This window comes from Notolepis coatsorum, assembly GCF_963971535.1.
Source record: "Notolepis coatsorum genome assembly, chromosome: 6".
NCBI classification, from domain to species: Eukaryota; Metazoa; Chordata; class Actinopteri; order Aulopiformes; family Paralepididae; genus Notolepis; species Notolepis coatsorum.
This window is the reverse complement of record NC_140170.1, coordinates 119470457-120012504: the sequence shown is the minus strand read 5'-3', so window position 1 is coordinate 120012504 and position 542048 is coordinate 119470457. Positions and strand designations below refer to the sequence as shown.

The 542048-nt window shown below is 43.4% G+C and overlaps 5 protein-coding genes across 5 annotated transcripts in view; 2 read left to right on the top strand and 3 right to left on the bottom strand.

The window, feature by feature from the left end:
• Window positions 1-28794, bottom strand: part of LOC311229906 (keratin, type II cytoskeletal 8) — a gene marked incomplete at both ends in the record, with an annotated part of 30238 nt that extends 1444 nt beyond the window's left edge. Inside the window, 9 exons of the mRNA XM_084315974.1 lie at window positions 3076-3122; window positions 7878-7954; window positions 8114-8257; window positions 11380-11505; window positions 14805-14969; window positions 15803-15898; window positions 25114-25174; window positions 25702-25910; window positions 28477-28794. Of these exons, the coding sequence (XP_084172100.1) occupies window positions 3076-3122; window positions 7878-7954; window positions 8114-8257; window positions 11380-11505; window positions 14805-14969; window positions 15803-15898; window positions 25114-25174; window positions 25702-25910; window positions 28477-28794 (1243 nt within the window). The remainder of the gene's footprint in view (window positions 1-3075; window positions 3123-7877; window positions 7955-8113; window positions 8258-11379; window positions 11506-14804; window positions 14970-15802; window positions 15899-25113; window positions 25175-25701; window positions 25911-28476) is intronic.
• A 2628-nt stretch (window positions 28795-31422) lies between these two features.
• On the bottom strand, window positions 31423-53348 carry LOC311229973 (deoxyribonuclease-1-like). The gene is made up of 11 exons (XM_084316081.1): window positions 53242-53348; window positions 51958-52074; window positions 51743-51828; window positions 50897-50991; window positions 50637-50723; window positions 46077-46189; window positions 43089-43201; window positions 35488-35645; window positions 33134-33230; window positions 32853-33012; window positions 31423-31884 (listed from the first exon to the last, which is right to left on the bottom strand). The coding sequence occupies exons 3-11, from the start codon at window positions 51821-51823 to the stop codon at window positions 31715-31717; spliced, it is 1074 nt and encodes a 357-aa protein (XP_084172207.1). The 5' UTR covers window positions 51824-51828; window positions 51958-52074; window positions 53242-53348; the 3' UTR covers window positions 31423-31714.
• A 2619-nt stretch (window positions 53349-55967) lies between these two features.
• sec13 (SEC13 homolog, nuclear pore and COPII coat complex component) lies at window positions 55968-99022 on the bottom strand. Its single transcript, XM_084316888.1, has 9 exons — window positions 98889-99022; window positions 98640-98684; window positions 97745-97860; window positions 97324-97475; window positions 97111-97244; window positions 75237-75370; window positions 73029-73149; window positions 57372-57518; window positions 55968-57102 (listed from the first exon to the last, which is right to left on the bottom strand). The coding sequence occupies exons 1-9, from the start codon at window positions 98889-98891 to the stop codon at window positions 56992-56994; spliced, it is 963 nt and encodes a 320-aa protein (XP_084173014.1). The 5' UTR covers window positions 98892-99022; the 3' UTR covers window positions 55968-56991.
• Window positions 99023-99622: 600 nt separating this feature from the next.
• On the top strand, window positions 99623-227954 carry cand2 (cullin-associated and neddylation-dissociated 2 (putative); the record flags this gene model as incomplete). Its single annotated transcript, XM_084316751.1, has 24 exons — window positions 99623-99690; window positions 147469-147612; window positions 148262-148416; window positions 181048-181171; window positions 181307-181364; window positions 181578-181776; window positions 182613-182718; window positions 188444-188586; window positions 206657-206949; window positions 209833-209974; window positions 210277-210395; window positions 210854-211009; window positions 212615-212836; window positions 218391-218597; window positions 219465-219652; window positions 219849-220017; window positions 220286-220426; window positions 221960-222099; window positions 223080-223255; window positions 223667-223762; window positions 225242-225411; window positions 225676-225840; window positions 225997-226104; window positions 226758-227954. The coding sequence occupies 24 exons, from the start codon at window positions 99623-99625 to the stop codon at window positions 226983-226985; spliced, it is 3717 nt and encodes a 1238-aa protein (XP_084172877.1). The 3' UTR covers window positions 226986-227954.
• Window positions 227955-233726: 5772 nt separating this feature from the next.
• Window positions 233727-289170, top strand: lsm3 (LSM3 homolog, U6 small nuclear RNA and mRNA degradation associated). Its single transcript, XM_084316222.1, has 4 exons — window positions 233727-233753; window positions 261007-261117; window positions 284614-284709; window positions 288309-289170. Exons 1-4 carry the CDS (start codon window positions 233733-233735, stop codon window positions 288387-288389), a joined length of 309 nt encoding a protein of 102 aa, XP_084172348.1. The 5' UTR covers window positions 233727-233732; the 3' UTR covers window positions 288390-289170.
• Window positions 289171-542048: the final 252878 nt, after the last annotated feature.

Sequence of the window (542048 nt, the reverse complement as noted above, 5' to 3'; positions counted from 1 at the left end):
CCGAATCTGGGTTTAACATGATTTGTGGAGCTCCCTCTGGTGTTGTGATCGTGGTATTCACTGACCTTTGGGAAGTATTTTGACATGTACATGGGTACCTTGGTCGTGTAGTGTAAGCCATCCTAGGTTGTCAAAGTGGGCAGGGGTGAGGTGGGTTCTAGGAGTAATGTCAAGCAGTAGTCTGACCAGTTTGTTTTGAGATGTTTGTAATTTTGTTTTTAGCGCCTTTGAGGTGCTTTGGTACCATGAGGTGCAAGCATAGTCGTAGTACCCTTGAATGAGTGCTCCTGCCAGAGTCTTCAGGGTATTCTTGTTTACCAGTGAGGAGATCCGGTACAAGAATCGAGTTTGTTGGTTGACTTTTTTTTTATTACATTGGATGCCATTTTGTCACAGGAAAGATTTGCCTCTAGGATTGAACCCAGGTAGGTAATATCTTCTTTCCTTGTGACAATATTGTCATCCACTGTAACTGAGAAGCCGTCGGTCTTGCTGAGTTTGTTATTTGAACCGAAGAGAATGGACTCTGTTTTGCCCATGTGTAATGATAGTTTGTTATCAGCGAGCCATATGCAGATTTTGCCTAGTTCCGAGCTGAGGGTTTTTTCAACCTGTAACTTGTTCTTGTCAGAGACCAGCAGGGCTGAGTCGTCCGCAAACAGGAACAAGTTGCAGTCACAAGCTGACGACATGTCATTTGCATAAATTAGGAACAGTAGCGGACCTAGTATGCTTCCTTGTGGAACACCACAGCTTACTGTGAGGGGGGGGGGGGTAGGGTACCGTTTACCTCCACCATCTGCTCTCTCCCCTCCAGGTAGGATTGCATCCAGCTCACTGATAGACTATCAAAACCAATTGCTTTTAGCTTGTCAATCAGAATGGTGTGATTGACAGTGTCGAAGGCCTTTTGTAGGTCCAGCATGACCATGCCGCAGTATTTGCCCGCGTCCACCTCTTGTTTGATGTGGTCGTTTAAATAGAGAAGGCATGTGTCAGTGGAGTGGGATGTTCTGAAGCCAGATTGGAATTCGTAGATTAGATTTCTTTCCGCGAGATATTTTTCGACCTGTTCGTATACAATTTTTTCCATGACTTTCGAGATGGAGGTAAGGATAGAAACAGGGCGGTAGTTGCCTGGGGCTAATTTACTGCCTTTTTTGTGCAGGGGTGTTACTCTCGCAATTTTGAAGTCCTTGGGGACGTGTCCCTGTTTTATGGAGAGGTTTATTATGTGTGTGATGACTGGGGTGAGTCTCTGAGGAATTTGGAGGGGATGTTGTCATGGCCAGTGGCCTTGTTAGGTTGGAGGGCGCTCAGTTTTTTGAGTACCTCATCTGTTGTTACCATTTCCAGTTTGAAGTCGTCTTTGTGGACCCCTAGGTTCTTGTAGTATGCTACTATGTGTTCTACCCCATAATGCCCTGAGTGGGAGGGTAGTTTGTTTACCAGTGTTGTGGCTATGTTTGTGAAGAAACTATTTAAGTAATTGGCTATATCCAGCTTGTCTGTGATGAGCGTGTTGTCCGTCTTTATGTTTATGTTTGAGAATCTGGTTTTAAGTTTTTTACTGCAGCCTAGTTGGTTATTGAGTAATTTCCAAAGTTCACATGGTTTGTTTTTGTTTTCCTCGGTTTTGTCAGATGATTTTTTTTTGCTGTTTTGATCATGGAGTTTACGTCATTTCTTAGTCTGTTTCTTTCCAGTTTGAGTTCAGTCACGTGGGCTTGGAGTTCACTGCTCGTGCTTATGGTAAGCTTTGACTGACTTTTACGAAACTCAGAGCATTTTCTGTCTCTGGTCTTCATAGCGGTCAGTATTTCAGTGTGCATCCACGGCTCAGCGCGATTTTTTACCCTGGTGGTTCTTAGGGGGGCCATGTTGTTTAGTATCGTTGAAAATTTGGTTTTGAAGCCAAGCCATGTTTCTTCAACCAGTGTACCATTGAGCTCATCTGACCAGTCCAGACTCTCCAGTTCAAGGTTAAAGGCCTCGCTAGAGTAGGTTTTGAGGTCTCTAGATGTGACTGTTTTGTGACAGCCAGCCTTTTGTTTTAGCTTTTTGCGGGTGCAGAATATCATATAATGATCACTTAACCCGCATGCTATAACCCCTTTATTGGCGATCTTGGACTTGTCAGAGGTCAGGATGAGGTCAATGGTAGTCTGAGTTGACTCACATACACGTGTGGGTTGTGTGATTAGCTGGCTGAGGCCGTGCAGATCACAAAACCTATTGTAGGATTTGAAGACGGGTGCATCTTTTTGTTGCATATCCGTGTTCCAATCCCCAATAAGAATAATTTCTGCATCCTCAGCTCCAGCTAAGCACGCATCCAACACATCATAAAAGCCATTTTGGTCTGGCGGTCTGTAAATTGTGCCGACTAGAACAGATTTAGCCCTTTCAAATAGAATTTCTACAAAAACAGTTTCAATAGCCTCATGATCTAGGTCTGTACGGTTAATCATAATAATTTCAATGAAAACTATTCATACAGTAGATGAATAATTTATCACATTTAAAAACATACGCTATGATGATATTTAAAAAAGAATAACTTGCGTCTGCTTCTGGGAGAGAGAGAGAAAGATTGTGAAACAACTTGTGTGAAGCGTTTTCGATCTCTATATCTCTCTCTCATAGTTTTCATTCATAGGGGCAAAATATTTTAGAACAAATTAGACTCGAATGTGAAACACTATTTCCCATTTGCACTTGAGTAATAACCGATTAAATTTGATATGCCATTTTTAAATATGAACATTATATGTGTTTAATCAGCTTACAAACTATTGACTCTTGACTCTTTTCACAAATTTAAACTGAACTATACACTATTATAGAAATAACATGTGAATTATATTTTAGGGTGTGACTTACAAGATCCAATAATAAGACACCAAATTATTATGTGCCATCTACAAAACAATGGTTGTTATGTTACAGGCAGCTAAGTTGGAAGACAGAGAACTACATAAACATTCTGTACAAGGCCTCTATTTGACTTCTAAAATGACATTTCCCATGAGTTTGGTGCTCACAACATGTCACAATCACTGAGTGCGTACTTACTGTAGTTGGAGACAGATTGGATGTTCAGAATATACTCCTGTCCAAGTCTGCAGGTGAAGAGACACTGTTTATTATATCCCATCCTTTTCATCATTTATATTATTTATTATAGCTACATCGCATCCTTTTCATCATTTACATTATTGTTTATTATAGCTACATCGCATTCTTTTCATCATTTATATATTATTGTTTATTATAGCTACATCGCATCCTCTTCATAATTTATATTATTGTTTAACACTTTCAAAGCCCAAGCTTAATCTTGATTTACCACTTGAATGCCCACCATCCACTTCAATGTTAGCGTTAATAACGCCTAATCTATGTTTTAAATTATGTGTCTAATCTCCCGTCGCTTATCAATGACTCGTTTTCCAGTCAACATTGTCGAAGCGGATTGTTTTTTTATCGGTTCATTTTCGTTTTATAGCATTTTGAAAAGCCCTCGTTTTCAAGGAAAATATAAATATTCCATGATAATCGCCCTTTTCTGGAATATTCTAGAATACACAAAAACGTTGTAATTTTTCTGCCTATTTATGAATAGTTTTCAAATAAACGCTAGATTATCGATATGTGTACGTATACGCGCTATATAGGCAATCTGAAAAATCGATTCTCTGATTTCCTCAAAGCGATCGCCCACACACACACACACACACACACACACACACACACACACACACACACACACACACACACATAGGGCGAACGCTGAGATCTCAGCGAATACAACTCTGATTATCCCAAGACTTGTAAAATAGATTCCTTACCTCAGATCAGATGTTCTCCAAAAAGATCATTCCAATTCCTGATCGCCATTCCAAAAATCTATCGCTTTTATTGATCCAACGCTACATACTGTACATATGTATTCCACGCTGTTCTGAGGCTCCACAATGAATCCGATCGGCTCGGGTTACATGCCTGAGAAGTAAAATGTGGATTCCGGATTTTTCTTTTCTCATCCATTTTCATTGAGTCCATTCCAAAAGGGTGCATTACCATCTGGGAGACGATAGGGGGCGGTTTTTTCACATCTGAGCTCCTACAGGGGCTGCATACCAACGGGAGACTCGGTTGATGAAATATGAATTCAGATCGCTAATAAAAAAAGAAAACGATAATTGTCGTCGTGGGCATTCAGGCATTGGGCTGATAAAACGTCTTATCACGTTTTGGGCATTGAAAGTGTTAATATAGCTACATTGCATCCTTTTCACAATTTATATTATTGTTTAATATAGCTACATTCTGTCCTTTTCATCATTTATATTATCGTTTATTACATCTACATCGCATCATTTTCCTCATTTATATTGTTTATCATAGCTACATCCTGTTTTTTATCATTTATATTATTATCTATTACAGCTACATCCTGTTATTTTCATCATTTATAAAATTGTTTATTACAACTACATCCATTATTTATATTATTGTTTACTATATTAGTGTTTGTTATAACTACATCCCATCCTTTTCATCATTTATATTATTGTTTATTATATTATTGTTTGTTATAGCTACATCCCATCCTTTTCATCATTTATATTATTGTTTATTATAGCTACATCCCGTCCTTTTCATAATTTATATTATTGTTTATTTTTTTCCCCCTCCGGTACACGAGGAGGCAGCCTGTCGCATATTTTCACAGCAGCAGCTCGAACTCTCAGTGGCGAGGAGTAACGCGTGGGAGGCTCACGCTGCCCCCGCTACTTCCTGCTTCCGCCGCACCGGCGTAACCAAACCGACTTGTAGGAGTCGCTGTCCACAACGTCCAATCCCCACCCACCGGCTTTCCCACCCTCTAACACTTGCCAATTGTGTTAGTATGAACGACCGGCCAGCCGGTAGCAACGCCGAGAGCTGGGCTCGAACCCAGCGTCTCCTGCGTTAGTGGCGAGCGCCTTGCCCACTGCGCCAATCAGCCGCCCTATATTATTGTTTATTGTATTATTGTTTGTTATAGCTATTCCGTCCTTTTCATCATTTATATTATTGTCTATTATAGCTACATCCAGTCCTTTTCATCATTTATATTATTGTTTATTATAGCTACATCTCATCCTTTTCATCATTGTAGAAGTTGGTTGGTTGTCCCTCCCCCGCCCCCCTTTCCCCCAGAAAGATTAAAAGGCAAACTCACAGAATGAGGTGTGTGTTGCCTGAGCCTTTCTCCTGGCCAGAGAAAATCAAGTTGTCTACTGAACTCTTGATATAAATTGATTAGCAATGTTTTAACAATAAATTTGTCAAATCAATCATGAAGATTTGACCATGCGCATGATTAACCTCTCCGGGTTCCACCACAATCATTTAAACTGTGGGATTGCCATTCTCAACCCTCCTGTTATGTTTGTAAATCGGTTCTCTTCCTGGGTAGATTTTGACAAGGTCTGTTTAAACCACCTCCCAGCTGTCATAAAGCACATTTTACATGTTAGAACTGTTGGACTCTTAACACATTCAACGCCAAGGACGAGTTAACTCGTTTTTGGCCGCCATGGTTTTTAGATCCTTTTTTCTTTTATTCGATTTTTTTAATTCATTACAGGTTCACGGACCTCGGTGTTACCATAGGAAATCATTCTGAGATTCCGAGAGTGCAGTACCGGCCGCATCCTGCTAGGTGGCAGTATCGCCCACCCTTTGAAACCTTATTTCACACCGTGTGTTACATCTAAACCCCTCCGGGTGCAGAATTTTGGTCCAGGCAAGCCTAGCGGTTCACCCGATCACATTGGAACGCATCCCTGCCCCTCTATGCATGTGTTGTGCCGGATTATGTCGGGGACCCAATGGACACCAATACTGGAAATTGCAATCAGACAATTGGAATATTATTTTTGGGATACCCCCGATCAAAGGTAAGGACTATCTGACGTCAATTCCACCTTGATCCTACAATGATTTCATATCGATCCAGCTGATCAGCGTGTGTGGTGTTCAAAACTATACCGTTGATGACGATCAGAGCATCAAAAAACTAATTGGAATTTGAATTGGAAATAGTAGCATGTCCAGGCGAGAAACGCCAACGACTTTAGTCAAATTCACATAGCGCCCTATAACTCAGCTTTTCAGGAATTAGCCCAGATCACTCCTAAACTATACAATATTCACCACGGGATAACGTGCGAACGTATGTGGAAAATTATCTCTTTTTTGCAAGTTGGACAGGAGATAGTTAATGTCAAATGACCATAGTATTGTCTCCATAGCTATAATATAGAATATATATATAGCTCTCCAAACATAGTGACGTACAGTGAAAATAGGCTATGGAAAGCTGGCGCATTAGCTACAGGGATAAGGGTAATGGCTGGCGCTGAAAGTGTTAACTACAGAACTCTGCACAGACTCTGGCACATTGTGTTGTTATTATTATTATTATTATTATTATTATTATTATTATTATTATTATTATTATTATTATTATTATTATATTATTATTATTATTATTATTATTATTATTATTATTATTATGGATAGAGTATACAAAGCAGACACCATTATTTTTGTATTGTTTTGAGTCATATCTTGTTCTTTACCTTCTATCTGATGTTTTTATTCTCTATATTTTATTGTCATTTCTATTACCCTGCCTGTGCCTCCCCTCCACTGTGCTGCTATGACCCCTGAATTTCCCCAACGGGATTAATAAAAGAACATCTTATCTTATCTTATCATAAATAAAATAGGATAGAACTGTTAAATTATATGTATGTTTTTTTTACTATTGACTATTTCAGTATCACAGTAGCCTATGTAAGCAAAAGCATACATACAGTACTGCTGTCATGTGAGAGAGGGGTAAATACTCACTCTAAGTGCTATATTAAAATAATTGTAAAATGGCGGCTAGGTGGCGCAGTGGGCAAGGCGCTCGCCACCAACGCAGGAGATACTGGGTTCAAGCCCAGCTCTCGGCGTTGCTACCAGCTTGGCTGGTCGTTCATACTAATACAATTGGCAGTATTAGGGGGTGGGAAGCTGGTGGGTGGGGATCGGACGTTGTTGACAGCGACTCCTACAGGTCGGTTGGTGCGCCTGCGCAGTAGAATCAGGAAGCGACGAGGGCGGCGTGTCCCTCCCACGCAGACCCTCGCCGCTGAGAGATCTCGCTGTGCAGGTGAAAAGATGCGACGGCTGCCTCCTCGAGTACCGGAGGGGACACGTGATGCAAGGCTTCGTCCACATTGCAGCCGGCTTGTGGGAGGCATGGCCTAACAACGTCCGAGACAGTGGAGGGTAGAATTGGACAATATGAAATTGGGGACGGGAGAAAAAATTTAAAAATGGGGAGAAAAAGTAGATACAAAAATAATAATAATAATTGTAAAATTATTACTTTTTTAAAGGTATTTAAATTGTAGTGAATATGAAATGTTTCAGTTATGTTTTGTTTACAGTCAAGAGCCTAATATAATATTCAGGGATGGAGATTGTGTACAAGCCTGTTAGTGCTATCTCACCCAAGCCTTCCAACACTACACACCAAGGTAGGAAATATCCTTTGGAGGATTATGATGATAGTGTCAAACAACCCTTTTCCATGGGAATATTTTGTACCTGTTGACCCAATTTCAGGGCCTTTACATTTTGTTTTTGTTTTAAGAGTTAATTTCCTACCCTGACACCCCGCACGCACGCACTCTCACACACACACACACACACACACACACACACACACACACACACACACACACACACACACACACACACACACACACACACACACACACACACACACACACACACACACACACACACACACACATTCACTCATTCACCTGTCTTCCTCTCCTTCCAGTAGTTTCCTGTAGGTGGCGATTTCAATGTCCAAGGCCAGTTTCAGATTCATCAGGTCCTGAGGGTGATTTTTCACATAGACAGACAGTGTTATATTGAGATAATCATCGTTGGTGTCCCCCCAATCAAGCATCTATCCTATGTTAATACTGCAACATATTCCTTCAAAAATAAATTGATAAGACACTACAGTGAAATTCAATTCCAGGTCACCCACCTGGTATTCTCGGAGCTGCCGGGCCATGTCTTGTTTGGCTCTCTGCAGAGCATCCTCCAGGTCTCTGGTTCTGGCCTTGGCTTCCTTCACAGCCAGCTCCCCACGCTCCTCAGATTCAGCCAGCTGGTTTTCCAGACCAGCACGCTGTAAGTCAAGTCAAGTCAGCTTTATTTATATAGCACGTTTACAATGACTAAAAGCCACCCAAAGTGTAAAGAAAATGGATGGATGGATGGATGGATGGATGGATGGATTGAGGGATGGATGGATGGATGGATTGAGGGATTGATGGATGAATGAATGAATGAATGAATGAAAACTTTATTAACAGATTGCAGAATGGGTACAGTACAGTACAGCTCAATACATACAATTGTTAAGGGGATGCAGACCAGAGAAAGACTTTCGTCTTGTTTACATCAGGGTCCCCCATTTTCAATTCATCGTAACATATATGACATTCACGACATACAGATAGACAGTACTGCTCCATCTATACATTTATGACATACCAGATTTGCAATTACAGTACTGTTTGTGATACAAAAAGAGTCCAGAAAGAAAAGAGTATATACATTAGGCGTGGAAACTGTACATTGGATTGGGTAGGTGGGGGTGGGGGGGGACTGTACATTGGAGGTGGTTGGGTGGGTGGGGGGGGGGGGGGGGGGGGGGGTTGGTTAGGAGTGGGGGGGGGGGGGGGGGGGTTTGGGTAGGAGTGGGGGGGGGGGGGGGGTTGGGTAGGAGGGGTGGGTGGGGGACACTGTACAACTGTACAAACAACACTGTACATTGGATTATTGACAAGACCATACTTGGTAATTTACTGTACATTGAAGGGGGTTGTGTTCGGACATTTACAGGGGCCAGTTTCGGGTTGCAGTCTCCCGTAGGTGTTTTTTGAGAGTGTTTTTGAAAGTGGGTAGTGATTCACATTCCTTTACAGCTTTGGGTAGGGCGTTCCACATTGATGTGGCATAATTGCGAAACGTGTTTAGTCCCTTGTTTGAGCCGAATCTGGGTTTAACATGATTTGTGGAGCTCCCTCTGGTGTTGTGATCGTGGTATTCACTGACCTTTGGGAAGTATTTTGTCATGTACATGGGTACCTTGGTCGTGTAGTGTATCTTGTAGACCAGGCCCATTGCAAGTTGCTGTACTCTGTCGTCTACTCTAAGCCATCCTAGGTTGTCAAAGTGGGCAGGGGTGAGGTGGGTTCTAGGAGTAAGGTCAAGCAGTAGTCTGACCAGTTTGTTTTGAGATGTTTGTAATTTTGTTTTTAGCGCCTTTGAGGTGCTTTGGTACCATGAGGTGCAAGCATAGTCGTAGTACCCTTGAATGAGTGCTCCTGCTAGAGTCTTCAGGGTATTCTTGTTTACCAGTGAGGAGATCCGGTACAAGAATCGAGTTTGTTGGTTGACTTTTTTTATTACATTGGATGCCATTTTGTCACAGGAAAGATTTGCCTCTAGGATGGAACCCAGGTAGATGGATGGATGGATAGATAGATGGATGGTGGGAAGGAGCAGAGTGGAATGAGAAAGTACATTATGCAGGTCTCTGGTTGTAACTGGCTTTTTTCATTAAGTGTGTTCATTAACACATTGACCGCCGGAGGTCGCTGTTGGCGTATGGCCGTTTGTGCCAGCGCTTTGTTCAATGGAGAGAATGCCGTGTTTGCGAGTGCTAAAACTATATTAAATATTATAGCTATGGATCTAATAACGCTAGATTATCGTTATTTAGACCACGGCTCAGCTCGGCCCAGAAAACAAACTACATCGTTTCAAATGGAGTGCAATAGCGGCCGCAAGGCATTAGAGCGCGGTATTGACCGTCTACCAGCTCAGACACATTCAGAACAGCATGCACAGGCTGCCCCGATGAATTATGAATGGCAATAGCGAATAAAACAAAAACGGATCCAATAACGAGTATATTCGTGGTTGGCGCTCCACGGTTGAACGGCAATAACGAGTATACTTGTTTTTTGACGCAGAACCAGTTAAGTTTTGTTGCTTTTCACAAACAACAACAATAACAAACAACAAAAAAGTGCGGCTGGGTAGCGCAGCGGACTAAGAGCTCGCCTACCACCGCAGAGACACTGGGATCGAATCCAGCTGTCAGCGGTACCTACGGCTTGGTCAGTCTTCCCTACTAACACAATTGGCAGTGTTAGCGGGTGGGAAGCCGGTGGGGTATGTATCCTGGTCGTTGTAAACAGCGACTCCTACTGGTCGGTCGGGGCGCCTGCTCAGCGGGGAAGGGATCTGGGGGAGGTAGTGTGATCCTCCCACGCGTTACACTCCCCCAGTGAGAGTCGCTGTCAGGTGAAAAGAAGCGGCTGGCTGACTCCACATGTATCGGAGGAGACATGTGATAGTCTTCAACCCTCCCTAGGCCGGCAAGTGGGGGAAAAATGCGCGCAATGACCAGGAAGGGAATTGGCATAGCGACTAAATTGGGATGGGAGAAAAATACGAAAAAAAGGGGAGGGGGGGAATAGATTTAAAAAACTACAAAAAAGACAACATCGGTCCACATAATCAGCATGAGTCAATATACAATAACAAAAAAAAGTTAAGAGATGACAAAGGGGCATCACAACCTATGTGTAACATCCTGCACATTCAACACATCACTCTGGCTTAAAACATTATAGAAATGAGTTGTGGATTTATTTTCGTTGGACGCAGGAGAAGTAACTGCTCTACTGCTGATGGCTTGGCATTGATATTGAAAGTAGTTTTTCTAGTTATGAAATCTCCAATCTGAAGGTATTAGGTAAAAAAAAGAAGAAGATATATCCTCTGGGACATCCCAGTGCCATGCCCACTGTCTATCATACCTGGCAGGAAACCAGCGTTACCTCGAATTGCAATCAATATGTAGTTTAGATTAGACCTGCCAGTAACTGTTTTTTTTTTTGACAGGCCAGCACTGCTCTCCTCACAGCCTCAGGCAGGAGGTGGAGAGATGGTTATATGGATAAGATAAGAACTTTGCACAGCAATAATACCACACAGTATAGCTTAGATAAGAGGAACCAAAATGAATAATAGAAACTGAGATGAAAATGTACGGAAAAAAAAGGTTTGTGTGTGTGTGTGTGTGTGTGTGTGTGTGTGTGTGTGTGTGTGTGTGTGTGTGTGTGTGTGTGTGTGTGTGTGTGTGTGTGTGTGTGTGTGTGTGTGTGTGTGTGTGCGTACATGTATGTGCATGTGTGTGTGTGTGTGTGTGTGTGTGTGTGTGTGTGTGTGTACCTGTGATTTGACAGCCTCAATCTCACTCTGCAGTCTGCTGATCATTCTGTTGACCTCTGCCAGCTCCCCCTTCACATTCCTCAGCTCGTCTCCATACTGACTGGCCTGCACCGACATCTGGTCAAACTACACAAATTCACATCATACACAAAACTACACATATGCATGCACGGATGTATACATACACACAATCACAAGTTAATACTCAGACAATAGGACAACACAGAGGCCCTCTACAGGAAGGGACAGAGAAGGCTGAGGCCATGGTTACACTGGGATAAAACAGCAACGTTCTATTTTCGAATGATTACGTTTGCATGTCCAAGTTAAAAAGAAACACGGTTTTGGCAGGAAAATGCGTTTTCCTAGTGGCAACGCTCAAAGGGTGTTTTCGTTTTGGAAACTCGCCGAAACTTGCAGACAATGGTGCCATGTAATTTGCGCGAGCCGGATACGGAGCCGTTCTGCCCAATGCCCATGCGCAGTAGAGACCCGCACGGTTATTTCCAGTGTTTACGGCAGAGCTGTCCCAAGTAGCTGCGGCTACCAACGTGTTGTCAAGTTATTGTTATAAGGAACCCAGTACTCCAAACTACAACAGTCTGCATTCCCTTAACAATTGTTTGTATTGAGCCGTATTGTATTGTACCCATTCTGCAATCTGTTAAATAACGTTTACATCCATTTATTCTGCTAGCCTTAACGTTACTACGCTGCTAGCCAAAATGCTATACTGTTATAATGGCATATCCCAATCACGTTAGCACGTAAGCTAACAAAATCGGTGATCTTTTTGTGAGACTAAACTCCGCTCTTGGTGGTCAATTGTGTTGATGTTAGTTTTGTTTCATCAACAAATCATCAACAAATGAGGCAGAACACACCGTGAATGTATCCGTTTTTGTTTATTGCACTTTATTTCTTGCTGAAAAATAAATGCTATACGCTAAATGGCTCATGCGAGGTATAAAGATGGTGGCTTTCTGAGATTTTGAGCAGGATGTGGAGTGACTCGTTCAACCTTTCTGATTGGTTGAAAATGGCCTTCATGTTTGAACTACATCGCCACCTACTGCTTTGGCATTGTACTACATGTATATAGTAGACGAGACAAAACAACGTCTAACTTAACTCTAACTTGCCTGCCAATACGCAGCGTTCTGAAAAGCGAAATTAAACTAAATGAAATGGCCCTAGTGTAACCGCAGCCTGAGACTCAGGTCCTTCAACGTTTGCAATAGACTGCTGCAGTCATTCTACACCAGTCTGTAGTGGCTAGAGTCCTCTTCTATGCTGTGGCATGCTGGGGGGGCTACATCAATGATGTAGTGGTTAACACTGTCGCCTCACAGCAATAAGGTCCAGGGTTCGATTCCCGCTTGGGGACCAGGTTTCCATGATGCCAGGTACTCAGGTGGGGGATCTCCCAGTCCTTTCTGTGTGGAGTTTGCATATTCTCCCCGTGCTCGCAAGGGTTTCCCCCCCGATAAGATAAACCCAATGGAAAAACATGCACAACAGATCGCTAACTCTGTGGCGTCCTTGACGAAGACGGACAGAAGCACTTGGATTGGTCCCCGGGGCGCGGCTCACGTTGACGCCCTATCTGCTCCCGGCTGCCCATGGCGGGAAGGACAACGGGATGGGAAAAGTGCAGAGAGACATTTCATCGGCGACTCAGTGCATGTGTGTGTGTGTTCCTGTGGGTCGCCCATCTCGTGCGTGTGTGTTAAAACTGCATGACAAATAAAGACTTCTAGTCTAACAATTATAACTCGAGGGACACCAACAAACTGAACAAGCTGGTAAGGAAGGCTAGCTCCGTGGTCGAAGTCGAGCTGGACTAGAGGTGGTGACAGAGAGGGGGATGAGAAGGAAGCTGGCTCCTATCCTGGAGAATCCCTCCCACCCCCTCTACGACGAGCTAGTCAAGATGAGAAGCACGTTCAGTCACAGACTCATACCCCCCGGGCCCCGACACTCAACTAACCGCCTCGGCCAGTCCTTCATACCAGTGGCCATCAGGCTCCACAACAGTGGGCAGGGACTGCTGCCAGACATTACAACTACTAGGAACCTAAAAAGGACAATAATACTACCTTATGCATACTACACCTTAGGTGAATACTGTATATTTCAGTTAGTTAGTTAATTATATTGATTTGTTATATTGTTTACACTGCTTGTTTTTACAACCTGTACCCCCACCCCCCCCCCCCACCCCCCATACTGCTATGATGCCTGAATTTCCCCAAGGGGATCAATAAAGGAATATCTTATCTTATCTTAACTATTGTCTTTCTTTGTTTTCTTCATTTAAGGAGAATGGCCACTTCACTCCCCTGAATGTTTTCAGATGCAGACAGCTCATAGCCTACAGCGTTTACTACCTAATGATTTACCTCAGCTAACAGCTCATAGCCTACAGCGTTTACTACCTAATGATTTCCCTCAGCTAACAGCTCATAGCCTACAGCGTTTACTAATGATTTACCTCAGCTAACACCTCATAGTCTACAGCATTTACTACCTAATGATTTACCTCAGCTAACACCTCATAGCCTACACAGCATTTACTACCTAATGATTTACCTCAGCTGTGAAAGCAACCTGGACATTGTTTTGACTGACAGTGAAGCCCCACCGTTTGCATAAAAAAAGTAACTACATGGCAATTTTGCTTGTGAGAAATTGCTGCACAAATTCTGAACATGTGCTGTAGCTTGCAGCCAGGAAGTGACCAGGTGAAGTTGTAACTGCTGTAGATACATCTGTGCTGTTGTTGGTTTTTTTTTTAATTAATTAAAAAAAAAAAAATTAAAATCTTTTTCAGTGAATAGACTGCTGGTGAAGCAGTGCTGTGTTTATAGGTAAAGTATAAAGTTTGATATGCGTGCCAATCTATATTAAAATATGCCAAACACTCCAGGGTTCCATTGCATCTGCTGGGTGTAAAGTTGCATGTCCGTCCTAAATTCAGCTTACTTTTGTCCAATGTTATGTCATTGCATTGCACCATTTAAAAATATGTGCAGCCAAGGCAATGACGAAGATGTTGAAGTACACCTCTCAATGTAATATCACTATGAATGTTTCTATGAAACTTTGTCCTTTTTCTTCATGTGATAGCTGGAAGGCTGAGAGGAAGACAGAGAAGGGGAGACACCGGAGAGAAGGCTCTGCTGGGATGAAGGGGAACGTATGGTTACGTATGGTTACATAGGGGTCTTACTGTACCATCTCTGACACTCAACGTGTTCCAGGAGGCCCTGCTCTCCTCCCCTCTCTATTGTATTGTACAAGGCCATAGCCCTACACTCGTACACATACTGATTAATATTAAAACACTTTTTCAGCTTTGGATTGCATAATTCATCAATTGTTCCTTCTTGATTATTAAACGAGTCATGGGTTCCTCTCGTCACCTTGATCTTGTACCAGGCCTCGGCCTCGTCTCTGCTGCGGGCTGCGATGTCCTCATATTGGGCTTTGACGTCAGCTACGATCTGCTCCATGTTCAGGCTGCGGCTGTTGTCCATCTGCACCACTACAGAGGTGTCTTTAATGCTGGACTGCAGCTCACGCAGCTCCTAGTGGAACACAATGGAATCATCAACGATCTAGAAAGGGGGTGGCAAGCATATCTTTTTCACAGGCCATCCTAGTGTCATTGGGCTATTTGACTGCAGTCGATGGGAGCAGGCTTGACCTGAAGGGTGCTTTGTTCCTCCACCCATGGCTGGATTATTGACCAGGCAGACCAGGCACATGCCCCTGGGCCCTGTACCACTAATTTAAATTGGAATATGTGCCCAAGCATACTTTAAATTGAAAGTGACAGTATATATGTCTCTTTCCTCTGAACTTGTTTTTCTTAAAAAAATTAAAAAAGATAAAATAAAAAGTTGGTCACAAAAAAAGAAGAATAGACAGTCAGAAAAGAAAACGTAAGTATATTTAAAAGTAGAAACTTTTTTACTTTTACTCAAGTGTGTTTTTAGCCAGATATTCTGACTTTTACTTGAGTAAGATGTTGAGACGGTACCCATACTTTCACTTAAGTATAATTTCTGGGGTGCCCCAGTGGCGAACCACATAACGCGCTGAGTCATGGCACGGCCAACCCGGGTTCGATTCCCGGACCTGTCGTTATTTGCCGAATGTCTTCCCCCCACTCTGTCTCCTGTTCCTCCTCTCTCTCTCTCTACTGGACTGCCCAGTAGTAAAAAGCGATAAACGCTAAAAAGAAAAGTATAATTTCTGGGTACTTTTTACACCCCTGACCACTTCATTTGAAATACAGTACCCTCCCAGAAAGATACTTCCTGCCCAAGTTGTATGCATGTTTCTCGTAACTGATATGAGAGCTCATGAAATGCACTTAATCATAGATTAAGTGTTTTCTAGGATTCAGGTGTCTGACCTCTTCGTAGATGTTGCGCAGGAAGTTGATCTCATCGGTCAGAGCTCCCACCTTGTCCTCCAGATCAGCTTTCACTAGGTAGGCCGAGTCCACATCCTGGATTTGATCAAATCAAAATGCATGGTTAGGGAACCTGTATAACGAGAACATGTGTGTGTGTGTGTGTGTGTGTACATGTCTGTGAGTGATCCTCCATTCAAAGATCTCATATCGGCAATAGACAGAGTCACTCCACCAGCCAGTAACACAAGGTCACATGGTCACCTTGTGCCATGCAGAGGACCGTTTTTCATAGAGCTGACACTTTATGGAACAAATTACCTGGTCTGTTAAAAAGTGCATCTAACAAAAGGTGCTTTAAAAAACAAGTAAATGGATGGATAGTTAAGAAATAGCCTGGCTCTTGTTTTTACGGTCTTTGTCTGTATTATATTGTAATAATAATAATAATAATAATAATAATAATAATAATAATAATAATAATAATAATAATAATAATAATAAATTGTATTTGTATTGCACTTTTCATTCACTAGGATCCCAAAGTGCTGTCCATTATTTTCTTTCTCTTTTTCTTCTGTTTGATTGAATACATTCTTTTTATTAATGAAATATGTGAACTATTCATTTGTGTGTGTGTGTGTGTGCGCGTGTGTGTGCATGTGTGTATTTCTTAACGCTATGCTACATTTCTCTAACCTTTAAAGGATCTCAATTTCAGATTTTGCAGGACATTAATATAACAACAAACAACTATTTGCTATGTAATGATATAGTGGAGTAATGTTGTCCTGAGCAGAGAATGAAGTCACACTCCTCCTGTGTGTGTTGTAATCTGAGCTTCTCTGTTCTCTTTGTTTTGTTAGCCGCATCAGCCACGCATGCTTGTTAGTGCACGTGAGTCCCTCCCTGTGAAACTGTTGGCCCTCCCTCTCATTCCCATTTCCCCCATGTGGAATACACCTGATAGGATGCGGAAAGTAAGACACACAATTGATTTATATTTGATCTGTAACACCTACTGTAGTTTAACAGTTTGATCTGAATTTTGTGAGCCAGACATGCAGGAATGCATGACAGCTCACTTGCAAGTAAACTCTCTTTTTCCACCAAAATGTATCACTAAAACTGACAACATTTTAGGCAATACATAGTTTCTTAGAGATACTTCCTTGAAATATGCCAGAAGAAATGACTTTGCTGAGAATGCAATGGGGGAAGGGGGGGGGGGGGGTTGAATCTGTGATATAGCACCTTTAAGCCACTGCTGCCCATATCAAATCCTATGTATATGTGTGATATATTATCTGTGGATTCAAATAAAGTATTTAACGTGTGTGTGTGTGTGTGTGTGTGTGTGTGTGTGTGTGTGTGTGTGTGTGTGTGTGTGTGTGTGTGTGTGTGTGTGTGTGTGTGTGTGTGTGTGCGTGCGTGCATGCGTGCGTGTGTAGGGTGACCAAATCCATATGATCCAAATGCAGGACAGCGTGTCGATTTTGCGGGACATTTGTTGAAATTGCAGGACAGTAATGAATATGTATACAATAATCATGTTTACATAATGATCAAAATATAAGCATTTAATGTATTAAAAACACAATAGTGTTGTGTTGTGGGATCGCAAGAAAGGATGAAACGGGAGATGGTAGTCGAGTTTTTCCTTTTACTTCCCAACATAAATTACATACATCCAACAGAGTGCAGAGACGTTTAACGTTACTACTCGAAAGTGACAGCAGCCAGCTGACAGCTGACAGGTGACATAATATAGGTTACCAAATAAAATACCCACCCCGTTCCCAGAATCCCCAGGCTTAAAGGAGCACTCCTCCGCTCCTCAAGTCCAGTGAATGTCTGCACCAATTGTGCGTGATAAGTGAGTCACCACACAGGCCCCCCCAGAATTCACAATAACCCCCCAAAAGATCATCTACAGTCAACAAGGCGGGGGGCGGATCAGGCGCCCAAAACGACTCCGTATCACCCGTGCAGGGGTAGAGGTGGGGATTGGGGCGTGTGGGGCGTGTGGGGGGGATTCAGGAGATATGAGGTGACGAGAGGGAAAAGCAGTTGGCAGGGGCCGGGCAGGGGGTCGTCCACGCCGCGGGGGCCGGGCCAGTTCAACTGGCCTGTCTAGGTCCATATGGGCAGGCTTGAGCCGGTCGACCAATACCCGCTCTGACCTTCCTCCAATGTCCACCATGAAGTTCTTAGGCCCCGCCTCCAGGACGCGAAAAGGGCCGTCGTAAGGGGGCTGCAGAGGAGTACGGTGGCTGTCATGGCGAATGAAAACATACCTGGCTGACTGCAGATCCCTAGTAATGTAGGACTGCGGGAGGCAGTGCTGGGAAGTTGGGACTGGGGTGAAAGCACCGGCGCCATCCCTGAGCACAGTCCGAGATGAGGTGACCGACCAGGGAGCCTCGGCATCCGGGAGGAACTCCCCAGGGACTCGCAGCGGCTGTCCGTACACCAGCTTAGCAGCCGAGGCCTGCAGGTCTTCTTTGGGGGCGGAGCGCAGGCCAAGCATGACCCAGGGAAGCCGGTCGACCCAGTTGCCGTCCGTAAGGCTGGCCCGCAGAGCAGCCTTCATAGATCGGTGAAACCGTTCACACAAGCCGTTGCCCTGTGGGTTGTAGGCTGTGGTGCGGTGGAGCTTCACTCCCAGGCCCTCGGCGACTGCTGCAGTCCAGAGCCCGGACGTAAACTGTGGGCCCCGGTCGGATGTGAGATCAGATGGTGTGCCAAAACGGGCTACCCAGGACCCAATGAACGCCCGGGCCACCTCTGCGGATGTGGTCGATGCCAGTGGGACCACCTCCGGCCACCTAGTGGTTCTGTCCACCATGGTGAGGAGGTGAGTGAACCCGTGGGAGGGTGGCAGGGGACCCACCAGGTTCACATTGACATGGTCAAAGCGCCTCTCCGGCACCAGAAACGGTGCCAAGGGGGCTTTGGTGTGACGTGTATCTTTGCACGCTGGCACGCCACACAGGAGCCGGCCCAGGCTGCGATGTCCTTCCTGAGGCCATGCCAGACGAATTTAGCACCGACCAGCTTAGTTGACGCCTTTGACAGGCCATGGATGGCTTCGAATACCTGCCGCCGCCAGCCAGCGGGAACCATCGGACGGGGCTGACCGGTGGAGACGTCGTAGAGGAGCGTGGTGTTGGCAATACCAAACTGCACATCCTCTAACCTTAGCCCAGTGTCGGCTGTTCGGTAGGCCTGCATGTCCTTGTCAGTGGCCTGGTCGGCAGCCATGGCAGCGTAGTCCAGTCCCAAGTGGACGGCCCCCACCACCGTCCGGGAGAGGCAGTCAGTGACGTAGTTGTCCTTACCTGCGACATGCCGTAAGTCCGTGGTAAACTCGGAGATGGCGGAGAGTTGGCGCTGCTGGCGCCCTGACCACGGCTCGGTGGCCTTGGCCATGGCGAAGGTGAGTGGCTTGTGGTCCACAAAGGCAGTAAACCGTCGGCCCTCCAGCAGGAATCTGAAGTGCCTGATGGCCAGGAAGAGGCCTAGGAGCTCCCGGTCAAAGGTGCTGTACTTTCTTTCATTGTCCCGCAGCTGGCGACTGAAGAAAGCAAGCGGTTGCCAGCCCCCCCCCCCACCCACTGTTCGTACACTGCCCCCACTGCGTAGTCTGAGGCATCAGTTGTGAGGGCGATAGGTGCGGTAGGAAATGGGTGTGCCAGTAATGCGGCATTGGCCAGTGCAGTTTTAGCGCCCAAAAAAGCGTCGTCGGTACACAGGGACCAGTCCACCTCGGCCTTGGGGTCCTTACCACGCAGGGCCTCATACAAGGGGCGCATGAGGTGAGCAGCACAGGGAATGAACCTGTTGTAGAAGTTCACCATGCCTAGGAACTCCTGCAGGGACTTCACGGTGCGGGGGCGTGGAAAGCTGGCAACGGCGTCCACCCTGGCAGGGAGCGGAACGGCTCCCTCTGCTGAGACCCTGTGCCTGAGGAAATCAATAGACGACCGGCCGAACTGGCACTTGGCGGGGTTAACAATGAGCCCATGTGCACTGAGCCGCTCAAACAACTGCCTGAGATGTGTCAGGTGCTCCTCTGCAGACGTGCTGGCTATGAGAATGTCGTCCAAGTATACGAACATGAATGCCATATCCCGCAGCACCGAGTCCATCAGTCGCTGGAAAGTCTGTGCCGCACCCTTGAGGCCAAAGGGCATCCGCAGAAACTCGAATAGGCCAAAAGGAGTGATGACCGCCGTCTTGGGAACATCCCGTGGGTGAACTGGTACCTGATGGTATCCCCGCACCAAGTCCACCTTGGAAAAGATGGTGGTCCCCGCCAGGGGGGCGGAGAAGTCCTGTATATGCGGGACGGGGTACCGGTCCGGGGTCGTGGCGTTGTTTAGGGGTCGGAAATCGCCACAGGGACGCCACCCACCATCAGCCTTAGTGACCATATGCAGGGGGGAGGCCCACGGACTGTCAGAACGGCGCACAATTCCAAGGCGTTCCATGGTTGCAAATTCCTCCCTGGCAATGGAGAGCTTAGCTGGGTCAAGGCGCCGAGCGCATGCATAGACCGGGGGACCGACAGTGGCTATATAGTGCTCCACGCCATGCTTAGCGACTGCTGAGGAAAATGTAGGCGTGGTGAGGATAGGGAACTCCGCTAGGAGGCGCTGATATACATCCCCGGCAGCAAGCATTTTGGACAGACCTAGTGTCCCTGGCCCTCCCAGCGTGCACGGGTAGGTAGCGAAGGAGACAGCATCGATTAGGCGACAGTTTGTAATGTCCACTAGCAGCCTGAACGCACACAGGAAGTCCGCGCCGAGGAGAGGAACTGACACAGCGGCCATGACAAACTCCCACCCGAAACGGCGCCTGCCAAAACACACCTCTACATACCGGGTTCCGTAGGTACGTATAGGCGTGCCATTAGCAGCGTCCATGGGGGGACCGTGGCCCCCAGCCATAGTGTCCACAGCTGTAGCAGGCAGGATGCTTCGTTGCGCGCCCGAGTCGACTAGTAGTCGCCGGCCAAATAAGGTGTCCTTAATAAATAGCAGCCTGCTGCCTCCGCCAACGCTCATGGCTGTTAATGAGCATTGGCCCTGGCGTTTCCCTGGTCACTGTAATTGCACGGTGGGCGACACTGTTTGGCCCTGGCGCCAAACCGGTTATGGAAATAACACCATCCACTGTTACCCTGGCGACGGGCAGTCACTGCTGCAGCGGCGTCCGCAGCGTCCACTAGGTGGGTAGGTGGGTGGTAGGCTGGAAGCAGCGCATGCACAAACTGCTGCCAGTTGGCGAGATAAATCCTGTCCGCTTCGGCAGCCAGCGCGCGGTAGTCCTTGGTGAAGGAGACGGGAGAGCTGGCCAGGGCGGTGCGCACAGGCGCTGGAAGCTGACGCATGAAAACATGTTTAAATAAAAAAGAGGGATCTGCCGAGCCCAAAACGGACAGCATCCTGTCCATCAGTTCGGACAGCTTGCCGTCGCCGAGGCCGCTGAGTGACAATAGACGATCCGCCTTTTCAATTTCCGACAGTTCAAATAATTGCAAAAGGAATGCCTTGATAGCGTCATATTTGCCGGCAGCTGGCAGAGCTTCCAGCACCCCCATAGCGCGGGCCGTCGTCTGGGCATCCAATGCTGCTACCACATGATAATATTTAGTAACATCCTGTGTTATTCCTCTCAACTCGAACTGAGCTTCAATGTGTTGAAACCAGGGTCGAGGGCTGTGATGCCAGAAGTCGGGTAACTTAATTGCAGCGGCGTAGATAATGTTCACTTCTCCGTCCGTCATGATGTAATAATCACTCACGTACTTCAGGTCACCAATGTGGGATCGCAAGAAAGGATGAAACGGGAGACGGTAGTCGAGTCTTTCCTTTTACTTCCCAACATAAATGACATACATCCAACAGAGTGCAGAGACGTTTAACATTACTACTCGAAAGTGACAGCAGCCAGCTGACAGGTGACATAATATAGGTTACCAAATACCCACCCTGTTCCCAGAATCCCCAGGCTTAAAGGAGCACTCCTCCGCTCCTCAAGTCCAGTGAATGTCTGCACCAATTGTGCGTGATAAGTGAGTCACCACAGTGTATTAATTGCTTATTATACTCATAATCACTGTATAGAAGAATACCACAATCCAACATGCTGTTAAATTACCTACCGACTCCTAGAGGTTATATGGCTATATAGAGTTAAGATACATGAACCCTGTGATCTCTCTTGTAATGTGATACTGAAGTGCATACATGTATTCAGGGCTTGACATTAACTGTTTGGCTCACTAGCCACTGTGGCTAGTGGTTTTCCAAAGTCACTAGCCACTCAGCATTTTCACCAGCCAAAAATCCCTGCACTCGCGCCCCCACCCAAAAAGTAATAAATATAGGTCATTGGACAATGTAACTGCAAGCATTTGTTTGGACATATGATTTTATTTGAACAGAAACATCTAAAATAACATCTAATCCAAAATGTCAGTAGTGTGGTGTGTGCTAAAATGATATCTAATCCAAAGTGTCAGTAGTGTCGTGTATGATAAAATAACATCTAATCCAATAACATCTGTCCCCACCCGAACATCCCACCCGCCCAGACAAGTACAAACTTAATTAATTTAATTGTAGAGCACTGTGATATAAAGTGTTACCAAGTGTTACCAAGTGTTACCAAGAAAAAAGAGGTTCTTATCACTGGAAACTATGAAATTGCTTGCCAACTGCATGATCCTCAGCCAATATGATTATGCATGTACGTACTGGTATAGTGGTGTTACAGTGGAAAGTAAACACAGGCTACAAACCAGCCAAAATAAGACCTTACGATTGGTCCTAAATCTGCCACCTCGAACCCATCTTGAGCCATGTCACTTCAATGAGGTGGGATGGCTCCCTGTGGAGCAGAGGGTCTCCTTTCTGAAACTGGGACATATGTATAAAATGTTAAATGGATCTGCCCCCAGATATTTATGCTCTCGCATTGTCCTGTGTGGCCAGGTCCACGGACGACAGTTACGGTCTGGACAGCTCTCAGTTTATGAGCCTAGAAAGGGTTCCTATTCACAGAATGGCTTTCTGTCTACAGCCTGCCGGCTGTGGAACTCTCTGTCCAGGGCCATCCAAAACTCCCCCACTATTGCTGTCTTCAAGAGGGGTGTGAAGCGACATCTGCAACAATAGGTTGCAGAGGGAGCTTGGCCACCACTCTTGAAGAACAGGAACATGACATGTTGTAATGAGGCTCTTTCAGAAAATTGTGTTGTCTATTTTATCTAGTATCTATCTTATCTTCTTAACCCTTTCTTTGTGATTTATTGTATTCTTCTTGGGACCATGATGTTGGAAACAAGTCGACAGACTTTCACATGTTATCCTTGTACCCCTTGTTTTTATACTATTGTATAAATTGTATGTACTAAATAAAAATCAAATCAAATCAAATCAATATCTGCTTTGATGTCTACTCCTCTATTCAGTGTGTGTGTGTGTGTGTGTGAGAGAGAGAGAGAGAGAGAGAGAGAGAGAGAGAGAGAGAGAGAGAGAGAGATCAATCGATCTGGGGCAGCTGTCCATGGTGCTGAATATTTGCGATGGGGCTGTGTTAGTCTGGAGCGTGAACGTTGCGGGAACAGCAGCTTCAACTTGTCCATCTGAGCTGATTTCATTGAGACCAGGGATCTGACCGCAACACTCTCCTCTAACAGACCAGTCTTCGCCCGCTTGGTAGCTAGAGTATGTATGTGGCCGTTTGATATTTCATGATCCTTTACCGTTTCTAATTTTAAATTGGTTGTGCCAATAACAGACAAGCTTTTGGACTTGTCAGTGCCAGACGCAGGGTATGGGGTAGACCTCGCATACAGTCACGTCATCCCCCAATAACCAATAACCGGGTAGGTAGCGAAGGAGACAGCATCGATTAGGCGACAGTTTGTAATGTCCACTAGCAGCCTGAACGCACACAGGAAGTCCGCGCCGAGGAGAGGAACTGACACAGCGGCCATGACAAACTCCCACCCGAAACGGCGCCTGCCAAAACACACCTCTACATACCGGGTTCCGTAGGTACGTATAGGCGTGCCATTAGCAGCGTTACAATAACCAATAACCAATAACAGCTTGCATATATAGACAGTACCTGGCGCGAGCTGTTTATTGCAGCGCAACTTGAGCGACCGGAAATAAACAGCTAGCGCCAGGTAACGTTACGTATGTAGTACTTGCGGTGCGTGCATTAGTGCATGTTTTGGGGATTAGTGAGAGGACAAAAACAATAATTATTAATAATAATAATAATAATAATAATAATAATAATAATAATAATAATAATAATAATAATAATAATAATAATAATAATAATAATAATAATAATAATAATAATAATAATAATAATAATATAAAAATTTAATAAAAAAATGCGGGACACTTATTGAAATGCGGGACACTATTCTTCTCTTGCGGCATGCGGGACAGAGGGCTGAAATGCGGGACTGTCCTGCACAAATCGGGACGTTTGGTCACCCTATGCGTGTGTGTGTGTGTGTGTGTGTGTGTGTGTGTGTGTGTGTGTGTGTGTGTGTGTGTGTGTGTGTGTGTGTGTGTGTGTGTGTGTGTGTGTGTGTGTGTGTGTGTGTGCGTGTGACTGTGTGGGTGGGTGCACTTGTGTGTGTGTGTGCATGAGTGTGCCTGTGTGTAATATTTGCATACATACACTACTGTATAAATGCCTCCAAAGGCCTCTGTCATATGGCATGTGCTGTATATACTGTAGGACAGTGATTCCCTGTGATTCCCATGATTTGACTCAGGCGGACAGATTTACGCCTCTCCTGACCACCCTGGATGAGTCAAGCTCACCTCTCCACCTGACCACCCTGGATGAGTCAGTAGCAGTGACTTTCATTGCCATTGCAATTGAAAACAAGTGACAGCAGCACTGAAGGGACAATAGACACCTGATCCCAGAGCTGTGATCTGGTTCTTCAACTGACGTGACCCCAGTGGAGGACAGAGGGATTATCAACCAAAGAAAGGGGGAGAGGAGAGAGAGCTCTACTTGTAGACATGATCTCAGCGCAGGGACAGAGGGCGATAAACCAGTGAATGGGAGGGAGAGAGAGAAAGAAAGTATGAGCAAACTCAGCACACCTACCAGGTGACAGGCCCCCTGGGGTTTAGAACGACCTAAAAAGTGTGCAAGTGTGTGTGTGTGTGTGTGTGCGTGCGTGCGTGCGTGCGTGTGTGTGTGTGTGTGTGTGTGTGTGTGTGTGTGTGTGTGTGTGTGTGTATATATTCAGGTGTTACCTTCTTGAGGATGACAAAGTCATTCTCCAGATTGTTCCTCTTGTTGATCTCATCTTCATATCTGGGACAAAGACAAGAGAGGGAAGGATGTCAACTCACTCTCTCAGGTGCTACTGAAAGCGTCAGAGACTGTGTCAAACTGAAAGCAACCCAGAGACTGTCATATTCTAGTGTGTAGTAGTGTGTTACTGTATAATACTAGCGGTGTGAGGTCAAAGAATGGCATCTGTAACACATTATTTGCACATTGCAGCACCCCGTACACCATGCTAGTCTGGAGTAGTTTGGAGTTTTTGTTTGGACTAACATAACTAACGTAATGTAGCTTAATTTACTTGTGTAATATGACATAATGTAGTTTCATTTACTTGTGTAATATTATGACATAATATAGCTTAATTTACTTGTGTAATATTATGACATAATGTAGCTTAATTTACTTGTGTAATATGACATAATGTCGCTTCATTTACTTGTGTAATATGACATAGTCTAGCTTCATTTATTTGTCCTGTGCAGTGCATATTGGTTATGTGTAATTGTAAACTATATGTCATATAACTATAATATTCATGTAGCTTAATTTACTTGTGTTTGAAGTCCTCTACCAGACCCTGCATATTCCTCAGCTCTCCATCCAGTTTGGTCTTGTCATTGTTGACCAGGTCCATCTGTCGTCTCAGGCCAGTCATGTAGACCTCAAACAGCGGCTCCACGTTGGAACGACCTACTGACTGACCCTGCAGCAGGTCCAGTTTGGTCTCCAGCATCTTGTTCTGCTGCTCCAGGAAACGCACCTATGGTGTTGGAGAGAGAGAGAGAGAGAGAGAGAGAGAGAGAGAGAGAGAGAGAGAGAGAGAGAGAAATGGGGAGGGATAGATGAAGGAGACGAGGGAAAGGGATAGATCAGGACAGAGAGACTACTATTTTATATCAGTAATACATGCTGTATCTATTGGATAGATTATATTCAATAAACCAAACAGAATGGACAAAGAGGCCAAGAACGTACAGTTCTTGTCCCATTGTTTAATTTTACTGTTTGGCTCAATATGTAAACAACCTCTGTGAAGAAAGCTGGACCCTTCCCTGTTGAAACCAAAGTTAGACATGTATTGCCTGATCTAGTAGTGGGACATGTCAACATTGATCTCTTTTGCAACAACTTTAAATTTTTCACAGAAATACACAAAAGCAAGAGGTGTACTTTTGCATAGATGTGCACCAATACCATTATATACCAACCACACGTTTTTAGTTTTATTTTTTTTGTTTTGTACAACAAAACCATGTACCAAAATGAGTATTTTGCTTGATATTAACCATTTTTGATAGCTAATCTTTACAGCTAATGTCTTAGACAGTTACATTTTAAGCGTTAATGTAATTAAATGCCAAACATCCAATTAAGGTTCTGATGGAATTGAGAGATACACATAATTTTATTATTGTTGAATATAATTGTACCATTAGTACTCAGTTCTTGGTACCTGTAACACTCATTGATACTGAGTACAAGTAGTTTAGCTTGGTATTGGGCCAATATCCAACACTGGTATCGATATCGGTACACCTCTACTTAAACATACTTGTTAACATGAAATGAGAACCTACATCAAAAAGGACAAGTTTAAAGTCACTGTCTCTCTGTGTTCATGCCAGTGACTGTGTATTCCAAGCCAATATCTGTAGAGCTTGAGGACAGCTAGGGTTTCTAGCCCACAGCCAGGTGTATTCTTCTATGGTCTATTATGTGTCCTGTCCAACCCACCGACACAAAGGCTGCACTCTGTTCCTTGGGGACCTAATTCCCTCCGGGAGGCGACCTACACCATGCCTGACCCGGTTATCAGGTTACTACTCAGCTCAGAGAAATGGAACAAGTAGCTTACCCTAAATACTGTGATTGTTCAACATTTAAAGGACAGTTCAAAAACTGGGGGACTAGACCCAAACATAGACAGTGAGTGCTAGATTTGTTTCAGAGTTTTAAGGGTGGTCAGCGGGGCAGACAGAGATGACATTTGATTAACTAAGAGATATATTGAAAAGTGATCCTGGTTGCTGAGCACCATTCGTTCAGCATTCCTACTCAGAAAGGCCATGTGAAATCCAGCCCTGGGTCTGCCGGGGTGGAGCTTAACATAAGCTGGGTGGATGAAATAGCTTCTACTGTTAAGGTGCCGATGAGCAAGGCACTTAAATAAGGTTTAAAAAGAAAAAGAGTGCTTATCAGTTTCAGAATTAGATTTTTGTTGACCCACACATAGATATTTAATGTATTTTGTAGGCTATTAGCCTATTGGTCTACAGTGTTTTATTATCCATGCATTACGCTGCAGGGACCGTGGCAACATATCTCTTAACATTTAAAACCATCTGCAGACTGATGTCGAATACCTTTTAAAACCCCAGTGTTGGGTCTCTGCCCCGTCTTTGAAAAACACTGACCTAGATGGAAAAACACACCTCATTGGCACTCCTGTCTTGGAGGCTGTGTGACTTTGGGCCATGGAGTGGATCTCTGACGATGCGAAGAGCTGCCAACAATGGCTCTATTGTGAGTGTGTTACCTACTCCGTGAGAAAGCGGAGATGTGCCGTATAAGTGGGGTATCAGTGACCGGCATATCACTCTGAGCCACTCTGTCTGGGGTACGTTTGTTTTCGCTCCGTTAGGAACAAACCAAACACAAATACTTCATGTGGTAAAATGGCATATTTCAATAGAGACAAATGCTTCACAAACAGTATTGCAGTATTATGAAGGGGTTTCCAATCAGATTATCTCAGTAAGATCTTGTTTGACAATAGAATGTAAAGACTATTTGATACTTAAGGTAAGATGACCAGGTTAAATACAGTACCTATGACAGCTCTTTGGTGTTGGCAAAGGAGAATGTCATGCCTTAGAGCCATTGTTAGTCAATGCTGGTTTAAATGTCAACAGTGTTCTGCAGATTAGGCCTACTCCAAAAATGTAACCCACACTGATTATATATAATATATATATATATATTAAAAAAAAATACTTACTAAACATTTATTTTACTGTAAATGCTGAAGGATGTCTGTAGCTAACTACCGATCATTGCCCATTTTACGGTGTCAATACTGTGTTTAATAAATACGTACGCAGCCTTTCAGAAATTACAGTGATTTAGAGTGGCTACCGGATGTAGGATGTCGATGATGTAAATACAATCATATACAATCAGTTGGACAGTTGTAGTTACTACACCAACAATGGATGTCAGTGACGCTATCCGATTGAACACCGTATTGGTGATCTGATTCATTGACACAAGAAGTCACCATTACTAACCGAACTCCCAAACACCATTACTAACCAAACCAATGATACCTTGTCAATGAAGCTGGCGAAACGGTTATTCAGGCTCTTGATCTGCTCCTTCTCGTGGGCACGGCTCATGGACAGGCTGGGGTCAATCTCCAGGTTGAGTGGCGCCAGGAGGCTCTTGTTGACCGACAGGGCCGCCAGCGGGGAGCTCAGCAGGCCGTGGTGCCCGTTAGTGGCCCCCGCGTACAGGGAGCTGCTGCTCAGCGAGACCCCACTGAATCCCCCCAGGCCCCCGTAGCCGCTCAGCCTCCTGCCCGCCGCACCCCCGCTGCTGCGCATGGAGCTGCTGGAGCTGATGCGCTTGGTGGTACGCAGACTCATGGTGGAGAGACGGGTCGATGAGAGAGAACGAGAGGCTGAGGAAGAGTCGTTACAGACGGGGAGGTGTGAAGATAGATGGTGCAGGACAGGAGGAGAGCTAACGGCTCAGTGGAGTGAGTGAGTGAGTGAGTGAGTGAGTGGACGGTCTGACCTCAGTGAGCAGTCTCAGGTGAATGGTCGGCCTTTTAAACCTCCGAGGGTGGAGCCAGAAAGGAGTGAGGAGAGGAGTCAGGTTTCGGGTGTTTGGAGGATGGGATATGGAAGAGGAGAGGAGGAGAGGAGAGGAGGAGATCAGAAGAAGAAAGGAGAGAAGAGGAAAGGAGAAGATAAGGAGAGGAGGAAGAGAAGTAGAGGGGAGGTGGAGTGACTGCCAGCTCGTTTGGATATTATCAGTTCCTGTACATAAAAGGCATGTTGAGGAATTGGTGGGACCCTCTGCAAGAGATGTTATTTTGCATGCATACACGTTTGCTGGTTCCCAGTTGTGTATATGTACCGTACAGCTACGCCTTGCTAGCCTCATATCACAGTCACCCAGGCGAATTAACACAGAATTTCATTAATTTTAGATCTCGTGGGCGACGCAGACGGTATGTCATGTAATTCAATTGACTTACTCAGAAGCATTTTATATAAATATGTCAAAGAAATGTTGTCCCAATCTAGTCATTATACCAATTCCCTCCTGGCCGTTGTGCTGCCCTGCTGGAGGGTGTAGATTACCACACGACTCCTCCGATACACGTGGAGTTGCCAGCCGCTTCTTTTCACCTGACAGCGAGGAGTTTCACTGGGAGAAACATAATGTGCGTGGAGGTTCACACTATCTCCCCCAGATCCCCTCCACCTCACTCCAGACCAACCGGTAGGAGTCACTATTGCAATGACCAGGACTCAAACCCCCACGGGGCTTCCCACCCGCGAACACTGACAATTGTGTTTGTAGGGAGGATTGACAAAGCCGGAGGTACTGCTATCAGGAATTTAACCCAGGTCTCTGCGGTGGTAGGAGAGTGCTTAGACCAGCCGCCCAATTGTAGTAGTAGTAGTAGTAGTTTATTCAGTCATCTCACACAATACAATATACACCATCATTTAACAATATTTGATTTTACAGTGACTGAAAAGGTACAGACTGAAGCATAATGCTTATATATGCCTGTCCTATATTCTTAACAAAATTAAGACTCCAAAACAGTATTCTAAAAGAAAATAGCAAAAAAACAGTATTATTCACCCTTGTGGTTTTCAAAAATAACTTTACAAACCATTTTCTTAAAAACCGAATTACTCATTCTTAAGTGTATATCAGCATTGTTCCACAAGTTAACCCCAATAATAGAAATACACCTCCTTTTAATCCCTTTCTTAGCTTTTTGAACAGTAAATTTACAAATATCTCTCAAATCATATTTTCTTTCATGTATTGAAAAAAACCTTTGCACCCTGTCTGGGAGTATCTTTGCTTTAGCTCTGTACATTATTTGCATTGTTTTATAATAAACCAAATCATAAAATTTCATAATATGAGACTTTATAAACAATGGATTTGTGTGTTCATAGTAACCAGCCTTGAAAAGGTTCCGAATGGCCCGCTACAAACAAGATAATAACACAGTGATGAAAATAACAGTAACGGTTGAAAAGGTAACACACACACACACAAACACAGGTCACACAGGTGAGTAGTAGAGAAACACATTGCGGGTAGAGGAAAAGTGGGGAGAGGAGTGTGAACATAAAACAAACCTATTGCCAGCAAGCAATAATGGAACGTTTCTCCGACCATCTCCCATATTGGTGCAATCTAACGAAACGGTTAGCCTTTGACCCACAATCTGAAAACTGTTGGAGAACTTTATGACAGAAACAGATAGGGCGTAGCGAATGTGATCGTGTAGGAGAGGGTGGAGACCGGTTTTATTTCCTTGTCTGACCTCCATCCTCAGGGTATAGCTGAGCTAATAGCTGGCTGTGGATCTGAGGCAGCAGAACCTGTTAAACATCCCATCATATCATCTTCTCTCCTGTTTCCCCAGGCTCACATCTCTCACTCAGCTGTACTCGCTTCACCTGAGAGCTCGTATCACCACACACACACACACACACACACACACACACACACACACACACACACACACACACACACACACACACACACACACACGCACAACACTTGGCATCTATAGAAGAGCAATAACATGAATCATAATGTATCTCTGATATACTGGAGAAAACGTGGACAAATTGGTACTTTGGTGCATGTTCTTTGCCATTGTCCCAAAATAGTCTTTATGGTCTGAAATAACACAATTAAAACTTAATATTACAAGTGTTTGTCCCTGTAAAAAAAAAACCATCATTTTTTAATTAATTTGATTACTTGTTAGCAGAAGCCAGGAAATGTAATAATAACATGTTGGAAGGCAGAACTCAAACCTTCAAAAACAATGCAGCTTGAATTATGTGGAGAGCTCTTAGACATGAAGAAAAAAATCACAGCAATTATACAACATAGACACAACAAAGAAGATTTGGACTGATTTTGAAGTATACTGTACACATATTTCCTGTTAATGCTGTATAATAATAATAATATTAATAATAAAAACATTTGAAAGTGTTTTCAGTTATTTTAGTCTTTTTGTTTTATTTAGTCTCTTTTGTCCTGACAAAATAAGCACATTCTGTTCATCTGCATTTCTTAAATTATCACTTGGGAGGCTAGTATGATTATTCTATATATGCTCAGTATCTTACATAAACCAATTATTTATATTATTATATTATTTATATCACTGATTTCCCCATTGAGGATAAAGTATTTCTGACATTGGTCAACAGTTCATGAAATATTTTCTATACACTGACAGTTTACAGGGGTTAGTTGATGATGTAAGCTCTATGACGTCTTTGTTGATTATTCTTTTATTTTCTTGGCTGCTCTCCGAGCTGTAGAGGGATAATGTGCTCTCTTCTTCTCTGGTGGTAGTGTTGCATTCCTTTTCTTCTGAGTTCCTATTTGGGTTTCCGGCTTCATCTTCTTCTTCTGTGGTTCCTCTGAAACACTTGTGTTCTTCTGCAAAACAGCTGTACGCAAATGAGATGTGTGTGAGAGATAAAAGACACCCAGGAAGGCTTAGGCAAGGCCAGATTAAGAATTCAGAGGCCTCTGGGCCAGACTCTTGTGGAGGCCCCCACACACACATACACGTGCACGCACGCACAGTGGCATTTTTATATGTAAAACATTGGTGGGGCAGCCACTAACCAAGGCTACATACCAGGCAAACTACAGTAATCAAAATGACAGTAATCGTTGTTCGCAAATTTCGCACCACATATCAGGCATAGGCTACAGGTAAGCCTGCATTGTTAGTCGTGAATGCAAATTAATCTGTCCACGCTGAATTAAACCCTCTATTTTCCTCAGACTTTCCTTTTTTTGGATTTATCCATGGTTAGCTTAATGGGGGGTCGGAAACTCAAGATTAGCCACTTGCAGACGGCAGGGAGAGGCACGGGGTGTGACGTAGTAGACATATTTTAGTTAATTTTTTATTTTAATTTTTTATTTTTTGGAGGCCCCTCGTTACTAGAGGCCCACGGGCCGCGGCCCAAACGGCCCGGTCGTTAATCCGGCCCTGGGCTTAGGCTAGTATTCCTAGTAAACAGGGTGTACAACAGAACAAGAAGAATAAGGTGACATAATGTCAATCAAATCAGAGAGACAGGGGGAGTGGCCAGGTTGCCTGATAATCACACTGAGTCACACGAGTCACTAGGTGGAACTAGCGATCCAGGCGATGCTGAATAACCTGAGAGGATCCACAACCAGAGAAAGAGCCAACGAGGAGAGCCAACACCAGGCTAAAGCACAGAGTCTACCCTGTACTTCTGACATCACCAGGTTGATTCCTGCCCACAGCCTGTTCATTCATCACTGTGCTCTCCCACCTTCACTGTGTCTCCGCTGTATACAATCAGATCCAATGGAAATGTCTTAGAAAAAATTATTATAATAATAAAAAAAATTATTCAACTGGAAAAAGATATACCTCTCTTATTTGTTGGTTTTGCAGCACACTTCTCTACCCCTGAAACAAGCTTCTTCTTAGTTGGTCCTTGGGGTACCTTTGTTGCCTGGGATGCACCCATCCTGGGTCCTTTCCTCTTTAACTCCACCTCCACTGGGTAGTGGTCGCTGATTCTGAGAGCCTGGCAGAGAAAAGGCAGTGTATTTCTAAAGATCCATTTGAAGGCAACTCTGCTTCATCACGTGTTAATACAGAGGAGGGACGGTACACAGTTCGAGGGAACGACTCGTTAGAGGTCCTACCATGTTATAGGACAGGCAGAACGCTTTCTGGAAGTTGAAAGGCTTGGCTGAGCCGCGCACAAAAGCTCCCAACATGGGTTCTCCGTACACCACAATCCTGGTGTCACAGAACACAAGCACATAGTCATTGGTGCAGGTGATCCCACTTCACACACAGTACAACCATGTGGTGGCGAGCGAGCAGATTCTAAGAGGGAGTTCAGTTTGGTTCCATCAGGCAATGTCAAATATAGAGAAGAGTGTCAACTCTTAATTATTTTGTGTTCAGCTCTATTCATATATATATTTTTTTACATTCAAAGCTTCTATTGAAGTTTGCAAATGAAGCTTTGAATGTCTGTCGTCATATTGTATGACGTAATAAAATAAATAAAAATATATATACAATTTTTTAAAAGAATACGCAAACAAAATCCTCAATTTGAATAAAGTGATGAATCTGATTAAATTAGTATTTTTTTATATATTCTTTTATTAAATCAACTTTCTTTATTAATGAATATAACTCGTTCGTTTCGTCAACATAAATAATCCAATAAGGGCATGGTTGGTACGAAAGTGATGGTGACGTCTTGATGGAGCGCCGAGCACCAAGCGGATGCAGATAGGCTACATAATTTATGATGCATGTATGGAAGCAAATGAGTGACAGAAGTATTTGAATTTGATCAGACACCGAATTTATAGCATTGAAAATAATTACTTTGAAAACATGTATCTGAATTTTTTCAGACACCGAATTTATAGCATTGAAAATAATTACTTTGAAAACATGTATCTGAATTTTTTCAGACACCGAATTTATAGCATTGAAAATAATTACTTTGAAAATCATGTATCTGAATTTTTTTGCTCCGAATTTACCTATGTGAAATAAAAATTCAGTGTTTAAAATTCAATGTAAAAAATTCGAATGCATAATACAATTCAATGTAAAAAATTCGATGCATAATTGCGGTGTATAAAATTCAATGTAAAAAATTCGATGCATAATTGCGGTGTATATAGAATTCGATGTAAAAAAACATCATCCAGGCTACCCAGACAGGATAAGCAATTGAGCCTGGATGCAATCGAACTGACTTCTGGCCTATCACTGCACGGCTTTGTCAGTCATGTGATCACACCAACCCGGGAGAAAGATGGCAGTATATATACATACGGTGGGGAGAGAATATATACATACGGTGGGGAGGAGACTGTACATTAGGAGGGGGAGAAATATACATATGGTGGGGAGAGAATATATACATATGATGGGGAGGAGACTGTTGTACATTAGGAGGGGGTGGGTGGGTGGGAGAGAGGAGGAGACTGTCTATTATATGTATATTTCTCTCCCACCCACCCACCCACCCACCCCCTCCTAATGTACAGTCTCCTCCCCACCGTATGTATATATTCTCTCCCCACCATATGTATATTTCTCTCCCACCCACCCACCCCCTCCTAATGTACAGTCTCCTCCCCACCGTATGTATATATATTCTCTCCCCACCATATGTATATTTCTCTCCCACTCACCCCCTCCTAATGTACAGTCTCCTCCCCACCGCATGTATATATTCTCTCCCCACCGTATGTATATATTCTCTCCCCACCGTATGTATATATACTGCCATCTTTCTCCCGGGTTGGTGTGATCACATGACTGACAAAGCCGTGCAGTGATAGGCCAGAAGTCAGTTCGATTGCATCCAGGCTCGATTGCTTATCCTGTCTGCATAGCCCGGATGATGTTTTTTTTACATTGAATTCTATACACCGCAATTATGCATACATTTTTTTACATTGAATTCTATACACCGCAATTATGCATCGAATTTTTTACATCGAATTTTATACACCGCAATTATGCATCGATTTTTTTACATTGAATTGTATTATGCATTCGAATTTTTTACATTGAATTTTAAACACTGAATTTTTATTTCACATAAATTCTGTGTCTAAAAAAATTCAGATACATGTTTTCAAAGTAATTATTTTCAATGCTATAAATTCGGTGTCTGAAAAAATTCAGATACATGTTTTCAAAGTAATTATTTTCAATGCTATAAATTCGGTGTCTGATAAAATTCAAATACTTCTGTCACTCATTTGCTTCTATATACATGTATTATTAAAATTTTTATGATGAGTCATATACTATAATAGTATAATACTATAATATTAGTGTAGCCTAATCTTTATCGGCAACTGTGAAGAAAACCCCCATTGGTTTAAACAGAATGAATAGACAAAAGAATATTATAATAATTATAATATAAGTCTCCAGTCGATCAGACATGACCTATACAGAACATGTCTGAGTGAGCGGCTCCCTGGTACTCGTGTGTATCTGTGTGTGCTACCTGTCATAAGTGTGGTCATTGCTGTTGTTCACTGTGGTGTCGACTTCGTCAGATATCAACCAATGGTAGTTGAGATCAGAGCGAATGCGGATCTCTTTCATGTCCCTTTTGCATACATAGCGACCGTCTGCGTTGAAGTCACCAAGGATCATAATATTCTGGAAGCAATTACAATGAAAACAACATCTCCCTGTGTTTAGGCCCTCCAAGATCATTATGTTCTCACACTACTATCATCATTTTTTTTTTTTGATCAATTTTTTTTTATTGTTATTCACACGAAACAAGACAACACATTAACCACAATCACAATACATAGAACTTCACAAGAAAATAACAAAAACAATAATAATAATAATACAGACTAACAATTATACAGACAAGAGAAAAGAAAACAGAGTTCAACCTTCTAAATTAATTCCAAGGGGTACTATCTAATAAATGGTCTTTCCCAGTGTTCAGCCCCGATTCCCGGCCGTGTGACCCTATATTAATAAAACGTACATCTCCAATCCACCACAAGGACAATTTTTTGGGAACACGACCTGAAAACAGAGCAATGAACCTTCATGAAAAAACTAAAACCTGTAGAGGTGTTCCATAGACTCACAGAGACCGTGTAAAAGTGGCCAAACAGTGAAGAAATAGTCAAATAGCTGCCCCCCCATAATATCCCCAGCTAAACTCAAGATGACAAGACAAAGGACAAGACAGACAAAAACATTTCCTCCTCCCCCTCCCAAGAGACCGCCGGACTCACCCGAACACGCACCCCAACCCCGCTCAGCCGCACACTGCGGTCTTTACCTTCTCAGCTGCTGCGAACCACAGGTCAATTCCAGCCTGCCCCACCCCAATCACCCGGGCTGTGGATATCTCAAGATAAATCACATCCAATAGAGTTAGGGACCAGTTAATCATTGTAAGCTTCTCAGGCTCCTTCCATCTCATTGCTATTAGCTTCTTCGCTGCTGTGACGCCCGCTAGGACAACCCTTTTCAGTTGTACGGACGCGGGTAGTGTCGTTATATCGTTCAGGAGTAGCGTAACAGCTGTGAATGGGATAGTTAAGCCACACAGATCTGAAAGTTTGTCCGTTATTGACCTCCAGAAGCGGGCCACTGGTGGGCAATCCCAATACATATGCATATAAGTGCCGGTGGCCTTTTGAGAGCACAAAGTGCACCGAGAGTCGGTTATCAGTCCCATAGCATATAGCTTCCTAGGTGTAAGATAGGTCCTATGAATATAATTAAAATTAATTTGCTGGTGATTGGGGTTGCGGGAAGATAATGCCACATTTGCCCAAACATCATCCCAGTCAAACTCGGGGTCCAACTCCGGGATATCCACACGCCAGATTGTATCCAATGATACATTTTTATACGTGGATTGAATTAAGAGCGTATAAAAGTCGGAGACAAACCCTCTGGATGTCGTCCTGTCCACTATGAGCCTGAGGAAGGGGTGTGGGTGCAAGGCTTGAGCCCACGGTATGCCATGCGCCCTCAGTGCTGACCTTAGTTGAAGGTAAAGAAAGAAGGACTCGCCGGGAAGATCATAAAATTCTCTTAAGTCCTGAAACGCACGGAGGCCGTTCTTATCATAAATATCCTCCAGAGTATGCACTCCCCTCCTTTGCCATTGAGGAATATTAACCGGCTTGTGTCCAACAAGTAATTGCTGGTTATTAAAAATTGGAGAGTCCAGGTGCCAAGGGCATTTAACCCCACACGACCTCTGTACATTACGCCACGTTTGGATCACGTGAGTTATGATCGGTCCATACCTCAGCCGGCATTTCGAAATAGAGACTGTGGAGTACACTACATCCTGCAATCTTAGCGGAGATACCGCCGCCGCTTCTAAGGAGCGCCACGATACAGCCTCTACAGGGTCCAGCCAGCACATCAGAGGTCTCAGTGAAAAGGACCAGAAATAAAGTTTAAAATCAGGGATTGCGAGGCCCCCATCTTGTTTTCTACGTTGAGTAGTAGCCCTTTTGATTCTCGGGCGTTTGTTATTCCAGACAAACTTAGATACCATCGATTGTACCTTGCGCCAGTGGTCTATTGGAGGGGGCAGGGAGAGCATTGAGCTAATAAAATTTATCCTAGGCAGGATGTTCATTTTGATTATGGAAGCCCGGGCTTGTAAGGAGTTAGGAAGGGACGACCACCTGTCTAGATCCTGGCGTATTTTATCATAAGTACCCGTGAAGTTGTACTTAGTAGTTTGGTTCAGCGTGGGGAATATCTCTATGCCCAAGTATTTAAAATGTTCTACTATGGGGATATCAGCTGGTAGTCGTACCGCCTTGGCCAGTTCATTAAGAGGCAGGCAGGCTGATTTGTTCCAGTTAATCTTAAAACCTGACAATTTACCAAAGTCGTCGATTATCCTCAATAATTTTGTGGCCGACCGGGAGGGGTCGTCCATGAAAATCAGCAGGTCATCCGCATAGAGAGCAATTTTGTGTGGAGTATTGTTGACCATTATGGGGACGATGTCCTCCGATTGCCTAATAAATTGGGCCAAAGGTTCGAGGGAAAGCGCGAACAGTCCCGGGCTCAGAGGGCAACCCTGTCTAGAAGATCTGGAGACTGGAAAGAGTGTGGAACAGTTTTTGCCTGTCAGTATCATCGCAGACGGCGAGGCATACAGGACTTTAATCATATGAATAAAACTCTTTCCAAGACCCATGACCTCAAGTACCTTCCACAGGTATGACCACTCAAGTCTGTCAAACGCCTTCATGGCATCCAAAGACAGAACTGTGGATGGAGTTGTATTGTCTTTACTGTTATCGATTACATGCAACAGCCTCCTAAGATTATCTGCAGCCAGACGCCCCGGGATAAAACCAGTTTGATCGCAGTGTACCAATACAGACATAAATCTCTGCAGGCGACGGGCCAGCACCTTGGCAAACACCTTTAAATCGGCCCCGAGAAGACTCAAGGGTCTATAGCTACCACAATCATTGGGATCTTTGTCCTTCTTGAGAAGTAAAGAAATCAACGCCATATTGACATCTCTTGAGAACTCCCCTTGTTCGATAGCGTAATTGATCATATCGAGCATCAATGGACCCAGTTGGTCCCAGAAAGCTAAATACACTTCGGGTGGAATACCATCCCAGCCTGGTGCCTTACCCCTCTGCATTTCAACAATAGTCTCCCTCAATTCTACGAGAGTAATCGGTCTCCCCAGTTCCTTGGCCTCTTCCTCAGAAATGTGGGGTATCTCAAGCCCGCCAATGAACGATTCAAATTTAGAGTCATCCAGATTACCCTCTGAGCTATATAACTGTGAGTAAAACTCTTTAAAAGTGTCATTGATCTTTTTCGAATCAGTAGTGACTGCACCCTGGCTCGTCCTAATCGAGGGGATATCCGAGAAATGATCATTTGAGCGTATTTTCATTGCCAATAGATGGCTAGGTCTGGAGCCGTGAAAATAGTAATTTTGTCTTGTCCTATGTATCAAGAACTCAGACTGTTGTTTAAGTATGGAGTTTATTTCTTTTTTGACTATCTTACGTTGTGTGTTTAGTCGTTCATTATAGTCAGTTTGCAAGGATGCGTATAGGTCCGCATATAATGATTCCAGTCCTTCTAGCTTTTTTGACCGGGATTTTCGCAAATTGGAGGCAAATAGTGTGACATGACCCCTGATGAATCCTTTCAATGCGTTCCACAGGACCCTAGGGTCTTCTACTGTGCCAACGTTGATCTGCAAAAATTCAGCTAGTTTACTCCTGAACTCAGAACAGAAGTCATCGTTCTTTAGCAGGGTCGAGTTAAAACGCCATCTGGGAGCTCTTGCGGAGAGCCTGCCAAAGGTTGCCGTAAGGAAAATCCCCTTGTGGTCTGAGAGAGCCAAGGGAACCAATGAGACATCGAAACTATCAAACATATTAGGGGACGCGAATGCATAGTCAATTCGAGAGAAGCTTTTGTGTCTGGCTGACAGGTGAGAGTAATCTTTGAGGGTGGGGTTGCATAAACGCCAAAGGTCTGTGAGCCCTGTGTCTTTAGCCCACATCCTAAGGGCCTTAGAGGCCCGTTTTTGGTCGCTCGTTTCAGAGGGCCCGGACCTATCCATCTCAGCATCCCAGCACGCATTAAAATCGCCACCCACCATGAGAGCGTATCCATTAAGTTCCAACATATTCTTCGTGATTGTATTATAGAACGCTGAATCAAATGTGTTAGGAGCATACAATGCTATTATAGCCATCTTCCTATGCAAGAATTCAACTTTTGCTATAGTAATCCTTCCCTCCGTGTCCGACCATACATCCAAGATTTTGATATCAAGGTTACGTCTTGTAACTATGACTACTCCTTTCGTCTTATCATCGGCTGAGGATGAGGAGATAACGTGATATTGCCGATTTGCCAGTCTTGACACGTCACCTACCAATAAATGCGTTTCACTAAGGAGAGCAAGGTCAATATTTCTCCTCTTCAATAGCCAAAGGACACTGGCACGCTTGTGTGGGGCGTTAAGCCCTCCTGCGTTCCAAATTAAAATATTCAATTTAGCCATGGTCGAGCTTGTATAAATGCGTAGAGAACATACCAGTGCAGCCAGGCTGAGTACAGAGGTGCCGATCCCGGCGGGCCCGGACGGTCAATCCCAGGAGTTCAGAGGAGGAACAATTACACACACATAAAACAGTACATAAAACACATAAAAATACCACCCCAGCTACAACCCCTCCCCCTTCTACTCTAAACCCTAACACACCCGTCCTAATATAAGGTCCCCTATACCCACTCTCCAATCCCCACCCTATGCCCCATCCCCTGAGGATGGTCATCCTCCTATCACTTCCCACTAGAGACATGGATTAATAAGACGCTCCCCACTCCAACCCCCCTCTAGATAAACCCCTGAGTGAACCCCCACTAGTCCAATAAACACAAATAATAATAAAATAAAATTCAATAAAGATATCGGTCGAAACCCACCTGAGCCCTGGCCCCAACATGAGACAACCATAATGGTAAAAATAGCCATTATTAAATAATAACTCCACATCAACCTGCAGCCCTCTATTTCCGAATCTGCGCTTCAACATCAAAAGGGTATAGGAAAATTCAAAACAAAATTAAATTAAAGCATCCCAGCCGATAGTCTAAGGCAGGTTCGGGTCACAGGTTAATTGTGCAAAATTGTGTGAACAGTGTCAATTAAACCATGGCAAAAAAAAAAAAAAGGGAAAAAAGGGTTACGGTCAAAATGCACCCCTTTAGCTGTCCCTCTGATCAGGCACAACGGCTGAAATGACATAACCTATGTAAGAATAGAATTAAACACATTCATTAATTAATCCGGGGATGGTAATAGGCAACACCTGACACCACCTGTTATCATACATTGTTTCGGAGCAGTTAGTCCAAGGTAGGATCGAATCACAGTTAAATTGCTCATTCAAATGCCATTAAAACAGCGACAATAATTATTATATAATTACTCAGCATCAGCCCTGTAACCATCTACCTTGGAGTCTGCATATTAATGTCGCAACGTTATAGCATAAGTGGCTCACGGAAAATTCAAAACAAAATTAAGGCGAATCAGCAGTTAGTCCAAGGTAGAATCGGATCACATTTAAATCGCGCATACAGATGACATAAAAACAGCGACAATAGGAAAGAAAAAAGAAAGGAAAAGAGGGGCATGGCTAAAGTGCAGGCCATATAACCATATAGCCTTGAAGTGCAAGCCATACCCGACCCAACCTGTTATCATATATTGTATATGCATATTCAATTGACCTTGGCATCTACTTGGATCCCAACGCTCAAAAAAAACCTGGATATAAAAATAAAAGCATACCAGAAGTTAGTTAGGGACTCGGTCACTCTTGAACTGTGCAAACCAATGTCCCTTTGAACAGCAACAGCAACCAAAATACGTAACCATTAACGGGTCTCGAATGTCTCAGCGCAGACTATAGGCGAAGCCCGCTGGCCAGCCCGAGGCTAGCGCGTAAGCTAGTGATGAATCCGGATAGCACGTTAGCTTATTATGTACATTGTTCAGCTAGCTCGTTAGCTTCCAAAGAGGCGATACACAAGTACGACCATGAGGTCAGCTTTAGCAAGTAACAGAAGTCATTGGGAAGCCCCGCTAGTTGGATGGGCAGAGGACAGTTAGCATGTCTGGGCATGACAGCAAGTGTTTGTGAATAGTCTACCTAATCAATGTATATAGGCCCAAACCGCCAAGTCACTCACCCTCCATTGATATCAAGCAACAGACTCGGGTGTCTCCGCGAGATATTCCTTCGCTTTAGCCAACGACCAAAACAAACGCTGACCACCGACCTTCTCCAACACAGATAATTTCGCGGGAGCGAATAACGTGGGCCTCAGGCCTAGTTTCCATAGCTTAGTCAGGACCACCTTGTACTCGGCTCTCTGTGCTTGAACCTCCGGTGTAAAGTCCTCGAAAATGGCCACTTTGTGATCGCCAAGCCTCAGATTACCCCTCCTGGTACGAGCCGACCGCATGATGATTTCTCTCTGCTGGAGTCTGTTCAGCTTGACTATGATGGGCCTCGGCTCTTTGTTCACGCCGGGAGAAAACCTGCCCGCTCTGTAGGCCGATTCACAGATAGGAGGCATAGGGAGGACATCCGTCCCTAGTATCTTCTGCAGCAGTTCGGGCACGGTCTCAGAGAGACGGCCTTCACCGCTGGTCTCCGGTACTCCAACAATCCTGACGTTGTGGCATCTATCCCGGGACTGCATCTCCTCCATTGCCGACTGTAGTTTGTTGACTTCAGCCTGCCTAGCCAGCAGGGCGGATTCAAGACCCGCCATCTTCTCACACTGTGATGATACCTCCGTTGTTAGCATGGCTAGTTCGTTAGCATTAGCCGAAGAGGCAGCGTGTATCGCCTCCATCTTGTCTGTCAGCGGTACTACCGCCAGCCGAATTTCTTCTGATATCTCACGACGGAGGATGATACAGAAATCCGCCAACACTTTCTTCTGTGCTTCAGCGATGCGTGTCTCAGAGTCTGCGTGTAGCTTGGTCATGACCAAGAGCACAGCTTCGCTTAACTCCCCGACAGCGGGAGACGGTGCGGCCATGCTCGGCGGTGCCGGTGTCGTGCCTAATTCTTTCATGGCTCTGGTTTCCACCCCCGCCATCGTAGAAAGTCGAAAAAAGTTGATGAATGTATACTAAACACGACGACCTAGCAAACAGATAAAAAACAAATAAAAATAAAATAAAGACTAATGGGGAGAAACGTATATTCAGCACGGTAGAAGGGAGCTCATGTGAAACACGTCTACTCCATGATCGCTCAGCTCCGCCCCCCCCACACTACTATCATCATTATCATCATAAACAACAACAACAACAATATAATCATTATCAACAAGTAAACAACAACAACAACAACAACAACAACAACAACAACAACAACAACAATACAATCATTATCAACAAGTACACAACAACAACCACCACCACAACCTGTCTAAACAGTCTAAGGTTAAAGTTCTCTAGAATCCAACACACAACAGCTCCACCATGTGGTCACTACTGATTTGATCAATGTTTTCCCAACTTACATCGGTCTTCCATTTAGTCCTGACAATGCTGATCACGTCGTGCAGCTCATCCAGCTCTTTATCTGAGTCCTCTGGCTTGGTGTGGACCGGAACCAACACCAGGTCCTTCAATGCTGGAGGAGGACATACGCACCATCAAGCACACAGAGACAGACAGACATACAGAGACAGACAGACAGAGAAGTTTAATATTTTAGTGCGGACCGAGATCATCACCAAGTCTTAGAAGAAGAAGAAGAAGAAGAAGAAGAAGAAGAAGAAGAAGAAGAAGAAGAAGAAGAAGAAGAAGAAGAAGAAGAAGAAGAAGAAGAAGAAGAAGAAGAAGAAGAAGAAGAAGAAGAAGAAGAGTAGAGAAGATTTGGGTCTAGATCAGGGGACGGCAACCTGCGGCTCCGGAGCCGCATGCAGGTCTTTTTTGTTCTCTTATTTTGGAGATCGATGTCATACTGTGTCACTGAAATGAAAAAAACATTTCATCAACTAAAATATTTAGTCAACAAAAATATTTCATCAACTAAAATATACAGTACGTCACACCCCGCGCCTCTCCCTGCCGTCTGCAAGTGGCTAATCTTGAGTTTCCGACCCCCCCAGTAAGCTAACCATGGATAAATCCAAAAAAAGGAAAGTCTGAGGGAAATAGAGGGTTTAATTCAGCGTGGACAGATTAATTTGCTTTCACGACTAACGATGCAGGCTTACCTGTATGCCTGATATGTGGTGCGAAATTTGCGAACAACGAAAAATTTACTTTTTATTTTATAGATTTTCCACAAATAAGGGAAGGACTCAAATAGAGCTGCATAGTTCAGGGTTTTATTTCAAAGTAGGTCTACAGACACCAGTGTTGTCTCCTCTTCTGAGTTTTATTTAAAAATAGGTCTACACAGCCAGTATTTTTTCTCCTCTTCATAAGAGTTTGAGGTTTTCCTTTGTTATAACAGGTAAAAACAGCAATAAAAAGTATAAATTTTCTTTTTGTTGCTTTATAATTCCATTAATGCAACAAACTGTGTGCTATAAGTATAAAGTATAATAAATCGCAAATTACTTTGGGTATGCAATTGTCAGGCGTTTTATGCTTATGTGGGGTATGCTTGGGGATATATAAAACGTTATACACTGTGTTATCTTCATTTTAAGGGTAAATAGGTTGTGCAGCTCCCTGAGCATTTTATTTTGTGGGAGGGGGGAAAAGTGGCTCTTTTGATAGTAAAGGTTGCTGACCCCTGGTCTAGATGAAAATGGGGAAAAAATATATTAAAAAAGGATTTCATTGAGTAAATGTAGTCTCAGCAAACCAAACCACTGATTTACTGTAATAATGCACAAGGGTTGTCAAACCTTGGCAATGTCTCTATGCACTATTAACAGATTGCATTGCCTGTTATGCTGCTGTTCTAAGGCTAGAGGGCACTGCAGGATAAATTATGTGTGAATCTTTGGTGTAACAAGCGTGGGACGCGTCTATTCGAATACCAACCGGTTCATGCTTCCGCGTTCTGCGAATCTGATTGGCCACTGCCTTTTCTGGTGCGATCTGATTGGCCACTGACGTTTCTGGTCATGTGACATGTGCGCCCAATCACGTGATGCGCCCATTTCCGCCTCGACCAGCAGCAAACTACCTACCGCCTAGTTTATCACTGGTTAAGCTTAGGCGACTCTTTAGAAGTTGGTTAAGGTTAGAGTTTGGAATCAGGGCTGGCGTTCTATCGCCCTGCTCTAAGACAAACTCTAACCTTAACCAACTTCGAAAGAGTGCCTAAGCTTAACCGGCGAAAGAACTTGCCGTCACACGATTGGTGCGACCAGAAACATCAGTGGCCAATCAGAGCGCAAAACGCGAATGCGGAAGCATGAACCAGTTGGTATTCGAATAGACGCGCACGGGACACCTACTAGCCTACATCCTGTGTCATCAGTTTGAAAGTAAGCAACAACAGGCAGCTACGTGGTGCAGTGGGCAAGGCGCTCACCACGAATACTGCAGACGCTGGGTTCGCCTGTTCGAGCCCAGCGCTCCACATTGCTTTCAGTTTAGCTGGTCGTCCGTACTAATACACATTGGCAGTATTAGGGGGTGGGAAACTGATGGGTGGGGATCGGGCGTTGTGGACAGCGACTCCTACAGGTCGGTTGGTGCGCCTGCGCAGTAGAATCAGGAAGCGATGGGGGCGGCGCCCCTCCAAAGCGCAGACCCCTGACGCTGAAAGATTGCGCCGCGCAGGTGAAAAGATGCGACTGCTGTTACCTCGAGTATCGGAGGGGACTCGTGCTATGTATGACTTAGTCCACATTGCAGCCGGCTTGTGGGAGGCAAGAAACAGTGTTCGAGACAGGGGAGGGTTGAATTGGATGCTACGAAATTGGGATGGGAGAAAAATAGAAAATGGGAGAAAAAGTGGATAAAAAATAAAAGAAAGTAGGCAACAACAGACACACTGACTAAACGTCCCTGAAAAACATGTCCCTACAATTGTCCCTTACAAGTAAGTGTCCACAATTTAAGACATATAGCCCACGGCAGCAGTGGACTGCCAGTGGTGAGGCAGAAGGAGTTATGTGTGAATCCTTGGTGTAAAGGCAGGGTGGCCTAGAGGAAAAAGAGACCGTCAATTAACCGAAAGGTCGCCTGTTTGATCCCGGCCCGACAGGAAGGTGTATTCCAGCTGTGAGCTGGTGACTGAAGGGTGGCTGGTATTACAGCTATGGTGCCCACCATCTCTGTGCCCTTGAGCAAAGCGATGAACCCTAAAACTGCTCCAGGGGTGCTGCACTGCGGGTGACCCTAGACTCTGACCTCTCTGATGAAATGCATATTTATGTGTGGGGGACTGTGTATGTATGTAACTAGGAGGAATATGCAAAAAGACACAATTGTCTTTTGTACATTGACAATAAAAAAAATCTTGTTCTTCTTCTAAAAACATGTAGGCTACCTGTGTTGAGGCAGGAGAACTTAAGTGTAAAATAAATAACATGTACCTGTGTTGAGGCAGGAGAAGCGAAGGATGTAGGGTTCTCTGGCGAAGGCATCTTCATCTCCAACTTGATTATCTTCATACTGGTAAGACCCAGTCAGCTGAACCTCATCCTCTCTGGCACGCACGCGCACGCACGCACGCACACACACACACACACACACACACACACACACACACACACACACACACACACACACACACACACACACACACACACACACACACACACACACACACACACACACACACACACACACACACACACACACACACACACACACACACACACACACACACACACACACACGCGCGCGCGCGCACACACACACACACACACACACAAAAACAAAATTACAAACATCTCAAAACAAACTGGTCAGACTACTGCTTGACCTTACTCCTAGAACCCACCTCACCCCTGCCCACTTTGACAACCTAGGATGGCTTAGAGTAGACGACAGAGTACAGCAACTTGCAATGGGCCTGGTCTACAAGATACACTACACGACCAAGGTACCCATGTACATGTCAAAATACTTCCCAAAGGTCAGTGAATACCACGATCACAACACCAGAGGGAGCTCCACAAATCATGTTAAACCCAGATTCGGCTCAAACAAGGGACTAAACACGTTTCGCAATTATGCCACATCAATGTGGAACGCCCTACCCAAAGCTGTAAAGGAATGTGAATCACTACCCACTTTCAAAACCACTCTCAAAGAACACCTACGGGAGACTGCAATTCGAAACTGGCCCCTGTAAATGTCCTAACCCAACCCCCTCCAATGTACAGTAAATGACTTAGTATGGTTGTCAATATTCCAATGTACAGCTTTGCTTGTTTGTACAGTGTTTCTCCCCCCCCCCCAACCCCCTCCAATGTACAGTAAATTACCTAGTATGGTTGTCAATATTCCAATGTACAGTTGTACAGTACAATCTGCAATCTGTTAATAAAGTTTTCAATCAATCAATCAAACACACACACACACACATGATTGATTGATTGATTGAAAAGTTTATTAACAGATTGCAGAATGGGTACAGTACAGTACAGCTCAATACATACAATTGTTAAGAGGATGCAGACCTGAGAAAGACTTTCGTCTTGTTTCCATCAGGGTCCCCCATTTTCAATTCATCATATGACACACATGACATACAGATAGACAGTACTGCTACATCTATACATTTATGACATACCATATTTTCAAATACAGTACTGTTTGTGATACTAAAAAAATCCAGAAGAAGAGTATATACATTTGACATAGAAACTGTGCATTGGGGGAGGTTGGGTAGGTGGGGTGGGGCTGTACATTGGAGGTGGGGGGGGGGGGGGGGGGGGGGGGGGGGGGGGGGGTTGGGTAGGGGGGGGGGGGGACACTGTACATTGGAGTACTGACATACATTTGACATGGAAACTGTACATTGGAGGAGGTTGGGTAGGTGGGGTGGGGTTGGGTGGGGCTGTACATTGGAATAGCCATGCTTGGTCTTTATTGTACAACTGGGTTAGGACATTTGTAGGGGCCAGTTTTGAATTGCAGTCTCCCGTAGGTGTTCTTTGAGAGTGTTTTTAAAGGTGGGTAGTGATTTACATTCCTTTACAGCTTTGGGTAGGGCGTTCCACATTGTTGTGGCATAATTGCGAAACGTGTTTAGTCCCTTGTTTGAGCCGAATCTGGGTTTTACATGATTTGTGGAGCTCCCTCTGGTGTTGTGATCGTGGTATTCACTGACCTTTGGGAAGTATTTTGACATGTACATGGGTACCTTGGTCGTGTAGTGTATCTTGTAGACCAGGCCCATTGCAAGTTGCTGTACTCTGTCGTCTACTCTAAGCCATCCTAGGTTGGCAAAGTGTGCAGGGGTGAGGTGGGTTCTAGGAGTCAGGTCAAGCAGTAGTCTGACTAGTTTGTTTTGAGATGTTTGTAATTTGGTTTTTAGTGCCTTTGAGGTGCTTTGGTACCATGAGGTGCAAGCATAGTCGTAGTACCCTTGAATGAGTGCTCCTGCCAGAGTCTTCAGGGTATTCTTGTTTACCAGGGAGGAGATCCGGTACAAGAATCGAGTTCGTTGATTGACTTTTTTTATTACATTGGATGCCATTTTGTCACAGGAAAGATTAGCCTCTAGGATGGAACCCAGGTAGGTAATTTCATCTTTCCTTGTGACAATATTGTCACCCACTGTAACTGAGAAGCCGTCTGTTTTGCTGAGTTTGTTATTTGAACCGAAGAGAATGGACTCTGTTTTGCCCATGTGTAATGATAGTTTGTTGTCGGCGAGCCATATGCAGATTTTGCCTAGTTCCGAGCTGAGGGTTTTTTCAACCTGTAACTTGTTCTTGTCAGAGACCAGCAGGGCTGAGTCGTCCGCAAACAGGAACAAGTTGCAGTCACAAGCTGACGACATGTCATTTGCATAAATTAGGAACAGTAGTGGTCCTAGTATGCTTCCTTGTGGAACACCACAGTTCACTGTGAGGGGGGGGGATAGGGTACCGTTTACCTCCACCATCTGTTCTCTCCCCTTCAGGTAGGATTGTATCCAGCTCACTGATAAACTATCAAAACCAATTGCTTTTAGCTTGTCAATCAGAATGGTGTGATTGACAGTGTCGAAGGCCTTTTGTAGGTCTAGCATGACCATGCCGCAGTATTTGCCCGCGTCCACCTCTTGCTTGATGTGGTCGTTCAAATAGAGAAGGCATGTGTCAGTGGAGTGGGATGTTCTGAAGCCAGATTGGAATTCGTAGATTAGATTTTTATCCGTAAGGTACTTTTCGACCTGTTCGTATACTATTTTTTCCATGACTTTCGAGATGGATGTAAGGATAGAAACAGGGCGGTAGTTGCCTGGGTCTAATTTGCTGCCCTTTTTGTGCAGGGGTGTTACTCTCGCTATTTTGAAGTCCTTGGGGACGTGTCCCTGTTTTATGGAGAGGTTTATTATGTGTGTGATGACTGGGGTGATGGCGGCTGCTGAGTCTCTGAGGAATTTGGAGGGGATGTTGTCATGGCCAGTGGCCTTGTTCGGTTGGAGGGCGCTCAGTTTATTGAGTACCTCATCTGTAGTTACCATTTCCAGTTTGAAATCGTCTTTGTGGACGCCTAGGTTCTTGTAGTATGCTACTATGTGTTCTACCCCATACTGCCCTGAGTGGGAGGGTAGTTTGTTTACCAGTGTTGTGGCTATGTTTGTGAAGAAAGTGTTTAAGTAATTGGCTACATCCAGTTTGTCTGTGATGAGCGTGTTGTCCGTCTTTATGTTTATGTTTGAGAACCTGGCTTTAAGTTTTTTACTGCAGCCTAGTTGATTATTGAGTAATTTCCAAAGTTCCCGTGGTTTATTTTTGTTTTCCTCAGTTTTGTCATTGATGACATTTTTTTTTGCAGTTTTTATCATGGAGTTTACGTCATTTCTTAGTCTGTTTCTTTCTAGTTTGAGTTCAGTCACGTGGGCTTGGAGTTCACTGCTCGTGCTTTTGGTAAGCTTTGACTGACTTTTATGAAATTCAGAGCATTTTTTGTCTCTGGCTTTCATAGCGGTCAGTATTTCAGTGTGCATCCACGGCTCAGCGCGATTTTTTACCCTGGTGGTTCTTAGGGGGGCCATGTTGTTTAGTATTGTTGAGAATTTGGTTTTGAAGCCAAGCCAGGTTTCTTCAACCAGTGTACCATTGAGTTCATCTGACCAGTCCAGGCTCTTCAGTTCAAGGTTAAAGGCCTCGCTAGAGTACGTTTTGAGGTCTCTAGATGTGACCATTTTGTGACAGCCAGCCTTTTGCTTTGGCTTTTTGCGGGAACAGAATATCATATAATGATCACTTAACCCGCATGCTATCACCCCTTTATTGGAGATCATGGACTTGTCAGAGGTCAGGATGAGGTCAATGGTAGTCTGGGTTGATTCACACACCCTTGTGGGTTGGGTGATTAGCTGGCTGAAACCGTGCAGATCAGAAAATCTACTGAAGGCCTTGAAGACGGGTGCTGCTTTACGTAGCATATCCGTGTTCCAGTCCCCAATAAGGATTTTTTCTACGCCCTCCACCCCAGTTATACATACAATCTGTTAATAAAGTTTTCAATCAATCAATCAATCAAACACACACACACACACACATACACACACACACACACACTTGGGTAGTAGAATGAATACATCACTGCAGGCACACACAGAGCCTTGCAGGTACCAACCTGCACATTGGGAGCAATTAGGGGTTAAGTGTCTTGTAGACGACTGCTCTACCCCCTGAGCCACTGTCGCCCCTACTGTACTGTACTCCAGAACCTGATAGACAGACTGGGATGTGTGTACATTCTGTTCTCTTCTTCATGTTCTGTAGCCAAGGCAGCCATGGGTGATCCATTCTAAACGTCACTCGCCACTTTCACTAGTAGTTTACCAGCCAAACACATTTTTAGAATTGAAAGGTTACCTAGCCAAAGTGGCTGGTAGAGTAGACAAACCTGTCAGTCAACGTCTACCAGGATCTGGCTAGTGGCTGGTGTTAATTTGCCATCTTGGCTGCAGCCTGTAACATTACCTGTAGAGGAAGACAAACTGCTCCTTGTAAGAGTTCCGGCCCAGGCGACAGCTTGTGGACACTGAGTAGGGATGGCGTCTGTTGGCCCTGCACAGTGCAACCACAGGGACATTTAGGGTGTACGATGTTCAGCTCTGTCCCATTCAATTATGCTGTCCCCCCCTCCTCCCCCTAGCACTGGAGTGCATTTTCAGCAATGGGCCAAGCCAAGATTTAAAAATGAATTGTAGGGGAAATACTGCTATATGCTTGACAGACACCTGGTGTTGTTGAGTTTCTGAAGGAACCTTTTCATGGCTCTTCCTTCCTTATCCACCACCTCTAGAATCAGCACCACACTGTAGCGAGACACAATCTGGAACAGAATGGAACACGATTTTAAAGAAGCACATTCAACACCATACGATATGAAACACTGTCTCAGACAGAACAGGAGTGATTTGTACTTTAGAACTGAGATAATCATTATTCCATTTGATATACTGTGAGTATGATCTGAAATTATAGGTTTGGGGAAAATCAGCCCAGTATAACAAGACATCAATACAATAATTTAACTGGTGTATGGTTACATAAAAGTAGCTCTAGGGGCAGAATCCTTAAATTCGACAACGCCCTTCCCAATCAGAACCCAATCGGGATGCCTCCAAAGCCACACCCCACTAGGTAGCTAGCAGGCAGCTATGTGTTAGCAGCATGCCCTTGTGTACACATGCAACTGTTATGTGCATAACAACAATCTAAATGTTTCCAAAAGTCGGCGGCAGCCTAGTGATCCTAGTGGTCATCTTTGCCCCACTGACAAAATATTATTAGTGCCAACATTAGCCAACTTTATGAAACCCAGCCCAGATTATCTGGAATAAACACAAGAAATCTACAGCATGGAGGTGAAGTGGAGAGAGGACAGGACATAGCAGGGTAATGAGAGGAAGAGATGACAGGAGAAAGGTAGAGGGGGAAGAAAAGAGAGGAGAGGAAATGAGAGGCATAGGGGAGAGGATAGGACAGGTGAATATGAGTGGAGAGCATATACAGACCCATGCTTAGAACATGTTTATATATTAAGGGTTGTTCAAGTGTTTACCTTAGTACTATAGTATTACCTTGATTAAGTAGCGGAGGACAGATTTGTTGGAGACTTTGTACCAGCCCAGTCTCCTGATGTTGAAGGCTGCTATCTTCATGTTGTCTGCCAGGTTCAGCCCAATAATTAATTAATTATGGCAGGTTGTTTATCTGTTTAAAGGTATAATCTGTAATGCCATCAAACAATGACCTCTAGGCAAAAGAGCCACAATTGGTATTGCGCTTTGTTTACCTTTTTTGGTTTGGTCTGACGTGCGGGTTGGAGTTTAGTATCTTATTATACTGTGAATTTCTCCAGATCTCTCTTGGTAGAGCCTGATGTGTGGCCAGCACTGTGGAAAGGCAAGAGCTGGATCAGGAGAAGCAGAACCTGGGTTTAATTATATTTTATTTATCTTAGTTGATTTTATTTCATTTTAAGGTATTTTATTCGGTTTTGAGGGGTATATTATGAATTGTATTAATTAGTCTTTTATTAAATTTGTCGCTTATTGTATTGATTATTTACTGTATTTCATCTCCCTATGTTTTCCTCCCCCCTGCGTGGTGGGCACACCCACACTTTACCCACAGGCACTGACAAGTGCATGTTGTATCATGCACTCATACACCTACACACATCCAGGAATACACTCACCAGTGTATAACACTCACAGACATCTGAAGGACCGCAATGGAAATAAGCTGTAAGCGTTCTTGTGTTTTTATCCTTTTGATAATGGTGGGCCTCTATATGTATATATGTTCATTGATTGATTGAAAACTGTATAGATTGCAGAATGGGTAGAATACAGTACAGCTCAATACTAACAACTGATAAGAGGATGCAGACCAGAAAAATACTTTAGTCTTGTTTACATAAGGGTCCTCCATTTTAAATTCATCAAGACATTTGACATATAAGACATATGTATTACTCATTATCATCACCCTCGAAAACAAGATGGTTAATCTCAAGGAGTTTATCCTTTCAATAAATACACTTCAAATTTAAAATCAATAAAGTTCTCTCTATCTATAACCCCTCCCCTATATCCACTGAAATACATAAAACCATTTCTACTGGCTATACAACTCTCTCCACACAGCTAAAAACGGAATCTCCTGATGTTGTAGGAGACTATTTTCAGTCAAGTCCAAACGGAAGGTAGAATATTTAAAGTTAAAGAGTGGATGGATGTTGCCCTAAGAAGCAGCTATTAAAATATCTGAATCTATTGTGCTCCAGTCCAGTCTAGAAAATAGACTGTGAAGGTTCAAGTATAAACAAAAGGGTAACTCAATGAAAGACACACTGTATAGGTTCAAACGTAAACTAAAGGGTAACTCAATGAAAGACAGTGTATTTTATAGCTGTAAAGACTTTTACATTTAAAACACCTGTATTTCGAGTTGATAGGTCAAGAAAACAATAAAAAACACATTTGACATTTTCAAATCAGTCTACAAGAACAACCTGTATGTACAGTTTTCCCTCTTATTCGTTTAATTTATAATAAATTGGTTTGTAACTTACCTGCCTAGTGACAAAGATAAAATTACAAAAATTGTTTGATAGTAGTCTTCACTCTACGAGCAGTTGAAAGCCACTGTGAAAGATAGACTTGTTGCAGCAAGCAGAACAGCATCCTAACCTCAAAGAGAACGGAAGCCTCAGAACTCGTCTGACGATCACCACCAGGCGCGGTGGCAGTCCTTTCTGACTCTTTCCTGTGGACACACAAAATATGGCCGTGCCCTGCCCTGTCATAAGTTCCTTGCATGGCACAGAAATATATATTGCAAGTAAAAAAAATGTGAGCCTCCGCCTGTCCACACCTACTCACATTTGTTTGTTTGTTTATTTACACATATAAAAACAATTACATATATAATACAATATAATCCACAAGGGATGTGTAGGAGAATTGCCTAAAAACCCTCTAGGGAAGGGCTATTCAACTGGGGCCCGCGGGCCAGATCCGGCCCGCGGGATGATTCTGACCGGCCCGCCAAAGATTACACGATAATACATTTTTTTTTTTACTTTTTTCTTTTCATGTCAACGTTAACACGCACAATTGAGCCAAACGTCACTCAATTAATGACAATTTCATTGATAAATTGAGGGAAAACTTTGCAAGTCGATTTGATGAATTTGACATGTCCAGAGAATTGATGCATTTTGTGAGCAACCCATTTGCCAATGTAGCTGCTATTTCCACAAAAGGACAAGAGTTCCTTGCATTACTTCACATTGGTGAAGGTCTCCTGCAACTTGAAATAATTGACATGCAAGCATCATCTGCTCTGAAGCAGGCACTTGAAAATGAATCCACCACAACATTTTGGATAAAGTGTATTCATGTCAAGACATTCCCCAAAATAAAAACGCTGGCAATATCTGTGCTAACAATGTTTGGCTCAACATACACCTGTGAATCCAGTTTCTCTCACATGAATGCCATTAAAACAAGCAATGTGCCTCCTTGACAAATGAGCATTTGCATCACTGTTTGCGGGTAGCCCTCACTTCCTATGAACCCTCTTTCTATGCCATTGCCCAGTCAAAGAAGTGCAATCGCTCTCATTGGATGTGTGTATGTAGGCTAGGCCTGTCTGCCCCCCACCCCCCTGATGTTTGAGAGTTAAGAGTGGACAATAAGTGCTAATAAGATGCTGTGATTTGCTGTTGTTGCACAGACATGAAGCACTTTTTCATAAGCTCAGCTGCACTATAAATGTGTTTTTTTGTTCAAGTGTTGATGTTAGAATGTTCAGATGCACATCATGCACTTGTTTGTTTTTTATTTAATTTTTATATTGAAATGTTGAAGAGGAGATGTTGCAGTTGTTGCAGTCATAAATGAAGCACTTTCTGCAGGAGATGTTGCAGATGTGGTACATAAATAAAGCACTTTTTTTGAAAAGTATAATACTTTTGCAATGTAGTTAAATAAAAGTTGTGAAAATGTGGTTGCGTGTTGTGTCAAGTGTACATATATTCATAGCACGGGGAGGCGCCGTGGCAGTCCGGCCCCTTGGGTTTCTGACAATGTGGCCCCCTGAACAATTTAGTTGAATAGCCCTGCTCTAGGGGCTTGCATGTGGCATTCACCAGAAAGCAAAATTACACTGATATTATATAAAGATAAAATATAAAATCCCCCCCCCCCCCCCCCCAAACAAACACACACAAGCAGATCTACATAAACACCGAAGCAGGCAACCGTGCCATACGATTTCTGGTATAGAGAAAACAACTAATGACAGGAAGAATATATAATAAAACGAAAATACAATAATAAAATACAAGCCAAAAAAATACAATTGACATTTTGTATTTCTATATCAAGCAGAGCAATCAAGCAGAGCAATATAAAAACAAAGTAATGTGACTCTTACAGAATATCATGTCTTCCGTGGCTGGACTGCTTCTCCCTGTACCATATTTGAGGAACTGGAGGCTGAGACAGTTACTCTGTATCTCAGAGATGTTTGCATATTGCTCTGCTCCATGGGAACAGCTCATGAGGCCCTGAGGGATATTCAATGTGTAATAATTATTTAATACATGGCTGCTCCTCACGGTTCAGGCAAACTACTAGTAATAACATGTAAACACTAGTGATCCTGTATGTCTACTTTGTTTCTTAAAGGAACAGTCAACATTTTAAGCAGCCTACCTGATTTGCCACAAACTGGAAGTCCTTTTATAAAAGGACGATAAAAGGCACTTACCCTAGTGTTTTGGGATGTCAATGGGTGCATTGGGAAGTTAGTGGAAGTCAATGGGTGCATGAAGTACATCTTTAGCTACTTTCCCTAGCATTGCTGACAAATGCTCACATTCTGCTTCGAGTACTGCTAAAACAAATAATATACCTGTGGAACTGCTTGTTGCATGGACTGAATACCTTCCAGTTTATCACATATCAGGCCACTAAAAATGTTAACTGTCCCTTTGAATAGTATTTAGTAAAAAGATTGGTACTCTGTAATACGACAGTGACTCGGGGGGGGGGGGGTAGAGCAGTCGTCTGGTAATCTGGAGGTTCCCAGTTTGATTCCCGCTCCTCCCGGGAAACATGTCGAAGTGTCCTTGAGCAAGACACTTAACCCCTAATTGCTCCCGATGAGCAGGTTGGCACCTTGCATGGTTGCCTCTGCCGTCGGTGTGTGAATGGGTAAAATGTGAGGAACAAATTGTTACTTTAGACAATTACTTTAGAACCATCAATGCTATTAAAGAATATTGGAGACTTTTCTTTTTTTAATCAACGCTTTTTTTAATTACATCACATGAAAAACATAATTAATTTGAAAGAAAAAAATTACTTGAAACATGACAAAAACCTGTCTATGTAGAGTTCATCATTAGCCGGTAAGTGACTGTGTCGAGCGGCACAAATTACTCAAGTCTGGAAAAGGCAACAGTCTTCCACTGACTAAGAAGCACCAGGCCAGGTGTACATCAGAGGCTGAGGTACACAGAGAGCAGAGGAGTGATAGGTGCTGGTAGGACACTCCACAGGTGGATGTGGAATGTTCTGGGACTCCAAACATAATGGGTCCTGTTCTAGGGGGGTTTGGGACGGGGAACGTTGGAGGGACTAGGGGGGCCTTGAGGACTGGGGTTGGGAGCCGACAGTTGATTGAAAGAGTTTGGCCCACTGCAGTTTTCAGTGGCCATGTTACCTCTCTTCTACTGCTTCACTGCCTTAACGGAGTCATTTTAGAATAAGTATCTCACCAAGGCAATGTTCAGAAGAAAACTGCCACATAATACGGCCAACATGGCTACCAGAGTACAAGCTGGCCAAACTATCTACACCCTGGTTTGGGGGGTCTTGGGGGACAGAAACCTTCTTTACTACGATCGTTTTGACAGCAGGAATCAAGGCTAGGGAAGGCGACTGGGACTGTTGGTGTTGGAACCTGGGAAATAAGTTAAGCTATATGTGCATTTATGTTAGAGTTGGAGCTGTGAAGAAATAATATCAGATCAATGTTCCTGATCAATGTTCCCGTCAGGCCAAGCCAGGTGTTTGATGTAAAAAAACACACATATCACCTTCATTTCTAATTCCGATATCAAAACACATTGATTTAGAGCACGGGTCAACTCGGTGAGCAAGACAGAAATTCAATATTCGTGACATTTTCATTTCTTCACAATTCCTACGTCCCATGTGATCTTGAACACACCATACCTCTGGATCGGAGTCATGGGTCAGCATTAAGGGTCAGAGGTCAGGTATATATGCATGTCACTGTTCATTCTGTGTCACTGCTCGTTGGTCTGCGTGTCTGCGATGGAGGACACGGCACCCTGGCCCTTGCTGACGTCACTGATACACGCCCACTGTCCATCCAACGACTCCTTCCACAGGGTCACCTGCAGAACACAACAACCACACATTAGCCTCTAGCCAGTCTGGGGAAACAACAACAAAAAACAGTTGTAGTGTTAACCTAGACTGTGCTGCCATAGAAAGCTTATAATACAGTGAGTTCAGTTGAAATACATGTTTAGTGACTTAAGGTCATGTCCCCACCACACTGTTCTCACCAGACAAAACAGGAACCGAAACCAGACAGTCACCATTATGCATGCGAGTGTAAGCCTTTGAAACTGTATGTGTGCGTGTGGTGTACACACTCCACCTTGTTATCCCCGCCCGACACAGCCAGTATATTTCCGGTGATGGACCAGCTGACGTGCCAGACAACATCGTTAAACTTATGGAGCAGCTTAGCCGTCCAGGTGTTTCCTGCAGGGTCGTCACACGTCCAGATGAACACACGGCCGTCCTGTGAGAGGAGATCAATATAACGTTTTATTATCACTTTGTTCAGTCTGTAAAAACAGCTCCTTCATATGCACTACTGCAAATCTTCAGAATACAGCATGAAAGCAAAAAAAAAGAAAAAGAAAAGTAACTGTAGTATATTTCATTCACGGTTTGTGAATCACGCCTTGTGATACTAAATCCAGATTGAACTCTGCCATTGGAAAGGAGAGATTTGTCCCAATCCATAGATGTGCGACTTGGCCATAATAAGGTAATTTATAGGCCTGATATTCTATATTCTATAATCATATTTCAAATTGCATGTGTCTGGATGGCAGAATTCAGTACTGTATGTACAAAACCTTCTGTTTAATCATCTTCCCTTTATTCAGTTGTGAAGGATTTGGGGTGCTTTTTCAATGTATGTGATGTATAGATTGGGGGGAGTGACCACAGCTAAAACGGTGCCGGGTCAGAGAGGTCGAAGTGCATGCGGACGGTGGAAGCAGGAGACGGTGGTTCAGTAGAGCAGGGTGATTGTTGTGAGGCACACTGCCAGCGAGAGAATGTTTGTTGACATTCCTTTTAAGAACATCTGAGATAAGAGGGTGTCTCCCAGAGCAGGAGGGAGAGAGGTTCATCTTAATGAAAGTTTAATGGTGTTAAAGGTTATTTAGCAGTTGTCATGACAGTTGACGTCGCATGACAACCAGAAGGCGGGGCCATCGTTGCGACGACGAACATCTATGAGTCGAACGGTGTTTCCGGGTGTAAGGCAGACTAGAATCTGACTCAGACTAGAATCTGACCAAGAGCGAGTAGGACTGAGATCACACAGACACTCTCTCCTCTCATTGAGAGAGAGGGGGGGGGGGGGGGGGGGGGGAATGCCACATCACCAGTAGCTTCGGCTACCACGAGGATGGTCTCGGCTAAAGAAAAGGCCTGACCACTATTGGACTGAATAACAACAGGACGATAGACGAACACACCGAAAGATCATTAGAATAGACTCTCCAAGGACGATACAATTTGATAACATCTGATAACATCTGATTATGAGGTTCTGTTTATAGCAATAAAACAACGCTTTTCCTCATAAGGTATCTCACGGTGTCGGAGTGTCGAATTCTTACGGCGGTGGAGAATTAGTATGGTTTATGGATTGCACTAACGGGGGAGATAAGGATCTTATATGCCAGTATCGGAGACGTCAGGACCATTAAAAGTACACAACGCAGAGGAATTGGATGGAGGGCCAAACAGACGAAGACGTGATACTGGCCAGTTTGATCAGGATCTTACAGTTGGTGCCGTGACCCGGATTTGCAAGAGATTAAAACAACGGGAACAGTTGGTTGTTGATGACAGCCGGATTTGCAAGAGATAAGAACAACGGATAAAGACTTTTTCAATAATGGGGCGACAGTGGACAACAGTCATCAATGTGTGGGAGAATCATGATCGAAGCAAGGCCGGCCAGCCCTGGGAGAGAGCGTCGAGTCGAGCGGTCATGAGGCGGACCAGCGCTGTAGGAGAAACAGCGCGCCGGAGAAAGATGCGAGTTCACTGTGCACACATGGTTGTTTTGATCTTTTAAGCCAAATAAAAACGAACGAAGATAGTGCATCCGTAAATAAGTAGCGACAGAGAAGCCAGCTGTAATAATATGAGCAGAGAGCCATGGTGAAAATCGAGGGTATCTACAGAGAATGAAAAGCAAACGAGGCAGGCTGCACAGTTTTGGTTTAAGGAGGGTAATGCGAGATGAGGAAAGGGGGGGGGGCGCTTGAATCAGATCGAAAAATTGTTGATGGCGGGACTGTTTTCATAACAGAAGGAAAGTCGAAAGGAGATTGTACCAGTGTGTATTATGTCCGATCAGGCAAGAGTATTAGTCTGAGAAAGCGTCCCCTGATAATGGATAGCAAAGAGAGGAAAAACAGCTGTGTTTTTAGGCCTTGGAAGGAAGGGCAGCGTTCGTTCGTTGAGAGAGTAGCCATTTGCACCGAGTCAAAAAGGCCGCAGAGCCACGAGGGGTTTAGAATCAGGAAGTGACACGTCAACTAAAACACCATCGAGGAGGAGTAGGTCGCCACCTAGTGGCGGAGGGGGGGTAGTGCTGGGGAGTTTTCATTACCCATAGGGGAATATTTAGCACAGAGAGTGGATTATTATTATAATAATAATATTAGATAGAGTTTAATTATACAAAGGATTAAATAAGAATTGCACAGAAAGATGGTGCAGTTATTTGAATGGGTTAATTATGGAATAAAGAGGGAAGTCCAGTGGGGCCTTCTCACACCTAATAGATAGGCAGGGTCTTCAGAAGACACGTCACCAGAAGAACTGGCGCGCGCTGGGGGTCAAACTGGGATGAAGAGTTGCGCGGAGTGGGTATCGGAAACTGCAAGTGTCACGCCGGAAGACAACAAACAGGGAACCGCCCTGTAAGATGGATAATAGGTGTGGAGAAGGTGGTAGACTAATAGCAAAACAAAAGAAGTTGAATGTACAGACGACTGCCGGTGTTGTGTTTCTGCTTTCAAGGGGGGAATGACACCGACAGCGATGGAGATGACCAGGAGACAGACTGGAGGAGGAGGAAGCAGCAGGGGCTAGGCACCGCAGCCTGGTACACAGATGATCCACAACGAGAGGGAGGAGACGGCGGCGGTGGAGGAGCAGATGTGGAGAGGACAGCCAGAGACACTGAGCAGTAGCAGACCAGGGGAGACATTTTTGCCTAGGGGACCGCGCCCTGGGAGGGGGACCAGCTCAGGAAAGGAGCCGTCACTGAAAGGGGCCCTTGCCCTAGAAGACGGGACCGGCCCAAGATGGGAGGTGTACTGTAAGAGGGAAGGGAGCGCTCTGATTTGGACGTGGGGTACCTAATAGGGGGGCCGAAGGGTTTAGGTGTGTCGTTTGAAAAGTTGCAATCTGTGTTTTTCTCTGTCTCTCTCTCTCTCTCCTCCATGACCGTTGTTTATCCTTTCTGGTTTGGGTGTGATGCGGGTAATGGAAAACAAAAGGAAAAACAGCAGACGGCGGGGCCCTCATTGTTATGAGTCTATTTTTGTGTATAATTAATTGAAAAACCAAGTAGTCTGTTGATTCTGAAGGTTGATTAAGAATCAAAGGGGGGAATGAAGGATTTGGGGTGCTTTTTCAATGTATGTGATGTATAGATTGGGGGGAGTGACCACAGCTAAAACGGTGCCGGGTCAGAGAGGTCGAAGTGCATGCGGACGGTGGAAGCAGGAGACGGTGGTTCAGTAGAGCAGGGTGATTGTTGTGAGGCACACTGCCAGCGAGAGAATGTTTGTTGACATTCCTTTTAAGAACATCTGAGATAAGAGGGTGTCTCCCAGAGCAGGAGGGAGAGAGGTTCATCTTAATGAAAGTTTAATGGTGTTAAAGGTTATTTAGCAGTTGTCATGACAGTTGACGTCGCATGACAACCAGAAGGCGGGGCCGTCGCTGCGACGACGAACATCTATGAGTCGAACGGTGTTTCCGGGTGTAAGGCAGACTAGAATCTGACTCAGACTAGAATCTGACCAAGAGCGAGTAGGACTGAGATCACACAGACACTCTCTCCTCTCATTGAGAGAGAGGGGGGGGGGGGGGGGAATGCCACATCACCAGTAGCTTCGGCTACCACGAGGATGGTCTCGGCTAAAGAAAAGGCCTGACCACTATTGGACTGAATAACAACAGGACGATAGACGAACACACCGAAAGATCATTAGAATAGACTCTCCAAGGACGATACAATTTGATAACATCCGATTATGAGGTTCTGTTTATAGCAATAAAACAACGCTTTTCCTCATAAGGTATCTCACGGTGTCGGAGTGTCGAATTCTTACGGCGGTGGAGAATTAGTATGGTTTATGGATTGCACTAACGGGGGAGATAAGGATCTTATCTGCCAGTATCGGAGACGTCAGGACCATTAAAAGTACACAACGCAGAGGAATTGGATGGAGGGCCAAACAGACGAAGACATGATACTGGCCAGTTTGATCAGGATCTTACAGTTGCTTACAGTTGCTTAGATTTTTCAGGTCTGGTAAATTTTTGCATGGCGTTATTCACAGTCAAACTGTCAAAGATTAAAAAAAAATATATATAATTCTCCTTTGGTTCATTACAATTTACTCAAGCCTAGTAAAAGACAATATTTCTGACACTGGGAATACATTCCCTGAGATCCATAGATGTCCATAGAATCAGATACCAAGAACATGCAAATGGGGCATTTAAAAAAAAAAAACTCAGTACATGTTTATTCTACGTTCTTATGGAATGAATGATATTATATAAAAAAAAAGATTAAAAGAAATAATAAACATTTAATGGATGCACATTGACGGGCAAAGAGCCGCGGGTTGGCGACCCCTGATCTACACACACTGCACACACATCCACATATACACACTCACTTTAAACAAACACTCACCTTACCACTCACTTTAACACACTTTATATTTATCTATTATTTGATTTGATTGTTTATTTGGTAGGGACAACACACGTCAATGAACATCAAGTACAGAATACAAAATGTAGACATGCAGGGTTGTAGCAAGAGCTAATTTACACCTGTAGTCCCTAAACAGGAGACATAAAAAACTCTTTCAATAAATAAATAGCCTGCTTAAGGTAAAAGCATTGTGACAATCAATGATAAAAACAACAATAAAACAAGTTACATTACTAAATTTGATTAAAAATGATCACAGTTCTGGTTTGCCTTGAGATGCAGTTTAAGATGGGTCTGACTCTTGAACATGGAGTATGTGGGGCACTCTCTAATCGCAACTGGTAGGTTATTCCAGTAGTTACCACCTTTAACGGTAGGTTATGTAGATAACCTAGTTATATTAGTATTGGCTGAGCGTTCCGCTCTGAGCCGTATGAGATATTCTATCTCCTATGATACCTAATGTATCTCCCCACGAACAAAAAAATACATGCACCACACCTGTATGGGGCTTTGCCCCCATGGTGGCACCGCCCATATAGCAGTGACGGTAGTCACCACACACCCTTCCTCGCCAAAAACCCGTCCCAGGAAAAGATTCCTCAAGAGGGAACTCAGGGCCGCGCAGAGCGGAACGCTCAGCCAATACTAATATAACTAGGTTATCTACATAACCTACCGTTCGTTATATGCCGTATTTGCTATCGCGTTCCGCTCTGAGCCGTATGAGATATGGGGAAGAGCGGACGCGAAGCCCGACAAATGTACCCCCTGAGGACCCGTAAGCCCACATCAAGGGGTGCGGGGAGCCCTGTCACCCCATCCTCCCTAATGAAGGGGGGGCGCAGTCAACTCCACCTGAATGCGAACAAGAGGGAAACTAGAACCCCTTGAACACACCGTACAGGCGGAACCACGTGTGACTCAACACACTGTGGCCCATACCCATACACTCCTGCTACCCGACCAAAGGACGGGAAGCAGGAAAGGCCACAGACCCCAGAACCGCCTGGGAGACAGAACCCCCGGTCATGTCCATGAGGAAAAACCTTACAAAGGAGCCCGGGGAGGACCATGAAGCTGCAGCACAGATGGCCTCCACCGAGGCCCCACCCAGGAGAGCGGCAGAGGCAGCCACCCCACGAGTGGAGTGCGCCCTGACGCCCCCAGGGGGATCCTGCCCAGCCAACGTGTAGCAGAGGGTAACACCCTCGCACAACCAATGGGACAGGCGCTGCTCCGACAGTGCCTTACCAGCACGAGCCCCACCGTAACAGACAAAAAGCTGGTCGGTAACCCTGAAATCCTGAGTACGGCTGAGGTAAATCCCCAAGCACGGACTGGACATGACAGGTGAAGGCCCGCATCTAACTCACTAGTTAGACGAAACGCCTGAACCACAATATCCCGGGAGCGGAAGGAACTCCGGATATTCTTAGGCACGAAAGCAGGATCAGGTCGCAGAGTGACACCGCAATCGGTCCGAAAAGACAGGCACTCTGGACGTACCGAGAGAGCACAGAGCTCACCTACGCGTTTAGCGGAAGTGACAGCCAGAAGGAACGCGGTCCTGAAGGACAGCTGTCCCAACGGCGCCTGCTCGAGCGGCTCAAACGGGGCCAAGGACAACCGACCGAGGACCAATTGAAGATCCCAAGTCGGAGCCAAGGAGCGTTGCACCGGCTTAACGCGTCGAGCGCCAAGCAGGAAACGCTTCACAAGAGGGTGGCTGAACAAGACATCCCCTCAAACCCCTCATGATAGGAGGATATAGCTGCTGCATATACCCTCACCGTCGAAGCCGACAGTCTATCAAGGAGAGACTGGAGGTAACTAAGGACAGCATCCAGGGGGCAGGAGACCCGGACCCCCGCCTTACACCACACTTGGAACATACGCCATCTGCCCGCGTAAGCGCGACAGTGGTAACACCATCAGGATCAAGAACCTGCGCCCCTCAACGTACCCGTCCCAACAACTGACCTAACAGATGTATGGGGAAGAATCCCTGGCGGCACGGCATCGGTCCCAGACCCGCCTGGCCATGTCCAGACCCTGCAAAGGAAGCGTAGGTAAGCCCTAGGATGGAAGATCGGGGATGCGCATACGCATCCTACAGGTCTATGGAGGAGAACCAGACCCCCACCTGACAGTGTTCAACAGGTAGGAGACGATCCAAAAAATGCTGAACCTTCCCATGGGACAGGTCCAGCCTGGGTCTTACACCCCTCCCTCCCGACTTCTCGGGCAGAGAACACTGGGAGGAGAACGCCACGACGATGGCTTGCTTCGTCCACAGAGATTGGATCTCGTTGACCAGAGCTGTCACAGCTGGAGACCCCGACAATAGGGCCTGTACCAAACCTGAAAACGGGTGGGGTTGTGTAAACACAAGTCCCCGCCTCAGCGTTCTCTCCATCCACCTCGACATATGATACTGCCGTAGTCATATGTGACGACACTCCCAACGCACCCGCCGTCACGTGGCGCAGGTCCGCTAGGAACCGTAGATAGTTGGCCCGGTCCCCCCGCTGTGCGTAGCCAAACCTGGAACCGTGCGAGGAGCGCGTCCCGTGTCGGAACACCTGACCCTGGCACCACCCACGAGGCAATCGCACCCAAGGGGGAACCCCGACAGAAAGGGCCGGTCTGATACGGGGGGCTTCCGATGAAAAAAGCCCCCCCACTGAACACCCCTCCAGAACATGCTGAAGGAGTTGTTCTGCAGCCGGACATGCAAGGTGTAAGGCCCCCATGGGTTCCTACACACCGTAGCCCTGCAGTGATATTACTACCACCCCAAATCACGTGAGCTGCGACCACTTGCCAATATTCCAGGAGTGGGAGGCACCAACATGATACCAGGCCTGGCGAAGGCGAGTCCGGGGAAGCCCGCACTGTGTGCCTCAAAAGGTTTCGAGCCCCCCTGCTGACAACACTTAAGTTGACAGACGTAACACCAGGCTCAACCAACACAGATCAAGGTGTGGGAGCCGCTTGACAGCACAACATTCTCACGGACAGACCCAGGCTCAGCCATAAACTGGGTGTCAGCCCCTGTCCCCATGAGAAGCAAAAAGGGGGGCCGCCAGCGCATCAACGAAGGCACGCGGCCCGCAGCCAAAGGAAACAATCAGAGCCCACTTCTTCCGCTGGTGTTGGGGAAGGGAGCGATCGGAGAGCGGGCTGCTCGCGACAGGACAGTGGCGGCTTGTTTGTTCAAGCCGAACCCATCCTACATGGCCGATCCCTCGGCCGCCAAGGCTGTCGGCCTTGTGGACACCTGTCGAATCGACGCCCAGGATACCTCTGGCGGGGGAAAAACATGGCCGCCTGTCGAGGGCCCCGTCATCGCCGCTGACGAGGCCGTGCTCTCTCTTCTTCTGGCTGCGCGGTGTGAGGCGGTGTAGGGCCTAGGACAATACCGCCCGCGCTCCAGCAGAAGACCAAAATCCCCTGCGGAGAGGGGAACCCTGAGCGGTTATAGCTTGCGGCTGGGTCAAAGCTAATAACATCAACAACCTCGCGCGATGTGTCGACGTCGGCTGGCCCTCAAGGCCCCTCCACCAGACACAATTTTTCGAATAGAAAAAAAACAGCAATTCGAACACAGTTCTAATGGTTGCCAATTCCATACCGTGGCGGTACAAGCCTTAACAGCCCACCAGCCACTCGCCAGGCCGACCCACCCATGGTGTCGGCCGGGCGGGGCATTGTTTCAATATATCAAAAAACAAAGGACTGATGTTAACATGGAGCACCAGTGGTGATTGCAAACAGCACCCTCCACTGTGGTGTGCACCATGAAAGGGTTAAATGAATAAAAGAGCTAAACCACAAAAAAACTGTAGAATGAGCAAACCCATACACACAAAGTTTAAGGGGAGACAGACCAACCAGCCCTAGTTTAGCCCATTTACCAAAAAAGGTAAACAAAGCCCCCCCCGCACTACTCCCCCAGTATACCGATTGACCGTCAGTATGAATGGTTTGAGAGGAGAGAAAACTGTAGCAAGACAGACCTTCTCACAGCAGAGTGACAAAACGAAACAATAGCCCCCTACACAGGGCTGCCCCAGGAGGTGGGGGGCCTCGCGTCTAAAAACGCACAGGGCCTCACATTTCTCCCAGGCGGCCCTGCCCTTATACTACTGCAGCCTAGCGCCAGGCGATGTGGGACCCAAGACAACAATTGCCTGTGCACAGACACGCAACATGTTTACCATGTCGGCTGGACCCATAGCCCCACTACCCGACGCCAACCCAGATGGGAACACCGTTCAACAAACCCCGCCGGAACACAAGGTAAAATACCTGGCTAGGAAACCTAGCCACGACCTACCCTGTTGTCAACCCATTTACCCGAAAAAGGTAAATAGAACTCAGCAAAAAAAACCACAACAGCTACCGACTGACCTTCATTGATGAACCGGGCAAGAGGAGGGAGAGTGACAACATCTCACGGCGGAGACATTAAAACAGCATAGCAATTAGCAGTAGTAATAGCATGCGGCATTAGCGATAGCATGTAGCATAGCTTTAGATGTTTTAGCAGCACGCCCAAGACAGCTTGGAAACCGTTCCCTGCAGAGAACGTTCACCAAACCATCCTGCCCCCGGCGCCAACACACAACATGGTTGTGTTAACAAAACAAACCAGCATTACTAACACTAATACCCATGCCTGAAGACACAGGGCCTACCTGAGTACAAGCTGGCCCGACAGCCAGCCTTGTACAGCTGAACCTCGATGAATGAATGAATGAATGAAAACTTTATTTAACAGATTGCAGAATGGGTACAATACAGTACGGCTCAATACATACAATTGTTAAGGGGATGCAGACCTGAGAAAGACGTTTGTCTTGTTTCCATCAGGGTCCCCCATTTTCAATTCATATAGACATATATGACATACATGACATACAGATAGTCAGTACTGCTACATCTATACATTTATGACATACCAGATTTGCAAATACAGGGGATGTGCTGTCATCAAACGAGGAACATCAACACAGGCCCGTCGTGTCGCCGAAAACATGCGTCGAAGATGCCAGGGGCCAGCAACCTCCGGTAAGCTTCCAACATTATGACTCTGATCTTTTCATCCTACTAGTTATCGTACGGTGCACGCATCCGAGTACGCTGGGACGAAAATAGAGGAAGGGTGTGTGGTGACTACCGTCACTGCTATATGGGCGGTGCCACCATGGGGGCGGAGCCCCATACAGGTGTGGTGCATGTATTTTTTTGTTCGTGGGGAGATACATTAGGTATCATAGGAGATAGAATATCTCATACGGCTCAGAGCGGAACGCGATAGCAAATACGGCATATAACAGAGAACACAGTTTTTGCAAAGGTAGTATACCGAAAAGGCACCTTACAGTCCCCTCTACTGATGGCCCTGGTGGTAATGCCAGTGTCTCCTTTTTGTTGGATGAACTCATTCAATGGGGGAGGGGCAAGTCCATGCAGAACCTTGTACATGAAGGAAGTATATTTAAAAACAATTAAAAGTAATTCTATTGGTGTAAGAGTAGTGACATATGAAAGAGACCAGTTAATAAAACAGTACTCGATGTGTGATAGAATCATTGAATGCATAAACATCCTTGCAGCATTAACTGGTAGGCAGGGCCTGATCTGCCTGAAGTTTTCTATGTTAAACTTGACTGTGTTTGTTACTTTCTTTACGTGACTTTTGAAGGTCAATGTAGAGTCCAATGTGACCCCAAGATACTTGAACTCCTTTACAATGTCCAGCTCCGCCTCTCCCAGAAACACATTAGAGTGAGTGACCTCTACTGGTGACTTTGTGAACATCATACACACTGTTTTCTTGGTGTCAAGTGAAAGACATGATTTTGTTAGCCAGTTTTGAACATGGGTCATTGCAGATGTCAGAGTTGCAGAGGCATCTTGTATTGATTTTGCAGATGTAAAGATTACACAGTCGTCAGCATACATTTGGACATTGGTGTTATGGCATGCATCGGGTAGGTCATTGATAAATAATGAGAACAGTATTGGCCCAAGACTTGAATCCTGTGAAAGGCCTGTATAACAGTCGAGGTAGGGAGATTTGACACCATCAACACAAACACATTGCTTTCTACTGGATAGATATGATTTCATCCACAATAGAGCTCTTTCAGAGAAATTTAAATGTCTAAGTTTGGACAATAGAACCTGGTGGTTGACAGTAGGGGTGGACGGTATGGTCTAAAATTTATATCACGGTATAATTTGAAGCATAGACGGTAACGGTATATATCACGGTATCATCGTTTTTGATAAAATTTTTATTTTTATTTTATATATATATATATATATATATATATATATATATATATATATATATATATATATATATATTTTTATAAAATATATATATTATATAATTAGACTTGTACTTGTATTATCTGCGAGACATCGCCACCACGCAACAAGCTCCACTGTCTGTGTGTACTCTAGTAGCCTCCAGCTACTCGAGTAGCCTCGAGCAGAGCTACGGCCAGGATTCTCCGGCGCTGCACCTGGACCCTATTGGCATAACGTTACTTAACTGTGCTCATCAAGCCCTCAGCTCGAATACGCATCGAATCAGTGTTATAAGACATTGATATCAGGAGCTATCTGTAGCTACTGCTAGCCGGATATATAACGTTAATACAACGCCTCAGTGAATTATTTAGTTCAATGGGACATTTCGTTTTGAACGGTGAACTTACTTGCGTTAACGTGAGCTAACGGCTAACGGAGCTATCATACACGTCTACTCTACTAGACTTGATGGAGCGTTTGTTGATGTCAGGAGCTATCGGTAGCTGGCCGACTAGATACCGTTCGGTTAGACAATGCCTCATCATGTATTAAACTAAAAGTGAATAGTTGACTGGGTCATTTTGTAACGGTAGCTAAGCTAACGTTAGCTCAGGGAGACGTCCCGTCCCACTAGACTACGTGTTTACATGCGTGCGGGAGGGGCTGGCACGCCCACTGCGCGAAGCCTCCTAAATAACTTTTTCCAGTTCGCACATATCTATTATCTATGACTAATTCTATCTATTTTTAGGGGCAAATGCGAGTGAAATAGTCGCGCAGTGGTTACATGACGTCATTGCTATTTTAGAGCTGCACTACCGGTTACACGGTATAGGCAAAATCCATACCGTAGAGCAAATTCATACCGTTTATACCGTATACCGTTTATACCGTCCACCCCTAGTTGACAGTATAAAATGCCCGCTTCAGATCAATGAAGACGGCACCAACACAGTAATGTGTGTCCAGTGAGTATTTCACTTTTTCTAAGAACATACAGTTAGCTGATTCTGTTGAATGATGGGCGCGGAACCCGAATTGCATGGGGTGCAATAGGGCAGTGGTTCCCAAAGTCGGGGTCGCGACCCAAAGGTGGGCCGCGAGCAGCCACGGGAGGGACGCGAGATGATTTATATATATAATTAAAAAAAAAAAAAAAAAATGTCAGGCCACTGAACTTAGAAGCAGGCCAGGACAGTGTTTCTAGTTGTATTCTAAAATTCTATTCAATTGTATTCTAAAATGTGACTATATGGTTTTATATTAAAGGGGAACTATCTTATAAATGACCTTTTCCAGTGTTTAGGGTTATTTTCTAGCTATGTGGACTTATAGTAATAGGATCTATGTCTCTAATTCTCGATTTGGCGCATTCTTCCAATTCTCCCCTCACAATAATGTCCCTCCCTCAAGTGAGTCATCTGAAAATTAGCCTATATGGGACGTCATATGGTGCGTAAGCGTATTTGCATAATAACACCCGCCCCCTCTAGATGCCCGCCGAGCGAGAGCGAGAGAACTGTAAACGCTCTGCGTGTCTCCCTCTCGAGGAAGTCCACCACCGTGCTGCGCTACAGCTCATGCTCCCGAACCGAGAGAGGGAGAACTGTAAACGCTCTGCGTGTCTCCCTCTCGAGGAAGTCCACCACCGTGCTGCGCTACAGCTCATGCTCCCGAACCGAGAGAGGGAGAACTGTAAACGCTCTGCGTGTCTCCCTCTCGAGGAAGTCCACCACCGTGCTGCGCTACAGCTCATGCTCCCGAACCGAGAGAGGGAGAACTGTAAACGCTCTGCGTGTCTCCCTCTCGAGGAAGTCCACCACCGTGCTGCGCTACAGCCCATGCTCCCGAACCGAGAGAACTGTAACACTCTGCGTGTCCTCCCGGCACACGCAGAGTCTTTTCTCTTTTTTTTCCCCTCTCTCTCTCTCTCTCTCTCTCTCTCTCTCTCTCTCTCTCTCTCACTCTCTCACTCTCTCACTCTCTCTCACTCTCTCACTCTCTCACTCTCTCACTCTCTCTCTCTCTCACTCTCTCTCTCTCTCTCTCTCTCTCTCTCTCGACTGACTGTCACTCAAAGTGCTTATGGGCGGAGCCAGGCCATAACAGCCTGATTTCTTGTGGCTGAAAAATGATGGGTTTGAGTACTTGATTAGAAATATAAACCAATGCATTTTTTTTTTTTTTAAACGTACAGATGTCTTCAATAGACTGACAGGAATTGTTTAAAGTTGCCCAAATAGTGCTAGGAATAGTAAAATAGTTCCCCTTTAACTTTAAATAAACAAAAAGAAAAATCTACTTATTTCAACGAACATTTCAAACTAAATAACAGATTATGCACATAAAACGCTGAAAACAACCGAAGCAACAATAGTATTTTAATGAGGCTATTATTATTATCATTATTATTTTGCAACAAGTTAGCCCTCTCATAAATAGCACATATAAATGAATAACTAACTTGAACTAACTTAATAGGATTGAAGTGATATTTGGCTTAAAAAATCGGTCACCTGGCAAAAAAAAAGAAAAGAAAAAAAGCCTGACGATGTGCATTGGGCCGCGGCTCTCTGACGCCTTATTTTCTGGGTCCCGGCCTGAAAAGTTTGGGAACCCCTGCAATAGGGTACAGCTTTTATTTAGATGTTCATTCAATAGCTTTACTACCCACTTCTCAGCTACTTTAAATATGACCGGGAGAATACTGATTGGCCGGTAGTTAGCAATGTCATTTTTTTGTCCAGATTTAAAGATTGGGGCAACCGTGGCCACCTTCAATGCATTGAAGGAACAGTTGATTCCCTGAAGGACAGATTGACCAGATGTGTGATTGGGGGGACCAAATATTCTATATGGGTTTTCAAGAAATTGGTATCAAGCCCATAGGCGTCCTTAGCTTTGGAACTGTTTAGTGTACCAATAATATTGGTCACCTCCAGCTCTGTTATTTCCTCTAAAATAAAAAATAGGTTGTGCATGATTAATAGTGCTATGGATGGCATCAGATGGGGTAAAACACTGTTATCTCCTGGACAGAATCCAAAAAGAAACAGTTGAATTGGGTGGCTAGAGTTAGTGGGGTTTTCACTAATTCATTATTAATTTTGAGTTCAAATTTTTTGTCGTTATGTTTGTTTTGTCTACGAATTAGTTTATTAATATGTTGCCAAATTATTTTACCATTCCCTTTAGCATCTTTGATCATGTCCATAAAATAATTTGCTTTGGCCATTCGCATAGTATATATTACTTGATTCCTCATTGAAGTGAATTTCTGTCTGTCTGTCTGCCTGTCAGCCAGGCCAGAATTCAGAAATGTTTTGAGCAGAAGGTCTCTTACTTTCATCCGTCTCCTACATTCATCATTCAACCAGGGCAACGTGTCCTTATTTCTTCTCTTTTTGACTCCTCATCTTGGTGAAGGAGGACACAACTTCATTAATTGTTGCCAGGAATGACTCGCAGCCACTCTCTATGTCCTTATTTAGGAGAATTTTACTCCAATCATGCTCTTTAAGAGCTGCCACAAGATGGTGCTGTTGATTCTTTGGAACCGTGTTCTGATATACAGTAGGTCTAGATTTGAATGAATTAGAGAATCGTTGTTTTGTTAGCTTTCTTGAAAAAAAAATTGCATTGTGATCTGATATACCGGTCAAAAAATTATAGGTCTTAGTTATTCTTTCTGGTCGATTGGTAAACAATAGGTCTATTCTAGTTTTTGAGGTAGGAGTTATCCTAGTAGGCTTTTCTATAAGTTTAAAGAGATTTGCACCACATTCATACCACATTTGCACCCTACCCCAAGTTTTGTACCTCTGCATTCTACCTCACTGTTACTCATTTTACTCTGTATTGTATATTGTCTTTACCTACTTTTTACTTATTATTTTTTGTTTTTACTTTAATTTTAATTTACTTAAGTTTTCTGAAAATATGGCTAGGGCTTAAAGGGGAACTATTTTACTATTTCTTTCACTATTTGGGCACTTTTACACAATTCCTGTCTGTTTATGGAACACCTCTGTAATATTTTTTTTTTTAATTCATTGTTTTGTATTTCTAATCAAGTCCTCAAAAACAGCATTTTTCTACCGTTGAGTCGATCCGGGATCTTGATCCGTTTATTAATATGGAATAAAACAATAACAACTTGCCACGAGTTAACTCGTGGCTCTGGTCCTCAACGGGTGGAATCGAAACACGAGTTAACTCGTGGCTGGTCCTTAAAGTGTTAAGATGTTAGATCCTAATATGAACAAATATGTGATTTAATGTTCTATGCCTTATCTTGACTTCGTCTATTTTATGCAAAAATCGTATGCCAAATTTTATGTCTGCACTTTATGCATTGCTCTTGATCTGTCAATTTTGTGCAAATGTTATGCCTTTACTGCTGTGAAGCAGTATGAAAGGTGCTATACAAATAAAGTTTATTATTATTATTATTATTATTATTATTATTATTATTATTATTATTATTATTATTATTATTATTATTATTATTATTATTATTATTATTATTATTATTATTGTCACCGTTTTTGTGAATGTCAACAATCCTACTGTTGAGACCAAACGCACTAGCAGGTATTTACGTCAGTTTTGCTAGTCATCACCCGTCAAATGGATGTGAGAACAGCAACATAATATTACTCTTTGTGGCATATCTGAATGAGGAAAGAAACTGTGTTTTGTTCTGACCTGGGAGCAGCTGGCGATGGTGCTGGTTGGCAGACCAATAGAGGGAGCCCAGCCCACGTCTCTCACCCAATCACTGTGAGCCTCCAGCTTCTGGTCCTCCTTCCATTGGCCGTCTTCCTCTCTGGGGGAGGGAACATACAGCAACAGTGAGAAGTGAAACAAGGGCCACCATTCTTTCTGCCTAAATGTAGGTAGGTCATGTCTGTCTTTTTCAGCAATATATATATTATTATTCTTTTTTTTGTGAGTGTTTTCTTTTCCAGGGAAAAGAAAAAAGGGGTCTCCAAATAATTCAAGAGAAATAGTTGGGACAGTGGTATAAGTTAGACAAAATGTATTATTGTGTTCTATAACTTTAGTATACTAAAATTGACCTCAAGTTTCAAGTTTCAAGTTTCTTTAATAGTTGTCATACAGAAGTACAGAATACTTTTGTACAAAATGCTTCTTACTGTTGCGCTCCAGAGACTGTGCATGACAAGATAAGTATGAAATAAAAACATAGTAAAATTAGAAGTAAAAAAAGAGGTCACAGTGTTCAGTTTAGACATATGTACAATGTTCGTAGACGTAGTTACCATACAATACACAATACTGTGCAGTGTACTAATATACAATACTATATAGTGCAAGGCATAAATGGACGAGGTGCAGTTTAGGTACAATTCACAGTAGGTGTACGAGTTGTAGTGCAAATCCTTTATCAATAAATATAAAGTGTAAGTGTGTTTGTGTGATCTAAAGTGTGGAGAGTGGGTGCTGCAGTGTGCTGTTTGTTTGAGTGAGTGTGTGCGTGTGGGTGTGTGTGCTGTGTGCATTTGATGGTTGTTGCATAGTGATTATTGTTCGTTTAGCGATTATTGTTCGTTTAGCAGCCTGATGGCCTGGGGATAGAAGCTCCTTCTGAGTCTTTCTGTGCTCGCCATAAGACTCCGGTATCGCTTGCCTGACGGCAGCAGTTCAAAGAGGCAGTTGTTCGGGTGGCTCGAGTCCTTAATAATTCTCTTAGCCTTCCCCTTGCACCGCTTGTTGTAAATGTTCTGGAGGGTGGGAAGCCCCCCTCTAATTGTGCGTTCGGCTGAACGTGTCACTCTTTGTAGTCTGCTACGGTCTTGTGCAGTGCTGTTCCCAAACCAGGAGGTGATGTTGCCGGTCAGGATGCTCTCTGTTGTACATGAGTAGAAGTTCCTAAGGATCTTCTGACTGACTTGGAACTTCCTTAGGCGCCTGAGGAAGTAGAGGCGTTGTCGTGCCTTCTTCACAACCTGGGATCAGTACACACGAAGGCATGGCAGGATAACGGCAAACACAATCACTCAATAAGCCAGTAGTTTGTACAAAATATAAACTGTGTCATAAAGAATATGTAATATATATAGGTTTATTTCCCCTTTGCTGCTTCTTTTGTAAACATCAGAAAATACGCCCTGGCCGCAAATAGTGGAATGAATAAACAGAAGAAGCGTAAACACAAAGGTCCATCTCTGTAGGGATTTACATGATGTTGTCAGAAACATATAATGACAATCTGAGCCTGTCAGAGGCAAAAAGGAGCTATTCTAGTGGATGTACTTTGACGTGCATGAATGCCCCATGTGATTACATTGCATCCCGTTTTGTGACTGCCGGTTAAAATGATAGCTGTCAATACTGGACCAATTACAAAGATGTTGTCCCCATTAGTAATTTAGACCCCAAATGATGGAAAAATAGGGTACAGGTTTAGAAATATTGGAATTCCCCTCCAAGTTATTTTTTTTTTATCCACTTTTTCTATTTTTCTCCCATCCCAATTTCGCCTCACCAATTCTCCCTTCAAATCTCCCTCCCCTGTCTCGAACGTTGCTAGACTATGCCTCCCACTGATCGGCTGCAGTGAGGACCAAGCCTTGCATCACGTGTCCCCTCCGGTACACGAGGAGGCAGCTGTCGCATCTTTTCACCTGAACAGCGCAATCTCTCAGTGGCGAGGAGTAACGCGTGGGAGGCTCACGCTGCCCCCGATACTTCCTGATTCTGCTGTACAGGCGCACCAACCGACCTGTAGGAGTCTCTGTCCACAACGTCCAAACCCCACCCACCGGCTTTCCCACCCCTAACACTGCCAATTGTGTTAGTATGAACGACCAGCCAAGCCGGTAGCAACGCCGAGAGCTGGGCTCGAACCCGAATTCCCCTCTAAGTTCTAACCAATTCAGGATAACGTACTTCCAGAGTTTAACCAGGTTGTCACAGCCTCCGGAGACAAAGCGCTTGACGTAGTTTGGTTTCTGTCCTGATGGCTGGTCTATCAGACTGCCTGGAACCACAGCTGGAGCCCAGCTCACTGCATTACAGCCAATCTAGGAGAGAACAATATTCATATCAGAATATAATTGAACACTTACAGCTGTAACCCAGCTCACTGGATTACAGCCAATGTACAACAGAAGCACATCATAGAACACAATAAAGTAGAATAACATGGTTTCTGCCCAGAATGATGTCAGACTGCTTGAAACTACAGCTGGGGTCCAGCTAGGCTTGGGTAATATTGAAATTCCCCTACTGATAATATTGCTTTAAGAAAAACAATGATAAATATTATCATCCAAAAATACATAATTTAAAACATGAAATACAAAATTCTGACTGGAAGTCTTATTGTTGTTGTCGCTAGCTTGACACAAACCTTTGCTACAAAGTTAACATTACAATCTAGGGCGGCTGGGTGGCGCAGCAGTCTAAGTGCTCATCACCAACGCAAGAGACACCGGTATCGAATCCGGCTGTCAGCGTTGCCTCCGGCTTGGCCGGCCGTCATACTGGCTCAATTGGCAGTGAGCGGGAGGGAAGCCGGAGGGGTGGTATTCTGGTCGTTGTAAACAGCGACTCCTACAGGTCGGTCAGGGCGCCTGCACAGCAAAGAAGGGATATGTTGAAGGTAGTGTGACCTCCCACGCGTTACACTTCACCAATGAGAGTCTGCGCTGGCAGGTGAAAAGAGGTTGCTGGCTGTCTCCTATGTGACGGAGGAAGCATCTGATAGACTTCAGGACTCCCTAGACCGACCAGTGGGGGGCACATGCGAGCAACGACCAGGAAGGGGAGGGGGGAATTGGCATAACGACGAAATTGGGATGGGAGAAAAATCTGAGAAAAACAGGAGAAAAAGTGGATAAAAAAAAATTATCTTGGGGAAGATTCAAGCATTTTGATTCCACATTCTAATCAAAATTGATGAAGTGGGCTGTGATGGACATATAGCGCTGTAAATTAACACTTGACCACATGTTTGATTCTTGAACATACATAAATATATTTACCATTTCCTTGAAACTGGCCTTTTAAAAAAAGAATTATCTACGGTACTTGTTCTCCCATTTTCAATTTTTTTCTCCCATCCCATTTTCGTATTGTCCAATTCTACCCTCCGCCGTCTCGAACGCTGTTAGGGCATGCCTCCCACAGGTCGGCTGCAATGTGGACCAAGCCTTGCATCACGTGTCCCCTCCGGTACATGAGGAGGCAGCTGTCGCATCTTTTCACCTGAACAGCGCGATCTCTCAGCGGCGAGGGTCTGCGTGGGAGGGACACGCCGCCCTTGTTGCTTCCTGATTGTGCTGCGCAGGCGCACCAACCGACCTGTAGGAGTCGCTGTCCACAACGTCCGATCCCCACCCACCAGCTTCCCACTCCCTAATACTGCCAATTGTATTAGTATGAACGACCAGCCAAGCTGGTAGCAATGCCGAGAGCTGGGCTCGAACCTAGCATCTCCTGCATTAGTGGCGAGCGCCTTGCCCACTGCGCCACTTAGCCGCCCTTGAAACTGGCTTTTTCAACTGTATGGATCGAAACCACTTCTTTCCCAATGTACCTAGTAACTGCCCTTGTACACTGCAGTCTTGCCACCGTTGACTGTCACGTTAGGTGTATTTGCATTATCCGAAGCTTCTATCCCCAGGCCATCAGGATGCTCAACGAACAATAACACTATGTAACAACCATCAAATGCACTCATAGCACACACATCCACATGCACACACTCACTTTAAACATACAACTCACTGCAGCACCCACTTTAAAACACCTAAGCACACTTTATATTTATTGGTAAAGAATTTGCACTACAACCCATACCTCATTACACCTTACTGTACTACATTCTGTTGTGGAAGGACAGCTCATTCACTGAGAAACTTACACTGCATCAGGGTAAGACATTTTAAGTCATTTAGTAATATCTTTAAACTGAGACTTGATTGCTGACTTGACCAGCTGACTTGATTAAGACATTTTAAGTAATTTAGTAATATCTTTAAACTGAGACTTGATTGCTGACTTGACCAGCTGACTTGATTAAGGGGCGTGTTTAAAGCGGCCATTTTGTTTCCTTAAGTGACCCATTAAAAGCTGCTTCCTGCTTAAAGACAGCACTTGTGTACTGAGTGTGATCTCAGAGCCCTGTCACTGCTTAAAAGCAGAACCTCAGCCTCTCCTGGAATCACTCTGTACTACATTCTGTTGTGGAAGGACAGCTCATTCACTGAGAAACTTACACTGCATCAGGGTAAGACATTTTAAGTCATTTAGTAATATCTTTAAACTGAGACTTGATTGCTGACTTGACCAGCTGACTTGATTAAGACATTTTAAGTAATTTAGTAATATCTTTAAACTGAGACTTGATTGCTGACTTGACCAGCTGACTTGATTAAGGGGCGTGTTTAAAGCGGCCATTTTGTTTCCTTAAGTGACCCATTAAAAGCTGCTTCCTGCTTAAAGACAGCACTTGTGTACTGAGTGTGATCTCAGAGCCCTGTCACTGCTTAAAAGCAGAACCTCAGCCTCTCCTGGAATCACTCTGTACTACATTCTGTTGTGGAAGGACAGCTCATTCACTGAGAAACTTACACTGCATCAGGGTAAGACATTTTAAGTCATTTAGTAATATCTTTAAACTGAGACTTGATTGCTGACTTGACCAGCTGACTTGATTAAGACATTTTAAGTAATTTAGTAATATCTTTAAACTGAGACTTGATTGCTGACTTGACCAGCTGACTTGATTAAGGGGCGTGTTTAAAGCGGCCATTTTGTTTCCTTAAGTGACCCATTAAAAGCTGCTTCCTGCTTAAAGACAGCACTTGTGTACTGAGTGTGATCTCAGAGCCCTGTCACTGCTTAAAAGCAGAACCTCAGCCTCTCCTGGAATCACTCTGTACTACATTCTGTTGTGGAAGGACAGCTCATTCACTGAGAAACTTACACTGCATCAGGGTAAGACATTTTAAGTCATTTAGTAATATCTTTAAACTGAGACTTGATTGCTGACTTGACCAGCTGACTTGATTAAGGGGCGTGTTTAAAGCGGCCACTTTGTTTCCTTAAGTGACCCATTAAGGGCCAGGTGTTAGAAAGCACTAATTAGTGATAGGGATTTAAAGGCCTGCTGGCTTAGCGTCAGCGAAGCGTCGAGAAACGAAGAGGGACAAAGAGGAGTTTTCCTGGAGTTTTCCACAGAGGAATCCAGGGATCCACCCAGTGCTAAGTACATCATAATCCTATCTTACACTCCACTCTGAAAAATCTCCCTTTCCCTCCCACTCTGCTATTTCTCTACTTCCTCCCTGCCACTCTTGACACCACAATGTGTCTCATATCCACAATCTGCTCCCCCAGAACAGACTCAACCCACCCACGGCAGTTTGCTAGCAACCCGGCTAATCTATCCTACCCTCCTACAGCCACTAATACACCTGTCACAGTACAGGGAGGCCTATGGAATTGTCAATCAGCAGTCAAGAAAGCTGACTTCATTACTGCCTACGCCCATAGTCAAAATCTGCAGCTCCTGGCTCTAACTGAGACCTGGATAACCCCCAATAACTCATCGACACCTGCAGCATTATCTACAAACTATAACTTCACTCACACACCTCGACCTTCCAGGCGGGGTGGAGGCACTGGCCTCATGACATCTCCTTCATGGACTACAAACGTAACACCCCTCCCAGCACTGTCACTCTCCTCTTTTGAATATCATGCAGTATCTGTCTCTAATCCTTTCAATCTCACCATTGTTACACTCTACCGCCCTCCAGGTCCACTCGATCACTTCACAGATGAGCTGGACATGCTTCTAAGCTCCTTACCGGAAGATGGTACCCCTCTCCTTCTATTGGGCGACTTCAACCTGCCTGACTCATCTCAGTCAGTCATAGTAGTCTCCCTCCTACAATCATTTGACCTGACTCCCACTGCCATGCCTCCCACCCACAAAGCAGGCAACTCCTTGGATCTCATATTTTCACGTAACTCCAGCATCATTAACACCACGGTAACTCCCCTACATGTATCTGACCATTCCTTCATATCCTTCTCACTAACTCTCATGCTTAACCGAAAGGTCTTCACCCCAACTCAAACCGTCTCACTCAGACGCAACCTGCCCTCCCTATCCCCCTCCACCCTCTCCTCTGACATACTATCCACTCTACCTTTGAGTGACACCTTCTCTGCTCTCTCCACAGAGATGGCAACCTCCACCCTCCTCTCAGCCCTTGCAACCTCCTTCGACAAGCTCTGTCCCCTCGTTGAGAAACCTGCCCGCCGTTCCCCACCCAGTCCATGGCTGACAGATCCAGTGAGAGAACAAAGACAGGTCCTGAGAGCAGCTGAAAGGAAGTATAGAAAGTCACGCCTCACTGCTGACATCGACACATATCACAACCTCTTGTTAACATTCTCCAAAACCATTACTAATGCCAAAGCTTCTTTCTTTCACCATAGGATCGAGGCCTCTGCCAAGAATCTTCGCAAACTGCATGCTACCATGTCCTCCCTCCTCACTCCCCCCCCACCCCCCCCTCCCTCATCTTTCTCTGCCGAAGACTTTGCGATCTTCTTTGAGGAAAAAGTGGAGAACATCCGCAGCTCCTTCTCCCAACCCCCACCCATTCCAAATGCTGAATCGAGAACCTCATCCTTCACTCTGTCATCTTTCTCTCCCATTACAGAAGCCGAGACCCTGACACTGGTAACGTCGAACCGTCCGACTACATGCCAGCTGGACCGGCTACCTTCCCCACTCCTCCAGTCCATAGCACCAGACATCCTCCCATTCCTAACTGCAACCATCAACTCCTCACTCAACTCGGGGGTGGTCCCCACCTCCCTAAAACAAGCCAGAGTCACGCCCCTCATAAAAAAACCATCCCTGAACCCTACCGTCATAGGCAACTACCGTCCTGTCTCTCTTCTCTCCTTCCTTTCTAAAACACTTGAACGTGCTGTATCCAACCAACTTACTGCTTATCTCTTACAGAATGACCTCCTAGACCCTAATCAGTCAGGCTTCAGGACTGGTCACTCCACAGAGACAGCCCTCATTGCGGTCACAGAGGCACTTCACTTAGCAAAAGCGAAAGGCCTCTCCTCTGTCCTGATTCTCCTAGATCTATCTGCAGCCTTCGACACAGTCAACCACCAGATCCTCCTCGCGGCCCTCGCAGGAATGGGAGTGGCTGGCTCTGCGCTGACATGGTTGTCATCATACCTCAATGACCGCTCCTACCAAGTGTCATGGAGAGGGACCCTGTCGGCCACCCGCCCCCTGCGGACGGGTGTCCCCCAGGGCTCGGTTTTAGGACCCCTTCTCTTCTCCCTCTACACTAAATCACTGGGTAACATTATCACGTCTCATGGCTTCTCCTACCACTGTTATGCCGACGATACTCAACTCTTCCTCTCCTTCCCTCCCTCAGATATCCACGTCTCTGAGCGGATCTCGGCCTGTCTGTCCGACATCTCCGCCTGGATGACGACCAACCACCTCAAACTGAACCTAAGCAAAACAGAATTGCTCCACCTGCCGGCCAAATCCTCCCCCCTGACCGACCTTTCCATCACAGTCGAGAATGCAGCTGTGACCGCGTCCCCGACCGCCAAGAACCTTGGTGTTGTCCTCGACGACCAGTTGAACTTCTCTGCTCACATCGCAGCGACAACCAGAACCTGCCGATTCCTCCTGAGCAACGTCAGAAGGATACGCCCCTTCCTGACAAAAGAAGCCACCCAACTCCTCGTCCAATCAACAGTCATCTCCCGCCTCGACTACTGCAACGCACTGCTCGCTGGCCTCCCGGCCACTGCCACTAAGCCTCTTCAACTCATTCAGAACGCAGCGGCCCGCCTGATCTCAAACCTACCGAAGTCGGCCCATGTCACCCCACTTCTTAGGGACCTGCACTGGCTCCCCATTGCTGCACGAATCCGCTTCAAGGCCCTTGACCTAGCATACCGTGCGGCAAAGGGAACTGCTCCCGCCTACCTCCGGTCAATGGTCTCTAACTACACACCCTCAAGACCCCTACGCTCTGCATCTTCTGGCCGCCTCAGACCTACTCCTATCCAAGCTCCGGGAGGGTCATCAAAGAGAAGTCGCCTATTCTCAGTCCTTGCCCCACAATGGTGGAATGAACTACCCACCCCAGTTAGGACAGCCGAAACACGTCCAATCTTTCGCCGTCGACTAAAGACTCACTTCTTCAACCATTATCTGAATAAAAAAAAAAAAAAAAAAAAAAATCTAACCCTAACTAACCATACTGTCATGCACTTGTCCTAATAAACTAACCTACACTGTAGCACTCAACACTTTGATGAACATTGCTACTCAGCTGATAGAGTTGTGCCCTTCCTGATGGCTTGTCGTACAGAACTTGTAAGTCGCTTTGGATAAAAGCGTCAGCTAAATGACTAAATGTAAATGTAAATGTAAATGTACTGTAAATTGTACCTAAATTGTACCTCATCCCACTTCTGCTTTGCACTGTATAGTATATTGTATGGTAACTCAGTTACTTCTACTCTACATTGAGCATTGTATATATGTATATTAGGGCTGACCTTCGATTTTTTTTGGCAATCGAAGCTTCGGGGCCGAGCTTCGATTTTAATTCGAAGCTTCGAATAATTTTTTTTTTTTTTTTATCTTATGTTGTGGGACTTGTACAGCACTTTGGTAAACTTTGTTGTTTTTAAATGTGCTCTATAAATAAAGTGGATTGGATTAATGAATTAAGTAGCCCCTTTCGTGACTGTGACACAGCCAACACGGCTGTGTGATTTAATTCAAGGTGGATCGCTGTTGTCGTTTGAACAACTTCAGATTTCATGGGAACTACCAATCCCCCAAATCAAGAATGTTTAAGATGAATGAAGTAAGGGGGCAGCGTGAGCCTCCCACGCGTTACTCCTCACCACTGAGAGATCGAGCTGCGCAGGTGAAAAGATGCGACTGCTGTTACCTCAAGTACCGGAGGGGACTTGTGCTATGTATGACTTAGTCCACATTGCAGCCGGCTTGTGGGAGGCAAGAAACAGCGTTCGTGACAGGGGAGGGTTGAATTGGATGATACGAAATTGGGATGGGAGAAAATATAGAAAATGGGAGAAAAAGTGGATAAAAAAAAAATATGAATGAAGTAAGATTTTGATTATTTGAAATATGGCCTGTGTACACGAAACTATGCACAGAATTATGTCAGTCTACAAGGTCCGGCAATGTAGACCTTGTAGACTCCACTACAGACCAATTATCAGTGAATGTTCATGCATTTTTAAGAAGGGCTACTTCCACAAAAAAACAAAGAACTCACCAAAACATCTCAGTAGCACCTTATCTAAATGTTCTATTTCATATGAGATTCATATTTATTTATGTATTGCATGCATTTCTACATTTTATTTCCTATTTTGTTTATTCATCCCAGTATCTTTCTTTCTTATGTGTGGAATTCTACAAGGCATTTACATTCACATTTACATTTAGTCATTTAGCTGACGCTTTTATCCAAAGCGACTTACAAGTTCTGTACGACAAGTCATCAGGAAGGGCACAACTCTATCAGCTGAGTAACAATATTCATCAAAGTGTTGCGTGTTACAGTGTAGGTTAGTTTATTAGGACAAGTGCATGACAGTAAGGTTAGTTATGGTTAGATTTTTTTAATTTAATTTCTTTTTAATTTTATTTCAGATAATGGTTGAAGAAGTGCGTCTTTAGTCGACGGCGAAAGATTGGACGGGATTCGGCTGTCCTAACTGGGGTGGGTAGTTCATTCCACCATTGTGGGGCAAGGACTGAGAATAGGCGTGTAGGTGGTGTATATGTGTTTGAGGATGATATCCTTCAAACAGGCAATAGTGATGATATAATTTGGGCAGTGCTGAGCTGGGTTACTTTCCTCCAGTGTATTTGTCCCCCGGCCCCACCCAATGGCCCCACGCACACACCAAAGTAAAAAAAAAAAAAAAAAAACAGTTGAAAAAATCTGTTGATTTTTTTTTAAACTTCGATTTTTTAAAAAATGTTTGAAGCTTGTGCCATCGAACGAAGCTTCGAAGCTTCGAAGTATTTAAGACAGCCCTAATGTATATACTGAACATTTTTGTCTACGTACTTGACTTCTATTTTATACTTGCTATACTTATTTTATACTTATCTATTTTTGCCTAGCACAGTATCTGGAGCGAAACAGAAAGAAGCATTTTGTATAAAAGTATTCTGTACTTCTGTATGACAACTAATAAAGAAACTTGAACTTGCAGGGGTGGCCAACCAGTCAGAGACTAAGAGCCACAAAAAGTACTGTGGTACCACAAAGAGCCACACCATACAGCGTTTCTCAACATTTTTTTTCAGTCACGGCACCCTTCATGCGTTTATAGGTCTCACCCTCTGGCCTCTGAAGTTGCTAATGTCTTTTTTATTTGGGCCTCACAGGGTTAAAAGTACCCTGTGAGACCCACGGTTGCAAAATTACAAAATCACTTTTAGCCATTTAAAAAAATAATGTTTATTTAAAAAAATTTAAAGGGGAACTATTTTACTATTTCTTTCACTATTTGGTCACTTTTACACAATTCCTGTGAGTCTATGGAACACCTATGTTTTTTTCAAAAAAAATGCATTGTTTTGTATTTCTAATCAAGTACTCAAAAACCACATTTTTCTACCTCAAGATCTTAAGCCGTTTTGAGGCTGGGCTCCAACCACTGTGTGGCCTGGTGCCAACTGCCACATCAACTGCCACATTATTATGCAGCTGAGAAATCTCTGACATGCACATTTTCAGATGACTCAGTTCAGTGAGGGTGAATATTGTGAGAGGAGAATTGGAAGAATGCGCCAATATGAGAATTAGAGACATAGATCCTATTAATATAAGTCCACATAGCTAAGAAACAATGGTAAACACTGAAAAAGGCCATTTATAAGATAGTTCCCCTTTAAGCACATGTATAGTCCTGTTGTTCAGCCTCACAATGCTATTTGATAGTAAATGTGTTTATATGTCCCACCCTCTGGCCGCTGAAGTTGCTAATGTCTTTTTAATTTGGGCCTCACAGGGTTAACCTCTTAACAGTGGCGGCTCTGCCACTAGGGGCGCAAGGGCGCCGACCCACCTGCTGTTAAATCACAGAAGAAAAAAATTAAACTTTTTAGTTTTTTGTTTTATAGCCCTATAAATAATATAAACATGTTTAAAATGAATAATATTTACTCATTTTAAGTATGTTTGTATTTCCAATGCACAATATAACGTTATTATCTCAAATAAAAAAACACTAGTTTTCCTGAGCAGGAAGTGACATCACGTTTTTTTTATTTTTTCGTATTTCTCGGCCCGGGCTAGACGCGATAGCGCTCTGAGTGCGCGTCACAGTTTGATCGCTGTATCCGTCACAGCCAATCAGTGCATAACGCGTTGTGCGTTGAAATATGACTATTATGTTGGAATCCGGGCGCGATTTGAAGCGGTCTAGCCAGTAGCGTCAAGAATTTCTGTAGCCGCATTTCGCGGAGACGCTCTCTGATTGGCCGACGCCAGTATTTTTTTCCGTAGCAGAATTTCAGAGACGATCTCTGATTGGCCGAATCCAATTTCTAATGTTCCAATTCTAGCTTCTAGCTTCCTAGGTTGGTTCCTAGGTTGGTCCTAGGTTGTTTGTCTTAGAGCGTGCCGTGACTGCAAGTTCTTTAGACTGTTAAGCTTAGGCACTCTTTCAAAATTGGTTAAGGTTAGAGTTTGTCTTAGAGCATGGCGATAGAACGCCAGGTAGTTTGCAGTCTGTTCGAGCGGAAATGGACAAAGGAATGAAGTACTTGTGACTGTTGTGTGGTGCTGCTAACAAGCTAACACTTGGCTAACAAGCTATATGGCGGATGCAGTCTGGACACAGTGGACAGTGGTCTGGAATACATCAACAGTGATACACTACTTTATCAAGGCAAGCCCTCCTGCCCTGGACATGTCAACTAAACAGTGAGTCTCTCTCTCTCTCTCTCTCTCTCTCTCTCTCTCTCTCTCTCTCGCGCGTTTGGATTGAAAATACGTGGATTATGGCTTGTTCAATATCGTCTATGTTTGAATGAATGAATGAATGAGAACTTTATTAACAGATTGCAGAATGGGTACAATACAGTACGGCTCAATACACACAATTGTTAAGGGGATGCAGACCAGAGAAAGACGTTTGTCTTGTTTACATCAGGGTCCCAGATTTTCTATTCATATCGATAGTTTAATAGCTAGCCTTGGCTCGTTTAACAATATGCAAAATATGTGTACAGCCCTGTACTCATACTGAAGTTATTCTTGGTATATAATAGGTCTGATTGTGTAACGAATCGATTCCACGTCGCGCTGTGTGTGAGAGAGAGAAGGAGAGAGGGAGAGATCTGCCTGTGTTTGGAGACGGGCGAGTTTTGTTTCTAACTTTTCTATTTATATATTGTGTTTCAAGTTGTGAATTAGAGTCTAGACTATACTTTATTTGACTGGTTGTGTGTTGTTGTAGTAACAGCTGAGCGACTCGTTCATAAGAGCCGATTCATTGCCGTGAGCGTGAGTCGAATCGCTCACGTCTTGCCATGAGTCTGTTGCGTGGTACTGTACATGTTTGCAAAATGTTTGGTATAGCGCCCCTAGTGGCGAAGCACCCACGGGCCGCCACTGCCTCTTAAAGTGGAAATGAAGCAGTGCGATAAATACATATTCATAGCATCACATTAGTATTTAGATAAGCCACAGAAGAAGTCACGTTATAAAAATAAGCCGTTTCTAAGAAAAAACGATTTGTTGTGTACATTTCTGAAGCATTTAGCATTATGGGCGCGGCCATTTTGTTGCTGACGTCATACCGTGGGTTGGGTGTATACACTCTGGTTAGCTGCCTATATTGAATGGGTCAGTCAGCAAATAAAATGTTGCCTACAAAACAACGGGACCGCGGTGGCTCTGTTTGTATTGCTCCTGGCTGTTCAAACTAATTTTACCATGTGAGAGAGAGGAAAGTTGGTTAATTTCCACAAACTACCAGTGAAAAAAACAGTGTTGTTCACATGTTGGCTCGGGCTGGCTGCACTCAGGCGGCGCGACCAGCCTGTTGGACAGGGAAGGAGGATCTGCAGAGAACACTTCATTGCCTCGGATTATGTTGTTGGGGTGGGATGTTTGTCCAGAAGACCACTAATCAGCTGAAGCCGGACGCGGTTCCCTCGGTCTTCGACAGACAGACCGGCGTTAGCTCTCGGGAGCGATCGCTAGCTAGTTGGCACCAGCCGGGGCCCGGCGTTAGCTCTCGCTAGCTAGTTAGCGTTAGCAACCGGAGCGTCGCGGAGCATTCAGCCTGCTGGCTACACAGCCTGCTGGCTACACAGCTTGTGTAGCCAGCAGGCTGAATGCTCCGCGACGCTGGTTGAAGTGGGTCTAGGTAGCCAGCAGGCTGAATGCTCCGCGACGCTCCGGTTGCTAACGCTAACTAGCTAGCGAGAGCTAACGCCGGGCCCCGGCTGGTGCCAACTAGCTAGCGATCGCTCCCGAGAGCTAACGCCGGTCTGTCTGTCGAAGACCGAGGGAACCGCGTCCGGCTTCAGCTGATTAGTGGTCTTCTGGACAAACATCCCACCCCAACAACATAATCAGAGGCAATGAAGTGTTCGCTGCAGATCCTCCTTCCCTGTCCAACAGGCTGGTCGCGCCGCCTGAGTGCAGCCAGCCCGAGCCAACATGTCAACAACACTGTTTTTTTCACTGGTAGTTTGTGGAAATTAACCAACTTTCCTCTCTCTCACATGGTAAAATTAGTTTGAACAGCCAGGAGCAATACAAACAGAACCACCGCGGTCCCGTTGTTTTGTAGGCAACATTTTATTTGCTGACTGACCCATTCAATATAGGCAGCTAACCAGAGTGTATACACCCAACCCCCGGCATGACGTCAGCCATGACGTCAGCAACAAAATGGCGGCGCCCATGTTGAAAACAGGGATATTATATTATATTTTTCAGACAAATAAGATAGATTTCACATTTGATTATAGAACCCTGTCTTACACAAGGTACACAACAAACAAACTAGGATCACATTGCTCACTGCTTCATCTCCACTTTAAGCCCGAGATATACAGTAAAAGTGTATATTTTCAGCATTACGTTTGTTTACCAATTATTTTAGCTGTTATTAGTGAAATATAAGATTATGGAAATCTCAGGGCATTGAGTCGGAAACCGGCGCATATTGACAGGAGGAAGTGGCACATCCAAAAGTGAGTGTTAGGCGAGTCAATATATGGTTTAACCCCAAAAAAATTGATACAAAAGGTTTTTCAATGGATTCTGGTAGTATTGGGCGTGCTAAATAACATACTAAAAGTCGACCAAAATCGACCCCTCCGAAAGCGGTCATTTCCAAGATGGCGTCCCAGATGGCGCCGGGGTGATTAAAATGGCTATATCTCAAATTAAGAAAATGGTGCAAAGGATTTCTCAACTGATTCTGGTACCTCTGGGCATGCTCACTAACATACTAAAAATCTAGGAAAATACACCTTACAGAAAGGCTTCATTTTCAAGATGGCGTCCAAAATTGCGGCTGGCCAAGCTTAAAATGGCTATATATATGTCAATATAAAAATTATATAAATGATTTTGTCATTTGATTCTGGTACCCCAAGTACCCCTAGACATACTTAGGAACATACTAAAGTTTTAGGGAAATACACCTTCCGAAGAGGCTTAATTTTCAAAATGGTATCCAAAATGACGACTGGGAGCTTAGAATGCCTGTATCTCAAATGGGAAAACATTTCTAAAGGATTTATAAACTGATTCTGGCACCTCTTGTATTTTTTTTTTTTTTTTTTTTTTTTTTTTTGATTCTGGCACCTCTATACATTAATAACGAGCAAAATATCTAGCTAAATATATCTGCTAGGAATGCATCATTTGCATCATCAAAATGGCTGCCTGTAGCTTATTTTGGCTAAAATTAAAATTGGTTATTATATTCAACCTAGAAAGCTGGCTTTGGTGTTGAACACAAAATAAATGACCCACTTATTGTGGTCTTTAGGCCTACTCCAGGGTTTCCGTTAGAAAAAATTGTTGCCGGTCTCCGTGACCTGCAAGATTTCAATCTACCGGACAAATGAGATTAATTCCGGCCATAGTTTATTGAGCTTTAAAACAATTGATAGGCAGGCTATATAAAGAATGTCATCCTCAAGGCATGTAGATTTATAATATTATTACTTAAAACTAGGCTACTTTTGCGTATACAGTCATTAATATATTCCAAATAAAATAAGTCCCTCGATACTCCGTGCTGCTGCTGACTTGAAATAAAATAGACCGCGTATGTGGGCAGTCGGTCCGACACTAAACAGCAGTCTGTTATAATCACATTTTTATGAGCTAACGAATTCCGTTATATTGGACATTTGTATTAATTATATCAAGCGAAGAACTGAGAAAGCAGAGAGACGGCAACATTATCGTGGTTTGCGTGACGACTCTCTCCACCTCGCAACGACTTATTTGCAAAGAGTATGGCGCTGCAGAGCAGCTGATTCAGCTGTTATTGGCTCTTTTCTGGGAACCGCACAGCAGCGCCCCCCACCCAACATTGGCTGAAAATGGCTGAATTGGAGTACTGCTGGAATACTGCATTGTGCTGCTGCTGCTCCGGCTCTGCAGCTTCACAAAAGTTCGCACACCCAGCACTAAGCTCTCGCTGACAACGTCGTTGTCATTATTAGAAGCAACGAGGAAACAAATGTAATGATCGTTTCGTTCATCGCATAGGCTATTTAATTTTAGCCTATTTTAATACAATTCAAATAATCAAATTGTGCTTAGACTCAGGGAATTATTTTCACCGGACATTAAGACCGGAGAGATTAAATATGTCGGACTTCAACAGATTTTGCCGGTCAAATACCGGTAATTACCGGCTAACGGAAACGCTGGCCTACTCATCATCATCTTCAGGATCCTCTGGGAGAAACTTGTTATGTGGATTGTCACATTCATGAAGTTGACATGGTCCACAGACAGTAGTACAAGGTAGTCCATATTTTCTGCATGAGCAGCGAAGTGTCTTGCAGGCAGTGGTACAGTTACAATGAATGACCTTCAAGAGACTGTCTGGAGCAGCATTCATTGTTGACATGAGTGGGACAAATCTATTGTCCTGCAGGTTCCAGCCCCAGTCTAGAGCATCTATACCATCATCTGTTCCCATCCAGACCATGACCTGGTAGTATGCTCTACGACAGTGGAATTTGGTAGCAGATTCAGTTGGTGGTAGTCTTGGTAGACGTTCAGGCGTTACCGTTGATGAAGCTGAGACAACCTTCTTGCTGAAAATGTTATATCTCATTTTTGCAAGCGAATCTGTGCACTTTCCACCAAAAAAGACAGCCATTGCTTGGCACCCAAGGTCATCGATCACATCTGTTGTCTGGTTTGGTACAGTGAATGCATTGGCACAAGCCTGAAGGACAGGATCCCCTTTTACAAGTTTTTGGAATGCTGTCTTTTTGCCAACTCCGAAGATCCGGGAAGTTGTGTCACAGCCAGTCACAGCATGGATGAACAGCAACTGAGAACACACATCCTGTCCGAGTACTTCTTTCAAATGGTTTATGGCGTACACTTTAAAACTGCCATCAGCTTTCGACTTGTCGGACCTGAAATAAAGGCCCTTGCTATCTCTCTGTGCATAGTAAATAAGTAAGACGAGGAGATCAGTATCTTCTCCAATCAGCGTCGTGGTGTGAAGAAGAGATGATCCCACTGCGGCCCTTACTATGTCTACATCAGCATCTCCAAGTGAATTGACCACAGTGCAATCCCGTTTTTTCAGTTCATCACTTATCATGTGGATCAGTTTCTGTTTATTCAGATCTCTTGACAGGAACTCCTCCTTCTTACCTGAGAACTCTGTCTCAGCAGTGAAGTTGACAATGGGATGAATATTGTTTCCTCTTCTTTGATGTGTGTTGTCTTTAATGGATGGCCCATCCTCATAGCCATCAAACACGATGGTTGTAGCTGAGCCATAATGTTGGATGGTGAAGTCTGCATATGACTGTGCAATTTTACCATAGCTTTGTCCGTGCTTCCATTGTATTCGGTGAAGGAGTGAACCACCATCAAGAACATAATGCTCCGTTTCTGGTACAGAATCTAGGATTGCATCACTTGCATGATCACAGATCGCGTGCGCTAGTTGTGGTTTATCAGCTTTGCGGAAGACGTTTCCAGCTTCAAAGAGGGCAGGAGGGAAAGGACTGAGTTCGTAATGCATAACCTCCTCCAATGACAGCTCTCCAGTTTGGGAGACAATAAGGAAACGTTGAAAAAGAAGTGCAGAATCAATGATTAGATCAGGAGCAACCTTGATAGACGATTTTTGTCCAAGGGTTATGGCTTTATCCTTTCTACTAAATGAAAATGTGAATGCCGGCTGTCCAATCATTTTGTGCATGATGTTGCATCCAACAGAGTCATAATCATGCACGTTCACTCCATCCTCAGCGACAACACCTGTAACAACATTCCTTAAAGAAGAGTCTGGAGAGAAAGGTGAACATATAGCATGTTTTGAAGTGATCTTCTCCAGGTCAGCAGCATCCCTTTTCATCCTTGCCTCTGTTGAATCCTTGTGCTGTTCTGATGTTGTGTATGTCTGGTTTGAGAACTCCTGCATTGCGGTGTTATACTCTGATGTTATGCCCTTTGACATTGTCCAAAGGGATCTCTGATTGTCGGTCATTCCACTTCCATGTGTCATCCCTCCTGTAGTCTTCAATGACCTCATCAATGTTGTTTCGATTACAAGATCTGAGCTGAGGCCTGCCCATGATTGGCTGCTGCGACGGATAACATGAAAACCCTTTTCAAATTGTCTGAAGACATCTGGGTGGTTGATGTGAAGCTGACTCATCTCTTGGACATAAAAGTGTGCCGATTTCAAGTAATTGTAATGCCCAGCCGCAGCGAATATCGGCATGCATTCAGAAACAGCGCGTAGGTGCAAAAGCCAGGAACCTGTGCGATCTGCTGTTATCAGTGACCTAGCAACTTCTAACATGTGTTGGTAATTTAGCCACAACTGACTAGTTTTGGATCTAGCACACAGTTCCATCTTCCTTTTTCCCAGCTCTTCATTTATTGTAATGAGGGTCTCTGATGTGAACACTGTTTCCAATGGCATTTCACCCTTAACTATTGAGGTATACATTGCTTCAGACTGTTCAACCATTGCTGCAAATTCATGACTATCATCTACCATTTCTGATATTATCATGCGGTTAAGACATTTGTCAACCAGAAGATGGCCACGGAATGCTCTCTGAACTGATTTGCCTGTCATATGGGCTACTGAGTTCTCCCCATAGACTACCCCTAGAATGTCCTTAAGTCCTGTACCGTCCATCAGTGTACCAATTGCTCCTAGCAAATTCATAAATGTGTGAAATCCTCCTAGGAGCAGGACAAAGGACTTGAGGTGACTTCACTGTGGTGAATCTAGGATTATCTCTGCTGCTTTCCAATATAGGGGTTGGTCAAATGTAACTACTGGGGCAAGGTGGTGTTTGGATGCCAGACCACAAATGAACTCCAGTGTTGACAGAATGCATGTTTTGTCTCCGGAGTACATGTCTATCATTGGTAAGTATCTCACTGAAGACTGCCCTGGATGTTCATCTCCCTTATGAATAATGTGCATCATCCCCTGCCAACCAGGTGCAGGCTGTTTGAAATTGAACGATAACTCCCAAAGCAGATCAACCATCTTGTTACATTCTGCGAGTCTTGGAAGTTCTTTAACACCTCTAACTATAACAACTATAATGGTCAAAAAGAAGGCTTCAACTATGCTAGCTTGAGAGCCGAGAGTGCAAACACCTCTGTCAAAGACTAGAATGAAACTGGGGCTTAAATAACACTGCCAGGTCAGACACGCCCAGGCATGCCCAAACACAGGACTAGGTCAGAAAAGAAAGAAAGAAACTGATTCAGAAAAAGAAGGCTTCAACTATGGTAGTTTGGGAGCTGGAGAGTGCAAACACCTCTAACTATAACAACTATAATGGTCAAAAAGAAGGCTTCAACTATGCTAGCTTGAGAGCTGGAGAGTGCAAACACCTTTTTTAGTAAGCTATTTGTATTTGTATAGTCATTTTAAGCTCCTGGGCGCCAGTTTGGACGCCATCTTGAAAATGATGCCTTTCCGGAAGGTGTATTTTCCTAGATTTTTAGTATGTTCACAAGCATGGTACCAGAATCAAGTGAAAAATCATAGTTATATATTTTTTTCTATTGAGATATATAGCCATTTTAAGCTTGGTCTGCCGCCATTTTGGACGCCATCTTGAAAATTAAGCCTTTCTGGAAGGTGTATTTTCCTAGATTTTTAGTATGTTAGTGAACATGCCCAGAGGTACCAGGATCAGTTGAGAAATCCTTTGCACCATATTCTCAATTTGAGATATAGCCATTTTAATATCTCCACCGCCATCTGGGACGCCATCTTGGAAATGGCGGCTTTCGGGGGGGTCGATTTTGGTCGACTTTTAGTATGTTATTTAGCACGCCCAATACTATCGGAATCCATCGAAAAAACCTTTTGTATCAATTTTTTTTGGGTTAAGTGCTTTTTTTTCATAGATTGACTCGCCTATGTAGTCTTTTGAAGGAAGAGACTCAGGGCTTTCAAATTTCGAAGAACTACCCTACCCAGCTCACACCAGCCCCTGTCAATCATCTGACTTCTGGATTTCCTTTTTTATTTCTCTTATTTTTTGGGATTATCTCCCACAAACCTGAACGTTGTTGCCATAAAACAGAACGCAGTTAGTTTTTCTACCTTTCTGTGAACGTCTTGCAAAAAACGGTGTTGCAATATGATGAAAAATTGGGGAGAAATTTACATTATTTACATTATAAAAAAGATGGCAGAATTCAGTACTGTATCTACAAAACCTTGTTTAATCATCTTCCCTTTATTCATTTGCTTAGATTTTTCAGGTCTGGTCAATTTTAGCATGGTGTCATTCACAGTCAAAGATAATTTTTTTTTTTAAATAGAATTGATATTCTCCTTTGGTTCATTACAATTTACTCAAGCCTAGTAACAGACACACTATATCTGACACTGATCCATATATGTCCCTAGATTCAGATACCAAGAACATGCAAATGGACCATTTACATTTTTTTTGTAAATGTTTATTCTACGTCCTTATGGAATGAGTGACATAAAAATAAAAAAAAAAAAAAAAAATGAAATAAAGTAATTTTTTTTTATGGATGGAAGAGCAAAGACGGGCAAAGAGCCGCATGCGGCTTGCGAGCCGCGGGTTGGCCACCCCTGTATTTTGCTAATGAGCTGACAGGGCTGGGCGATATGGCCTCTAAATGATATCACGATATTGTTTGGCTCTATCTATCACGATACACGATGTATATTGCGATATTTTGACATTTCCTCTAAAGCACTTAAAAATGCGTGATTTAACCCATGGATACAGTCATGCCAATATGATGATTATAATAGTCCCTGCAACATATGTCTGCATTAAACCATGAAGATGCTTTAAAAAATAATTTAATGAAAGGTTTCTAGTAGTCTACTGACACACTAATACAGAAAAGATTTAATTAACATCCAAGACAATTTATATAAAAACTTTCATATAAAAAAGACTTTTGCACAGTACTGCGTTTTTATCTCCACACACACACACACACACACACACACACACACACACACACACACACACACACACACACACACATTAAAGCAAAAAGAAATCTCCTGACTGAACTTTTTTTCAGGCCAAGTCATATTATTATTTTAACCTCCACTGTATATATTTTTTTAATAGCATTAGCGTTTTAAGAGAACTAGATTATTTTGAACATCTTTTCTATTGCCAGTTTGCTTTTACGTAATATCAATGCTGTTTTCAATTCATTAAATTAAACTTTTTGCAAGGGTTGACTCTGACTTTGTCATACAAATAAACAAATCTACATACTGTAACATTTCAGTGCACGTTTTTATCTACATTGTGACAACTGAACAAGCTTATGACTTGAACAAGGAACTAAACAAGGGAAACAGTGCTTTAACACATGAACTGCCACGCTTATATCCATCAATGTATGATCACTGCCACCAGTCTAAGCCTATGGAGATGTTCACCTTCTTTGCAGGGCTATAACTTTTTAAATTGTATTGCTAAATTGACATTACTATGGCCCATTCAACATCGATTAGCTATCGTTCAGGATGTAGGAACGTTATACTTTTTCATTCATATATTCATACGAAAATACCGTCTAGAACAGGGATGGCCAACCCGCGGCTCGCGAGCCGCATGTGGCTCTTTGCCCATCAATGTGTGGCTCTTCCATCCATAAAAAAAAATTAAAGAAAGTTTTATAAAAAAAAGTTTTATGTCACTCATTCCATAAGGACGTAGAATAAACATTTAAAGATTTTTTTTAAATGCCCATTTGCATGTTCTTGGTATCTGAATCTAGGCACATCTATGGATCTCAGGGAATGTATTCCCAGTGTCAGAAATAGAGTGTCTGTTACTAAGCTTGAGTAAATTGTAATGAACCAAAGGAGAATATCAATTCTATTTAAAAAAAAATAAAAAATATTATCTTTGACTGTGAATAACACCATGCTAAAATTGACCAGACCTGAAAAATCTAAGCAAATGAATAAAGGGAAGATGATTAAACAGAAGGTTTTGTAGATACAGTACTGAATTCTGCCATCTTTTTTATAATGTAAATTTCTCCACCATTTTTCATCAACACCATTTTTTGCTAGACGTTCACAGAACGGTCGAGAAACTAACTGCGTTCTGTTTTATGGCAATAACGTTCAGGTTTGTGGGAGATAATCCCAAAAATAAGAGAAATAAAAAAGTTAATCCAGAAGTCAGATGATTGACAGGGGCTGGTGTGAGCTGGGTAGGGTAGTTTTTCGAAATTTGAAAGCCCAGAGTCTCTTCCTTCAAAAGACTACACTCACTTTTGGCTGCTCCACTTCCTCCTGTCAATATGCACCGGTTTCCGACTCAATGCCCTGAGATTTCTATAATCTTATATTTCACTAATAACAGTTAAAATCATTACAAACGTAATGCTGAAAATATACAGTTTTACTGTATATCTCGGGCTTAAGAGGTTAACCCTGTGATGCCCAAATTAAAAAGACATTAGCAACTTCAGAGGCCAGGACATATAAACACATTTACTATCAAATAGCATTGTGAGGCTGAACAACAGGACCAATTGACTTCAGAGGCCAGAGGGTGAGACCTATAAACACATGAAGGGTACCGTGACTGAAAAAAAAGGTTGAGAAACGCTGGTATATGGTGTGGCTCTTTGTGGTACCCCAGTAATTTTTGTGGCTCTTAGTCTCTGACTGGTTGGCCACCCCTGGTATAGATAGATACAGCCCCCCCCTCTGTGATGCATTAGGTTTGAGATTGAGCGTCTTGGTAGCCGTAGTTGTGTGACGTCACACGAGGAAGTCAATAGTCAACACAGCGTTGGAACCTGGAGAAGCCTGATGCATGAAGCGATATAAACAAACAGCCAATAAATGTGAAGTTATCTTTGAACCTCTGTTGTCAAGCCTCATCAATATACCCCCCCCCCCCCCCCCCCCCCCACTAATGCAACTCATGTCCTGGAGTCACTTGGCTGTGAGCGTTTCCAGGGTTAGATGCTAACGGATAACGTTGGTTAGCAGCTAACTTAGTTACCACCTCTCTGTCTCTGGGTGCGTGCGTGTATGTGCATGACATGTATGTGACGTAAGTTGGGCGAGTGTGTGTCTGAGAGGGAGAGGAAAGCGCTGCACTAAAGTAAGTCTCATCTCCGCCGTGGCGGCTTAGAAACTGACGTGACGTGAGGGTTTGGGCAAAACATCACGATGTTCACGATATGTTTAAAATGTGTATGGTTAATTAACTGTACCCGATATTTATTTAATATCGACATATCGCCCACCCCTAGCTGACATCTTTCCAAAGTTTTTTCCACTAAGTTTGGCTACATGCAGTAATGTTATATACAGGGCCAGAACGTAGGCTCACATAATGTTACCTTTTTTGATACAACAGGCTACAACAATGCGGTGAAGCAAGAGAGAAAGGAAAAGAGAGACTGACTATAGCGCAAGATTCATAACAGGTGTTGCATAATTGAATAAAGTGCCGTTATCGGGGACATGTGAGAACCATTATCATGTCCACGACACATAAACGATAATATTGTCATATTGCCCAAGCCTAGGCACTACCATTAGATCTGTAGATTAGATCTATCTACAATAGAACAGAATCAAATATGGTAGAATATATGTAGCTCAGTTTCCGTCCTCATTGCTGTCAGTCTCTTCTTGTGAAAGTGCAGCGTATTAGATTAGATTCATATTTATTGTCATTATACAGCATAAGTAGAGTACAAACTAAAATAAGTTTGGCATCCAACCAGAGTGCAAATGTAACAGTAAAGTGAAATAGTAATATACAATATACAGGTGACTAAACTGGGTATAACATATATAAATTAGTACTACAGAGTATAGTGCTAATCAGATGTGCAATGGTGTAAAGACAGTATGGTAGTAGTCATACTGGCCAGCAGCGTAACTAGTAATAGTGTTACTGGTATGTGCATGTTGTATATGATGATGTGAGACTCACAGTGTGTGCGTTGCTGATCTTCTTGACGTCCCACTGCTGGTCCCCAGAGAAGGTGAGCAGGGAGATGGCTCCGTCTGAACTGCCACATGCCATGATCAGCCCAAAGTCATAGGGACCCCAACACACAGAGTTTACTGTGGATGCAGACATAAAGATAGATTAGATAGAGATGAGACAGAAAGAGACGAGTGAGAGAGAGAGTGAGAGACCAACCTGATGAATCGTGTCCAGTGTATTCGTACATCTTATCCCAGGCTCCATTCTCCTCCTTCCAGATGATGACTTTACGGTCGTATGAGCAGGAGGCGAGGATGTTGCCATACATAGGGTGGGCCCACGCCACCTGCCACACTGGACCCTCATGACTGGGGGTGAGAACACATACAGTATGGTTTAAAATGCCTTGTGGCTGTAGGAACTAGGGCAGGAAATTAAGACAGGCCAAAACATTTCCCCTAAACTTCGTAGAAAGATTCTGAAATAGGTATTATTGTGTAATACCGGTGTCGGTGAGAGAAAAAAATCTGCTTAGATTATTGTATAATAATTTAATCCTAACACTGTGAGAGCCTGAGTGTTTTGATGAAAATGCGTCACTCCTGGCCTACGGTTAGAATAGATCGAGAAGCATTACCCTCTGAGGTCTGCCACCAGTATCTGCCCTCCATTCTTCACATCAAAGATCTTAACGGAACGGTCAGAGGAACAGGTGGCCAGCCGTGTGCCATAGTAGTCCATCTGAGCATCGTGCTGAAACACACACAAAAACAGAAGAGTGGGTGTATAAAACAATTTGTCTTACAATCCCCTTCCATGAATGAAACCCACCTAGTAGCTTTGGTACCCTGGGTTTGCTAATAACTATAGATATACTAATAATTTGCTAATTTTATGTGGCCCCTGTTGTTGCTCTATGTTATGCTTATTTGATAAACAAATGCTGAATGGCTAGATAATCTTGGGTTACTAAAACTACTATTAGATAGGAAATACACAAGAGGCCAATAACAGAAAGGTTGCTGGTTCCAACCCCTGGCACTGACAAGACAGACATTTGCAGCTGTGAGCTGGTGACTGAAATTACCAATGGTGCCCACCTCTCTGCCCAATAAGTGCCATTGAGCAAGGCACTGAACCCCAATGATGAATTGAAAATGGGGGACCCTGATGTAAACAAGACGAAAGTCTTTCTCTGGTCTGCATCCCCTTAACAATTGTATGTATTGAGCTGTACTGTACTGTACCAATTCTGCAATCTGTTAATCAACTTTTCAATCAATCAATCAACATTGCTCCACTGAGGGCCGCTGCACTGCAGGAGACTATGAGCTTTGACCTCTCTTATGAAATGAATAGGCCTATGTGTAACGAGGAGGGATATGCGAAAACACACATTTGAACTGCGCTGTGTACACTGACAATAAAGTAATCCAATCGTAGCTAGTATTCAGGGAAATGTCACTGCCTTATCATTCAATGAGATCTATTAGATGTAGCCTAAGCTAATATCGAACGGATAAATAACTCACAATCATGTCCTCGTGGGAGGTGTCCACCGTGTTGATAACGGAAACCTGCAAATCATGACAGCAACATGTTACTACTACAAGCATAGTTGGATACAAAAAAGTATTTACTTTATAACAAGTGTTAACGTTAACGAGCCAGCTATTTTGCCCAGCTAACGCTAGCGTTACTTGTCAAGCGTCAGCAGATGAAAACTTAGAACAGAGCAGACGCTTCCGCACAGATTTACATGAAACAGTTCGGCAACTCACCATAATCGCGGTAAATTGCAAGCAATATCAGAAACTTGAACTGTTCGGTCCCCGATTAGAAAAAACAATTGACCAACACAACACAACTACGACGTGGCAAGAAGCTCCGATTCGGTACGTCAATACGACTCGTCAGTCCGGTGGAAACGATGAGCGTGAAGAAAGGTTCCACGTAGCGACGGTTCCTACGTTGGTATGGGTATCTGATTGATTGATTGAAAACGTTATTAACATATTGCAGAATGGGTACAATACAGTACGGCTCAATAGGGGATGCAGACCAGAGAAAGACTTTCGTCTATATAGACTATAGAGTGGCGTTTACAAGTGCTGTCGATAACGGTAGCTAACGTTAGCTAACTTGTGAGTCAATCAACTTTCTTGACTTGCAAAATTATTCATGGGACAATTCAAACGGGATCAAAATGTGTCTCTCGCCATGGACTACCGTACATGATATCAACATATCATGTATTAAAAGTGGGGGGCAGCGGAATAGGAGGGACTTCGCCTCTCTATCCACGGGGTGGCGACATACACATAAACGACTAAAACAATTTCCATCATATCTATTTTTACCTCATCCAGCAAGTGTCAAGTTCCCCACTAGTTTGCTAGTCTAGTCTATTTGCCACCCTCTCCTTTCTCGCCATGTTGTCCGGCTGATCTCTTGCGTCAATCTTATTTACTATTATAACGTTTTAATCGACCGTGACAGGTGTAGAACTATCAAGATGTCGAATGTCTCCTACCACATCTCCAATCTTTTGGAGAAAATGACATCAACAGACAAAGACTTTAGGTAAGACAGTCAACAACTTATTTGCATGACAGTGAGATGACACTTTTTTGGCTAATCATGACAATGACATTTGAAAATTGTGTGTGGCCTCTTGCACTTAGTTTACAGTGTAGGCCCCACAGTGACACATTACACTGATGACAGTAATAGCTAGAATCACAATACAAAACGGTGACATAATTGTGAAGATAATTGTATTGAATCATATTCTGCTGTGGTGTGTGTGTGTGTTTCTTTTTTAAATATTTATTTTAGGATTTTAAATTTTAAGACAAACATTCAGTACATCATGTTAGAGCCAGTATTTTGATTTTCATAAGAAAACGCACTACAAAGGACTACAAATCCCACAGCGCCTTGCGCTAAAGCCGCAATGAAGGCAACCTGTTGAGAGACGCGGTCGGGAAGCGTGTTGCTTTCTAACAGCGGAGGAGTGCAAGAATGTGACAATTTGACCATGTGACCGCGGCAACGCGGGAGAGCGGCAGTGCGGAAATAGGCTGTCTATTGCCATTCTCTAAGACAAACGCTAACATTAACCAGCTCCTTAACAGCGAGCGCCTAAACTTAACCGTTCTAACCTTAACCAACTCCGAAACAATGCCTAACCTTAACCTTAACCTTAACCATGCCTAACCTTAACCTTAACCATAGAAAGAATATTGCCATTCTCTAAGACAAACTCTAACCTTAACCAGCTCCTTAACAGCGCCTAAACTTAACCGTTCTAACCTTAACCAACTCCGAAACAATGCCTAACCTTAACCTTAACCATGCCTAACCTTAACCGGCGAAAGAATACACGTTAAAAAAATTTTTTTTGATGGGATTCGAACTTGTCAACAACGGACCGCAGGACCTCTGCGCTGCCAGGTGAGCTGAGCTTCGAATGAAAATCATGGCGGATTAGGGCGGTTACATAATTCCGCAAGCTCTGCCGCTCCGCTCCGCGGCAGAGCGGAGCTCTGCGGTTGCCGCGCCTGCCGCGGGGCGTGTCGCAGCCAATCAGGGAAAACGCGGAAGCAACGGCAGCACTGCTCCGCTGTTATTAAGCAATAGGCGGTCGGGAAACAGTTTTTAACCGTTTCATATCGTTTCATACTTTTTCCTACCTTTTCGTATTATACGTACATACAACTTGTACAAATACCCTTTAAGTTATAAAGTTATATAAGCATTACCAAGAAAGAAAGAATGCCTAAGTTGTTTGTTATTTACTTTGAGTTTTGCATATTTTCTTTTGAATATTGTAAAGGCCTATTTTCTTTGTTGCATGTGCAAATGTTTGGTACTTTATTTTGAGCAAACACATCGCAACATCATCGAAACCATCGGAGGCCAAGCAACCAGGGGAGGAAATTAGGCCACTTTACTCGCCAAATGCGAGTATTTTTTACGTTTGGCGAGTAATTCATGAAGAGCACTCGCCAGTCTGGCGAGTACTTGTAATTACAAAACAAACAAAAAAATCATTCTGCAATCTGCTGATTCGCTCACTGGCACAAGCCGAACTCTGACTCCCCCCTTGATTCCTCCCAATCAGACCATAACCAATGAACATCATCGTTGTACAGATGCGCTCTAAGCTCCTCCAATGAACACTCATTTTCTAGAAGATGCCGCCCATCTAGGGGAAGTGGACAGATCACTGCGAGCGGACCTACAGACTCCTGCCACCGGCAGCCGGCTTGACAACGTAGACAAACTTAGACAAAAACACATCAGTGGATGAAAATAATTGCATGTAGTGTCGTCGCTTTCGGATATCAGTGCGGTCTGACATGGGGGCGAACAATAGCATGCGACGCGTCTCATTCGAGTCGGATGAGAATGACAAGTCAACCAGGCACCAGCATTAGCCGGCTAGCTACCTAGCATGTAACAAGCTACCATAACGCGCGTTCAACATAGTGGACTATACTGAGCGGCTTTGCTTAAATGCAGCCGAGTGACATTTTATTATTACCGGGTTTCCCCCCATATCACCACTCGCCCATATGCCCTTCACAACGGTGATGTTGTCATACTTGGCATTCAGAACACACCTGCTGAACCCCTAGCGTTGTCGATTCGGTTCCAATGTATTGTCATCTTACAGCACAAGTACAGTACAACCAGAATACATTTGGCATACAACCAGAGTGCAAATGTAACAAGTCAAGTTGTTTTATTTAGCTATTACATTACAGTGAAATGCTTGGTTCTTTCACTGCCCAACTCAGTCCAACCTAGACCAGTCCAACCTAGTCCAGTCCAGCCCAGCATCTTTCACTGCCTAGTTCAGCCCAACCCAGTCCAGAATAGTTCCCTCTTTCATGTTAATAATGTGATATCCTAATATTTTGAAGAGTAGAGACAGTGTGATTAATACATGTTGTATGCTAATATTGTGAAGAGTAGAGACTGTTATTAATGTTTTATGCTAATAAATATTTTAAAGAGTAGAGACACGGTGTGATTTTTACTATGATTGAAAATCAATTTAGACAAAGACATACAAAGAAGTAATTATCACAATTAGCGATTTTTTTGGGCTGGTAAAAAATCAGTTTGTCTGGTAAAAAAAATCAGATACTCGCCAGTTGGCTGGTAAGCCAAAAAGTTAGTTTCCTCCCCTGCAAGCAACACTTCGAACTGTGAGTAATCTAAGGAAAGAAACAAGTTAGAACTGTCTGTTTAAAGCGTCTAGTGCAGGGGTACATTTTTTTTTCTTTCTTTTTTTGGCTCGGAAATATTATAGTGAAATATTTTGCACTGTTGTCGCATTTATCTTGTTGAAATCCTCCCACAGGTTCTTTTTACTACCACATATTTAATTGAGACCCTTTATTTGTTTATTATTTCAATTTAGCTGGAAATACATTGCTACATCATTCAGTAACATTTGCAGAGCCTTATAACAAACACATTATTACGGTCACCATTGTGACCAGTGGGATTAATCAACACATTTTATTATTTATTTTTCTATTTCATTGAACATTGCACATGTTAAAAGCCATTTTTTTTACTCAAAATGTGAGTATTACCAAGTCAACTTGTGTGCTTAAAACAATGACAATAAACATAGTTTTATTAGGTTGAAATAATGTGGTTGTGTACTATTTTTCTGTTAACTTATTATGGATTGAAAACTGAAAACCTTAATTCACAGTAACTGAACTCAATATTTTTAAGTTCTGGTAACTTATTATTATTATTTTTTTTACAGTGTAGTCTTGCGATCAATCAAAACTTATTTACACGATATACCTCACATTCACCCTCCATTCACATCCTGGTGTTCTCCTGGTGTTCTCCATTAGGCCTGTAGGTGGAGCTATGACAGCACACGTACAGTACACACACCGATGGTGTGTGATGTGTCAAAAAATGTATGGGCAAATGTGAGTGAAATGGTTGCACTGTATGCAGCTGTTTGTCTGCATTGCATCCCCCCCCCCACTCAGATTTAGGGTTGATACAACCATCATAATAATATTGTTAATAATAACAATAACAATAATAATGATGAGGAAACACCCCCCATGGGATGTGAAATAATGGACGGACCCGAGCGGAACCCTGAGAAACTCCACGGAGAATTCACTGCTGTCGAACCAAGAAGACACTATCGCGTATTGTGGGATAAATAAAAGGCGGACTTGTAAACGGTGATGTCAGATATCAACGGCTCCCTAAGACCATTGCTGCAATTCTGCCTGGACAGCTCAAAATACTAATAAAGACCGTTCGTTGACCACTGTTTGGCGTTGGTTGTGTGTCATTATAACCGTGCTGTAATATGAATGCCTTTATTAGTTGTGTTCGATTGGCTATATGATTTTTAGATGCATCTATTTTGTTGTCGGCTAATAAAGACCGCGCTGGAATATGACTGCCTTTTCCCGTGTTGTTTGATTAATACCCCAGGGATTAAAGTTCTCCTCAATTTTATTCCAAATCGCGATGGATCTCCCGTCAATTTTCTACCTGCTGCATATGATTTCTAGAGGCATACTACAATCTATTTTGATGTCAGTATTGGGTAGCCTATATAAACAATATAATACGAGAGCATATACAAGAACAATGAATCTCACTGCATGTATGATAGCCTGCCTTTCAATACATGAACTTGAATCCCATCATATACATAGTCTGTCCACTATAGTGTCATTGCAATGCGTTTTCTATTCTTTCTTATACAGTAAAAAGGGGGAAGAACACTATATTCATATGACTTGTATTCTGCTTACAGCTTCGAAGTTCCACTTGTTTAGTTTAACGTAAAGCCTTTTAAATATAATCAAAACGTTCCCGTGTTTCGGCGGTCTGTGCGCAGAATAATAACGAGTTGAGCTTTATGATTTATGATGAATTGAAAATGGGGGACCCTGATGTAAACAAGACGAAAGTTGGTCTGCATCCCCAATTAACAATTGTATGTACTGAGCTGTACTGTACTGTACCCATTCTGCAATCTGTTAATAAACTTTTCAATCAATCAAGCTACGCGGAGCGCAGTCAGTCAGTAGCCTACACCCCGTATATTCCGATAACGCTATATAAACCATGCTGCATTCATTCTGAGAGAAAGATCTATTATTCCAAATGCTATTTATAGGGTTTTGACCATAATTACACTACTGTTGCTATTTTACAATGAACTATAATGAACTACGGTTCGTACAGAACGTGCCAGTGTTATTATGCACAGAAGCTCATTTCCTTGTTGTAATAATATATTCTACCACTGGGCGCTAGGTACGCCAGGTCTGACCTGTGCGTAGATGTACGCACGAAGTCAAGTTCAAGTGGAAATTGATGAATCCCACTCTTTGCTTAGAAATGATCGTACGCACAGGGTAAGCACAGATCTGTGCGTAGAACACGTTGATGCATGAGGGCCCAGGTCTAGTGGCTTGATGGAAAGACTGATTGATTGATTGATTGACAATGGAAGGAAGCCACGACATTGTTAAAAACTCTCGAGACGGACAAATCCGTGTGGAATTAAATGGTTGCCACCATAAATAGAAGGAATTAAATACTATTGGAAATGATTAATGAATCAATGGAGCGGATGTGAATCGTGAGTTTACAAATCACGGACTTCAGAATGAATAAAAGGATCGGACCGCTTTGACTTTCTGCATTGTGACAAGTGGATTTCTATGAAAAAGGCTTAATTGTGCCGCATGATGTGGATGTTGCAATACAGTACAGTCAAATGCTGCCAGTGGAATACATTTGCTTATGAATAAAAGGATCGGACCGCATTGACGTTCTGCATTGTGACAAGTGGATTTCTATGAAAAAGGCTTAATTGTGCCGCATGATGTGGATGTCGCAATACAGTACAGTCAAATGCTGGAAGTGGAATAAATTAGCTTATGAATAAAGTGTGGAACGTTAGCCAGGAGCGCATCTTGAGGGGCGCGCTTAATACATTTGTTTGTCTGGCTGACGCGGATTCGGGCCGCACAACAACAGGAGCGCATCTTGAGGGGCGCGCTTAATACATTTGTTTGTCTGGCTGACGCGGATTCGGGCCGCACAACAACAAAGCGCAACATTAGAACAAGGACAGCTGTTTTTTACAAGTGGATGTTTAATGACAATAAAGCATAACAATGGCTGAAAAGGAAAATGTGGATACTGAAACTCATACGGACCTAACGGTAAACGTGAATGAGCCAGAAGTGCCTGTTGAAAATGCTGACGTCAGACCAAAAAGAAATATAAAACGTACAGAAAAGGCGCAGTTAATTAAAAAAAGGAAAACGAAATTGGGTCAAGTCTCAAGAAAGAAAAATGAGATTGATTCACTCATGATTGATTATGGGAATATCAGCCAGGTGCAAGGTTGTTATGGGGTTTTTCAATTACTCTCCAAAGAGTTTTCAAATGCACATGACTCAGTGCAAGTCATGCTGTCAGAGCAAGAACAAGAAAGTGATCATGTTGACTGGTATCTCCCAAGAATGGCATATTTCAATGAGTTTCAAGATGTGATGAAGAAATGGTTAGCTAGCGCTGCCTCTTTTGAGCATGTGCCTCCTTCTGACCATGGCTCATATGTTGCACGTATGCCAAGCCCACATAAAGCAATATCAGTGGGCATGACAAGCAAAAAAGGTAAAAGCCATAGTGGCAGCAATAGATCTTCAACAGCTTCAACACTAAGAAGAAAAATAGAGACAGAGAGAGCTGGGCTTATTTCACGTTCTGCTTCCTTATCCGAGAAACACTCGCTTGAAAAACAGGAAGCTGATCTGGAAGCAATGAAAGCCAATATCAGAGCTAAAAAGGAAAGGCTTGAGCTTCAAACTGATATTGATGCAGCAACAGCCCAAATTAAAACATTGGAAGCTTTTGAGGATGATGGCTTTGATCCTGACCTTAACCAGGGGGAGGAGCAGTATGACACTGGTCAGCCAGATGTAAATGATGATTTCCTGGATGAAGAGAACCAAGGAAAACCTGTGGAGAAGGAAAATAAAAGGAGTTTCATAGACTTCAATTCAATTAACTCAAGTCATGCAGCCCCTAGTGGCCATGTCCAAGTATTACAGCCAAGGCCCACAACAAGGACAGAAGCATCAGCACAGCAGCATCACTCCATCCAAGTCAGACAAAGCTCTCGGACAGAAAGCAATGACTTTATCCAAGTAATGCAGCGACAAAATGAAATAACTGAAATGCTAATGAAGGAGCAACGCTTAACATTACTCCCATCCAGAGAAATACCCATCTTTAACTCTTTCAGTGCCACGCCTGGTTTTCCATTTTACCGCTTGAATGCCACCATCCGCGCCAATGTTAACGTTAATATCGCCTAATCTATGTTTTAAATTATGGCTATGTGTCTAATCTGCCCATCGCATTATCAAAGACTATTTTCCAGACAGTGCTGTGTGAAGGCAGATTGTTTTTTTTATCGCGTCGTTGCCGTTTCAGAGCAGTTAGAAAAGCCCCCGTTTTGATATAAAAAACAGCTCATTCTGGAGCATTCTATGAAAATCGTCTTTTAGTGGAATATTCCACAACGTTGATATTCGTCGGCCTTTTTATGAATCGTTTTCAAATAAACGCTAGATGATCAATATTATACGTGCACGCACGCACATTACGGCCGCGCGCGGATAATCGCCTCGTTGATTTCCTCTCGGAGTTTTACATTGAAACCGAAAGAAGACATTTCACAAAACAGCTTATAACTTCATCAAACTTACTCTGATTATCCTACCACTGATAACATAGAGTCCTTACCTGACATCAGATGGTATCCAACTGGTATATTCCAATTCCTGATCACCATTCGAAAAAATCGATACGTGTATGGATCCAACGTGACACAGTGGATCTCCATGATCCGCGGGGATCTGAGGCTCCAGAATGAACTCTAGTAACCCCGGCTGGATCAGTGAACTGGAAAATGTGGAGTACCGGATTTTTTTCCCCATTCATTTTCATTGAGTCCATTCCAAAATCACTTATGTCATCTGGGAGACGACAGGGGGCGCTTTTTTCCACAGTGATCACCGGCGCAGCTCGGCAATACTCGGGTAGGCTCGGGTGATGCAATAATTTTTCAGATCGCAAAAAAAAAAAAAAAAAAAAAAATCCGAGAAATCTCGTGAGTGGCTAGCAACCACCTATAAAAAACACGAGAAATCTCGTGAGTGGCACTGAAAGAGTTAAAGGAGATCCATTACAGTAGCTTTCATTCATCAGAATGTTCGAACATACAATAGAAGATAAAACTGACAATTACAAAGACAGGCTGTTCTTTCTAGAGCAGTACACAGAAGGCCAAGCTAAAGACTTGGTAAAAGGTTGTCAATACATGGAGCAAAAAAAGGGCTTTTTGGAAGCCAAAAGACTGCTCCAAGAGAACTATGGACATCAACTCTTAATCGCAGCAGCTACTTTGGACAAAATGTTGAACTGGAATGCCATCAAGAGTGAAGATAGAAAAGCACTTCATTCTTATGCTATCTTTCTTCGTGGATGTTGTAACACAATGGAAGATGTTGAGTTTCTGGATGAAATGAATAGCACATCAAACATGAGAAATGTGATCATGAAACTCCCATTTCAACTTAGGGAAAAGTGGAGAACAAATGCATATGCATATTACGAACACAATAAGAGAAGAGCAAAGTTTCCAATATTGGTTGACTTCATTGAAAAGCATGCACGCATTGTATCAGACCCCATGTTTGGAGACATACAGGATGTCATGCCAAAAAGGGATACCAAAGTGTACAAACCACCCAGCAATAAGCCTGCTCATGGTTATAAGGGAAGTAGTTTTGCTACTGTGACAAGCCCACCAGTCAATGAAGAGCAAACACCTTTCCAAAAAAGCAAGTCGGACCATAAAGGCATTACTGTTCAGAAGCGCTGTGTATTTTGTGCAGGAGAACACACCTCTGAAACATGCAAGATAAACACAAAATCTCACAATGACAAGATTGACTGCTTAAAAGCACAAGGAATTTGCTTTGGCTGTCTAACAAAAGGACATCTAAGCAAAGACTGCCAGAAAAGAATGAAATGTGAAGTTTGTTCAATGAAACATCCAACAATACTGCACATCTACAAGAAAAGGATGGAACAAAAGGACAACTCTGATAAATACGCCCAAGCAGCTTCTGTAAGTAGTGCATTGGTCTCTTTAAATGGCAGAAACCACACTGGGGCCGGTGATCAACAAACCCTACCAATTATTCCAGTTCAAATAAAGCTATCAAACTCGAACCAGACTGTGCAAACTTATGCATTTTTGGATCAGGGAAGCACTGCAAGTTTTTGTACTGAAGCCCTTCAACAAGACTTGCATGCCAAAGCCAAGAGAACAAAAATCCTCTTAAAAACAATTGGTCAGGAGAAAATGATTGACACTTCCTTTGTCAAAGGTCTTGAAGTGAGTTGCATCGAAGGCAATGATTTTTATCAGCTGCCTAAAGTGTACACACAAGAGGAGATTCCTGCTGGAAAAGAGCATATTCCTACTCAAGAGGCCATACATAAATGGAAATATCTAAGAGAGATTAAGTTGCCTGAATTGGATTGTGAAATCGGGTTGCTTATAGCAGTGGTTCCCAAAGTCGGGGTCGCGACCCAAAGGTGGGCCGCGAGCAGCCACGGATGGGCCGCGAGATGATTAAAAAAATTAAATTAAAAGAAATACACTTTTTTTTTTTTTTTTTTTTAATTTTTTTTGTCAGGCCACTGAACTTAGAAGCAGGCCAGGACAGTGTTTCTAGTTGTATTCTAAAATTCTTTTCTATTGTATTCTAAAATGTGACTATGGTTTTATATTAACTTAATAAATAAACAAAAACGAAAAATCTACTTATTTCAACGAACATTTCAAACTAAATAACAGATTATGCACATAAAACGCTGAAAACAACCGAAGCAACAATAGTATTTTAATGAGGCTATTATTATTATCATTATTATTTTGCAACAAGTTAGCCCTCTCATAAATAGCACATATAAATGAATAACTAACTTGAACTAACTTAATAGGATTGAAGTGATATTTGGCTTAAAAAATCGATCGCCTGGCAAAAAAAAAAAAAAAAAAGCCAGACGATGTGCATTGGGCCGCGGCTCTCTGACGCCTTATTTTCTGGGCCCCGGCCTGAAAAGTTTGGGAACCCCTGGCTTATAGGAACAAATGCACCAAAGCTGATGGAGCCGTGGAAAATAATAAACAGTCAGAATGGAGGACCCTTTGCTGTTAAGACAGTCCTAGGTTGGGTTGTGAATGGACTGAATCAGGAAACCTCTGAATCTGAGAATACTTCATGTGCTGTTGTTAATCGGATATCGGTGACAGCCATAGGTGAGCTGCTGGAGCAGCAATACAATCATGACTTTCCAGAGCGAGGTTGTGATGAGAAGAAAGAAATGTCAGTTGAAGACAAACAATTTTTAAAGATCATGTCAGATTCAGCTCAAATCAAAGATGGACATTATCAGCTTGAACTTCCATTTAAACAGAAGAATAGCATGATGCCAAACAATCGCAAACTTGCAGAGCAGAGAGCAGAATCATTCAAAAGGAAATTCAAAAGGAACAACGTTTTCCAGGATGAATATAAAACTTTCTTGGAGGCTGTGATAGCAAAGGGTCACGCTCAGCTAGTGCCCCAAGAGCAGCTCAAACCTGAGAGTGGAAAGGTGTGGTACATACCACATCATGGGGTTCATCACCCAAAGAAGGGCAAGATTCGTGTAGTGTTTGATGGTTCTGCATCTTATCAAGGATGTTCATTAAATGACCAGCTTATTCAGGGTCCCAATCTTACCAACACGCTACTTGGTGTGCTCATTCGATTCAGACAAGAGCAGATAGCTTTCATGGCTGATATCGAGGGGATGTATCAGGTCAAGGTGGCTCCTGCCGATCAAGATTATCTTCGCTTTCTTTGGTGGCCAGGAGGAGATGTCAGTTTACCTCTCGCTGAGTACAGGATGACAGTACATCTGTTTGGTGCCACTTCATCAGCAAGTTGTGCAACCTATGCTCTCACTAAAACCGCTGAAGACAACAAAGATGATTTCTCTGCAGAAGCTGTTGACACTGTCAGAAGAAACTTCTATGTTGATGACTGCTTAAAATCTGTCGCTTCTGCGGATCAAGCTGTGGAGTTATGTGAAGAACTCAAAGATCTTTGTGCAATGGGAGGTTTTAATCTAACAAAGTGGACAAGCAACAGTAAAACTGTGCTGGCCTCCATCCTAAAGAGTGAAAAACCCAAAGAGGTAAAAACCCTGGATTTAGAGACCCAAGACAGTCTTCCAATAGAAAGAGCCCTAGGGATACAGTGGCATGTGGAGGAAGATGTGTTCAAGTTTCAAGTCTGCTTAAAATCTCAACCAGCCACAAGGAGAGGCATCCTTTCAACAGTCTGCTCTGTGTATGACCCACTTGGATTTCTTTCACCATTTATCTTCACTGCAAAGCACGTCCTACAAGAGTTATGCAAACTCAATTGTGGGTGGGATGAAGAAATCCCGGAAGCTCTCAAGAAACAGTGGCAAAGATGGCTCATGGGATTAAAGCAGATAGAAAGCTTCAAGATTGATCGATGTATCAAACCAAAGAATGATGGACAAATCAAATCTGCACAATTGCACCATTTCAGTGATGCAAGCGAGATTGGATACGGTGTTGTCACCTACCTTAAGATGACAAATGAAGACGAAGACGTTCACATATCCTTCATGTCAGGAAAGTCACGTGTCGTGCCTCTGAAGAAAGTTACTGTCCCAAGATTGGAACTCACAGCAGCAGTACTGGCAGTACGCATGGACAAGATGATCAGAACCGAGCTGCAAATCCCATTATGCAAATCTGTTTTCTGGACTGACAGTACATCTGTTCTGAGATACATCATGAATGAAACGCTAAGGTTTCAGACATTTGTAGCCAACAGAACCAGTCTGATAAGAGAAGCAACAGCAACATCACAGTGGAAATACATCAACACTAAACTGAATCCAGCAGATTATGCATCTCGGGGATTGACAGCAGAATCATTCTTGAAATGTGAGACTTGGATAAATGGTCCATTGTTTCTGAAAGAACCTGAGGACAAATGGCCTGAGTTTCCGGACGCACTTAAACTGGTCAATGACAGCTATCCTGATGATCCGGAGGTAAAGAAGGGAAAAGTCAATGTGAACCCAACCATTGCAACTGACCTAAATGGCACAAGCAAGCTAGTGCATCACTACTCAGATTGGAGGAAACTGAAAAGAGCAGTTGCATGGTTCCTTCAAGTAAAACACCTCTTGCTGCTTTTAAGTAAGAATAGGAAGGAACTACTTACTTCTACTCAAGCACAAGAACCAAATCGAATAAAGGTCTCACACTCTCTAAGGATAACTTGGATAAGGCTGAAACAGCAGTGTTGTGTTTCTGTCAAAAACAGTCTTTTCCAGAGGAAGTGGACACTTTGAAAAGGGGAAAACCCATCAAAGGAAGTAGTACACTGTATAAATTGGATCCAGTGTACGAGAATGAATTACTAAAGGTTGGAGGAAGGCTAAACAAATTGGCAATGCCTGAGGAAGCAAAGCACCCAACCATTCTTGGCAAACACCACCATGTCTCTAAAACAATACTTCGAGGTATTCATCAACAAGTTGGTCACAGTGGAAGGAATCATATGTTATCCAGGTTAAGACAAAAATACTGGATACCATGTGCCAATGCATTAGCCAGAAAAATAATATCTGAATGTACTGTGTGCAGACGCATGCATGGAAATGCAGGAGAACAAAAGATGTCAGATCTGCCAAAGGACAGAATTACACCAGACCTACCACCATTCACATATGTTGGAGTGGATTACTTTGGCCCAATGGAAGTGAAAAGAGGACGAAGCATTGTGAAAAGATATGGAGTTCTCTTTACCTGTCTAACAACCAGAGCGGTGCACTTGGAAGTAGCTCATTCGTTAGATACTGATTTGTGCATTAATGCCTGCAGACGTTTCATCAGCAGAAGAGGACAAGTATTGGAGATGAGGTCGGACAATGGAACTAATTTCGTTGCCACTGAAAGAGAACTGAAGGAATCTATAAAAGAGTGGAATCTGAGCAAAATAGAACAAGCTCTCCAGCAAAATGATGTCAAATGGACCTTCAACCCTCCTTACGGAGCACATCATGGCGGAGTATGGGAAAGACTAATCCGGCTTGTAAAGAAAATTCTGCTATCCATCACAAAACAACAAACACTTGACGACGAAAGCCTTTCAACAGTTCTGTGTGAAGTTGAAGGAATTCTCAACAGCCGACCTATAACTACAGTGTCAAATGATCCAAATGACTTGGAACCTCTCACACCAAACCATTTGCTACAGCTCAAGGTCAAACCTTTGTTGCCCCCAGGCGTATTTCATCAGCAAGATATATACTCAAGACGCCGCTGGCGACAAGTGCAGTATATAGTGAATTTGTTTTGGACCAGATGGATCAAAGAATATCTACCACTTTTGCAAGAAAGACAGCAATGGAATCGCGTCAAAAGGAACTTCATACCTGGAGACATTGTATTAATTATGGATTCAAATGCACCTCGTGGATCCTGGTTAATGGCAAGAGTTATGGAGACGCGTCCTGGATCTGGAGGACTGATTCGGAGGGTTCTTCTTAAAACAAAAACCAACACGCTGGAAAGACCAATAAGCAAAATATGCCTACTGGTGCCCGCCTTAGAATAAGGAAATAACTGAAGATGGACAATTAAGACATCCTGTCTATCTCAAATAGAATATGAAGACTTGACTTTGTCTGGCTCTTTTGAATTTTTGTTTATTGTTATTAAAGATGCCCATAACAATAGGGGCCGGTATGTTAGAGCCAGTATTTTGATTTTCATAAGAAAGCCACTTAATTGTAACGTCTGTAGTCAACGCACTACAAAGGACTACAAATCCCACAGCGCCTTGCGCTAAAGCCGCAATGAAGGCAACCTGTTGAGAGACGCGGTCGGGAAACAGTTTTTAACCGTTTCATATCGTTTCATACTTTTTCCTACCTTTTCATAACGTACCTTTTCGTATTATACGTACATACAACTTGTACAAATACCCTTTAAGTTATAAAGTTATATAAGCATTACCAAGAAAGAAAGAATACCTAAGTTGTTTGTTATTTACTTTGAGTTTTGCATATTTTCTTTTGAATATTGTAAAGGCCTATTTTCTTTGTTGCATGTGCAAATGTTTGGTACTTTATTTTGAGCAAACACATCGCAACATCATCGAAACCATCGGAGGCCAAGCAACACTTCGAACTGTGAGTAATGTAAGGAAAGAAACTAGTTAGAACGATAGGTTATGTAGATAACCTAGTTATATTAGTATAGGCTAAGCGTCCCGCTCTGAGCCTTACGAGATACTCATATCTCCTGTGATACCTAATGTATCTCCCACGAACAAAAACACATGCACCCCACCTGTATGGGGCCCCGCCCCTTATGGTGGCCACCGCCCATATAACCATGACCCTGGTCATGAAACACCCTTCCTCGCCAAAACCCGTCCCAGGAAAAGATCCCTCAAGAGGGAACTCAGGGCGCGCAGAGCGGGACGCTTAGCCTATACTAATATAACTAGGTTATCTACATAACCTATCGTTATATATCGTATAGCATCGCGTCCCGCTCTGAGCCTTACGAGATAATGGGGAAGAGCGGGCGCGAGACCCGACAGATGTACCCCCTGAGGACCCGTAAGCCCACATCAAGGGGTGCGGGGAGCCCTGTCACCCCATCCTTCCTAACGAAGGGGGGGCGCAGTCAACTCCACCTGAATGCGAACAAGAGGGAGCCAGAACCCCTTGAACACACCGTACAGGCGGAACCACGTGTGACTCAACACACTGCGGCCCATACCCATACACTCCTGCTACCCGACCAAAGGACGGGAAGCAGGAAAGGCCACAGACCCCAGAACCGCCTGGGAGACAGAACCCCGGGTCATGTCCATGAGGAAAAACCTTACAAAGGAGCCCGGGGAGGACCATGAAGCTGCAGCACAGATGGCCTCCACCGAGGCCCCACCCAGGAGAGTGGCAGAGGCAGCCACCCCACGAGTGGAGTGCGCCCTGACGCCCCCAGGGGGATCCTGCCCAGCCAGCGTGTAGCAGAGGGTAACACCCTCGCACAACCAATGGGACAGGCGCTGCTCCGACAGTGCCTTACCAGCACGAGCCCCACCGTAACAGACAAAAAGCTGGTCGGTAACCCTGAAATCCTGAGTACGGCTGAGGTAAATCCCCAAGCACGGACTGGACATGACAGGTGAAGGCCCGCATCTAACTCACCAGTGTGAGGAGGAGGACGAAACGCCTGAACCACAATATCCCGGGAGCGGAAGGAACTCCGGATATTCTTAGGCACGAAAGCAGGATTAGGTCGCAGAGTGACACCGCAATCGGTCCGAAAAAACAGGCACTCTGGACGTACCGAGAGAGCACAGAGCTCACCTACGCGTTTAGCGGAAGTGACAGCCAGAAGGAACGCGGTCCTGAAGGACAGCTGTCCCAACGGCGCCCGCTCGAGCGGCTCAAACGGGGCCAAGGACAACCGACCGTCCGCCAGGAACTGTAGATAGTTGGCCCGGTCCCCCCCGCTGTGCGAAGACAACCCTGGAATCGTGCGAGGAGCGCGTTCCGTGTCGGAACACCTGACCCTGACACCACCCACGAGGCAATCGCACCCAAGGGGGAACCCCGACAGAAAAGGGCCTGTCTGATACGGGGGGCTTCCGATCAAAAAAGCCCCCCCACTGAACACCCCTCCAGAACATGCTGAAGGAGTTGTTCTGCAGCCGGACATGCAAGGTGTAAGGCCCCCATGGGTTCCTACACACCGTAGCCCTGCAGTGATATCACTACCACCCCAAACCATGTGAGCTGCGACCACTTGCCAATATTCCAGGAGTGGGAGCACCAACATGATACCTGGCCTGGCGAAGGCGAGGCCGGGGAAGCCCGCACTGTGTGCCTCAAAAGGTTTCGAGCCCCCCTGCTGACAACACTTAAGTTGACAGACGTAACACCAGGCTCAACCAACACAGTTCAAGGTGTGGGAGCCGCTTGACAGCACAACATTCTCACGGACAGACCCAGGCTCAGCCATCAACTGGGTGTCAGCCCCTGTCTCCATGAGAAGCGAAGAATGGGGCCGCATACGCTTCAAGAAGGTTCGCGGCCCGCAGCCAAAGGAGAACACTCAGAGCCCCGCTCCTGGGGATACCAGAGAGAGGACTGAGCGGGGAGCGGGCTGCTCGCGGCAAAATGACGACGGAGTGGTTTACCAACACCGAAATCACCCAAAATGGCCGATCCCTCGGCCGCCAAGACTGTCGGCCTCGCGATACCCTGTCGATTCTCCAACCAGGGCACCACTGGCGGGGGAAACATGGCCGCCTGTCGAGGGCCCCGTCATCGCCGCTGACGAGGCCGTGCTCTCTCTTCTTCTGGCTGCGCGGTGTGAGGCGGTGTAGGGCCTAGGACAATACCGCCCGCGCTCCAGCAGAAGACCAAAATCCCCTGCGGAGAGGGGAACCCTGAGCGGTTATAGCTTGCGGCTGGGTCAAAGCTAATAACGTCAACAACCTCGCGCGATGTGTCGACGTCGGCTGGCCCCAAGGCCCCTCCACCAGACACCATTTTTTTTTAATAGAAAAAACACCAATTCGAACACAGTTCTAATCGTTGCCAATTCCATACCGTGGCGGTACAAGCCTTAACAGCCCACCAGCCACTCGCCAGGCCGACCCACCCAAGGTGTCGGCCGGGCGGGGCATTGTTTCAATATATCAAAAACAAAGGACTGACGTTAACATGGAGCACCAGTGGTGATTGCAAACAGCACCCTCCACTGTGGTGTGCACCATGAAAAGGTTAAATGAATAAAAGAGCTAAACCACAAAACTGTAGAATGAGCAAACCCATACACACAAAGTTAAGGGGAGACGGACCAGACCCGTCTTCATTCAAAATATTCACAACAGAACACCAGCCCTAGTTTAGCCCATTTACCAAAAAAGGTAAACAAAGCCCCCCCCCGCACTACTCCCCCAGTATACCGATTGACCGTCAGTATGAATGGTTCGAGAGGAGAGAAAGCTGTAGCAAGACAGACCTTCTCATAGCAGAGTGACAAAATGAAACAATAGCCCCCTACACAGGGCCGCCCCAGGAGATGGGGGGCCTCGCGTCTAAAAACGCACAGGGCCTCACATTTCTCCCAAGCGGCCCTGCCCTTATACTACTGCAGCCTAACGCCAGGCAATGTGGAACCCAAGACAACAATTGCCTGTGCACAGACACGCAACATGTTTACCATGTCGGCTGGACCCATAGCCCCACTACCCGACGCCAACCCAGATGGGAACACCGTTCAACAAACCCCGCCGGAACACAAGGTAATACCTGGCTAGAACCTAGCCACGACCTACCCCGTTGTCAACCCATTTACCCGAAAAAGGTAAATAGAACTCAAAACCCCACAACAGCTACCGACCGACCTTCATTGATGAACCGGGCAAGAGGCGGGAGAGTGACAACATCTCACGGCGGAGACATTAAAACAGCATAGCAATTAGCAGTAGTGATAGCATGCGGCAGTAGCGATAGCATGTTAGCATAGCTTTAGATGTTTTAGCAGCACGCCCAAGACAGCTTGGAAACCGTTCCCTGCAGAGAACGTTCACCAAACCATCTTGCCCCTGGCGCCAACACACAACAAGGTTGTGTTAACAACACAAACCAGCATTACTAACACTAATACCCATGCCTGAAGACACAGGGCCTACCTGAGTACAAGCTGGCCCGACAGCCAGCCTTGTACAGCTGAACCTCGATGTGCAGTCATCAAACGAGGAACATCACAGGCCCGTCGTGTCGCCGAAAACATGCGTCGAAGATGCCAGGGGCCAGCAACCTCCGGTAAGCTTCCAACATTATTAATCTTCCTTAATCTTTTCATTCCGCTAGCTCGTATGGTGCACGCATCCAACACGCTGGGACGAAAATAGAGGAAGGGTGTTTCATGACCAGGGTCATGGTTATATGGGCGGTGGCCACCATAAGGGGCGGGGCCCCATACAGGTGGGGTGCATGTGTTTTTGTTCGTGGGAGATACATTAGGTATCACAGGAGATATGAGTATCTCGTAAGGCTCAGAGCGGGACGCGATGCTATACGATATATAACTGTCTGTTTAAAGCGTCTAGTGGACTAGTTGATGGAAAGACTGATTGATTGATTGATTGACAATGGAAGGAAGCCACGACACATCACTCGAACAACGAATTATTTGTGAATTATATTCACAAATACAAAAATAAGAAAATAATACAAATTCATAGAACTTCAACATTGCTAGTAAAATAAAGTAGGCCTATATACAGTACAGTGATAGAGGGTACACAATTACATCATCAGTCCTCTACCCTTGAGGTACTCTAGTACAGGGCTCCAAATTCTGTCAAATATTTTAATTGTGTTCTTATTAGAGAAGCTTAACCTTTCTAAGTACAACACATTCATCAGCTCTCTTATCCACATAATAAGATATTATCATCGTTATATTATATAGTCTGACTTCCACATAAGTAAAATATGTTTTCTTGCTACAACAATACCAAATGAAATGGCCTGAGTTTTGTTTGGTTTGTTTGCCATAGGTAGCACACTCATGGCCCCTAAAACAGTAACTAATGGGTTCGGTTCCCAGTATTTTTCAAAGGCTTTAGAGAAACATTCAAATGCACTCTTAAAACTTTCAAACCAAAGCCATTTGTCAATGTCCTGTCTTCCTGTTACAGAGAGGCACACATCACTAGAGATGTCCCAATACCACATTTTTTCACATTTTACTTGCCGATACCAAATACCAATATGAGTACTTAATAATACAATTACAGTTCTAACAATGACTTTGAAAATATGTTTTATTTTCATCAGATGTTCCTCACTTTCTGACTGTAACAATATACATTATTATGTAAATATACAACACATTGCTGACATTGTAAGTTAAAATAGTATATAATAACATTTTAACATTGAATGTTGTGTTTTGCTGAACAAACATGGCAATAAGTAGTAGTATCAGAGTATTTTTACGAGTGAGTACAGTAGCTACATGATCACAGTATCAGACCCAATACTAATACTAGTATCGGTACAGGGACATCCCTACACATCACTGTTATAGAGAGAGGACACATCACTGTTACAGAGAGGACACATCACTGTTACAGAGAGGACACATCACTTATAGAGAGAGGACACATCACTGTTACAGAGAGGACACATCACTGTTATAGAGCGGACACATCACTGTTATAGAGAGGACACATCACTTATAGAGAGAGGACACATCACTGTTACAGAGAGGACACATCACTGTTACAGAGAGAGGACACATCACTGTTATAGAGAGGACACATCACTGTTATAGAGAGGACACATCACTGTTATAGAGAGGACACATCACTGTTATAGAGAGGACACATCACTGTTACAGAGAGGACACATCACTGTTATAGAGAGGACACATCACTGTTATAGAGAGGACACATCACTGTTATAAAGAGAGGACACATCACTGTTATAGAGAGAGGACACATCACTGTTACAGAGAGGACACATCACTGTTATATAGCGGACACATCACTGTTATAGAGAGGACACATCACTTATAGAGAGAGGACACATCACTGTTACAGAGAGGACACATCACTGTTACACATCACTGTTACAGAGAGAGGACACATCACTGTTATAGAGAGAGGACACATCACTGTTATAGAGAGAGGACACATCACTGTTATAAAGAGAGGACACATCACTGTTATAGAGAGAGGACACATCACTGTTATAAAGAGAGGACACATCACTGTTATAGAGAGAGGACACATCACTGTTATAGAGAGAGGACACATCACTGTTATAAAGAGAGAGGCCACATCACTGTTATAAAGAGAGGACACATCACTGTTATAGAGAGAGGACACATCACTGTTATAGAGAGAGGACACATCACTGTTATAAAGAGAGGACACATCACTGTTATAGAGAGAGGACACATCACTGTTATAAAGAGAGGACACATCACTGTTATAAAGAGAGGACACATCACTGTTATAGAGAGAGGACACATCACTGTTATAAAGAGAGGACACACCACTGTTATAGAGAGATGACACATCACTGTTATAGAGAGAGGACTCATCACTGTTATAGAGAGGACACATCATTGTTATAGAGAGAGGACACATCACTGTTATAGAAAGAGGACACATCACTGTTATAGAGAGAGGACACATCACTGTTATAGAGAGAGGACACATCACTGTTATAAAGAGAGAGGCCACATCACTGTTATAAAGAGAGGACACATCACTGTTATAGAGAGAGGACACATCACTGTTATAGAGAGAGGACACATCACTGTTATAGAGAGAGGACACATCACTGTTATAAAGAGAGGACACATCACTGTTATAGAGAGAGGACACATCACTGTTATAAAGAGAGGACACATCACTGTTATAAAGAGAGGACACATCACTGTTATAGAGAGAGGACACATCACTGTTATAAAGAGAGGACACACCACTGTTATAGAGAGATGACACATCACTGTTATAGAGAGAGGACTCATCACTGTTATAGAGAGGACACATCATTGTTATAGAGAGAGGACACATCACTGTTATAGAAAGAGGACACATCACTGTTATAGAGGGGACATCACTGTTATAGAGAGGACACATCACTGTTATAGAGAGAGGACACATCACTGTTACAGAGAGAGGACACATCACTGTTACAGAGAGAGGACACATCACTGTTATAGAGAGAGGACACATCACTGTTACAGAGAGGGGACACATCACTGTAATAGAGAGAGGACACATCACTGTTACAGAGAGAGGACACATCACTGTTATAGAGAGAGGACACATCACTGTTACAGAGAGAGGACACATCACTGTTACAGAGAGGACACATCACTGTTATAGAGAGGACACATCACTGTTACAGAGAGAGGACACATCACTGTTATAGAGAGAGGACACATCACTGTTATAGAGAGAGGACACATCACTGTTATAGAGAGAGGACACATCACTGTTATAGAGAGGACACATCACCGTTATAGAGAGAGGACACATTACTGTTATAGAGAGAGGACACATCACTGTTATAGAGAGAGGACACATCACTGTTATAGAGAGAGGACACATCACTGTTATAGAGAGGACACATCACTGTTATAGAGAGAGGACACATCACTGTTACAGAGAGGGGACACATCACTGTTATAGAGAGGACACATCACTGTTACAGAGAGAGGACACATCACTGGTATAGAGAGAGGACACATCACTGTTATAGAGAGAGGACACATCACTGTTATAGAGAGGACACATCACTGTTATAGAGAGAGGACACATCACTGTTACAGAGAGAGGACACATCACTGTTATAGAGAGAGGACACATCACTGTTATAGAGAGGACACATCACTGTTATAGAGAGAGGACACATCACTGTTACAGAGAGAGGACACATCACTGTTATAGAGAGAGGACACATCACTGTTATAGAGAGGACACATCACTGTTATAGAGAGAGGACACATCACTGTTATAGAGAGAGGACACATCACTGTTACAGAGAGAGGACACATCACTGTTATAGAGAGAGGACACATCACTGTTATAGAGAGAGGACACATCACTGTTATAGAGAGAGGACACATCACTGTTATAGAGAGAGGACACATCACCGTTATAGAGAGAGGACACATCACTGTTACAGAGAGGACACATCACTGTTCTACAGAGAGGACACATCACTGTTATAAAGAGAGGACACATCACTGTTATAGAGAGAGGACACATCACTGTTACAGAGCGGACACATCACTGTTATAGAGAGGACACATCACTTATAGAGAGAGGACACATCACTGTTACAGAGAGGACACATCACTGTTACAGAGAGAGGACACATCACTGTTATAGAGAGGACACATCACTGTTATAGAGAGGACACATCACTGTTATAAAGAGAGGACACATCACTGTTATAGAGAGAGGACACATCACTGTTATAAAGAGAGGACACACCACTGTTATAGAGAGATGACACATCACTGTTATATAGAGAGGACTCATCACTGTTATAGAGAGGACACATCATTGTTATAGAGAGAGGACACATCACTGTTATAGAGAGAGGACACATCACTGTTATAGAGAGAGGACACATCACTGTTATAGAGAGGACACATTACTGTTATAGAGAGAGGACACATCACTGTTACAGAGAGAGGACACATCACTGTTACAGAGAGGACACATCACTGTTATAGAGAGAGGACACATCACTGTTATAAAGAGAGGACACATCACTGTTATAGAGAGAGGACACATCACTGTTATACAGAGAGGACACATCACTGTTATAGAGAGAGGACACATCACTGTTACAAAGAGAGGACACATCACTGTTATAGAGAGGACACATCACTGTTATATAGAGAGGACACATCACTGTTACAGAGAGGACACATCACTGTTATAGAGCGGACACATCACTGTTATAGAGAGGACACATCACTTATAGAGAGAGGACACATCACTGTTACAGAGAGGACACATCACTGTTACAGAGAGAGGACACATCACTGTTATCGAGAGAGGACACATCACTGTTATAAAGAGAGGACACATCACTGTTATAGATTGGCCATCACTGTTATAGAGAGGACACATCACTGTTATAGAGAGAGGATACATCACTGTTATAAAGAGAGAGGACACATCACTGTTATAGAGAGAGGACACATCACTGTTATCGAGAGAGGACACATCACTGTTATAAAGAGAGGACACATCACTGTTATAGATTGGCCATCACTGTTATAGAGAGGACACATCACTGTTATAGAGAGAGGATACATCACTTTTACAGAGAGAGGACACATCACTGTTACAGAGAGAGGACACATCACTGTTACAGAGAGAGGACACATCACTGTTATAGAGAGAGGACACATCACTGTTACAGAGAGGACACATCACTTTTATAGAGAGAGGACACATCACTGTTATAAAGAGAGAGGACACATCACTGTTATAGAGAGATGACACATCACTGTTACAGAGAGGGGACACATCACTGTAATAGAGAGAGGACACATCACTGTTATAGAGAGAGGACACATCACTGTTATAGAGAGAGGACACATCACTGTTATAGAGAGAGGACACATCACTGTTATAAAGAGAGGACACATCACTGTTATATAGAGAGGACACATCACTGTTACAGAGAGGACACATCACTGTTATAGAGCGGACACATCACTGTTATAGAGAGGACACATCACTTATAGAGAGAGGACACATCACTGTTACAGAGAGGACACATCACTGTTACAGAGAGAGGACACATCACTGTTATAGAGAGAGGACACATCACTGTTATAAAGAGAGGACACACCACTGTTATAGAGAGATGACACATCACTGTTATATAGAGAGGACTCATCACTGTTATAGAGAGGACACATCATTGTTATAGAGAGAGGACACATCACTGTTATAGAGAGAGGACACATCACTGTTATAGAGGGGACATCACTGTTATAGAGAGGACACATTACTGTTATAGAGAGAGGACACATCACTGTTACAGAGAGAGGACACATCACTGTTACAGAGAGAGGACACATCACTGTTATAGAGAGAGGACACATCACTGTTACAGAGAGGACACATCACTGTTACAGAGAGAGGACACACCACTGTTATAGAGAGGACACATCACTGTTATAGAGAGGGGACACATCACTGTAATAGAGAGAGGACACATCACTGTTATAGAGAGAGGACACATCACTGTTATAGAGAGAGGACACATCACTGTTATAGAGAGAGGACACATCACTGTTATAGACAGAGGACACATCACTGTTATAGAGAGGACACATCACTGTTATAGATTGGCCATCACTGTTATAGAGAGGACACATCACTGTTATAGAGAGAGGATACATCACTTTTACAGAGAGAGGACACATCACTGTTACAGAGAGAGGACACATCACTGTTACAGAGAGAGGACACATCACTGTTATAGAGAGAGGACACATCACTGTTACAGAGAGGACACATCACTTTTATAGAGAGAGGACACATCACTGTTATAAAGAGAGAGGACACATCACTGTTATAGAGAGAGGACACATCACTGTTACAGAGAGGGGACACATCACTGTAATAGAGAGAGGACACATCACTGTTATAGAGAGCGGACACATCACTGTTATAGAGAGAGGACACATCACTGTTATAGAGAGAGGACACATCACTGTTATAGACAGAGGGCACATCACTGTTATAGAGAGGACACATCACTGTTATAGAGAGAGGACACATCACTGTTACAGAGAGAGGACACATCACTGTTATAAAGAGAGAGGACACATCACTGTTATAGAGAGAGGACACATCACTGTTACAGAGAGGGGACACATCACTGTAATAGAGAGAGGACACATCACTGTTATAGAGAGAGGACACATCACTGTTATAGAGAGAGGACACATCACTGTTATAGAGAGAGGTCACATCACTGTTATAGACAGAGGACACATCACTGTTATAGAGAGGACACATCACTGTTATAGAGAGAGGACACATCACTGTTACAGAGAGAGGACACATCACTGTTACAGAGAGAGGACACATCACTGTTACAGAGAGGACACATCACTGTTATAGAGAGAGGACACATCACTGTTACAGAGAGGACACATCACTGTTATAAAGAGAGGACACATCACTGTTATAGAGAGAGGACACATCACTGTTATACAGAGAGGACACATCACTGTTATAGAGAGAGGACACATCACTGTTACAGAGAGAGGACACATCACTGTTATAGAGAGGACACATCACTGTTATAGAGAGAGGACACATCACTGTTATAGAGAGAGGACACATCACTGTTATAGAGAGGAGACATAACTGTTATAGAGAGAGGACACATCACTGTTACAGAGAGGGGACACATCACTGTTATAGAGAGATGACACATCACTGTTATAGAGAGGACACATCACTGTTACAGAGAGAGGACACATCACTGGTATAGAGAGACGACACATCACTGTTACAGAGAGGACACATCACTGTTATAGAGAGAGGACACATCACTGTTATAGAGAGAGGACACATCACTGTTATAGAGAGGACACATCACTGTTATAGAGAGAGGACACATCACTGTTACAGAGAGAGGACACATCACTGTTATAGAGAGAGGACACATCACTGTTATAGAGAGGACACATCACTGTTATAGAGAGAGGACACATCACTGTTATAGAGAGAGGACACATCACTGTTACAGAGAGAGGACACCTCACTGTTATAGAGAGAGGACACATCACTGTTATAGAGAGAGGACACATCACTGTTATAGAGAGAGGACGCATCACTGTTATAGAGATATGACACATCACTGTTATAGAGAGAGGACACATCACTGTTACAGAGAGAGGACACATCACTGTTACAGAGAGGACACATCACTGTTACAGAGAGAGGACACACCACTGTTATAGAGAGAGGACACATCACTGTTATAGAGAGAGGACACATCACTGTTATAGAGAGAGGACACATCACTGTTATAAAGAGAGGACACATCACTGTTATAAAGAGAGGACACATCACTGTTATAGAGAGAGGACACATCACTGTTATAAAGAGAGGACACATCACTGTTATAGAGAGAGGACACATCACTGTTATAGAGAGAGGACACATCACTGTTATAGAGAGGACACATCACTGTTACAGAGAGAGGACACATCACTGGTATAGAGAGAGGACACATCACTGTTATAGAGAGAGGACACATCACTGTTATAGAGAGGACACATCACTGTTATAGAGAGAGGACACATCACTGTTACAGAGAGAGGACACATCACTGTTATAGAGAGAGGACACATCACTGTTATAGAGAGGACACATCACTGTTATAGAGAGAGGACACATCACTGTTACAGAGAGAGGACACATCACTGTTATAGAGAGAGGACACATCACTGTTATAGAGAGGACACATCACTGTTATAGAGAGAGGACACATCACTGTTATAGAGAGAGGACACATCACTGTTACAGAGAGAGGACACATCACTGTTATAGAGAGAGGACACATCACTGTTATAGAGAGAGGACACATCACTGTTATAGAGAGAGGACACATCACTGTTATAGAGAGAGGACACATCACCGTTATAGAGAGAGGACACATCACTGTTACAGAGAGGACACATCACTGTTCTACAGAGAGGACACATCACTGTTATAAAGAGAGGACACATCACTGTTATAGAGAGAGGACACATCACTGTTACAGAGCGGACACATCACTGTTATAGAGAGGACACATCACTTATAGAGAGAGGACACATCACTGTTACAGAGAGGACACATCACTGTTACAGAGAGAGGACACATCACTGTTATAGAGAGGACACATCACTGTTATAGAGAGGACACATCACTGTTATAAAGAGAGGACACATCACTGTTATAGAGAGAGGACACATCACTGTTATAAAGAGAGGACACACCACTGTTATAGAGAGATGACACATCACTGTTATATAGAGAGGACTCATCACTGTTATAGAGAGGACACATCATTGTTATAGAGAGAGGACACATCACTGTTATAGAGAGAGGACACATCACTGTTATAGAGAGAGGACACATCACTGTTATAGAGAGGACACATTACTGTTATAGAGAGAGGACACATCACTGTTACAGAGAGAGGACACATCACTGTTACAGAGAGGACACATCACTGTTATAGAGAGAGGACACATCACTGTTATAAAGAGAGGACACATCACTGTTATAGAGAGAGGACACATCACTGTTATACAGAGAGGACACATCACTGTTATAGAGAGAGGACACATCACTGTTACAAAGAGAGGACACATCACTGTTATAGAGAGGACACATCACTGTTATATAGAGAGGACACATCACTGTTACAGAGAGGACACATCACTGTTATAGAGCGGACACATCACTGTTATAGAGAGGACACATCACTTATAGAGAGAGGACACATCACTGTTACAGAGAGGACACATCACTGTTACAGAGAGAGGACACATCACTGTTATCGAGAGAGGACACATCACTGTTATAAAGAGAGGACACATCACTGTTATAGATTGGCCATCACTGTTATAGAGAGGACACATCACTGTTATAGAGAGAGGATACATCACTGTTATAAAGAGAGAGGACACATCACTGTTATAGAGAGAGGACACATCACTGTTATCGAGAGAGGACACATCACTGTTATAAAGAGAGGACACATCACTGTTATAGATTGGCCATCACTGTTATAGAGAGGACACATCACTGTTATAGAGAGAGGATACATCACTTTTACAGAGAGAGGACACATCACTGTTACAAAGAGAGGACACATCACTGTTACAGAGAGAGGACACATCACTGTTATAGAGAGAGGACACATCACTGTTACAGAGAGGACACATCACTTTTATAGAGAGAGGACACATCACTGTTATAAAGAGAGAGGACACATCACTGTTATAGAGAGATGACACATCACTGTTACAGAGAGGGGACACATCACTGTAATAGAGAGAGGACACATCACTGTTATAGAGAGAGGACACATCACTGTTATAGAGAGAGGACACATCACTGTTATAGAGAGAGGACACATCACTGTTATAAAGAGAGGACACATCACTGTTATATAGAGAGGACACATCACTGTTACAGAGAGGACACATCACTGTTATAGAGCGGACACATCACTGTTATAGAGAGGACACATCACTTATAGAGAGAGGACACATCACTGTTACAGAGAGGACACATCACTGTTACAGAGAGAGGACACATCACTGTTATAGAGAGAGGACACATCACTGTTATAAAGAGAGGACACACCACTGTTATAGAGAGATGACACATCACTGTTATATAGAGAGGACTCATCACTGTTATAGAGAGGACACATCATTGTTATAGAGAGAGGACACATCACTGTTATAGAGAGAGGACACATCACTGTTATAGAGGGGACATCACTGTTATAGAGAGGACACATTACTGTTATAGAGAGAGGACACATCACTGTTACAGAGAGAGGACACATCACTGTTACAGAGAGAGGACACATCACTGTTATAGAGAGAGGACACATCACTGTTACAGAGAGGACACATCACTGTTACAGAGAGAGGACACACCACTGTTATAGAGAGGACACATCACTGTTATAGAGAGGGGACACATCACTGTAATAGAGAGAGGACACATCACTGTTATAGAGAGAGGACACATCACTGTTATAGAGAGAGGACACATCACTGTTATAGAGAGAGGACACATCACTGTTATAGACAGAGGACACATCACTGTTATAGAGAGGACACATCACTGTTATAGATTGGCCATCACTGTTATAGAGAGGACACATCACTGTTATAGAGAGAGGATACATCACTTTTACAGAGAGAGGACACATCACTGTTACAGAGAGAGGACACATCACTGTTACAGAGAGAGGACACATCACTGTTATAGAGAGAGGACACATCACTGTTACAGAGAGGACACATCACTTTTATAGAGAGAGGACACATCACTGTTATAAAGAGAGAGGACACATCACTGTTATAGAGAGAGGACACATCACTGTTACAGAGAGGGGACACATCACTGTAATAGAGAGAGGACACATCACTGTTATAGAGAGCGGACACATCACTGTTATAGAGAGAGGACACATCACTGTTATAGAGAGAGGACACATCACTGTTATAGACAGAGGACACATCACTGTTATAGAGAGGACACATCACTGTTATAGAGAGAGGACACATCACTGTTACAGAGAGAGGACACATCACTGTTATAAAGAGAGAGGACACATCACTGTTATAGAGAGAGGACACATCACTGTTACAGAGAGGGGACACATTACTGTAATAGAGAGAGGACACATCACTGTTATAGAGAGAGGACACATCACTGTTATAGAGAGAGGACACATCACTGTTATAGAGAGAGGACACATCACTGTTATAGACAGAGGACACATCACTGTTATAGAGAGGACACATCACTGTTATAGAGAGAGGACACATCACTGTTACAGAGAGAGGACACATCACTGTTATAGAGAGAGGACACATCACTGTTACAGAGAGAGGACACATCACTGTTACAGAGAGGACACATCACTGTTATAGAGAGAGGACACATCACTGTTACAGAGAGGACACATCACTGTTATAAAGAGAGGACACATCACTGTTATAGAGAGAGGACACATCACTGTTATACAGAGAGGACACATCACTGTTATAGAGAGAGGACACATCACTGTTACAGAGAGAGGACACATCACTGTTATAGAGAGGACGCATCACTGTTATAGTAGGGCGGGCCATACTTTTTTTTTTTTGGAAAATCAATCGAGTGGGGTGTCTAAAATACGTGTTTTTTTGTGGGGAATTCAAATATGGGATTATTTTTCTAATCGGATAACTCCTACCTACATTGTTTTGGATTTAAAAATGGCCGATTTGACAATTTTTCACCCCTTGGCCATACATGGATGCCAACATGAATCTGAAGGAAATCATAACATGCATGGTGTCTAAATGATGTGTTTCTTAATGGGGAATTCAAATATGAGTTCATTTTTGGGATAGAATAACTCTAACCTACATAATTTTGGATTTCAAAATGGCCGATTTTACCATTTTTCACCCCTTGGCCATACATGGATGCCAACATGAATCTGAAGGAAATCCTAACATTCAAGGTGTCTAAATGATGTGTTTCTTAATGGGGAATTCAAATATGAGGTCATTTTTGGGATAGGATAACTCTAACCTGCATAATTTTGGATTTCAAAATGGCCGATTTTACCATTTTTCACCCCTTGGCCATACATGGATGCCAACATGAATCTGAACATTAACTGTTGCTGCAGCAAAGACAAAAAGATTCCTGTGAAAGATATTGCCTACATCAAGGGACAGAGGGAAAAGGTTGGAAGTAAAGGACCACACCAAATGGCTGGAGCTGATCTGCCTGAGCACAAGAGACAGGTGAAAACATTGGAAAGGCAGGGGATGGAAAAGAAGGCAGAGAAAAGGAGAAGGGGCAAAGAAGAAAGCTTTGCAGCAGCAGACAAGGTTGCCAGGAAGGATTTTGAGAGCTTCCTTACAGTCCCTGAAGTTGAGCTCATTCCTGAAACTGACCCTGCAGCTTCAGCAAAGCTACGGAAAAATTATGATGAGATTCCAAACATCGCCCTTGCTAGTGTAAGGTATGGCATAGGTCTAAGGCCAACTGCAGCTATAGCAACTGCAGCTCTGATTGATGCAGGACTCATCTTAGAAGATGACACAAGTAAAGTGATTGATAAGAACAAGGTTAAGAGAGCACAAGAAAAGTTGATGCAAGAGCTGGGGGAAGAGTTTGAGGAGAAGTGCAGGGAGGAGGGGGGGATCTCCTGTATCCTCTTTGATGGGCGGATTGACATGACCAATGTGATGATGGAAGCTGAGGGCAGTGACCAATCTTTTCCTGCAAAGATCAAGGAAGAACACTATAGTGTTGCTAGTGAGCCTGGCAGCAACTATCTGTTCCACTTTACACCAGAGAAAGCAACTAAAGAGGAGTCCCATGCAGAGAAGATTGCTAAGGTCCTGTTTGCCTGGCTGAAAGAGAGAGGTTCTGATAAGACCTTGTGGGCCATTGGAGGAGACTCAACCAATGTCAACACTGGAGTGAAGGCAGGTGTAATGCGGAAGCTGGAGCTGCACCTGGGGAGAAAGCTGGTCTGGTTGGTGTGCAACCTGCACACTGGTGAACTTCCACTGCGCCGTCTCATTGTTGAAGTTGATGGGGCTACTCTGTCAGACAACACATTGTCTGGGCCAATAGGACAGCTCCTTGATTCTGTTACAGACTTGGAGATCAATCCTAACTTCACCAGGATCTTTCTTGGCCCTCCGCTGATCAAGCTGCCTGAGAAGATCATTCAAGATCTCTCAACTGATCAACACTATGGCTATAAGCTGGTCTGTGCAATCAGGGATGGAGTGCTTTCTGCAAGGCTGGCTCTGCTGGAGATTGGACCGGTAAACCACAGCCGCTGGCTCACCACAGCAAACAGACTCCTCAGGCTCTGGGTGTCAAAGCATCAACTTAAAAGAAAGAACCTGAATAATCTACAATGCATTGTGGAATTCATCATTGGAGTGTATTATCCATGTTGGTTCAACATGAAGGTCAAGCACTCCTGGATCGAAGGGCCTAGGCACATCCTGTTTCAGCTGGACTGCCTCAAGTCTCAGAGGAAGGAGGTGCTGGATGTTGTGGTGCCAACTGTGAGAAGATCTGCTTGGTATGCCCACAGTGAAGCCATCCTCCAAACACTGCTGTGCTCTGAGGATCAAAAAGAGAGAATTGAGGGGGTGGAGAGAATCCTGGCCATCAGGGGAGAGGGGGATCCAGACACTCAGCTGGGAGACTCCTGTGTCAGGATCAGAAGAACACCTCACATCAATAGTGACGCTTCCAGCATTGGTGGCTTAATCAGCTGGTCAGAAGATGTGTCAGAGCCACCTCTCACCTGCTCCCTAAGCACCTCCGAGGTGAAGAACTGCATCAACACCCCCATGGAGGTTCTCGACTGGCCTTGCCACACACAAAGCATCGAGAGGGTTGTTAAAATGGTGACTGAGGCCTCTGCTAAGTACTTTTCATAAGAAAAAAGGGATGGAGGGATCAGGGCTCAGGAGACCAGCAGGAGGCTGATGTCCAAGAATGAATCCAAGCAGGACTTGTGCAACCTGATCAAATTTAAGAAGATAGATGATTGATGGAGCCCCATGGATTTTCTCAATAGGCTACATTGAGACGTTTGTTAAAATGGTTACAGAGGTTTCTGCTGAGTAGTTCTGGAAAGAGCTCACCTATTTATGGCTGACGTTGACTTTAAGTTTGTGTTTGTAGGTTGGTGGCTAAAGCAGTACAGTAGGAGATCTTGCCATCCAAGAATGAGTCCAATCAAGATATTGGAACCTGGCAAAGTTCAAGAAGTCAGGAAATCGAGATTTAGCACTTAGGTGTTTGTGTGCATTACAAATACAATTTATTATTGTTAGTATTATTATTATTGATCTTTGGAGTTGTATCCAGTTATATACAGTTCACTTGTTAATACATTTGATGGCTTTGTCATTATAAATGATTTCCCATATATTTTTTATCTTTGCAATTTTGTAATACAATACCAATGGGTTCAAATGGTAAAATCAGCCATTTTGAAATCCAAGATTATGTAGGTTATATTTATCCTATCCCAAAAATGACATCATATTTGAATTCCCCATTAAGAAACACATCATTTAGACATATTGCATGTTAGGAATTCCTTCAGATTCATGTTATCATCCATGTATGGCCAAGGGGTGAAAAATGGTAAAATCGGCCATTTTGAAATCCAAAATGATGTAGGTTAGAGTTATCCTATCCCAAAAATAAACTCATATTTGAATTCCCCATTAAGAAACACATCATTTAGACACCTTGCATGTTAGGATTTCCTTAAGATTCATGTTGGCATCCATGTATGGCCAAGGGGTGAAAAATGGTCAAATCGGCCATTTTGAAATCCAAAACAATGTAGGTAGGAGTTATCCGATTGTAAAAATAATCCCACATTTGAATTCCCCACAAAAAAACACGTATTTTAGACACCCCACTCGATTGATTTTCCAAAAAAAAAAAAGTATGGCCCGCCCGTTATAGAGAGAGGACACATCACTGTTATAGAGAGAGGACACATCACTGTTATAGAGAGGAGACATAACTGTTATAGAGAGAGGACACATCACTGTTACAGAGAGGGGACACATCACTGTTATAGAGAGATGACACATCACTGTTATAGAGAGGACACATCACTGTTACAGAGAGAGGACACATCACTGGTATAGAGAGACGACACATCACTGTTACAGAGAGGACACATCACTGTTATAGAGAGAGGACACATCACTGTTATAGAGAGAGGACACATCACTGTTATAGAGAGGACACATCACTGTTATAGAGAGAGGACACATCACTGTTACAGAGAGAGGACACATCACTGTTATAGAGAGAGGACACATCACTGTTATAGAGAGGACACATCACTGTTATAGAGAGAGGACACATCACTGTTATAGAGAGAGGACACATCACTGTTACAGAGAGAGGACACCTCACTGTTATAGAGAGAGGACACATCACTGTTATAGAGAGAGGACACATCACTGTTATAGAGAGAGGACGCATCACTGTTATAGAGATATGACACATCACTGTTATAGAGAGAGGACACATCACTGTTACAGAGAGAGGACACATCACTGTTACAGAGAGGACACATCACTGTTACAGAGAGAGGACACACCACTGTTATAGAGAGAGGACACATCACTGTTATAGAGAGAGGACACATCACTGTTATAGAGAGAGGGCACATCACTGTTATAAAGAGAGGACACATCACTGTTATAAAGAGAGGACACATCACTGTTATAGAGAGAGGACACATCACTGTTATAAAGAGAGGACACATCACTGTTATAGAGAGAGGACACATCACTGTTATAGAGAGAGGACACATCACTGTTATAGAGAGGACACATCACTGTTATAGAGAGAGGACAACTCACTGTTATAGAGAGAGGACACATCACTGTTATAGAGGGGACATCACTGTTATAGAGAGGACACATCACTGTTATAGAGAGAGGACACATCACTTTTACAGAGAGAGGACACATCACTGTTACAGAGAGAGGACACATCACTGTTACAGAGAGAGGACACATCACTGTTATAGAGAGAGGACACATCACTGTTATAGAGAGAGGACACATCACTGTTACAGAGAGGGGACACATCACTGTAATAGAGAGAGGACACATCACTGTTATAGAGAGCGGACACATCACTGTTATAGAGAGAGGACACATCACTGTTATAGAGAGAGGACACATCACTGTTATAGACAGAGGACACATCACTGTTATAGAGAGGACACATCACTGTTATAGAGAGAGGACACATCACTGTTACAGAGAGAGGACACATCACTGTTATAAAGAGAGAGGACACATCACTGTTATAGAGAGAGGACACATCACTGTTACAGAGAGGGGACACATCACTGTAATAGAGAGAGGACACATCACTGTTATAGAGAGAGGACACATCACTGTTATAGAGAGAGGACACATCACTGTTATAGAGAGAGGACACATCACTGTTATAGACAGAGGACACATCACTGTTATAGAGAGGACACATCACTGTTATAGAGAGAGGACACATCACTGTTACAGAGAGAGGACACATCACTGTTATAGAGAGAGGACACATCACTGTTACAGAGAGAGGACACATCACTGTTACAGAGAGGACACATCACTGTTATAGAGAGAGGACACATCACTGTTACAGAGAGGACACATCACTGTTATAAAGAGAGGACACATCACTGTTATAGAGAGAGGACACATCACTGTTATACAGAGAGGACACATCACTGTTATAGAGAGAGGACACATCACTGTTACAGAGAGAGGACACATCACTGTTATAGAGAGGACGCATCACTGTTATAGAGAGAGGACACATCACTGTTATAGAGAGAGGACACATCACTGTTATAGAGAGGAGACATAACTGTTATAGAGAGAGGACACATCACTGTTACAGAGAGGGGACACATCACTGTTATAGAGAGATGACACATCACTGTTATAGAGAGGACACATCACTGTTACAGAGAGAGGACACATCACTGGTATAGAGAGACGACACATCACTGTTACAGAGAGGACACATCACTGTTATAGAGAGAGGACACATCACTGTTATAGAGAGAGGACACATCACTGTTATAGAGAGGACACATCACTGTTATAGAGAGAGGACACATCACTGTTACAGAGAGAGGACACATCACTGTTATAGAGAGAGGACACATCACTGTTATAGAGAGGACACATCACTGTTATAGAGAGAGGACACATCACTGTTATAGAGAGAGGACACATCACTGTTACAGAGAGAGGACACCTCACTGTTATAGAGAGAGGACACATCACTGTTATAGAGAGAGGACACATCACTGTTATAGAGAGAGGACGCATCACTGTTATAGAGATATGACACATCACTGTTATAGAGAGAGGACACATCACTGTTACAGAGAGAGGACACATCACTGTTACAGAGAGGACACATCACTGTTACAGAGAGAGGACACACCACTGTTATAGAGAGAGGACACATCACTGTTATAGAGAGAGGACACATCACTGTTATAGAGAGAGGACACATCACTGTTATAAAGAGAGGACACATCACTGTTATAAAGAGAGGACACATCACTGTTATAGAGAGAGGACACATCACTGTTATAAAGAGAGGACACATCACTGTTATAGAGAGAGGACACATCACTGTTATAGAGAGAGGACACATCACTGTTATAGAGAGGACACATCACTGTTATAGAGAGAGGACAACTCACTGTTATAGAGAGAGGACACATCACTGTTATAGAGGGGACATCACTGTTATAGAGAGGACACATCACTGTTATAGAGAGAGGACACATCACTTTTACAGAGAGAGGACACATCACTGTTACAGAGAGAGGACACATCACTGTTACAGAGAGAGGACACATCACTGTTATAGAGAGAGGACACATCACTGTTACAGAGAGGACACATCACTTTTATAGAGAGAGGACACATCACTGTTATAAAGAGAGAGGACACATCACTGTTATAGAGAGAGGACACATCACTGTTACAGAGAGGGGACACATCACTGTAATAGAGAGAGGACACATCACTGTTATAGAGAGAGGACACATCACTGTTATAGAGAGAGGACACATCACTGTTATAGAGAGAGGACACATCACTGTTATAGAGAGAGGACACATCACTGTTATAGAGAGAGGACACATCACTGTTATAGAGAGAGGACACATCACTGTTATAGAGAGGACACATCACTGTTATAGAGAGAGGACACATCACTGTTACAGAGAGAGGACACATCACTGTTATAGAGAGAGGACACATCACTGTTACAGAGAGAGGACACATCACTGTTACAGAGAGAGGACACATCACTGTTACATAGAGGACACATCACTGTTATAGAGAGGACACATCACTGTTACAGAGAGAGGACACATCACTGTTATAGAGAGAGGACACATCACTGTTATAGAGAGAGGACACATCACTGTTATAGAGAGGACACATCACTGTTATAGAGAGAGGACACATCGCTGTTATAGAGAGGACACATCACTGTTATAGAGAGAGGACACATCACTGTTATAGAGAGAGGACACATCACTGTTATAGAGAGGACACATCACTGTTATAGAGAGAGGACACATCACTGTTATAGAGAGAGGACACATCACTGTTATAGAGAGAGGACGCATCACTGTTATAGAGATATGACACATCACTGTTATAGAGAGAGGACACATCACTGTTACAGAGAGAGGACACATCACTGTTACAGAGAGGACACATCACTGTTACAGAGAGAGGACGCATCACTGTTATAGAGATATGACACATCACTGTTATAGAGAGAGGACACATCACTGTTACAGAGAGAGGACACATCACTGTTACAGAGAGGACACATCACTGTTACAGAGAGAGGACACACCACTGTTATAGAGAGAGGACACATCACTGTTATAGAGAGAGGACACATCACTGTTATAGAGAGAGGACACATCACTGTTATAAAGAGAGGACACATCACTGTTATAAAGAGAGGACACATCACTGTTATAGAGAGAGGACACATCACTGTTATAAAGAGAGGACACATCACTGTTATAGAGAGAGGACACATCACTGTTATAGAGAGAGGACACATCACTGTTATAGAGAGGACACATCACTGTTATAGAGAGAGGACAACTCACTGTTATAGAGAGAGGACACATCACTGTTATAGAGGGGACATCACTGTTATAGAGAGGACACATCACTGTTATAGAGAGAGGACACATCACTTTTACAGAGAGAGGACACATCACTGTTACAGAGAGAGGACACATCACTGTTACAGAGAGAGGACACATCACTGTTATAGAGAGAGGACACATCACTGTTACAGAGAGGACACATCACTTTTATAGAGAGAGGACACATCACTGTTATAAAGAGAGAGGACACATCACTGTTATAGAGAGAGGACACATCACTGTTACAGAGAGGGGACACATCACTGTAATAGAGAGAGGACACATCACTGTTATAGAGAGAGGACACATCACTGTTATAGAGAGAGGACACATCACTGTTATAGAGAGAGGACACATCACTGTTATAGAGAGAGGACACATCACTGTTATAGAGAGAGGACACATCACTGTTATAGAGAGGACACATCACTGTTATAGAGAGAGGACACATCACTGTTACAGAGAGAGGACACATCACTGTTATAGAGAGAGGACACATCACTGTTACAGAGAGAGGACACATCACTGTTACAGAGAGAGGACACATCACTGTTACATAGAGGACACATCACTGTTATAGAGAGGACACATCACTGTTACAGAGAGAGGACACATCACTGTTATAGAGAGAGGACACATCACTGTTATAGAGAGAGGACACATCACTGTTATAGAGAGGACACATCACTGTTATAGAGAGAGGACACATCGCTGTTATAGAGAGGACACATCACTGTTATAGAGAGAGGACACATCACTGTTATAGAGAGAGGACACATCACTGTTATAGAGAGGACACATCACTGTTATAGAGAGAGGACACATCACTGTTATAGAGAGAGGACACATCACTGTTACAGAGAGAGGACACATCACTGTTATAGAGAGAGGACACATCACTGTTATAGAGAGAGGACACATCACTGTTATAGAGAGATGACACATCACTGTTATAGAGAGAGGACACATCACTGTTACAGAGAGGGGACACATCACTGTTATAGAGAGGACACATCACTGTTACAGAGAGAGGACACATCACTGGTATAGAGAGAGGACACATCACTGTTATAGAGAGAGGACACATCACTGTTATAGAGAGGACACATCACTGTTATAGAGAGAGGACATATCACTGTTACAGAGAGAGGACACATCACTGTTATAGAGAGAGGACACATCACTGTTATAGAGAGGACACATCACTGTTATAGAGAGAGGACACATCACTGTTACAGAGAGAGGACACATCACTGTTATAGAGAGAGGACACATCACTGTTATAGAGAGGACACATCACTGTTATAGAGAGAGGACACATCACTGTTATAGAGAGAGGACACATCACTGTTACAGAGAGAGGACACATCACTGTTATAGAGAGAGGACACATCACTGTTATAGAGAGAGGACACATCACTGTTATAGAGAGAGGACACATCACTGTTATAGAGAGAGGACACATCACCGTTATAGAGAGAGGACACATCACTGTTACAGAGAGGACACATCACTGTTATACAGAGAGGACACATCACTGTTATAAAGAGAGGACACATCACTGTTATAGAGAGAGGACACATCACTGTTACAGAGCGGACACATCACTGTTATAGAGAGGACACATCACTTATAGAGAGAGGACACATCACTGTTACAGAGAGGACACATCACTGTTACAGAGAGAGGACACATCACTGTTATAGAGAGGACACATCACTGTTATAGAGAGGACACATCACTGTTATAAAGAGAGGACACATCACTGTTATAGAGAGAGGACACATCACTGTTATAAAGAGAGGACACACCACTGTTATAGAGAGATGACACATCACTGTTATATAGAGAGGACTCATCACTGTTATAGAGAGGACACATCATTGTTATAGAGAGAGGACACATCACTGTTATAGAGAGAGGACACATCACTGTTATAGAGAGAGGACACATCACTGTTATAGAGAGGACACATTACTGTTATAGAGAGAGGACACATCACTGTTACAGAGAGAGGACACATCACTGTTACAGAGAGGACACATCACTGTTATAGAGAGAGGACACATCACTGTTATAAAGAGAGGACACATCACTGTTATAGAGAGAGGACACATCACTGTTATACAGAGAGGACACATCACTGTTATAGAGAGAGGACACATCACTGTTACAAAGAGAGGACACATCACTGTTATAGAGAGGACACATCACTGTTATATAGAGAGGACACATCACTGTTACAGAGAGGACACATCACTGTTATAGAGCGGACACATCACTGTTATAGAGAGGACACATCACTTATAGAGAGAGGACACATCACTGTTACAGAGAGGACACATCACTGTTACAGAGAGAGGACACATCACTGTTATCGAGAGAGGACACATCACTGTTATAAAGAGAGGACACATCACTGTTATAGATTGGCCATCACTGTTATAGAGAGGACACATCACTGTTATAGAGAGAGGATACATCACTGTTATAAAGAGAGAGGACACATCACTGTTATAGAGAGAGGACACATCACTGTTATCGAGAGAGGACACATCACTGTTATAAAGAGAGGACACATCACTGTTATAGATTGGCCATCACTGTTATAGAGAGGACACATCACTGTTATAGAGAGAGGATACATCACTTTTACAGAGAGAGGACACATCACTGTTACAGAGAGAGGACACATCACTGTTACAGAGAGAGGACACATCACTGTTATAGAGAGAGGACACATCACTGTTACAGAGAGGACACATCACTTTTATAGAGAGAGGACACATCACTGTTATAAAGAGAGAGGACACATCACTGTTATAGAGAGATGACACATCACTGTTACAGAGAGGGGACACATCACTGTAATAGAGAGAGGACACATCACTGTTATAGAGAGAGGACACATCACTGTTATAGAGAGAGGACACATCACTGTTATAGAGAGAGGACACATCACTGTTATAAAGAGAGGACACATCACTGTTATATAGAGAGGACACATCACTGTTACAGAGAGGACACATCACTGTTATAGAGCGGACACATCACTGTTATAGAGAGGACACATCACTTATAGAGAGAGGACACATCACTGTTACAGAGAGGACACATCACTGTTACAGAGAGAGGACACATCACTGTTATAGAGAGAGGACACATCACTGTTATAAAGAGAGGACACACCACTGTTATAGAGAGATGACACATCACTGTTATATAGAGAGGACTCATCACTGTTATAGAGAGGACACATCATTGTTATAGAGAGAGGACACATCACTGTTATAGAGAGAGGACACATCACTGTTATAGAGGGGACATCACTGTTATAGAGAGGACACATTACTGTTATAGAGAGAGGACACATCACTGTTACAGAGAGAGGACACATCACTGTTACAGAGAGAGGACACATCACTGTTATAGAGAGAGGACACATCACTGTTACAGAGAGGACACATCACTGTTACAGAGAGAGGACACACCACTGTTATAGAGAGGACACATCACTGTTATAGAGAGGGGACACATCACTGTAATAGAGAGAGGACACATCACTGTTATAGAGAGAGGACACATCACTGTTATAGAGAGAGGACACATCACTGTTATAGAGAGAGGACACATCACTGTTATAGACAGAGGACACATCAGTGAATACCACAACCACTACACCAGAGGAAGCTCAACAAATCATGTTAAACCCAGATTCGGCTCAAACAAGGGACTAAACACGTTTCGCAATTATGCCACAACAATGTGGAACGCCCTACCCAAAGCTGTAAAGGAATGTGAATCCCTGCCCACATTCAAAACCGCTCTTAAAGAGCACCTACGGGAGGCTGCAATTCGAAACTGGCCACCGTAAATGCCCAAAACCCCCACCACCTCCTAATAGACAGTCTCCTCCCCACCGCATGTATATACCCTCCCCACCGTATGTATATTTCTCTCCCACCCACCCACCCCCTCCTAATGTACAGTCCCCTCCCCATCATATGTATATACTCTGTCAGGATCTAGGGGTAACAGTACTGTATATTTGAATACCGTTTATGTCACAAATGTATCAGTACTAAATACCTATATGTCCCTATGCCATAAATGTCATGTATGTTGTGTATGTCATAAATGTCTATATGAATTGAAAATGGGGGACCCTGATGGAAACAAGACAAACGTCTTTCTCAGGTCTGCATCCCCTTAACAATTGTGTGTATTGAGCCGTACTGTATTGTACCCATTCTGCAATCTGTTAAATAAAGTTTTCATTCATTCATTCATTCATCACTGTTATAGAGAGGACACATCACTGTTATAGATTGGCCATCACTGTTATAGAGAGGACACATCACTGTTATAGAGAGAGGATACATCACTTTTACAGAGAGAGGACACATCACTGTTACAGAGAGAGGACACATCACTGTTACAGAGAGAGGACACATCACTGTTATAGAGAGAGGACACATCACTGTTACAGAGAGAACACATCACTTTTATAGAGAGAGGACACATCACTGTTATAAAGAGAGAGGACACATCACTGTTATAGAGAGAGGACACATCACTGTTACAGAGAGGGGACACATCACTGTAATAGAGAGAGGACACATCACTGTTATAGAGAGCGGACACATCACTGTTATAGAGAGAGGACACATCACTGTTATAGAGAGAGGACACATCACTGTTATAGACAGAGGACACATCACTGTTATAGAGAGGACACATCACTGTTATAGAGAGAGGACACATCACTGTTACAGAGAGAGGACACATCACTGTTATAAAGAGAGGACACATCACTGTTATAGAGAGAGGACACATCACTGTTACAGAGAGGGGACACATCACTGTAATAGAGAGAGGACACATCACTGTTATAGAGAGAGGACACATCACTGTTATAGAGAGAGGACACATCACTGTTATAGAGAGAGGACACATCACTGTTATAGACAGAGGACACATCACTGTTATAGAGAGGACACATCACTGTTATAGAGAGAGGACACATCACTGTTACAGAGAGAGGACACATCACTGTTATAGAGAGAGGACACATCACTGTTACAGAGAGAGGACACATCACTGTTACAGAGAGGACACATCACTGTTATAGAGAGAGGACACATCACTGTTACAGAGAGGACACATCACTGTTATAAAGAGAGGACACATCACTGTTATAGAGAGAGGACACATCACTGTTATACAGAGAGGACACATCACTGTTATAGAGAGAGGACACATCACTGTTACAGAGAGAGGACACATCACTGTTATAGAGAGGACACATCACTGTTATAGAGAGAGGACACATCACTGTTATAGAGAGAGGACACATCCCTGTTATAGAGAGGACACATAACTGTTATAGAGAGAGGACACATCACTGTTACAGAGAGGGGACACATCACTGTTATAGAGAGATGACACATCACTGTTATAGAGAGGACACATCACTGTTACAGAGAGAGGACACATCACTGGTATAGAGAGACGACACATCACTGTTACAGAGAGGACACATCACTGTTATAGAGAGAGGACACATCACTGTTATAGAGAGAGGACACATCACTGTTATAGAGAGGACACATCACTGTTATAGAGAGAGGACACATCACTGTTACAGAGAGAGGACACATCACTGTTATAGAGAGAGGACACATCACTGTTATAGAGAGGACACATCACTGTTATAGAGAGAGGACACATCACTGTTATAGAGAGAGGACACATCACTGTTACAGAGAGAGGACACCTCACTGTTATAGAGAGAGGACACATCACTGTTATAGAGAGAGGACACATCACTGTTATAGAGAGAGGACGCATCACTGTTATAGAGATATGACACATCACTGTTATAGAGAGAGGACACATCACTGTTACAGAGAGAGGACACATCACTGTTACAGAGAGGACACATCACTGTTACAGAGAGAGGACACACCACTGTTATAGAGAGAGGACACATCACTGTTATAGAGAGAGGACACATCACTGTTATAGAGAGAGGACACATCACTGTTATAAAGAGAGGACACATCACTGTTATAAAGAGAGGACACATCACTGTTATAGAGAGAGGACACATCACTGTTATAAAGAGAGGACACATCACTGTTATAGAGAGAGGACACATCACTGTTATAGAGAGAGGACACATCACTGTTATAGAGAGAGGACACATCACTGTTATAGAGAGGACACATCACTCTTATAGAGAGAGGACAACTCACTGTTATAGAGAGAGGACACATCACTGTTATAGAGGGGACATCACTGTTATAGAGAGGACACATCACTGTTATAGAGAGAGGACACATCACTTTTACAGAGAGAGGACACATCACTGTTACAGAGAGAGGACACATCACTGTTACAGAGAGAGGACACATCACTGTTATAGAGAGAGGACACATCACTGTTACAGAGAGGACACATCACTTTTATAGAGAGAGGACACATCACTGTTATAAAGAGAGAGGACACATCACTGTTATAGAGAGAGGACACATCACTGTTACAGAGAGGGGACACATCACTGTAATAGAGAGAGGACACATCACTGTTATAGAGAGAGGACACATCACTGTTATAGAGAGGACACATAACTGTTATAGAGAGAGGACACATCACTGTTACAGAGAGGGGACACATCACTGTTATAGAGAGATGACACATCACTGTTATAGAGAGGACACATCACTGTTACAGAGAGAGGACACATCACTGGTATAGAGAGACGACACATCACTGTTACAGAGAGGACACATCACTGTTATAGAGAGAGGACACATCACTGTTATAGAGAGAGGACACATCACTGTTATAGAGAGGACACATCACTGTTATAGAGAGAGGACACATCACTGTTACAGAGAGAGGACACATCACTGTTATAGAGAGAGGACACATCACTGTTATAGAGAGGACACATCACTGTTATAGAGAGAGGACACATCACTGTTATAGAGAGAGGACACATCACTGTTACAGAGAGAGGACACCTCACTGTTATAGAGAGAGGACACATCACTGTTATAGAGAGAGGACACATCACTGTTATAGAGAGAGGACACATCACTGTTATAGAGATATGACACATCACTGTTATAGAGAGAGGACACATCACTGTTACAGAGAGAGGACACATCACTGTTACAGAGAGAGGACACACCACTGTTATAGAGAGAGGACACATCACTGTTATAGAGAGAGGACACATCACTGTTATAGAGAGAGGACACATCACTGTTATAAAGAGAGGACACATCACTGTTATAAAGAGAGGACACATCACTGTTATAGAGAGAGGACACATCACTGTTATAAAGAGAGGACACATCACTGTTATAGAGAGAGGACACATCACTGTTATAGAGAGAGGACACATCACTGTTATAGAGAGGACACATCACTGTTATAGAGAGAGGACAACTCACTGTTATAGAGAGAGGACACATCACTGTTATAGAGGGGACATCACTGTTATAGAGAGGACACATCACTGTTATAGAGAGAGGACACATCACTTTTACAGAGAGAGGACACATCACTGTTACAGAGAGAGGACACATCACTGTTACAGAGAGAGGACACATCACTGTTATAGAGAGAGGACACATCACTGTTACAGAGAGGACACATCACTTTTATAGAGAGAGGACACATCACTGTTATAAAGAGAGAGGACACATCACTGTTATAGAGAGAGGACACATCACTGTTACAGAGAGGGGACACATCACTGTAATAGAGAGAGGACACATCACTGTTATAGAGAGAGGACACATCACTGTTATAGAGAGAGGACACATCACTGTTATAGAGAGAGGACACATCACTGTTATAGAGAGAGGACACATCACTGTTATAGAGAGGACACATCACTGTTATAGAGAGAGGACACATCACTGTTACAGAGAGAGGACACATCACTGTTATAGAGAGAGGACACATCACTGTTACAGAGAGAGGACACATCACTGTTATAGAGAGAGGACACATCACTGTTACAGAGAGAGGACACATCACTGTTACAGAGAGAGGACACATCACTGTTACATAGAGGACACATCACTGTTATAGAGAGGACACATCACTGTTACAGAGAGAGGACACATCACTGTTATAGAGAGAGGACACATCACTGTTATAGAGAGAGGACACATCACTGTTATAGACAGAGGACACATCACTGTTATAGAGAGGACACATCACTGTTATAGATTGGCCATCACTGTTATAGAGAGGACACATCACTGTTATAGAGAGAGGATACATCACTTTTACAGAGAGAGGACACATCACTGTTACAGAGAGAGGACACATCACTGTTACAGAGAGAGGACACATCACTGTTATAGAGAGAGGACACATCACTGTTACAGAGAGGACACATCACTTTTATAGAGAGAGGACACATCACTGTTATAAAGAGAGAGGACACATCACTGTTATAGAGAGAGGACACATCACTGTTACAGAGAGGGCACATCACTGTTATAGAGAGAGGACACATCACTGTTATAGAGAGAGGACACATCACTGTTATAGAGAGGACACATCACTGTTATAGAGAGAGGACACATCACTGTTATAGAGAGAGGACACATCACTGTTACAGAGAGAGGACACATCACTGTTACAGAGAGGACACATCACTGTTATAGAGAGGACACATCACTGTTACAGAGAGAGGACACATCACTGTTATAGAGAGAGGACACATCACTGTTATAGAGAGAGGACACATCACTGTTATAGAGAGGACACATCACTGTTATAGAGAGAGGACACATCACTGTTATAGAGAGGACACATCACTGTTATAGAGAGAGGACACATTACTGTTATAGAGAGAGGACACATCACTGTTATAGAGAGAGGACACATCACTGTTATAGAGAGAGGACACATCACTGTTATAGAGAGGACACATCACTGTTATAGAGAGAGGACACATCACTGTTATAGAGAGAGGACACATCACTGTTATAGAGAGGACACATCACTGTTATAGAGAGGACACATCACTGTTACAGAGAGAGGACACATCACTGTTATAGAGAGAGGACACATCACTGTTATAGAGAGGACACATCACTGTTATAGAGAGGACACATCACTGTTATAGAGAGAGGACACATCACTGTTATAGAGAGGACACATCACTGTTATAGAGAGGACACATCACTGTTATAGAGAGATGACACATCACTGTTACAGAGAGAGGACACATCACTGTTATAGAGAGAGGACACATCACTGTTATAGAGAGGACACATCACTAGGGATGGGTACCTTTCACATTTGAACCGATACCGGTACCGGTACCTGTGAATCGATACCGGTACCCAACGGTACCTTTTTTCTGTACTTTAGTCTCAAGAAATTTAATTTACCTACCTCAGTCGTAAAAAAAAATTCAAACTTCAAATAACTACAATTTCGACAGTTTTCGGCTTGCTATTGCTCTGACTGCTTTGTTGTTGAAACAAGCCAAATCCTAGGTAAGCATATATTGTGCGTGTGAACGTTGACATGAAAAGAAAAAAAAAGAGGAAAAAAAAGATTTTTTTTTTCTTTTTTTTCACTTGATTCGATACTCGGTAGTACCGACGTGTTTCGGTTCGGTACCTCAAAAGTACCGAATTCGGTACCCATCCCTACACATCACTGTTATAGAGAGGACACATCACTGTTATAGAGAGGACACATCACTGTTATAGAGAGAGGACACATCACTGTTATAGAGAGAGGACACATCACTGTTACAGAGAGAGGACACATCACTGTTATAGAGAGAGAACACATCACTGTTATAGAAAGAGGACACATCACTGTTATAGAGAGAGGACACATCACTGTTATAGAGAGAGGACACATCACTGTTATAGAGAGAGGACACATCACTGTTACAGAGAGAGGACACATCACTGTTACAGAGAGGACACATCACTGTTACAGAGAGAGGACACACCACTGTTATAGAGAGAGGACACATCACTGTTATAGAGAGAGGGCACATCACTGTTATAGAGAGAGGACACATCACTGTTATAGAGGACCCATCACTGTTATAGAGAGAGGACACATCACTGTTATAGAGAGAGGACACATCACTGTTATAGAGGGGACATCACTGTTATAGAGAGAGGACACATCACTGTTATAAAGAGAGGGACACATTACTGTTATAGAGAGAGGACACATCACTGTTATAGAGAGAGGACACATCACTGTTACAGAGAGAGGACACATCACTGTTATAGAGAGAGGACACATCACTGTTACAGAGGGGACACATCACTGTTACAGAGGCGACTGAATTGTATGAGGTTGTGTAGAATTTATTGTGTACCTATGTAGCACACTTTCCTCCCAAGTCATTGCTTATCTCTTCTCCCAGTGGGGTCTCCCAACGCTGCTTTATGTGTGTAAACTTGCATGTGTGTGCGTGTTTGTGTGTGTTTGTGAATGTTCATATTCACAATATATCTGTGTGTATGTTTCTATGCTTCCAGAATATCACTGCCACCAAATAATTAGATCTCAATTCAATTCAATTCAATTCAATTCAAATGGCTGTATTGGCATGACGTACTTCTACATGTTGCCAAAGCAATATTAAACATAAACATGGATTACAAACAGATATAAGTACATACAAAATATCATCGTAAAATAAAACATCAAATATTACGGCGTAAACATGTCAGGTGACTGTCACTCACTGTCCTTCAGTTTTGTGGCAGGCAGCAACATATGCTGCTGCTAGCTCACAGCTTGTTGAGTCCTCCCCTAGTAGGACTGGTAGTTTTTCTGTATCTGGTAGTGCGAGAAAGCCTTTTGTTATTAATTAAAATGTTTTAAAATGCGTTTCTCTAATATATTTATATTTTTCACATTCTCTCTCTCTCTCTCTCTCTCTCTCTCTCTCTCTCTCTCTCTCTCTCTCTCTCTCTCTCTCTCTCTCTCTCTCTCTCTCTCTCTCTCTCTTTCTTTCTCTTTCTCTCCTTCCAGGTTCATGGCCACTAATGACTTGATGCTAGAGCTTCAGAAGGACAGTATTAAGCTGGATGAGGACAGTGAGAGGAAGGTGGTGGCCATGCTGCTCCGGCTCCTAGAGGACAAGAACGGAGAGGTGCAGAACCTGGCTGTCAAATGGTTTGTAACATTACAGTGCAAACCAATACTGTACGTAGCACTTTCTCACTGATACCGAGTCAGAGTCCTAGACTTCAGTGTCGACTGGTATCCAGTAGGCCCATCTGATTCATTGCTTTTACTGAACAGTCGACTATAGACTTAGACAATCAGTATATAGACAGATCTAACAGGCTTCTGTGTCAAAAATGCAGAAAATGAAGTCACATTGCTTTGATTTCTGGAAAGTCCTCAGATACCGATACCTAATTTTAGCCAGGTGTCAGATGTCCAATTCCAGTATGATCCCTAAATGTACGGAGAGTGTTTGTTTTAACTCCTGGTCTCGTCCTTTTGGTCTGTAAAAAGAGTGTTTCAATGCCTGGTGTCGTCCTTTTGGTCTGTAAAAAGAGCGCTTGTTTTAATGCCTGGTGTCGTCCTTGTGGTCTGTACAAAGAGTGCTTGTTTTAACTCCTGGTGTGGTCCTTTTGGTCTGTAAAAAGAGCGTTTGTTTTCACTCCCCCTTGGTGCCTCTGAGGAGTGAGCTAAACGTGCAGATTGTTGTTTGACCCTGTGTTGTACTGCACTGTGTAACTTTTCATTTTGATCATATCTTCTGGGGGTGCATGTTCAACCCATCGTAACACTGTTTGATCCTTGTCTCTTTCAGTCTGGCCCCTCTGGTGAGCAAGGTGAAGGAGTACCAGGTTGAAACCATGGTGGACACTTTGTGTTCCAACATGTTGTCAGACAAGGAGCAGCTGAGAGATATCTCCAGTATGGGACTCAAGACTGTCATCGCAGAGCTCCCCCCGTCATCCTCTGGTAAATCATACTTACTTACTTACTTAGGCCTTTTATTCCTTTCGGAACATAGGCCATTGATGAAAAGTTTCTACCCCCGTCTGTCTTGAGCCATCCTCTCTAGCTGTTTCCACGTCAGTCCCCTCGTCTTGAATTCCTCCTTAGTGTCTCTTCTCCAGGTGTTTTTGGGTCTTCCTCTGCCTCGCTTGCCTTGTGGGTTCCAGGATAATGCCTGTTTGGTTATTGCGGTTTTGTGTCTTCGAAGTGTGTGCCCAATCCAGCTCCATTTTCTCCTGGTCAGCTGGACCTCCACTGATTCTTGCTTGGTGCATTCCCACAGCTTGATGTTGGTAATTGTGTTTGGCCAGAAGATCCTGACGATACGTCTCAGACAATGGTTGATGAAGGTCTGCAGTTTATTGATGATGTTAGTGGTGGTTTTCCAGGTTTCAGAGCCATATAGCAGTACGGATTTGACGTTGGAGTTGAAGATTTTGAGCTTGGTGTTGAGTTTGATGTTTCAGGTTTTCCATATCTTGTTTAACATGTTGAATGTTGCTCTTGCTTTTCCTATTCTTGCCCTTACGTCTTCCTCAGTTATAAAACTACCCAAGTATGTGAATTGGTCAACCTCTTCCAGTGTCTGGCCCCCGATGGTTATGGGGTTTGTGCTTTTATTATTGACTCTGATTACTTGAGTTTTTGGTCCATTTATTTTGAGCCCAAGTCCAGCTGCAGTTGTTTCTAGCAGCTGGGTTTTGTCTTGCATCTGTTGATGGTTGTGTGAGAGTAGTGCGATGTCATCCGCAAAGTCCAGGGCCCTCATTTATCAATTTTCCTTAGAAAGTATTCTACTTCCATTCGTAAGCACAGAATTTAGAATGTGTGCACGCACAAAAAAAACGGGATTTATCACATGTGCGTACACAGGTCCTACGCACACCTGTCTTGATAAATATCACTTTGATCCTACGCTTGAGCTCGTGCATGGTTTTAAGTATTTGCATATAGCACCGCCCTTAATTAACCATATACGGTAATGGAACACCCCCATGAAATTTGGAAAAGTGGACTAAGCCGAGGGAAGCGTGTTGTACACGGTGATGATGTCGGATATTATATCTATTAACTTCCTAAAAGACCATTGCTGCCTGGACACCGCAAACACTAATAAAGACCATTAACCACTGTTTTGCCGTTGCCCGTTGGTGTCATTAATGCATGCTGGAATAAGAATGCCTTTCTTCATTTATTTTTAATATTAATAATTATTATATTACAATAAAAGACAGCTCCGTCTTTTAATACACACATATATTGTACAGTAACGTCAAATAAATACGTACCCGCTGAAATAAAGGTTCTGCACGCACATACCAGCAGTGATCTACAGCATAAAAGATAGCCACTTTATAATACTATTCTGAGTAGATCATTCATCTGTATCGCAACAGAGTCACGGATCTGGTCGGGGCAGGTAGCATTATGTTGGGAAAATCTTTATGAAATAAATAAATGTGAATTAAAGAATTTAAAACGAAGTTTAGCATATTAAATCGTTTTATAAGCTTTCTGAGTAGATAATTAATCTGTATCGCAACAGAGTCACGGATCTGGTCGGGGCAGGTTTATGTCGGGAAAATCTTTATGAAATAAACAAATGTGAATTAAAGAATTTAAAACGAAGTTTAGCATATTAAATCGTTTTATAAGCTTATAGCTTTTATCGTGCTGATTTGAGAAGGGTCCAGCTGCATAGCCGGAGAGCAACTCTCTCAGGGCCAAGATAGCACTTATACTATTTTGAGAGAGACAGCAGAGAGACAGACAGCAGAGAGACAGACAGCAGAGAGACAGACAGACAGACACTGTTCCACAGTGTGTGTGTGTGTGTGTCAGCGTTTCCGTTAGCCGGTAATTACCGGTTTTTGACCGGCAAAATCTGTTGAAGTCCGACATATTTAATCTCTCCGGTCATAGTGTCCGGTGAAAATAGTTCCCTCTGGGCACAGTTTGATTATTTGAATTGTATTTGGATGGGCTGGAGTTGGGTGGCCTATGCGATGAACGAAACAATCATTGCGTTTGTTGTCGTTGCTTCGCTCAGCGAGAGCTTGCTGCTGGATTTGCGGAAGGCATGCAGCTGCAGACCCACAGAACCCACCAGCTTTGCTGGCACAGTGCGGTCCCCAGACCTGGAAAGCTGCTCTGCGGGTCTGCAGCTGGATGCTTCTTGCAAACTAACTGCGGCCGGCTCGCGCTGATAACAGCTTTCATTGTTGGACCGGCTGCTTGGTGGAGCAACGATGAAACGAATGTAATGAATCGTTCGTCGCATGGGCTATTTAATTTTGGCCTGTTTTGGTACGGTTCGGGTGGTCAAGTTGTGCTTGGAGGGAGTTGTTTTCACCGGACATTATGACCAGCACCAACTCGTTGCGAGGTGGAGAGAGTCGTCACGCAAACCACGATAAAGTTGCCGTCTCTCTGCTTTCTCAGTTCTTCGCTTGATATAATTAATACAAATGTCCAATATAACGGAATTCGTTAGCTCATAAAAATGTGATTATAACAGACTGCTGTTTAGTGTCGGACCGACTGCCCACATACGCGGTCTATTTTATTTCAAGTCAGCAGCAGCACGGAGTATCGAGGGACTTATTTTATTTGGAATATATTAATGACTGTATACGCAAAAGTAGCCTATAGTTTTAAGTAATAATATTATAAATCTACATGCCTTGAGGATGACATTCTTTATTCAATTGTTTTAAAGCTCAATAAACTATGACCGGAATTAATCTCATTTGTCCGGTAGATTGAAATCTTGCAGGTCACGGAGACCGGCAACAATTTTTTCTAACGGAAACCCTGGTGTGTGTGTGCGTGTGCGTGTGCGTGCGTGCGTGTGTGTGACTACTAGTCTCCTAGTAGAGACTCAGCCCCCCCCCCTCTGGACCACCTCCTAGTAGAGACTCCCCCCCCCCCCCCCCCCCCCCCTGGACCACCTCCTAGTAGAGACTTCTCTAGGAAGAAGACGAAGATGAGGATTAAGTGAAAGGGTTAAGTTTTGCTTGCGGTGGTTGCAATTCCCCCTCCTCATCGCAGCCGTCGTACAGTCTCTACTAGGAGGTGGTCCAGAGGGGGGGGGGTGAGTCTCTACTAGGAGGTGGTCCAGAGGGGGGGGGGTCTCTACTAGTCTCTACTAGGAGACTAGTAGTCTCACACACACACACACACACACACACACACACACACACACACACACACACACACACACACACACACACACACACACACACACACACACTGTGGAACAGTGTCTATCTGTCTGTCTGTCTGTCTCTCTGCTGTCTGTCTCTCCGGCTCTGCAGCTGGACCCTTCTCAAATAAGCACGGAAAAGCTTTTAAGCTTATAGCTCCAATTTGGGTCCCAAATTGCGGTACAAATGAAGGAGGTGTCTCGGGTAGTGGACTCTAGTTAATATTATGTTCTCTCTGCAATTAGACTGCCCCTCATTCATTCATTCATTCATCCCTATCTGATGCTATCTCTGAAAACAGTTCCTGCGAGCGCAGTCAGTGCACCCGATAACGCTATATATAAACCATATGCTGCATTCATTCGGAGAGAAAGACCTATTCCACATGCTATTTAGGGTTTGACAATAATTACACTACTATCGCTATTTCACAATGAACTATAATGAATTACGGGGGTCATACAGAACACGTCAGTCAAGCTTATTTCCGCGTTGAAACTAATGCATGCAACTGATGAGAGCTATGCCGTCCGTCTGCAGTCCCCATATTCTACCACAGGGCGTCAGCTACGCATGGTCCGACCTGTGCTTAAATATACGCACAAAGTCAAGCACAAGTTCAAATTGATAAATCCCACACTTTGCTTAGAAATGATCGTACGCATGGGTTACGCACATATCTGTGCGTACGCCACGTTGATAAATGAGGGCCCTGGTCTTCGAGGTGCTCCGTTAGACTCCACTGGATGCCAGTCTTTTTATTGGTTGTGGTTTGTCCCATGATCCAGTCGATGCATAGGAGGAAGAGGAAGGGGGAAAGTAGGCAGCCCTGTTTCACGCCGGTGAGCACTTTGAAGTGTTCTCGTGCACATCCGTTATGTAACACTTGGCATTTCATGTCCTGATACATGTTCTTGATTATGCTGATGTATTTTTTAGGGATTCCATAGTGTGCCATGAGTTTCCAAAGCAGCTTGCGGTCTACACTATCGAATGCCTTTTCAAAATCTATGAAATTGACATAGACAGGTGCATGCCATTCTATGGATTGCTCGATGATGATCCTGAGGGTGGCAATTTGGTCACTGCACGATCTACCGTTCCTGAAACCGGCTTGGTTTTCTCTCAGTTCATCATCGACCCCTTTTCACAGTCTGTCCAAGATAATGCGGTTGAACACTTTGCCTGGTGTTGAGAGCAACATAATCCCATGATAGTTGTTGCAGTTCTTAAGGTCTCCTTTCTTGGGTATAATAGCAATGAGCCCGTCCTTCCAGTCTGTTGGTACATTTCCTTCTTTCTCCCAGATCCTTTTGATCAGCTGGTGTAGCATGGTGGCTGAGGTTTCAACGTCTGCCTTTAAAGCTTCTGCTGGAATGACATCTTGCCCTGCTGCCTTGCCATGTGGCAATGCATTGATGGCCTTTTTCACCTCATATCTTGTTGGGGGGGCACAGTTGATCTCCAGCATGTGTGCAGCTGGCGGAATCTCCACTTCTTGGACAAGGGGCTCTCTGTTGAGGAGCTCCCTAAAGTGCTCAGTCCACCTTTGGTGTTGTTCTTCCTTGGTGGTGAGGAGTCGTCCTTGTTTGTCACGGAAAAAGTCATCTGGTAAATCATAACCCCTAATCAAATCAAATCAAATCAAATGTATTTGTAAGGCCCGACAACACCCGTTAATGTCCCCATGGGCCGGACACGTCTTCTTTAAACAAGTCAAGAAGAAACATCACAATAAATCAAGAACAAAACAAAAAACACCATGAAATCCAAAATAAAATGTAAAATAAATAAATGCAACACTCCCAGACATACCCCACGCGAAGGTAAGGAAAAACTCACAAAAAAACTAGCAATAGGAAAAAAGCACCACAGGCAATGTGGAGGGGAGAAACCTTAGAAGGGGTGATAGTAGTGTTTCTATAAAACAGGCGAAACAGTTGGTAAGTAAGTATGTACATATACATGTAATAAAACACAAATATGTACATGCAATAGCAACTGGGGTACATAAGAACATTATGAAAGATTGAAAATAGAATAGAGCTGATAACGGATCCATTTGAGGTATTGGGGCGATGTAGAAAGGATGGTATCCTCTTGGCCACCTTTCTAATTGCCACGCGCAGTTAAAGTGACGCTATTTACTTTTCAGAGATTTGGTGCTAACTAAGCGCATTTATAAAGGGGTGTCATTGCCAGCGTCTCAGGTGATCATGGCAGCAGTAATTGTTGCCAGGTGAAGGCATCATAATGCCAGGCGTGTTTGTGAAAGAATATTTCTAATGAGAATATCACTTGATTTAAGACACAGGTGGCCACTGCCAGCTCAAGCAATTCTTGATCTACTCGATGAAATCAAGGATGATATTGAGCCAGCCACCCAGAGATCCCATGCAATCTTATTTATTATTTAAATATTGTTATTTAACGTTGTCGGCTTCCCCAATGTTGTGGCGAAAACTAACATGTTTTTATAAATAGGAAGGAAACGTATTCATTCAACACCCAGGTAGTGTGCAACTCCTGTAATATAATAACGAATGTGGTTGCCAAATTCCCTGGGTCTGTGCATGACAGCAAACATTTTTGGATCAGCAGTCTATACGGAATGATGCAAGACATGGATGACACAAACGTTTGTGCTGCAATATTCGTTTCTTTTCTCCACTTTTTCTCCACTTTTTCTATTTTTCTCCCATCCCAATTCCTCTGTGCCAATTCTCCCCTCCCCTGTCTTGAACGTTGCTCGCATATGCCCCCCACTGGCCGGTTGTAGGGAGGATAGAAGCCTTGCATCACGTGTCCCCTCCGATACACGAGGAGGCAGCCTGTCACATCTTTTCACCTGCCAGCGCGGACTCTCATTGGCGAGGTGTAATGTGTGGGAGGCTCACACTATCCCTGCCATTTCCTGTCTCTGCTGTGCAGGCGTCCCCAACCGACCTGTAGGAGTCGCTGTCCACAATGTCCAGATTACCACCCATCGACTTCCACCCGCTAACTCTGCCAATTGAGTTAGTATGACGGCTGGCCCAAGCCGGAGGCAACGCCGACAGCCAGAGTCGAACCTGGTGTCTCTTGCGTTGGTGACGAGGGCAATGTCCAGCGCCACCCAGCCGCTTGTGCTGTAATATTCATTCCAAATGTGTGGGGGAAAAGTATGTGCTTTTGTATAGGTGACGGTGGCTACCAACTCCAGACTCCCGTGCGTAATCCTGCCAACGTTGGAGAGGCGGCGTACATCAGGCTCACATCAGAACACGGGGTGCGATCAAGCACACATTTGGCATCTCAATAAGCCAGTTTAGATGCCTGGATCGTAGCGGTGGGGCAATGCTATATAGTCCCCCCAAAGCACATCACTCCTTTGGGTGCTGGGTTAGGTAATAATCAAAACTAGACTATTACGCAGGGGAAATTGTGAAAGTGTGGGTGATGCCTGTGCACCACCGGCTAACAGGAGAGGATCTTCCAGCCAAGTACGACGACCCCTCTCGCAAGTCTGTATGACAAACGGTAAGCGGGACTTAAACATAGGGGGCGTGGTCATCATAGACCAATGAAAGAGGATATCCCTACCGACTACAATGGCACAACCCGCAAGTCTCTACGAGAAATGCTTCAAAATATACAAACGGGGGCGTGGCCTAATATTAGGGGGCGTGGTCAACATAGACCAATGAAAGAGGATATCCCTACTGAGTACAATGGCACAACCCGCAAGTCTCTATGACAAACGGTCCAAAAGATACAAAAAAGGGGCAAGGCCTAAGATAAGGGGGCGTGGTCAACATAGACCAATGAAAGAGGATATCCCTACTGAGTACAATGGCACAACCCGCAAGTCTTTGCGACAAACGGTTCAAAAGATACAAACAGTGGAAGGAGCCTACGAATATGGGGCGTGGTCAACATAGACCAATGAAAGAGGATATCCCTACTGAGTACAATGGCACAACCCGCAAGTCTCTACGACAAATGGGTCAAAAGATTTAAAAAATGGGAGGAGCCTTTTTTAGCGACCATTTAAATATATTGCTTGATTATAATTCTATGCAAATATTATATTGTTCACTCATCCTACCATATTTGAGTTACTCTGTGGAAGTGTGTGGTAACACGTATGAAAGTAACATACCGGTAAAGCCATTATTTATATTACAGAAGAGAGCAGTAAGAATAGTTCACAAAGTAGATTCACGAGAACATACCAATGAATTATTTATTAAATCCAGACTATTGAAACTTAAAGAGTTAGCTGAAATACAGACTTTATTAGTTTTGTATAACCAGCAAATATACAGAGGTTGTTCATTCACTGTCCAGATGACAGCAGAAGGAAATTAAATTTTAAGCACCAATTTGCACAAACCACCTTAAAACAAAGGTGCACCTCAGTTATAGGTATCAAACTATGGAACTCGTTGCAGAATGATGAAAAGAGTTCTACTAATATATTTCACTTCAAAAGGTTGTACAAAGAAAAGATAAATAGACAGTATACATGTAGCACCTCAAAGGCGCTTAAAACAAAATTACAAACATCACAAAACAAACTGGTCAGACTACTACTTGACCTGAACCCCAGAACCCACCTCACCCCTGCCCACTTTGCCAACCTAGGATGGCTTAGAGTAGACGACAGAGTACAGCAACTTGCAATGGGCCTGGTCTACAAGATACACTATACGACCGGGGTGCCCATGTACATGTCAAAATACTTCCCAAAGGTCAGTGAATACCACAACCACTACACCAGAGGAAGCTCAACAAATCATGTTAAACCCAGATTCGGCTCAAACAAGGGACTAAACACGTTTCGCAATTATGCCACAACAATGTGGAACGCCCTACCCAAAGCTGTAAAGGAATGTGAATCCCTGCCCACATTCAAAACCGCTCTTAAAGAGCACCTACGGGAGGCTGCAATTCGAAACTGGCCACCGTAAATGCCCAAAACCCCCACCACCTCCTAATAGACAGTCTCCTCCCCACCGCATGTATATATTCCCTCCCCGCCGTATGTATATTTCCCTCCCACCCACCCACCCCCTCCTAATGTACAGTCCCCTCCCCATCATATGTATATACTCTGTCAGGATCTAGGGGTAACAGTACTGTATATTTGAATACCGCTTATGTCACAAATGTATCAGTACTAAATACCTATATGTCCCTATGCCATAAATGTCATGTATGTTGTGTATTGTCATAAATGTCTATATGAATTGAAAATGGGGGACCCTGATGGAAACAAGACAAACGTCTTTCTCAGGTCTGCATCCCCTTAACAATTGTATGTATTGAGCCGTACTGTATTGTACCCATTCTGCAATCTGTTAAATAAAGTTTTCATTCATTCATTCATTCAGCACAGTTTAGTATAATATTGCAGTTTAGCACAACAGGATAATATAGCATAGCACAGGGGTGGCCAACCAGTCAGAGACTAAGAGCCACAAAAATTACTGTGGTATCACAAAGAGCCACACCATATACCAGCGTTTCTCAACCTTTTTTTCAGTCACGGCACCCTTCATGTGTTTAAAAGTACCCTATGAGACCCACGGTTGCAAAATTACAAAATCACTTCTAGCCATTTAAAAAAAATAATGTTTATTTAAAATTTTTTAAAGGGGAACTATTTTACTATTTCTTTCACTATTTGGGCACTTTTACACAATTCCTGTGAGTCTATGGAACACCTAGGTTTTTTTCAAAAAAATTAAAATGCATTGTTTTGTATTTCTAATCAAGTACTCAAAAACCGCATTTTTCGACCTCAAGATCTTAAGCCGTTTTGAGGCTGGGCTCCAACCACTGTGTGGCCTGGTGCCAACTGCCACATCAACGGCCACATTATTATGCAGCTGAGAAATCTCTGACATCACAGATATGCACATTTTCAGATGACTCAGTTCAGTGAGGGTGAATATTGTGAGAGGAGAATTGGAAGAATGCGCCAATATGAGAATTAGAGACATAGATCCTATTAATATAAGTCCACATAGCTAAGAAACAATGGTAAACACTGAAAAAGGCCATTTATAAGATAGTTCCCCTTTAAGCACATGTATAGTCAATTGGTCCTGTTGTTCAGCCTCACAGTGCTATTTGATAGTAAATGTGTTTATATGTCCCACCCTCTGGCCTCTGAAGTTGTGAAGTAACTTGTATTCTTCATTTACCTATATCTAAGTTCAGCGATCGTATAGTTTTCTATTACCCTTTCCTCTGCATTGGTTAGGTATTTTAGATGTTCGGTTTAAGTAAGGAGAGACTGACGAGGTGGTCAAATCAACGGGCTGCGGTGTTTATTAATAAAACCACAGCTTAGGAATCAAAACAAGTACATCGTCTCTTTGGTATATCTAATTGTCTCTTTTCTTTGTGGCTGTTTGGTCCATGCTCGGATCAGCTAGGGCTGATCAGAGTTTTCTTCTCGGTGCTGGGGTTGTTGTCTCTTGGTTCCCATGCCAACACGCGTTCTCTCTCGTGGTTCGTGGTGTGGTTGTCAAGGCAACCTGGTCTCCGTGAGTATCGGTGCTCAGCAGAGAGCGCTCATTTTTCGTCTCTCCTCGGTGGTAGGCTTCTCCTGCTGCGAGGCGATTCGTCTGTCATCGGGTCTCAGTCCCTCTGTGTCACGGCTCCAGGATCCTTCTCGCTGTGTCTCAGGCTCGGCTCTCGAGTTCTGTGTGGCTCGCCTCCCAGGATCCTCTCCGTCTCCGCTCCCGTCACCGGGTGTGTGTCCCCGGGTCTGTGTGTGTTCTCCATCTCGTCAGCCCTATTTAAACAGGGAAGAACAAAACCTCTCGCCTGCCTGTCTAGTGACGTCACTTCCACCATCTGCCTTCCTTATTTGGCCACATTCCAGCAGGAACTTGTCTGTTGTGACACGTCCTCTTGGGTCTTGTGACAACAGTTTCACAGTTTGGGTCTGCTGACACTTTAATCATTACTTGAGGAGGGGATTCCGTTTTTCACTGAGTAACACTTTATTTCCTGATTAAATTATATGACCAATATTGTACAGCTTTTATCTTCTAGTATTAAGAGTTTTTATTCTTTATTGTGACTAAGTTTATACAATGTAGCCTATTTCATTATTTTACATTATAGAATTAGCAAATCAACTCATTTTATTTGAACCCAAACACATGGACACTTTCCTTTATAATACTAAATGGTAACCTTGGCTGAAAACAGTTGTTAGTCATTTCACCACATTTTGCAAATGGTCTAACCCTTTACCTCTGATATTTACCAATCAACTGCATTTCTTATTGTTTCTTCCGTTTCTGACTTGCTAACCTTGATGCATTGAACACTTGGCCTAACTTGGGTGCTGCTGACTCATCTATCTTCAGTCTGAGGCTCTGTTTACAGTCCGATTTACTCGGTCGCCTGACCATCTGCCATGTCGTAACCTGAAATTCCTTACTTAGGGTAAATATGACCTTTTGATCTCAACTGTTATTTTGAGTTTGGTTTAGTTCCTTCAAAGATAATTATATCCTCCCTTCTGTCTTACTATCTCCTGGAGGGCCTAGTAATTATCTTAAAGGTCAACCATCTGGTCTGGGGAGTCACTGTCTACCCTCTTTCAACCAACATGGTGTTTTTCCGGCTCTTTCTTATAACTCAATATTTTGGTACATTTATAGTTTGCTTTATTCATGTTTTCATTTAGAAATATACGACAATCCACCCTTAGGGGGTTTAATAACCCACTATACAGCATCAATATTCTAAATTAAACATGTTAAAATCATTTCATCATTTTTGCTAATATTTTCCAAAATTTCAAAAAAATCCAAAATTTACCCAAATCGAACTACCAAACCCCTTTCCATCTGTACAGTTACAAAATCATCATTTCACCTACTTTTTCCTCCTTTCACAGTTATACACATTATCAGTTATAAATACGACTTCCAGTCTAGGTCCGTGTCTTTATACAAAAAGAATCATCGTACCATTCTCAGCTTATTTCAATTATGACTATCCATTATCCGTGTAATTAGCTTAAATGTCTATTTTTTGTAATGGACTCTGCAAGAAAAGATTAATACATCACACCACTAAAAGATTAACACTCTAAACATTTGAGGAAAATTCAACCAAGCAACATAAATCATTTCTTCTCCTTGAAAAGACCACTGAGGCCTCAATTACCTCCCTGTCAGTTATCCCTATTTCAACCTCCTGAGGCCTTTACTGCTAACTCGTTTTTGACCGTTTTCTTCTTGTTGTATTTTTGTGCTAACCACAGCCTCTTCTTTGTTGTATGCAGGTCTCGGTACTGCTCCGATTTTCCACAGAAGGAAACGATTTTCCCTCTGTCCTTTTTGCATTTTGGATTATTATTTACAAACACACAATAGATTGGAAACTTTTATTTTCGCAGATACATCTTTACTGTTCTGCGTTTTGACAATACATTTTTCTCCAAATTAATTATCTATGTATTTCACAGCCTCTTACGTTAGCATTCAATCAAATGAACATGAACACTATTCCGGACAATTTCGACCAAAAACCTACCGAGCTTCCTATAGACAGAGAAATATGTTTCCCCAACACTTACCATAACCCAAAAAGTGACACAACCCCCCAGATTCTACATCTGGACTCTTAATGAGCGGAAAACAAACCATGAACCAGCTCCCGTCCATTCTCAGTTTCCAGCTCATTACATCAGACTTCCTACCAGTCTCGCTGTGCCACCACCACCTGCCATCCCTGACCGGCGAGAGATCCCCCCCCAGCCAGCCAGTTCCTACAAAAATATAGAGTACCAAACAAAAACAAACAAATTAACAAACAAAAAAATTGTGAGTGCCTACATGCTACACACCCATCCAACAGAATTAAACTATCATCTAGAGGCATAAATACCCCCGCAAAAACTAAGACAGCAAAATTAAAAATCCAAAAAGAAATAAAATAAGTAATGAAATAATAATGTTGTTGTGTTTTTTTTTTTTTTTTTTAATTCAACTTGACCACCCTTTGATCAAGTATGTAATCACTACTATAAATAGTCCTTTGTTTCTAACTCTGTCTAATATTAAATGTTCCATTGTTCCTGTCTAAAACCATTAATTTTGTTAGTTTGATTAGCCCATGCAATATTCAGTTACGTCATCCCTCTATAGCCCCAACTTACCCTGGTTAGTCTTCCAAACCATTTTAGTAACTTGCACACCTAATCAAACCTTATCTATGTATCCTCGTCTCTATCCTTATTCTAATCAGTCTCATTTTCCACTTTAATTTATCAATATCTCTATTTACTCGAGCACCCAAAAGGCTTTGTTTGTGCATTTCCGCTTCGCTCTTAATCAACCTATGACCTATGCAGACACCCCCTATTTACACCCCCTCTGAAAATGTCCCAACTCTCCACATTTCCAGCAACTCCGTTCTCTGATGGACTCTCGCCTTCTACTGGACTCTTGCTGAGCCCTCCACCCTTTGTCACATGACCGAGCGAAATGGCCAATCTCCCCACAATGCCAACACTCAGCCGACGCTGGCCATCCCAGGGGTTCCAGTTTACCACGACTCCCGCAGTCTCTCGGCTGGCATCCCACAGTCCTCGCCAGGTCAACCCCTCTCCTGTCCTCTGGTCGCATGTCCTGTTGCCTGGAGGAGAGAGGGGCATACCTGTCCTTTTCTGCTGCCTCTCCTCGGGCCTTCTCTTGTTGGGAGGGGCCTAGAAACTCACCCCTCCTGCGGTTCTGCTCACCCTGTCGCGGCCCAGTTCCCTGTCCGGGCAACGGAGCACAGGGCACTCTTTGATCACGGCGGCCTAGGTCAGACGCCCGAAGCATGATCTCAACAGCTGTCGCTTCTAGTAGCGCAGCCTTTCTTGCCAGTTCTTGTTCCAATCTCTGAGTCTCGTGTGCGGCTTGACCGATCTCCAGCTGTGTCTTCATCAGATCTCGATGAACCGCCTCGTGTTGTTCGAACGCTGTCACAAACGCTCTCTGTTGTCTATAGGATGCTGCCTCTTCCCCCATCTCAGCACTGGCGGTTTGACTTCCCATCGCTGGGCCCCGCCTCTCATCTTGGCTTCGGTGCTGAGGGCAGGGTGGACATGGGAAACGGGTGGGCTGTAGAAACTGTTCGTGTATTATTCCATACCTGCTGTCGGTCTCAGTTCCAGCCCTCCGGCCAGAGTGGACTTCGTGGGACTGCTGTAACCTCAGTCTCTTTTTCTGCCCCTTGGTTAAACTGCAGTCGCCTGCAATGGACACTCCAGCTTGAATCGGTTCTGGTTGGAGTAACACCGTTGTCACTGGTTCACTCCCCTGTATTGGAACCAAAGTCAACATTTCAAGTCCTTCTGTCGTACTGGTCACATGAGAGAAGTCCATATTCCAATCAATCAGATTATCATCACTGGTAAAGTCTATCTGGGAAATGTCTGCAGAGGCTCTCGGCCTTCTCCCCCCAATGGCCTGATCACTAAGGCCCTTTTCCATATTGTTGTTATTGTTATTCTATTGTTATTGCATCTAACGCTTCAGTTGTTCCTATCAATGTTCCACTAAGGTGAACTTCCTATGTTACTGTCATTCATTCCACTTTCAAACACTCCTGCAATCACCGTTTGAAAAAACAAGTTTCTCTGTCTTTCACTATTTCTACTTACTTGAGTTAAAACACTCACACTGTCAAATTTTTACTGTGCAGACAAGGATTGATAACTGGCTTATGATTCATACTTATACCAAGGCTCATTACAGCCGTTTCCCTAGATGGTTATGGAAATCGTTTAGAGCTCCTGTCCAGCCGAGCACCTGTACAGAAAGAAAGCAAAAACATCCAGACTTAATACAGTGGCATTTCCCTGTTATTTCCACTATTCGTTATGCATTGGAAATGTCGGGCAACACTATACTAAAATATTTAGAGAGACACGGTGCGATTTGTTTGAAAAATAACGATACAGCTTATCTTGTGTTTGTCCGTTTCCTCCAACAGGAACACTGAAGGTTTCCAATCCCCTGTGTGTTCTCTTCACCTGATTTTCTGGGAAACATAATCATTAGTCCCACGCCTATCAATTGCCTAATAACCTTTGTAACCCTGGTCCTTCATCTGATTCCAATCTCTCTTTGCCTGATGAATCTGTTCATCCTAACCTTATTTCTTACTTTAAATGCCCGATTAGCGTATCGACTAAATGTATCATTCGCTTTTGCTTCACACTCCTCATACAACATCAATTTCATTCATCTTCACACACACTTACATTCTTACACACAACCATTACCCCCTCACAACACTAATAAAAATTAATTAGTGTTGCTACTGCTACCAACCACCAATCAGGGAAAACAATAAACTTTTAGCAACTTAGATCACTAAAACCCTGACCGACACATAGTACAGCTGGCCACGTTAATAAATTCACGGACACCCGCACTATGCCACCGCAATATTCACCCAGTTCCCTGAATACACAAAGAACCGTCAACTCACAGCCCAAAGCGTCCTCCCTTCAGTTTCGAACCTGAACGGAAACACCCCAAACTTCCTACCAAGGAATATCACAACTCAACCTACCATCACCTGCACCTAGACAGGCCAGCGCCCATCCGGTACCTACTTCACATACACAATAACAACGCAGTTCAAATAAACCTACAACCAAATGCCCACAACATGCCGCAAAACTAGGGATGGCGAACCACAGGGAGAAATACAAGGAGAGTCAGAGGGGGGGCGGAGGGAAGATAAAAAGGAGGGAGGGATACAGGGATACAGGGACTAAGGGGAGGGGGGGGGGGGGGGGGGGGCACACAATGCAACATTAACTATTACCAAAACCGTCTACACTCAATCAGCAGATTACCCCGTATTGCCTGGTCCCGTTTACCCACAGGACTCCAAACACTATCACCATTATCTGCTGCCAACTTTAACTTAAATCAACCTTAACTTTAATCAGACCAAAAGAGTCCGCATGGAGCTCCTAACACATAACACTATACTTCAAATCCCACTGCCGGGGCACTACAACCTGAATCAACCCTGGCCGCCCAACAGTAACTAGAAATCAAGGAGGGAGAGAGAGATAGAGGGAAAGAGAGGGACATAGAGGGAGGGGGGGAGGGCTCCAAAATGACCATGAATATTCTATTTATCCTTATGTAATCCTAATTTAGCAAGTAACACTATATTAATATAACCAACACTCCAACCCCACCATAAAGGCAACCTATCCCGAACAAAACCTCCTTTGTGCACCTGTCATCTCACAAAGTCAAGCTGGGAGATAGGGATGGAGCGGAGGGGGGCGGGGGGGGAGGGAGGGAGGGAGGGAGGGAGGGAAGGAGGGAGAGAGAGAGACAGGGAGGGAGGGAGGGAAGGAGGAAGGGGAGAGTGTGAACGAGGGAGGAAGAGACAGAGGAAAAAAGGGGGGGAGGGGGTTCACGCAAAATCCCATCACACAACGCCGCCGCTCTCACTCCAACCATTCCTGACCAACATCGCCCCCTATAGCCCTTCACTGTCCACTGCCTTCAACAAAAGCCCACAGTCCATCCCCCTCGCGCCGACCGACCGCGGCGCGCATGCGCAGACAGACACATACCGTTCACATGTCTCAACCCGTCATTCACAACAGCAGCCTATAAATCGAATAACCTCTAGAAAAGCCACAAAATAAACCCACACACCTAACACATACCATCTACTACCGCCATTATACTTGGCCCATAACAAATACAGATTGATAACCAAACAAGTATATACATTAGTCATCAACAACTGGAAAAAACGAATAAAAAGAACTCACAAAATCCCACAGATGGCCGCGCTTTAAAACCTATTATAACCACAACTTTCTGCCGTTGCCTACTGCACCTCGTTTTACCTGTAAAGGAGAGGTGTAACTATCAAAGAGGCAACACTGCCCTCCGCTGGAACGTTTGTCCATCACCACCAACGCACCACAGTACTCACAACGTCCTTCAGGAGGCGCCCACGCCCTCCCCCGCAAGTGCGTCATCACGCCGTACCACACCAAGACGTCAACTTGACGTTCCACCTCAACCACAAAACCACAATTCCCAGAACCCCCTACACCGGAAGTCCCTGTCCTCCGCCTCTCTAAGGTCCCGCGCCAGCCACCAAAGAGTAGCAACACGCGAGATTCCCCGAGAGTTCAATCATGCTACATTGTTAGCACAGATAGCTTAGCACCTTAGCTTCGTTAGCTCAGTACTGCTAGCTCCTATTAGCTTAGCTTAGCATCCAACATCACTTCACCTAAACGGCCCATTCTCCTGTTGATCCGAGCGGCACAACACATCGCGACGTTTACACAACCCCTGCTATACCCCGTAACATAACTTTAATCCTATTTAGCCCCCGTTCACAGAACATATATCATTATCTTTATTCTAGTACGCTCGCCCGTTTGGCCCCGCCTGACCGAAATACACAGTATATTAAACCCAACGCTCCCCAAGCTCCGACGCTCCCAGTGACGTCATCAGCTCCAAAATCTCTGTTTCTTTTGATCGTTACTACATTACTTTTAGACCTTAACCCCACCGCTTTGAAACATTTCAACGAACATTACACATCTCCTAGGTTCCATCACACATGCCATTCATTCAATTCACTCGACAACGCAACACAGCGTCCACACGTTAGTCCCGTTGCCCTCAGCTAACGCCGGCAGCTAAATAAACGCCTCTTCCCCCGGACAGGGGTGCGGTTTCTCCGCTGCCGCCTTGATCACCCATGTTCCATAATAATACAAAAAATACCTCATTCACTCAGAGCTCCTAACATTCATCCATTCAAACACATATACTTAGCAAAACAATGTCCCATTCATAAGCATATCATTCATTTATGCACATTCATCCTAAACGCATTTCCTCGCTTTTTTCACACAATATTCTCCTATGTTCTAATCACATGTGCAGTATCTACTTCCAAAGTGCTTCATATATCTACTGAGTCCGACTTGCTATACCCCTGAGAAACCCACTCCATTCATGTATAGTAGCCCGTGAAGAGTTTTAGTAGCGCCCCTTGTCGGCTTGTATCGGAGTGTTATATGGCCAAATCGTGTGTTCGACCGTACTCTCCGCTACCCGTAGAGCGGCTTGATTTTTTCTACATTCCCTCATTCCTCCACGAGGCTGATGTTCTTCAGATATCGACCTTAGCCAATCTGAGCCTAAATGACGTCGGGTTAGACTCGGTAATTCGCTTATGGAACGTCTTCCAAAGTCCATTACTCAGTCGTACCGATTCTAAGTGTGGCTTCTATCTCGTTAAGCAACCTAGCCCGAACCCTATCCTCTTCTCATCACTCTGTTCTCTGTTTCTATTCTCACCGCGGAACCAGGATCTCCTGTACTACACCACGGTTCTCTCATTAAACTCTTTACCTTACCCTATAATCTTCTCTTACCCTTTAATGAACCACTTCGTCACTCACAGTCCCTCGTCCCGCTATCTGTGACTAATCCCCGTTCTACCGCTTCCACGCCGGTCCCCTAAAATATTTTACCTATCCCTAGCCTATCCTCCTAAGCTAACTAAATATAGACATCTATATCCTCTCCTCACTTGGCATTGTACCAACCATAGGCATCCTAACCGAACATCCCCTATCCCCTACGCTTCCTAAGTGCAGCGCCAGTGTGTGGCTGAGACCAGAGCCAGGTCGTGAACCCTGGACCCCGGTACTCCTCCAACACCAACTTTATCCTGATCCATCTCATCTCATTTCTAACCAAAGTGATAGCAACCCCAAAGGCGAGACTGCTTCGACCATTACCAATCTTAAACGCACCATCATTACTTACCTAGTCCCGCTGGCCTTGGCTGAAGTGGACGATCATTCAGTCGCAGAGGGCTTCGATGATGGGGAGAGAACCTCTCTGTGGCCTTGAGAAGTGGCTGCCGTCGTCTTCAACCGGTTCTGGTCGAATGCAGCACGGGTCACCGCACCAATTGAAGTAACTTGTATTCTTCATTTACCTATATCTAAGTTCAGCGATCGTATAGTTTTCTATTACCCTTTCCTCTGCATTGGTTAGGTATTTTAGATGTTCGGTTTAAGTAAGGAGAGACTGACGAGGTGGTCAAATCAACGGGCTGCGGTGTTTATTAATAAAACCACAGCTTAGGAATCAAAACAAGTACATCGTCTCTTTGGTATATCTAATTGTCTCTTTTCTTTGTGGCTGTTTGGTCCATGCTCGGATCAGCTAGGGCTGATCAGAGTTTTCTTCTCGGTGCTGGGGTTGTTGTCTCTTGGTTCCCATGCCAACACGCGTTCTCTCTCGTGGTTCGTGGTGTGGTTGTCAAGGCAACCTGGTCTCCGTGAGTATCGGTGCTCAGCAGAGAGCGCTCGTTTTTCGTCTCTCCTCGGTGGTAGGCTTCTCCTGCTGCGAGGCGATTCGTCTGTCATCGGGTCTCAGTCCCTCTGTGTCACGGCTCCAGGATCCTTCTCGCTGTGTCTCAGGCTCGGCTCTCGAGTTCTGTGTGGCTCGCCTCCCAGGATCCTCTCCGTCTCCGCTCCCGTCACCGGGTGTGTGTCCCCGGGTCTGTGTGTGTTCTCCATCTCGTCAGCCCTATTTAAACAGGGAAGAACAAAACCTCTCGCCTGCCTGTCTAGTGACGTCACTTCCACCATCTGCCTTCCTTATTTGGCCACATTCCAGCAGGAACTTGTCTGTTGTGACACGTCCTCTTGGGTCTTGTGACAACAGTTTCACAGTTTGGGTCTGCTGACACTTTAATCATTACTTGAGGAGGGGATTCCGTTTTTCACTGAGTAACACTTTATTTCCTGATTAAATTATATGACCAATATTGTACAGCTTTTATCTTCTAGTATTAAGAGTTTTTATTCTTTATTGTGACTAAGTTTATACAATGTAGCCTATTTCATTATTTTACATTATAGAATTAGCAAATCAACTCATTTTATTTGAACCCAAACACATGGACACTTTCCTTTATAATACTAAATGGTAACCTTGGCTGAAAACAGTTGTTAGTCATTTCACCACATTTTGCAAATGGTCTAACCCTTTACCTCTGATATTTACCAATCAACTGCATTTCTTATTGTTTCTTCCGTTTCTGACTTGCTAACCTTGATGCATTGAACACTTGGCCTAACTTGGGTGCTGCTGACTCATCTATCTTCAGTCTGAGGCTCTGTTTACAGTCCGATTTACTCAGTCGCCTGACCATCTGCCATGTCGTAACCTGAAATTCCTTACTTAGGGTAAATATGACCTTTTGATCTCAACTGTTATTTTGAGTTTGGTTTAGTTCCTTCAAAGATAATTATATCCTCCCTTCTCTCCTGGAGGGCCTAGTAATTATCTTAAAGGTCAACCATCTGGTCTGGGGAGTCACTGTCTACCCTCTTTCAACCAACATGGTGTTTTTCCGGCTCTTTCTTATAACTCAATATTTTGGTACATTTATAGTTTGCTTTATTCATGTTTTCATTTAGAAATATACGACAGTTGCTAATGTCTTTTTAATTTGGGCCTCACAGGGTTAACCTCTTAAGCCCGAGATATACAGTAAAAGTGTATATTTTCAGCATTACGTTTGTTTACCAATTATTTTAACTGTTATTAGTGAAATATAAGATTATAGAAATCTCAGGGCATTGAGTCGGAAACCGGTGCATATTGACAGGAGGAAGTGGCACATCCAAAAGTGAGTGTAGTCTTTTGAAGGAAGAGACTCAGGGCACACCAGCCCCTGTCAATCATCTGACTTCTGGATTTACTTTTTTATTTCTCTTATTTTTTGGGATTATCTCCCACAAACCTGAACGTTATTGCCATAAAACAGAACACAGTTAGTTTCTCTACCTTTCTGTGAACGTCTTGCAAAAAACGGTGTTGCAATATGATGAAAAATGGTGGAGAAATTTACATTATAAAAAAGATGGCAGAATTCAGTACTGTATCTACAAAACCTTCTGTTTAATCATCTTAGATTTTTCAGGTCTGGTCAATTTTAGCATGGTGTTATACACAGTCAAAAATAAAACATTTTTTAAATAGAATTGATATTCTCCTTTGGTTCATTACAATTTACTCAAGCCTAGTAACAGACACACTATTTCTGACACTGATCCATATATGTCCCTAGATTCAGATACCAAGAACATGCAAATGGACAATTTAAAAAAAAGCAATGTTTATTCTACGTCCTTATGAAATGAGTGACATAAAAAAAAAGTAAAAAAAAAAAAAAAAAAAATTATGGATGGAAGAGCCGCACATTGACGGGCAAAGAGCCGCATGCAGCTCGCGAGCCGCGGGTTGGCCACCCCTGGCATAGCATTACAGTATAGGCTAGTTGTTATGGTTTGTAACCGACCCCAATCGCACAACACAAGACAGGTATGATGGTTTGCCAAGAAACAGATATTTATTTAGAACAGGGAAAAAGGGCACTGTCCCTTTAAGGGAGAAAACACAAGACACTGGAATAACACAAGAGGGGAAGGTAAAGTGCCTTTAAGAGGCGGGCAGGAAAAGGGAACACTATGGGAAGGTAAAGGGAACGCCTAAGGGAAGGTTAAGGGAACGCCTTGGGAACAGAGGACTAGGGACTAGGAGAGCTAGGGATAGAGGACTAGGGACTAGGAGATCTAGGGACAGAGGGACAGGTACTGGGGAACATAGGGAACAGGTTCTGGGGAACAGAGGGCCAGGTTCTGGTGACAGAGGGAACAGAGGCCCGCGGAGGCGGGCTGGGGACAGGGAGGAACAGGGGACAGAGGACCGCGGAGGCGGGCTGGGGACAGGGAGGAACTGGGGACTGGTGGGAAAACATCTGGGCCGCTCTGCAGAACAGAGGAGAGGGTTAATATTCAAAGGGAAAAAACAGAGCAGATGCAGAACAGTCCAAAAAACAAAGTAACAAAGTAAATACTATCTTCGTGTGAACAAACACACAGTGGGAGATGGAATGTCCAAAATAATATCCAAGTGAGAACTAAAGGAGGCAATACGCTGGGTGAGTGACATCACAATCAAAACTCACCCAGGCGTATGCGTAATGGTACAGGAACAGCAGCGGGAAACGAGGGCAAGGGGCATTACGCTGAGTGAGTGACATCACAATCAAAACTCACCCAGGCGTATGCGTAAAGGTACAGGGGCAGCAGCGGGAACGGGGGCAAGGGCACTACGCTGAGTGAGTGACATCACAATCAAAACTCACCCAGGCGTATGCGTAAAGGTACAGGGACAGCAGCGGGAACGGGGGCAAGGGCACTACGCTGGGTGAGTGACATCACAATCAAAACTCACCCAGGCGTATGCGTAATGGTACAGGGACAGCAACGGGGCGAGGGCATCGCCACCGGGTGGCTGGCTGTCCGAGCCGAGGAACAGAGTGCTGGAACAGTGGCGGTGGCGAGGATGTCGTCCACCGGGTAGCCGCTGTCGGAGCCGAGGAACAGGGTGCTGGAACAGCGGCGGTGGCGAGGATGTCGTCCACCGGGTAGCCGCTGTCGGAGCCGAGGAACAGAGTGCGCGCCACACCTTGGTGTGCGCGTCGGAACAGTGGCGGTGGCGAGGGCGTCGTCCACCGGGTAGCCGCTGTCGGAGCCGAGGAACAGAGTGCGCGCCACACCTTGGTGTGCGCGTCGGAACAGTGGCGGTGGCGAGGGCGTCGTCCACCGGGTAGCCGCTGTCGGAGCCGAGGAACAGAGTGCGCGCCACACCTTGGTGTGCGCGTCGGAACAGTGGCGGTGGCGTCGTCCACCGGGTAGCCGCTGTCGGAGCCGAGGAACAGAGTGGCGCGCCACACCTTGGTGTGCGCGTCGGAACAGAGAGACGCATCGGGGTGCGTCTGCGAGGAGGAGTGTGCCAAGCAGGAAGGTCTGGAAGATGCGCGTCGGCGCGCTGAGGTCTGGAGAGCGTGCCAAGCTCGAAGGTCTGGAAGATGCGCGTCTGTGCGCTGGTACGGAGGAGCGTGCCAAGCTCGAAGGTCTGGAAGATGCGCGTCTGTGCGCTGGTACGGAGGAGCGTGCCAAGCTCGAAGGTCTGGAAGATGCGCGTCTGTGCGCTGGTACGGAGGAGCGTGCCAAGCTCGAAGGTCTGAAGTGGAACACTGGAATACCTCCCGTAGAGGATTAGAGAGCGCAGTACAGTGTCTCCCTCCAGGCAAACGGCGGCAGGTGGCGAAGGCTTGAGCGCATCTGGCGCGCTGGTCTGGAGTGGAACACTGGAATACCTCCCGTAGAGAATTAGAGAGCGCAGTACAATGTCTCCCTCCAGGCAAACGGCGACAGGTGGCCAAGCCCTTGAAGATGCGCGTTGCGCGCTGGTGACTGGAGAGCGTGCCAAGCCCGAGGGTCCGGGAGATGCGCGTTGGTCTAGATGTGCGTCAGGACGAACAGCTGCGCTGGGGTCTGCAGTGGAACGCTGGGGTGCCTCCCGTGGAAGTTACAGGGAGCGCAGAACAGTCTCCTCCACAGGCTACGGCGACAGCAGACGAAGGCTGGAGCAAACATCTCAAGGCTGGAGAGATCCATCTTACAGCATTGGTAGACCAGAGGATCTCCCGAAAAAGTCTAGATGTTAGAGAATATGACTCAGCATGAATACAACACGACCCCACGCCGAAACGAGGGGAAGAGCCCTGGTATTTAAAGCCCACAGGGGGACTAATTAGCCTGCCACCACAGGTGCGAGGGATAATAGAATATCAAACAGGTGTGGCCACTAAGGGTAAGGAACGAGAGGGTGGGGGCTAGAGAGAGTGAGTAGGGAATTCCTAACAGTAGGCTTAAAGAAGACAGAGAAAAGGTAGTGAGCAGCGGGCAAAACCTCACAGTATCCCCCCCTCCAACGGGAGCCACCCGGCGACCCAAAACAAATACAGACAGAGTGGCAGGGGGCAAAACAAGAGGTACTGGCCAAGCCAGCAGGGGAAGCCACCACAAGAGTGGGGCTAGCAAAAGAAACAGGGTCGCCGAGGGGTAACTAGGGTAGCAGAGGGGCAACTGGTCTAGAGGAACTGGGTCTAGAGAACTAGTCTAGCGAACTGGGCAAGAGAACTGGTCTAGAGAACTGGTTTAGGGAACTGGTCTAGAGAACTGGTCTAGAGGAACTGGTCTAGAGGAACTGGGTCTAGAGAACTGGTCTAGAGCAACTGGTCTAGAGGAACTGAGGGGCAAGCAGGGTAGCTAAGGGGTAACCATGGAAGCACCGGGAAAGGGCTAGCAGAGGGAAGGTTAGCTGCCAGGGCACTGATAGCTACAGGGCCTATGCTAGCTGTACTGCTACATCAACATAGAGGCTGCGCAAGCTGCCGGAGCCAGGCTAGCAGAGGGAAAGGGTAGCTGCCAGGGCACTGATAGCTACAGGGCCTATGCTAGCTGTACTGCTACATCAACATAGAGGCTGCGCTAGCTGCCGGAGCTAGGCTGGCAGACAGGGCTGGACCAGCATGAGAGCACAAGCTAGCTGGAAGGACAGTCCTAGCTGTGTGAGAAAAACTGACCTTGCTAGCTGAAAGGGCAGTCCTAGCAGTGGGATAAACTACACAAAAAAAGTGGAGGCCATGCAGAGGGACCGGGTTAGCTGCTTGGGCCTGGCTAGCTACAGGGCCTATGCCAGCTGCAAGGCTGCATTAACATAGAGGCTGTGCTAACAGCCGGGGCCAAGCTAGCAGACCGGGGCCATGCAGAGGGAAACTGGGTTAGCTGCCAGGGCATGGCTAGCCACAGGGGGGTCAAACAGGGCAAAACGGGAAGCAAACAGGGGAGCTAACCGGGGAGCTAGAGGGAACAAGAAAAAAAAAGGCAAACTCAACATACACCGTCTGTGCTGGCTGGGGTCGTCGATTTGGTGGGGTCGTACTGTTATGGTTTGTAACCGACCCCAATCGCACAACACAAGACAGGTATGATGGTTTGCCAAGAAACAGATATTTATTTAGAACAGGGAAAAAGGGCACTGTCCCTTTAAGGGAGAAAACACAAGACACTGGAATAACACAAGAGGGGAAGGTAAAGTGCCTTTAAGAGGCGGGCAGGAAAAGGGAACACTATGGGAAGGTAAAGGGAACGCCTAAGGGAAGGTTAAGGGAACGCCTTGGGAACAGAGGACTAGGGACTAGGAGAGCTAGGGATAGAGGACTAGGGACTAGGAGATCTAGGGACAGAGGGACAGGTACTGGGGAACATAGGGAACAGGTTCTGGGGAACAGAGGGCCAGGTTCTGGTGACAGAGGGAACAGAGGCCCGCGGAGGCGGGCTGGGGACAGGGAGGAACAGGGGACAGAGGACCGCGGAGGCGGGCTGGGGACAGGGAGGAACTGGGGACTGGTGGGAAAACATCTGGGCCGCTCTGCAGAACAGAGGAGAGGGTTAATATTCAAAGGGAAAAAACAGAGCAGATGCAGAACAGTCCAAAAAACAAAGTAACAAAGTAAATACTATCTTCGTGTGAACAAACACACAGTGGGAGATGGAATGTCCAAAATAATATCCAAGTGAGAACTAAAGGAGGCAATACGCTGGGTGAGTGACATCACAATCAAAACTCACCCAGGCGTATGCGTAATGGTACAGGAACAGCAGCGGGAAACGAGGGCAAGGGGCATTACGCTGAGTGAGTGACATCACAATCAAAACTCACCCAGGCGTATGCGTAAAGGTACAGGGGCAGCAGCGGGAACGGGGGCAAGGGCACTACGCTGAGTGAGTGACATCACAATCAAAACTCACCCAGGCGTATGCGTAAAGGTACAGGGACAGCAGCGGGAACGGGGGCAAGGGCACTACGCTGGGTGAGTGACATCACAATCAAAACTCACCCAGGCGTATGCGTAATGGTACAGGGACAGCAACGGGGCGAGGGCATCGCCACCGGGTGGCTGGCTGTCCGAGCCGAGGAACAGAGTGCTGGAACAGTGGCGGTGGCGAGGATGTCGTCCACCGGGTAGCCGCTGTCGGAGCCGAGGAACAGGGTGCTGGAACAGCGGCGGTGGCGAGGATGTCGTCCACCGGGTAGCCGCTGTCGGAGCCGAGGAACAGAGTGCGCGCCACACCTTGGTGTGCGCGTCGGAACAGTGGCGGTGGCGAGGGCGTCGTCCACCGGGTAGCCGCTGTCGGAGCCGAGGAACAGAGTGCGCGCCACACCTTGGTGTGCACGTCGGAACAGTGGCGGTGGCGAGGGCGTCGTCCACCGGGTAGCCGCTGTCGGAGCCGAGGAACAGAGTGCGCGCCACACCTTGGTGTGCGCGTCGGAACAGTGGCGGTGGCGAGGGCGTCGTCCACCGGGTAGCCGCTGTCGGAGCCGAGGAACAGAGTGGCGCGCCACACCTTGGTGTGCGCGTCGGAACAGAGAGACGCATCGGGGTGCGTCTGCGAGGAGGAGTGTGCCAAGCAGGAAGGTCTGGAAGATGCGCGTCGGCGCGCTGAGGTCTGGAGAGCGTGCCAAGCTCGAAGGTCTGGAAGATGCGCGTCTGTGCGCTGGTACGGAGGAGCGTGCCAAGCTCGAAGGTCTGGAAGATGCGCGTCTGTGCGCTGGTACGGAGGAGCGTGCCAAGCTCGAAGGTCTGGAAGATGCGCGTCTGTGCGCTGGTACGGAGGAGCGTGCCAAGCTCGAAGGTCTGAAGTGGAACACTGGAATACCTCCCGTAGAGGATTAGAGAGCGCAGTACAGTGTCTCCCTCCAGGCAAACGGCGGCAGGTGGCGAAGGCTTGAGCGCATCTGGCGCGCTGGTCTGGAGTGGAACACTGGAATACCTCCCGTAGAGAATTAGAGAGCGCAGTACAATGTCTCCCTCCAGGCAAACGGCGACAGGTGGCCAAGCCCTTGAAGATGCGCGTTGCGCGCTGGTGACTGGAGAGCGTGCCAAGCCCGAGGGTCCGGGAGATGCGCGTTGGTCTAGATGTGCGTCAGGACGAACAGCTGCGCTGGGGTCTGCAGTGGAACGCTGGGGTGCCTCCCGTGGAAGTTACAGGGAGCGCAGAACAGTCTCCTCCACAGGCTACGGCGACAGCAGACGAAGGCTGGAGCAAACATCTCAAGGCTGGAGAGATCCATCTTACAGCATTGGTAGACCAGAGGATCTCCCGAAAAAGTCTAGATGTTAGAGAATATGACTCAGCATGAATACAACACGACCCCACGCCGAAACGAGGGGAAGAGCCCTGGTATTTAAAGCCCACAGGGGGACTAATTAGCCTGCCACCACAGGTGCGAGGGATAATAGAATATCAAACAGGTGTGGCCACTAAGGGTAAGGAACGAGAGGGTGGGGGCTAGAGAGAGTGAGTAGGGAATTCCTAACAGTAGGCTTAAAGAAGACAGAGAAAAGGTAGTGAGCAGCGGGCAAAACCTCACACTAGTAGGAGTATAGTAATATAGTATATAGCAGCTTAACATAGAATAATAATATATAAAAATATTGTATCATACTGTATACCAATATAATATAGTGTAGTATCATTTAGTATGATTTAGTTATATTATAATAAAATAAGAATAATACAATTATATAGTATAGTATATAGAAGTATAGAATAATACATTATATAAATATATCTAAATGTGTGTGTTTTTATATAAATGAATTAACCTAAATATGCAATTTAACTGATAGACACACAAAATGTATTTATTCATGTTAATGTAATTGTGTTGATGTTTCCATTTCTGCAAAACAAGTATCTACATTTTGTTTGGTTTGATAAACATTGCAATTAATCTATAAGTGTACTGTATGTGTGTAGGGGCAGGTACAATTCTTCTTCCTGTTCCTTTCGGCCATGGAATTTAGTGGAACATTGTTGAAGTGCCACAAACAACTAGTGACACTTTTTATTATGACATCCTGTTCTCTCTGTCACTTGTAGGATGTAAAGGATTAAGCATATGTTTATTGTATATATCTGTTTTAAATCTAAGCATATGTTAAGAGATGACTTAAGCGTCAGTGATTATGAAGAATGTCTTTGTGTACTTCCTCCTACTTGTGTAAAACTGTAAGAACTATAACTATAGACTCTAAAAAACCATATCTTGTGTAGTCAAGTCAAGTCAAGTCAAGAGTTTTAATTGTCACGGCATACAAGTATACAATGAAATGCGGGTGGTCTTGCCCGCAACGATGTGCAATACAGTGTTACAACATATAATAGAATCCAATAAAAAAACAACATTGTGCAATAAACAGGTAACAGGTAACATGGTGTGACATCTCGGTATCTGTACATAGTTATTTACAGAGCATATAGGACATGCTAGGTAGCTTTGGTAGTGCAATACACTGTTCCTGTTATTCTAATTTAAAGTGGCCTTTCCTTTTGGCCATAAGTGTGCGGCATGAGTGTGTGCCCGCTCATGTTAAAGTGTTAAGTGGCTGCTAGTGTGGCTCAGAATGTTCCCAGCCTTCCCAGAGACAGTCGCATTTCTCTCCTCTCCCCAGGCTCCTCAAGGCCATTCCTACCGCCGCCTCTACTGCCTCCATGGAGCCTGACGCTGCTGTGCTCTGTGCCTTGTGCCGGTTGTCGGACTATACTCAAATCAACTCGAAATGGATCTAATCAGTGGATTGCATATTTTCGTCAAGGAAGCAGAATATGGCTAACCCTCTCTGCCTCTGCGACATTTCAATCAGGCTACCAACTTGAAGTCGTGGACATTTGGATTATCGAAGCTTTTGGGATTGCAATAAGAAGATTTTGGATCTGTTTACCGCGCACAGGACGTACCAAAATGAACTGATTAAGACACTTGGACAAATTAATGCATTCAGTCATTTGGACGGAGTTGTTAAAACTCACTCCACTCAAACCAATAGAGTTATAATTCACTCTACTCAAAATCAAATTTAAATCGACGTGACTGGGGAAATGTTGCCAGTCAGTCAGCCAAAACAAATTCCTGGACGACTCCAAGGTCGAACTTTGAGCTGCTGGAGTCGAAGGCTCTCTTGGAGATAAGAGTGGCATGTGGCCCCCCCACCCCCAGCCCCCTCCCCCCACCCCCCCTCCTACGTGTATGGCCCAGCGCCTGTATGGCAGCTAACTCGTATGCGTGCTGGAGGGGGGAGCCAAGGCTGTCTCGTCAACCCCCACCCCCCAGCCCCCCCCCCCGGGTGCTCTGCGCCAAACATGGCAGCGGTAATACGCATACGTCTGTCTCAAAGAGTCCTGCATGTATAACAAATGCGCATGTTGGTGAATTTATGACTGTGTGCCATTATTACTATCAATGTAATAATTGTGGAATATTACTATAATGAGCTGTATGTGTATGAACCAAGCATCCTTTGTGAAGCACTTTGGTTGACAAGTGTCATGTTTAAATGTGCTATATAAATAAATTTGATTGATTGATTGATTGATTGATAGTGTGTGAGCGTGCACAGCGTGCGTGTCGTGTGTGTGTTCATGTGTGCTTGTGTGTGGATAGTTCAGTGTTCTGTGGCACTCAATGTTCATTGTTCAGGGCTCTGATGGCCTGGGGGAAGAAGCTGAGCCTAAGCCGCTCTGTCCTAGTAGCTGGGGTTCGCAGGCGTCTGCCTGACCTCAGCAGCTGGAACAGGCTGTTATTGGGGTGGTGAGGGTCTTTCATTATCCTGCAGGCTCTGGATTTGCACCTCTTGTTGTATAGAACCTGCAGGGGAGGTAGTGCAATACCCGTGGTACGCTCGGCTGAGCGCACCACTCTCTGTAGGGCCTTCTTGTCTTGTGCCGTGCTGTTTCCATACCAGGCAGTGATGTTTCCGGTCAAGATGCTCTCTACAGCTCCTGAGTAGAAGGACTGGAGTATCTTCCCCGATACTCTGAACTTACTTAACTGTCTCAGGTGGTAGAGGCGCTGTTTCGCCTTCTTTACTACTGTGTCTATGTGTGTTGACCATGTCAGATCCTCTGAGATGTGGACCCCCAGGTACTTAAAGCTGCTCACCCTGTCCACGGTAGCCCCGTTAATCATCAGTGGTGTGTGTCGGCGTCATGGAGAAGGGAAAGAGAAGAGGCCCCTTCTCTTACTGTTCTGTGACGCCAGGAATGTGGCCTGACCTTGAAGGTGGGAGAATCACTGCCTGCAGAGTTAACCCTTGCAGTTATGAGGCAGAGAGCTATTATACACTTTAAACTACAAAATACATATATGATGTGTGGGCATATCAATCAGTGTTTAAGTATATGAGTATTGAATTGTACATGTATATATATGCTATATCTGCTTTCTGTAGAATTTGGATCATTGCAGACATGCATAAATGTTTAGTGACGTAATGGGGTTTTTCCCAAAAGAAAGTAATCTGTTACTTCTCCAGTAAATGTAACGACTAGAAAGGGAGGAGTTCATCCTTACTGAGTGTGTTATGTGTTGATTGGATGGTAGAAATGACATCACTGTATTTAGACCAATAGAAGAGGTCTTGATATGATACAGAACTTGTATATAAAGCCGAGCTCGCCTGATCCGCATTAGATTTTGATTGTAGACTTTTCCACTTTGAAGAGTTTTTATAGAGCCAGGCAATGTCGAGCGGTGTATGGGGCATGGCCTGGCAATTTTTGAGTAAACCTCCCTAGGAAGAATACTCTTTAGATTTTGAAGAGCTATGCTAAGCTCTTAGCTAAATCTTTTAAATGATAGCGACAAAGAGAGTTTTTGATATGCTATGAGAGATGTTTTGTTTTATACTTATTTTTACTGGATTGGAAATTTTCAAGACAGAATCTTTGTAACTTACTTTTTCTAATTAAAACAACTTTGTTGAAAATACTTATTGAATTCGTGGACTGCTTTCTATCACAATGTGCCACGACGCTGGCCTCGCCCTGCTCTCATCTGAGGTAACTCGGTATAGCTATATTCTGGAAGCCATGCAGATTGAATCAATTGCTGGTTACTGCTTTTCAGCTAAAGTTATATAAAGGATATTATATATATATATATATATATATGGCACTGTTTGTTGTTTGCGGGGGCCGGTATCTCTGTGTTCGACGGGCTCCATTGGATTTGTGGGAAACTGAGAGTCTAGCCACTGCAGGGCCGGACGATCGGGCCACGGATTGATGGACCTGTCGAATTGATAAGAGGTACTGGGGCTTGCAAATGATTATTAAGTGTTATTGCGCTAATATTACACTATTGGCATTAGTAATATCATCAGGCTTACAAATGATTAGCATTACAGGCCTTTCCTAAAAAATGATGATAGTGGTGGTGATGGTGATGGTGATAATATAATTACTATTATTATAGGCAAAAGAGTTCTCCCAGACATACATTCGGTTTATTACAAACAAAGAAGAGGTTAACAACTCTTCTATGCTTATATTTCATATCAACTGGATATAACTAACTAGTTACTATGAAGTAAGCGTGATTAGGAATAGTAATTGACCCGAGAACTTAGCAAGTTTAGCACCTCGCTGGGGGATATCGGGCGGCCACAGGGTTCTATCTCGAGTAGGTGATCTGAGATAGATAAGAGACAACCCGTCGGCATTCAACAAACATATTAAGTGAACTGTGTACTGTTGGACTGTAACAATTCCATGTACGAATAAATAAAAATTAAATTAAATGAAAATATATATATATATTTTTTTACATGTAATTAAAAAAAACATTTTGTTTTATTATAATTTATTTTCATCAAAAAAATATCAAAACAATTACAAAATAAATAACATGTAAAATGGGGAAAATATATGAAAAGAAATTACAAGAGTGACCATAGCGACCGTTACCATAGCAACGGTCACCATGGTGATGGTCACCTCTTGCAGAGACAAGTCGCATTTCTTTCCTCTCTCCCAAGGCCTTCAAGGCCGTTCCTACCGCCGCCTCTACTGCACCATGGAGCCTGACGCTGCTATGCCCTGCTTCGTGCCGGTGGCCGGACTATACTCAAATCAACTCTAAATGGATCTAATCAGTGGATTGCATATTTTCTTCAAGAAGCAGAATAAGGCTAGCCCTCTCTGCCTATTGGGACATCATAATTGGGCTACAAACTTGAAGACGTGGTATTATTTGGATTATCGAAGCTTTTGGACTGCAATAAGAAGATTTTGGATCTGTTTACCGCGCACAGGATCTACCAAAATGAACTGATAAGACACTTGGACACTTGGACTAATAATGCATTCAGTCATTTGGACGGAGTTGTTAAAACTCACTCCACTCAAATCAATAGAGTTATATTCCACTCTATTCAAATCAAATTTAAAGGGACGTGGCTGGGATAAATTGTGCCAGTCAGTCAGCCAAAACAAATTCTTGGACCAAGGTCGAACCGAGAGCTCTGGAGTCGAAGGCTCTCTGGGAGATAAGAGTGGCGAGCGGCGTCCCACAACCCCAATCCCTAGTCCCCCCCCCCCCCCCTTCCTCTGCATTGGCGCTGCACTGACGGCTGCCTCGTGTGAGGGAGACCTCCCCCACCCAGGACTTGGCTTGTGCACTCCCCCCCACCTCCCCCCCCCCTCCCACCCCCCCCCCCCCCCCTACAGCCCTGTAACAACCCCAACCCACTCCCCCCTCCTTCCGTAAATGGCGCTGCCTATGACGGCTGCCAGTCTGTTTGCGGTGGTGAATATGCATATGTTTGTCTCAAGGCTCTGTACCATTATTACTATCTAAAATGTAATAATTGTGGAATATTACTGTAATGAGCTGTATGTGTATGATCCAAGCGTCCTATGATCCTCATAGGAGCATAACAGAAAAAAGCATTCCATGTGAAGGTATTCTGTATCTTTGCATGTCAACTAATAAAGAAACTTGAAACTTGAAACATGGTGATGGTCACTATGGCGACGGTCGCTATGGTAACCGTCACCATGGCAACAGTGACCATAGCGACCGTCACCATGGCAACTGTTACCGTAGCGACCATTTAAATATATATATATATTTTTTACATGTCATTTAAAAAAACATTTAGTTTTATTATTATAATTATTTTGTATAGAAAAAATACCAAAGAAATTACTAAATAAATAACATGTAAAATGGGAAAAATATATAAAAGAAAAAAATATGACAACAGCGACCGTTACCATAGCGACCGTTACCATAGTGACCGTCACCATGGCGACCGTTACCATACAAGTAGCCCTTCGTACTTACAGCTCAGTACCCTTGAAGTAGCTCTCTCAGTTTAAAAATTTTTGGTGACCCCTGCTCTAGAGTAGACTGTCATCGTAGAGCCCCCCCCCCCATCCTCAGGTAAAGACCTATCTTCCCCATGGTCTTTCCAAACACTGGTCCTGTGCTGTATCACACACACAGTGGTGCCTCTAGATAGGCCTACACATAGTGGTCAATCTCCAATGTTCTATGTCATGTCAGTGGTATTATATTTATATTGGCAGGTCTGACCCTGACGGCCAGTGTGTGCAAGAAGATCACCTGTCAGCTAATTGGAGCGATGGGGAAACAGGAAGACGTGTCAGTTCAGCTGGAGGCTCTGGACATCCTGTCGGACATGTTGGGAAGGTCATATAACATAATATTACAAATTGGTTGTGTAACAAAATCTTATGTCTTCGTTTTCTGCGTTAATCTGTGCATTCTATGAAAAGTTACACAGTATACCAAAGATAAAAAATTAGTCTTTTTATGCATCTCCAGGTTGAGTGGCTCGCTGGTTACCTTCCATGGTTCTCTGCTCTCCAGCCTGCTACCTCAGGTAAATATCTTGGACTAGTCTCTGACAATCATGGAAAGGAAATCCTATATTTGATGTTAAACATGAAATATTCCAAATACAGCAGCCAATTCACAGCATTACATTGCATCACCAGATCTAATAGTCTTTGTAATCATATGGCAGTCACAACTTGTCTCATACATCGTATATGTTGCCTCTGAATGTGGTTCTATGTGCATGTGTTTCTCTCAGTTGACCAGCCCCAGAATGGCGGTGAGGAAGCGCTCCATCTTGGCTCTGGGCCACCTGGTACCCTGTTGTAGCCCTGCCCTCTTCTCCCAGCTCACCGAACACCTATTGGTCGAGCTGGCCAAAGGCCCGCCCACTTCGATGACCAGGACGTACATCCAGTGCCTTGCAACCGTCAGTCGCCAGGGTGGCCATCGAGTTGGTAAGTCGTGAAAATACGACATAACATGTGATCTGGTATGATGTGATGAGAGGAGAACGAGATGAGAGAGGAGAATAGATGTGATGAAGTAAGAGAAAATGTGGTGAGATCGGAGGAGAGGAGATGAGAGAGACATGACGAGGTGATAAGATACATTGTTGAGATGATACTACACTAATATGTCTTTACTACTATGCACTCAACACTGCAACACCCACGTTTCAGCACTGTTTGATGAACATTGTTACTCAGCTGAAAGAGTTGTACCCTTCCTGCTGACTTGTCGTACATAACTTGTAAGTCGTTTTGGATAAAGCGTCAGCTAAATGACAAAATGTAAATGTAAATGTAGATGAGGTGAGATGAGAAGAACATAGAGATGAAGGGTGATGAAAGGAGATGTGAGGACGTCAGGTGTGACAGGTGAGATGAGGAGAAAAGAGAGATGGAAGTGTGATCAGAACAGATGTGTTCTTTTAGATGTGATGATGTGATGAGATTAGAGATTAGATTAGTGTGGAGATGATCAGAAGCACCTTGTAGAAGGTCCAGTGTCACAATGGATCAGTATAGTATGAGTATTGTTTGGTTTCATTAACAGCAGCCCAACTCTACCTTGTCACCAAATCCTAGGGAGAGTCCTGGGTGACAAGGTGTGATGAAATCATGATGACATGTGATGAGACATGAGATATTAATTCATGTTAGGCATGTAGTGGCCAGGGTTAGGGGTTAGAGAAGCAATGTAATCCAATAGAATAAGTATAACAATAGAAACGTGTGTGCACGCACGCATGCGCGCGTGTGTATGTGTGCGTGTGTGTGTTCTGCTGTAGGTGAGCACCTGGAGAAGCTGATTCCCATGGTGGTAAAGTTCACCAGTGTTGAAGACGATGAGCTCAGAGAGTACTGCTTCCAGGCCTTTGAAGCTTTTATTCGCAGGTACACACACACACACACACACACACACACACACACACACACACACACACACACACACACACACACACACACACACACACACACACACACACACACACACACACACACACACACACACACACACACACACACACACACACACACACACACACACACACACACACACACACACGATATGGCTGCTGTGCGTTGATTGAATTCATCCGGTCAGATATTGTCGCAAGGCTCCCGACAGACACTATAGTACATACCGATCGCTTTATAAACTTAATAATCTATATGATTTCGGCGTTTATTGCGACATACAAACCGGAAATGGACCTAGGCGATCGACGTCCTATACCTGGGATCTTTCACCGCCAGTCTCATTGACGCACGGTAAGAGGACGCTGACGCTATTTTCAGCCCAATTGTTCATTCATTTCACTGCAAACCGATCTGATCAATATATCACCCGTACTACATAAAGCATTTACTGACGATCACGGAATTATAAACGACTCCCCCCCCCCCCCCTTTCATCCACGCATGATAACGCATAACGTATAGGATCATATACAGTTGAATTTTTTAATATAGCGTGTATCGGGAATAAACGGCAATTGATAATCTATATATGCGTTTATGCCTATAACTCATGTTCTATCAATTACTGCAGAAAACGATAAAAACATACTTATATTCTAGAAGGTATTTTTGTATGAATCTATGAATGAAAAAGTATAACGTTCCTACATCCTGAACGATAGATAATCGATGTTGAATAGGCCATAGTAATGTCAATTTAGCAATACAATTTAAAAAGTTATAGCCCTGCAAAGAAGGTGAACATCTCCATAGGCTTAGAGTGGTGGCAGACTGGCTATATTGATGGATATAACCAGTGGCAGGGAATGTCACTAAGCTAACGGGCGGGGCTGTGCTAGCTGTGGACGTCTGGTTAACTGTAGGAGCGAAGCTCACGGGCGGGGCTGTGCTAGCTGTGGACGTCTGGTTAGCTGTAGGAGCGAAGCTAACGGGCGAGGCTGTGCTAGCTGTGGACGTCTGGTTAGCTGTAGGAGCGAAGCTAACGGGCGGGGCTGTGCTAGCTGTGGACGTCTGGTTAGCTGTAGGAGCGAAGCTAACGGGCGGGGCTGTGCTAGCTGTGGACGTCTGGTTAGCTGTAGGAGCGAAGCTAACGGGCGGGGCTGTGCTAGCTGTGGACGTCTGGTTAGCTGTAGGAGTGAAGCTAACGGGCGGGGCTGTGCTAGCTGTGGACGTCTGGCCAGCTGTAGGAGCGAAGCTAACGGGCAGGGCTGTGCTAGCTGTGGACGTCTGGTTAGCTCTAGGAGCTAGGCTGACCATGAGTCTTATGCTAGCTGGCTGGCTAGCTCCGGGGGGAAAGCTAGCAAACGGGGTTGTGCTAACAATGGGGAGCCGGTTAGCTGACGTGGCTACGCTAGCCATGGGAACCACACCTGGGATTCAGCTGGTGGGTAGAGTAGCAGCAAGCGACCTAAACCCGTCCATGAGGGCAGCGACGTGGTCGGCCATAACCCGCATCGCTGGCTCCTGTGTCGGACTCTCCGCCGCGACCTTGCTGATCATCCGAAGCAGGAATACCCACTTGGCAGGTGAGTAATGCTCCAGATCACCGCCCACCATGCTACGGATGATCGTCATGGTATTGGCCACCTTGTCTGCTGTGCTCTTAGATGGTGTCGTCATTCTGTTACGAACGGGGGTGGCGATGAAGGGAGGAGAACACAGTTGCAGACAAGGAAGAAGGAACGGAGGCAGAGACGAGGGGTGATGTTTACTAACACAATCAGAATACAAAACAAACTAAAGGAACTACTAGGTGGGACCAAGTCATTGTTTTGCAAGTCTCAAGTCAGTCGCAAGTCTTGGTACTCAAGTCCCGAGTCAAGTCCCAAGTCAAGACAGGCAAGTCCCAAGTCGAGTCCCAAGTCAAGACTGACAAGTCCCAAGTCGAGTCCCAAGTCCTAACCTTTAAGTTTCGAGTCCTAAACAAGTCATAATACGCGTTTCACCAAAAAGTTTCATTATCAACTTGTTGGCAAAACATAATCTAATTTCTATAAATGTAATAATATTCAGAATCAGTCTTACAACTAGATACAATTGGGCAAGAGCTGCTTGAAAACCAGTTCAGGAGTATATTGAGAAAAAAAAGAATAAGGATCACCATATCCATTTTAAAGGTATAGGATAACAATAACCAACATATTGTCTTCCCACTTGGACCAATCATTTATTTAACGTCTGCCTGCCCTGTATATACAGTCTAGGCACATGATCCATAATAGCAGACCTCGGTTCAACTAACCTTAACCCTTTATCAATTTTGGGGTATAAAAAATCTGTACTGAAATGACAAGGCATCTCTGCATTTCATATATTAGGTCGTTTATTAGGTATTAGAATTAGGTAGAGCCTAATTCGTGTGCGAGTTCTCTCTCTCTCTCTTGGATAAAATAACAAACTCAGCAAGGCCAACGGCTTCTCTGTTACAGTGGGTGACAATATTGTCACAAGGAAAGATGAAATTACCTACCTGGGTTCCATCCTGTGACAAAATGGCAACCAATGTAATCAAAAAAAGTCAACCAACGAACTCTATTCTTGTACCGTATCTCCTCACTGGTAAACAAGAATACCCTGAAGACTCTGGCAGGAGCACTCATTCAAGGGTACTACGACTATGCTTGTACCTCATGGTACCAAAGCACCTCAAAGGCACTAAAAACAAGATTACAAACATCACAAAACAAACTGGTCAGACTACTGCTTGACCTTACCCCTGCCCATTTTGACAACCTAGGATGGCTTAGAGTAGACAACAGAGTACATCAACTTGCAATGGGCCTGGTCTACAAGATACACTACCACCTACATGTCGAAATACTTCCCAAAGGTCAGTGAATTCCAGGACCACAACACCAGAGGGAGTTCCACAAATCATGTTCAACCCAGATTCGTCTCAAACAAGGGACTAAACACGTTTCGCAATTATGCCACAACAATGTGGAACGCCCTACCCATAGCCGTAAAATAATGTAAATCCCTACCCTCCTTCAAAACCGCTCTCAAATAGCACCTACGGGTGGCTGCAATTAAAAACTGGCCCCTGTAAATGTCCAACCCCCCTTCCCCTTCAAATGTAGTATATATTTCTGTTTCTTATGATCTATGTCTCTTATACAGTACTGTAATACTTGTATGTCATAAATGTCTTGATAAAACAGTACTGTATAGCTGTATGTCATAAGTGTCATGATGAATTGAAAATGGGGGACCCTGATGTAAACAAGATGCAAGTCTTTCTCTGGCCTGCATCCCCTTAACAATTGTGTGTATTGAGCTGTACTGTATTGTACCCATTCTGCAATCTTTAATACAATTTTCAATCAATAAAAAATTTTAAGGAGCAGCATTAATGTTAGGCTTTCATCAAGCAAGACATTTCTGATTGTTTATAAACCAAGTTACATACCGTTATTTATGCAGCTTCAAATGTAGTTGGAAGTTGTTGCGTCTCAATCTGTGATTTTCTGCAATTCGTTTTTTGTTGACCACCACATAGTTTTTATAAGCAAACGAAGCAATATTTGGTATAATTTCACCACTGGATCCGTTGTTCTTAACGTTCGTAACTTACTTCTTCTCTGGCGCAAATTCATTGGATGCTGTCGGATTGTTTCAAACAAAGTGGGCAGAAGATATGATCTTTGAGCCAAGACACAAATTACATTTAACTAAAACTATCTTTTCTTTGTGCTTGACAAAAGAGAAATTGTGACCATATCCATCTGTAAAAACGCGACTAGTGGGGGCTGCCATGACGGTCAAATAGTAAACACCACAGCACAGCGTGTCTCCGCGAGTAGGGTCCAGCTGCAGCACCGGAGAATCCTCTCAAGGGGCAAGCCTGTGGCAGCCACGAACCTACTACTTTCTATATAGCAGCTGGGAGGTGCGCTGTTTTAAGTGAGCGACGAGCGTGTGTTATTGGATTGATTGATTGATTGAACATCCGAGCTGCTTCTATAGAAAGAAGGTTCGTGGCTGCCACAGGATTGCCCAGTGAGAGGATTCTCCGGCGCTGCAGCTGGACCCCTATTGGTCTCAGACCGGAGAGGAGAACTACGCTGCAGCTCGCTACCAATCTACATAAAAATAACGCAGTAACTAACGAACCATTCAGTATTTAATATATAACTTATCTTTGGGCATGGGGGAAGCCAAGGTATCAAGTCTTCTCAAGTCAAAAGGCTCAAGTCCAAGTGAAGTCACAAGTCATTGGTATTAAAGTCAAAGTCGAAGTCAAAGTCTTTTTTGATTTGGTCAAGTCAAGTCCAAAGTCATCAAATTTGTGACTCGAGTCTGACTCGAGTCCAAGTCATGTGACTCGAGTCCACACCTCTGGTAAGTACTACTAAACAACGAAGGAAAACAAAAAAACGCCAGGGGTAGACAGGCAGGAACTCACTCAACAGGGAAGGCAGGCACGACACGGGGAAAACGAGGAGACAATGACGCCATAATGACTCGACCAACCAACAAACAATATATACTGAACCCAATTAACAATCACAACAGCTGGGGAAAGACAGGCACAAAGAACAAAACAATAATCAAAACAACAGGAAGAGGAATTAGGCGATACAAAAAACAGGAAAGAATACCAACCATAAGAACAACCTAAACAGACAACACTTGTAACAAATAACCTACTTGTAACAATAGAAGACTTCGAATGCAGTCTGATAGCATCTTAACTGACTGCATTAACTGCAGGTGAACACCAGATGGTGCTATAACACCACCATCAATCCCCTGTGTAGGACAGTAACTCCTATTGTCCCAACTGTCAATGTGGGGTTGCCTCTCCCAACCTTGTGCAGGTCTGGGAGTGTAACACGCACACACACACACACACACACACACACACTCACACACACACGCACACACGCAGACACACACACACACACAGTACAGGCCGTACATGCAGACACACACGCGCACAAACCTTGTCTACACTAGCCGTGGTCTGGCCAGCGAGAAGCAAGCGCCTGCATTGTCTTCAAAACACTGCTAGACTGGCTGAGCCAGGTGTGATTAGTAACTAGACTGTGACTGAGCCAGGTGCGATTAGTAACTAGACTGGCTGAGCCAGGTGTGATTAACTAGACTGTGGCTGAGCCAGGTGTGATTAGTAACTAGACTGTGGCTGAGCCAGGTGTGATTAGTAACTAGACTGGCTGAGCCAGGTGTGATTAGTAACTAGACTGGCTGAGCCAGGTGTGATTAGTAACTAGACTGGCTGAGCCAGGTGTGATTAGTAACTAGACTGTGGCTGAGCCAGATGTGATTAGTAACTAGACTGTGGCTGAGCCAGGTGTGATTAGTAACTAGACTGTGGCTGAGCCAGGTGTGATTAGTAACTAGACTGTGGCTGAGCCAGGTGTGATTAGTAACTATAGACTGTGGCTGAGCCAGGTGTGATTAGTAACTAGACTGTGGCTGAGCCAGGCATGATTATTAACCTGACCAAGGCTGCTTTCAAGCTACAACATATTGATTGATGGCTGCAAAAAAGCACATCAGACTAAACAAAATAATGTTTTATTTTATATAGCATTTTATATATTATGTATTACAAATTCAGTCTAAGAATTAACTGAGCTTATAGCTTCTTCCCCTTCTCTCTGTTGATTGACAGGTGTCCTAAGGAAATGTCACCCCATGTTGCTACGGTGATCGAGCTGTGTCTGAAGTTCATGACCTTTGACCCCAACTATAACTATGATGACAATGAGGAGGAGGAGGAAGATAGCATGGACACAGAGGATGGGCTGGATCAAGGTGTGTGTGTGTGTGTGTGTGTGTGTGTGTGTGTGTGTGTGTGTGTGTGTGTGTGTGTGTGTGTGTGTGTGTGTGTGTGTGTGTGTGTGTGTGTGTGTGTGTGTGTGTGTGTGTGTGTGTGTGTGTGTGTGTCAAAGATAGACAGAGTGAGGAGGAGAGGGACAGTATTCACCATTGATCTCTATTTAGGTGTTGCTCTCACTTCCTCTCTCTTTCTCCCTGTCTTCTCTCTTCCTCAATTCAATGCAGTTGTTTCTTTCCATGATAAAACATATAATAAACATATAATAAGTTGGTTAAATGATTATAGAAAACAATAACAACAAGCAGGTGACTATAGGTTAACACTATGTGGACCGTCCACATATATACGTGTTTTGATTCCACCCGTTGAGGACCAGAGCCACGAGTTAACTTGTGGCGAGTTGTTATTGTTTTATTCCATATTAATAACGCTATTAACGTCCGCGATCGACTTGCAGGACCTACCCACATATTTGATTTTCGAAACATGCAATACCGGCCAGATCCGCTTAGGGGCGCCATTGCTCCACTGCAGTATCATTGAGGGCGATTGAAAAAAATAATCTTTTTACTGTCTGTGGGCGTTTCATATGAGCCTCGGTTCCAAACGAAGACCCTCCATCTTTGATCCCGTTACCGAACGCATATTTCAGCCTGGAATAATGGGATTTATGATTAGCCAATGGACATATCGATCTACCAGATTCCGATGACTAATGACGAAATGCTGCCGGCGATCACATGGCCTGACGGTAGGATACTATTCACCCAAATTACAGCTGGATTGGACATTGTTTTAAAACGTAACGTGATCGATCAGTGAAAATGGCTACTTGAACGCACACTGTATTGCTAATCAATAATACTGATCGGCGTTCCCCGCCGCCCCCATTTCATCCATAGATGCTCTGTAATAGTCCGGATGCTACACAGTTTGTTTAATTTCATTCGTATATATACAGCAGAAATGGCGTTTGATATAACGTGACTAGCCTTTAGCCTATTATCTAGCTCCCCAGAAAAAAACAGAGGCGAAAACTGCGATAAACCTTATATTCACGGCGCTATAAAATGACAACCAACCGATGGATTTTTATTTTCTTTAAGCCATTATGAAGGCACGGTTTATGCACTCAAGTGACAATGAGAATGGACAGATAGCAATACTATAAATTATATATATAGCTGTTAGAAAGTACATCGGTTTGTAAACAAACCTCTGTCCTCTGGCCTATAAATCGGCGCTACATGCTGGTCGTCAATGTGTTAAGATTCTGCAGAGTAGAGTAAGGGCTTGTGTTCACATCTTATTGGTCATTGTTATAGGTATAAGCGAGCTCTCTATCTAGTGACACTCACACTTTTATGCGCATAACAGTTGCACACGTACAAAGGCCTGCTGCTAACACATAGCTGCATACTACTGTAGCTACCTAGTGAGGCATGGCTTTGGAGGCATCCTGATGCGTTCTGATTTGGAAGGGCGTTGTCGAATTCAGTTTAAGTTCTGCCCAAAATCAATGGCCACCAAGTTCACGAGATCCTCCCTCACTCAACTAAACTGTTCTGATTTGACGGTTTTTGTGACGTTAATATAGCATTGATTTGCATAGCTCCGCCCCTGGTTGTACTCACCTCCACCGCCCACATCAACCATTATAGTGCAGAGACCAGAGACCGCATTGTAACCCGACACTTCCTCAAACGGGGTTTGACAGGCAGAGAACGAGCGAGAGGGAGAGAGAAAGAGAGATAGAGAGAGAGAGGGACGGCGGGAGGGACTGCAGAAATGTGTGTAAATGTGTCTGCGCCATCTCTCCCTCGTCGGACACACACACACACACAAACTTGACTGCGTGTGTGTTGGGACGCATCTCCCCTCTCTCCCTCTCTCTCTCTCGCTTGCTCGTTCTCTCTCTCTCTCTCTCTCTCTCTCTCTCTCTCTCTCTCTCTCTCTCTCTCTCGCTTGCTCGTTCTCTCTCGTATGTATCACGCTGTGTGGAAGCGCTTATGGGCGGAGCCCATCCAATAACTGAGAAATCCTGAGGCCGGAAAATGATGCTTTTGAGTACTCCATTAGAAATATAAAACAATGATTTTTTTTTTTTTTATAAACCTTACAGATGTCTTCCATAGACTCACAGGAATTGTGTAAAGTTGCCCAAATAGTGCAAGGAATAGCAATGCATGTCCCCTTTAAAAAGAAAAAAGAAAAAAACATAGACAAATCACTCTGAAAAGAGACACCAGGCTCAGTGCTTCTTCAGTGCACACACTCTCTCCTCATTGGGAGTAGGGTGACCAAATGTCCAGATTTGTGCGGGACAGTCCCGATATTTAGCCATCTGTCCCGCATGCAGCAACAGAAGAAAAATTTCCTGCATTTCAATAAGTGTCCCGTATTTCAATAAACAATTTAAATATGAATCATTATTGTTTTTGTCCTCTCATTAATCCCCAACCATGCACTAATGCACCGCAAATACTGTGTTACATAGCCTAGTCTAACCAGCGCGAGCGCACCTGGGCATCTGATGCGTCTAATCACGGGGCGACCAAACTCTTCCCACTCGCCATGCGCGACGCAATCCACAGCCAGATCACGAGCAGGCTTCGTCAAAATGGTCTGGGCTTAGACCGCATATCTGCATATGCAGCGGATAATGCTAGTGTTAACTATGGAAAACACAAATCTGTGTACAAAAAGCTTCACGACGACCACGACAGCATTGTGAAGGCAAACTGTCTTGCCCACATCATTCACAACTGCGCGCATGGGTTGGGCACGAGATGCATTTTTTAAATAGTTGTTTCCTATTGTTCACTGCTGTTTTAATTTGTTTATGTATTTCACTTATGCAGGATAACACTCTTTGTAGGCCTACTCATGCTATTCTCATGTTATTATATTCATCCTGTATATAGGGGAGAACGGGGATGGTTGTCACATGGGTAGGTTGTCACATTCATTATATTTCGCTACCAAAAGGCGCTTTCTCCCATATTTTTGTATGGAAATGTCCAGAATTGGGATCAGAGCTCACCTACATAGTCTTCTTTGGAGTAAGACAGCTGAACTTTAGGTGAGAGGACTTTTTGTGTTTTTCATGTGGAATTGTAAATATTCAACTCCTCAGTATTTTTATTCTAGGCTTTTACACAATTGGTTTATAATGAAACAATTGTTATCCCTAAAAAGTGTGAAGGGAAAGCTATAGTTTAGATTGTTGTTGACTAACCTTTTTTAGATGGTTGTTAGCCTTGATACTAGCAAGACATTCCAGTTGGGCTTGGTCGTCACATTTTCTTTGGGGTTGGTTGTCACATGTGACAACATGGGCCGTTTCTTCACCAACTTGGAGGAGGTGATGGATGAGCTGAGGACAGACCAAGCAGAGCCCAATGCACCCCAGCCCACCTACCAAGCCTAGTACATCCCAACCTAGACCACCTGCCAAGCCTAGTACATCCCAGCCTAGACCACCTACCAAGCCTAGTACATCCCAGCCTAGACCACCTACCACGCCTAGTACATCCCAGCCTAGACCACCTACCAAGCCTAGTACATCCCAGCCTAGACCACCTGCCAAGTCTAGTACATCCCAGTGTACTCCACCCCAGCTGGAAAAGGCAGCCAGCAAGAAGAAGAAACAGAAAAGAAAGAAACAGGAGGAGTCTTGATCAGATGAAGATGATTGTTTTTGTTTGGTTTGTATGGAAACGTTCTCCAACAGCCGTTCAGGGGAGGTATGGGAGAAGTGTTGGATGTGCAACCAGTGGGCACACAAGCTCTGCTTAGTTGGAGTGCCCAGACCCTACATTTGCCATCACTGTAACTCAGATAGTGAATGAGTGTAACCTAGTAGTTGTGTTGGCTATTATTGTTAGGCCTATTTATTTTGTTCTTATTTAGTTATATAGGATGGCCTAAATATGTCTTTCCTGTTTATGTTCATGTTAAGATGCTTAAGTTATGTATTTGTCAACTTGTCAATGCAATTCAACTTTCAAATTTAGTTCTTCCTTCTTGCCTTCTTTTTAAGATTTTTCTTATTAACCCTTTCTCTGCCACGCTTATATCCATCCTTATACCATCCTCTGCCAGCTCTATTTGTCTATGGAGATGTTCCCCTTCTTTGCAGGGCTATAACTTTTTAAATTGTATTGCTAAATTGACATTACTATGGCCCATTCAACGTCAAGTATCTATCGTTTAGGATGTAGCAACGTTCTACTTTTTCATTCATACTAAAATACGGTCTAAAGTATAAATATGTTTTTATCTTTTTCTGCCGCATTCTGCAGAACGTGAGTTGTAGCCTTAAATACATATATTAGATCATCAAATGTAGTTTGATACCGATTGACGTCAGATAAAAAATTTCAATTGTACAAGGTCCTAAACGTCATGCCTAGGGATGGGTACCGAATTCGGTACTTTTGAGGTACCGAACCGAAACACGTCGGTACTACCGAGTATCGAATCAAGTGAGATACAGAATTTTTTATTTTATTTTTTATTTTATTTTTTCATGTCAACGTTCACACGCACAATATATGCTTACCTATTTGACTTGATTCAACAACAAAGCAGTCTGCGCAATGACAAGCCGAAAACTGTCGAAATTGTAGTTATTTGAAGTTTGGATTTTTTTTTTTTACGACTGAGGTAGGTAGGTACATTTTATTTCTTGAGACTAAAGTACCGAAAAAAGGTACCGTTGGGTACCGGTATCGATTGGTATCGGTTCAAATGTGAAAGGTACCCATCCCATGCCTCATCATCTGCTGGTGACCGGAGGGGGGGGGGGGGGGGGGGGGTTTATAAGTCCGTGGCCGACGTTAAATCATTTATGTAGTATGGGCGTTACATAGATCAGAGCAGTTTATTTTTTTTTTTTATCCACTTTTTCTCCCATTTTTCTATATTTTCTCCCATCCCAATTTCGTATCATCCAATTCAACCCTCCCCTGTCACGAACGCTGTTTCTTGCCTCCCACAAGCCGGCTGCAATGTGGACTAAGTCATACATAGCACAAGTCCCCTCCGGTACTTGAGGTAACAGCAGTCGCATCTTTTCACCTGCGCAGCTCGACCTCTCAGTGTCGAGGAGTAACGCGTGGGAGGCTCACGCTGCCCCCGACACTTCCTGATTCTACTGCGCAGGCGCACCAACCGACTTGTAGGAGTCGCTTGTTCACAACGTTCGATCCCCACCCTTCAGTTTTCCCTCCCCGTAATACGGCCAATGTGTATTACTGCGGACGACCAGCCAAACTGAAAAACAATGTGGAGAGCTGGATTCGAACACGCGAATCCTAGCGTCTCCACACTGGTGGCGAGTGCCTTAGACCACTACACCACCTAGCCGCCTAGATCAGAGCAGTTTATATGGATAATAATAATCAAACACGCTGAAACTCACCGCAGCTTCCTCTGACCGTTGGGTGATCAGCGTGGAGCAGAAAGATCGCTATTATGGGATGTTGATATATGCGATCCATTTCCAGGTTGTATAATACTATACGTCCAAATCATGTTGTTTATCGAGTTATTGGCAACGGATCGCTATCCAGTGTATCAAGCTGGAGTCCCGCGAGCGATAGCGCGTGGCCGGACGAAATATGGGTGAGCACCACTTCCGGCCGCTCACTTCCGGTTTTGGCGATTCGCCGATCGGCCACCAGATGGCGGTCTTGAACCGTTGGAGAGTTGAGAGGAGATCAACAGCAAGTCTCAAGTCTCCGTGGGTGAAATATGATTGCCATGACAGATTTTTGAAATATTGATCTCAAAGACGCTGTACAACGTCATTGGCAGATTAAGCATGGCGAGCAATGACGTCTAAAGTCGTCCTTGGCGATTAAAGGGTTAAAACACATAGTGACAACCAACCCCATAGTGTGTGACAACCTTCCCCATGATGGGGTTGGTTGTCACAATGTGTCAGAGTGTCTTTGATAGGTAATTTTTCCTCTTTGTTACAATACGTTGGAAAATGAGAGGGATACACATTTCAAGCCAACATCTTAAGCTTCAATTTAATGTAGGAATGACTATTGAAAGATGTTTTGATGATGAGCAATTCACACTAGAGTAAAAAGTGTAACAATCATCCCTGTTCTCCCCTACCTGTGATATATTTACATTTAACATGTTAATTAAAGTAAATAAAAAAAATCAAATGTATATGTAACGGAGGTACCGCAGTATATCCACAGTCACGATGGTACAAGTAGTTCAGTGGCTGTGGATGGTAAGCGGTACTGCAAGTAAACTCACTCCCCAGAGGCATCCAGACCCGGAAGCAAGAAGTGAATTCACTTCTTGCTTAGTGGTCTGTGATGCCGCCCGCGACGCGGGCGTCCAGGGTTTAACTCCCACTCAGGGCGATCCCCTAACAGGGGTCGAATCGACTAAACACAACGCAGACAAGATCAAACGGGCTACATGTGGTGCCGTGACCCGGATGCCCTGGGTGGAGTGAGTTTAGGGGGGTGAGTGTAACGGAGGTACCGCAGTATATCCACAGTCACGATGCTTCAAGATGTCTACCATTATCCCGGTACCAAAGAAACCCTCCCCAGCAGGTCTCAATGACTACAGACCGGTGGCACTCACCTCTGTGGCCATGAAATGTTTCGAGAGGCTGGTCAAGGATCACATTTGTGCCTCCCTCCCCAGCGATATGGACCCTATGCAATTTGCATACAGGCCAAACAGGTCCACTGACGATGCGGTCTCCCAAGTACTGCACAGCACCCTCTCTCACCTGGACCGTCAGAAGGGGGGCTATGTGAGACTGTTGTTCATTGACTACAGCTCAGCGTTCAACACCATAGTCCCCACCAGACTGGTGGACAAGCTGATCGAGCTGGGTCTGAGCTCCGCTCTGAGCGCCTGGGTACTGGACTTTCTGAGTGAAAGACCCCAGGCGGTCAGGGTGGGGGGTCAGACCTCCAACACCATCACCCTGAGCATCGGGTCCCCCCAGGGCTGTGTTCTGAGCCCCCTGCTGTACTCACTATACACACACGACTGTGTGGCCAAGTTCAGCTCCAACTCCATAGTGAAGTTCGCAGACGACACGGTGGTGGTGGGGCTGATCTCGGACAACGACGAGAAGGCCTACCGGGAGGAGGTTGAGGTACTGGAACGCTGGTGCCAGGACAACAGCCTGCTCCTGAATATTGGTAAAACCAAGGAGCTGATCGTGGATTATAGGAGAGGACAGCAGGAGACACACACACCACTGAGGATAAACGGGGCCACCGTGGACAGGGTGAGCAGCTTTAAGTACCTGGGGGTCCACATCTCAGAGGATCTGACATGGTCAACACACATAGACACAGTTGTAAAAAAGGCGAAGCAGCGCCTCTACCACCTGAGACAGTTAAGGAAGTTCAGAGTATCGGGGAAGATACTCCAGTCCTTCTACTCCGGAGCTGTAGAGAGCATCTTGACTGGAAACATCACTGCCTGGTATGGTAACAGCACGGCACAGGACAAGAAGGCCCTACAGAGAGTGGTGCGCTCTGCCGAGCGTACCACGGGTATTGCACTACCTCCCCTGCAGGTTCTATACAACAAAAGGTGCAAATCCAGAGCCTGCAGAATAATGAAAGACCCTCACCACCCCAATAACAGCCTGTTCCAGCTGCTGAGGTCAGGCAGACGCCTGCGAACACCAGCTACTAGGACAGAGAGGCTTCGGCTCAGCTTCTTCCCCCAGGCCATCAGAGCCTTGAACAATGAACACTGAGGGTCACAGAACACTGAACCCTACACACACAAGCACACATTAGCACACACACGACACACACGCTGTGCACACTCGCACACTAGCAGCCACTTTAACATGAGAAAGCACTCACTCATGCTGCACACGCCCACACTTATGGACACAAAGAAAGGTCACTTTAAAAATAGTATAGTAACAGTGTATTGCACTACCTAGGGACCTAGCATGTCCTTCATGCTCTGTAAATAACTATGTACAAATACCGTGATGTCCCACTATGTTACCTGTTTATTGCACAATGTTGTCTATTGGATTCTATTATATGTTGTACTACTGTATTGCACATCGTTGCGGGCAAGACCACCCGCATTTCATTGTATACTTGTATGCCGTGTGTTGTGAAGGGCCAGATTAAACCGAATATATATATTTATTTATATATATATATTTAATTGTATTTGTATATTCTCTAATATTCCCTGATATCCCTTGTATATTCCTTGTACAATATGCATTGAATATCCATTCTAGCCTACTGAACATCCCATAATAGTCTCCATTCTACTATTGGTCGAGACCTTGGTGCCAGGCTGCCATACCCCTCAGACCCAGTTCAAACGTACCGCTCCACATGTACGAACAAGTCCTAGTTCCGCGTAGGAATCTGGCTACCGCACCACTAATGGGACTATTTGTTCATAGTGCGTATATATACTGCGCTACTAAAGTAGGACTTTCTTTTCAGTCCAGTTTCTTACCCTCCAATAGAGTCACAGACGTAAAGCCTCCCCGCGACGCCACGTGTGGGAGTAAGGCCAAGTTCGCCTACCATCGGTATTGAGACATCGTGTATATTAATATTTGAATAGTCATATTTGGCACTATATCGTCGAGTTGGACGTAGTCTATTAAGCTAATAATAGTCTGTTAATATATAGTGCTTCGTGCGGTGAGAATACTACCGTAGTCAGTACCCCATCGTTTCGGGCAGAGAACTGGCTGCTTACCCAGGGTGGTTGACCCCATGTGAAGCTGCACCCGAGGAGCCCCAGAGCCGACGAGCGAGTGGACCTGTATACTGGATTATTCTACCGACGACAGCCCGCCTTCCTAGGCACGGATTATGCTTTGTATACTTTGATTATTCCATGGATAAAGACCCCCGACACTGCCGTGTGTTGGAACCCCCCCCCCCCTGGAGAGGACGCAAGGTGAGGAGACGCTCTGCAAGACGAGGTCGCTTCACGTCTCTCCCCCGTGGACCGGAGAGAGCCGGCCCACAAAGAGTCCACCTGCTTTCATCTGTGGTCCAAGGATCGCCGGCGCATTGAACGGCACTACAGTGGGTTCACCTGGGATACCCTTGGCCGGACGAGGCAGCCGGATTCTACCCCCCCCCCCCCCTCCTACTCCTGTCGGCTTACAAGCGACCGGATTAACCCCCCCTTAGTGTATCTAGTATATAATCATTAAAGTATCATTGCTGTTATTCCTTAACTATTCCAGGTCGTATATTTACCACCTGCGCCATCAGAGATTGGACATTCTCTATTGATATACCGACGAATACTCTTTGCCATAAAAGTGCATACTATTTCAATTCATAAATGTAATTAAGTGATTAAGTGCTTGCTCTACACACCATTGCTGTGTAGTAATAAACGCATACTTCGACTTCGTACATTTGTGTTGGATCCGTTTCATCTACGTGAGAGTGTTTATGATAATATATTTATGCCGTGTACTGGGTGGCCGAATATTAAGTACAAAGGTAGTGGTAGTAAGTATCATATCTAGTAATACAGTCAGGGAATTGTACCCCTCAGTTACAATTGGTCCTTCGAGCCGGATGGTAATCAGTGTAATATTAATATAGTGTTATTAATATTGAAATGGCCTATGATGAACACTCCACGAAACGATCCTCCTAACCAACGCCCGCAGCGCGAACGACGGCTCCCTCAGTACTTAGAGGCTTACGCTGTCAGTCAACAACCTAGTCTTCTACTAACAGTAAACGCGGTAAAACTAGAAAGTAAAAGTATGTCTAACCCCAACGCCCAGACTACCCCGACCATAGAGGCCCCTACGGGCTCTAATGTAACTGACCAAGTTCACGGTGGGGACCAGTGGGAACCAGACATGACTTCACACCCCGCCAGTACTGAAGAAGTAGTCCCCGATGAGTCCCGGGAGGAATACAACGCTACCGAGAGAGAACTCGGCACGGAAGAAGACGGGGAGAGCACCGTGGAGATAGAGCTCCAAGGCTCCGCAAGGAGTACCCCGAGGGAAGGCTCCCCTATACAACCGCCTTCTCCCAGCGAGGCAGAGAGGACCCTACAGCAGGCCTTCCTCATCAGCCTGAACGCCGCTGCTGAACGCGACCGACTGCAGATCCAGCAGCGAAGCGAACACGAGCAGATACGTCTAGAAATAAGACGCATTCAGATGGAAGAGAATGTGGCCCGAGAACGAGCCGGTGCTCAACGGGACGCAGCGCGCGACAGACAGCAGTCGCAACTAATAGAACAGCTGATCAGACGGACAACACCCTCTCCCTCCGCCAGAGGCTCCAGGAACTCGTCTAGACACACCTCCAGGGCGGCATCCCCTAGCCGAGTAAACAACCCTGAACTTGACCAACAGACGAGGTCTATACCCCCCACAGACCACCTCCCCCCACCGGTCCAAGCGAGACCTAGCAACCGGGAAGGAGCAGCATATCCTGTGGAGAGGCTAAACCAGAGACTACAAGCCCTGGATGACCTAACTGAAGACGAAGAGGAAGAGGAGGAGAACCACGCCCGAAGACAGCACAGTACTCTACCGGACCAGGAGGTCCGGTACAGCCCAGGCTATACTCCCGCGGAGCTGCGCTACAGACCCCCGACTCTATACACGGGTGAGCACGACGCACGACCCGCACCGAGGAACAGCACCTGGACAAGCGGGCCATGGTACACTGCCGGTACCAGCCCATACCAAGGAGCGGGAGGAGACTCGCCTAGGAGGCCTCTCCCCCAACGCTCGCCGATGTATCCACAGTCAGCGTCATACATTGGCACGCCTATGGTACCCGACTTCACCCAAGAGAACCGGGCCCAGTATACAGAACTCCGCATGTGTCTGGAGACCATGTTGGTGGATGTATTGGATGAACGCCACAAATACGCCATCCTACTGAAGCACTTAAAGGTGCCCCGCGCACATAATATAGCGCTCGCCTACGCGACTTCCACCACCCCATACACAGCAGCGCTGGTAGCACTGGACCAGAGGTATGGGCGCATATGGGATTACGTGATCCAGGAGATCCGACACATCGACCGCTTACCCCCAGCAATAGACAATCGAGCACTGGACGACCTGTCCATCAGAGTGCAGTCCCTGGTAGGGATGTTGGGAGCGCAAAGAGAGAAGGGGAGGCATGAACTTTACGCCAACTCAAATGTGGAAAGGATTCTGGAGAAGCTGCCGCCCGCTCGTCAGGAGCGCTTTAGGCGGCAGAGGGACCACCGAGACCCGAATGGCCCCGAACCGAACCTCCTCGATCTAGCAGACTTCCTGGCGAGAGAAGTCAGCAGCCTACGGCTAGATACATTCGGACGGAGCACCCCTGGCTCCAGAGAAGGAACCAGACGACTAAATGATGGAAGAAGATCGGTGACTGTGATGCACCAATCGGAGTCAGTACCGAGCAGCAGGAGCCACAGTACCCCCTCCAGAACGGAGAAGTGGAAGATAGTGTGCCCCTACTGTGAGAAAGAACACTGGATAGCGCAATGTGACTCCTTCCCCAAGCTGAACGCGGAGGAAGCAGGTCAAGGGATAAAGTCCAACAAGCGCTGTTTTCGCTGTGCACGCTCACACATGGCAGCCGAATGCCGCTTAAAGAAAAGGTGCACCAAGTGCGATGGAGCCCATCTGGACATACTTCACGACAGTAACAGACGGCGCCCTTCACCCGCACCATCCAGCCGCAAAGCGAGCGTCATGTACATCGATCCCGCCAGCAGCAGTGGAGCCCGAGTACTCCTAAAAGTAGTGCGTGTGACACTAAGCTACCAGAATAAAGTCCTGGACACTTACGCCGTCCTCGATGACGGGTCAGAGAAGACCCTGCTGCTCGCCTCCGCTGCGGCCCAGCTAGGGCTGCGGGGAAGCGAAACCCAAATGACAATTCGGACAATAAGACGAGATTTGAAGACGATAAAGGGCGAGAATGTCTCATTCTCTATCGCAGCAAGCGGCCAGCCTGAGCGACGGTACCAGATTGCAGACGCTTTCACCAGCCAAGAAATAGGACTGTCGCGGTACACATACCCCGTCGCCAAGCTGATGGAGAAATATGCACATCTGCGCAAGTTACCGATCCCGCTCATAGACAATGCTATGCCGACCCTGTTGATAGGCTCCGACCATGCAGACCTCATTGTCCCGATAGACCGGGTTCATACCGGACCCCGAGGCTGTCCTGCAGCAGTCGAGACCCGTTTGGGATGGACTCTCCAAGGCCCGCTCGCCAAATCTCTCAACCGAAGTACAGCCACTAGATGTCTCCACTCCCGAGTCACAGAGGGAGAAACCGCACTCCTGCAACACGTAGAGCGGCTATGGACCTTGGAACAAATGCCCTTTAAGAACGGAAAGAAAGACATTCGCTCTAAAGATGACATTTACGCCATTCACCTCCTCGAGACAGGGACCAAGAGAGTCCCGGTCAACGGCGTGTTGAGATACGCCACGCCACTCCTGCGGCGAGAAGGAATGCCTACTTTCCACGCCAAGACAGACGCCACAGAACGGTACCTGCTGAACACGGAGCGGCGCTTAGCCAAGAACCCCGCCCAAGAGAGTGTATACCGCGCTGAGATTGAGAAGCTCATCACAGCGGGACACGTCACAAAGATGGACATTAAAGAGGCTGACCAGACCACTGAATCGTGGTACGTGCCCCACCACAAGGTCCATCACAACGGTAAAGACCGCATAGTATTTAACTGCAGCTACCAGATCGGATCCCAAAATCTAAATAAAGAGTTACTGCCCGGTCCCACACTCGGCCCCTCCCTACTCGGCGTTCTACTCCGCTTCCGCCAGGAAAAGGTGGCCATCAGCGGGGACATTAAAGGAATGTTCCTGCAGGTGAGATTAGTAGAGGCGGACAAGCCCCTGTTACGGTTCCTATGGAGAGAGAAGCCAGGAGATGAGCACCCAGCCATCTACCAATGGGAAGTCCTCCCCTTCGGAACGACGTGCAGCCCCTGCTGTGCTACATTTGCACTACAGAAACATGTAGCAGAGGACCCAGCAGCGGAAGAAGAGGTCCGACACAGCGTAAAGAACAGCTTCTACGTAGACAACTGTCTACAAAGCCTTTCAACCCAAGAAGAAGCCGAGGCTCTCCTGATTAAACTCCGCGCCTCATTGATCAAAGGCGGCTTTGATCTCAGGCAGTGGGCCAGCAGCGATCCGCAAGTACTGCGCAGCCTCTCCTCCGAGGACAAGGCAGCCAGCAGCGAGACCTGGATGGCTACAATCCCGGGAGAAGCCCAGGAGATGACCCTGGGATTGGTGTGGCGATTCAAAACAGATTCGCTTCACTACAGACACAAGCCCCTGACTACGGAGCAGGGAAGGCCGGCGGCGGCGCCGACCACCAGACGGAGTGTGTACACAACACTCGCCCGACAATATGACCCGCTAGGATGTATTCTACCGTACACCACCAGGGCAAAAATGATTGTACGAGCATTGTGGGACAAGGACCAGGGCTGGGACGACCCCATTCCCGCACACCTTGCATCCACCTGGAGAGAGTGGGAGATGGAGCTCCACTCACTCCCAGGCGTTAATATGCGCCGAAGCTACTTCCCACCCACGGTGAGGCCAGAGACATGTAAAATGGACTTACACGTCTTCAGTGACGCCTCAGAGGTCGCATACGGATCAGTAGCCTACTTGCGGGCCCAAGACCAGGGGGGAGAGATCTACACAGCATTTGTCCTCGCCCGCTCGAGAATAGCCCCACGCAAGCAACAATCTATCCCACGTCTAGAGCTCTGCGCAGCCCTAGCCGGAGCGCACCTAGCCACGCTCATCCAACGTGAGCTCACCATACCGGTGTCTAGAACAATCCTGTGGTCAGATTCCACGACGGTACTCGCCTGGATCAAATCGGACTCATGCAAGTACAAAGTCTTCGTGGGAGTCAGAGTCACCGAGATTCAAGACTTAACCGAAGAGTTAACCGGAGAAACAGAGTGGCGCTACGTTGATACAAAACAGAACCCAGCTGACGTCATCACCCGGGGGATCCCCCTGGATGACCTCACCCGTCGCAATGTCTACAGTGACGGCCCCGCATTCCTAAGACTCCCGGAAGGACAGTGGCCCATGCCTATCCCGAGGGAAGCAAGTCCAGAGGAGGTGGAAAATAAGAAGTCTGTGTTCTGTGGATTGAGCACCGTAGCCTCCACCGACCCTAACATAGACGATTGCACGTCCATAGAGAGTGCACAACAAAGAACATTCCTGCGGTACCACCCGGAGTGCAAGTCCCCCGCTGATATGTCAGCAGCTAACTACGAGGAAGCAGAATTGCTTCTACTGCAGCGAGCCCAGAGAGACTCGTTCCCCGATGAATTGGCCTGTCTACAGGGAGGAAAGCCCGTCCCATCCGACAGCAGATTAATTCATCTGGCCCCCGAGAGCGACGCTCATACCCTCATCAGAGTGGGTGGTCGCCTACGCAGAGCCCCCAATCTACCGGATGACATTAAATACCCGATCGTATTGAACAGCCGACACAAGGTCACAGAGCTGATTATAAAGAAATACGATGAGGATGTACATCACGCAGGAGCAGAAAGAGTCTTCGCGGAAATCAGACGTTGTTACTGGATCCTACAAGGAAGAGAGGCGGTACGACGCTTCCAGCGAACATGTCTAGACTGCCGCAAGTGGCGCGCGCAGCCCAGCATACCAAGGATGGCTGACCTTCCTCCATGTCGCCTCCGAATCGGTGACAAGCCATTCCACTCAACGGGTATGGACTGCTTTGGCCCGCTGCACATAAAGAAAGGAAGAGGAACCGAGAAGCGGTGGGGTATTGTATTCAAATGCATGACCACCAGAGCGATACACATCGAGCGTCTCCCGACCATGAGCACAGACTCATTCCTTATGGCCTTCCGAAGATTCACATCACGGAAAGGAAGACCGTCTACCCTATTGTCCGATCATGGGACAAACTTCAAAGGCGGCGAAAGAGAGCTGAGAGAGAGCTTCCAAGCTATGGGCCCAGAACTTAAGACCCACCTCGCTCCAGCACAGGTTGATTTCCAATTCAACCCCCCAAACGCACCCCACTTCGGTGGCACTTGGGAACGAGAAGTGCGCTCCATAAAGACAGCCCTGTACGCAGTACTTGGGGCCCAGACTGTGGCGGAAGAAGTCCTAATGACAGTCCTCACGGAGATTGAGGGAGTACTTAACTCGAAGCCCCTCGGATATGTCTCCAGTGATGTGGCGGATATCGACCCAGTTACCCCCAACACACTCCTGATGGGGCGGCTAGATCCTGCATTACCACAGACAATGTACCGGCCTGAAGAAGCGAACGGCCGACGAATGTGGAGGTACAGCCAAGTATTAGCCGACAAGTTTTGGAACAGTTTCCTACTGCACTACCTACCGTCTCTACAGACCCGCCAGAAGTGGGTAAAGGAGAGAGACAATTTGACAGAAGGAACAGTCGTCATGATTATTGATCAATCAATGCCCAGAGCTATGTGGCCGGCCGGCCGCGTAAGCAAAGTGATCACCGGTGCCGACGGCAAGGTCCGAGCAGCTGAAGTGCTCGTCCAGGGTCGCACTTACACCCGTCCCGTGGCGAGGCTCATAGAACTGCCTCGACTCCCAGACACAATCGATGATGACCATGACCCTACAACCCTATGACTTTGTGAAGTTGACTGACCCCTACAGCAAACCCTTATGTGTAAATAGACAACGCGATTAATCTGTCTCTGTTTAACTGATTAGGTCTGGGACCTATTCAGGGGGTGGCTGTTGTGAAGGGCCAGATTAAACCGAATATATATATTTATTTATATATATATATTTAATTGTATTTGTATATTCTCTAATATTCCCTGATATCCCTTGTATATTCCTTGTACAATATGCATTGAATATCCATTCTAGCCTACTGAACATCCCATAATAGTCTCCATTCTACTATTGGTCGAGACCTTGGTGCCAGGCTGCCATACCCCTCAGACCCAGTTCAAACGTACCGCTCCACATGTACGAACAAGTCCTAGTTCCGCGTAGGAATCTGGCTACCGCACCACTAATGGGACTATTTGTTCATAGTGCGTATATATACTGCGCTACTAAAGTAGGACTTTCTTTTCAGTCCAGTTTCTTACCCTCCAATAGAGTCACAGACGTAAAGCCTCCCCGCGACGCCACGTGTGGGAGTAAGGCCAAGTTCGCCTACCATCGGTATTGAGACATCGTGTATATTAATATTTGAATAGTCATATTTGGCACTATATCGTCGAGTTGGACGTAGTCTATTAAGCTAATAATAGTCTGTTAATATATAGTGCTTCGTGCGGTGAGAATACTACCGTAGTCAGTACCCCATCGTTTCGGGCAGAGAACTGGCTGCTTACCCAGGGTGGTTGACCCCATGTGAAGCTGCACCCGAGGAGCCCCAGAGCCGACGAGCGAGTGGACCTGTATACTGGATTATTCTACCGACGACAGCCCGCCTTCCTAGGCACGGATTATGCTTTGTATACTTTGATTATTCCATGGATAAAGACCCCCGACACTGCCGTGTGTTGGAACCCCCCCCCCCCTGGAGAGGACGCAAGGTGAGGAGACGCTCTGCAAGACGAGGTCGCTTCACGTCTCTCCCCCGTGGACCGGAGAGAGCCGGCCCACAAAGAGTCCACCTGCTTTCATCTGTGGTCCAAGGATCGCCGGCGCATTGAACGGCACTACAGTGGGTTCACCTGGGATACCCTTGGCCGGACGAGGCAGCCGGATTCTACCCCCCCCCCCCCCCCTCCTACTCCTGTCGGCTTACAAGCGACCGGATTAACCCCCCCTTAGTGTATCTAGTATATAATCATTAAAGTATCATTGCTGTTATTCCTTAACTATTCCAGGTCGTATATTTACCACCTGCGCCATCAGAGATTGGACATTCTCTATTGATATACCGACGAATACTCTTTGCCATAAAAGTGCATACTATTTCAATTCATAAATGTAATTAAGTGATTAAGTGCTTGCTCTACACACCATTGCTGTGTAGTAATAAACGCATACTTCGACTTCGTACATTTGTGTTGGATCCGTTTCATCTACGTGAGAGTGTTTATGATAATATATTTATGCCGTGTACTGGGTGGCCGAATATTAAGTACAAAGGTAGTGGTAGTAAGTATCATATCTAGTAATACAGTCAGGGAATTGTACCCCTCAGTTACACCGTGACAAATAAAACTCTTGACTTGACTTGATGGTACAAGTAGTTCAGTGGCTGTGGATGGTAAGCGGTACTGCAAGTAAACTCACTCCCCAGAGGCATCCAGACCCGGAAGCAAGAAGTGAATTCACTTCTTGCTTAGTGGTCTGTGATGCCGCCCGCGATGCGGGCGTCCGGGGTTCAACTCCCACTCAGGGCGATCCCTTAACAGGGGTCGAATCGACTAAACACAACGCAGACAAGATCAAACGGGCTACATATATATGATTCAAAAAAGAGTATTAAAAGTATTATCATTTTAATAATTGTAAAATGTTGTCAGATTATCATTGAATGAAACATTTAAACTTTGTAGTATGTTCTGGACAGGTTTAGAATCAAGGAAGCCAGTGTAGACAATGTATGCACTTCAGTATCACATTACAAGAGAGGTCACAGGTTACATATACTTCTTAACTATAGCCATAGGACTCGGGAACCTCTTAACAGCATGTTGGATTGCATGGTATGGTCTTCTATATAATTATGAGTATAATAAGCAATTAAGACGCAACAATATTGTGTTTTTAATACATTAAATGCTTATATTTTGATAGAAATTATGAATACATTATGTAAACATGATTCTTACATACGTATTCATTACTGTCCCGCAATTTCAACAAATGTCCCGCAAAATCGACATGCTGTCCTGCATTTAGATCATACGGATTTGGTCATCCTAATTGGGAGCAATCAGGAAGAGACACATAGCACTCATTCTTTCCATTTTTCCTTCCCTCCCTCTTTTCAGAGTCAGACGACGAGTACAGTGACGACGATGACATGAGTTGGAAGGTTCGCCGCTCCTCCGTCAAGTGTCTGGAGGCGCTGATCGCCACTCGGAGGGACCTCCTCCTCTCCTTCTACTCCTCTGTCTGCCCCACCCTGCTCGCACGCTTCAAGGAGCGGGAGGAGAATGTGCGGTCGGACATCTTTGCGGCGTTTGTGACGCTGTTGAGGCAGACGCGGGCGGGGTCCCAGAGCGGGTCCAATCACGGGGTGGGAGGGGAAGAAGAGCCGGTGATTGGCATGCTAAAGAAACAGGTAGTATGGCATGAAGGACGCACATAAAGTGTGTAAAATATTTTTTTTTTTAATCTACCTTTTCTCCCATTTTCAATTTTTCTCCCATCCCAATTTCGTATCGTCCAATTCTACCCTCCCCTGTCTCGAACGCTGTTAGGCCATGCCTCCCACAGGCCGGCTGCAATGTGGACGAAGCCTTGCATCACGTGTCCCCTCCGGTACACGAGGAGGCAGCCGTCGCATCTTTTCACCTGCACAGCGCGATCTCTCAGCGGCGAGGGTCTGCGTGGGAGGGACACGCCGCCCGCGTCGCTTCCTGATTCTGCTGCGCAGGCGCACCAACTGATCTGTAGGAGTCGCTGTCCACACCGTCCGATCCCCACCCACCAGCTTCCCACCCCTAACAAGTAACATTGCCAATTGCGTTAGTATGAATGACCAGCCAAGCTGGTAGCAATGCCGAGAGCTGGGCTCGAACCCAGCATCTCCTGCATTAGTGGCGAGCGCCTTGCCCACTGCGCCACTTAGCCGCCCCTGTAAAATACTTCTTAAAGTGTGTTCCTGTGCACTGTCTTGTGAATTTGTCACATTCTAGCTTAGTAACCCTGTTAACAACACTTTGAGTGCCAGCCACGAGAAATCTTGTTAGTTCATGCCATGCGTTGAGTGCCAACCGACGAGAAATCTCGTTTTTAATCGTTATTTTTTTTATTATCGATTTCCATTCATTTTTCATCAATCTAGCCTCACGTTACCAGTGGGGATCTGTCTGAGCTCGAACAGGGAAAATACCGCCTCCTATCGTCTCTCTGGATGGTATTGCACCCCATTGGATTGGACTGAATGAAATGGATGGGAAAAAAAGAGTCCGGATTCCACATTTTACTTGTCAGGCATGTAATCCGAGCCGATCCCATTCATTGCCCACCATCAGAACAGCGTGGAATAAGGGGCGGCTAGGTGGTGTAGTGGGCAAGGCATTCGCCACCAACGCAGGAGACGCTGGGTTCCAGCTTGGCTGGTCGTTCATACTAACACAATTGGCAGTGTTAGGGGTGGGAAAGCTGGTGGGTGGGTCCTGGTCGTTGTAAACAGCGACTCCTACAGTTCGGTCGGGGCGCCTGCTCAGCGAGGAAAGGATCTAAGGGGGGTAGTGTGATCCTTCCACACGTTACACCCTCTCAGTGAGAGTCCGCGCTGCCAGGTGAAAAGAAGCGGTTGATTTGCTACACATGTGTCGGAGGAAGCATGTGATAGCCTCCACTCTCCCAGACCGACTGTGCGCAGCGACCAGGAAGGGGATTGGGAATTGGCATAACGACTAACATTGGGATGGGAGAAAAATGGAGGAAAAAGGAGGGGGAAAAGATAATAAAAAAAAAACAAAAAAGAACAGCGTGGAATATGTCTTTCGACCACCCATCGTTGGATCAATAAACGTGATCGATATTTGGAATGGCGATCAGGAATTGGAATAATCTTTTTGGAGAACATCTGATCTAAGGTAAGGAATCTATTTTACCAGTCTTGGGATAATCAGAGCTGTTTTCACCTATATATCAATCCAATCTTTCGCTGTCGACTAAAGACGCACTTCTTCAACCATTATCTGAAATAAAAAAATATAAAGAAATACAAAAAAATCTAACCCTAACTAACCATACTGTCATGCACTTGTCCTAATAAACTAACCTACACTGTAACACGCAACACTTTGATGAATATTGTTACTCAGCTGATAGAGTTGTACCCTTCCTGATGACCTGTCGTACAGAACTTGTAAGTCGCTTTGGATAAAAGCGTCAGCTAAATGACTAAATGTAAATGTAAATATCAACGTGTCCCATATGTGTGTGTGTGGCTGTGAGTGTGTGTGTGCTGATCAGGAAATAAGATAATCGATTTTTCAGCCCGCTTCTATAGCGTGCATAAGTACACATATACTATCGATAATCTAGCGTTTATTTGAAAACGATAAAAAAAGGCGAAAAATTACAACGTGTTTTGTGTATTACAGTAAAGCGCAATTCCTGCAGAATCTTAAATTTTTTCTGAAAATGTCAAAAAACTAGCGTTTTTCAAAATGGTATAAAACGGAAATGAACCGATTAAAAAAACAATCCGTTTCGACAATGTTGACTGCAAACAAGTCATTGATAAGCGACGGGCGTATTAGACACATAGCCATAATTTAAGATATAGTTTATGCGTTCGCAAATATGATCGCCCTCCATTGACTACAGCGTTGGCACTCAAGCGCCTATTTCTGGCACCCCCTGCTGGCATGGAAAGTGTTAAGGAACATGCCAACCTTATGGGAAATGTGCTCACCGTCTTCTCCAGAGTCAGAGACAAGAAGATAGATATCAATTTCCTTTCTGTGCGTTCAGTAGAAAGCTATCCGGGTGCAAGCTAGCCTAGCTTAGCACAATGAATGGAAACACATACGGACCAGCTAGCCTAGCTGTTGGCCAAAAACACCTCTCCCGGAGTTTTAAGTTAGGCTAGTGTTCTATATCCGCTTCCATTCATTTGTGCTAAACTAGGCTAGTTTGCAGCTGGATAGCTTTCTACTGAACACAGAGAGAGGAGGACATTGGTATACATTTTCTTGTCTGAGTCGTCATCCACTCTAAACATTTTTAAGGTTAGCTTAAGGTTTTAGGCTCCAAAGTTAAGCATGCAGTGTTAAGGGTTATGGTTAGGGAATTAATGTCTGTGTTTGTGTGTATGTGTGTGTGTGTGTGTGTGTGTGTGTGTGTGTGTGTGTGTGTGTGTGTGTGTGTGTGTGTGTGTGTGTGTGTGTGTGTGTGTGTGTGTGTGTGTGTGTGTGTGTGTGTGTGTGTGTGTGTGTGTGTGTGCGTGTGTGTGTGTGCGTGCGTGCGTGTGTTCCTTCGTCAGGTGCCTGTAATAGTGAAGGCACTCCACAGACAGCTGAAGGAGAAGAGTATTAAGTCCAGGCAGGGCTGCTTCTGTCTGCTGACTGAGCTGGCCAACACAGTGCCTGGAGCCTTGGAGACACACATACCTGCCCTGATACCTGGTACACACACACACACACACACACACACACACACACACACACACACACACACACACACACGCAAGCACACACACACACACATGCATACACACATGTGCACACGCATACACACACACACACACACGCACACACACACACACACGCATACACACACACACACAAGATGCCCTCCTCCTTTCCTTTTCTCACACCCTTTTCTGTCTGTCTGTCTCTCTCTCACTCTCTCCCTCTCTCTCTCTCTCTCTCTCTCTCTCTCTCTCTCTCTCTCTCTCTCTCTCCCTCTCGCTCTATCTCTCTTCTAGGCATAGTGTTCTCCCTGACAGACAAGAGCACCTCCTCCACCATGAGAATTGATGCTCTCTCCTTCCTCCATGTGCTCCTCCGCTCCCATCCTCCTCAGGCCTTCCAGACACACATGCAGGTCCCAAGAAAATTACGGCTTTTATCCGACTATAAAAAACACGTTGGCTCTACACAGTCCGCATATAAACTGTCACAGAAATGTTGCATTCTACATATAAAGCGCTGACTCAACAGTCAGTCAGGCACCTCTCCTACTGTAGGCCGGTATGTCCAGCAAAGATGTTTGTATAATAATGATACATTTAATCTTTTTATTTCATGTTCATGAAAACAAGATTAATAAATAGGTAGATATAGTTTTGCTGGTGTAATTATAACACTTCATTCATAAATAGATAGATACATAAATGTATTAAATAAAATATTTGTAAGCAAGGACATATAACCCTGTTACACCATCATCCCCATCAGTCACTGTGCTCTATCCCCTGACATACGTACAATAGATTTCCCCAAGTGTTCACCTGTGAGTCTAGTAGTGACCCTGTACTACACATCCCTTGTTTCTTTCTGCAGGTGATAGTGCCCCCGGTGGTGGCGTGTGTGGATGACAGTTTCTATAAGATCACCTCAGAAGCCCTGTTGGTGACCCAGCAGCTGGTCAGAGTGATGAGACCACTGCCCCAGACCTCAGCTGGAGCAGCATTTGACCCCAAGCCTTTCATTAAACAGGTGCTGTGTGTGTGTGTGTGTGTGTGTGTGTGTGTGTGTGTGTGTGTGTGTGTGTGTGTGTGTGTGTGTGTGTGTGTGTGTGTGTGCGTGTGCGTGTGCGTGTGTGTGTGTGTGTGTGTGTGTGTTGTTTTGTCAGTTTGGGCCATATTTGAAGATTTTGTGTCTTTTGTGATATTAAAGATGCATATATCAGGGGATAGATACCCTATTGTAACTAATACGTTCTTAGTAACCGGGGGTGACCCCTGTGTGCTTTCTGATTGATCCTGGTTGGCTTGTGGGTGTCCATTATTTGCTGGACAAAGCTATTCACCTTTCTAAATGAATGTGCCATTTTAGATTAAAATGTATTGTCATTATACATAAGTATAGTACAATGGAAATAAGTTAGTCATAAGGAGTCATCTAACCAGAGTGCAAATGTAACAGTAAAATGCAATAGCAATATACAATATACAGGTGATTAAACTAGAGTATATATAAATGAGTACTACTGAGTAATAATGCTATTCAGATGTATGTACAGTGCTATAGTATTATGTAAAGTGATACAGGTATAAAGACCCTATGGTAGTAAGTCATATTGGCCAGCAGTATAACTAGTAAGTGGAGGTAAGGAATATGTACAGATATAGATATAGTCTAGATATACGAGCCTGGTGGTGTTCAGACTCACCACGGTTCAAATACAAACAAATTAAAATGTCCACACAAGAGCAATATCAATCAATACAGGTATTTATTGAATTAAAGGCAGAATCCACTGGGGAAAAGCAAAATAATGGTCATGATACAGTCCGAGGGTCAAAAACACAAAACAGGCTCGCCGAAAAAGGGGATTGTTCAATACTCAGGGTAGTCGTCCGGTCCAGGGTCAGGACACAAGGGGGTTTCTCAGCCAATCCAGGGTCCAGTACACAAAGAACACCTACTCGACTTCACCTCTCCTCTCACTACCTCTCACCTTCACAACTCCGAATACAACAATCTCTCTCTCACTAACAACAACTCCAACCCTCCACTGTAGTGTGTGGGTCTGGGTGTGTGCACGTGAGATGTGGGTGGACTATGATGTGCAGGTGTGTTCTATCAGTACTAATCAGCTACCTAATTGACTCTACTCCTTCCATGGCAAAAGTATCTCCCATCCTTCACATATCCATGGGAGTGGGGGTGAGATCTGCCACAATATATACACGGTATATACAGTATTATTGTACATGCTATCATACAGAGTTATGAGATATATGCAGGTATATGCAGACAGATGTGGATATATATATACAGTACATTTGAATATATAAATATGGTGTATACAGCATTATTGTACATGTTACATGTATCATTAGTTATATGGGTAGACTATAGTTTGAGGTAGGTAGTTATGATTACAGTGTAAGGCAGTTGTAGACAGTGAAGGCAGTAGGCAGGTCAGGTCAAGGTGTAGTCTTCCATTGTATATATAAATGACACTAACAACATCATCAACATCCAATGACTTGAACAAATGGGTTTTTGAGTTGACTTTCAAAACACCCAATGTCATATGAATCTTTTATTGAATAAAATATGCTATTGTGAGAATATACTGTTTCTCGTTCTAAGGTTTTCTCCGGGACACTAAGGAGGCTGAAGGCCACAGACATAGACCAGGAAGTGAAAGAGAGGGCCATTTCCTGTATGGGTCACATGGTGTGTCACTTAGGTGACCTTCTGGGGTCAGAGCTGCAGGCGGTGCTGGTGATCTTCCTGGAGCGGTTGAAGAATGAAATCACTAGATTGATGGCAGTCAGGACCATCACACTCATCGCAGCCTCATCCATAAAGGTATACTGTGTCACTGGCAACGCAGGTATACATTAGGTTTGATGTCGGTTTCTTCCCAGAAAAAACTGAACAGTGAATGCAAATAATAAACTACAATGTCACTCAGAGAGATCTGCTGCAACTCCCGCTCTGCCGCACACGTCAACTTGTAAACCTGCCCTCCAGTCGTGAATATATAGAAGTGTGAATAAACTGAATATACCTAGTGGACTGAGATGAGACACATCTCAGACACACCAGTGTCATTGCCAGGCTGCCAGCAGCCTGGGTAACCTGTCTCCCCTAGTCAAGCCCTTTGTTAAAAACCTGGGCGTGCTCTTTGACCCCGAGTTTTCCTTCAATTAACTCGTGGTGAAGGGGTGTTTTTTCCAGCTCCGGTCCATAGCCAGGATCAAGGCCATTCTCTCCCCCTCAGACCTGGAAAGAGTAATAACGCCTTCATATCTTCACGCTTAGACTACTATAACTCCCTGTACCTGGGGCTTAATAAATCCACCATAGCTTGTCTACAACTACCCCAAAACACTGCCGCTAGACTGCTCACAGGTACCCAGAAGAGAGCTCACATCACCCCTGTACTTGCCTCCCTCTCCCGGTGCGCTATAGAATAGACTTCAAGGTCTACAAAGCCCTTAATGGTAAAGCCTAGGGGTGGGAATCGCCATTGACCTCACGATACGATACTATCGCGATACTTGCGTCACGATACGATAGTATCGCGATACGCTGAGTATTGCAAACTTTTTTTTTTTATTCTTTCTTTTTTGGATCAAATTTAATTTATTACCTTTTTTCAACTGCAAAGTAGAATTTGTCAACATGTTTTATCTAATAAAATAAAGTTCAGTCTGTTCATCTCACTTCAATCATCTTTATTGCAGAACATGGTATTTTCTCAAGCAGACAGATGTAAACACTGTAATCTGTGTTGCATGTACCTGACAAACAACTGTTTGTATTACAGTCATATTCCAACTTAACTGAATGCACATGTGTGTGTGTGTGGACTACTGTACTATTACAGGTATTGAAATGAACAATGCAACTTCCTTTTATGAATAATTATATATCTATACTTGGCATCCCTGTATCGATACAGTATCGCCACGCAAAGTATCGCGATACTACTACGTATCGATTTCCCCCCCAACCCCTAGTAAAGCCCCTGCTTACCTAGCAGACCTCCTCACCCCCTATACCAGGGGTCAGCAACCTTTTTGACATGGAGTCAAGTGCCTGTTTGAAATATAGGTGTAACTAGTGTGCCTCAACAATATTCCATGCATTGTAATTTTTTTCTTCTCATAATCAGGTATTTTTAATGATAATTTTTACATTATTACATCATTATTGTTATTGTTATTATTAACAATATTATTATGATGGTTGTATCAACCCTAAATCTGAGTTGGGGGGGGGGGGGGAATGCAATGCAGACAAACAGCTGCATACAGTGCGACCATTTCACTCACATTTGCTCATTCATTTTTGGACACATCACACACCATCGGTGTGTGTACTGTACGTGTGCTGTCATAGCTCCACCTACAGGCCTAATGGAGAACACCAGGATGTGAATGGAGGGTGAATGTGAGGTATATCGTGTAAATAAGTTTTGATTGATCGCAAGACTGCACTGTAAAAAAAATTATAAAAAGTTACCAGAACTTAAAAATATTGAGTTCAGTTACTGTGCATTAAGGTTTTCAGTTTTCAATCCATAATAAGTTAACAGAAAAATAAGTACACAACCACATTATTTCAACCTAATAAAACTATGTTTATTGTCATTGTTTTAAGAACACAAGGTGACTTGGTAATACTCACATTTTGAGAAAAAAAATTGCTTTTTTAACATGTGCAATGTTCAATGAAATAGAAAAATAAATAATGAAATTTGTTGATTAATCCCACTGGTCACAATGGTGACCGTAATAATGTTTTTGTTATAAGGCTCTGCAAATGTTACTGAATGATGTAGCAATGTATTTCCAGAAATAATAAACAAATAAAGGGTCTCAATTAAATATGTGGTAGTAAAAAGAACCTGTGGGAGGATTTCAACAAGATAAATGCGACAACAGTGCAAAATATTTCACTATAATATATTTCAAAAAAAAAATTATGCTGCCCCCTGTGCCTATGAAAATGCCCCCGCGTGCCTATGCAGGCACGCGTGCCTAGGGTTGCCTACCCCTGCCCTATACCAACGTCAGGGCCCTCAGATCAGCTGACAAGGGTCTCTTAACATGTTGGATGCCAGCCATTAGATGGGGACCGCTGTAGCTGGGCCAAGCGTTAAAAGATATGACTGCGTGACCTTGTTTGTAGAGCTAAATCTATATTCTATATTATAGCCATGGATACAATACTATAGTCATTTGGCACTGTGTTTCTTCTGGTCAAGATGCAAAAAAGAGATAATTTGTCCATGCATACAATCCCGTGTTATACCGCGGTGAATATAAGTATGGTTTTACAGCGGTATGGGGTAATTCCTGAAAGGCTGCATAATAGCCATATAGGTCAATTCTACTATTTACTTTGGCGTTTCTTGCCTATACACGCTAGTATTCCCGAATCAAATATATACAGTAGGGGGGGGGGGGTTCGTTTCTGATTATTGATTACCAGTAACGGCATTAGTATTGAACGCTAAAAACGCTGATCAGCTGGATCGGTATGAAAACCTTGCACAATCAAGCCAGAATTTATGTCAGATGATCCTTACCTTTGATCGGGAGTATTCCAAAAATTATATTCCAATTGTTTGATCGATATCTGCTCCATCCGATGTCCATTTGGCCCATGACATAACCCACCACAGCATATGCATCGGATGTCCCGTAGACGTTTGGATGCGACCGATTGAACCTCTAGCCTTGCCGTCTACTGAAATCTGCACCTGGAGACCTTTCAGTGTAACACAGGGTCTGGAACAGGGTTTACTGCACTCTCGATACTGCCACCTGGGAGAATCTGGCCGGTACTGCACCCTCGGCGTCGCAGTAGGCCTTCTAATGGCAACATACGGGTCCCTGGCATTGAATAGGATATTAAAATCGGAAAAAAAGAAAAACGAACCAAAAACATAATATTACGTATCTGGCACCCAACCGCTGGCGAGCAAACACGTAATATATTAGGTGAATGGCACCCAACGTGTTAACCACCCGTAGGTCCAATTTCAAGTCTAGGGGGGGCGTACTTTTGCGGTCGCAGCCCCTGACCTCTGGAACAGCATCCCCATGTCCATCAAATCTGCCCCCTCCATCGAGTCTTTTAAATCGAAACTCAAAACCCACCTATACCACCTGGGCCCCGTTCCCCGTACCTGGATAACTGAGTTAGCCGGATAACTTTCGGTTAAGTCTGACTTAAGCCGGACTTTCCGGCTCCCCGTACCTGGATTTTCCAAATCACCATGACAACAGATCCAAAAGTTTGAGCCTGGTCGAAAGCAGGGTTTAAGTTCAAGTTAGCCGGATCAACCATCGCCACGCCCCCGCAAAGGAGTGACAGCGCGTTTCCTGAAATTATTCCCACAGTCTAGGATCTGCGTTATACCATTCTGAATTACGTTTTTGTGCTCCATTCTTCCAGAGGGGTCTTTTGAAATGTAAAATAGACCCAAAATGCTGATACTAAATTCACTTTGTCCTAAATAATGCACGTTATATACCGTGGCGCTCGCTCGGTGCAACAACAACAAAATAAAGAATATTCTAAACACGGGTCTCTCGTTCATTAATGTATAAACAATGAACTTATCCCATCTGGCACAGTGGCTCAGCGGTAGTGCTCAATCCTGGCAACCCAGCGACCGGTGTTCGAAACCCTGTGTTTCCAATATAATTTTTTTGAATATAATATTAATTATTATACGCAAAGGTAGCCTGGTTTTAAGTTAAAATATTATAAATCTACATGCATTGAGGATGTCATTCTTTATATAGCTCTCAACGTGCACCAAATTGAATTATTCCTATATTGCAAAAAGAAGGAGACGACTGGGTTTCGAACCCCGGTCGTCTGCGTGAAAGTCAAAAGAAGAACCCGTTACACCACAGAGAAGATAAGTAAAAGATCGACCATACATCAATCAATGGGTAAGGGAGCCGTATCGTTATTCTGTATAACAGTTTTACTAATTATTTTCGCTAGCAAGATCTCATTTGATTATTCAATCCAGCAGGCAAGTTTAAAGAAATATAATCTGATTGATTGAGGTAATGAGGGACTTAAAATTAGCCTATAGATAACGCATTTAACTTGTCGGCGAGGCGATTGAGCCGTACTGCAATATGTTACTAAAGTTTTAAATCAATTAATCAATCAATGCCGCTAGAGAATCAGGATCTCTGCTCTCGACACTTGCTGCCTTCTCGGCTGAGGCGGGCACGCGCATTTATCCTGGGTCTCAAGTCTGGCTTGAGTTAACGAGACTGAATCCACCTTCGAGGAACAGGAAAATCCCGGCTTCAAACATCGGGTTAACTGAATCTGGATAATGACATCTTGATCGACTTAGTTGAACCAGGTACGGGGAACGGGGCCCTGGCCTTCCCTGACTCACTTTGACTCTTGCCTTGCTTGTTGATGTGTTGTTTTGTTTCCTTGTCTATCCGTTGGTTGTTTTTATTTTCTGTTTATTCTATACTTTTCTTTGTTCTTAGCTATGTGAAGCACTTTGGTTGACAAGTGTCATGTCTAAATGTTGTGCATACATTTGATTGATTGATTATAATGTTGTGTTAGTCCTAATAGGACTCACATCCCCACATCCAGCGTCCCTCAGTTCGAAATCTTCGCCATCTTGCCTGTCAAATCTATCCCACCAAATTGGAGAATTGTTATTGTGGTAAAGGACAGACATACATGCACAGACATGAGTGATTACCATACTGTAGGGCTGACCCCTATTAATCGATTAGTCGACTAATTGGTCGAAAGCAGCCGTAGTCGACTGGCCAACCTCTTAGTCGAATATAAAAAAATAAAAAATAAAATTTGTTCCAAAAGAAAAGAGGCCTAGAAGCGTGGCTAACACTAATGGCACGCATACCAGAGGCTAACTGCCTACGAAAACAGGCACAGAGGCACTGAAAGAGGATTTCACCCATCTAATGAACACACTAGACTAGACAAATATCAAGATGTATCCATCAGTGGACCAATTGCATGCTTTTGCAGAGGACAAGAAGCCTTCAGTCGACTCCTTCAGACATTAAGCACCCCCCACAGCCCAAATGGAATGATAAAAAAAAAAAAAAAAAAAAAATTAAATATTATACCGGTATATATATTTTTTTTATTTATTTATTTTTTATTTTTTTATTTTTTTAAGTCGACCAATAGTCGACTAACGGCAAATTTTGGCCAATCCTAGTCGACCATCCAAATCCTTAATCGGGGACAGCCCTACCATACTGCATTGAGCTATTAAAATAAATGAAAAAAAATTTATTACAAATGTTTAGAAAAAAAAAGAAAGTGGCCTGTACCTCCTTCCATCTCTCTCTCTCTCTCCCTCCCTACCTCCCTCCCTCTCCAGACTGACTTGTCATCCATCCTACCAGAGGCTATATCTGTCCTGGGTTCCTTCCTGAGGAAGAACCAGCGGGTGCTAAAGCTGGGTACCCTGGCCTGCCTGATGGCGCTGGTCACCCACCACGCTGCCAGCATCAAGCCTGCCACGCTGGAGTCTGTGCTGACAGAGCTGCCCTCACTGGTGCACGAGAGCGACATGCACGTGTCACAGGTACCACATAGGGAGAGGGTTGAATTATCATCTCTATTCTATATATACACGTATAGATTCCTTCAATTTCATTTTCACTTTGATAGAATGGAGTATGTCAATTTAACTTTTTTTTATCCACTTTTTCTCCCATTTTTTTTTCTCCCATCCCAATTTTCATATCGTCCAATTCAACCCTCCCCTGTCTTTTGAACGTTGTTTCTTGCCTCCCACAAGCCGGCTGCAATGTGGACTAAGTCATACATAGCACGAGTCCCCTCCGATACTCGAGGTAACAGCCGTCGCATCTTTTCACTTGCGCAGCTCGATCTTTCAGCGTCGGGGGTCTGGGCTTTGGAGGGGCCCCGCCCCCGTCGCTTCTTGATTCTACTGCGCAGGCGCACCAACCGACCTGTAGGAGTCGCTGTCCACAACGCCCGATCCCCACCCTTCAGTTTCCCTCCCCGTAATACGGCCAATGTGTATTACTGTGGACGACCAGCTAAACTGAACGCAATGTGGAGAGCGGGGCTCGAACAGGAGGCATCCTGTTCGAGCCTAGTCTCCAGCATTCGTTGCGAGCGCCTTGCCCACTGCGCCACGTAGCCGCCCAGTATGTCAATTTAACTTAAAATGTATTTTTGAAATAACTGCAGCACAACAGAATGTGAGAAAAGTCAAGTAATCCTTTGAGCAACTGCATATGCATGTGTGTACGTCAGTGTCTTGTTCTGTTTTTATTCTGAGCACAAAGAGATGAAGGCCTAGTTTCCGTGGTTGAAATGGCCATTGAACAATCTCAAATCCCACTGTTGTGATTGGAGGATCAAGACGAGAGGGCAGGGTTTCAGATAGGTCAATAGGTGACTGAGCTTCATCTCTCTTCAGGTTGCCATAACCCTGCTGACCTGCATGGCCAAGGCCTGCCCCGCCTCCCTGGCTAAGATCGGCTCATCTGTTCTCCCGGGAGTGTTTGGACTTGTCCATTCTCCCCTGCTGCAGGGGGGTGCTCTAGCAGCCATTCTGGACTTCCTACAGGCACTAGTACTGTCCAAAACTAGCAACTTGGGCTATAGGTGTGTGTGTGTGTGTGTGTGTGTGTGCGTCTGTACATACTGTACACAAACTCTTAACAATTGCAAAAGTCATTATCGAGCTACCTGAATAAATAAAGCTTAATTACTTGAAAATAAAGTGATAAATCTCTCTCTTCATGACATGTCCCTTTCGCTCATCTTCCAATCCGTACCTCCTCTTCCTCCATCTCCCCAGCCAGCTGTTGAAATCCCTGACAGGACCTTTCCACAGCTCCCAGTCCCATCATTCAGACAGCTCTGCTCTACACAGACAGTCCTACCATTCTGTGGCCCGCTGTGTCGCAGCATTATCAGCTGTATGCCCTAAGGAAACACCAAGCATGGTGGCAGGGCTCATACAGGAGGTAAAACTGTCTGTGTGTGTGTGTGAGAGAGATGTTTTGTGTGAGTGTGTCTGGTATGGTGGCAAAGCCTATGCAGGAGGAGAATAGCTGTTAGTTTGGCTGCTTCCAAACGTAATTTGTCCATGTAGGTGAAGGAGTTGCAATGGACACATTTTTCTATACATCTTGTGTGTGTGTGTGTGTGTGTGTGTGTGTGTGTGTGTGTGTGTGCGTGTGCGTGTGCGTGTGCATGCGTGCGTGCGTGTGCGTGCGTGCGTGTGTTCTCCAGGTAAAGAACACTGGCTCCCCAGAGTCTGCCCGTGTCCTGGCTCTGTTGTCTCTGGGGGAGGTGGGGAGGACCGGGAGCCTGGGAGGGAGTAAGGAGGTGCAGGGAGTCATCCTAGAAGCCTTCTCCTCCACTAACGAAGAGGTACAGTACCACATTTGCAAATCACACACACACACACATACACTAGGACTGTTGTCTTTGTTGATCAGGCAACAAATCTGTTACGGTAGTTAACTAAGATTTGTCATCCAACATTCACAGGTATTTTTTGGTACAGTAAGTACACAGAGATCTGTAGTGTTACTGCTCATTTATGTCTATTTTATTGTTCTGCTCTTATTCTGTCTATTTTTATACTCATTCTGTCTGCACTTTATACATTGCTTTTATTTAGTCAGAAACCTGCTAACAGTCTTTTATAGATTTTAATGTCAGAAATCTTATCATAATCAATAAGAAATGTATTACAATCTTTTTTTTTATAGATTTGAATGACAGACATGTATTACAATCTTTTTCTATATAGATTTGAATGACAGACATATAATCCAACTTTTCTTTTTCATAGATTTTAATGACAGAAATCATTTTGTAATATAATTTCTATAATTATGCCATTTTATGTCTATTTTGTCTCTACTGTACGTCACTGCTGTCAAGCACTTTTGGCTGCAATTCTTATGAAAGGTGCTATACAAATAAAGTTTATTATTATTATTATTATTATTATTATTATTATTATTATTATTATTATTATTATTATTATTATTATTATTATTATTATTATTATTATTATTATTATTATTATTATTATTATTGTGATTTCCATATTTGTGCTTCACGAGTTCAGACCATACCAATGATGACACAGACACAAAATATAAGTTTGATAGATTCCATAGAAATATATAGTCTATTAGAGCAATGATGCAACAGCCTGATGCAGGCGGCTTGGGGAGGATGCACTTGGAGCCGCGCATTCCTGGTGCAGGTACGCTCAGCTGGGATTGGATGAGGAAAGGAGCACAGATTCCACTGATGGAAGCAGTCTGATCTAGAGTGACAAGAAAACATAATTAAACAAGTGACGTGTCGATGGCGAAGCCAGGATATTCAGGATAACTTCTAATCATTGCACTGTTAATATACTTACTAGACAATATACAATATACCTGTGCTTACCATAATGTCTAAGCATTACAATACGGATATCCTTACCTATACCTACATCCGGGATACAACCTGTGTAATTGGCTCGTTATACATAGCAATTTAGGGTCAGTATGTAAGCCAAGAATTTTACACACGTACCTTCTGAATTTCCTTAGGGAGATGAGACGAGAGGGAAGGGAACGTGAGGGGGTTTTAAATGCCAAGCTGCCACCAGAACCACGTAGGCTGGATAGGCGTAACCGTGGGAATAGACGGGCAGACCCGGGGTATGAGGAGACGGAGGGCCATGCATCATAGTGTGGGCTTCCTTGTGAAATGCGTATATAATACATATAAATATGCTTATGATGGTGGGCTTGTTTGTGTTTTAAATTATGTTTAATGTGTGCTAAAAGTGATGTCTGCTTCATGCAGAGGTACTTTTCTATGATATTTAAAAAGCAAATGTGTGCGTACATGCATGTGCGTGCATGCGTGTGTGTGTGTGTGTGTGTGCTGTAGGTGAAGTCTGCAGCGTCCTGTGCTTTAGGCAGTATGGCGGTGGGCAGTCTACAGGACTATCTGCCTTTCCTACTGAAAGAGATTTCGGCCCAGCCTAGAAGACAATATCTACTGCTACACTCCCTCAAAGAGGTCATCAGGTAGGTTACACACAGACACACACACACACACACACACACACACACACACACACACACACGCACGCACGCATGCGCGCACGCACACACACAATTCCTTCATAGTGCACACTAGGGCTGACCCCCATTAGTTGAATAGTCGACTAATCGATCGAAAGGAGCCGTAGTCGACCTATTAGTCGAATGCAAAAAGATTATAATAATAATAATTATTATTATTATTTTATTTAATTTTTTTTATCATCATTCTTTCCAAAGGCAAATAGGCCTAGAAGTGTGGCTAACGCTAATGGCATGCATACCAGAGGCTAACTGCCTAAGAAAACAGGCACAGAGGCACTGAAAGAGGATTTCACCCATCTAATGAACACACTAGACTAGACAAATATCAAGACGTATCCATCAGTGGACCAATTGCATGCTTTTGCAGAGGACAAGAAGCCTTCTGTCGACTCCTTCAGACATTAAGCACCCCCACAGCCCAAATGGAATGATACAAATAAAAAAAATAGTCGACTATCGGCTAATTTCGGCGACTACAAGTCGACTATACAAATCCTTAGTCGGGGACAGCCCTAGTGCACACCTATGTCAATAAAGGAAACATGAAGACATAAAACAATTTACAGCAAAAATTGTAAATCTACAGCAACAACAACAACAACCTGAAATTCTAGCATTACCAACATAACATTTAGTACTGAGGGCAAGTTAACAGATGAGTAGCTTAAAATTAAGTGTTCAGTGAATGATTACTAAGGACAAAGAAGATTCAAGCAATGTATATATTTTTTACATATCACTTTTTCCTCTCTTTCCCTCTCTCTGTCTCTCTCCCTCTCTATTTTCCTCTGTCTCTCTCTTCTCCTCTCCCTCTCTCTCCCTCTCTCTGTCTCTCTGTCTCTTTCTGTCTCTCTCTCTCTCTCTCTCTCTCTCTCTCTCTCTCTCTCTCTCTCTCTCTCTCTCTCTCTCTCTCTCTACAGTGCGTGCCAGCAGCCAGCCCTCACACCCCATGTGGAGTCCATATGGGCCTTACTGATTCAGAACTGCCAGTGTCAGGAGGAAGGAACCAGGAACCTGGTGGCTGAGTGTCTGGGCAAGTTGACCCTGGTCAATCCTGATCTACTGCTACCAAGACTCAAACAACAACTAACCACAGGTAGGTAGAGGTAGAGGTAGAGGTAGAGAGAGAGAGAGAGAGAGAGAGAGAGAGAGAGAGAGAGAGAGAGAGAGAGAGAGAGAGAGAGAGAGAGAGAGAGAGAGAGAGAGAGAGAGAGAGAGAGAGAGAGAGAGAGAGAGAGAGAGAGAGAGAGAGAGAGAGAGAGAGAGAGAGAGAGAGAGAGAGAGAGAGAGAGAGAGAGAGAGAGAGAGAGAGAGAGAGAGAGAGAGAACTACTACCAAGACAGCAAATTACCACAGGTAGAGAGAGAGGAGGGACACAGAGAGAAAGAGAGAGAGAGAGAGACTCTTTGTATCTCAAGATTCAAGAGGTATCTGCCTATTTGTGTACATGGTGTACATGTCTTTATCTCTGTGGTGTGTGTGTGTGTCTGTCTGTCTTCCTCTGCAGGTTCTCCTTTGACCCGTAGCACTATAGTGACAGCTGTCAAATTCACCATCGTTGATCAGCCTGCACCCATAGATGCACTGCTTAATGACTGTATTGGTAAGACACGCACACACATACACTCTTAGCAACACACACACAACACTTTAGAAATTAATCATATCCCATATTGGATTTTCCACCATTTTTCATTTTCGGAAAATCACTTTTCTCTTGACTTTCCTTTGGATATTCACCTGTTTATGAAAAACCAATGGGTCTCATTCACCAACGGACTTAGCACAAAAGATCTGACAAATCTTGGTCTTAGCGCCACTTAAGACATTTCCAGGCCGATTTTTGGATTAACCAACCGTCCCTTGTCTTGGATTCGGCCCTATCTCGCTATTATATATTATATATATATTAATTCAGACCGGGCCAAAGCAATAACCACATTTGAACATTGGAGGTGGGTGGGTGGGGTGGTGTGGGGGGGGGGGGATGGGTAGGCGGGGTGGGGGTAACTGTACATTGGATTATCGACGAAACCTTACTTGGTCCAAGAAGAGGGTCTGTTCAAATACTACAGTTGGACCATTCACACAAAACCTGTGAATGAAATGTGTTACATTCCATTCCTAGAGGCAATTAGGCATCGTCTTTATTCATTTACACACACATTTACATTTAGTCATTTAGCTGACGCTTTTATCCAAAGCGACTTACAAGTTCTGTACGACAAGTCATCAGGAAGGGCACAACTCTATCAGCTGAGTAACAATGTTCATCAAAGTGTTAAGTGCTACAGTGTATGTTAGTTTATTAGTTAGGGTTAGATATATTTTTTTTTTCATTCCATTCCTAGAGGCAATTAGGCATCGTCTTTATTCGCGAGGAAACATTTATGCGCATGCATTAAAACATAGTGCAACCAGAGATAAAATCACCACTGCACCACTTTTCTGTGAGGGTTTTACACACAGGTCCACGTTTTGACAGGTCCCGCAGAGAAAAGCTATGTCAGGAATGTCAGAGCATGTGATGCATCTGAACCAATCACGTTGTCAGAAATCTGCACCAGCCAATGGGAGCTCGTTGTTTGTGGCAAACCCCCCAAACAATGGTGCCTCATAATTATATTGGGCAGAGAATGAACTTAGGCGAAATCTACAGGCGCAGCATAACAAAGTGTAGTAAAATAAACATCTAAATGTGTATTTTGAACCTTTCCTTTCCACTAGTCTGAAGGAAGACATGTTATGGAAGCAAAATAGCTCAAGAATAGCACTAGATTCTGCCTTTCTTTTGCCAGCATTTGGAACACACGGCCAGCCGGCACTGCTTCAGGTTACACAAAAGACCAGACGTGGGCTCCGCGATTATACATGCGCAGGATGTACCAATGTAGTGAGATGTGTATTGGAACAAAGTCTGCCTCCGTTAAGGAAGGGGCAAGACATGGCAAATACAAACAGCTGCCAGGTGGAAAACTCAATCTGAGTTGGGTTCGTCGGTTTTTCCTCTTGATCTTTTTTTTCATACATATACAAACACACACACACATAAACACACAATGATGACATCTCTGTCCACCAGGTGACTTCCTGAAGACACTGCAGGATGAGGACATCAATGTGCGCCGTGTTGCCTTGGTGATGTTCAACTCTGCAGCCCATAATAAGCCAGCCCTGATCCGTGGTCTTCTAACAGAAGTCCTGCCCCACCTCTACAAAGAGACACAGATCAGGAAAGACCTCATCAGAGAGGTACCATTCCCTACAGCTATTAGGTTCATAGACCTCATCAGAGGTACCATTCCATACAGCTATTAGGTTCAAATACCTCACCAGAGAGGTACCATTCCCTACAGCTATTAGGTTCATAGACCTCATCAGATAGGTACCATTCCCTACAGCAACTATTAGTGGAAAGATCCGATTAGAATCCGATATTCTAAATATATATTAGAATATATATATATTACACATCTGTAAGTAAATGTGTCTGTTGGTCTATCTGTGTGTTAACAGGTAGAGATGGGTCCTTTCAAGCACACAGTAGATGATGGTTTAGACCTGCGCAAGGCAGCGTTTGAGTGCATGTACACTCTGTTGGACAGCTGTCTGGACGGTCTGGACGTTCTACTGTTTCTAGACCAAGTAGAGGAAGGGCTCAAAGACCACTATGATATCAGGGTAAGCTAAACAGATCACACCCACCGACGTACAAACACATGGAGATATAAATCCACTTACCTTCTATTTCCGAATCATAGAGGAAAGACTCAAAACATACAGTTAGGTTAACCATCTATCCCCTGTGTTTCTCTGGGACCACATGCTTCTTTGTAGATGCTGACATTCCTGATGCTAGCCAGACTGGCTTCTCTTTGCCCTGCTGCCGTTCTCCAGCGACTGGACCGGCTGGTGGAGCCACTCAAAGCTACCTGCACTACCAAGGTAACTGGAAACACACACATTGCTCAAACCTCCAAGGAAGCCAGAAACACACATGCCTCTACCTCCTCCTCGTTGGCAGTCAAGTTCAAGTTTCAAGTTTCAAGTTTCTTTTATTGCCACACGGCCAGGCCGGTGGTGTGTTTGAAGACCACCATTACATTTACATTTAGTCATTAGACGCTTTTATCCAAATTAAAATTCAATTCAAAGCAACTTACAAATTGTGAACAAGTCAGCAGCAGGGGTACACCTGCAGCTAAGGGTTAAGGGTAGGGCAGCGAAGGGTAAGTGGTCAAACAGTGTTGAACTTGAGTGCTACACTCTGAGTGCATAGTAGTATAGACGCATGGTAGGTAGTATTATAGGGATAGTAGCATAGTACATAGTAGATAGTAGTATAGACATAGGAGTAAAGTAAGACAGTAAAAAACATGAAGACATGTCAGGGTAACAGGTGTAAATATATGGATATCAGTTGCCAAATTGGTTATGCGCTCTTCCTCAAATACGATGTTTGCAGCACATACTTTAGGTCTGTGACCCCCCTGTGAAATATCTCTCGTATTTGTAGTTTTCATCTGATGCACATTTTCTCCCATTTCCTTTCCCTCTTTCTCTCTCTTACACACTTCATCTCTGCGCCCCCTCTCCAGGTGAAAGCTGGTTCAGTGAAGCAGGAGTTTGAAAAGCAGGAGGAGCTACGCCGTTCAGCCATGCGCGCTGTCGCCGCCCTGCTGGCTGTGCCCGAAGTGGAGAGGAGTCCCAGCATGGTTGACTTTGCCAACCAGATACGAACCAACGCAGACATGGCCTCAATCTACCAGAGTGTTCAAGGGGTCGATGGGAGTTTAGGGCCTGCGGAGAGCATGGATACCAGCTAAACTTATAAATACTTAGTCTAAAAAGAGGCAATTAGTGGTGATGCACAATACAGACAGCAAACATTTCAAAACAGTAGTTATGATTCGATGTTGATACAATAAAGATTTCAGATAAAAGATAAGGACAGGAGAAAGAATGGACATTAGCTAAATGAGTGGTTCTAAGACGGGACCAACCAGGGCTCTTTCTGGAGTTGTCAGGAAGTCCACATCATCATGAAAACTATTGTGAACTGTCAGATTAGCTAAATGATGCGTCCATCACTTTTTCACTCAGTTATTTGAAACACATTCAAAAAACATTTGAATGTAATTGAACCCTACAACCTTAACTGTCTCATACTTATTACTGACACAAAGATGCTTTAGGAAAACCTAGCACCGGGAAAACTACACACTAATAAAGCACATTTTAGTTTTACTCTGCTTAACCCTCGAGGCACCTTAGTCGCAGAACTGGTCAAATGGGTTAGGGTTTTCTTCACGTGTGTTTGTGGATAGCGTTGGCTAGATTTTATGTATATGCCAAAAAAGTAGCTCAGTATCACATCTTGGACTCACATTACAATAATCCATGTTTGTTTTTTTAAAACAATCACTATTAAGCGCATGAACAACAAGTGTCATATCTTTCACCCTAGTCGCAGAACTGGACAGGTTAGGGTTAGGGTAACCCTAACCCCAACCGTAATTTAAGAAATGGTTAAAATCATGAAAATGAATAAATATTCAATATGTATGGTGAGGACTGAAGTTAATAATGATATTCATGAAAGAAAATTGGAAAAAGGTATGTTTTACTGAGATCGCAGTTTCGGTCACTATAGGGAGACAGGTAGTGGGTTTTTTAAAGGTTGACTCGAGGGTTAATGTGGTTTACACTGATGATAGTGTCTGCTAAAATCTATGAAATACAATCTAGGGGATTAAGCCTAGTAGTCCTGGACCTGCCATGGAAGAGATCCTTGACTGAACCCTTCTTTCCATGGATGTCTCAACAGCAGTAGTAATTTTGTGGCAGCTATTTTGCATCTGTCCTAAGCATTTGTTGTTATCGGTTGGTTTAATTAATTTGTTCATTTAACTTCAAAGTGGCACAAATCAATGTAACCCACATACATTGTTTGCCTGATTGCTCGTTTGTTTAACCGACCTAATGATTGTCAAATACAGATATTTTTTTGTTCTCAGATCTCCCCCACTTGGGTAGATTCACACTACCTCAGCCCACATTTTCATCCATATACCAGAAGCACAGTTTCAAGGTATATTCGGTTTAAACATAAAAAATTTGGGGGGAGAATTCATTGCGATTCAGCCCAAGTGTGAAGTCTACTGTCTCCAGGTTGTAGAACTGGGGTTTTATTGTCCTCGTGTTGTAGTGTCCATAAAAAATCTCACTTGACAAATTGAAATAAAAACGTGGTCAGTTTCCTCTCGACACCCATGCATTTTTTATTTTAACTCATTAGAACGAAGATGGGGAGCAATACCTTTAACCCCATACAATATCACCCTGCTAGAAATTGAGGTGATTTTTTTTTTTTATTTATTATAGACACATCACAGATGACTTCCACACAGTAGCCTACAGTACAGGTCTACATGATGCACAGAAATTCTTCTCACTGTTATGCCTTTTTGCAATGATACAAATGTCAAATAAACATTCAAAGCCAGTGGTCTTCAGTGAGTTTATTATTTAATGTAATTTTCGCATTACAAAACAAGCAGCAGCACAGACTACATTTTGTGTCAACAAGAGATGCAATGAACAGCTTAGCATTGTTTAGCTTAACTTGTTTTGTTTGTTTAGCTATGTGGGTCTCTTCTTAACTCAAAGGCTAGTCTTCCAAGAGTCCATATATTACAATCATTAAAACATACAGGTCCACAATTATTTGAGAGAGAATACAAATAAATTAAGGAATAAAATAAAATCAAGGAACATAGATTATTCAAGCCAACGTGGTTGTTCTAACATACATCATATCAAAACTATTTCATGTTCCAAGGTATTACAATTTACCATGTACATATGCTAGCAGAGCACGCATGCACACACACATATTACAGGCTATATAATACAATACCAATAAAACTATGCCTTTATATATAACTTGAGCACACTAAATTATAAAAAAAATATAGCCTACATATTAAATAGTTTAGAATGTATCAATTAGATTACATTTATATGCTAAGCTAATGTATGCTTGGCCAGATCGCTCTTGAAAAAGAGATTTTAATCTCAATGATGCTTATCTGGTTAAATAAAGGATTTGATTGATTGATGTATGTACAGTGTTATATACAGTGGTACTAGTATGAACACTATGGTAATAAACCATACTAGCCAATGTTTGAACTAATATGAGTATGTGTATGAGTAGGTATGGATATATATATACAGATATGTATATACAATGTGTACAGTGTTATTGTACATTGCTATCATACAGTGTTATATGGATAGACTATAGATTGGATATAGTGGTATAATGAAGGTAGTTATAAGTAAGACAATTGTAGGAGTACATTGATGTAGCCTAGATGAGTAATTAACCATTTCTGTTGTATTTCTTAAACAAAGATAAGTGAGGTCACTCATCTCAATGACCAGCTTTCTAATCTTTTTTTTTTTGTATTTTATTTTTTTATTCTTTTTTAAACAAACATATAAACAAACATGACAACACACGATAAGATATACAAGCATTAATTGTCAGGGCACATCCAATGGGATCACCTTTTGGTTAGTTGTTTTATATAAGATATACCCATAATACCTGTTATCTAAAAAAAAACCCTACATACATATGCTCAGCTCGAACCCCCCCCTCCCGGACCCCACCTTGAGAAGTACCTCCACTATCCCTCGCACCTAACCAGACACTACCATTATAAGGTAGCTTTTATTCTCTCCACCACTTCTAACCACATTGACATTTTGGATTCATTGAGACCCAGAATTCTTGCTGTAGATATTTCATGGTAAATTACATCGAGATATGTAAGAAACCAAACTTTACGGCACATTTTTTCCGGTTGAAACCAGCGTGATGCGATCAGCTTTTTGGCTACTGTGATACCCGATAAAACCAATCTCTTTAGCTGTGGATTCACTGCAAACTCAAAAACATCATTCAACAGCAATACCGAGGGGTGTACAGGTATATTCCAAGATACGAGTTTTGATATTTGTTGGGTCACATCTTTCCAGAATGCCTTAACTGGTGAGCAGTCCCAATACATGTGCATAAATGTCCCTTCGTCCCCATTTGTACATTGGGTGCATTTGGAATCTTGTTTGAGCCCCATTCGGCACAGTCTTATAGGAGTCAAGTATGTCCTGTGAATATAGTTAAGATTGATTTGTTGATGATCCGGGTTCCTTGATGTAAGTCGGACATTTGCCCAGGCTCCTTGCCAATCAAAGTCATTTTCCAGGTCTGGTATATCCCTCCTCCAGACAGAGTCAAGTTGGAGGGTTTCATACGAGGACGTTAGTAATTGATGATAAAATTCTGAAACAAAACCTCTCGATGTCTCTCTTGAGTAGAAGAATTTGTGGTATCTGTGGTGTTCAATTGGTCTGTCTAATGGAACACCGTGAGACTTCAAACATAGCTCTAACTGTTTGTGAAAAAGCCATGTGGACTTGGTGAGATTAAATTTTTTGCGTATTTCTTTATCACTACAAAAACCCTGTTTGTTAAAAATATCCCCTAATGAGTGTATGCCTTGCTCTTCCCATATAGGGAATATTATAGGTTGTTTTCCAATTAAGAGAGCATTGTTATTGAATAAGGGAGTATGATTGTGCCATTCTTGTGGGTTAGGATTTTTTTTTTGTGATTCACGCCATATCCGGATCGCATGAGTAATTATGGGGCCAAATTTTCGTTCACAGTGCTTGATTGGTAGTTTAGTGTATGCTATGTCCTTCAGTCTATGTGGGGCTACTATGTTTTCTTCTATTTTTCTCCAAGATGCTAATGCTTGGGAGTCAAACCATGTTGTCAATGGACTTAATGAGTACGCCTTAAAATATAGGAAAAAATCTGGAAATGCCATGCCACCATCTGCTTTATTTCTCTGTGCGGTGGATCTTTTTATACGTGGTGGTTTGTTATTCCAAATAAATTTGTATGTGGAGGAGTGTAATCTTTTCCAGTAACCCTCTGGAGGGGGTAACGGTAGCATTGAACAGAAGAAGTTGATTTTAGGTAGTACATCCATCTTAACTATTGATATCCGTGCTTGTACTGTGTTCTTAAGTTTTGCCCATCTATCAAGGTCGTCTTTGATTTTGTTTTGGATTTTTGTGTAGTTGTGATTCACCGTTTGTCTTATGGTAGGGAATATTTCCACTCCCAAGCATCTGAAATGTTTTACCATCGGTATCTGTCCTGGGAGGGTTGTATCTTTTTTTGCAGGGGTGTTAAGTGGAAGGAAAGCCGACTTCGGCCAATTTATCTTAAATCCCGATAAATCACCAAAGTCCTCAATCAACTTGAGCAGATGAGGCAATGTGGTGTTGGGGTTTTTCATGAACAATATTACATCGTCCGCATATAAACAAATTTTTTGTTGTGTGCCCTTGATTACGATAGGTTCTATGGATTGGGATTGTCTTATATATTGTGCTAACGGCTCTAATGATAGATTGAACAGACCGGGACTAAGAGGACAACCCTGTCTGGCAGAGCGTGATACCGGAAATATTTCAGAGATGATTGTGCCTGTTATAATCATGGCCGATGGGTCTTTGTATAATACTTTAATCATATCGATGAATCCTTTTCCTAACCCCATCCTTTCTAGCACTGCCCACAGATACGACCATTCCAGCCTGCAGCTTTCTAATCTTTATAATTCCAACCTGTACACACTGAGGTCCTGTAAGAGAGCAAAGTTGGAGAGAGAAAGATGGAGCAAAAAGAGACAAGACAACATAATTAAAAACAATATTAGGAAATAACACACATACATGTGTTATGGTCATATAATGCCAAAATATGAATCATTATTACATCCAATGCCAAAATATGAATCATTATTACATCCAAATGTACATGTTTATTTTTGGATAATTATGGGTAGACTAACATACTACAACACACACACACACACACACACACACACAGTTTAGCTTGTGGCAAGGTTCTCTTCCACCACAGAGCTATGGTATGAGCTTCGGGTGGAATGGGTAATACCCCTGCTCTGCTATCCCTCCTCAGTTCCTCACCAGCCATAGTATGGATTACTAGGACTGGAATGGGAGAAGAGGTGACTGATGTTTCTATGGTGGCAAGACACAGAAATAGAGACGTGTGTGCACTAAATGCTACAGTACTTCGCAATTCCAATGCATATGAGAGCCTACTAATTGGGCAGATATCCTTTTTTATTAAATTGGTCACAAGTTAACTTACCCCCTGAATAATGTTATCAGGACGTCAACGTGATTGTATTATCACTACGGTCACGGTGTCATTCAACTGAGACAGGTTATCCATGTTTCTTCTATAATTAAAGTGGTAGTTATGGCCTATGCAGAGAATGAGAAACGTGGCAGCAGCAGCTTGCTCCGCATTCAAGGGCAGGGCAAGTGTCAAAGAAGAACCTGGTCCTATACCAACGCCACCGCTATCAATACATTTAACGTTAGAGAAGGTTAAGTTAAATCAAAACTAAAGGCAGAAATGCATATACCTTTGACTAACTGACCAGTGGAAATGATAAGCAAACCACATTATTATTCCATACGGCCTGTGTGTAGTGATAGCCGCTGTGTCGCTACTAGCTAATGTTGAACGAAGTGTACTTACTGTACACTTGCAATAACTGGCAGTCCATCATTCAAAGCGGGTATAGTTATCGACACTAACTGTTATAAATGTACAACATATTTATAGTAAAACTACCGTAACGTTATTGTACTAGCATGACCCGACAATTCATGTGTATTGCATTAAAATGTCAAAAGTTATTTTTAGAAGAACGGTGTGTGCGTATAAATAGGACCTACCCGTAAGTGCCGCAGGGCGTCTTGCACGTCTGCTGGAGGATGGACACGGGATGGAAAGATCTGGAAAAGAGAGCGAGGAAGGGAATGGTACACAACCAATAGCTGAAGGTTGCCAGGTCTGATTCCCCACCCCCTAAATGGCTTGCTTTGAGTTTACGATATGCGGTTAATACGTCAGTGAGTACGTGCATGCTGTTATAAATAGTAAGTAGAAGGCGCATGTCTACATTTTTTATTTGAAGCCAAAATTCACAGAGCAGCCATTGAGCCAATACATTATTTGTCTCAGCCTGAATGTTCCACAGCACTACATTTACCAAAGACCAAAGTGCACTGTCATGTTACTGAATGGCCCTATAAATATAATAATCACCCTGCCAAGAGTGCAATCCAAATACTAATTCTAGTAGTAGTAGACAATGTCACTCCCATGAATCAAAAGAGGATATGGGCATCCGATATGCTATCTCTGACAAGTCGACAACAATATAATAATAACTACACTAATTATAGTGATCCTGTAATATACAAAATGTTATACGGGACCTAAATGAAATAATTACAAAAACACTACAAAACAAAAGCCCATTCAATTATCTTTTTCGCCGTGAAAACAAACGTGGGTTTACGGTTTAATGCACAAACTGGCAACTATGTTCTTAAAAAAAGGCAAAGTACCCGGATGTGCCGGTCTTGTAACGTATACGAAAAAAATGGCGGATGAAGTTGAGCAGGTTGGTGACTTCGCTCTTCATATACCTCGTACCTAACGTTATCAATGCTTGCATTCTCAATCAACGAAGGCACTGTAGCACCATTATGTTCAAGCAGCAAGATAGCTAGCGTTAAGATGTATTTGTACGCAACTGCAATTTCTATCACCATTGTGGGGCCTGTCAAATAAGCTAACTTTAGCTAGCCTAGCATCACAAACGTGGATCATTCATTCGGTTGTGTTGTTGCCAATGCGGGAAGTCAAACAGACGCTATATAACGAGTCAACTACGAAATAGACATATGCAGCCAGGCTTAGGAACCACGCAGTTCAACAGAAACGAGTAACAAACTTGCTAGCTGATTGACAAACACTCCCAGCTGATGCCATACTATATACAATTAGTTTGTTAGTCCACAGAGCATGGGCGCCCGCTTGGGCCCATGTGTAGCTTTGGAATTACAAAACGTTATTGTATTGAAATGTAGACTAACACAGTGTTGCCAGATTGAATTGATTCCAGTCGAATAAGTACTCAAAATTCGCCAAATGTATACAAAAACCGTCCAAATATAATATAAATATATACAAAAAAGCAGCCATATATAATTAAAAAAAAAAGCGAATTAATTCATAAACAATGGCAACAGTATTGTGCCTCACCACAATATTTCAATATTGCATATTAAAACACAAATGTAAGTTCACAAGTGCACTGGAACACCGATACGAGGCAACAGAATACATCCTACAATGCAACGATAAAACTATACCCATTTCTGCCCTATAAAAATACAGACTGCTGTACCAATAATATATACCAATAATAATAGCTTTTACCTAATTTGTTAAACTGCAACACAAGCTTGGGAGGTATGCCAAACTGCAGTGTACCCTCTACACCAGCAGTTCTCTAACTACAGGTCGTGACCCGTAGGTGACAGTGGGGTTGCCATTGGCAAAAAAAAAACGGAACAAGAGGAAAAACAAACGAGCCCAACTCAGATTGAGTTTTCCACCTGGCACTGGCAGCCGTTTGTATTTTGCCATGTCTCGCCCCTTCATCAACGGAGGCTGACGCAGTATTCCAATACACATCTCACTACATCCTCCTGCGCATGTATAATCGTGGAAACCACGTCTGGTCTTTTGTGACTTCCATAACATGTCTTCCTTCAGACTAGTGGAAAGGAAACATTCAAAATAGCTCCCTTTGGCTGGTGCAGATTTCTCACAATGTGATTGGTTCACTTCAGAATCAGATGCATCACATTCCTGACATAGCTTTTCTTCGTGGGACCTGGCAAAACGTGGACCTGTGTGTAAAAGCCTCACAGAAAATACGACAACAGTTGTCACTTGCAAGAAGATGCAAGGGAAAAAAAAAATACTGAAGCAGAAGATTAAATGCCTTCACAAAGTGCATCGATGCGTAAGCTGTCACTTGGAAAGCAGGAGTGTTTTGACAGCGGGGCAATGGCTGATAGTGGCTGATAGTTCATGTAGCACGTTTTGAATTAACTGATCGGTGGGTTGATATTAGGGATGCACGATATGGATTTTTTGACACCGATATCGATACCGATAACTTTATGCTCCTCAAGCCGATAACCGATACCGATAACCGATATTTATTGTATTATAATTAGGGATGTCCGATATTATCGGCCGACCAATATTATCGGCCGATATCGGCAGTAAAATGTGATATCGGAAAATATCGGTATCGGTTAAAAAAAATAACAATATTTGTTATATATATATCCAGTGAAATTATTAGTTACCTGAAATGATTCAGTTTTTTTGGGGGGGGAACCCTGCATATATCGGTATCGGTTGATATCGGTATCGGAAATTAAGAGTTGGACAATATCGGAATATCGGTATCGGTAAAAAAGCCAATATCGAGCATCCCTAATTATAATATTTCTTTTTAAATGTATATATATATATATATATATATATATATTTTTTTTTAGATTCTTTTTTGAGTATTTATAAGCTCCGACGTCATCGGTACTGCTATCGGTACTCGAGAAATTATGGAGTTTTTTTTTAGGAATTTAAACGTCGCAAACTAATCTTGTTGGCCGTTGTCTATATCTCTCCTGCCTCTGTGTCTCTGCCTGCGCGGGGAGCGGGCTGTGCTGTGCTCTCTCCTCTCTTCACCTCCCACACACACACACACACACGGGTGCTGCGCTGCCGAGTACAGACAGCTCTGCTCTCATAATGGCGGACAGAACGAAACGCTCAAATATCTGGGTCTATTTTTACTAAAGTCGATGCTGACAACGCTCGTTGCCACAAGTGCAACAAGACATTTACCTGTAATGTATAAGCGCTGGCAGGGAACAAACTTAACTTTTTGACTTACCAGCCATTTGGCTGGTAGATTTTAAAAACTACCAGCCATCCAGATTTCTTACCAGCCAAAAATTATAAATAGCTTTTTAGTATATCGCCATGTGTTATTATTACTATATAATACTCTCGTATGCTATTTTCAATTAATATCATAAACAACATAAGGAATATTAGCATAATTTTGAGTGGACTGAAGGAATGAGTCAGCGTTAATAGTTTTAAATGCAAATAATTTATTGCGAATTTATTTACAATATGGAAGCAAAAGAATTAAAGAACATATTAAAACAACTTCAAACAAGATAAACAAATCCATACTTGCCACCTACAAGGCAACAAGGGATGTTAGCGGAGTTTGTAATGCATCCAGCCTTGTATGGAATAATAATATAATAATAGATAATAATAATAATACCGGCGTCCACCCCTAATATAATATAATAATAATCTGGTCAGCAGCCTCCACTGATGTAGCGTGATTCAAACCCCCTCAATGTGCAGTTTCTAGTTAATCAGTTAGTCAGTTACGCAGCCTCCACTGATGTACAGTGACGAGTGAATCTGGTAGTTGGTTTATGACGTTACGAGTTAATCAGTCAGCAGCCTCCACTGATGTTATGACGTTACAAACGCGAAATAACATTATACATTATGCTCCGCGAAATAAAGAGAGCTTATTATTAATCAGTCAGCAGCCTCCACTGATGTTATGACGTTACAAACGCGAAATCACATTATGCTCCGCGAAATAAAGAGAGCTTATTATTAATCAGTCAGCAGCCTTCACTGATGTTATGACGTTACAAACGCGAAATAACCAGGGTACAAAATATGCCTCCACATATTTGGTCAAATCAAATGCAAAATTAAATATCAGAGCACAATCAAAAACACGATTGCAGGTTTTTTTGTAGGCTAAAGAACGGATGAAGACAGACCTCGTGTGCGTCTCATGTTACAAACTTGATCTCGTGAGCAGAGCGCATCTCATTTACATTTAAAGGTTCATTGTTTGTAAACATTAGAACGGACACGTGAGACGTGACACACACACACACACAGTTTCACTTTCGTTTCAACTCACCACGCCCGCATCCAATAGGGTCCAGCTGCAGCCCCGGAGATTGTTCCAGATTGGGCAACTTTCGCCCGCTCCCACGACATTTCTCCCTCCAGCTGGAGGCTACTCCCCGCATCATATTAATGCCGACGCATGCAGTGGATTTTGTTGGCCGCCAGATGGCGCCCAGGCCTTAATTTATGACGGCCAAACATAAAATCTACAAGCCTGTGGCGCTGGGCGTGTGACTATTTTGTACCCTGAGCGCTGGTACTTGTCAATGTGGCTGGCGGGGAGATAACGTTAGCTCCGAGTAGAGTAATGGCTGACAATCCGGAGGTAAATAAACGAACGAGAGCTTCTGATTGGTGGTAAGAAGAAGAGGTGGGTGCAAGCGGTGGGACGTAATTGGCAGATCGACTGTCTGTCTCCGAATGTAACGTGACTACGTCACAGCCAAGAAAGGGAGCGCTGGATTTGTGAAAAACTCCCTGTTCCTAAACCACACGCTATCAGTTTTACCACAGTACTGGCAAAACGGGAGGAGGCTATAATAAAAACAAGCGCCCTTCATCCAAATCCACCCACACCGGATTTCTTTTAACCAAAAAATGTATTATATGTTATCGGAGCTATCAATAACGTTATCGGGTTTATCGGGATGACGTCATAATTGCTGATATCGGCCCGATAATTATCGTGCATCCCTAGTTGATATGTCCTAATTGTGCAGGGACAGGGCTTCAAATTATAATTGATCCGCAGAATCCGGGGTTTCGATAAATATGCCTTGTTTTATAAATGTGTATACAGAAACAATTCCGTTGCTTTTGTTGATGATGTTCGTTAATTTCATTGATAACATAGTGCTGTAATTTCATTTTCTAATAAATATGCATGATAAAATTCAACAATGTGCGCTTTTATTCCTTATTTCCACGTTGAAATTACGCAATACATTAACACATCCAGTGCCACGCCTCTTACTCATCGTTAACCCCTCATGCCACCTATTAACCCCATGTAAACGGTCACCTTGTTTGTAGAGCTATAACCATATTCTATATTATAGCTATGGATACAGTACTATAGTCATTTGACACTGGGTTTCTTCCGGTCAAGATGCAAAAAATAAATATATACATGCATTTATGCAAAAACCCCAAATTAAAGGGGAACTCCAACATTTTGGGAAATTAGCTTATTTAACATCTTCCCTGGAGTTAGACAAGAAGATACATACCTTTTTTGTCTCTGTGCGTGCATTTTAGCTTTGGGAATAGACGCTCCGTTAGCATAGCTTAGCTTCATCACTGGAAGTGAGGCAGGACAGTAGCCTTACAGTGCCTTACAGTGTATTGCAAGGTCTGACATTGACCAAACTTGATATGCATGACCTTGGTGGGCTCTAGGTCAACTCCTGAAAAGGGGGTCAATGTCAGACTTTGCAATCAAAAGTTAGGGGGCTAATAACCCTTGCCATAATTTCAGTGCGCCCCCTAACTTTTGATTGCAAGGTCTGACATTGACCCCCTTTTCAGGAGTTGACCTAGAGCCCACCAAGGTCATGCATATCAAATTTGGTCAATGTCAGACCTTGCAATACACTGTAAGGCACTGTAAGGCTACTGTCCTGCCTCACTTCCAGTGATGAAGCTAAGCTATGCTAACGGAGCGTCTATTCCCAAAGCTAAAATGCACGCACAGAGACAAAAAAGGTATGTATCTTCTTGTCTAACTCCAGGGAAGATGTTAAATAAGCTAATTTCCCAAAATGTTGGAGTTCCCCTTTAAGAGATTTTAGTGTTTTTAAAGTTGAATTAATAGGACATGGCCTTAATAAAAGTCATTTGGGGCGACCGTAATTTATCTCAAAATTAATATATTTCCTTAACATTACTAATATTTTAACAGGTATCAGTAATTAAATATACATCTTAAGAAAGACAGGCTTGTGTGCCCTTTAATGTTTTGTAAACCATGATTTCACAAGTTTATTCTATAATGGCAGTGTATCCCTCGTAATGCAGTTACAATACCCATATATGCTCTAAAACCCATAAAACTGATTTAAAAATGTGTACAGATAGTATCCACTTAAGCATAGTATACCAGTGATTAATATTTGAGCCAAAACTGATGGATATTCTATTTTGAATTTAGTACAGTTATTGACAATCATTGGTTACCCCGCATGACAAATGGTCGCCCCAAATTATGAGTAGTTAAAAGTCTATTTAAAATGTTACACAATGCAGTTCAGACAAAAGAAAACGGAACAATGTTTTTATTACAATCTTTTCAAGTGGTCAACAAAAATATTCTTCAATTCATTCAAATATCACAAAAGTAAAACATGTTAACATGCGAGGCCTCTTGAGGAAGATTTTCCCACCTGCACTTTGGCAACTTCTACCGGCTCGGGTGTGCATATATTTTAATACAATATATATATCGAATTAAAGCCCTATTTGTTGCCTGTCGATAGCCATTTCAGGTGACACAATCCGTTCAGAGGTTCTCGAATTACATGCCGATATGTGAGGTGTGCGCCGAAGTACAGTGTTGTACAAATACAACACCGATTCCCGGGGCTCTAGCTCCGTCAATCATTTGGCACGGTAGGTTACAAGCTTCGTCAGGAACATTCAAATATCACAAATGTTAAAAACATTAAACATTCAAAAAGTTTAAGTGCAATACACATTACATGCTTCAGGAACTTGAACATTTCACAAATGTCCATTTTTTTTTTTTTTTTTTTTTTTTTTTTTTTATTATTGCAAAACAAAAATTATTAAAAGTCAGTACTCAACACATAATGCATAATGAAACTAACAGTCAAGGTGGTTAAAATTACATGCAAGTACAGAAACAAGACAAAAAAAAGTCTATAATAACATTTTAACCGTATACAGTGTATATCCAGCGAAATTAACAATTATATAAATGTTTATATAGGACATACCCCTAATACCTATTTTCTAAAACCCTACACACATATGCTCCAGCTCGAACCCCCCCCCCCCCCCGGACCCCTCCTTGGATAGTACCTCCATTATCCCTCACTCCTAACCAGACACTACCATTATAAGCTAGCTTTTATTCTCTCCACCACTTCTACCCACATTGACATTTTGGATTCGTTGAGACCCAGAATTCTTGCTGTAGATATTTCTTGATATATCACATCGAGATATGTAAGAGACCAAACTTTCCGGCACATTTTTTCCGGTTGAAACCAGCGTGATGCGATCAGTTTTTTAGCTACTGTGATACCCGATAAGACCAATCTCTTTAGCTGTGGATTTACTGCAAACTCAAAAACATCATTTAAAAGCAATACAGAGGGGTGTACTGGTATATTCCAAGATACGAGTTTTGATAATTGATGGGTCACATCTTTCCAGAATGCCTTAACTGGTGGGCAGTCCCAATACATGTGCATAAATGTCCCTTCGTCTCCATTTGTACATTGGGAGCATTTTGAGTCCTGTTTCAGGCCCATTCTGTTCAGTCTTATAGGAGTCAAGTATGTCCTGTGAATATAGTTAAGATTGATTTGTTGATGGTCCGGGTTCCTTGATGTAAGACGGACATTTGCCCATGCTTCTTGCCAATCAAAGTCACTTTCCAGGTCTGGAATATCCCTCCTCCAGACAGTGTCTAGTTGAAGGGTTTCATACGAGGACGTTAGTAATTGATAATAAAAACCTGATACAAAACCTCCCAATGTTTCTCTTTCATAGAAAAATGTGTGGTATCTGTGGTGTTCAACTGGTATGTGTAATGGAACACCGTGAGACTTCAAACAAAGGCGTAACTGTATGTAAAAAAGCCATGTGGACTCGGTGAGGTTAAACTTTGTGCATATTTCTCCATAACTACAGAAGCCCTGGTTATAAAAAATATCCCCTAATGAGTGTATGCCTTGCTCTTCCCATATAGGGAATCTTATAGGACGTTTTCCCATTAAGAGTGCATTGTTATTGAATATGGGAGTGTGATTATGCCATTTTTGAGGGTTAGGATATTTTTTGTGTGTTTCCCGCCATGTTCTGATTGCATGGGTAATTATGGGGCCAAATTTCCGCTCACAGTGCTTGATTGGAAGTTTAGTGTGTGCTATGTCCTTCAGTCTCTGTGGGGCTACTATGTTTTCTTCCAATTCTCTCCAAGATACCAAAGCCTGGGGATCAAACCATATTGTCAATGGTCTTAATGTGAAAGCCTTAAAATATTGTAAAAAATCTGGAACTGCCATGCCACCGTCTGCTTTATTTCTCTGTGCGGTGGATCTTTTTATGTGAGGTGGTTTGTTATTCCAAATAAATTTGTATGTGGAGGAGTGTAATCTTTTCCAGTAGCCCTCTGGAGGGGGTAACGGTAGCATTGAGCTGATGAAGTTGATTCTTGGTAATACATCCATCTTAACTATTGATACCCTTGCCTGTACTGAGTTTTTAAGTTTTGCCCACCTGTCCAGGTCGTCTTTGATTTTGTTCTGTATTTTTGTGTAATTGTGCTTCACCGTTTGTCTTATGGTGGGAAATATTTCCACACCCAAGCATCTAAAATGTTTTACCATGGGTATCGCACCTGGGAGGGTTGTGTCTTTTTTTGCATGGATGTCCATTTTCATGTCCTCATATCATCATTGGTTTTGTCAATGTATGAGACCGAGAAGGTGGGTTAAGTAGCATCACTTTTGTCACATTGGACAGGGATTAACAATTTAAGTCAATAATAAAAGGTAAACAGAGTTGTATGTAGGGCTGACCTTCGAAGCTTTTTTTGGCAATCGAAGCTTCGGGGCCGAGCTTCGATTTTAATTCGAAGCTTCGGGAAAAAAAAAATTTAATATTTTTTTTAAAATATTTTTTTAATATATATATTTTTTTTATCTTATGTTGTGGGACTTGTACAGCACTTTCGTAAACGTTGTTGTTTTTAAATGTGCTCTATAAATAAAGTGGGTTGGATTAATTAATTAAGTAGCCCCTTTCGTGACTGACGCATCCAACAAGGTTTCACTCGGCTGTGTGATTTAATTCAAGGTGGATCGCTGTTGTCGTTTGAACAACTTCAGATTTCATGGGAACTACCAATCCCCCAAATCAAGAATGTTTAAGATGAATGAAGTAAGATTTTGATTATTTGAAATATGGCCTGTGTAGACTAAACTATGCACAGAATTATGTCAGTCTACAAGGTCCGGATTCTACATGGTCCGGCAATGTATACCTTGTAGACTCCACTACAGACCAATTATCAGTGAATGTTCATGCATTTTTAAGAAGGGCAACTTCCACAAAAAAACAAAGAACTCACCAAAACATCTCAGTAGCACCTTATCTAAATGTTATATTTCATATATGGAGATTCATATTTATTTATGTATTGCATGCATTTCTACATTTTATTTCCTATTTTGTTTATTCATCCCAGTATCTTTCTTTCTTATGTGTGGAATTCTACAAGGTGCGCGCACACACACGCACACACACACACACCTACACACACACACACACACACACACACTTACATTTAGTCATTTAGCTGACGCTTTTATCCAAAGCGACTTACAAGTTCTGTACGACAAGACAGCAAGAAGGGTACAACTAACTCTATCAGCTGAGTAACAATGTTCATCAAAGTGTTGCGTGTTACAGTGTAGGTTAGTTTATTAGGACAAGTGCATGACAGTAAGGTTAGTCACGGTTAGATTTTTTATTTTATTTTTTTTATGACATCATACTGTGACATCAGAAATGTTCTAGAACGTGCGGTCATGACATCATACTGTGACATCACAAATGTTCCAGAACGTTTGATCATGACATCATACTGTGGCATCACAAATGTTCTAGAACGTTCAGTCATGACATCATACTGTGACATCACAAATGGTCTAGAATGTTCTATTATGACAAAATAAGACGGTTCAATGACTTTTTTTTTTAAACTTAAATTTTTTATTAACAGTTTTTAGACAGACAGCACTTACAAAAAATAAATAATACAAAATAAAGAAACTAGCATCACAATAAAAACAAAAAGAAAAAACAGTGCACATAAATATTTACATGGGTATCGCATGGTTAGTTACTGTTGTTTTCTAGGTATTTGATACAAAGGCTGATTGTGTATCTCCCTTAAACAGGCATAAACAGGTAATTCCTACTCAAAGATGATAAATGCTGACTAAGGCTTGTATGTGTGATCTGGGTCCAGAGACCCTCCTTGAGCTTCTTTCTTCCCTTATCCTTCGTCCTTTCTTTTTTTTTCTCTTGTTTATTAACTTTCACTTTGCCTTTTGGTTCACCCATACACAAACCACATCATCCCTGAATATTTAATATCACACCGTTAAACGGACATAAATAATAAGGTATAAAAGCATTCAGCAATTGTAATATCCCAAAAACAAAATAGAAAATACTAACTAAAGCACAGGTGTGTGACATGGGTTCATAGACCCTCCTTGAACATCTTTCCTCCTTTACCCTTCGCCCTCTTGTGTTGCATTTGGTTCTTCCTCTGTGATGTCGTTCTCGTTCCTTTTATAATCCTCCCACTTTCCCCATCTTTCCCCAAATTTCTCTTCCTGTAACCTCAGCATGTGTGTTATCCTTTCCATATCCTGTATTTCTTCCACTATTCCTACCCATTTTGCTATTGTCGGTGGGTCTTCCTTGTACCACAGTCTCGTTATTGCTTTTCTGGCCGCTATCAACATTATCTTTATTAAATATTTGTCCCCCCCTTGTATTCCCTCGTGTGTCAGGTCTCCTAAGTAAAGCACCAGTCCTGTTTGTGGTAGCCCGTATCCTAATATTCTGATCATTGCTTCCCCTATCTCCTCCCAATACCCCTTCAGCTTCTGACATCCCCAGAATATGTGCGTGTGATTTGCCCCCTCCTTCCCACACATCCTCCAGCATGCTTTTTGTGTTGGTGCATATGTTCCCTTCAGCTCTGGGGTTATAAAGAATCTGATTATGTTTTTCCATCCAAATTCTTTCCATATTCTCGATCCTGTTGTTGAATGTTGTACCTCGCATATGTTCCCCCATTCCTTCCCTGTTATTCCTATCTCTAGTTCTCTCTCCCATTTCTCCCTTATATAATCGGTCGTGTGTCCCTTGCTGGTCATTATAGCCCGGTATATTGCTGATATTACTCTTCCTTGCCCCCCTTCGTATGCCCATACTATCATCTTTATTATTCCATTCTGTTCCTCGTCTTTGGCCCCCCTTATTTCTTTGTTGTAATAGTCTCTAACCTGTAGATATCTGAAGTGGTCTCTGTTTTCTAGTCCAAATTTCTCCTTTAATTTTTGTAGTGTCTGCATTTCTCCCTTTATCATTTTGCATATCGCTGTTGCCCCCCCCCCTCTCCCACCTTCTGAATCCATGGTCTAACCTCCCTGGTTTGAATCTCTTGTCATGTGCTACCCATCTCAGGATCCCTGACTGCTTCTCCAATTTGTGTGTTTTTACTACTCTGTTCCATATGGTCAAGGTGCATTTGGTGATTGGATCTAATAGTCCCTCTTTTTCTTTAAATAGTTCCCTATCTCCCACCAGAGCTTGTACCTTGTATCCCTCCCCTTCTTTTTCAATGTCTTTCCATCTTGCCTCATATCTGTCGTTACACCAGCACGTCACTGCTCTCAGTTGTGCTGCATAGTAATAATCTTGTAGGCTGGGTACTGCCATCCCTCCCTCTTCCTTTGGTAGTTGTAGTGTTTTATATCTGACCCGTGGTCTTCTCCCCGCCCATATGAACCTCGATATCAGTCTGTCCCACTCCCTGAATTGATTCTGTGGTATTTGTATCGGTAGTGACTGGAATAGGTACAGTAACCTTGATAGTATGTTCATTTTAATGACCTCTATTCTTGAATTGAAGTCCAAGGGCATTACTGTCCATCTCTCTAAGTCTCTCTTGATGTTCTGATTTATCTGTGTATAATTCGCCTCAAACAGTTTCTCCACCCCTCTCGTGATGTTCACCCCTAAGTGAACATCGGTGAGAGACAACATCCCTGTCTGGTAGCCCTCTCTAATCTGATTCTATCCGTCAAGCTGCCATTCACCTTAACCCTCGCTGTCGGTTCTTGATATAGCGCCTTGATCATCTTCATCGCCCTCCCGTTCAGTCCGAACCTCATCAATGTTTTATATAAAAATGTCCAGCTCACACTGTCGAACGCTTTTTCTGCATCTAGGCTAATCAGTACCGCGCTACCCCCTTGTTTTTGTATCTCCTCTACTATGTGTAATGTCTTTCTCACGTTGTCCTGTGTCTGTCTCCCTTTAATAAATCCAGTTTGATCTTCATCTATAATGTCTGGCATAAACGTCTCAAATCTTTTTGACGGTTCAATGACTTTATCTAAATCCAATCAATATTCCTAATGCCGTGTCAATGTAAGGTTATAAAAATAAACATAAACATTCATACAATACAATATAGCTTTGGCTCCTACAGTCAACATTCCCCAAAGATATATCAAACACGAAACAAACTTTGATCAGATTATAATGGAGATGTTGCACAGTGCAATCCACTGAACATTTATTGTTGAAATATGTCACTGTTGATCATGAGCTGGATATATAACCTATGGTTTCAAGGGATGTTAAACCTACTGTAGAATCAAAGTAAATGTTAGTGATTCAAATCCTCATTTAGAGGTAGGGGATCCACCACAGCTTGCCCTGCTGCTCTTCTCTACTTCGACACCAGCCAGAACTGGTGGAGTGTTCTCCATGGATGGTGGTGTCAGGTCCAGCATCGCCTTTTCCATCTTTTTCCTTCTCCCTGTAACCTCTGGATGCAGCCTTCTCCCTCTCCGATAGCTCATCTGACTTCACATATGGAATCTTGCCCTGTTGTTTTCTTCTCTGGTAGCTGAAACAATGGTGTATACTAGGGCTGGGCGATATGGCCTAAATATGATATCACGATATTTTCTGACCTTTCGGCGATACGCATCACGATGTTTTTCTTTTTTCCCCCAAACAATTCATTATGAGGCTTACCAAGACAGTATTTGAGTTTGCAAGCTAACATTAAAGACAAAATAAAATACCCATGCATTTAGCATTTTTATATTATATATTAGATTTAGATTATTGGATTATTAGATTATATATTGCATATATTTAGCAATGAGATATTATATGATTTAGATATGAAATATGATGAATTGAAAATGGGGGACCCTGATGTAAACAAGACGAAAGTCTTTCTCTGGGCCCTATTCCCCGTACCTGGTTCAACTAAGTCGATCAAGAGTCCCATTATCCAGATTCAGTTAACCCGATGTTTGAAGCCGGGTTTTCCTGTTCCTGGAACGCTGATTCAGTCTCGTTAAAGGATAACTCCACTATTTTGGGAAATTAGCTTATTTAACATCTTCCCTGGAGTTAGACAAGAAGATGCATACTTTTTTTGTCTCTGTGCGTGCATTTTAGCTTTGGGAATAGATGCTCCGTTAGCATAGCTTAGCTTCATCACTGGAAGTGAGGCAGGACAGTAGCCTTACAGTGCCTTACAGTGTATTGCAAGGTCTGACATTGACCAAACTTGATATGCATGACCTTGGTGGGCTCTAGGTCAACTCCTGAAAAGGGGGTCAATGTCAGACTTTGCAATCAAAAGTTAGGGGGCTAATAACCCTTGCCATAATTTCAGTGCGCCCCTAACTTTTGATTGCAAGGTCTGACATTGACCCCCTTTTCAGGAGTTGACCTAGAGCCCACCAAGGTCATGCATATCAAGTTTGGTCAATGTCAGACCTTGCAATACACCCGTGTTTAGAATATTTTTTCTTTTGAATGAAGTTTTATCTCTTTATTCTCAAATGCATTAATGTGACGTCAACGGCTCATTCAATTTCTCAAATCCGTCAAACAGCGCATCTCATCAGACCTTTTAATCCCAGTTACAATATCACACAAAATCCACAATCCACGCATAGACACTTCAATTTTATGCTTGAATGAAACAAAATCCAGGCGCTCCTCTCCTTCCTCGCTCCTCATCCACAGCGGAGAATATGAAAGGAATCGGAGCCAAACGAGCGATAGGTTTCAATCATTAAGGATATCCCCGCGGGATTCACATTTGCAATGCTGCGCGTTGTTAAAATAACCACATAATGTGTACATCGCACCTAGCGAGTGCCACGGTATATATAACGTGCATTATTTAGGACAAAGTGAATTTAGTATCAGCATTTTGGGTCTATTTTACATTTCAAAAGCCCCCTCTGGAAGAATGGAGCACAAAAACGTAATTCAGAATGGTATAATGCAGATCCTAGACTGTGAGAATCATTTCAGGAAACGAGCTGTCACTTCTTTGCGGGGGCGTGGCCATGGTTCATCCGGCTAACTTGAACTTAACCCTGCTCTCGACCAGGCTCAAACTTTTTGATCTGTTGTCATGGTGATTTAGACAATCGCGCGTCGGGGAATGGGAAGGTCCGGCTTAAGTCAGGCTTGACCGAAAGTTATCCGGCTAACTCAGTTATCCAGGTACGGGGAACGGGGCCCTGGTCTGCATCCTCCAGTCCACTGTTGACTGTTGTTGTATTGAGCTGTACTGTATTGTACCCATGCTGCAATCTGTTAATAACGTTTTCATTCATCAGACGGCAAACAGAATCATTTTGATTGACAGTCGCGTCTGCCAATTACGTCACATCGCTTGCACCCGCCCTGCTGTTCTTAGCACCAATCGGCAAGCGCATATTCATTTTTTACTTCCGCCATTGGAGAGCTCAATGACAACAACAATGGCAGCGGTAGCTCGCCGCGGCCGACGTTTAGCTTTTAGCTCCGCAGAATGACTAAACGACTGGAGGCATAATGATTTTACTGCAACGGATGTTATAATAAAAGCCTTTCCATACATCTGTCTGATTGAAAACTTTATTAACAGACCGCAGAATGGGCACAACTGAGTCAGCACGGGCTGAGATATGAACGACTAATGCTTGCTATATCTAGGTCGACCTCGGACGTTGCTATGTAAATACGCTGATGTTATTGAAAGTGTAACTATATAACGTTAATGCCACAAAACGAATGCCTTTGTTAATCATAAGTAGTAACTTTTGATGCACTAGTGTGTGTGTGGGGCGGCGCTGTTCAAAAGTGTCAACGTGTGGACCAGATTGACGCGACACAAGCCTCTTGGGCAAAACATCACGATATCCACGATACGTTTAAAAAGTGTATCGTTAATGAACTGTACCCGATATTTATATAATATCGTCATATCGCCCAGCCCTAGTGTATACTGTGATACTGATTCTGGTGGGCTAAATTACATACAAATTTAAGTTCAAGATATTACAGAAAAGGTCATTCCTAATCCTACTAACATGACAGTTTGAAATACACCAGAGAAAAATATACTGCATGTTACCTACCTATAGTTTTTTTTACCTTCTCTTTTCCTGGCAAGATAGTCGGCTCTTGCTGTAGGGTCTGCATTGACCCGCTGTCTGTAGTGAGCAGTCTTCTGTTTGCTTGTTTGTGCCATCTAGAAAATAGGTTAAACTAGTTAAACATGACTAATACATGTACAATTACCTAAATGGAATGTCATGCTATACCGTTTAAAAAAAAATCTCGTAAGATTGTACAATACTAAAAAAGAAACATTAATTCCTAAATAGGAATGAAAAATTACAGAAATGTTGAAAAATATATGTTAAAGTATACAAAGAGTTATGCTAAAACAAAGAACTTTATGTATATAAATCATGAATAAAATATAAATATACAGAAACTACAAATACAGGACATATATCTATCATCTAAAACACTCAGCAGTGGTCACCCCACATGATACTCGTCGCCCAGATGTTTTTAAGGTCAGTCAAATATTACAGGCTAACCATTAGCTACAGAAACCAAACTAGCTAGCTCTTACCACATGTCACTATCAAATTCATCATTAAAATATAGATTTTCAGATCAAACGTATTATTCACAGTTTTGGGGCGGTCGTCCCACAAGACATCCAAAAGTGGCAACTACATTACAGCAGTTAAAAAAGAGATTTATTTGCCAATATGAAAGAGACTTACTAACCCGCTAGTTGTTTCTCTGGGTCCCTCACATGTGACTGGCTGATGCAACATCCTGTATTTGAGGTGGTTTCAAAATAAAAGTCCCACAATTGTGTTTTCTTGATGGTCGCCCCAGATGATATTTCATAAAATTAACATATGCGGACAACATTCGTTTGTATATTATGATTGAAGTATATGTGCAAATGCTTAATAATTTTGTCAATGAATGCAAAACATGTTTGAAATTATGCCAAATAGGGAAAGGGAAATATTTAAATAGATTTAAAGTGATTTTAAGCCGGTTGTCCAAATAGAAGTCAATGCTGGACGGTCGCCCCACATGGACATTTGACACTTCAGATAGCAGAAAAATTACCAATAACTCAAATGTTTGGAGGAGTTAGAGTGGGTCTGTATATGGGGAAGGTATTAGAGATACATGTAATCTTTTTATAAATTTTTATGTTTTTTTTAAGGTAAGAAATTCAGTGGGACAGAAAAAATAGGCGTCACGTCATTGACCCGTGTATACTCGAGTAGCCTCCAGCTCCAGCAAGGATTCTCCGGCGCTGCAGCTGGATCCTACTGGAGCTAACGTGTACTAGGTAGCTACCTATCCAACGGAGGTATTATGCACTACTAGACTTGCTGGAGCATTTGTTGCTATCAGTAGCTAGCCGGCTAGATAACGGACAATGCCTCATTATTAAACTAAAAGTGAATAGTTGACTGGGTCATTTTGTAACGGTAGCTAACGTTAGAGCAGTCTGCAGACTGCCCGGCCCGACTCTAGCCTCTCTGTTTACATGGGGTTGGGAGGGGCTGGAGGAGGGAGGAGCAGCACGTTGCATGTCTGTGTGCTTGAGACAGCGAGTGAGAACTCCGCTAAGAATTGGATCATGTTATTCGATCGGTTTTCACATGACTATTTCGTTGCCCGCCACATGGCGGACAGACCTCTTAGTCCCACCCGCCAAATGTAAAATCTGCCCGCAAATGGCGCTTGGCGGGCTTTAATTTCGCTCCCTGGTCCCAGGTTCAAATCTCTTGGTTACACAATTATTATTATTTTATTTATGCATTTTTTTTTCTTTTTTCTGGACCATTTATTTATACTCTGGTTGGATGGTGTATTGTACTTGACTTGTACGGTATTTAATGACAATGAATCGAATCAAATTTTGGGATCGCTACCTGTTGAGTGGATCAGCATGGTGCAATGCCAAACATTTGAAGCTGTTTTATATACGGCACATTTCGCCACTGTTGTGTTCATATGGTTGTTTACTTCCGCCTGAGTAACGCCCCCCGTTAATGACGGAGGACGGTGGAACGTTGGCGCACATGTCACATGACCTGGCCAATCAGAGCACAAAACGGGAACCCGGAAACACGAACACGTTGGTAAAAGCATAGACGCAACCCGGGCTGGTTCGCCAGAAAGCACCAAGGTTCAGAGGCTCCAGAATGGAACCGGAGCCCTGCCGGTGTGAAAGCGCCCATAGAGGAGTCGAGGCTCCCCAACAGCTGTCTGGGAGGGTGGAATGTGGCAGCATCCTTCCTTGTTAGACCCGTGTGCCAGGGCTGTACGTTAACTTTTTTTGCACATAGCACTGGTGCTACAGAGGTTGATAGTTTTGTAGCACAGGCCAAAATCTTGTAGCACAAGTATAAAACGTGTTATATTTGTAACAGTCACAAATGTGCCTATTGTATTTGTGTTATTTAGTTGCAGTGCCATGTTTGGCTGTCATTTTCATGCTGACAAGTTGACGTCACACACAGGGAGCGAAATTAACTTTTTGACTCACCGGCCAGTGGCGGGTAGATGGGAAGAGTCTACCCGCCAAGCATATTTCTTACCTGCCAACATTTTTTTGATTAAAAAAAAAATATATATATTTTATATATATTTTTTTTAAAATAAAATATATATTATATAATCATACTTGTAGTTATATTATCTGCGAGACATCGCCACCACGCAATAAGTCAAAATGCTTGCTGGCTCCACTGTCTGTGTGTATACTTGAGTAGCCTCCAGCTCCAGCAAGGATTCTCCGGCCCTGCAGCTAGACCCTATATTCAGCTAGACCCTACATTCAGCATGCAAGGATTCTCCGGCGATGCAGCTGGACCCTATTTAACGTTACGGTTCTTTTGTCAAATCACATTCAACATGCCCTCAGCTAGAATACGCATTCAATCAATGTTATAAGACATTGATATCAGGAGCTATCTGTAGCTACTGCTAGCCCGGTAGATAACGTTAAGACAATTTAGTTTACTGGGACAGATGGATCTACCGTGAGCTAGCTAAGCTAGCTAACGAGGGAACGGAGGTATTATGCACTCGAGTAGACTATTGCTGGAGCATTTGTTGATATCAGCAGCTATCAGTAGCTAGCCAGCTAGATACCGTTAGACAATGCCTCGTCATGTATTAAACTAAAAGTGAATAGTTGACTGGGTCATTGTTTAAACAGTAACGTTAGCTCATGGAGGTCCGATATAGACTAGAGCAGACGGAAGTAAACAAGCCAAATGGGAGCTTCCGATTGGTCATTAGCTTTTTTTCTCATGAAACCAGTCACGTCACTCTACTGTGATTGGACCGTTGACTTGAGTGCAATGTGGGACTTGTAGTTTTTTAACGATCTCGCGGCGGAGAAAAAAAAGACGAGCGGCTATAATCTGTACTCGCACAAGAGTATCGTTATGAACTACACGTCTACACGCCACACGGCGGGCAGCCCTCTAAGTGTCATGCGCCAAAGGTAAAAACAGACCGCCCCTGGCGGGCGGCGGGCTTTAGTTTCGGTCCCTGGTCACATAGCCAGACACGTTACGTGTAAGGAATTATGGGATTTGGATGTATGGACTCTACTAGGGGTGGGAATCACCAGTTTCATCACGATACGATATCGATTCTTTGGACAACGATACGATATTTGCCGATATCTGCCACGATACGATATGATGCAGGTGCCTGCAATCGATATGAGACGATATCATAAGCCCATTTAACACAATCAGTAACATAGGGCTGGGCGATAAAACGATAACGATAACTATCGCGATAAATTATTTCCTCGAAATAAACATGAAACGTGGTCGAAAAGTTTCGATATATCGATTTTCCAAGCTTGGATATGAGCACACGCACTAACAACCAATCAGTGAAGGAGATGGCCGACAGCGAAGGAGACCCGCTAGAAGGGTTTTTTTTCCGTTAGAAAAAATTGTTGCCGGCCTCAGTGTCCGGTAGATTTCAATCTACCGGTCAAATGAGAGAAATTCCGGTCAGAGTTTATTGAGCTTAAAAACAATTGATAGGCAAAAGAATGACAACAAAACAAAAGAATGACATCATCAAGGCATGTAGATTTATAATATTTGTACTTAAAACTAGGCTACTTTTGCGTATAAAGTCATTATATTCCAAATAAAATAAGTCCCGAGACTCGTGCTGCTGCCGACTTTAAATCAAATAGGTGTCTGTGGGCAGTCGCCCGACATTAATAAACAACAGTCTGTTATAATCACATTTTTATGAGCTAACGAATTCCGTTATATTGGACATTTGTATTAATTATATCAAGCGAAGAACTGAGAAAGCAGAGAGACGGCAACATTATCGTGGTTTGCGTGACGACTCTCTCCACCTCGCAACGACTTATTTGCAAAGAGTATGGCGCTGCAGAGCAGCTGATTCAGCTGTTATTGGCTCTTTTCTGGGAACCGCACAGCAGCGCCCCCACCCAACATTGGCTGAAAATGGCTGAATTGGAGTACTGCTGGAATACTGCATTGTGCTGCTGCTGCTCCGGCTCTGCAGCTTCACAAAAGTTCGCACACCCAGCACTAAGCTCTCGCTGACAAAGTCGTTGTCATTATTAGAAGCAACGAGGAAACAAATGTAATGATTGTTTCGTTCATCGCATAGGCTATTTAATTTTAGCCTATTTTAATACAATTCAAATTGTGCTTAGACTAGGGAATTATTTTCACCGGACATTAAGACCGGAGAGATTAAATATGTCGGACTTCAACAGATTTTGCCGGTCAAATACCGGTAATTACCGGCTAACGGAAACGCTGGCCAGGGCTGTACACTGCGACGAGATGGTCGCAAATTGCCCCTTTAATTGGCCGTTGCGATTGGTAAATATTATCTGGGGGCAGGCTTGCGAGTAGTGCTTTCAAGCCTTGCATTCGCATTTCACTCCTAAATTATCCAAGGCGTGTGATGACGTAGGGCTGGGCGATAAAACGATAACGATAACTATCGCGATAAATTATTTCCCCGAAATAAACATGAAACGTGGTCGCAAAGTTTCGATATATCGATTTTCCAAGCTTGGATATGAGCACACGCACTAACAACCAATCAGTGAAGGAGATGGCCGAGAGCGAAGGAGACCCGGAAGGAGACCCAAAGGTAGGACTCACTCAACAACAAGGCTTGCTAGGCTAATTAGCTTGCACGGCGCTGTTTTATATATTTACGTGCAGAGTATGTGTGTGGCGTGAATTCTGAGGCCACGTTTATAGTAGTGTGGGGTATACAGTGGACGTTTCAATATATTGTGGCGGAAGAGAGTATTTTAGTGTCATATTTAGCACATTGTCATGGAATACACCGCTTAGAAACAGGCTGGCTAGGATAACTAGCTTGCACGGCGCTGTTTTATATATTTACGTGCCGAGTATGTGTGTGGCGTGAATTCTGAGGCCACGTTTATAGTAGTGTGGGGTATACACTGGACGTCGTTTCAATATATTGTGGCGGAAGAGAGTATTTTAGTGTCATATTTATTACATTGTCATGAGATACTCCGCTTGTCGGCTAACTGCTAACGTGCGCGGACTGATGACGACATCAACTCGACTCGAGACATTCGCAGCAGCATAAGAAGTTAATTAAACTTGACAGACATTATATCGACGATAATTATCGATATAGAGTTATATGAAAATAATTTTATCGCGATAACGTTTTTACATTTAGATCAACTCAAAAAAGGTAACGAAAATATAGAAAAAAAATTATTTAATTTAATTTATTTAAATGAAAAAACAATCTATTTTTAATACAAATAGACCTCCTGTTCACTGTAAAGTGCCACGTTTTGATATATTGACTTCAAGTAAATTCTTTTGGAACTCACAACATGCAACCTAAAACCCCTTCCTCTCCCAAACCGTTTCTACAATTGTTTTATGTTGCATGATGATCATGAATTCATTTATTATTATTTATTTTTTTATATTTGAATATCAACATTATCTGTCCATCCTCAGTAATCCTCAGTTTACTATAATATACTCCTGACTTCATCGTCTTTCCAAACGCACACACACAGAGAAAGGTAAAGTGCCCCCCCCCCTTTCCCCAGTCTCTGCTGTTCTCTCTACTCTATGGTTCTGCCTCTGATCAGGATTAGCTTGTTAGCTTACGCTAACGTAACGTTAATTTCGGGCGATGTGGGCATAAAGGAATGGCGACGATGCAAAGCATGTTAGATGCATTTGACCCGTTGTGAGGAAAAAAACAGCACAGACTTATTCCGGGTCGCAAAATAGGCGCACTGCTGTGTAGCCCTGCTCTGCTTTAATGCCAGCACACATTAGCACGGACTGGGCGGATACGACTCGCCGAGTTGCCACGGGATTTTCAAAATAAGAGTTATCGATATGAACCGAACGTTGCTGGCTGCCGGAGCCATAGATATTATGGCTGGAGCAGGGTTTCCGTTAGAAAAAATTGTTGCCGGTCTCCGTGACCTGCAAGATTTCAATCTACCGGACAAATGAGATTAATTCCGGTCATAGTTTATTGAGCTTTAAAACAATTGAATAAAGAATGTCATCCTCAAGGCATGTAGATTTATAATATTATTACTTAAAACTATAGGCTACTTTTGCGTATACAGTCATTAATATATTCCAAATAAAATAAGTCCCTCGATACTCCGTGCTGCTGCTGACTTGAAATAAAATAGACCGCGTATGTGGGCAGTCGGTCCGACACTAAACAGCAGTCTGTTATAATCACATTTTTATGAGCTAACGAATTCCGTTATATTGGACATTTGTATTAATTATATCAAGCGAAGAACTGAGAAAGCAGAGAGACGGCAACATTATCGTGGTTTGCGTGACGACTCTCCACCTCGCAACGACTTGGTGCTGGTCATAATGTCCGGTGAAAACAACTCCCTCCAAGCACAACTTGACCACCCGAACCGTACCAAAACAGGCCAAAATTAAATAGCCCATGCGACAAACGATTCATTACATTCGTTTCATCGTTGCTCCACCAAGCAGCCGGTCCAACAATGAAAGCTGTTATCAGCGCGAGCCGGCCGCAGTTAGTTTGCAAGAAGCATCCAGCTGCAGACCCGCAGAGCAGCTTTCCAGGTCTGGGGACCGCACTGTGCCAGCAAAGCTGGTGGGTTCTGTGGGTCTGCAGCTGCATGCCTTCCGCAAATCCAGCAGCAAGCTCTCGCTGAGCGAAGCAACGACAACAAACGCAATGATTGTTTCGTTCATCGCATAGGCCACCCAACTCCAGCCCATCCAAATACAATTCAAATAATCAAACTGTGCCCAGAGGGAACTATTTTCACCGGACACTATGACCGGAGAGATTAAATATGTCGGACTTCAACAGATTTTGCCGGTCAAATACCGGTAATTACCGGCTAACGGAAACGCTGGGCTGGAGCTGCGCTTGGGGCGGAAATGAGACCCGCCACAGGATTTTCAAAATAAGTATCGATATGAACAGAATGCCTATCGCACCAGTGCTACTGAAGTAAATCCATTCATCGCACAGACCGATGTTGCTACACGTGCAATATATATCTCGCACTGTACAGCCCTGCCGTGTGCACATCCGTGAGAGCTAGGGGTGGAACAGTTCACAAAATCATGGTTCAGTTCATATCACGGTTTTGGGGTTAATAATAATAATTCCATTGCTAATTCAAATGGTATTAGGTAAAAAATATATATATTAGCTGAAAGTTGAAACCATAAGGAACACATACTTGTCTATTAACAATTATTTGTTAATTATAGGTGGTTCTCATAATGGGTGTGTCTGAAGAACTTTTTTCTCCATTCTGGTGTAATCAAAAAGTTGTGGGCAGTCCGGTAACTTTGCTCTGGAGGTCCCATCCCTCTTTGTAGGACTATATAGTAGGGGTGGACGGTATGGTCTAAAATGTATATCACGGTATAATTTGAAGCATAGACGGTAACGGTATATATCACGGTATCATCGTTTTTGATAAAATTTATTTTTATTTTATATAATTTTTATTTTTATTTTTTTATAAAATATATATATTATATAATTAGACTTGTACTTGTATTATCTGCGAGACATCGCCACCACGCAACAAGCTCCACTGTCTGTGTGTACTCTAGTAGCCTCCAGCTACGGCCAGGATTCTCCGGAGCTGCACCTGGACCTATACTAGAGTAGCCTCGAGCAGAGCTACGGCCAGGATTCTCCGGCGCTGCACCTGGACCCTATTGTATTGGTATAACGTTAGCAAGCCCTCAGCTCGAATACGCATCAAATCAGTGTTATAAGACATTGATATCAGGAGCTATCTGTAGCTACTGCTAACCGGATATATAACGTTAATACAACGCCTCAGTGAATTATTTAGTTCAATGGGACATTTCGTTTTGAACTGTGAACTAACTTGCGTTAACGTGAGCTAACAGCTAACAGGTAGCACACACGTCTCTACTAGACTTTGTGGAGCGTTTGTTGATGTCAGGAGCTATCGGTAGCTGGCCGACTAGATACCGTTCGGTTAGACAATGCCTCATCATGTATTAAACTAAAAGTGAATAGTTGACTGGGTCATTTTGTAACGGTAGCTAAGCTAACGTTAGCTCAGGGAGACGCCGCCGTCCTCCCGACAGCTCCTGTGTCCCGTCCCACTAGACTACTAGACCCGTGTTTACATGCGTGCGGTAGGGGCTGGCACGCCCACTGCGCGAAGCCTCCTAAATAACTTTTTCCAGTTCGCACATATCTATTATCTATGACTAATTCTATCTATTTTTAGGGGCAAATGCGAGTGAAATAGTCGCGCTGTGGTTACATGACGTCATTGCTATTTTAGAGCTGCACTACCGGTTACACGGTATAGTCAAAATCCATACCGTAGAGCAAATTCATACCGTTTATACCGTATACCGTTTATACCGTCCACCCCTACTATATAGTTGACATTTTGGATCGTTATTTGACAATTCTGCCTTGTGTCTGTTCAAAGTGTGGAAATTAGGCCTACCTGTTGCTGAAGTTATTGAGAGGAAATATTAATATTGTGGCTCAATGTTATACACTGCACAGAGACGAAAAAGGTATGCATCTTCTTGTCTAACTCCAGGGTAGATGGCAAATAAGCTAATTTCCCAAAATGTTGGAACGTTCCTTTAAATAGACCTCTTGTTCCCTCTCTTGCATACACTTTGCGTAGCACAATTCTCATACTCAGTCTGTGTTTAATCCATCTCTATCGTAGACGAAACTAAATCTGTAATGCACCCAACAGGGCGGTACAGTGCTACGAGGGCGTCACATATTGCCCCTAAAAATAGCATGTGCTAGTAGAAAAACATATTTGGGGGCATCCTTGCTAGTTAGGGATGCCCCGATCGATCGGCCGATAATCGGTATAAATATTAGGGGTGGGAATCACCAGTTTAATCACGATACGATACGATATCGATTCTTTGGACAACGATACCATATTATCCGATATCACACAGTCTGCCACGATACGATATGATACGATTCGATTCAGGTGCCTGCGATCGATATGAGACGATATTATGTGCCCATTTAATACAATCAGTAACAAAACAATCTATTGTTTTTAATACAAATAGACCTCCTGTTCACTGTTTTTGGTTCATTTTTCTTTTTTTTCTCTCGATATTAATATCCTATTCACTGTCACAGAGCTGTATTTTGGCTGGAAAAGCATATTGGGAGTCCCAAGGTGCAGTACCGGCCAGATCCTGTTAGTGGGGCTATCCCCGAGAATGCACCCTCCCAGTCCCCACTTCTCTCTGCCTATGGCGCTCCGCTGGGTTAGCTTGTTAGCTCACGCTAAAGTAACGTTATCTTCGATCTTTAACGCGACGTGGGCATAATGGAGTGACGAGGATTGCAAAGCAGGTTAGATGCATTGGACCCGTTGTGGAATAAAACAGCAGGGACATGTTTTGGGTCACAGAATAGGCACACTAGTGACGCTCTAGACGCTACTGCTGTTGATGTTAACGGAGTTTGAGTTTCACAACACTGGGCGCGGGGCGATGACGTCGCCGTCGCCGGATTTTCAAAATAAGAGTATCGCAATATGAATCGATCTTTTTACGTGGCATCGATCCTATTTGATTATTGATAATAGATCGATATATCGATCTGGATCGATGTATTGTCCCACCCCTAATAAATATGCGATCTGTGAATTCCGATGAGTCATATTCGCCGATCGCGGAAACCGATCAAGCGGAGATCTCACTCGCTGTCTGTCTCAGACACACAGGACCTGCAAACTGCCGCTGCTCCTCCTCCCTAGCCCCGCCCGCACCCATGTACAGTTTGTAAACAGAGGACTGAGAGGCGGCTCCTCTGCTCGAGTCTATAGTGCATTCGACCTGAGCTAACGTTAGCTACCTAGCTATCGTTACTGTTTAAACAAAATTACCCAGTCAACTATTCACTTTTAGTAGGCATTGTCTAACGGTATTTAACCGGCTAGCTACTGATAGCTCCTGATATCAACAAATGCTCCAGCAAGTCTAGTAGTCCATGTTGTTAGCTTGCGTTAGTTCACTGTTCAAAACGAAATGTCCCATTGAACTAAAAAGTTCTGTCTTAACGTCATCTAGCCGGCTAGCAGTAGCTACAGATAGCTCTTGATATCAATGTCTTATAACATTGATTCAATGCGTATTCGAGCTGAGGGCTTGCTGAATGTGATATGACCAAAGCACAGTAACGTTACCAATAGGGTCCAGCTGCAGCACAGGAGAATCCTTTTTGGAGCTGGAGGCTACTAGAGTACACACAGACAGTGGAGCTGTTTGCAGATAGCGAGCATTTTGACTTGTTGCGTGGTGGCGATGTCTCGCAGATGATACAAGTACAAGTCTAATTATATAATATATATATTTTATAAAAAAAATTATATAAAATTATTTTTAATTTCTTTTTAATCAAACTATCTATCGGATCGGTATCGGCCGATATGGCTCACGACGATCGGTGATCGGTATCGGTGGCAAAAAACGTGATCAGGGCATCCCTATTGCTAGTACTGATTTCGCATTTCACTCCTTTTTTTCAAGGAATTTAAACGTTGCGAACTAATCTTGTTGGCCGTTTTCTATATCTCCTCCCTCTGTCTCTCTCCGTCTGCCCGAGGAGCGGGGCTGTTACTTACACACTCGCGCGACTGACACTCACACATGCACATACTTTTTTTTATTATAATCTTTTTTTTTTTTTTTTTTTTTTTTGCGTTTATCGCTTTTCTGGTCAAGCATGACCGACAGTTGTAGGGTGAAACGGGAGAGAGCAGGGGGAGACATTCGGCAAATGACGGCGAGTCCGGGAATCGAACTCGGAGTCAACCAGATCCGTGACGCAGCACGGAGTCCCGCGACGCAGCGCGGTAACATGGTGTGCTACTGGAGCACCCCTATTATAATCTTTTAACTCATAAAATAAATTGGGTCACACCTAAATCGGCAGGTTCGGTCGGAAAACGGGGCCAAACCATTCATTTTGATAAGCCTCATCACTGCATACAACTTGGTTTAATCCAAATATCCATTCAGAAACTTTGTATTATGAAATAATTCTGGGATGTCTGACTATTTCCCCATGCCTTGTTTGTAGGGATGCACCGATATGAAAATTTGCCACCGATACCGATTGTTCAACTAACACAATCGGCCGATACCGATAGCGAAATTTGTGGCAAAAAAAAATATTTTTGTATTATAATTTTTTATGAAACTACTGTATATTTGTATGTCTCTAAATGTTTTGATGAATTGAAAATGGAGGACCCTTATGTAAAAAAGCCAAAAGTCTTTTTCTGGTCTTCATCCTCCAGTCCACTGAGCTGTACTGTATTGTAGCCATTCTGCAATCTGTTAACACTTTGACTGCCATGAAACGTCTTTTCACGTCATTGCTGGCCATGCTCAAGTTGCCGGGGGACGCTGTACAGCGTCCTTATATCAATATTTCAAAAATCTGCGAGCGGATTCATATGTCCCCTCCGCTGGCCTGAGATCCACCAGCAGGACCCACTGAGCTCTCTGGCGGTTCAGGAGCGCCATCAGGTCGTCCTCGGACGTTGCTATGGTCCGGTAAATACGCTGATGCTATTGAACGTGTAACTATATAACGTTAATGCCACAAAACGAATGCCTTTGTTAATCATAAGTAGTAACTTTGATGCAGTAGGGTGTGTGGGGGAGGCGTTGTGCAGGTCGCTTGACTGAAACTTTTTTCAAAGTTTGAACGTGTGCCGGGCCAGATTGACGTGACACAAATTGATGGATATTTATCGGCTACTGCCATCGGCACATTTGTCAACAAGGCACTTATCGGCCGATACCGATACCCGACCGATATATCGGTGCACCCCTACTGATTACCTGTCTTGTTCCCTCTCTCTATGCCTCTTGCAGCAGCAGACCACCAACACTGTAGAGGAGCCCCTTGACCTCATCCGGCTCAGTCTGGACGAGAGGATCTATGTGAAGATGAGGAACGACAGAGAGCTCCGTGGCAGGCTGCATGTAAGTAGGGATGGGTACCGAATCGGGTACTTTTAAGTAGGGATGCACCGATATGAAAATTGGCCACCGATACCGATTGTTCAACTAACACAATCGGTCGATACCGATATTTGTGGCAAAAAAAAATTTATTTGTAATATATATTTTTTTTCTATTTTTTTGTAATTTTTTTTTTAATTAAACTACTGTATGTGTATGTTTATTTGTAGGCCTCTTTACTTACTTAAAAAAGGAAACATCAAGAAATATGTTTATGGTATTAATTCCACCATGCCATGTAGCACTATCCCTCTCCCAGTATGGCCTGGCGGCCTGCAGATGGATACTATTGTCTCAACCAGAGCTCTCAACCAATGCAATAGAACCATTTTGATTGACAGTCGATTCGGCCAATTACGTCACACCGCTAGCACCCACCTCCTGCTGTTCTTACCACCAAGAATGGTAAGCGTTTATTCATTTTCTACTTCCGGGCATGCCGCCATTGATCTGCTTGCGAGAACCACAACAAGCTTACCGTAGCTAATACGTTAGCTGCCCGCCGACCAGCGCTCCACAGGATGACCAAACGAGACATAATGATTTTTACTGCAACAAATGTTATAATAAAACAAAGCCTTTCTATACATTTGTCTGATTGAAAACTTTATTAACAGATTGCAGAATGGATTGGGTACAACTCTCAGGGCTCTTTGAGCAACGGAAGGAACTGAGCTAGTAGTTCGGGTAAATACTATGCTTATGTTATTGAACGTGTAACACTAACTATATAACGTTAATGCCACAAAACGAATGTTTGTGTCATTTTAACAGCAGATACTTTCTTAAATGCCATCTTCCCGAGAGAGGGTTGTTGACGGGGAGCTGTGATGGGTTCGCTTGGTTGTGTTATTAATAGCATTGAACAGCTAACCGAAAGCTAGCGTTAACTAACGTTAAAGGTTTAGCCATAACGTTACCTTGGCTAAAGTTGGGGCTATTCATAATCCAGCAACAGTGATGTTGGCGGTCAACGCATGGCGGGCAATAACGCTGGAAAGCGATTTTGGCGACCAATGTGTTAAGTCCGATGACATCAACGTTTCATTTACCGTTCACACGCACAATGCACGCTTACCTAGGATTTGACTTGTATTTGTATTTTTGTATTTATTTATTAACACAGATAAACAAAAGTAAAAACAATACATAATAAGTTATAACCATATTGTGAAGGAGAAGTTAGAAGCCTAGAGGCTTATCGAGAACTTCCCCCGTTTTGTAAAATCAAACATACAAAAATATACATGTTATAAAATACCAGAATACATTCAAAAGATACATGTTAATACAAACATACATACACACGTCACACAGTACATACATGCATATACTGTATACTGCGTACATAATAATACATAACCACCCACCCACCTGCCTACAAACCTACCCACCCACATAACCAAATGCATACCTACATGTATGACCTATTTATCTGGATATGAGCATTTTTTTGTAGTTTGCTTTAAAAGTAAGCAGATATGGAGATTTCCTCAGTATAGGATCAGCTGCATTCCAAAGATTAAACAGGGTGTCCGCGGATCCTTAAAAAGTATTAAAAGGTCTTAAATTTGTTTATCAATTATTAAGGCCTTAGTTTGTCTTAAAATGTCTTAAATCCATTTTCAGAGGTCTTAAAAATGCCATAGAAAGGAAAGATAAAATCCAATGTCATCTTATGTTTTATTATGAAATCTGGGGGAAAACTATAACGGGAGATAAAGTTTGACTTTTCATTGTAGAATCACGCAGACCGGAATGGGGCGGAACCAACACAACTCCTTGTGTAATGTGTTGGCCGGGGAACCATTTCAGCAACGGAGTCTAGCTAACGTTAGCAAGGCGAAGCGATAACGCTAACGTTACGTTTAGTTTAGTTTAGCATTTGCACTCGTTAATATGGGAAACTAAGTGCCAATTTAACGAGAACTGGCTCGACAATCCACTGTTTGCGCGATGGTTGGTCCCAGTCAAAGACCATTACAAGCCCCGCTGCAAAAAAAAAAGAGCAGTCGCGTCACAAATGCTGAGCGTTCTGCAAAAACCGCCTGCAAACTACTATTTCGCATTTATTTTCGGCCCCTGCCTCCACACCAGCTGCGCCATCTCAGGTAGGACTATAACATCTGCACCAACAGAAGTCCGGATAACATTCGGCTCCACGCCAAAGCTTGAAGCTGAGGTCTTAACTTGAAAATAATCTATTCACGGATGTAAACAAGGACACGTTTGTGTTTATGTTCGATGAGATCTTCACCCACTATGTATTTTTTCCTCCCACCCACCCCCTCCTAATGACGTACAGTATCCTCCCATGTATGTTAGGATCTATGGGTAACAGTACTGTATATTTGCATATCGTATATGTCACAAATGTAACGGTACAGTACTATATACCTGTATGTCCCTATGCCATAAATGTCATGTATGTTGAGTGTGTCATAAATGTCACTATGAATTGAAAATGGGGGACCCTGATGTAAACAAGACAAACGTCTTTCTCTGGTCTGCATCCCCTTAACAATTGTGTGTATTGAGCCGTACTGTATTGTACCCATTCTGCAATCTGTTAAACAAAGTATTCATTCAACCAAAACCACAAAAACAAAACAACTGGATGAATGAATGAAAACTTTATTTAACAGATTGCAGAATGGGTACAATACAGTACGGCTCAATACACACAATTGTTAAGGGGATGCAGACCAGAGAAAGACGTGTGTCTTGTTTACATCAGGGTCCCCCATTTTCAATTATAGTGACATGACATTTATGACATACTCAACATACATGACATCATGACATTTATGGCATAGGGACATACATGACATACAGGTATACTATATAGTACTGTAGTGTTATAATTGTGACATATACGATATGCAAATATACAGTACTGTTACCCAGAGATCCTAACAGAAAATATATACATATGATGGGGAGGAGACTGTACATTAGGAGGGGGGGTGGGGGGGGTTTGGACATTTACGGTGCCCAGTTTCTAATTGCAGCCTCCCGTAGGTGCTCTTTAAGAGCGGTTTTGAATGTGGGCAGGGGTAAAGTGGGTTTTAGGAGTGAGGTTAAGCAGTAGTCTGACCAGTTTGTTTTGTGATGTTTGTAATCTTGTTTTTAGGGCCTTTGAGGTGCTTTGGTACCATGAGGTGCAAGCATAGTCGTAGTACCCTTGAATGAGTGCTCCTGTTAGAGTCTTCATGGTATTACTATTCTTGTTTACCAGAGAGGAGATCCGGCACAAGAATCTTGTTTGTTGGTTGACTTTTTTGATACCCTGGGGAGGGTGGTAATAGTTGTGTGTTCTGACAGTGGCTGTTGCACTTGCTGCTTGGCCCCTGGTATATTTTGTTATATTTGCTATTTATGTTTGGTCACCCCTTTATTGAAATTCATCCAATCCAGTTACTCCTTTAAGTTCAAGATTTTTAAGTTTCCAAGTTATGTTTTAATAAACATATTTGGACCAAAACTTACACTAAACTTAAACTAATTGGTGTCATTGCATGATTTTTGTCATTTTGTCCCTAAACTTAAACTAATTGGTGTCATTGCATGATTTTTGTCATTTTGTTATTGTGAAATTGGTATTAAATTTAATTCTGAGTGGCATTAAAAAGTCTTAAAAAGCATTAAATATGACTGGGCTAAACCTGCAGATACCCTGTTATACCTCACTGAGAACTGCCTAAGTGAAGTACCACAATAAGGTATATGCAGGTCCCTGGACTGACGTGTAACATATGAATGAACATCTGAATTAAACGGGAAAAAAAACGATTAAAACCATTTGGTAGATTGTGATCATAAATGCATTTGTACACAAATATACATATCTGTAAAGAATTAATCTCAGACACAGTCAGAATGTTTAGTTTCTTGAAAAGAGGAGCAGATGGTTCAAATCAATCTTGAGAGGGTTGCCAGTCTAACATCTTTTTTGTAAAATAATTTTTTGAAGATGAGATGAATTAGTGCTAGCCCATATTATGTTACAATAAGATATGTAAGGAAAGATCAGACTATAATACATGATTAAAAAACAACTTCTATCTTTCAATGAACACACGATCACGAACAAACATGATCAATGTGTTTTTTCCAATTGAGTTTATCATCAACTAAGATCCCTAAAAACGTTGTTGAAGTTACTTGTTTGATTTCGGTGGCACTGATTAATAGTTTAGCCTCCTTTTTCGAATAACTTTTACCTTTATTACAAAATACAATAAAATTAGATTTTTCTACATTTAACGATAGCTTATTAGTCTGGAACCAATCTGAGACACAAGATAAACCATCATTGGCTTCCCTAATTAATACCGCAACATTCTCATGTGACATTATAATGTTGGTGTCATCAGCAAACAAGATCGAGAATACTCTAGGAGATACCCAAGCAAATCATTTATATAAATCAAAGAAGATGGAAGAGACTAGGAAACGTTCATTCAATTCATTCATTCAAACCTTTATTTATTCTCAAAAAGGACAATTGAGGTCACCCTCATTTTCAATGTCGTCGAAACTTAGACATTTCAATGCATACATTTTTTATAATAAATAATAACTATCTATATACAGGGTTCGTACGGGTGCTGGAAATCCTTGAAAATGCTTGTATTTCAATGTGCTGTTTTCAAGGTTTTAAATGTGCTTGAATTGTGTATAAAGTGCTGGAAAGTTATTGAAATTGTAATTGCACTTTATACTTTAATAATAAATCGCTATCTGACTGAATAGTTTGGTTTTTAGACAAAGAAATAAAATAAGTCGGAGCGACTCGCGAGCCTATTTTTGCTTTCGCCTTTCACGCAAAATGAAATGTGGCTCGGCTCGACCCGTAGTATTTTTACCTGTGCCATCTGAGAACAGCGCGCGTGTGTGTGGTCAAAATGCCGGGAGGCTGCCGTTTTAATGAGCTCTGGTTCGGAGATATCAAATATAATTCATGGTTAAAAAGAGGAGAACATCCTCGAGTAGCCGTGTGCAAAATATGCAGAAAGGATTTTTACCATGTGGGAGTCTGCACGTTCGAGCCACGTTGAAAGGTGAGCCACTGAGCCATGGGTGTTATTAACGTGTATCGGCCTGGCTCGCCACCTGTCTCCGTAAATGTTTGTTATAAAAATACCACTTCAATAATCGAAATAGTCAAGTAACAGGCAGAATACACTATTGGAATTACAAACTCGTGTTTACCGGACTCTGTTTTTCACCGCAGTGTTGTAGCATGTAGCATAGCTTAACGTTAGGCAAATCAATGTTAGCTAATTTCCTTTCATGTATTTCAAAACACGAAAACTTGTTGTGTATTGAAATGGTATTTTATTTTTATAACGGAACATTTACGGAGACTGGTGTGAAACTGGTGTGGAGCAGTTGTAGGTTGGAACGCAGTAACGTACTGTCTACCTGTATGTCGTGTATGTTATGATGAATTGAAAATGGGGGACCCTGATGTAAACAAGACGAAAGTCTTTCTCTGGTCTGCATCCATTTAACAATTGTGTGTATTGAGCCGTACTGTATTGTACCCATTCTGCAATCTGTTAATAACGTTTTCAATCAAACGTGACGAGCCAGGCCAATTTTAGCATGTTTATTTATGGAATATGCAATCTAACAGCTAACGTGAACTTTACAGTTAATTACATGGATAATAATGTTAAGGTAGTTAGTTCATTCCAGGCCATCATTAGGCTCTAAAATTCATAGGCATTAGATGTCAACATTAAACAATAAACACTCTTAAAGTTAAGTGCAACCAGTGAGATTAAATTAATAAAACACTTTGTTTTATTTATAACATGCTGCTCCTTTTTATTTAGGGAAGAAGCATCAAATTCTGATGAAAGCACGTCTAAATCCAGGTCCTGCATTAGTGGATTATTTCCAGCAGACAAGCAATGCATCAAGCAGCACAGCTACATCCACATCAACAACCAGCAGTGTAGTGAGAGCCAGAGCAACCAGTGGAGTAGCTTGCAGTGGAGTTGATTAATTGATTGATTGATTGAAAACTTTATTAACAGATTGCAGAATGGGTACAATACAGTACGGCTCAATACACACAATTGTTAAGGGGATGCAGACCAGAGAAAGACTTTCGTCTTGTTTACATCAGGGTCCCCATGTTCAATTCATCATGACATTTATGACATACAGATATACAGTACGTTACTGCATAACAGATCGGCTCAGCCAGGTTATATATGATGCCAAGTCTACATAATTTTGGTTGTTTAGCACAATAACATCTGATTTAATGTGATGGAAGAAGTGAAATAATCATTTTGAGTAAATAATTAATTTACCACAGCCGCATAAGATGCTGGAAAATCTTGAAAATGCACCTTGAAAATGCTTGAAAAGTGCTTGCATTTTGCTTTGGAAAAGGTGTACAAACCCTGTATATAGCACCCTTCATATATTGAACGCAGCCCAAAGTGCCCCACAGCAAGTAGCACAAAATGAGCATAGGCATAAAATACAGCATACAGTCGACAGAATAAAAACAACGTATAAAATGCAGACATAAGAATAGGTATAAAAGTAGTGCAACGTAGAACATGCAGACATAAGAATAGGCATAAAATAAGTACGGTGTTGCTCGAAGGCATGTGAACCCCCCCGGAAAAGCCAGTCCCCAAACACCCCACACATCAATCCCCACCACATCCCCATCCAAGACCCACCCCTGGTAAAGCGTGTCATGACCGAAGAAAAACAAACAGCCCGCGATGCCACTCACACCGCCATGCACAGCAACGGTATAAGGAACGTCAGGGCTCCGTGGCAGGCTGCATGGAAGAGACTAGGGTAAGTGTTGGGATGAGGAACGTCTGGGCTCTGTGGCAGGCTGCATGGAAGAGACTAGGGGAAGCGTTGGGATGAGGCACGTCAGGGAGCTCCGTGGCAGGCTGCATGGAAGAGACTAGGGGTGACGATTCAATTCAATACATAGGGTGCTAGTGCTACATATATTTTATTCTAGATCGTTACTTTTGTCATTTGACTGCCATAGACTGTGATAGACGGCAATGAGTCTCAAAGAAAAAAGGTCGGAAGTAAATTCAAAGTCAAGACTTATCACAGTGTTTCCCACAGGATTTTCGGAGACTATGGGGGGTGAACCTCCGACCCTCTAGGGGGTTCCGGGGGCATGCCCCCCCGGAACTTTTGTACATTTTAAAGTTAAATGCATCAATCTGGTGCACTTTGAGAGCAAAATAAAGAGGCTAGATCTATGATGAACTTTGTGCTCAAAACACAAAATCGACTAGACTAGTGCTTCCCAATTCTCTCCTCGAAGCAATGTATTTGTTCAATTCCACAACCAGCACACCTGATTCAACTTTATTAGTTGAATCAAGGTGTGCTGGTGGTGGAATTTAACAAATACATGGAACGGCTGGGGTGTCTCGAGGAGAGGTTTGGGAACCACTGGACTAGAGCATACATTTGAGCCATCAAAGAAATTAAGCAAAAGTGGTTACCTGTGTTGAACTGGTTTATTTTTTAGAAAATAAAAAAATATAGTCGATTACTATTACGACTACTACCACTGCCAATACTACTGATACATCCCTATTGGCAAACTTTATATTTAAAAAAAATAGTAAAAAAAAACAAATGTGTATATGTATATATATATATATATATATATAATTATTATTATTTTTTGGTTCATTATGGCGGGCCGCCACAGTCTAGGCAATTAATGGGAAACCCTGAATCACGACTCTTAACACTTTGATTACCGGCCATTAACCCTTTAATCGCCAAGGACGACTTTAGACGTCATTCCTCGCCATGCGTAATCTGCCAAGGACGACTTACAGCGTCTTTGAGATCAATATTTCAAAAATCTGTCATGGCAATCATATTTCACCCACGGAGACTTGAGACTTGCTGTTGATCTCCTCTCAACTCTCCAATGGTTCAAGACCGCCATCTGGTGGCCGATCGGCGAATCGCCAAAACCGGAAGTGACGCACCGGAAGTGGTGCTCACCCATATTTCGTCCGGCCACTCGCTATCGCTAGCGGGACTCCAGCTTGATACACTGGATAGCGATCCGTTGCCAATAACTCGATAAACAACATGATTTGGACGTAAATAGTATTATACAACCTGGAAATGGATCGCATATAGCAACATCCAATAATAGCGATCTTTCTGCTCCACGCTGATCGCCCAACGCTACGAGGAAGCTGCGGTGAGTTTCAGCGTGTTTGATTATTATTAAACATACACACTGCTCCGATCAACATATCGCCCATACTAAATAAATGATTTAATGTCGGCCATGGACTTATAACCCCCCCCCCCCCCCCCCCCTCCGGTCACCAGCAGATGATGAGGCATGACGTGTAGGACCTTGTACAATTGAAATTTTTTATCTGACGTCAATCGGTATCAAACTACATTTGATGATCTAATATATGTATTTAGGGCTATAACTCACGTTCTGCAGAATGCTGCAGAAAACGATAAAAACATATTTATACTTTAGACCGTATTTTAGTATGAATATGTGAATGAAAAAGTAGAACGTTGCTACATCCTAAACGATAGATACTTGACGTTGAATGGGCCATAGTAATGTCAATTTAGCAATACAATTTAAAAAGTTATAGCCCTGCAAAGAAGGGGAACATCTCCATAGACAAATAGAGCTGGCAGAGGACGGTATAAGGATGGATATAAGCGTGGCAGAGAAAGGGTTAACATGGTAAAGCATGGTTAAATGCCACCACCCACTTCAATGATAGCGTTGTGAACGCATAGTCTCTGTCTTAAATTATGGCTATGTGTCTAATCTGCCTGTCTCTTATCAATGACTTGTTTGCAGTCAACATTGTCGAAACGGATTGTTTTTTAATCTGTTCATTTCCGTTTTATAGAATTTTGAAAAGCCCTCGTTTTCAAGGAAAATATATAGATTCCGTGATAAAAGGCATTTACTGGAATATTCTAGCATACACAAACACGTTGTAATTTTTCGGCCTATTCATGAATCGTTTTCAAATAAACGCTAGATTATCGATAGTATATGTGTACTTATGCACGCTATAGAGGCGGGCTGAAATATCGATTCTCTCATTTCCTGATCGCACACACACGCATAGGGCAAACGCTTATATCTCTGTGAAAACAGCTCTGATTATCCTAAGACTGGTAAAATAAATTCCTTACCTGAGATCAGATGTTATCCAAAAAGATTATTCCTATTCCTGATCGCCATTCCAAATATCGATCACGCTTATTGATTACAGTGTTGGGTACTGTAAATACATAATCCACGCGTTTTCCAGGCCGACGAGCACAATGGATTCTTCAGTTGGCTTGAGGGAAAAGTAAAATGAGGAAACTGGCCACCCACCCTTCGTCAGTGTAAAGTAATGGGGTGCAGTTACACAGGGAGAGACGATAGTGGGCGGTATCTTCCCAATTGAGCTCAGAGAGACTCTGCAGCACTAGCGTGAGGCTCGATTGATGAAATATGAATTCAAATCGCCAATAAAAAAAAAAGACAAACAAACGCTATATAGCGTCGGGGGCACTCAAAGGTCGGCATGAACTAACGACAAAACGCGCCCGTGGCACTCTGTGTTAAGTGAATAGATTTCTTACCCTATAAGAGACCCACAATACTTTGTTTATGCCTACGTTTAGTCCTATGCCTTGTTAGCGATGTTGACGGCATGTTGGAACGTTGAGGGCTTTGCTTCCTACCTCTGCATTCAGCTGTGAAAACGAAATGTATAACTGGCCCAATCACTTTGCCTCCATTTGATTGACGAGCACTGGCAACCTATTATATACGTTGTTTGCAAGACTGACGCGCAGTTGAGATATTTATCCAAAAGGGGTGGGAAACTTGGGAATGTCAAGATCTTTTATTCTTGGGGTGACTATTCAATTCTAGATTGATTCCCAATTCAATACATAGGCTACATACATATTTGATTCTATAAGATTTCTGTTGAGTTAATTTCCCCATTTGACTGCCATAGACGGTTTAATTGGCCAAGAAGTTATTTTCTTTAGTCTCAAAGAAAATAATTACACAGAATCAAATTGAAACCCTGCCTCCCGAACACACTGTTCCATGTTGTAGCCACATCGGTCTTCAGCTCGTGGGGCCTGTTTCTGCTCAAGGGCATGTGGTGGAAGAATCCAGTCATTCAGTGTCTGTGTATTACATAAGGGTGGGACGATACATTGATCTAATTATCAACGATCCAATAGAATCGATGCAACGTAAAAAGATCGGTTCATATCGATACTCTTATTTTGAAAATCCTGTGGCGAGTCTCACGCCCAACAACAGCATTAGCATGTGGAGTGGAACACCCGTTTGTGCAGGGCTCTACGCTAACCTTTTTCCCAAGGAGCACATGTGCTCCTAAATGAAAGAATTTAGGAGCACACAAAGAAATTTAGGAGCACACAAAAATATTTAGGAGCACAGTGAAAATATTTCAAGTAACAGTTTATTATTTTTTTCAAAAATAAATGTATATTTGTACTGTGCGTGCATGTGCAAACGGGAACGGGACACACATCTCTGCAATAGCACATACCACCAAAGTCACTGGCCCACTGTGTGCGCGTGTGTGTGTATCTGCGTGTGCAAACGGGAATGGGACACAGACATTTGAACTATTAAGTGATTAATGCCTACTGTGGCAAAGTTGTAGCCAACAACTAGGCCCATAAAAAGGCAGTGACATTGAACTACTGCTACAAAAGTAACAGTCACTTAACTTTAGCTTTTGCCCCTTTTATGCATACAATGCCTATGTTTTGGCTAGTGTTGCTCTTCTAGAAAAATTATTCTTTCAGGGTTGCCTATTGAAATACTGTACACCTCCAGTACAGAAACATTGTTTATGAGTTTGTGTGTCAGGTAGACCATTGATTGACAGTCGATTCTGCCAATTACGTCACACCGCTTGCACTCCGCTTGCACTCCGGCGCTGCAGCTGGACCCTATTGCCCACCTCTGCTGTTGATAACGCTAGCCAAGTTAGCACACACACATACACACACGCATAGTGGGCCAGTGACTTTGGTGTAAGGGTGTAACAATGCATCGCAATGCATCGATCCTAAGGGGGAAATTCAACTGCATCGATTTGAAAATGTTAGAATCGATTATCGCAATTTTAATGTGTACACAGTGTTATGTTTTTCTCATGTCCGTTACAGTCAACACAACGACATACGCTACTGCATCAACGTTATGATTAACAAAGCAAGGCATTCGTTTTGTTGCATTAACGTTATATTACTATTGCTAGGGGTGCACCGATATATCTGTCGGGTATCGGTATCGGCCGATAAGCTCAAATGTGCCGATGGCAGTAGCTGATAAATATCCATCAATTTGTGTCGTGTCAATCTAGTCCACACGTTCAAACTTTGAAAAAAGTTTCAGTCAAGCGACCTGCACAACGCCGCCCCCACACACACACGCTACTGCAAGTTACTTAACAAAGGCATTCGTTTTGTGGCATTAACGTTATATAGTTACACGTTCAATAGCATCAGCATATTATTTACCCCACCAGATAGCAAGCATTACTCATTCATATCTCTCACGTCCTTCCTTTGCTCAGAGAGTCCGTACTGAATTGTACCCATTCTGCAATCTGTTAATAAAGTTTTCAATCAGACAAATGTATAGAACAACTTTTATTATAACATTCGTTGCAGTAAAATCATTATGCCTCGTTTAGTCATCCTGCGGAGCGCTGGTAAGTCTACTCGGGCGGCCGCGGGGAGCTAACGTTATTAGCGCCGGTAGGTTTGTTGTTGATCTCTCGTCAAAATCAATGGCGGACGTCCCGGAAGTAAAAAAAACGAATACGCGCTTGCCGATTGGTGGTAAGAACAGCAGGAGGTGGGTGCTAGCGGTGTGATGTAATTGGCAGAATCGACTGTCAATCAAAATGGTTCTGTTATTCCTGACACGACACATGCATTGCAAACTCAGATTATGGAGATATTACTGGAGAACATGGAGCTTTGTTTGAGAGAGATACAGTGAGTGCTGTCTCTTAAACTCTTAAAACTCATAAACTTTTTTGTCTTTTTAGTGAAGTTAGTCTGTTGAAGATGAAAGCCAGTGGGTATTGTATGACTCAAGACTTCAGCAATAATCATGAGCATTATAAAATATATAAAAAACACACATGGCATGATGTTATATGGTTATAATAAAAGCTTTTCTATACATTTGTCTGATTGATTGATTGAAAACTGTATTAACAGATTGCAGAATGGGTACAGTACAGCTCAATACAACAACAGTGCTAAGACTGGAGGATGAAGACCAGAAAAAGACTTTCAGCTTTTTTACATAAGGGTCCTCTATTTCCAATTCATCAAAACATTTAGAGACATACAAATATACATATTTTTTTTGCCACAAATATCGGTATCGGCCGATTGTGTTAGTTGAACTATCGGTATCTGCTGCAAATTTTCATATCGGTGCATCCCTAACTATTGCTATCGATAAATCTAGGTGTTCTAAAATCTATTGCTATTGGTAAGACTAAAATAAGTTACATAAAATGTTATGTTACTGTCTCGGGAACGTCTCGCATAGCGCAATGGCGGACTTTCCGGAAGTAAAAAAGCAAATGAAAGCTTCAGATTGGTCATTTGCTTTATTTCCCTTGAAACCAGTCACGTCACTCTACTGTGATTGGACCGTTGGCTTGAGTGCAATGTGGGACTTGTAGTTTTTGAACGATTAGCAGCGGGGAGAGAAAAGCACGACACAAGCTGTAATCTTCACTCGCACACTGTGCGAGTAATTGATTTTTGCGGTTCACACGCATATTATTAGGGGCAAATGCGAGTAAAATGGTTGCACTGTAGAGCCCTGGGCCCTCATTTATCAACGTGGCGTACGCACAGATATGTGCGTAACCCCTGCGTACGATAATTTTTTTTTTTTTATCTTTTTCCCCCTCCATTTTCCTCAGATTTTTTCTCCCATCCCAATGTTAGTCGTATGCCAATTCCCAGTCCCTTTCTGGTCGCTGCGCACTTACCCCCCACAGTCAGATCATCTGGGAGAGTGGAGGCTACCACGTGCTTCCTCCGACACACGTCCAGCCAATCACCGCTTCTTTTCACCTGGCAGCGCGGATTCTCATCGAGAGGGCGTAGCGTGTGGGAGGACCACACTATCCCCCTCAAGTCCTATCCGCGCTTAGCAGGCGCCCCGACCGAACTGTAGGAGTCGCTGTTTACAACGACCCGGACCCACCCCGCCAGCTTCTCCCACCCTCTAATACAGCCAATTGTATTAGTGCAGACGGCCAGCCAAGCTGGTGACAACCCCGGAGCTGTGAGCTGGATTCGAACAGGCGAATCCAGCTCACAGCTCCGGGGTTGGTGACGAACGCAATCGCCGCTCGGCCACCTAACCGCCTACGTACGATAATTTCTAAGCAAAGTGTGGGACTTTGAACTTGTGCTTGACTTTGTGCGTATATTTACGCACAGCTCGGAGCATGCGTAACTGGCGCCCGTTGGTAGAATATATTATTACAACAAGGAAATAAGCTTCTGTGCATTAGTTTCAACACTGGCGTGTTCTGTATGAACCCGTAATTCATTATAGTTCATTGTAAAATAGCAACAGTAGTGTAATTATGGTCAAAACCCTATAAATAGCATTTGAATAATAGGTCTTTATCTCCAATGAATGCAGCATGGTTTATATAGCGTTATCGGAATATACGGGGTGTACTGACTGACTGCTCCGCGTAGCTCAACTCGTTATTATTTTGCGCACAGACCGCAGAAACACGGGAACGTTTTGATTATATTTAAAAGGCTTTACGTTAATCGAAACAAGTGGAATTTCGAAGCTGTAGCAGAATACAAGTCATATGAACACCCACGATATAGTGTTCTTCCCCCCTCCTACTGTATAAGAAAGAATAAAAAACGCATTGCAATGAGAACAGAGGGGTGTATGTGTATTGCAAAACCCTTGCAATAATGTGTCCTTAAATGAATGAAAAGCATACATGCTCTGGACACAGAGCATATATTGTGTGGGTGATATGACTTGTATTATGTTTACAGAATTCCACGTATTTAGTTTTACAATGTCAAAGCCTTTTAATATAAATCAAAACGTTCCCGTATTTCTGCAATCTATGTGCAAAATAATTAGGGATGCACGATAATTATCGGGCCGATATAGGCAATTATGACGTCATCCCGATAAACCCCATAACGTTATTGAGGCTCCGATAATATATAATACATTTTTGGTTAAAAGAAATCCGGTGTGGGTGGATTTGATGAAGGGCGCCTTGTTTTTATTATAGCCTCCTCCCGTTTTGCCAGTACTGTGGTAAAACTGATAGCGTGTGGTTTAGGAACAGGAGTTTTTTCACAAATTTCTTGGCTGTGACGTAGTCACGTTACATTCGGAGGCAGACAGTCGATCTGCCAATTACGTCCCACCGCTTGCACCCACCTCTTCTTCTTACCACCAATCAGAAGCTCTCGTTCGTTTATTTACCTCCGGATTGTCAGCCATTACTCTACTCGGAGCTCAGGCTAATAACGTTAGTTCCCGCCAGCCACATTGACAAGTACCAGCGCTTATACATTACTGGCAAATGTCTTGTTGCACATATGGCAACGAGCGTTGTCAGCATCGACTTAGTAAAATAGACCCAGACTTTTGAACGTTTCGTTCTGTCCGCCAGGCCCATGATGAGAGCAGAGCTGTCTGTACTCGGCAGCACCCGTGTGTGTGTGTGTGAGTGAGTGTGTGTGTGTGTGGGAGGGGAAGAGAGGAGAGAGCACAGCACAGCCTGCTCCTCTCGCAGGCAGAGACAAAAGGCCAACAAGATTAGTTTGCAACGTTTAAATTCCTAAAAAAAAAACTCCATAATTTCTCGAGTACCGTAGCAGTACCGATGACGTCGGAGCGTATAAATACTAAAAAAAAATGATAAAAAAAAAATATATATATATATACATTTAAAAAAAAATATTATAATACAATAAATATCGGCCTTGAGGAACATAAAGGTATCGGTATCGGTGTCAAAAAAAATCAATATCGTGCATCCCTAAAAATAATAAGGAGTTGAGGTAGATACACACTCAGAACGTATTACATGCTGGTATGCTGATAGAGTAAACTATTATATGAATATGAATAGGAATATGATATAAGGTATACACTGGTCCGTCCGCGAGGATAGCGACGAGGAGTTGGATAGCCATTAAATGCCATTTGAGAATATAGGCTATTAATGCAATGAAAACATATTATTTAATGTTTTCATAAGCGTAAAGATACAACAGCTAGATTAATGATCAAGTTAGTTTACTGTGCAGGGTTCGCAGGGCTGTGCATTGTGCTATTATATATGCGCAAGTTACTGTTGCATAATGTAGGCTATGGCTGCTATTATATGTAATTCATATAGGCTACCTAATAGTATATGATTTTTAGAGGCATCTATTTTGTTGTCGGTATTAGGCTAATATACCGACAACAAAATAGATGCCTCTAAAAATCATATTATAGCCAATCGAACACAACTAATAAAGGCATTCATATTACAGCACGGTTATAATGACACACCACCAACGCCAAACAGTGGTCAACGAACTGTCTTTATTAGTATTTTGAGCTGTCTAGGCAGAATTGCAGCAATGGTCTTAGGGAGCCGTTGATATTAGGCTTGGGCGGTATGACGGTATTAAGGTATACCGGGGTATTTAGAAATACCGACTGAGGGAGCTCCAGTAGCTCACCACGTACCGCGAGTGCCATTTCAGCGCCGTGGACAACCGCGCTCGCGCGGATCTGGGGCTGAGCGCGTTCGAATCCCGGACGGCAGCCGTGCCTTTCCCAGAGTGTCTTTCCCCCCATCTGAACCCTTTCAGCCTGCTTCTGTCGGTCGAACTTGACCAAGTATGAACGCGACGAAAAAGCGATAAACGCTAAAAAGAACCAGCTGACTGGTCAAAGTTTAAAAAAAAAAAGAAATACCGACGGTATTGATTTTCAATACCGTCCGTCACCGTCAAAATCACAGATGCGCTACAGTTTCTATAACAGTGAAACGGGAGTTTTGAGTGTAGTGCAGAGTCTAGTGCAGTGGTTCCCAAAGTCGGGGTCGCGACCCAAAGGTGGGCCGTGAGCAGCCACGGGTGGGCCGCGAGATGATTAATTTTTTTTTTTTTTTTATTATTATTTTTTTTTGTCAGGCCACTGAACTTAGAAGCAGGCCAGGACAGTGTTTCTAGTTGTATTCTAAAATTATATTCTAAAATGTGACTATATGGTTTTATATTAACTTAATAAATAAACAAAAACGAGAAATCTACTTATTTCAACGAACATTTCAAACTAAATAACAGATTATGCACATAAAACGCTGAAAACAACCGAAGCAACAATAGTATTTTAATGAGGCTATTATTATTATCATTATTATTTTGCAACAAGTTAGCCCTCTCATAAATAGCACATATAAATGAATAACTAACTTGAACTAACTTAATAGGATTGAAGTGATATTTGGCTTAAAAAATCGGTCGCCTGGCAAAAAAAAAAAAAAAAAAAAAAAAAAACAGACGATGTGCATTGGGCCGCGGCTCTCTGACGCCTTATTTTCTGGGCCCCGGCCTGAAAAGTTTGGGAACCCCTGGTCTAGTGGAGCGAGTTTTACGGTAATGTTGCGACAGTGCTGTGAAAATACCGTAAAGCGTTGTGACGAGAGTTGGTGTGTTGTTGTGGAGCAACTCGTGGAGCAAGCAAATAATCTGTCTATTATATGTGAACTAAAGAGTACAAGGTTTACACAACAGCCCCCACCCGCCTTTTTATTGTATTTGTTTTTTTTTAAACTTTGGCCATTTCCCTGGCTCTTTTATACGTTTATCGCATTTATACTTGGTCAAGTTCGACCGACAGAAGCAGGCTGAAAGGGTTCAGATGGGGGGGAAGACACTCTGGGAAAGGCACGGCTGCAGTCCGGGATTCGAACTCGCTCAGCCCCAGATCCGTGACGAGCACGGTTGTCCACGGCGCTGAAATAGCACTCGCGGTACGTGGTGAGCTACTGGAGCTCCCTCTTTTTATTGTATTTGTACCGTCCTGTACTATCCGCTGTCAGCTGTTTATCTCTCTCTGTGGGCTACTGAGCTTGAATAACTAGCGTTAGCTCACGTTAACTAGCGTTAGCTCTGCGGCTAATCTTAGATTACCCTGAACTAAATCAATGACTAGGTTATAAAGCATTCGAGTAGTTTTCACTGCACATAGAAGTAGCCAAACAACGGGAGCATTTCGGGAGCATATCACCAAAACCCAGGCAATTTCTAGCCCTTAAGGAATCAAATAGTCTGCCATGGCTAGATGCTAACGCTAAAACGGTGCGGGCTTCTACCGGTGCGGGACTACCATTATGAGAGCTGACGATGATTTGTTTACTTGGTAACAACGGGTCCCCCCCCCCCCCCCCCCCCCCGCTGATTAAAATGAAAGTCATACCGTCAAATACAGTGCACCGGGGTATTATATCATAAAGGTTTGCCGGTGTGAAAAAAGGATACCGCCCAAGCCTAGTTGATATCTGACATCACCATGTACAAGTCAGCCTTTTATTTATCCCATAACACCGGTTGTGTCTTCTTCGTTCGACAGCGCCTCGGTGAACAATCTCCCGTGAAGTTTCTCAGAGTTCCGCTCGGGTCAGTCCATTATTTCACATCCCATGGGGGGTGTTTCATGACCATAATATGGATAATCATGCACAAGCATTGACGGTAGAACAAAGAGGTATTTATCAACACCGAGGAGCGTAGGACCTGTGTACGCACGGTTGATAAATCCCAATATTTCTGTGCGTGCACACATTCTAAATTCTGTGCTTACGTATGAAAATAGAACACTTTCTAAGAAGTGTTAATAAATGAGGGCTCTGGTGTGTAGACGTTACAGCAGTTTTTTTGGGTCAAATGCATCTAACATGCTTTGCATCCTCGCCATTCCTTTATGCCCACGTCGCGTTAATTAAAGGCCTAAACTAACGTTAGCTGCTTACGCTAACTAAGCTAAGCTAACCCTGATCAGATGCATAGAGAGAACAGCAGAGGTCCATTAGTGGCGACTATGGAAGGGGGGCATTCTCCCTTTCTGTGTGTGCGTTCGCGTCCCATCTCTCTTTTGAAAGACCAGATGAAGTCAGAGGAGTATATTATATCGATAGTATTTACTGAGGATGGACAGATAATGTTGATATTTAAACATAAAAAATATAATACATAATAAATGTATACATGATCATGCAACATAAAACAATTGTTGTAGGAACGGTTTGGGAGAGGGAGTAGGGCTGGGCTATATAACGATAACGATAAATATCGCGATATATTTTAATAATCGATATCGAATATCGAAATAATTTTTTTTATTTTTATTTTTTTGTGACCTGCAACAGGGCAGTGGACAGACTTGTCTTTCTTGCCTGCAACTTAAAGTAATGGCTTTGCTTGTCCAAATGACAATACTGACCAAATTGAGATTTATTTTTCTCTTGTCCATTTATTTTGTTTGCTTTCTAATTTAAAATACATTTTGAAACCGTCTGTACACAGTAGGCTATGTGTGCTAGCAGAATTAGACTCCAGTCACGAGTCACAGTGCACATTTTTGGTCCACCAAAAAAGCGCCAAAAGATCGAAAATAAACTAACAGAGCCAGAACTGTTCAACTCCTCTGGAGCCACAGCCAGCAGAGAAGCCGGTTTACTTTAGCTTTTAAACCAGCTGCAGCCTGAGAACTGGAGTGTGAGGGGATGTAACACTAAAGATGGCGGCAACGACAAAGAATTTCTGCAAAATAAACATACATCTGTTGTTAAATTTTTTATTTTTTTTAATTTTTTTTATGCTTATAACAATTAGATAATTATCGATATCGAGAAATAAAATTATCATATCGTTATCGCGATATGATTTTTTTCCATATCGCCCAGCCCTAAGAGGGAGGTAAGGGAGGGGTTTTAGGTTGTGTGTTGTGAGTTCAAAAAAATGGAACTTAAAGTTTAAAGCTCAATATATCAAAACGTGGCACTTTACAGTGAACAGGAGGTATATTTGTATTAAAAACAATACATTGTTTTTCATTTAAATGTCTGGAAGAGCTCAAATTTTTTTTACTGATTGTGTTAAATGGGCATATGATATCGTCTCATCGATCACAGGCACCTGAATTGAATCCCATCGTATCGTGGCAGACTTTGTGATATCGACAAATATTGTATCGTTGTCCAAATAATCTATTGTATCGTGATGAAACGGGTGATTCCCACCCCTAGTATTACAAGGCATGTGACGTGTAATATTCATGTCATTCATGTCCAACGTGATTCTGAAACATTTAATTCATGTTTGCACCTGTGTTGCTTACATGCATGTTCGTATAACACTATACTGGAGCTGCCAGTCTTCAGTAATATAGAGAGTAGTGAAGGTGACTGCTAGTCTCATGTCCTCACATCACAACAAGTTAAGTGCTACACTTGTTGCTTTTTTCAACACCTTTTCTTTTGTCTCTTGGAATGGCACCGCTTTCTCAGCAAAAAGCTGATGGCATGATATACCAGGTCCTGGGCTCAATTGTGTGGATCATATATTGAAAACAGTCATTATCAACAACACTGTAGGGGCGCAAATAGGCTGTGGACTGAGTAATTTTATTTGCAGAGTTGGCTGGAGATTTTGAAAAGTTGGTTTTCCGGAATGTTGGCTACCGGACATTTCTCATGGAAAAGTACAGCCTGCCGATCAGAGTCTGGGAAATATTATTTAATATTTATTGAAAGAAACGGCTTGAAGCTGTTGGTGTCTCTGGCAGTCTGTGGCACCAGGCTTGAAAAGTGATGCAGAGCTTTCTCTTCTTTCTGCTCGACATGTGAGCTCACTCTTCTTTCTGCTCGACATGTGAGCTCACTCTTCTTTCTGCTCGACATGTGAGCTCAGTCACTCGTGCTCATTTCTCTCAAATTGCCTACCCCACCTTTAATATTAGTTATTTGTTCCCGCTGCATTTAAATCCGAAACCGAGCAGGACCTTTCAGTTTGCCCAGGCGAGATGTTGAGTGCAGCTGTCAAATCAGTAGGTTTGTGTGGGAAATGGCAATTACTGATAAATGGACAAGACAAGTTGAATCACATAATACTTAAGTCAGCTGTTTCGGCACGTTACACATTTGGTTTTGTCTATGATGGAGATGGATTAAACGTGACTGAGGGGATTTAATGTAATGGTTCACCTTGCTACGTTAACAGCACAAGGAGAGATCAAAAGCAATTCAATTACCAAATTCCATTACCACAAAGGATTAAGGTGGTTTAATGAACTATATGCAGCCACAACGTTCCTCTCGTAGTCACTTTAGCAACTAGGTAATTCCCAATCTTGGAACAGATATGAGGAACCAAACTGAGTTTTGTGAACCATTCCTCCCCTAGTCCAAATAACTGTAGCACTGTCACCTGCATTATACTGTAGATGGATCTATGCTGGCAAGCCCATGGGTCAAGAAGAACATTATTTTATTGTCAATGTACACAAGGCAAGTCTTTTCGCATATACCTCTTCACATAGCCCCCCAAGAAAAGATAGATTACTACAAATTGTCAAACTTCCAAAACTGCAAATCCAAAGAGAAATTAACTAATTTGTCATTCAGATGAAGGTTAACAGTCAAAAAGAAAAGCGACCGTCAGCCATAGAACTATAGACCGCCAGCGAGGAAATGCAAGAGTGAGCATCGGTGCTAACTGACTGACATCACACACTGTTCGAAGTGAACCCTGCTAAGTGAGGTTCAAAAACATACCTGCAAGTACCGCTTATTGCTAGGGATGCACCGATGTGAAAATTGGCCGCCGATACCGATTGTTCAACTAACACTATCGGCCGATACCGATATTTGTATATAAGTATTTGTAATTTTTTTAAAAATTTTTTTAATGAAACTACTGTATATTTGTATGTGTATGTTTGTATTTGTAGGCCTCTTTACTTACTTAAAAAAGGGAAACATCAAGAAATATGTTTATGGTATCACTATCTCTCTCCCAGTATCGTCTGACGGCCTGCAGAGGGATACTATTTTCTCAACCAGAGCTTTCAACCAATGCAATGGAACCATTCTGACGGCCTGCAGCGGGATACTATTCTCTCAACCAGAGCTTTCAACCAATGCAATGGAACCATTTTGATTGACAGTCGATTCGGCCAATTACGCCACACCGCTAGCACCCACCTCCTGCTGTCCTTACCACCAATCGGCAAGCGTTTATTCATTTTCTACTTTCGGGCATGCCACCATTGTTCTGTTTGCGAGAGCAGAACACACTTAACGTAGCTACGTTAGCTGCCCGGCCCGCCGACCGGCGCTCCACAGCATGACCAAATGAGACATAATGATTTTACTGCAACAAATGTTATAATAAAACAAAGCCTTTCTATACATTTGTCTGGTTGAAAACTTTATTAACGGATTGCAGAATGTGTAGTTGGGTACGGAATGAGCAACGGAATGGAACCGAGCTATGAACGGACTAACGGAGTAATGCCTTGTTTACTGCTATCTTCGGGTAAATAATATGCTTGTTATTGAACGTGTAACACTAACTATATAACGTTAATGCCACAAAACAAATGTTTGTCATTTTAACAGCAGATACTTTCTTAAATGCCATCTTCCCGAGAGAGGGTGTTGACGGGGAGTTGTGTTATTAATAGCATTGAACAGCTAACCGAAAGCTAGCGTTAACTATTGTTAAAGGTTTAGCCATAACGTTACCTTGGCTAAAGTTGGGGCTATTCATAATGCAGCAATAATGGCTGCAGACCTGCAAGCAAAGTACAGCAAGTTGGCAAAGGAGTATTCCAACGCAAATCACATTTTCACCAGTAACGTTAGTCTTGCATCTCCCGGTAGCTAATGAACGGACTTGGAGTAATGCCTTGCTGCTATGGGTAATAATAATATGCTGATGTTATTGTCCGTGTAACACTAACTATATAACGTTAATGCCACAAAACGAATGCCTTGTTAATCATAAGTAGTTACTTTGATGCAGTAGCTTGTGTGTGTGTGTGTGGGGGACGGCGGGCGTTGTGCAGGTAGGTCGCGAGTGAACTTTTTTTTTTTACCTTTTGACGCTACACAAATTGATGGGTATTTATCGGCGACTGCTATCGGCACATTTGAGCTTATAGGCCGATAGCAGTCAACAAGGCACTTATCGGCCGATACCGATACCCGACCGATATATCGGTGCACCCCTACTTATTGCCATAGGTGCAAGATTCTTAGACTGTATTTGCTGATACCTACCTAGACACCCTGGTTTGGTTGTGGCTAGAGCTGCCGCGATTACCGCATTACCGCGGTATCGCTGTTACATCACGGCCACCGCAGAGTAGGCTGAATACCGCGTCACCGCTGTTTTTTATAATAATAATAATAAATTACCCTCCTCTCGTTGGGCTTGCGGCTCTGCAGATATACCCTACTCCTCCATCGAGGTTCCAAGCGACCCTATTGGGTACCAGAAAAGTCACGTGAAACATTGCAGACCACTGATTGGTCAGAAGAGAGACGCGTCACACGTTTTTTACGTCCTGAATGTCAGCTCATCACAACACGGCTAATAACGTTAGCTTTAACTCTCCGCCGGAGTGGACTACCATCGCTCTTCAGGAGTACTAAACGAGACATAATGATTTTACTGTCTGCAACGAATGTTATAATAAAAGCCCTTCGTTCTATACACTTGTCTGATTGAAAACTTTATTAACAGACCGCAGAATGGGACAACTCAGCACGCTCTGAGCAAAGAAAGGAACTGAGATATGAATAGAGTATTGCTTGCCTTGCTATTGTCCGGTAAATACGCTGATGTTATTGAACGTATAACTATATAATGTTAATGCCACAAAACGAATGCCTTTATTATAAAGTAGTAACTTTATAGTAATAATAATAAGAAAGGGTCGGGGGGGTTAGGGGTAACCACCCCTGCCCGCGACACCGAGTGAACTGCGCACGACCAGAGGGGAAACTTCGAATCCGTGTTTCACTTTCAATAACTAATGCGTGCTTGCCGAATCCCAAACAATATTCATGCTGCAAAGCCATCCTCTAAAGATAGACATTTAGACTAGAGGCAGGCTATATGCTATAAAGAGTAGACTACTACTAAAAAAAAAATGCATTCAAACTTTTTTTTTTTTTTTTGTGTGCGTGCGGTAATAACCGCGGCGGTAGGAAATATTTTGCAAATGTGTGCGGTAAGGAAAACATCAATACCGCGGCAGCTCTAGTTGTGGCTCATGTTTGTTGCTTGTTCCAGGCGTATGACCAGCACCTGAACATGATCCTAGGAGATGTGGAGGAGACCGTGACCACAGTGGAGATAGACGAAGAGACGTATGAGGAACTCTACAAGGTAAGACTGAACATAATCATATACACTACACCCCACAAAGACTATTACCACTGAGCCTACTACTGCTCATACTGCTACTCATAGGGTTCTACAGTTACTGTTTTAACAAGCACATGTGCCCCTATATTAAAACGTATAGGGATACAGTCAAAGTATAAATGTTTATGCACAATCTAAGACAGTTTATATACCGGTACTAATAAACAAACACGTACATTTATTATACGCTGTGACTAATTTGGCTACAGGATGTGCTTCGTCCAAAAGAGTCACAAAATGGCTGCTGATAATGGCTGCAGAGGTGGATTATGACATTATCGTGGGGGAAATGATATATTTAAATAAGCCTGGGTCCTAGGGGTTGAGACAATTTCTCATTTGTGTCTCAATCTCAAAGGTTTAACAAAGCTGGCCTCTTCCACTAATGCCTTCTCTTACGCATCAGTATGATATTTTTGCTGGACCCACCAGTGCCAGCCTACAGGAGTCAATTATTTATATGTGGACTGTGTGGAATAGCAGCTGCTTCACTGCCTCAGCAACTGCTTGACAACCACCTGTCACTTGAATGGTGCCATTGAAAATGAGCCTGACAAGCAAACCTTATGCTAGCAAGCATTTCTGTCTAACGTTCCCTATGGCTGACAAACGGTAAATAATGATCTGACGTTATGTTTGACAAGGCTGGCTAGCTATCTGCACATCTCATTATCCCCAAATCAAAAACTCTTTCATGCACAAATATGAAAAGTATCCATGTGCTTTATTTCAGAGAGCCAGTATTGTTTACTGCTAATTCTGGTCTATTTAAACACTTTGTGATTAAGTCAAACTAAATAAACACTGCTTCTCCAAACACCACTTTTCTCCCTCTAGTGTTGCATGGTTTACTGAAATGTATGTACCTTTTCCATACTTTATTTTAATTTCTTTAGGAGCCTGGGTCCTAGGGAGTGAGACTGTTTGCTCATTTGTGTCTCAATCTCAAAGGTTTAACAATGCTGGCCTCTTCCACTAATGCCTTCTCTTACACATCAGTATGATATTTTTGCTGGACCCACCAGTGCCAGCCTACAGGAGTCAATTATTTATATGTGGACTGTGTGGAATAGCAGCTGCTTCACTGCCGCAGCAACTGCTTGACAACCACCCGTCACTTGACTGGTGCCATTGAAAATGAGCCTGACAAGCAAACCTTATGCTAGCAAGCATTTCTGTCAGTAACGTTCCTTACGTTATGTTTGACAAGGCTGGCTAGCTATCCTCGCATCCCATTGTCCCCAAATCAGCCATAGCATTTTCCAACGTTCTGTACTTTTAGGTCAAATGTGTAAGTGATTGAAAAGATGAAATGTATAATCTCCTCTAGGTGTCAGTACTAGCAAGGTAGCCATGTCCCTTCATCACCATTGATGTAGCATGAGCTTTGATTCATTTTACTTAATGAGAGAGAAGCAATCCCTCTGCCTCAGCATGTCTACTACTAGTACTGACAACAGCATGTCATCTTCAGAAATAATACCCCCACCCCCTGTACTAGTTAACAAAAGGGGCTGCCAAAGTGGGACTGTTTGACTACTTTGTCAAAATTCAACACTTGCTACCTCAGTCTTGATGAAAGACTAGGATATTTGTCCAATAGAATAGCTTAATTTCATAAACCGAATCACAGCATGGAAAATGTACAACAGTTGATACAAGTGCATCATTGGCTAGATCAGCTGATTAGTTGGATACATTGTAATGTTGTGACAGTCTTATCATCAAAGAGGAATTATTTCAGTAATATTGTATTACTAGGTACAAAATACTGAAACTGCTCCATAGATAGTGAATTGGGAGGAGGTTGGGATGATTTGGATATTAAACATTCTGCATTTCCACAAAATCAGTCTCGAATTCATTGTCAATGTAGAAGCTCCACTTCATACCTGATGCCATCCTGCACTACAACATGGTCTAATCAGAAAATGTAAACCATGTACCAATTGTCCACAGGAAGAAAAAGTACATAATGTACAATACATTACCGGTATGTTATAACCGTCCGTAAGTAATATATTTATGTATTGTATCTGCAAAAGTCCAAAACAAACGCCACAACCAGGAGTTGAACCAATAATCATTGCATTCGCGGCGAGTGCTCTCACCACTATCTAACTATGATTCTAGTTCAGGTTAGTTTTAACATTCTCTTAACGGTTATCATTAACACTTTCAGCGCCAGCGGCTTTAGCTATCCTTGTACCTACTGCGCCACCGCTTTAAGAGATAGGGAATTTCACTGTGCGTTGCAGTGTTTGGAGGGCTATATCTATATTCTATATTATAGCTATGGAGACAATACTATGGCTCATTTGACATTAACTATCCATCGTTCAACATGTGAAAAAGAATAAATGTTTTCATATGTTCACGTGTTATACCGTGGGGAATATTGTATAGTTTCAGAGTGATCCTGGCTAATTCCTGAGAACGGAGCTATGGAGCAATATGTGCATTTTGCTAAAACTGTTAGCGTTGCTCGCCTGGACATACTATTTCCAATATAATGGGTATTATGTTTCATCATGAATGCATCAAGGGGGGGGGGGGTTCGTTTTTTGATGCTCTGATCGTCATCAACGGCATTCGTTTTGAACACGCACGCAGGTGGAATTGACGTCAGATATTCCTTACCTTTGAAGAATATTCCAATTGTCTGATTGCGATTTCCAGTATTGGTGTCCATCGGGTCCCCGTCATAATCCGGCACAACACATGCATCGAGTGGCCATGGTTTTGTTTTCTGAAAACGTTAAAAAAAAAATTGAATATGTAATACATGTACTTATTTTTAATATGTACATGTTACATTTTCGATGACCATAAAAAAAATATATATATATTATATATATATTACTCATGGCTATAACATAACGTAATTTATGTACCTTTTCTCCTGTGGTCGATTAGTACTTTATTTACCTACCTTAAAGGAACACGCCAACTTTTTGGGAAATTTGCTTATTTGCCATCTACCCTGGAGTTAGACAAGCAGATGCATACCCTTTTCTTCTCTGTGCATGCATTAGGCTTAGGGAACAGCCGCACCGTTAGCCTAGCTTAGCGTCATTCACTGGAAGTAGGTGTGCCAGTGTAGCCTAGTTCCCAACCGTCACGAAATACACTCCAAATACAACTCCAAAACTTTACGGTATATATCTTTTTAGAAAACAAAAATGTCTTAATTAAAAATGTTTCTCTCCATGTGGTAAATACATCACAGGTCACAACATGTTTACAGGAAAGTTTTGTATTTGGAGTGTATTTCGTGACTGTTGGGAACTAGGCTACACTGGCACACCTACTTCCAGTGAATGACGCTAGGCTAACGGTGCGGCTGTTCCCTAAGCCTAATGCATGCACAGAGAAGAAAATGGTATGCATCTGCTTGTCTAACTCCAGGGTAGATGTCAAATTTCCCAAAAAGTTGGTGTGTTCCTTTGAGCAAAATCGGGCTGTGGTATCACAGGTTTGACACCTGATTTTCTGCTGGGTCCAGCTGTACTAGGCCTAATGTTGTTGATTTATCTTGTGTATTTGTTCTGTCACTTCAGTCCACCAAGAGGAACATATCCATGCTGTTCGTCAGAGGAGATGGAGTTGTCCTCGTAGCCCCGCCCCTCAGGGTTGGATAACTCCGCCCACCGCCTGGATTAAAAATACTTTGAAGAAAACTGGGAACTTTTGTAACCTGTGTTATGAGAAGATGAATCAGGGTTTTACAAAATACAGTATGCCATTTGCAGCGCTTAAGTTTCACGCTCTGTTAACGACACCATCCATGTTCCAAACTTCCCTTTGTGATGGGGAAAAGGTGAAAAGATTACAGCGAGGACTCTTTATTTGTGATGGAGTTTATGTTAAGATTTGTTGTCATAGAAGACCATTGTTTTGTTACCCTTTTTTGTCTTTTTCTGATGATTGATGAATGCGTTAAAGTTGATCCATTTTCATATGGCTAATGGAATTTAATTAGCAGCTTTGATTTCCACGTAACCAAGAAGCAATTAATAAATACCTCTGACCGTTTTGTATCAAGTTGAATCAGTTTGATTTTCCTTTTTAGTAAATGCTCCCTCTTCATTCCCAATGTCCCAACAGGACTAGAGCTGTACAAATATTTTAATATAGTTTCAAATCCTTGGACTTCTTGATCTGTGACATAACTTGCAAGACATTTTGAGACAACTCGTGGTTTTTCTAGTCTTCAAAATGTATGTATTTACAGTACAACCTGTTCTACTTATTGTCACAGGTATTTTATTATTTTACACCAGTGTTTTGTTGGTTTTGTTTTTGAGCTGTAAGATGCGGTATATTATGATGTCTGATGATATAACGGGCTGCTCAGTGTTTATGTTCTGATGCACTCTTCAATAAAAAAAACAAAAGCACACAAAAAACTGAATGGTGACTGGAGATTTGGTTAGATTGTTGGAATATTAAAGTTGCTATAATAATTCATTACATTTATATAGCTCTTTTCTAGACACTCAAAAGCTCTCTCCACAATGTAGGGTGGAAATTGCCTCCTTCACCACCACTGGTAGCACCCAACCTTGGGCTATGCAGGCTCAATGGCTGCCATACACTGGCACCAGGCACGCATCACACTTAGTCTAGATCAGGGGTCAGCAACCTTTACTATCAAAAGAGCCACTTTTCCCCCGTCCCACAAAATAAAATGCTCAGGGAGCCGCACAACCTATTTACCCTTAAAATGAAGATGACACAGTGTATAACGTTTTATATATCTCCAAGCATACCCCACATTTAGCATAAAACGCCTGACAATTGCATACCCAAAGTAATTTGTGATTTATTATACTTTATACTTATAGCACACAGTTTGTTGCATTAATGGGATTATAAAACAAAAAGAAATTGACTTTTTATTGCTGTTTTTACCTGTTATCACAAAGGAAAACCTCAAACTCTTATGAAGAGGAGAAAAAATACTGGCTGTGTAGACCTATTTTTAAATAAAACACAGAAGAGGAGACAAAACACTGGTGTCTGTAGACCGACTTTGAAATAAAACCCTGAACTATTCAGGTATATTTGAGTCCTTCCCTTATTTGTGGAAAATCTATCAAATAAAAAGTAAATCTTTCGTTGTTCGCAAATTTCGCACCACATATCGGGCATACAGGTAAGCCTTTTGTTGACTAAATATCTTAGTTGATGAAATATCCTTTAATTTCAGTGTCACAGTATGACATCGATCTCTAAAATATGAGAAAAAAATAAGCCGCAGGTTGCCAACCCCTGGTCTAGATGGAAACAGGTCCACCTGCATAGGGTGGATTTTTTTTTTCACCACCTGTTTTTTCTTAATCCTTGAAGTGTCTATTTTAAGATTTTGCCAGGTAACGGGTTGAAATAATGTCCCATGGGGTTTATTTTTAACCCTTTATTACACCTATCCTGAACAAAAACCTGAAAAAGAAGAAAAAGAAAACGGCATCACTTTTGAAGTTAACAACATATAGAGACAAATAAAAAAAAAAATCCCAAACAAGTTTGACCCAAGGAATTCAGTACAATTGTTACTTTTAAGATTCAAACACATCTTGATTAAATTTCAGGTCAGAAAAAGCCAAAAACGCTGAAAAAAACGTACTATCTCTAAAATGTAGTGCATTGGACGAGATCGATTTAGGTTAATATTGGAAATAATATTGTAATAAAGATTGTCTCCATGCTGTTATGCCCTAAATATTGTAGATTTTGTGTAAACATGGCCAAAAGTGGAAGACGAATGTGAAAAGACTAATTTGTCCTACATAGACAAAAATTAACACATTTCCCTATACAATTTGAAATATGTTTTAAGGTTCAAACTAAGTACTATTACAGTACATCTTCTCTGTTGGCACAACATTCAAACATAAACTACTAATCATCATCATCATTGCCAAAGATATCGTCAATGTCTCTCCAATCTCCATCTCTTCCTCCTCTTTATCACACTCATACTCTCCATCCAGCTCATCCACGTTACGTTTTGCATAATCTGCCTCCTTATTAACCCTTTCAGTGCCACGGACGACATATCTCGTTTTATCACCCCCCCCCGTTGAGTGCCCACGACGACAAACATCGTTTTATTGTTTTATTAGCGATCTGAATTCATATTTCATCAACCGAGTCTCCCGATGGTACACCTAGGGTGACCAGACTTCACGCATTGCGCGTGATTGCACAGCATTTCTGTCTCTTTTCACGCGTCATGCAAATTGAGACCATGTCCCGCATGATTAGTTGTCATCCGCGCTAACGCCCCCCCCCCCCCCCCCCAGCCAATGTGAAGAACCTCTATGCGTCGCGGTAACGTTACTAGTATCTGACCGCGAGTGACACCGCATCCTGGACATCCAGGCGACATGACAACAAGTCCTAACGCTGTTGCGCGCGGAGGATCCGTTTGAGCCTGGCGCAACGAACCCAGGCAAGGGATACACGCGCGCTACGGATCAGATCAGTTCCACACGCTGCTGTTACAGTATCTCTGCTGCTCAGCACGAGAGAATAGCGCTTGGTCCAAGTTTGAAAAGGGGAAAGCAATCCCAAAGGGTTTAGATTGAAAACTAATGATAACAATAAATAAGATGCGAGTAGTCGTTCATGTAACCGGTAACCCCCCCCCCCCCACACAAATCAGTGCAGGTGGAAGATAATTGTATTCTGTACTTTATTATTGTGCCATTACTGTTCCTGCTCTCATCACTGCAATGCCAGTGTGAATCCCTGGACGTGTGAGTTGTTTTGGTGAGTTACTTTTGTTAGTCAAAAGTCAAAGTCAGCTTTATTGTCACCTCTCGTAACGTGCAAGACATACAGATCAATTAAATTGCATTCCCGCCTTCCCACGGTGTATATAAAGAACAAGATCTAATATAAACATAAAGTAACATAGTACACTATAAACATAAAGTAACATAGTACACTATAAAGTAACATAATGGACAGTATACAGGACTATATACAATGTAGACAGTAGCTAAAAAAAGTGAATGTATGAGTGAATGTAAATAGAGGTAAACGAGAACTTAGTGCAACACTTTTAGCAGCAGTGGTACATAGTAAGTATGAATAATAAATAATGGCAGTAAAATACAATAATACAATAATGGCAGTAAAGTGGCAGTGAGATGATGGATATGGCAGTAAACTAATATGATGTACACTAAATAAACAAACTAATTAATGGCAGTAAAGTGAAGTGGCAGTGTGTGTCTGTGTGTGTGACACACACACAGACACTTTACTTTGTGTGTCAGAGGGGGTTAGTCCAGAATCTGTGGGGGGCAGAGTAAGAGAGAGGGGGGAGAGCTGTGTGTGTGTGTGTGTGTGCGTGTGCGTGCGTGTGTGATAAGACTGCGGGTCCAGACCTATAATCATAAGTGATAGTAAGTCTGGGTGGTAATTTTATTTATTTTGAGTACTTAACACCCATTAGAGACAAAAGGGGAAAAAAAGAAAATATGAATAAGGGCAAAACATATTAGGCTTGTGGTCATTTTAATGAGGACAGTGGTGGATGAGCCTTGAAGGAGGCGACAGGGACAGTCCACCAAAAAAGGGGAGGGGGCTGCACTGGGGGGGGGGGGGGGGGTGTCCCACATTGTCCCTCACAAACATACCATTTGTCCCACATTTGGTTTATTGGGATCTGGTCACCCTAGGTACACCAGCCCCTACAGGAGCTCAGATTGGAAAAAAGCGCCCCCTATTGTCTATCCCTGTGTAACTGCAGGTCAGTCGCTTAGACCAGGGGTTCCCAAACTTTTCAGGCCGGGACCCAGAAAATAAGGCGTCAGAGAGCCGCGGCCCAATGCACATAGTCAGGTTTTTTTTTCTTTTTTTTTTGTCAGGCGACCGATTTTTTAAGGCCATTACTTCAATCCTATTAAGTTAGTTCAAGTTAGTTATTCATTTAATTATGTGCTATTTATGAGAGGGCTAACTTGTTGCAAAATAATAATGATAATAATAATAGCCTCATTAAAATACTATTGTTGCTTCGGTTGTTTTCAGCGTTTTATGTGCATAATCTGTTTGAAATGTTCGTTGAAATAAGTAGATTTTTCGTTTTTGTTTATTTATTAAGTTAATATAAAACCATATAGTCACATTTTAGAATACAATAGAATATAATTTTAGAATACAACTAGAAACACTGTCCTGGCCGCGTGAATATTAAAGGCAACCAACTTGTGTTCAGCTTTTCGTTCAGCGTTTCTCTGATTGGCCACGTGACCGCCCTAGCACACGCCCTTTTCCGCTGAGAGACGCGGCAGAAGCGCTGGTCGAACCAGTTCAGACAGGTGTTTATTTATATTAATAAACATATCGACTAGAAACACTGGTATTCTGTTGTGTGACTGTACTAAACTCTTCCACCACATGACCGACATTTTACATACAATTATGTCTGTATTTGATTATGGTGAAATTATGTACATGCATGCCTCTCCCTCTGAAAGCCCATCCACGCTGTGTATCATAGAGACATAGAGCACTGGGTTTTATCACTGGAGATATATTCCTCACTCACCATTGTATTTTGCGCCATTTGACAATATCATAATGATGTGTTTTCTATATTATATCCACAATCATTCATCTAAAAAATTGATGTACAGTGACGAGTGAATCTGGTAGTTGGTTGTTAAAAACGCGAAACATAATAATCAGTCAGCAGCGCTCCACTGCTACCGCAGCTGAACACAAGTTGGTTGGTACACAAGTTGGTTGCCCGCGCTGCCGCTTGCTCCTTGGATTTCATTTGGGACGTGGGACGGCTGCCGCTTGCCTGCGTGGGGGGTCGCGGCCAATCAGAGAAAAGCCGAACACAAGTTGGTTGCCTTTAATATTCACGCGTCCTGGCCTGCTTCTAAGTTCAGTGGCCTGACAAAAAAAAAAAAAAAAATTTTTTTTTTTTTTTGTCATCTCGCGGCCCTCCCGTGGCTGCTCGCGGCCCACCTTTGGGTCGCGACCCCGACTTTGTCAACCACTGGCTTAGACTGACCTGGGATCTGTAGATCTCTGGGGGGGGAGCCAACTCGCTCCTTGTGCTGGCGAGCAGTATGCTCAAGAGGGATCTGCTCGCGGGATCGAAATCAGCCTGGATTATGTATTTACAGGAATCAACACTGTAATCAATAAGCGTGATCGATATTTGGAATGGCGATCAGGAATTGGAATAATCTTTTTGGATAACATCTGATCTCAGGTAAGGAATCTATTTGACCAGTCTTAGGATAATCAGACCTGTTTTCACGGAGATATAAGCTTTTGCCCCATGTGTGATTTGGCTGTGATCGCTGATGAGGAAATAAGATAATAGATTTTTCAGCTCGCGTCTATAGCGTGCATACGTACACATATACTATCGATAATCTAGCGTTTATTTGAAAACGATTCATGAATAGGCTGAAAAATGACAACGTTTTTGTGTATTCTAGAATATTCCAGTAAATGTCTTTTATCATGGAATCTTTATATTTTCCTTGAAAACGAGGGCTTTTCAAAATGCTATAAAACGAAAATGAACCGATAAAAAAAACAATCCGTTTCGACAATGTTGACTGGAAAACGAGTCATTGATAAGCGACGGGCAGATTAGACACATAGCCATAATTTAAAACATAGATTAGGCGTGTTTAACGCTAACATTGAAGTGGATGTGGCATTCAATGGGGTAAATCAATGTTAATCAAAGGCACTGAAAGTGTTGAGAGCTTCTTGCTCTTCTGACTCCGCTTTCTGGGCCAGTACCACAACAAGAGTAGAAGGGAGGATGGGTCCAACCGTCCAGACAGGCTCTAACACCCCCTCAACCATCATCTTCTCCCAGCCTATATCATGATCATAGGGTTTGGGCCTCTCAAATATTGGCTGGTCTGCTCTTTTGTAGCAGGCAACTCTGAAGTTGACTCGCTGTAAATGTGGGATGAGACAGATCTTGGGAGGAGGCAGGCGTTCAAGGTGTACTTTGGATCTGGATATGCCCATCAACCTCCAATAACTCATGCATTACCCCCTCTCGCCTCATGCACTTTTTTGCCAAGACAAATAATGATGATCCTCCTCTACCAGCATGACCAACCTCTCCATATACTGATGATCCGCCTCTATCATGTCAGCATGACCAACCCATATACTGATGATCCTCCTCTACCATGTCAGCATGACCAACCTCTATATACTGATGATCCTCCGAGTCTACCAGCATGACCAACCTCTCCATATACTGATGATTCTCCTCTACCATGTCAGCATGACCAACCTCTCCATATACTGATCATCCTCTACCATGTCAGCATGACCAACCTCTATATACTGATGATCCTCCTCTACCATGTCAGCATGACCAGCCTATCCATATACTGATGATCCTCTACCATGTCAGCATGACCAACCTCTCTATATACTAATGATCCTCCTCTACCAGCATGACCAACCTCTCCACATACTGATGATCCTCCTCTACCATGTCAGCATGACCAACCTCTATATCAGGGGTCAGCAACCTTTTTGACATGGAGTGCCTGTTTGAAATATAGTTGTAACTAGTGTGCCTCAACAATATTCCATGCATCGTAAATTCTTTTTCTCATAATCAGGTATTTTTAATGATAATTTTTACATTATTACATCATTATTGTTATTGTTATTATTAACAATATTATTATGATGGTTGTATCAACCCTAAATTTGAGTTGGGGGGGGGGGGGGATGCAATGCAGACAAACAGCTGCATACAGTGCGACCATTTCACTCACATGTGCCCATTCATTTTTGGACACATCACACACCATCGGTGTGTGTACTGTACGTGTGCTGTCATAGCTCCACCTACAGGCCTAATGGAGAACACCAGGATGTGAATGGAGGGTGAATGTGAGGTATATCGTGTAAATACGTTTTGATTGATCGCAAGACTACACTGTAAAAAAAAAAAGAATAAGTTACCAGAACTTAAAAATATTGAGTTCAGTTACTGTGCATTAAGGTTTTCAGTTTTCAATCCATAATAAGTTAACAGAAAAATAAGTATACAACCACATTATTTCAACCTAATAAAACTATGTTTATTGTCATTGTTTTAAGAACACAAGTTGACTTGGTAATACTCACATTTTGAGTAAAAAAAATGTTGCTTTTAACATGTGCAATGTTCAATGAAATAGAAAAATAAATAATAAAAATTGTTGATTAATCCCACTGGTCACAATGGTGACCGTAATAATGTTTTTGTTATAAGGCTCTGCAAATGTTACTGAATGATGTAGCAATGTATTTCCAGCTAAATTGAAATAATAAACAAATAAAGGGTCTCAATTAAATATGTGGTAGTAAAAAGAACCTGTGGGAGGATTTCATCAAGATAAATGCGACAACAGTGCAAAATATTTCACTATAATATTTCAGAGCAAATTTTTTTTCTTTTCTTTTGTTTTGTTTTTTTAAACTGCTGCCCCCTTTGCCTATGCAAATGCCCCCGCGTGCCTATGCAGGCACGCGTGCCTAGGGTTGCCTACCCCTGCTCTATATACTGATTATCCTCTACATGTCAGCATGACCAACCTCTATATACTGATGATCCTCCTCTACCAGCATGACCAACCTCTATATACTGATGATCCTCATCTACCATGTCAGCATGACCAACCTCCATATACTGGTGATCCTCCTCTACCATGTCAGCATGACCAACCTCTATATACTGATGATCCTCATCTACCATGTCAGCATGACCAACCTCTCCATATACTGGTGATCCTCTACCAGCATGACCAACCTCTCAATATACTGATGATCCTCCTCTACCATGTTAGCATGACCAGCCTCTATATACTGATGATCATCATCTACCATGTCAGCATGACCAACCTCTATATCAGGGGTGGGCAATTATTTTTCCCGGGGGGCCGAATGAGCAACTGAAAATATGTTGGGGGGCCGGGCCAAAATTCCAAACTCAATTATGCATAATATACATTTTATTTCTATATAAAAAGCAGTAAATGGCATTGTTTTGACCCCTGGTAAGAATGTATGTTATTATTTGGCAATTAAAAGGTGAGGTTAGCTTTCAAAAATAGAATTTATTCAAATAGAATTTATTTCCAAAATGATAAACAAAATGTGAAACTTTAATAACAAAGGGCATTTTGAGTTTCATATACTATTGAAACAAGGATTTTCTTAGCTTTCTAAAGACATCACTTCATCTTATAGCAAAAATAAACAAGACATGTCACTGAACTGTGTAAAGAAAAGTGTCCCAGTTTTGTAGCCTTTTTTACTTTACATGCCTATATTAAACATTTAAGAAAAAAAAATATCAAGTGTCCCATTTCACTTGTTATATTTCCACATTTTAGTGTTCTTCAGTTCTTTTTTGTTTCATTCAGTGTGAGAAATCCAGTCTCTGTTGAGCTTTAACAAGTCCATCAAAGTCAGGTTGCATGTCTGAGGTGGAGATGCGAAGCACAGCTGCCAGATGTTCATCAGTGAGAGAGGATCTGTACCTGGACTTGGTAAACGAGAATGAGAATGTCTGTTCAGTGTAGGTGGATCCAAAGAGAACCAACATCTTCTGAGCATGTCTCCTAAGCGTATATTGTGCGTGTGAACGTTGACAGGAAAAGAAAAAAGTAAAAAAAATAAAAATAAAATAAAAATAAAAAAAAAGATTTTTTTTTATTTTTTTTTTATTTTTTTTTATTATCATGTAATCTTTCGCGGGCCGGTCAGAATCATCCCGCGGGCCGGATGCGGCCCGCGGGCCGTACAATGCCCAGGTCTGCTCTATATACTGATGATCCTCATCTACCATGACAGCATGACCAACCTCTGATGATCCTCATCTACCATGTCAGCATGACTAACCTCTCCAGATACCTGGACCACGGCACTGGCACCTCGACCACAGCACTGGCACTGCAAGCTAATACATGTGTCCGAACTGGCTGAGTCTCCGGGCTCAGAGTACTGCAGCACTCTGCTGGGATACTATGACTTTTCTGGGGATGACTGCCAGCGCTTTCAAAGGAAAGAGACGGGTGAATCCGTTGAATAAGCTGCAGAAGAACCCTAGATTCCAGAAGGTTTTTAGTCAGCTTGGCGCATTGTTGCTGGTAACAGAAGAGCTCCAACAGGAGATGGAGTCCTTCACATGCATTATGGATGGCCATGGTCTGATGAAGTCAGTTAATGCTGTGTGAGCCAAGATGCTGCAGACAATTTTGGGTGCTGCTGATGAAGTCCTGAATGCAAACTCCAAAGTATAGATTGAATGCCTGCCAAACCCCAAGGTCTGTTTCATCCCACATGTACAGCGAGCCAACTTCAGACTGCTACAAAAGAGCAGAACAGCCAATATTCAAGAGGCCCAAAGCCTATGATCAAAGTATGGACTGGGAAAAACAATGGATGAGGAGGTGTTAGAGCCTGTCTGGACAATTGGACCCATCCTCTGTCCTTCTCTTGTTGAGGTACTGGCCCAGAAAGTGGAGTAAGAAGAGCAAGAAGCTCTTCATAAGGAGGCACATTGTGCAAAAAATAACATGGATGAGGAGGATGGAGAGTACGAGTGTGATGAGGCGGAGGAAGAGATGGAGATTGAAGAGATAGACTTTGGCAATTGTTTTAGTGATTATGATGATTAGTAGTTTAGGGCACAAAATACAAATAGAAAAAAACATTTGAATGTTGTGTCAACAAAGAATATATCCAGTCCATGATATCCACTGCATATGAAAACATATAGTTTGAACCTTAACAACAAACAAATCACTGATCAAAATCGCATTGGGAAAATGTGTTAATTTGTCTCTATAGAATTGTTTATGCAAAACTATAATATTTAGGGCATAACAGCATGGAGACGATCTTTATTACAATATTATTTCCAATATTAACCTAAATCGATCTCGTCCAATGCACTACATTCTAGTAAAAAGGGAAAATGTGATATACTTTTTTTTTTCAGCGTTTTTTGCTTTCTCTGTCCTGAATTGAATCAAGATGTGTTTGAATCTTAAAAATAACAATTGTACTGAATTCCTTGTGTCAAACTTGTTTGGGAAAATGTTTAACATTTTCTCTATGTTAAAAGTTATGCTGTTTTCTTTTTCTTATTTTTCAGGTTTTGGTTCAGGATGGGTGTAATAAAGGGTTAAAAATAAACCCCATGGGACATTATTCCAACCTGTTACCTGGCAGAATCTTAAAATAGACACTTCAAGGATTAAGAAAAAAGAGGTGGTGAAAAGAAATCCACCCTATGCAGGTGGACCTATGTTTCCATCTCTAGACTAACTACACAATGGCTGAACGGCTTAGGTGACAGGGATTGATATCAGCCAATTAAGAGGAAGGGATTATTAGGTGGCCTTGATGTCAGAGACCTGATTGGGAATTTGGCCAGGAACGTCTGGGAACCCCTTACTCTTTGCGTTAGGCATCCTGGGTTCTTTAACGACGAGATTCAGTCAGGACCTCGCTTTAGTGTCTCATCTGAAGGACCGCACTCGCAGCTATATGGTGTCCCTCCCTATCACCATAACAGGGGCATTGTTAACGACTAGTCCAGAGGACAGAGTGCCCCCTGCTGGACAACACCACTTTCCGACAACAGCCTTGACCGGGGCTCAAACCCAATAGGGGATATCTGCAGAGCCGCAAGCCCAACGTCTGGGCGGGGCTTCGTGGCTTGTACTCTGTTTGAGGCAGGACTTCGGGGCTTGTACTCGGTTTGACTGTGCATTCGGGCTTGTACTCGGTTTGACTGTGCAGTAGTCAGTGTTACGACCCCTGGGAGTCTAAGGGTAAAGGGCTGTAACATAACAGTTGGTTGACAGAAAAGATGGACCACGTTTGTAAACAACAATGATATTTATTGAAAGATGCAAAGGAAGCACATGTAGCTCAGGGGTGAGCCCAGGCCAAAACAACAAACAAACACCACTATACTCCAAATAAACACAATCTAATCTATGGTAAAAGAGATTACATTACCTAAACTACTCTTACCTAACCAAAACAGGAGAAAACAATGTCCAAAGGAAATGGCAGCTCACCCCATCTGTGCTTCCTGAGAAAGAGAGAAAAACACATTAATTATACAGAAACAAAAGCAGAATATATACAAAAACAAACTATAACTAACAATGCTCTCTCTGTGGCCATACACACACAAGGAAATTACTACTAAGCACCAAAGGCCAATAAACGAAATGCAATACTGTCAAAGTTACAGGTTTACCAAAAACACAACATGCCTAGCCTCATGCCAGAGAGAGAGAAAGACTGAAGTGAGAAGCCATGTTTTAACAGGTGTGGGGTGATCCATGATTGGGTGGTGTGGATTGAGTGTTGGAGTCTGAAGCCATCCACCAATCGGTGCTGTATTGCAATAATGGAAGAATTGACCAATGGTGAAGGGAACAATGGCTGGAGGGAGGAAACAAACAAAATGGAGAACACACACACATGGAGACACACACTGGGGAATATATACATTGGGATGTAACAGTCAGTTTGTGCTGTTTATTTTTACAAGCAGTGAGGACTCGACAGCATTTGCATTTCTGTGTTCCGTGTTGCAGGTTAGGGTTAAGGTTAGGGTTAAGGTTAGGGTTAGGGTTAAAAATAAACAGCACAAACTGACTACTTCCGGGATTTACAGGAAACAAAACAAGGTACAAGCCCCGCCCACGCACAGTCAAACCGAGTACAAGCCCAGAAGCCCCATTTCAAACAGAGTACAAGCCATGAAGCCCCGCCCAGATGTTGGGCTTGCGGCTCTGCAGATATACCCTACTCCTCAAACCGGTGATCTTCCGATCATGAGATATAGATAAAATATTTTTGAGTAATTATAATAATACATCTACAAAGCTTTTAGAAAGGTGTGGAATAAAAGTATTGCAAAAGTATAATTTTCTTTTTAAATGTTGCAGACATGCATCTGATTGGATAAATGACATACTGGTAGTGGCTGAATGTTATCTATAGCACCTTTAACTGTCCTGAGTAAAGGATCATATTGCAGGAGTCGCAGGGAACAAAAGGAATGGCGATACGTTTTGAAATGACAAATGCAAGTAGCTCGTAATTATTACACACTGCATTCACTCTTTACAACGCCACCAAAACACACACAACAGTCGTTCTTAAGTCCCGTCATCGCCCGCTAGGGTTTATGGGTAACGTAGTCCAACCACCTGGGCTAGATCGCTGTGAATTATAACATCTTAAAGATCTTACTTGTCCTGCTGGTGAGTTTCCACTACACACGTCCCACCAGAATTCACAAGAACCGGCCCCAAAAAACCTGATGACCTGCCCAAAGCGATTCCGGTGCTCCCAGGCAGGAAAGGGAGGTTGGGGTGGGAGGATGACGGGGTATACGTCGAGCAGCCATTGGACGGCAATGCAAAGGGTTGTGTCGAAGTTGGCTTATTATGAGGCCGACCGCAATGAGCCTTGTCGTCAGTCTCTACGACCCAGTAAGGCCCATCATAGGGTAGCTACAGGGGGCCCCGATGGGCGTTGAATACATATTTTGCTGCCCGCAGGTCCGGAGGAACAAGCCCCTGTGGAAGGCCATCGCATGAGGATCTGGCCTTGTCCAGTAGAGCATGTCGCTGTTCATGAGGAAGAAAATCCCCCGGGACCAGAAGGGTCTGGCCATAAAGCAGCTCTGCAGAGGAAGAAAGGAGGTCCTCTTTAGGTGCAGTCCGGAGTCCCAGCATCACCCAAGGAAGTCTGTCGACCCAGCTATCAACCCGGAGATCAGCATTAACACTTTCAGTGCCAGCAGGGGGCGCACGATTTAGTGCTTGAGTGCCACCACCCACTTCAATGATAGCGCTCTCATATTTGCGAACACATAAAACTACATCTTAAATTATGGCTATGTGTCTAATCTGGCCGTCGCTTATCAATGACTTGTTTGCAGTCAACATTGTCGAAACGGATTGTTTTTTAATCGGTTCATTTCCATTTTATACCATTTTGAAAAACGCTCGTTTTTTGAAAGTTTCAGGAAAATATAAAGATTCTGTGATAAACGCCCTTTACTGGAATATTCTGGAATACACAAAAAACATTGTCATTTTTCGGCCTATTTATGAATCGTTTTCAAATAAACGCTAGATTATCGATAGTATATGTGTACTTATGCACGCTATTGAAGCGGGCTGAAAAATCGATTATCTCATTTCCTGATCAGCACACACACACACATAGGGCACACGTTGATATCTCTGTGAAAAAAGCTCTGATTATCCTAAGACTGGTAAAATAGATTCCTTACCTCAGATCAGATGTTCTCCAAAAAGGTTATTCCAATTCCTGATCGCCATTCCAAATATCGATCGCGTTTATTGATCCAACGCTGGGTACTGGAAATATGTATTCCATGCTGTTCTGGGGCTCGGCAATGAATCCGATCGTCTCGGGTGACTTGTCTGAGAAGTAGAATGAGGAAGCAGGACTTTTTTTCCCCCCCATGCGTTTCATTCAATCCATTCCAAAGGGGTGCAGTACCACAGGGAGAGACGATAGGGGCTGGTATTTTGCCAATGGAGCTCAGAGAAAGGTTGCAGCACTGACGTGAGGCTAGATTGATGAAATATGAATTCAAATCGCTAATAAAAAAAACTAGATCTATCGTCGTTGGCACTGAACGGTCGGCATGAACAAACGAGATATCTCGGCGTTGGCACTGAAAGTGTTAAGGGGCCGGTGAAAACGTTCACACAGGCTGTTGGCCTGCGGGTGATGAGCTATAGTGCGGTGGAGCGAGACACCCAACTGCTGGGTAACGGAAGTCCATAGCTCGGAAGTGAACTGAGGCCAAATGTATTTGTATAGCCCCCATGGGCTGTACAAGTCAAGAAGAAACATCACAAAAGATAAAAAAAAACACCATAAAATCCAAATATGCAACACTCCCAGTCCCAGACTTTCCCCAATGAAGATAAGGAACGACTCACTAAAAACCTAGCAATAGGGGAAAAAAGCACCACAGGCGGAGAGAAACCTCAAATTGGCTGTTCAAAGGGGATCCCCCAACGGGTCGGTGATAATATAATGTTGCAATGGATGATAGATGGATGGAGAATAGAACATGTAATGAAACATAAATATATTCACGGTAACAATAACAATATAAGGTACATAAGAACATATATATATATTTTTATATAAATAGAGCTAAGGACAAAAAAATAAATAAAAGCATAGGAAAACTGAGGGAGATGTAGAGTGGATCCATCGCGCCTGTGGTAGTCAGAACCGGTTTGAGGAAGAATAGCCGCTGCTGTCGACGCTGTTAGCCACATCAAGGAAGGCGCAGGGAGGATCACACCACCTTGACAGGCCCCACAGGGCTCAACCAGATAGACCGGGACAGGGGTGAGAGAGCTCCCGTGTTCACAATGGACAGACATAGGAGCAATATATACTTGTAATAAGCATATATTATGCATACATAGTAGCTATAGAATCAAGGTATATAAGAAAATTATTAAATTAAAGTAATAAATAGAATAGGTTTGAGGATGAATAGCCGCTGCAGTCTGCACTGTTGGCCACATCAAGATCAACGCAGGGAAGGGGGCAGGAGAACAGGTTGAAGGAGAGCGGGCATGGTTAGACGACGTAGGTCGGACAGCAGACGGCATGCTATGGAGGTCTGACTCAATCCCGAACATCCGTATCATATTATATATATAATCTATATCCAATCATATATTCTATATCCGATTCAGACATGGCTCCACTAACTTGCATACAAGCACAATAGTCACATGGAAATGGATTATCAGCATCATCATCAGCATCATCATCATAATTTATTTATTCGTACATGGAATTACTACAGTCCAACAGTACATATTATTATAATCCACCAAATTCCATGGCCGAAAGGAACAGGAAGAAGAAACATTCTTATATATACCTGCCCCTACACACATACAGCACACCGATAGACTTATTGCGTAAAACCAAACAGAATATACCAATTTTTGCTAAAATGGAAACATCAACACAACTAAATTAAATCAACATAAATAAACCAATTTTGTGTATCAGTCTAACTCCATATTTAGGTGCATTCATTTATACACACACACACACACACACACACACACACACACACACACACACACACACACACACACACACGTATCTATACATTTATATAATGTATTATTCTATATTATACTTCTATATAATTTTTATTTTATTATAATATAACTAAATCATACTATTTATACTACACCATATTGGTATACAGTATTATACAATATTTTAATAGTTCTTGCCTTCAGAATGTTCTACATTGTTTCTGTCTGAAGCATTACCTTACTCATGCCATCAATGTTTTTTCATGTTTGATTAGAAGCTCTACATACCTTGTAAGAATTGTATATGTGGAATAAGACCATACAAAGATCTTGTAAGATTTGTATACATGTTTTCCATATGGGCTGGTGTGTTTGCTAGCTGAGCAGAGTAAGCTCCACGCTGTACTTGATGGTTTTAGATTTAGGGAAAACCATCTAACTTCCAGGGTTCCATATATTTAATGTAGACCGAGGCCTGCATATACAGAAACCCACTAATACTGAAGAGATGAGAAATTAATCAGTCAGCTATTTATGAAGTGGTAGACTTTACTATCACCAAGTGTCATCACCGCTCGCATGTCTGTCACTCTTTGGTCTGCTGGCACAAATGTCAGAATCAGAAACTTCAAGTACAATTAATGCACAGAAATTTGTCTGAATGAAATACCTTGGAGATGCATCTTAGCAAGTAGATGAACGTGTGCATTTGTTGTGATTGTGTTTGTGTTGTAGTTCACTTAGCCACCTCCAAGATGCATCTACATGCTCATCCTCACCTCTTGTTGAAATATCGTGTTGATAAGTCTTAAAGCCACCTCCAGATGTCAGTGTATGCATAGTAATGTACCGTATCAACATGCTCCTCTTGTCCACCAGAAGGTGGCACTACTGCCACCAACCAGCCACCATGGCTTGGAGATTTTAGGTGAGAAAGAACCTAAGGCGTGACCACAACCCAGTACCCCATTCATCCAGGAGTTATTCTGTATGAAGCTCTCATTAATTTCACATGGCAATTTCCCTTGCTGTTTTCTTTGTTTGCATTTGTCTTTGTGATCACATTCCTGGTCCTTGATGTACAACTGGTACAGTCAAGGCCAACAACACATACTGTCTGATATGATCTAAAGGGATATAGCTCACCATCAGGCTATACAATGTCATAGAAAAAAAATCTCAACAATAATAGGTTGCTGTCAAGGATTTACGGTACATTCAGTGGACTGTAATTGACTATGTCAAACCCTGCCCCCCTTTTCAAGTTTCAAGTTTTGTTTTATATTGTCACATAAGGTACAAGTACAATATAGTGAAATGCTTGGTTCTGTATGACCCTCCTGAAATTGTGCTTCATACAGTAAAAAGTAAAAGAATACAGACCAAACACTATACAAGATATACAACATACACAACAAAACATTTACAAAATACAAAATGAGAGGTAGTGTACATCTTTAGTAATACATAGATCAAATATGGTGTAGTGTTAAAAAGTGAATGTTAAAGGTGAATGTTTAAAGTGAGTGTGTGCATCTGGATATTGTGTGCAGTGAATGTAGAATGGATGAGTTCATGTGGATTGAGCAGCCTGGGGAGTGGGGATAGAATCTCCTTTTGAGTCTCTACTGGCCATTGAGACTCCGGTAGCTGACACATGCCTTCTCTATTTAAACGACCACATCAAACAAGAGGTGGACGCGGGCAAATACTGCGGCATGGTCATGCTGGACCTACAAAAGGCCTTTGACACTGTCAATCACACCATTCTGATTGACAAGCTAAAAGCAATTGGTTTTGATAGTCTATCAGTGAGCTGGATGCAATCCTACCTGGAGGGGAGAGAACAGATGGTGGAGGTAAACGGTACCCTATCCCCCCCCCTCCCAGTGAGCTGTGGTGTTCCACAAGGAAGCATACTAGGACCGCTACTGTTCCTAATTTATGCAAATGACATGTCGTCAGCTTGTGACTGCAACTTGTTCCTGTTCACGGGCGACTCAGCCCTGCTGGTCTCTGACAAGAACAAGTTACAGGTTGTAAAAACCCTCAGCTTGGAACTAAGCTAAATCTGCATATGGCTCGCTGATAACAAACTATCATTACACCTGGGCAAAACAGAGTCCATTCTCTTCGGTTCAAATAACAAACTCAGCAAGACCGACGGCTTCTCAGTTACAGTGGGTGACAATATTGTCACAAGGAAAGATGAAATTACATACCTAGGTTCCATCCTAGAGGCAAATCTTTCCTGTGACAAAATGGCATCCAATGTAATAAAAAAAAGTCAACCAACAAACTCGATTCTTGTACCAGATCTCCTCTCTGGTAAACAAGAATACCCTGAAGACTCTGGCAGGAGCACTCATTCAAGGGTACTATGACTATGCTTGCACCTCATGGTACCAAAGCACATCAAAGGCGCTAAAAACTAAATTACAAACATTTCAAAACAAACTGGTCAGACTACTGCTTGACCTTACTCCTAGAACCCACCTCACCCCTGCCCACTTTGACAAACTAGGATGGCTTAGAGTAGACAACGGAGTACAGCAACTTGCAATGGGCCTGGTCTACAAGATACACTACACGACCAAGGTACCCATGTACATGTCAAAATACTTCCCAAAGGTCAGTGAATACCACGATCACAACACCAGAGGGAGCTCCACAAATGTTAAACCCAGATTCGGCTCAAACAAGGGACTAAACACGTTTAGCAATTATGCCACATCAATGTGGAACGCCCTACCCAAAGCTGTAAAGGAATGTGAATCACTACCCACTTTCAAAACCACTCTCAAAGAACACCTACGGGAGACTGCAATTCGAAACTGGCCCCTGTAAATGTCCTAACCCAACCTCCTCCAATGTACAGTAAATTACCAAGTATGGTTTCGTCAATATTCCAATGTACAGTTTTGCTTGTACAGTTGTACAGTGTCCCCCACCCACCCCTCCTACCCAATGCCCCACCCCACCCACCCAACCACCTCCAATGTACAGTCCCCACCCAAAAAACGCTCATGGACCTGCGGTCTCACGCTGACTGCTCGCTTGTGTTGTTCCGTTGGATTCGTTTTGGATTATTTGGGCTCAAAAACGTACACTACACGGACCCGCGGTCTCACGCTGACTGAATCGCTCGTGTTGTGGCTGTGTGTCAGACTCTGGAGGCACCCGCCCACCTCTACCTCTGATTGGCTTACCATGACATTTTACTCAACCTCAGCCAATCGTCAGCATGTTTGTGCTTGTCTCGCGCACTGCCCACTAAACAAGGAAGAACAGATGCCTCTCAGCGCAGATATCTGTCTGATGAAAGAAACGGGTTCATTCATAGTAACGCGCCGCATTTTTTTGCAGTAACGGTAACAGCGTTATTAAGATTGGAAGAGTAATCCGTTAGATTACTTACTGAAAAAACGAACGCCGTTAGTAACGCCGTTACTTATAGCGCCGTTATTCCCATCACTGCTTATGATAAGGGGGAATAGCATTCCTTTTTTCTTTTACAAGGACACAGTGTAGATGTGAAGCATGAGGACAGAATAAAGTGCCACCGTGCCTGAGAACCACCGGTGAACAGTGTGAAGAATAAAGTGCCACCGTGCCTCTGAACCACCGGTGAACAGTGTGAAGAATAAAGTGCCACCGTGCCTCTGAACCACCGGTGAACAGTGTGAAGAATAAAGTGCCACCGTGCCTCTGAACCACCAGTGAACAGTGTGAAGAATAAAGTGCCACCGTGCCTCTGAACCACCGGTGAACAGTGTGAAGAATAAAGTGCCACCGTGCCTCTGAACCACCAGTGAACAGTGTGAAGAATAAAGTGCCACCGTGCCTCTGAACCACCAGTGAACAGTGTGAAGAATAAAGTGCCACCGTGCCTCTGAACCACCGGTGAACAGTGTGAAGAATAAAGTGCCACCGTGCCTCTGAACCACCGGTGAACAGTGTGAAGAATAAAGTGCCACCGTGCCTCTGAACCACCGGTGAACAGTGTGAAGAATAAAGTGCCACCGTGCCTGAGAACCACCGGTGAACAGTGTGAAGAATAAAGTGCCACCGTGCCTAAGAACCACCGGTGAACAGTGTGAAGAATAAAGTGCCACCGTGCCTGAGAACCACCGGTGAACAGTGTGAAGAATAAAGTGCCACCGTGCCTCTGAACCACCGGTGAACAGTGTGAAGAATAAAGTGCCACCGTGCCTGAGAACCACCGGTGAACAGTGTGAAGAATAAAGTGCCACCGTGCCTCTGAACCACCGGTGAACAGTGTGAAGAATAAAGTGCCACCGTGCCTCTGAACCACCGGTGAACAGTGTGAAAAATAAAGTGCCACCGTGCCTCTGAACCACCGGTGAACAGTGTGAAGAATAAAGTGCCACCGTGCCTGAGAACCACCAGTGAACAGCGTGAAGCATGAGGACAGACTAAAGTGCCACCATGCTTGTGAACCACCAATGAACAGTGAATGAATGGGTGAGGGATATTGTGGGTATATGAGGTGCTTTGTATCTAAACATTTACTGCATTATCCCTATGCTTTAGTATAGAGCTACTACCCCCAGTGAATAGTGTGAAGCATGAGGGCAAGACTAAAGTGCCGCCATGCTTGAGAACCATGAACAGTGAATGAATGAATGAGTGAGTGAATGAATGGGTGAGTGATATTGTGGGTATATGAGGTGTTTGATCTGTGTTAGTGAGTTTTGACCACTGTGTTGCCGCTGGGCAGAAAGAAGAAATGTACACCGATGTACAGCTTCAGAGAGAATACCTTGAAACAAGGTGCAGAACTGATACAACTACTATAATATCAATCTCATATTGATGCAAAAGACCATGGATATACTGTACGTATAATGTACAGTATTAATATACAGTATACTAGAGCTACTAGACAGTATACTAGAGCTTTTAGACAAACATTGTATGAACCTACAGAGCCAGTCTCTCATTCCCTGTCAATGGAGCAACTCCAGTCTGTATTACATCACAGATTAGAATATTTGTGTTTCCAGCTTTGGGAGGGACTTAATTGTGTTCATGATTGTACTGATTGGAGTAGTGTCTTCGACCATGAAAAGAATATAATATAATATAATATAATATTATATTATATTATATTATATTATATTATATTATATTATATTATATTCAGTGTCAGGGAAGTGACTCTGAAAGCATAGTTTTGTGTAACAAAATATAATACAAACATGAATTCACAGGGCTATATATTCTATTATAAATATTATATTATTATTACATTTATTGCAAAATCTAAAGTGTTTTTATTTGTTGCTTTTTTTTTTGCTTTAACAGCTGCCTGTCAGTCAACCGACACTAAATAACCCTATGTGGTCTGTCTTCTTCACAGAAAAGTGCAAAGAATGTTAACTTTCTGAACTTTCAAATGTTCAGACTATTTACCATATTGACAGTGGGGCCTGTCAGTTAAGTCGTCAGAGCAGAATCTCTAAGGGGGCTTTCACACTCAGCCTTTTGTATCGAATCACCGTCCCGGAGCACGGGGGCAGTGTTCTCACTCACCCCTTTTGGGGTGCGAGACGGCGCTGAATCGTTTCACCCCCCGCTGAACGGGATCAGCTGGCAGAGGTGGTCTCGGGGTCGGTCCCGGGAGAACGGGGGGTGTGGCTTTGCGAGCTTGTACCTTTTCACGGGCGTGGCGCCTGGTGCTGACATAACGTCATAAATTTTGTTTGCCATTGCTATGTCTATACATTGTTCGAATGCATTTATTTCCGTGGTCGACCAGTAGATCGCTCAAAACGCTCAAAAGCGGACTCTACAACACCATCCATTCGTGATAAAATGGGGTGGGTTATATTGACAAGGCTTGACAACAGAGGTTCAAATATAACTTCATATTTATTGGCAATTTGTTCATTTTATATCAACATCCAGAGTCCGCAGTCGTGTTAAGACATTCCCGTTTACATTTTCGGTTGACCAGTAGATCAATGACATTCAATATAATCGATGCGAGCAATGTTACTAGTATGTTGCATGTAGTAACGTTAGCGTTAGCCGTTAGCTTAGCGTTATTGTTAACCCTGCAAAACGATCAAAAGCGGACTCTACAACAGAGTTCCATTCGTGAGAAAAGGGGGGTGGGTTATATTGACAAGGCTTGACAACAGAGGTTCAAATATAACTTCATATTTATTAGTTATTTGTTTCTTTATATCAACATCCATTCTCCAGTCTCCGTGTTAACACACTTCCTGTGTTTACATTTCGAGCGTGACATCATCGACTACGGCAAGCTTACAAGCTCAAAACGCAAACCGTAAACAAAACCCAGAGCGCACCCAGACTGAAGTGTGTACACAAACTAGAGGGGGGAGAGGGGGGGGGGGGGAGTTCGAATCAGATCTCGGAACGGGCAGAACGGAACGAAATAGAAACGAATAGGGTGAGTGAGAAAAGGCCCTAAGACACATGAAAAGTCTCTCAAAGTTCTTGTCCCTTACTTTTATAGATAAGGGAAAAAAAGCAGTTTGCAGTGCTAATAGTTAACTACGTCTCAAAATTGCAAAAAAAGGAAACTACAATCACTATGTAAATTAGAATTTAGTTGAACCACCAGTAAGCTACAGCCAAATGTTATTAAATGAGTTTAATTACATGTAGAGAAACTACTCCCCAACACTGATCCTATTGCATAGTGCACATAATCTACGAGGCTAAATAATGTGAGAGGACAAGGTGTTATTATTACTGCAACACTACACTACTGATGAGTGCATTTCAAACGACCCGGCCGACGGTGTTGCTTAATACTTAATGACCACAGTTACACTTGTCAGTTCAGTGCTTTTTTTGAAATCCGATCATCCTGATTATGAGACCACATTGCTGGGCATTCACACTTGGGCTCAGAATGTCTGTCATGTGTCTACTCTCCAGTGAGCGTAATTATTTAAGGTAACCAACTTGCGTCTAGCCACGCCCCCGCGTGGAGCTCTGCCGCGGCAGCATTATGTAGCCGTAATTCCCCCTCTTTTAAGATTGACGGATAGCTCAACTGGTTCGCCCCCTTGCTGTGGATCCTGCGGTGCGTTGGGGACAAGTTCGAATCCCTTGAATTTTTTTTTCATTTTTTTTAACGTGCATTCTTTCGCCGGTTAAGTTTAGGCATTGTTTCGGAGTTGGTTAAGGTTAGGGTTAAGTTTAGGCATTGTTTCGGAGTTGGTTAAGGTTAGAAGGTTTAAGTTTAGGCGCTGTTTCGGAGTTGGTTAAGGTTAGAGTTTGTCTTAGAGCATGGCAATATTCTTTCGGAGTTGGTTAAGGTTATGGTTAAGTTTAGGCATTGTTTCGGAGTTGGTTAAGGTTAGGGTTAACACACACACACACACACACACACACACACACACACACACACACACACACACAGACACAGACACACACACACACACACACACACACACACACACACACACACACACACACACACACACACACACACACACACAGTACACACAGAGCCTTGTTAAACAGGGGAGTGATGTGTCCAGGAATAATAATAGTGATGATAGGGCCTGTACACACATTGATGGATACAAATGAGTAATTTGGTAGCCTATATTAGTTACAGTATATTATAGTATAACTTGAGGCAGGATTACAGGCACACAGCTTTTTCACTGAGGGGAGGAAGTTGTCAAGGAATCATTTGAGACAGTAGGTCTCAAATGAAACAGGGACACACACACTTGATGGGTGTGTACGGCCTGCAGACAGACTCACACATCAGTCTTGTCACACAGAGAGGCGAGACGTCCAAGAATAACTTTAATAGACAGTGGGAGGCAGATGATAGTTGTGGCATCTCTCTGAGAGGACATACTGATGCCAACACACACACACACACACACACACACACACACACACACACACACACACACACGCACACGCACACACACTAGAAGGAAATGGACACCAAATGCATGCACCAGAGGGATGTGGGGGGGGGGGGGGGGGGGGGGGGGGGGGGCATTACTGCTCAATATTTCAAAATAACATAATTGTCATCTCTATAATGTTCCTGTTTTGTAAGTAAAGGTCTTAACCTTTACCCAGAACCTGTGTCTGGCCTGATATGAATGTCCAAATATGAGACAATTCAAACTGATTTATAAGGAAATTATGTTCACGAGGTACAGGGATGAGGAAGGGACTTGATATATATATATATTTTTTTTTAACAAATGTTTTTTATTTTCCTTTTTTTAACATAAAACTAGACACACAATACATTAACAGTAGAAATCCACAATAAATCACAGGACTATCTATGACCGAAAGGGGACTTGATATTCACAGGTGTTTACATTTTTATTTTATTTCTTTCATATTTTACATATATAGTTTTTTATTTAATTTGTTTGCATATATATATTTGTTTTGAAATGTTTTAAATTAGTACACTCATTTGAGTAGTGGAAAAGGGGTAGGATTAAATAAGTGTATATTTCTTCCTACTCCTTTTCGAACATGTAAATTGAGTTATGTTTTGCTTTTGTTTAGTAATTTATTTAGTTTGAGTTATGTTTTGATTTTGTTTAGTTATTTATTTTGTTTTATATTTATTTACATGTTCGAAATAAAGATTTCAAATCAAATCAATATTTGTAACAATACAGGCATACCTAGATTTTGCTCAGATCTTTAGCACTCAATTAAAAAAATGTACGTTTATATTCCGAGCTTTCCGATGGTAAGACATTTGCAGCTCACGGTCATGTGCATAACAAGGCGACTGAGACATATTTTGACCAAAATGACATGTGATATGAAATCAGACATGAATTGCAACAGGCTACCAAGGGAACATTTGCTTGATGGTAGCCATCCAACTATTGTGAAATAAATAACAAATAAACTAGCTTGACTAGCTTTGCAACTTCTCAACAGCTTCTGTGTACAGTGTGTATTTGCTACGGCTACAAGCTTCTACACATATTTTTTTTTGCTGCTTGCATGGGCAAAAAGTGGTATATCAAGTTAGAAGAGAGATCAGCCTGCGGTCGTGGTTGATGATGATGTGAAGTAGACCTAATGTGAGGAGTGGGAAGTTACCCAAACATGTGTTAGAATGTACAGTACAGCCTGTTACAGTATACTGTACAAAAGAAAACGGTTAAAAAAATGGTAAATGTCTGGCAGCAACGGTTGCCAAATAATTACTGTCAAATGACAGTAAAACCAAATACATTTACAGATTACAACCTTTATTTAATGGTTAATATTTTGATAAAAGGTAATTTACTGTATTTTATGGCATTTACACTTAAAGTAGAAAAACAAAAAGTAATCTGTAAAATAATACAGTGAATTTCCTGCGATAAAAAAAAAGGGTTTACAGTGTATGCTCATGGTGGCCACACACTGCACTGTTGCACCATGAGTGTACAGTATGAAATGTGCATGGATGTGACTCCTATTCCTTTTCATCTAATAGAGATTCTGCTTTTTGTTGTGTTGTCCTCCTGACTCCTGGTCTTGTATGTGGTTCTATCTGTGAACCCTGGACAATGGAAATGCTTCCTTATAGTACAGTATATTGTTTAGTGCACAGTGAACATATTGGACCTAAAACCTTTATGCTCTGGGGTGAGATGACCTTCTTGATCTGTGTTTTTGTTATATCCACATGCACTGCTGTACCAGATATATATTCAAAATACACATGTTGGAGGTATGGGGGGGGGGGGGGGGGAGGTATGGGGGGGGGGGGTCTGCAGACGTTGCATATTGAAAAGAACATGTCTGTTGTCTATTGAAAGACATGCATATTTCACATGTGAGCCTCTGGTCACTGGTCACAGTATGTCTGTGTATGGTATGCAAATGTGCATACGCTGTGCCCACATGCATGCTTTTTTCTGTGAGTGGATATGCCCATGCATAAGAGTGTGTCTGTACTGTCTGTCTGTACTGTGTGTATGCTGTGCCCACATGCTGTGCATGTGTGTACTGTATGTACACATACAAGTCCTTGTGTATGTGTACAGTATGTCATTGTGTGTGTGTTCGCCTGTGTGGGCCTATGTGTATTGGTGTCTGTGCTTTTGCCTATGTATATGCATGTATGTATGTTTGTGTGTGCATGTATGTTTGTGCATGTTTGTGTGTGAATGTGTGTGTATCTGTGTGAGTGCATGTGTGTTTGTGCGTGCATGTGTATACTGTATGTGTGAGTGTGTGTTTGAACGTGCATGTGTGTGTCTGTATTTGAGCATGCATGGTTGTGTGTGTATGTGTGTGCTTCTCAGGCTGGTAATTTTTCAGCAACTTGAAGCCGCAGGCAGTAAAGTTGGAAGATTCATGACTGCATGCCTTTGTTGTGGTTTTACAGTACAGAACAGTGTAGGCCTTTGGTGTTTCAACCTGATTGGAGCTAGGGGAAAAGAGAGAGGGGGAGGGGGTAGAATGGGTGTAGGAGTGGTATATGGGAGCAAGAGAAGTTGAAGGAGAGACAAGAGAGAATGAGAAAAGAGTCAGAGAGTCCATTGTGATTATTGTCTGTAGAGCTGCACTGTGATAGATTTTGGTGTTATCTCCTTATATGGGAGGCTTCTAGTGTCACTGAGCGCTAGGAGAGGATGAAGAGGGCAAACTGGGGAGAGAGTGAGAGAGAGAGAGAGAGAGAGAGAGAGAGACAGCAGCTTCTTGATTGTTTTAAAAATAAACGTTGTAAAAATCCACTTTCATAGCTCCATTTGTAATTAAAATGTTAACCTTCGTGTTCGTGTTCTTCTTCTCGTGTTCTACTTTTGTTAAAGCTGCTGAAGAGAATTATTAAAGGTCTTAACCTTGTCAGACCCTGTGTAAAGCGCAGAAGCAATATATAATGGCTAAGTAAAGTCAGAAACAGTAGATAATGGATAAGTAAAGCACATAAACAATAGATAATTGCTAAGAAAAATGCATACGCAATAGATCATGGCTAAATGATGATGATAAATTACTAGGGATGCTCGATATTGGCTTTTTTACCGATACCGATATACCGATATTGTCCAACTCTTAATTTCCGATACCGATATCAACCGATACCGATATATGCAGGGTTTCCCCCCCAACATTACATTAACATTATATCTCTTGTTGTGGAATTAACACAACATTATGCATACTTTTGACAATAAATAAAATCAGAATTTGTTCTTACTTGCTTGCCTGGGTAAATAAAGGTTATAGAAATGTAAAAAAAAAACGATACCGATACCGATATTTTCCGATATCACATTTTAATGCCGATATCGGCCGATAATATCGGTAGGCCGATAATATCGGACATCCCTATAAATTACTGTCAATAACTCTGCCAAGATATGTGTAACCACCATTCAATATCAGAGCCTTTTATGAAAGTCAAAGTGAGACTGGGTGATGTATTTTTTTAAATCAACATGCATATCCTTGGTTTTAGCCACATTTAATTGAATTGTGATCACATCACAACACAAAGTCATCAGCCACAGGTCCATGATTGTGTTCCTACCCCTGAAGGCCAACAATCACAGAATCACAAGTACATTTCATGCTGTGCTCGGACAGTCGGTGGTATACATCATGTAAAGAAGGGGAGACAAACAACAACCTTGAGGAGGACCAGTGGACGGGTACAGCTGTTTAGAGTTAAGCACCATTGACCATCACACACTGTTATCAGTTAGTTAAAAACTATCCAGCCAACAATGTTATGCGTTGGGTCTCAAGATGTCTAAACAAAACGTTTAACAGGATTTCTACATAAATGTTACTGATGTGCATTTTCTACACTGTACACCAGCCCTACATATGTCTGCTTCTCATTAATGCACACTTACACCAGCCCTACTTCTCATTAATGCACACTTGCACCAGCCCTACATAGGCCTACTTCTTATTATTACATGGCATTCGCCGAAATGCTTGATTGTGATTGGTCAATAGCCCCCCGACAGCGGTGAATTATTTTTCGATAACCACCGGTGATTATTGTTTTTCGCAGCTGGAGTAATCAAGCTCCACTGACACACACTGTTTCAGTGCAATCAGACACACCTGCCGGGCTGCCCGCGATAATAATAATCACTTTATTTGGGCTGACAGAGCCACAGAACAACTGCGTCTGCATTTGATCTCGTCTTGTCGATTTTGTAAAATGAATTAGGTGTATTGTTAGTAAGTTAGCCATGTAATAAGCGGTCATCATTGCAAAATAATTGACCTTCACTGACGTTTAAAACACCTCGCTGAGGCGACTGTGTCGGTCAATTATTTTGCGACAATGACCTCGTAGCTATACATTATCCCCCCACCCTCCAGAACATTTACAACAAGCGGTGCAGCGGTAAGGCTAAGAGAATCATCAAGGACTCCAGCCACCCGAACAACTGCCTCTTTGAACTGCTGCGGTCAGGCAAGCGATACCGGAGTCTCAAGGCGAGCACAGAAAGACTCAGAAGAAGCTTCTATCCCCAGGCCATCAGGCTGCTCAACGAACAATAAACACTATACAACAACCATCAAATGCACACAGCACACACATCCACACGCACACACTCACTTTAAACAAACAACACACTGCAGCACCCACTCTCCACACTTTAGATCACCTAAACATACTTTATATTTATTGATAAAGGATTTGCACTACAACTCGTACACCTTACTGTAAATTGTACCTAAATTGTACCTCATCCCATTTCCGCTTTGCACTATATAGTATTGTATATTAGTACACTGCATAGTATATTGTATATTATATGGTAACTCAGTTACTTCTATTCTGCATCGAACATTGTACATATGTCTATACTGAACACTGTGACCTCATTTTTTACTTCTAATTTACATGCTATACTATTTTATTTCATACTTATCTTGTCTAGCACAGTTTCTGGAGCGTAACAGTAAGAAGCATTTTGTATAAAAGTATTCTGTACTTCTGTATGACAACTATTAAAGAAACTTGAAACTTGAACTTGAAACTTAATGCACACTTGCACCAGCCCTACTTCTCATTAATGCACACTTGCACCAGCCCTACAGAGGCCTAATTCTCATTAATGCACACTTACACCAGCCCTACAGAGGCCTAATTCTCATTAATGCACACTTACACCACCCTTACATAGGCCTACTTCTCATTAATGCACACTTACACTAGCCCTACATTGGCCTACTTCTCATTAATGCACACTTACACTAGCCCTACATTGGCCTACTTCTCATTAATGCACAGTTGCTTGACCATACTGCTATTGCAGATCTATACATCTGATAACCATGTTTTGCAGTTACGATTGGTTGTTATCCTTTCATTTAAAATAAACGTTTCAAGTTGCAAGCTGGAGCCAGTCTAACACTCCAAGTTAGAATAACAGTACCAGGAGGAGAGCTGAGAACCACGAGACACGCAATCTGTACGCACTGTTTGTGCTCTGCTCCAACTGCCTGGAGCTCACACACCTGCTGCCAATCATACTTGATTGCCAGATTCCTTCTCTATGAGAGCGTACACACCTGAAGTCAATAACACCAGATTATGAGGTACTGTACACTTAAGCAATAGCTCATGACAGGCCGTGGTATATGGGTATTATATCACAGCTAAGGGGCGTAGTGATATAATAGCTGTGATATAATAACCATATGCCCTAGCCAAATCTTTTTAATTTTTCCTCTTTTTTACACGAAACAAGACAACACAATACAGTGACAATAATAATAAACAACAACTCACAGGAGAATAACAGCAATAATAATAATAACGATAATGACAGTATAAGCAATTAAATCAGAATAATGAAAGGAGAATATAGAATAGTTGTAGTATAAATTAATTATGTAAGGGAAAGCAAAAAATTATAAAAATATATATAAACAGCGACAACAAAAAGCTATCTACAAAATTAAGAGTAGGCCCTACACATGGACACTCGCTCCCCCCCCCCCGCTCACCCCAGGATCTCAACCTGAGTTACAGTCATAATATCTTATTCAGTAATAAAAATGTATATGCGCTCTTTTAGCTTTTCAACAGCAGCCAACCAGATCGCAATATTAGATTCATTAACCCCTATAACACGTGCAGTGGATATCTCCAGTTATACAACGGCATGCAAATTTCTCGATTCTGATTGGCTAAAACAGTCAATTTACACGTATGTATTCTTCACAATTCCACGCTCCTGGTCCCAGGACCCGCCCACAACCGAATTACAATCACTCCGCCATGCGGATTTTTAGGAAAAAACAAGATGGCGGACAATAATCTTTAACACTTTGATCGCCATGGTTAAATTCATAATTTACCATCCCTCGCCATCTCTATTTGTCTATGGAGAAGTTCCCCTTCTTTGCAGGGCTATAACTTTTTAAATTGTATTGCTAAATTGACATTATTATGGCCCATTCAATGTCCTATATCTATTGTTCAGGGTGTAGCAACGTTATACTTTTTCATTCACATATTCATACTAAAATACGGTCTAAAGTATAAGTATGTTTTTATTGTTTTCTGCAGCTTTCTCCAGAACTTGATTTATAGCCCTGAATGCATTATATTGATGATCAAATACAGTTTTAGTAGGAATCTGTGCGAGATAAAAAATTTCAACTGGACGTGGTTCTAGGAGTTACTACGTATGATCTGATGTTGACCGGATGGGCGGGGGGTCGTTTATAATTCCGTGGGCAACGTTATATCATTCATCTAGTGTGGGTGATATGATCATCAGAGCAGTTAGTAAAGAACACGTTGGAAAATAATGCTGGATCTTACCGTATCTTCCTCGCGCCGTTGGGCGATGAGCGTGGAGCAGAGATATTCCTATTATGGGATGTATAAATACCCGATCCATTTCCAGGTTGTATAATAGTATATACGTCCAAATCATGTTGTGTGTCGAGTTATTTGCAACCGATCGACATCCATTGTGTCAAGATGGAGTCCTGCTAATGATAGCGAGTGCCCGGACGAAATATGGGTGAGCACCACTTCATCCACATGACTTCCTGTTGGGCGATCTGCCGATCGGCCACCAGATGGCGCTCTTGAACCGTTAGAGAGTTGAGTGGAGCTCAGCAGTATATCTCAGGTCCCCGGGGGAGAAATATGATTTAGATCACAGATTTTTGAAATATTGATATCAAAGACGTGTTACGGCGTCTTCGGCAGAATGAGCATGGCGGGGAATGACGAGTTTCGGCGTTTCCGGCGATTAAAGTGTTAACAATGATGTTGATAGCGTCATAACGACTAAATATAAACCGATTCTGTCACAGTGAATGTCTTAGTTCTTTAAACAATGTTGGATGCTGTAATTGATGGGTCATGAGTCATTGTGGAACAAAATAAAAATCGCGTGGATTGATTGATTGATTAATTTGCATTTAATTTAATTTTTTTATAGAAGCAACTGGGAAGTGCGCTGTTTTAAGTGAGGGTGGACTGAATGGATATGTTGATAGCGTCATAACGACTAAATATAAACCGATTCTGTCACGGCGAATGTCTTAGTTGCTTAAACAATGTTGGATGATGTAATTGATGGGTCATGAGTCATTGTAGAACAAAATAAAAATCGTGCGGATTGATTGATTGATTAATTTGCATTTTTTTTATTTCTTTTTTTTTACCTACTTTCAAGCAGCTGGGAGGTGCGCTGTTCTGTATCGTATAGCTCTCGCTCGGCGTCACTCTCTGCACTGTCCTCGCACACATGCACACGCACTGAATAAAGACCACAATGTACCTTTAATCCCAATATTTGTCTGACCACACCCCTATCAGCTTACCCATATAAGCAGGGGTGGGGCCACCCACTCGCCTCCTTCTCGCTTTCACCACAAGGAAGTGCCTCGGTAGATCCCCACACTTGAAGTGATGTGATGGTAGGAGAAGAGTTGGAAAGCAAGGATACGTTGACATCATATCTTTATTTTCTCTCACATTTTTCGAGAAAATACGGCGATATTGTCTTCGTACTGGAGTGTCTGGAAGATGATGATCATTCTAAAAATCCTCCACCGGTTTTCGTATTGGGAGTTCGCGCCGCTACATGCTTTTCCAACTGCAGTCCTTGCTGTGTGCTGGTTGCGGTAAAGGCACAGCTGGGCTGTAGGACGCGCCGTTGTTGTGAGAAGCGGTGGGTTCCTGGTTTGGTGAGTTATGTTTGCTGGCAGGCTCCACTTGTCTGTTAGTGCTATGGGGGCTAATTGACAATGTTTATGAAAACCGGCCCCAGGCTAGGGTCCTTTGTTCAGCCTCTTAGGCGACAGAAGACCTTGGTCTGAAGCCCATTATAGTTTTAACTAGTGGGCCGCGACCATTAACACTGGTGATCCCTGTGTTTTCTGGACGAGTGGATATCTCTCTGTCACCGTGTAGCCCCTTCTTTCATATCCAAATGAGAGTATTCCTTCACGAGGAGATATGGGCATAGATGTTGAGAAAAACTAAAAACAACACAATCTCCCATTCCCTCCCCCCTCCCCCACATCAGAATACTTGTCCGGTATCGATCAAACATCAGTTGGTCACCCTTGACCGAGCACAGCAACCACAACAACATTATGTATCTTAACCATACCAATAACTTGTAAGGTATATTGTAACAATTTAGAAAAAAGGAACCCACTTCACTCAACTGAGAGAAGAAATCTATGCAGAGTTCAATGCGAAGTTCAAAGTGCAGACGATAAAAACAGGTGCATTAAAACACAGGTCGTCTGAGTTAAACTTGAGAAAAGGGCAACATGCGTACCCGTCGTTGAGATAACACAGTGGATACAAACCTTGAGCGTTATCATTCAGCTGGAGCAAAAAAGTCATAGTAGACACGTGGCAACGGCAATGTTAGCTAGGAGAGCTGGACAACCAGCACGCCCCGAGCTTAGCTTAATCGGGCTCAAGGCCTGTTATATCCTGATTCACGTAGGTAGCTCCGCCGAGAGAGGACCATCCCCCTCGACCGGCAGATACGTTAAAACATAGTTCGTTTGAGTGAAACCTGTGAAGCACAGTTCGTCCAAACAGTGCAAACTTGAAAAAAGACAATATGCATAACAGTCTATGCGAAGTTCAGTGTGTGACGACCCTCTCCCACATTGTCTTGTCTTCCTCTGCTCTGGCTGGCAGAGCAGAGCTGGGGAAGGCTCGTCAGCTAATTGGGGCACACCTGGGCCGGGGTGTCCCAGGCAGGATATCAGAGAGAGGCTGCCTCTGATCTCTGTCTCTCTCCTCCAGGCTGGTCATGGCATTTTGGTTTTGTTTGTATGGTTTGGTTGGTTTGTTTTTTTCTCATCTTCTCACTTACACGCACCACACACTGATTCATTCATGCACTCACTACATTACTGATAATACTGATCCACTCATTCTTTAATTACTTTTGTACATAGTTTAATAGCTTAATTAAATTACTTTTCTTTAAAAACCTTAAGTACTTGTGTGGTCTCCCTTGTTTTTGTCTGTACCTTGAGCTTGGTTCATGACAAAATGGGGGCTCTGCCTTTTGGTGGACCTTTTTTGGTTTAATTGATTAGTTTGTTGGCTTTTGGCTTAGTTTGTAGTGGTGGAATCTGATTTTGGACTTTCTTGGTAAGTAACACTTCGGAAAGTTTATTCCATACCACATTTTTGTTATAAATTTATTCATTAGTTAGTAATTGCATGTTTGTTTTTACATGTAAATTGTTTGGGAGATGCATACAAGTAATTGGTTTGTTTGTTTGATTTGATTTGTTTGTTTGATTGGTTTGGAGGAGAGCAGCTTGGTCAGTAATTGGACCCTGAGTGAGAGTGTGGTGAATCCTCTCCTCTGTGGACATGCAGCGCGTGGTGAGTATGACTTTTTGAGTGCTATTTAATCTGTTTAAAAGTGGTAGTGAGTAGCCCTGGTTAGGTAGGCGCCGAGTGGGCCAGCTGTACTGTATCAGTACTTCCAACAGTCCACTAAATTTATTATTTTTCCTTTTTTGTTTTGAACTGGAGTCTGTAAGGTGGAGACTTCGTTCTCTGTCGAGGGTAAAGAAAGAAGACGGTTAGGTTTAGATTAGTGATATTGGTAGGGAACCAGGGTTGCTCAAAAATACAAATATCATTGTATATGGTTAGGGATTGGCACTCGGAAAGTCTTGCTCACCATGTTTTCTGTTTGTTTTCTATATAAGTAGTGATTAGTGCTTTAGATATGGCGTCCATTGTAAAAGACTTTTTATACAACGGCATGCAAATTTCTCTATTCTGATTGGCTGAAACAGTCCATTTACACGTATGTATCCTTCATAATCCACGCTCCTGGTCCCAGGACCCGCCCACCACCGAATCACATCACTCCGCCGGATCACTCCGTCGGAAAAAACAAGATGGCGGACAATAATCTTTAACAAATGGATATGTTGATAGCGTCATAACGACTAAATATAAAGCGATTCTGTCAAGGGGAACGTGTTAGTATTTTAAACAATGTTGGATGATGTAATTGATGGGTCTTGACTCAATCTAGAACAAAAGAAAAATCGCGGATTGATTGATAGATTAATTGATTGATTTAAATTTCTTCCTTCCTACTTTCCGACTGCAGCGTTCTCTCTCACACTGTCCGACGCTGGCGTACCCACAAACACACACATACACACACACACACACACACACACACACACACACACATACACACACACACGCACACACACACTGTGACACACACACACACACACACACGCACACACACACACACACACTCCTGTCTGCAACAGCGGGGGAGTCAGACTGAGAGAGAAGCAGCGCTGTTTTAAGTGAGCATGGTCTATTGAATTGATTGATTGGTTGATTGCTAATTTTATTACTGTACCCCTGGTTTCCAACTGGTTAAGTTTAGGCTAAAAGAAATAAATAAAAAAATAGGGCGAAGAAAACGTTTTTTTCCTATAGGGCAAAGAAAACGTTTTAATAAATTTTCAATCAATCATTCCAATAATACACAGTTGGATGTGTTAGTTGGTTGGATGCACTTCAAGCTGCTTCCACATGAGGCAACTTCTCTCAATCATTCCAATAATACACAGTTGGATGTGTTAGTTTGGTTGGATGCACTTCAAGCTGCTTCCACATGGAGTTGTGGGAACTACTTTTTCTGGCGGATGGTTTTTTCAATAAATCTTCGATTAATGTGTGTTTATTGTATAGAAATAAGGTTGGATGAATCTGGCAGTTGTATAAAAGCTTTACACCACGTGCAGTCGTGATTTGTGACCAATAAACCATGCCTAGGGGGGTCTAACGACCCTCGGCTGCGCCTCGGGCCTAACAACCACCCCTAGGCATGGTTTATTGGTCACAAACCACTCCTGCGTGTGATGTAATGCTTAAATACACACTCCTTCAATCGAGTTATTAAACCAGTGTACAAGGGAACACCTGCAAAAAATTGCTGAGCACTTTGAGATTGAGGTGACTGATAAACGTTTGAAGGAAGATGTGAGGGTATTGTTGAGAGACACATTGATGGGGGAGGGAGATTTCAATGTTCAGACAATAAAAAGGCAAATGTGTTAAAAAGCACAAGTCGTCTGAATTATACTTCAAAATAGTCAGTATGCATACCCTTTCTGGAATTATAAAGCATAGATAAACCTTGAGTGTTCCGTTCTGTTGGTCCGAAAGGCGAGTGGTAACGTTAGTGTTAGCTTTAGCTTGGAGAGCCGGAAAGTTAGCATAGCTCGCGCTTAGCATACCAAGGCTCCGAGGCCTGTCACTCCCCGGTGCCTGTTGCCTGCTCCGCCGGGGCCGGCTCTCCATCCTCGGCCGGGGGGGCCGCCGTGCCGCTTCGAAGCAAACTCTCCGCCTCGGACGGCGACGTGAACAGGCGGTTGAAGGAGACAACTCCGCGGCCCATCTTGATCTTCAGAGTCGCAGGGTATAATAGGTAGACTTCTATGCCCTTCTCCCGAGCAACTCCCATAGCCTTAGAGAAGGCCCTGCGACGTCTGGCGGTGTAGTCTCTGAAATCCGCTGTGAATCTGAGGGTATAATTACCCACTTTTGGAGGGTGTTTCCTGGCCTCTTGGAGAATACATTACATTTACATTTACATTTAGTCATTTAGCTGACGCTTTTATCCAAAGCGACTTACAAGTTCTGTACGACAGGTCATCAGGAAGGGTACAACTCTATCAGCTGAGTAACAATATTCATCAAAGTGTTGCGTGTTACAGTGTAGGTTAGTTTATTAGGACAAGTGCATGACAGTAAGGTTAGTTAGGATTAGATATATATTTTTTTTTCCCCTTTTTTTTTTCTTCTTTTTTTCTTTTTCTTATTTCAGATAATGGTTGAAGAAGTGCGTCTTTAGTCGACGGCGAAAGATTGGACGGGATTCGGCTGTCCTAACTGGGGTGGGTAGTTCATTCCACCATTGTGGGGCAAGGACTGAGAATAGGCGGCTTCTCTTTGATGACCCTCCCGGAGCTTGGATAGGAGTAGGTCTGAAGCGGCCAGAAGATGCAGAGCGTAGGGGTCTTGAGGGTGTGTAGTTAGAGACCATTGACCGGAGGTAGGCGGGAGCGGTTCCCTTTGCCGCACGGTATGCTAGGTCGAGGGCCTTGAAGCGGATACGTGCAGCAATGGGGAGCCAGTGCAGGTCCCTAAGAAGTGGGGTGACATGGGCCGACTTCGGTAGGTTTGAGATCAGGCAGGCCGCTGCGTTTTGAATGAGTTGAAGGCTTGGTGGCAGTGGCCGGGAGGCCAGCTAGCAGTGCGTTGCAGTAGTCGAGGCGGGAGATGACTGTTGATTGGACGAGGAGTTGGGTGGCTTCTTTTGTCAGGAAGGGGCGGATCCTTCTGACGTTGCTCAGGAGGAATCTGCAGGTTCTGGTTGTCGCTGCGATGTGAGCAGAGAAGTTCAACTGGTCGTCAAGGATAACACCTAGGTTCTTGGCGGTAAGGGTCGCGGTCACAGCTGCATTCTCGACTGTGATGGAGAGGTCGTCAGGGGGGAGGATTTGGTCGGCAGGTGGAGCAATTCTGTTTTGCTTAGGTTTGAGGTGGTTGGTCGTCATCCAGGCGGAGATGTCGGACAGACAGGCCGAGATCCGCTCAGAGACGTGGATATCTGAGGGAGGGAAGGAGAGGAAGAGTATCATCGGCATAACAATGATATGAGAAGCCATGAGACGTTATAATGTTACCCAGTGATCTAGTGTAGTGGGAGAAGAGAAGGGGTCCTAGGACCGAGCCCTGGTGGACACCCGTCCACAGGGGGCGGGTGGCCGACAGAGTCCCTCTCCATGACACTTGGTAGGAGCGGTCATTGAGGTATGATGTCAGCCATGTCAGCGCAGATCCAGCCACTCCCATTCCTGCGAGGGCCACGAGGAGGATCTGATGGTTGACTGTGTCGAAGGCTGCAGATAGATCTAGGAGAATCAGGACAGAGGAGAGGCCTTTCGCTTTTGCTAAGTGAAGTGCCTCTGTGACCGCAATGAGGGCCGTTTCTGTGGAGTGGCCAGTCCGGAAGCCAGACTGATTAGGGTCTAGGAGGTCATTCTGTAAGAGATAAGCAGTAAGTTGGTTGGATACAGCACGTTCAAGTGTTTTAGAAAGGAAGGAGAGAAGAGAGACAGGACGATAGTTGCCTATGGCGGTGGGGTTCAGGGTTTTTTTTGATGAAGGGCGTGACTCTGGCTTGTTTTAGGGAGGTGGGGACCACCCCCGAGTTGAGTGAGGAGTTGATGGTTGCAGTTAGGAATGGGAGGATGTCCGGTGCTATGGTCTGGAGGAGTGGGGAGGGTAGCTGGTCCAGCTGGCATGTAGTCGGACGGTTCGACGTTACCAGTGTCAGGGTCTCGGCTTCTGTAATGGGAGAGAAAGATGACAGAGTGAAGGATGAGGTTCTGGATTCAGTGTTTGGAATGGGTGGGGGTTGGGAGAAGGAGCTGCGGATGTTCTCCACTTTTTCCTCAAAGAAGATCGCAAAGTCTTCGGCAGAAAAAGATGAGGGAGGAGGGGGTGGGGGGGAGTGAGGAGGGAGGACATGGTAGCATGCAGTTTGCGAAGATTCTTGGCAGAGGCCTCGATCCTATGGTGAAAGAAAGAAGCTTTGGCATTAGTAATGGTTTTGGAGAATGTTAACAAGAGGTTGTGATATGTGTCAATGTCAGCAGTGAGGCGTGACTTTATATACTTCCTCTCAGCCGCTCTCAGGATCTGTCTTTGTTCTCTCAAAGAATAGCCTGTCGTATAGGGAACCGCAGGCAGAAAAATATAAAGGCTCGTGGACTTTCGCCCTTCTCCGGGGGACCGCTCCTGAATATTCTATGCGCCTGCTCAATCTCTGGTTTAGAGACGGTGGGAAACCACTGTGGAATCATCTTTTCGAGATACTGAATCGGCGCATCGTTTTCAATGTTTTTGGGCAAGCCGTATATTCTGACGTTGCACCTTCTATTCCGGTCCTCTAGGTCAGCCATCTTATTTTCGTAAAAAAGGAACTTCAATCGCCGAGATCTCGGTGGAGTTGGTTTCAGCTACGACCGCCACCTCTGCCATCTCTTCTTCCACCCTAGAGAGCCGTGTGGTCGCGCTAGCTTCATCCTCCTGGAGCGAGTCCAGTCTGTTGGTTAGCTGCAGCATGCTAGCATCGAGCCCAGCACGGAACAAAGACCTGGGCCCCGTTCCCCGTACCTGGCTAACTGAGTTAGCCGGATAATTTCCAGGATAGCCTGACTTAAGCCGGACCTTCCTGTTCCCCGACGCTCGATTGTCTAAATCACCATGACAACAGATCAAAAAGTTTGAGCCTGGTCGAGAGCAGGGTTAACTTCAGTTAGCCGGATGAACCATGGCCACGCCCCCGCAAATAAATGACAGCTCGCTTCCTGAAATGATTCTCACAGTCTAGAGATCCCATTTATACCATTCTGAATTATGTTTCTGTGCTTCGTTTTCCTAGAGGGGGCTTTTGAAATGTATAATAATAGAACTAAATGCTGATAATAAATCATATTCAGCTTATAGATTTACTTTGTCCTAAATAAAATAATGCACGTCATATACGGCGCTCGGAGTCGCGATACACGCTGCATGTGGTTATTTTAATAACGGCGCATTGCAAATGTGAATCCCGCTGGGATATTTTTAATTAATAAAACCTATCGGCCGTTTGGCTCTGATTAGTTTCATATATTCTCCGCTGTAGATTTGCTTAACGGAGCGCCCGGATTGTGTTTCATTCAAGCATAAAATTGAAGTGTCTATGCGTGGATTGTGGTTTTTGTGTGATATTGTAACTGGGATTAAAATGTCTGATGAGATGCGCTGTTTGACGGATTTGAGAAATTGAATGAGCGGTTGACGTCACATTAATGCATTTGAGAATAAAGAGATAAAACTTCATTCAAAAGAAAAATATTCTAAACACGGGTCTCTCGTCCATTAATGGATAAACAATGAATATATCCCGTCTGGCACAGTGGCGCAGCGGCTAGTGCACAATCCTGTCAACTGGGCGACCGGAGTTCGAAACCCCGCGTTGCCAATATAATTTTTTTGGAATATAATATTAATGATTATACGCAAAAGTAGCCTAGTTTTAAGTAAAAATATTATAAATCTACATGCATTGAGGATGTCATTCTTTATATAGCTCTCAACGTGCACAAATTGAATTATTCCTACATTGCAAAAAGAAGAAAAAGACTAGAAGAAGTGGGATTCGAACCCGGGCCGTCTGCGTGAAAGTCAAAACCATAAACCGTCACACCACAGTGCAGATAAGTAAAATATCCACCATACATCAATCAATGGGTAAGAGAGCCGTATCTTTATTCTGTATAACAGTTGGACTAATTATTTTCGCTAGCAAGATCTCATTTGATTATCCATTCCATAAACCTACCGCCAGCAGGCAAGTTTAAAGAAATATAATCTGATTGATTGGGGTAATGAGGGACTTAAAATTAGCCTATAGATTATGCATTTAACTTGTCGGCGAGGCTATTGAGCCGTACTGCAATCTGTTAATAAAGTTTTAAATCAATTAATCAATCAATGCCGTTAGAGAATCAGGATTTCTGCTCTCGATACTTGCTGGCTTTTCAACTGAAGCGGCCGCGCGCACTTATCCTGGGTCTCAAGTCTGGTTCGAGTTAACGAGACTGAATCCACCTTCGAGGAACAGGAAAATCCCGGCTTCAAACATCGGGTTAATTGAATCTGGATAATGGGACTCTTGATCGACTTAGTTGAACCAGGTACGGGGAATAGGGCCCTGATACATTCAACGTCAACCTCATTTAATGTTCCAATCTTGTTCTGTATTTGTTTAGCCATATCTACGAGGTATAATGTAAGTGTATGTCGTAAAATTTGCGTTGTAATCAATATTAAAGTGAAGTGGTCACGGAGCTCGGACAAGTTATGCTGCCATCCGATCTGAGCGTAAACCGGAAGTCCTGTATGGAGTGCTTTTGTAACTGGCCTTTGACTATTTCCATCTACTGTCATACAACACTAAGTATAAGGAATACAACGTTATGTTACTGGTACCCAGAAAAGTGTCAATTTTTTAACTTGAACTTGAGGACTGCATACCTTTTTTGAAAAGCGTATATTTATACTTTATACTTATAGCACATGCATAAGCCTGGTCTCTTGAAAGATAACATTCTGAAGTGTCTTACACAATAAAGAAAAATCACTTTTAGTGCTAATGAAATAGAGTAACATAGGTCAGAACTTGAGTTGTAGAAAAACTTGTTACTCATGTCTTTCTGTAGTAGTTGCAATATCCAAAAATAGTATAAGCTGGAAAACACCCAGGGTCCATAGCCTGAAGTCTTATGTAGTACATGTCCAAATTTCATAAAAATCAGAAATGAGTGATTAGGAGCGATTTTGGTAAACTGAAATAAAAAAAAAAAAAAAAAGCTCTCCAGGATTCCATTTCCTCATTGACTTCAATTCATTCTGCGTTTTTTTTCTCTTCCTGTTTTCGCTCGTGACTTTTCAACTAGATCCCTGAAACCCACACTCATTGGCTACAACCCTGTCCAATAATTTTAGAGATCGGCAAATGATTGACGGAGCTAGAGCCCCGGGAGTCCGGGGTGGTAATCTGACTCTGTGTACCAGTGGAGGTTTCTCTATGACAACACGTGAAACACAAATGCACTCATAATTCATAATTATTATTAATTTACATATATATATATATTTTTTTTTTTTTTATTATTATTATTATTATTTTTTTATTAGAAATGTTTTCCTCTGTAAATAAATGCCAGTGAATAATATTTTCTTCAAAAATGGCCAAAATTGACAGCTCTGAGCAGGCCTGCACTGCAGTAATGACTGCAGTATATTCGTGCAGATGGCTGCACAGGTTGACCCAGGATTAAATAAATAATAAATAATAGCCAATCAAAATAGGCTATTAATGTCATCTAAGCACGGTCTGTGCAGTTAAACTCTTGCCATTGAATGGGGGATTGAATGATTGACAGCCCTTGACATCCAATACACGGAGGTTGAATATGATTGGCAGCCTTGAAAATCCAATCAGAGGTTGCTGCATTGCAGAGTCAAAACGGGTCCAGCTGCAGGTCCGTAGGTTAGGTTTAGCTGGGGCCAATCTCAAGTTTCTCAAGTTTCTTTATTAGTTGTCATACAGAAGTACAGAATACTTTTATACAAAATGTAACAGAAAGAAGCATTTTGTATAAAAGTATTCTGTACTTCTGTATGACAACTAATAAAGAAACTTGAGAAACTTGAGATTGGCCCGAGCTAAACCTAACCTACGGACCTGCAGCTGGACTGGTTTCACTACAAGCTAGTAGTTTAGTAAGCTGTACAGCTATAACAACACAGTAGGCTAAATTAAACTTTGCGCCAAGATTAGGACCGAAGTATAAACCAGCAACTGAGCAACATGAAGAAGTGGACTTATGCATCTGGATCAGAAAAAAAGTTGTGGATGAAAAAGTAAGTAGGCTACAGTGTTTGTAAAAGCTTGTATGCTAACAGTAGCTAGCCAGCTTAGCCTACATCACAATGATGATCACCAAGCTAACTTACTGTACACACTGTAATCGAAACAGAATCGCGATATCGATTCATAGACCTATGCAATCTCATTTCTAAGTTATGACGATTTTTCTTTTATTAAAAAGAATTATAATTTAATTTTTTTTATTTTTTATTTTTTACTTTTTAAATTATTTTATCTGGGTTGAACATGATTTGTGGAACTCCCTCTGGTGTTGTGGTCGTGGTATTCACTGACCTTTGGGAAGTATTTCGACATGCACATGGGTATCTTAGTGGTGTAGTGTATCTTGTAGACCAGGCCCATTGCAAGTTGCTGTACTCTGTCGTCTACTCTAAGCCATCCTAGGTTGTCAAAGTGGGCAGGGGTGAGGTGGGTTTTAGGAGTAAGGTCAAGCAGTAGTCTGACCAGTTTGTTTTGTGACCCTTGAATGAGTGCTCCTGTTAGAGCAGGGGTCGGGAACGTATGGCTCGCGAGCCATATATGGCTCTTCTGGTGACAGCATATGGCTCCCAGAATTTTTTTAGTACATTTTTTTTTTTTTTTTTTTAATACTTGTGATATTTCTTAATAATACTGTGTCATTTTAAAGTAAACAGAAATTAGTTTTGAAGATACAGCTAATAGTATCTGTAGCTGAAGATATAGCGAGCAGAGCTGGCGAGGGAACACAAGTGGACAGAAATTAAAAATCTTCAACCTGAAGACCAGCTGACTCACAATGCAGCGTGAGTATTGCCGTATTGACCATGTTTGGCTCTACATATGCATGTGGGCAGTCATTCTCGCATATGAGGAACATTAAGACCAACCTACGCTCACGTTTAACTGATGGAAGCCTCAACGCCTGCATGAAGCTCAACCTCACCACGTATGAACCAGATTACAAGGCCATCAGCAAAACCATGCAGCACCAGAAGTCGCATTAAAAGTAAGACATATTTAATTTATTATACGTTAAAAATACTATATGGCTCTCAATGAAATATATTTAGAAATATTTGGCTTTTATGGCTCTCCCAGTCAAAAAGGTTCCTGACCCCTGTGTTAGAGTCTTCAAGGTATTCTTGTTTACCAGAGAGGAGATCCGGTACAGGAATCTAGTTCGTTGGTTGACTTAGTTTTATTACATTGGATCCCATTTTGTCACAGGAAAGATTTGCCTCTATAGGATGGAACCCAGGTAGGTAATTTCATCTTTCCTTTTAAGATAAGATAAGATATTCCTTTATTGATCCCCTTGGGGAAATTCAGGCATCATAACAGCATGGGGGAAGGGGGGGGGGGTACAGGTAGTGAAAACAACACAAGCAGTGTAAACAAATAGGTCATTATAATTTACTATCTAACTAACTGAAATATATTTTCACAGTGTCACATAAGGTGCAGTATGCATAAGGTAGTGTTATAATTTACTATCTAACTAACTGAAATATACATTATTCATTATTCACAGTATCACAGTATCCACATAAGGTGCAGTATGCATAAGGTAGTGTTATTGTCCTACTTGGGTTCCTATTAGTTCTAGGTCGATGTCTGGCAGCAGTCCCTGCCCACTATTGTGGAGCCTGATGGCCACTGGTATGAAGGACTGTCCGAGGCGGTTAGTTGAGTGTCGGGGGGGTATGAGTCTGTGGCTTCCTTGTCACCGTCACCTAATATGTTTTGATCTGGTCAGGTGCGCTGTCACCTAATATGTTTTGATCTGATCAGGTGCGCTGTCACCTAATATGTTTTGATCTGGTCAGGTGCGCTGTCACCTAATATGATTTCATCTGGTCAGGTGCGCTGTCACCTAATATGATTTCATCTGGTCAGGTGCGCTGTCACCTAATATGTTTTCATCTGGTCAGGTCCGCTGTCACCTAATGTTAATATGTTTTCATCTTTGTCCACTGACCACTGACACACAGTGGGGGATGTTTTAAAAATATAATTTAATATATAATATAATATAATAATTTGTGCTTCACCTAAAAATCTGGTCAGCAGCCTCCACTGCCGTGTACATTGTACAATGGCCCACGGCAACAAATAGGGCTTTAATTATATTCTATATTCTATATATATATTGTATTAAAAAATGCAGAGAGAGAAATGCAGACCCAAGCCGCCAGATGCTTGCAAAGTGGCGTGTCGCGCCGGTTGGTAAATTGTCCTAAAGAGGGCCCGGGGCCAGGCCATTGCCAGTTAAGTGGCTAACATTAGTAATTCATGCCCGCTGCATTTAAATCCCAAACCAGAAATGACATTTTAGTTTGTCCAGGTGAGGTGGTGAGCAGGGGTGGACTGGCAACAAAAAGCAGCCCGGGAATTTGCGGTCCCATATTGCAACGGGTTGTAGATCTAATAATGCATTATCAAAACATAGGTTGTAAAATAAATATATATATAAGCTAGCTAAACTTTCTCCCAGTATTCGGATCCACCAACAAGTTACTGTAACTTTGCTATTCTTTAACTTCAATAAAATAATTTTGCAATATTTTGTGCCTGCTAGTGCTAGTTACAATTGCCGCTTTTCCACTGCATGGTACCTACTCAACTCGACTCTACTCGGCCTTTTCGGTTTTCCATTGCCGAAATTTGCGTTTTTTTTTTACCTGCTCTGTCGAGGTTCCAAGCGGGTAGAAGTGCTACCAGAAAAGTGACTTGAAACACTGCAGACCACTGATTGGTCAGAAGAGAGAATCGTCACACAGGGGACGTCTCCACAAAACTCAAAACTGCCATCTTTATATAGCCTCGCGTAGGATTAATTATTTGTTTGCAGCAGGAACAAAGTGCAATAAACAAAAAAGGATACATTCACTGTGTATTCTGCCTCATTTATTGATGAAACAAAACCAACATCAACACAATTTACCACCAAGAGCGGAGAGTTTAGTCTCACAAAAAGATTTTGTTAGCTTACGTGCTAATGTGATTGGGATTTTCCATTATAATAGTTAGCATTGCGGCCAGCGTACATAGCGATACCTTTCGAACAAAAGTTTGTTACAATCATTTTCATATAACGCTACTTAGCTACCGAACATTACAAGTAGATGTTATTTGTAACAAACTGATTGTTCATGCGTTGCTGATTAAATATATAAGCTAGCTACCGTATTTTAGTTTAACAGCTTAACTCATTCCGGGCCAACCACGAGTATAGTCGGGTTAACTCGCCATCGCTTCCGTGCCAATCACGAGTATAGTCAGGTTTTAATCGTTATTTCTTTTATTAGCGATATCCATTCATTTTCATCCATCCTGTAATGTCCCCAGGGTTATAAGAATGACAGTGAACATTTCCTCCCTCCTGACAATGGTCGCCTACCTGGTCCCCTACCTCCTGACACTGGTCCCCTACCTCCTGACAGTGGTCCTCTACCTCCCTCTTATGGCCAGACGAGCCAGTTGGTTCAGACACTGATTTTACCTTTGATAACTCACATGCTTACTTTAATTAATGGGATAATTAATGGGATGTCACTGTGTGTGTTATTGTTGAACTTCCCCACCCTGGTGTGAATTGGTTTCCCTGGTTAGTGTTGTTTGGTGTATTGCTTATTGTCTAGTGGTTGATTGTTTGTTTTGTTCTGTGCCTGTCTCTCCCCAGCTGTGGTGATTGTTAATTGGTTTCAGTATATATTGTTTGTTGGTTGGTAGAGTTATTGTGGCGTCATTGTCTCTGCGTTGTCCCCGTGTCGTTCCCTTGTTCCTTTGATGTCAAGTGAGTTCATGCCTGTCTACCCCTGTCGTTTTCTTGTTTTCACTCACTGTTTGTTAGTATCTGTGTCAGTGCCTTTTGTTTGTTTTGTATTTTGTATTTTTTGTATTTGTATTTCAGTAAAGCTCCCTTCATTTTAGTATCACCCTTCGTCTCTGTCTCGGTTTCCTCATCCTTCTCTGCAATTGTGCTCTCCTCACCTTATCGTCACCCTCGATCCTAACACATCCAACCTGATGTTACCGCCGCCTATCGTCTCCCGGATGGTATTGCACATCATTCGATTGGCTGGGACTGTGCATCAAAAAAAAGTCCGGCCCAGGTTCTACTTCTCAGGCATGCAGCTGGATACTATTGCATTGAGTACCCCCACTGGGAACATCGTGGATCATTGTGTTTTGGACTATAACGTTGGATAAAAAAAAAAGCCTTGCTTTTAAACAAAATCTGCAACAGATCTTAATCTACTGTTGCACCTGCTGACTGCCTCCCAATGCTATGCTCAGTGCTCACGGAGCTCTCATGCTGTACGCCAGTGGCCCGCCTCCCCACACGGAGACAACAAAGAGGCTCAAACAGAGTACTACCTGCAGTGGAAAACGAACGAAGTACCAGGTACCAAAAGCGAGTAGAGTAGAGTAGAGTAGAGTCGAGTAGGTACTATGTAGTGGAAAAGAGGCAAATTAATGCAAATGGAGACCATGGTCAGAGGTGTGGTCCTGATTGGCTGACTGGTTGCACTATATTTTAATGACGCCACGTGCATGCGCGCTCCTGGGCGTGTGCGCGCGCTCACGTGCATGCGCATAAATGTTCCCTTACATACGTGTAACGGAGGTACCGCGTGTCTATCCACAGTCACAATGTATAGTGAAGTGGCTGTGGATGTTAAGCAGTACTGCAAGTAAACTCACTCCCCAGAGGCATCCAGACCCATTACCAAGGAGTGAATTCACCTCTTGGTCTAGTGGTCTGTGATGCTGCCCGCGGCGCGGGAGACCGGGGGTTCAAACAGTGGCGGCTCTGCCACTAGGGGCGCACGGGCGCCGCCCCACCTGCTGTTAAATCAGAGAAGAAGAAAATAAAACTTTTTCGTTTTTTGTTTTATAGTCCTATAAATAATATAAACATGTTTAAAATGAATAATATTTACTCATTTTAAGTGTTTGTATTTCCAATGCACAATATAACGTTATTATCTAAAATAAAAAACACTCGTTTTCCTGAGCAGGAAGTGACTCACGTTTTTTTTATTTTTTCGTATTTCTCGGCCCGGGCTAGACGCGATAGCGCTCTGAGTGCGCGTCACAGTTTGATCGCTGTATCCGTCACAGCCAATCAGTGCATAACGCGTTGTGCGTTGAAATATGACTATTATGTTGGAATCCGGGCGCGATTTGAAGCGGTCTAGCCAGTAGCGTCAAGAATTTCTGTAGCCGCATTTCGCGGAGACGCTCTCTGATTGGCCGACGCCAGTATTTTTTTCCGTAGCAGAATTTCACAGAGACGATCTCTGATTGGCCGAATCCAATTTCTAATGTTCCAATTCTAGCTTATTCCTAGGTTGGTCCGTTGGTGGTAGAGATAGTTGTGTTGTTGTGAGATGCAGGCAGCTGTTTGTCTTAGAGCGTGCCGTGACTGCAAGTTATTTAGACTGTTAAGCTTAGGCACTCTTTCAAAGTTGGTTAAGGTTAGAGTTTGTCTTAGAGCATGGCGATAGAACGCCAGGTAGTTTGCAGTCTGTTCGAGCGGAAATGGACAAAGGAATGAAGTACTTGTGTTGTGTGGTGCTGCTAACTGCTAACAAGCTAACACTTGGCTAACAAGCTATATGGCGGATGCAGTCTGGACACAGTGGACAGTGGTCTGGAATACATCAACAGTGGATTATACACTACTTTATCAAGGCAAGCCCTCCTGCCCTGGACGTGTCAACTAAACAGTGAGTCTCTCTCTCTCTCTCTCTCTCTCTCTATCTCTCTCTCTCTCTCTCTCTCTCTCTCTCTCTCTCTCTCTCTCTCTCTCTCTCACTTTTGGATTGAAAATACGTGGATTATGGCTTGTTCAATATCGTCTATGTTTGAATGAATGAATGAATGAGAACTTTATTAACAGATTGCAGAATGGGTACAATACAGTACGGCTCAATACACACAATTGTTAAGGGGATGCAGACCAGAGAAAGACGTTTGTCTTGTTTACATCAGGGTCCCAGATTTTCGATTCATATCGATAGTTTAATAGCTAGCCTTGGCTCGTTTAACAATATGCAAAATATGTGTACAGCCCTGTACTCATACTGAAGTTATTCTTGGTATATAATAGGTCTGATTGTGTAACGAATCGATTCCACGTCGCGCTGTGTGTGAGAGAGAGAAGGAGAGAGGGAGAGATCTGCGTGTGTTTGGAGACGGAGCGAGTTTTGTTTCTAACTTTTCTATTTATATATTGTGTTTCAAGTTGTGAATTAGACTATACTTTATTTGACTGGTTGTGTGTTGTTGTAGTAACAGCTGAGCGACTCGTTCATAAGAGCCGATTCATTGCCGTGAGCGTGAGTCGAATCGCTCACGTCTTGCCATGAGTCGGTTGCGTGGTACTGTACATGTTTGCAAAATGTTTGGTATAGCGCCCCTAGTGGCGAAGCATCCACGAGCCGCTACTGGGTTCAACTCCCACTCAGGGCATGTCAAATAAGACCGGTTACATACGCACAGACTAAAGACAATGCCTAATTGCCTCTACGAATGGAATGTAACACATTTCATTCACAAGTTTTGTGTGAATGTATCTGAGAGCATATTTGAACACACTTGACAACCTGAGCTATTGTTATGCAAAGTAGCCATGTGGGTACTTAGCGAGTTGGCGCATCAGTCGAGTGCAGCGCATTTTCAGGTTTGGTGTGAACGTTGGTCTGACTCAGGCAGAGCACCGTTCACACCAAACCTGTGAATGTGATTGCCATGAATTGTTATGCTTATGCGAGGTAGCCAGGTACACGCAACGAGTCGAGTGCAGCGCATTCTTGAGTGCACGTGCACGCGCTTCTGCTCACAAAAGCTTGGTTGCACGTCGTGCAACCCCGTCTCTCTCTCTCTCTCTCTACTCTCTACTCAACTACAAATTAGGTTAGCTCAAAAAAGGGCAGTGTGAACGCAAACCAAAATCAAACAATGTATCATTCTCACATTTGGTCCACCAGAAAGTCCGGACTATCCGTGGACTTTCAGATGTGAACACAACCTTAAAACAGACCAAACAGGGTAGATGTGAACGCGACCTAACATAGCTCAAATAAAGTGTTCCAAAAGGAAGAGTCCACGTATCATATCATCACAACAAACGTTACATGACAGTCACAGTGTAACTCCTCTCTGCTCGACAAATCTCAGTCATTTTGATGTGCTCTGGCGGGGCGGAGGCATTGGTGGAGGTGTTTCCTGTTTCATAATATAAGTTCTCTGCGCTACGAATTTCAAAATAAAAGCGGCCGCTATTGTCATAGGAGAGAAACGTACATAGTATTTTTTATTTTCCACGTTTGATTAATAGAACTTTGCCGGGCCAAATTACAATGGGCCACGGGCCGCCTATTGGGAACCCCTGATATAGACATATCATACATAGAAAATAAATAATGTCTGTATAAAAAAAAAACGAAAACAAAAAAAATACACGAGAGGTTTGGCGGCCCTCGCACGGGAACATTTCCGAATTTCCCGATGGCCAGTCCGCGCATGGTGGTGAGTGCAGCTGTGTCAGTGAGTTTGTCTTGGAAATTACTATTAGGCTACTGGTAAGAAGAGCTACAGTATATCACATAATATTCTCCCAGATCGTTTACATCTGCTGTTTGTAGGGATGCTCGATATTGGCTTTTTTACCGATACCGATATTCCGATATTGTCCAACTCTTAATTTCCGATACCGATATCAACCGATACCGATATATGCAGGGTTTCCCCGTCCAAAAAACTGAATAATTTCAGGTAACTAATAATTTCACTGGATATATATATAACAAATATTGTTATTGTTTTTTTTTTTTTTTTTAAACCGATACCGATATTTTCCGATATCACATTTTACTGCCGATATCGGCCGATAATATCATTCATTTGACCCCAGCTATTTGACCCAGATCACTATAGCAACGGCAAAGTTGATATTATTTCCCCTCTGTGGTTTACACTGCTCTGTGTCGCCAGCACCGCTGTAGACACTGACCTTGATGCCTATCAGCTGTTGATGTTAACCAGCACAGCCTCTGCTGCCACACACTCTGCCTGCCAGCGCTATTAAGATCTATAGATCTGTCTCAGTAGACGCTCTTAAAGCTCCTCTCTATATCAGTTATAAACCAAATATACATTGAAAAACACAGATTTCTTTCACTCCCCCCTTGATTCTAATCAACCTTCAGAATCATAAATCATTATTTGGTTTCGAAACGATTAACAATTAGGGCCCATTTGTCTGCTCCCAATAATTCTATCTTGTTGTTTTATTGTTTTCCCCACCCCCTGCAATGTCCATTTTCCCCCTTTGGGAATTATTCTCTTCAGATAGGAAACCCTCTTTCCTTTGTGATCTCGAGCTTGAACTCACCTTCCCCCCCCCCCCTTGATCCTGCTAGAGGAATGGTTTATCTGTCCCGAGAGGACTATATTAAACATACTACAGGAAATTGTCATAAATCCCCCCCCCCTATATATATACCTTATATATCTCTATCTTATATATCCATATATAAATCATCAATAAGGTTTTCAACCTATCTCTTCCTTCTGTAAATTATTATCAAATGAACACACAGGACTCCACGTTGTCACCTTCATGCTGTCTGAAAGGAAGTCCCTGTTTTGTCTATGATTCTTTCTTCTGTTCCAAACGCCTCAAAACAGTGTCTCTGTAGGAAGGCCCCGTCCCTCCTGCCTCGTCCTTCCCGGAGCAACACCGCCTGTGATTGCTGGACTCTGCCTCGTTGGTCGTCTCCACCGCTGTCGGTCATCTCCAGACTCTGAAAGCAGAAAAACAACACCAGCAGTCTTCTGTACACTCGACTTTCCCTTGTGTTTTCTAATAGTCTACCACCTTCTCCACACCTATATCTGTCATACAGGGCGGTTCCCTGTTTGTCGTCTTCCGTCGTGACACCAGCACTTCCCAACTCTATCTTCGTCCCAGCTTGACCCCCAGTGCGCGCCAGTTCTTCCTGGTGACTGTGTCTTCTGAAAACTCTTGCCTATTTATCAGGTGTGGGAAGGTGCAACTGGAAATTAAACTCCCTCTTTATTTTCATAATTAACCTATTTAAATTAACTGCACCTCATCTCTCTGTGCAGTTCTTATTTAATCCATTGTATAATTAAACTCTATTTAATTAACCTGTATATCAATATTATTATTATAATAACATACAACAGAGCGGTCCGTCGCTCCAACAACAGAGCTGTCCGTTGCTCTACCCTACACAGGGCAGTTCCGTCGCCCTGGAGCTGTCCGTTGCTCTACCCTACACGGGGCAGTTCCGTCGCCCTGGTGCTGTACGTTGCTCTACCCTACACGGGGCAGTTCTGTCGCCCTGGAGCTGTCTGTTGCTCTATCCTAACACGGAGCAGTCCGTTGCTCTGGAGCTGTGCGTCGCTCTATCCTAACACGGATCAGTCCGTTGCTCTGGAGCTGTGCGTCGCTCTATCCTAAACACTTTGAGTTCCTTTACAAAATTCTAACATACACCACTGTGTATACACACAAGCAGTTGGTAATTTGAAAATGTTTTACTCTTTAATTAAATTAAACTCTTCTAACTGGAATCACTAGTATTACTATAATAATAGCACCCTTTTGTACTTGGTCCAGTAATCTGGAGTCACTCCCCCACTCCACCACTAGATGGTAATAGAGACCTATCTTCAAATATTTGCCTGCATTATCCCACTGCCACCCCCAGATGGCGGCCAAACTCAGTCTAGAGTACTTTAGCTGACGTGTCACTCTCTGACTCTAGTTCCTGTTCACCTCCTTGGTGGAAAATCCCTTCTGGCGGCCATCTTGTCTCTCCGGTTTTGTTGTCATTCCATCTATAGATAAGACACTAAAGCTCCACTCCGTTGTCCTATCTACCTAAAAGGGGAGGCTATCTCGGACAAAAATTTATTTTAACCACTCCTGCCCGATAACATATTACGCACTTTAAGGTAAACCTTATCAGGCCCTTATCTCTCCTGTCAGGACAGTTCCGGTCCTCTCTGAGACCACAGCGCCATTTTAAGGAGAGCCGTCTCTAGCTATCACCGTGTCCTGACAGTCTTCTTTTTTTTTTTTTTTTTTTCGCTTAGCATCCCTTCTCCGTCTTCCTCAATACACTTTTACACTTTGGCTTTTGTTTTGCTTTCCCAAGCCATGGTGTCTGTCATACTATCTTTTTAGATAACACCTCCGCCGCTGATTCTCTCCCAAACCAAAACCGTGCAGCCTGCCTCTCTCTGTAATACACATCACTCCCTCCCGCCAGATCACTCATTCATATCTCTGTTTGTCTTCACATCTATTATTACAGCTGGCGTTCTCTCTGTGTCAACTAATTATGTTTACGGATGCACTATAAGGCTAAGACCCCTAGCGTGAGACACACTCACGTTTTTTTCTTCAACGTTGTCTGGCGTCCATGGTTCCGCTCGGTTGCTGTGCCCTCTCATGGCCTCTCTCATGGCCTTGGCACTCCCCGTCTCCAGCCCCATTGTCTTTAACCACCGTTGGCATCGTCGTCTCAACCTAATCTAATCTTGATCTGCAATCCGGCTGTCAACGGCAACAACTGTTAGATTCTGATCAATCAGCCAGTATCACTTCTCCGTCTGTTTGGCTTGTGTTATCATCTCTCCATCCACTGACCGTCTGCGTTGTGTTTTATCTCTCCGACGTCTCTCATACTGGCTGTACAATCCTTATCATTCCCGTTAATGCAATCTGCAAGCATAAGTATTCACCACCTTCGTAAGAATTCGACACTTGACAGCGTAATACCTTACAAGGAAAAGCTTTGTTTATTCCAATAACAAAAGCCTCAGCTCAGATGTTATCAGATTGTATTGTCCTTGCTATCGTCTCTTCTGTAGTTCAGTCCAATAGTGGCTCAGGCCTTGTCGTTAGCCCGAACCCTCCTCGTGTTAGCCGAAGCTAATGATGATGTGGCATTCTCCCCCCCCCCCTCCCCCCCCGGCGATGGTGAGAGGGATGAGCGTCTGTGATGGTTCTTCTCTCCTGTGGGATTCGTTTCTCAGTCGTTCTTAGTCTCAGTCTGCCCTTACCCGGAACCACTGTTAGATTTATAGGATCTTCGTCATAGCAACGACGGCCTCGCCCCTCTCCTGGTTGCCATGTGACACGGCCATCTTTGACCCCAGCTATTTGACCCAGATCACTATAGCAACGGCAAAGTTGATATTATTTCCCCTCTGTGGTTTACACTGCTCTGTGTCGCCAGCACCGCTGTCGACACTGACCGTGATGCTGTGCCTATCAGCTGTTGATGTTAACCAGCACAGCCTCTGCTGCCACACACTCTGCCTGCCAGCGCTATTAAGATCTATAGATCTGTCTCAGTAGACGCTCTTAAAGCTCCTCTCTATATCAGTTATAAACCAAATATACATTGAAAAACACAGATTTCTTTCACCCCTTAGCTGTGATATAACCATATATGTTATTTAACCAGCATTTTGCTGAGGCAGAACTTCTTATAAATATAACTGGGTCTCGTTCAGCTGCTGCAACTGATAGTCAGGGTCAAATGTCTCTTCATCCAATGTCCACTTGGTGAGGTTTATCAAGCAGTAGTAGCATTAGACAATAAGTGCTCCACTGGTGAAGATGACCTGGAGGCTTACTTTATCAAACTGGCTGCTCCAGTTATTACTGAGCAGTTGACTTACATATTTAATATCTCTGTTGCCTCTGGTAAGCTTCCTCTTCGGTGGAAATCGGCTAGCATACTCCCACTACATAAGGGCGGTGAGAGAGTTCATTTAGATAACTATAGACCCATCTCTAGGCTGCCCTGTTTGGCAAAAGTATTGGAGTCACTAATAAATAATCAGTTCAAAAAAAAAAATTCAATTAACTCCGTGCTTAGTCCTCATCAGTCTGGTTTCAGAGCCCAGCATAGTACAACCTTTGCAAGTACACTGGTTGTGAACGATATTAGCTCAGCCTTGGATAATAAAAAACATTGCACAGCACTTTTCATAGACCTTTCGAAGGCCTTCGATACAGTCGATCACTCCCTTCTACTGCATAGACTAACTAGTATTGGTCTGGATGACAATGCCCTTAGCTGGTTTCATGACTATTTAACATCCAGGCATCAGTGTGTGAGAGCTGGCCATGTCCGGTCTGAGTTTCTATCCATAGGCAAGGGAGTTCCGCAGGGTTCGGTGCTCACAATCTACATAAACAATGTTTTATCATCTTTAAAGGCCAACTTGCAGGTTGTATTTTTGTTCAATAAACAATGTGACTAGGCCAACGGTGACTTTCATGAAGAGGGGAAAAATAATTATTGAAATTTACCCAGTTTTAGCGTTTTTATCAAACATTTTGTCGACCAAACCACAACCATCACGCACGTGGATATTGAAATCCATGGATTAATAACATGCGTGTGTGATCTTAATGCTGACGTCAGACGAGGTACAGGGCAGCAGCGGCTCTGAGAGTCACAGGGCACGTAGTGCCAGGAAGCAGAGAGCCTTGCTACTACTAGCCGAGGAGTGATGAATGAAAATGTATCTGTTTCACCTAACACTATTGCTCCGTGATCATAGCCATTCATCTCTAAAGCTAACCACTATTTGTAAAAGCCACAACCACGTTACCATATTTGTAATAATGTAAATCATTGTGTCGTTGTACATATTGTGTATACAACGCTAGAAGCTAACGTAGCTTAGCCCAGCCTGGTAGCTATTGTGCTAGCAACATGCCGGGACATAGCTTTCTAGCCGGCATGAATGCCAGATTTAAAATGGTTCTCTCCTCCTTGCATACCCCTGTCCTCACACAAGTATTCTGCCAGGGAACCCATGGACACGACAATAGTAGTAGTTATAAGGTGTCTGATCATTGTGTCGTTGTACATATTGTGTATACAACGCTAGAAGCTAACGTAGCTTAGCCCAGCCTGGTAGCTATTGTGCTAGCAACATGCCGGGACATAGCTTTCTAGCCGGCATGAATTCCCGATTTAAAATGGTTCTCTCCTCCTTGCATACCCCTGTCCTCACAAGTATTCTGCCAGGGAACCCATGGACACGACAATAGTAGTAGTTATAAGGTGTTTGATCATTGTGTCATTGTACATATTGTGTATACAACACTAGAAGCTAACGTAGCTTAGCCCAGCCTGGTAGCTATTGTGCTAGCAACATGCCGGGACATCGTTTTCTAGCCGGCATGAATGCCCGATTTAAAATGGTTCTCTCCTCCTTGCATACAGTGGCGTCGTTAGCCCTGGGCTTCCGGGGCTTTAGCCCTGGGCTTCCGGGGCTTTAGCCCCGGATGTTTTTCTCCTAGCCCCGGATCTAAAAAAAAAAAAAAAAAAAATTTTTTACTTTTTTTTCTTTTTTTTTTTGTCAGCATCCCCATTGTCTGTGCTGAATGTTTGTTAGTGTTTGGTATTTTTTTGGTTTTTAGTACTTTTAAACATCCATTTTTAGTAAGTAGTTTTCATTTGATCCTATAATTTTTTCATTCACCGATTTGTGGACTTTTTTTTTAGTGTCCTGAAAGGCGCCTTATAAATCAAATGCATTATTATTATTATTATTATTATTATTATTATTATTATTATTATTATTATTATTATTATTATTATTATTATTATTATTATTATTATTATTATTATTATTATTATTATTATTATTATTATTATCATCATCCAGGAGGGAAAAGACACTTTGGATAGTAGGGACTGCATCTCTGCCTGTCCTGACCAGGAAACACTTTGCAACTGTGATCTCCTCTGGCATTGTAATGTGTGGCGAGGGGTTGCAGCAATTCCACTGAGAGAAACTGGTCTGAGGCTGGATAACATGCCTGTATGCCTCTCATAAGTTGTTATCCAACTCATGAGAACCTGCTCTCAAGCTCTTGCAGCATTCTGTCGACGACTGGATAGAACAGTCTCTGTCTCAGCTGATCTCCTGAGCTGAGGTCTGAGCTTGTGCCACAAGATGACTCAACTACATACTCGTCCATCATTTTCTGCTTCCTCCTTTGGCTGGTAGTATGTTCCTCAATCCAAAGGCCATTACATATGGCCTTTGTCCTGTCATACATGTCCACTGCCATCTCTGAGGTGCGATAACCTTTGAGTGTGGCCTGCACTGTGCTTTTAAATAGTACAGATATTGAAGATGTGCACTTTAATGCAGCAGCACCTGGAGCCATCCATACCCATGTCCAGTGTCCACTGACAAAGACATGCTCATGATACTGTGATAAACTATAATAAGCTTTAATCGAACCCTGGTTCATTTCCTCGGATAGTCCGGTTGGTTTGGGGTGGTGTGAAAGCTCATTCACTCTTGCAAGTGAACCCTGCTGCGGTTCATTTGAGATGTGAATGCAAAGCGGACCAAAGGCAGGAAAAGACCCAAAAATCGAATATTTTTTTTACGAGAAGACTGAAACATATGTATATAATGAAACACACAATACAGTTTTTTCCGATTGCCTAAGCATGATTTTGAAAACGGGGCCCGGTGTTTCAAAACACACAATTAGCACAACCACACACACAATTATCAGAACACCTCAGATCCTTTGCTAAATTAAACACTTGTCAAAACCATACACTAATTTATAAAAACTACATTTTGTTACCATATGAAACACACGTTTCATATGACTTAATTCTGTTTGAACCAGTTACACACACTGCTGTGCTTAACCTAAAACACATTTAGCAATTCTACTTCTCAGTGATTAGAGTACTGTAAGTGAAGTACGCAGAGAATGTGCAAATATACAATAAATTCACCAAACACTACACAAGACCAATGCTGTAGACTGATGAAAATATAATTTATTTATCTACATATACCCAAATCAATGATGCAGACTGATGAAAAAAATAACATTTTCTCTCCATATACCCAAATCAATGATGCAGACTGATGAAAATATAAATGTTCTCTCCATATAACCAAATCAGTCAACATTTCAACATGGAGAATCACAACAATACATGTCCCAGTGTTCATGCTACTATGTGCATAACACTGTAAGCTCAGCAAATATCAGACAAACATAAAATACTGTATCCAGTACAGGTTAAAATTACAGTAATTTTTTTTTTTTTTAAAAACAGAAAATACTAGACATTATCTCTTTGCCTAGCTGGATCTGGCAAGATCATTTTTTGTTGTGATTCTCCATTTTGACTGATTTGGGAAAATGGGAGAAAATGTATATTTTCATCAGTCTGCATCATTGGTTGTCTTGTGTAGTGTTTGGTGAATGTATTGTATATTTTCACGTTCTCTGTGTACAGTACTTCACTTTCCTTCCATTTTTGCTGCATTTTTATAGTGCTTAAACCTGATTGGTGTATCTACAATTAAGCAATGGTGTGTTTGTGCATCTGATGGCTGTGTTTAACCAATTGGCTCATATGTGTGGTAATTTGACATTCTGTGTCTAATGTAATGCAAGTGTGTTTAGTGTTTTGCAAATCACTGTGTGTATTGTTTTGCAAAAAGTGTGAGGCTGACATTGTAGGGGTGCAAATCTGGGCCTATATTTTGCTCCTTGAGTGTAAGGTTTTGATAATTGTGTAATACTTTTGATTTGAGTGTTTATGCAATTGAAGAAAACTGTAAAGGCTAGAGATGAACTGTTTATTTCTTTTGTACATAGGCTGTGCATATGTTTGTTTGTTTGTTTATTTGCTTATGTGTATGATTCTTAACTGTTTTTATTTAGTTATTGGTGTATATGTGTGTATGTATGTACAGTATATGTATATATATTATATATATATATGTATATATATGTGTATATATGTATATTTGTACTCCTGTTGGGGCTTCTTGGACCAGATCAATGTTTTATCTGGCTAAATAAAGGTTAAATAAATAAGAAACTGATGATTTGGTCCTGTTAACTTTGAATTTTCTATGGGGACTGCCCAGATCCCTCTCATGGACCTGGACCTCACTTTGAGAACCTCGAATGATTCTAGTTATTCAGTATTCATCTCTAATTACTCTAAAATAGCGTATTTCTGTGTTTGAAAAAAAAAAAAAAAAAAGGGGGGGGGCCCCCCCTCCACCCCCCGGGCTGAAGCCCCCAATGTTTTCTAACCCTAAAAACGCCCCTGCTTGCATACCCCTGTCCTCACAAGTATTCTGCCAGGGAACCCATGGACACGACAATAGTAGTAGTTATAAGGTGTTTGATCATTGTGTCGTTGTACATATTGTGTATACAACGCTAGAAGCTAACATACTGTAGCTTAGCCCAGCCTGGTAGCTATTGTGCTAGCAACATGCCGGGACATAGCTTTCTAGCCGGCATGAATGCCCAATTTAAAATGGTTCTCTCCTCCTTGTACACCTTTGTCCCCACAAGTACTCTGCCAGGGAACCCATGGACACGACAATAGTAGTAGTTATAAGGTGTTTGAGCTTGTAATGTTAGTTAGCTCATAGCTATCATGACTAGGGATGCTCGATATTGGCTTTTTTACCGATACCGATATTCCGATATTGTCCAACTCTTAATTTCGATACCGATACCGATACCGATATCAACCGATACCGATATATGCAGGGTTTCCCCCCAAAAAAACTGAATAATTTCAGGTAATTAATAATTTCACTGGATGCATTCAAAAGGCTTTCTAAATGTAAGCATTATCTGTGCAAATTATGATAATTAAAAAAGTAAAAATTAACATTACATATCTCTTGTTGTTGAATTAAACCAACATGCATACTTTTGACAATAAATAAAATAAGAATTGGTTCTTACTTGCTTGCCTGGGTAAATAAAGGTTAAATAAATGTAATTTTTTTTTTTTTTTTTTTTTGATACCGATATTTTTCGATATCACATTTTACTGCCGATATCGGCCGATAATATCGGTCGGCCGATAATATCGGACATCCCTAATCATGACTGATGCACCGAGTGGGCTAAAGGGGCTACTATTGTATCAACATGCCGGGGCCCGGGACGTGTAGCTTGCTAGCTGGCATGATGTGATGATGTGATCTGAGAAGAGGACCTGCACACATTTACTTGTTCCCCAAACTCTTTTGCATGGCCCGATTTAAATGGTTCACGACAGTAGACATAATGCTAACGTTAGCAGGAGCCATATAGCCATATATCCAGTGATGCCACAGATTACTTGTAAAAGTAATCCGATTACTGATTACTGATTACTCCTTTAAAAAGTAATCCAAGTTACTTTACTGATTACTTGATTATCAGAGTAACTTAGTTACTTTGAAAGTAACTAGGTTACGAAGTCGTCGTCGTTCCCCCAACAGTTTTTTTTAAACGCTTTATTGAAAGTGCATAAATTGTTTTTAACTTGTTTCTCTGCACATAATGTAAATTGTTAAACTAGTGCTTCAGCTTCTGTACCATCAAGTATGGTAAAGCAACAGTCTATGATGCTCACAGCATTAGAGCAGCCAGCCAGTGGTTTTACAAAACCAGTGTATCCATTCACATCTAACAAATGCAGGCTGAACTATTCAATTATATCAACTGTAACTATTAAATTGTTTTTATAAATGTATCTCTATAAACATACAATCAGTCTCTCTTTAACATGTAAATTAACTGTAAATCTGGCAAATAAGAGCTTTTCTCTCTCTCTCTCTCTCTCTCTCTCTCACCCCTCTCTCTCTCTCTCTCTCTCACCCCTCTCTCTCTCTCTCTCTCTCTCTCACCCCTCTCTCTCTCTCTCTCTCTCTCTCTCTCTCTCTCTCTCTCTCTCTCTCTCTCTCACCCCCTCCCCATGCCTCTTTCTCTCCAACCCCACCCAGACAGCCTACATCTCTAATATAATAATAATAATAATAATAATAATAATAATAATAATTATTATTATTATTATAATATAATCCCTTCTCTCCCTCTCTGTGTGTGTGTGTGCGCGTGTGCGTGTGTGCGTGTGCTTGTGTGTGTGTGTGTGTGTGTGTGTGTGTGTGTGTGTGTGTGTGTGTGTCTCTCTCCCCTCTCTCTGTCACTCGTGTTCTCCCACCTGGAGAACTGTGGGAGAGCATTAGAGCAGCCAGCCAGTGGTTTTACAAAACCAGTGTATCCATTCACATCTAACAAATGCAGGCTGAACTATTCAATTATATCAACTGTAACTATTAAATTGTTTTTATAAATGTCTCTCTAGTCTTCTTGCGGTTTCACTTCGTTTAGACAAGCGTTTTGGGGTGGAATTCTCAGACGAATGCAACGGAGCCCTGCTGTCACACGATTGGCGCATATGTCACATGACGTGCTGTGAAGACCCGCCCTACTCTGCCTCTGATTCGCAGACTGTGGATGGGGAATGTGATTGGGCCAAAGCAGAGTCACTCACAGACAGAGAGTCCAGTCACGCCGCGGGGACACATTCTTGTGTAACCCTTTCACTGCCACACCACGTCACTCCCAAATAAGAAAAACAGCTCAAAAATGTATTTTTGACTGTCGAAAACGAAATAAAATACTGCATTCCGCCTGCATTATGAATTTATGATGAGATAGTAACGAAATAGTAATGCACAGCCACTTGGACAAGTAACTGCAATCAGATTACTGGCTTTTAAAGATTAACGCGTTAGATTACTATTTTCGGGGGAAAGTAATCAGATTACAATAACGCGTTACTTAGTAACGCGTTACCGGCATCACTGCATATATCCATATAGCCAGTAGTACTATGACCCGGACGGGCATAAGGCATAAGTTGCCTCGGGTGACGTCACGGCCGTGCTAGCGTCTGATAGGCTTTTTGCGCAAATTAACAAGCAGAAATTACTCAACTGTTAAGTTTGCGGAACAACTCACAGTTTAGCAGGGCAGCACAGACCACAGATCAGATCACCATGGTAACAGACGAAGAAAGTGCCAACACAGCCAATAATCCCAATGCCTGATGCTACACGGCGGCAGTTTTAAACGACAACATTATATATTGTCCCTACCTTAGATGCGCCGCACTGCATGCATCCGATCCCACAACTTATCTCCAAATGTGGCTTTTCTCTCCGGGTTGGCGCTGATGAAGGTCTTTATTAGTGCATCAATGTCGAGGCGGTGGCGGTCACATAATCTTCTTTTGTTGAGGCTTCCCAAAAAAGTCTGACATTCATTTTTGCCTAATTTGGAGAGGTGGTCTTTGTGTGAAATGTCTCTAGCTTAAAGGGGAACTATCTTATAAATGGCCTTTTTCAGTGTTTAGCATTGTTTCCTAGCTATGTGGACTTATATTAATATGATCTATGTCTCTAATTCTCATATTGGCGCATTCTTCCAATTCTCCTCTCACAATATTCACCCTCACTGAACTGAGTCATCTGAAAATGTACATATCTGTGATGTCAGAGATTTCTCAGCTGCATAATAATGTGGCAGTTGGTGTGGCAGTTGGCACCAGGCCACACAGTGGTTGGAGCCCAGCCTCAAAACGGCTTAAGATCTTGAGGTAGAAAAATGCTGTTTTTGAGTACTTGATTAGAAATACAAAACAATGAAAAAAAAAAAAAAAAAAAAAACTTACAGAGGTGTTCCATAGACTCACAGGAATTGTGTAAAAGTGCCCAAATAGTGAAAGAAATAGTAAAATAGTTCCCCTTTAAGTTGTAGCTACAGAGCCGCCGTGTGTTACGACAACAAAGAACACGTTAAAACCAACAGATACAGGTGATTAGTTCCTCCCTGACGTAGTGACCTTACAATGTTTTTTACATGTTGCTGTTTTATTTTAAATGTTTATCTTTTAATTTGTTTCCATTAGTGTCTCAATTGAAATAAACTAATTAATGAATTAAATTAATTTGTTTTTGGATAACTTTATTTATTCTTGGGTAGGAATGCTAATATGTCGTTACATGTTACATATTTGTTCACTATAATAGAATTCAACATTGCCTACATAACTGCAAGTATAACAGGAAAAAGTTAAAACAAAAACAAAACATGCAAGTGTAGAAAAGCTTCAAATCTCAGCAAACATTATTTAAAGAAGAGTGCTTCATATTAGTGTGTGAACTCTGTGGAAAGGTGATGGGCAAATCCTTTACTCTCTTTTAAAACTCTTGAACTAAAAAAACAAACATCTGGAATTTACTATTCAATGAGCAGAAATAAGAAAAAAGTTAAATTGTAATTAGTTTAATTACAGCAACCAACACTGTCTATAGCTAATTTCACTGTTCATAACAACTGCAGGGGGTGCATTTGTATATAACTCGCCCATTTATACAGTCAACAGCTGCAAAAATTATTCTCATTGTATACAAGTCAATAGGAAAATGACCCAACTTCTCGATTTCTTAATCTTTATGCTTTCTTTCTTTATGAGTTTATGCCTGGTCTCAATCGCTAGTTCCAAGTCTTCTTCGAGTCAAATAGATGAAAAAACTTTTAGTAGCATCTCTGACTAGTGCCTTTTTTTTGTGTGTGCACCACCCTTTCTCTTCATGGAGGATTATCTAGATACAAACATCAATCTGACATGCGCGCAGGCAGGCGCGCTGGGTGACAACAGACAAGTTAACTCATTCCTGCCTGCGGAACGTATATTAGACAGCACATCTCCGCGCAACTAGAAACACTTATACTGCTTCGGATTTCAGTGGCCTGACTGCGGGCAACAAAATAATATAATATACAAATAAATAAAATAAAAAACATTGCCAGTCTGACAGGGCCAGGCCATGCCAGTCTGCCAGGCCACGGGAAAACTCCCGGTGCGCCCGATGGTCAGTCCGCTAGCGGGTGGGGGTGCAGGCCGGAGGTGTGTGATCCTACACACAGGAGTACAAGGGTAAGTATGGCGCGGAATACTGAGCATACAGGTAACACAAGGAGTACCACAGAATAGTGTAACAGCTACTATAGGTCCAGAGAAGGTCCTACTACCAAGCAGTGATGCCACAGATTACTTGTAAAAGTAATCCGATTACTGATTACTGATTACTCCTTTAAAAAGTAATCCAAGTTACTTTACTGATTACTTGATTATCAGAGTAACTTAGTTACTTTGAAAGTAACTAGGTTACGAAGTCGTCGTCGTTCCCCCAACAGTTTTTTTAAAACGCTTTATTGAAAGTGCATAAATTGTTTTTAACTTGTTTCTCTGCACATAACGTAAATTGTTAAACTAGTGCTTCAGCTTCTGTACCATCAAGTATGGTAAAGCAACAGTCTATGATGCTCACAGCATTAGAGCAGCCAGCCAGTGGTTTTACAAAACCAGTGTATCCAACAAATGCAGGCTGAACTATTCAATTATATCAACTGTAACTATTAAATTGTTTTTATAAATGTCTCTCTATAAACATACAATCAGTCTCTCTTTAACATGTAAATTAACTGTAAATCTGGCAAATAAGAGCTTTTGCTCTGCCACCATCAAATATACATTAATCAATAGGGAAAGAAACAATCTCTCTCTTTTGCTGTTTGGCTGGCCTCCGAGTCCTCCTGTACCTAGTCGAAGCGTCGTAGTGTTGTGATTCCAGATGCTTTCAATGCGATTGGATGTGCTGTTTTTAGCGGTAGACAGTATTTACGTTTAGGTCGCTTTCACATATAGTTTTGGTGGACTCGGTGCGGTTCTGGGGGTGAAGTTGCAACATTGTTGCATTCTTCATTTGGTTCGCCTGCTTTCACACAGAGGCGGACCGAGACCTTCTGAACAATGTCACGCGGTCGAAAAGGGCGCTTGTCTATTGGACAGTGGAAATGTGTGTGTGGCTGCTGCGATCCCGTGTGTGCGCGCGCGCGTGTGTGTGTGTCTGTGTGTGTACTGCGGAGCGCTTCAGATCAGCGGAGCCGAGTTTTGACATGGCATTGATCCATTGTTCTATTGAAGCACATTACCACCATCCTCTCGCTAAACAACTTGTAGACCACGGTGTTTTTATGAGTGCCCACAAGTAGCTGTTTTAATAATATAATAAGCCCCGCGCCTCGGTAATAATAATAAGCCGCGTTTTTTCTTCCTGTAAGCGTTTTGGGGTGGAATTCTCATACGAATGCAACGGAGCCCTGCTGTCACACGATTGGCGCATATGTCACATGACGTGCTGTGAAGACCCGCCCTACTCTGCCTCTGATTCGCAGACTGTGGATGGGGAATGTGATTGGGCCAAAGCAGAGTCACTCACAGACAGAGAGTCCAGTCACGCCGCGGGCCACATTCTTGTGTAACCCTTTCACTGCCACACCACGTCACTCCCAAATAAGAAAAACAGCTCAAAAATGTATTTTTGACTGTCGAAAACGAAATAAAATACTGCATTCCGCCTGCATTATGAATTTATGATGAGATAGTAACGAAATAGTAATGCACAGCCACTTGGACAAGTAACTGCAATCAGATTACTGGCTTTTAAAGATTAACGCGTTAGATTACAATTTTCGGGGGAAAGTAATCAGATTACAATAACGCGTTACTTAGTAACGCGTTACCGGCATCACTGCTACCAAGGCAGGTGAAACAACATTTGGACCAGGAGTGGCAGGGGTGCGTGTAGCTTTATGCCAAGCAAGCAGTGCAAAAATTTACCGTAGTGGCATGCAGTAATGCGCCTTTCATTTTCCGCCGCCCAGCGCCCAGGTCGCGCGGAAATAGGCTGTCTATTGCCATTCTCTTTGACAAACTCTAACCTTAACCAGCTCCTTAACAACGCCTAAACTTAACCGTTCTAACCTTAACCAACTCCGAAACCATGCCTAACCTTAACCATAGAAATTATATTGCCATTCTCTTTGACAAACTCTAACCTTAACCAGCTCCTTAACAGCGCCTAAACTTAACCGTTCTAACCTTAACCAACTCCGAAACAATGCCTAACCTTAACCTTAACCTTAACCATGCCTAACCTTAACCGGCGAAATAACCTTAACCGGCGAAATAATACACGTTAAAAAAAAATCACGTTAAAAAATATTTTCGATGGGATTCGAACTCGCCAGCAAACAAGCCATAGGATCCACAGCCATGTGTCCTTGCCAATTGAGCTATTGGTAGATACTGAATAAGGGGCGGTGACTTATATATATTGAGCTCCGCTCAAGGCGGGATCTCATGCGCATGCGCGGGCACCTCGCGCGAGCACGCCGGCGCACGCACGCACGCACCTGAGCGAGCACGCCGCCGCCGGTGCACGCACGGTAGCATTTGTCTGAAAAGAAGGGCGCTTTACCGCACTAGCGTGCGGTGACGAATGCGGAAGCATTTTTGCACTGCTTGCTTGGCATTAACGTACAGGCGGCAGGGGTGCAGGCCTCTTATCCTGGCTCTGTGATGACATGAGGGTTCTCAGGTGTGTAGGCCGGCCCAGGTAGGCAGAGTGATGGTGAGGCGGGAACAGGAAGAGACCCATATAAGGTCATGGAGACCTGCTGACAGACAGGGGAGAGAAAGGCCCTGGCTGTGTCCTTAACAGATTTGAGCTACCCGTTTTATAATCACAAGCATGGAATAACATGCATCACGACAGCAACGACAACTGTAGTATTCATACCTCTATCTCTCTATCCCTCCCTCTCTTAGTCATAAGCCCTTGCATAATCAGAAGTGGACTGCACACGGTGGTTGAGGGGCGGTACATGCAGTTAGGAATGATGAGTTGTGAGTCGGGCTCTTTGATGAGTCAGTGATTCATGTGTCTAGTTAACCTGCTCTCTCTGTACAACATGGCCATTTCGTTATGTAATGGCCTGGGAAATACTCAATTCACTGGAGGGTGTCTGTCCATTATTTTCCTATAGAGATAATGTGCAACCTCTGGCACCTGATACCTCTGGCAACTTGTCTGAACATCGCTCTAGCAATGGAAGGGTGGCTTGTATCAATCTGTGCATGAGGGTGTGTGTATGAGGGATATGCAGACACAAAGTCCTTGTGTAAATTGGCCAGTAAATGCTTCTTCTTATAAATCTGAAGCTGTGGCGGAAACAATTGGTGTGAAGAGTGAGTGAGTGTGTGTGTGAGAGAGAGAGAGAGAGAGAGAGAGAGAGAGAGAGAGCCTGTAAACACTTTTATTTACTATTAAATAAAACTGCCTTCAGATGCCATATAATCCAAGCCGTGGGTATTGTTAGCCCTCCTGGTGTTAACCCTTTACTCTAAGGGAGCGGGACAGAGGGAACTTATTAAAGGTTGTATATAGAACCAAAGTACATACTTGCATCGTGCTATTAGATAGTATGGAGGAGACTGACAAATAGATTGGAAAAATCCAAACTTTGCGCTGGCAATAGATCCATTCGAATATCCGTAAGTACAAAGTGGGACAACATTTAAAAAATATATTTTGGTCCAAACTTTTAACCTCTTAACAGGCGCCCCCAAAATTGGCCAAATTTAGTTTTCGTTTTTGAGGACTGCATACTTTTTTGCAAACCAAAACACTATACTTTATACTTATAGCACATGCATAAGCCTGGTCTCTTTTGAAAGATGACATTCTGAGGTTTCTGATACAAAAAGATAATCCACTTTTAGTGCTAATGAAATAGAGTAACATAGGTCTGAACTTGAGTTGTAGAAAAACTTGTTACTCATGTTTTTCTGTAGTTGTTAGTAGTCCAGAAGTAGTATTTCCCCAGAAATTGGTATGTTTGAAACGACCATGGGTCCATAGCCTGAAGTCTTGTGTAGTACATGTCCAAATTTCATAAAGATTTGTTCAGAGATGAGTGATTAGGAGCAGGTGGGGTATCATTGGAAAGCCACACTCATTGGCTACAACCCTGTCCAATAATTTAGTGAGTGAGTTAGGACATTAGTATGTGATTGACACACAAAAACACAAGCCCATCCCTCTGAGTCAGCATGGACTTCATGACGGGAAAACTAGCGATTTGTCTTTGTATCAAAGCAAATGGTGAGGAATGTGTCAAATTAAGTGAAAGGAAACAACCTTAAAACTGAATTCACATACTGTATGTTTTCCCTTTGATCTCTGGCATTTAATTAATTGTAATGTCCCACGTCCCAAGATCTGGCTTTGCACAGTGATATAGGGAATATTCTCTCAACACGTTGGACAATGCAGGCTTCATAAGATGGGTACGGTGGCGTGCACAGATAGGGCCAAAGGGGGTCTTGAGCCCCTGTCCTTTTTTTGTTGCCCCAAGTGCCCTTTTTTCTTCCAAATATGAAGGTGGAAATGTATACTACTATCCACGAATAAAATGTACCTTATCAATTCAGAAAGTACCCCGCATGCCCCCCCCCCCCTGCTCCAGCCCCTGCCCCCCAAATTATCCGTGCACGCCCCTGGATGGGTGACTAAACTAATGCTAATGCTACTGGTGCCACGAGGCTCATTCAAACAAATCGTTTTGAGTAACTCTAATTTGGTGATCCTGGAACTGATGAGCGAACCAAACCCTGGATGGAAAAACTCTGCTCTGTGTAATTAGTTTGAAACGTTTTATGTTTACATAGCCAACTAACATTGGCTGCCAAATGTATAGCAAAAGCAAACTGTTTGCAGGCTACAGTGGAGTGCAGCACACACAGGCAGGCGCCCTGGCTATGTGCACTTGTTTGCTTCCAATTTGACTGATAAACAAAGACCCAAAAATACTTGTTACACAACAGCCAATGCTGTCCTCTTTAACAAGTGAACCGTTGTACGGGTGGCTGTTCAAAATAATAGCCCGAAGGAATTCATCATACAAGGAACAGAACAGGCCAGGAGAAAATGCCAAGACACCACAAACGTTTTACGATGCCACCGCCGGGCTTCCAACCGAGGGAGCAAAGAACACTACACTATTCTCTTTGTGTGTGTGCATGGTGTGTATTTTGTGTTTGTGTGTGTACAGTACATGGTGTGTATTTTGTGTTTGTGTATGGTGTGTATTTTGTGTTTGTGTATGTGCATGGTGTGTATTTTGTGGTTGTGTGTGCATGGTGTGTATTTTGTGTTTGTGTGTGTGCAACTGTGCATGGTGTGTATTTTGTGTTTGTGTGTGTACATGGTGTGTATTTTGTGTTTGTGTGTGTGCATGGTGTGTATTTTGTGTTTGTGTGTGTGTTTCGTGTATCTTTTGTGTTTGTGTGTGTGTATGGTGTGTATTTTGTGTTTGTGTATGTGCATGGTGTGTATTTTGTGTTTGTGTGTGCATGGTGAGTATTTTGTGTTTGTGTGTGTTTTGTGTATATTCTGTGTTTGTGGTGTGTGCATGGTGTGTATTTTGTGTTTGTGTGTGTACAGTACATGGTGTGTATTTTGTGTCTGTGTATGTGCATGGTGTGTATTTTGTGTTTGTGTATGTGCATGGTGTGTATTTTGTGGTTGTGTGTGTGCATGGTGTGTATTTTGTGTTTGTGCATGGTGTCTATTTTGTGTTTGTGTGTGTACATGGTGTGTATTTTGTGTTTGTGTGTGTGCATGGTGTGTATTTTGTGTTTGTGTGTGTGTTTCGTGTATATTTTGTGTTTGTGTGTGTATGGTGTGTATTTTGTGTTTGTGTGTGTGTATGGTGTGTATTTTGTGTTTATGTGTGTGCATGGTGTGTATTTTGTGTTTGTGTGTGTTTCGTGTATATTCTGTGTTTGTGGTGTGTGCATGGTGTGTATTTTGTGTTTGTTTTGTGTATATTCTGTGTTTGTGTGTGTGCATGGTGTGTATTTTGTGTTTGTATGTTTCGTGTATATTCTGTGTTTGTGTGTGTGTATGGTCTCTGCTGTCTTTTATTCCTACCCGTGTGAAGTGTGTGTGTGTGTGTGCGTGTGTGTGTGTGTGTGTGTGTGTGTGTGTGTGTGTGTGTGTGTGCGCGCGTGCGTGTGTGTGTGCACGCGCCTAAGAGGGCAGTGAGTTTGTATTCCTCTGAAACTCACATTGTGCCTCTCTGTTATTTCCCTTAACTCATTGACCGCCGGGAATTAGTCGGGCGCCGTTCTAGCACTGCCGCGCTTTAAACGATAGGAGTGCGTCACCTTGTTTGTAGAGCTATAACTATATATATATATTTTTTTTATTGATCTTTTTCCCCCTCCATTTTCCTCCGATTTTCTCCCATCCCAATGTTAGTCGTTATGCCAATTCCCAATCCCCTTCCTGGTCGCTGCGCACTTACCCCCCACAGTTGGTCTGGGAGAGTGGAGGCTATCACGTGCTTCCTCCGACACACGTCCAGCCAATCAACCGCTTCTTTTCACCTGGCAGCGTGGATTCTCATTGAGAGGGCGTAGCGTGTGGAAGGATCACACTATCCCACTCAAGTCCTATCCGCGCTTAGCAGGCGCCCCGACCGAACTGTAGGAGTCGCTGTTTACAACGACCCGGACCCACCCCGCCAGCTTCTCCCACCCTCTAATACTGCCAATTGTATTAGTGTGAACGGCCAGCCAAGCTGGTGACAACCCCGGAGCTGTGAGCTGGATTCGAACAGGCGAATCTAGCCGCTCCGGGGTTTGGTGACGAACGCAATCTCCGTTACGCCACCTGACCGCCCCGCTATAACTATATTCTATATTCGAGCTATGGATACAATACTATGGCCCATTTGACACCACCTATCTATCGTTCAATATGTGAAAAAGAATACATTTTTCCATCCATACGTTCCCGTGTTTTTTTTTGTTTTTGATCCACTTTTTCTCCCATTTTCTATATTTTCTCCCATCCCAATTTCGTATCATCCAATTCAACCCTCCCCTGTCACGAATGCTGTTTCTTGCCTCCCACAAGCCGGCTGCAATGTGGACTAAGTCATACATAGCACAAGTCCCCTCCGGTACTTGAGGTAACAGCAGTCGCATCTTTTCACCTGCGCAGCTCGATCTCTCAGTGGCGAGGAGTAACGCGTGGGAGGCTCACGCTGCCCCCGACACTTCCTGATTCTACTGCGCAGGCGCACCAACCGACCTGTAGGAGTCGCTGTCCACAACGCCAGATCCCCACCCATCAGTTTCCCACCCCCTAATACGGCCAATGTGTATTAGTATGAACGACCAGCTAAACTGAAAGCAATGTGGAGCGCTGGGCTCGAACAGGCAAGCCCAGCGTCTCCGTCATTCGTGGCGAGCGCCTTGCCCACTACGCCACGTAGCCGCCCCCCATACGTTCCCGTGTTATACCGTGGTGAATATAAGTATCGTTATAGCGTGGTCTGGGGTAATTCCCGAAAGGCTGAGTAATAGCATTATACGTCAATTATACTATAGACGTTGCCGTTTCTTGCCTGTACATGCTACTATTTCCAAATCACATCTATGTCATAGGTATTATGTTTCATCATGAACGCATGAAAGGGGGGAGGGGGGGGGGGGGGGTCGTTTCTGATTATTTGATCGTCAGTAACGGCATTTGTATTGAACACTAAAAACGCTTATCAGCCCGATCGGTATAAAAGCATTGCAGGATCAAGCAAACATTTACGTCAGATAGTCCTTACCTGTGATCGGGAGTATTCCAAAAATAATATTCCAATTGTTTGATCGCCATCTGGTATATCCGATGTCCATTTGGTCCACGGCATAACCCACCACAACATATGTATCTGGGATATTTGACTCGCTTCAATGGAACCGGGAGAACCGCTCCACTCGGCCGACAAAGAAAAGTGAGACCGGAGACATTTGGCCGTTACACAGGCCAAGATACAAGGTTACAAAGGGTGCTCAATACCGCCGTCTAGCTGGATGCGGCCGATATTGCACTTTGTGTGTGTGCATGCTCACTATATCATGCATACTACAGGGCTGATCAGCCTGTAATTGGGTGCACATGGTCACAACTGGGCACAAATTAGTGTGTGGGAATATGTTTCAAACGAGAATTTCTTTTTGCATTTACAGCATTGTCCATTGGCCTACATACAGACCTTTTTAACAGGGCGAAAACAATTGCTTAAAATGTGGACCACCTAATATTACTTCCAATTGTGGTAGAGTAGGGAACGGTAGCAGTAGTAGTAGCTAACGTTAGTGGAGTGGAGGTTGATGCTGCAGTGTTTATCTCCAGAATAATAATTGCCTGCTAAATGTAAACAAAAAGCCTGTATATGCTAAGTAACTATGCTAACTAAATGTGACCAAAGTCCAGCAGTTTGTGGCTCATGTCTCCCTCTGTAATTTTTCAGATTGTTACAGATTATGAAAGTACGTGTTTGTGTGTGTTTTGTGTATATTCTGTGTTTGTGTGTGTGCATGGTGGGTATTTTGTGTTTGTGTGTTTCGTGTATATTCTGTGTTTGTGTGTGTGTATGGTCTGCTGTCTTTTATTCCTAACCGTGTGAAGTGTGTGTGTGTGTGTGTTCATGTGTGCTTGTATGTGGAGAGATCAGTGTTGAGTGTTCTGATGGCCTGGGGGAAGAAGCTGAGTCTAATGCTGCGTCCCATTCCTCCCCTTGGCCCTACGGCTTGGCCCTACCCCTTGGCCCTACCCAGGGAACAAAATTAACTTTTTGACTTACCAGCCATTTGGCTGGTAGATTAAAAAAACTACCAGCCAGGCAGATTTTTTACCAGCCAAAAATTATAAATAGCTTTTTAGTATATCGCCATGTGTTATTATTACTATATAATACTCTCATTTGCTATTTTCAATTAATATCATAAACAACATAAGGAATATTAGCATACTTTTGAGTGGACTGAAGGAATGAGTCAGCGTTAATAGTATTAAATGCAAATAATTTATTGAAACATAGAAGTGGGGTCGGGAGGGACACACACACACTGTTTCAACTCACCACCCCCGCATCATATTGTAGTCTAGTCTGTCTTCAAACTTCCACTCCTCTCGAAACTTTTTTATATTTGAATATCAACATTATCTGTCCATCCTCAGTAATCCTCAGTTTACTATAATATACTCCTGACTGACTTCATCGTCTTTCCAAACGCACGCACACACACACAGAGAAAGGGAGAGTGCCTCCCCCATTCCCCTTTCCCCAGTCCACACTGTCTGCTGTTCTCTATGGCTCTGCCTCTGATCAGGATTAGCTTGTTAGCTTACGCTAACGTAACATTCATTTCTGGGGATGTGGGCATAAAGGAATGGCGACAATGCAAAGCGTGTTAGATGCATTTGACCCGTTGTGAGAAAAAAACAACAACACAGACTTATTTCGGGTCGCAAAATAGGGGCACTGCTGTGTAGCGCTGCTCGGCTTTAGTGTGAGCAGAAGCACGGACTGGGGCGGATATGACTCGCGGAGTTGCCACGGGTTTTTTCAAAATATCATATGAACCGAACGTTGTTAGCTGCTGGAGCCATAGATATGACTGGAGCTGCGCTTGGGGCGGAAATGAGACCCGCACAGGATTTTCATGGTAGTACAGGGTACATGGTATTGCAGGTTAATACAGAGTACTGCAGTGTATTACATGATACCAGCAACAACATTACTGAAGCTAGCACGGAGAATTCGTTTTCTACCCTCAAGAACGTCTTTACAGAACATCGCCTTTGTGAGGTTTTGTCCATTGCTCACCTACTCGCTCTGTTCCTTTAAGCCTACTCGCTCTGTTCCTTTAAGCCTACTCGCTCTCTTCCTTTAGTTTTCTGTTTATCAATTGCATTCTCCTCACCTCACTAGCCCCCACCCTCGCGTTCGTTTGCTCTTCGGCTACCACACCCTTGGACTACCTGTCATTATGTGTTGATTGGTCTGGTGCCGAACACACGCTTCTAGTTCTATTATCAATTACCTCCCGCACCTGATGTGTATTCTAATTAGCACCCCTGTGGGCTTTAAGTACCTGGCTCTTCCCCTCTGTCCCTTGCCGTAACATGCCGTATCATTCCGTATCATATCTCTATCACCTAACTCCTTCGGGAGGGTCTCTGTCAATAGGCTCTTACGGGAGTTCTGTTTCTGTCTGCTGTTTTATCTCCGGCGTGAGATGGGGTGCAAGCTTTGGCCACCTGTCGCCGTTTGCCTGGATGGGGACATTGTTACTACGCTCTCTAATCCTCTACGGGAGGTATCCCAGTGTTCCACTTCAGACCTCCGCGCAGCAGACGTCCAGACGCGCATCCAGACCTCCGCGCAGCAGACGCCCAGACGCGCATTCAGACCTCCGCACAGCAGACGTCCAGACGCGCATCCAGACCTCCGCGCAGCAGACGCCCAGACGCGCATCCAGACCTCCGCGCAGCAGACGCGCTCTTCACTCCAGACGCGCATCGCTTCCTAATACTCTACGGGAGGATGCGTCTCTCCGAGCCGGCGCGCTCTTCCGCGCAGACGCGCTCTTCACTCCTGACGCGCATTCAGACGCACTACAGATGCGTCCTCCGTACCGGCGCGTACTCTAAGCAGTCGCGCACCACTCAGACCTCCGCGCCAGATGCGCCCTCCGTACCGGCGCGTACTCCAAGCAGTCGCGCACCACTCAGACCTCCGCTTGGACAACCCGTTTCCCGTGGCGACGCGCTCGCCCCGTTTTGATCCTTCTCTCTTTACGCACAGCGCCTGGGTGAGTTTTTATGACTGTCTTTGATCCTATTCGTTTTTCGTGTGTTTAATGACACTGAAGATATCCTGCTTTTTGTCAGACTGTCACTCACCCAGCGTCAGCTTTTTGGATAGTTCATTGGGATAATCTTTGGCCTCAACATCGCTCACTGTGTGTATACTCACCGAAGATATTATTCACTTGGATTTGTATTTTGGGACTTCACTCACAGTGTGTATATACACCGAAGATTCTGTCACTTGGATTACTCTGTTTTTGGGACAAGTCACCTCTCCTGTCACCTGCTCTGTTCCCAACTGAACTCTGAGCTAACCCGCTCCCTCTCTCCCTCTCGGTCCCGTTTACCACCCTCGGAGATCTGCCGAGAGAGATCTGCAGAGCGGTTCTGATGTCCACCGTCAGCTTCCTCAGACGAACCATCCCGGGAGAAGCTGCAGAGCAGCAACATTCATTAATGCTTGTGTTCCAAGGCCTTACCCTGTTTTCTCTGTCCCAGTATGCAGCTCCAGCCCTCGCCCTGTTCCAAGGCCTTACCCTGTTCTTCTCTAGTCCTCCTAGTCCTCCCTGTCCAGTCCTCCTAGTCCTCCCTTCCTCCCTTGCCCCGGCCCTGTTTTTCCGTTAGCCTTCCCTTAGCCTTCCCCTTAGCCAGCTCGCCTCTTAAAGGCACTGTGCCTTTTCCCTTTCTGTTATCCAGTAATTTGTGTTCTCCCTTAAAGGGACAGTGCCGTTTCTGTGTGTTTTCAATAAATGCCCAGTTCTTGGCTTACTCTCATACCTGTCTTGTGTTGTGCGATTGGGGTCGGTTACAAACCATAACAGCCTTAGTATGCTTCATCGACGCAAGGCCAATTTAATTCAGTTGGCATTTGAGAAGGACTTAACAAAAAAGTTCAGGAATGAGTGGAGGGACAGTGTTTTAACACTTTGCCGCCCAACCACGAGTTAACTCGGGTTTCGGTGCCATGCGTTGAGGACCAGAGCCACGAGTTAAAAGTTGTTATTGTTTTATTCCATATTAATAAACGGATCAAGATCCCCCATCGACTCTGCAGATTTACCCGCCTCTGTGAAATCGGCGACATGCAATACCGGCCAGATCCTCTTAGGGGCGCCATCGCTCCACTGCAGTATCATTGTGGGCGAGTGGATATATATATTTTTTTACAGTCTATGGGCGTTTCATTTTAGCCTGATCCCAAGCAAACAGCATGCACCGTTGATCACGGTTCGAAGCGCAGATTTCAGCCTGGAATAATGGGATTTATGATCAGCCAATGGACATATCGATTTACCAGATACCGATGAATAATGGGGAAATGCTGCCGGCGATCACATGGGCTGACGGTAGGACCCTCTTCACCCAAATTTCAGCCGGATCAGACATTGTTGTAAAACGCAAGCAATCGATCAGTGAATGTGGCTACTTGCACGGACACTCTATTGCTAATCAATAATACTAATCGGCGTCCCCCGCCGCCCCTATTTCATCCATAGATGCTCTGTAATAGTCTGGATGATAAGCAGTTTGTTTTATTTCATTCGTATCTATACAACAGAAATACCGTTCGATATAACGTTAGTAGCCTTTAGCCCTATAAATAGCTTTCCAGAAAAAATATGAGACGAAAACTGCGATAAAGCTTATATTCACGACGCTATAAAATGACAACCAACCGATGGATTTTTATTTTCTTTAAGCCATTATGAAGGCACGGTTTATGCACTCAAGTGACAATGAGAATGGACAGATAGCAATATTATAAAGTATAGATATAGCTCTCCAAAAGTACATCGGTTTGTTTACAAAGCTTTGTCCTCTAGCCACATATTAGACGGTGACGGCCGGTCCTCAATGTGTTAAGAAGACTCTGTCCCCAAACGCTGCTTGCCGCTCTACTAATGATGGTGAGTAGCCTGTGGAGGAATTTTGTTTGCTTTTTTATGCACCTTATTTTTGTCAGTTCAGTTCAGCTTGTCAGTGAATTCAGAAGTGTTGAATATATAATAGAAATGTATTATCCTGAGGGAAATTTGACACTGCAAATCACTCAACATTAAACATTTAGACAGAACAAGTCACGAATAAGAATAACAAAACAAAGGGCTTAAGAATAGAATAAAATGAAATAGAATAAAAATAGAATAAAAGATACAGTAAATAAATACAGTAAAAATATACTGAAGTCTACAGTAGGTGTAATATTGCACAGTGCTGTTTAAAAAGTAAGAGTCCAGGAAGATGGTAACTGTCACTCTGTGCTCAGTGATGCAGTGAGGCACAGTGATGCATTGTATAGTCAAGTCAAGTCAAGAGTTTTAATTGTCACGGCATACAAGTATACAATGAAATGCGGGAAGTCTGATGGCTGTCGGAATGAAGGACTTCCTGTGCCGTTCAGTGCTGCATTTAGGTAGTGTGAGCCTATAACATGCTCCTCCTGTCAGCCAAGTCTGTGTATAGTGGGTGGGAGGGGTTTTCCCTGATGGCCTGGAGCTTAGCAAGGTTCCTCCTCTCCGCCACCCTCGCTAGAGTTCAGCTCCACCCCAACCACGCTACTGGCCTTCCTGACCATCTTATCCAGCCTGTTTGTGTCCCCTGCTCTCAGTCCGCTGCCCCAGCAGGTCTGTTATATATATCCGTTCAGTCTGTTTTTGTATAAGTGAATGTTCTTAACACTTTGAATGCCCAGCAGGGGGCGCACATTTAGTGCTTGAATGCCCAGCACCACTTCAATGTTAACGTTAATATTGCCTAATCTATGTTTTAAATTATGTCTAATCTGCCTGTCGCATTATCAATGACCCATTTCCAGTCAACATTGTCAAAGCGGATTGTTTTTTTATCTGTTCATTTCCGTTTTATATCATTTTGAAAAGCCCTCGTTTTCACGGAAAAAAGAAGAGATTCCATGATAATCGCCCTATACTGGAATATTCTAGAACGTTGTCATTTTTCGGCCTATTTATGAATAGTTTTCAAATAAACGCTAGATACGTGTGCACGCTGGTGCCGTGCGCTAAAAAATCGATTCTCTCAGTTACTGATCGCTTTTACAGTCAAAACAGCCATATCACATATAGGGGGAAAGCTTATATCTCCGTGAAAACGGGTCTGATTATCCTAATACTGGTAAAATAGATTCCTTACCTGAGATCAGATGGTATCCAAATGGATTATTCCAATTCCTGATCGCCATTCCGAAAATTGATCCTTTTATTGATCCACCGCGTATACTATACAACACATAATCCCCGCTGCTCTGAGGGTCCAGAATGAAGCTGATCGACTCCGGTCACATGCGTGAGAAGTAAAATGTGGAGTCCGGGTCTTTTTTTCTCATGCCTTTTCATTGAGTCCAATCCAAAAGGGTGAATTACCATCTGGGAGACGATAGGGGGCGCTTTTTTCACATCTGAGCCCCTGGAGTGGCTGATTTACCAACGGTAGACTCGGTTGATGAAATATGAATTCAGATCGATAATAAAAAAAAAACGAGAAAAAATTCTCGTTATGGGCATACGGGGTAAACCCGAGAAAACTCGAGTTGGGCATCCAAAGTGTTAACCCATTCTCTGCCGGAGCTTATATCCATCGCTGTACCCTCTCTGCCAGCGCTATTTGTCTATGGAGATGTTCACCTTCTTTGCAGGGCTATAACTTTTTAAATTGTATTGCTAAATTCAACATCAATTATCTATCGTTCAGGATGTAGGAACGTTTTACTTTTTCATTCACACATTCATACTAAAATACCGTCTAGAGCAGGGGTTCCCAAACTTTTCAGGCCGGGGCCCAGAAAATAAGGCATCAGAGAGCCGCGGCCCAATGCACATCGTCTGGCTTATTTATTTTTATTTTTTTGCCAGGCGACCGATTTTTAAGCCAAATATCACTTCAATCCTATTAAGTTAGTTCAAGTTAGTTATTCATTTATATGTGCTATTTATGAGAGGGCTAACTTGTTGCAAAATAATAATGATAATAATAATAGCCTCATTAAAATACTATTGTTGCTTCGGTTGTTTTCAGCATTTTATGTGCATAATCTGTTATTTGGTTTGAAATGTTCGTTGAAATAAGTAGATTTTTCGTTTTTGTTTATTTATTAAGTTAATATAAAACCATATAGTCACATTTTAGAATACAATAGAAAATAATTTTAGAATACAACTAGAAACACTGTCCTGGCCTGCTTCTAAGTTCAGTGGCCTGACAAAAAAAATAAAAATAAAAAAATAAAAAATAAAAAAATAAAATGTTTTTTTTTTTTTTTTTTAAATCATCTCGCGGCCCATCCGTGGCTGCTCGCGGCCCACCTTTGGGTCGCGACCCCGACTTTGGGAACCACTGGTCTAGAGTATAAATATGTTTTTATCGTTTTCTGCTGTATTTCATAGAACGTGAGATATAGCCATAAATGCATATATTAGATGATCAAATGCAGTTTGATACCGATCAACGTTATATAATAAATTTCAACTGTACATGGTCCTAAACGTCATGACTGGTCATCTGCGGGTGAACGGAGGGGGGGGGGGGGGGGGGGGGGGGGTCGTTTATAATTCAATGACCGACGTTAAATGATTCATGTATCGAAAATGGTAAAGAAAAACGCTGAAACTCACCCCAGTCTCCTCGTAGCGTTGGGTGATGAGAGTGGAGCAAAAAGATCGCTATTATGGGATGTTGATCGATGCGATCCATTGCCGGGTTGTATATTACTAATACACGTCCAAATAATGTTGATTATTGAGTTATGGCAAAGATCCATATCCACGGTGTCTGTATTGAGCCCCGGGACGATCACCGAGTGGCCGGACGAAAATAGGGGACGGACCAAGCACTTCCGGCCACTTCCGGTTTAGCAATTCGTCGATCGGCCACGAGGTGGCGGTATTGAAGCGCTGCAGAGTTGAGCGGAGTCCTACAGCACCAGCCAAGACTCCGTGGGTGAAATGTGAATACCATGACGAAAATATGAAATATTGATCTCAAAGACGCCTTACGGCGTCATTGGCAGATTACGCATGGCGGAGAATGACGTGTTAACACGTCATCGGCGGAGAATGGGGAGAGAGAGAAATTAGATTTTTCAATTGCCTCTCTGCTGTTTAGTTCAGCACTGTGGGCAGCGCCAAGCAAGCCACAGCGCCGCTGTCCCAGCTGAAACGTATAAAAGGGAACCTGTGTTGAAAAACCATTGTGCCCCCCCGAGAACATTTTATGCCCCCCCACTCATTTGTTTCTGCAGCCTGGTCTGCATGATACTGGTAGTGGTAGTACATATTAACTTTTTACTTCAAGGTTCTCTTGATGAAATTATAGTAATTTGCATGTATATGTAAAGAGAATACAAATCCACTGCAAATATTAACAATTGTAGAAAATACATTTTAATAAATTAATCCCCCGCCCCCACACGGCCAAGAAGCGATCTGTTTTCCTCCCCTTCAAATGTATATACTCTCTTTTAGAAACTCTGTCTCTTAAACAGTACTGTAAATTTGTATATCTTGTATGTCATAAATATCTGGATGTAAACTGTTTATCTGTATATCATAAATGTAATGATGAATTGAAAATGGCGGACCCTGATGTAAACAAGACGAAAGTCTTTCTCTGGTCTGCATCCCAATTGTGTGTATTGAGCCATACTGTATTGTACCCATTCTGCAATCTGTTAATAAAATGTCCAATCAATCAATCCCATAGGCGAACAGTAATCATATAACTAGGGTTATAGGATAACCACCGGTTAATTCGCAATTTTTTATTGGTTTGTCATGACAAACCAATTACATAATCCAAAATATGTGTAAAAAACTAAAATATTCCAGTTGACTGTATATTTTTTTAATGATTCGTTACGAAGAAATCAATACTTCCATTTGTCTAAATTACTGGTACCGCTCCGCCATTTTCTTGCTCTTTAGATTTGCGAAAGGTTTGCAGTGCATTCTGGGAAATACCATCTCTCCCTTGAAATCGAGGCTGCATCTTGGCAGACTCCGTTTGTAGGGCCATTTGGAGGGCTGAAACATCACTACCCCTTGATCCAAAGTGAAATGGGACACCACTACACTTCGCGGGAACGTGCAAAATGGAGCCGTAGGGCCAACGGGAGGAATGGGACGCAGCCTTCGTCTCTCTGTTTTTGCTGCATGAATGTGGAGGCGCTTGCCTGACCGCAGCAGTTTGAACAGACTGTTGTTGGGGTGATGAGGGTCCTTCATTATCCTATAGGCTCTGGATCTGCACCTCTTGTGTATAAGTGTGTATAAGTCCTGCAGGGGTAGTAGTGCAATACCCATAGTATGCTCTGTTGAGCGAACTACTCTCTGCAGAGCCTTCCTGTCCTCGGCAGTGCAGTTGCCAAACCAGGCAGTGATATTTCCAGTCAGGATGATATCCACAGCCCCAGAGTAGAAGGACTGGAGTATCTTCCCTTCCTTAACCTGTTTAGCCCTAGCCATATTTTCAGAAAATTTGCCTAAAAGTACATACCTAAGTAAATGGAAGATTGCTCGACTTCTACAAGGTCCATTAGCATGTTCTTGGTATCTAGGAACATCTATGGACCTCCGGGAATGTATTCCCATTGTCAGAAATATTGTGTCTGTTACTATGCTTGAGTAAATTGTAATGAACCAAAGGAGAATATCAATTTCTTCTTTTTTTTTCTTTTCCATTTGAAAGTGAATAACCCCATGCTAACATTGACCAGATGTGAAAAGTTCTGCTGTACTGGAAACCCTTTGATTTATAGTTGATATGATAAGAATGAAAATGTTTGATATTTAATCATGTTATCCAGATCTGATAGTTCCACCACGTTTAGCTTCTCATAAAACTGATATGATCTGGATCACATCTGTATTGAGCCGTACTGTATTGTACCCATTCTGCAATCTGTTAACACTTTGGGCGCCAGCCGCTTTAGCCATCTTTATACTCAGCGTGCCACCGCTGTAAAGGATAGGGATTTTCACTGTGCGTTGCTGTGTTTGCAGGACTATATCTAGATTCTATATTATAGCTATGGAGACAATACTATGGCTCATTTGACATTAACTATCCATCGTTCAACAAAAAATTATAAATTTGTTCGTGCATATGTTCGCGTGTTATACCGTGGTGAATATTGTATAGTTTCAGAGTGATCCTAGCTAATACCTGAAAACGGCTCTATGGAGCAATATGTGAATTTTGCTAAAAGCGTTTGCGTTGCTCGCCTGGACACGCTACTATTTCCAATTCAAAGGTATATAATAGGTATTATCTTTCATCATGAATGCATGAAAGGGGGGGGGGGGTCGTTTTTGATGCTTTGATCATCAGCAACGGCATAGGTTTTGGAGTACGTTACATGATCGTTGCCATCGATGTGAAATCATTGTTGGATCAAAGTAGGGTTGATGTCATAAAACTATAGTCCTTACCTTCACAGGGAGGTATCCCAAAAAGAATATTCCAATTGTCTGATTGCGATTTCCAGTATTGATGTCGATCGGGTCCCTGACATGAAGTGGCACAAGATATGCCTCAAGTGTGCTGAACGCATTTCGAAGTGATCGGATGAAGAGTAGTAGAGGTCCTACTATTTGGAATTCAAAACCCTCCATAATAAAAATGTGCTCATCTATTTCATCACTCAAATCCAAGCTTAAAGCTTCAATCTCATAAAACCATTAATGTCACTTTGTTTTACAGTTTCATGTTAATTTGTTTAGACTAGTTATTAATGTTGTTGTTTTTGTTATTATTATTATTATTATTATTATTATTATTATTATTATTATTATTATTATTATTATTATTATTATTATTATTATTATTATTATTATTATTATTATTATTATTATTATTACTTTGATTATTATTGTTATTATTATTATCTTATTATTATCTTAACACATCTTGCGCCAAAAAGAAAATCGAATAACGCCAACAACGAGTTTACAAATTTTTATGATCGTTATATCCTTTATTCACTATTGGCATTCATAATTCATCCAGGAAGGCTCCGGGAGCCAGCTGGACCCTGTCTGATATTTCAACGCCTCAATACCGCCGCCTGGTGGATTTCGGGCGAGTTGCACTCCACTCTAAACCGGATGTGGCGCTCTGTGCATCGGGGAAAAAGCTCTGCCAGAGCTATCTTGTAACGTGGATCAAGATACACACTCGAGTGCATGGGATCGCTTTCGAGACGCAAGAATCAATATGCTTTCGGCGTTTATTGTATCATACAAATGGAAAATGGATATAGCAGATCGACATCAAATAATTGGAATTTTTTTTCACCAGACGCATCGGCCACAGGTAAGAGGAATCTAACGTTAATTTCAGCTCGATTGTCCATTTATTTCATTTCAATATATCCGATCAACGTATGGTGTCGTACTAAAGAAAGCCGTTAGTGACAATCAAGGAATCATAAACGACCCACCCGCCCCTTTCCTTCACGCATGATGGAGCATAATATATAGCGATCATATGCATTTGAATTTTTTAAGCGATTATGTATAATTCGGGGCCTATAACGCACATTCTAGGAATGACTGCTATACACTCTAAAAACATACTTATATTCACGACGGTACTAACACGACAATGTATGAATGGAAAAATATAACGTTCCCACATCCGGAACGATAGATACCCGATGTTGAATGGGCCATAGTAATGTCGATATAGCTATAATATTAAAAAAAGTTATAGCCCTGCAAAGAAGGCGAGCCACTCCATAGGGTTACAGCACTGGCAGAGAGTGGTATAGATGGGCATACCTGCGTGGCGCAGAATGTGTTATTGCTTTATGAACTTATTTCACTTTACTTTTGTTTTTGTGTTTTTTTTTAATCCAATGATTTAATGAGTTGAGGCCCCGTATAGGCCCATCTGGGTCTCTTGCCTCTATTCAGCACCTTTATACACTTTCTGTCATGGTCAATGTTTTTTACTGTTTTGCTGAAATGGTGCAAAATAAAGAAATAAAATAGAAATAATGAAGCGATTCACTTGGCTTGGTCTAAATTCTCCGCCCGGACCATATACGATGTAACACACAGTGTGAAATAAGGTTTCAAAGGGTGAGCGATACTGTCACCTAGCAGGATGCGGCCGGTATTGCACTTTTGGGATCTCAGAATGATTTCCTATGGTAATACCGAGGTCCGTGACATTGCATAGCATAAAAAAATAGAAAAAAAGAAAAAATTATGAAAACCCGACTATACTCGGGTATGGCGCTCAACCGCTGGCGAGATAACCCGACTTTACTCGGGTCTGGCGCCCAATGTGTTAATAAAGTTTTCAATCTATCAATCAAAACAAAATAAATACATTCAATATTTTGTCCCTGCATTGGACCAGCCTTCTGGTTCTGGTTGAGTTGAAGATGTGTGCGGTCTCTTGTCTAGGCTGTAAGTATTCATTGGAAGTGAGAACAGTTGGCCTTCGTGTGTATGTGTGTGTGTGTGTGTGTGTGTGTGTGTGTGTGTGTGTGTGTGCGTGTGTGTGTCTCTGTTGCGCATATGTAGCTATAGTGTGACGTTATGTTTATGTCTTAGTGTATGTGTTCAGCTGTGATGTAATCAGAACACACACAAGGTCCTCTCACCCTTGCTCAGCCTTAGGCACCAGTGACTCATGGGTATTCTGTGCGTGTGTGTGTGTGTGTGTGTGTGTGTGTGTGTGTGTGTGTGTGTGTGTGTAGATCGCCCTAAGAAAAGGTTACGACTATACAGTACATGTACGTTCCACATGAGAGCTCCCCGTTTTCACCAACCCTCCGCAAGGGCATTTGAATTCTAACACACGGAGTGCTAAGCAGCGCTAAATATAGACTACTTTAAACTGCAACCTATCTGTGCTTCACCTTCGCTGTGCTGTTAACAGACATTACCATTCTGTCTGTCTGCCATGTCAAGTTTTATTTTAGATGGGGGCATTAGCCGTAATCCCTTTTTAATGCGTGTTCATCGAAGCCTGTTTTTATAGCAGGCTGCCATTTGGTCAAATATCCAAGTGCCTTGAATGCTGTTTGATGAATGAAGATGTCACGCTGAGCCCACATGTGTTCATCTTTGGCCTGTTTGTCTTTTCACAGTAAATTAAGTATAAGTGGCTTGGTATTATTTAAGCGAACTAAGGATTGGTTCCGTCTTGTACATTTTTTGTTTTGTTTTGTTTGTTTGTTCCACAGCTCTTTCGCAGCGATAGACTGTTTCAACAGTGTTTTCAATTACTAGATAACAACATTGTTCTTGATGACTATCCGGTCCTCAACATTATAACCTAAACACAGAAACAACTGATGAGCTGATGTAATGCTAAACAAAGTCCTGCATTTAAGTATAATGGCAACTGCCCCTTCCTACACTGGGGTAGGTTGTTCCCTCCTAACAGTTAGCTTTTTAAGGTATTGCTCAAGATCAAAGTATGTCTAAAGGAACAACCCAGCACAATGTGTGATTTGCAGAAGTGAAATTACATAACTTGACACACCATCAGCAAACTCTGCAGGGTCTGCAGCATCCATTTCCTCCATACTCTTGCCTATCATGCCACGTGTTTCCAGGGACCAGCATATGTTGTGCATTTGTACGTATTACATAATATATGATCTATACTCTTAACACTATGGCGACCGGCGGGGCCTATGGATTTAGGCCTCAGAGGACAGCGGATTGTAAACAAACCAATGTACTTTCTAAGAGCTTTATATATCATTTATAGTATTGCTATCTGTCCATTCTCATTGTCACTTGAGTGCATAAACCGTGCCTTCATAATGGCTTAAAGAAAATTAAAATCCATCGGTTGGTTGTCATTTTATAGCGTCGTGAATATAAGGTTTATCGCGCTTTTAGTCTAGGCTTTTCTGCAGGAAGCTAGATAATAGGCTAAACGTTGGCGCCGTTATATCAAACGCCATTTCTGCTGTATATATACGAATGAAATAAAACAAACTGCGTAGCATCCGGACTATTACAGAGCATCTATGGATGAAATGGGGGCGGCGGGGAACGCCGATTACTATTATTGATCCGCAATACAGTGTGCATTCAATATAGCATTTTCATTGACCGATCACGTTACGTTATAAAACAATGTCCAATCCAGCTGTAATTTGGGGTAATAATATCCTACCGTCAGGCCATGTGATCGCCGGCAGCATTTCCTCACCAGTCATCGGATTCTGGTAGATCGATATGCACATTGGCTAATCATAAATCCCATTATTCCACGCTGAAAGAAACGCTCGCCAAGCTGATCCAAGATGGAGGATGTTCGGCTGGGATCAAGGAACTATGATCCGCCCACAGAACTGTACTTCCATTTTTTTTTTTTTACATAATGATACTGCAGTGGAGCAATGGCGCCCCTAAGCGGGTCTGGCTGGTACTGCATGTTTCGAAAATCAAATATGTGAAAAGATGCTGGTAGTGGATCGGGTACCTAAGAAGCGTTATAAATATGGAATAAAACAATAACAACTCGTCACGTATATACTCGTGGCTCTGGTCCACAACGCTCTTTTTCGAAACACGTATATACTCGTTCTCGGACGGCATAGTGTTAAGAACATCATACACCCCCTGTACTTTATTGTCACTGCGTCAATATGTCATTTTTTGCATCTGTGTCTGGTCAGGTGCGCCGTCACCTAATGTTAATATGTTTTCATCTGTGTCCACTGACCACCGACACACAGTGGGGGATGTTTTAAAAATATAATTTAATATATAATATAATAATTTGTGCTTCACCAAAAAATTTGGTCAGCAGCCGCCACTGGTATGTATGTATGTATGTATGTATGTATGTATGTATGTATGTATGTATGTATGTATGTATGTATGTATGTATGTATGTATGTATGTATGTATGTATGTATGTATGTATGTATGTATGTATGTATGTATGTATGTATGTATGTATGTATGTATGTATGTATGTATGTATGTATGTATGTATGTATGTATGTGTGTGTGTGTGTGTGTGTGTGTGTGTGTGTGTGTGTGTGTGTGTGTGTGTGTGTGTGTGTGTGTGTGTGTGTGTGTGTGTGTGTGACTCAGTCACCTGTGCCCTGGGATATGAGTGGTGGGCATAGGGATGAACCAAGGCCCAGGGGGGGATGGGGGGGCACATGGACAGGCTGCCCAAGACACGTGGATGCAAAGACACACGCATTCATAATAATAATAATAATAAATCAAATTTATATAGCGCCTTTCATAGAACCCAAGGTCGCTTTACAATCATACACACAGGGATGAGTGCACACATGCACACACACCAGACCTAGGTAAAGTTACATTCTCAATACTTGGTAAAGTTACATTTTCAATACTTAACAAAGCTTTAAGTGTGCTTGTTATTTGGCTGGACCTGGGAGCAGCACTGCACGAGGTGATGTTTGTTACAGACTGACTGACTGACTGACTGACCTGGGAGCAGCACTGCACGAGGTGATGTTTGTTACTGACTGACTGACTGACTGACTGACCTGGGAGCAGCACTGCACGAGGTGATGTTTGTTACTGACTGACTGACTGACTGACTGACTGACTGACCTGGGAGCAGCACTGCACAAGGTGATGTTTGTTACTGACTGACTGACCGACTGACTGACCTGGGAGCAGCCCTGCACGAGGTGATGTTTGTTACTGACAGACTGACTGACTGACCTGGGAGCAGCCCTGCACAAGGTGATGTTTGTTACTGACAGACTGACAGACTGACTGTGAGCATTGTCTGCATTAGTCATCAGACCACAGTAAAGCTGCACAAAGTCCTGAAAACAGCATCATCTGTATAATAGTGAAAACAATTAACAACACGCCAACTTGGGTTGTAAAATAAAGATGCATGTCCTGTTCATCACATATAGTGCATCTCTGATGCAGTGTCTTACTCTGCGTCATCAGACACTGGAGTAACTTATCAGTTGCTTGCATTGGATGTCAATTTGTAATTGTATTGATTCTACTTTTGAGTCTCTTTACCCCCCCCCCCCCCCCACACAAGAAGGTAGAGAGAAGTACACTATTTCTATAACTCACTCGCTCACTCTCGCATGCACTCACTCACTCACGCACACACGCACGCACGCACGCACGCAAACACACACACACACACACACACACACACACACACACACACACACACACACACACACACACACACACACACACACACACACACACACACACACACACACACACACACACACACACACAATCTGGAAGAGTTAACATTATTTCATAACAAACCAGTAGGTTGCAGCCATTGCTGGTGACAAAGAATCTTTTGATGATACTGTAGAATAACTACTTTTGAATGAAAGTGTGGTGAACGAAATAGACTACCTGAGATGCTTAAATTGTGATTTGAATTACCCTAAATAACAGCACAGTCAGGCCATAGCCTAGAATAAAACACAATCACTCATTTGATTAAGCTATTTACATGCACAGTGGAAAGGAATTCTCACAAAATTCCCATTCATGTAATCTCATGTAGGCCCTACCTATCCGTAATCCAACTATTCAATGTAGGCATATAGTCTACATCAGCAGCTCCTTCCATGTTAGTGCATCTCTGATGCAGTGTCTTACTCTGCGTCATCAGACACTGGAGTAACTTATCAGTTGCTTGCATTGGATGTCAATTTGTAATTGTATTGATTCTACTTTTGAGTCTCTTTACCCCCCCCCCACACAAGAAGGTAGAGAGAAGTACACTATTTCTATAACTCACTCGCTCACTCTCGCATGCACTCACTCACTCACGCACGCACGCACGCACGCACGCACGCACGCACGCACGCACGCACGCAAACACACACACACACACACACACACACACACACACACACACACACACACACACACACACACACACACACGCACACACACACACACACACACACACACACACCTACACACACACACAACACACACACACACACACACACACACACACACACACACACACACACACACACACACACACACACACAATCTGGAAGAGTTAACATTATTTCATAACAAACCAGTAGGTTGCAGGTTGCAGCCATTGCTGGTGACAAAGAATCTTTTGATGATACTGTAGAATAACTACTTTTGAATGAAAGTGTGGTGAACGAAATAGGCTACCTGAGATGCTTAAATTGTGATTTGAATTACCCTAAATAACAGCACAGTCAGGCCATAGCCTAGAATAAAACACAATCACTCATTTGATTAAGCTATTTACATGCACAGTGGAAAGGAATTCTCACAAAATTCCCATTCATGTAATCTCATGTAGGCCCTACCTATCCGTAATCCAACTATTCAATGTAGGCATATAGTCTATGCAGCTCCTTCCATGTTATAATTAAGGCTGTCAATCGATTAAAATATTTAATCTGATTAATCGCATGATTGTCCATAGTTAACTCGCGATTAATCACAAATTAATCGTTTTTTTTTTATCTGTTCTGAATCTACCTTAAACAGATCTTTTTCAAGTTTTAATACTCTTATCAACATGAGATTCAACAAATGCTTGCTTTATGCAGCCATTTAATTGAATTTAATTGAATTGAAAACCTTTATTTATCCCCGAGGGGAGATTCAGATGTCCTTTACAGCATAAACAGCATAACAGCAATTTAAAAACAGCAATTTAAAAAAACAGTTAATACATAACATACATAACATACACTTATTAGTATGTGTTAAAAACAAGATGGACAAGTACACAGGGATAAAAATTGCTAAAATAGGACTAAAATATAGCTCAAAAGTGGTGAAAAAGAAAAAGAAACAAGTCCAATCATGAATGTGTTGTTAAATAATTAAATTATTTGTTACAGTCCACAACCCAGCTCCTCCAGTCCACGGCAGTTGGCCCGTCCTGGCCCTGCCTGGTTGTGGAGCCTGATTGCCACCGGCACAAAGGACTGCCCAAAGCGCTTTGTGGTATGTCGGGGGGGGGTGAGTCTGTGGCTAAACGTGGACCGCATTGCGGTCAGCTCATCATATAATAATATAATAACTTTATTTGTATAGCACTTTTCATACAGAGGTTGCAGTTCAAAGTGCTTCACAACAGTAAAGAAATACAGGCATGAGCAAGCATAGCAAGGTATGGTAAATCACAGTGTTTCACATTAGGATCTAGCATCCTAATAGGCTCTCTATTCAGTAATACAATTAATAAAATAGTTTAAAATGATTAAGTTTAAAAATAGTCTAAAAATTATAAAATAGAACGGACATACAACAACAGTAAAAAATACAGGCATAAGCGAGCATAAAAATAAAAAATGTAAATAGCAAGGTTACAGTAAAAAGTGTGATAAGATTGTTCAATCAGATGAAAATGGCCCAGTTAGGAGAATCAACCTTGGCTAGGCGGTGAGGTTCACGATGTACCTAACTGGAATGGTAAACAACTTTGCTAGATTTAGGTCAAAAGTCATCTTCTCCTCACAACAGAGCATCACTCCAACATCATAGAACCGACATATGAATTTCATTGGAAGTGTATGAAAGTAGGTAGGGTAAGAATATAGCAAGGTATGATAAATCACAGTGTTTCACATTAGGATCTAGCATCCCAATAGGCTCTCTGTTTACAGTTTGATTCAGTAATAAAAAAAATAAAAATAAAATAGTCAAGAATTATACAATAGAACGGACATACAACAGGGTATTTAACATACAACAGCACAGTGTTTCACATTAGGATCTAGCATCCCAATAGGCTCTCTGTTTACAGTTTGATTCAGTAATACAAATAATAAAAATAGTCATCAGTAAGAAGTAAAAAGTGTGATAACCGACACATGAATTTGATAGGCAGTGTATAAAAGTAGGCAGGGTAAGAATAGTGCATTGAAGTACAATTTGTGTCAGGATATCCCTGATGTTTCTATAATAATATTTCCCCTCGCCACTAGGTGGTAGCAGATATCTATCTTCAGATATTTGCCTGCATTACCCCACAGTGAAATGCCTGAGCAAAGAGTTTTAAGCTGTCTTTTAAAGATGTCTAGCGAGTTGGCTTCTCTGATGTTTTGGGGTAGTTTGTTCCACAGTTTTGGGGCATTGGCTGCATTACTGATCCTCTTTTGACTGTTTCTGGGAGCCTCTAGTAGTCCAGCAGCTGATGATCACAGTGTTCTTGCTGGTGTGTAATTTATTAGAGTGTTGGCGATGTAGCTAGGTCCCTGTCCATTTAGAGCTTTGTATGTAAGGAGAAGGACCTTAAAGTCAATTCTAAATGTTACAGGAAGCCAGTGTAAAGCAGCTAAGACTGGACTAATGTGCTCTCTCCTTTTGGTTCTAGTTAGCAGTCGGGCTGCAGAGTTTTGGATTAGCTGAAGCCTCTCTGTGGTTTTCTTAGGGAGACCTGTGAAAAGTGCATTACAGTAGTCTAATCGGTTAGATATGAATGCATGAATTAGCTTCTCAGCATCGTTCTGATTAATAAATGGTCGTACTTTTGCTATATTTCTGAGATGGAAGAACGATGATTTCGTCACTTTGCTAATATGAGAATTGAAGTTCAGTTCTGAATCTATGATAACCCCGAGACTAGTGACCTCAGATTTGATCCAAGGGGTTAGTCCTCCCAGGTTCTTTATTAATGTTTCTTTTTTAGTTTTAGGGTCGATAATTAGAATTTCAGTTTTGTTCTCGTTTAGTTTCAGGAAGTTCTTACTCATCCATTTATTTATTGCCAGTAAGCAGTCTGTAATGGAGCTAATCGCTGTATCATTTGGTTCAGCAGATATGTACAGTTGTGTATCATCCGCATACCTATGGAAATCTACATTATGTTCTCTGATGATATCACCTAGTGGTAACATGTAAAGGGAGAAGAGTAAAGGACCTAAGCAACTCCCTTGTGCAACTCCATAGTTGTTGTCGTATATATCAGACATGTGATCTCCTAGTTTAACATAGAATTTCCTCCCTCTGATGTATGTTTGAAACCAGCCTAGCACATGTTCTGAGAAACCGACATGGTTTTCAAGACGATCGATTCGAATATCGTGATCGATTGTATCAAATGCTGCACTGAGATCTAGTAGGATAAGGATGGAGATCTTATTCTCGTCAGAGTTTAGCCTGAGGTCATTGATTATTTTGGTGAGGGCAGTTTCAGTGCTATGATATTTTCTGAATCCTGACTGAAATTCTTCTAAGATGTTGTTTTCTTCAAGAAAGGAATTTATTTGAACTGAAACTATCTTTTTTTTTAGTACTTTACTAATGAATGGTAGGTTGGATATTGGACGATAATTTGCCATTTCATTACTATCCAAGTTAGGTTTTTTTAGTAATGGCTTTACAACTGCTGTTTTAAAGGCATCTGGGAAAATACCAGTTCTAAGGGAAGTGTTTATGATATCTAGCACAGGGCTTGAAACACTATTAAACACCCGTTTGAAGAAAGCTGTAGGTATAGGGTCAATGTCTGAGGTGGAGGAGTTACATTCTGAGACAGTTTTGCAGAGTACATCTAATGTGATGCATGTGAATCTTCTCATGGTTACATTGCGCGGTTTGCTGCAATCAGCTTTATTTCCATCATGAGTAATGCTGGCCCTGATCAAGGTTATTTTGTTGTTAAAGAATAGTGCAAGTTCTTCACACTTAAGCGTTGATGACTGAGGAGGTGTAGGGGCAGTGTTGAGTAGTACATTAATAGTGGAAAAAAGGATTCTGGAGTTTCCAGCATTTTCTGTAATGATTTTAGAGAAGTAGTCTTTCCTTGCTAAGCGGATGGTTTTATTATAAGCAGTTAAAGCATCTTTGTATATATCACAGCATATGGTGGTTTTCGTTTTTCTCCATTTTCGCTCCGCTGCACGACATTTACTTTTTTCTTTGTTGACCGTATTATAGTTCAACCAGGGCGAGGCTCTGGTTTTCTTTTTTTTCGTTTTTAGTGGGGTGACAGAATTTAATATAGATGACAGTGCATCATTGAGATTTTCTACCATTTCATTTAGAGAGCTGTCATGATTGTGTGGTTCATGTAGTCTGATAAGATCAATGAACTTTGATTCAGCCTTGTCGTTTAGGAGCCTTTTTTGAACTATATTCAGCCTTGTCGTTTAGGAGCCTTTTTTGAACTATGATTTCTTTTTTTGTTTTAGTAAGGGTTATTTGAGTATCAAAAAATATACAGTGATGGTCGGAGAGAGGTAATTCAGTTATTGAGATATTTGTTATGCTTAGCCCAGTTGTTGTTATAACTAAGTCTAATGTATTCCCAAGCCTGTGAGTTGCATTTGTTTCATGCTGTGTTAGGTCAAAGCTATCCAGTAGATTTTTTTGTTCTATAGTTTTGGAGTCTGTTTTCTTATTAAAATGGATGTTCGAGTCTCCATTTAGGATCACCTTATCATATCCGGTAACACATAGTGAGATCAGTTCAGAGAGCTCCTGTATAAATATTGGTGAGTGTCTAGGCGGGCGGTATATTGTGACGATAATAGTTGATTCTGTTTTGAGCTCAATGGCAAGATATTCCATCGACATGAACTCGCCTAGTTCTGTGATTCTAAACAAGAGTTTTGAGGAGAAAATTGCTGCAACTCCTCCCCCCCTTCAATTTTTTCTGGGTATTTGAAGAAAATTATAGTCTGGTGGACAAGCTTCTATCATTATTGATGTAGCTGTGTCATTATTTAGCCATGTCTCTACTAGGCAGATGCAATCTAAGTTATTTTCTTTAATCAGATCATTTACTAAAAATGTTTTATTATTCAGTGATCTGACATTTAGGAGGGCTAATTTTATTTGTTGGACTTCTTTAGAGGAGGTCTGCTTTGGCTTGACCTTGATGGCCCTGAGGTTAATAGCAGGTAAACGCATTGATGGCGTATATTTTTCACCATGCCATTGGCTGGTTATGATTACCGGTATGTTTTGAGATATGGCATGGCAGTTGTACTAAACTGTACTGTACTCTTTCGGGGACATTTGATCAGATGAGATGGCCTTGTGTGATATGGGGGGGGGGGACGCCTTGTGCTGCTGCTGCACCTCGTGGCAAGATTGTGTCCTTCGTGATTATCTCTCGTGCTGGTATGAGTTTGATATCCTTGAAGGCCATTAAGGCATGATGCATGTTTGCTGCTAGAAGCCTCGAACCTAAGCGATTTGGGAAGAAGCCATTTCTTTGAAAGCGTTCTGGGTTATTCCAGAAAACATTGAAATTGTCAATGAATTTCAGGCCGTGTATAAGACAAGCAGACCCTAACCATGAATTAAAATTTAGGAGTCGACTAAAGGCTTCTTGTCCTCTGCGAAAGCATGCAATTGGTCCACTGATGGACACATCTGTGTCTATGTACACAGACTGATGTTTGTCTAGTGTGTTCATTAAACGTGTGAAATCCTCTTTCAAAGTCTCTGTGCCCGTCTTCTTTCGCAGGATGTCAAACGATCCAGAGTGAATGACAATTTTTGTTATACCCGGTCTGATGAGTGTTGGAAGTATTTCGGCCAGCTCTTTCACAGATGTGTTGTCTAGACATATATTTTCTGTGTTTGCCATCTCCACATACCTTGTTGTGGAATCTCCAATCAGTATGCAGTCTGTTTTCTGTGTGGGGTTAGCATTTTTCTTTCCAACAGTTTTGGGGCAGTTTGTTTTTGGATTAGGCCTAGTCTGCCGGTTCTTACCACAGTCCTGTGGCCTTGGTGAAGCCTCGCTATCTGTACCACTAGCCTTCTCAATAGCCGGCATGTTAACGCTGGTCTCGTACCTTTGGTGTCGGCTACCGCAACGTTCTCCTCGGCGCATGGTAGTCTCTTCGCTGTTAGCCGTTTGCTCAGTCTGGGTCGTGTTTGCTAGCCGCGTCGCTCGTGGCTCTGTTTTCCTCGTCGTCTCGTCGTTAGCGTGTGCTCCGATGTGCCGGCTGTTAGCTTAGCTAGCATTAGCGTGAGCTCCGGCATGCCCGCTGTTTGCTTCGCTAGTGTTAGCGTGAGCTCCGGTATTCCTGCTATTAGCGTCGTTAGCGTGAGCTCTGTTCCGCTCGCTGTTTGCTTCGCTAGGGTCGTTAGCCACGCTTCTAAGTCTCTTTGCTTTGGGTGTTGATATGCGTGTTTCCGAGAGTAGGTTGAAACTATTTCCTGGCGGTACCGGGGGTGAGGTAATAGTCGTGTTCCTGGTTTGTTTATTTCTCCTTTTATCCTTGACGGTGGTCCACTGCTTTGGTCTAGCTCCTTGCTTGTGCCAGGGACCGTCTTTTGGGTGGTGCTGTTCTGTAGCTAGCCTAGGCCAGGTCTCAATCATGGTATCGTTGGCTATATTTGTAGTAGCTTCAAAAATAGAGTCAATGAGTCGCTCATCCTGTTGGATTTGGTGCAGGATAGAAACTCGAGCCTCCAGCTCTACAATCCTCTTACTCATCCTCAGGCAGCTAGTACATTCTGTGGGAGAGCCGAGTCCCGGCATCTTCCCTTATTTATTGTCTTTTCAGGTTAGGCTAAACTGAAGCTAAGCTAGGTACTTAGCTGGTGATGGTGGGTCTTGTTTTCTTTCTTTCATCATAGAGGGGGTGGCAGGGGTTCTCAAGGATAGGATGCAGCTTCTTCCTCGTCCTCCCCTCTGCCACCACCTCCAGACTGTCCAGGTCCGCTCCCACCACAGAGCTTGCTTTTTTGACCAGTTTGTTTATTTTGTCTGTGTTGGTGTTGCCCCCCAAGCATACCACAGCGAAGAAGAGGGCACTAGCCACCACAGACTGGTAGAACATCTGCAGCAGTTTGCTGCAGACATTAAAAGACCTGAGCCCTCTCAGGAAGAACAGCCTGCTCTGTCCCTTCCTGTAGGAGTCATCCTGTAAAAGGATGACCCTCACGCATTGCACATTTGAATCAAATTCAAAACAGAGTGATGCACAAAATAACTTAAAAGAAAATAATAATTTAAAACAATGAATAAAGTGTGCATGAAATAATAGGGGAAAGAAAACGTTAGGAACTTGTTACATTCACCCACACAAGGTCTGAGGACTCACACCCCCACCCCCCCCCTCTCTCTCTCTCTCACTCACACACACACACACACACACACACACACACACACACACACACACACACACACACACACACACACACACACACACACACACACACACACACACACACACACACAATCGCAATCTTTGGAAACTTAAAAACTTGTTTTTTTTTTTTTTATCCACTTTTTCTCCCATTTTTCCATATTTTCTCCCATCCCAATTTCGTATCATCCAATTCAACCCTCCCCTGTCACGAACGCTGTTTCTTGCCTCCCACAAGCCGGCTGCAATGTGGACTAAGTCATACATAGCACAAGTCCCCTCCGGTACTTGAGGTAACAGCAGTCGCATCTTTTCACCTGCGCAGCTCGATCTCTCAGTGTCGAGGAGTAACGCGTGGGAGGCTCACGCTGCCCCCGACACTTCCTGATTCTACTGCGCAGGCGCACCAACCGACTTGTAGGAGTCGCTTGTTCACAACGTTCGATCCCCACCCTTCAGTTTTCCCTCCCCGTAATACGGCCAATGTGTATTACTGCGGACGACCAGCCAAACTGAAAACAATGTGGAGAGCTGGATTCGAACACGCGAATCCTAGCGTCTCCACACTGGTGGCGAGTGCCTTGCCCACTACACCACCTAGCCGCCCTTGGAAACTTAAAAACTTGTTATTAAGTGTCATTGCGTATTATTAATTTGATTGAAATTACGTAGTTATGGTTAGATTTATATATTGGGGGGGGGGGGGGGTATATCATATTTTTCATATGATCAAAAAGTGGTGGAGCAAGATCATACCCTTGCTCCCCCAAGTTCAATAGTGGGAGAGCAGATGCTCCGAGTGCTCTTATGGCCAGGCGCCTATGCACACACACACACACACACACACACACACACACACACACACACACACACACACACACACACACACACACACACACACACACACACACACACACACACACACACACACACACACACACACACACACACACACTTTGAGTCAGAAACCAATATATATATTTAAAAAATAGTGGCGTTAAAATAATTGTGCGTTAACACAAAATAACACGTTAACTTTGACAGCCTTAGTTATAATGTAGGCCCATTATAGGCATATAGGCTAACATATAGTATGTGAGCTTATCCCTTATGTCATTCAAACTGCAGCAAATGTTTGGGATGGAAAGAGTTGCGCATATCCAAGATGTGCTGATCCTTTTGGAGATATGAGTCACCACTCACCACTGTGCTGAGTGGGTAGCTGTGAGGAATATCATGTCATGAAAAGAAATGTGCCATGCGTAAATGTATTGGTCTATCTATACGATCTTCCTCGGAATTTGACAAGTTAACTGCCTGTCAATCAAAGGAGGTAGAAGTCAGACTCATTACAACTTTGTCAAAACTGAAAGTGGAATTTCACACCGATGGGATATAAACATTGCACGATTATATACAGTGTTATATGGAGGAGGCTGGGGTAGTGTAGAGGTCTAAGCACTCGCTTACCACTGCAGAGACCCGGAGACCAGTGGTACCTCCGGCTTGGTCTGTCGTCCCTACGAACACAATCATCAGTGTTCGTGAGTGAGAGATTTAGGTGAAATTCACTTGAATGATCTCCATTTTTGTGATATAACATTGCTGCATAAAATGCATACCCCATTAGTGTCCACCATGGAATTTTACAATTTCCTCCACTTTCAGAATATTCCTGGTAGTGATGTAAGTTGGCTTCCCTGCAGAGATTTTACACAACCCTCCAGTAAGCCGTCTTCAAATGATAATGTAATATTCAGAACGCATGTGGATCCCAGCAGGGGGATGGGTGTGGGGAGGAACATACAATAGGTCTGTACCTCATACATACAACAGAACTGGCACATGTAGCAACCCTGATCCATGTTATGTAATGGTTGCAGTCTATTCTCCCTACCATCATGTCTCACTCCTTCTCCTTTGCTCTCTCTCTCTCTCTCTCTCTCTCTCTCTCTCTCTCTCTCTCTCTTACTCGCTCTCGCTCTTGCTCTCCCTCTATCTTTCCTATCCCCTCGCCCCCCCTCGTTTAAAGGTGTGATCTTACATTGTGAGTTATCCGAAAAGCTCACACATGCATGTGTAGAGTGAATGTTTGGTATTACAGTAAAGAGAAGTATGAATATGTCGCTTATGATTTAAGTGACCATTGATATTGAACCCAAGAGGCATATGTAAATGATTTAAGTGAATATCTGAACAACCATTGATACTAAACCCAAAGGAGGAAATTGTGAATATAAGACTAGAAATGAATAGTTTGATAACTGTTGTGAAGGATCAGATTAAACCGAATATGTATATTTATTTATATATATATATTTAATTGTATTTGTATATCGTTTGATATCCCCTGTATATTCCTTGTACAATATGCATTGAATATCCCCGTTTCTACTAAACAGCCCATAATAGTTTCATTCTACCATTGGACTAGAACCTGGCGCCAGGTTGCCATACCCCTAGGTTCAAGTTCAATCGTGCCGCCTAACATGTCGAGGCAGCCCCCGGTTCCGCGCAGTAATATGCCGGGCGAAATACGCGTGGTACTATTTGTTCATAGCGCATATATATATGACGCTCGTAAAGTAGAACTTTCTTTTAGTCCAGTTCTTTACCCTCCAACAGAGTGACAGACGCAAAAGCCTCCCCACGAAGCACGTGCGGTGTAGTAGGGCCTACTTGGCCCAGAATAGGCATTGAGACATCGTGTAGATTAATAGTTGAATGGTCATAGTTTGGCACCATACCGTCGAGTTGGACGTATTCTATTAAGCTAATAATAGTCTATTTATGTATGGTGCATCGTTCGGTTCGAGTCCTACAGTTATCAGTACCCCCATCGTTCCTGACGTTATCTGGACGCTTATCCAGGCTGGTCAGACCCCTAGTGGTGATTGCATCCGAGGAGCTCCGGGTCAAGAGCGACTGGACCTGTATATTGGATTACTCTACCCGACGACGGCGAGCCTTCCACGGCTCTTGGATTATGCTTTATGTGCTTTGATTATTCCATGGATAAAGGCCAACACTGTCGAGTGTTGGAATTACCCCCCGGAGAGGACTACAGGTGAGGCGGCGCTCTACACGTGAGGTCGCACCACGTCTCTCCGTTGTGGACCGGCAGATACCGTTCCACAGAGGGTCCAGCTGTGTTCGTCTACGGCCCCAGGTTCTGTGGGCACTGGGTCTAAGACTTTGGATTCTCCCAAGACACCGTCGGCCAGATGGGATACCGCCAGCGACTTCTCTAACCCCCCCCTCCTACTGTCTTACAACCAGCGGGACCCCCCCCCCCCCTTAGTGTATCCAGCTATAATTATTTAAGTACTATCGCTATCGTTTCCTAAATATTCCAGGTTGTATACTTACTCCCTGCGCAACCAGAGATTGGACATTCAATGTTGATTTACCTACGAATACTCATTTGCCATAAAAGTGCATACTTAACATTTCAAATCATAAATGTAATTAAGTGAATATTGTGTACACCCTTTGCTGTATTAAATATTCGATTTGGTCCATTTGTGTTGGTTCGTTTCATCAGGTGGGAAAGTGTTCATCATACTTATATCTTGTACTGGGTGGCCAGAAGTTAAAGTACATGAGGTAGTGGTATTAAATATCATATCTAACAATACAGTCAGGGAATTGTACCCCTCAGCTACAATAACTATTGACATTGATAACCAGTGACATTGTTACAGAGGACAAATGTACATGTAAATAATGTAAACAATGATGATTGTTGATGAATGATGTTGAATTGAGAGTTTTGTTGAAATAAAACCCTCAGAGGAGTTTCTGGAGTAAACTGAGCAACACGTGTCTTCACTCCTTCACACCTCCTATTCTATGCTTTCAGGGTGTGAATGGAGACCAGCTGCGAACATGATTTGTTCCAGTACTCAGTAGCCCATTGGGACCGGTAACACATACTTTATACAAATACTATACTTTATACACCCTGGGTCCATAGCCTGAAGTCTTGTGTAGTACAATTTTATAAAAATCCGTTCAGAAATGAGAAGAAGAGAGAGTGAAAGTGAGAGAGCTCAGAAAACTATTTTCTCATAGACTTCAATGCATTCTCTTCCTGTTTTGACTCGTGAATTTTCACCTAGATCCCTGATTCGCTCATTCCCACGTGGGGTACCATTGGAAAGCCCTACTCATTGGTTACAATCCTGTCCAATAATTCTCGAGATCAAATGACCAAATGATTGACGGAGGTAGAGGCTCAAGAGTCGGGAGTGGTATTTGAACAAATAAAATGTCTGCCGTCTACTTCGACACACGCCTCACATATTGGCATGGCATGTAACTCGATTTTGTCGCCTGAAATGGCTATCAACAGGCAACAAATAGGGCTTTAAAGGGGAGATGAAGCATAGCGATATAAACATAGTCATAGCATCAAATTAGTATTTAGATAAGCCACCGAAAAAATCACGTTATAAAAATAAGCAGTTTCTAAAAAAAAACCGATTTGTTATGTTCTTTTTTGAAGCATTTATCAACATGGGCGCCGCCATTTTGTTTGGTGACGTCACAGTGTTGGTTTGTGTAATATTCCGCTTAATGTCACTCTTAGTGTCTATAGGGAATGATAGAATCGGGCGACTGCTTATTGGGTTACCGTTTATTCACACGTCCCGGGCAGCAATGACAACACGAAGAACAGCGCCTGCATATGAGATGACTGGAATACGTAACACGTCATCACGCACGCATCATTGCTGTGCTGTGGTAGGCTATGGGCTACACAGATATCCCTAGGATATTACAGTTTGGTCTGGCTCCTGCTGGGTAGCTGCCTAGTAAACATGGAGTGTCAGTAAATGCAACGTTGCCTACCAAACAACGGGACCGCGGTGGTTCTTTTTTTATTGCTCCTGGCTGTATTGCTCCTAAGAAACACCGGGGTAAAAAATCGCGCTGAGCCATGGATGCACACTGAAATACTGACCGCTATGAAAGCCAGAGACAAAAAATGCTCTGAGTTTCGTAAAAGTCAGTCAAAGCTTACCAAAAGCACGAGCAGTGAACTCCAAGCTCACGTGACTGAACTCAAACTAGAAAGAAACAGACTAAGAAATTACATAAAATTCCATTATAAAAACTGCAAAAAAAAAATTCATCAATGACAAAACTGAGGAAAACTAAAATAAACCACGTGAACTTTGGAAATTACTCAATAATCAACTAGGCTGCAGTAAAAAACTTAAAACCAGGTTCTCAAACATAAACATAAAGACGGACAACACGCTCATCACAGACAAGCTGGATGTAGCCAATTACTTAAACACTTTCTTCACAAACATAGCCACAACACTGGTAAACAAACTACCCTCCCACTCAGGGCAGTATGGGGTAGAACACATAGTAGCATACTACAAGAACCTAGGCGTCCACAAAGATGACTTCAAACTGGAAATGGTAACTACAGATGAGGTACTCAAAAAACTGAGTGCTCTCCAACCGAACAAGGCCACTGGCCATGACAACATCCCCTCCAAATTTCTCAGAGACTCAGCAGCCGCCATCACCCCAGTCATCACACACATAATAAACCTCTCCATAAAACAGGGACACGTCCCCAAGCACTTCAAAATTGCGAGAGTAACACCCCTGCACAAAAAGGGCAGCAAATTAGACCCAGGCAACTACCGCCCTGTTTCTATCCTTACATCCATCTCGAAAGTCATCGAAAAAATATTATACGAACAGGTCGAAAAGTACCTCGCGGAAAAAAATCTAATCTACGAATTCCAATCTGGCTTCAGAACATCCCACTCCACTGACACATGCCTTCTCTATTTGAACGACCACATCAAGCAAGAGGTGGACGCGGGCAAATACTGCGGCATGGTCATGCTGGACCTCCAAAAGGCCTTCGACACTGTCAATCACACCATTCTGATTGACAAGCTAAAAGCAATTGGTTTTGATAGTCTATCAGTGAGCTGGATACAATCCTACCTGGAGGGGAGAGAACAGATGGTGGAGGTAAACGGTACCCTATCATAGCTGTCAACATTGGCAGGAGAAAAAACGTGCACATTTGAGCCCCGCCCCTTCTCCCGGCCCCGCCCCCTCGACCCCGCCCCCTCCCACCCCGCCCCCTCCCAATGGAGCTGCCTCGTCGCTGCCATCTGCTGGTCAAAACTTGTAAATGCTATAAAAATACAATAAATTACCTTTTATCAAAATATTAACCATTAAATAAAGGTTGTAATCTGTAAATGTATTTGATTTTACTGTAATTTGACAGTATTTGGAAACCATAGATGCCTGACATTTAGTTTTCTTGCAGCATTTTTTCTTACAGTGTACAGTCAGTGAATCCTAAATCTCCACTAGGCAACCACTTATCAGTCCAACAAGGACTGGGTGAACTAGTTGCTACATTAAATTAATCAGATACCTGGTTGAAAGTGAAATGATGTGAACATCCCTGCATTAAGTGTAAGACAAATTCAGTGTAAATTCAGTTTATGTAGTAGCATTAACATGTTCATATTTATTGAAATCTTACAATTCATACATAAATGTTATGATGAATTGAAAATGGGGGAAGAAGTCCTTCTCTGGTCTGCATCCCCTTAACAATTGTGTATTGCGCCATACTGTATTGTACCCATTCTGCAATCTGTTAAAGTTAGCAATCAATCAATGTATTACCATAGTGTCTTTATACCTTCATCACTGTAGGCTACATATTAATACTACAACTCAAGAATAATCAAGAGGTTTATTTGTCACATACATAGTGAAATGCAGGTGGTCACGCCCGCATTGATTGTGCAAAATACAAAAAATAGGCATAGAAAAAATATAGGTAACACAAGATATGCATGATAAAAAAAGACATGCCATGTTCCTGAAAAACTGGTTCCTATGTACACTACAATATACAATTGTAACTCTTAATGTATCTAAACTATACAATACCTCCTTCCTTTTAAAGTGAAATTTTGTGCAAAATACAATAAAAATAAGCAGAAAAAATATGTAACAAAAGAAATGCATGATAAAGAAAAAGACATGCCATGTTCCTGAAAAACTGGTTCCTATGTACACTACAATATACAATTGTAACTCTTAATGTATCTAAACTATACAATACCTCCTTCCTTTAAAGTGACATTTTGTTTAAAGTGATCTGTACTGTACATACATCTGATAGTATTGTATATTACTATTGCACTTTACTGTTACATTTGCACTCTGGTTGGATGCCAAATGTCTTCGTTGTACTGTATAATGACAATACATTTTAATCTAATCTAATTAGACTGATACTTCATCCGCTGTGGCATCCGCTGTGGGGGTCTCTTGCATCGGCCAGGGACCTGTTGTAGATATACGTTGCAGACCTAGCATTTCTCAACACCTTCTGAGAAGGAGTGTATTTGTCAGCTGGACCAGTGTGATTGATCTTGCATGACAGTAAAGCACAAACAGTACTGTTGTCCAATGCCAGTCTGTTTTCTGTGACAATGTTCTTCACCATACTGAATACCCTTTCAGAGCTGGCATTGCTGTGTGGAATGCATAACAGAGCCTTCATAAGTCTCGTCAGCTCACTGAACCTCAAGTCCTTGCCTAGAAGGCCCCAAAATCTGTCGATTCTGTCTTCTTGGGGGAGCTGCTCGGTCACATGGTAGTTGGCGAGTTCCTGTAAGAGCCGATCCTGATTCAAACTCAACTGAGGGAACAGGGCTCCTAGCCTTTTCACTGTAAAACAAAACCATACAATACATTATACAATACAGTCAAAGTATCTTGCTACTTGTTTTTGCTGTCTTCAACTGGAAATTATAATTCTATTCTAACTGGAAACGTATTATATCAGTCTTCAACTGGAAACTGTTGCTAATATCTACCCGTCTTTAAAAAGGGTTATTACATGGCGTTTTCACATTCGCCAAAATGCTTGATTGTGATTGGTTGCCCATAGCAGCGGCCAATTATTTCTCGATAACTGACCGCTGTCATGGGCAACGCGCAATAATGACCGCTGATACGGGTAACAGAGCGCTATTGCGCTATTGACTAATCACAATCAAGCATTTTGATCGCCACTAGATGGCACCATCTACCAGGCTATGCACAGCTCAGTGCATGTTGTGCTGTTGTGAGGAGCCACAGAAGTTAAAACAACTGCGTCTGCATTTGATCTCATCTTGTCGATGGTGTAAAATGAATTGGGTATATTGTTAGTAAGTTCAACTGTTTCTATACCTGTCATTGGAGTTATGTCAAGCCGCGATGCAGGGTCTAGCACTGTCAGGTCCTTCAGGAATTGGGAGTCGATTGGAAAGCAGGCGATCATCTTTCGTATAAGTGCTTCATAGAAGGCTCTTACAGTTCTAAAACAGTAAAACAATCATATTCATTAGTGTCATTTCAGGGCACACAACAGATTTCTCAAGTTGAGATCATAACTACAATAATAATATACTCACTGAAAGATTTTCTTCCTGGTTGAGACAGGGAGTTCTTCCTGTTGGATGAATGCGCGTGTCTGTTCTCCAATGAAGAGAGCTTCATCTGCCAGCTGATGTCCCTCTCCATAGTTCACCTCCTTGAGAGGCACACCCATGATGGCCCTGGGTGGTATGAAGAAGGCCAAGAACTGCCTGATCAGCCGACACATATCGCGTTCGAGTCTGTGAATCTGGACTCCCTCCGACTGTAGACAGACAACAGTGAAATGATAAGCATTATCATCATAATTATATTTATATGGTAATCCCTTACATTATCACAAGTCATGACACCCACCTGAAAGGCTATGTTGAAATCAGCCAAAGGCTTAAGAGCAACACTTAAGAACATAAAGTGTTCTCATAACAGGATCTCCGAGATGGTTTGCCAGATTACGAACTTTGGCGTTCCTTTCCACGTCCTCATGGCTGTTGAAGTATGCCTATATAGGGAGGCAATATATGGAAAAAATAATCAATGGAAACATACCATAATACATGGAGATATCGGCTGAGTGGAGTTTAGTATTACAATCTTACCTTCAAAGCGTCCCACTGGTTGAGTACTCTCTGTATGCATGTGTGCAGACTGAGCCATCTGATACTGCAGTACTTCAGCAGCTTCAGGCTGTCTGAGTCTGTAAACTCCACAAACTCCTTGTAGAGCTCACATCTCTTTGCACTGAAAACAAGAACATATTTTGTAGGTAAAAACAAAGAAGTTCCAGGCACTCTTCATATATATACTCTTCACACATCTCTAAACACTGGATTCACACTGCAGCCCTCCTTGTTCTAGTTTATATTTTGTAGGTCGTCTGCTCATGGTGTGTAGGCTACTAATATATGGGATTAGTTATGAGTGTGTGTGTGTGGGGGGGGGGGGGGGGCATAAGGGAGAGATGGGGGTACAGGCAAGAGGAGAGAAATAGTAGTTTTTACCTTTGGTCAAAGTGGGTGTATATCCCGGACAAAATGTCCTCCACTGGAAGTTTGGCTGCTTTGACTCCACAACCAGTGGCAAGCTGGACAAGGTGGCAAATGCAGCCCATGTCCTGGACATTAGGCTGGCTTCCCCTTACTCTGCTAATAACAGAATTGTTCCTGCCTTTCATGACACTGGCGTTGTCGGAGTTGAAGGCAACAAGGTTCTCCCATGGAATTCCTCTTTTGCTATTGGAAAAAAAGAAAGATATGCCTATAAAACAACCTGACAAAAGCTGCTATGCTCTAATATTAGCTGTTACAATTAAATGCAAACTAGGTAGACAGTGAAATGATCTTACCTCAATACTTGGGATAACTTCTCATATAAGTTCTCAGCATTACCCACATTGCATATGGGCAAGTCTAGGAACTTCGTCGTCACCTCCAGATTGGACTCATCGTAGATTCTTGCAAGAATGACAAATTCTTTGTCGTTTTTTCTGTTGTTTGATTCGTCGCCCTAGCTCCAGTTCAGCTAACTAGCTACATGCAGCATTTAGCGAGCTGGGTTAGCCAGCTAGTTGGCTTTGAATCCCGGCTGCGGCTAGGTAGCCAGGTAGCTAAATGCCCCGCGACGGTGGTTGAACTGGAGCTAGGTAACCAGGTAGCTAAATGCCCCGCAACGGTGGTTGAACTGGAGCTAGGTAGCCAGGTAGCTAAATGCCCCGCGACGGTGGTTGAACTGGAGCTAGGTAGCCAGGTAGCTAAATGCCCCGCGACGGTGGTTGAACAACACTGTTTTTTTCACTGGTAGTTTGTGGAAATGAACCAACTTTCCTCTCTTTCACACGGTAAAATTAGTTTGAACAGCCAGGAGCAATACAAAAAGAACCACCGCGGTCCCGTTGTTTGGTAGGCAACGTTGCATTTACTGACACTCCATGTTTACTAGGCAGCTACCCAGCAGGAGCCAGACCAAACCAACACCGTGACGTCAGCAACAAAATGGAGGCGCCCATGGGGAAAACAGGGAAATTATATTCGGTTTTTCAGACAAATAAGCAGGATTTCACATTTGATTATAGGACCCTGTCTTACACAAGGTACACAACAAACAAACTAGGATCACATTGTTCAATGCTTCATCTCTCCTTTAATTCGATATATATATATTGTATTAAAAAATATGCACCCCCGAGCCACTAGAGGTCGGCAAAGTGCCGGTGGGCAAATTGTCCTCAAGAGGGCTGACATGTGGGCCGTTGCATGCTAAGAGGCATACTATAGTCATAGTCATTCATGTGAACGTGCAAAACCTGTGATCCCAGCTTCATTTTTATCTTTCACATTCAACATGCTTTTGAATCTGGTAAGTAAATCAGATGTATCTGTATCTACAGATGCAACTGCATTTGTGCCAATGCAAACATAAACTGCAAACCTCTGTTTTTCCACAATATTTCTGTAATAATTTCTGTTTTTAGAATAGACTAATATACTATATATTTTAGAATATATAGTGGAGAGTGAATTAAAAGCTGGAAGAGAGTGAGGGAATGATCAGTGACAGAGGTCATCAGCTAGTTTCAACCCAGGAAGTTGAGTAAAAAAAAAACTAAAAACATTAATTTCACAATTTATCATCACAATGTATTTGCTTCTTTGTGTGCAAAAATAAACTTGAACTTAACAGCCAACACGATATATCAAAGTTACAACTTGTTTAGAAATATGGCTCTGGGCTTGTTGTGATCAGGGTAACAATAGTCGAGGTGTCTCAGTGAGTTAGTCACACACTATGGCTGCATGCCAGACTCATTGTACAACTCTTTAAGGGCTTTATCAGCGGCCTGTCAGGAACAATAGCGGGGATAATGTGCAGATACTGTAGTAATTATCATGGATGATTGGCCAAGGGTTATTTCAGCATGAAGTTAAAAAAAAACATGTTATGGAACTGGTGACCAATGTCACAGACACGTGCAGAAATCTACACACACAACAGAGGTGCAGCGTACCAGAATGTCCTATCCTGTCTCTGTAAGCCATGTTATTGTCTCAAAATAGAACTATGGCGGAATGGCTAGTCTCTGTAAAAAAAAAGAGGAAATAAGCAAGGATTTTCGCTGGATATGCGAGGCAGACTAAACTGTTCTAGGGTAGTGTTTGTTAACTATTCTGGCCTGCAAAGAAAGAAAGTAGCCTCCCATGTACACATACACGGAAAACAATGAACTGTGCGACCAAAGCATCATACAATCTTTCTTGATTAGTCATTAGAGAAAGCTTGATGATATAGTGGCCAAGTTCAGCTCCAACTCCATAGTGAAGTTCGCAGACGACACGGTGGTGGTGGGGCTGATCTCGGACAACGACGAGAAGGCCTACCGGGAGGAGGTTGAGGTACTGGAACGCTGGTGCCAGGACAACAGCCTGCTCCTGAACATTGGTAAAACCAAGGAGCTGATCGTGGATTATAGGAGAGGACAGCAGGAGACGCACACACCACTGATGATAAACGGGGCTACCGTGGACAGGGTGAGCAGCTTTAAGTACCTGGGGGTCCACATCTCAGAGGACCTGACATGGTCAACACACATAGACACAGTAGTAAAGAAGGCGAAACAGCGCCTCTACCACCTGAGACAGTTAAGGAAGTTCAGAGTATCGGGGAAGATACTCCAGTCCTTCTACTCAGGAGCTGTAGAGAGCATCCTATATGATGTATATGCTGATGTATATGATATGATGTATATCCTATATGATATAGTGGCCAAGTTCAGCTCCAACTCCATAGTGAAGTTCGCAGACGACACGGTGGTGGTGGGGCTGATCTCGGACAACGATGAGAAGGCCTACCGGGAGGAGGTTGAGGTACTGGAACGCTGGTGCCAGGACAACAGCCTGCTCCTGAACATTGGTAAAACCAAGGAGCTGATCGTGGATTATAGGAGAGGACAGCAGGAGACGCACACACCACTGATGATAAACGGGGCTACCGTGGACAGGGTGAGCAGCTTTAAGTACCTGGGGGTCCACATCTCAGAGGACCTGACATGGTCAACACACATAGACACAGTAGTAAAGAAGGCGAAACAGCGCCTCTACCACCTGAGACAGTTAAGGAAGTTCAGAGTATCGGGGAAGATACTCCAGTCCTTCTACTCAGGAGCTGTAGAGAGCATCTTGACCGGAAACATCACTGCCTGGTATGGAAACAGCACGGCACAGGACAAGAAGGCCCTACAGAGAGTGGTGCGCTCAGCCGAGCGTACCACGGGTATTGCACTACCTCCCCTGCAGGTTCTATACAACAAGAGGTGCAAATCCAGAGCCTGCAGAATAATGAAAGACCCCCACCACCCCAATAACAGCCTGTTTCAGCTGCTGAGGTCAGGCAGACGCCTGCGAACCCCAGCTACTAGGACAGAGAGGCTTAGGCTTAGCTTCTTCCCCCAGGCCATCAGAGTCCTGAACAATGAACATTGAGTACCACAGAACACTGAACTATCCACACATAAGCACACATGAGCACACACACGACACGCACGCTGTGCACGCTCACACACTAGCAGCCACTTTAACACTTCAACATGAGCGGGCACACACTCATGCGCACACACTAAAGTATGTTTTTATCGTTTTCTGCAGCTTTCTCCAGAACTTGATTTATAGCTCCAAATGCATTATATTGATGATGAAATACAGTTTGATAGCAATCGGCGCGAGATAAAAAATTTCAACTGGACGTGGTTCTAGAAGTTACTACGTGTCATCTGATGATGACCGGATGGGCGGGGGATCATTTATAATTCCGTGGGCAGCGTTAGATGATTCATCCAGAGTGGGTCATATGTTCATCATAGCAGTTAATATGGAACACGTTAGAATATAACGCTGAATCTTACCGTGGCTTCCTCGCGCCGCTGGCAGATGAGCGTGGAACAGAATGTTTTCTATTATGGGATGGAGAAATGCCCGATCCATTTCCAGGTTGTATAATAGTATATACGTCCAAATCATGTTGTTTTTTTGAGTTATTTGCACCGATCGATGTTCACTGTGTCAAGACTGAGTCTCTCTAACGATAGCGAGTGCCCAGACCACATATGGATGAGCACTACCGGTTCAAAGGCTCATTTCCGGTTGGCGATCTGCCGATCGGCCACCAGATGGCGCTCTTGAACCGCTAGAGAGTTGAGTGGAGCTTTGCAGTGTGTCTCAGGGCTCCGGAGGGGAAATATGATTTCGGTCACAGATTTTTGAAATATTGACATCAAAGACGAGTTACGGCGTCTTCGGCAGAATGAGCATGGCTAGGAATGACGTCTTAACTCGTCCCCGGCGATCATAGTGTTAAGGGATCGCCCTGAGTGGGAGTTGAACCCCGGTCTCCCGCACCGCGGGCGACATCGCAGACCACTGTACCAAGAGGTGAGTTCACTTCTTGCTATTGGGTCTCAATGCCTCTGGGGAGTGAGTTTACTTGCAGTACCGCTTAACGTCCACAGCCACTTCACTTACTGTCCCTCGTGACTGTGGATAGACTGCGGTACCTCCGTTACACTCACCCCCCTAAACTCACTCCACCTAGGGCATCCGGGTCTATCAGCACCACGTGTAGCCGGTCTGATCTTACTCTGCATTGTGTTTTTCGATTCGACCCCTGTTAAGGGATCGCCCTGAGTGGGAGTTGAACCCCGGTCTCCCGCGTCGCAGGCGGCATCACAGACCACTATACCAAGAGGTGAATTCACTTCTTGCTATTGGGTCTGGATGCCTCTGGGGAGTGAGTTTACTTGCAGTACCGCTTAACGTCCACAGCCACTTCACTTACTGTCCCTCGTGACTGTGGATAGACTGCGGTACCTCCGTTACACTTGCCAATCCTCCCTTCAATTCTCCCCTCCCCTGTCTCGAACGTTGCTAGACTATGCCTCCCACTGGTCGGCTGCAGTGAGGACCAAGCCTTGCATCACGTGTCCCCTCCGGTACAAAATTGCCAGGTTTTAACATTAGAATAGGAGATACTGTTCTCACAGACAAAACATCTGTGAAATATCTCGGTTGTGTCCTGGAAAACAGCTTATCAGGGGAAAGCATGGCTCACCAAGCACTTACAAAGATAAATAACAGGACTAGATACCTAGCCAGAATCTAAATTTTTTTAGATCAGTCAAGTTTCAAGTTCAAGTTTCTTTATTAGTTGACATGCAAAGATACAGAATACCTTCACATGGAATGCTTTTTTCTGTTATGCTCCTATGAGGATCATAGGACGCTTGGATCATACACATACAGCTCATTACAGTAATATTCCACAATTATTACATTTTAGATAGTAATAATGGTACAATCAGCGATGAAGATTCTTGCTGGAGCTCTCATACAGTGTCACTATGACTATGCGTGTGGCTCCTGGTACAACAGTGCCCCCAAAAGTCAGAAAAAATAAAACTACAGACATCACAAAACAAGCTAATCAGGGTAATACTAAGGCTACCTGCCCGAACCCACCTTGACCCATCTCACTTTGAGATCATGAGATGGCTTAATAAGGTGGAAGACAGAGTAAACCAGATAGGGATGTGCCTAGTTCACAGAATAGTGCACGGGGTAGTGCCAGTGTACTTTAACAACTACTTCAACCGAATCAGAGACACCCACGCATACCAAACTAGGCGCAGCTCAACTGACTTTGTGCCAGTCAGATTCAGGAGCTGTATGGGGAAGGAGTCCTTTCTGTATTCAGCAGCTGTCTATTGGAATAGTCTGCCCAGTGAACTGAAAATCATAGACAATGCCGTTAGATTCAAGTCCAGCCTGAAGACATGGCTCAAAAGGGACTATACTTGACCTAGACACTTAGCTTAAGGCACCCTTGCATGTTGTATGAGTCTGTATGTATATAAATGTTAAATGGTATATGTGATGTGTTGTGATGTCACGTTTTGTATGATACATGTTTTAAGCATCACACTCCCCCACCCCCCTACAAGGACCACAATGGAAATAAGCTCTGAGCTTTTTTGTGTTCATCCTTGGCAGTATATCCCGACTGTGCTCTTCTGTCACATGTTTATTTTTTATATTGTCAAATAAAGTCACTCATTCATTCATACACGAGGAGGCAGCTGTCGCATCTTTTCACCTGAACAGCACGATCTCTCAGTGGCGAGGAGTAACGCGTGGGAGGCTCACGCTGCCCCCGATACTTCCTGATTCTGCTGTACAGGCGCACCAACCGACCTGTAGGAGTCGCTGTCCACAACGTCCAATCCCCACCCACCGGCTTTCCCACCCCTAACACTGCCAATTGTGTTAGCATGACGACCGGCCAAGCCGGTAGCAACGCAGAGAGCTGGGCTCGATACCAGCATCTCCTGCGTTAGTGGCGAGCGCCTTGCCCACTGCGCCACTCAGCCGCCATTGATATTCTATATTCTATGAGCGTTGACATTTTTCAGAAACACCCTACCCAGAAGCCTCTAGGTCCCGGCAAGCAAATGGCTTGTTATGAATTCTTTTTTTATTATCTTATTACTCTGGATAATAAACCACAAAACGTAACGTTATTGACATATATTGAAGCGTAGTTAGTTTCTCTTCCATACTTTTAGCGTGTAGCAACAATTAGATTTGAAAATAGTTTCAAAATGGTGCCACCCTGATAAAAATAAACAAGCTACTGTACATTACAGTAGATTTCATTATCTGTTCTTATGCACGCCTGGTGATACTAAATTCAAATTGAACTCGGGCATTTGAAAGAAAAAATTTGGCACAATCCATAAATGTGCGAATTGGCTATAATAAGGTAATTTATAAGCCTGCTATTCTATATTCTATAATAATATTTCAAATAGCATTGGTCCGGATGGGAGAATTCAGTACTGTATCTACAAAACCTTCTGTTTAATCATCTTTTCTTTATTAATTCCTTAGATTCTTTGTACACGTGATCTCAAGAAGGTACTAAATTCACTGTCAAAGATGCAAAGAAAAAACATAATTCATATTATCCTTTGTTGCATCACAATTTAAGCAAGCCTAGTAATAGACACAATATATCTGACACTGGGAATACATTCACTGAGGTCCATAGATGTCCCTAGATACCAACAACATGCAAATGGACCTTGTAGAAGTGGAGCAATATTCCATTTACTTAGGTATGTATTTTAGGCAGATTTTCTGAAAATAGGGCTCCGGGCTTAACCTCTTTATTATTCTGGCCAGAGTGCCGCCATTTTTAAACTAATTTCAAATCTGATTGTTGCTACATGCTAAAAATAGGGGGGACAAACTAACTGTGCTCCAATATATGCCAATAATGTTAAGTTTTGTGGTTTATTATCCAGAGTAATAAGAGATATAAAAAAAATGCATACAGAAGTAATTTGCTTGAAGCCCCATAGAGGCTTTTGGGAAGTGTCATTCTGAAAAATTCCAACACTCATTGAAAGCTCTCGATGTTCTCTTCAAAATGACAAAATGAAAAATGACAATTCCCATCGGTACATTTTTCAAAATGGCTGACTTTCGCGATCAAAACAGCACAAAAACGAATACTAAAATCACACTAATAACACTTTAACCTATTGGTAAACTAACGTATTGATGATAATATACATTATAACTGCTGTGACGAGGGTTACACTACTGCCCGAGTCAAACACAGCCTCCAGGGGCCAACCCTGTACAGTTACCTGGCAGGTGAGTGGGGGCGAGTGACCTGGCGAGTGGTACTGGCAGCTGGCTAGCCATGCTCTTGGAAGAGTGGGGATGGACTCTGGCTCAGTAGGCATTGGCTCATCCCTGGGGCTGGGGCCATACAACCTGTGTTCAGGTGTTGAGGTCCCCCCCAAATGCCTAGTTCCCAGAAAGGGCCTCTCTTTGGTGGGGCCATCTCTCCGGGGGGCTAGGTTGACTCTCTCTCTCCCAGGGGGTCTCTCCATGGACAGGGTGACACGTTCAATAAGCTCCACCATGGCCCGGGGAGTAGCCGGGGTCTGCAGGTCCCAACATTCTCTTGAACTCTCCAGGGACAGCATGCAGGAACCGGTCCATGACCACCTGGTCCACTATTTGGTCTGCCAACAGTTTCACTGGTTGAAGCCAGCGGTCGGCTACCCTCTAGAGTTGGGCCATCTGAGCATGAGGCGGCACTCCCGGGGTGTAGCTCCAGGCATTAAACTGTTGTGCTGCCGTCACCGGTGAGAGCCCCAACTGTGCTAGGATGTCAGCCTTTAGGATATCATAGTTATGGGCCTCAGCAGTGGGAAGTGAATAATATGCCTGCTGTGCTTCACCCGTGAGGAAGGATGCAAGGATGGCCGCCTGTCAGTCAGGGCCCAATTATCACACTCTGCGATGATTTCAAAAGTGTGTAGATAGGCTTCCACTTTGTCACCTTCTAATAATTTTGTGAGAAGTTGGTGGGCTACCTGATGTGGTTCTGGCAGGGGAAACCGCTGTGCCTGGTCCAAACGAGAGCGGAGAAGGTCTTCAGTGACCCAGCCCAGGTTCACCACCAACTCCTGGGTGACTCTCTGTTGCTCCAAGGAAGCCTCCACAAGGTACTTTAACACTTTCAGTGCCGGCCTCCGTTTCCTATTTACCCCGTTGAATGCCGCCACCCACTTCAATGATAGAGCTCTCATATTGCGAACGCATAAACTATAGCTTAAATTATGGCTATGTGTCTAATATGGCTTGTTTGCAGTCAACATTGTCGAAACGGATTGTTTTTTAATCGGTTCATTTCCGTTTTATACCATTTTGAAAAACGCTAGTTTCTTGAAACTTCCAGAAGATTTCAGAAGATTCTGTGATAATCGCCCTTTACTGGAATACACTGGAATACACAAAACATGTTGTCATTTTTCTGCCTATTTATGAATAGTTTTCAAATAAACGCTAGATTATCGATAGTATGTGTACTTACTTATGCACGCTATAGAAGCGGGCTGAAAAATCGATTCTCTTATTTCCTGATAAGCTACACACACTCACAGCCACACACACACATAAGGGACACTGTAACGGTTCCAGGGAGGACAATGGAAACAGTGGCCACAATGTAAATTGTGGTCACAGTGGGAACAGTGGTCTCCTACCTGGTCTCCTACCTCCCTCTAGTGGCCAGATGACCCAGATGGTGCAGGCAATCATCACACCGATATTGACTATATTGATAAATATAATTAATGTTATTTCATGGTGTGTGTTATTGAATGTCCCTTCCCTTGTGTGATGTGTTTCCCCTGTCTGCTTGTGGTTTTGTAATTGCGTTTGTGTTTAGCTGGTTGTTGTGTGTGTAGTATATTCCTATACAATCCTACAATAATCTAAGGTTATTGTACAGTACAATGAGATTGCTATCTGGAAGGAGGAGAAAGGATCATACGTGATATAATTGTTGGTCTCCTCATCTGACTTAAGCAGCTGAGAAATAAATGTGTAAGCCAGACAACCAGAACTCTAGTTCAACTCAACTGATTTATTTGACCCAGGGCCAAGAGTGAATAAAAGGTTACCTTTCACATACAAGGATTATCAGAAAACATTAACATGTCTGCTGTGTACAGGAATCAACAAGGTTTGCATCTCAAACCCCAACATAGGTACATACAACAGTCATTCGTTAACATAATTTGAACATACATTGACAATACTGTAAGCCCTTTTTTCATATAAGTAAGCCTGGTTTCTAAGCTAAGTTACATTCTATTCTAACCAAACATAATGGTTCCATCCGGCTTACTTACATCAAAAACAGCACAGTCTCTCTGGTCGGGAGGGGTGGAGCCGCAGACCCTGGGGTTGGGGTGGTCTGGGCTCCTGAACTGCCAATATGTTCGCTCTAATAATAATTTCTGGCCAATAATAGCACATTTTACTAATACAGTTGGTCCAATCAGGCGTCGTCTGTGGGCGGTCTTCTGTGTGGATCTTGACTCAATACCCAGAGGGGGCCGCTAGTCTCGTTCCTCATTTAGCCCTGCAGCCCATTCTGCTAAACAGTATACAAGGCATAATGTTTATGGTTTCCTAATTATTCACACATTTTAGTTATGGAATTCAATGGCAATATTACCACATTCCCCACTTTGACAATTCACATTGTCATATACTGTATATTGACTTGATTTTCTATACATACTAACCATACAATATAATAAAAATAAATTTTTCAAATTTCTCAATTTTTCTTTTTTCTCACATTTCTTTTTCCATTATTCTTTGGTACATATCATCAATGAGTTTCTTCTCCTCAAGGCTCATTAGCCAGAGGCCCACCTTTTAAACAACAACTTTTGGGTTTGTTGAAAACAATAAAACAATTCAATCTAATCATTATATCTTAAAATAAAACACAATTTTTAAAAACCCAATTTTCTTAAGTTACAGAACGTTTGGTTCCACATTCTTTTATAAGATCTGGGGGAGACAACATGCATTAGTATTCATTTTTACATTAATTTGTTTCTTCTCCTGTTAATTCCTTTCCTAAGACAGCACAATCACATCTGCATAATCCTTCAATTGGTCTTCTCATCTATCCACCCCCCTTATGACAATATCATGGTCATAAAACCTTACCACCTCGTCGTTACAGCACAGTCGGGCAGGGAAGGCGGAGAATCACTCAAGGAGAATTTTTTTTGCCATAATCTATGTCTAATATCCTACCTATGTGTATGTTTCTAAGCTTCTTACCCCGCGTTGTGTCTTAATCTATATCAGTTGATACCGTTCAGTTACCTCCCGTCCTCCATACCAATCAAATTCCACACTTCACAGAGGCCCTCGCTCATCTTTCTTGCACAGTCCCCGACCGGCCTCGCCTCCCCCTTCTCCCCATGCTAGCCAGCCTCAGCTGTAGCCACTGTTCGTAGGCCTATGATCCTGTCATATTCTGACCTATGACCGCCCTTCCTTGGATTTACAGACGACTCTCTCAGTCTGGACGTTTTCCCAAACCTGCGTCTGTTTTGGCCTCTGTTCTCGGGGCTATGATGAAGGAGGGGCTAGCGTCCACAAGCGACCTCTTTTCACAACCTAATAATTTCCCACAGGAGACAACTGAACAGGTCACTCCTCTGTGTCGTAATCTAATGAAATGTATTCATACCCATCATCTATGACTCCTCCACATGTGACGGTCCGCTTCCCCCCCTCGATTGAATCTGTGAGGGAAAAAACACAAAGCAAATCCTTTTCACATAATATGTCAAATACTTTCAAGAGAAGCCAATGTTAATCATATGCAAACGTGACAGGCCACTTAGCTTTTGTTGACATTCTGCCCTGACGCCATCACTCCTGCCACCAGCTCTCTCCTCTCACACCCAGACCAAAAAAAAAACAGATGTAGAAAAAAACAAAAGACAAATAATTAACAAAACATCTAAATATACCACATCCTTCAACCACATGTTTTGCAACATGTGAACTTACCATTCATCCCTAAAACAGTAAATCAATAAAAACAACAAGCTCCAAACTTCACATGCACACAACTCTGTCACTCACCACCATCACACAACTGCCCCATTCAAACATGTCTCTGTGACTTGACACCTCTATGTTAGCACAGTCTCCCCTACAGGCTCCATTCAAACACATTCAGTCCACACAATCAAAAATTTAAATAGACATATGTTCTGACAAACCATTCTTAAAGAAACAATATCAAATGAAAGTAATAAAATAAAACTCCTTTCATCCAATATCTCACAGTTCCAAGCACCCACTGAAATCAAGACACCCAGACATGCACTCACACGCCACTCAATCCATCCTCACATTATCAGGTAACCACTCAAAGACAAAGCCATTCACGCTTGCCCCACTCATGCATACCACCTGGCACACAATCATCCACAGTCACTCTGATCATTTGAACCACCATCTTTTCCCAACATACATCACTCATATCATAAACAAATACTTTCACGCTTTCTCTCATACAACTCATTAATCAACCAACATCCTTAACAAACAATGTTAGTTTGTTCCTCCCTCTTCTGCTCTCAACTTCAGGCTAATTCAGTGCACACTTTCCTACCATACAGTTCTCACTGTATTTTCTACTCCTCACATCCAGAGGAAGTCTGGGAACCCCCTCAGCGATAGAACCTCAAAACATACTGTTGAATGCCCACGCTGGCTCTTAGGTCAGATCGATAACTTCATAACTCATTGGTCTGCTTATCTTGACATCAAACAGCGTCCTGTGAAGTGGTTGACACGCAGAACCAAACGAGTCTACAAAATGTTGTTGTTACCACTGACCGACAAGAGACAGCGAATGCACCGTTCCGACCCCCGTCAGTCATCGACCTTAGGTCGAGTGATTGAAGTTGCGGAATCTTCTTTTTTATTTGCACTGGGACGGACTCTCTTTAATTAGATGAGGTCCATTTCCCTTATCCGTTACACGTATTATCACTGTATGGCTTTATTTGATAATCCCATTATACAGAATCCACCTTTAGTCCTTAATGCATAATCATATGTCTCCTTTTACTCCGTAGGGATAAAGCCACACTTCTAAAGTTTTTATGGTAAAACCAGGCTTACAGAACCCACCTTTAGTCCTTAATGCATAATCCTATTATAGCTAGGGATAAAGCCACTTATCCTATTTTGCCTTAATGCATAATCATATGTCTCCTTCTACCGTAGGGATAAAGCCACACTTCTAAAGTTTTTATCATTAATCAAAAATGCAACACGGGACCACGTGGTTGACATTTTTCTCTTTAGGCCTCCATATGGATAAAGCCCCACTTCTAAAGTTTTTATCATTAATCAAAAATGCAACACGGGACCGCGTGGTTGACATTTTTCTCTTTAGGCCTCCATATGGATAAAGCCCCACTTCTAAAGTTTTTATCATTAATCAAAAATGCAACACGGGACCGCGTGGTTGACATTTTTCTCTTTAGGCCTCCATATGGATAAAGCCCCACTTCTAAAGTTTTTATCATTAATCAAAAATGCAATAGGGTGAAGTTACAAGGCAAAACACATTTCATGCTTACCCGGTCGTCTGGTCAGAAGAAAGGATACAAATCATATTTATAAAGAGGTAATTTTAATTAGAAAAAGCTAGTTACAAGAAGAGACTGAAGTGGAAAGCACCCAATTCAGTTTAAAATAAGCAGAAAACAGAACATATCATCATGCACGGCTTGTGCCCAGTGTCAAGCACCATTCTTCTCATCTCTCTCCTCTCTCTCCAGCTCAGTGTAAAAATCTGCCTGTGATCTCGCCAGTTGGCCCTTTTTATAAGGTCCGTCACGTCACGCCATCATCAGTACATAGCTCCAATCATTGTACAGTACGTGTCATATCCCTCCTTCAGTTATTTGTTACTTTGCAGTTACATATCAAATCAAGTAATTCATAAGAATACAATGCCCCTCTGACTAGAGCTCCCTCTTCTTGGCCTTGCATTCCAGCCGGTCACTCCCTTACTGCATGGGGCCTCTTTCGTTCTGACTCACTCTAACAGTAAGAGAAACAGGCAGAACAGTACAGAACAGGCAGAACAGTAAGAGAATGCAGGCAGGACAGGCAAGGGTTATGATACCTTCTGTAGGTATCATCGCCAAGCATATCATTCTTTTTAAGCAGAGAATTATGAAACATATAATTAATATAGCATTATATATATATACCTTTATACCAACAGTATATATGTTTCCATAATTATTACATGTGAAAAATAGTTTATACGGCTATAGTGGCCCCTCTCTTCTCCATGGCCTCACATTCCGCAGGTTCACTCCCTTTTCACAGACACCGGCCCCTTCTATGGAGACATTTAAAGGCTCAGTTCCATTTTTTATAAGTAGAGCCATCATAGAGCTATCTTTCCAGAGTTTAGTTTAAAGATTTATACTGGTCATATAGGAACGACCCAGGATGTCATTGTCCAAAAGTGTCACTTGTTCTGTGGCACTTCACACATACCCAGTGTCCTGAGAGCCTAACGCTAATCCTTCTAATCAAATAGTTAGCCCTTCAATGTAATTAACCTCATCTGAACTGGCTATCCTAATTCAATTACTGTGCTCACTCCTCCCTCAGCTGTGTTCTGTATTAGCGCTCCTGTCTCCTCCTCCTGTCACTTCCTGGCCCCCTCATGCTATCCCAAACTAGCACCTTATCTTCCTGTCTTCCTGTTGTAAAAATAGCTGCATCTGTTATCTCACTTCTCCAACTGTTCTCTCCTATCTTCACCTCTGACCTCTCTCCTGTTGCATCTAATCTTACCAGGCCTGCTTCGTCATCCTGTCATAAAAAACAGCCATTGTAAGCAACAGCTGTCCCGCTTTCCCCCGCCTGGGCAACGTTATCACCTTCCTGCTGTAAAGATCTATTCTATTCTAGGTCCCTCTCATGAGTTGTAACAGCGATCATAAACAACAGGCGCTACCATCATATGCAGGCCCCCTGCAACTTCATCAAAAGGTTAATCATTTCATACATCCCACCCTGGGGGCAAGCCGCACCCCAGGTTTGAATAAAACACACATTCCTACTGCCTCCAGGGGAGGCTAAATCCCTTCCCCCCAGAGGTTAAGTAGCACATATTTGCAATTTCACCTAGTATTATCTCAACTACTGTAAACACAATCATATCAAACTTAACACAGCTATACAAACCAATGGCATTAAAGAAAAACAATCTCTTCAACTTCTGTACTCACAATCATAACCATTAAATCGTCATTGCATTAATAAAATTGTTTTCTAACACAGACAGCAAGCCTCCATCAATAAATTATAATTTCCTACAAGTCTGAGGCTTGTGTCAAGCATTAAATATCCTAATCATATTAACAGCGTATTAAAGATTTAACTCATAATAATTTCATACTATACAGATATCAAATTCATTTCTTTATACAACACTAATCATGCATAACACAAATATAAGCATCTCTATCAACCGCCACTCATTAGAAATTAAACATTATTATTAGTTAAGTTCCAATCATGCTAAGACTCAAATACTTTAAACAGAATATTCTGGGAACTTTAGCTCTGTATATAGGTGACATGTGATTCTAATGTAGATGTATCTAATCAAATATAACGCAAGCAATATGTCTTTCTCAGTGTAGAGTGCTTTCCCACCTCAGCTCTCAAACATTATCCCTCCCGGTCAAGACTATACTCTTATGTAACATATTCTTACCCAGTGTTACAGGTTCAATGTGTATTATGGGCATGTATATTAAATCATCTCCTCTTTGTTTGATAGGCTCACAGCATTGTTTGCAGCCCAAGTAACCCCTCATTGACTATCTCCCCTTGTCTAATCACATGCTGCACCTACTCTCCCCTTTGCTACACAAAACCTGTAGTAGCACAACCAAAACCACTCCCAGAACATTGTTTACAACCCAAAGAATGCACAACATACAAACACAACCATTTTACACAATGCACAATATTCCCTCACCTGGTATTCATCCTCTGAGCAAATTAATATGAATGCAGTGATCCGCGCGGTACCGCGCATGCGCAGTAGCGCAAACGGCGCACACAGAACGATGTATCGCGACAAAGCATAACTAATATCATAAAACACTCCGTTTCAACTCAACACAATGCCACGACAACCACCGCGTCCTCTAACACTTTCTAACCATCACTTTCAAAACTCGAATCATAACATACGTCGCCTGCAAACTCACAAAACAGCTAAATAGCCTAGCCAGCCCCGACGCTACCCCATCTCTAGGTCCCACAATATGACGTCAGAAGCGACCAACTTTTGCAAATAACTCCCAATCAACGTTATTATCACACAATCGCTTCACACATAAACATCGCTCACTCAACGCCACCACGCCGCTTCTAACCATAATATTGCACGAGCCCTCTCCACGGCGCTATCTCCCAAACTCTCATACCAGCTAAACAGCTAGCCAACCTAATGCAACGTTCAATGCCCCCCGGGAGCCGCGTTTTACGTGCTGTTCGAGATCCGTACATTCATTCAATCCGCTCAGTACCAATCCAACTCTAAACAACTTACACATGTCTAAACAACAAGCTACTTTAAAAGAAAAGAATTTAAAACATTCTCACATACCAACGCCGTTTACACAGTCCAACACGAATCATAAACCAATTCTCCTACCCTTCTCTTCGCCCGGCTCCACGCACAGTGGACGCTTCACACTCTCCATTCAACCCCATGACGTCATCAAACAGCGACTTCTTCCTCCACCATAATAACGTGCACAATTGTTACCGCATTAAATATAACCCTCAAAACGGCCACAATCTCCTCAACTCACACCTCGATTCGCTTCTTACCAGCAATTGCCGCCACAGTGTTTAGTCAATTCTCTAACATCGCCGCCTTAACGTCCCTAGATTTACCGCGGTTCTTCCACAGAGCTAAGCTAGTTAGCCCCAATCTCCAATATGATTCGCTCCAGACTCGTATACCACCCTGATCCACGTCAAAACTACACAACAACCCGGCCAAGGCTGCTCTGCATACATACAATACATGCAATGTACACTTACATTTGTCTAAGAGCTACTGTCCCCGTTTTTGCCACGACGAACGTGTCGACATAGGACGCCGAAACCAAACACGTTCTAATCGGATTTGCTGCGGCTTTTTGCTTTCTGTAATTACCCTTCTCACGGCTAACAAGCAAATCCCGCCTACCCTTCTAATCAACCCTCAATATCGGATCGACTATAGTTAGATCGGCTGATATTCTCAGAAAAAATCCCCTCCCCGTTAAACTTTCGAGGTATCTGGCTAATCTGATAAATATTTTCAAAAGCCTACGCGCTGGCTTCGAACAAGCCCCTGTTCACCTATATCACCATACCACGTTTATAATCTCGCGACCCGTGATGATCTCTCATCATATTAGCGCATTTCTTTACATATCCATCTGAATCCGCGGATCTGTTTCAGCGTTGGCTATAGGGCCTGTAACTTCCATCTGCATCGCTCGCCGACGTTTAAAACCTCCGTACCCTGCCGCTCGAGAGGCGCCAACAAACGGAAATTCTGCGTTAGCCCAGCAAGACGTACACCCAGGCCACTCACTGTACAGATTCACAAAAAAAATAACCATCACATTTCTACGCTCCCTGGAACAACACGGCCTGTCTTGTATCCCAGGGCGTACTCCTATCGTACTTACCAAACACAACGACGAATGTGGCCTGATCAGGACCACACGCCGATGCGCAGTACAATACCATCAATCATCGCATTAAGCTGACATTCTGCTCTATATGATCTCTGATCGCCACGCACACCCTATTCACCCCCTCATCTCCCCCCTCGACGGCTGCTCCGTCCTGGGCGAGAATCCCATGAGGCTACCCCTGTTCTCACCGTGGAACCAGGAAATCCTGTACTACAATCACGGTTCTCTCATCAGACTCCTTACCTTACCCTATAATCTTTTCTTTAAGATCTGACTACTCTGCATTACCCATTAATGTCCATAATCACTTCACAGTCCCACTTCCTGCTTATCTGTGACTATCCTCCGTTCTACCGCTCCACGCCTTCGCCTTCTAGTAAATTACCTATCCCTAACCTATCCCCATAAGCTATTACTTCCAACAAAAAATTTAAAATACTATCCCCCTGTCCGCAAGGGCCTGGCACCAAATATGCTGCCCATACTTACTGCCATAAACCTCAAACGAATAGGCCGGGAACGGCCTCCTGTGTCTGAATAATCATAAAAACATCAAAAGCACATGTTTGTATGTTTACTGCATAACAAGCGCGATCCCTTTACCTTTGGATATTCTAACCTAAACTAACCTAAACACCGCTCCCCCATTCCTGTACGCAAAAGGCTATATTCACCGTGGGTCCCAACTAGTGGCGTACACAACCAGCCTTCATCCTGTCCCTCTGTCCTCCATCCAGACAGCAAACCCTGCACCGCAACTATCCTTATTGAAACGCAACAACCCCCGGCTCTTCTCCTGCATGTCCCCAACATACAAGCAAGGTCATGGCTCTGAGCAGCCTGCCACATAGACCTCACCGCACATCTTCAGGGGGGGGGGCACAACAGGGCGGGTGGAACGGCACCACTTCTGTAGTATATTTCTATAGAATCCTACAATAATCTAAGGTTATTGTACAGTACAATGAGATTGCTATCTGGAAGGAGGAGAAAGGATCATAAGTGATAGAATTGTTGGTCTCCTCATCTGACTTAAAGCAGATGAGAAATAAACGTGTAAGCCAGACAACCAGAACTCTAGTTCAACTCAACTGATTTATTTGACCCAGGGCCAAGAGTGAATAAAAGGTTGCCTTTCACATACAAGGATTATCAGAAAATATTAACATGTCTGCTCTGTACAAAGAATCAACACGGTTTGCATCTCAAACCCCAACAGGTACACAAAACAGTCATTTGTTAACATAATTTGAACATACATTGAAAATACTGTAAGCCCTTTTTGCATATAATTAAGCCTGGTTTCTAAGCTAAGTTACATTCTATTCTAACCAAACATAGTGGTTCCATCCGGCTTACTTACATCAAAAACAGCACAGTCTCTCTGGTCGGGAGGGGTGGAGCCGCAGACCCTGGGGTTGGGGTGGTCTGGGCTCCTGAACTGCCAATATGTTCGCTCTTATATACTATAATTTCTGACCAATAATAGCACATTTTACTAATACAGTTGGTCCAATCAGGCGTCGTCTGTGGGCGGTCTTCTGTGTGGATCTTGACTCAATACCCAGAGGGGGCCGCTAGTGGCCCCCGTCATTGTCTTCCTGTTGGGTCTGTCCCCAACAGGTTCTTGTCCTTGTCCGTGGGTGGGGGTTGGTGTCGTCTTCCCTCAGTGAACAGAAGGGGGGGTCTTGATGGCCCCCCTCCTTGGTGTGGTCTTTTGCTGAGTACAGCAGGGTTTTGCTAGTGGCCCCCGTCGGTGTGGTGGTAATCTGGTCACAGTAGGTGTGACCTTTGTCTGTTCAACTGTCTCTAGTCTCGTTCCTCATTTAGCCCTGCAGCCCATTCTGCTAAACAGTATACAAGGCATAATGTTTATGGTTTCCTAATTATTCACACATTTTAGTTATGGAATTCAAAGGCAATATTACCACATGTGTTTTAGACTGGCCTGGCCAGGTGTGGCCACTTGTAATTAGTCTGTGTATATATGTGTGTTCGGTCTGCTTCTCTGGGTGGTGACATTCCTCTGTTAACCCTGTTCCTGTCGACGTCGTCCTTGCCCTGTAGTGTTGTACTGTCTAAGTAAGTGTATATTAGTGTTCCGTTTTGTTGCCTGTTTATTTTCGAGTTCTCAGTTCGATCCTTTTATGTTCTTTTGTAACGTGCCATCGCCCGTCTTTATGTTTGTTTATTTATCTGCTTCGTTACTTGTGTTTTTGGTCTTGTGACCTATTATCGTTCTCGTGGTTCTTACAATAAAAAGAACACAGTGTTTGAGAAGAGCAAACTGCCGTCTCCGTTTCCTCCTTCCACTCCATTCCGCATATTGGGTTCTCCTCTCCTTCCCTCGCCACCCCATCGTTACAGAATGTCACCACCAACCAAGAACCCAGCGGACAGAGTGACAGAGACATTGAGCATCATAGTTGGCATGCTGAATGGGGATCTTGCTACCTACGCCCCTGCTAAATGGGTGTTCCTACTGAAGCTGATCCAATCCGTCACGGATGAGAGTCCGGAATAGGTGCCACGGATGACGGTTTTGGCCGGCCAGGTCGCAGACCTCATGGAGAGGTGGTTTTTTCCTGCTTCACCCTCTACAACTCGTAAAGCTCTTATTGCTGGTACTGTTCCTATGGCAAGCGTAGCAAGTACAGCTAGCAAGCCTCAGAAGGCTAGCAAGCCTAAGAAGACTATCATGACAGGAGCTGCTAGTCCTTCCCCGACAGCTAGCTTAGCCTCTGCAGCTAACCAGGCATCTACAGCTAACCCAGCCTCTACTGTTAGCTTAGCCTCTGCAGCTAGCCAGGCCCTCCCAGCTAGCATTGTTTCTGCAGTTAGCCAGGCCTCCCCAGCTAGCACAGTCCCCACTGCTAGCTTAGGCTACACAGCTAGCCAGGCTTCCAAAGCTAACCCAGCCCCCACTGCTAGCTTAGCCTCTGCAGCTAGCCAGGCTTCCAAAGCTAACCCAGCCCCTACTGTTAGCTTAGCCTCTGCAGCTAGCCAGGTCCTCCCAGCTAGCATTGTTCCTGCAGTTAGCCAGGCCTCCCCAGCTAGCACAGTCCCCACTGCTAGCTTAGGCTCTGCAGCTAGTCAGGCCTCCCCAGCTAGCACAGTCCCCACTGCTAGCTTAGGCTATGCAGCTAGCCAGGCTTCCAAAGCTAACCCAGCCCCCACTGCTAGCTTAGCCTCTGCAGCTAGCCAGGCCTCCCCAGCTAGCACAGTTCCCACTGCTAGCTTAGGTTCGGTAGCTAGCCAGGTTCAACCAACTAGCCTTTCCCCCACAGTAAGTCCAGGCCCCACAGTTAGCCTAGCTCCCGAGACTAGTATTGCTAACAAGGCCTCCACAGCTGGGCCAGCTTCAACGCCCAGCTCAGTCTCTACACCTGGTCTGGCTGCAATGGGCAGGGACTGAGGGCTATAACTGACTACAAAGTCAGCGCCCCCTCAATGGGGAGCGACGACGCCTCCCTTGCGGACCAGCTCAACACCTTCTATGCACGGTTTGGTGCAAACAGTGGCACTGCTAGCCCAACGGCTAGTGACGTCACTGGTGCGCCGGCTGTTGTGGAGGGGGGGGGGGTCATCCGCGGGGGGGGGGGGGGACGCTCTCTCATTGACGGTACACAGTGTGAGAAGAGCATTTATGCAGGTGAACATCAGGAAGGCTGCTGGCCCAGATGGGATAACAGGACGCATACTTAAGTCCTGTGCCAACCAGCTTGCCCCAGTGTTCACCGCCATATTTAATCAATCCCTGGCGGAGTCGGTGGTCCCTGCCTGCTTCAAGATGTCTACCATCATCCCTGTACCGAAGAAACCCTCCCCAACATGTCCAAATGACTACAGACCGGTGGCACTCACCTCTGTGGTCATGAAATGTTTTGAGAGGCTGGTCAAGGACCACATTTGTGCCTCCCTCCCCAGGGATATGGACCCTATGCAATTTGCATACAGGACAAACAGGTCCACTGACAACGCGGTCTCCCAGGTACTGCACAGCACCCTCTCCCACCTTGACCGTCAGAAGGGGGGCTATGTGAGACTGTTGTTCATTGACTACAGCTCAGCGTTCAACACCATAGTCCCCACCAGACTGGTGGACAAGCTGATCGAGCTGGGTCTGAGCTCCGCCCTGAGCGCCTGGGTACTGGACTTTCTGAGTGAAAGACCCCAGGCGGTCAGGGTGGGGGGTCAGACCTCCAACACCATCACCCTGAGCATCGGGTCCCCCCAGGGCTGTGTTCTAAGCCCCCTGCTGTACTCACTCTACACACACGACTGTGTGGCCAAGTTCAGCTCCAACTCCATAGTGAAGTTCGCAGACGACACGGTGGTGGTGGGGCTGATCTCGGACAACGACGAGAAGGCCTACCGGGAGGAGGTTGAGGTACTGGAACGCTTGTGCCAGGACAACAGCCTGCTCCTGAACATTGGTAAAACCAAGGAGCTGATCGTGGATTATAGGAGAGGACAGCAGGAGACACACACACCAGTGATGATTAACGGGGCTACCGTGGACAGGGTGAGCAGCTTTAAGTACCTGGGGGTCCACATCTCAGAGGATCTGACATGGTCAACACACATAGACACAGTAGTAAAGAAGGCGAAACAGCGCCTCTACCACCTGAGACAGTTAAGGAAGTTCAGAGTATCGGGGAAGATACTCCAGTCCTTCTACTCAGGAGCCGTAGAGAGCATCTTGACTGGAAACATCACTGCCTGGTATGGAAACAGCACGGCACAAGACAAGAAGGCCCTACAGAGAGTGGTGCGCTCAGCCGAGCGTACCACGGGTATTGCACTACCTCCCCTGCAGGTTCTATACAACAAGAGGTGCAAATCCAGAGCCTGCAGGATAATGAAAGACCCTCACCACCCCAATAACAGCCTGTTTCAGCTGCTGAGGTCAGGCAGACGCCTGCGAACCCCAGCTACTAGGACAGAGAGGCTTAGGCTCAGCTTCTTCCCCCAGGCCATCAGAGTCCTGAACAATGAACATTAAGTACCACTGTAACACTTTAGCATGAGCGGGCACACACTCAGGCCGCACGCACCCTCACTTATTGCCAAAAGGAAAGGCCACTTTAAATTAGTATTAGCAACAGTAACAGTGTATTGCACTACTATTACTACTACTGTTAACTGTTAACTGTTACCCGTTATTGCACAAATTTATTGTTACCTGCTACCTGTTATTGCACAATTTTATTGCACACATTTTTTGTATTGGATTCTATTATATGTTGTACCAATTGCACATCGTTGCGGGCAAGACCACCCGCATTTCATTGTATATCCGTATGCCGTGACAAATAAAACTCTTGACTTGACTTGAATGCCGGCTGCCACCGCTCCCCTTCCGGCCTCCACACCCAGCCCAGCCCACACAGTGTTTGAGAAGAGCAAACTGCCGTCTCCGTTTCCTCCTTCCACTCCATTCCGCATATTGGGTTCTCCTCTCCTTCCCTCGCCACCCCATCGTAACAGGACACGTTGATATATAGGTGAAAACAGCTCTGATTATCCCAATACTGGTAAAATAGATTCCTTACCTCAGATCAGATGTTCTCCAAAAAGATTATTCCAATTCCTGATCACCATTTATCCAACGCTGGGTACTGGAAATATATATTCCACGCTGTTCTGATGGTCCACAATGAGTCCGATCGGCTCGGGTTACTTGCCTGAGAAGTAAAATGTGGATTCCGGACTCTTTTTTCCCCATGCGTTTCATTCAATCCAATCCAAAGGGGTGCAGTACCATCCGGGAGATGATAGGGGGCGGTATTTTCCCAATTTGAGCTCAGAGAGAATGCCAGTAGTAACGTGAGGCTAGATTGATGAAATATGAATCGAAATCGCTAATAAAAAAAATAACGATAAAAAAACTGCATATCTCGTTCCTGGCACTCAACGGTTGGCATGAACTAACGAATTATGCCGTGGCTGGCACTCAAAGTGTTAAGATGTCCTCCATGTTGGCTTGCTCCACTGAACTGACAAGGAAGGGAGAGAGAGCAAGACCTTGTTTTTTTTGTTTGTTTTTTCAAGTCTGTTTGTTCTTGGTCTAGTTGTGTGCCCGCATTCTCCAGCAGTGTGGAGTTGGGGAAACGCCATTTGGGGCAACACAACACAGACACTGTATTTATGGGTCAAAACACCATGTTTATTGTCCATAGGGAGAGAGAAGAGTGTTAGAGGGGATTGCCTGGCTCGTGGTGAACCCCAAGGTATTCCGTGAGGGGAAGTGGGGGGGCAGCCGCTCCAGGCATGTTGTCCCAGCGGTCGTCAGGCTGTGGGCAGCCATCAGTCTTCTCCGTCTAGGGCAAAAAGAGATGTGTGAGCTCTCGGTTGAGGTGAGTCAGACTAACCTCCCCATGTGCTGTCAGAAGCCTCCTTTTGTGTGGCTGCTGACGAGGCCTGATCAGTTCCTGGTGTGGGTGATTCACCAGCTGTTGGTGCTGATTGCCATGCTGCCTGTTTCTCCTAGCTCTCTGCTGTGGGGCTCCATGGCCTGGTGAATCCCTCATCACAGCTTTCAAAATATAATTACTAATATTTCTGTGGGTCCAAACTAAGAGACAGGGCAGTACTACAAGTCGTTTTTTGACAGCAGTCCTACAGGTAGTTTTTGACAGTGAACAGATGATGAACCTACTGTATGCTCATAAACATAAACATAAAACATGTTTTTCCCTGAATAATATATGTGAATAGAATAGATATATGTAGTAAGCATATTATGTGAATAGAATAGAAGTACTTAACCCAGCAATGAACTCAGCGTCTAAACCACGTTGACAGACCACGGATAGAAGACGGTAAGAAGCTGATCCATGGCCTCGTGGTGTCACTGCAATCTTGGCCAAGACCCCGAGACATCCACCACCTTGGTCAACACTACGAGACAACCACTCAGAGAGATGGTGAGATGGGGGGGGGGGGGGAGTTGGGGGGGGGGGGTTAGAGGGCAAGAGAGACCACTCAGAATTGGTCAGGGCAGAGCAGGTAAGGTTCAGCGCTGCAGGCTAGACAGAAGGCGGTATGAAGCCATGGGACCGGTTGAGACAAAGACAATGGTTAAAAAGGTTCTCCCATGTCTGCAGAAACTAAACTAAACTAGACAGATTAATCTAAGGGTCAGTCCCCGACCAGGTGAGATCAAGGTAAGTTGAAGGAGAGAGAGAAAAGATGGGTCTTAAGCAGGGATATAAAAGCTTCGACAGAGCAGGCGCCCCTGACGCTTGTATGCTTTCTAGGGCTGTCTTAAATACTTTGAAGCTTCGTTCGATGGCACAAGCTTCGAACATTAAAAAAAAAATCGAAGTTTAAAAAAAAATAATAATAATTAAATTTTTTTTTTTTTTTTTTTACTTCGATTTGTGTGTGTGTGTGTGTGTGTGTGTGTGTGTGTGTGTGTGTGTGTGTGTGTGTGTGTGTGTGAACTACCCATCCCAGTTAGGACAGCCGAATCCCGTCCAATCTTTCGCCGTCGACTAAAGACTCACTTCTTCAACCATTATCTGAAATGATAAAAAAAAAAAAAAAAAAAAAATCTAACCGTGACTAACCTTACTGTCATGCACTTGTCCTAATAAACTAACCTACACTGTAACACGCAACACTTGATGAACATTGTTACTCAGCTGATAGAGTTGTACCCTTCTTGCTGTCTTGTCGTTCAGAACTTGTAAGTCGCTTTGGATAAAAGCGTCAGCTAAATGACTAAATGTAAGTGTGTGTGTGTGTGTGTGTGTGTGTAGGTGTGTGTGTGTGTGTGTGTGTGTGGGTGTGTGTGTGTGTGTGTGTGTGTGTGTGTGTGTGTGTGTGTGGGCGCGCCTTGTAGAATTCCACACATAAGAAAGAAAGATACTGGGATGAATAAACAAAATAGTAAATAAAATGTAGAAATGCATGCAATACATAAATAAATAAATATGAATCTCCATATATGAAATATAACATTTAGATAAGGTGCTACTGAGATGTTTTGGTGAGTTCTTTGTTTTTTTGTGGAAGTTGCCCTTCTTAAAAATGCATGAACATTCACTGATAATTGGTCTGTAGTGGAGTCTACAAGGTCTACATTGCCGGACCATGTAGAATCCGGACCTTGTAGACTGACATAATTCTGTGCATAGTTTAGTCTACACAGGCCATATTTCAAATAATCAAAATCTTACTTCATTCATCTTAAACATTCTTGATTTGGGGGATTGGTAGTTCCCATGAAATTTGAAGTTGTTCAAACGACAACAGCGATCCACCTTGAATTAAATCACACAGCCGAGTGAAACCTTGTTGGATGCGTCACAGTCACGAAAGGGGCTACTTAATTAATTAATCCAAGCCACTTTATTTATAGAGCACATTTAAAAACAACAACGTTTACGAAAGTGCTGTACAAGTCCCACAACATAAGATAAAAAAAAATAAAAAAAAAATATTAAAAAAGAAACATTAAAAAAAAAAAAAAAAAAAAAAAAAAATCGAAGCTTCGAATTAAAATCGAAGCTCGGCCCCGAAGCTTCGATTGCAAAAAAAAGCTTCGAAGGTCAGCCCTAATGCTTTCTACAACAGAGTTCTGCGATTTGCGAATCTGATTGGCCAGGTCATTTCTGGTCATGTGACATGTACGCCCAATCGTGGGACCGCAAGTTTCTACACTGGTTAGGCTTAGGCGCTCGTTCGAAGTCGGTTAAGGTTAGAGTTTGTCTTAGAGCATGGCGATAGAACGCCTGCCCTTCTTTCGACGGTTAAGCTTAGGCACTCTTTCGAAGTTGGTTAAGGTTAGAGTTTGTCTTAGAGCATGGCGATAGAACGCCAGGTGCTTTGCAGGCTGTTCGACGCGGAAATGGGCAAAGACACAGCTCGTCACGCTTTTGGGCGCACATGTCACATGACCAGAAACGTCAGTGGCCAATCAGATTCGCAAATCGCCGAACTCCGTTGTAGAAAGCATGGACGCGTCCCTGACGATGGCAGGTAATTTGTTCCACAGGTAGGGAGCGAGGTCGACAAAGGCTCTGTGGCCGGCGGATTTCTTTTTAACCCTAGGAATCGATAAATGGGGCGAATCTTTGCGATATTACGAAGATGAAAGAAGGCAATTTTGGTAATTCTTTTTATATGTGCATTAAATCAGAGTGATGAATAAAAAAATACTCTGAGGTTTTTTATGGTGGAGCTCTGAGATACATGGCAAGTATCAAAGTTGAGGGAGATGTCCTCAAACAGGCCTCTGTGGTTTGGGGGGCCAACGATTAACATCTCAGTTTTATCTACATTAAGGAGTAGAACGTTTTGCAACATCCACTTTTTTATGGCAAGCTGGCAAGCCTCAAGATTTTGTAATTGGGAGGAATCGTTTGGCTTAAAGGGGACATGCATTGCTATTCCTAGCACTATTTGGGCAACTTTACACAATTCCTGTGAGTCGATTGAAGACATCTGTAAGGTTTTTAAAAAAAAAAAATCATTGTTTTATATTTCTAATCAAGTACTCAAAACCATCATTTTTCAGCCTCAGGATTTCAGGCTGTTATGGCCTGGCTCCGCCCATAAGCACTTTGAGTGACAGTCAGCCCTCACAGTCTGGTAGACAGAGAGAGAGAGAGGGGGGGGGGTGGGGGGGTGAGGAGAGAGAGAGAGAGAGAGAGAGAGAGAGAGAGAGAGAGAGAGAGAGAGAGAGAGAGAGAGAGAGAGAGAGAGAGGATTCACTGTATCATTCTGCTCTCCACGGGGCGGGCGGGGGGGGGGGACCTGCGCGCCTAGTGTTTGCACAGTGGTCTCCCTCCCTCCCTCCCTCTCTCTTCCTTTCTTCTTTCTTTCACTCTCTCCCTCTGTATCATTCTGCGGGGCGGGGGGGGGGGACCTGCGCGCGGAGTGTTTGCACAGTGGTCTCCCTCTCTCTCTCTCTCTCTCTCTCTCTCCCTCTCTCTCTCTGTATCTCCCTCTCTCTCCCCCTCTCTCTCTCCCTCTCTATCTCTCTCTCTCTCTCCCTCAGAGTGCATGCAGAGGTGTCGGGTTTCACTCTGCCTCCGCAGTATGAGGAAGTGGTTTCCACTCGCTGTGTAGAGGTAGATTGTGGGCGGGCATTAGCTCCAACCACAGAGCCAATCGCATCACTGTCCGCTTACCCAGGGCCCCGGTGACGTCACGACATGCCTCAAATCAGGATGACCTAATTAAATCTAGCAGGAAATGGTCTGAGCAGAATCAGAGCAATCCGCCAATATGGTGTTTTGACACAAAAACACATTGATACTAACTCCTATTACTATAATACAATGCTAGAGACTCAAAAATGACATTTATAATGCATGTCACCTTTAAAAGGTATGTATAATTCAGTGTCATCAGCGTAAAAATGAAAGTTTATGCCAAATTTGCATATGATATTGCCGAGGGGTAGCATGTAAATCAAAAATAGCAAAGGGCCCAGAACAGAGCCTTGCGGGACACCGCAATGCACTGGGAGGGTCTCAGATGTTAAATCATTATAGACCATGCACGCAGTGTGCTCAATCAGTTAAATAAGATTTAAACCAAGCAAGTGCGTGACCCCAAATGCCAACATGATTCTCGAGCCGACTCAGAAGAATTGAATGATCGACAGTGTCAAAGGCTGCACAAGAGCACAGAAGTTAGGTTTGAGTCGAGAGAGAGCAGTAAGTCATTTGTGACTTTGATAACTGCCATTTTGGTGGAGTGTAAGGCTCTAAAGCCAGATTGAAAAGACTACTAGGGGTGGAACGGTACGTATTCTAACCGTACACCGTTCGGCACGACCTCCCCGGTTCGGGGCGTGTGTGTATTGTTTGGTTCACGGGATGAGCAAAAAAATATATCTTCATTTGGCACGGAGCCGGGAGAGGTGACGTGCTGGCTGCTCAGCTGGCAGCAACAGCAGGTGCTAGTGTGGAAATTGCAAGCACAATATATTATAAATCAATCTTCATTACGACTTTAAAAACATAGCCATTAACATTACATAGGCCTACACAGGGACGTGCACAGGACTTTTGAGGGGAAGGTGCTCAAAGGCTGAAAAGGTTACTATGCCTGTGTGTGTTTTAACCAAGCGCGCCCGGCGAGCGAGCCCGATTTTTAAGGGCCCTTTTCGGGCGAGGGGGCCCCTTTTTATGCTTTTTGGGGGGTTTTGGTGATCAAATATTTAATATTGAACTATAATAATCAGTGCAGGAGCTCACTTATCCTTGAAAGACACTTTTATCACTGACTTAAAAGGCCCATACATCTCCATAAATGTTCAGGGGGGAGGGAATAAGTGCTCTAGAAGACCCCAAGAAGTGCTGTATATTTTGTATTGTTTGAATAAATGCATTTTTTATTCCAATCCCGATTTGTATTTGAGATGCCCAAATCCCGTCGGACTTGACTTCTTCGTGTCCCTCAATGAGTGTAATGCCAGCATTCAACTGAATGCGCCACAGCGGTTTCTATCATCATCATCATCATCATCATCACCACCCACGCTATGCATAAAATATATAGGTCTGCTGAGAGGCACGCTGAGGAGGCCATGCAAACTGCAATGGAATATGGGGCATCTCTCTCTCTTTACCTAATATTTTTATTCTATCCTGACATTTTTCAGTTGGAAGGGCAGTCTATATGCATAACGGTAAAAAAAAAGATACATATATATTTTTAATTTTCTTCTTCTTCTTCTTCTTCTTATTTGAATTTCCGGCAGAGTAGACGCATCGTGGCGTATTACTGCCCTCCGCAATTCTTTTTATGGGCTCTTCTTCTTCTCCTTCTTCTCCTTCTTCACCTTCTTTTTCTTCTTCTACTGGACCCCGTCATCAACTACATTGTCCATTGGAGTGCAGCTACTGCTGCTACTTCCTGCCTGAGCCCCCCTCCGCGGGACCCTCCTTACCCCCTGCTATCTTATCTAGCTGTTTTATAAGGCTCAAAAGGGCAGGTGCTCAAGCACCCCCTGGGCTCTATGTGTGCACGTGCCTGGGCCTACACACATCTTGCCATAACGTTAGCACTTAGCACGGTTTGTACAATGCACTTTAACTATGGTAGCCCGCCAGCCCTAATACAGCTGAATGAAATGTTACCGTAGCTACTAGCTACTAGCTAGCAGAGGAGAAAATGGGAGTCTGAGAGGCGGGGTGTTGAAAGACAATGATAGGCGTTTATTCAACATCCAAGAAGGCTAACATACAACTGTGTTTACTAACTCCAACCGGGACTATTGCCGCTTTTCCACTGCATGTTATCAACACAATTCAACTCCGGTAATGTTAGAGTCGAGAAGGTCCGTGATGCTAAAATGTCCGTGCGGTCCCCCAACCCATAGATAGTTCCAACTCACCGAATTTCGTTAATCCACCACAGTTGCACTCAATATTTAAATAATGTTAGTCTAAATAAATGTAGACAGAAGCATGTTTACATTTTTGGAGTGTTACATAAAAAAATAAATGAAAAACAACATATATCGAACCAAACCGAAAACCGTTTGCCCAAAACCGTGATACGAACCGAACCGTCGTTTTGTGAACCGTTCCACCCCTAAAGACTACATACAGTATATAATATCCTATGTTCTGGTCAACAACCACCCATCAGCACATTTACTACATATATAATATCCTATGTTCTGTTCAACAACCATCCATCAGCACATTTACTACATATATAATATCCTACATATGTTCTGGTCAACAGCCCCCATTCAGTACATTTACGACATATAATATCTAGGGATGCTCGATATTGGCTTTTTTACCGATACCGATATACCGATGTCCAACTCTTATTTCCGATACCGATATCAACCGATATCAACCGATACCGATATATTCAGGGTTCCCCCCCCCCCCCCCCCCCCCCCAAAATTCAATAATTTCAGGTAATTAACATTACATATCTCTTGTTAACATTATGCATACTTTTGACAATAAATAAAATCAGAATTTGTTCTTACTTGCTTGCCTGGGTAAATAAAGGTTATAGAAATGTAAAAAAAAAAAAAAAATTAAAAAAGATTTTTTTTTAAAACAGATACAGATATTTTCCGATATCACATTTTAATGCCGATATCGGCCGATAATATCGGTAGGCCGATAATATCGGACATCCCTAATAATATCCTATGTTCTGGTCAACACCCCCCATAAACACATTTACTACATAATATCCTATGTTCTGGTCAACACCCCCATCAGCACATTTACTACATATTAAGGCTGTCAATCGATTTAAATATTTAATCTGATTAATCGTATGATTGTCCATAGTTAACTCGCGATTAATCGCTAATTAATCGCATATTTCTTATCTATTCTAAATCTACCTTAAACTGATCTTTTTCAAGTTTTAATACTCTTATCAACATGAGAGTCAACAAATGCTTGCTTTATGCAGCCATTTAACACAAAATGATGACCCTCATGGATTGCAAATTTGCATCAAATTCAAAACAGAGTGATGCACAAAATAACTTAAAAGAAAATAATAATTTAAAACAAGGGTTTAGGTATGGCTGTGGGGGTGCTGGAGACATGATCCAATAGACCTTTATATGCCTGAGTCTCCTGAACACGGCGTGACTATTCCCAAGTCGATCAGCACTTTCTCGGCTGAACTATAGTCGCTTTTTCGCACCTACTCCTGAACTACGCATGCGCAGATTGATGAACCTAGACTCCGTGGGCAATCTGCGCATGCGTAGTTCGGGAGTAGGTGCGGAAAAGTGACTATATCTCGGCAGAGAAAGTGCCGATCGACTTGCGATTGGTCGCGCCGTGTTCAGGAGACTCAGGCATATAAAAGTATATTGGATCATGTCTCCAGCACCCCCACAGCCGTACCTACAACCACTTAATGTCAAGGCTCTCATCCACATTCATTAATTTTCTCCCCCCGCTCTCTCTCCCATGATTTCAGAATCCCGGAAGTGTTGCGGTGGTCTATGTTCTGGTCAACACCCCCATCAGCACATTACTACATATATAATATCCTATGTTCTGGTCAACACCCTCCCATCAGCACATTTCTTTGTCCCACTTAAACGTGAAGCAGCAAGAATGCCAGTGTGCGTGAGTGATCCTTTTTCAAGTTTGATTGAGTTGTTTTGCCATAGTTGTGGCGCTCTGTGGTAGCTGGCCTCCCAGGGTGTCATTATGCAGACCCGACGTCTATGAGAAGCAGGCATAATGGCTCATACCACACTTAACCATGTGGCTCACCACAAACACCACACTGGGAAGGAGGGAGGCAGAGGGAGGCAGAGACAGAGGGAGACAGAGACAGAGACAGAGGGAGGCAGAGACAGAGGGAGGCAGAGACAGAGGAGGCAGAGACTGAGGGAGGCAGAGACAGAGGGAGGCAGAGACAGAGGGAGGCAGAGACAGAGGGAGACAGAGGGAGACAGAGACAGAGACAGAGGGAGGCAGAGACAGAGGGAGACAGAGGGAGACAGAGACAGAGGGAGGCAGAGACTGAGGGAGACAGAGACAGAGGGAGGCAGAGACAGAGGGAGGCAGAGACTGAGGGAGGCAGAGACAGAGGGAGGCAGAGACAGAGGGAGACAGAGACAGAGGGAGACAGAGACAGAGGGAGGCAGATGGAGACAGAGGGAGACATAGACAGAGGGAGACAGACACAGAGGGAGGCAGATACAGAGGGAGGCAGACACAGAGGGAGGCAGAGACAGAGGGAGACAGAGACAGAGGGAGGCAGCGACAGAGACAGAGGGAGTTAGAGACAGAGGGAGACAGAGGCGGAGGGAGGCGGAGACAGCGGGAGACAGAGACAGAGACAGAGGGAGTTAGAGACAGAGGGAGACAGAGGGAGTTAGAGACAGAGGGAGACAGAGGGAGACAGAGACAGAGGGAGACAGAGGGAGACAGAGACAGAGGGAGACAGAGGGAGACAGAGACAGAGGGAGGCAGAGACAGAGACAGAGGGAGTTAGAGACAGAGGGAGACAGAGACAGAGGGAGACAGAGACAGAGGGAGGCAGAGACAGAGACAGAGAGAGGCAGAGACAGAGGGAGACAGAGGGAGGCAGAGACAGAGGGAGACAGAGACAGAGGGAGACAGAGGGAGACAGAGGGAGACAGACACAGAGACAGAGGGAGGCAGAGACAGAGGGAGACAGAGGGAGGCAGAGACAGAGGGAGGCAGAGAGAGGCAGAGACAGAGGGAGGCAGAGACAGAGGGAGACAGAGACAGAGATAGGCAGAGACAGAGGGAGACAGAGGGAGACAGAGGGAGGCAGAGACAGAGGGAGGCAGAGAGAGGCAGATACAGAGGGAGGCAGACACAGAGGGAGGCAGAGACAGAGGGAGGGAGGGACAGAGGGAGGCAGAGACAGAGGGAGGCAGAGACGGGGAGGCAGTGAGGAGGAGGAGCAAAGGGAGGAGGGAGGAAGAGCAAGGGAGAGAGGGTGGGATGAAGGAAACAGAAGGAAGGATGTCATTATGCAGAGGGAGGCAGAGACTGAGGGAGGCAGAGACAGAGGGAGGCAGAGACAGAGGGAGGCAGAGACAGAGGGAGACAGAGACAGAGACAGAGGGAGGCAGAGACAGAGGGAGACAGAGGGAGACAGAGACAGAGGGAGGCAGAGACTGAGGGAGACAGAGACAGAGGGAGGCAGAGACAGAGGGAGGCAGAGACTGAGGGAGGCAGAGACAGAGGGAGGCAGAGACAGAGGGAGACAGAGACAGAGGGAGACAGAGACAGAGGGAGGCAGAGACAGATGGAGACAGAGGGAGACATAGACAGAGGGAGACAGACACAGAGGGAGGCAGATACAGAGGGAGGCAGACACAGAGGGAGGCAGAGACAGAGGGAGGCAGAGACAGAGGGAGGCAGAGAGAGGCAGATACAGAGGGAGGCAGACACAGAGGGAGGCAGAGACAGAGGGAGGGAGGGACAGAGGGAGGCAGAGACAGAGGGAGGCAGAGACGGGGAGGCAGTGAGGAGGAGGAGCAAAGGGAGGAGGGAGGAAGAGCAAGGGAGAGAGGGTGGGATGAAGGAAACAGAAGGAAGGAGGGAGGACGAAAGGTGGTGGAGGAGGGAAAGGAGAGGAGAAAGAAGGAGGGAGGGATTCAAATTGGCGCATTTTACACTATAAAGGACAAGGGGAGGGAGGGACAGAGAGTCTCGTGCACCCCTCTATACCTGCGGTTCACCACACTAAGCACCAGTGGCGAAGAGGGAGAGATGGAGGGAGGAACAGATGGAATGATAGATTGATTTAATTGCCCGTGCCACAGTATACCTGTGGTTTACCACTGAGGGAGTGAGATAGAGAGAGAGAGAGAGAGAAAGAGAGAGAGAGAGAGAGAGAGAGAGAGAGAGAGAGAGAGAGAGAGAGAGAGAGAGAGAGAGAGAGAGAGAGAGAGAGAGAGAGGCAGGGAGTAGGAAGGGATGTAACATTGAATCCAAAACAAAAAGTTTGTATGCTTTATTTGAATACATAGGTCATTAAATACGTAGGATTCAAATACTAACATAATACTAAACAGTTGGGGTGTGTGGAGGGTGCTGGGAGGTGTGTTGGGGGTGCTGGGTGGCTGGGAGGTGTGTGGAGGGTGCTGAGGGATTGGGTTGGTGTTACAACCACAGCCAGGGCCTCTCTCTCCTGTCTGGCAGCAGGTCTCCAAGCCCTTATATGGGCAGCTTCCTGTCTCTTCATTCCCACGCTGTCTACCTGGGTCAACCTACACACCTGAGACTCATCAGGTCATCACCGAGCCTGGATATGAGGCCTGCGCCCCTGCTATTCCCCGTCCGAGTGTTGCTTCACCTACCGTGGTACTAGGACTCTAACCTATATGCTTCCTCTGTCTTTGAACCTGCCTGTTCTTTGCTCTCTGTGTGTAGGATCACACACCGCCGGACTACTCCCCACCCGTGGACGTCTCCAGCCTGGACACTGCCTGGGGTCACATGGAGTGACCTTCCTCACCCTTGTTGTACTTTTCAGTAATTCAACCTTGTCAAGCCTGGTACCCAGGGGCGTAGCTGTGGGGGGGGGGGGGGGGGTAGCTTAGGATGATTCCAAGGGCCCAGCACTGGGGGGGGGGGGGGGCCCAATTTTTTGTTTATTTTTATTTTTTTTACTAGACATCACTCAGGTGTATTATTGATGCTCTCATTGATAGTATGTTTGTTTCTGAAGTGTGTGTGTGTGTGTGTGTGTGTGTGTGTGTGTGTGTGTGTGTGTGTGTGTGTGTGTGTGTGTGTGTGTGTGTGTGTGTGTGTGTGTGAGATATATAGAGAGAGAGGGGGGGCTTTGGTAGACTATTGCATTGGTCCATTCATTGAAGATGAACGCAATGCGATATCCTTTACTAGGCTCACCCACCAACAGTGCAGGTGCTGAACTGCTGATCCGAATGTATAGGTAAAAACCATATTATGCGTTTTCATCAATAAAAAAATTGGCAAAAAAAAATCCGCTCGCTCGCTTACGCGCGCTCGCATTCACTGGGGGCCTACAAATACATTCTTTCATGGGGCCCAGAATCTGGAGCTACACCCCTGCTGGTACCCATTAAATACCCTAAACCGCCTCATTCTCCTGTACCTTGTGTTCTGCTCTTGGATTCAAACCTAGACGCCACCCTAACAGTTTGGGGTGCTGGGAGGTGTGTGGTGGGCGCTGGGTGCTGGGAGGTGTGTGGTGGGTGCTGGGAGGTGTGTGGTGGGCGCTGGGTGCTGGGAGGTGTGTGGTGGGTGCTGGGAGGTGAGTGATGGGTGCTGGGAGGTGGGCGCTGGGAGGTGTGTGGTGGGTGCTGGGAGGTGTGTGGTGGGTGGGTGTTGGTGTGAACCAAGTGCTCTCATCACTCATCTGCTGTCAGTCTCCACTGTGTGACCCCCTGACCTCCATTCACAACCCGTCCATCCGCCCTCCTGCCTGCTCGCCCTCACAGCTCAGAACCAAGGAGGTGAAGGGGAACTCCTCACCCCTGGCCTGGAAGGAAGAGGAGATGGAGAGACGGAGACGCTGACCCCTCATTGAACCCCCAATGTGACTGGGTCATTCTGGTCAGTGATGGATGTGTCTGCCTCTGGCAGCGAGTATTCATGAAAACATCAACACATATGCTGAAGTGATTGTCAAATACTAAATAAAACATTGCAGATGCCAACACAGTTGGATATAATGGATATCAATGCACATTTTAAACAGTTCGACTTTTCAACGTATCAATGAATACATTGACATATTGACATACACAACATGTGCACTGCAGTGGATTCAGTAAGCAATTAACTTGGGTAATCTAGTTGCAGACAAATTACGCACGCACGCACATACGCACGCACGCACGCACGCACGCACGCACGCACGCACGCACGCACGCACGCACGCACGCACACACACACACACACACACACACACACACACACACACACACACACACACATACACACACACACACACACACACACACACACACACACACACACACACACACACACACACACACACACACACACACACACACACACACACACACACACACACATTTACATTTAGTCATTTAGCTGACGCTTTTATCCAAAGCGACTTACAAGTTCTGTACGACAAGCTATCAGGAAGGGCACAACTCTATCAGCTGAGTAACAATGTTCATCAAAGTGTTGAGTGCTACAGTGTAGGTTAGTTTATTAGGACAAGTGCATGACAGTATGGTTAGTTAGTTTTTTTTTTTTTTCAGATAATGGTTGAAGAAGTGCGTCTTTAGTCGACGGCGAAAGATTGGACATGTTTCGGCTGTCCTAACTGGGGTGGGTAGTTCATTCCACCATTGTGGGGCAAGGACTGAGAATAGGCGACTTCTCTTTGATGACCCTCCCGAAGCTTGGATAGGAGTAGGTCTGAGGCGGTCAGAAGATGCAGAGCGTAGGGGTCTTGAGTCAAGTCAAGTCAAGTCAAGTCAAGAGTTTTATTTGTCACGGCATACGGATATACAATGAAATGCGGGTGGTCTTGCCCGCAACGATGTGCAATTGGTACAACATATAATAGAATCCAATAAAAAAAATGTGTGCAATACAATTGTGCAATAACAGGTAGCAGGTAACAATACATTTGTGCAATAACGGGTAACAGTAGTGCAATACACTGTTACTGTTGCTAATACTAATTTAAAGTGGCCTTTCCTTTTGGCAATAAGTGAGGGTGCGTGCGGCCTGAGTGTGTGCCCGCTCATGCTAAAGTGTTACAGTGGTACTCAATGTTCATTGTTCAGGACTCTGATGGCCTGGGGGAAGAAGCTGAGCCTAAGCCTCTCTGTCCTAGTAGCTGGGGTTCGCAGGCGTCTGCCTGACCTCAGCAGCTGAAACAGGCTGTTATTGGGGTGGTGGGGATCTTTCATTATTCTGCAGGCTCTGGATTTGCACCTCTTGTTGTATAGAACCTGCAGGGGAGGTAGTGCAATACCCGTGGTACGCTCGGCTGAGCGCACCACTCTCTGTAGGGCCTTCTTGTCCTGTGCCGTGCTGTTTCCATACCAGGCAGTGATGTTTCCGGTCAGGATGCTCTCTACAGCTCCTGAGTAGAAGGACTGGAGTATCTTCCCCGATACTCTGAACTTCCTTAACTGTCTCAGGTGGTAGAGGCGCTGTTTCGCCTTCTTTACTACTGTGTCTATGTGTGTTGACCATGTCAGGTCCTCTGAGATGTGGACCCCCAGGTACTTAAAGCTGCTCACCCTGTCCACGGTAGCCCCGTTAATCATCAGTGGTGTGTGCGTCTCCTGCTGTCCTCTCCTATAATCCACGATCAGCTCCTTGGTTTTACCAATGTTCAGGAGCAGGCTGTTGTCCTGGCACCAGCGTTCCAGTACCTCAACCTCCTCCCGGTAGGCCTTCTCGTCGTTGTCCGAGATCAGCCCCACCACCACCGTGTCGTCTGCGAACTTCACTATGGAGTTGGAGCTGAACTTGGCCACACAATCGTGTGTGTAGAGTGAGTACAGCAGGGGGCTCAGAACACAGCCCTGGGGGGACCCGATGCTCAGGGTGATGGTGTTGGAGGTCTGACCCCCCACCCTGACCGCCTGGGGTCTTTCGCTCAGAAAGTCCAGTACCCAGGCGCTCAGGGCGGAGCTCAGACCTAGCTCGATCAGCTTGTCCACCAGTCTGGTGGGGACTATGGTGTTGAACGCTGAGCTGTAGTCAATGAACAACAGTCTCACATAGCCCCCCTTCTGACGGTCAAGGTGCGAGAGGGTGCTGTGCAGTACCTGGGAGACCGCGTCGTCGGTGGACCTGTTTGTCCTGTATGCAAATTGCATAGGGTCCATATCACTGGGGAGGGAGGCACAAATGTGGTCCTTGACCAGCCTCTCGAAACATTTCATGACCACAGAGGTGAGTGCCACCGGTCTGTAGTCATTTGGACATGTTGGGGAGGGTTTCTTCGGTACAGGGATGATGGTAGACATCTTGAAGCAGGCAGGGACCACTGACTCCGCCAGGGATTGATTAAATATGGCGGTGAACACTGGGGCCAGCTGGTTGGCACAGGACTTGAGTATGCGTCCTGTTATGCCATCTGGGCCAGCAGCCTTCCTGGTGTTCACCTGCATAAATGCTCTTCTCACACTGTGTTCCGACAACGAGAGAGCGTCCCCGCCCCCCCGCGGTTGCCCCCCCCCCCTCCACAACAGCCGGCGCGCCAGTGACGTCACTAGCCGGAGAGCCAGCGGCGCCACTGTCTACACCAAACCGAGCGTAGAAGGTGTTGAGCTTGTCCGCGAGGGAGGCGTCGTCGCTCCCCATTGAGGGTCCGCTGACTTTATAGTCAGTTATTGTCTTCAGTCCCTGCCATAATCCTCTTGTGTCGTTTTGTGCCATTTGTGTCTCCAGTTTGTCAGCATATGTCCTCTTAGCAAGTTTAACAGCCTTGCGTAGAGTATAGACTGAAGCCTTATACTCCTCCATGTTTCCTGACTCTCTACCCAGGTTGTAGGCGGTGGTGCGAGAGTTCAGAGCTGCTCTAATAGTGCTGTCCACCCACGGTTTCTGGTTTGGGAAAACCTGCACCATTTTCCTGAGGACAATACCATCAGCTATTGTTGTTATGTAGCTCACCACTGTGTCTGCGAGCTCGCTGACGTCACTGGCGCTTCCTTTGAACATATCCCAATCCGTGTCTGTAAACACGTCCTGGAGCGTGGCCTCTGATTCGTCGTCCACTTCTTTGTCTCACGTGACACGACGGCGTCACGTGATCTTTGTTGATATGCCGGAAATAGCAAGATGGAGTCGTGGTCGCTCGAGCTTGAGGACCCCGTTAATGGCCGCTACTGCCTTGTAGCCGGCTCTGAACGGGGAATAACAGTGGTCGAGTGTGTTCTTCCCTCTGGTGGAGCAAGCGATGTGCTGAAAAAAGGACGGCATCACTTTCTTCAGGTTTGCCTGGTTGAAATCGCCGGCCACTACCATCGCTGTGTCTGGATGTTTGATCTGGTGTCTGTTGAGGTGATTGTGTAGTTCTCCCAGCGCTTTGCCCGTATTCGCGTGTGGGGGAATATATACGGCGGTCATGATGACCGCGGTGAACTCCCTGGGGAGGTGAAACGGCCGGCACAGGGGGTGTGTAGTTAGAGACCATTGACCGGAGGTAGGCGGGAGCGGTTCCCTTTGCCGCACGGTATGCTAGGTCGAGGGCCTTGAAGCGGATACGTGCAGCAATGGGGAGCCAGTGCAGGTCCCTAAGAAGTGGGGTGACATGGGCCGACTTCGGTAGGTTTGAGATCAGGTGGGCCGCTGCGTTCTGAATGAGTTGAAGAGGCTTAGTGGCAGTGGCCGGGAGGCCAGCGAGCAGTGCGTTGCAGTAGTCGAGGCGGGAGATGACTGTTGATTGGACGAGGAGTTGGGTGGCTTCTTTTGTCAGGAAGGGGCGGATCCTTCTGACGTTGCTCAGGAGGAATCTGCAGGTTCTGGTTGTCGCTGCGATGTGAGCAGAGAAGTTCAACTGGTCGTCGAGGACAACACCAAGGTTCTTGGCGGTCAGGGACGCGGTCACAGCTGCATTCTCGACTGTGATGGAAAGGTCGGTCAGGGGGGAGGATTTGGCCGGCAGGTGGAGCAATTCTGTTTAGCTTAGGTTCAGTTTGAGGTGGTTGGTCGTCATCCAGGTGGAGATGTCGGACAGACAGGCCGAGATCCGCTCAGAGACGTGGATATCTGAGGGAGGGAAGGAGAGGAAGAGTTGAGTATCGTCGGCATAACAATGGTAGGAGAAGCCATGAGACGTGATAATGTTACCCAGTGATTTAGTGTAGAGGGAGAAGAGAAGAGGTCCTAAAACCGAGCCCTGGGGGACACCCGTCCGCAGGGGGCGGGTGGCCGACAGGGTCCCTCTCCATGACACTTGGTAGGAGCGGTCATTGAGGTATGATGACAGCCATGTCAGCGCAGAGCCAGCCACTCCCATTCCTGCGAGGGCCGCAAGGAGGATCTGGTGGTTGACTGTGTCGAAGGCTGCAGATAGATCTAGGAGAATCAGGACAGAGGAGAGGCCTTTCGCTTTTGCTAAGTGAAGTGCCTCTGTGACCGCAATGAGGGCTGTCTCTGTGGAGTGACCAGTCCTGAAGCCTGACTGATTAGGGTCTAGGAAGTCATTCTGTAAGAGATAAGCAGTAAGTTGGTTGGATACAGCACGTTCAAGTGTTTTAGAAAGGAAGGAGAGAAGAGAGACAGGACGGTAGTTGCCTATGACGGTAGGGTTCAGGGATGGTTTTTTTATGAGGGGCGTGACTCTGGCTTGTTTTAGGGAGGTGGGGACCACCCCCGAGTTGAGTGAGGAGTTGATGGTTGCAGTTAGGAATGGGAGGATGTCTGGTGCTATGGTCTGGAGGAGTGGGGAGGGTAGCCGGTCCAGCTGGCATGTAGTCGGACGGTTCAACGTTACCAGTGTCAGGGTCTCGGCTTCTGTAATGGGAGAGAAAGATGACAGAGTGAAGGATGAGGTTCTCGATTCAGCATTTGGAGTGGGTGGGGGTTGGGAGAAGGAGCTGCGGATGTTCTCCACTTTTTCCTCAAAGAAGATCACAAAGTCTTCGGCAGAGAAAGATGAGGGAGGGGGGGGTGGGGGGGGAGTGAGGAGGGAGGACATGGTAGCATGCAGTTTACGAAGATTCTTGGCAGAGGCCTCGATCCTATGGTGATAGAAAGAAGCTTTGGCATTAGTAATGGTTTTGGAGAATGTTAACAAGAGGTTGTGATATGTGTCGATGTCAGCAGTGAGGCGTGACTTCCTATACTTCCTTTCAGCTGCTCTCAGGACCTGTCTTTGTTCTCTCACTGGATCCGTCAGCCATGGACTGGGTGGGGAACGGCGGGCAGGTTTCTCAACGAGGGGACAGAGCTTGTCGAAGGAGGTTGCAAGGGCTGAGAGGAGGGTGGAGGTTGCCATCTCTGTGGAGAGAGCAGAGAAGGTGTCACTCAAACGTAGAGAGGATAGTATGTCAGAGGAGAGGGTGGAGGGCGATAGGGAGGGCAGGTTGTGTCTGAGTGAGACAGTTTGAGTTGGGGTGAAGACCTTTCGGTTAAGCATGAGAGTTAGTGAGAAGGATATGAAGGAATGGTCAGATACATGCTGGAGTTACGCGAAAATATGAGATCCAAGGAGTTGCCTGCTTTGCGGGTGGGAGGCATGGCAGTGGGAGTCAGGTCAAATGATTGTAGGAGGGAGACCCTCCCTGACACCCTGACATCTTTTAAATCAGCCCTCAAAACTCACCTTTTCAATCTTGCTTTTGACCTCTAATTCTGTCGGTGTTGTTTTATTTTTGTCATGTATTATTTTTGTTCTGTTTTTTTGTTTTGCCATAGTTTGTCTCTCCTGCCCATGTAAAGCGTCTTTGAGCACCTGGAAAAGCGCTATATAAAATAGATGTATTATTATTATTACTATGACTGACTGAGATGAGTCAGGCAGGTTGAAATCGCCCAATAGAAGGAGAGGGGTACCATCTTCCGGTAAGGAGCTTAGAAGCATGTCCAGCTCATCTGTGAAGTGATCGAGCGGACCTGGAGGGCGGTAGAGTGTAACAATGGTGAGATTGAAAGGATTAGAGACAGATACTGCATGATATTCAAAAGAGGAGAGTGACAGTTCTGGGAGGGGTGTTAAGTTTGTAGTCCATGAAGGAGATGTCATGAGGCCAGTGCCTCCACCCCGTCTGGAAGGTCGAGGTGTGTGAGTGAAGTTATAGTTTGTAGATAATGCTGCAGGTGTTGATGAGTTATTGGGGGTTATCCAGGTCTCAGTTAGAGCCAGGAGCTACAGATTTTGATTATGGGCGTAGGCAGTAATGAAGTCAGCTTTCTTGACTGCTGATTGACAATTCCATAAGCCTCCCCACACACACACACACACACACACACACACACGCACACACACACACACACACACGCACGCACGCACGCACGCACACACACACACACACACACACACACACACACACACACACACACACACACACACACACACACACACACACACACACACACACACACACACACACACACACACACACACACACACACATTACTGTGTGTTCTCTGTCCGTAGGGTGCAGATTCAGTAAATTCCAGACCCGGCGCCATGGGCGGGCATTAGGGGGCCGGGCTGAGTCAAATCTTTTATTTTTTATTTTTTTTCAATCAAAGTCGACTATCCAAATCCTTAGTCGGGGACAGCCCTAGTGGGCACTGATGTCAACAACAACACTACTGAAGCTAGCACGGCACTCTGTGAGAATTCGTTTTCTACCCTCAAGAACGTCTTTACAGAACATCGCCTTAGTATGCTTCATCGACGCAAGGCCAATTTAATTCAGTTGGCATTTGAGAAGGAATTAACAAAAAAGTTCAGGAATGAGTGGAGGGGCAGATTTCACTCTGTCCCCAAACGCTGCTTGCCGCTCTACTAATTTTGTTTGCTTTTTTATGCACCTTATTTTTGTCAGTTCAGTTCAGTTTGTCAGTGAATTCAGAAGTGTTGAATAAATGGAGACTTTTCAAAGATATAGAATAGAATAGAATATAAATGTATTATCCTGAGGGAAATTTGACACTGCAAATCACTCAACATTAAACATTTAGACAGAACAAGTCACGAATAAGAATAACAAAACAAATGGCCTAAGAATAGAATAAAATGAAATAGAATAAAAATAGAATAAAAGATACAGTAAATAAATACAGTAAAAATATACTGTAGATGTAATATTGCACAGTGCTGTTTAAAAAGTAAGAGTCCAGGAAGATGGTACAGTAACTGTCACTCTGTGCTCAGTGATGCAGTGAGGCACAGTGATGCATTTGTAGCACCCTGAATATGTGCCTATTATTCAGAAGTGCTGACTTGCCTTTTATCTCCCCTTTGTGCACAAAGTCATATTAACTAGTTTCCATTGATACTCCCTCGAACAATGACGCAGGCTTCCTTTTCTTTCACCGGCTGGAATATGGATTATGAACAGTGAACTGGACCGTGTTCTATCTACCCAGTGCTTCCTGTGGGGCTGGTTGGCGGTGCCGGCAGGGGGCGGCGGTGGCAGGCGGAGCGTACGAGGGAGACGGAGAAGGAAGCAAGTCAACGGGAACGGAAGTGAGGAGGCGCAGTCTCTTCGACGTTGGACTTCAACCTGGGTGGTCGTGTTGTTGACAGAGCCCCGTGGTGGACCAAACGGGTGAACGTATTGAACTTGAAGTATATGACGGGTTATCCTAGAAGAGTCCGTGATAGTGTGTGAGTAAGAGAACTAACGTCCATAGATAACGTGTTATAGTAGCAGTGTGTGCGGTGTATTAGCATGCCGCTAACGGCTATATGGACTCCAGTATACACCGTGCGCGAGGTGCTGAAGATACCGGTGGTGTAGCCAGCCACGTTCCGGTAACAGTATAACCGAATAGCAGGAGGGCTGTCTGGGACCCACAGAGTAGCTTCAGTAAGGTAGGGCCAGAGTATTGTCGCGCGTCGACCCAGCGCCGGCCGTCAACAACCAGTCTTCGCCGGCGTTCGACACCTGCTCTGCACCGGCTGTCTTCAGCCCCGCACGGGAGTTCGTCCCGACCAGCAGAGGTCGCCATCACCCAGCACGCGCTCTCAGCCCACTACTGCTCCCTCTGCTCCAGCCCCGCTTGCTAACGCCCGTGACGAGAGCGTTCAACGCCATCTTGCTACCCGGACGGTGGTGGCGCGGCGAGGCCGCCATCTTGGTTGAGTACATTAGGGCTTCGGTGCCCAGGATCTTATTGCACAGTACACCGTGTGATGCGGCCTACGGGTGAAGCTAACGTTGCTAACTACAGTGCATAGGGGTACCCCATAAACATTACATGCCGGCATTAGTATAGGACTTTTGTTTTGGTACAGTGGGCCCACCTTTTCATTTTCTTTGAGTGTGATAACGTGTTTGTTCTTTAATAATATTTTTGCATCTAATTAACCCTTTCCCTGTGGGGAGGTTACAGACCTGTAGAATCATAAGTAAAGCCTTAGAGAGGTATTATCCCTACCATATAATTAAAGCCTGAGAGAGGTATTATTCATGGTACTAACCCAGAGGCGGGTGTATAATATAAGTGTCTATAAGGTATTGAGTTACAAATTGAGTAATAGTAGGACTTCATTCTATTTGACTCATTCCTATTAAATCTTTGTAACTGAACAGTACAATTAACATAAAGAATTAGATGGGGTTCTGTGTGCGTGTCCCTTCCCGAGCCTATGAACAACTCTTTTGGTGTGGGTAACGTTAATACAATTAACCCCTTCCTATCCAACTCTCCCCTTTTTCATTATAAGGTTTCTAGTGGTCATCAAGGGAGGGTACTGCTTGCGGGAGGAACGAATCTATCTATGCATGTCAGTCACTAGGTGTGGGAGGGTTAACAGAGGTATTCAGGAAAGTGAGAGCGAGTTGGGGAGTACTGCTGACCACCCCGGAGAGGCGAGGAAGACCAGAGTACCAAACCAGGTTGGTAAATCCCGGGCCCCATTCACTCCCACTACCGGGTCCCAGTTTGACGCTCCAGGCCCAAAGACGAGGGTGCAGTCAGACGGAGCTCTGCTGTGTCCAGCTACCTTGTGACTGCCAACAACCGTTCCCACAAAGCAAGGATAATCCACCCTGTTACACATTGTATAGTCTGATGGCTGTCGGAATGAAGGACTTCCTGTGCCGTTCAGTGCTGTATTTAGGTAGTGTGAGCCTATAACATGCTCCTCCTGTCAGCCAAGTCTGTGTATAGTGGGTGGGAGGGGTTTTCCCTGATGGCCTGGAGCTTAGCAAGGTTCCTCCTCTCCGCCACCCTCGCTAGAGTCCAGCTCCACCCCAACCACGCTACTGGCCTTCCTGACCATCTTATCCAGCCTGTTTGTGTCCCCTGCTCTCAGTCCGCTGCCCCAGCAGGTCTGTTATATATATCCGTTCAGTCTGTTTTTGTATAAGTGAATGTTCTTAAGATAGAGAGAAATGAGATTTTTCAATTGCCTCTCTGCTGTTTAGTTCAGCACCGTGGGCAGCGCCAAGCAAGCCACAGCGCCATTGTCCCAGCTGAAACGTATAAAAGGGAACCTGTGTTGAAAAACCATTGTGCACCCCCGAGAACATTTTATGCCCCCCCACTAATTTGTTTCTGCAGCCTGGTCTGTCTGTCATCCAAAGCTATTTAAATGCATAGATACACTGTAAAAAAAATTACGTTTTTTTCACAGGAAATTCACTGTATTATTTTACAGATTACTTTTGTTTTTCTGTGTAAATGCCAATTAAAATGCAGTAAATTACCTTTTATCAAAATATTAACCATTAAATAAAGGTTGTAATCTGTAAATGTATTTGATTTTACTGTAATTTGACAGTAAGTATTTGGAAAACATTGATGCCAGACATTTACCGTTTTCTTGCAGCTTTTTTTCTTACAGTGTAGATGGATAGTTTGCTTGGATTTTTACTTCTCATTCCCATCTGTAAACCCTGTTACAGATAAATTTCCCTGTAAACAAAGATGCCCTGTGAGGACAAAGACCTGATTTGCAACCTTCTGATTTGGCTGTCATAACCACCCAGCCACCCGCTCTATATCACACTGATCTAATTTGCATTGTGATTTGAATTGGGTTTGTCTTGTGACCGGCAGTGAAATTGCAAATAACAATTGGTCTTACCTCAATACAAGTTGAACAAAACAATTAGCAGTACATGATGTTGTTTTTACAGTGTTTTAAAAGGCCATATTAGTCCACTTACAACACACGTTTTTGGTAGTGTCCTGCAGAAGTGGTGTATCTACAATTGTTTTTATTCTGACAAATTCTATTGTATGTAAATGTTAAATTTGCACTGAAAATCAAAATTAAAATCAACCCTTTTTCCTCAATACCTGAAAAGTTGACTAATTAGGATATGAGGTTTCGGCACAGACGATATCAAAGTAAATAAATGTCACTCCCTTGGAAGGCCCACTTGACTGTGCTGGCTACTGACTGACTGGGCTGTAGAATACTGTATCAAACCTTTTTTTAAGACAATTTTTATGGCATCACTGCTTTATTACATCGCGTTACAGTAGGGCGTCCTGGTGGCGCCAGTGGTCTGAGTTCACATGTTGTGAATTCGTCTGGTTCTTAATCTGTGTTGCATGTAATTGCACACTTTCAGGCCCATCTTCAGGGTCACTCTCCAATTTATATTGTCTAATAAAGAAAAACAAACAAAAAACAAGAGCCATGCAGAAAACCCGTCAGAGACAGAAAAGACGGGTGAGAGGGGACACACTGTTGGCAACATACAGAAGATGTGTGCTAGATTTGAACTCATTACATTGTAAGTAGGCTACATAGTAAATACTGTACCACAAGGACACCCCGATTACCATGACTACAGGCCATACTGCTAATAATAACTCTGCCATGCATGTGGAGAAATGTCTGCCTGAGGAGTTAGCTAACCAACCTTGCTGCTTTCCAGCCCATGCTTCACCAACACTGGAAGATGCAATTCTAATAAAAATTAGATAAGATCTTATATAAGATATTCCTTTAATGGTGTCAAAGCAGCACAAGGGATGTGGGGGGGGGGGTTACAGGTATGGGCAGGGTAATAGGAAGATAATAAATATAGGCAATAATTTTTTTTATATGAATATAAAATATACATAAAAGTTAACAGTAGACAAAAAGGTGCAGATGAGGCTCTGTATATCAGTCATACACAAGTTCAAGTTCTTTATTTGTCAAATACACAACAATACAGGGGGCATTGCAGGTAATGACATTCTTGTGTTTCGAGCTCAGATTCAACAGTGCACAATTAAGAAACATCAATGAATACAAGAATGGTGACAAGGTAGTAGTATAACATCAAATAAAATATAAAATTAGGTAAGATAAGGCGGGTGGGTGGCACAGCGGACAAGGCGCTCGTCACCAACGCAAGAGACACTGGTATCGAATCCAGCTGTCAGCGTTGCTTCCGGCTTGGCCGGCCGTCATACTGGCTCGATTGGCAGAGTCAGTGGGAGGCAAGCCGGTGGGTGGGTCTGGGTCGTTGTGGAAGGATCTAAGAGAGGTAGTGTGACCTTCCACACGTTACACTCTCTCAATGAGAGTCCGCGCTGCCAGGTGAAAAGAAGTGGTGGGCTGGGTACACATGTGTCGGAGGAAGCATGTGATAGTCTCCGCCCTCCCAGACCGACGGTAGGGGGTAGAGTGCGCAACGACCAGGAAGGGGATTGGGAATTGGCATAACGACTAACATTGGGAGGGGAGAAAAAATGGAAAAAGAAGGAGGAAAAAGATAATAAAAAAAGGTAATGTAGCAACCTGAAAATATGCCTATTATTCAGATGTGCTGACTTGCCTTTTATCTCCCCTTTGTGCACAAAGACATGTTGACTAGTTTCCATTGATATTCTCACGAACAATGACGCAAGCTTCTCTTTCTTCTACCGGCTGAAATATGGATTATAAACGGCATTACTCTACAATTATTCTACAATCCTTTTCCCTGTGGAGCTAGTAGGCGGTAACAGCAGGGGGCGCGGTGGCAGGCAGAGAGCGTACGAGAGAGACGGAGGAGGAAGTAGACGGAAGTGCGAGGAACCAGCCTCTTCGACATTGGTCTTGGATCGGTTCGGTCGTGTCTGGAAGAGCCCCGTATTGAACTTGAGTATATTACGGGTTATCCTATAACAGCAAACGTAGAAGCATGTTGCATGTTTCCATACGGAATACCCTAGCGATACAATGAGTTATCCTAGAAGAAATGCGGTATCGCCCTGAGGGGTTTAAGTTAAAGTTATTCCCTCTAGCGAGGTGCCCTGCCAGCGTGGCGTGAAGAGGACCGGTGTTTAGAAGCACCCTGCGTTATCATATATCCCGGCTAACAGGAGGGCTGTTTGGGGACCCAGAGTGTAGCTGCAGTGTTAGTGAGGGCGAGTTTAGATACGCGCGTGGACCCAGCACCAGCTGTCTACAACCAGTCTGCTCCGGTTGTCTACAACCAGATCTGCACCAGGCTGCCTTCAGCGCACGGGAGTTCGTCCCGACCAACAGAGGTCGCCATCACCCAGCACACGCTCTCAGCCCAGCACTGCCTCTCTGCTCCAGCTCTGCCTGCTAGCACCCTCGCAGAGAGCGTTCGACGCCATCTTGCTTTCCGGACGACGGTGGCGCGGCGATGCCGCCATCTTGGTAGAGTACATTAGGGCTTCGATGCCCAGGATTCTATTGCACGTTACACAGTGTGGTGCGGCCCGCGGGCGAAGCTAACGTTGCTAACTACAGTTCTAGGGGTACCCCATTAGGGGTACCCCATTAACAATACATGCCGGCATTAATCGGCATTCATCGACTACAGCTCGGCATTCAATACCATAGTCCCCTCCATACTCATAGCCAAGCTCAGGGACCTGGGCTTGGGCTATGACCTCTGCCAGTGGGTCTTGGACTTCCTGACTGGCAGACCCCAGGTGGTGAGAGCAGGCAACTGCACCTCCTCATCCATCACCCTCAACATAGGGGCCCCCCAGGGCTGTGTTCTGAGTCCCCTCCTCTACTCCCTGTACACACACGATTGTGTGGCTCAGCGGAGTAGCAATACAATCGTCAAATTTGCTGACGACACAGTGGTGGTGGGCCTGATCTCTGCCAACGACGAGAGGGCCTACATGGAAGAGGTCAAGGTCCTGGCGGGATGGTGCCAGGAAAACAGCCTCTCCCTGAACGTCAGCAAAACAAAGGAGATGATTGTGGACTTCAGGAGGTCGGGGGTCAAGGACTACAGCCCCCTCAGCATCGACGGGGCACCGGTTGAGAGAGTCAACAGCTTTAAGTACCTCGGAGCCTACATATCCGAGGACTTGACATGGACCACACACATTAACAGTGTTGTGAAGAAGGCACGACAACGCCTCTACTTCCTCAGGCGCCTAAGGAAGTTCCAAGTCAGCCAGAAGATCCTTAAGAACTTCTACTCATGTACAATAGAGAGCATCTTGACCGGCAACATCACCTCCTGGTTTGGGAATAGCACTGCACAAGACCAAAGCAGACTACAAAGAGTGACACGTTCAGCCGAACGCACAATTGGAGGGGGGCTCCCCACCCTCCAGAACATTTACTACAAGCGTTGCAAGGGCAAGGCTAAGAGAATCATTAAAGACTCCAGTCACCCGAACAACTGCCTCTTTGAACTGCTGCGGTCAGGCAAGCGATACAGGAGTCTCAAGGCGAGCACAGAAAGACTCAGAAGAAGCTTCTATCCCCAGGCCATCAGGCTGCTAAACGAACAATGAATGAACACTACACAACAACAACCACCAAACGCACATAGCACACACATCCACACGCACACACTCACTTTAAACAAACACACTGTAGCACCCACTCCACACACTTATAGCACACACCCACTTTAAACAAACACACTGTAGCACCCACTCCCCACACTTTATATTTATGGATGAAGGATTGCACTACAACTCGTACACCTTACTGTAAATTGTACCTAAAATTGTACCTCATCCCATTTCTGCTTTGCACTAGATAGTACTGTACATTAGTACACTGCATAGTATTGTGTATTGTATATTATATGGTAACTCAGAACATTGTACATATGTCTATACCGAACACTGTGACCTCATTTTCTTCTTCTAAATTCATGCTATATTATGTTATTATGTTATTTGATACTATCTTGTCTAGCACAGTCTCTGGAGCGTAACAGTAAGAAGCATTTTGTATGAAAGTATTCTGTACTTCTGTATGACAACTATTAAAGAACTTGAACTTGAACTTGAACATTAGCATAGGACTTTGTTAGGTATTTGTGGGCCCACATTTTGATTTCTTTTGAGTGTGATAACGTGTTTGTGTTTAATAATATTTTCCCATCTAATTAACCCTTTCCCTGTGGGGAGGTTACAGACCTGTTGCCTTATAAGTAAAGCCTAGAGAGGTATTATTATTGCCGTATAATTAAAGCCTGTCAGAGGTATTATACAGGGTGTTGACCCAGACGTGGGTGATGAGTAAAACACATTAAAGTATATTACTCCAGGCACTAACACGGAGGTGTGTGTAGAATATACGTAGACATAAGGTATTGAGTTACACATGGAGTTATGGTAGGACTACAGTCCATTAGAGCACTCCCATGCATTCGTGTAACTGAACAGTACAAAATAGCATTAAAGAATTAGATGGGAGTTCTGTGTGCGTGTCCATTCATGAGCCGTTTAACAACTCTTTTGGTGTGGGTTAATACCATTAACCCCTTCCTATTCCACCTTTCCCTTTTTATTGTAAGGTTTCTAGTGTCACTGAGGGAGGGTACTGCTTGTGGGGGGAACCAAGTTATTTATTTACAATTCAGTCACTAGGTGTGGGAGGGTTGTAGGAGTAATTGGGGAAAGTGGGAGCGTGTTGGGGAGTACTGCTGACCGCCCTGCTGCAGGGGAGGAAGACCAGAGTACCAGACCAGGTTGGTAAATCCCGGGCCCCATCCACTCGCACTGCCAGCCTCCAGTTGAAGCTCCAGACTCAAAGACGGAGGTGCAGTTAGACAGAGCTCTACTGTGTCTCGCTACCCAGTGATTGTGCCCACCCCTTCCCACGAAGCAGGGATAATCCACCCTGCTACAGTAAAATAGATATTAGGTAAGATACAAAAGTTAATTATTTACAGAAAGTGTCTTGCATGTACTGTAGTGTATGTGCATGGTAAGGTGCCATGCAGGGTGTGTGTGTCCAATAATGATAAGTAGTAGTAGTTGTACGATAAATAAAATAAAAAGTCAAAATGAGGTAGGTATCAAGTAAAATAGTACATTTCTACAGAAGTGTCTTGTGTAAAACTATGTGCATCTTAACACATTGGGTGCCACCAACGAGAGATCTCGTTGTTGGCCACCATGCGTTGGTTGCCAATGATGAGATTTCTCGTTATTTAATCGTCATTTCTTTTATTAGCGATATCCATTCATTTTTCATCCATCCAGCCTGACATTATCATTGGGAATGGCTCTGAGCTCGAAAAGGGCAAATACCGCCCCCTATCGTCTCCCGGATGGTAATGCACATCATTGAATTGGATTGAGTGAAAAAGTGCATCAGAGATAAACTCCGCCCCAGGGTTTCTCCACCTCTGGCAAGCAGTGTCAGTGGTGAGGCTGGAAGCAGCTTGGATCATGCTTTTCGGACTATAACGTTGGATCAATAAACGCGATCAATATTTGGAATGGCGATCAGGAATTGGATTCATCTTTTTGCGGAACATCTGATCTGAGGTAAGGAATCTATTTTACCAGTTTTGGGTTAATCAGAGTTGTTTTTCACAGATTGCACAACGTGTGTGTGTGTGTGTGTGTGTGTGGCGTTTGGTGCTGAGCGCGGCACGGATAAATAATTTTTCAGCCTGCTTTTGTATCATGCATAATAACACAAATACTCTCGATAATCTATAATAATAATAATAAATTCAATTTGTACCGCACTTTACATTTGTAAAAATCTCAAAGTGCTACAGGAGATAAAGACAAAAAGTTAAATGAATAAAACAATTAAAATGAATAAAACAACCAATGAAATGGAAGAACATAAACATTTAATAGATTAAAATAATGAAAAAAAATCAATAGAAGTAACAATAAAAGTAAAAGAAAAATTCAGGCAAAAGCCTTGTTAAAAAGAAATACGTTTATTTGAAAACGATTCATAAATCAGCCGGAAAATGACAACGTGTTTTGTGTATTCCAGTAAATGTGTGTGGTATTTTGTGTAAGCTTGCAATGATAGGCTACCTTCAAGAGTGTGTGTTCAAGAGTTTTTAATAGGGCTATCTCCTGTTCTTGTCCTTGTTGAGGAGTCTTGTGGCTTGTGGGAAAAAGCTGTCCCTGAACCTGCTGGTTCTTGTGCGGATGCTCTGGTACCGTTTGCCAGACGGTAGAAGAGTGAAAAGTCTGTGCCTGGGGTGACTGTGGTCTCTGAGATAATTCCGGGTTGTCCTTCTCCACCTCTGCATGTAGAGGTCAGGTCCTCCATGGCTGGCAGTTCAGTCCTGGCTCTGGTGCTAGATTCCGTTCTGGGTTTAGTGGTTAAGAGTCAAACATTTCGGGCGGCTAGGTGGTGTAGTGGGCAAGGCGCTCGCCACCAATGCAGGAGACGCTGGGTTAGAGCCCAGCTCTCTGCATTGCTATCAGCTTGGCTGGTCGTTCATACTAACACAATTGGCAGTGTTAGGGGTGGGAAAGCTGATGGGTGGGGATCGGACGTTGTGGACAGCGACTCCTACAGGTCGGTTGGTGCGCCTGCACAGTAGAATTAGGAAGCGACGGGGGCGGCGTGTCCCTCCCACACAGACCCCCGCCGCTGAGAGATCGTGCTGTGCAGGTGAAAAAATGCGATGGCTGCTTCCTCGAGTACCGGAGGGGACACGTGATGTAAGGCTTCGTCCACATTGCAGCCGGCTTGTGGGAGGCATGGCCTAACAGCGTTCGAGACAGGGGAGGGTAGAATTGGACGATACTAAATTGGGATGGGAGAAAAATTGAAAATGGGAGAAAAAAGTAGATAAAAAAAAAAAGAGTCAAACATTTCTAACAGTCCTCAAGTTCTGCCAACGTCAGTTCTCCAACTCAGCGTGTTTGTTGGTGTCTCTTGAGTTGACATGAAGTGAAGGTATTTCAACTTGTTCAGTTTGTTGGTGTCTGTTGAGTGGATGTTACAGTGGGTGACAATATTGTCACAAGGAAAGATTAAATGACCTACCTGGGTTCCATCCTAGAGGCAAATCTTTCCTGTGACAAAATGGCAAACAATGTAATAAAAAAAGTCAACCAACGAACAAGATTTTTGTACAGGATCTCCACTCTGGTAAATAAAAATACCTTGAAGACTCTAACAGGAGCACTAATTCAAGGTTTCTACGACTATGCTTGCACCTCATGGTACCAAAGCACCCCAAATGCCCTAAAAACAAGGCTCCAAACATCACAAAACAAACTGGTCAGACTACTGCTTGGCCTTACTCCTAAAACACACCTTACCCCTGCCCATTTTGACAATCTAGGATGGCTTAGAGCAGGGGTCGGCAACCTGCAGCTCCGGAGCAGCATGCGGCTCTTTAGCCAATCAGCTGCGGCTCCCTGGCCCAAATTATTCTTATTTTCTTTTTCTTTTTTTTCTTTTTTTCTTTTTTGTTCTCATATTTTGGAGATCGATGTCATACTATCATAAAATATTTCATCAACAAAAATATTTAGTCAACAAAAATATTTCATCAACTAAAATATACAGTACGTCACACCCCGCGCCTCTCCCTGCCGTCTGCAAGTGGCTAATCTTGAGTTTCCGACCCCCCAGTAAACTAACCATGGATAAATCCATAAAAAGGAAAGTCTGAGGAAAATAGAGGGTTTAATTCAGCTTGGACAGATTAATTTGCTTTCACGACTAACGACTAACCTGTTAGCCTGATATGTGGTGCGAAATTTGCGAACAATGAAAAATTAACTTTTTATTTTATAGATTTTCCACAAATAAGGGAAGGACTCAAATAGAACTGCATAGTTCAGGGTTTTATTTCAAAGTAGGTAACAGATGCCAGTGTTTTTTCTCCTTTTCTGTGTTTTATTTCAAAGTAGGTCTACACATGGTAGTCTTTTTTCAAAGTGGACTACTTTTTATTTTATAAATGTTCCACAAATAAGGGAAGGACTCAAATATACCTGAATAGTTCAGGGTTTTATTTCAAATTCGGTCTACAGACACCAGTGTTTTGTCTCCTCTTCTGGGTTTTATTTAAAAATAGGTCTACACAGCCAGTATTTTTTCTCCTCTTCATAAGAGTTTGAGGTTTTCCTTTGTTATAACAGGTCAAAACAGCAATAAAAAGTCAAACATTTTCTTTTTTTTGCTTTATAATTCCATTAATGCAACAAACTGTGTGCTATAAAGTATAATAAATCGCAAATTACTTTGGGTATGCAATTGTCAGGCGTTTTATGCTAAATGTGGGGTATGCTTGGGGATATATAAAACGTTATCTTCATTTTAAGGGTAAATAGGTTGTGCGGCTCCCTGAGCATTTTATTTTGTGGGAGGGGGGAAAAGTGGATCTTTTGATAGTAAAGGTTGCTGACCCCTGGCTTAGACTAAACAAGAGAGTACAGCACCTTGCAATGGGCCTGGTCTACAAGATACACTACACCACAAATATACCCATGTACCTGTCTAAATACTTCCTAAAGGTCAGCGAAGTCCACCATGTTGCAGGGGGAGTTCCACAAATCACGTTCAACACAGGTTCGGCTCAAACAAGGGACTAAACACGTTTCGCAATTATGCCACAATAAAGTAGAACGCCCTACCCACAGCCGTAAAGGAATGTGAATCCCTACCCTCCTTCAAAACCGCTCTCAAAGTGCAGCTGGGTAGCGCAGTGGAGAATGAACTCACCTACCACCGCAGAGACTCTGGGTTCGAATCCAGCTCTCAGCCGTACCTCCGGCTTGGTCAGTCGTCCCTACTAACACAATTGGCAGTGTTAGTGGGTGGGAAGCCGGTGGGGTATGTGTGTTACCTGGTCATTGTAAACTGCGGTTCCTACTGGTCGGTCGGGGCGCCTGTTCAGCAGGGAGGGGATCGGGGGCAAATAGCGTGAACCTCTGCATGCGTTACATTCCCCCAGTGAGACTCCTCCTTTCCAGGTGAAAAGAAGCGGCTGGCTGACTCCACATGTATCGGAGGAGGCATGTGGTAGTCTTCACCCTCCCTAGGCCGACAGTGGGGCAATGCGCGCAAAAGTGAGAAAAAGAAACGCTCTCAAAGAGCACCTATGGGTGGCTGCAATTAGAAACTGGCCCATGTAAATGTAAAAATTCCGCCCCACTTCCCCACCCCACCCAACCCCCTCTAATGTACAGTTTCTTCCCCTTCGGATCTCAATTTTTTTTTTATGATGTTCTCTCTTTCTTACACAGTATGTCTTGTATGCCATAAATGTCTTGATGAATTGAAAATGGAGGACCCTTATGGAAACAAGACAAAAGTATTTTTCTGGTCTTCATCCTCTTAGCAGTTGTTTGTATTGAGTTGTATGTATTGTACCCAGTCTGCAATCTGTTAATAAAGTGTTCAATCAATCAATCTGAGGTGAAGGTATTTCAACTTGTTCAGTTTGTTGGTGTCTCTTGAGTGCATGTGAGGTGAAGGTATTTCAACTTGAGAAGTCTCTTGACTCTTGAAGTTTGTTGACTCAGCCATCTCGCCACTGATATTTCACCAACACTAGAATCTGTCTTTCTAAAAATAGCTACTGTATCTGGCAAATGTGGGCAGGTGGAGGTATTTCAACTAGTGGAGTCAGTTCCAACTAGGCACGTCACACTTATTTATTAAACTCTTACAGTACAGGTATATTTTCCATTAGAAGTTGAGGTAACTAATTGAATTAATCTATATACATTATAACAGGTTAACTCATTTTATGCAATAAGAATAATTTCTACCGGAGTGAGTAAGCAAATGAGAACTGTGAGATCACACTCTTCCGTTAGAGTAGAGTGTCACCTTTCAGGAAGTACCAGCTTCTGCTTGAGGCCTTTTTGGGTCACAGAACTAAGGAAGAGACCCCCAACAGCAACTGACAGAGTGAAAGAAACAAGCACATTCTCCCTGTATAATTTGTCTTGTTTGATACACAGCATATTTTGTAAATTGAAATAGAACTTTTTAAATAGAATGTAAAAGAGCTAAGAAGTAATATTACAGATACATTGAATATAGACAGATTTCCTGATTACCAAGCTGTGTGATAGAGGGCATTTGAGGTACAGACATCCTCTGAAGTCTCTCATTAAGTCTGGTTTCTAACATTTCTAACGTAGTAACAATAACATATTACATTTAAGTTAAAGATTCCATTTCTGACATTGTTTCTGTCATGTTCTGTCTTAACTCATTGCCCGCTAAACCCGAGAAAAGTTGGGTTTCGTCGCCAACCGTTCAGCGCCAAGCCAGACTTTTCTCTGGTTTTGATCCTTTGATATTTTTCCTTTGATCCCCGTTCTAAACACTCACTCGGAGCTCCCTGGGTCTCCCTGGCACAGCTGCCTACGTTGGAATTGCAATGACGATCGAATCCCGCCAGGTGGCAGTATCGCCTACCTTTTGAACTGGGGATAAAGGTCACTTTAAAAACAAGAACGGGAGTGGTTCTTGTATAGTAAACAGATGGATAGCAAGCTAGCATAAGGACACATAGTATAACTGTAGATTGTATAGTATAGCATTGTATAGTAGTGTACATAAGACCCAGTGCCTCATCCGTAGCTAACAGTGTATTGCACTATCGCAGTACCTTAGCATGTCTTACCATGCTTTTTGTAAACTTCATGTACATATACCTGATATGTCTTTATTCTTATTACTTGTATTATTGCACAAATGTCTTATTCTCATCCTATTGGATTCTTATTATTGTATTATGGCATTGTATTATTGCACAATCGTCGCGGGCAAGACCCCCCGCATTTCACTGTATACTTGTATGCTGTGACAAATACAACTCTTGACTTGACTTGATATCTTCCAGTACTGAGTTTATCTCTGGCTGCTTCCGCCTTGGAGTGTATCAGGACATACTGTAGCAATCGGGAGAAGATTTTCTGCCTCAGACCTATTCTTTCCCGTATGGTAGCCATGCCCAATATACACAAGTAATGGCGATCGCCATGTGACGACTGGGATTTATTCATTTTGGAGTACCTTCTGACTGAGGTAAGGTCTATCTTAGGTAACCTGCTGGTATTTTTTCCCCCTAAAACATGCTTCGGTACCGATCACAGTGTCGTATTTTACCGGACCTAAAACATGCTTTTGGTAACGATCTGTCAAATGAGCCATACTATTGTCTCCATAGCTATAATACAGAACACACGACTGAATAGTGTATATAAGCTGGGTTAAGGACAATGTGCAGTCCAGCTTCCTTTTCCCAGACAGACAGTATCAATTGGATTTGAGGCAGAGGCCTCTATATTATATTATGCAATTGAGACAAGGTACAGATTGACTGCTTTGATGTATTCATGAATATAATAATGATGACCTTATTTTAGTCAAGGGGCCTTGTAAGAGACCAAGCAGCCAGACAAGGAGGACACAGTGGTTTTGGCAAAAAGTAAGGGTTTTATTTTACCCATTTCAAAAACATAATTTAAATATAACATAAATGGTCCAAATAATATAGCAGGACAAAAACAGACCTGAACAGAAGACCACACATAAAAGAGAACTCAAAACTATATATAGGTCCTGGCCAGACACATAAACATAGGCAGGCTAATTGATTAATTAATATTTTACTCTACTATCTTAAAAATGCACATTAATCAAATAAACAATAAACATACAACATATAACATATCTACCGAACTAAACAACCAATAATCTTAAGTAATAAGGAAAATACGGGCGGCTACGTGGCGTAGTGGGCAAGGCGCTCGCCACGAATGCGGAGACGCTGGGCTCGCCTGTTCGAGCCCAGCGCTCCACATTGCTTTCAGTTTAGCTGGTCGTTCATACTAATACACATTGGCCGTATTAGGGGGTGGGAAACTGATGGGTGGGGATCGGGCGTTGTGGACAGCGACTCCTACAGGTCGGTTGGTGCGCCTGCGCAGTAGAATCAGGAAGTGTCGGGGGCAGCGTGAGCCTCCCACGCGTTACTCCTCGCCACTAAGAGATCGAGCTGCGCAGGTGAAAAGATGCGACTGCTGTTACCTCAAGTACCGGAGGGGACTTGTGCTATGTATGACTTAGTCCACATTGCAGCCGGCTTGTGGGAGGCAAGAAACAGCGTTCGTGACAGGGGAGGGTTGAATTGGATGATACGAAATTGGGATGGGAGAAAATATAGAAAATGGGAGAAAAAGTGGATAAAAAAAAAAAGTAATAAGGAAAATACATATAATAAACTAAATCACAATACAAGGAACCCCCCCCGACATCTCCTGTGACATGGTTTGGTCCACCACCCCCATCCGGCTATTTAGGGTGGACCAGTTGCAGCTGCTCTGTTTGCCCAGAGTTAGGACGGCTGGCTGTAGAGTTGAAGCAACCAAACAAATGATAAGGGTGAGGGAACAAGTTAATATGTGCGGGTGCGGCGCACAGACGCATCCGTCACAGGCCTTGACCCTTTGGTTGCCGTTCACAAGAATTCTCGTTTCTGTGGCCCAGCGGTTGAGTGCCGGAAACGAAGATTCTCGTTTCTGTTTCGTTATTTCTTTTATTCGCTATTTCCATTCATAATTCATCCTGCTATGCTGTAGGCCTGTGTGGCACTCTGTCTGAGACCGCAACGGTCAGATACCGCCGCCTAACGCATTGCGGCCACTATTGCACTCCATTTGAAACGATGTGGTTTGTTTTCTCGGGCGAGCTGCGGCGTGGGGTCGGGTTCTAAACACTCAGGCAAAACAAGCGCTTATAGGGATGGCATCGACAAGGGTCCCCGCCCGCCCGTTCATGTGCAATGCTGGATAACGTTGGACACAGGATCGCTGTGGATATTTGGAATGGCGCTCAGATAATTGGATTATTTTTTTTGCAGTACATCAGAGACAAGGTAAGGACTATATGTTATCAATCTTGCAGCGTGTCAATCTCGCAGCGTGTGTCTGTAATGTGTCTGTAATGTACTGTGTAATGTATGCCGTTGGTGGTGCTTGAAACATAGAAAAACGATCTCCCCCCCACCCTTTCGTGCATGCATGATGAAACATAATACCGATAATCTAGCGTTGATTTCAGATTGATTCAATAATCAGGCGAGAAATGGCACGATTTATAATGAAATGCAGTAAAGCGCTGTTTGCCGGAGTTTCCTGGGATTACACTGGATCACTCTAAAACTATACTCATATTCACCACGGTATAAAATGGAAATGTATGGATGAAAAAAGTTTTTTGCATGTTGACCGGAAGAAACTCACTGACAATCGACGTTGTTATTAGATCCATAGCTATAATATTTAATATAGTTTTAGCACTACAAACACCGGCATCTACCCCCATTGCATTACAGCGCTGGCACAAACGGGCACAAACGCCCACAGCGACCTCTGGCGTCCAATGTGTTAAGGCAGTACGTGTAACATGTATGTGACTGGGAAAATATGAATTTGTATTCAGAGAGTCACAGAAAGCAGCTGAAAAATGGACTGTGTCATTCTGTGAATCTGGAACAATATGTGTACTGAATCATGATGTTTCATTTAAAGCCTTTGATTAATTTTAATCAAGTCAGTCAGAAGATCCTTAGGAACTTCTACTCATGTACAATAGAGAGCATCCTGACTGGCAACATCACCTCCTGGTTTGGGAATAGCACTGCACAAGACCGTAGCAGACTACAAAGAGTGACACGTTCAGCCGAACGCACAATTGGAGGGGGGCTTCCCACCCTCCAGAACATTTACAACAAGCGGTGCAGGGGGAAGGCTAAGAGAATCATCAAGGACTCCAGCCACCCGAACAACTGCCTCTTTGAACTGCTGCGGTCAGGCAAGCGATACCGGAGTCTTAAGGCGAGCACAGAAAGACTCAGAAGAAGCTTCTATCCCCAGGCCATCAGGCTGCTAAACGAACAATAAACACTATACAACAACCATCAAATGCACACAGCACACACACCCACACGCACACACTCACTTAAACAAACAACACACTGCAGCACCTACTCTCCACACTTTAGATCACACAAACACACTTTATATTTATTGATAAAGGATTTGCACTACAACTCGTACACCTACTGTAAATTGTACCTAAATTGCACCTCATCCCATTTCTGCCTTGCACTATATAGTATTGTATATTAGTACACTGCATAGTATTGTATATTATATGGTAACTCAGTTACGTCTATTCTGCATCGAACATTGTACATATGTCTATACTGAACACTGTGACCTAATTTTTTTACTTCTAATTTACATGCTATACTATGTTATTTTATTTCATACTTATCTTGTCTTGCACAGTCTCTGGAGCGTAACAGTAAGAAGCATTTTGTATAAAAGTATTCTGTACTTCTGTATGACAACTATTAAAGAAACTTGAACTAATTAATCCACTCGAGAACTCTATTCTTCACACTCTGTCAACACACAGTCAACCGGACCGATCTTCTACATATGGTGGCTTGCCCCAGACAATTGAAATCAGCTTCCCAAAGCCCAACTTGAATGGGTTCTGATATGTTTAGCTTTGATGTTTGTTGCGTGCTATTTGAGAATCTAATTAAAGTTAAGTCCTGCATGAGACCGACCTCACTATCAAAGTTACCATCTAAAGCTTTCTAATACCACCTATAGTGAGCTTCAGGTATTTGGACTGCTCAACGGACATGGCTGGAAATACCCTCGAAAATGAAAGACTGCAGTCTGTTCTTTAACCTCATAGTCACTGTCTCTCATTTTATATCCAAAGTAATACAGACAGCTGAAGCCAAAACATAAAGTGCTGCTGGCCAAACACATTTATTGCACACATTAGAGTACCTCTATGTGGCAACACAATATTATAGCAGGCTGCTGAGGCACAACCCGGATATAGAGAGGCGTCCGTCTGTTTGTCTGACACCTCGGCTCTACTTCTACCCTCCTCTGTTCCATCTCCATCGCTTAGTAGTCACTCCAATCGCAGGCTGTCGATGGCGCTTGTTTTGGGATGCTAGAACTGATGTGTGAGGGTGATGTCACTGAATTGTAATGTGACATCATCACTAGGCTGCCAAAACAGGCCTCGGCACCCTGCAGGGCTGATACAGTTATGAGTTAGAGAGCAGACACACACTATGAAATATGCACCAAACATCCCAAACATGATTGCTTATTTAAAACAAGAGTGAGACAACATCTAAATATCTAATGGTATTTTTAAAACAGCACCATGGTATTCCGTGAGAGTTAATAAGTCAGAGAATCTACATTATATAACACCGTATTGAGGTCAGTTAGGGCATTTGTTTATGGGAATCTCATTGCTATATCAGTGCAGAATTTATCCAACCACACACAGTTATCACACAGACTGATCGACAGTCGTAAACATACAGGCTGTAGAAAGATATATTTTTACATTGATTCTTGAAAAGTGTGACGTTTGGTGCTTGTATAGCCCATTGCAACTAAAAAAATAAAGGTCTGATTCACTCCAAATGTTAGCATTAACAAATAATTTACAGCCTCAGAATACATCATAGACATATTAGCTGTGATCTACTGTTAATGGTTGTATCAAGAGCCCTGTCAATCAGTTTGAGAGTGTGAGTAAGAGTATTAAGACATATTGGCAGCATGACTAAGCATTTAAGCATGACTTGCATGAGGACTTGAGGATTTCAATATCAACGGATGTCAATCTTTGACAACCAGGCCTAGATGCGTGGCTGTGTGCAGCAAAGTCCTTCAGCACTTGTACCGTAGCTCTGGTGGAACAAGTGCACCGAAGAGGAAACAGGAGCTTCCTCCTCAAGCGCATGCTGGAATTTGGTGTGTGTGAAATCATAGAAAGGCAAAGATGGACAGTGGCCGCAGCACTCTCAGATAGAACTGTCTGGGACAAAACTCTGATGTGCATATCCTGGAAAGGCCTGATGGAAATAAGACTCAATGTTGGATTCCCTAAATCCAATCACCCAAGCAGTGGAGATCTACATATAAATGACATCCAAGAGTGTCAAAGGCCAATTGATCGTTGTACGTTTTTCGGGTTGTTTCCATCTCATGGCTATAAATGTTTTGGCTGCTGTAACGCTAGAATGAGTCTTTTTTGGGTAACACTTTATAATAACACTCAGTTATAAGACCTTTATAAGGTATTTGTAGATAATGAACTAATCATGAACAAACCATTTATATACATTCGTAAATCATTATTAAATCATTTATAACTATATTTGTATAACATTTACAAATTAGTTCTACACTATCTATAACTCATTATCAACATTGTTTGTACTTGATTTGTTCATCATTAAATAATGTTGTTTAATGTGTAGTAAGTTAACACATTTGTAGATGCTTTGAAAAATGGATATGAAAAAACTAGTATACTGTACCTCCATTTATTTGTTCATGTTCAACAAATGATTTGTTAAGACATTCATAAAACATCTATAAATCATTTGCAGATGCTATTGTGTGCCCTAATCTAAAGCGAAGCCTATTCATCATTAACAAATGTCTAATAGTTTGTTTATTTGTGGACTTTTATGAATACATACGAAGCAATTACCAGACTTGTCTTTTCATGTTTAACTAAATTTGTTAAACATGAAAAGACAAGTATGGTAATTGCTTCGTGTGTATTCATAAACGTTTATTTATAGATGTTTTATGTATGTCTTAACAAATCATTTAATGATTTGTTAAGACATTCATAAAACATCTATAAATCATTTGCAGATGCTATTGTGTGCCCTAATCTGAAGTGAAGCATATTCATTATTAACAAATGTCTAATACAGTTCATTATTTGTTAACTTTTTCATCACCTGTTACAAATGTTGTAGACAACTTTCGGATACACCCTTCTTTGTGACATCAAACAGTGACAGAATTAGGACTAATAGATAAATGCAATTTTATTAACATAAAATACATGTGCATAACATATAGTGTAACGTTGCCGATACAGCCTGAAAATACAAATAATTATTACCCTTGTGTCATCATCACATACCGCAATATACTGAGCACACATTAGGAACAAACACATAATTAAAATGTAACGTTAGCGCCCACCACATCAAGGACCAAATTGCAATTTACATTTTGTAATCGGCGTGTTGGATTATATTATATCTTGTAATCTTTGTGGATAGACTGCTGCTTCCTCTAAGGCATGCCACGACTCAGCAATTTCGGGATCAAACCAGTTTATCAGGGGTCTCAGTGAGAAGGACCAGAAATATAATTAAAAATCAGGGATTGCTAGACCTCTGTCCTGTTTTCTATGTTGAGTGGTGGTTATTTTGATTTGCGGCCGCTTGTTGTTCCAAATTAACTTAGATATTGTAGGTTGTATCTTGCGCCATTCGTCGATTGGGGCGGGGGGGGGGGGTAAGGGGAGCATTGAGCTAACAAAGTTTATTCTGGGTAGTACGTTCATTTTTATTATGGATGCTCGGGCTTGTAGTGAGTTGGGGAGGCTCGACCATCTATTGAGATCTTGAAGTATTTTGTTGTATTTGCCCATATAATTGTGTCTAACAGTCTGATCTGTCTACTAATTTATTATACGGTAATTTGTTACATATTGTGCACCAACAGCGGAGTGCTGTCGACCTACTGCCTGGCAAAAGCTAAAAAAATCCTATCCGCCCATGGGTCGTCCGCCATCAACCCACACAAAACATATCAGTCGTTGTATTTTGCAAAAACATTAGGCTAACGGCGAGCTAACAGCAACACAACACGCCAGCCCAAAAAGTGAGCTTGGAACAAACATACCCAGCTAGCATAATGAAATACAGTTCTCCGGCCACACTCCTGTGGCTCACCTACTGAAGCTCAACTGAACAGTCTGCAGCTAACATAGCCAGACCAGCTCAATACAATACAGTTTGCTAGTTAATGCATGTGTTCTGACAGCCTGATTGAACATGAGGCTAGCTTAGTGCAACAACCCGAAGCTAACATAGCCAGGCTAGCTCAATGCAATACAGTTTGCTAGCCAACGCACATGTTCCAACGCACATGTTCCGCTAACTTGATTGAACAGTTGATGGTCATAACATGCGGGCTAGCTTAATGCAATACAGTTGTCATCAAACTGAACAGCCTGAGGCCATTCAACATGAACTTGTTACTTGGCTTAGCTTGCCACAATGAAAGTCCCATAGCTTGGTCCATTTAGCTCGGTCCGATGGTAGCACGCTCGACACCCACGTTGTTAGCAAGCATTCTTATTAGCTTCTGGGTCACCTCGTGCCTCCTTCAGGTAGTTTTCTGCCTCAGTAGCCAACCCAAACTTTCTTCTCGCTCCATCTCTTAACCTGATAGAAACAGTAGTGTCGATCGGTATCGCATCTTCCAAAGTCCGGCCATGGCTTCTCTGTACTCTCCACGTTGAGCTACGACCTCTGGGGGGTAGTCTTCGTATACAGCGATGGGCTGGTTCTTGTAAAACAATTTGCCCCTTTTGGCCCAGCCTCCCGGATGATTAGTTATTTTGTTTGTAATCTGTGGATTCGGACAATAATAGCTCTCGGCTTCTGCCCTTTCCCCAGTTTGGCTACGTTAGCTCAATGTGCTATGTCACATTCCGGAGGGCCAGCCAACAAATCTCCACCCAAGATCTCTTGTAGCATATCTGGAACGAAGCTTGAAGGACAGCTCCTTCAATGTCCTCTGGGATACCGACAATTCTTATATTGTACCGTCTTTCACAAGACTGAACTTCAATGAGCCTAGTTTGAATCTTGGCTAGCTCTGCCTGCTTGATAGCTACAGTAGGTTATTTTCGACGTGCTGCAGGTGCTCATCCTGCTGGTTAGCTTCTATCGCAAATAAGACAATCTCGTTAGAATTGTCTAAGGTTTTCGTGTGGAGTATTTCCATTTTATCCTCCCAGGGTTGAATGGCGGCTTTTATCTCAGCCGTTACCGCCAGGCGGTAGGATTAAAAGTATTTATCTAATTGTCTTTCCAATTGTACCTCCAGTCATCTCACCTTCTCCTCCAGTAGCTCCGTGAGAAACAGCTTAATAGCAGTCAGACTACTATCACTTAGCTTGGCTTTGGGTACACTCGTGTTCGGTGATTGGGGTTGTACCCGGTCGGCTACCGAGGATGCAACAGCGGGCCTAGTAGTTTGTTTGTTTGCCATATTTGTCATAAAAGTAATAAACTGTAGAAATCATCAATAAAAAGTAAAAAAAATAAATAAATAAAGACTTTCATCTGTTGGCTTGTCTATTGATTGTAAAAGTTTAGGGAGCAGATGCGATGTGCGACTTTACTCCATGATGCCATTTTTTTTTGGCTTTCTCTTTTCCCACCTCCTTTTTCCGTTTTTCTCCCCTCCCAAATGCATTATGCCAATTCCCAATCCCCTACCTGGTCGTTGCGTGCTCTGCCCCCTACCGTCGGTCTGGGAGGGCGGAGACTATCACATGCTTCCTCCGACACATGTGTAGCCAATCCCCCCTTCTTTTCACCTGGCAGCGCGGACTCTCACTGGGGGAGTGTAACGTGTGGAAGGATCACACTACCTCTCCCAGATCCTTCCCTTGCTGTGCAGGAGTCGCTGTTTTACAACGACCAGGACCCACCCTCGCCGGCTTCCCACCCGCTGACACTGCCAATTGTGTCAGTATGGACGGTCGACCAAGCCGGAGGCACCACAGCTGGATTCGATCGCACTGTCTCTGTGGTGGTAGACAGACGCGTTGTCCGCTGCGCTACCCGGCCGTCCTACCCATACTGGGTTTTAACAAGACCTGTCTGCCTGCCTCTTTGTCTGCATATTGGGTTCAATACGCCTAGCCCCCCGTGACAATAGTGGTATACATATACGTAGAGGGGTACAGATATAGTGGAATAAATACACATGTAAAGAGATAAAGATATAGTGGTATAAATACATATGTAGAAGGGTACAGATATAGTGGTATAAATACACATGTAGAGAGGTACAGATATAGTGGCATAAATACACATGTAAAGAGATAAAGATATAGTGGTATAAATACACATGTAGAGGGGTACAGATATAGTGGTATGAATACACATGTAGAGGCGTACATATATAGTGCTATTCATACACATGTAGAGTGAACACTGCTGTGCAAAGGCAAAAAGCAGTAACTTTATAGTTTGCCTTTGTAGGGCAGTACAAGACTATACTGTACCTCACATTCACACTTCTCCTGATTTTCTAACATCTCTCACTTCATATTCAATCAAATTGACAAATGAAAATGTATCATTATACATTCAGTATTATACATTCATTATTGTGTACAATTGTGTGTTATTGAGTTATGTTTAAGTATTAAGTTAAGTTATATATATATATTTTTTAAACTTTTATTTATAGCATTTTCAGCTTTTTATGGCCACGCAGGACCGACAGAAGGAGAGAGGGTGAAACGGGAGGAGAAGAGGGGAAGACATGCGGCATATGGCCACCGGGTCTGGGAAACGAACCCGGGGCGACCGCTTCGCGACTCAGCACGCTATGTGGTGTGCTACTGGAGCGCCCCATTAAGTTATTTGACTGAAATTCACATCATTACTCGATCTGTGAGGACAAATAAATATCCATCCCTACTATGAACTAAATGTCAATGAGGCACTACATGCCTTCATTGGGCCTTTAATTCCAACTTTTTGTATCAAGGTTGTGTCAAGGTAGTGGGTGGCTTTTGGCCAGAGTTTGACCCTTTTTGGACTCAAATCTGTTGGATTTAGGGATTGGTTTTGACTCCACTTGCATGGAAAAAAGTAAAAAAATAATGTAATATACAACTATGGTGTCTGGGTAGCCTCATACTATACTCTGGTTGGCTGCTTTTGGGACTTGATTTGCTCTACAATTGTGGATGCAGAACTGCTCTAAAAGTGTTTGCGCAGAACTGATCCAACCGCAGACAATATTGACTGATTTCTGTTGGCTTGTCTTTTGATTTTGATTTTGGTTTTACTATTCAGTGTTTGTGCAGAATTGGCAGCTTGGTTTACCAAAGTACAGTCGTTGAATAAAACGACTTTCTCTCCAGTGTTGGGATGCCTTTTGGCTCAGTTTCTTATCGGGCCCCAATATGGCTTGGTTGGGGCTTGGTTTACTCTGCAAGTGTTCGTGCAGAACTGCTCTCACCACATAGAATTAGTGCAAGCTATAAGATGGCTTAGTTTTAACTCAGCTTGTTCTGTGTTTTTAGTTTTACTGATTCTGTCAGGGTAGTGGGCTGTGGGTTTGGCTAAGTCTTGTGTTATCGGGTCCAGCTGGGCAGGATTTGGAGCTTGGTTCATTCTATGGCAGCTATCTTAAAGGACCATACTGCTCCAAATTAGTTTAGCCAGTTTAGGCTACTAATCAACACACATTTTACATTACCCTTGACCATTTTCCATAAACATACAGTTTGCGATTTATTGCGCAATATGGTAGGCTATATAAGACAAAATTATATCCTAGTCTCTCTCTCTCTCTCTCTCTCTCTCTCTCTCTCTCTCTCTCTCTCTCTCTCTCTCTCTCTCTCTCTCTCTCTCTCTCTCTCTCTCTCTCTCTCTCTCTCTCTCTCTCTCTGTACTTCATTGTTTACGTTCATGAACTCAGTGCTTTCCATTGTGTCTTTCTGGTCCAATGATTTCTTTGAGGCAACACTTTTTGTTAGTGTAACTAGGATAATAGATACTGTAGGATCATATGGTATGGTTCTTTAAGATGTCCACAGACTAGGCTACACAATGTATAAAATCCTAACAGACTGTGAAAATAGATTGCCATACACACACAACAACTGACTTTTGATTCATAAGAAATTGGGCCAAAAGTCATATACTGTGTAGTGTGAGCATTAGAGCTGTACCAAAGTTTGTGTTGGGTCTATATGTGTTGTTGCATAATTGATCTAGCCATAGCCAGCTGGTGGAGGGTTTGGGTATTATTCTGAATGTAGGGTTTGGGTCTGTTTCTGAATCTCACTTTGGCTGCATTTCATCAGACACAAACTTTTCAACGATGTGATGCTTTTCATTGTAACAAGAATACTCTGATTCAACTGGTTTGTAATATCCAGCAATAAAACTCACATGTCACATAGTTGGATGGAATACAGTACATGGGGTTTAAGCGGCTGGACATTGCCAATGTTTGCACAGAGCTACTCCAACCGCAGACACTTAGACAAACTATTTACTGATACTGTGGATCGTTTTTGGTCTGGGACTCAATAGCCTGGTTTTCTCCACAAAAATTATTCACAACAAGTTACAATTGTTATTCAGATGTTTTCCCTAAAATAAGTAAACATGTTTGTTCACTACACATGATTCATATCACGTGAATCTACATCCCCCCGCCCAACCAACAGCATCTATCTGATTATTTGTCCTCTTGTAGCCAACAGGGATGACTTGTCACATGGACTGTTGTGCCAAATAAACAAAAGTGCTATTGATCTCATATTCTAAATACAATGAATTGGCTGCTGGCACAGATAGGGCAGAAAGGCAGTGGCTCTGGCCCTATGGATCCTGTCACTAACAAAGTGCCCTCTTATAGTATTGTAACTCTTCGACGTTATTGACGACTCACCGACTCAGGGGGGTTAGTTCTCACTTGTACTTTATTACAGTCTCTGGTTCACAGCGTACAACCTGGATTCATCACCTCTCATTGTACTCAACAACTGCCTCTGAACCTCCCATAGTGACTAAGAGAGCGCACGCTAGGTGCCCCACCCTCTTATACCCTCACCCCCAGGTCAGCCCCCGCACTCCAGCCTCTGTCACCCCGCGGCTTAAGCGACCAATAGCGTCAGTGCCAGCCCGAGATGGCGGAGTGCTGAGTGACAGCTCGGCTGACCAATGACCCCCAAACTCAGGGTCACTACATTATGTTCATGCAATTATTTGTATAAAAACACTTTTGTTGTACTCATTAATAGAAGGGTATCCATTCAATTAACTATAAAGGAAGGAATCTGTGTGTGTCTGTGTGTGTGCGTGTCTGTAGTTTGCATATCTCTAGAACCATTCATCCAATTGACTTTACACTCGGCAGGTGTATTGCTGAGGACCCAGGGGAGTAGTGTTGCATTTGCCAGATGGTGGCACTATAGTGTGTGTCTGTCCTGATCTTGATCGGCTTCATGCTCAGTGGGTCTATTGCTGAGCTGCAAGCAGTCATACCTCAGGTCTCCACAATGCTCCACAACACGTACTCCGAATGACCATGGCCCAAACGGACACTGCACTAGGTAGGGCGTAGCATACCCCCCCCAAAAGGTCAGTGCATGGCATGTCAATACTTGACCCAGCTGTGGAAAAGATATAGTGGATACAGTTTATGGTAGGCACTCTGTGATGGTTGAGTGGTCAAGTGGCTCAGGGTTGAGGAGAGGGTCTCTGAATTAAAGGGGACATGCATTGCTATTCCTTGCACTATTTGGGCAACTTTACACAATTCCTGTGATTCTATTGAACACATCTGTAAGTTTTTTTTCAAAACAAATTTATTGTTTTATATTTCTAATCAAGTACTCAAAAGCAAAATTTGTCTCCCTTTGGATTTCAGGCTGTGTTGGCCTGGCTCCGCCCATAAGCACTTTGAGTGACAGTCATCCACACAGTCTGCGACTGGCACAGAGAGAAAGATAGAGAGATAGAGAGAGAGGGGGAGGGAGAGGGAGGGAGGGAGGGAGAGAGGGACACGGAGCATAAAGCTATCTCTCCACTGCTTCCCCGCGAGGTCCAGGTTGTGTGTAAATGAGTATGTGCTACTGCTGCTTCCCCGCGACTTGGCCATAGCCAGCTATGAGGTCACCGAGGTCTGGACTATTTGTAACTATAAAAAAAAAAAAATAATAATAATAATAATAATAATTTATATATATATATATCTTAGGGATGTCCGATATTATCGGCCTACCGATATTATCTGCCGATATTGGCATAAAAATGTGATATCGGAAAATATCGGTATCGATTTTCAAATTTTTTTTTTTAATATTTCTTTTTACATTTATTTAACCTTTATTTACCCAGGCAAGCAAGTAAGAACAAATTATAATTTTATTTATTGTCAAAGTATGCATAATGTTGTGTTAATTACACGACAAGAGATATGTAATGTTAATTACCTGAAATTATTCCGTTTTTTGGGGGGAGGAACCCTGCATATATCGGTATTGGTTGATATCGGTTGATATCGGTATCGGAAAGGCCCATTGGTACTGACTGACACTGGGCTGGCCCAATCACATCTCTTACTAAGCACCCCCCCCGCCAGTCGTGCAGGTACATGACTGAGAGGGGGGCTGGTACATGACTGAGATGGGGCTGTGGTACATGACTAAGAGGGGGATGTGGTACATGACTGAGAGGGGGCTGTGGTACATGACTGAGAGGGGGCTGGTATACAGGACTGAGAGGGGGCTGGTATACATGACTGAGAGGAGGCTGGTACATGACTGAGAGGGGGCTGGCTGGTACATGACTGAGATGGGGCTGGTACATGACTGAGAGGGGGCTGGTACATGACTGAGAGGGGGGCTGGTATACATGACTGAGAGGGGGGCTGGTACATGACTGAGATGGGGCTGTGGTACATGACTGAGATGGGGCTGTGGTACATGACTGAGAGAGGGCTGTGGTACATGACTGTGAGGGGGCTGGTACATGACAGAGGGGGCTGGTATACAGGACTGAGAGGGGGCTGGTATACATGACTGAGAGGAGGCTGGTACATGACTGAGAGGGGGCTGGTACATGACTGAGAGGGGGCTGGTACATGACTCAGATGGGGCTGTGGTACATGACTGAGAGGGGGCTGGTAGATGACTGAGAGGGGGCTGGTATACATGACTGAGAGGGGGCTGGTACATGACTGAGAGGGGGCTGGCTGGTACATGACTGAGAGGGGGCTGGTACCATTTATTGTGCATCATTGTAGGTCAAACCATTAAAAAGTTAATTTCCACGGCAGCCATTTTGGATTTTGGTCTCTCACAAATTGTCCCCGCCTTTTTAAAAAATACACCCCGGCTAAATTAGTTTATTAACCCTCCTATATGACAAATCCATTGAGTGCCACAGATGACCCAACTACTAGGTCCATATCGTATCATCATAATATTGTTTTTTAAATCATTAGGATAAGGGTTCCCTTGATAAAGATGCATGAAAAGGCTGTATAATATACAACACCTGTAGCTCAACTGCAAAAACAGCTTTTTTGATTTGATTAGTGTCATGGTCAGGGCTCGGGCCTTCCTCTGCCCTCATCCTGCCGCGCCCATATATGGGCAGCTTCCTGCTGGAGCGTTCCCACGCTGCCAGACGAACATCAATCAGCGCGGCTGTGAGGGATTCCCTCATCAGGCAGCTCCTATATCACCTGACGGATCCTGACGGATCCTGTCGTCCCTCGTTGCAGTGTTAAACTGCCTACCTAGGACCTCCGTTCCAGCGAGCCCGTCTGGACCCCTGGAGCTTGACTACGGAATTCCTGCTCTCACCCCCGACACAGCCGGTGTCTACGTTCTCCCGCACTGCACAAGGAGTGCACCTGCTTAAGGAACATTCTCCTGCACTGCACAAGGAGTGCACCTGCTTAAAGAACATTCTCCCGTACTGCACAAGGAGTGCACCTGTACTAACCCCAAGAACATTCATCCCTGTCTGTTGTACATTTCTGAATGTGATTCCTGTCTGCTTGGGGAGAACAATTAAAGCACCCTAAACCGCTCCATTCTCTCCGCAAAAACCCCTCTCCTCACAATTAGATTTATTTGGAAATTAAAAACACATCATAAAAATAAATTATCTTGACCAATTTGTATTCCTGATGATATCACCTAAAAGCATTCATTAAAACACTTATTTCCAAGGTGGTCCTCGATGGAAGACACAGCACATATAGCCTACTCAACTGCTAATTTTTATTCAAAAATCACTGGTTGGGTTTTACTTACTCCAGCTGGGTTAGGTCTTGGTCAGGTATATTATGTTGGTTTTTGGGCTGTAACCATGAAGCATACAGGATACTGTATGATACCAGTTCATGTTAAGTTCATGTGCTTGTGTGGCCTAATGGGTGATTTTTGAGTCTAGACTGTGTGTCTGTGTGCTACTCTCCCTGCACATGGTCCTGCCATGGGAACAGTTTAGTTGCTGTTACCATATGTCTATATGGGTAGGTGTAATAATCAAATGAGTCTAACTAGGTTTGATTGATTGATTGCAGAATGGGTACAATACAGTACGGCTCAATACACACAATTGTTAAGGGGATGCAGACCAGAGAAAGACTTTCGTCTTGTGTAGGGTACCCCATTTTCAATTCATAATGACATTAATGACATACTCAACATACAGATATATTGACATACATGCATACAGTACTGTTACATTTGTGACATACAAGATATGCAAATATACAGTACTGTTATCCTAACAGAAAATCCTAACAGAAAATATATACATACAAGGTGGAGCAAACTGTCTAATAGGAGGGGGTGGGGGGGGGGGTGGACATTTACGGTGGCCAGTTTCAAATTGCAGCCTCCCGTAGGTGCAGGCAGGCAGGCAGGCAGGCAGGCAGGCACCTCTTTGTCCTCATCTGTTGTCTCAACTGCCACCAACGGCCTCTGCTTCCCCCAAGTAGCGGCACGTGGTGTAGTGGTTAACACTGTCGCCTCACAGCAAGAAGGTCCAGGGTTCGATTCCCGCTTGGGGACCAGGTTTCCGCGATGCCAGTTACCCAGGTGTGGTATCTCCCGGGCCTTTCTGTGTGGAGTTTGCATGTTCTCCCCGTGCTCGCAAGGGTCCCCCCCCCCTCGATAAGAGAAACCCAATGGAAAAACATGCACAACAACAGATCGCCAACGCTGTCGCGTCCGTGACGAAGACGGGCAGGAGCACTTGGATGGTCCCCGGGCGTGGCTCATGCCACAGCCCTCGTCTGCTCCCGGCTGCCCTTAGGGGGAAGGACGACGGGATGGGTTAAGCGCAGAGGAGTATCGCATCGGCGATCCTACAAAAACAATGCATGCCTGTGTGTTCCGGTCTGTGTGTGTGCTAACCGTGTGTGCTAACCGCTAACATTGAGGATAATTGCATGCCAATTAAAGACCTCTGCGATAGGTCCTGCATTATAAAGAATGTTCTCGTCAGCAAACTGAATATCACACTTTGTCTCTGTTTGATTTCATATGGTACACAGTCATTGAGTCAATTTCATGTCACCTTCAGAATAGAAGTGCTGATCAGAGACCATTATGCCATCTTAATCATTGTGACATTCATATGGTCATGTGATCTATCCACTGCTCCTAGACTAATGCTTCTATTCATAGGATTTTTACGAGTGGGTTTTGTATCTGTTGTTGCTACTCCTCCATGTGTTGTGTTGTGGTGGTCTTGGTGTGGATCTGATGTAGTTTCTGGCTGGACATAAGACTATGGGCCACGGTTGGGACTGGGTTATGATTGAGCTGGTTTGAGTCCATGGGGGATAGATCCAGCACTGGTTGTTTTGACCAGTGTTGCTGACTATGTGTCAGCAGCTCTACACACTTGGTAATCAAAGTTTTGGTAATTGGCTCTATGCACAACACTAACTGCTTCACAATGGTCAGCAGTTTTATTCTCTGCCCATAAACACTTCAGTGGCTTTTACACTTTTTAATGTGGTAATTTTGTGGTAATAAACATTATCAAACAACACATGCCATTTTAATATTGCGATAGCACACAGATTAGAAACTGCTTGAATCTCTTTAGCTGACATTCGCAAATACACACACAAATACAGTAGATTATTGAGTAATGCCTTCAATTGTTAATTGTCTTGTAATGATGAATACAAATGAAAACCTTGCAGCAATTTTCATTAGCATCAGTCAAGTAGCTACTATTTTAAATCAAGACGATTTTTATGGAAGTCTTTGGACAGGAAGTGGAACCACTGGCCAATGCATAAAGCCAATTATTGTGAATATGAAATGCAGATGGAAGTTTAGCAACTTTCTCACCACATCAAAACATGTACAAAAACATGTATATTGCTTATATTGAGCAAATATTTATTCCACTTCAAGATAAGATAAAGATACGATACGATACGATACAATACAATACAATACAATACAATAAGATTAGATTAGATAAGATCAGATCAAATATTCCTTTATTGATCCTCTTGGGGAAGTTCGGGATATGTTATATTCAGTTGCTTTCAATAGCTACTTGTATCAAGGGCTCATTCAATTTAGGAACTAAAAGAAAGTCGCTATTGCCATTTTAGATTTACAGCCGTTTTAGATTTCTGTGGTGGTGCTACCCTCTAAATGACCGCTTGAGCCTAATGCACTGGGGTATGTATGAGATGCTTTCATTTGTCTCCAAATAAGTGCAGATGGGAGTTTTGAAAGCAAAATTGGCCTGGTGTCTGGATCAAGGTTTGGGGTGAGGCCTGGGTTGGGTCTGTGTCTTGTTTGTTGTTTTCACCAGAAGTGTGTATCCATGTTGTTTTCCCACACAAGTTGTGGCGTGCCGTCGTCAGCGCAGACCAGCAACTTGGTCTGTGGTCAAGACGGAATAATGCTGAGAATGTCCTAATGAGCCTGCTGGGCTTTTTCTTTCTCTTTCTCTCTGCTTCCGTGCGTCCAGGACAAACTGAAGGGAGATAGATATAGAGAGATAGAGATAGAGATAGAGAGAGAGAGAGAGAGAGAGAGAGAGAGAGAGAGAGAGAGAGAGAGAGAGAGAGAGAGAGAGAGAGAGAGAGAGAGAGAGCAGTGTTAATTTTGTCAATGAAAATTTACAAAAACCAGGACGAAATTTCTCTTCATGTATGTTGATATTGTTGACTAAAACAAGACGAGACAAAATAATTATAACTTTTCGAATAATTCATTATTATTTCAGTATTTCCGTTTCCGGCTGTGACTGCAGCCAAAGCAGCGCGTGGGCTTTGGTTCATTCTTTACCTCACACAGCAGCACAAGCACAGAGGTCGAAAGCCCAGTAGGTGGCATACTAGCATTATCAAATAGCTCAGTCAGACAATGGCGGCCGCGGGCCAACAGCAACAGGGTGAGGCCGAGGGTCATCTCAACAATGATCCATTATCCCGTGGGCTTGGAAGAAAACGAAGACCAGACCTCTGGGCATACTTTAGATATATAGAGCTCGAAGGAGCTACAGAATGCATCGTTGAAAAAAGTGAAACACGAGGAGAGCCCGCTCAGCCCGGGGAGAAATGTGGTCATCGAATTAAGGGAAAAAACACCACTAATCTCAAACGACATCTGAAGACCTTCCACAAGGAAATCCAGGTAAATGTAAAAATGCATTAGCACCATATGACTGAGTGAATTTGTATGGACTAGTATATCATGGAGCCATTTGTGGTGGATTAGCCCGTCTGTTGCTAGCTACTAGCTAGCCCCCTGATGCTAACACTAGCCACGTGACGGCTCACAGGGCCCGGGGTTGGCTCACGAAGTATAAGTACGCTTAAAGGATAACTCCACTTTTTTTTTAAATTAGCTTATTTAACATCTTCCCTGGAGTTAGACAAGAAGATGCATACCTTTTTTGTCTCTGTGCGTGCATTTTAGCTTTGGGAATAGACGCTCCGTTAGCATAGCTTAGCTTCATCACTGGAAGTGGGGGAGGACAGTAGCCTTACAGTGCCTTACAGTGTATTGCAAGGTCTGACATTGACCAAACTTGATATGCATGACCTTGGTGGGCTCTAGGTCAACTCCTGAAAAGGGGGGTCAATGTCAGACCTTGCAATCAAAAGTTAGGGGCGCACTGAAATTATGGCAAGGGTTATTAGCCCCCTAACTTTTGATTGCAAAGTCTGACATTGACCCCCTTTTCAGGAGTTGACCTAGAGCCCACCAAGGTCATGCATATCAAGTTTGGTCAATGTCAGACCTTGCAATACACTGTAAGGCACTGTAAGGCTACTGTCCTCCCCCACTTCCAGTGATGAAGCTAAGCTATGCTAACGGAGCGTCTATTCCCAAAGCTAAAATGCACGCACAGAGACAAAAAAGGTATGCATCTTCTTGTCTAACTCCAGGGAAGATGTTAAATAAGCTAATTTAAAAAAAAAGTGGAGTTATCCTTTAAACCTAGCTAACGTACATCCTGTGACTGAGCCAGACGGACACAATTAATGACCAACAGATTGATTAACAGTAGCCTAGGGTGTGACAATGCATCGAAATGCATAGATCCTAAGGTGACAATTCAACTGCATCGATTTGAAAATGTTAGAATCGATTAGAATCGCAATTTTAATGTGTGCAGTAGTGCTGCTGTTATTCTCAATGTCCATTACAGCCAACACTATGCCATACGCTACTGCATCAACGTTATGATTAACAAAGGCATACGTAACGTTGTGTGGCATTAACACATATATTACACTTTAAGTTACGTTACTACTATTAGTTACTTTATTCATTCTTATCTTTGTGAGGTTACTGTTATAATTTACATTACATTGAAAAGATACGAAGCTATATTTTTTAAAGCTGCATTTTTTTTTATACAGAAGAGGTATTATTTAGAACATGAATTCATATTTAGTAAGGCTTGAAAGAAAAGAGCTATTTTGTATTGCTGTGTATTGCAGTGTGTTGCTGTGTATTACAGTGTATTGCAGTGTGTTGCTGTGTATTACAGTGTATTGCAGTGTGTTGCTGTGTATTGCAGTGTGTTGCTGTGTATTGCAGTGTGTTGTTGTGTATTGCTGTGTATTGCAGTGTGTTGCTGTGTATTGCTGTGGAATGGATTGCTGTGTGTTGCTGTGTATTACAGACAGCCTGGGTGCATAATGTGACTGTCTTATTAAGTTATTTCTCCGTTCCCTGATCGACAGTGCACCCTTCCTGTGTATTACTTGTGCCGCCGACTCAGATTTCCCTAGGTTAAAAAATAAATACGCAATTTAAATCAGAATATGTTCCATGTTGGCTATTTCTGACTACTGACAAGTTTTTTTCCATTAACTAAAAATAGACAAAAATGTCATCCGTTTTCGTAGACTAAATCTAGACGAAAACAAAAAAGACAAAATTTAGACAAAAACTGACCAAGACTAAAATGCTCAGACATTTAGTTGACTAAAACTGACTAAACGAAAAATAAATGAAAATTACTAAATATGATGAAAACGAAAAAGCAGCACTTGACACATGACTAAGACTAAAACTAAAATGAAAATAGCTGCCAAAATTAACACAGAGAGAGAGAGAGAGAGAGAGAGAGAGAGAGAGAGAGAGAGAGAGAGAGAGAGAGAGAGAGAGAGAGAGAGAGAGAGAGAGAGAGAGAGAGAGAGAGAGAGAGAGAGAGAGAGAGAGAGAGAGAGAGATTACCTGTGTGTAATTGTATCCTTAAATTGTCTGGGAATATTAATCTCATCATGTACACTACAGTATGTATAGTCTAAATACAAATAAAGCATATATGTGTGTGTGTGTGTGTGTGTGTAGGTGTGTGTGTGTTTGTGTGTGTGTGTGTGTGTGTGTGTGTGTGTGTGTGTGTGTGTGTGTGTGTGTGTGTGTGTGTGTGTGTGTGTGTGTGTGTGTGTGTGTGTGTGTGTGTGTGTGTGTGTGTGTGTGTGTGTGTGTGTATATGTTCAGGTCAAAGTGCTGTTATCTGTGGAAGTCACACTCTGAGACAATTGTTAATTCAGGATACGTTCAGAGGAGAAGAAAAGGCTGGAAACAGTGGTTACGGAGCAATGGTTTATTGGCAAAAAGCAGCAAGGCAGTTTCCACAGCATACACGGGATATCAAAATCTCTCTGACACACAGCTCTGTCCTGTCATGTGTGTCCTAATGTCAAGACCGTTTGGTATTTAAGCATTTTCTCGACCCCCGTACCTAGTACTGGAGTCGACTGGTCCACATAGCATAATTTCAATACATTTCTTTGATAACAATGGCTGACTTTCGTCCTAGACATTAACATGGTCCGTGTGGAGGGTGGTCTTGTCCAACCGGTGTGTGAGTACTCAATCAGTTTATTTAATTTGTGTGTGTGTGTGTGTGTGTGTGTGTGTGTGTGTGTGTGTGTGTGTGTGTGTGTGTGTGTGTGTGTGTGTGTGTGTGTGTGTGTGTGTGTGTGTGTGTGTGTGTGTGTGTGTGTGTGTGTGTGTGTGTGTGTTGTGATCACTCAGTTGGTAACAAAAGGTCAATCCAAACTGTGGTCTGCTCTCAACTAGCCATTCTGAATAATGCTATAATAATGTTGAATAACCATTAATAATCAATCAAAAATACACTACAGTATCTATTGGCCATATGAATTTAAATGTTACTTCACTGTTTACTGACATGAGGGGAAGGTGATGGAGATGGAGAAAGACAAGCCGGCAGGAGCCAGAACAGAAACGGAGACTAAATACAGAGAGACAGTAGACATGCATATTAGATATTATATCAGGAAGAGAAAGACAGAAGGACAAACAGACAAAGTGATGAATCTTTCACACAGTGGTCTCTTGTCCATCGTCATGGTGAAGGTGGTCATAATGAGGCAAGCCAGTGCTTATCGTGTACCTACAATGTGCAAAGCCCAGGCTTCAGTGGGGTTTCTTTTTGGGCTTTCTTGGTGCTCTGGCCTCTTGGTTCTTTTATCCAAAATGCTTTACAATTTTGTTCCTCACATTCACACATTCACTCACACATTCACACACCGACGGTGGAGGCGACCATGCAAGTGCCAACCTGCTCATCAGGAGCAATTAGGGGTAAGTGTCGTGCTCAAGTACAATTCAACACGCTGCCTGGGAGGAGCGGGAATCGAACAGCTCCTGAGTCACTGTAGCTCTTCAAGCTAAAGGAAGGAATGGGTGAGATTTCAGCAGCGAGATTCTGAAAAGCGTCCCTTGTGCATGGCCGCGGCCGCTAAAACAGTCTTAAGCACGGGCGCACTGCAATAAGTACAGTATTGTATATTTAGTTCAGCGTTAAGCAGGGTTTTTGTGGTCTTTCATTACAGGATCGTACATTGCCATCAGCTGCACCTGTTTAACCTAACCCTTGTGCGTCCCTGGGACTGCTGACACTCATGGGGCTTAAGAGATGAAATGATACATCATGTTTAAAGCCATATAATTTTAACTGTTTACTATTTTAAAAAAAATTCTCCATGATTAACATTAATAGCCTAATCTCAAGATATCGGTAACAAATTACAAATATTTCCGAATTTTAACCACTTATATTCGTGTTTGTTTGATACCAAGTCCGTTTTTATTGGAAAAAATTCATATTCATATTCATCATATATCTATAAATTTTAGACACCATATTACAGCGTGTGAAAACTGGACAAAATCCCTGTGAATAAGAATCTGCCATTATAAAAAAGAAAGGTTGACTATTTCGGTCAGAAATAGCGGTCAGAAATAGCCGTTAGTAAGCGTTAGTAAGCACCGGTTAGTACTAATCTATTACTAAAAGGTATGTATTGTTTTTTTTTGGTGTAATTATTCTGTTTATTTATCGATATATGATGTGAAAATTAGGGAGGAGATATTATTTATTTTTTTAGACTTGCATTTTTATTGCGTTTTTATTGCGTTTTTATTAACATGGAAGTGGATGGGATGAATCCGCCTAAAATACATACCCAAGTAAATGGAATATTGCTGTTATGGTTTGACACCGACCCCAAACGCAACGACACAAGAGAGTAGGATTCAGAGTTGCCAAAAACAAGGGCTTGTTTATTAAGACTAAATAAACAGCACAGACTGGGAAGAGTTCAAACAAAGACTGGAATACAAGCAAGGATGAATGTTGCTGCTCTGCAGCTTCTCCCGGGATGGTAGTCAGGGGAAGCAGACGCTGACGTCAGAGCCGCTCTGCAGACTTCTCTCGGCAGAATCTCCGAGGTGGTTGCGGGACCGAGAGAGAGAGAGGGAGCGAGTTAACTCAGAGTGCAGGTGGAACAGAGCAGGTGAACAGGAGAGGTGACTTGTACCCGAAAACAGAGTTATCCAAGTGACTGAATCTTCGGTGTAAATACACACTGTGAGTAACGTTCCAAACACAATCCCAAGTGATAGATATCTTCGGTGCAAAATAAACACTGTGAGCGAAGTCCCAAAATACAAATCCAATGTGATAATATCTTCGGTGTGTAAACACACAGTGGGAGATGTTAGGCCAAAATATTATCCCAATGAAACAATCCAAAAAAGGCTAAACGCTGGGTGAGTGACTGTCTGATAAAAAGCTGGAAATCTTCAGTGTTATATAAACACACGAAAAACGGAATTGGATCAAAGACAGTCATAAAAAACTCACCCAGGCGTTGTGCATAAAGAGCGTTGGAACAGAATGGAGCGAGCGCGTCGCCTCGGGGAAAGGGTGTCCAAGAGGAATGCTTCTTGAATATCCTGGAGGCAAAGCACAGGGAAACAACAGCAGGCAGCAGGAACGGCGAATGCTACAGAAATATCAAAACGATCCAACAAAACTTGAATGGGGAAACGGGGTATAAATAATACGGGAATGCTTAATTGACAAGCAGTGACAGCTGAGGGATGTGATTGATAAGCGTGTGGACGGGGGAGAACCAATCAACAACGTCTCAGGGAAGAAGCGTGTGAATAGGGGAATGAAATGATTAACAGAAAACAAATGGAAAAGAGCGAGTAGGCTTAAAGGAACAGAGCGAGTAAGTGAGCAAAGGACAAAAACCTCACAATTGCTCCACTTCTACAACTCCATTTGCATATTCTTGGTATCTAGGGACATCTATGGACCTCAGTGAATGTATTCCCAGTGTCAGAAGTATTGTGTCTATTACTAGGCTTGCTTAAATTGTGATGAAACAAAGGAGAATATGAATTATTATTTTGACAGTGAATAACACTATGCTAAAAATTACCACATGAAAAACTGCCCCTGATCTTGTTCAGTACCTTCTTGAGATCATGTGTACACAAAATCTTATATTTCAAATGCCTGAGTTCAATTTGGATTTAGTATCACCAGGTGTGCATAAGAACAGATAATGAAATCTACTGTATGTACAGTAGCTTTAAAATTTTTGCCAGGGTGCCACCATTTTGAAAATAATTTCAAATCTGATTGTTGCTACATGCTAGAAATAGGGGAGACAAACTAACTGCGCTCCCATATATGCCAATAACGTTACGTTTTGTGGTTTATTATCCCGAGTAATAAGAGATATAAAAATAATTCATACAGAAGTAATTTGCTTGAAACCCCATAGAGGCCTGTGTCGTTCCAAAAAATTCCAACGCTCATAGAAAGCTCCTGGTGTCCTCTTCAAAATGACAAAAAAAATTACTACAATTCCCGATGTAAAATTTTTCCAAAATGGACGGCTTTCGCGACCAAAACAATAGTAAAACTAAAATCTATCTAATAACACTTTAACCTATTGGTAAATTGATGATAACATTATAACTGCTGTTGTGACATGGTTATGATGTTTATACTTGAATACGTTTGAAAAATAAAACGATACTTTTGTCAAACAGTCTGGAGAGATTGATTTATGACGTGATGTCATTTTGGGACCGGTACCGATCTTGTCGGGCTTAAGAGGTTAACACCATCTCTTCCTTTCTGTGTCGATCAGTCTCATCTCAATCCTATCGATAGTTTGACCCTTTTTTTGTTTTTTTATGTGTTTCTTCTGCATTTTTACAGCTTTATTATGGACTGGAGAGGCAGAGAGGAAAGTTGGGTGAAGAGATCTCAGAATTTCTTTTCTCATTGACTCCAATGCATTCAACGGAGAATTATCTTCCTGTTTTCGCTTGTGACTTTTCACCTAGATTCCTGATTTGCTCATTCCCACCAGGGACGCGAGAAGTCCGCGGGGAGTGGGGGTGCTGAGATATCGATAGTTTTTGATAATTTTTTTTTTTTTATATATAATTTTTTTTATATAAAATATATATATTATATAATTATACTTGTAGTTGTATTGTCTGCGAGACATCGCCACCACGCAACACGTCAAAATGCTCGCTATCTGCAAACAGCTCCACTGTCTGTCACGTCATAACCAACACTCTCGTTCACTAGAGGATACTATGATTAATTGAAAATGGGGGACGGTACCTGATGTAAACAAGACGAAAGTCTTTCTCTGGTCTGCATCCCCTTAACAATTGTATGTATTGAGCTGTACTGTACTGTACCCATTCTGCAATCTGTTAATAAACTTTTCAATCAAACTTTTCAATCAAAACCGCTGCCCAACTCCGCGCTCTGAGCGTTCTGATGCACACATCACAGCCCAGCTTACCCCACCTGGATGTTGCGCCTTCCCTCTGCAATTCGTTCCCCGCATACATGATCGCCGGCATGCAAAAGGTGTTCGATCACCCTCCCGGGGGCTCGGATAGTTCTGCTGGCTTGTTCATATATTCCTTTACTGCGAATTCAGCGTCCCAAAAGTTACTATCCCAGGCAGGGCGCAGCCGCTGTGTCTATTTTTTTTACCAACGGATTTCCAGTTCCGCGTTGACGCTTCCAGGCCGCGTCTATTTGAATCCCAACCGGTTCATGCGTCGGCTACACGCTGATAATAACACTGCATTATCGAGACAGCGCCCCTATGACGATCTGAATGAATTCCAAGAGTACGGTAAATCTGCAGTGCCGTTCCGCTCTGTGACATGAGTAGCCTCGGTTACAAATTTGGAATAAAATCCAAAACAACCTTGCAGTTGCAGTTACACTCCCATCCAGCAGGGGGTGCTGCAGCCCCTGCCGCACCCCCCCTTCTCGCGTCCTTGATTCCCACGTGGAATACCATTGGAAAGCCACACTCATTCTTTACAACCCTGTCCAATAATCTTCTTGATCGCCCTAGGACCCCGCCTATTTTGCCTATGCCTGGGGACGGCCCTGGGAGGGGGGGGGGGGGGGGGGGCAGCGTTGAGCAGCTGGTCAATCGTGGATAACAGCACTCTAGAGTTTCACACATTCTCTGTGATAATTGTGGAGAAGTAGTAATTTCTTGCCAATCGTATTGATTTATTGTAGGTGGCCATGGCCATGTATCACGGTGAACTGTGAGTTTCGGTGTTCTCCATTTTCTTTCAGCTGCTCGACAGGTTCATTTATTTTGATTAACACTGCTATTGTTTAGCCATGGGGGAATTCTGTCAGTCGATTTCTTTTTACCCTTTAGTGGAGCAACAGTATCCAGAGTAGATGACAATGTATTGGTGAGTTTATAGAGTCGAACGCAAAGTCTAGACTGTGTCTTATATGATCTCATAATAGAGAACCTTTTCTCTGCTTTGTCATCTAATACCTGTTTTTTGACTATAGTCTCTCTTTTGATCTTTGTTAAAATTACAGTAGGTTGGCATCAAAAAACACACAGTGATGGTCAGATACAGGCAACTCGACAACTGAGACCCCACATCAATGTTCTTACTTACTTACTTACTTACTTACTTACTTACTTACTTACTTACGCCTTTTACCCCGTTTGGGGCATAGGCCGTCAACAAGGGTTCTCCAAGCATCCCGATCCTGAGCCAACCTCTCAAGCTGGCCCCAGGTGTGTCCCATCTTCTTGGAATAATCTTCCAAGTCTCTGCGCCAGGTGTTTCGTGGTCGGCCTCTCTTTCTTTTCCCTTGGGGGTTTTAAGGGTATCGACCAAATCACGTCAGTAATACCGAGTACCGATTCACATGAGATCCACCGGTGCCACATTTTGGTAATGCAAACACATTTTATATAAAAAAAATGTATAAAGTCCCATGACGGCAACGTTTCGTTTACCACGAAACAAAACCTATGAAGTGTGCCGCACGTTCACGTCAACGTTCAGTACATATTATGTATAGTTTGGAGGACATGTCTATTAGCCACTCCAGTGATGTTATTTAACCAAGTTTCAACTAAAAACAAACAGTGCAGGCTTTTTTCTGTTATAAAATCATTAACTCATTGACTGCCAGCTATTAGACGGGGCCCGTCATAGCAATGCCACACTTTAAAAGATAGGAGTGCTGGACTTCCGGTATGCCAGCAGAGGACACGCATAAGAAGCCGAGCTCCCGGGCAAAGTGAATTTCAAACACTCAAGAACTCAAAGTAAACATTCAAACAAGACAGAAAGGTAGATGAGTGGGAGAAAGAAAGAAAAGAACCGAAGAAAAAGGAAAAAAACATTCAATAACTCGGAAAACGAGACAACAAAAGGTCCCGACACCCGCTAGCATAAACAACCAGCAGCAGGCCGCTAGCGTACAGTCGGGACACGAGCCGAGCATGGACCAGGTGGGCATAGTTGAAGCGATAAAAGAACTGAAAACCTACTTAAAAGAAGAGCTCAGGAGAGTTAGCCAAGACATAAAGGCAAAGCTCGATGCTATTGCCTTTGAGATACAGAGCCTAAATCAAAGAGTGGACGAGGTGGAGGGCTGAGTGGACAAAATGGAGGACTGGATGGCGGAGATGTCTGATGCACTCAGAATGAGTCTAGAGGAACACCGAGTCGCACAGTACAGGTTGGTTGACCTGGAATCCAGGGCGAGGAAGAACAACATCCGCATATTCGGGATGGAGGAGGGAAGGGAGGGGGACTCGTTCCAAAGTTTATCGAACAGTTTCTCAAAAACTAGCTATCGCTCCCTCCAGACATAGAATTCAAGCTGCAAGGGGCCCACCGTGCACAGGCCACGAAACCGCCAGAAGGCGCCGCGCCAAGGCACATTATTGTTATCTTCCAGGAATACCTGACCAAGGAGCTGGTGTTGAGAGAAGCATGGAAGAAGGAAAAGATACAAGTGGGCAACAAGACAATCTATATAGACCATGACTATGCACCTGAAGTCGCGAAGAAACGAAGGGAGTACAACTGTATAAAAAAAGCACTAAAGATAAAAGGAATCCGCTTCCAGACTCCATACTACAGCATGAGGATCCACTGGGACACCGGTGTCGAGACCTACACGAGCGCAACCGAGGCGCACAGTGAGCTGAAGAGGTGAGGCATCACGGTGGAAGAAATGGAAGGGGGAAAGGAGAGGGATGGAGGAGAGGGTATGCGGAGGCGAGGAAAGCGGGACCAGACACCGGCACCAACACCAGGCAGGCAGACGGGTCGAGTAGCAGCACTGAGGGCGAGAGAGAAACTCAGCGAATACATACGTCGTAAATAACAATGAGTGGAATCCTTCGGACCGGTCATGATGGCCGTGGTAATGTTCAAATAAGCGCCCGGGAGGAGCGAGGTAATTTTTATTAGCGTAGGTTTTCTTTATTGATTAACGTTGGATTAAGGGTTTCAGTTTGTTACCTCGTCTTACACCCTTAGCGAAGGGCCCTCTCCCTACGAGGGGCTTTCCCTCGCACATACCAACTGGATAAATACCGAAGAGGAGCGGGTGTTCCCCCCTCGTTTGGAGGTCACTATGTGTGCTAAATGTTACATGTTTAATGTCGGGAAAAAATGTATGGTAAGGGGAGCCGCTAATGTATGCAAGAACTGGAAAAGGGAAACCATAACTTCAAAATGGCGTCTTTGAACGTCAACGGTCTTAGCAACCCATGTTAAGAGAAGTAGAATTATGACAAAAATCAGAAGAGAGAAGACACAAGTGATCTTCCTGCAAGAAACACACATGTCAAAAAAAGTTTGGATATCGAAATACTAATGTTCTAGTTCTTGCAAAAATAATAGGAAGAGAGGGGTGGCAACCCTGATTTCTAACTCTCTCAATTTTGAACTGATAAAAGAGAAAAAGGATAGAGAAGGGAGGTACTCGATAGTTACATGTAAAATAGATAACGTAATGATAACACTAGTGAACACATACACCCCTCCCGAGAGCGACAGAGGATTTTTCAAACTCTTATTTGACACAATAGCCTCTGAGGCGGAAGGGATACTGATATCTGCACGGGACTGGAATACTATATTAAATTATTCACTATACACAACAAGTAAATCCAGACACAACTCTCAGAGATCAAAGGACTTGAATATCTTGATTAGTGATGCGGGAATGATGGAGGTATGGAGAAACCTAAATGCAGGAGAAAGGGACTATACTCATTACTCTGCGACGCACAAGGTACACTCTAGGCTAGACTTCTTTTTTTTTTTTTTTTTTGATCTTTTTCCTCCTCCATTTTCCTCCGATTTTCTCCCATCCCAATGTTAGTCGTATGCCAATTCCCAGTCCCTTCCTGGTCGCTGCGCACTTACCCCCCACAGTCAGATCATCTGGGAGAGTGGAGGCTACCACGTGCTTCCTCCGACACACGTCCAGCCAATCACCGCTTCTTTTCACCTGGCAGCGCGGATTCTCATCGAGAGGGCGTAGCGTGTGGGAGGATCACACTATCCCCCTCAAGTCCTATCCGCGCTTAGCAGGCTCCCCGACCGAACTGTAGGAGTCGCTGTTTACAACGACCCGGACCCACCCCGCCAGCTTCTCCCACCCTCTAATACAGCCAATTGTATTAGTGCAGACGGCCAGCCAAGCTGGTGACAACCCCGGAGCTGTGAGCTGGATTCGAACAGGCGAATCCAGCTCACAGCTCCGGGGTTGGTGACGAACGCAATCTCCGCTCGGCCACCTAACCGCCTCAGGCTAGACTTCTTTTTAATAGATAGAGAGACATAGGGTGGAGAGCTGCTCGATAGGAACGGCAGATATCTCAGATCACAATATGGTATATCTGACCATACACTTGAACAACAGAAAACGGGACACACTCTGGAGACTGAACTTGGGGATTCTGAATGGGGAGGAGCTGGTACATCAGGTCAGGAAGGAGATAACCGACTCTATTAAAAATAATGTGGACAGCCGAGTGAAACCGACCATCCTATGGGACACAATCAAGGCATTTATGAGGGGATACCTAATCTCAAAGACTGCACACCTGAATAAGTATAGGCAAATGAAATATGATCAATTACAGAGAGACTTCTTTAAAGAGAAATCTTTAAAGAAGACCTGGCCCCAGTAATGCTAGATTCTTTTAACTGGACACTTGAAAAGGCAGAAGCCCCCCCCGTCTTGGAAAGCGGCGGTGATAGCAGTTATACCAAAAGAAGGGAAGAATAAGGAGTATTGCGAATCATATCGTCCCATATCGATGTTAAATGGGGATTACAAGCTGTTCACATCTATACTGACTAGGAGAATGGAGGACATCCTCTCTGACCTGATTCACGAGGACCAGACAGGGTTCATAATAGGCAGATAGACACAGGACAATGTTAGGCGCACTTTGCATGTGATAGAACAGGTGGAAAAACAACAACTCCCGGCAGCCCTAGTGAGCTTAGATGCGGAAAAGGCCTTCGACAGGGTCAGGTGGTCCTTCCTGTTTAGGGTTTTGGAAAGATTTGGATTCGACGAACAATTCATCAGCTGTATAAGAGCTCTATACGACAATCCAAATGCCAGAGTAAAGATTAACGGTAGCTTGTCGGACAGATTCAAACTGTTCAGAGGGACGCGCCAGGGATGTTGTGCAAGCCCCGCCCTCTTCGCGATTTTTGTAGAACCATTAGCCCAAGCCATTCGAGAAAGTAAAGAAATTGAGGGTGTTAGAATAGCAAAGGGGGAACACAGGATAAGCCTTTTCGCAGATGATATTATAATATACCTCCAGAACCCAAGTTCGACCTTCCCCAAGTTAACGACCATACTAAATGATTATGTTTGGATATCAGGATACAAGCTGAATGTCGCGAAAACCCAGATACTCACTTACAACTTCTCACCCAGTAGTGGGATGAGGAATGATTACAAACTGAACTGGGAAGCTGAATCAATGACCTACCTGGGAGTGATTATCACCAAGGATATGTGCAAATTAGAAGCAGCTAACTACAATAAGATTAATGATAAATTACAGAAGGACTGGTCGAGATGGGCTACACACATGATGGATTTCAGTACCAGAATAGAAGTGATCAAAATGAATATTCTGCCAAGGCTGTTGTATCTCTTCCTCTCACTACCAGTCAAGGTCCCCGACTCCCAATTCATAGCATGGGACAGACAAATCTCTAGATTCATATGGGCGGGGGGCAGACATAGGGTGAAATTCAAAACATTGCAAATTGAAAAAGAGGGAGGAGGCCTGACACAACCTAATCTAAAGGAATACTACTATGCAGCCCAGCTGAGGTATGCAGTTTACTGGTGCTCAAGAGCATACAGGGCCAGGTGGAAGGACATAGAGACCCACCTAGGATGTGTCCAATCTCAGGCCAGGTTGGGTGGGAAGGAACACACAACAAAACAGGGAAATAATTCAATAGTGGACCACACACTGACGGTTTGGAATGAGGTGGTCAGGAAATACAAATCAAAAGAAGACAGTAGACTTCTGATTTGGCCTTCCCAGACCCCAGGCTTCAGACCGGGAGCACTGGATGCCACTTTTGACGGGTGAAGGGATAGAGGTATAACAGCCATATGTACACTCTTAGAGAACCATAACTTCATGTCTTTTGAGCAATTTAAGAGACAATTTTACTTGGGAAATTACAATTTGTTTAGATATCTGTAACACTTCCCCTGGTCCTGTGGGACCAGCCGGCAACCCTCCGCCCGGTTCGGTTGGTCCAGGACCCAGACATTCACAACCCCCCATCAATAACCCTCATAACATAACATTGATCTGGCATCAGCTCACACACCAGCTTATTATTATTTACTGCCAGTTATGTTTATTATGTTTATTGTCTGTGTTGTCGTTGTTGTCTCCACTTTGTTAGACTTGTGTTCCCCTGTCTGTGTTTTGTAAATATGTTTTAGTCTGGTTGTTTAATTGTTATTGTTTTCCCAGTGTGCTCTGTGTTCTGTTGTTTCTGTCTACCACACCTGTGTCCTGTTTGTAATTACCCTCTGTCTATCAGTGTCTGTATATTAGGTGTTGTGGGCCAGCAGTCCCTTGCGGGTTCATTGTTAAATGTTACCTATGTTTGTCAGTCGTGTATTGTTCCTGTCTTATAAAGTAAACTGTTATCATCACCACGTCGACTTCTGTCTCATCTATCATCGTTATTTACTCTGCCACCTGGGTTCACCATGCCGAAGAAGCATAATCGTAACAGATATCTACAGCTGCAACACTTCTATGATACAGAAGTCAAGAATGGGATATCAGTAGGTGGTAACGGGGTGGTGGCAATGATGGAGATAGCGTATACGCGAACTCCAGTGAAAATAGTATCGGAAATGTACAAACGTTTACAAGCTCGCAACAACTGTGATTCATATAATGTGAAGAAGAAATGGGAAAGTGAACTGAGTATAATCTTGACGGAGGATGATTGTCATTCTATATGTGGGACACAACACTCATCCACTAGCTCTAGAGGATGGAGAGAATTCGGTTGGAAAAATGTGATGAGATTTTTTATCACACCGCAAATTAAGAGTAAACAATTAAAAAGGCAACAACCCTGCTGGAGACAGTGTGGACAGATGAATGCCAACCACTCTCACATATTTTGGCTATGTGATAAAGTGCAACCATTTTGGGAGTGTTACACAGGAAATGTACAGAATTCTTAGCTATGAATTCCCCATGGAACCCCAGCTGATATACCTGGGTTTGATCACAGAGGAGACCATACACAATGAAGATTTGTACCTGTTCAAAATCATGACAATAGCTGGTAAGAAGGCCATCACAAGGAGCTGGCTCAAAGAAGCCACTCCAGACAAAGAGACATGGAGGGGCATAGTGGAGGAGATAAGCGATATGGAAAAAATGACATTCCTGCTGAGATTGAAGGTCGAGACTTACGACAGACGCTGGTCGAAATGGACAACATATGAGCCGTCAGACGGTTAAAGTCTGCCATGACACAATCAAAACAGACCTGACATATCAAGAGCAAATACGGCTCGCTCCCCCCCCACCATATAACACTGTCTTGTCCTGTGAGTCCTGTTTGTCCTGTCTGTCCTGTGGTGGTGGTTGTCATATTATTATTGTGAACTGTATATGCTTATGTAAAAAAAATTATTTGAAAAATAAAGAGTTGTAAAAAAAATATATAGGAGTGCGTCACCTTGTTTGTAGAGCTATAACTCAGGGATGTGATTTCTCCGGTTTAAAGTGGAATTCCGGTTTTTCTGATCTAAAATAGTGACTCATGTGAATCATGCAGGAAAGCAATAAAAACATTTGGGGGGGGGGGGGTCATGGTCAATATTGTGCCGCGGAACCGGCTTTTTAGAAAGCCGCCAAATGCAACCGAGGCTGTTCCGAAGCTTACCAATAGCAGTATGGGGCTACGGCACTGCAGATATACCCTACTCAGTTTACAGCGCTTTCACCCAATAGCGCCTCTGCTGTGCTCAGCACCAATGGGAAGCAGCCATTTGCTTGTTTTGTTTTCTGAAAGGCGGCCATTACTCTAGCTCTACACGATAGTAAACTTGACTCAACAATACTGAACTGTGCGGCAACCTTTCCGAGACTGTAAGTTCATTTGACTTATTCTAGTCTAAAGAAACATATATAATACTATTGCTATTGATAAATCTAGGTAACATGACGAATGCGTTTGTTAAACAGAACGTTATTTATGCGACAACCACTGTGTGTGTGTGCGCGCATGCTCGCTCGCGCTGCTTGCTTTTCCATGTATGACTTAATGTACATATGAATGCGTTTACATTTACACATAAATGCAGCTATGGCATATATTTGGCCGAATCCTTCACAAATATTGGACCGAATGTAACGTTATTTAATTAAGTTAGTAGTGTACTCCCTCGTCCTAGAACCAATGCTTTAATGCAGTCTTTTATTTATAGGTGCATAACACTCCGGAATAACCTACCTAGTTATCTCTACACTTTTAGTAAATCGATTTTTTTAAAGAAACTCAAATCACACTTACAGCTTAATGTGTGTATTGCATTTGTCTATGGGTTTTTGCCTATTAGCCTACAAGTTCAAATTATTTTGTATCTTTACAATAATTGTGTCACTCATAGCTTTCAGCATCTTATCACCTTGTATTTATTCTTTATACTCACCCTTAATCTTAAAGCTTAGAATAACAGCTATTTTACCTAATAATCTGTATTTTAAATCAAGTAAATTGAGAAACATGTTTAAAGTGTTTAATAGTAGGTTAGAGAGAGATAGATATAGAGAGATACCTGGAGGTTTGACAGAGAGATACCTGTAGGATAGAGAGCGATACCTGGAGGTGTGAGAGAGATACCTGGAGGTTAGAGAGAGAGATACCTGGAGGATAGAGAGAGAGAGAGAGAGATACCTGGAGGTTAGAGAGAGAGAGATTTTATTCATTTTCTTTGTCCCTCTCCAACACCTCTCCCACCTTCCTCTTTGATTGATTGATAGAAAATTATATGAACAGATTGCAGAATGGGTACAATACAGTACAGCTCAATACACACAATTGTTAAGGGGATGCAGACCAGAGAAAGACTTTCGTCTTGTTTACATCAGGGTCCCCCATTTTCAATTCATCATAACATATGACATACATGACATACTGATAGACAGTACTGCTACATCTATACATTTATGACATACCAGATTTACAAATACAGTACTGTTTGTGATACAAAAAGCGTCTAAAAAAGAGAGTATAACATTTGACGTAGAAATTGTACATTGGAGGAGGTTGGGTGGGTGGGGTGGGGTGGGGCTGAGTGGTTAGGGGGGGGGGGTGGAAACTGTACATTGGAATATCGACGAAACCTTACTTGGTCCCAAGAAAAAAGAATGGTTTCGAAAATGTTCAGGCTTTTTTCTTAAGGCGCAATCACATCCCTGATAACTATATTCTATATTATAGCTATGGATACAATACTATGGCTCATTTGACATCACCTATCTATCTTTCAATATGTGAAAAAGAATAAATGTTTTCATCCATATGTTCCCGTGTTATATCGTGGTGAATATAAGTATAGTTATAGTGGTCTGGGGTAAAAAAAACAATTTGTGTAGGTGGAGACTAGAGCTACCACAGATAGTAATAAGTTAAGTTAGTTGCACCGCTTTGGCCTACTCATTAAGAGGTAGACAAGCTGATTTGGGCCAATTAATCTTGAACCCAGATAATTTGGCCAAGTCATTGATTATATTAAGTAACTTTGGGAAGGGTCTTCCATGAAAATGAATAAGTCATCTGCATATAGAGCAATTTTGTGTGGTGTCTTATTGATTATAATATGGACGATTTCTTCTGATTGTCTAATGAATTGGGCCAATGGTTCGAGGGAAAGGGCGAATAGTCCGGGGCTCAGAGGACAACCCTGTCTGGAAGATCTAGACACCGGGAAGAGTGTGGAGCATAGTTTCTGTCATTATCATTGCTGATGGTGAGGCATAGAGAAACTTGATCATGTGTATAAATTCCCAAGTCCCATGGCCTCCAGTACCATCCAAAGATATGACCATTCCAGTCTATCGAAATGCCTTCATGGCATCCAAAGACAGAACCGTGGCCAGAGTTGCATTGCTCTTACTGTTGTCAATTACATGTAACAGTCTCCTAAGATTATGTTTTATTGATTATTCTTGTTTGATTTTTATATGTTTGTATCCAGACCCCAGGAAGAATAGTCGCTGCTGAGGCAGTGACTAATGGGGATCTGAAATAAAGAAATAAAGAAATTATCTGCGGCTAGTCGACCCAGAATAAATCCAGTCTAATCACAGTGTACCAGCACGTCATATACTAATTACCGTAAATCCTCAAATATAGGACGGGTCTTGTATTTACCTCAGCTGCAAAGAGCACCAGGCCTTTATTAGAGAGAAGCTTATATAAGAGGCAGGCCTTAATTTCACAAACTGGCCAATTGTAATTGTGATTGATTGATTGATTGATTTTATTTAGACATAAACATATACAGATCACATGAGTATTTGCTTTGTAAGGGTGAAACTGTGGTGGATTAACGTAATTCACACACTGAAGTTGGAACTGTCTATAGGTTGCGGGGTCCGGGGACGATTTAGCGTGTGGTACCTTCTCGACTACCTCAGTCAGGGGCGGACCTAGCACATTTGGCGCCCTAGGCGAGGTTCACCACTAATAATAATAATAATAATAATAATAATAGATTGGATTTGTAATGCACTTTTTGTTCGCTGGGATCCCAAAGTGCTACACTACAGGGTTAGAACATAGTTAAAAAATTTAAATTAAATAGTTATTAGTAAAACAAATAAAATAAAATAAAATACAGAATAAAAGTAAGATAAAAATAGAACATAGTTTATTAAAAACATAGTATAAACAGACAATTTAAAAACAACAGCGCAAAGAGTCCAGGCTCTGTGGTGCCCTCAGCTGGACGGGGAGGCTGTTCCACAGGTGTGGTGCAGCCGTGCAGAAGGCTCGGTCACCCATGGTGCAGAGCCGGGTATTGGGGACCTGACGGAGCAGGTTACCTGCAGATCTGAGGGTGCGGGTGAAGGATTGTGGAGTGATGAGTTCCTGAAGGTAGAGGGGTGCGTGTCCGTTTATGCAGTTATGGGTGATCGTCAGGATTTTGTAGTTGATCCGGGATGAGACGGGGAGCCAGTGTAGTGAGTGGAGGATGGGGGTTATGTGATCGTGTTTACGGACTCTCATCAGGCAGCGCTGTTCTGGATGTATTGCAGCTTTTGGATGCTCTTGCCAGGAATCCCGATGAAGAGTCCGTTACAGTAGTCCAGTCTTGAGGAGATAAAGGCATGGACAAGCTTCTCTGCATCTGACAGGGTTAGAATGGGACGGAGTTTTGATATATTTTTTAGGTGATAGAATGAGGTCTTCCAGAGGTGTTTTATGTGGATGTTGAAGGTCAGGTGGGGGTCAAATCGAACCCCCAGATTTGTGACTGAGGGGGAGAGGGGGATTACCTGGCCATCAAAGGTGAGATGTGATATGAACCTGGTGAGGGGTGACAATTAGAAGTGCCTCGGTTTTTTTGCTGTTTAGTTGGAGGAAGTTGCTGTTCATCCATGCCTTTATCTCCCCAAGACAGGTGGTGAGGCATGACAGAGCTGCAGAGGGGTTTGGGGCCGTTTTTATGTAGAGTTGTGTGTCATCGGCATAACAGTGGAAGGACATTCCATATCTGCCGATGACACGACAGAGGGGGAGCATGTAGGTGATGAATAGAATGGGACCAAGAACCGACCCCTGCAGAACACCACAGGTGACCTCGAGCAGCCTGGACTTGTGTCCTCCCAGTGAGACATATTCAGTCCTGCCTAATATATATAATATAATACTGCGCCCCCCCCCCCCCCCCCCCCCCCCCCCCCCCAAAAAATCAAAACATCGCCACGCTACCAACCGGTTAACCCTTTTCACTGCGACAATACACAGAAGGTTAACCCTTTCACGACCGTCGGTTGTGTGATAGTAAAGGGTTAACCCTCCGTCGTGTGGCAGTGAAAGGGTTAACAGTTATACCGTAAAGTATCGCACCTTGGGGCGCCCTCGTGGCCCATACCATAGTGCCTCGCGCACCTACGCGGCCGACCCGGGTTCGATCCCAGCTCCCGTCGTTATTTGTCGCATGTCCTCCCCACCTCTCCTCCCGTTCGCCCTCTCCTCTGTCGGTCCTGCGTGGCCAATAAAAGCTGTAAAAATGCTAAAAAATTATATAAAAAAAAGAAAAGTACCGCACCTTTATTTTTTACAAGCAAGAACAAGAGCTAAGAATAAATGTAAAGTGCACACTAAAGAATTAAAACAAATAAACAACTTAGCTAACACACAATAATAATAATAATAACAATAACAAACAATAAAATAATGTGCAAATTAGCTTTCAAAGAAAATTAAGAAGAAATGTAAAGTGCACACTAAAGAATTAAAACAAACAACTTAGCTAACAATCAATAATAATAATAACAATAACACATTTTTATGTAAAAATAATGGTTGCAGATATAGAGGGGGGCGCCAAAACTGCGCCGAGCAAAAAATCATTTAAAAAAAAGAAAAGAAAGTATTCTTTTTTATTTTGGCGCCCCCCTCTGGGTGGCGCCCTAGGCGACCGCCTATATCGCCTGTAGGAAGCTCCGCCCCTGACCTCAGTCGAATCAAGTTGCATTGATACAGTAACATGCAGTAGCTTTCATAACCATAATGATCTGTAATGCCAACTGGACAACGCCAGCCCCGCCTGCCAACGCCATATAGATATTGAACGTTAACGTTTGCAAACGAAGCCAATGTCATCCAGCCGACACCACAGATCTAGATATGACAACTTTAGCTAACGCTAAAGCTAACGCCAACAAGAGGGAAACATTAATGTAGTCAGTGTAGCGGGAGGCAGCACAATTTGCATTGGCAAGAGTTGATCTCATTCTATATCACGGCACGAAAAATTAAAAATAAACTTTTTTTTGCTACCTTGTATTGGAAGCCGGCCTGTATTTGTCTGCATGTATCAAACCCCCAGCTTATATAAGAGGCCCGTCCTTTATTCGAGTACCCTCTACTATTAGAGGATTTACGGTAGGAAGGATTTATGTACGTCAATTTGCGGTTTTATTTTTATGCAGTTGACAATTTACTGACTTCTTTGTTTCCCATGCCACAGATTCAGATTTCCCCCTCCCCCAGGGGCTGGCTGTATGTCTGAACACAAACATTCAAATGGTTTCTCTCCTCCACATCGCCTGTGGTACTCTTTTCCTATTGCTAGGTTTTTAGTGAGTTTTTCGTTACCTTCGCTGTCTGGGAGTGTTGCATATTTGGATTTTAGGGTGGATTTTGTTCTTGATTTATTGTGATGTTTCTTCTTAACTTGTTTAAAGAAGACTTGTACAGCCCATGGGGGCATTATCTTGTGATTTTGGGCTTCACAAATACATTTGATTTGATTTAAATTTGATTCCGTGCATAGTTTACCCTCCCAGCATCCAAGTCCTAAGTCTGCGTAATGACAAACTTAGCCCCTGTCCGAACACAAGCAGATCATTGTTCACACAGCGAGCGAGTGGGCGTATTAATTAATATAGACTCTCAATGTTCCATACACAACAATGTTGCGTACAGCTTGCCTTTTCCCACTGATAGTTAAATGAAAACATATGGGTTGTGGTTAAAATGTCCATCTGTGTTATCTTCATTCTCTTCAATTTCATTCCCAACCAAGGACAAGACACACAAGGAATTTGTCTCATCAATATTTTAGCGAGTTTGCGAGGTGCGCCCAATAAATGCCACCCCTCACCTAAACCAAGTGCATTATTTCCATATGTGCAAACACATCTGCCACAGAGAATCACATGCTGTGTGTTACATGTCCGAAAAGGCATCTCCAGGCAATGCCCGCACCCAATTATCGATTCACTCAGATATTTTGCCGGATTCTACCCTAGTCTGCCTTTTTAATCCACATTCCGTTAAAAATAGGAAAGACCTGGGACTAATTCACTTGAATGTAAGAAGTCTTTAAAACAACAAAAATGGATCACTTGAAAATTCTGATATCTCAGACTGATCCTGATATTCTAGTTTTAACTGAATCTTGGTTGAAGAAATCAGACAGTGATTCCTTTATTGCTTTATCTCAGTATAATGTGTTTAGAATAGAAAGAAGTGGAATGGGAGGTGGAGTGGCAGTCTATGTAAGGTCATGTCTCTCTGTCACTGATTGTGATTGGGGTTTATAGACCACCTTCCTATTTTCTCAGTAGGAGTTAAATCATTTTGTATACATTATTTAAATAGCTGCATTTATATAGCGCTTTTATCCAAAGCGCTTTACAATTTTTGTTGTAAATTTTTTTTTCTCACATTCACCCATTCACACGCCAATGACGGAGGAAACCATGCAAGGCACCAACCTGCACATAGGGAGCAATTAGGGGTTAAGTGTTTTGCTCAAGGACACTTCAACACATTTACATTTTGTGATTTAGCTGACGCTTTTATCCAAAGCGACTTACAAGTTTTGTATGCCAAGACAGTAGGAAGGGTTCAACTCTATCAGCTGAGTAACAATGTTCATCAAAGTGTTAATACGTGAGTGCTATAGTGTTGAGTGTATGTTAGTATATTAGGAAGAGTGCATGACAGTAATAAAATGTTTATTATAAATCTTTTTCATTTCAGATATTGATTGGAGAAGTCTCTAAGAAGTGGGGTGACATGGGCTGTCTTCGGTAGGTTTGAGATCAGCCCATGAATGAGTTGAAGAGGCTTGGTGGTAGTGGTCAGAAGGCCAGAAAGCATTTCAGTAGTCGAGGTGGGAGATGACTGTTGATTGGACAAGGAGTTTGGTGGCTTTTTTTGTCAGGAACGGGTGTTGCTCAGTAGGAATCTGCAGGTTCTGGTTGTCGCTTCGATGTGAGCGGAAAAGTTCAACTGGTCGTCAATGACAACACCAAGGTTCTTGGCGGTCGGGGATGCGGCCACAACTACATTCTCCACTGTGATGGAAAGGTCATCAGGGGGGAGGATTTGGCCGGCAGGTGACGCAATTCTGTTTAGCTTAGGTTCAGTTTGAGGTGGTTGGTCGTCATCCAGGCGGACAGACAGGCTGAGATCTGCTCAGAGACATGGTAGCATGCAGTTTCAGTTGACGGCGAAACATTGGTCGGGTTTCGGCTGTCCTTGTGGTGGGAAGTTCGTTCCACCATTGTGGGGCAAGGACCAAGAATAGGCGGCTTTTCTTTGATGACCCTCCCGAAGCTCGGATATGAGTGGGTCTGAGGTGGCCAGAGGATGCAGAGCGTAGGTGTCTTGAGGGTGTGTAGTTAGAGACCATTGACCGGAGGTATGCGGGAGCCGTTCCCTTCGCCGCACGATATGCTAGGTCGAGGGCCCTGAAGTGGATTTGTGCGGCGATGGGGAGCCAGTGCAGGTCTCTAAGAAGTGGGGTGACATGGGCTGACTTCGGTAGGTTTGAGATCAGCCCATGAATGAGTTGAAGAGGCTTGGTGGCAGTGGTCAGAAGGCCAGCAAGCAGTGCATTGCAGTAGTTGAGGCGGGAGATGACTGTTGATTGGACGAGGAGTTGGGTGGCTTCTTTTGTCAGGAAAGGGGGTATCCTTCTGACGTTGCTCAGGAGGAATCTGCAGGTTCTGGGTGTCACTGCGATGTGAGCGGAGAAGTTCAACTGGTCGTCAATGACAACACCAAGGTTCTTGGCAGTCGGGGATGCGGCCACAGCTACATTCTCCACTGTGATGGAAAGGTCGGTCAGGGGGGAGGATTTGGCCGGCAGGTGAAGCAATTCTGTTTTGCTTAGGTTCAGTTTTAGGTGGTAGGTCGTCATCCAGGCGGAGATGTCGGACAGACAGGCCGAGATCCACTCAGAGACATGGTAGCATGCAGTTTGCAAAGGTTCTTGGCAGAGGCCTCGATCATATGGTGAAATGGCAAATGGTTTTGGAGAACGCTAACAAGAGGTTGTGATATGTGGCGATGTCAGCAGTGAGGTGTGACTTTCTATACTTCCTCTCGGCTACTCTCAGGACCTGTCTTTCTTCTCTCACTGCATCCGTCAGACATGGACTGAGTGGGGAATGGCAGGCAGGTTTCTCAGCGAGAGGACAGAGCTTGTCGAAGAAGGTTGAGAGGGCTGAGAGGAGGGTGGAGGTTGCCATATCTGGGGGAGAGCAGAGAACCTACCCTGATCTCACCTGGTCGGGGACTGACCCTTAGATTAATCTGTCTAGTTTAGTTAGGATGTCTATTTGCTCCCATGTCTGCTTTTCTGCAGACATGGCAAAACCTTTTTAACCTCTGTCTCTGTCTCAACCGGTCCCATGGAACAGCTTCATACCGCCTTCTGTCTGGCCTGCAGTGCTGAACCTTACCTGCTCTGCCCTGACCAATTCTGAGTGGTTTCTCCTGCCCCCCAGGGCATACGGCCCTGAGCTATTGTCTTGTATCTCACCCTGTATACATACACTTGCAGTAGTTCTATCTATTACGCAATTTCACAATTGTCTTATATCCTTTGATTCTACCATGTATGCAGGGCCGCCTCAGGGGGTGTGCGAGCAGTGCGGTCGCACAGGGCCTCGCGGGAAGGGGGGCCTCGCAATTTTTTTTTATTTTTATTTTTTTATTATTATTATTATTTTTTTATTATTATTATTTTTTTTTTTGCTAGGCCCCCCTTCCCGCGAGGCCCTTTTTCATCACAGACCTAAAATCTAGTTTTGCTTATATGCTTATATATTTCACATTAGACACGTTTGTAGAATGTGTCTGACTTGTTCCTGCCTCTGCGGCTCTGCAGACTGCAGTTTTACGGTTTCTGCGGCTTTGCTGCTCTACAGATTTTAGGATAGTGTTTCCGGTCTCTTCTCCCATCCGCCGTAATAGAAGAAGAAGAAGAAGAAGACACACGACACGAGGTAGAGGGATGATCTAATTCAGCGCGGAGGAGCCAGTGGATGTCTTTTCAAAAGCAGCATGGATCAGAAGAAATTACACCGTGGGCCAAGAAAGTCTCCTTCCAACTTTACCATTGGCGCCGCATTGATACTGCGTTATGGTGAGTCAACCTATCATTATATTCCCGCCGTGGACCTATCTCTCTTTCTCTCTCTCTGGAGCCAAACTGGTCGACTAGCTAATAGTACTACTAGTAGCTAACGGTGTGTGCCTGGTGTCAGCACCTGGCTGTGTGTAGCCGCATAGCTTGCTTCTGCGTTAGCTAATGGTTAGCACAAGCATCAAACGAACGTTCCCAGCTGAAGCTAAACAGCTAACTGGCTAACAGTTAGCTCAATCAGCTGTTAGCTAATTAGCTGTTAGCTTGTGCTAACCATTAGCTAACGCAGAAGCAAGCTATGCGGCTACATACAGCCAGGTGCCTGATTGAGCTAACTGTTAGCCAGTTAGCTGTTTAGCTTCAGCTGGGAACGTTCGTTTGATGCTATCAGTTAGCCTTGAGAATAGCAGGGGGTTCTGGCACTCTGACTACGACATCATCTTTGACAGAAGATGTAGTCGGGCCTGCACCATGACAAGGCTCTGGCCATAGCTTATTTGTCCCGACAGCGAGAGGCCTTTCGTCAACGTGGAGACCTGTGTTGCGACCTTTCGCCCTGCGTTCCTTTTGTGCAGGTAAGATTAATGAAAATGTCATGACATTAGCCCACTCTTCCTTCCTTCCCCTCCCGAATGTTTTGTTAATAACGATGTTTTTTTCCAGGCAAAACATATGCTACTTCACAACATTTGGAGATACGACATGTGCTGTGTGTGAATGTCTTGGTCGTTTGTGTAGCTTGGGTAGCGTTGGGCCGTTGGCCAAAGCTGTGTGTGGCCTGGTGTCACAGTACCTGGCTAGCCTATTTAGCTGATGTCGGCCATTGGCTCCTTGCTGCTTTGGTTTCTCTGGTATAGACCCTCTTCTTGTTGGATTTAAGTGTTGATCTTTGTCCTTTTGGATCTCTCATACATGCTCTAGTCTCTCTCTAACACACACACACATGACAAACACACATGTTCTCTCTCTCTCTCTCTCTCTTTCTAACACACACAGTCTGCCTATGGCGGCCTTTCTCGATGGCTAGGCTGTGCTCAAGGATCTTCAGTCACAGTGCTCAGGTATTCTGCCACTGTGTACTCTCTGTTTAGGGCCAAATAGCATTTCAATTTCTTTCCAATGTGTGTCTCTCTCTCTCTCTCTCTCTCTCTCTCTCTCTCTCTCTCTCTCTCTCTCTCTTGGATTTAAGTGTTGATCTTTGTCCTTTTGGATCTCTCATACATGCTCTAGTCTCTCTCTAACACACACACACATGACAAACACACATGTTCTCTCTCTCTCTCTCTCTCTCTCTCTTTCTAACACACACAGTCTGCCTATGGCGGCCTTTCTCGATGGCTAGGCTGTGCTCAAGGATCTTCAGTCACAGTGCTCAGGTATTCTGCCACTGTGTACTCTCTGTTTAGGGCCAAATAGCATTTCAATTTCTTTCCAATGTGTCTCTCTCTCTCTCTCTCTGTACACTGTATATTGACTGTAGAACGGGAGCTCTCTCTCGCTCTCTCTTTTGCTATATGTTGACTGTATCATGCCCCGCCTCGGGCAGCGCTATTATTTAAGAATCGCGTTAAATCTCGCACAGGGCCTCGCATTTCTCCCAGGCGGCCCTGCATGTATGCATAATGTATTTATTGCTCCATCTCCGCCCACTACAAACATGGGAACTCTCTAACCCCTGTCCCCACCCCCCACCCCCCCCCCCACATCTCTGAGTGGTTGTCTCGTAGTGTTGACCAAGGTGGTGGATGTCTCGGGGTTTTGGCCAAGATTGCAGTGACTGTTCTACGTGCACCACCGAGGCCATGGATCAGCTTCTTACCGTCTTCTGTCCGTGGTTTGTCAACGTGGTTTAGATGTGGAGTTCATTGCTGGGTTAAGTACTTCTATTCTATTCACATAATATGCTTACTACATATATCTATTCTATTCACATATATGCTTACCACTTGTATCTATTGCTATGTCCGCCCATCACAATCACGCAAAGTGTCTAACGCCTGTCCCGTCTCCCTGTCTCCCTGTGAGTGGCTGTCTCATAGTGATGACCGGAGTGTTGGACGTCCCGTGATGATGACTGGGAGGATCTCTCTCTGCCTCTCTGCGCCGCCCCGTGCCTCAAATAGATCCGCCATCAGCTCTATTTTTTATCTTTCAAAATGTTCAGTTGCTATTGCATGCACTTTTTGGTGTTTCATCACACTTATGAGTGCATGCTCACCAACTGTTTTGCCTGTTTATTGCAACACTATTATCACCGACATCTAAGAAGGGAGATCCCCCCTTGAATGGCCCTTCTAAGGTTGCTCTCCTCCACATTGCCTGTTGTGCATTTTTCCTATTGCTAGGTTTTAGTGAGTTTTTACTTACCTTCGCATGGGGTATGTATGGGAGTATTGCATTTATAAAACATTTTTGGACTTTATGGTGTTTTCGTTTAGTTTTTAATTTATTGTGATTAGGGGTGTAACGGTATGTGTACTCGTCCCGTGAATTTACGGTACAGGCTTCACAGTGCGGTACGCGCAGCCATACCAAGAATACGTCTCATACCACTAGGTGAAACTAGGGTTTCACATTTTACAAATATATGCTCAATATCTTTCCTTTACTTTACACTGGTTTACATTGATCTTTAACGTAAGGTTATGTATATAACCTAGTTATATGAGTACTGGCTGAGCGTCCCGCTCTTAAGCCTATCGAGATATCCCTTATCTCATGTACCTACTGTACTCCACTAACGAAAAACAAATACGCCCACACCTGCCGGGTCCCGCCCCTATGGAGGCGTAGCCTATAAGACACTAGGCATGGTCACCAAACACTCTTCCTCGCCAAAAAAACAGTTTCCAGGAAAAGATTCCTCAAAACGGGGACTCAGGGCCGTTAAGAACGGGACGCTCAGCCAGTACTCATATAACTAGGTTATATACATAACCTTACGTTATATTATCGTACTTGGCCATCGCGTCTCGCTCTTAAGCCTATCGAGATATGGGGTAGAGCGGACGCGAGGCCCGACAAATGCACCCCCTGAGGACCCGTAAGCCCACATCAAGGGGTTGGGGAGTCCCGTCACCCCATCCTTCCTAATGAAGGGGGGGCGCAGTCAACTCCACCCGAGTGCGAGCAAGAGGGAACTAGAACCCCTTGAACACACAGCACAGGCAGAACCATGTGTGAACTAACACACTGTGGCCCATACCCACACACTCCTGCTACCCTACCAAGGACGGGAAGCAGGAAAGGCCACAGACCCCAGAACCGCCTGGGAGACAGAAACCCCGGTCATGTCCATGAGGTAAAACCTTACAAAGGGGCCTGGGGAGGACCATGAAGCTGCAGCACAGATGTCCTCCACCGAGGCCCCACCCAGCAGAGCGGCAGAGGCAGCCACCCCACGAGTGGAGTGTGCCCTGACGCCCCCAGGGGGATCCAGCCCGGCCAACGTGTAGCAGAGGGCAATGCCCTTGCACAACCAATGGGACAGGCGCTGTTTCGATAGTGCCTTACCGGCACGAGAACCACCGTGACAGACAAAAAGCTGATCGGTAACCCTGAGGTCCTGAGTACGGCTGAGGTAAATTCCCAAAGCGCGGACCGGACATGACAGGTGAAGGCCCGCATCTAACTCACTAGCGTGAGGGGGCGGACGAAACGCCTGAACCACAATATCCCTGGAGCGGAAGGAACTCCGGATATTCTTAGGCACGAAAGCAGGATTAGGCCGCAGAGTGGCACCGCAATCGGAACGAAAAGACAGGCACTCTGGACGTACCGAAAGACCTCACCCACGCGTTTAGCGGAGGTGACAGCCAGCAAGAACGCGGTTTTGTAGGACAACTGTCCCAACGGCGCTTGCTCAAGCGGCTCAAAACGGGGCCAAGGACAACCGACCAAGGACCAATTGAAGATCCCAACTCGGAGCCAAAGAGCGTTGCACCGGCTTAACACGTCGAGCGCCAAGCAGGAAACGCTTCACAAGAGGGTGGCTGAACAAGACATCCCCCTCAAACCCCTCATGATAGGAGGATATAGCTGCTGCATATACCCTCACCGTCGAAGCCGACAGTCTACCAAGGAGAGACTGAAGATAACTAAGGACAGCATCCAGGGGGCAGGAGACTGGGTCCTGGCCCCCCGCCTTACACCACTCTTGGAACATACGCCATCTGCCCGTGTAAAGCGCGACAGTGGAGGGAGCATGCGCATTCCGGATGGTATTAACCACAGAAGGGTCCATCCTCTCCAGACCTACCCTCTCACCAGCCACACCAACAGGCGTTGGCCAAACACCGGGCACTGGAACAGCGACCCGTGTTGCTGAGAGAGGGCCGTTGCCGACCAAGGAATAACGCAAGGCGGAGCGACGAGTAGCTGGATCAAGACCGGAAACCACACTGCCGTGCCCCGGTCCGGCGCGACCAGGATCAGGACCAGATCGAGAAGGCATCCACCCCCAAGGGGGGATGATCTGCTCGACTGACCGAGAATCACAAGGGGCACTTGTGAGAGCGTCGGCTCGCAAACAGATCTATCTGGGCCTCCCCGAAACGATCCCAGATCTGTCTGACTATGTCGGGGCGGAGTTCCCACTCATCGTAACGAGGACCGCCCAGAGACATCATATCCGCACCCACATTCTCTGCACCAGGGATGTGGAGCGCCCTCAGACTGCGCAGCCTGCGAGATGCCCATAGCCAAAGTTCGACCGCCGCCCGGTGCAGGCGGATGGAACGAGTCCCACCCTGCCTGTTGATATACGCCGCTGCCATCATACTGTCTGTCCTGACCAAAACGTGCTCGCCTACCACCAGGTGGTCGAACCGTTTGAGGACCAGGAGGACCGCCTTCAATTCCAACACATTGATGTGCGGGGTAGACGGGTCAGCACGGACCTTCGTCCAGCTGCCCCCCACTGCGTGGGTCCGACACGTCCCTCCCCAATTCGTGAGAGAGGCGTCGGTGAAGACCGTGACGTGTGAGCGCCTGCTGCCCATGGGGACCCCAATGGTGAGGATACCCAGCTTCCTCCAATGGGCGAGATCTCCCCATATCGACAAAGGAACCGTCGACCGTTTCCATTTGTCCCTCACCGGATCTATTCCCATAGAGAAAAACCACCTCTGTATCCTCCTCATGAAGAGGAGGCCAAGAGGAACCACCGTGTGAGCAGATGCCATCATACCGAGCAGGCGCATCACTTGCAGTGCCGTGACCGTCCCTCCCAGACGGAAACCCCTGAGCGCTCGAAGGATAGACACCCGCCGCTGCTCCGAGAGGGTTACAATCATGGGCCTTGACCTCAACGTCAAGCCCAAGTACTCCACCTGTTGACTGGGAATAGGCGTACTCTTCTTCCAGTTCACAGCAAAACCCAGCCTGGTGAGGAATTCCACCATTCCACCCGGTCATTTGTAGGGATCATGATCAAATCAGATTTATTTGTAAGGTCCTACAATACATACATTAATGTCCCCTCGGGTCAAACACATCTTCTTTAAACAATTCAAGAAGAAGTATCACATTAAATCATAAATAAACCAAAAATACCATAAAGTCCAACAAATTTAAAATAAATGAATGCAACACAGTCATACATATCCTTGCAAAGGTATGTAAAAACCTAACGATAGGACGAAAATACACCTCAGACCCTTCTTAGATGATGCAACAGTCTTGCACTAAAACAACCAAACAGTCAAACAGTTACAATAAAACATACCATAACATTTGCTATGTATAGAAAAAGGCGTACTTCCCATAGCAGGAGTCGGATATTTATCTTTCTGTACACGTTTTTAAAGTGAAATATATTACTAGAACTCTTTTTACATCATTCTACATAAGAGTTCCATGTTTTGATATTATAAATGAAATGCCTCATTGTCTTAAGGCAGTGCTTCTCAAACTTTTTCTGTCAGGCCCCCCTTTGGCGGACCAAAATATTTTGGGCCCCCCCCCCCCTCGCCCCAACAAAATAGTCATGAAATGGGCCATGTTTAAATTTATTGAAATAACACCAATATCGTGACCTTTCAAATTGGCCTTATATTTTGTTTTCAGAGCTGTCATGGATGAAAAGCCAGCTTCACACAGATACTGTATGTGGTGCTGAATGGTATCAACACCTTAACTGCTGCATCATGAGATACTTGGTGGGCCATGAGATGAGATACTTGGTACTCAGCACCACACTCTGAAACTAGCTCTCTAGGTGGTATCAGATGAGATTTCAAAGAGTTCTTCCAAGAGTTTGGATGGAGATGTGTCAGGAAGCTTTGTCTCAATGCTGTCTGTAAAGTTTTTTTTATCCAGAGTAACTTGGTGATCCTTTTCTGTGTTTTATTAAATAATGATTTTCAGATTTTGAGAAATGGTATTTTCATGGAGAACAGTGCAGCTGCAACAGATAGCACTTTAGTGATAATTTTCTGTAATCCAATTTTTATTTAATTTTTTTTATAAATCTCAAGGCCCCCCCCTGTCATGCCTCTGCGCCCCCCTTGGGGGCCGCGCCCCCCACTTTGAGAAACACTGTCTTAAGGTGTTTCATACAAAATATAATCAATCCACTATACCCCTGTAACGGGGTAGACTGTAGACCTGTGGCACAATGAATCAGTCCAGATATTATACATTATTTTTTACACAAACAGCATATTTATTGTGTGAATGAAGCATAACTTTCAGGTACAAATAATACAAATCAACAATAGACCTATCAACCAGGCCATCACTGAAACAATATGAATTGTTTTTGCTACACAATACATTTCGCAGAGTAAATTTCACACAAACTGAGTACATTTGAATAATTGAATGTGTATGATACATTCCTATCTCTGACTTCACAAGTCTGTCCAGGGTCACTGATGTATAAAGGACCCCGTCCTGGATACATTCCTATCTGTGAACACTATAATCACGGTAAAACCTAACATTGCATTATTTTCATGGTTATAATGAATAAAAATACATCTTTGTTTTAAGATGTTTCATGCTAAATGGTTCTTAAAATGAATTTCCTTCAATCATCTGCAGACTAGGAGCAAACAACCTCGCCGGTAATACTGTGCATTTTGCTTTTTTCGGCAAAATTATTATGAATTATAATATTGTATCAACAACTCTAATAATGGCTTTATGTTACTTTCATACATGTTAACCATACTATACACTAACTCGGCTATGGTGAGTGAGTTAGATTTTTATTTGTCTTAGAACTATCATCGGTGAGCTGTTTGAATATCTCCTATCGTGTGTAACTATAATAGGATTTAATGCATATTGAAATATTGAGAGCATAAAACTCAGGGGGCTTTCTTATTACACAAATATTTAGTGTGGCTAAAAAACTAGACACTGTTCTGTAAAGTAGTTCAGAAATGTGCTATTTGTATACCTTAGATCAGGTTAAAGAAAATACATTTGGGGCTTGAGCGTACTAAAAATACATCTGTATTGTTTTTACCTTATCATTGTGTAAACAGGTAGAAAAACTATGTTGACATGTCTGTTTTTAAGTGTATCATTGACAGTCAAAAATTCAGAATTCAATAGGATTATGTGATATCATGTTTTTACCAAAGTACATGTTTTCATATGACAAAGATATAAATACAAACTGTCTATAGTAGATACAAAAAGATTTTGTAATACACTGTTTAGAACAATGCTGTTTGCAAATAGTCTGTTTTACTTATGTAACACATTAGAGTTGCATTCTTGCATGACAATTGGTATACTTTTTACCAGGTAGTCATTTGAGATCATAGACACCTTTTTTCCGAGTTAGACCTGGTCCAAATGACAGATAAAACATAACCAAACACCTAAAAATACACAAAAAAGCAGATTGATAAAAAAAATTAAGACAGGCAAACGAGCCTAATCACTGTAATTACAGCACCAAAGCTGTTTGTCTTACAAAGTAGGGATGTGTCATGGGGGTGATTATGTCACCCCCTTGACAAAATACCAAATAGTTAATTCGCCCTTTTAAAAACACCTCATACAATATCTTGAGTTTCCTTCGTATGTCATCTGGTCTTGGAACAAGTCAAATAATCTGAAATTAATAAATAGTTTGCATGTTCTCTTGAATCTATTTTGTGTATTATTATTACATAATCCAGTAGAGAGCATAATTATGTTATGTGAACCCTTCCATAGTTCTACTCTAAGGCGCTTGTTACACTGACTGTTTTTGTGCTCGTTTTTATACGTTTTTGAATACGTTTGCTGTCCCTTTTACACAGAAATGCGTTTTTTGGCGGATACGTTGTGGCCCTACTGAAAACGCTAAATTGTGTTTTCCGTTTTGGAGTAGCGCCAAAACTCGCCGACAACAGTCGTGTAATTTGCACGGAGCTGTTGTTGCGAAAACGCCCATGCGCAGTAGATACCATCTGCGTGCCCTTCCGGTGACAGCAGAGCTGTCCCAAATAGCTGCAGCTACCATGTGTTGTCAAGTTATTGTTATAAGGACCCCAGTCCAAGCTACAACAGTCTGCATTCCCTTAACAATTGTTTGTATTGAGCCGTATTGTATTGTACCCATTATGCAATATGTTAAATAAAGTTTACATCCATTCATTCTGCTAGCATTACCGATTGCATGAGCAGCTGGCTAACGTTAGCTATCAGACCCTGTTAGCTCAGAGCTCCTCTTTCAATCTTAACAAGCATTAAACAAAATGGCCCAGTCATCTATTCACCTTTGTTTAATACACACAGCGTTGTCTCTAATGTTATCTAGCTACTGATAGCTCCCGATATCATCAGTTTGGTGCTGGCTAACTAGCATGAGCTAACGTTAGCTTCTAGCCACAATGCTATACTGTTATAATGGCATATCCCATTCACGTTAGCATGCAGCTAACAATGTAGCTAACAAAGTCACCGATCTTTTTTGAGACTAAACTATCCGCTCTTGGTGGTCACTTGTGTTGATGTTAGTTTTGTTTCATCAACAAATGAGAGGCAGAACACACAGTGAATGTATCCGTTTGTTTATTGCACTTTTATTACACTTTGCTGAAAAAGAAGTGCTGCATTGGGTAAATAGGCAAAGATGGCGGCGCCCGCTTTGTTGACATTGTCTTTGCAGGAAGTGTTTTGTCACATTCAAGTTCTGATTGGTTGAAAATTGCCTTCATGTTCGCCACCTACTGCCACCTACTGCTTTGGCAGTGTACTACATCACTGTGCTCAGGTGACGAAACGAAAGTGTGACCCACCTCCCGCTACGTTGCGGCGAAACTCATCTGAAAATGAAACGAAAATGAAACGAAAGTCTAACCGCAGCCTAAGTCTGCTGGTCCTCTAGACTGATAACTTCTCACCACCATGTGGGTTTTTTTTAACACCTAAGGGGGCCCATTTCACACCCCCCCCCCCACACACACACACACACACAGACCCATACATATATTTTCTGAACATTAGCTAACTCCTAGCCCCTACTAACTCAGATATATATGTTGACTGAATTACATTTTATTTACCCTAGAACCGTCATCTTTGTGTTGATTGAATATTTCATGCTGTGTGTAACTGTAGGATGTAATGCAGGTCCATAATATTGAGAGCTTAAAGTTGCAGGGGCTTCTTATTGCATCTGAAAAAACTAGACAGTGTTCTGTAAAGTAGTTCAGAAATGTATTTGTTGTATAATATACCTTAGATCAGTCATATGAGAGAGACCATTAGGGTTTGAGCGTACTAAAACTTCTAAAAATAAATTTGTAATGTTTTTACCTTATCATTATGCAAACAGGTAAAAAAAACTAGGTTGATATGTCTGTTTTAAGTGTATAATTGACCCTCAGCCAATAAACAAGAAATTCAGAATTCAATAGGATTATGTGTTATGTTCTCTGTGTACAGATGGAAACTAGTTTCTGTTAAATATCCTACAATATGTTTTCAGGTGACAATGATATAATTGCATATTGTCTACATTAGATACAAAGATTTTGTAATACACTGTTTAGAACTATAGTGTTTGCAAATATTATGTCTGATTTACTCATGTGTAACACGTTAGAGAGGCAATTCTTTCACGAAAGTTGTTTACCATGTATTCATTTGAGATCATTGACCCCTCTTTTAGCTAGACCTGGGTCCAAATGACAGCAACAACAATCACCTAAAAATACACAGAACGCTCACTGAGACATATTTTCTGAACATTACATTTGAGGTACAGCAAACTATATTGAATGGGTTTTTCGGGGGTAAAAAAGAGGATGGAAGGTATTGAGGGCCTACAGTTTCAAAGTTTTTGAAAGTCCTTTACAGACATAGCTAGCATAGAAGGTCTAGCTAGCATAGAAGGCCTTTTACCCAAACTCTGTGCTATTTCAGGATACTGTGACATTAAATTGGGGGTTAGATGTGTTGGTAAGGTTTCAACCGTGGGAAAAACGGTAGTTGACCTATAAATGTAGGCCTAGCATTGATACAGTAGATGGACATTCATGCTTTGATCTATATCCAGAAATAAGTCTTAATTTATTAATTTAAGACATATGAAGTACCCTATTGAAACAGTTAAAGCAGCTTGGACACACACACACATACAAGTTATCACTATTTTCTGGACTGTTTTGTATCACAAACAGTGCTGTATTTGGAATCTGGTATGTCCTAAATGTATGGATGTAGCATTACTGTCTATCTGTATGTCATATAGGCCCTGATGAATTGAAAATGGGGGACTCTGATGTAAACAATACAAAAGTCTTTCTATGGCATGTAGCCTCTTAACCTCGTCAAAGACTCATTTTCCAGTCAACATTGTATTAGTTTTACGAAATAAGAAATAAGAATCACCACCGTGTCCCAAACTGTCAAATAGTTGGTATTACACCATTTAGATTTAGTAATTTAGCTGACGCTTTTATCCAAATTATAATTATAATACAACTCTGTCAGCTGTGTAACAATATTCATCAAAGTATTGCATGTTATAGTGTAGGTTAGTTTATTAGGACAAATGTATGTTTAGGGAATTTTTTTTAAGAAAAAATACATTGTCATAATCTTTGGTCAGATTATGTTCATGTGAACCCATCCATTGTGTGAATTAAAAATATGCTATGAGTATAATGTTCTACAGAGTTTTACTCTAAGTTTGCATGTCCCCTAAACTTCACGCCCCCATGGGGTGTTTTGACACCTAAGAAGGCCCTATTCACACCCCTCACACACAGATCCTCACAGACATTTTATTTTCAGCACAACTCTTTAAGCTCACATATAACTTTTATACCTAATCATATCTTTAAGTGTAATAATTAATGTGAATAATACAAACCACTGTAATGCAACCTTTTTAAAATAATCTATTTTAAATAAAGCGCTTCACAGGACCGTATTAACGATACATTCAAACCTTAGACCCCTGCAGGCTAATGAAATGGTGCACTTTGACACCCAAAGATCACTAAGGGAATACATTTGTATTTTCTGAACCTATACACTTATTCTGAAACTTTATTCTGAACATATACACTTATTCTGAAACTTTTTTCTGAACACAAGTGTCTAAAAGATTATGATATTCTCCAAGAAACAAAAATATAGACACATTACATCAATATAACGAAAAGAAATGTTAAGGTGAAGTGTCTAAAGATTGTGACATTGTATTTTTCTTAAAAATATTCCCCTAAACATGCATTGGGCATTCTCCATGAAACTAAAATATAGGCACATTACATTTGTAATTTTCTTTAAAAAAAAAAAATCACACACACCCACACACACACACCCACACACACAGACACCTTTGGGGGCCGCAAGTTCTTTCTGCAGAAAGGAGAACTCGAACCCGGTCATAAATCTGGTCCCAGTGACACAATGTGCATACACTAGTTTCAAGCCCTCCCATACGCTATCCATACACCCCTCCTCTATGACAGCTAAGGGGGCTGTCACTTCAGAATTTCAGAGAAGCTGCAGTTTGACAGAGAGGGAGAGATATTCAGTCTACTGAGAGGTAGACAGAAACAGAGGGGGGACGCTTTCTGCTCAAACCATACCACTTGGAAGAAAACACACATTGTATTTTGCATTTGGCATTTGGCATTAAGAAAACACACACACACACACACATTCTAATCCTCCATGCAACCATTTTCTGAACACAAGTGTCTAAACACTCTCTTGCATTTATCCAAGAAAACACACACACACACACACACACATTCTGGACACACACCCTTATACTTAAATCCCCTACACATACATTCTGAAATGTTTATTCTGAAGACCATGGAATACACAAATACATATTGTATTTTTCTTAAATAATAAAAACTTTTATTTTTGAATCTTTTATTTCTGAAAAACTTTTATTTTGAAAAAATTCTGAAAATTCTGAAAACCCCTCCCCTTCCGTAACCAGATGTCCCTCCCCTCCTAAATCATCTAAAAAGGGGGCGTGGCTACAATCAATCAAACTAAAAGGGGCGTGGCTATATGCCCTTAAAAGGTCTGACACAATGTGTATACTTAATCTCTAAACATCAACATAGGCCCGACGTGTCGCTGAAACATGCCCCGAAGATTCCAGGGGTAAACAAACCTCCGGTAAGCTTTCAACATTACGCAATTTCTCTAATCTTTTCATAACAACTAGTTACATAAGGCGCACTGCGACCGTTATGATGGAAACGAAATAGAGGAAGAGTGTTTGGTGACCATGCCTAGTGTCTTATAGGCTACGCCTCCATAGGGGCGGGACCCGGCAGGTGTGGGCGTATTTGTTTTTCGTTAGTGGAGTACAGTAGGTACATGAGATAAGGGATATCTCGATAGGCTTAAGAGCGGGACGCGATGGCCAAGTACGATAATATAACGTTGAATATTAAGCTTGTATTGCCAAATGTAGATGATGAATAAAATGTTGAAGTTGCAAGTGGACAGAAAAAATTTACAACGCGCACTGACACTGGCTCTCCCCCTCCTCTGCTCCCGATTACTACACAGCCTAGGTGTCCCTAAAACCAAAAGTCAAGATAGACTGCGCTCACAAATTATAACACTGGGTGCTGAAATCCCGTCGAGTATAATAGAAAAAGAAAGCAATACGCTTGGACCAGCACTCACAGATTTTGGTATATTTAATGGCAGCCTGAAACAAACATGTTTCGGAACGATTATGTTCCTTCCTCAGTGTTGATGGCTAGCCATCAACACTGAGGAAGGTCCCTAAAACCAAACCATTAATGAATTATTATATGTTTGTAACACAGCAGGGTCATTGAAGTTTTACAGTTTTCTTTAGTTTTCTTGTTCACCCAATAATGGTAACCAATGGAAAGACACACACGCGCGCGCGTCACGAACACGCGCAGACTTTCTCACAGCTGATAAAAAAAAATAAAAAGCACTACATACTTTTGGACTGATTATCTGAGCTCCTCTCTAGTTGCTGCTACGGTGCTACTTTAAATCCAAAATATTGATACATCCTCTGTTGTGTAACATGTCATCTGTTCTCTAGTCTTCTTCAGTCTCGGCTTCACATGAAGTTAAATCCTCTGTACAAGTGAAACTGAAACTAAGTTGTTGCATAAGTTGTTATAGGGGGCAGTAGGCAATTAATTTACTCATTGGATGCCTGAACACAGAATGACACCAGTATCACTGACTACCACGGCAAGCCTATAGAATATCATTCTATAATAATAATAATAATAATTATAAATATATCATAATAATTATGAATATTGTTTTCCTGTTCTGTTTCGTACCGAACCGTGTTTCGTACCGAACCGTGACACCAATACCAAGGTACGTACCGAACCGTGGCTTCTGTGTACCGTTACACCCCTAATTGTAATGTTTCTTCTTGACTTGTTTAAAGAAGACGTGTCCGGCCCATGGGGCCATTAACGTGTGTTGTCGGGCCTTACAAATACATTTTATTTATGATGTCAGAGGAGAGGGTGGAGGGGGATAGGGAGTGCAGGTTGCGTCTGACTGAGACGGTTTGAGTGGGAGTGGATGGCTTGGGGTTAAGCATGAGAGTTAGTGAGAAGGAAATTAAGAAATGGTCAGACACATGCAGGGGAGTTACCGTGGTGTTAATGATGCTGGAGTTACGGGAGAATGAGATCCAAGGAGCTGCCTGCTTTGTGAGAGGGAGGCATGACAGTGGGAGTCAGGTCAAAGGATTGTTGGAGGGAGACCACTGTGTCTGACTGAGATGAATCATGCAGGTTGAAATCACCCATTAGAGGGGTGCCATCTTCTGGTAAAGAGCTTAGAAGCATGTCCAGCTCATCTGGGAAGTGATCGAGCAGACCTGGGGGGCGATAGAGAGTAACAATGGTGAGTTTGAATGGATTAGAGACTGATATTGCATGATATTCAAGAGTTGGAAGTGATATTGTGTTTTTGGACCATGAGGGAGAGGTCAGAAGACTGGTGTCTCCACCACATCTGGAGGGTCGTGGTTTGTGAGATAAGTAATAGTTAGTTGATAAGGCTGCCGGTGTTGTATTAGCTGGGGTAATCCAGGTCTCAGTTAGAGATAGAAGCTGGAGGTTTTGACTATGGGCATCGGCAGTAATGAAGTCTGCTTTCCTGACAGCTGATTGACAATTCCATATGCTTCCACGTACAGTGATAGGTATATTTGTGGTTGTGGGGAGGTAGGAGAAGTTTGCAGGGTTGCTCCCAAGTTGGCGAGGGTAGCTTGAAGCTGGTCTGGTGGAAAAAAGTGTTGGGATGGGTAGGAAACACATTGTTGAAGGGGATAGGTGTGAGTAGCAGGAGGAAAGGTGAGTTTCTCAGGTGGGAAGGGAAGGAAGAGAGATAGAGAAATGGCAAAGAGGGAGGGAAAGGACATTTTTCAAGTAAGGTCTACTTAGCACTCGGTTGCCTCCTCGGAGAACTCCAGTAGGAAAACTCCACGTGTTTGTCTGTCTTCTTCGGTCGCCGGCGCTCCGCTGGTGCTCAAACAACCTGAATTTAAATCACTAGTTAACCTCTTAAGCCTGAGCGGTCCGGTATTGGACCGCAAATGACATCACGCCATAAATCCATCTCTGCAGAATGTAAGAATTAATGTTGTGTTTTTTTTTCAAATGTAGCCAAGAGTAAAGACCCTAACCCTGTCAAAACAGCAGTCAAAGTGTATATTTTCAGCATTACGTTTGTTTACCAATGATTTTAACTGTTATTAGTGAAATATAAGATTATAGAAATTGCAGGGCATTGAGTCAGAAACCGGCGCATATTGATGGAAGGAAGTGGCGCAGCCAAAAGTGAGTGTAGTATTTTGAAGGAAGAGACCCAGGGCTTTTGATGGGCTTTAAAATAAAAAGAAAACTACACTACCCAGCTCAGGCAGGGGAACTATGTGACAATGCTGTTCATCGACTACAGCTCAGCATTCAATACCATAGTCCCCTCCAAACTCATAGCCAAGCTCAGGGACCTGGGCTTGAACTATGACCTCTGCCAGTGGGTCTTGGATTTCCTGACGTGCAGACCCCAGGTGGTGAGAGCAGGCAACTGCCCCTCCTCATCCATCACTCTCAACATAGTGTTCTGTGTTCTGAGTCCCCTCCTCTACTCCCTGTACACACATGACTGTGTGGACAGCGTAACAACAAGACAATCATCAAATTTTCTGACGACACAGTTGTGGTGGGCCTGATCTCTGCAAACGACGAGAGGGCCTACCTGGAGGAGGTCAAGGTTCTAGCGGGATGGTGTCAAGAGAACAGCCTCTCCCTGAACGTCATTAAAACAAAGGAGATGATTGTGGACTTTAGGAGATCGGGGGTCAGGAACTACAGCCCCCTCAGCATCGACGGGGCACCGGTTGAGAGAGTGAACAGTTTTAAGTACCTCGGCGTCCACATATCCGAGGACTTGACATGGACCTCACACATTGACAGTGTTGTGAAGAAGGCACGGCAACGTCTCTACTTCCTCAGGCGCCTAAGGAAGTTCCAAGTCAGTCAGAAGATCCTTAAGAACTTCTACTCATGCACAATAGAGAACATCCTGACTGGCAATATCACCTCCTGGTTTGGGAATAGCACCGCACAAGACCGTAGCAGACTACAGAGAGTGGCCCGCTCAGCCGAATGCACAATTGGAGGGGGGCTTCCCACTCTCCAGGGCATTTACAACAAGCGATGCATGGGCAAGGCTAAGATAATATCAAAGACTCAAGCCACCCAAACAACTGCCTCTTTGAACTGCTGCGGTCAGGCAAGCGATACCGGAGTCGCATGGCAAGCACAGAGAGACTCAGAAGAAGCTTCTATCCCCAGGCCATCAGGATGCTCAACGAACAATAACACTATGTAACAACCATCAAATGCACTCACAGCACACACATCCACACACTCACTTTAAACATACAACTCACTGCAGCACCCACTTTAACCACTTTAGTACACCTAAGCACACTTTATATTTATTGGTAAAGAATTTGCACTACAACCCATACCTCATTACACCTTACTGTAAATTGTACCTAAATTGTACCTCATCCTACTTCTGCTTTGCACTGTATAGTATATTGTATGGTACTTCTACTCTACATTGAGCATTGTATATATGTATATACTGAACATTTTTGTCTACGTATACTTGACTTCTATTTTATACTTGCTATACTTATTTTATTATCTATTTTTGCCTAGCACAGTCTCTGGAGTGAAACAGAAAGTAGCATTTTGTATAAAAGTATTCTGTACTTCTGTATGACAACTAATAAAGAAACATGAACTTGAACGCCAACCCCTGTCATCTGACTTCTGGATTCACTTTTTAATTTCTCTTATTTTTCGGGATTATCTCCCACAAACCTGAATGTTATTGCCATAAACCAGAACGCAGTTAGTTTCTCTACCTTTCTGTGAACGTCTAGCAAAAAACAGCGTTGCAATCTGATGAAAAATGGCGGAGAAATTTACATTATAAAAAGGTAACTGTACTTACAGTAGATTTCATTCACGGTTTGTGAATCACGCCTGGTGATACTAAATCCAGATTGAACTCTGTCATTGGAAAGGGGAGATTTAGTCATTTATAGGCCTTATATTCTATTTCAAATTGCATGTGTCCGGAGGGCAGAATTCAGTACTGTATACAAAACCTTCTGTTTAATCTTCTTTCCTTAATAATATTTGCTTAGATATTTTTGTACACGTGATCTCAAGAAGGTGCTGAATTTTTCATGTCTGGTACATTTTTGCTTTGTGTTATTCACCGTCAAAGATGAATTTCCTTTTAAAATAAAATATAATTGCTATTCTCCTTTGGTTCATTACAATTTACTCAAGCCTAGTAACAGACATAATATTGTTGACACTGGGAATACATTCTCTGAGATCCATAGATGTCCCTAGATACCAAGAACGTGCAAATGGACCTTGTAGAAGTGGAGCAATCTTCCATTTACTTAGGTATGTATTTTTAGGCGGATTTTATGAAAATATGGCTTAAGAGGTTAATAATGTCCCACACCTGTAGGAGCCTTGCCTCTGACTGGTGATAGGTCAAATTAGCAGGACAATGCCACAGGCAGCTTGAGACACGCCCTCCTATGACTGGGGTGAAACTCAGCTGATTGTTAGACACAATGCCCAGTAGGAGCGGGAATCGAACTGGGAACTGGATGTAATTTATTTTTGTAATTTTCTTTTTTTTAAATTTTTTTTTTGCTCTGCGCAGTTTTGGCGCACCCCTCTATATCTGCAACCATTATTTTTACATAAAAGAAATTCTAACATAAGGGAAAATGAGCCAAAAAAATCAAAACATCGCCGCGCTACCAACCGGTTAACCCTTTTCACTGCGACAATACACCGAAGGTTAACCCTTTCATGACCGTCGGTTGTGTGATAGTAAAGGGTTAACCCTCCATCGTGTGGCAGTGAAAGGGTTAACAGTTATACAGTAAAATACTGCACCTATCATTTTTACAAGCAAGAACAAGAGCTAAGAATACATGTAAAATGCACACTAAAGAATTAAAACAAATAAACAACTTAGCTAACACAATAATAATAACAAACAATAAAATAACGTGCAAATTTGCTTTAAAAGAAAATTATGTATTGTAAAATATGTTACACATATATAATCAAAATATAATGCTAAATAAACAAACAAATAAATAAAAATTACAAATTCACTTTGTCTAAAGAACTATTTACATTCCACTCCCTATCATCACACTTCAAGGTTAGCCTGTAGCCCCTACTGGTTTCCATTTACAGTGCAATCCTTCTGGCCTTCCTCGCTGCAAAGTCATCAATCACATCAAATTGTCCAACTCCTGAGCCAGCTCCTTCCCATCCAAATCAGATTGCCCTCCATGGTTTAAGGTGTGTACAAGTGCCTCTGCTTGCTTCATCAGCTCTTGGTGTGGCAGGTCTTGGCAGTTGTACAAAATTGCATACCTTTCACCTTGGCACGTTTCTCGTCTTCTTCTTTTCTTCTCTTTTTAAACTGGATGGCCGGGTGGCTTTTGCCTCTTCATAGTTCTCTAACGTTAGTCTTTCTTTCCTCAACGCTCAATTCTATAAACACTTGACCGATATCCATCAATGCACAGCGCTCTAGCATGTTCTGACTGTGAACACTTAAAGCTGAGGCTCAGACCGACCGACCGTTTTAGATTTTTGGCTCATTTTCCCTTATGTTAGAATTCTTTTTATGTAAAAATAATGGTTGCAGATATAGAGGGGGGCGCCAAAACTGCACAATTTTTTTTTTGCATCCACCCTCTGGGGGGCGCTCTAGGCGACCGCCTATATCGCCTGTAAGAAGGTCCGCCCCTGTGTGTGTGTGTGTGGAGTGGTCTGGATTAGAGGTTACGGATTCAAAATGTGCAGTGTTTTATGAAAGGCGGAGTGGGGGAAACCGTTGGTATCACTCAAACACAGACACAATACCTGCATTCACAATTGGCAATACACTCATTACAGTCTATTCACATCATCAGACATACACATACTTGGGTCACAAGTTTAATGTGGCAGGTGAGTGGAAAGAACAGTTCGATGAAATCATCTCTGAATACACCAGCAGACTTGATTTAATTCATGCATCACCACTTCCACTCATCATGAAACTTGAGGCAATCAGAATAATGGCATTGGCCAAAGTACAACATCAGTTCTCCAATGTACATATTCCACGAAAATCACTACATATCTGATAAAACCGTACACCTAGTGAGACAATGGATTGGCCTCAACACACACACAGCACGCAACATTATATTTCACAGTAAACGAGAGGGTAGTCTGGGTGTTCCCCAGTTGAGACTGCAGGGGAATACTGCATGTCTCCCTGCTGCGGACCATTCTGTCTCTCACTCTGTGTTAATTTTTTTTGCCATAGATGAGTGCATTGTTATCTTTACTTTACTGAAAGCGAGATTACAGGTTTTACCATGTAAACTGAATCTCTCCATCTGGTTTCCAGGTAACCATGCTCCTCACTGTATTCATCATGGCAATGACCAAATAGCTGAAACCATGTCCCACATCTTAAATGGTTGCCATGTATACAGGGACCTCTAAGTAGGCATGACAGAATAGTAGATTTGATACGAAAGATATCTCTTCTATTTTCAGGTCCTCCATCACGCTGTTTAAGCATTCTACTGTGAAGCCAAGCATGTTTAACCTGTGCAATGATGATTCTGTGTTCTCTAATATTACAGCTAACACCCCTGATGTCTTTGTTGTAAATGAACACCTTAGGGAGGTGTCCATTCTTGAGGTTGGCTGTACTTTTGATTACAGCTTAGAAGAAGCCTTTCTAACCAAAGTGTTGAAATACCAACAGCTACAGCAGACCATCTCACAGCTAGGCTACAGATGTAAACTTATAGTTTTTATCTTTGGCAGCCTAGGGCATGTGCACAAGTTGTTTGTGAGGGGCCTACAAATAGCCGGTCTCCCCAAAAGGAAGGCCAAGCAGTTAGCAAGGTACTGCTCAGTATCAGCTATTATAAGAAGCCGCTCAATTTGGAGGAGGCGTTGTTTCCATTACCCATGATTCCTGTCCGATGTGTCTGACAAGTAGTTCAGCCATACTGTATGTAACAGCATTCTGCCGTCCATGCACTTTGTAACTGGCTGTTCTTTCATACTTTCTGACTGCACTGGCAGTGTTTATGTCCTTTGTATGAGGCTTCCTTGTACTTCTGTTCATGTGGACATAAATAATAATATAATATAAGTCCGTGGTCGACGTTAAATAATTTATTTAGTATGGGCGATATATATATATCAGAGCAGATTATACGTTTAATAATAATCAAACACGCTGAAACTCACCGCAGCTTCCTCGTAGCGTTGGGCGATCAGCGTCGAGCAGAAAGTTCGCTATTATGGGATGTTGATATATGCGATCCATGTCCAGGTTGTATAATGCTATATACGTCCAAATCATGTTGTTTATCGAGTTATTGGCAACGGATCGCTATCCAGTGTGTCGAGCTGGAGTCCCGCTAGCGATAGCGAGTGGCCGGATGAAATATGGGTGAGCACCACTTCCGGCGCGTCACTTCCAGTTTTGGTGATTCGCCGATCGGCCACCAGATGGCGGTCTTGAACCGTTGGAGAGTTGAGAGGAGATCAACAGCAAGTCTCAAGTCTCCGTGGGTGAAATATGATTGCCATCACAGATTTTTGAAATATTGATCTCAAAGACGCCTTACGAGAAAAGGGTTAATATAATTTATCTAGCTAGTTTTTTCTTTCTTTATTTATTATTTTTTAGCATTTTTACAGCTTTATTGGTCACGCAGGACCGACAGAGGAGAGGGCGAACGGGAGGAGAGGTGGGGAGGACATGCGACAAATAACAACGGGAGCTGGGATCGAACCCGGGTCGGCCGCGTAGGTGTGCGAGGCACTATGGTATGCGCCACGAGGGCGCCCCTTATCTAGCTAGTTTGAACTTAATCTTAACTTGATTGGCCATATAAGATAAGATAAGATAAGATAAGATAAGATATTCCTTTATTAATCCCCTTGGGGAAATTCCAGTGACACACACATACAGCTCATCTTCTCATTAATAACAACATATCACAATCATTAAATTTTTACAGTAACAACGGCACAACATAAATTCACACAGACATGTACATTTGTTGACACATGTCATCTACAGAATGCCTGAGATGCCATATGCGATAGTCGGCTGCAACAACAACAAAGTGTCTGAAAAAAAGTGTCGTCGCGCCAGGTGGCGGGAGGGAGGGCGGAAAAGATTGTCCAGAGGGAGGGGGCATGGACTGGGGGATAGGACTTTGGTGATGAAACAGTCTTAGGCCCCCCCCTCCAGCACGCGTACTAGTTGGCTGCCGTCATAGGCGCCAGGCGTACACGCGGGAGGGGGGATTGGGTAGGGATTGGGAGTGGGGGGAAGCCGCTTGCCACTCTTATCTCCCAGAGGGCCTTCGACTCCAGCAGCTCTCTGGTTCGACCTTGGTCCAGGAATTTGTTTTGGCTGAGTGACTGGCACATTTATCCCAGCCACGTCACTTTAAATTTGATTTGAATAGAGTGAAATATAACTCTATTGATTTGAGTGGAGTGAGTTTTAACAACTCCGTCCAAATGACTGAATGCATTATTAGTCCAAGTGTCCAAGTGTCTTAATCAGTTCATTTTGGTAGGTCCTGTGCGCAGTAAACAGATCCAAAATCTTCTTATTGCAGTCCAAAAGCTTCGATAATCCAAAAATGACCACGTCTTCAAGTTGGTAGCCCGATTATGATGTCCCAATAAGCAGAGAGGGTTAGCCTTATTCTGCTTCTTGAAGAAAATATGCAATCCACTGATTAGATCCATTTAGAGTTGATTTGAGTATAGTCCGGCAACCGGCACGAAGCAGAGCATAGCAGCGTCGGGCTCCATGGAGCAGTAGAGGCGGCGGTAGGTACGGCCTTGAGGAGCCTGGGGAGAGGAGAGAAATGCGACTGTCTCTGGGAAGGGCTGGGAAGGAAAAGGAATTAATTGTTACTTCATTCCTCTTTTGTAAATTCCTCAATGGGATTTACACAAACAGAATTTCTTATGTTTTAAATAATCTCATATCCTAATTTGCATTTGTCCATATTGGTTACCGTTATTTTTAAGTTATTCCTATATTTAGCTTAACTAAATTAAACCATTAATATCTTTCAATGTATGTAACCTATCAATAGTAAGATAACATTTATATTCAGTTTTCCTAGACATTTTTTAAATGAAAATTAATATTAATCAGAAGAGTAATTTATAAAATTCATAATAACAGAAATAATAATAATAATAAAAATTAAAAGAAGGAACTACCGATCAAGTTAATAATAGTAAGAATAATATTGGAAAAGATAATAAAGAAAAGAAATAAAGAAATAATGTTAACATTATTAATACAAGAAATAATAATCCAAGGAGTTAGTAAATTAATTATAGTCCATTTGTCATAGAATTGAATTTGTAAAAATAAAAAAAATAAAATTGTGGTCGATCTCTGTCGTTGGTCTTCTTCCACGATCTGGTCTTGCTGGTCATCTGTCGTTCATTTTGTAGTGTTTGTAGTCCATCTGTCCATCTCCTCTCTTTAAGAGAAATATAGTATTTTGTTTCTCTTACATTGTGTTTCGCCATGCAAGGCAATCAAACATCGTAAATCAAAATAAATTGCACACTGTGCACTGCTCATGGCCCACAAACGTCCTCCTCTCTTGGACACTTGTTAACTCCCTTCTGATATTTCAGAAGCTACTACCAGGATCTAATTGATTTTCCACTGGCTTTAACAGGGAGCACCAGGATCCACAGATTCCGACTGTTTTTATTTTAAATTTTTTAACAGGGAGGACGGGATCAGAGGTCGCCAGTATGACCCCCACTCCCCTTTCCTCTGTTCTTTTCAGGGAGGACGGGGTCAGAGGTCGCCAGTATGACCTCCACGCCCCCCTCCTCTTTTCTTCTCATCCTGGTGAGAGCGTTGCCCCTGTTGTGTTGGGCCTACTGCTCAAGAGAGGCGTTCCCCCCCTTGTGATCGGCCTGGCGTTTGGTAGGGGTGTGGCACCCCCATCCGTTGGCAGCAGAGGTGTCCCCTCCCCTGGAGTTGGCCTGGCATTCATTGACCGGCGGGCAGGTGGGAGAAGTTCGGTGCCTCTGTCTGATGCCAGCCTGATGTTTTGGGCAGGGCTCGGAACCCCTGTCGGATGGCAGCCTGTTGGTTGGGAGGAGTGGATCCTGACGTGATGACAGCAGGCCAGACAGACGTTGGAGAAAGAACCCCTTAGCTGACAACCGGAGCCGGTCAGATGAGTAGGCTGGCCTTTTCCTGTAGAGAGCCTGGCTTTTGGGTCTCCTTAGCTCCCAACCACAGCCTCTGGTGTTGGCCTCAGTGATGGATCTCCTTGGTTTCTCAGCCTGGTTAGTGTGTTTGCCGGAGCTCTCAATCCGTGACAGCTGGGCTTCCTCCGTGGACCCTTGGTACGAGCTGTGATGTGGTACCGATGTGGTGATGTGGTACCCCATTGTTGGACCCTGACCGGTGCTTTGGAATGTCAGTACCGGTTTTCTTTTTTTTTCTTTTTTCTTTTCTTCTTGCTGTACCTGCACCCCGACGTCGTCAAATTCCAATGCAGTGAAGCCCTCGTCAGGTGTCTCCTCTCTTCCGCCCCCTCGATCTCCATCGTTGTCCTCCGATGACGGTCCTTCTGGCTGAGGGCTGCTCCCAATGACAGCCTCTTTGCTGTCATCCGTCGTCTGGCGCCCTCCTGCAGTGGTGCCCGGAGTCACAAGGGGTGATTTTTTCACCTATACGTTCGTACCAGTGTTTCACGGATCACCTCCTGTGGCCCCTGGTGTTGTCTCGGCCCCCAGAGCTTCTGATGTGATGTGGTATATGGCGCCACCTCTCTCGACACTCTTTTGTCATCTCATGCTGGCTTGCTGGCTCATTGAACCTCTGTGCATGGTTGGCTTCTGGGTGGATCGCCTTCTCTCGGCTCTGTGTAGTCTCCTTGTGGACCCATAACTTGTAGAGACTCCTTGGCCATGTTAGTTGTTCCCTATTCTATCTACTCTCACTCTATGTTCATAAAAACAATACTTAACTAACTATAGTACAGATAATTTCATATTTCCCTACTCTATCTACTCTCATTCTATGTTCATAAAAACAATACTTAACTAACTATAGTACAGAGAATTTCATATTCTGATTTAACCTTGTCTGTGCTTTTCCTTAATTTGTTTTTCCTTTCTTAAATATTTCGTTTTATAATTTCACTTTTTATTCCAGATTGTTTCTCTTATCCAACAACATACGGTCTAAGAATTTGGCCCACTTTAACTATTTCTTTTGCTAATTAATCTATATTTTGTTATTTCTCCATACACTTAAAATTACTTTAATTTGTCCATTTGCTTATAGAGTAGTTTCTGATTTAACGTTCTTATTTCCTACTTATTTTTTCTAAAATGTATTGTACACGTCTTCAACAATACATGGTCCATCTATTAACACACCCATCCTGGACGCTGACTCCCACTGTAGTGTTATTTTGTTCTGATTATTGTATTCTAGTGTCTCTTTGATTACCTCAGCTCAGTTGCACAGACCTGGCCTATTACTAATTCTATGTTATTTTGAATTGTATACTATGTCTATTGTGCTTTTTATTTAAGTGAGTTTATATTTCCTATTTTTCTATTATTTCACCATCGTTGTACTTACCTCTCTTTTAATCCTGTGTACCCCTTCAATCAGCTCCCGCCAGACAAACGGGGTCCGTGACAAATATCCTTGATTTGTTTTATTCCATTAAATTATCACTGTGTCATGTTTCTTCACTTGTGTGTCAAATCTCAAGTGGCCTTACTCTCTGTTTGTTGTGTATTTCTTTTTCTCTCCTGCCATTAAACATTTTCAGTCAATATGATTCTAGTTAGCCAGTTTGGGTTGGCTTTTTGCATTTTACGTCCCACAAGATCTTTGAATTTTTATTCACTTTGTCTGGTGCATTATTAGTCCAGAGCTATGAGTCTGGAGATGTCATTATTCGGTGTTGATAGTGTCCTCAACGCCCATTTCAATTTCTGTGGTTCACTCTCTTCACCTCCCCTTCTCTGTGGTCACTCTTTCAGTGAGTCTTTGCTCATGGTGACTTTTACAGCTCCTGTATTCGTGAATGTTGCCTGTTAGGTTGTCATCGCGGTTTTTCTCCAGTGAGATCGTACCCGTTGTCGGCTATAATGAATTAATTCATTATCATCCTTCCCTACCGGCCTGTTTTCAGCATACCCGTTGGGACGGCGTCGCTGTTGAGGGGAGGCCTATTTGTGCACTGCCATTGCTGATTTAATGGCCTGCTTTGTCATTGTCTGAGTTGAGATTTCTCAACATTTTCCTTTTGCTCCAGAAGTGTATTCTAGTCGATAAGTAAGCTTCTCCTGTTCTCTTTTCAAATTACTGTTCAGATTGTTTTTCAGAGACTTCATTTGTAATCGGCAGAAGGAAAAAATGAACTCCTAAAAAAATTTGGCTGGTTTTTGCCGGTTTGTGGGTGAAAATGGGTGGATTTTGTAACTATTTTTTTTTAACTTTATTTCGGTTTTAGGGTTCGGTTAGGGTTATGTTATTTAATTATTTTGGGGAGCCAGCCCCCCAAACTCCTGAAATGCATAGAAATCTATGAAATAAATAAAACAATCTGACATTTATATTAAAAAGAGCTAGCCACCCAAACCCCTAAAATACATAGAAATCTATGCATTTTGGAACAGTTACTATATATATAGTCAAGAAAGCATTTAGTCATACTTAAAGGTTAAAGTGCTTTACTTGCATTGAACATTGCATTGAACATTGCATTGAACATTGAACATTGAGGAGACATCATTAGAAAGCACAGTGTATGTTTCCATAGTTACGCAGATGACACACAATTGTACATCTCCGTTGAACCAAATGATCACACAGCTATAAACTCCATTTCCGCCTGTCTCTTAGCAATAAACAAATGGATGACGAACAACTTCCTAAAATTAAATGAGGGCAAAACTGAAATCCTACTAGTCGGTCCTATAACAAAAAGAGAAATGTTACAGAGCAATATGGGGCAACTTACTCCTTGGATCAAACCCGAAGTTACAAGTAAGTAACCTACACTGGCTTCTGGTAACATTTAGAATTGATTTCAAGGTCCTCCTCCTTATATACAAAGTATAAACATTGCGATCATCTACTACTGGTCTATTGAAGGTTCCAAGCCACAGTCTAAAGAAAATCAGGGATGCAGCCTTTGCTAACTATGCACCAAAGTTATGGAACACACTACCTATGGACATTAGGGAAGCTAGATCTCTTAATATTTTCAGAAATAAGCTAAAAACATACCTCTTCACCATAGCCTTCTAATACACCCCGCTGTTGATTGTACTGTAGCACTATTTTACTCTGGCCATTCTATTGCATAATTTTACTATCTATTCTACTATTCTATTATTGCACTGTATTATTGGTGTGCAAACCAGTCAAAAAAGAGCCTGTTAGAGGATTTCAACAAGATAAATGCAGTGCAAAATATTTCACTATAATATTTCAAAGTGAAGTAAAAAATATTATAATAATTATTTGATCATGTTAAATGATCATTTGATCATGTTAAAAAAGGGAAAATAAAAAACATTTGTAAAAAAAAAAAAAAAAAAAAATCTTTTTTATTTTTTTTTATTTTTGTATCAGTGGGGCACAGATGATCATCAGTAGGGCACGTGCCCTACTGATAGTGGTCTAAATATGCCGATGGCATGGACTATGTAAAATCCAGAATGCTACCTTAAAAAAAGAAAATAATAATAAAAACCACACACCCACACCCACACACCCACATCCACACACCCACACCCACACCCACTTTCTCTCCCAGTCACTCTCTCTCTCTTACTCAGTTTGAATGATGGCAATAAAATGCTCAGCATCCACATGTTTTTCAAATGTGACATTTTCCAGATTCCAGGATAGAACACTATCCTGGTAATTATACAGTGTGGGAATATCACAGGAATACTGCCTGAGGCAATGTCTGGACAAATAGACATCCAAACAAGATGTACAAGCACGCACGCGCGCGCATGCACGCACACACACACACACACACACACACACACACACACACACACACACACACACACACACACACACACACACACACACACACACACACACACACACACACACACACACACACACACACACACACACACACATACATACATACATACATACATACATACATACATACATACATACATACATACATACATACATACATACATACATACATACATACATACATACATACATACATACATACATACATACACAAATTATTATATTATATGTTAAATTATATTTTTAAAACTGTGTGTCGGTGGTCAGTGGACACAGATGAAAACATATTAACATTAGGTGACGGCGCACCTGACCAGACACAGATGCAAAAAATTACATATTTGGTGACGGCGCACCTGACCAGACACAGATGCAAAAAATTACATATTCGGTGATGGCACACCTGACCAGACAGATGAAAACATATTAGGTGACGCGTGACGGCACACCTAACCAGGGAGCCTGCACAACAGTGCAACGCTTCAATACCGCCGCCTGGTGGATGATCGGGCGAGTTACAACCGGAAATGGATCTGGTGATCTCGGTGCATCTGGGAAATCCGTCCGGCAGTCACATATTGTTGCGGGACTCTAGACACACATCCGTGTATATGGATCGCTGCCATAACTCAATAATCGATATGATTTGGGCGTTTATTGCGCCATACAAACCGGAAATGGATCTAGTCGATCGACGTCAAATAAGTGGGATATTTTTCCTCCAGTCTCATCGGCGAACGGTAAGAGGACAGTAACGTTATTTTCAAGGCAATTGTACATTTCTTTATTTACAAACCATCTGATCAATAAATCAACCCATACTACATAAAGCATTTACTGACGATCGCGGAATTATAAACGACCCCCCCCCCGTTCATCCGCGCATGATGAGTCATAACGTTTAGGATCGTATACAGTTGAATTTTTTTATATAGCGTGTATCGGCAATAAACGACAATCGATAATCTATATATGCGTTTAGGCCTATAACTAGCATTCTAGGAATTACTGCAGAAAACGGTAAAACCATACTTATATTCTAGATGGTATTTTCGTATGAATGTTTGAATGAAAAAGTATAACGTTGCTATATCCTGAACGATAGATAATCGATGTTGAATGAGCCATAGTAATGTCAATTTAGCAATACAATTTAAAAGGTTATAGCCCTGCAAAGAAGGTGAACATCTCCATAGGCTTAGAGTGGTGGCAAAGATGGGCATGAGAGGGGCAAACTGCGTGGCAGTTAATGTGTTAATAATAATATTTTAATTTAAAATTTTTGTTTGTATATTACTCTTTCTGTATATTACTAGTGAAGCACTGCCTCACTAGTAGTAATGCAATAACCTCCACTGATACATACATACATAGATACATACATAGATACATACATAGATACATACATACATACATACATACATACATACATACATACATACATACATACATACATACATACATACATACATACATACATACATACATACATACATACATAATATTCAGTACGCATGTGGATCCCAGCAGGGGGATGGGTGTGGGGAGGAACATACAATAGGTCTGTACCTCATACATACAACAGAACTGCCACATGTAGCAACCCTGAACCATGTTATGTAATGGTTGCAGTCTACTCTAACCACCATCATGTTTCACTCCTCTCTCTCTCTCTCTCTCTCTCTCTCTCTCTCTCTCTCTCTCTCTCTCTCTCTCTCTCTCTCTCTCTCTCTCTCTTTCTCTCTCTCTCTCTCCCTCTCTCTCTCTCTCTCTCTCTCTCTCTCTCTCTCTCTCTCTCTCTCTCTCTCTCTCTCTCTTTCTCTCTCGTCTCCTTGCATTCAGAAGTAATGTACCGGCATAGATTGTGCGCTTGGAACATTTACATCACTGTGTCCGCTTAGATTCATGTGTCATCCCCCAGCGAGGCCGACCAGAGACTGGCGCAAGCCTTCATCGCCACGCTGACAGCTTCAACCGAAAGAGATCGTATCCAGGGTGAGCGTGACCGCCTCCAAGCACAAGCGCGAACACTCTGCAGTGGAACGAGAACGCATCCGACTAGAAGAGAGTCGCCTCCAGGCTGACGCAGCGATGACCATCAGACTGGAAGAGAGGCGCCTCCAGGCTGAAGAAACCATTCAGCGAGACCGTACCAACGCGCAACGCGATGCACAGCGCGAGGCGGAACGAGACCGCGCCAATGCACAGCGCGACGCCGCCAATGCACAGCGCGAAGCGGAGTGGGACCGCCTGCAGGCGCAGATGATAGAACAATTGATCCAGAGGGCTACCCCCCACTCCTCCACGCGGAGCTCCCGGAGATCATCACGACACGGGTCGAGGGCACCTTCCCCTCCCCGACACATCTACACGGGACCCAGCCAACAGGAAGAACCTGTCTACGTCGCCGAGCCCCCTCCTCGACCGGCCTATACGGGACCCAGCCAACAGGAAGAACCTGTCTACGTCGCCGAGCCCCCTCCTCGACCGGTCTATACGGGACCCAGCCAACGGGAAGATCCTGCCTACGTCGCCGAGAAACTAACTAGAAGACTCCAGGACCTAGCGGAGGAAGAGGAGGGATATCAAGCCCACCAGCACGAACCCATCTTGGACCAGGAGGCCCAGTACAGCCCCGACCCCAGCCCCGGGCCACTGCGTTACGAACCCCCGACCCAAACCAAGGTTGAGTTTAATACACAGTCAGCACCGAGGAGCAGCACCTGGGGGCCCGGCCTCTGGTACCCACCCAGCACTAACCCACGACCCCACGTACGGGGAGACTCGCCCAGGAGGCCTCTTCCCCTACGATCATCGGTGTCCCAGCCATCCATGGCATCTTACCTTGGCGCACCGACGTTCCCAGACTTTACGCGCGAGGACAGAGCACAGTACACGGAATTACGCATGTGTTTGGAGACTATGATGTCCGATGTCCACGACGAGTCGTACAAATATGCCATCCTCCTCAAGCATCTCAAGGTGCCCAGAGCGCATAACATAGCGCTGGCACATTCCAACTCAAGCACCCCATACTCCGCAGCTCTGGTGGCCCTCGACGCGCGCTATGGACGCATATGGGATTACGTGATCCAAGAAATACGAGAGATCGACCGCCTCCCCCCAGCCAAAGACAATAGAGCACTGGATGACCTCTCTATCAAGGTACAATCCCTCGTGGGGATGCTGGGGTCCCAAAAGGAGAAGGGGAGACATGAACTGTATGCAAATTCTAACGTGGAGCGGATACTGGAGAAGCTCCCTCCAGCCCGTCAAGAGCGTTTTCGGCGGCAGAGAGACCACAGTGACCCCAACGGCCCAGAACCATCCCTCCTAGACCTAGCTGATTTCCTCGCCAGGGAAGTTAGCAGTCTACGATTGGACACATTCGTGTGGAGTGGCTCTGACCCTAGAGATGGACCGAGAAGGTTCAACGACAACCGCCGGGCCGTGACAGTTATGCACCAAGCCGAGGTTGAGCCACGGCAGACGAGCCACAACACCCACGTCAAGGAGAAGTGGAAGGCTGTCTGTCAGTACTGTGAAAATGAACATTGGCTGTCTCAATGTGACACCTTCAAGAGGCTGACCGCTGACGAGGTGAGTCAGTGGATCAAAGCGAACCGCCGCTGCTTCCGCTGCGAGCGCAGCCATATGGCAGCTGAGTGCCGCCTAAAGAAAAGATGGAGCAAGTGCGACGGCGCCCACCTGGAGGTCCTGCACGACAGCAACAAGCGTCCGCCAGGACAACAAAGTAGGCCCGTCACGGTGATGTACCAGGCCGAGGCGGTGTCACCACAGACCAGTCCTGAAACCACCCCCTGGTGTCCCGACTGTCGCAGCAGACACGGGGACCCACAGTGCCACCCGTACTACCCCGAGTCGGCACCACCACCGCCGAGTTACAACTCCCCCGCCAGAGAGGAATGGGAGATTGTCTGTACTTACTGCGACGGCGGACACTGGCTGGCACAGTGCAACGAATACAAGACACTGAACCCCGTCCAAATTGATCAGTGGCGTGAGGCGGACCAGGCGGGCGCCGCTCACCACGCATCACTGTGCGGGGCCCACCAGCGAAGATTAGCCAAACAAGGCAACCGACCAACAGGAGTGCTCCACATAGACCCCAAGCATAGCGGGACCCCCCGAGTGCTCATCAAAGTGGTCAGAGTGCTCCTAAGCTACGAGGACAAGGTCATGGACACTTACGCCGTCCTCGACGATGGGTCTGAAAAGACTCTCCTCCTCGCTTCCGCCGCAGCCCAGTTGGGCCTGCGGGGTGCCAAAGAAACAATGACAATCCGTACTATTCAGCGAGACCTGAAAACCATAACGGGCAAGAATGTCTCATTCAAAATAGCAGCGGTCGGGCAGCCCGAGAAGCGGTACAGCATCACTAAAGCATTTACAGGCCATGACATAGGTCTGTCAAGCTACAACTACCCCATCCCACAGCTGATGGCGAAGTACGAGCACCTACGCAGACTACCTATACCGCTTATCGACGGCGCCACACCGACCCTGCTCATAGGCTCCGACCACGCGGACCTCCTTGTCCCAATCGAGGCGGCCCACATCGGACCTAAAGGATGCCCAGTCGCGGTTCAGACCCGACTGGGGTGGACGCTCCAGGGCCCCCTCTACGGACTTGACAGTCAACCCACGTCTACACGCTGCCTGCACACAAAGGTGAGCGACACCGGCCACTCTCTCGTACAGCCCGTTGAGAGGCTATTGACATTAGACGAGAAGCCTGTGAGAGAACCGTGGGCTCAAGAAGAGGGAGTTCCGAACTCCACCCCCCTCAGCTGCGCTCCAAGCGACGTAGCTGACCTCGAACCCAGCACCCCAAACGACTTCTTGATGGAGCGGCCGGCCCCTCCTCAGACGGGGTACAGACCGAACAAGAGGAACAGACGGAGGATGTGGAGACACAGCCAAGCACAGATCAACCAGTCTCAGGCCCGCTTCCTCTTAAGCTCCCTACCATCCCTTCCAGCCCGTCAGAAGCGGGTCAAGGACAGGGACAACTTAAAAGTGGACACAGTCGTTATGATCATAGACCAGTCACTACCCCGAGCTATGTGGCCGGCCGGCCGCGTAAGCAAAGTGATCACTGGTGCCGACGGAAAGGTCAGAGCGGCAGAAGTTATTGTCCAGGGGCGGACCTACACCCGACCCGTGGCGAGGCTGATAGAGTTGCCGAGGCTCCCTGACTCCCCTGATGACGATCATGACCCACTGACTTTGTAGATTGCCCTACTCCCCACAACAGACATTGAGCAGTTGACTGGACTATTAATCTGTCTCCTTTAACTAATTAGGTGCGGACTAATTAGGAGGCGGCTGTTGTGAAGGGCCAGATTAAACTGAGAATCTACCTTTATTGTTTGATATACTTTGTATATTTTTTATATATATACACGGTATATCCCTGCGTTCAAACCAGAGTAATATTCGCTCTCCTTATTGGACAGCGCCCCTAGGCGCCAGCGCGCAGGCCCCCAACGGCAGGTTCAAAGACAAGTTCAGGCATGTCAGGACATGCCCGGAGACAGCGTATTGATACCAGACAAAGACTGCGGTTTGGGACTAGATATTCACTTAAGTATAAATACAGCGCAAGGTGCGCACACCAGTAGTTCAGTACCTTACCCCACCTTCATCACGAGTCAACGTGCAGTGAAGTGAGCAACCTTGCGTCTAACAGAGCGTTGAGAACCACGTGCGAATAGAATAGTAAAGTGTCAGAGTTTAATGCAGTAACGTCGAGTTTGACCTAATCTAATGTGAAGTAAATAGTCGTTCATTTATTGTATATCGTGCGGCCACAGTTCGTTCGTGTGTAGCATTACCCAGCGGTTCGTCGTGTCTTTAGCTAGTGTACTTAGCCAGGGTGTGTGGCCTAAATACGTCGCCCACACCCGAGGAGTCCTAGGCGGAGAACCGTTGGACATGTACACAGGAGAATCGGCGTCGGCGATTGCAGAACCATTACTGGTTGGATTATATTGATTTGGGACGTGGTACCCGGAGAAGAGCATCGTTGATTTCCACTATCGTTTGGGATTCAACCTCGTGAGGATTACAACTCGGGCTGGCCTCGTGGACGGAGGCTGGCTAACTGTCATCAATGCTATCGAGCATTTGGATTACAATTATTGCTTTGCTGCTGATCAAGGGAGTTTACAAGGACCGACTCCTGTACCTGGAGTCTCTTTATTCCTCATTGAATCAGACGGAGTACCCGAGCATTCCTCTACCCTCCAGGCCTTACACCCCCGGAGGGAACCCATTGTCTCCAGGCGGTATCAGCGTTGCCTTATATAGTTGCTATTATACGACAGGTGGTGTCAACTTAGACCCATCGTAGGATTCCTGCTATTCTTAGTGACTCATGCTATTGACTGACTTTACGCATATTCTTCGCCATACAAGCGCGACCCTAATTCTCATTCTGTAACCTAATGTTGCATAATAATAAAATACCCTCAAATACTATTTCCTTGTCAATGCCGTGTTCTTGTGGGTGTTCACCATCTATATTTGATGTACTGTCTGGCCAGTAATTAAAGTACATAACTAGCAGTGGTTTAATCTATCACAATCTTTAATACAGTCAGGGTTTTGTAACCCCTCAGTTACAATAATAATACATTTACTTTGTAAAGCACTTCTCAGGAACCCGAAGTCGCTGATAATATTTCTGATAGGGGCTACTTATGATGTGCTGCCATCATCACATAACATAAACCAGTGGGTAGATGGGGACCCGTCGTGTCCACTGTGTTCAAGCTGCAAGACTAGTCTTTCTCAAGGTCGGTATACATGGTGACATGTTTTGAAAAGCTTAGTGGCAGGAATTAAAAGCAGAAGAGTGCAGGTAAATTCAGGATGTAATCGGGTAGAGAGTGCAGACATTTCATTTGTCCATGAAGGAGAGAAATAGTGGAGGTAGGTTTTTAGGCAGGCATGAGTCAGGCCACCTAAAGGGAGCTAACGATTGGGAGATGCAAGTAGATTTGGGAGGGGGGAAAATAGATAGTTAGCACTAACTTGAGGCCTGACTTAGTGTTATGGTCAGTGGATAGTTTATTTGATAGAATTGATGGTGCCTTGGCAGGATTCAGTCGAGGAGGCTTAGATTTGGCAGCAGAAACTAAACAGCAAGGATGGAAAGCTAGTTTATAGAAGTGGGATACAGAGGGTTTGTATCATTATTGAGAGAGTTCGGGTTTGTGGGTAGAGTTTGCGAAAAGCAGTAAAGGAGATGTCAGAAGAAGCATTGAAAGGAAGTCAGTGGATTTGGTTGAGGAGAAATAATGTCAGCTGGGGGCCAAAGTAAACAAAGGGTAAGAGTATTCCTTTTCTTCTCTGTTGTTTCTGTTTCGTGTGTGTGTGTGTGTGTGTGTGTGTGTGTGTGTGTGTGTGTGTGTGAGTGTGTGTGTGTGTGTGTGTGTGTGTGTGTGTGTGTGTGTGTGTGTGTGTGTGTGTGTGTGTGTGTGTGTGTGTGTGTGTGTGTGTGTGTGTGTGTGTGTGTGTGTGTGTGTGTGTGTGTGGGTGGTATTGTTATCAGGAATAGTTATGTTTTCGACACAAGGATAGGATAACACCAGGGAGTTCTGCATGTGGGTATCATGGACAATGAGAGCTATCATGGAGGGGGGTGGTTCTGGGACACTGGAACTAACTGCTGAGCCTTCCCGAGGTGTTGTGGGCCTAAGTTGACAAAACACCAGAGAAGGGAGGTGCCCACTTGATAACCCTGGTGATATGCTGGCTCTCACTGGCCTATCTATCTACATGTTGTGTTGTGGTGACCATTAGGGCCCATGTAGTAGGAATACAGTATGTAGCATCGGCATTGCCAATACCTGGAGCTTGCACAATGGGGCATGAGTCTGTTGAAGTTGGCAATGCTGTTTGGGGACCATTATGGGCCATGTCATACATTTGTAGTGTGTAGTTCCGGAGTACACGTATTTATAGGCATGTTAAGACTTTCTTTTGGCAATGGAATTGAGTTTCGTCACTGAATGCTTATCCTTATCATTAGGGCTCAAGTATCTTGTGTTTTATTATAAAGCAAGAAGTATGTTTGTGCAGGTTGTTTTTGATAGAGGTAGAAATATGATGAAGAGACTGATTTCTGGAAATGCAAGAAAGAGAACAGAGAGAACAGTTAGACTAGTGCAGTCTGAATCTAGCAAATTTGAGCTAAACTGTTGTCATCCTTTAAACCCAAGTGTCACAACCTCAGGGCCCACAAAACCCATTCAACTATTTAAATTAGTTTAAAAAATGTGATTTTTATTTCATCCATCTTCAAATTTTCAGCAGCAGGGTTATAGACTTCACCTGTCCCCAGCGTGTAACTTTACACTTACAGTAACTGACTGCTGGTAAACTGAGAGCCCCCTTTCACTGCTCTCCACTCTTCTGTTATTCAGGTAGCTTATGTCTGGCACGAGGTCAGCGCTCTGTCTTCCCGTGTCCTGTCTTGTCCTGCTCTGTTCTCACTCTTTCAACACAGGCTCACTTACTATTCAGCACAGTACAGAACAGAGTTGAATAGAACATAACTCTGGGCAGATCCAAGCAGAGCAGACAATAATGAACATAATACAGCAAAGAAGAAACAGAACAAAGCAGAGTTATAGAACTGAACAGAAGAGTGAATGAATGAATGAATGAATGATGAATTAATGTGAATGAAAACTTTATTTAACAGATTGCAGAATGGGTACAATACAGTACGGCTCAATACACACAATTGTTAACCTGTTCCACTCGACGGGGTCGGTACCGACCCCTTTTGACATTATAATCATATAGGCATATTTGTATGAATGATGAAAATAATTTGTGATTTTAAAATCAACCGTTTTCAAGTATTAACATCACCACTATGTCACAAATGCATGTAGAATGTAAAACGTTAGGTTGGCAATAGTTTAGCAATAGGTTAAAAGTGTACTTATATCGTTTTAAGTTTTCGATATGCAATCGCCTATCTGACCCGGAACCGGAAATGGAAATGTTGAACCATGGGAATTGTAGTTCTTTTGCCGCCATTTTGTAGAGGAGATTCATAGCTATCGGCCAGCGTTGAAATTTCTCCGATCTACACTTCCTGTCACATACTATGGTGGTTCAAAGTTCAGCGTTCTGAATGAATCATATCAATAATTGTTATGATTCGCGATAATAAGCTACAAAAGGTAACGTTTTTGACAAATATTGAAACACAGTCAGTTTCTCCTCACTATTGTTACCATGTAGGAACAGTTAGATCTGAAATTAGTTTCAAAATGGTTACACTGTGGGGGAAATAAAAAAGTACCTGTCGATTACAGTAAATATCAGTATCTGTTATTATACACGCCTGGTGATACTATATCCAAATTGAACTCGGCCATTTGAAAGATACTATATATATATATATATATATATATATATATATATATATATATATATATATATATATATATATTAGTGCTGTCAGGCGATTACAAAAATGTATCTAATTAATTACAGGATTTGTAATTAATTAATCTAATTAATCGCATTTTAATCGCATTACCATTTTATGCCTCATATTCTATATTCTATAATCATATTTCAAATTGCATGTGTCCGGATTGGCAGAATTCAGTACTGTATCTACAAAACCTTCTGTTTAATCATCTTCCATCTATTAATTTGCTTAGATTTTTCAGGTCTGGTCAATTTGAGCATGGTGTTATTCACAGTTAAAGATACAATTTTTTTTTATTGATATTCTCATTTGGTTCATTACAATTTACTCAAAATAAAATGTTCATTCAATCAATCACCGCGCAGATTGATTGATTGAATGAAAATGTTATTAACAGATTGCAGAATGGGTACAATACAGTACGGCTCAATACACACAATTGTTAAGGGAATGCAGACCAGAGAAAGACTTTCGTCTTGTTCACATCAGGGTCCCCCATTTTCAATTCATAATGAATTGTAAGTAAGGGTGCAACTTGCACCGTACAATCCATTCTTTGTGGATCTAGCCTACAGTATTTCTGACACTGGAAATACATTCCCTGAGATTCATAGATGTCCCTAGAATCAGATACCAAGAACATGCAAATGGACCATATTAAAAAAAAATCTGTAAATGTGTATTCTACATGCTTATGGAATGAATGAGATAAAAAAAAAATATTATAAAAAAAAAAAAAAAAAAAAAACTGTAATTAATTTTGAGTTAATTTTCATAACGCGATTATTTGCTGTGTAATTAATTAATCTAATTAACGCGATAAACTGACAGCCCTAATATATATATATATATATATATATATATATATATATATATATATATATATATATATATATATATATATATATATATATATATATATATATATATATATTAGGGCTGTCAGTTTATATATATATAAATATGCGAATTGGCTATAATAAGGTAATGTATAAGCATATATTCTATAATAATATTTCAAATTGCATTGGTCCGGATGGGAGAATTCAGTACTGTATATACAGAACCTTCAGTTTCATCATCTTCCCTTTATTAATTTCCTTAGATCTTTTGTACACATGATCTCAAGAGGGTACTGAATGAGTTCAGTGGTAGTTTTTTAAGTTTGGTCATTATTATCATGGTGTTATTCACTGTCAAATATGAAAAGAAAAATCATAATTCATATTTTCCTTTGTTTCATCACAATTTAAGCAAGCCTAGTAATAGACACAATATTTCTGACACTGAGAATACATTCACTGAGGTCCATAGATATACCTAGATACCAAGAATATGCAAATAGCCCTTGTAGAAGTGGAGCAATATTCCATTTACCTAGGTATACATTTTATGCAGATTTTCACCTGGGGTGGAACAGGTTCTTAAGGGGATGCAGACCAGAGAAAGACGTTTGTCTTGTTTACATCAGGGTCCCCCATTTTCAATTCATAGAGTATTTATTAGACTAGTAAGGACTGTGTTGAACCAATAATTTACCCAAAGTTCTCCTTGACATATGGCCAGGGTTGTTACCTGAAAAGCATCTTCAGATTACAAAGCCTTGATAGGAGGTTCAGAGTTAATACGATACGATATGATATGATACAATACGATACAATATACTTTATTGTCCCTGTAGGGACATTTCTCTTGGACTCAAATGCTGCCTCCCTATAAGACAAACCAGCAACATATAAACACAAAGCACATCACAACCATACCATCACCGTGGCGGCACGGTGGTGTAGTGGTTATACACTGTCGCTTCACAGCTAGAAGTTTGTGGGTTCCATTCCCGCTTGAGGACCAGGTTGCCGTGTTGCCAGTTACCCAGGTATCTCCCGGGCCTTTCTGTGTGGAGTTTGCATCTTCTCTCCGTGCTCGCAAGGGTTTCCCCTCCCAATAAGATAAACCCAATGGAAAAACATGCACAACAGATCGCTAACGCTAACATGGACAGGAGCACTTGGATTGGTCCCCGGAGTTGTTGCAGAGAACAATGTTTCAGAGAACATTTCGTCAGCGACTCGCCCATCGCATGTGTGTGTGTGTTAATCTGATGACAAATAAAGACTTTTATACTACACGTATTGCACAACCCCTTGCATCATAGCATGAGTCTATTGCACAACCCCTTGCATCATATCTGAAATCGATTGCACAACCCCCCCCCCCCCGCATCCTAACATGAATCTATTACACAACCCCAAGTAGACATGTGCACACATACAGCACCTGCCCTTTTCCCCCTCAGAGTCAAAAAGTGCCTTTTTTGGTGGTGTTACAGACGGTGTCCTTATGTATGTGTATATATATATATATAGGGAGTTATGTATGTTATCTGTTGTGTATATAGGCATGTTTTGGGTTGTTGTTGTCTTTTGTCTCCCTCTTGTGCCTACATATCTATTTCTCAGGTGTCTCTCAGGTAGTCCGGGAGCCATACCCTGATTTATAGGTGAACCTTGTTTTGTCGGTTGCAATTATTTTGTTTGCATTTTCTTGGAGCTTGGTGGTACCTCTTCAAAATACAAGAGGGTGCTCTGTGATATCCCTTGAGCATTTTCAGATATTAACCCCTTCATGCCCGAAAATGCCAATATCACACAAAAATAGAGATTTGTGATATTGCATGCTGAATATAAATTAAATGCATCAAATTACATTCTCTAATGTTTTTTCATACAAGGGGGATGTGAAATTAATATTAACATTAATATTAACATGTAACATTTTCAGATATTAACCCCTTCATGCCTGAAAATGTCAATCACACAGAAATAGAGACGTATGATATTGCATGCTGAATATAAATTAAATGCATCAAATTACATTCTCTTAATGTTTTTTCATACAAGGGGGGATGTGAAATTAATATTAACATTAATATTAACATGTAACATTTTCAGATATTACCCCTTCATGCCTGAAAATGCCAAAATCACACAGAAATAGAGATGTATGATATTACATGCTGAATATAAATTAAATGCATCAAATTACATTCTCTTAATGTTTTTTCATACAAGCGGTGATGTGAAATTAATATTAACATTAATATTAACATGTAACATTTTCAGATATTAACCCCTTCATGTTTGAAAAGGCCCAAATCACACACACATTTAGATTTATGATATTGCATGCTGAATATAAATTAAATGCATCAAATTACATTCTCTAATGTTTTTTCATACAAGGGGTGATGTGAAATTAATATGAACCCTTTCAATCCAGTCCACACATAATCTGGCTGTCCTTCTAACACAGTACTCACAGACCCCAGAGGGTGAGGAGCAAACAAATCCAAAGATCAACAGGATCCCTAAATATTCACCAGATGTTCCATATGAAGTCGACATCCACCGATACCAGGGACCCAAACAGCCTCCAATGCCACCAGATGGAGCCACAAAGGCTGTCTGCTCTTTGACGTCACTTGCTCAACAAGCAGTCGTGGTTAGCAGAGCTTCAGAGGCTGACCTCAGTTTTCTACAGGACATTCTTACTCAAGACAACTGCCCAGAATTCCATGGACACAACACAAAACAAAGCAGGGAGCAGGGCCATCTTCCCCAGGCCAAGACAAAAGTGTTCTACTTACCCCTGATTGACATGAAGCCATCGGATCCCGATACGATGATGACCGCCATGACCAGAGTCCAAGAGCTCACATCTGAAACTGGACAGGATTTCAGTGCGCTGACATGCGACCAGCAGCTCTATCGGGTCGCAGTGCAAGTGAAATGGGCCCACCCAGATAGGTTCCAAGATATGCACTTGCGTCTCGGAGGGATGCATGCGCTGATGAGTTTTGTTGGAGCAGTTGGTTCACTGATGGCTGAAAGTGGGCTCTCTAGTGTCCTGTCAGAAGTCTTTGGAGGGGTTGCCAAGATGTTGGATGGGAAGAAGTTCCCTCAGAATGTACGGGCCCTGCGGATGATGGCAGAGGAGGTGTTAAGGAGCCTGATCACAGATGGCCATTTTCAGAAAGCAGATGACCTAAGGAGAGCCTTGGATCACATAGCAAGCCAGAGCAGGACTGTCAAACTTTGAGTTGAGGTATTGGTGAAACCAGTGTCGCTGATGATGTCCTACAACCGGGCTGAACGTGAGGGTGACTGGCTTCTCCATCTGACCATGTTCCGGAAGATGCTTCCCTACTACTTTGCAGCCGGGCCATGTCAACTATGCCACGTATGGCCTTTACTACCTCCGGTCCATAGAAAAGCCTCCTCCATGTGTCCAAAGCTATTTCCTCCAGGGGCAACATGTCACGAGACACCTCAGCGGAATATGGAATGGCCTGTGGAGGGACCAGTTCACAGAGTCCACCTTCATGAGGTAATGGTATGGCCACAGTGCAGGAGGGATCATTGGTATAACCCTGAAGCCAGAGGCACTGAAGATCTGGGCAATGAGCCGCCACATCTGCTGCAAAATCGAGTCAGGCATGAAGGAGATGGAAGAGGAAGCAAACACTTCCAAAGTTCATCTCTATCACAAAGAGGAGAGCAAAGCCAGGGTTATAGCAGACACCAAGGACAGAGCTGGACTCTGTCAGAAACTAGATACCTGCCTCCATCCATTGGAACCCCATGAACATCCTGCAGAAAGCATCGTGAACATCACCAGTGGGAAGATATCCCCAGCACCTGTTAATGTAGACAATGCTGTACAGATTGGAGAGACACTGTTATCAGATTTTGAAAAGACCTGGCCAGCGTGAACCGACTCATTGCCAGATGTGAGCGATTCGACTCACGCTCACGGCAATGAATCGGCTCTTATGAACGAGTCGCTCATGGCCGACCCATCACTAGCGTCTGACTATTTCGCGCATGCAGCATTGGAGGGTATGCCAGCCAAGATGAAGAGGACATCGTTCGGCAGATGGACTGAAGATGAAAGTTGTTGCATGTTAGACAGTTCAGTCAGGCTAGCCATCCCGGCTAAAGACAGGGACAGCTAGTTAGCTTTAGCTACGTTATAATATTGAGTGCTAACGTGTGGTTCAGTCGGGATATAGCCATGATGATGTCGGCTAGTAGCTAGCTTAGCTAAAGGCTAACTAGCGTTAGCTAACCTAGAGACAGCGCATGCAGCATTGTTATGCCAAGATGAAGAGGATGGTCGTTCGGCAGATGAACTTCGTCAACTCCACGCGGTTGTCTCCATCCTCTTGGACGTTTGGTGAGTTTTTAATGAACTCTATTCTATTCCCGCCATGGATATCTCTCTCTCTCTCTCTCTCTCTCTCTCTCTCTCTCTCTCTCGGGAGCCAACCGGGCCGACTAGCTGTTGTAGTACTAGTAGCTAACGGTGTGTGGCCTGGACTTGTTGCCGGCACCGCTATGGTAAACACCACTCTGTAGTGGGACGTGTATTGCCTTCTTTTTCCCTTCTCTCTTCGTATGAGAAGAGGAAAACACAGCGGCTGTCTGAAGTGTTGGCCTGTATTGCTTTTCTCACGTTGTACAGTTTTTCAGTGGTAGCCGCATAGCTTGCTTCTGCGTTAGCTAATGGTTAGCGATAGCCGGGTTGAGCTAACTGTTAGCCAGTTAGCTGTTTAGCTACGACGTTAGCTGCCGGCTGCGCTCGGCTGGGAACGTTAGTTTGATGCTATCAGTTAGCCTAGAGTTAGCTGTTAGCTTGTGCTACGACCATTGACATTAGCCGTGAGAATAGCAGGGGGCCCTGGCACTCTGACTACGACATCATCTTTGACAGAAGATGTAGTCGGGCCTGCACCATGACAAGGCCCCGGCCATAGCTTCTTTTTGTCCCGCCAGCGAGAGGCCTTTCGTCAACGTGGAGACCTGTGTTGCGGCCTTTCGCCCTGCGTTCCTTGGTGCAGGTAAGATGTCCATTGGACATTACCCCACTCTTCCTTCCTTCCCCTCCCGAATGTTTTGTTAATAACGATGTTTTTTTCCAGGCAAAACATATGTTACTTCACAACATTTGGAGATACGACATGTGCTGTGTGTGAATTGTCTTGGTCGTTTGTGTAGCTTGGGTAGCGTTGGCCAAAGCTGTGTGTGGCCTGGTGTCAGTACCTGGCTACTCTATTTGCAGTTAGCCTATTTAGCTGATGTCGGCCCTTGGCTCCTTGCTACTTTGTTTTCTCTGGTATAGACCCTCTTCTCTTTGGATTTAAGTGTTGATCTTTGTCCTTTTGGATCTATGTATATTCATGTTGCCTTTGTGAAGTTATCTTTTCCTTCTGTTTTGTTCTTCCATTAAAAGTTGAATATCCTTTAGGGGCTCATCTTTGCTTATCTCTCTCTCATACATGCTCTCTCTCTAACACACACACACACGACACACAGACATGCTGTCTCTCTCTAACACACAAACACACATGCTCTCTCTCTCTCTCTCTCTCTCTCTCTCTCTCTCTCTTTCTAACACACACAGTCTGCCTATGGCGGCCTTTCTCGATGGCTAGGCTGTGCTCGCTGAGTCTGTACCTAGTCAGGGATCTTCAGTCACAGTGCTCAGGTATTCTGCCACTGTGTACTCTCTGTTTAGGGCCAAATAGCATTTCAATTTCTTTCCAATGTGTCTCTCTCTCTCTCTCTCTCTCTCTCTCTCTCTCTCTCTCTCTCTCTCTCTCTCTCTCTCTCTCTCTCTCTCTCTCTCTCTCTCTCTCTGTACACTGTATATTGACTGTAGAACGGGAGCTCTCTCTCGCTCTCTCTCTTGCTATATGTTGACTGTATCATGCCCAGCCTCGGGCAGAGCTATTATTTAAGAATATGTTGACTGTATACATTTTTTATTTTTTTTTGTTTTTTGTTTTTTACCTTTTGGGGGGGGGGGGGCTCGCATTTCTCCCAGGCGGCCCTGACTACAGTATCAAGTCTGTCACCAGAGATGTCAGGGAGACAATGGTCAACAAAAAGCATAATCTCCTCCTATCAACCAAGCTACCAGCCCAGACAGTTGTCCTGTCATCCATCAAAAACAAGAAACAGCTGAACAAATTACTGTGTGAAGAACTGAGCAAAGACAGGCTATTCCATCTGCAGAGCACAAACACACACAAGTTGGTGTTGACAGGTGAGGACTCATGTCCCATCGAGATGGAAGCGAGACGGACGAGATATGATCTTGAAAATCAGCATGCAATATCACAAATCTCTATTTTTGTGTGATTTTGGCATTTTCGGGCATGAAGGGGTTAATCTGAAAATGCCCAAGGGATATCACCGAGCACCCTCTTGTATTTTGAAGAGGTACCCCCAAGCTCCAAGAAAATGCAAAAAAATAAATTGCAACCTGTTACATCCCAATGTATGTGCTTCCCCAGTGTGTGTCTTGTTCTCCATTTTGTTTCCTCCCTCCAGCCAGAACCCGTCCTCCACCATTGGTCCCTGCTAGGCCTGCCCTGCCATTAGCAGCACAGCACCGATTGGTGGATGGGTTTCAAGACTCCAAGACTAGGCCATGTCCCCACGTATCTGGATCTTTTGCCAAACGGATATTCTCAGGCTCCGTTTAAAATAAAATCCCTGTCCACACCACAGTGTTAAAAAAAAACTCCATCCAGACACAAACACAAAAACGCATATGAATTGCTCCAACAAGCATGCGGGCCAGCAGGTGGCGATAAGCGATATCCTATACGAGCGTTCAGGACCAGAGAAATGATAGGAATTGTCCATTGGTTCACCCAGCCCACTTCACCATTCCTAGCATGTCCATTGGCTATATTGACATACATACAGTAGATAATAAATAGATAGATATAGCGGTGGATTAGATGCAGTCCAGAGTAAACAACCAATCTAGATATGTCACGATTTAATGCTTTACTTCTGTGCACTGGGCGACGGAGAGATACAATGACAATGTATTCAACGGATTCTGAAACTAAATATGGCGAGTCCTTATCACAAACTATATATATACTAATTACAACAAGACATTCATTAATTGCATTGTACTGTTCACGTGCCGTCGTCGCATATATAAGTAAGGATAGTTTGAATGACATTTCAGCATGCAGGCGCTGTCCACCGAAGTTATTATTACTTCAAAGCGCTGCTGCCTATATGGATAAAACAAGGTGTAATAAGGATGTTTTAGGTGCTGGTAGTTTCTCTGTTGGGACATAGTCGGTCGGATATATATTAGAGAAATAGTAAAGTAATATTCGCCAAACAATCTGACGGGCAAGATATTATTACGGCCCGCCACACTCTGAGCATGCGTAGTGAGCTGATTTTCATTGGCGCCGGCAACTACAAATTGAAATCCTGTAGTGACAGAAAAACCTCTCAAAAAAAGAAGTTATGGCGAAACAGACAGCAAAACGTGATTCCTTTCTATGGACAGATGACGAGGTGGAGTTGCTGCTGAGTGTAACTCTACAGTACAAGACGACCAAGACACAGGAGAACGTCGACCAAATATGTCGAGCTGTTAATGCGTATGAATGTCTGTGTCCACGGGCAAGCTATATTCACGTAACTCACATATTCAAATGATTCCTGTAATTCCTGTACAGTAACTATTCAACTAATAATGTTAAGTTATTATTAGGTCATTCTGGGACCACTCACGCGTGATGCCAACATCCTCAACTATCCGCAACATCAGAGCGCATCAGGTGCAGACCTCTTCTGTCGCTAGTCTATTAACTGAATTTAGAATGCAATTTGGCTTTTAACTGAAGCAGGGCGCAAAACTAGACATGTTTAGCAAAACATTAAATATCTTTGCTACAGTTTGTGATAATGCCTTGCCTTATTTTGTTTCGGAATCGCGATCTTGTGATCTCAAGGTCTCAACATGACATTGTATGATATCTCTCGAGAAATAAGCGGACGAAAAAAACGCCACTCGCCACTTAAATAAATCAAAAGCGTGTATTTAACAACCTCAAAAACGTTCGAAACACGGTTTATATTAACTTAATAAATAAACAGAAACGAAAAATCTACTTATGTAAACGAAAATGTCCAGTATAACTAAATAACAGATACATCCCTATTACATGCAAGCAGCGTCTGATGGCCGAATCTGTCGGCACTGGAGTATACAGTAGCTGTTACATCTAGACATTCATGAATGATATACAAGATATACAAATATACAGTACAGGGCTGTACAGTGCGACATATATATTGCACGTGCTACAGCAACAGCGGTCTGTGCGATGAATGGATTTACTTCAGTAGCACTGGTGCGATAGGCATTCGGTTCATATTGATACTCTTATTTTGAAAATCCTGTCACAGGTCTCATTTCCGCCTAAGCGCAGTTCCAGTCATGATATATCTGGGCTCCGGCAGTTAGCAACAGTCAGGTTCATATGATACTCTTATTTTGAAAAAACCCATAGCAACTCCGTGATGTCATATCCGCCCCAGACCGTGCTTCTGCCTTCTGCTCTCAGCCGAGCGGAGCGGAGATGCACAGCAGACTGCGGCTATTTTGCGATCCGAAATAAGTCTGTGGTGTTTTTTTTTCTCACAACGGGTCAAATGCATCTAACACGCTTTGCATCGTCGCCATTCCTTTATGCCCACATCGCCCGAAATGAACGTTACATTAGCATAAGCTAATAAGCTAATCCTGATCAGAGGCAGAGCCATAGAGAATTAGAGACATTGGCTGCGGTTACATGGTGACTTTTAATTCCGAATTATAACTTCGGAATCAAATCATTCGGATGTAAAAAAAAATCATGCGAGTTTACATGTCAAATCTTAATTCCGACAAGGTGTTTACATGAAAGTCACTGTCTAATCGGGAGTTTTCGAGTCATCGTAAGGTTTGGGGCTGGGAAGGCTTCTGATTGGGTAAACGTAAACAGGATGTTAACGTCATTACGTTTACCAGAAGTAAACAAACAGCTGCGACCGGTATTCTCAGCTACTGTGCTAGCGTACCAAACAACATTAACCAGACTCTCGGTGTGTCTATTCTGCTAACGTTAAAGGCCTCTAAATGCTACAGCAACTTCAAAGCAACTGCACCACAACATCGAAAAAGCAAAGGTGTTGCAGGCCTTTATGCTTCTGCAACATCGACGCACAGCCTATGTAACATTGTACCCCGTATGTAGCAACCCATTGATAACAAGCAGACAAATAAGCATAATTTTTACTTCCGGGCGGGGGGTTTCAAAATAAAAGAGCGACGTCTAAAAGCACCGTAAATACGTTTATTCTTTACAATATCTAATATATATATCTATACACGAACCTAAACTAATCTAAAGTTAGTTTAGGTTCGTGTTAACGTTAGATAATGTACAAAATAAACCTATTTACGGTGCTTTTAGACGTCGCTCTTTTATTTTGAAATCCCCCGACGGAAGTATTATAGTGTCTGTTGCTAGCAGCTTCACTTTTGCCGGCCGGTTCTGTGCTTTTTCTAGCTAACGTATCATCATTCGTTTCCAAAGGAGAGGAGAGAAAGACCGCGGCTCACATGCAGCTCAAACTACCTGTTGGAATAAATTAATTGATTGATGTTTAACTTGTCCCTGTGTGTGTCCAGTCATTTCGACTAGCAAACGTTGTATCTAACGTTACCTCAGGATACCATTGTTGTTAGTTGGTTAGCTATGTAGCTATTTTGTGGATAGCATTTTGTATAGCATCAATACTAGCTGGCTGGCTACAGCTTTATTTACTAAATTATGGAGGCTTTTTAATCGTCAAGGTAAGAGAGGATTTGTCATGATCAACTGAAGGCGTATGCTATGGAACAATATGTGCCCCTGTTCGCGATCATCTATGTGTACTGTAGCCTATGCACGATCATGTGCAGAAAGACCGGGGGGAACTAATTCCGAAAAAGCGTTTACATGGACAGAAAAAGCTTTAATTCGGAATGATAAACGGAATAAACCGGCCACTTACATCGGAATGGATTTTATTTCGGAATGGCCATTTTCATTCGGAATTAAGTATTTTCAGATGTTTACATGATAACTTTAAATAGGATTTAACGTTAATTCCGAATGAAAAGGGGAATAAACTGTCCATGTAAACGCAGCCAGTGTGGACTGGGGAAAGGGTGTTTGTGTGTGTGTGTCGAGAGGAGTGGAAGTTTGAAGACAGACTAGACTACAATATGATGCGGGGGTGGTGAGTTGAAACAGTGTGAATGAATGAAAACTTTATTTAACAGATTGCAGAATGGGTACAATACAGTACGGCTCAATACACACAATTGTTAAGGGGATGGAGACCAGAGAAAGACTTTCGTCTTGTTTACATCAGGGTCCCCCATTGTGTGTGTGTGTGTGTCCCAACCGACCCCACTTCTATGTTTCAATAAATTATTTGCATTTAAAACTATTAACGCTGACTCATTCCTTCAGTCCACTCAAAATTATGCTAATATTCCTTATGTTGTTTATGATATTAATTGAAAATAGCATATGAGAGTATTATAGTAATAATAACACATGGCGATATACTAAAAAGCAATTTATAATTTTTGGCTGGTAAAAAATCTGCCTTTTTTAAATCTACCAGCCAAATGGCTGGTAAGTCAAAAAGTTAAGTTTGTTCCCTGACTGCAACTAAATAACACAAATACAATAGGCACATTTGTGACTGTTACAAATATAACACGTTTTATACTTGTGCTACAAGATTTTGGCCAGTGCTACAAAACTATCAACCTCTGTAGCACCAGTGCTATGTGCAAAAAAAGTTAACGTACAGCCCTGATACAGTACTGCTTAAGAGGCAGAGATCAATAAGAGAAAATATATACATTCGAGGGGGAAGAAACTACATGCTATTTCTGTCTGTCATTTCAGCACCAGGCGCTGTCCATCTTATTGCCTCTGTGCACTTCAAGGCTACGGGCGCCTATTGTATTGCCATGGATGGAACAACAGTCTGTCTGAGCATGCGTAGTGAGCTGTGGCATCATCGTTTATCTAGACTATGTGTTTACAGTGGCTGCACGGACCCACTGAACGGATATTTTGGAAAATCTTCACTTTAAAATGCGTTTAAGAAAGTCTCAGTTTATATCTCTGAAAACACCCTTTACGTGTGGATGAGAGGCCCAATCGTGGAATAAAATGTGCGTTTGGCAAAAGATCCATATACGTGGGGACATGGCCTGATCAACAACCATCACCCACCACCCAATCATGGATCACCACACACCTGTTAAAACATGGCTTCTCACTTCAGTCACGCTCTCTCTCTCTGGCATGAGGCTAGGCATGGTGACATTTTGTGACATAGTACTTTTGATAATATCCCATTTTTGTTTATAGGCCTTTGTGACAGTGAAAGTGCCTGTGTATGGCGGCGGAGAGAGCATTGTTACCTATAGATTGTTTTGTTATATGTTTCCATTTTGGTGTGTATCATTAACAGTGTTGTGCTAGTTACTGAAAAATAGTAACTCAGTTACTTTACTAGTTACTTCATTTCAAAGTAACTTCGTTACTGTACTAGTTACTTACACCCAAAAGTAATGAGTTACTGTGAAAAGTAACTATTTAGTTATTTAAAAAAAAGATAAAAAAAAAAGATTGCTCCCGAGTCCCATGCCCTATAGTACTCAAAATCGGTTGATCAACTTGACAGTTTCCATTCACATCACCGAACTCTGCTAAGCAATGTGGTCTAGATACAAACACAAATCTGACACAAACAAATGTTGTCCCGAGTCATATAATAAGAAGTGCGCCGGTTGAAGGAACAGCCTTGATGTCGCCGGAGCGTTTCATTATAACCATTATAATTCAAGGGTACTACGACTATGCGTGCACCTCATGGTACCAAAGCACCTCAAAGGCGCTTAAAACAAAATTACAAACATCACAAAACAAACTGGTCAGACTACTACTTGACCTGAACCCCAGAACCCACCTCACCCCTGCCCACTTTGACAACCTAGGATGGCTTAGAGTAGACGACAGAGTACAGCAACTTGCAATGGGCCTGGTCTACAAGATACACTATACGACCGGGGTACCCATGTACATGTCAAAATACTTCCCAAAGGTCAGTGAATACCACAACCACTACACCAGAGGAAGCTCAACAAATCATGTAAAACCCAGATTCGGCTCAAACAAGGGACTAAACACGTTTCGCAATTATGCCACAACAATGTGGAATGCCCTACCCAAAGCTAGGGGTAACAGTACTGTATATTTGAATACCGTTTATGTCACAAATGTATCAGTACTAAATACCTATATGTCCCTATGCCATAAATGTCATGTATGTTGTGTATGTCATAAATGTCTATATGAATTGAAAATGGGGGACCCTGATGGAAACAAGACAAACATCTTTCTCAGGTCTGCATCCCCTTAACAATTGTATGTATTGAGCCGTACTCTATTGTACCCATTCTGCAATCTGTTAAATAAAGTTTTCATTCATTCATTCATTCACCATCTTGCAAGTTGCAACGTTGTTTAAGATATCAATCAAAGCATTGCAACGTTAGAATAGTTAGGATATCAATTGTGCATGAAAGGACTATATTTATATTGTTTGATTAGTATTATGAGATTCCCTGGCAGATTTCGTACAGTCAAAATCCGTTGATCAACTTGAGTTTCAGTGAACACATTGCACTGACTCACCAAAGTCTGCGGTGGTTGAGATGTAGTAACGTTACGTTAGTCCAGTTGACTCCAGCAGCGCCTCAAACATGTTCTTTATCTCGTTTCCATGTTGTATATTAATTATCTCTCCAAGTAGTTGCTAAATGGTTTGTTAGTTTGTTACTGCGTTCTTTTTATATAGATTCATAGCGAGCGTTTGTTTTGTTTACAATAGAGAGGGTCTATTTCTTTCCGTAGCCGCATTTCTTGCGCACTTCTGATTGGCCAGTGGCCAGACTCGCCTCGTATCATTCTACGCGGGTGGGGATGAGGATAATAATAATAATAATAATCACTACCGCTCGCTATCAATCTACGCCGTATATAACGCAAATAACGCAGTGACGAACCATTCAGTAACGTGAGTAGCGTTACTGAATTTCAAAAGTAATGCGTTAGAGTACTAGTTGCGGCAAAAAGTTACTTCGTTTCTGTAACGCGTTACTTTGTAACGCGTTAGTCCCAACACTGATCATTAATGTGTTTTTCTCTCTTTTCAGGAAGCACAGCTGCCATTTCATTTGGATATTGTTTTCTCCTGTTTTGGTTAGGTAAGGGTAGTTTAGGCATTGTCATTTCTTTTACCATAGATTAGGTTGGTTTATTTGAAGAATAGTGGTGTTTGTTTGTTGTTTTGGCCTTGGCTCACCCTTGAGCTACATGTGCTTCCTTTGCATCTACCAATAAATATCCTTGTGTTTACAAACCTGGTCCATCATCTCTTTCAACCAACTGTTATGTTGCAGCCCTTTACCCTTAGACCCACAGGGGTCGTAACATAAATGGGGGCTCTGCCGTGA

Bases quoted from the DNA above. Each gene is read 5' to 3' on its own strand.
- LOC311229973 (XM_084316081.1), bottom strand. From the start codon at position 51,823: ATGAAGATAGCAGCCTTCAACATCAGGAGACTGGGCTGGTACAAAGTC. The intron at 33,231-35,487 runs GTAGCACACACA...CTGTGACACCAG, and splicing joins AATGACCACACTTATGACAG to GATTGTGGTGTACGGAGAAC. The intron at 31,885-32,852 runs GTATATCTTTTT...ATTTGCGTACAG, and splicing joins AAAACCAACAAATAAGAGAG to CTGTTTTGCAGAAGAACACA.
- sec13 (XM_084316888.1), bottom strand. The intron at 97,245-97,323 runs GTTGGTCTCTCA...CTGCATCCACAG, and splicing joins CACTGGACACGATTCATCAG to TAAACTCTGTGTGTTGGGGT. The intron at 57,103-57,371 runs GTGGAGTGTGTA...TGTGTTCTGCAG, and splicing joins TGTCGGGCGGGGATAACAAG to GTGACCCTGTGGAAGGAGTC.
- lsm3 (XM_084316222.1), top strand. From the start codon at position 233,733: ATGGCGGATGAAGTTGAGCAG. The intron at 233,754-261,006 runs GTTGGTGACTTC...TGCCTCTTGCAG, and splicing joins TGGCGGATGAAGTTGAGCAG to CAGCAGACCACCAACACTGT. The intron at 261,118-284,613 runs GTAAGTAGGGAT...TGCTTGTTCCAG, and splicing joins AGCTCCGTGGCAGGCTGCAT to GCGTATGACCAGCACCTGAA.